Genomic DNA, 493,639 nt, shown 5'->3' with positions numbered 1-493,639 from the left:
GTATATTAATATATTTAAGTTTTACTACATATTCAATATACATAGAAAAGCTATAGCTAAAAAAATAAAAAAATAAAAAAAACATATAAAGGACCAATTGGAATGTAATATTTTGAAATATAACATCCACTGAATCACTGACCTTTATACAGTGTTTTATGTAAACCAGCAGTTATAAATTCACCTGTAAAGCCTTCACCCAATCCCCTCCCCCCCTAAATTTCTGCTCTTATCTCCCTTTGTACTCCCAGCCGCCCACTTTGCTCAGCCAATGACTGCAGTCTCTCCTCCCAATTGATTACCTCCTCCCTGTCCCACCTCCATGTTCTCGCCTGTGCTGCTCCCCATCACTAGAACTATTTCCCTTCCCCAATTAGAGACTCTACTTAGTACTTCTCTCCAAAGCTTTAAACGAGCTCTTAAATCCCACTTCTTTATCAAAGCCTTCAAGCTCTCATCCTAACTCACTCCTTGATGCTACTCCCTCACTGAGGTATATTTACTAAGGTGTGAGCAACCAATCAGATTCCACTTAACATTTATCTAGCAGCTTCTAGAAGATAACAGCTAGAATCTGATTGGTTGCTATGGGCAACAACTCCACTTCTAAAAAATTCACACCTTAGTAAATATACCCCACTGTCAGGGGTGTATCTAGGGGTCCGAGTGCCCCTGGCAAAGTAAGAGACTGGTGCCCCCCATATTTGAAATTGGGAAGGTGCAAGTGCAAAAAAGGGTCATGATCTTGTGGGAAAGGGGAATGACAATACAACAGTTCCGCCAATTCAAATTACGCTACACAGTAGTAACCTTTATACACATCATGCCCACACAGTAGCAGTTCCCTTTACACATTATGCCCACACAGTAATTCTTATAACACTGAAGAGACATCAGCAGTGCCTGGCCTGGCTGAGGATGCAATGCCACCCAAGACCAGGTAGTATAATCAAATACTAGTGCAAAGAAGTGCAGTGCAGTGCAGTATCCAGTGGTGCAAGTAGAAAAAAAAATGTTAGTGGTACGGTGCGCGCACGCCACAAAAATGGGTGTGGCAACATGCCACATAGGGCGTGACCAATGAAAATGGGGGCGTGATACACATAGGACCCCAATACTGCAGTGCCAGATACACATATGCCCCCACAGTGCCAGATACACATATGCCCTCACAGTGCCAGATACACGCATGCCCCCACGGTGCCAGATATTCCCCCACGGTGCTAGATATGCCCCCATGGTGCCAGATATGCCCCCACAGTGCTAGATATGCCCCTATAGTGCCAGATACACATATTCCCCCACGTTTCCAGATATGCCCCCACATTGCCAGATACACATGCCCCCACGGTGCCAGATAAGCCCCCACAGTGCCAGATATGCCCCCAAAGTCATATAGTCTTAGTCCCCCTCCCAGCACATAGCCATAGTCCCCTCCCAGTAAATAGCCATAGCCTCCAACTCTCCAAGCAATAGCCATAGTCCCCACAGCACATAGCCGTAGTCTCCACCTCTCCCATCACAGTCATACAGTAGTCCCATCATATAACAATAGTTCCCTGCCAACATAGATAGCCATAGTCCCCCTCCCCAAACACACAGCCCTCAGCACATAGTAGTAGTCTCCCCCACTCCCAGCACATACATAGACTCCCCACACAGCCCTAGTACCCACCCCCACAACATCCCATCAGATAGCCGTAGTGTCTGTCAATACCAGCTGTGCCGAGCTGCCTGGGATGGAGGGCGGAGGATCGCTCAGCAGGCAGAAGCTGGCGCCGGTGTCCGGCACTGCACCAAACTACGTGAAGAAACTGGAAAAAAAATGACAGCTCCCAGCAGCCCTTGTCGCCGGGCACTCCCGACAGTAAGGGTTGCTGGGAGTTGTAGTTTATTTACAGTTTCTTCACAGAAAAAATTGTGGTACTGCGCTTATAGAGAAAGAAAAGGGTTATTCCTGTCGGTGCTGCTGAAGGGAGTGGAGCTACTACCCTGCTCCACCAAATCGGAAACACAGAAACACAAAGTTTTTCCCCAGCGCACTGGACAGATTATGGTAATAACTAAAACACTTAACGCAGGCTTTTTCAACCAGTGTGCCGTGGCACACTAGTGTGCCGCGACCAGTTGCAAGGTGTGCCGTGGAGCCAGAGCAGCTTCCTGCACCTTCAGAGTGAACTGTTGGTCCGGGCTCTTCTTAGAGGATCATTCATGCTCTGGCTGTGACCTGTACCTTGATGACGCGGCGGTGTGATATCATAGGTCATGGCCGCCGCAACTCACCACCCAGCCAGCCCACCCGCCTGCACACACATCTTCCAGTTCCCACTCGCATCCACTGCTTTCCTTGCCCACCCACATCCACACCTGCCCGCCCGCCCGCTGCTCAGTATTCGCAGCACTCCACTTTGAACAACATCCACCACTGAGGGACAGGAAGGAGGACAGCTGACCGGTGGGGGCTAATATTTGTTATGTTATATCTTCTGAGGAGAGCAAAAGGATTTATGGATTTATGGGGGGGAACAATGTGAATAATTCATGTGGGGAGCAACAGAATTTATGTGGGGAGAAATGTGATTGATTTATGTGTGAGCAACATTATTTATGTGGGGAGCAATAGGATTTATATAAGGAGCAACAGGATTTATGTGGGGAGCAACAGGATTTATGTGGGGAGCAATGTGATTGTTTTTTCTGTGTAGGCCAATGTATGTGTTGATTTTTTATTACTGTGAGGGCCAATGTGTGTGTTTTTTTGGGGGGGGGGGGGTTCTGTGGGGAACGGATGGTGTGCCTTGGCAATTTTAAAATATTGTTCGGTGTGCCACGAGTAAAAATAGGTTGAAAATCACTGAGTCTTAACGCAATAAATTTTACTTCGTATTCGGAATTCTTTTCAAATCTATTTTATTGAAAACATCAAAGATGATAGGGTTTTCAGTTTAAAAACCACATAAGGGTATACATGTGACTACCTATTACCGGTAAACATGGACATGACAAGAACAAACATAAAACATATAGTAGGAAGTAAAAAGTCAATGGGTAATTGTAAATTGATTATTATGCCCCACAGTACTTCAGTGGTCTCCAGTACATAGGTAAAATATATAAAAAATTCAAAATAGATGAGACACGCTAATTAGCGGCTTACTCTCTCTATGGGAATTTATTAAGTCACTGCTGGTAGCTTTCCAGGAGTAATCCTGCAGTCAAGTGCATATAAATAGTCACTAATAAGGCACTTATAAGATTTCCCTTCCAAATGGAAATACCTTCAGAGACGTCCAAAGAATGTCCTGCACACGGGAAGGCACCCTGGCTGTGCAATCCTCCGTACTGATGAGCGGGGTCCGGAGTCCGCCGGCGGAAATCCCGTGCACGCTGCCTGTAGCGCTACACGGCGTTGCTCAGGATCGATGTTATCTGCGATCTACGCGTTTCACCTAGAAAGACTTCGTCAGGATAGCAGAATACTCGCTCCGTCTTCCTTCACCAGTTAAATAGGGCATCTGGTTGTGGTTTCCTTTTCCTGTATGTGTTCCAAAAGGGATTTTGCATTCCACTATGCACTTCCTGGTCCCAAGAGGTATTCATATCTCATCCCTTTTACTAGCTATCTGAATATATGGAGTCCATTTCAAAAGGGGCAAACTAGCACCACCACCACCACCACATAAAATCACCAACATCACACAGTGCTTATAAAAAACAATTTGCCTATAATATTTTAATACCTTTTTATTAGAAACAGGTTACTATAATATTACACAACGTCGGAGAATTTTTTTACCTACACCCTAAAAATATATATATATATCATATATATTTAAAAAATAAATAAATAAATATATTTATTTTATATTTAAAATTTATATCTTCCTACCATAAATATACTTCCAATGGAAATACTCCAAGAAAAGGGAAGGAGGTCCGGGGAGGGGGGGGGGGGGGGGGGGGGGCATTCATATTATAAAACTCTATCTAAACCATATATATATATATGTGTATGGTCCCTACTTCAGTATAACGCTTAAGTTATTAATCATAAGAACGGTACCAGATCAAAATCTATATTCAGTCCTCTTGGCATAAGGGTACCAAATAGGTATATTAATTTTGTTTCTTCTCTGATCAGGCATTCTTCCATACGTCCCCCTCTCCATGGTACAGATATTTTCTTCAAACCTACGAACTGCAACATATGCGGATTACCTTGATGTTTTTCTAGGAAGTGGGCAGGCACACTATGGTCCTTTTTTCTATTTTTTATGTTGCACAGATGTTCCTGTATCCTTATGTGCAACTTCCGCTTGGTCTGGCCTATATATTGTAGCCCACAAGGACAAAATAATAAATAAATGACACCAGTGCTATTACAATTTAAGCGTTCCCTGATTTTAAATTCTGTACCATTGGAAAAAGACACGACTGTTTCTACAATCCTCACTGAGTTCATTCTCGTTTTTTGACACGCCGTACAGACACCACATCTAGAAAAAACCCACTTTACCCCCCTCCTTAAGTTTTGTTCCAGGTTTTAAATGACTTCTAACTAGAGCAGATTTGAGAGTTGGTGCTCTCCTGTAAATTATACGTGGTTTATCCGGGAGTAAATCCTTTAGAACATCGTTGGATAATAGAATGTGCCAATGTCTGCGTACACTCTCTTCAATCATGTTGTTTTGGGCTGAAAAGGTGGTTATAAATAGTACATCCTCCTTCTGATTCATGATCTTTTTCTGTTTATACTTGAGAAGTTCAGACCGATCTATATCCTTTACATGGTTTTTTACCTCTAATAGATGAAATTTATCAAAATCCTTTTCCTCAAAGTTTTTGATAAGATCTTCCACTTGTACATCAAAATCCACAATTACGCTTCAAACGTTTCATTTGTTCCCCCGGGATGTTCTGAATCCACCTTTTATGGTGATTACTTCTCGCGTTCAAATAACTGTTGGTATCTGTGGGTTTTATATATGTCTTGGTCTCCAACTTATTATTCTCCACATAGATTGTAAGATCAAGAAAGTGTATTTCCTCTTCACTTATTGTACTGGTGAACTCCAGATTGACTTCATTGCTGTTGATTTCTTGTATAAAATCTTCAAGCTCTTTTCGTTCCCCTTTCCAAACAATTATAATATCATCGATATATCTGCCCCAGAGATATAACTTGTCTCTGTACTTCTCATTATGCCATATGTTCTTTATCTCCCACTCCGCTAAAAACAAATTGGCATACGAGGGTGCAAATTTCGTACCCATCGCTGTGCCAGTACGTTGGGCATAAAAAGTATCATTATAGAAAAAGAAATTGTGATTAAGAATAAACATGATTGATTCCATGATAAAATCTATTTGTTCCTGTCTAAAACTTCCCTCTTCCATAATCCTATTCCTAACATATTGGCAACCAATTTCATGTTGTATACAAGTGTAAAGTGCTTTTATGTCGCAGGTTGCCAAAAGAAATTCTTTTTCCCATTGAATCTCCTTTAACATATTCAAAACCTGGGTAGTATCCTTTATATATCCTTTTTGTTTCGTCACTATAGGTTGTAGAAACTTGTCTACATAACCAGATAGATTAGCCATTAGAGATCCTACCCCTGCCACAATTGGACGGCCCGGGGGGTCATTATTGTCCTTGTGGATCTTTGGGAGATGGTAAAACACTTGAATGTTGGGATTTTTTATATTTAAAAATTCAAACTCTTTTTTTTCCCCCTCCCCGACCCTCCTTCCCTTTTCTTGGAGTATTTCCATTGGAAGTATATTTATGGTAGGAAGATATAAATATATATTTATTTATTTATTTTTTAAATATATATGATATATATATATATATATATATTTTTAGGGTGTAGGTAAAAAAAATTCTCCGACGTTGTGTAATATTATAGTAACCTGTTTTTAATAAAAAGGTATTAAAATATTATAGGCAAATTGTTTTTTATAAGCACTGTGTAATGTTGGTGATTTTATGTGGTGGTGGTGCTAGTTTGCCCCTTTTGAAATGGACTCCATATATTCAGATAGCTAGTAAAAGGGATGAGATATGAATACCTCTTGGGACCAGGAAGTGCATAGTGGAACGCAAAATCCCTTTTGGAACGCATACAGGAAAAGGAAACCACAACCAGATGCCCTATTTAACTGGTGAAGGAAGACGGAGCGAGTATTCTGCTATCCTGACAAAGCCTTTTTAGGTGAAACGCGTAGATCGCAGATAACATTGATCCCGAGCAACGCCGTGTAGCGCTACAGGCAGCGTGCACGGGATTTCCGCCGGTGGACTCCGGACCCCGCTCATCAGTACGGAGGATTGCACAGCCAGGGTGCCTTCCCGTGTGCAGGACATTCTTTGGACGTCTCTGAAGGTATTTCCATTTGGAAGGGAAATCTTATAAGTGCCTTATTAGTGACTATTTATATGCACTTGACTGCAGGATTACTCCTGGAAAGCTACCAGCAGTGACTTAATAAATTCCCATAGAGAGAGTAAGCCGCTAATTAGCGTGTCTCGTCTATTTTGAATTTTTTATATATTTTACCTATGTACTGGAGACCACTGAAGTACTGTGGGGCATAATAATCAATTTACAATTACCCATTGACTTTTTACTTCCTACTATATGTTTTATGTTTGTTCTTGTCATGTCCATGTTTACCGGTAATAGGTAGTCACATGTATACCCTTATGTGGTTTTTAAACTGAAAACCCTATCATCTTTGATGTTTTCAATAAAATAGATTTGAAAATAATTCCGAATACGAAGTAAAATTTATTGCGTTAAGTGTTTTAGTTATTACCATAATCTGTCCAGTGCGCTGGGGAAAAACTTTTTGTTTCTGTATTTGCAGTTTCTTCCCTGTAGTGCATTGCGGTGCTGTACACCGGCGCCAGCTCCTGCCTGCTCAGTGATCCTCAGCCCTTGGTATGCTGACCGGCGGTCTCCTGACCGCCGGTAAGCCATACTACACCCTCCGCCCTTTCTTCCAGGCAATGCACAGGCAGCTCGGCACAGCAGGTGTTGCCAGACACTATGGCTTAAGGTATTCCACCGATTGGCCGAGGGTGGTACCGTCTGGCGGCGCCCCCTGCTTGGCTGGTGCCCCTGGCGAGTGCCATCCTTGCCAATGGGTAGATACGCCCCTGCCCACTGTCTCTACTCTCTGTGTCACCTCTGTCTGTCTACCCCTCCTCTCTAGACTGTAAGCTTTAACAAGCAGGGCCATCTTCCTGCTTGTGCTCCTCCCCTGGCCAACATTGGCACCAAACATGCTGAACAGGCAGCATTTCCTCTGTAAGTACTGTGACTGCCTATGAAACAATGTCTGTATAGCTTGTATCCCATGTTTTATACTGTCATTTTGCAGTTTTTTCCCCTTCTGTTTGAATTGTACCGTTTGTGCTTACATACTTTGTGGAACCCTTGTGGCGCCTTACAAAGAATAATAGTAATAATAATAATTTTGTTAGCAGAGTAAAGCTATATTGTCAGAAAAAGGATAGACAGCATACTTATTACATTGAGGGCAGGATGTGCATTGCATAGTGGATGCTATATATTCCGCCACTTATCAGGCACATTCCGGCATTAATAATGGTTTAGTACAGCTTGCCCAAAGCTTCTACTGCTTGCCCAAAGATTCTACTGTGACGTACAGTGCATCCGGAAAGTATTCACAGCGCTTCACTTTTTCCACATTTTGTTATGTTACAGCCTTATTCCAAAATGGAATAAATTAATTTTTCCCCTCAAAATTCTACACACAATACCCCATAATAACAACGTGAAAATTTATTAAAAATAAAAAACTAAGAAATCACGTGTACATAAGTACATGGAGCTGTGCAGGTAGGGAGCTACTCTTCAGGTGCAAAAGCATTGCCGCCATGTGATGCTTTTGTACCTGCGCGGGGGAAGAGGGGCAGAGCCGGACATGCGGGGCAGACTAGCCCTGTGCTGGGCGTCCCCCGGCATGTCTGTGAAAGAGATCGTAGATGTGCTAAATGAGTATGCCACCCACATTCTCCTACCCACCCGTACTAAGATCTGATCAAAATAATGTTATCCCAATTTTACTTCTGCCGCTAATTACCTGCTATTGTGTTTTGTTTTTTTTCCATTGCTCGCTTCACCCCACCATGTGTTTTTCCTGTAATGTTAACCTCCACTGATTGCACACCTTGCCATTGTGCCCTACACGCAGGGTACATCATACTACTACATAAGCATCAGTTTTACCATATATGAACTTGGCCCTTGTATGGCTCACCTACCACAGTGTAACCTTCAAAGTGCGCCCAACATGGCTGCCCCATATGGTACACTTGTGGATGGGATGAAAAATACATGGACCTTGTGGTTTTGTTGGAATCCTACTCTAAACTGTAGGACTCTGAAATCCCCCCCATTTTGTGTCATCTCTTCTAGGGGTGGACTATTCCACCTTGGGTAATTCTACGCTGAGCGCCCAAGATGGCTGCCGCACTTGGTACCTTGTGAGGGTGGAATACACAACCCTTGGAAGTTATTACCCAAAATGCCTACACCAATCCTGCATTATGCTTTCTGTGTGCTTAAGGTTTTCTTTTATGTCTGTGTGGCTTATCTATTGCTGTATTACTTAAATCTTCTGTATTATGTGTATTGTTTTTGATGTCTGTAAAGCGCCTTGAGTCCTGTTGGAGAAAGCGCTATATAAATAAAATTATTATTATTATTATTAAATTTAGCACATCTACGATTGAGTCTGAATTACCCCCATAAAGCATTGGTGGGCCAAATCCCTAAAAAGAGAATGGCGTCAACATCATGGAAGAAGTATATTTATTCATAACCTGCACATCCACCTGCTTAACTATATATCTTATCACAATTATTATTATTATTCTTGCAAATATATTTCTTAGCACTTTTTTTTTATAAATATTGGAAGGGGGGGGGGGTTAACAGTGGTACATTATAAAAACAAAATTATATTGTCTTTCACTTTTGCACCTGTCGTTGTCCCTGTCATGCCCAATATAAATCTCTGGAAGGGCATGCTGCCACTTGGAGTACCAGAAGTACCAGCATGCCCTGGTAGATAAGGACCCACTGACACCTGTAAAAGAATATTGAAATAATTACAGGATACACACCAAAGTTGTTGTTTTTTTCTGTGAAACAAATACTCCGATACACATCTCTCCTTCCCATTTTTTATTACTCACGTAAATCCTTCGGGAAAAGGTCTTTTTCAGTCCATGTGGGCATCCTGTTACTTAGCAAAACAAAAAACGAGTACGACGCATGACCAGAGGCATAGCGTGGGACCATGGTGCCCAGAACATTTGCATTCTACGACTGTACTGAAGTGGGCAGCTGTAAGAGGTGCGGCGGTGCGTGTGTGGTGCCTGCTGCCGTGCAGGTGTAGTTTCGGTATTGACCAGGCGCCGCTCTCTCTCACCTTCAGGTACCGGAACCTTCAACGGACCTGGCAATCTTCAGTCGGATCCGGACACGGGGATTCCCTCTCGGAGCTGACCGACGACCGAGCTAAGGAGAAAATAGGTTACCTTAAGGGGGGTATCAACCCTTCTTCCACCGGAAAAGGGGATAACCCAGGGGTGACGGCGACCTTCACCGGTTGGGTGAAAGGTCATCACTGGCACAAAGCCTCAGCCACCCAGATTTCACACACTCGCACTCTCGCGCGTAGTGTGATGAAGGGGATTCTCACGTCCGTGAGCAATCCCTATTCCGGCGCTCGGGGACAGACAAGGGACAAACGCACACAGATGCTACTCACCGTCAGTTCCGCACTGCGAACATCTTCTTCTCTTACAGGTCCCTGTAAGGAGGCAAACAAACAAGCAAACAGCCGTGCAGGGCCTAACTCTAGCCTAGTGTCACACCCCTATACTAACTACAACGGCAGAGCCCTCAAACTAGCTCTGTGGGTGTGGTGCAACAAAACTAAACACACTTAACAAGCTCACACTTTACCCCGCACGGTAACAGCATACATCACGATACACAGTGCAAGCAACTACCACGGTGCTGTCCCTTTAGTTACCCGACTCAGAACACCCGGTAGTGGGGGGCCGCACAGCTCACCCACCTCCCGTACTCTCTTCTCAGGGGCTCAGGTCAAGCGGACCTGCCTACCTAACACCTCAGGGTGAATTGGGCCTAGTGCCCAGTGCCACCTCTATTCACTTTGGGGGAACCGCTTATTTATTGGGCCTAGCGCCCCCTATTTGCACACGGACCTGAGGCCCGACCTTACCCACGAGCCTAGTGCCCGCCTAACTCGTCCCTCGTTGGGTGACCTGGGCCTGGTGCCCAGGGTCACCTTATGTTACCCTAATTGGCCAAAATACACTAGGGCCTAATGCCCTCTAATGCCCCACAGGCCTATTGCCTGATGTGCCCCCGGGCCTAGTGCCCGCCTACTGCGCTGGGAGAGGGTGGCTTGGGCCTAATGCCCAAACCACCGAACCAAATAATGACCGCCAAACTCCTATCTGCGCTCGGGCCTATTGGCCGTCCGTGCCCACGGGACTAATGCCCGAACACCCGGTGGTCTAGGGAGGAATGGGAGGGGGGGCACCTTACAAGGGCCTACCTTGGTGGAGAAGGCTGCAGTGGGGAACTGCACAGCTCCATTGCTTCCCACCACTGCAGCGCTTCTCAATCCGGGATGGCCTCTTCTGCCGCTGGCCCGTCCTGGCCACCAGCGCTGCCGTCGCTTCGCCGCGTTCAGCCGCCGCCGGACATCTCCTTCCCCAAGCCTGGAGTCTTCTGGCCTCTTCCGCGGCCACCCGAGCTCTTCAGCGCTCTTACGCGCGCCCTCCGTCTTCGGCTCCCGCCCGGCGTCTTCTTTCGCGCTCCTCTGCGCGCCCGACCTCTTCGGCTCCCGCCCGGCGTCTGACGTCAGACGCCGGGGGCGGGGCCTGTGATGCGGCGAGCGCCGATTGGCTCGCCGCGCCCGCTTCTGATTGGCCGGCGCCCCGCGAGCCGCGATTGGCTCGCGGACGGCGCCGGATTTAAAAAGCCGCGGGCGGCGCTTCTGATTGGCGGCCAGAATGGCGCCAAGTTTAAAGTGCCGCCGCGCCGCTACCCGCCGCCGCCGACAGCCCGGTGCAGGGAAACATCCGATCCCTGCACCAGACACCCACCGCCGCCACACACTGACAGGCGCTGGGGACAGACAAGCTGCCCCAGCGCTGCCTACAGCCAGGAACTGCAGGGGATGCAGATCCCCTGCACCCTGCCGGTCCGATGTGCCCTGGGACACGGGGCACATCTCCACATTTCCCCCCCTTTTTCCTTTGTAGTCCCTACAAAGGTCTCCACGACGTCCATTGTCCGCGGGTCAGGAAATTCCGAGGTCCCTCCGGCGAGGTTGTGTTCGAGGGCCCAGCCCGGACAGACCGTGACCCCACATCCCTCCTCCACCGGTTCCGAATTCCTCCTCTTCGCTCCTCCTGACCTCCCTCGGTGGACCCTCTGGGGGAGTGACACCTCCTCACGGTGGCTCGACGTGGCCCACCAAGGGGAATCTCCCTCCACGGGGACAACAGTCACCCACTCTTGACCTCCGATATCGTCTGTGGCTTCGTCCCTGTCTTCAGGGTGTGGTACCGACCACCACCCAACAGCGGAATCCTCCGGGGCATCCGTTTCCTCCCGGGCAACAACCACCATCTGGCGCATCTCCTCGTGGGGCATCTCCAAAGGTCCCATGTCTTCCTCTGGAACGGGTCCTCCCACGGCATCACGATCCTCTCCCCGTACGTCCGTCCATTTCAGCACTTCCGGCAGGTATTCTTGCTCCAGGACTATCTCCTCCTCTTCACGGAGGGCATTCAACTGGGAGCACGACTCCACCCGATCCTGCCAGTCACTCTCGTCGGCGCTTCCGATGCTCCACGGTGGCCTTGTAGTCTGTCCTGTCTTCAGTCCATGGACATTCCAGGAGCCGATGTCGGGGATCTCCACAGCTTTCACACTGGAAATCAACCTCGTCTTGGCTCCACTCTTCATCCCAGGGACAACGGTTATGCTCATGCCCGTAGTTTCCGCCGAGCAAACACCAGGACTCCTTCTTCGCTTGGCCCTTCTGACGTCTTCGGTCCGCTTCCTGGACCACCTTCTTTGGGGACGTCTCTCGCCAAGTACCCTCGTCGGCAAAGTGCCCCGTTTGCCGACATTTCTTGCAGGGCGTCACAGCGGCCTTCTTGCGCCCCTTCTCCCGGCACTCTTCCTTTTTACGCTGGACCGACCGCTGCACCATCTTCAGGAGGTCTGCCCCAGACACCGTCACCCAGTCGCTCTGGTCCGCACACGTCCGGGGGTGAGTCTGTTCCGGAGCCGTCCACAGGGAGGTCTTCTTGGTGGCGTTCCACATCGTGTCCGTGATCCTGTATCCTTGATCCTGCCGACTACGCCAAAAATGTAAGAGGTGCGGCGGTGCGTGTGGTGGTGCCTGCTGCCGTGCAGGTGTAGTTTCGGTACTCACCAGGCACCGCTCTCTCTCACCTTCAGGTACCGGAACCTTCAACGGACCTGGCAATCTTCAGTCGGATCCGGACACGGCGATTCCCTCTCGGAGCTGACCGACGACCGAGCTAAGGAGAAAATAGGTTACCTTAAGGGGGGTATCAACCCTTCTTCCACCGGAAAAGGGGATAACCCAGGGGTGACGGCGACCTTCACCGGTTGGGTGAAAGGTCATCACTGGCACAAAGCCTCAGCCACCCATATTTCACACACTCGCACTCTCGCGCGTAGTGTGATGAAGGGGATTCTCACGTCCGTGAGCAATCCCTATTCCGGCGCTCGGGGACAGACAAGGGACAAACGCACACAGATGCTACTCACAGTCAGTTCCGCACTGCGAACGTCTTCTTCTCTTACAGGTCCCTGTAAGGAGGCAAACAAACAAGCAAACAGCCGTGCAGGGCCTAACTCTAGCCTAGTGTCACACCCCTATACTAACTACATTGGCAGAGCCCTCAAACTAGCTCTGTGGGTGTGGTGCAACAAAACTAAACACACTTAACAAGCTCACACTTTACCCCGCACGGTAACAGCATACATCACGATACACAGTGCAAGCAACTACCACGGTGCTGTCCCTTTAGTTACCCGACTCAGAACACCCGGTAGTGGGGGGCCGCACAGCTCACCCACCTCTCGTACTCTCTTCTCAGGGGCTCAGGTCAAGCGGACCTGCCTACCTAACACCTCAGGGTGAATTGGGCCTAGTGCCCAGTGCCACCTCTATTCACTTTGGGGGAACCGCTTATTTATTGGGCCTAGCGCCCCCTATTTGCACACGGAACTGAGGCCCGACCTTACCCACGGGCCTAGTGCCCGCCTAACTCGTCCCTCGTTGGGTGACCTGGGCCTGGTGCCCAGGGTCACCTTATGTTACCCTAATTGGCCAAAATACACTAGGGCCTAATGCCCTCTAATGCCCCACAGGCCTATTGCCTGATGTGCCCCCGGGCCTAGTGCCCGCCTACTGCGCTGGGAGAGGGTGGCTTGGGCCTAATGCCGGACCACCAAACCAAATAATGACCCCCAAACTCCTATCTGCGCTCGGGCCTATTGGCCGTCCGTGCCCACGGGACTAATGCCCGAACACCCGGTGGTCTAGGGAGGAATGGGAGGGGGGCACCTTACAAGGGCCTACCTTGGTGGAGAAGGCTGCAGTGGGGAACTGCACAGCTCCATTGCTTCCCACCACTGCAGCGCTTCTCAATCCGGGATGGCCTCTTCTGCCGATGGCCTGTCCTGGCCACCGGCGCCGCCGTCGCTTCGCCGCGTCCAGCCGCCGCTGGACATCTCCTTCCCCGAGCCTGGAGTCTTCTGGCCTCTTCCGCGGCCACCCGAGCTCTTCAGCGCTCTTACGCGCGCCCTCCGTCTTCGGCTCCCGCCCGGCGTCTTCTTTCGCGCTCCTCTGCGCGCCCGACCTCTTCGGCTCCCGCCCGGCGTCTGACGTCAGACGCCGGGGGCGGGGCCTGTGACGCGGCGAGCGACGATTGGCTCGCCGCGCCTGCTTCTAATTGGCCGGCGCCCCGCGAGCCGCGATTGGCTCGCGGACAGTGCCGGATTTAAAAAGCCGCGGGCGGCGCTTCTAATTGGCGGCCAGAACGGCGCCAAGTTTAAAGTGCCGCCGCGCCGCTACCCGCCGCCGCCGACAGCCCGGTGCAGGGAAACATCCGATTCCTGCACCAGACACCCGCCGCCGCCACACACTGACAGGCGCTGGGGACAGACAAGCTGCCCCAGCGCTGCCCACAGCCAGGAACTGCAGGGGATGCAGATCCCCTGCACCCTGCCGGTCCGATGTGCCCTGGGACACGGGACACATCTCCACACAGCAGTTACAGGCCAATCCTAAATGACTTGTAGATGAAAAATTAAATAAAACAAATAATAATAATAATTGCAGTTTTCTGTTAGGAAATGTGACCCTGGTGCCATTTCATCATCTACAAGTTCAGAAAATGATCTAACAACTTAGTGATTGGGCACACAGGACCTCATTGAGTAAGGATTGCAAAATTTGCAAATCGCAATCTGGCCGATTATCGAACAACTGCGCATGAGCAGCATTCACATTGCACACGCGCCAGCAAAGATAGTGGCAGAAAATGCGTACATACTGTGATCACAATGCAGCCGCTGTTTGACTGACAGGAAGCCAGCGTTTCTGGGTAGAAACCCGACATTAGCTGCCGAACGTGATAAACCTAAAAGATTAGTAGTTTCTACTAAAATCACTCCCCAATTATAAAGGAGTGACTGCCTCCAACCAGTGAAAGGTAATGGTGAGTCACAGGTGAATTGAATAGTGAAAAGTGAAGGAAGAGGAGAGGCTAATAGTGTATATAAGTGATAAATGAATACAAAATAGTTGATTATATGACATTTGTATCACGAGTCGGTTTTATAGGGAAACCAATGCTGGGTTTACTAAACAGTGTGTTTTGACAGAGAACCCGCCGTCAACCACAGTAGGTTCCATCCGTTTCTACACTGCTTCAAACCAGCCTCTTAAATTTAGCCCGAAATGCATGTAAATATAGCACTTACCCTGCAACACTATATTTCCTACAAATATATGTATGCACTGATGTTACATTGTTTTGTTTCCTTGATGTAATAGGTGTCAGCAGACAAATTATTTATGTTACAGTGGTGATTGCTGCCATTCATCCCTCACGCTGATCCAGCTGGCATGTGTCATTGGTAGTTGCTGCATTCTTCTGTCTGTGTTACTGGGATGCTTACCGGTCCTGATCCGGAGAATGGATATTAATGCAGTTTCAAAATCCGTGAGAACCAGGTCAGTAGAGCTGTACTGTGGCAAGATTCCCATAGTGTACATGCGTATTTCCAGCCACTCAATGTGAACACCAAGTAGCCAGTTGCCCACACAAATATGTGCTCAGGCAGAATGGCTCTATTGACATTCAATATATTTGGAAGTTATTTTGGGCCCATACATGCAGGAACCTGTGGAGAAGTCTAGAATAACCTAATTGCTATCTGACTAGCAGTGTTTATGGATTTATTTAGAGTGATTATTTATTTGCGCCCATGGTTTGGTCTGAGTTGTGTTCCATGCTGCGTGAATCGAGCAAATCTGAAACTTGAAACAGGATTCTGTGAACGTCCCTGTGCATAACTCCCAGTTGTCCTGATTTAGATGTGACACTCCTGGTTTGGGGCTATGCTCTATCCCTCCGTTTCCGATCAGAAAGTTTGGTACCGATTAGGACAGAAGTTCAAATATTTTTATTTATAAACAGATTTTATACTTTTCCAGCAAGTGGACTTGAATGCCCTTGTCCAGGCTACAGGGGCAACTTCTGCAGAGGGATTCAAACTGGCAATTGCTTTAAAGGCAAACCCCAAAGTGCTGGGTCAGGAAAGCTGCTTTTTCCTGCTTTTCAAGACTATATACCTATATTTGCTTAGTATCACCTGTTTTTATAACCCACCTGTACGGATTAGCCTCAAGATAGTGTCAGGAACAGGGACGTATTGGGATGTTTCACCAAAAATGAGCCTCCGACGCCATGAGTATCATCATCCATGCAACAATTATAGACCAATGTATATAAATGTAAATAAAAACTGATGAAAAAAAATATACAGTAAATTAGAAAATAAGGGCAGCTCTAATGTCCCTACTAAAGATGAATAAACTAAAACATAACTGGGGCTAAAACAAGCAGAATTATTAAGGGGGTGTTCCAAATAGTACTGTTAATAGTAATAACGATAGTAGTCAACACATTGAGTAGCCATTTTTTTTTTTTATTATTTTTGCTGATAGCCATTGACCAGTGTTGATCTGTGTGTAGACATTGGTTGGCTGTATTAATGAGCTGCGAAAGTACAGTACATTTTTATTTATAACAAAATATTATGTTCATGTACCATTGGATATTGGATGCTTGGTGTTAGAATGTTCCACTTCCCAGCAGACTGTGGATTTCCAATCTGATGGCAGATTTTGTCGAATCCTCTTCTTCTCACTCCATTGAATCAGACATCACCATATCCTCAGACTATGAGAGTCCGCCAGACCTGTCTACGTTTCACTGCACAAAGGAGGTGAGAGAAGTGGCAGTACCAGGTAAACTCTGAGGCATTAACCACAAAGGCAAACTGCTCATCCTACTCACAGGGGGGGAAAAAAAACACGCTGAATTTGGTATAATAAAGCAAATAAACAGAATGCTATACATATATGCAGTGCCATAACTAGACATTTTAGCGCTGTGTGCAAGAAACAGCATGCCCCCCCCCTCCCCTTACATATGAAATATATATAGGGGCGTGGCTTCATGTGAAAGGGGTGTGGCCACAGAGCTCCCTTTGACACATTACGGCAGGCAGAGCCCCCTTTTACACATAACAACAGGTAGAGTCACCTTTTACACATTACGGCAGCAGAGTCCTACTTTTTACACATTACAGCAGTCAGAGTCCCGTTTTTACACATAACAGCAGGCAGAGTCCCATTTTATTTTATTTTTTTACACATTCGGCAGGCAGTCCCCCTTTTTTACACATTATAGAAGCAGAGTCCCCCTTTTCACACATTAGGCAGGCAGATTGCCCCTTTTTACACATTTGGCAGGATTAGAGCAGGTGAGAGGAACGTGGGGGAAGAGTAAGGGTTAGAGCAGGTGAGAGGAATGTGGGACGAGGGCTAGGGAGAGAGCAGGTGAGAGGAACGCTGGGGGAGGTTTAGGGAGAGAGTGAGATAGAGGAACGTGGGGGGAGGATTAGGGAGAGAGCGAGTGAGAGGAACGCGGGGGAGGATTAGGGAGAGAGCGAGTGAAAGGAACGCGGGGGGAAGATTAGGGAGAGAGTGAGAGAGAGGAATGTGGGGGGAGGATTAGGGAGAGAGCGAGTGAGAGGAACGCGGGGGAGGATTAGGGAGAGAGAGAGTGAAAGGAAAGCGGGGGAGGATTAGGGAGAGAGTGAGCGAGAGGAACGCGGGGGGAGGATTAGGGAGACAGCAGGTGAGAGGAATGCGGGGGGAGGATTAGGGAGAGAGCAGGTGAGAGGAACACGGGGGGAGGATTAGGGAGAGAGTGAGCGAGAGGAACGCGGGGGGAGGGCTAGGGTGAGAGCAGGTGAGAGGAACGCGGGGGAGGATTAGGGAGAGAGTAAGTGAGGAACGCGGGGGGAGGGCTAGGGAGAGAGCAAGTGAGAGGAACACGGGGGGATGATTAGGGAGATAGCAGGTGAGAGGAACACGGGGGGAGGATTAGGGAGAGAGCAAGTGAGAGGAACGCGGGGGGAGGATTAGGTAGAGAGTGAGTGAGAGGAACGCGAGGGGAGGATTAGGGAGAGAGTGAGTGAGAGGAACACGAGGGGAGGATTAGGGAGAGAGTGAGTGAGAGGAACGCGGGGGGAGGATTAGGGAGAGAGCGAGTGAGAGGAATGCGGGGGGAGGAATAGGGAGAGAGCGAGAGGAACGTGGGGGGAGGAATAGGGAGAGAGCGAGTGAGAGGAACGTGGGGGGAGGAATAGGGAGAGAGCAAGTGAGAGGAACGCGGGGGGAGGATCTAAATTGCAGTGTAGAAATTAAGTAGCCAGTATTTACCATGCACAGAAACAATATAACACACCCAAATCTAAATTTCTCTGCACATGTTTATATCTGCCCACCTGCACTGCAGCATGGTTTTGATCAATTGCTTACCTTTTTGGTTTGCTAACAAACTTGAAAAAAAACCTTCATCTGGGATATGTGTGAATTACACTGGCGCGGTGGCTGCCTAAATTCAAGCTTGCATTTCAACTGGTTTTAATCAGAACCTGTGTAAATCATACATGTCTCGGATTAAAGAGATATTATGGCAACCTTTGCATACCTCCCAACATGAACCAATCCAGGAGGGACAGAATGCTCTGCTCCTGGACTTCCCTCTTAATTTAGGATTGCCATCACCTGTGGTGAAACACCTTTCTTATCCATTAACCTGTTCAAAACAGATGCCGGCAATCATAAATTAAAAGTCCTGAAGCAGAGCATTCTGACCCTCCTGGACAGGGTAATGATGACCTTTGTACATGATTATATAAATCCGACAACTAAAATGATTATTGCTAGAGTGCAATAACCAGCTAGAGTTTGGTTTGCAATATGCTATATTACTATTTGCTATTTTGATGCATTTATATTTTGCTATAAATCTTTAACTAACAGATTATATAAATGTTTTTATGTTAACTTTAGATATTTACTCCATAAAACAACCAGACATGTCAACCGAGCTTGGTGTATTTGCATTTTCTAGCACAGCCACAAGGGGTCAGGATGAGGCCACATTCATTAGAACGGTGTCTTGCTTATTTTAGTCATGTCATGTGTAAGAAAGATGGACCCGGAGACAGAATTACTTTAATAGATACATTGCAGATGTCCAAAATGTAGGCAGGCAAAAGTCATTTTCCAGACAATTCTGTGTTCATATTTCTATGATGCCATAAAGAGATTATGGGCGGTATTCAAATGATATATCACGCCCAATCTCCTTTCTAAAGTGATCCCCGTTATTGCGCATATCGCGCCCATAGTAATCAGGTTTAGCGACGTAAAGGACTGGGCGCCCTCGTTACCCTGGGAGTAGTAAGCGGAAATGATTATACCAAGCCCGTCAGCAGAAACAGAACGGGTGCGGAAGTGGGTGAAAAGAATTGAATACCGCCCATAATGTATATTATATAATGTATATTTCCTGAATAATGCGTGTATAGGTCAGTACAATAGAAAACAATATGAATTTGTCTATAATTGCAGGTGACACGTGACTCCGACCTGTGGAAGTCTGAGAGCACTCGGCTATGAGACACTCACAATCTGGGAATAGTTATTAGTGTCATATGAATACTGTGAGACTGTGCACCGACAAGGCTGGAAGTGTAAATGCCTTTTCTCTATATAGTATAATAGATGCTTATACCCATATAATTAACATTAGCAAATATTTGTATAGCCATAATAGAATAAGAAATGTAACTGCTGAGTCTGCTTTCTGTGACAAATGCTACGATTGCCACCAATTTTTTAAGGTCTAAAACTGATGCCTTTGGGTTTGATTCTAATGGGCCCTACACATATGGCGATGTGCCGCCGAGGTGCCCGACGGCCGATACGGCCGACGGGCGACCCGGCGGCGGGGGGGCAGTGACGGGGGGAGTGAAGTTTCTTCACTCCCCCCGTCACCCGGCTCCATAGAAGTGCAGGCAAATATGGACGAGATCGTCCATATTGGCCTGCATGCACAGCCGACAGGGGACCAGCGATGAACGAGCGCGGGGCCGCGCATCGTTCATCGCTGGAGCCTCCACACTGAAAGATATGAACGAGTTCTCGTTCATTTATGAACGAGATCGTTCATATCTTTCAAAAAATCGGCATGTGTGTAGGGCCTATAAATGTGGCACACACTGCCAGGTGTTGGATGCAGTGGAGCCATTTTTTTCTTCTGCGTATGTTTCTATGCTGCACTGCACATGTGTACAGATAGCATGTGCGATTGAGGCACACGGAAGACGCACGTCTCAGAAATTAGTTATAAATGTAGTGGGCGGTGACAGGCAGTGGTGAATTTCCCACTAAGCATGTGAGGAACGTGCCTAGGGAAGGCAAGCTGATGAGGCCAAGTGATTTTCTTTTTTAGTTATTACAACTTATTTTTTATTCTTTTATTTTACAACTGATGGGTGTGGGACAATTTGTGCTGCGGGAGGTGATGGTGGGGTGAGGTTGGGGCTGTTTGGTGGTCTGAAGGCAACAGGACTGGCCTTGACATGATGGGATGACCAATAATAAATCCGCTCCGAGTGCATGTACAGAGATGGGTGTGTTATGTAGTGTTTTAGGCGTGTCATTGGAAGTTATTGTGTACATATGGGCTCATCAGCTCTTATAGAAGGCCATACTCAGACAGAGAACCTGCATCTGCCATAGGACAGGTGCAAGGTTTGATGCTGTGACTGTTGGTGCATCAGCGTCTACCAGTGACATGTGGTGAGGTCAGTAGCTGGGGAGGCACACATGGGGTTGGGTCTGAGGAGTAATAATGAGCATAGTGGGGTAGCAGTGGAGACAGAGGGGTAATAATAATAGTAACATTCTGGCACGTACCTGCAGGATCCAGTGGAAGGTCTGGGAATCCCACTGAGCACTTGGGGATGGGTAGCTTGCAGTTCTTGTCCTGGGTGGCCACCTAACAGAGCAGCCGAGCCATGGACACCAGGCAGGCGGGAGTGGCCAGGGCAGAGATCAGGTCAAAGTTGAGGAAAAGCATTTTGTGTCAGAAGGGAGAGAGCCGGTGTTCAGTAGCAGCACCTGGGGAGGGAGAGACCCGGAGCTCAGCACTGACAGCCAGATACAGTCACAGCTCAGTGCTGGATCCACTGGCCAATCACATCTGCCCGTGGCATGCGTTGATGTGGGCTGTACATCAATGAGGCAGATGTACAGCTGCCACTTATCAATTTTTTCAATGGGCTTTTATGGACCACGGATTGGCCCCACCACCTGTGTTTTCATGGCAGAAATTATTAGAATAATACAAATATGATATTTATGACACAAAATCTGTATTATAAATATCTTCTTTGTATTATTTTAGTCATTATGACCCTGATTGCACATCCCCGGCGTCCACAGATGCTCACAGTGGGCCTTGCACATTTGTACACACAGATGTACACCAGGAAAGGACTTTGTAGCGGCAATCACATAAAGTCACAGATAGGTGATTGCTGATAAACGCAGACATGGACGCTACTGGGTCCGACTAACAATCAGCCCCTTTGTCTTGTAGTATCAAAACTCCAAAGTCCACCCAGAATATGTTGTAAACTACAATTATATTGATTTATTATGTGATAAAATACCAGATGTAAAATAGTCTCAGCAGTATTCTCAGTTTACACTTGTGACGTTTGAAAAGTAGAGCATACTGTATGTAGATACTACTTTTGTGATTAGTGGTAGAATTGGCTTTATTTCACTAATAAATAATTGTTGTTTAACCAATGTGGTGTCCTGTGTGCAAATGTTTGTGTGAGCCCCCTCCTCCTGGCAAAATGGCACTAAAGCATGTGTATGAGGAGACCGTTATCTTCTACACACGCTTCATATGCTGGTGCTTATTTTAGAAGTTATCCCCATAAAAATGGAGCCATCCACAGCCCAATCATACTTTGTTCTGGGTTGCAAGCTTTGCAGCATTGGCCTCCCTTGACCTAGGGGTCAGTGTTCACAGACGAACATCCTGCACCCATTAGAGATATTTCCTTATAATTTAAAGCAACCAGGCTGTACACTTAATAAGCATTGGGTTTGCAAAGTTAGCGGTATTTAAAACGGCAATAATATTAAATTCCAAAATGTTTTTTTGCCGTTTTAAATCCTGCTTTCAAACCTCAACTGGGGTTTTTGGAAACCTGATGCTTAGTAAATATACTCTTAGATATACATTTAAGACAAAGAAGACCTTAAAAAGAAAATGTAATGCAATAAAGTAATTCAAAGACCATGGAGCATGTCATTTCATGAGCAACTCTGTTGATTCCTAGGCCATAGCCAGCATCTACCTTAGTACTTCTACTGATTTTACTCGATAATGTTTCCACAGAATATATTTATATTATATATATTAATATGCTTTAATGTTTTTTGGTAAAATAAATATTTTAATGTTGAGTATTTAATCACCCATTTCTTCTTGTTTTATGTAACTAACTATTTTTGTTACACAGTATACTGAATCTTTTTCTGAAGTTAGTTGACTAACACGTATTTAACAGCAGCAAGATTGTACATTTTTGAGTGTTATTAGTAGAGATATGCGGTTCAGTACTCCAGAAATCCAAATCCATCCGAATTTGTATGGATCCCAACCAAACCAAAATCCGGTCCGGATCTCCAGAGGAGTCCAGGTTCAGCTCTTCACGCAGTTCAGAATTTGGATTTTAAATCTAAATTTCTGGTTTTGGATTGCAAAAATTACATGATTTTAGCTGTTTTTATCAATTTTTATTATTATCGTTTATTTATATGGCGCCACTAGGGCTTTGCAACGCCTAAAAAAGTACATTTACAAAATGACCAAAACAAGAAAACAATGACTTACAGTACAAGACAGACAATACAGACAATGTAGGACAAATATATGGTATATTAACATTGCTGTATCAGGGGACAGGACACTTAAATAATCATAAGGGTGGCAGAACACGAGGGTTAGGTGCCGTTGTAGGGAGTATGGAGTAGAAAATAGTCTAAGAGAGGGGACACTTACTGTTAGTGTAAGTGCAGGAGAGGTGAAGTCATGAGAGAAGACAGAGAAGGAGCAGCAGAAAGGTAGGACAGCCAGGAACGGGCAGCATCATGCAGACTATTGGAGTGAATGAATTGCAGGAAGAGAGGGTGGTCCAGGTTGTCAAAAGCATCAGAGTTGTCAAGAAGAATAAGAAGAGAGTAGTGACCCTGGATTTGGCAACAAGGAGGTCATTACAGAATTTTGTGAGGGCAGTTTCAGTGGAGTGAAGATGATGGAAGCCAGACTGAAATGGGTCAAGCAGACAGTAAGGCGGTTAAAGACAATATGCTCAAGGAGTTAGGAGGCAAAAGGGAGGAGAGTGATGGGTCAGTAGTTGGAGAGAGTGTTAGGATCAAGGGTAGATTTTTTTTTAAGAATAGAGGAGACAAAGGCATCCTTGAAGGCAGAGGAAACAGTGCCTGATGAGAAGGAAAGAGATTGAAGAGGTGGGCAAAATGGGAACAGGCAGAAGGAGATGAGAGGGGATAGGGCCAAGTGGTTAAGTGGTTGGAGGGGTACGATCAGATGAAGGCCATTACTTCACCTCCAGTTACATAGGGGAATAAAAGTTGGTGAGCTTGATATAGAGAGATGGTCAGGGAAAGGAGGAGGCAGGTTGTTGAAGGTCTGTTGGGATGTGATGTGCTGACGTATGGAGTCAATTTTGGATGTGAAGTAGGTGGCAGAGAGTGAGAGTGGCAAAGAGATAATGGGGGTTCAAAGATTGGGAGGAGATGAGGTTCTTGAAGTATGACTATTTAGAGACAGAAAGGTCATTACTGTAGGATGAGAACATAAATTTGAAATGTAGTAAGGGCCTGATTCAGACCTGATCGCTGCTGTACGTTTTCGCACAGTGGGCGATAAGCAATTAACTGTGCATGTGTTTGCACTGCAATGGGTATGCGCATCAGCAAACAACAACAGGCATCGCCGGTCAGCGACAGGCTGGTGCGAAAATTCTAATCGCACAGCTATTTGCATGCTGATTAACAAGAGGAAGCAGTTTGTGGGTGGTAACTGACCGTTTTCTGGGAGTTCTGGGAAATTGCATGCATGCCCAAGTGTTTTCAAGGAGGATGTGCTCCGTCAGCTCCGTCCCTGATCAGCCCGTTCTGTTCGCACTTTAGGAGTAAGTGATGGTAGTCTTAGGAGGTAGATATGGAGAAACAGAGCAGGTGATGGTTAGAGAGGGGGGATGGGAAGTTGAAGAAATCAGAAATATCACAATGCGAGAGAAACCAGATCAAGTGAGTTCCCATTCACATGGGAGGGTAAGGAGGTCCACTGGGAGAGACCAAGCGATGATGTGAGGTTAAGGTGCTTAGTGGCAAAGGATTCTGTTGGGATATTGATTGAGATGTTGAAATAACCTAAGATAATGGAGGAAATGTCTGAAGAGAGGAAGTGAGTGAGCCAGGAAGCAAATAGAGCAAGGTAGGAATACCAGGGGGACAGTAAATTACAGCTACTCAAAGGTATAGCATGGACCTCGATTATAGAGAATTTAAGGGAAGGTTCTGGGAGTATGAGTTGGTAAGAGTAAACGGTGGATAGAAGGACCTCAACACCACCAGCACAACGTCAACTCCTGAACCAGGGTGTGTGTATGAATGTGAGTCACCCTGCACAAAGAGCAGCGGTCAAAGTAGTGTCAGAGGGGAAAACCCAGGTTTCAGGAATGGCTAGGAGATTCATGGAGTTGGAGATAAAAATGTCATGGGTGGGGACCAATTTGTTACAGACAGATCTGGCATACCAGAGTACACAGGAGATGGGGGGAGAGTTTGTGGGTGAGAAGGATGGTTAGAAGGTTGGAGGAGATTTTAAACTAGGTGCCTGGGGGGGAGGGATTAGAAAGAATTAGTGGGACAACTAGAGAGTGAAGAATAGTGGGATGGATAAAGTATAATGTGGGTGGAGAGGGGGGAAGGAGAAAAATAGTAAGCAATGGTAATTTAAGCGAAACCCAGGTTCCTAAGGAAATGTTATGTACAACAAAACTTGCGGATCAGGGAATTAATAAACTTAAGTGTATGATTGAAAATGCGAGAAGCCTAACAAGTAAAATGGGGGAATTAGAAGCAATTGCACTTAATGACCATTATGACATAATAGGCATTACTGAGACATGGTGGGACGATTCTCACGACTGGGCGGTAAACATTGAGGGATACACGCTCTCTTCAGGAGAGATAGGACTAATAAAAGGGGAGGGGGTTTGTCTCTATGCTAAACCATTCTTAAAACCATATTTAAAGGAGGTCATTTACGAGGGGACTGGAGATACCGTAGAGTTATTATGGGTTGAGATTTCGAGTGGGGGTAAAGATACAAAAAAAAACTTTTAATAGGGACATGCTATAAACCGCCAGATATTAGTGTGGCTGATGAATTACAACTCTTGCAGCAAATAGAAAAAGCTGCAGGTATGGGGGACATCATTATTGTTGGGGACTTTAATTACCCTGACATAAACTGGAACACAGAAACAGTAAATACAGCTAGGGGAAACAGGTTCTTAAACATGCTAAAAGATCATTGCTTGTCCCAGGTAAGTGAGGAACCAACTAGGCAAGGGGCTATACTGGACCTAGTACTAACTAATAATGAGGAAATAATAACAAATACTAAAGTAGGGGAGACCCTAGGAAATAGCGATCACAATATGATCACATTTGATATCAGCTTTCAAAAACAACAATATAAGGGTTTAACTAAGATTTTTAACTTTAGGAAAGCTAATTTCACATTGCTGAAACAAGCAATGAAGGAGATCAACTGGGAAATTGTATTTCATGGTAAGAATACTGCTGAAATGTGGGACGTTTTTACAACTGCGCTCAATAAGTACACTAATTTATATATTCCCAAAGTCAACAAAAACAGAAGTAGGAAATTCAAACCGATGTAGCTTAATAAGAAGGTCAAGGAACAAATGGATAAAAAGAGGCATGCTTTCAAAGCATTTAAGTCTGAAGGAACGGTTGAAACATTCCAGTTCTACAATGACTGTAACAAAAAATGCAAAAAAGCAATCAGAGCAGCTAAAATAGAAAATGAAAAACAAATCGCAAAGGAGAGTAAAACAAACCCCAAAAAGTTCTTTAAGTATATAAACGGTAAAAGGTTGAAAAGGGAGAATATTGGGCCCTTAAAGGGCAAGTTGGATGTCTTGATTAATGATGATAGGGAAAAAGCGGATTTATTTAATAAATTCATTTCATCAGTATTCACGAAAGAGGACACCACTTCATAAATATAGTCCTAAGTCTATATGCAGACCATCTTCATCAGAATTTGCCCCATCAGGGCAATCCCATAGGCAAATGTAGTGGGTTTCCAGTTGTCTAGCCTACAGCCACTATATACAAAGTAAAGGGCGGAATGAAGTTGCTTATTGTGCCCAGTAACAGCAGATTTTCCAACCAGGGGGCTAAGTCAGACCTGAACTGTGCATGCGCTGGCACCGCAGTGCGCCGGCGCATGCCAGACATCCGACGGCTGTCTTAGCCCTGCGATCGCGTCTGCCTGATTGACAGGCAGAGGCGGTTGCTGGATGGGAGGGGCCGGGCCGGCGGCATTTAGCCGCCGTTAAGGGGGCGTGGTCCGGGCAACGCAGGTGTACCCGAACCATTGGGGGGGCAGGCCGCGGCAGCTGAGTGACGTCACACGCAGCTACTGCGACCCAGGCAGTGACGAGTAGCTGCTGTGCGATGCTTTTGTACTTGTGCGGCGGGGTAGAGCCTGACATGCGGGGCGGACTAGCCCTGTGCTGGGCGTCCCCCCGCATGTCAGGGAAGCTGATCATTGATTTGCTAAATTTAGCACATCTACGATCGGGTGGTCTTCAGTATGCCGACTGTCGGGATCCCGGTGCACAGTATACTGGCGCCGGAATCCCGACAGCCGACATACCGACACTTTTTCTCCCTCGTGGGGGTACACGACCCCTCTGGAGGGAGAATAAAATAGCGTGGCTCATCTGCTCTCACCACGCTGTCGGTATGCCGGCGGTCGCTCTCCCGGCGCCGGTATGCTGGTCGCCGGGAGCCCGGCCGCCGGCATACCATACTACACCCCTACGATTAGGTCTGAATTACCCCCCAAGTCTTCTGTGTTTGTTTGTGCTCAATCATCACACCAGAGAGAGAATCTGGTAATTGGCTTACCATGATCATTGGGTCTGCGTATGTCTGAAGTACTGTATGACATAAATGTCACATTGTTTGGGGCAAGTTATAGCTTGTTACATGCTAATTATGCATCCATCATAGGCTTGCGACAATCGTTCTAAAATCAAAAATTTGGAAAAAACCCTCCAGAAATCCTGCATTTGCCCATGATTATCGCCTTGACTCCCTGAAGAGTCTAGACTATACTTGCTTGTAAAGCACACTCATCCCTATGGATACCATTATTTTCAAGTAAGGTATCTCATGGCCACTTATATGTACACGAGCATGTGTCTTTTCATCAACAAGTAGATCTTACTGACTGTTTTGGGGCTCACTTACATTTTTATAACACGCTTCTCAGATGTAGCCACTGGTGTATCTATAATGGGTGCAGTGTGTGCGGTGCACACGGGCTCCTTAGTCCAGAGGGGCCCCACACCACACACACTGCACCCATGTCTTCTATACTTACCTTTCCGGCGTCCATCGGTGACTGTTTGTGGGCCCCCTCCTCTCCTGCAGCCATCACTGCCGCTGCTAGCGCACTAAGCACTAGAGACTCTGGCACAGTGCCAGAGTCTACAGCGCATGCGCAGGACTCTGGAAAAATGGCGCAGCTGCCATTTTTCGGAGTCCTGTGTATGCTCTGTAGACTCTGGCACTGTGCTAGAGTCTCAGCGCTGACAGCGGCGGCGACGGCTTCAGGAGAGGAGGAAGCCCACATGCGGAGTCTGCACAAGGGTCCCCTCCTCTCTAGAAACACCGCTGGATGTAGCAGTACATGTCTGCGCTGATTGGTGCTAATTTCACAATCTCCCTGAAATGTTTTTTCTTTTTTTTTAACAATAGTGATTATTAAGTTTTTGATAGCTTGTAATCTCTATGTTATATGCTAACATACAATAAAGAGGGGATAATTAAAAGGGGGGGGGGGAGAAAGACAGTAGATAACATGAGAAAAGGGAGGGGGATTGCCAGACCTAGTCCAGTACAATAAGAAAAAAGGCAGGTAAACCCAACTCTTATTCACTTAGTCAGAGAATGCGAAAATGAGTAATCACAAATCTATTCAATAACGTAACCACTATCTCAGGGATCTCAGGGAACCCCAAAATCTATAGGTACACTGTAAATAATGGATTGACCAATGCGCTCTCTGAACTTTTCCCACTTAAACCATAACATATGACAGGAAGAGGCAGAGATTGAATAGGTAGTCTCTGCCGTTTCAAATAAATAGTGTCTGTGGACTTTATCCAAAATAGCAGTGGGTGTAGGGATTAAAGGAGATTTCCACAATTGGGCAATGGAAGCCTTGGTGGCTATTAAAATATGTCCCATAAGGTAGCTGTCTCCTCGGGAAAGTGGTCCCTGATAGAAGTGAAACAAAGCTGTTAAGGGGTCTGCAGGGACATCGGAACCTAATACTTCACTGATCATTTGGAACACTTCTCTCCAAAACGGCTGCACAACAGGGCAAGCCCAGAAAACATGAAAAATATCTCCAATCAAGGCACAATTCCTCCAGCAAAACTGGGAGACTGTAGGCCAGATTTTATGCATCCGCTCCGGAGTGAAATAGGCTCTATGGAGTAGTTTAAAGAACATCTCCGAATGGTGAACACATTTGGAAACAAGTTTGAAAAATGACATCCCAGTCCTCATCGGTTAAAACTTGAGAGAAATCCTTCTCCCATTTGACTAGAGAGGGCATTTTCCCAGAGACCCGTCCGGGCAGCAGAAACTGATATCACCAGGAGATATTACCTCTCTGAGCTGATGACTTAAGATGAGACAGCAATAGGGGAGGGAAAGCCAAGTTGCCCAAGGGGAGTGAAATATAGCTCTGTATCCAGTGCCTCAACTGGAGATACTTGTAAAAATCCCGAGGCAAAATATGAGCCACACTCTGGAGGTGAGAAAAGGGAACCAGACCATCCACTCGAAGCACATCATTCAATGAGGACAATCCCATCCCAACCCACGTATCTAATTGTAAAGAGGGTATTAGGGCAGCTATGGCAGATAAGGCCAATTCTAGAGCAGGAAGAGTAATCTCTGCCTGAGAGGATATAAATCTACGCCATATCTGGAGAGTTGTGGCAACCGCCTTACAGGTGTGGGTCTGGCGGGGATTCACCATATCGGGCAGACATAGGAGATCGGGGAGACTAAAAGGGGACATCACGGAACCCTCAATAATAGCCCACTGTTTAAGGGATCCGGAGTGTAACTAGTCTTTAATTTGGCTCAGTAAACAGGCTGAATGATACGCCTCAGATCTGGAAAGGCAGCACCTTCTCTGAGTTTCGGAAGGGAGATGATATGTCTGGCTATTTTAGGCTTAGAGCCCTTCCAAACATATTTAACTAGAATTTGATTAAACTTATGTAATAATGGTTTTGGAAGAAGCCTTGGAATAGCTCTGTAAAGATACATCAATTTTGGCAGTAGCACCATTTTAGCGCCTGCTATGCGGCCCAACCAGGAAACTTCATGCAACATCCAATCTTTGGTCAAAGTCTCGAAGGCCTGCAATAGCGGTTTATAGTTGCAACCAATCAAATCACGTTCTCTAGCTAGGTTTACACCTAAATACTTGAGAGACTTAGACTGCCAGGCATACTTAAAACTATCTTGTAGTTCCTGTAGTAGGTCTGCGGAAATACGGAGAGGAAGGGCCTCAGTTTTTGAGGTATTTAATTTGTAATATGATACTTTAGAAAATTGTTTCAGAACTAGGTGTAGAGTAGGGAGGGAAAACTCAGGTTTCATTAAACATAAGAGGATATCATCTGCAAAGAGACTTTTTTTGTGAGAGACATCTCCAATAATAGAACCATGGATAACCGCAGTCGATCTAATTTTCTCTGCCAAATATGAGAGGCGACAGCGGGCAGCCCTGTCTCGTACCATTGGTGATATCGAAACTGGTAGAAAGACAACCATTGACATAAACCCTAGCCAATGGGAAAGAATACAAGGCAAGTATAGAGTCAAGTATACCCCCCCCCCCCCCCCCCCCGAATCCAAAACAATGCAATGCGGCCTGTACAAACCCACAGTGAAGCCTGTCAAATGCCTTTTTGGCATCCAAAGAAAGAATTAGAAGAGGGGACCAGTAGAAATCACAATAGTCCATCACGTCTAGAACCCGACGGGTATTGTCCGGAGCCTGCCTGCCCGGAATGAACCCCACCTGATCCGGTTTGATAAGATGAGACAGAAAGGGACACACACAATTAGCGATCATTTTGGCAAGTATCTTGACATCCGCATTCAACATGGCTATGGGTCTGTAATTTTGCACTGAGGAAGGAGGTTTCCCAGGTTTAGGAATAGTCACAATTCGTGCATTGACCATTTCCTTCGGGAAACACTTAGTCGACGTGACTTCGCTAAACACGGATGTCAGAACCGGAGCCAACTCTGCTTTAAAAGTTTTGTAAAAGTTAGCGGGGAATCCGTCTGAGCCAGGGGCTTTATCAGGCGGTAACGAGTCGATGGTTGCAACTATTTCATCCACGGTCCAGGGGGAGCTCAGGGACAGGCAGGCTGCAGAGTCTAAGGAGGGGAGTGATAAGGACTACAAGAAGGGCTCAATACCTACTGGAGAAGGCTGGGGGGTGTTCCAATCATCCCGGAGGTTATAGAGGTGTGAATAATATTCTGCAAACGCGTCAGCAATTTGGTGCGGATCAGATAACTTAGCGCCTCCAGAATTAAAAACATGATGCACACGATCTTTCGCCTTGCGCCCCCTCAATTTACTGGCCAATAGTCTACCAGCCTAATCACCAAAGACATTAAATTTCTGATTAAGTTGCGCTATGTTGCGCTGTACTTCACATAATGAAAAAGAGTTAACCTTTTCCAGAGCCAGAAGAAGTCGCCTATAAAGAGTTTTATCGTCGGATCCACTTTGTGAGTCCTCTCCAAATCAAGAGTCTCTTGTTCAGCTTATTCATAAGTCCGTTTATAGTCCCTCTTCAATTTCGCAGCAATTTGTATAGCTGACTCTCTAACGACAGCCTTAAGAGAACACCAATGATTAAATATCGATGTGTCGTTGGGGTCATTTTCTCTAAGATAATGGGACACAGACTGCTGAATAGCTTGTCGAGCCCCGGATGGGAGAGGGCACCAAATCCCAGCCGCCATGGCCCAGGTGTGACCTTCCTAGTACCTAAATCCCACACCAACAGCAAGGGTCATAGGTAGGATGTCTATTTTGCTGACAGAGGATAGAGTCCATCTGTCGGAGAAAGCTAAATCAATCCGAGAGTATGTTCGATGGACATGGGAGTAGAATGAATAATCTCTCACCGTAGGGTGTTGAGATCTCCAAACGTCGTAAAGGTCCTATTCCGCTATCAGTCGACTAAAACCTTTAGCAAAATCAGGAGGGTTGGGGCTACGCGGTATGGTCTTCCTGGATCTATCCATAAATGTATCGAGAACCATATTGAAGTCCCCCAGCACCAAAAGAGCACCAGTAGCATAAGACTGTAACACTGAAAAAAACTTTCTACAAAAAGATAACTGTCTAGTATTAGGGGTATAGCAGGATGCCAGAGTGAAATCTACATTATTTAATTTCCCTATCAGAATCAGATATCTACCCTCTGGGTCGGGATATTGAGCGAAGACACTGAATGGGCAAAGTTGGGAGATCAAGATAGCGACACCCGCTTTTTTCTCCGGACCATTAGCCGTGTAACAATGAGGGTATTTAGAGTTCCGAAACAGAGGGGGTGCTGCCATCTTAAAGTGGGTCTCCTGGACCGCGACAACATGCGCTTTGATTCTGTGAAAATAGTTCAGAGCAAGCTTCCTCTTCTGGGGAGAGTTCAGGCCCTTAACATTAAGAGAAACTACATTGAGCATTGATAAGGGGAGCAAGGTTGCAATATACTACGAGTATAACAGGTACTGCAAAGTGATACAAGGGCTCACAATAGGGAGACAAAACATATAGAATAAAATACGGACCAACATAGAAGAAAAAAATTAACTGAACTAACCCCACAAGGGTCGCCTGAAGAAAAAACATGGGGGTTAGCGGCCAAACCCCTGCCGCCCTTAAAAGAAAACATAAGGGCATCCGTTGGTGAACCCCCGTGCCGTCCGAAGCAGAGACAAAATCTGTCGTCCACTCTGGAATTCTATTAGTAAACAACTAACTACACAGAACAGTATGGAGGTTCCCCAAATCAGAACACCTAAACAGAGAAAAGAACAGTGATAACATTGCGTAAGGTTGAGAGAATAGAAGGAACATCATACAAAAAGCATACCCTGCTCCTGTCGAAAATGAGCTAGGCAAAACATTAAAGGAACGTTCACAGCAGAGGAGCTAAGAGAGATCACGGTGCATTAATCAGCTCCATCCAGCCGTGGACCAGTCCTGCTGAAGACCTCGAGCTGGGGAGCCACGGTCTGAAGATCCGACTAAGTTCCATCTCTCGAGCATTTTCATGCCATCAGGCACATTAGTAAGAACAATCGTGGAGCTGTCCTTTCAACAATTTAGTGGGGAATCCCCACCAGTAGGGAATATTAGCTCTCCTGAGAGAACTAGTGACAGGCTGAAATGAGCGTCGTTGTAGTAGCGTATCCCTGGAAAAGTCACCAAACAGTTGGAGGAAGCCCAAAACCCCTGCTTTATCCGAGGATGGCTGAGCTGCCTTCAATATCGCCTCCTTCACATGAAAGAAGTGGATCCGCATCAGAACGTCTCGAGGGACATCAGCAGGTGCTGTTCTGGCCTTAGGTAGGCGATGTATACGGTCTATCAGGAGATCACTCGTAGGAGATGACGGGATCAATTTCCAGAATAGAGCGATGGTATAATCATGTATACTGCTATTAGAGACAGTCTCCGGAACACCCCTCAATTTCAAGTTGTTTCTTCTGGATCTATCCTCCAATTCCGTTACCTTACCCCGCAGAAGAGAGACCTCCATTTCCAATTGATCATGGGAGGTAAGAAGAGCATTGTGTGATCCGACTACTTCCTCCATTTTCGTCTCAAGGTGGTCGGTACGGCCACCTAATTTGTCAATAGTTTGTTGGCACATTTGAAGGGAGGCTCGGAACTCCACAGCCACTTCATGCTTAAAGGACGACAGCAGTGCCTTCATAGAGCCGACTGTCAGCGCATCGTTGTCATCCATAGCGCTAGGTTTGATAGGCACTTGAGACGCTACTACCTGAAGCAGGAGAGAGTCCTCTGGAGGAGGAAGTGTTGGCCTCCTGTGGCTTAGAGGGCTTAGGTGACGGTTTAATGAAGGCAACCTGAGATGCAGATTTAGCGACCTTTACTTTTTTAGGAGGCATAATGCAATAAAGGCGTGAAGTACGAGAAGTGTCACTAAGAGAGCAAGTATAAACAAAAGGACAGCTCCACTGGAGGTATAACTGTTATAACATTACACAAAACAAAAGAGCTACATGGGGTTAAAAAAACATCATTTACGCAGGAGAGGGTTTCCAGCAGGGGAGAGCATCCTCATCCCGGGTATGAAGTACCAGGTGGTAAATGGTGGACGGCGGCAGGATTAATGCAACAAATGAGGTCGCCATCAGTGAGTAGCGGCCGCAGTGTCACCCGACAAGGGCCGGCAGAGTACAGAGGTCCGGGAGCAACTGCAACCCACCTCAGGATACGGCTAACCCTTCTGACGGTAATCAGTGCAGTCAGTCTGAGCTCAGGTGCATATATAGCGGGCAGAAAAAGTCCTGAGAGCGCACCTGTAATGTGTGGCTACAGAGTGTCAGTAAGGGCAGATAATCTGGCCACAGCCAGGCTGAAGATTATAGTATTCCCCCAGTGCCTTTGTATAATGCTTTGATGAGAGATGCACTGCCTGGAGGCTGCCAGTGAGTGTACCAGGAAGAAAGATGGCCGCCTCCCACTGGGGCCTGCTCCAGAGGAGAGGGCTGTGTAGTGTAATGTAGGGACCCTTACCCATACTTGCCTACTCTCCCGGAATGGCCGGGAGGCTCCGCGACACACAGGCACCAGGTACAGGGGCACAGGGCACACTGAGGCAGCGTGCAGGGCTGCAGGGGAGACAAGGGAGCCCGTACACAGGGGATTATAAGGACCCGAAATGGAGGAGCTATCCCGGGACACGTCCTCCTCCTAGCACGGCAAGCCACGCCCTCCCTGAAATGCTTTTTCAAAAGTAGACAAGTATGACACACTGTTTGGGGTCCTGAGGATGGAGTTTAAGAACCTATGTTCTAACAACATATGTTTATTTGGTAACATTTTTAAATGCTGGAAACATGAAGATATCAGTGAAATTATTTTAGAAATTGATTTAAAAAAAGCATCCATCCAGAGTGCAGAAACTACTATAAATCTTGTTTCGACTTGTAACCTTTGCCTAGTATCAGCTATTTTATTTTTTTTGGGGTGAGGGGGGAGAGTATCAGCGTCTATTTTCATAGAAAAAAATAAATAAATCTGCGCATATAATTGTCAGCCAGGACAGTGGATATATTATACACTGAACAGGTTAAGTCAGAGTGTATGTGGCTTTTTAACTATAATTCACTTTATTAATTCCGAGCCTTATGGCATTAATATTATTCTATTAATAATTTAAATATGGTAATACTTATATCTTAAAGTTCTCTATATATTTTTATGGTTCCCCTCGCTGTGTTTATCTAAGTATCGTTCTTCCACTATGAGCTAAATAAGCCAGGCTGGGTATCTCATATCAGGAATCCTGCGATCGGCACATTTCCACATTTCTCTGAAGTTTGTCCAAAAGCTAGGGACCAGATGCTCATGTAATGTTGGTAGAACTGTGACAGTTGTATGTGTATGCCTGTGTATGAAATGATGTGTAAGTGGTCAGAGCACTGGGAGTACTTCTGCTCTTATTAACAGACACTGTAATAATGTGATCAGAGGAAATAATGTGCTAACAATGCAGTACATGTATGTATGTATGCAGAGCCGGCCCTAACCAATATGATGCCCTAGGCAAGATTTTGGCTGGTGCCCCCTAGCACCACCGCTAGTTCCGCCTCTGACCCTGCACCCCTTTCCCAGCACCATCCCCCCCCCCCCCCCCACCCATAGCAGTCGGGATTTTTTTCCTACCCCCTGTAATTTAAATAAGAACAGTGTGCACATTCGGCGCACAGACCAAAAAGGTATGTGTTTTTGTTGGCAAGGGGCATGGCCACACAATAGTACCCCCAATTCAACTTATGCCTCACAGTAGTGCAACTTTATTCACAATTTATAATGTGATAGTGTCCCTTATTCACATTACATCACACAGTAGTACCACTTTACCTTATATACATTACTCCTCATAATAGTGCACCTTATTCACATAACATCACACTGAATTGTTCCTTATTCACATTACACCACATCATATTGCTCTTTATTCTCATTACACCACACCATATTGCTCCTTATTCACATTACACCACACCATATTGCTCTTTATTCACATTAGACCACACAGTAGTGCCCTTTCTATAGGTTACGCCACACAGTAGAGCACCTTATACACATAATGCCACACATTGGTAATGCATTTATACACATAATACCACACAGTAATGCCCCTTACACATATGACACACATTATTAATGTCCTTATAAACATAATGCGCCTTACACATAATGCCAACCATTATTAATGCCCTTATACACATAATTTCCCTTACACATATGCTACACATTGTTAATGCCCTTATACACATAATGACACACATAATGTCCCTTACACATATGCCGCACATTATTAGTGCCCTTGTACACATAATGACACGCATAGTGCCCCTTACACATATGTTACACATTATTAATTCCCTTATACACATAATGACACTTATAGTTCCTGGCGTGAGTCATCTGGCAGCTCTGCTAACGTTGGGTGCCTATTTTTTTATGAAATGAATCTAATTTGCAATGCTATGTGGCTAGGATGCACAAGAAGCTTCTGCTGATTAAAATGATATGCTGCACGCCTATATACTGTGTGCGACTGTGACTATATCTGCATACAAAATGCTACACACAGAATATAGGCATGCCACATACCATTTTAATCAGCAGAAGCTGCTTGTGCCCCTAGGCATACCAGATGCCCTAGGCAATTGCCTAGTTTGCCTATGCCTAGGGCCGGCTCTGTATGTATGTATGTATGTATGTATGTAGGACGTGCGGTGAGCTAAATGGCTCTGGAGGCTCTGGCTAGGGGTTCACTACGATATGCCGGCGGTCGGGCTCCCGGCGAACAGTATACCGGCGCCGGGAGCCCGACCGCCGGCTTACCGACAGTGTGGCGAGCGCAAATGAACCCCTTGCGGGGTCGCTGCGCTCGCCACGCTACGGGCACGGTGACGCGCTACGCGCACCACTCTATTTTATTCTCCCTCCAGGGGGGTCGTGGACCCCCACGAGGGAGAATAAGTGTCGGTATGCCGGCTGTCAGGATCCCGGCGCCGGTATACTGTGCGCCGGGATCCCGTCAGTCGGCATACTGAAGACCACCCCTGGCTAGCACCAGAGCCAGATTTACACGCAATATATGAGTCAAAGTGTACATCTGGGCATTATACACAGGTGCAGCAGTATAAACTCCTGGAAATTTGGTGAGTTTTGATCAGAGATGTGTGGAAAAGATAGGCAGGGGAGACGCTGCCTCACCTGCCATAGACTTTTTACTCCAGAATTTTGGCTATAAAAATGATTAGAATAATGCAAAGAAGATATTTCAAACATATTCTTTGTATTTTTCATATACTTTACACTTTTAAAACTCTGGAACAAACGTTAGTATGACAGGAAAGGCTCTGCCTCACCTGCCTCACCCCACCGCACGTTTCTAAATTGTCTATGTATGTATATATGTCTATATATATATGTATGTAGGTAGGTAGGTAGGTGTAATTTTACCATCTCCCTATGGTCTATAAATGGCATATTGCTGAATTGACAGTCCACAGATACATCCGTCTCTATTATATGTTGTACACCAGACACCAAGGGATTACAGCCTTAAGTATAATAAACTAATGGGGCATATACTTGGGTGTTTAACTGGAAATGAGAAGAACTATAACTGTAGACAGGTAACATATTTAAAGGAAAGATTGTTATGCTGGTAATGTGCACAGGAAGAGTGACATTTAACCAAGGTAATGTAGGGGCTTAATAAAAAAAAGAAGAAGTCATCTATAAAAGTTCATTTTGAACTAATATGTACTGTAATGTTGTGTATGGAATGACAGAGCAGTGTGCTCAATTCCTCATGTGGATCACATCATGGAAATCCATGGTATGGGAGAACAGTATACGGCTGCACAACAGAACATACAGGGAAATATATGGCACGAAAAGGCCAAATTCCGGTCACATGCAGCATCGCTTAGTGTAAAAGAAAAAGTAAACAGTGACATAGGACATCATGCTGCAACATATGGTAGAATAGAGCAGCATACGGTGTAATAAAACACATAGGGATTCATCTTCTAGGTTAAGAGTAAATCCATTTAAGGGTGCACAATTTGCACCTAGACAAACCATGTTGTAATGCAAGAGGGTCAAATTAAATACTTCTGTTATGCAGGGAAATACTGCCTCTGCTTATGGCAAACAGATGTAGAGATGTGCCTCTTCCAACTCTGAATCTGCCCTCATATTTTATATTAGCACTACCTGCAACACAGTGGTTTCCCCAAGGTGCAAACTTACACCTTCTAACATGTTTTACTCCTAAATCCAAGGATTATATACTGTAGCTGCACAGGATAACTGCTTGGGAAAATGGACAGTGGGGCAGATGTATTAACCTGGTGAAGGCATAAGGAAGTGATAAACCAGTGATAAGTGTAAGGTGATAAAGGCACCAGCCAATCAGATCCTAACTGTTAATTCACATATTGGAGCTGATTGGCTGGTGTCTTTCACCTTGCACTTATCGCTGGTTCTAATACATCTGCCCCAGTATTAGTAGCTCTGCAGACAATCTACTTGCTAACTCAGACTTTCAAAGTAGTACTCAACCACCACAAATCCTATCAAAGTTGTAGAACAAAAAGGTCAACATTCACAATGTGGACATTCAGAATGTTGACATGTCAACAATGACGTTTTCCACACACTTTTTAACTAACCCTACCCGCAGCCTATCACTTAACCTAAACCTAACACAAAAATCATCTATTTACATTCTGTCTGTCAACATTGTGAATGTTGACTTATAGTCCTTGTCAACAATCTTAATGTCAACATCAGAATGGCAGTGTCTAGCCATTTATAGTTGAATGTCCACTCTGCTCAATTAACTACATTCATAATTCAAAATGAAAACTTTTTTGAATCACGACGCCGTAGAGGATCGGTATTTTTTTCAAGGCACCCGTAGGCCAAAAGTTTCTACTAGAGAAAGTTTGAAAGAAACATTAAGTAAATTGTGTATATGTCATCCTAAGGTTCAATTGTGTGGTGAGGGATAAGATTTGCTTCTGTTTGTCCACATATTTTTATGGTTGGCAGCCACTGGCACTGGTTTTGCCTATTACATAATTTTAATTGGTCCTGGACCACCAATCCAAGGCATCCCTGCAAGTGTCCCGAGGCACCCCAGGGTGCCACGGCACACAGTTTGAGAACCACTGCACTAAAAGGTCCTTATAACAGCAACATATACTTCTGCACATTAATATATCTGCAACAATAATATACATATAACACTTTTTTTTTACAAATGAAATAGGTCAACCTATTTAGCTTACCATAATTTCATTATTTGTAGTATAAACAATACAGTATTCATTTGTAATGAATCAAAATGGCAGACCGTAGTCAGTAGAAACTTCTGCAGTGCTAGCTATTTATTATGGTTTGATATTGGTGACCTCATATACAGTTTTAATGATTGGGACTTAGACCAAAAAATGCGTTGGTAAAATGGTCTCAGTCACTGCTTAAGACCTGTAGTAATAAGTCCAAGGACATGTTTACTAAAAATCTATCCTTATCTCTTAGGCCTATATTAACAAATGCTCCAAGCCTTGGATAATGAACAATCCTCACTGCAGCAGTATACACTAAAAACAAATGTGTAGTCTTCTCCTTTCCCAGCATAGGATGAAGCATACTTTTGTGTAGATCAAGTGTTCAGTGCAGTGTTGGGAGTTGGAAAACACTGTTAAAGCAGTTTTGCTGTTTTTGCATAAACAGGTGTGTTTTATATGTTTACCACAAATCAGAAGCAGTTATCATCATCATCATCATCATCATCATCAGTGTGCAATTTACACCAGGGTTGAAACAGCCACAAGTCAGGCCACTACAGCCTGCTATGTCTGCGACCTTTCGCCAGCCATTTTGTTTGCATCCACTACTACACGCTCACCCCATGCCAGTGCCGTACTTTGGCTGCACCTGCAGACCAACTTGTAGCAACTACACACCCATTACAGCCCACATCCTGGCCCCCAGTAGGACTCAGTCAGAAGTCTTGCATACGCTTAAAAATAGATGCATAGTGTGAAAAGACGTCAATGCCCGCTAAAGAAATGTGCAAGTTCCAGCCATAAAAAGCCACACCTTGCGATTATGTCTGACTTTGAATAAGGCCCTGTGTGTGCAATAGGTAAATCAGGTGCAATTTGAAAAACCTATAGCAAATTGACACATTCAGACTAGTGTCAAATAAATAAGGAGCCAATGAGCGATGCAACTTGCTCTATTCAATACAGCTGTTCAAGAACTAGTAATGATATGCTGCAATTGACAAACTGATACCTACCGTAACCCACATTTACGTAGTCTTTAGGATAAGCCTACTGTACACTTTTCATAGTTATAGCCAGTGCAATTTTGGCAGAGCTATATTTTCCAAGCACCTACCTATTACCCTTTGAAGGGGAAGCATAGATACAGTGTATTGATATGTTTGTTTTGTTTACTCTTCATCTTCATACCAGCAAAAAATAATGGAGGATAGAGGGGCCTATTTATCAATACAATATTTCATAAAATGTTGCAGTACCTTCATACTTGCCGACATTCTGGCAACCCCCTCCGGAAGGGGGCACCAGGACGGCCCAACGGGGGGGGCATGGTACAGCATTGATGGGGTGTGGGGGGTCTGTGATACAGAAAAGGGGAGGAGCAGGGAGTGTGGCACCTTTCCCACCACACAATGCTGACATTACCAGAATTGTGAGGTGGGGTGGGGCCACAATAACGCAATTAAGTGCGCATCTTGTCATCGGACTGCCCAGTTGTGCACCATTGCCGGTGGGGTTATTGGAAGATGCAGTGGTCTGCAGGGTTTGTTTTTTTTGGGGGGGGGGGGAGCGGGGGTAGGGGGGCGTCCGGCTGGGAGACTTGTCTACTCCTCAGGAAGGCTGGGAGCACCACCCAATTTTTGGGAGCCTCCTGGCCATTCCGGGAATGTAGTCAAGTATGAGTAACTTCAGTCTCTCAGATGTCGTAAACTTCCATAGGAGGCATATTTGGAGGACAGGGATCTTACAATCCCTCTTTCATAGCTTCTGGCTGGATCGGGCAGCTGACAGATGAGAAAGACTCCTCCAATGTGCTGGGGTTGTAACTTGCAGGGACATCTGTTATTGCTAAGGCTGTCCCCGTGCGTTAACGTGAGTACGTAGCTGGTATAATCTCATTCCAAATAAAAATATCTATAGCATACCTCCAACATGATCCCCTGGACTATTCTCTCAATTTATGATTGCCGGCACCTGTTTTGAACAGGATAATGGATAAGAAAGGTGTTTCAGCACAGGTGATGGCAATCATACATTAAGAGGGAAGTCCAGGAGCAGAGCATTCTGTCCCTCCTGGAGAGGGTCATGTTGGGAGGTATGCTATGGAGATACTGACTGTTAATAATCACTTAAGTGCCATGATAATTAATATATAGGCCACAAAGCCCTCAATTACTATTTTAAAATAATGTCTAGGGCATCAACAGGTCTAAATATGACAATGTACTTGACATAGAGAACTACAGTACCAAATATTGTCAAGAAACCACATAATTTCCAGTTGAATTAGACTGACTGGTGTTCAGTTAAACACAAGGTCTGTATAGATGCCTATAGGGAAACCAGGCTCGTTATGACTCCATGTGAATATACACAACACAGTTGTACAGGCAGCCCTTCTCATAGCACATACTTACATGTCATATCATTGGCCAAGTAGGGAATTAATGTCCGAAACCTGAGAGAGGCAAGTTTTACCTGAAGAGTTTGTTAGATGCTCAGATTTCAGGCGTGATCATCTGACATCAGCTGCAGCTGTCCTGGTAGCAGTCTCTGGCTGAGACTCTCACACTCGGGAATAGTCTGTGCCACAAAACTTCTCTCCTTGAGGATTTCTCATGTGCATCTGACAAGGTAAATTACACTTTTCTCCATTAATCTATATAGCCAGTGCCCCCTCTCAGCTGGAGGAGAATTTTGTGAAAACTGTTTGGATGGTTTAACCCTCTTAGGCTTCTGTCTTAGATTTATGAATTCTTAGCATACTTCTGCTTTCTGCATATTATGTTCCTTCATTAAGTCACAAATGACTTTACAAACAATTTTCACTCTTTTATGAAAGTGGTAAAAGTTACTGATAATACAATGTATCTGAATGGAATTGAATAATTATATTTCTTTTAAGGGCACGTATAACTCTGAAATTGCAATTTCTGATATATTTCTACAATTTACCATTATTATAACAATGTATAGATTATTCAGACTCCATCCCATTAAGAGCAGTGTATAGTTGTAGACTAGTCAGAACGCACGTGTTATGACTCACCATGCTGGCCTTTAATGCAGGAAGTGCCATGTACAGTATATGTAAGCATATAAGTTGCAGTATAAGCTTCGAGAATGTATACTAGTCAACTGCTATAAAGTAGATCCAAGTAACCAAAAAGCAACAGCAGTTTCATCACAAAATATGTTTCTTCTGTTTCCATAACCCATAGAAAATAGTTAGCCAGTAATTCCAGAGAAGTAAAAACTACTATGAAAGGTAGGTTAGTCTTTGTGGGAGATCTTGCAAGGAAAAAAAAAAGATGGACATGGAAAATACGTAGCTGAACTTCCACACCCGGGCCAAGATTTTGACATTAAAGAGACAGGCATTGATTTATGGGGAGACAGTGGGCATAAGGGTTAGACGGGTCTCATGCAATATTGTCAACAACCTTGTAGTATAAAACAGCCCTGTGCTCCTAATTCTTCAGATGTTTTTTGTTCCGCACTATACTAAAGAAAGGGCAAACCAAAAGATTTTAAGGGAAAGGCAATATTTATTTATTTATTTGACCAGAATTGGGCTTGTAAAGCTAACATACCAGTTCTTGTAGATGTATTTTGAGCGCATTGCCATATGGATAATAACTAGCACAAAGTTTCCCAAATTCTGCCATTACAGTCCAGGTTTTAAGCATATGGTTGCTTGAGCACAGGTGACTTTATTAGTACCTCAGTCAATTTGTTTTAACCATCTGGACTCAAGCATGGATATCACTAAAACCTGGACTATAAGGGCGTTGGGAAACTCTGAAGCACATTGCTGTTTCCTGGTACAAAGGCCACAGTGTAGTGGATTGCTGTAATGAATGTGGGGTTGTAGCATAATTTTGGATTAGTTTTGTGCCGTTGTAATCTCTTTTCGCATGGAAATTATCTTTTCTATGTATGGGTTTATTGTAATTACATTTTAAAAGCATTTACAGTATGTAATGCAAGTTTGAGTGCTATGTGTACTCTGTTATTTGCCGGCTACCCTGTACCATTAAATGGTCAAAAAGAACCTATGGTGTTAAAATAAAATCTAAATAACATAATAATAATAATAATAATAATAATAATAAAAAGGGTTATTATCAATTTTTACACACCGTGAAGACTTAGGGACTTTGGTTTCCTTTCATACGGTATAAATACAAGTTATGGTAATTTCTGCATCTCACACACTTGTTTTCAGAAACCATAGCCTGCTATCCAACTATCTCAAGTGGTGAGCTATATATAAAGGAAAATGATGCGTACAAGACAGTTCCCATTAAATTAATTATGAATTGATCAACATATCAGTATTGTGTAATAATTTTTTTTAAATTAAGGCCGGTGTCGGTCCTGTTGCATCAGAAAGGCAGTGGTGGCTAGCTTTCTCTTATTTCATGATCCTGCTTCATGTTTATGCCAGCATAACAAATATTCTATTTTTATTTATATCTGTTGAACTTGGACAGGGTAGATGGGAAGTGGTGTGAAACGTCGGCATACATGGATGTTATGAGACATGTCGACATGATCATATTGTTGACATAGCACTTTTACAGTGTTAAATCCCTAAACCTAACCCTAAAAGTGACATGTTCTGTCGACATTTAAATGTCAACATAATGACTACTTACTGGTGGATGTTACAATAGAGCACTGTAGAAATCCTGTGTAGGCAGGACAAAGCAGCTAAATTGGCTTAGAGCAGAGGTTTTTAAACGCGGTCCTCAGGGCACCCCAACAGTCCAGGTTTTTCAGTATTTCCATGCTCAGTACAGATAGTTAAATCAAATTGTCTGAGGTGCTAATTAAGTCACCTGTGGACAAGCATGGATAAACTTAAAACCTGGACCATCGCATTTGAGAACCTCTGGACTAGAGGAAGAAAATGAATAAGACCTTTTGTTATTATAATTTTTTTTGTTACTTTTTTGTGGAGAACTCCTGACCTCAAAAGTGTGCTTTTTTTATTGCTCATGTGTAGTTTGAATTTATAGGGGTATATGCAATTCCGGGCGAATTGCGGCACTTTTTTGCCCGTTTTTAAATTTGACACAATTCGACCGTCGAATTCCGGCCGGCGGGTGCCGGAATTCGACATATTCAATAAAAAACGGATTCGACAGTCCCGCTGTCGAAAAACGGACCAATTGACGGATTAGTGCGTCCTGGATTCGACTTTTCAGACGGTACAAAAAATGGTAAAAAACCCGAAAAAAAATTGCGTGGGGTCCCCCCTCCTAAGCATAACCAGGCTTGGGCTCTTTGAGCCGGTCCTGGTTGTAAAAATACGGGGCAAAAAATGACAGGGGATCCCCCGTATTTTTAGAACCAGCACCGGGCTCTGCGTCCGGTCCTGGTGCAAAAAATACGGGGGACAAAAAGTGTAGGGGTCCCCCGTATTTTTTGAACCAGCACCGGGCTCCACTAGCTGGGGAGATAATGCCACAGCCGGGGGACACTATTATATCGGTCCCTACGGCCGTGGCATTAAATCCGCAACTAGTCACCCCTGGCCGGGGTACCCTGGAGGAGTGGGGACCCCTTCAATCAAGGGGTCCCCCCCCTCCAGCCACCCAAGGGCCAGGGGTGAAGCCCAAGGCTGCCCCCCCCATCTATGGGCTGCGGATGGGGGGCTGATAGCCATGTGTAAAAATCAAAGAATATTGTTTTTTGCAGCAGAACTACAAGTCCCAGCAAGCCTCCCCGCAAGCTGGTACTTGGAGAATTACAAGTACCAGCATGCGGGGGGAAAACGGGCCCGCTGGTACCTGTAGTTATTCTGCAAAAAAATACCCAAATAAAAACAGGACACAGACACCGTGAAAGTAAAACTTTATTACATACATGCCGACACATACTTACCTATGTTGACACGCCGACTGTGTCCACGTCTCCGTCTGTCCACACATCTCGAAGAATCCGGGGCACCTGAAAATAAAATTATATACTCACCTAAATCCAGTGTCCTGTCCTGTCACAGAGGGTCCCTTCAGGCAATCAGGGAGCGCCACGTCCTGGCACTCTCCTGATTGGCTTTGCACGTCTGAGCTGGCAGACAGCGCATCGCACAGCACCTCCATTAGTTTCAATGGTGGGAACTTTGCGGTCAGAGGTGAGGTCACCCGCGGTCAGCGGCTGACCGCGGGTAACCCCACCGCTGACCGCAAAGTTCCCACCATTGAAACTAATGAAGGTGCTGTGCGATGCGCTGTCTGCCAGCTCAGACGCGCATAGGGAATCGGGAGAGTGCCAGGACGTGGCGCTCCCTGATTGCAAGAAGGGACCCTCCTTGACAGGAGTCACAGGGGGTCTCAGCATTCGGGGAAATGGGTCCCATGTGTAAACATTGGACCCCTTTCAGTCCGTGTGGATCGGGTATGCGGTTTGTTTTTTTGCCAAGTACGTGGATTACAAATAAAAGAATAGGACACTGGATTTAGGTGAGTATATATTTTTATTTTCAGGTACCCCGGATTATTCGAGACGTCGACAGACGGAGATGTGGCCAGAGTCGGCGTATCCACATAGGTAAGTATGTGTGTGTCGGCATGTATGTAATAAAGTTTTACTTTCAAGGTGTGCGTGTCCTGTTTTTATTTGGGTATTTTTTTTGCAGATGAATTACAGGTACCAGCGGGCCCGTTTTACCCCTGCATGCTGGTACTTGTGGTTCTCCAAGTACCAGCTTGCGAGGGAGGCTTGCTGGGACTTGTAGTTCTTTTGCAAAAAAAAACAATATTCTTTCATTTTACACTCTGGCTATCAGCCCCCCATCTGCAGCCCATGGATGGGGGGGGACAGCCTCGGGCTTCACCCCTGGCCCTTGGGTGGCTGGAGGCGGGGGACCCCTTGATTGAAGGGGTCCCCACTCCTCCAGGGTACCCCGGCTAGGGGTGACTAGTTGGGGTTTTAATGCCACGGCCGCAGGGACCGATATAAAAGTGTCCCCCGGCTGTGGCATTATCTCCCTAGCTAGTGGAGCCCGGTGCTGGTGTTAAAAATACGGGGGACCCCTACGCTTTTTGTCCCCCGTATTTTTTGCACCAGGACCGGACGTAGAGCTTGGTGCTGGTTCTAAAAATACGGGGGATTCCCTGTCATTTCCCCCCCCCCCCCGTATTTTTACAACCAGGACCGGCTCAAAGAGCCCGAGGCTGGTTATGCTTAGGAGGGGGGACCCCACGCATTTTTTTTTTGTGTTTTTTAACCCATTCCATTAAATAAAAATATATATATATTTTAAAAAATATATAAATAATGTTTGTGCCTCCTAAATAGACAAACCAAGTACCTAATCCCTTCTAATATAAATAGATATGCTATTAGCAATATAAAAAAAACACAAAAAAAAAAAAGGTTTTTAAATTTTTTTATTACATTCCGCCAGCAAAGTGAGGCGGATTGAAAATGACGAATTTACTGACGAAAAGCACTGTTGTCAAATTGACATTCTTCAATTGAATATACTTTTGTCGAAAAGCCGCATTTGTACCATTGCAGAAATGTCGAATTTGTCAAATGTCGAATTTGAAAAAGTCGAATTTGAAAAGTCCATTTTTTTGTCGAAAAGTACTGTATTGCATTGTCGGTTTTTTTTGCGATAATGTCCCGTTTTTCGACATTTTCGGAAATTCGACCGCAATTGCATAGTGCATTGCATCTTGCGACAATCTTCACGTGGAGATGCAGAAATTCATTTTGATGAACATTATAACGTATCATGATGAAAGTATGATACATTTTTTTATTTTTTTTATTCTTAAATAAGTAAATAGAACACCTTCCCCACCACCTTGGAAGTACTAGCTTCATGCTAGCACTGAGGCTCATCGCAACTCACCTGGATGATGGGGGCCTGGGCAATGTATAAAATGGCATCATTAATTAAGTGTGTGAAAATACAGGCAGAAGCCAGGACCCACTACAACATGTAGTTCAGTTCCATAGATTTAATAGTAAATAAAAATACAGAGGACATTTAAAAAAGAGAAAAAAACTTTATTAGAAATACTTATCCAATCATACCGACGCTGGGATCCCGTTTGTTAGATGGCCGGCAGGGGGTGAGCGCTGGTGCAAAAGTCGCATGTGTAGACCAGGTCTTGCTACATCAATCACAACCCCCTGTAAGCCGCAGCATGATTGACATACTGCTACATTTAGTGGGGCAGTACCTGGGACTGCTATTCAAAACAGAGTTGTGTCACGACCATTTTGAAGGCGTGACTGGTCCAGGGTCTGCATCGTCGGATGCAGACTTAATGGACCCAGTCTGATTAAGCTTCAGCTTACGCAAGCTGACCAGTTTGTAAAAACATTGTGAATTGCAACCGATGGTCACGATGGTGATCCAAGGCTGATCTTCATATGCAGCAGCCGAGTCTCACAAATGCGCACAGGAGAAGTCTATCTCCTACAGACGCCTCCTGCTGCATTTGAATTTTAATTGCACAGAATTGCACAGCTGCTTCCTTGCGGCTGTGCAATTCCTTAAAAACATGAATTCACCCCTTTCCCCTATTTTATTCAATTTAGCTATAGACCCATTACTTAGACTTCTTCAAGATGGAGATTACTTTAAGGGGATCCAAATTGGTCAAAAAGAAATAAAGTTGACCGCTTTCGCGGATGACATTTTGTTGTTTGTTGGGGATCCAGCAAAATCCCTGGATAGGATATTCTCTCTTCTAACTAAGTATGGACAGGTGTCCGGCTTCGAAGTCAATACGTCTAAATCGGTGGCGCTTCGTCTTGGAACTCCCTCCTCTCGAGTTTCTTTTAAATCCACCATCCCAATAATGTGGTCACATCAACACTTTACTTACCTGGGGGTTAAAATCTCACACAACCCTTTTCTCCTCTACAGTCTCAACTTCTCCAATGTTATTCGCTCTATAGCAACAGAATTGGACGGGTGGAAGGGACTGTGGTTGTCATACTTAGGCAGAGCAAACCTGATTAAAATGATTTCATTCCCAAAATTAATGTTCTTAATACAGGCACTTCCCTATGTGATCTCGAACAAAGACGAAAAGTCGATTAATCGTAGTTTTAGACAATTTATTTGGAAGGGAAAACATCCAAGGATAGGGCTAAACAAATTACAACAGATGAAACATAATGGGGGGATAAACTTTCCTGATGTCCAATTATACTCATATGCAGCTCATACTAGATATATTAAAGATTGGCTAATCGGCCGGGATCTTTATGCGAACACATCACTAGAAAGGGAATTCTTGGAAGGAACTAATCTCACAAGTTTCCTTCATGTACATGACTGCGAAATCTCACAGGAAATACGGGATAACCCATTGCTTTGGCACACTAGGAAAACCTGGCATGTACTAAGACACAAATTTGGATTAAATGCATACAAATCTCTTTTTCTCACCTTTGTAGATAATCCTGAATTTCAGAATGGACAGGCTTCCCACCCATTTGTTAGTTGGCAGACACAGGGTGTGAGGACTGTGAGGGATTTGGTCTCTACGTCGGCAAAGAGGCCTTCCACGTTCCAGGATGCTGGGGAACGCCATCCATGGATGGCGGCTCACCCTATTGCATTTTTACAGGCCCAACACTACATTAGCTCCATTATACGTCCCTTCACAATGTTGGACTGGAACAACCCACTAGACATACTACTCCAAAGTCAAAGCTTGACACAAAAAGCCATATCCTTAACGTACAATTGCATACGGCAAGTGTTTATACCAGACAAATCTTCCACGAACTTAGCTCCTTGGCTTTCACGACTCCCAAACACATCATCAAATGATATACTTCGCTCACATACCAGAGCATGTGCACTATTGCCTTACTCTCCATATATCACTATGTTTCTAAATATACTGCACAGAGCCTACTTGTCCCCTAACAGGAGTTTCTTAATAGGTAATTCATCAAACTCCAACTGTTACAAGTGTGGAGCTAACTCAGCAGATTTATTCCACTGTCTTTGGGATTGCCCCGTAATCCGAGGTTTTTGGACTCAGGTCAGGAAATATGCTACCGACAGCCTGATCAGTTACATCCCCATGACACCTGAATGGGCCCTGTTTGGTATGCTTCCTCCCAATACTCGTACATCACATGGGGGCAAAAGGCTCCTGCTGGCTATAGGAGCAGCGGCCTGCAAAACCATCCTACAAACCTGGCTACAATCCTCTCAGCCACTGTTGGCACTTTTTAAAGCCAAATTACACTACCTATTTAGGATGCAGTGGGTGGAGGTGATACTGGATAGAGAAAATAAAGTTGAGAGGTTCTTTCTAACATGGGAGACATATATAGCTACTTTGTCACTTCCGTTAAGGACCCAAATTCACAATAGCTTCAAGGACACAGTTTGGTATATGTCTCAGATGGTCGCTAATGACCCTCCAATTCTCCTGTGACATTACACTTAGTTAATGTCAAATCTCAAATGGGGCATTTTGGTTATGCGTAAAACTTGAAGTGCCCGGGGGAAGGACGGGGAGGAAGGGTGGGGCTCTGGTGACACGGCAGGCATCCACATACATTAAGTTTAATTTGACTTTCATTCTCAATTAATGTGATTTGACGAATAAGAATATGTTTTACAACATTGATACGAAAACGTTTTATTTACTGATAACATGACAATGTGATGTATGTGGCACTGTATGATGATAGACCATCTTTCAAAAACGTTGTAATGTTTCACCACAATGTTGTTAAATTGACATGATGATGCTTCAATAAAAAACTTTTATTAAAAAAAAAAAAAAACATGAATTCAGCCCAATAAACATTCTCCGATGTAGTCAGAATGAATGACCGTAGCAAGCCTATCAGGGCTGATCTGATTAGTCAAAGACAGGCCCCTGTTCATTCATTTGCAGGTCTGCCAGCAAATGGTTGTTTCTCACCTATCAAGGTTTATATTTATTTTCCTTAGGTTTATTAGGGTTACATAAGGACAGAAGCCATGAGTAAATTAATAAATGTAGGGATACAACAAAGATGGAAGCAAGGGTTTAAGTCTGTATTTTATATTTCTATTGAAAGGTTTTCTTTTATTAAGATTGGTCTTTGGACTTCCGTACGCTATTATGAAGTGTGTTGAACCATATATTCCAGGAGGTCTAGGATGCCAGGGTATGCTCCCATATGTAAATGCTAGTTATTTGGTGGTACCACATCAAAAATAATTTTATAAGTGTACGTGTGTCTATACTTTTAATTAGGTATGGTGGCAGCCATGGGAGAACTGATTGCCCTAGGGTAGGGTTTTCCAAACTTAGGGGTCTATGTACTGTACTAAGCCTTGGAGAAGATAAAGTGGACAGAGATAAAGTCCCTGCCAATCAGCTCATAACTGCCATGTTATAGACTGTTGGAAAAATGACAGTTAGGAGTTGGTTGGTTGGCTGGTTGGTTGGTTGGTTGGTTGGTTGGTTGGTTGGTTGGTAATCTTAATCTTCATCAACTTTATCTCTCTCCAAGGGCTAAGGGGTCTGTTTACTAAGCCTCAGGTGGAGATAAAGTTCGCGGAGATAAAGTACCAGCCAATCAGCTCCTAACTGTCATTTTTCAAACCCAGCCTGTGGCATGGCAATTAGGAGCCGATTGGCTGGTACATTATCTCCGCTGACTTTATCTCCACCTGAGGCTTAGTAAATATGTACCATGTAATAGCCCCTGAGTTGCTGGAGGTGCGGGACTTTCTGTGAGTCTGCCCGTTTTGTGAAGCAGCACTCATTTACAAGGCAAAACCAGGTTGGTTTTGCCTTGTGAATGATTGCTGTTTTAAAAACGGGCAGACTCACAGAAAGTCCAGCACCTCCAGCAACTCAGGGGCTATTACATTTAGCACCAAGGCTTAGTACATAGGGGGTAATTCCAAGTTGATCGCAGCAGGAAATTTTTTAGCAGTTGGGCAAAACCATGTGCACTGCAGGCAGGGGCGGATTGGGAAACAAGTGGCCCTGGAAAAATTTCTAAAAGTGGCCTCATGTGGGTGGCACCAAACCAACTGTAGGCGGAGCCAATACCAAAGTAGGCGGGATTAATACTTCAAAATAATATTACACCTCATAACCCAGTGATCACGCTGAGCCGAAAAAAAAGTGGGTCCCAGGGACCCCTCACTTTTAAAAATTGGGGTCCTACCCGTCCTATTCTGGGTCCCATCGGAATGAAGGTTCTTATTAATCTTATTAATGATTCAAATATAAAAACACAGAGTTGACTTGGACACTACAAAAGTGTTGCAAGGTGAAGGGGGGAGGGGGGTGACAGTGCTGCTGGGCTGTGTAGCATACAGAACACTCTGCACCAGAGCTGTAACTAGACATTTTGGCGCCCTTTGGCAGAAAGTGAATTGGTGCTCCACCTGCTATAGCAAAAAGAAGGGACAGTGCGCGCCGAAGGCGTGCAGCAAAAATTTAGGGGAGTGGCTTTGTGGGGAAGGGGTGTGACCACAAAATAGTGCCAATTCACATTACACCACAAAGTAGTGCCGCTTATACACATTGCACCAGGTAGAACCTCCTATACACACTGCGCCAGGTAGAGCACGTTATACACTTTGCGCCAGGTACAGCACGTTATACACTTTGCGCCAGGCAGAGCACATTATACACATTGCACCTTGTAAAGCACATTTTACACATTGCACCAGGTAGAACCTCCTATACACACTGCGCCAGGTAGAGCACGTTATACACTTTGCGCCAGGTAGAGCACGTTATACACTTTGCGCCAGGCAGAGCACATTATACACATTGCACCTTGTAAAGCACGTTATACACATTGCACCAGGTGGAGCACATTATACACTTTGCACCAGGTGGAGCACGTTATACACTTTGCGCCAGGTAAAGCACGTTATACACATTGCACCAGGTAGAGCACGTTACACACATTGCGCCAGGTATAGCATGTTACACACATTGCGCCAGGTAGAGCACGTTACACACATTGCACCGGGTAGAGCACGTTACACACATTGCACCAGGTAGAGCACATAGACATACATTAAACAACCCCCCAAAAAAATATGTAGTCAGCGTGATTACACACATAAAGACCTGCTATATGCAGTACTAAACTCGATGTGATTTGGTCTATAGCAGAACAAAGACAGACTAGAACCATCCACCTGGGGCAGAAAGGGAATGGGTGCCAACCAGCCAGGTAAAGGGTGTCAACCACCCATGGCCAGGGGGAGGGATGAGGGGGCACACTGCTGCTGCTGGAGGGATGAGGGGGCACACTGCTGCCAGTGGGAGGGATGAGGGGGCACACTGATGCCGGGGGGGGGGGGGGGGGATGAGGGTGCACACTGCTGCTGCTGGAGGGATGAGGTGGCACACTGCTGCCAGGGGGAGGGATGAGGGGGCACACTGATGCCGTGGGGAGGGATGAGGGGGCACACTGATGCCGGGGAGAGGGATGAGGGGGCACACTGATGCCGGGGAGAGGGATGAGGGGGCACACTGATGGCGGGGGGAGAGATGAGGAAGCACACTGCTGGCCAGGGGGAGAGATGAGGGGGCACACTGCTGCCAGTGGGAGGGATGAGGGGGCACACTGATGCCGGGGGAGGGATGAGGGTGCACACTGCTGCTGCTGGAGGGATGAGGTGGCACACTGCTGCCAGGGGGAAGGATGAGGGGGCACACTGTTGGCCAGGGGGAAGGATGAGGGGGCACACTGCTGCCGGGGGGAAGGATGAGGGGGCACACTGCTGCCGGGGGGAGGGATGAGGGGGCACACTGTTGGCCAGGGGGAGGGATGAGGGGCACACTGATGCCGGGGGGGGGGAGGGATGAGGGTGCACACTGCTGCTGCTGCTGCTGCTGGAGGGATGAGGGGGCACACTGCTGCCAGGGGGAGAGATGAGGGGGCACACTGTTGGCCAGGGGGAAGGATGAGGGGGCACACTGTTGGCCAGGGGGAAGGATGAGGGGGCACACTGCTGCCAGGGGGAGAGATGAGGGGGCACACTGTTGGCCAGGGGGAGAGATGAGGGGGCACACTGCTGCCGGGGGGAGGGATGAGGGGGCACACTGCTGCCAGTGGAAGGGATGAGGGGGCACACTGATGCCGGGGGGGGGGGATGAGGGTGCACACTGCTGCTGCTGGAGGGATGAGGGGGCACACTGCTGCCAGGGGGAGAGATTAGGGGGCACACTGTTGGCCAGGGGGAAGGATGAGGGGGCACACTGCTGCCGGGGGGAGGGATGAGGGGGCACACTGTTGGCCAGGGGGAGGGATGAGGGGCACACTGCTGCCGGAGGGAGGGATGAGGGGGCACACTGCTGCCGGGGGTAGTGATGAGGGGGCACACTGCTGGTCAGGGGGAGAGATGAGGGGGCACACGGTTGGCCAGGGGGAGGGATGAGGGGGCACACTGTTGGCCAGGGGGAGGGATGAGGGGGCACACTGTTGGCCAGGGGGAGGGATGAGGGGCACACTGCTGCCGGGGGGGGGGATGAGGGGGCACACTGCTGCCGGGGGGAGAGATGAGGGGGCACACTGTTGGCCAGGGGGAGAGATGAGGGGGCACACTGCTGGCCAGGGGGAGAGATTAGGGGGCACACTGTTCACCAGGGGGAGGGATGAGGGGACACACTGCTGCCAGGGGGAGGGATGAGGGGGCACACTGCTGCTGACAGGAGGGGAGATGGGGACACTCCAATGCTGTCAGGGGGAGATAGGGGGGCAAGCTGGCACTGGCAGGGGGAGATAGGGGGTCACTCTGGCGCTGTCAGGGGGGATGGGGGCACACTGATGCTGGCAGGGAGGATATGGGGCACACTGGTGCTGGCAAGGGGGGCAGGAGGCCTCCCACAGTTATGCACCCACATGACGGAACTTACCGCCCGAGCAGCGCGGACACAGCAGCCAGGAAGCCTCCCCCGGGTGATCGTCCCCGCAGTACAGCTCCTGTGACCAGGAGTCTTGGAGGAGCGGCTGCGCCTGCAACACGGCGGACTCGGCTCTCTAGATAGCGGCCGCTGGCCGCAGTGGTCACCAGTTAGCAGGTGACGGGGAGGAGGGGGTATGGCCGGCTCTCCTGACAGCGGCCGCTGCCTGGCTCACCAATAGGCATGTGACGTGGAGGGCGGGCCGGCTGGCTGTCCTGACAGCGGCCGCGGCGTTCACAAGTTGCCAGGTGACGTGGAGGGGGGCGGTGCCACTTATGACAGGCGGCCTGATCGGCCCGCCGGGGTATTCCCCGGTAAAGGCAATGGCCAATCCGGCCCTGACTGCAGGGGAGGCAGATATAACATGTGCAGAGAGAGTTAGATTTGGGTGGGTTATTTTGCTTCTGTGCAGGGTAAATACTGGCTGCTTTATTTTTATACTGCAATTTAGATTGCAGATTGAACACACCACACCCAAATCTAACTCTCTCTGCACATGTTATATCTGCCCCCCTGCAGTGCACATGGTTTTGCCCAACTGCTAAAAAATTTCCTGCTGCGATCAACTTGGAATTACCCCCATAGCCCCTTGGTCCTCAAGGCACTCTAATAGTCTGTGTTTTAAGCATAACCACACTCAAAGGGTCTATTTACTAAGCATTGGATGGAGATAAATCCGACGGAGATAAAGTCCCAGCCAATCGGCTCCTTACTGCTATGTCGCAGGCTGGGTTTGAAAAATGACAGGAGCCAATTGGCTGGTACTTTATCTCCAGCAACTTTATCTCCATCCAAGGCTTAGTAAATAGACCCCCATGATCACAGAAACTTAAAGTAACTGGAGTAGTAATTAAGTCACCTGTGCTTAAACATGGATTTTTTTAAAACCTGGATTATAAGGGTGCCAGAGACCAGAGTTTGGGAAACACTGCCCTAGGAAATGCAGCTCCATGTTGACCAGCCTGGCCCAGGATGTGGGTTGGCCTGCCATACCCTGATGTCGGTTACATCTTTGGCATGGTTATCCCATGTTCTTTGACAATCCCCGCTTGTCATCTCAATACAGACAAACCCCACAGGCGGCATGCCAGCACCAACAGGAAAAAAGTGTATAAAGCAATAACAGACTCTGATCCCCAACACAAAATAGTGTTCACCAGGCTATATTTCAGCCTGGTGGCTATGAGTGGATTAACCATTTATGGTGTCATTAATGGGTAACATCAATGGCCTGACACCATCAACAGGGAACCATTGAGCATGCCAAACAGGGAAGGGAGCAGGGTTAGGGGGCTGCCGGAGGGTGGGGCCAAGCTCTGTGTCCCCGGTACTGATAAATACAAAATAATCATCACTGCATGACAGCCATCGATGTATTGATGGTAGGATACCATTTGGATCTCCACCATCCATGGTTTATAACATCAATGGTTGATGACCATTCCTACCTGTTATCCACCACAAGTATCATAGACATGAGAATGTATTTTCACACTCATGGAGACCTCAGAATGATTGAATACTTACTGTAAATGGATTTCATACAGTTATGCACCAATACTGCTATATCACTTTCAAACAAAGTTAACATTTACTGTAACATTGCAAAATAACCTGCAGGGAAACAACACAACTGTCAGTCTTTTCCCCATTTGGATCACAGGGTCCTAATGGCCAGAAAGTACCTAGCACTAGATCATGCCCTCCCGTGAAGGGCTGCTGTCACGGGAAGCTGACAGAGTGTAGGGTAAAAAAAAAAAAAAGCAATTTCCCTACACAAACAAGATAAAGAGGGACTAGTCAGAGGCTTTACACAGATTATTCATGTGGCAAACTCCTAGATATAATCTGTATACTTTAACAACCGTGTCCTCCGGTAGGATGTATGAGAAAAGTATCTTATACATAGACCATTTAATATGGGAAACAAGGCACCATGATAGAAGGCTATGTTCTTTTCATTTAGCTTTTTTCGATCTTTTTACCTAAACCACAGTCAACATTATCAAGTTGACCATGGACACATCAAGATATGATTAAACAGAATATTGTTGCAGCCACAATTATACAAACTATGTTGAGGTATACGTAGCTTAAGATATATCCTTCTCAAAGTGCATGTTAGGCCACAATTTTGATATTATGTATTTGTTTGAGGCGCAGAATTGCATGCCTTTTGAAAAAGGCCCTAATTGTACAAAATAAATGTAATCACTGTCATATATATAACTAATTTAAATGGGGGGAAAAAAACTATTAGTGTGTACCTACAGCGTTTTTTATGGTTTACTTCTAGACTAGTTTGTTTAATGAGCCCATCCTCCTCTCTACTGTTCTCCTCCAAGCTACATTTTACAACCATTTTTTACAGCAATCCAATCTATATGGCTTGGCTTCTACAAACCTTTGCTCTGCTGTTGTAATGTCAGGTCTGGGGACGGGTCTAGTACTGCTGACCGGCGGTCAGGAGACCGCCGGTCAGTTTACCGACGCCGGGATCCCGGCAGCATACCGATGCCGGCATCCCGGCGGGGAGGGGCGAGTGCAGCAAGTCCCTTGCGGGCTCGGAGGCGACCTGTGGTCGCCACGGGTTCTATTCCCACTCTATGGGTGTCGTGGACACCCACGAGTGGAAAAATAATCCCTGTTGGTCGGCATGCCGACTATCGGGATAGTGAGCCGTCGGGCTGGTGGAGGAGGTCATGTGACTGTCGGTCAGCTGACCGGCGGTCACATGAATACCACCCCTGGGGACAGTAGCAATGTGGAGCAAGTTTCCTACTATTTTTCTTGAATGAGGATTATTAGTGAAATACATTGATTAATCATTTCTTATGTGAAGATAGTTTCCATGCGAGTGCTTATTGGGAATATTCTCTTAACTCATAATCCTAGAGTGAGTTACAGGCTGATTAAGCTATGCAGTAGATTTGGCTAGTGGCTTAAGATGCACACACAAGCGATATGTCTGTGAACACCATTGTTCACAGACATATCACGTCGGCCCTGCAATACAGAAAAATACTGCTTGCTGCTTCTTTAACACTACTGGTAAGCATTTTAATATTAACTACAAACAGTAAAAATAAAGTAGAACGTCAGCACTATATTGTGCCCATTACAAAACTCCTTTATAAATTTAGTCCCTAAGTGTAGGGCGGATTTTATGGCCAGGTCATATTTCAGGTCATTTTAAAAAGATGGAAACTCTTCAGTGAGATCAGAAGAGGAAGGAGAGGTCACAGAGAAAAGATAGTTTAAAACCCCTTTTACGCTAAAAGAAGTCGCTAGTTTTGGGAAAATGAATCAATAAATTGGCTTTCCAACCTCTTTCCAAAGGCACAGGCTATGTGACTGACGTGTAAGTGAATATTCTGTTTTATACATACTAATTTTATTCAAAATGTTTGCAGTCTATTACTGTATGTTCCCTTTTAGCTCCAGTTTTGTGACAACTGATGTCATATTAAACGGTAAACCCTATTTAATTCTGTGGTCATGTTTTTAAACTTATTGAAATGCTATCAAACGTTTGGTGTTTTTTTGTTTTTTTTGGTTAGGCTACTTTTTAAGGTGATATTGTTTGGGAGATCTGAGAGGGGGCAAACTGTAGACAGTCCAGCCAGACTTAGTGGTGTCAAATAAGTATGGGATTTTAATCTTTATATGCAGGTCAGGATATTTTGTTTTCATTAACGCTTGCACCTTCACGAGTCATGCAGACTCAAGTTTGTCCAAGTTGAGATATTACTGTTCAGTAAAGGGCTGGTTCTCTCTATGTGGACCGTGATGATGTGCACCACTTAGTACAAAACATGTTTGGAAATTAAGTGATACTGAAGCTAGATTTATAGGAGAATATAAACTTTCTATTGGCCGATGCCAGACTGCATGACATCATAACACGATAACCTTACCAACTAAATATGAACTAACTTATCTAGAAATAACGACACAGACCACTAAAATGCCATTAAAATTGGTCAACCGTTATTTATGTATAATACTAAAACTTGCATATCGAGTGACACTCCTGAAAATAAACGAATACAATAGGCTAATAATGTAACTCAAGTGCAACCGAACTAACCAACAACGTATGGGAAAGGCGGGCCAGGGGAGGGGAGGGAAGGGGAACAACCTGTCCCAAAGTGAAAACCTGCAAAACCTACCACCGAAGGCGCAAGCCAATAGCACTCCCCGGGTTCTCAGGCGAAAAGCAGGGCAAAATCCAACGGGACCCTCACCGTTCAAACGAGTAGTCCAGTTGAGGAAAAACAAGAAGACGGGGAAACAAGATGGAGAAGGCTACCCTCGCAGACGACATAGAAAATTCCATGCGGCCAAAGCGCAGGCACCTCCACCCGACTCGCCGGCCCGCCCTCCCGTTGCCCCGAGAGCGAACTGAAAACGGAACACAACTCAACAAAAGAAAAATACGAATGCATAAAAAATTAATATTATCCGAAAACACACAAAAAAAAGGCCAGCCCGAAACAGGAAAAAACATTATCTGACATAACCTTTTAAGGCATTGGATTTCCAGCGAACAAGAGATTTAATCTCAGCCTCTGAGAAACCCAATGACGTGGCTGTTGTCGTAGCCCCAATGCGAAAGGAATGTGTGCCATACATTGATGGAGACAATCCCAATACAAGGAGGCACTTCCTAAATACCCACCGGAATTGGTGAACTGTTAACAGGGACCCATTGAGGTGCATGAGCCATACTCCGCCATCACGAGGCCTCGAGCCACAGTACGCATGGGCCAATGTTACAGGACAGATGCTAGTGTTAGGGCAGGCAGGTAAGGCAACCCAGTGCCCGCACCCCAGCTGATCTGTCTTAGACCGCCTTAGTTTGCATATGAATGTGTCTGCCTGCAGCACCTGGGACTTAAGCAACGGTGAGACCGCTGACCTGGAGGGAGCCACCAACTTGCTGATCCGAAAGGCTCTGTGAAAAGCCATTGCAAAGATGAGTCGGAAAAGCAACACCTCATGGTGAGATCCGCACATGGGCGGTAATACGTCTATTAAACTACCCAGCATTATAACTGATATAGGACGCCTGCGATCCCCTGAGACTGGAGCATCACACGCCCAGCCCCGCAGTAAACGACTCACTATAAAAACTTTTAGTGAAATCATGTCTACCATGCAAATGCAGAAAAAAGGAGATTCCTGCAAGCATCTGCCCGACAACAGTGCACAACTTCCCAGCAACATACAGACACCAGATAAAGTCCAACAGTAAACGAAAAGAAGGCTTACCTTCGTTCCACCTGCGCGCAATAATGTCTCCCACCAACTGAAAGTTGTCTGATATTTCACCAGCGTTGCTGAAGCCACCGACTGGCTTGCGAAAGCAATTATCCTTGCCATATAACCTGACAACAATGAGAAGGGCAAACGTCACCCTTAAGCACCACAGCAGGAGCTAATGGGGGTAATTCTGAGTTGATCGCAGCAGGAATTTTGTTAGCAGTTGGGCAAAACCATGTGCACTGCAGTGGAGGAAGATATAACATGTGCAGAGAGAGTTAGATTTGGGTGTGGTGTGTTCAATCTGCAATCTAAATTGCAATGTAAAAATAAAGCAGCCAGTATTTACCCTGCACAGAAACAAAATAACCCACCTAAATCTAACTCTCTCTGCACATGTTATATCTGCCTCCCCTGCAGTGCACATGGTTTTGCCCAACTGCTAACAAAATTCCTGCTGCGATCAACTCAGAATTACCCCCAATGCGCAAAAACCTATCCCACTGTCGCCTAGAAAGCGCGTCGGTAATGCCCTTGTCTACCCCTTGGACGTGCCACGCAACAAAGTGTACATTAAAACGCAAGCAGTGCAAGACCAGGTGGGCCAACAACCGAAGAACTGGAAGCGAGGATGATTGCTGCCCGTTGATCGCCTGTACTATGCCCAGATCATCACACCAGAAGACCACGTGCCGGTCTCTGACCCGCTCACTCCACAGCTCCAAAGCAGCTACTGAGGGAAAAAGTTCCAGCAACAAAATGTTTTGGTTCAAGCCCAACTGGAACAACTGGGCAAGGGGCAGCAGACCATGCACCATCAAGGTATACACTGTACCCCCAGGAACCTGACGCATCCGTGAACAGCTGGATACCTGGACTATTGACCGGATCCGACAGCCGAATGAACACTCCATTGAAATCACTTAAAAAGGCATCCCAAACTCGCAGATCTCTGCAAATCTCGGATGACAATCTAATGAAGTGATGTGACTGACGCACGCCAGCTGTCGCCCGCTCCAATTTGTGGCAAAAGACCCTACCGATGAGAATGACCCTGCAAGCATAATCTAAAAGACCGAGAAGGGATTGGCAATGGCGCAAGGTAACCTTGCCGCCTGCCAATGCCCTCTCTATCCCCCCCATGCAGTTTGGCAATTTTGTCTAAGGGCAAACCGTAACAGCCCGCCTCAGTATCTATTTCTATGCCTAGATATGAGAGGCAAGTACAGGGACCCTCACTTTTTTCTGGAGCGATCGGTACACCGACCTCAGAAAAAGTGCTTTCAAGGAGAAGAGCAACCACGCACACCTGTCCGAATTGGAAGGCCCCACGCACAGGAAATCGTCCAGATAGTGGGAGACTCCCGTTTCTCCCGTCTCAGCTCAAACACATCAATGGAGAAATTAACTAAAAGCCTTGAAAAAAGTGCAGAAGATCAAGCAACCCACGGGTAGGCATTTGTCGATGTAAAATCCGTCGACCAGCCTAAAACCCATGAAACAGAACGAATCAGGGTGCAACGGCAAAAGATGAAACGCAACCTCAACATCAACTTTACCCAACAACTCATGGGGGCCTGCTGCTCTGACTAACCTCAAAGTGCCGTCAAATGACTGATACGTAACCGAGAATAGAGCCTCGGGAATAGCATCATTAACTGACGCGCCATGCGGGTGAGACAGGTGCTAGATTAGCCTAAATTTGCCAGGAGTTTTATTAGGGACCACTCCAACCGGGGATAATACCAAATTCGGCACAGGGGGTGCAGCAAAAGGGCCGGCCATGCGACTCAGCTGCACCGCCTTGGCCACTTTATCTTTCAAGACATGGGTTAGGTCCCTGGCTGAGCGCAAATTCCGAGGAGCAGATAAAGGGACCTCACCGCTAATGGGAAGGCGAAAGTCCACGCTAAAACCCTCCAGCAAAAATAGCGCCTGAGAGCGAAGCACGTATCAATTCAGCCATTTGCGCATGGTGCCAACCCTGACGGGGGAAGGCGCTTTACTTAGCGCTGTTAATGCCGGAGGATCTGTCGCCTGATCCCGCATCAGTAGGCTTGGGACAATCGTTAGCTGGATGGGCTGCTCCACAACGCAGGCAGCTGTGTCGAAAACAACATTTCGTTGTTAAAGGCAAAACAACGACCTTTGGCCATTTTGCCCATGTACTGTAGGAACGAAAGGAACCCCTATCATTTGACAGAACAGGCTTGGCAGAAGAGGCTTCTGCAGGCTCGAAGGAGTTCTGCGTAAACTCAAGCCACACCTCAACATCCTTCACTCCAAAGGCCATGATGTGTAGCTTGTGCCTGAACTCTTTATCATGCCGTAGCCATGCGAGAGGCTAGTTGGAACAAAACAGACCATGAATCATGTGCAGATAGCGCACAATGTTCATGGCCTCTTCCAGACACGTCTCCAGATAACAGGCAGAGAAGTTATAGAACCCCCTGAGCCACTTAACATAGGACCGATAGGTGTCCTCACCTATTCCACTCTTTTTCTTGGCCGCCACCAACACCTTGCGGGTCTTAGATGTCAAGGCAAAGACATCCACGTATTTCCCACTATTGGTATGATCACGTATCTGTGGGCGCTGACTGTGCAAAACCTTTGCGTAAGGGCAACGCATTACATCACTGGGGCTGCCCTCTTCTGGACTATTGCTACTGCTGCTATGTCTATGGCGACGTGAACGCTTGCTGTGCTTGCGGAACACCCGTGCCTATGGCGTTAACCCTCCGAGCGCTGGGCATGCCTATCGTCACTGGTATCCTCAGCTGCGCCAACCAGCTGACCCTGTGTGCAATCAAAATCAGTCTTTCCTGACGAAGAGGATTGCAAATCCTGACTTGGCCCGGACAATGAGGAAGCCTGCTCGCTGTCAAGAGAATCGCTCTCCACCATGTCTACCAGATCTGAAACACTTGAGGGAACAGAAAGGGCCTGCGGTGAGCCAGGCAATTGGTTGCTTGCAGACACCTGTGCACCGGACCCATCGGAAACTCATGGTTGCGGTCTGGCAGAAGAGCCTGAATTCGCACACAATGTCATCAGTTGTGTGATTAGCGGAGCCAAAGCTGACCACAAATCACTGACCTGCCCCACCGATCCACTCCCGGACACCTGCGCGTCAATAGGGGAGTTGAAGTTCCTATCACTGAAACCAGTAGCACGGTAATAGCCCCCGGGTACCCAGCCGGAGGCGCAGGTCCAGCCGCTGGCGTAGCAGGGAGCATAATGACACTAATAGTAGGTTCCCCACCAGCCAAAAGCTGACCACATCCATCCAGAGGCGTAGGCCCTTGAGCTGTGCACCTAGCCCTACGCCTAGGGCCTGCCTGAGACAGGCTGGCATCGGCCAGAGGGTTCACGGCACGATGGGAAGTACCCCAGTCAGGCCGACCCGGAGTTGATGCTGATGCCAGAGCATCTGCCGCAGGAGACTGAGCCGCATGAGAAGCAGGGGTCACCCCCTGTCCTGGATCAGCTGCACCATGCCTCCTGCCATGCCGCGTCCAAGCCTGGATGCCGCGTGACAAAAAGGGTGTACACGCTGCAGCCGCCACTCATGCCCCGCGACCGTGTGAGGACTTCCCTGGGATAACATTAGTGGGGACTAATCCCCTGGAGGCTGGCACATCATGACCCCTAGGGGATAATATTGTCTGTCCTCTTGTTAATCCCCTGTGGGTCATAACAGTGAGGACCAAACCCCTGGAGACTGGCACAGCAGTACCTCTAGGGGATGAAACATCCTGGTCCCTTATGCGCACTCCCGCCGCAGCCCCGACCCGTGCACCACGTGTGGCGGCAGGGTCTAATGCGGAGGCAGAGGGAACACTTGCAGTAAGGGCCGGGACCCACTGCCGGCCTCAAGAGTGTGTCGCGGGTCCCTCGACGGCAGCTGCAGCAAGACCACCAGGGGCATCCCCTGTAAGTGCACCCGCCGCAGCAGCCCGTCGCAACCGCACATGGGGAGAGGAGACTACCGCCGGGCAGGAGGACGGATGGCGGCGCCGAGCGGGAGGCTCTGCTGAAGCCATCACGTTCCCAAGATAGCGGGCAGGGGGGCCGCCTGTCTGAGTGGGCGAGCGCCTATTGTATCAGTTCAAGCAAACCCCTGGGCAATATAGCTCAAGTAGAGAAATGAAAAAGGGGAATGGAATGATAGAAAATAAGATTTTACTTACCGATAAATCTATTTCTCGTAGTCCGTAGTGGATGCTGGGGACTCCGTCAGGACCATGGGGAATAGCGGCTCCGCAGGAGACAGGGCACAAAAGTAAAAGCTTTAGGATCAGGTGGTGTGCACTGGCTCCTCCCCCTATGACCCTCCTCCAAGCCTCAGTTAGGATACTGTGCCCGGACGAGCGTACACAATAAGGAAGGATTTTGAATCCCGGGTAAGACTCATACCAGCCACACCAATCACACTGTACAACCTGTGATCTGAACCCAGTTAACAGCATGATAACAGCGGAGCCTCTGAAAAGATGGCTCACAACAATAATAACCCGATTTTTGTAACAATAACTATGTACAAGTATTGCAGACAATCCGCACTTGGGATGGGCGCCCAGCATCCACTACGGACTACGAGAAATAGATTTATCGGTAAGTAAAATCTTATTTTCTCTGACGTCCTAGTGGATGCTGGGGACTCCGTCAGGACCATGGGGATTATACCAAAGCTCCCAAACGGGCGGGAGAGTGCGGATGACTCTGCAGCACCGAATGAGAGAACTCCAGGTCCTCTTTAGCCAGGGTATCAAATTTGTAGAATTTTACAAACGTGTTCTCCCCCGACCACGTAGCTGCTCGGCAGAGTTGTAATGCCGAGACCCCTCGGGCAGCCGCCCAGGATGAGCCCACCTTCCTTGTGGAATGGGCCTTGACAGATTTAGGCTGTGGCAGGCCTGCCACAGAATGTGCAAGTTGAAATGTGCTACAAATCCAACGAGCAATCGTCTGCTTAGAAGCAAGAGCACCCAGTTTGTTGGGTGCATACAGGATAACAGCGAGTCAGTTTTCCTGACTCCAGCCGTCCTGGAAACCTATATTTTCAGGGCCCTGACAACATCTAGCAACTTGGAGTCCTCCAAGTCCCTAGTAGCCGCAGGTACCACAATAAGCTGGTTCAGGTGAAACGCTGACACCACCTTGGGAAGAAACTGGGGACGAGTCCGCAGCTCTGCCCTGTCCGAATGGACAATCAGATATGGCTTTTGTGAGACAAAGCCGCCAATTCTGACACTCGCCTGGCCGAGGCCAGGGCCAACAGCATGGTCACTTTTCATGTGAGATATTTCAAATCCACAGATTTGAGCGGTTTAAAATGTGATTTGAGGAATCCCAGAACTACGTTGAGATCCCACAGTGCCACTGGAGGCACAAAAAGGGGGTTGTATATGTAATACTCCCTTGACAAACTTCTGGACTTCAGTTCTTTCTGGAAGAAAATTGACAGGGCCGAAATTTGAACCTTAATGGACCCCAATTTGAGGCCCATAGACACTCCTGTTTGCAGGAAATGCAGGAATCGACCGAGTTGCAATTTCTTCGTGGGGCCTTCCTGGCCTCACACCACGCAACATATTTTCGCCACATGTGGTGATAATGTTTTGCGGTCACCTCCTTCCTGGCTTTGACCAGGGTAGGAATGACCTCTTCCGGAATGCCTTTTTCCCTTAGGATCTGGCGTTCCACCGCCATGCCGTCAAACGCAGCCGCGGTAAGTCTTGGAACAGACCTGGTACTTGCTGAAGCAAGTCCCTTCTTAGCGGCAGAGGCCATGAGTCCTCTGTGAGCATTTCTTGAAGTTCCGGGTGCCACGTCCTTCTTGGCCAATCCGGAGCCACGAGTATAGTTCTTACTCCTCTACGTCTTATAATTCTCAGTACCTTGGTTATGAGAAGCAGAGGAGGGAACACATACACCGACTGGTACACCCACGGTGTTACCAGAACGTCCACAGATATTGCTTGAGGGTCTCTTGACCTGGCGCAATACCTGTCCAGTTTTTTGTTCAGGCGGGACGCCATCATGTCCACCTTTGGTCTTTCCCAACGGTTCACAATCATGTGGAATACTTCCCGATGAAGTCCCCACTCTCCCGGGTGGAGGTCGTGCCTGCTGAGGAAGTCTGCTTCCCAGTTGTCCACTCCCGGAATGAACACTGCTGACAGTGCTATCACATGATTTTTCGCCCAGCGAAGAATCCTTGCAGTTTCTGCCATTGCCCTCCTGCTTCTTGTGCCGCCCTGTCTGTTTACGTGGGCGACTGCCGTGATGTTGTCCCACTGGATCAATACCGGCTGACCTTGAAGCAGAGGTCTTGCTAAGCTTAGAACATTGTAAATTGCCCTTAGCTCCAGTATATTTATGTGGAGAGAAGTCTCTAGACTTGATCACACTCCCTGGAAATTTTTTCCCTGTGTGACTGCTCCCCAGCCTCTCAGGCTGGCATCCGTGGTCACCAGGACCCAGCCCTGAATGCCGAATCTGCGGCCCTTTAGTAGATGAGCACTCTGCAGCCACCGCAGAAGAAACACCCTTGTCCTTGGAGACAGGGTTATTCGCTGATGCATCTGAAGATGCGATCCGGACCATTTTTCCAGCAGATCCCACTGAAAAGTTCTTGCGTGAAATCTACCGAATGGAATCGCTTCGTAAGAAGCCACCATTTTTCCCAGGACCCTTGTGCAATGATGCACTGACACTTTTCCTGGTTTTAGGAGGTTCCTGACTAGCTCGGATAACTCCCTGGCTTTCTTCTCTGGGAGAAACACCTTTTTCTGGACTGTGTCCAGAATCATCCCTAGGAACAGCAGACGTGTCGTCTGAAACAGCTGCGGTTTTGGAATATTTAGAATCCACCCGTGCTGTCGTAGAACTACTTGAGATAGTGCTACTCCGACCTCCAACTGTTCTCTGGACCTTGCCCCTATCAGGAGATCGTCCATTTTCTTTGAAGAAGAATCATCATTTCGGCCATTACCTTGGTAAGGACCCGAGGTGCCGTGGACAATCCAACCGGCAGCGTCTGAAACTGATAGTGACAGTTCTGTACCACGAACCTGAGGTACCCTTGGTGAGAAGGGCAAATTGGGACATGGAGGTAAGCATCCCTGATGTCCCAGGACACCATATAGTCCCCTTCTTCCTGGTTCGCTATTACTGCTCTGAGTGACTCCATCTTGATTTGAACCTTTGTATGTAAGTGTTCAACTATTTCAGATTTAGAATAGGTCTCACCGAGCCGTCTGGCTTCAGTACCACAATATAGTGTGGAATAATACCCCTTTCCTTGTTGTAGGAGGGGTACTTTGATTATCACCTGCTGGGAATACAGCTTGTGAATTGTTTCCACTACTGCCTCCCTGTCGGAGGGAGACGTTGGTAAAGCAGACTTCAGGAACCTGCGAGGGGGAGACGTCTCGAATTTCCAATCTGTACCCCTGGGATACTACTTGTAGGATCCAGGGGTCCACTTGCGAGTGAGCCCACTGCGTGCTGAAACTCTTGAGACGACCCCCCCCCACCGCACCTGAGTCCGCTTGTACGGCCCCAGCGTCATGCTGAGGACTTGGCAGAAGCGGTGGAGGGCTTCTGTTTCTGGGAATGGGCTGCCTGCTGCAGTCTTCTTCCCTTTCCTCTATCCCATGGCAGATATGACTGGCCTTTTGCCCGCTTGCCCTTATGGGGACGAAAGGACTGAGGCTGAAAAGACGTTGTCTTTTTCTCCTTTATACGGCAATACTTCCATGTGCCGTTTGGAATCTGCATCACCTGACCACTGTCGTGTCCATAAACAACTTCTGGCAGATATGGACATCGCACTTACTCTTGATGCCAGAGTGCAAATATCCCTCTGTGCATCTCGCATATATAGAAATGCATCCTTTAAATGCTCTATAGTCAATAAAATACTGTCCCTGTCAAGGGTATCAATATTTTCAGTCAGGGAATCCGACCAAGCCACCCCAGCGCTGCACATCCAGGCTGAGGCGATCGCTGGTCGCAGTATAACACCAGTATGTGTGTATATACTTTTTAGGATATTTTCCAGCCTCCTATCAGCTGGCTCCTTGAGGGCGGCCCTATCTGGAGACGGTACCGCCACTTGTTTTGATAAGCGTGTGAGCGCCTTATCCACCCTAAGGGGTGTTTCCCAACGCGCCCTAACTTCTGGCGGGAAAGGGTATACCGCCAATAATTTTCTATCGGGGGAAACCCACGCATCATCACACACTTCATTTAATTTATCTGATTCAGGAAAAACTACAGGTAGTTTTTTCACACTCCACATAATACCCTTTTTTTTTGGTACTTGTAGTATCAGAAATATGTAACACCTCCTTCATTGCCCTTAACAAGTAACGTGTGGCCCTAAAGGAAAATACGTTTGTTTCTTCACCGTCGACACTGGAGTCAGTGTCCGTGTCTGTGTCTGTGTCTGTGTCGACCGACTGAGGTAAAAGGACGTTTTAACGCCCCTGACGGTGTTTGAGACGCCTGGACAGGTACTAATTGGTTTGCCGGCCGTCTCATGTCGTCAACCGACCTTGCAGTGTGTTGACATTATCACGTAATTCCTTAAATAAGCCATCCATTCCGGTGTCGACTCCCTAGAGAGTGACATCACCATTACAGGCAATTGCTCCGCCTCCTCACCAACATCGTCCTCATACATGTCGACACACACGTACCGACACACAGCACACACACAGGGAATGCTCTGATAGAGGACAGGACCCCACTAGCCCTTTGGGGAGACAGAGGGAGAGTTTGCCAGCACACACCAAACACGCTATAATTATACAGGGACAACCTTTATATAAGTGTTTTTCCCTTATAGCATTTTAATATATATAGTCATATCGCCAAATAAGTGCCCCCCCTCTCTGTTTTAACCCTGTTTCTGTAGTGCAGTGCAGGGGAGAGCCTGGGAGCCTTCCCACCAGCATTTCTGTGAGGGAAAATGGCGCTGTGTGCTGAGGAGAATAGGCCCCGCCCCCTTTTCGGCGGGCTTCTTCTCCCGTTTTTCTGAGACCTGGCAGGGGTTAAATACATCCATATAGCCCCCAGGGGCTATATGTGATGTATTTTTAGCCAGAATAAGGTACTATCATTGCTGCCCAGGGCGCCCCCCCCAGCGCCCTGCACCCTCAGTGACCGCTGCTATGAAGTGTGCTGACAACAATGGCGCACAGCTGCAGTGCTGTGCGCTACCTTATGAAGACTGAAAAGTCTTCTGCCGCCGGTTTCTGGACCTCTTCACTTTTCGGCATCTGCAAGGGGGTCGGCGGCGCGGCTCCGGGACGAACCCCAGGGTGAGACCTGTGTTCCGACTCCCTCTGGAGCTAATGGTGTCCAGTAGCCTAAGAAGCCAATCCATCCTGCACGCAGGTGAGTTCACTTCTCTCCCCTAAGTCCCTCGATGCAGTGAGCCTGTTGCCAGCAGGACTCACTGAAAATAAAAAACCTAACAAAACTTTTACTCTAAGCAGCTCTTTAGGAGAGCCACCTAGATTGCACCCTTCTCGGCCGGGCACAAAAATCTAACTGAGGCTTGGAGGAGGGTCATAGGGGGAGGAGCCAGTGCACACCACCTGATCCTAAAGCTTTTACTTTTGTGCCCTGTCTCCTGCGGAGCCGCTATTCCCCATGGTCCTGACGGAGTCCCCAGCATCCACTAGGACGTCAGAGAAAGGGATAAGTAGAGAAAGAGGATAGAATTGAAGAAATATAGAAAATTAGAGCAAAGAACTCTAATATAAGAGAGTTGTTACTTACAGGAGCAGCACGACCTTCTCAGGGAAAAATCTGGAAAGAAAGAGGCAGATGAAACTCCTGCCTCACACAAAATGTCCGCTAGCTCCTCCCTAACACTCCCATTATTCTAATTAAAATCATGCCTCCCAAACCTATTAACTGATTAATAACCTAACCAAACTGTGCAAGGCTCATACAATCATACAGCCTTGAAGTATACGATCACTTGTGCTTATTTGCACTCGCTCCTCATTAGAACAGTTCCATTTATAGATGTGTCCAAAAGCAGTGTGAGCATTTTTAGTAACTGCAAAACTGTATGCCATTTTTCTTGAACTTCTAGTCCAGTATTTGGGTGGTCATTCCGAGTTGAAAGCAGCCAGCAACTTTTTGCTGCAGCGATCAACTAGTACACGCCTATGGGGGAGTGTATTTTAGCTTAGCAGAGCTGCGATCGCTTGTGCAGCACTCCTAAGCAAAAAAAATTTCAAGCAAACGATGACTAGGCCTATACCTACTTACCCTGTGCGACGGATCCAGCGATGATGGGCCCGGCTTTGACATCACTTCCTCCGCCCTCCGTTCTCCTGGATACGCCTGCGTTTTACTCACCACTCCCCGAAAACGGCTCCAAACGGTCCGGATCCGCCCTGACATGCCTCCTTCCTGTCAATCTTCTTTGTGTTCGGCTCTGCGGCCGCTTCCTGTGTAAGTCGGAAGGTAACCCGGCGACCCCTGTCGGCGGGCAATGTCGTGCAATGCGCCCGCCGCGCATGCGCATTCCGCACCCGTTCACACCGCAGCAATAAACCGCTGCGTGTGAACGGGTCGGAATAACCCCCATAATACAGTGCATGGTATTCAAATTAATATTGGATAAAATGTAACTGTATTCACTGGATTTTTAAATGTGAATTGGGAGGTGCACACTATCTGACTTCTGGTCTAAATAATTGTTGCTAAAGAAGGATTATGAGAGAAGGGGGCAGGGCCGGCTCCAGGTCTACTAGCACCCTGAGCGAGAAAATTTAAAAGCGCCCCCCCACCCTACCCCCCGTAACCCCTATGCGCTTGCCTTCGGCGCACACGCTCCAGGAAAAGTGAGTGTGGCCTCTGGAAAGTGTGCGTGGCCTCATAACTTCATATTATTAGACTATAAATAACTATATTTTCACACCCCCTCTACGCACACAATTAGCAGCCTTACACATAACAGCCACAGTAGTGTTCCTTACACACAATGGTGGTCATTCCGAGTTGTTCGCTCGGTGATTTTCTTCTCATCGCAGCGATTTTCCGCTAATTGCGCATGCGCAATGTTCGCACTGCGACTGCGCCAAGTAAATTTGCTATGCAGTTAGGTATTTTACTGACGGCATTACGAGGTTTTTTCTTCGTTCTGGTGTTCGTAATGTGATTGACAGGAAGTGGGTGTTTCTGGGCGGAAACAGGCCGTTTTATGGGAGTGTTTGAAAAAACGCTACAGTTTCTGGGAAAAACGCGGGAGTGGCTGGAGAAATGGAGGAGTGTCTGGGCGAACGCTGGGTGTGTTTGTGACGTCAAACCAGGAACGACAAGCACTGAACTGATCGCACTGGAAGAGTAAGTCTTGAGCTACTCAGAAACTGCACAGAGAAGTCTTTTCGCAATATTGCGAATCTTTCGCTCGCAATTTTGCTAAGCTAAGATTCACTCCCAGTAGGCGGCGGCTTAGCGTGTGCAAAGCTGCTAAAAGCAGCTTGCGAGCGAACAACTCGGGATGAGGGCCAATGTCTCCAGTATAGTGCCAGCTACACATAATGTCTCCAGTATAGTGCCAGATACACATAATGTGCAGTGTCAGCTACACATGACATGCCCCCCAGCAGTGCCAGCTACACAGAATATGCCCCCCAGCAGTGCCAGCTACACATGATAGTGTTCACTTTTTAGGGCAGGGTGCTGATCACCGGGAGAGCACATTTTTAAGTTAGGAGGGCAAAATTATGTACATACTGTAATGCTTGGTGCTCATCTACCCATATGCTACAGCATGGACAGTGCGCGCTGAAGGCGCGCAGCAAAAATTTAGGGGCGTTGCTTCATGGGGAAGGTGCGTGGCCACATAATAGTGGCAATTCGCATTACACCACACATTAGTGCAGCTAATACACATTGAACCAGGTAGAACCTCCTATACACTTTGCGCCAGGCAGAGCACGTTAGACACTTTGCGCCAGGTAGAGCCCTGAGACACATTGCGCCAGGTAGAGCGCTGAGACACATTGCGCCAGGTAGAGCGCTGAGACACATTGCGCCAGGTAGAGCACTGAGACACATTGCGCCAGGTAGAGCACTGAGACACATTGCGCCAGGTAGAGCACTGAGACACATTGCGCCAGGTAGAGCACTGAGACACATTGCGCCAGGTAGAGCACTGAGACACATTGCGCCAGGTAGAGCACTGAGACACATTGCGCCAGGTAGAGCACTGAGACACATTGCGCCAGGTAGAGCACTGAGACACATTGCGCCAGGTAGAGCACTGAGACACATTGCACCAGGTAGAGCACTGAGACACATTGCGCCAGGTAGAGCACTGAGACACATAGCGCCAGGTAGAGCACTGAGATACATTGCCTAATCACAGACGCCTAGCGGGAACACTACATGATATGCTCTCCAGCCATGCCAGCTACACATGACATGCCCCCCAGCAGTGCCAGCAACATGTGACATGCCCCCCAGCAGTGCCAGATACATAAATGGCCACACAGTGCCAGATACATAAATGCCCCCACAGTGCCAGATACATAAATGCCCCCACAGTGCCAGATAAATAAATGCCCCCACAGTGCCAGATACATAAATGCCCCCACAGTGCATAAATGCCCCCACAGTGCCAGATACATAAATGCCCAGATACATAAATGCCCCCACAGTGCCAGATACATAAATGCCCCCACAGTGCCAAATATGCCTCCACAGTGCCAGATACATAAATGTCCCCAGTGCCAGATATGCCCCCACAGTGCAGATATGCTCCCACAGTGCCAGAGACATAAATGCCCCCACAGTGCCAGAGACATAAATGCCCCCACAGTGCCAGAGACAAATGCCCCCACAGTGCCAGATAAATAAATGCCCCCACAGTGCCAGATAAATAAAGGCCCCCACAGTGCAGATATGCCCCCACAGTGCCAGATACATAAATGCCCCCACAGTGCCAGATACATAAATGCCCCCACAGTGCCAGATATGCCCCCCACAGTGCCAGATATGCCCCCCACAGTGCCAGATATGCCCCCCACAGTGCCAGATATGCCCCCCACAGTGCCAGATATGCCCCCCACAGTGCCAGATATGCCCCCACAGTGCCAGATATGCCCCCACAGTGCCAGATACATAAATGCCCCCACAGTGCCAGATACATAAATGCCCCCACAGTGCCAGATACATAAATGCCCCCACAGTGCCAGATACATAAATGCCCCCACAGTGCCAGATTAATAAATGCCCCCACAGTGCAGATATGACCCACAGTGCAGCTATGACCCCACATAATGCCATCCATAAATGCCCCCAATACCTGTGGCGCTGGGAGGGGGAGGAGTGCTACTGTCTGAGTACGCGGGCCGCGGGCGGACTCCAAAACCGTGGATTGTATGCGCGCTGCGCCGGCGTCTGACGTCAGGCGCCAGCGCCGCACAGCGCCGCATTGTAGCGTCTAGATTCTCTTTGTGCGCGTGTATAGCACACAGCAGCGCTGCGCAGGGCCGGCTCCAGGAACGAATATGGCGGCGCCCATTAAGGGTGGTGCCTCGCGCGGCCGCTCAATTCAAACATGCCTGGAGCCGGCCCTGGAAGGGGGCTCAGTGATTTGCTCCTCACAAAAAGCAGGCAGTTGTGGACTGATTTAATATTGAAGAAGAACATAGACTAAGGGGATATTTATAAAAGCTAGAAGAGATAAAATCGTGAGAGATAAAGGGGGGGGGAGGGGGTGTACTAAAGGGAAAATGCAGGCATAAGCATGTTTTCAGGCTTTGGCCAAAATTCTTATATGTAGTAAGCCACGGGCTTTGGTGCGGAGGGTAATGCCAGCTTTTGCTGGCATTACCCTTTTGAAGCGTATGTGCATATTTCTGCATTGCGCTCAATCTGATACCTCCAAGCATCCCCCAGTCCCTGCATGCGCAGAAGGACACCCGTGGTCAAAACCCAGAAGTGCAAGCCCCGCAAAAGACAGCTCTTATCGGATATAGTGATCAGAGCTCCCGGAGGGCTGCCTGCTGCTTTGACCCCCAGTGCTGTAAAGTGAACTGCTGCTTTGCAGCATACTTTACTGCACCGGGGGTCACAGAGGCGGCAGGGAGCCCCGATGACTGGCAGCCCTCACCAGAGCACCAATCACCGGTCCCTGGATACGGGAGTATATTGTAATTTGTTACAATTTTTATTTTATTTATTTTTTTATTTTATTTTTTTGTACATTCGGACGGATCACATTTCCCATTATAAGTATGGTAAATGTGATCTGGTTACTAAAAAATGAGAATTGAAAGGGTTTCGAGCTATTTTTCATGCTCCAAAAGTCCTTTAATACATACAGGCAGGGGTGTATTTAGGTGTCCGAGCGCCCCTGGCAAAGTAAAGGACTGGTGACCCCCCCCCCCCATATTTGAAATAGGGAAGGCACGTGTGCCAAAAAAGGGGCGTGGCCACTAGAGATGAGCGGGTTCGGTTTCTCTGAATCCGAACCCGCACGAACTTCATGTTTTTTTTCACGGGTCCGAGCGACTCGGATCTTCCCGCCTTGCTCGGTTAACCCGAGCGCGCCCGAACGTCATCATGACGCTGTCGGATTCTCGCGAGACTCGGATTCTATATAAGGAGCCGCGCGTCGCCGCCATTTTCACACGTGCATTGAGATTGATAGGGAGAGGACGTGGCTGGCGTCCTCTCCATTTAGATTAGGAGAGAGAGAGAGAGATTGACCTGAGGCTGATACTGTAGAAGAGAGTGCAGAGTTTAGTGACTGACCACAGTGACCACCAGCAGTGCAGTTGTTTTATTTAATATATCCGTTCTCTGCCTGAAAAAAACGGTACACACAGTGACTCAGTCACATACCATATCTGTGTGCACTGCTCAGCCCAGTGTGCTGCATGCCTGCATCATCTATGTATATATATCTGACTGTGCTCAGCTCACACAGCTTATAATTGTGGGGGAGACTGGGGAGCACTGCAGTGCCAGTTATAGGTTATAGCAGGAGCCAGGAGTACAAGACAGTCACATACCATATCTGTGTGCACTGCTCAGCCCAGTGTGCTGCATCATCTATGTATATATATATTATATATCTGACTGTGCTCAGCTCACACAGCTTATAATTGTGGGGGAGACTGGGGAGCACTGCAGTGCCAGTTATAGGTTATAGCAGGAGCCAGGAGTACATATTATATTAAAATTAAACAGTGCACACTTTTGCTGCAGGAGTGCCACTGCCAGTGTGACTGACCAGTGACCTGACCACACTGACCACCAGTATAGTTAGTAGTATACTATATTGTGATTGCCTGAAAAAGTTAAACACTCGTCGTGTGACTTCACTTGTGTGGTGTTTTTTTTTTTATTCTATAAAAAACTCATTCTGCTGACAGACAGTGTCCAGCAGGTCCGTCATTATATAATATATATACCTGTCCGGCTGCAGTAGTGATATATATATATTTTTTATATCATTATTTATCATCCAGTCGCAGCAGACACAGTACGGTAGTTCACGGCTGTAGCTACCTCTGTGTCGGCACTCGGCAGTCCATCCATAATTGTATACCACCTACCCGTGGTTTTGTTTTCTTTCTTCTTTATACATACATACTACTACATCTCTTTATCAACCAGTCTATATTAGCAGCAGACACAGTACAGTACGGTAGTTCACGGCTGTGGCTACCTCTGTGTCGGCACTCGGCAGTCCGTCCATAATTGTATACCACCTAACCGTGGTTTTTTTTTTCTTTCTTCTTCATACATACATACTACGACATCTCTTTATCAACCAGTCTATATTAGCAGCAGACACAGTACAGTACGGTAGTTCACGGCTGTGGCTACCTCTGTGTCGGCACTCGGCAGTCCGTCCATAATTGTATACCACCTAACCGTGGTTTTTTTTTCTTTCTTCTTCATACATACATACATACTACGACATCTCTTTATCAACCAGTCTATATTAGCAGCAGACACAGTACAGTACGGTAGTTCACGGCTGTGGCTACCTCTGTGTCGGCACTCGGCAGTCCGTCCATAATTGTATACCACCTAACCGTGGTTTTTTTTTCTTTCTTCTTTATACATACATACTACGACATCTCTTTATCAACCAGTCTATATTAGCAGCAGACACAGTACAGTACGGTAGTTCACGGCTGTGGCTACCTCTGTGTCGGCACTCGGCAGTCCGTCCATAATTGTATACCACCTAACCGTGGTTTTTTTTTCTTTCTTCTTCATACATACATACATACGACATCTCTTTATCAACCAGTCTATATTAGCAGCAGACACAGTACAGTACGGTAGTTCACGGCTGTGGCTACCTCTGTGTCGGCACTCGGCAGTCCGTCCATAATTGTATACCACCTAACCGTGGTTTTTTTTTCTTTCTTCTTCATACATACATACATACTACGACATCTCTTTATCAACCAGTCTATATTAGCAGCAGACACAGTACAGTACGGTAGTTCACGGCTGTGGCTACCTCTGTGTCGGCACTCGGCAGTCCGTCCATAATTGTATACCACCTAACCGTGGTTTTTTTTTCTTTCTTCTTTATACATACATACTACGACATCTCTTTATCAACCAGTCTATATTAGCAGCAGACACAGTACAGTACGGTAGTTCACGGCTGTGGCTACCTCTGTGTCGGCACTCGGCAGTCCGTCCATAATTGTATACCACCTAACCGTGGTTTTTTTTCTTTCTTCTTTATACATACATACTACGACATCTCTTTATCAACCAGTCTATATTAGCAGCAGACACAGTACAGTACGGTAGTTCACGGCTGTGGCTACCTCTGTGTCGGCACTCGGCAGTCCGTCCATAATTGTATACCACCTAACCGTGGTTTTTTTTTCTTTCTTCTTCATACATACATACTACGACATCTCTTTATCAACCAGTCTATATTAGCAGCAGACACAGTACGGTAGTTCACGGCTGTAGCTACCTCTGTGTCGGCACTCGGCAGTCCGTCCATAATTGTATACTAGTATCCATCCATCTCCATTGTTTACCTGAGGTGCCTTTTAGTTGTGCCTATTAAAATATGGAGAACAAAAATGTTGAGGTTCCAAAATTAGGGAAAGATCAAGATCCACTTCCACCTCGTGCTGAAGCTGCTGCCACTAGTCATGGCCGAGACGATGAAATGCCAGCAACGTCGTCTGCCAAGGCCGATGCCCAATGTCATAGTACAGAGCATGTCAAATCCAAAACACCAAATATCAGTAAAAAAAGGACTCCAAAACCTAAAATAAAATTGTCGGAGGAGAAGCGTAAACTTGCCAATATGCCATTTACCACACGGAGTGGCAAGGAACGGCTGAGGCCCTGGCCTATGTTCATGGCTAGTGGTTCAGCTTCACATGAGGATGGAGGCACTCAGCCTCTCGCTAGAAAAATGAAAAGACTCAAGCTGGCAAAAGCAGTAGCACCGCAAAGAACTGTGCGTTCTTCGAAATCCCAAATCCACAAGGAGAGTCCAATTGTGTCGGTTGCGATGCCTGACCTTCCCAACACTGGACGTGAAGAGCATGCGCCTTCCACCATTTGCACGCCCCCTGCAAGTGCTGGAAGGAGCACCCGCAGTCCAGTTCCTGATAGTCAGATTGAAGATGTCAGTGTTGAAGTACACCAGGATGAGGAGGATATGGGTGTTGCTGGCGCTGGGGAGGAAATTGACCAGGAGGATTCTGATGGTGAGGTGGTTTGTTTAAGTCAGGCACCCGGGGAGACACCTGTTGTCCGTGGGAGGAATATGGCCGTTGACATGCCTGGTGAAAATACCAAAAAAATCAGCTCTTCGGTGTGGAACTATTTCAACAGAAATGCGGACAACAGGTGTTAAGCCGTGTGTTCCCTTTGTCAAGCTGTAATAAGTAGGGGTAAGGACGTTAACCACCTCGGAACATCCTCCCTTATACGTCACCTGCAGCGCATTCATAATAAGTCAGTGACAAGTTCAAAAACTTTGGGTGACAGCGGAAGCAGTCCACTGACCAGTAAATCCCTTCCTCTTGTAACCAAGCTCACGCAAACCACCCCACCAACTCCCTCAGTGTCAATTTCCTCCTTCCCCAGGAATGCCAATAGTCCTGCAGGCCATGTCACTGGCAATTCTGACGAGTCCTCTCCTGCCTGGGATTCCTCCGATGCATCCTTGCGTGTAACGCCTACTGCTGCTGGCGCTGCTGTTGTTGCTGCTGGGAGTCGATGGTTATCCCAGAGGGGAAGTCGTAAGCCCACTTGTACTACTTCCAGTAAGCAATTGACTGTTCAACAGTCCTTTGCGAGGAAGATGAAATATCACAGCAGTCATCCTGCTGCAAAGCGGATAACTGAGGCCTTGACAACTATGTTGGTGTTAGACGTGCGTCCGGTATCCGCCGTTAGTTCACAGGGAACTAGACAATTTATTGAGGCAGTGTTCCCCCGTTACCAAATACCATCTAGGTTCCACTTCTCAAGGCAGGCGATACCGAAAATGTACACAGACCTCAGAAAAAGACTCACCAGTGTCCTAAAAAATGCAGTTGTACCCAATGTCCACTTAACCACGGACATGTGGACAAGTGGAGCAGGGCAGGGTCAGGACTATATGACTGTGACAGCCCACTGGGTAGATGTATGGACTCCCGCCGCAAGAACAGCAGCGGCGGCACCAGTAGCAGCATCTCGCAAACGCCAACTCTTTCCTAGGCAGGCTACGCTTTGTATCACCGGTTTCCAGAATACGCACACAGCTGAAAACCTCTTACGGCAACTGAGGAAGATCATCGCGGAATGGCTTACCCCAATTGGACTCTCCTGTGGATTTGTGGCATCGGACAACGCCAGCAATATTGTGTGTGCATTAAATATGGGCAAATTCCAGCACGTCCCATGTTTTGCACATACCTTGAATTTGGTGGTGCAGAATTATTTAAAAAACGACAGGGGCGTGCAAGAGATGCTGTCGGTGGCCAGAAAAATTGCGGGACACTTTCGGCGTACAGGCACCACGTACAGAAGACTGGAGCACCACCAAAAACTACTGAACCTGCCCTGCCATCATCTGAAGCAAGAAGTGGTAACGAGGTGGAATTCAACCCTCTATATGCTTCAGAGGTTGGAGGAGCAGCAAAAGGCCATTCAAGCCTATACAATTGAGCACGATATAGGAGGTGGAATGCACCTGTCTCAAGCGCAGTGGAGAATGATTTCAACGTTGTGCAAGGTTCTGATGCCCTTTGAACTTGCCACACGTGAAGTCAGTTCAGACACTGCCAGCCTGAGTCAGGTCATTCCCCTCATCAGGCTTTTGCAGAAGAAGCTGGAGACATTGAAGGAGGAGCTAACACGGAGCGATTCCGCTAGGCATGTGGGACTTGTGGATGGAGCCCTTAATTCGCTTAACAAGGATTCACGGGTGGTCAATCTGTTGAAATCGGAGCACTACATTTTGGCCACCGTGCTCGATCCTAGATTTAAAGCCTACCTTGGATCTCTCTTTCCGGCAGACACAAGTCTGCTGGGGTTGAAAGACCTGCTGGTGAGAAAATTGTCAAGTCAAGCGGAACGCGACCTGTCAACATCTCCTCCTTCACATTCTCCCGCAACTGGGGGTGCGAGGAAAAGGCTCAGAATTCCGAGCCCACCCGCTGGCGGTGATGCAGGGCAGTCTGGAGCGACTGCTGATGCTGACATCTGGTCCGGACTGAAGGACCTGACAACGATTACGGACATGTCGTCTACTGTCACTGCATATGATTCTCTCACCATTGAAAGAATGGTGGAGGATTATATGAGTGACCGCATCCAAGTAGGCACGTCACACAGTCCATACTTATACTGGCAGGAAAAAGAGGCAATTTGGAGGCCATTGCACAAACTGGCTTTATTCTACCTAAGTTGCCCTCCCACAAGTGTGTACTCCGAAAGAGTGTTTAGTGCCGCCGCTCACCTTGTCAGCAATCGGCGTACGAGGTTACATCCAGAAAATGTGGAGAAGATGATGTTCATTAAAATGAATTATAATCAATTCCTCCGCGGAGACATTGACCAGCAGCAATTGCCTCCACAAAGTACACAGGGAGCTGAGATGGTGGATTCCAGTGGGGACGAATTGATAATCTGTGAGGAGGGGGATGTACACGGTGATATATCGGAGGGTGATGATGAGGTGGACATCTTGCCTCTGTAGAGCCAGTTTGTGCAAGGAGAGATTAATTGCTTCTTTTTTGGGGGGGGTCCAAACCAACCCGTCATATCAGTCACAGTCGTGTGGCAGACCCTGTCACTGAAATGATGGGTTGGTTAAAGTGTGCATGTCCTGTTTTGTTTATACAACATAAGGGTGGGTGGGAGGGCCCAAGGACAACTCCATCTTGCACCTCTTTTTTCTTTTATTTTTCTTTGCGTCATGTGCTGTTTGGGGAGGGTTTTTTGGAAGGGACATCCTGCGTGACACTGCAGTGCCACTCCTAAATGGGCCCGGTGTTTGTGTCGGCCACTAGGGTCGCTAATCTTACTCACACAGTCAGCTACCTCATTGCGCCTCTTTTTTTCTTTGCGTCATGTGCTGATTGGGGAGGGTTTTTTGGAAGGGACATCCTGCGTGACACTGCAGTGCCACTCCTAAATGGGCCCGGTGTTTGTGTCGGCCACTAGGGTCGCTAATCTTACTCACACAGTCAGCTACCTCATTGCGCCTCTTTTTTTCTTTGCGTCATGTGCTGATTGGGGAGGGTTTTTTGGAAGGGACATCCTGCGTGACACTGCAGTGCCACTCCTAAATGGGCCCGGTGTTTGTGTCGGCCACTAGGGTCGCTAATCTTACTCACACAGTCAGCTACCTCATTGCGCCTCTTTTTTTCTTTGCGTCATGTGCTGATTGGGGAGGGTTTTTTGGAAGGGACATCCTGCGTGACACTGCAGTGCCACTCCTAAATGGGCCCGGTGTTTGTGTCGGCCACTAGGGTCGCTAATCTTACTCACACAGTCAGCTACCTCATTGCGCCTCTTTTTTTCTTTGCGTCATGTGCTGATTGGGGAGGGTTTTTTGGAAGGGACATCCTGCGTGACACTGCAGTGCCACTCCTAAATGGGCCCGGTGTTTGTGTCGGCCACTAGGGTCGCTAATCTTACTCACACAGTCAGCTACCTCATTGCGCCTCTTTTTTTCTTTGCGTCATGTGCTGATTGGGGAGGGTTTTTTGGAAGGGACATCCTGCGTGACACTGCAGTGCCACTCCTAAATGGGCCCGGTGTTTGTGTCGGCCACTAGGGTCGCTTATCTTACTCACACAGTCAGCTACCTCATTGCGCCTCTTTTTTTCTTTGCGTCATGTGCTGATTGGGGAGGGTTTTTTGGAAGGGACATCCTGCGTGACACTGCAGTGCCACTCCTAGATGGGCCAGGTGTTTGTGTCGGCCACTAGTGTCGCTTAGCTTAGTCATCCAGCGACCTTGGTGCAAATTTTAGGACTAAAAATAATATTGTGAGGTGTGAGGTATTCAGAATAGACTGAAAATGAGTGGAAATTATGGTTTTTGAGGTTAATAATAATATGGGATCAAAATGACCCCCAAATTCTATGATTTAAGCTGTTTTTTAGGGTTTTTTGAAAAAAACACCCGAATCCAAAACACACCCGAATCCGACAAAAAAAAATTCGGTGAGGTTTTGCCAAAACGCGGTCGAACCCAAAACACGGCCGCGGAACCGAACCCAAAACCAAAACACAAAACCCGAAAAATTTCAGGCGCTCATCTCTAGTGGCCACTCAGTAGTGCCCCAATTCAAATTACACCACAGTAGTGTGCCTTACTCACATGACACAGCACAGTAATGTACATTATTCATGTTATGCTACACAGTAGTACCCCTTATACACATTATGCCACACAGTAGTACATACATTATATATATATATATATATATATATATATATGGGAAGGCGTGCACGCTCCTGGGAAAGTGGGTGTGGCTTCACAATTTTATATTATGATATCAAACTATACATATATAATCACACCCCCTATACATGTGCACACACACAATTAGCAGCCTTACACACAATACCCACAGTAGTTCTCATTACACATAATGTCCCCAGTATAGTGTCAGATGCACATAATGTCCCCAGTATAGTGGCAGTTACACATAAGGACCCCAGTAGTGCAGTGCCAGATACACATAATGCCTCCGAGTATAGTGCCAGATACACATATGTCCCCACAGTGCCAGATACAAACATGCTGCCACAGTGCCAGATACACATGCCACCACCGAGCCAGACACTCGTATGCCCCTACAGTGCCAGACACTCGTATGCCCCCACAGTGCCGGACATTCGTATGGCCCCACAGTGCCAGATATACGTATGCCCACACAGCATCAGATACACATATGCCCCCACAGTGCCAGAGACAGGTATGCCCCCACAGTGCCAGACACATATATGCCCCATGTTGACTTTACTATTAAAGGCAGCACTTTTAGGTACATTCACTTTTAGAGGCGACAGCTATCCCCTTACCCCTGTGTAGTTCCTCAACAGCAGGGATGCCCATTAATAATCAAAGAATGCAGCAGCAGCCACTGTAATTGGCACCGGGGTCCAGCACCGCACCACAATACAGACAAGAAACTCTACATAAACTACACCCCCCAGCAGCTGCTGCTGCACTATGATCATTACTGGGCATCTCTGCTGGTGAGGAACTACACGGGGATGGGGGGATAGCTGCTGCCTCTAAAAGAGAATCTACCTACTGCCCGCGGGTGGCACCTCTGGACGGCGCCCCACCTCGGCTGGCGCCCCTGGCGAGTGCCATCCTGGCCAATAGGAAGATACACCCCTGCATACAGGTGATACTAAAATAATGTGAAAAGGGTGCAAAAAAAAGTGCAAGCAAACATCAATTTTATACTATAAACACTCCAGTTTAGTTAACTTTCAGATTGGGAATACATAATGCTGCGGACTCTGAGATTTCACTACAGTACTAGTTGCTAATAATGCTGTACATACAATCACATACAGCTTTTATACATACACTAAAGGTTTTTTTGCCCAGCGTGTATGTACAGCGATGATCGTGAACACGTGCAAACACACTGAGCTATTTTCCCTGTGCCAGTGATGTTCATGGGGGGGGTGAAGCACTTTCCACAGAAGGAGACTGTGTAAAGTGCTTCTCTCGGCTGTACAAACAGCCCAATGGATGGATGCGGCTAGAGATGACATGGGAGCGCGCATCAGCGCACACCGCTCATCGCTAGCCCATACATACTGGATGAGTTTGACTTCAAAGTAGCTCAAAATGCCAAAAGTGAGCTACTTTGAGCTCAAAATCGCCCAGTGCGTATGGGCCTTAACTTTCTATTTTTTATCCCCTTCACATCAGCCAGTTGTTTAATCTCCCTGTTTCTTATCCCTTTCCAGCCTCAGCCCTCCGTTTTAAATCCTCTTCCACTTCATATTGGTGTTTTACTTCTCCCTCCCCCATCATGCAGGACAAAGAGTCTAATTCCGATGTATGCAAACCCGATTGCGTGCATCTCTGATGGTGAGAGGACTGTGCATGCGCAGGATTTGTTCTGAGTATGTGCATGACTAGCTAACAGCGTTTGGGGAGAGGAAGGGCACGTAGAGCCTGTGGCGTCGGAAGGTGGGTGTGGGGGGTGCGGCCCACACCTGGGTGTCCCCCTCGGAAGGGGTGACACCAAAGTGCCAGCTCTTCTGCAGTGACAGGAGGCAAGTGCTGCAGTGAGATAATCTTCTGCAGCACTTGGCTCCTGTCACAGATAAGAGCCGGCGCACACACAGTCCAGTCTCCGGGGGCAGCCAGCATCTTCGGGGAAGCTGGACATGCCCCCGGAGCGAAGGAGAAAAGACCTGCAAGGCCACGCCCCTTTTACATTAGGCCACGTCCCCTTTCCGGGCGCCCGCGGTTTGAGCGGGAGGGGGGGTGCAATAGTACAGAGTGCGCTCCGGGTGTCACCACACCCGGTGACGCCTCTGCGTAGAACATTCCCAAAACTGTGGTCTTGTTTGAATAAGCTTCAGCTTACTCAGATACCGATGCTGCCAACATTTTGACCGATGGTCACTATGGCGATCTCCTGCTGCATCTTTGGACACAGTACTCGGATTGCAGATGCTGGCAGAAAGAAGTGCATTCTCCTACAGTCGCCTCCTGCTGCATTAGCATATTTACACATCACTGCTTCATTTAAAGATGTGTTCTGTGTCGATCTCTGACTAGGGCCCAGAGTGTACATTTGATGAAGCTGCACTATAAATAATTACATATATGGAAACATGAGGGGCATATTCTATATAATGATGATCCACCCTAATTAAATGAATCTTGCAGTCCTTTGCGACCCTCAGCCAGAAGCCACTCACCTCCCTTCTCCCATTTCCAGTTACAATGATGCAGTGGTGAGAACGAAGGAAGGAGAGGTCATTTATCTGAATGAAGTTGGGGTATTGGTAAGAGTATCTGTTCTTAATAGTTTCAAATAGCATATCTAGCATGGTTAATAATTTGCAGATGCAGTGCCCTATATGTCTGTTTATTCACTGCAAAATAATTTACAGTACCCTCAGCTGTACAGTTTCTGTGTCACAATAAATCACAGCAGACACTCTCATCTAGTTACTGACCTAGCCTTCATGGGACTTCATGGGACATATCATTTGGACAGCCTCATGTTGCCTAACTTTGCTTTAATTATATGTGGATTTTTGACATAGGATAATTACATAACAGTATTGCACCCTGGACCTGATTCAGATGTTGTTGGAGGTGGCATTGCTGCTGCTTCCTTGGATATTAATGCAGTGGGAGGTGCCTTGTATACTGTAAGTAGACGCCTCCTGCATGCGTGTGTGTGATACAGTGCTGCATATTGGATCATTGTGTTACAATTGGCTGGCTAAGTGGCCTATGCAGTCACACAAGCTGCCCGCTGCTGCTCCTTCCAAGAGGCCAGGAAATCTCCGTCAAGGCCAGGAGAACCTGGCCTTGGCACTCCTATAAAATGGAGGCAACACGCCTCCATTTTGTGAAACTGATGCCATTGCCACCCACACCTCACCACTAAATGGCTGTATACTGTCAATCACTTGACGTCTATAGTCGTACTGCGTCCGACGACGCAGAACCCGTACTGCACATGGCAAACATTTTCAGATATAGAAAAAGCTTATTCACATTCCTGTCTATTAAGAGTCATTGTAAATTTAATGACGCAAAAGTGGTAAAACTACAAGCACTGGTCACAGCAAGCTGGGACCAGTAATACCACACTAGAAAAACACCCTCAAGTTTGTAGTTTGTAGAAAATATCATGTATTTTAAATAAACATTCTTGTGCTACACGTTATTAGACTCCAAATTCCTATGAGATTCTCTTCTTTCCTCTTATGCCTGGTCAGTGGCGGAACTTGTGAGTGGTTGGCCCAGGTGCAAAAATATAATTTGGGCCCCCCTCACCCCATCCCAAGTTCACAATATGCTACATGGCAACGGGTGACAGTATAAGGTAGGGGGAGGCAGAGGGTGACATCAGACGGTAAGGGGAGCCAGAGGGTAACAGCGGAAAGACAGGGGAGGCAGTGGGTGACAGGGAGAGGCAGTGGGTGACAGGGAGAGGTAGTAGGTGACAGAGGTACAAGTACAATGTCCTGTGCAGTTCAGAGAACAGGGGGCAGATACCTTGGCGGGGGCAGGAACACAACAGCCCCTGTTCTGTCTGGGACAGGGGCTCCCACCCATTGTGCTTTCCTCAGTTTGGCACTCGATCAGACAGACTCTGACAGTGCCAGTTACACTGATTGTGAGCTGTCTTTGATTCACAGACATCCGTGAATCAGAAAGAATGTACAGAAGTCTATGATCATCAGCACTGATAGGTGGCAGGACTCTTCAGTCAGTCCAGAACACGAAAGGTCAGCCCTGCCTCCATAAGGTAAGGGGCAGGTCCAGTGGTGCAAGTAGACATTTTTTCTTAGTGGCACTGATAGTAAAAATGGGTGTGGTCACCGTCATGTGTCATGAGGAGGTGTAATCACACAAAACTAGGGAAATGGCCACATCATGCCACACACCGTAATGCCAATTACAAATTATGCCAACTGTAATGCTTATTACACATTATGTCACACCGTAATGCCCATTACACATTATGCCAGACAGCATAATGCCCATAACACATTATGGTACACACTGTAATGCCTACTGCATATTATACCACACACCGTAATGCCTATTACATATTATGCCACACACACTTATGCCACTGACACCATTTACAAAAAAGCCAGTTATAAATTATGCCCCAGCGGTGGGCTGGTGGTACCGTGTACCACCACCATATTTCTTAATGGTACTCCATACCATCCCGTACCACCCTACTTTCAGCATTGGGCAGGTCCCTTAGGCAATGGGGCCCAACCTGCTCTCTCACTGGACCATTCATCCGACATTTATCAAAATGGTCTGCAGGGGGTGCCAGGGTATAACTCGTTGCTGGTCTGGGCAGCAGTAGGCCACTTAGTACTCAGGGGCCCGAGTGCAATGCACCTGCTGCACCAATGGTAGTTCACCCCTGTGCCCACCAACGAGCTAGCGATTGGTAAGGTTTATGCACAAACGAAGGACAGCTTACACACTTACGAATTGTCTTGGCAGCAGGCACCATTTGAATATGCTCACCCACTTGTGACATCATATTCAATAGATTCTGCAACCGATATATCGGCCGGTCGGACGCCCAAAAACACCCGCAGATATATATCTTCCATGCTGCACGTCTGATGTAAAATATCTGTGAACAATGTAGTTCATTGAACTCACCTCACCGCACCTCATTGGTCCACGAATATGTTCTAGACGATATAGCATACATATAACAATATATTGGGAAGTGTTTTTCCCCAACCTTATAGCTGGCTAGCCACATGAGCAGCAGTGTTAATTTTGTTGATGAAAATTTTGACTAAGTATTCATCTGCTACAGTTTATTTCAGGACTAAAATGAAAACTGAGATCCACTGACTAGATCTTAATTAAAACAAAGCAATAAAAAGCGACTAAGACTACAACTAAATTTAAAATCCTTGTCAGAATTAATACTGGAAGTAGGGTTTTACATTTTTAAAGAACAATTATATGTTCTAGATATTTGCAGAAAATACATATTACCTTCTGTGAAGGAATTTGGATTTTGTAGTGCACTTGTTTGTTCTAACAAACATAAGAGATTCATTTGCATAGGACTAACTGTGCTACCCGTTCTTCGCACGGGAGTTTCTGATTTTCACGGGTTGGTAAATCTATAGAGATGTAAATTTGAGACGTCTTAATGTAAGTAAATATTAATCCATGGTTCTTGACGTTACCCGAGGAGCACCCATAGCAGATACAGTAAAAAGTGACAGGACCATTTTTGTAGTTTATTAAATTCTACACACTGGAGGTGCAATCCAAATTTTGATCCGATTTTGGGCGTTATCGTTCACGCAAGCCACACATCGGTAATGATGTCATTATGTCAACCCCCTTTTCATCCACCTTCAACCCCCTTTTCATCCACATCAGCTTTCGTGTATATATATATAGGAGTACTATGGTAAGTCCGATTCAGTATGTCATATATTCTCTGCCTACTGAGCCTAGATTGCTAATGGTAAATGGGAGTACTATGGTAAATCAGATGCAGTATGTAACATATTAGAAAAATAAGACTAAAATGAAAACGGAGATCCACTGACAAATCATGGCCATGGTCTGAGGTTGTCCCCCTCCCAGCAGACTCAGCAAGCCCATTCCTCCTCCCAGCAATAGTGAGGACTGGAGAGACGGACAGACCCCGTGGGACAGCAGATACAGGGTTGGACTGGCCCACAGGGGAACAGGGGAAACCACTGGTGGGCCCTCCTCCTCCTCTAGGGATCAGGTTCCAGAATCTATCCCAGTGCACTTGAATTATGCATTATACTTATGTTGCATTATACTTCACAATAATATGGTTTATAATATATTTACCAAGGGGAACAGAACATGTACTCTGTAACGTTTAGCCAATCCTCTGTGGTGGCTAGCCACACCCCAGTGGAGCCTGGCTACACCTTTAAGCATGGGCCCCTACAGCAGCATCCCCCGGTGGGCCCTTCATGCCCCAGTCCGACACTGAGCAGATGTGCCTGCAGCAGCTACCGCAAAGAAAGAAGCCACCTAAAGGGCTCAGGAGATAAGTGCCCCTCCCGCACTTAGTAGGTAGTCCACGGTGGGAAGGGAGGGGCATCAAAATTTTGCTATGGGGACCAACCTAGGTCTATTAAAGCCCGAGCCTGGCTTGTTAGGTATTGAATTTATAATTACTGGGCATATACAACTGACTAGATGGCAAAAATAAAATTGCAATTTCTGATTATGAATTCCGACCAGCTCTGAATAAAAACCCCAGTGTGAAAATTGTGGGCACTTTGGGTGGGATGCATCAAATGGCAATTTCAACTCAAACCTCCAAATGCCATTTTCAGAGGTTAGGTGCTTTTCGCATTTGTGGGTAATGCCCGTAATAAAAGCCCATGGTCTTCTTTTCACTGTTGTGCACTGAGGATTAAATCAGATCCCTCCCAGTGTCCCCTGTGGTAAGCGCATCATCCGACGAATGCTCAGAACGACTCCTGTGTTACAAACCGGAAGTCCCCACTCTTACTGGGAGAGCTGTCCTTGGTTAAATGTTCATACATACAGTGTTAATAAACACTGAATTTCATGAGATCATTGTCGGGAGACATTCAAAATGCATCCTGCCAGAGGCGTCGCTCTGGATCTCTGGCGCGCTCACTGCAAAAAAGGGGCGTGGCTGCACATAAAATGGTGTGGTAATATAAAGAGGGGGTGTGGCCTTGCACGGATCTGAAGATCATCAGTCTGGGGGCGTGCCCAGCATCGATCACATGACCCCAGAGCAGAGCCTGCCTCTTCATTAATGAACAGTCAATTTAAACCTGCTCAGTACTTCCTGGGTTGCTAGAACTTCTGTTATCCATGCTGTTGAACATTGTTTAGCTCTTTAGTGTTTTTTAATGCTCTTTCTAGTTCCTTGTGTCTGGTATATAGTTTCTTTGCTCCTGGTACCTTGCGTCTCATCCTCTTCCTGCTGGTGCTATATACTGGTGCTCTTTGGGTCTTCCTTGCTTGGGGTATCCTCAGCGCCTTTTTTTTTCGCAGAATATTCCCCAAAAGTTTTTCAGGACCTATCAAGTATTAAGCATCTGCAGGATATATGTGCAGGTGAAGTGATCTGTTTGCTATCCCACATTTTTGACTGCAAAGGCTGCCCCAGTATGTTTATATGGGGGATGCTAAAATGCCAAATTGATCAAGCACCAGAATGCAAAGCTTGGCCCTAGTAGCGAACTAGTAGCTAACGCCATCTACAGATGGGGTTAGTAATTGAGGCATATAGGGTACATTCTGCAAAAATGCAATGGTTCACAATGGGCCTATTTCAGATGTGGTTGGAGGTTCTGCGCATAACGCAAAGTACCTATGTTCGGTACTTTGCGCATGTGCAGGACCTGTACTGCGTATATGCAGTTAGGGTCTGTCGCACTACAGATGCAGACTGTCAGTGATTGCGGGCAGCAATGGCTGCCTTTTCCTGGCCTCCTTGCTGGATCCGCAGTGGGCATCTTGGGCAACCCACAGGTCACTTAGCCAGCTAATGGTGTCGCAGGTGATCCAATACTACATCCTAGGACCGCAGCATGGATAACTAATGCATGCAGGAGGTGTCTACTTATACCAAATGTCCACTGATGCATTAACACATTAGTGCTATCGCTGCTGTTTTCATATAAGCACTGATAAACTGTTACTGCATTCACTGTTTGTATAAGCATTAAGCAATGCGGTGCACTGCCAGGAAGACTCGGAGCCAGCGCTGCAGTGCAGGGCTACTAGTGGCTGACAGCCTAGTAGCCTTGCACTGCAGTGAAAGTGCAAAATAAAAAACAGTAGCTGACAGGCCCATGGCTACCGTCGATGGTGGGAAACCATTTGGTTCTCCGCCATCGATAGTAAACCCTCACTGCATTTCTTTCCTACCACTCACTGCTTGACCCATTCCAGTCTGGTTTCCGTTCTCCCCACTCCACTGAAACTACCCTCACAAAAGTGTGCAATGACCTCCATGAAGCCAAATCTAAGGGCCACTACTCTTTGCTTATTCTTCTTGATCTCTCTGCTGCTTTTGACACTGTGGACCACCCTCTCCTTCTGCAAATCCTTCACTCTCTTGGTCTGCGTGATACTGCCCTTTCCAGGCTGTCCTCCTACCTCTCTGATTGTTCCTTCTCTGTCTCCTCTCATGACACTACCTCCCCCCCACTTCCACTAACTGTTGGTGTCCCCCAAGGTTCTGTTCTTGGTCCTCTCCTTTCCTCTCTCTATACGTCTTCTTTAGGTGAACTCATTAGTTCTTTTAACTTCCAGTATCACCTATATGCTGATGACACTCAAATCTACCTTTCCTCCCATGATCTCTCTCCAGCTCTCCTCTCTCGTACCTCCAACTGTCTCTCTGCTATCTCTTCCTGGATGCCCCAGCTCTTTCTTAAACTCAACATGTCCAAGACTGGGCTGATCATCTTCCAACCCTCCCGCACAACCTCACCTCCCACAATCTCATTATCCATTGATAGCACGACTATCTCCTTTAGCCCCCAAGAATGCTGTCTTGGCGTAATCCTTGACTCCTCCCTCTCCTCCAAATACACATTCACCACCTCTCACAAACTTGTCATTTTCATCTCAAAAACATTTCCAGGATCAGACCCTTTCTCACCAAGGATGCCACCAAGACCATTATCCACTCACTGATTATTTCCAGACTGGATTACTGTAATCTCCTCCTAACTGGCTTCCCTGACAATTACCTCTCTTGACTCCAATCTATCCTCAATGCTGCAGCCAGGTTCATCTTCCTCACCAAACGCACTATGTCCACCTCCCCTTTCCTACAAGCCCTTCACTGGCTTCCCTTCCCTTTCAGAATCCAATTATCCAATTCAAACTTCTCACACTCACTAACAAAGCACTCACCCACTCCTCTCCCATTTACATCTCTAACCTTATCTCCCTTTACTCTCCCACCTGTCCTCTTCGCTCTGCTAATGCACGTCGACTCTCCTGTCTTCTGATTACTTCCTCCCACCCCTACCTCCAAGATTTTTCACGTGCTGCTCCCTTACTCTGAAATTCTCTACCTCTCCCCCTCAGACTCTCCACCTCTCTACAGAACTTCAAACGGGCTCTCAAGACCCACTTCTTTACCAAACTCAGCCAAATCTCATCCTAACCCTCTATCCCACGCTCGGTCTACCCCATCTGTGTCACCCCTGTCTGTCTGCTTCTCCCCTTTAGAATGTAAGCTCTCACGAGTAGGGCCCTCTTCCCTCATGTGCTCATCCTTTTCTTACTTTAATAATCCTCAACTGCCCAAATCCTGCAGTTCTTGGCCACCTTGATACTTATCTCAGTGTCGTCTACTGATGTAGTTATGCTTGGTTACCCTGTACTTGTCGATATTGTCTTCAACTGTAAGTCACTGTTTTCCTGTTTTGATTATGTGCATATGTACTCTATAATTGGGCGCTGCGGAACCCTTGTGGCGCCTCATAAATAAAGAATAATAATAATAATAAAATAAAAAAAACATTGGCCATCAAGTAATGGCAATCAATGGTTTGACCCCCTCCCAGGTTTAGATCTCAGTTTAGATGTAAAAAAAATACATATTTTCTGAAAGGTGCAGCAGTGCATTTGCTCCAACACCTCAATTTTCCTGGTCAGACAACTAGTTCTTTCCATGCTCCGAACTACAGTTGTATGGTATGTTCTCACCCAACTGTAGCATTCCTGGCATTAAAAAGAAAAGAAGGCTACTTGCCTTGTTGGTGGTAATTGCTATCATGTTCTCTGGGAAATGTGCTGTAAGGTGATAAGTAGTTTATCTCCAGACAGTGATCACTATAAAGGTTATTATCTTATATAGGCTAAGAAAACTTTACACACATTGCAAAAACGCTTACAGATGATCTAGAGAATTAAGTAAAAGGTCTCCGATTTTCAATGCTTAGTACAATTCTTTGTTCTCATATGTTTTATGAATGTTGCAGAACGGATTCTTCAGACTTAACTACTTATTGTATTGGAAGTTGGAATGAGATGTAAATCTCCTAATGCTTACAGAAAAATGTCTGTGCATTTTATTAGCTGCCAAAGACAGTTTTGGGATTAGAGCTCTATTGACCCTTCTCTAGGAGAGGTGTAATATCACCTTGTTTACATCCCTGGCTCTTTTCAGACACAGCAGGAGCAACACAGCATGTCAAAAGATCAGGAGTGATTACAGAGGGACACCTGCCTGTGGTACATGCCTGTCATTCCAAAGGACCCTCAGCATAAATTCACCATGAACAACAGTTGGAAGTTAATTACATGTATCACAGAGCAATTACTATCCTCTGTGTCACAGGAAGGAATGGATGCATCTGTCTACAAACTGTGAATATAACACCACTTTGTTGGTGACAAGTGAGAAACTATTGTCATTGCTTCTCATTATGGGGTATATGCAATAGCGGGCGAAATCGCGGCAATTATCGCCGTTTTTTCAATTCGACCAAATTCGCCAGGTGAATTCCGGAAGGTGGCTTCCGGAATTCACCATATGCAATGAAAAACGGATTCGCCAGGGTCGCGGGCGAAAATCGGCCGATTTGGCGGATTTTGCCGCGATTTTTAAAAACGGGAAAAAACGGGGAAAAACCCGAAAAAAAAATGGCGTGGGGTCCCCCCTCCAAAGCATAACCAGCCTCGGGCTCATCGAGCTGGTCCTGGTTCTAAAAATGCAGGGGAAAAATCGGGCAGGGATCCCCCGTATTTTTAAAACCAGCACCGGGCTCTGCGCCTGATGCTGGTGCCAAAAATACGGGGGACAAAACGAGTAGGGGTCCCCCGTATTTTTAACACCAGCATCGGGCTCCACTAGCTGGACAGATAATGCCACAGCCGGGGGTCACTTTTATGCCGTGCCCTGCGGCCGTGGCATCAAATATCCAACTAGTCACCCCTGGCCGGGGTACCCTGGGGGAGTGGGGACCCCTTCAATCAAGGGGTCCCCCCCCCCAGCCACCCAAGGGCCAGGGGTGAAGCCCGAGGCTGTCCCCCCCCATCCAATGGGCTGCGGATGGGGGGGCTGATAGCCTTTGTGATAAAAAAAAAGATATTGTTTTTTCCATTAGTACTACAAGTCCCAGCAAGCCTCCCCCGCAAGCTGGTACTTGGAGAACCACAAGTACCAGCATGCGGGAGAAAAACGGGCCCGCTGGTACCTGTAGTACTACTGGAAAAAAAATACCCAAATAAAAACAGGACACACACACCTTGATAGTAAAACTTTATTTCATACGCCGACACACACATACTTACCTGTGTTGACACGCCGACTGCAACGATCTCCGACGATCCGAGGGTACCTGTCAAAAAATTATACTCACCTTCCAGCGTCCGTCCAGAGGTCCAGGTCCAGAGGTAAATCCACGTACTTTGTAAAAAAAAAAAAACGATCACCGAGCCATACCGGACTAGAAAGGGGTCCAATGTTTTCACATTACACTCCTTTCTCCCGAATGCCGGGACATCACGTGACTCCTGTCACTGATGTCCCTTCAGCCAATCAGGAAGCGCTACTGCCGTGGCGCTCACCTGATTGGCTGGACGCCGTCTGTACTCTGACAGCGCCTCGCAAAGCCGCTCCATTACTTTCAATGGTGGGAACTTAGCGGCTAGCGGTGGGGTCACCCGCCGGTCAGCCGCTGACCGGCGGGTGACCTCACCGCTAGCCGCTAAGTTCCCACCATTGAATATAATGGAGGGAGCTGTGCGATGCGCTGTCACAGCGAGCAGCCAATCAGGTGAGCGCAACGAAGTTGCGCTTCCTGATTGGCTTAGAGACCTGTCAGTGACAACTGTCACTGACAGATCTTAATCGTGGAAAGGTGTCCCATGTGTCAGCATGGGACACCTTTCAGTCCGTTTTTGGTGCGGGTAAATGCGTTTTCTTTTTTTGCCAAGTCCGTGGATTTATCTCTGGAGCCTGGTTAAGGTGAGTATATTGAACTTTGCTTTTCAGGTACCCCGGGATTCTACATGGAGAAGAGGACCGATGTCGGCGTGTGAACATAGGTAAGTATGTGTGTGTCGGCAGTGTCTAATAAAGTTTTACTGTCGACGGTGTCTGTGTCCTGTTTTTATTTGGGTATTTTTTTTCCATTAGAACTACAGGTACCAGCGGGCCCGTTTTTCTCCCGCATGCTGGTACTTGTGGTTCTCCAAGTACCAGCTTGCGGGGGAGGCTTGCTGGGACTTGTAGTACTAATGGAAAAAACAATATCTTTTTTTTGAACACAAAGGCTATCAGCCCCCCCATCCGCAGCCCATTGGATGGGGGGGGACAGCCTCGGGCTTCACCCCTGGCCCTTGGGTGGCTGGGGGGGGGGGGACCCCTTGATTGAAGGGGTCCCCACTCCCCCAGGGTACCCCGGCCAGGGGTGACTAGTTGGATATTTGATGCCACGGCCGCAGGGCACGGCATAAAAGTGACCCCCGGCTGTGGCATTATCTGTCCAGCTAGTGGAGCCCGATGCTGGTGTTTAAAATACGGGGGACCCCTACTCGTTTTGTCCCCCGTATTTTTGGCACCAGCATCAGGCGCAGAGCCCGGTGCTGGTTTTAAAAATACGGGGGATCCCCTGTCAATTTTTTCCCCGCATTTTTAGAACCAGGACCAGCTCAATGAGCCCGAGGCTGGTTATGCTTTGGAGGGGGGACCCCACGCCATTTTTTTTTCTGATTTTACCGTTCCAGCAATAAAAAAAATAAAAATAATATTTTAAAAAATATAAAAATAATATTTGTGCCTCCCCCCAAAAAAAAAAAAAAACCTAATCCCTTCTAATATAAATAGATCTGCTATTCCCAAAAAAAAAAACACAAAAAAAACCATGTTTAAAATTTTTTTATTTGTTTTCACCCTCCAAAGTGTGGCGGATTGAAAATCGCGAATTTGCTGTCTAAAAGCACTGCAGGCGAATTTCCAAACTTGAATTGAATATGCTGGAGGCGAATTGCAGCATCTGTACCATTGCAGAAAAGGCGAATGCGGAAAAAGGCGAATTGAGAAAAGGCGAATTTTGACGGCCCGTTTTTTTGCGAAAAAGTACTGCACTGCATAGGCGAATTGATTTTTGGAGGCGAAAACGTCCCGGAATTCGCCTTTTTCTGCAATTCGCCCGCTATTGCATATACCCCTATGTCTATATAGAGTAAATTATTAAAGCCTGCAGAGCAGCTATGACTTCCATGTGATGAGTAACAAAGTTTCCATTATTTTTATAGTCGATTTTACAGGAGACATTAACTACTACTATTAAACTCATGGGCCCTACACACCCGGCGATGTGCCGTCGTGGTGCCTGATGGCCGAAGGGCAACCCGGCGGTGGGGGGGGGGGAGTGACGGGGGGAGAGAAGTTTCTCCACTCCCCCCATCACCCAGCACCATAGCAGTGCATGCTAATATGGACGAGATTGTCCATATTGGCCTGCATGTATAAGCAACCCGGCACCAACGATGAACAAGCTCGGGGCCGTGCATCATTCATTGTTGGTGCCTACACACTGAACGGTATGAACAAGTTCTCATTAATTAATGAACAAGAATGTTCATATCGCTCAGCTAGATCTTTAAGTGTGTAGGGCCTATATGGTTTTATGCATAATGTTTCCTTGAAACACTTATACTTTTTATAGCAAATGAAATAATATAACATTGTCACTTTATTTCCCTGTACTCTTTTCTCGCTGAGCTATCCAAAATTGCCCATGCTCAATGAATTCTGAACATCTGGTTTGACCAAATGGTTTGATCAATCTCTGTGTGACATACTGTAATTATTAAACACCAGGCTCTGTCTTTATTACATACCCTATGCTTCTCTTCTTAACTCACCTCCCACCCACACCACCACCTCTGCACCCACCCAATGCTCTTCTTAGAGTCCAAATATATTGTCTCCCAGCATTTAACGCTTCTAGACACAGCACTCGGTTTTAAACCTTTGTTGTTATTGTATCCAGATCCACTTCTGCTATCACAGGAAATGTAGGATATGATGCCAGGAATGTGGAGAGATCCTCCTTCATCCTGACTTTGGGGCACCCTCACTTAAGAGTCCCCTCTTCCAAATGCTAGCACAAAGGACAGCTCTTCAGAAAAGACCTGCCCTTTGCGATGCCAGGACTTCCGGATTTCTGTCCCAGGAGTCCATTTGCGCGTGCTCAGAGGGACGTAGGGGGTGCTGGGAGGGATCCGATTGGACTCCACTCAGGAAGGATGCGGAAAAAAGCCCATAGGTTTCTATAGGGCAACACCGACAAACGCTGGTGTTACCCTCTGCACTGAAGCCTCGGCGTCCAGGATTTAGGGGGTTATTTACTAAGCCTTGGACAGAGATAAAGGGGTATATTCAGTTGAAGTCGGATCCATTCCAACATGCATTTTTCAGAATGGATCCGACAAGTGCTATTCAATGGGCATCTCAATCTGACTTTAAAAAAAGTCAAATTGAGATGATGGAGCTGAGACGGGGTAGAGCTGCGGGAGACGGGAGAGATCCGCGCTACAGCAGCGGCTCCAGCAAGCATAGCAGGAGGATGTGTCACCGGTTGCTGCTCACAGCTGGGGACTGAAAAGGTCGGAACCCCTTCCGACCTGAAAAAGTCGAAAACTGCCATCTTTCCGACAAGACAACAGTTTAGACACCAATTTAATATATCCCATAGTCAGTGGAGATAAAGTACCAGCCAATCATCTCCTAACTGTCTTTTATCAAACCCTGCCTGTGACATGGCAATTAGGAGCTGATTGGCTGGTACTTTATCTCCGTCGACTTTATCTCTATCCAAGGCTTAGTAAATAGACCCCTAAGTACATATGGGCAATGCTGGCAAAGTCTGAAAACTGGCTTTTGGACTAATTTTCCCTTTAGTACTTACCGCCCTAGAAAAAACATTTTCAAGAGCAGATTGTGAGCCTGATTCTGTTTCACACACAGTTTAATATACGGCCGCAAATATTGAAATTTAACAAACTGTGCAAACGCAGTAGCAAAATTTACACATATTTGTGTATCTCTGGGCAGTTCTAAGTCGGATAGACTTTAGCCAGGTCTTTGTCCATGAAATGGACATCATGGGATTTCTGCACTATTTTGAGGCGCAGGTACAGCAAAGGGGAAGGTAATAATTGCCAATAGTAACGATGACCGCTTCATCTGCAGACTATGGGAACAGTGGCAAGTGCAGCCATACAGATACGAAGAGTAGTATAAGGTAAAACATAATAGCGGCTGCGGCCATCTGTACTAATGCTTTGCATGCAACCCAGAATCAGACCCTTTATGTGAACAATAATGCTTTTGCTGTTTTTAGAAAGGTGGCTAGGTAGGTAATGACGGCTGTCAGGATGCCTGCGGTCAGAATATCGTCCGCGGCATCCCGACGATCAAAATCCCGACAGGGGAAGGAAAGTATACTTCCTCACATGGCCCCCTAACCCTCACTCCCCACTGCCTAAACCATAAAAAATATATATTAACAGTATAAAAATTGTACGTATGTGTGAGGGGGAGACATGCCTCCAAACCACCTCCATAGTGACTCTGAACTTCAACGGTCATGTTTTCAGGATTTCTGTCTATGGAAGCAGGTGGGATAATTATATACTCTGCCAACTAGAGTAACCATTTCTTTAACCAGTGCATGGTTAAAGAAATCCACAAAACATGACCTGTTGGTCGTACTTAAGGTCTGTTGGGAACCCCATGTTTACAACATTGTTTCACAAGTATCAATTATGAAACTACAGTACATACAGTATAGACTATGTACTGCATATCTAGCTGGTAATCAAGATTTAAGTGATAATAAAAGCTTATCTCATTATCTTAGCCTATGTGTTTTACTACTGCCAACATAGGTCTTCTTTAAAGGTCTTCTTTGAAAATTTTACTGGGTTGAACGTACTTTTATGATCATTTACCCTTGCTCTCACTGATAAAGAAAACTTGCATATCAGAATGCACAACTCATCACACTTTGCTATGTAATGGAAAAACTTTGCTGTGTATCTATGGGTTAAAACAGACTAATACATGTGATCGTTTAATGGCTAATTTTCTACAACTGTGGAACACATTGGGGTCAATTCAATTCAGTGAGAGTTTGTCTTAAAATTCCTGACTTTACAAACTCCCGTGCATCACGGGAATTTGATTGTCAGGAATGTGTTTTTTAGTCGGCAATTCAATTCAGAGAGGGATATTGTAATTAGTCTGACTTAAATCTAATTGTCGGGAATTTGCAACTCCCGGGAATTCAATTGTCAGGAATGTGGTTTTTTTTTTTTGTTTTTTTAGTCTGCAATTCACTTCAGGGAGGGATATTGTAATTAGTCTGACTTAAATATGCAAGTCGAGGGAAGGGACAGGGAGGAGACTTATTTTCCCTCCTTTTACTCCCAGGAATGCAATGTTAAGGCAAGACTTTGGAGAAGAAGCCACAAACATTTTGGTACTGACATGAAAGTAATGGTAGCAGCAGTGGGAAGCAGTATATTGTTCTGTGGAAGTGTGGAAAAACATAAATCATCGCTTTATAATGTGACTTAATTGTCGTTGGCACCAGTAGGCTAAGCATGCTGGCACTGTGACAGCCAAAGGCAGGGAATCTCTAATAATCACACGTAACTGTGATTGGTTTAGACCAGTTTGTTTGGCATCATCAATATGGAAGTGTAATGGTTGAAGATCTTGGGCAATCGGCTTTAGCTGTGTTTTCTTTAGCGTATCACTTACTATCTTCCATTCCTCCGGAATGTGTTACAGTATTTAGGCATTGGTATGGTATTCTTTTAGGCTTTATTCTGCAGACATGTCCAAACCACTTTAAATGCTGTCTTTTAATATAGGATTCAACTGTGGGTTGGTCTTTGCATAGTTTTCGAATCTTTTACTTTCTCCGGTCCTTTCGTTTTTCTTGAAGTATATTTCGTAAGCACCTAATTTGGAAACAATCCAGCTTTGTTAGGTCGTTTTTAAGTATTGCCATTATTCTGAACCATAAAGTAAATTTGTTCTAACTGATATGTTGAATACCCTAATTTTTGTGGCAATGGTAATGTCCTTTTGGTCCCAGAGGCCTTTTTTCAGAGATGCAAAGGCAGCTGTGGCACAACCTATGCATCTAGTGATGTCACTTGTAGCGGCTATCTGTTGATAGTTGAACCCAGGTATTTAAAGGTATCCACTTGTTCGGCGGTAGTATGCAGGGGAGGGTGTGTACAGTGAGAAGTAGTGTAGTGTGTGCATTGAGAGGGTGCAGGGTAGCTGCAGTAGTGTTTGCTGGGTGAGAGGTAGTGTAATGTGAGTGGGGAAGGGAGTGTTGGGGGGATGTATTCGTGTGACCGGCGGTCAGGAGACGGACAATCACATGACCTCCCCCTATATCCCGCTCACTCACTATCCAGACAGTCGGCATGCCGACCAACAGGGATTATTCCCACTCGTGGGTGTCCACGACACCCATAGAGTGGGAATAGAAGCCGTGGCGACTGCAGGGCACCACCGAGCCCTCAGCGCGGCCCGCAAGGAGCTCGCTGCACTCGCCCCCCGCCAGGATTCCGCTGCGGTATGCTGACCACCGGTCAGCCATTCCACACACGAGTGTTGGTTGAGAGGTAGGCATGCACAGGTCAAATGTGGATATTTCACTATGCAAATGGGTATGTACCCTACTCCAAATTACTTCCAAAGTTACAAAAATACTGACCTGCAGTACATTTGTCCATGCATATGTGTTTGCCCTTTTCACTTTGGGAATTGCCCCTGTGCAAATGTCTTATGTTCTCATATAGTAAATACTATGGGGTCTCTGTGCACTAAGAGTAGTTTACTAATATGGTAGCATGAACTGCCGATCAACCGATTGTCCGGCCTAGTGTACTAGGTGTGGGGAGTGGGGTGCAGGGTAGTGGCTGTAGTATAGTGTCTGTGGGGATGGGGGTGCAAGATAGTGTGTGCGGGGAGGGGGGTGCAGTGCAGGGTAGTGACGGATTATGCAGGGAAGGGAGTGAAGTAGTGTATTGGGTGAGAGGTAAGGGGGGTACACACAGAGAGATCAGTGCTTAAATTCTAATCAATCTGACTAGATTGCTTAGAAGTTAAGCATGGATCACTCCGTGTGTACCCCCACAGTGATAGCGATGCGCAGCCCCGCGCTTCACTATCGCTGGTGCTAGATTGAGCCTGCATGTAAGCTCAATCTAGCACATCACTCATTTCTCCGCTGGGTGACATGAGCGACCCCCTCCTCCTCACTCAACACACATCTCTGGGGAAATCTTCCTGTGTGTATGAGGCTGTAGTGTACTGTAGGTGGGGCCGGGAGCAGAGAATAGCAGCAGTATTGTAGTGTGTGCAGGGTTAGTGGTGTAAAGTAGCAGCAGTAGTAAAGTGTTTTTATTTTTTTATTTTTATTTAGTACTAGTGTAGTGCAGTGATTTTCCAAACTTTTTTGTATCACCACCTGAGTATCAGAATTTTTTCACGGCACCGCAAGTCCAAAAGTTTTTATTTAAAAATTCTGAAAATAATATTAAATTAAGTAAAATTGTTTTTCGAAGGGGTAAATTCAGTTTCAGCACAGATTGAATAGTGCCAGTAGGGGGCTCCCGCAGCTAATCAATTTAGCGCTCCGTAAATCAGAGAATGCCGGTTCTCGCAACTTAAACCTGCTGTTTTGTAGGGAGAACCAGCATTCTCTGACATAACTGCCCCGCGGCAATGTTGTTTGCGCTGCGGCACAAAACACATCGCTGTCCTAGTTGTGTAATCATGTACTATACGATAAGATTTGATTGGCGTCCTCTTCAAACTCCAGTCAGGTGCATGCTGTCCTTCCTCCTTCAGATGAAATCCTCTATTGCAGCAAGATATGTTAGTTGAAACAACTAAGAAGGGAGAGGGACAAACCACTTGCTAAACTAGCCAGTGGGAATATAAATGTGTTTAATTGAAAAATTAGACCTATTTACAGCATTTCTAATAGCTTAGTATTAAATTCAAAACAAAAATTTGTAAACTCTCACCCCTTGGGGGATGAGAGAAAAAAAGAGAGAGTTTAAGTTTAAAATTGTTGAGAATTCGAACTCTCTCCCCACCCGCGAGTTCTTTGAATTGGTCTGACCATTATAACCTATAGGGAGAACAAATTGTCAGGAATTGTATATACATCGCCGACTAAACAGTCACATTGGCGAGAATTGAATTAGTGGGAATTCCAATTGTCGACAAAACTTAAGTAAACTAGTGGAATTGGCAACTAGTCATCGAATTGAATTGACCCCATTGTAGTTGACGTGAGCAAACATACAAGTGCTGAACTTCTGGCACTTGTGACATTTAGGCTGTACAAATGGAAAATATTGAAGTAATTCAATATTGGAAGAATATAAATACTTCCAATATTTAATTTATTTTTAGTGTTTAGTGCAAAAAAGGGGAAGGCTGTGTTCTGCTTGACAGAAATTAGGAAGATTGGTGTTGGCAGAGATGAAAGAGAAAGGGGTGAAGGGACAGAGATTAAAAATAAAGGGGGAGGAGGGGGGCAGGGATGAAAGAGAGTGGTTGGGAGGAGGGGGGGCAGATATGATACAGAGAGATAGGGGCAGGGGAAAAGAGGGTGCAGGGAGGGGAAGATGGGGGAAGATACCTGTTGTGCTTGGAACACACCTATGGACTCACCAACAACTGCACCCCCACCCCCCATGCTCAACCAAGGAGAGCAGACCAATATCAAGGAGGGAGACAGAGATGAAAGAGACATGGGGGCATGAAACTGTAGAAACATGGGGAAGCATGAGGCTGGAGAAACACTTTGGTGGGTTGAGGCTGGAGAGGCACTTTGGTGGGTTGAGGCTGGAGAGGCACTTTGGTGGGTTGAGGCTGGAGAGGCACTTTGGTGGGTTGAGGCTGGAGAGGCACTTGGGTGGGGTGAGGCTGGAGAGACACTTGGTTGGATTGAGGCTGGAGAGACACCTGGGTGTACTGAGGCTGGAGAGACACCTGGGTGTACTGAGGCTGGAGAGACACTTGGGTGGATTGAGGCTGGAGAGACACTTGGGTGGGTTGAGGCTGGAGAGACACTTGGGTGGATTGAGGCTGGAGAGACACATGGGTGGATTGAGGCTGGAGAGACACTTGGGTGGATTGAGGCTGGAGAGACACTTGGGTGGATTGAGGCTGGAGAGACACTTGGGTGGATTGAGGCTGGAGAGACACTTGGGTGGATTGAGGCTGGAGAGACACTTGGGTGGGTTGAGGCTGGAGAGACACTTGGGTGGGTTGAGGCTGGAGAGATACATGGGGTGGCATGAGTCTGGAGAGATACATGGGGTGGCATGAATCTAGAGATACATAGGGGGGTAAGTCAATTGTTTAATGAGCATTTTAAATTGCATCTCCATCGTCACTTTAGATGGGGCACAATGCAGTTGTTTGGGTGCCCATTGTTTTACCTCACTGATTGCACCCAGTACTCTGCTTGCGACGCAAAAGTCCTGTTTGGATGCCCAAATGGGACACTTTTCGCACATTTCTGCTCAAGGGGCTGCGAGCAAAAATGTGGGCATGATGCGTGCCCATTTGGCAGCACAATTGAATTGTTCCCAACAGGTGCCCTCTAGTGGCGAGCACCTATTAAACAATTAAATTGCCCCCAGGTGGTGGCATAAGTCTGGAGAGACATAGGGTGTGGCAGGAGGCTGGAGAGAGACATAGGGGGTGGCAGGAGGTTGGAGAGAAACTGGGTAGCAAGAGGCTGGAGAGGTGCGGGTTGGCAGTAGGCTGGAGAGACACTTTGTGAGAGTGGAGAAAGATGGGGGCATAAGGCTACAGAGAAACAGGGGTAGATGACTGTAGAGAGACCAGGGGAGAAGGCATGAAGTTGGAGAGACACTGGGGGTTAGGGAGTTCATGAAACTTTAAGAGACTTAGGGGGGGTTATATATTTGGATAGAAATGGGGTGCATGAGGCTGGAGATGCACTTTGTGAGATTGGAGAAAGACAGGGGAGGTTGGAGAGAGGCCAGGGAAAATGGTAAGAATCTGTAGACACACCTGGTGGAGCAGATATCTGTAGATACATGAGGGGCGCATGAGGATAGGGAGACATGGGTGGCATGAGGCTGGAGTATCACACTTGAAGCTATAAAGAACATTAAGGAATGGGTCTGGAAACAGAGGGGGTGAGACTATATGGCAGCCACACTAGCTAGCAACCTGGCAAATGACAGATCACAAATACTGGTATACCATAAATGCACAACTGGGGAGTGAGAAGCTTTGGCAAATGGGTAACATCAGTATAATGTCTATTAAACTATTGAGTGACAGTGACTGCTTGTGCAAAGTTAATGGGGACACTGTTCTCCTGGAAGCTACCAGTCCCATCAGGAAATAGTCTCTGCTACTTAGGGTGGTACTATGAGTAGCATTGACTGTGGGTTCATTTCTAATGACTTCACCAAAACAATGCCATGACAATGAACCCAACAGCATCATGGAACAACCATAACCCTTCACTGTTTGTCAAGAACATAGTGAAGTAAATTTTATCTGAGCTTATTACTTTTTTCTATTGCTTAGTAATCTATTTGTACTCTTTGCACTACTGAATCCACAAATGTGTTTTATTATTATCCATTATTTCTAAGGTGCAACAAGGGGTCTGCAGAGTCTTACAAACTACATAAACTCTACGACCAAAACAAGAAAACAGTGACTTACAGTACAGAACATTGCAGGGTTATAAATGTAGAGGAAATCAACAATCATAATACTCAAGTAAGCAGCAAGGCGACAGAACCCAAGAGTTGGGTGCCGTTGTAGGGAGTAGATGCAGGACCGGCGCCATCATTAGGCAGCTTTAGGCAGCTGCCTATGGGCGGCGGCACTTGAAGGGCGGCGCTGAATGCAGCAAAAAAAAGAAGGAAGTGAAAACCACATCTGACCTTCCCCTCTTGTGTCGCTCACTCACTCCTCTCTCTCCCTCCCCCCCCCCCCCTCCCGACCAGATGACCGTGATGATCCGCTCCCTCCGCCGGCGCCGGGTCCACAAACCAGGTAAGGAGGAAACAAAGCTGCCGTAGCCTGTGGAGGAGGCGGGGGGCGGGTCCTTCACCCGATGCGAAGATGGTTTCTCCCCTCCACACCTCGCAACTCATCCTTATCCTGCCGAGAGGCGAGTAGCAGGGAAGGGACGTACAGCAGGCGCCGCGCCGTACATTGTTCCCTGGCAGCGGCGTCTGGCATCTGCTCTCCCTGGCCTGCACCTCTGAGCTCCGTGCATAAGGGTTTGAGCCACATCCTCCCGCCATGACCACCGTGTGAAATCCTGCACAGCCACTCAGTATACTCAGGCTGGCCACCGCGTGGGCTGCATTGAAGGAGCCGGGAGTCGGGTAATAAGGGGCAGCGGCGGGCGCATCGATTGAGGAATGATGTGTTGGGTTTCAGGAGAGAGGAGTGTGCAGCAGTCACTGCACTGTCCAGAGAAGAGCAGTCTCTCATCAACATAGCGGTCTGTCATCAGCATAGGGGTATCTCAATACGCAGACAGTAAAAAGTAAGACAATAATGAGTGACTTTTTTTCTTTTTATTATTTAAAATTAAAAGAAAATGGTATAGGGTTTTTTATTTATTTATATATATATATATATATATATATATATATATATATATATATATAAAAAATTATTGGTCCCTATAGACGGCACTCCCACCCTTCACAACTATGGATAACCTAACGTACTGGTGCTTGCCATAGGTTTTCAGTGTTTCAAGGTTTATTTAACTTTTCATCAGGAATACGCATTCCTGACAAAAAGATTAAAGTGGGATAATAACAGCAATGGATAACAAACACCACTGTAAGAGTACAGTGGGTTTTGTTATCCATTGCTGTGAAGGTGGTAGTGCAGTCTATGGAGACTAACCATTTGATACTTAATTGGATCATTGGAGTCTTATACTGTATATTGTGAGAGATATCTAGCACTCCCAAATACCAAGGAGTTGTCTGGGTCCCCTCAGAAATAAGTTAAATAGTATAGCAGGAGAGACAGCAGCATAATGTGTATGGAAAGTTAAGTCTCTTCTTCTGCATTAACTATATGTATGTGTGTGTGTAAATGAATATTCTGTGTTTTCCCCCCTTCAGTATTGAAAATGGAAGGGGCATAACTAAATGGGAGGAGCTATGAGTAGAGGGGTGGAGTCATATTCTTAAACCGCCCCCCCAAACGTAAAGTCTAGATCCGCCACTGTGTGAGAGTGTGAGAGTGTGAGAGTGTGTGTGTGTGTGTGTGTGTGTGTGTGTGTGTGTGTGTGTGTGTGTGTGTATATATATATATATATATCCAATAAAGTAGGAGCACTCACCAGTCTTCATAATATTCTGATTTTTATTAGCAGCAAGACATCAATAGAGGGGTGTAATCGACGTTTCGGTTCCCAGTGGAACCTTTGTCAAGATCATAGAGCACAATAAGTGGTCCCCTTATAAACCCTAAAGTGACCCTCCCCCTAATTAATGTAATTATGGTTTATCAAGTAATCCACCAACATCAAACATCTAAAATCTACATATAAAGACACTACATAGACAAACACAACATATACATAAAAGATAGAATCCATAGTTACCGGATAGACACATGATTCACCACTACCCGCTGTACTCAGCGGTAAACTTGCGGCGTGCGTTTCACTGCGCACTTGACTTCCGGTATCTGGAACGCAAGTTCCGGACACCTGACCGGAAGTGCTCAATATCATCACTCGAATCTCACATAGAATACCGGCTCACAATAATCCAGTCTCCATGGAGACGTGACAACAAATCAGAAGGATTTGTAACCAGAGCAGCATCTTAAAAATATTTGTTAATATGGTGTAGCCAAATTGTGAGATATTGATAGAGGCAAAATAGTGAACCTTACATGTGTCTATTCGGAAAGGTCACACAAAGTCAGCAGCACGTGAACTATAGTAAATTCTAGCAAAATCTAATCTCTAGAGTATAATTAATAACTCAAAATGAAATGAATGTAAACCTGGGCATGGACACAGACCGTCCACTTAAAGGAGCCACAGAAAGCAAAAAAAAAATATAATAAAAATAAAAATAAAAATGAAAAAGAAAAAAGAAAAAGCAGATATTTATTCCATATGTCCATTAAAATTCATTCCAGAAAGATGCCATATTGGATGCCCTCATTCAGGCCCTTGGGGCGTATAGTGTCCAGTCGAAAGATCCATGAAGCCTCGCGTTGGAGCAATAATTTTGCTCTATCCCCACCTCTCTTTAAAGGAGCTACACGATCTATAATCATACATTTCAATGAAGCCAGAGTATGTTTCGCCTCAAAAAAGTGCCTAGCAACAGGCTTATCCGAATGTCCCTCACTTAGTGCTGTTCTGATGGACAAGCGGTAATTCGCCATCCTTTCACGGAATGGACGCACCGTTTTGCCCACATACATCAGGGAACATGGACACGTAAGTGTATAGATGATAAAGTCAGAGGTACAACTCACTCGCTGGCTGATCTTAATTTTTTGTCCTGTATGTGGATGGTGGAAATATTCTCCGGAGGTCATGCTCCTGCAAGTCGTGCAATTCACGCATCGATAACACCCCTTCTTTTGTACTGATAGCCAAGAATCAGATTCTGATCTTAATGGTCTATCTGGTTGCATGAGAATATCCCTTAGATTTCGTCCTCTTCTAAAGCTGATGAGAGGGTTAGCTGGTAAATGCTTGCACAGGACTGGATCACTTTTAACCACCGGCCAGAGATTTTTAACTGCTCGTCGAACCACAGGACCCGCAGTGTCAAATGTTGTTGAGACCACAAAGGGATTTTGCGGCCTACATTGTTTCCTGACATTTCCTGTTGAGAAAATCTTTAAAGCTTTTTGTATACAATTGTCAATAGTCTGTTGACTATAACCCCTAGAGGAAAATTTTAATTTCATCTCTTCCATTTGTATCTTGGCTGTATCGGGTTCTGAGTTATTTCGGAGCACTCGCAAAAATTGTGAAATCGGCATATTCTGTTTAAGCGAGCCTGGGTGATGGCTACCAAAATGTAATAAAGCATTGCGATCTGTGGACTTCCTGAACAGTCTGTGTCCATACCGAGTCTCTGTGGCATAGACGGTTACATCAAGAAAATTGATCTCACCCCCACTATATTCCATGGTAAATCTAATTGGAGAGTCAAGGCCATTGAGGTGCTCCAGCATCTCCTGGAGTGCCACCTCACTGCCTGTCCAGATTAGAAATACATCATCAATGAAGCGACAATAGAAGCCGATACTATCCCCAAATAGCGGGAAAATATGTGTATTCTCATAAGCATCCATATATATATTTGCGTACGATGGCGCTATATTACTGCCCATCGCAGTCCCCGCCATTTGGAGATAGTATCGGCCGCCATACTGAAAATAATTGCACGTAAGAGTCAATTCTAACAGATCAACCAGGAATTCAATCGGTGGAGAGACCATCTGCGTACTAGACAAAGCTCTGCGTACAGCCATCAAACCATCACTGTGTGGTATGACGGTGTATAGAGACACCACATCCATGGTGACAAGGATCCCCCGCAGCGAAGATGGAAGTGTACTAATCAAACCCAAAAAATCACTAGTATCCTGTATGTAGCTCTTGGTCTTTTTAACATATATCTGAAGAAAACTATCTAGATATTGTGCCACAGATGAAAATAGAGAGTTCCGGGCCGAAATAATCGGTCGACCCGGAGGTCCCACCAGGGTCTTGTGTATCTTGGGTAGCAGGTAAAGCATAGGACAAATGGGATAATCAGTTTTAAGAAAATTTAGTACATCAGAGTCAATCCACCCATTAGAAAAACCAAATTCTAGGCTGCTATCCAGACGGTTCTTAAAGGGAATTGTGGGGTCTCCCCCCAGCACCCTGTAAGTATCCCTGTCTGATAGCTGCCTCATTGCCTCTTTATCATAATCCTTGGTATCTAGTATTACCACAGCACCCCCCTTATCGGCGGGGCGTATGGTTATCAATGGATTATCTTTGAGGTCTCTAAGTGCATTCCTTTCCAGTGGACTCAAATTGGATCTAACATGTTTCTGTTTGGTAAGTGATTCATGTATGTTTTGATCTAGTAATCTAGTAAACGTTTTTATACTAGGATTTAGTGAGGGTGGATCATATTTACTCCTTTTCGTAAATTGTGTCGTAGCACAATCCATTTTTCGTGTATTTTGAAATTTCTCTGTCAATCTGAGTTTTCTACCCAGTTTATATTTGTCAACTGACCATCTAAAGTTATCAAACTTAGGTGTAGGGATGAAGCTTAACCCCTTAGATAGCAAACTGATCTCAGGTTCCGATAATTTATGCGAAGATAGGTTAATTACTAGGTCTTCTGTGCTTTTGTAGTCTTCTTTTTTTCTTTTGTGTTTGCCCCGCCGGAGGTGGGGCCTCCTGCGTTTAAAGTCACGTTATTGATTTTAGAACGAGTGTTAGCCCTGGGTAGGGGAGGTTTACCAGATAACTGGGAATCAGAGGAGTCTCTGTCTGAGGATGATAAACTGTCAAATTGAGACTGATTGTGATAATGTCTAAGGTTTCTAGATCTAAATGGTAGTGAATTATCACTGCCTGTGAGCCATCTGTAGACTCTATGGTCCTTATAATCACGTTCCACTTTAGTGAGTTTGGCCCTTTTAAAAGTCACCAAATCCTTATGGTATTTATCAGTCTGCTCTTTAAGTTTACTCAGCCACTGTTGTGAAGTGTCTGCTTGTAAAATCTCAGTTGCTACCGAGCGTGAATCAGTTAACTCCGTCCTCACTTTCTTCAAATCTACCCCTACCTCTTCTATCACAAGTAAAAGTAAATCAAAGGAACATTTGTTCAGGACCGAGCACCATCTGCTACAAAAGGCTGGGTTATTCCTCCCAATAGTTGGGATATTTTTAATACGGAAACCCCTTGGTAGTTGTTTTTTTCTGTAATAATCGGACAAAAATTGCCCATGTAGCAGAAGGTCCACTTCCTTTTTCTGTAAATTAAGCAATTTGTGATACAGATCTAATGCGCTCTCTGCAGGTAATCGCTCAAAATCACTGAAACCAGACAATACCCTCTCTGCATCCTCATCGGTTAAAGCTAAAAGCTCATGTTCGGCTGAAAATAGAAGCTCAGTCGACACAATGTTATCCATGTGTCGATCAAATGGTTTATCACCTAAACGACAAGAAATTCAATCAATATCACTGAATCACAAAAAACCGTCTATGCCACAGAGTAATCAAAAAAATATACAAAAATAAAAAAAAGTGAAAAAAATATATATATCCAGAGAAAAACCCAGGAAAAAAGTATGAAATCATAAGTCCATATCCAGAGTTCACGTCTGCATTAGAGCCCATTCATTACGGTATATCATATCTTCATATCTGATAATTCTGATAAAAAAATCCTTAAGATAAACAATCCTGTTTGCCTGGTGCCGGACATAAAGTTGCAACTTGAAAGTTGAAACAAATATTCACAGGAACAGTCCACACTCTGGCCTTATCCACAGATGCTGGGGTGGCTTCCAAACAAAAATGAATCCTCACGATCCATTAGTACAAATATATCCAATAAAGTAGGAGCACTCACCAGTCTTCATAATATTCTGATTTTTATTAGCAGCAAGACATCAATAGAGGGGTGTAATCGACGTTTCGGTTCCCAGTGGAACCTTTGTCAAGATCATAGAGCACAATAAGTGGTCCCCTTATAAACCCTAAAGTGACCCTCCCCCTAATTAATGTAATTATGGTTCATCAAGTAATCCACCAACATCAAACATCTAAAATCTACATATAAAGACACTACATAGACAAACACAACATATACATAAAAGATAGAATCCATAGTTACCGGATAGACACATGATTCACTACTACCCGCTGTACTCAGCGGTAAACTTGCGGCGTGCGTTTCACTGCGCACTTGACTTCCGGTATCTGGAACGCAAGTTCCGGACACCTGACCGGAAGTGCTCAATATCATCACTCGAATCTCACATAGAATACCGGCTCACAATAATCCAGTCTCCATGGAGACGTGACAACAAATCAGAAGGATTTGTAACCAGAGCAGCATCTTAAAAATGTTTGTTAATATGGTGTAGCCAAATTGTGAGATATTGATAGAGGCAAAATAGTGAACCTTACATGTGTCTATTCGGAAAGGTCACACAAAGTCAGCAGCACGTGAACTATAGTAAATTCTAGCAAAATCTAATCTCTAGCGTATAATTAATAACTCAAAATGAAATGAATGTAAACCTGGGCATGGACACAGACCGTCCCTGGTGGGACCTCCGGGTCGACCGATTATTTCGGCCCGGAACTCTCTATTTTCATCTGTGGCACAATATCTAGATAGTTTTCTTCAGATATATGTTAAAAAGACCAAGAGCTACATACAGGATACTAGTGATTTTTTGGGTTTGATTAGTACACTTCCATCTTCGCTGCGGGGGATCCTTGTCACCATGGATGTGGTGTCTCTATACACCGTCATACCACACAGTGATGGTTTGATGGCTGTACGCAGAGCTTTGTCTAGTACGCAGATGGTCTCTCCACCGATTGAATTCCTGGTTGATCTGTTAGAATTGACTCTTACGTGCAATTATTTTCAGTATGGCGGCCGATACTATCTCCAAATGGCGGGGACTGCGATGGGCAGTAATATAGCGCCATCGTACGCAAATATATATATGGATGCTTATGAGAATACACATATTTTCCCGCTATTTGGGGATAGTATCGGCTTCTATTGTCGCTTCATTGATGATGTATTTCTAATCTGGACAGGCAGTGAGGTGGCACTCCAGGAGATGCTGGAGCACCTCAATGGCCTTGACTCTCCAATTAGATTTACCATGGAATATAGTGGGGGTGAGATCAATTTTCTTGATGTAACCGTCTATGCCACAGAGACTGGGTATGGACACAGACTGTTCAGGAAGTCCACAGATCGCAATGCTTTATTACATTTTGGTAGCCATCACCCAGGCTCGCTTAAACAGAATATGCCGATTTCACAATTTTTGCGAGTGCTCCGAAATAATTAAGAACCCGATACAGCCAAGATACAAATGGAAGAGATGAAATTAAAATTTTCCTCTAGGGGTTATAGTCAACAGACTATTGACAATTGTATACAAAAAGCTTTAAAGATTTTCTCAACAGGAAATGTCAGGAAACAATGTAGGCCGCAAAATCCCTTTGTGGTCTCAACAACATTTGACACTGCGGGTCCTGTGGTTCGACGAGCAGTTAAAAATCTCTGGCACTTTTTTGAGGCGAAACATACTCTGGCTTCATTGAAATGTATGATTATAGATCGTATAGCTCCTTTAAAGAGAGGTGGGGATAGAGCAAAATTATTGCTCCAACGCGAGGCTTCATGGATCTTTCGACTGGACACTATACGCCCCAAGGGCCTGAATGAGGGCATCCAATATGGCATCTTTCTGGAATGAATTTTCATGGACATATGGAATAAATATCTGCTTTTTCTTTTTTCTTTTTCATTTTTATTTTTATTTTTATTATATTTTTTTTGCTTTCTGTGGCTCCTTTAAGTGGACGATCTGTGTCCATGCCCAGGTTTACATTCATTTCATTTTGAGTTATTAATTATACTCTAGAGATTAGATTTTGCTAGAATTTACTATAGTTCACGTGCTGCTGACTTTGTGTGACCTTTCCGAATAGACACATGTAAGGTTCACTATTTTGCCTCTATCAATATCTCACAATTTGGCTACACCATATTAACAAACATTTTTAAGATGCTGCTCTGGTTACAAATCCTTCTGATTTGTTGTCACTTCTCCATGGAGACTGGATTATTGTGAGCCGGTATTCTATGTGAGATTCGAGTGATGATATTGAGCACTTCCGGTCAGGTGTCCGGAACTTGCGTTCCAGATACCGGAAGTCAAGTGCGCAGTGAAACGCACGCCGCAAGTTTACCGCTGAGTACAGCGGGTAGTAGTGAATCATGTGTCTATCCGGTAACTATGGATTCTATCTTTTATGTATATGTTGTGTTTGTCTATGTAGTGTCTTTATATGTAGATTTTAGATGTTTGATGTTGGTGGATTACTTGATAAACCATAATTACATTAATTAGGGGGAGGGTCACTTTAGGGTTTATAAGGGGACCACTTATTGTGCTCTATGATCTTGACAAAGGTTCCACTGGGAACCGAAACGTCGATTACACCCCTCTATTGATGTCTTGCTGCTAATAAAAATCAGAATATTATGAAGACTGGTGAGTGCTCCTACTTTATTGGATGTATTTGTACTGCTGGGGAAACAATTGCTTTTTTTCTTGCTCAGAAATACCCCTTCCTTTCGAGCACCTGAATGATATCACTAAGCTAATTGAGCATTTACCAATCTATATGGGTGCAAAATGTGTATAAGGCGTGGTAAACTACACTGAAGAGCACACCCCCTTTTTAAGTGGCCACGCACCCTTTTTCGGAGCGGCACGCGCATAATTACAACCTTCACTTTTCCATACCCCTACTTCAAAATTCCCACTTCGCCCACTGTGTGTGAAAAAAATAAAATAAAATAATAAATATATATATATACACTCACACACACCACACCTCTCCCTAATAATAACCCATAATCTGAACACCTTTACCCAAACTGCTAAAACAACACTGATATCTTATCCCTAAATTTTATCTGAGGGCTCGCTATTTTGCCGGGGGGGGGGGGGGGGGGGGGGCGCGCTGACTATTTGCCTAGGGTGCTGAGAAACCTTGCACCGGCCCTGAGTAGATGATGGTATACTGTAAGTAGGGGAAGGAAAAGCACATGAGGGAAGAGGGCCCTGCTCATAATAGCTTACATTCTACAGTTAGTATGTGTGCGGCTTATGCACTGCAAACCTGAATGATTTCCTACTGTATGGAGGTCTCATGTAACCATTTCTTTTTATTAAACTGACTGCTTTGTGCCACGAGTTGAACTTTGGAGTCAGTGGTTCTATAGTTTTCCCCCTACTTTGCCTTGTGAGTAGATTTAATACACAGTCATGGAGTATGCACATCCGCTCCCTTTTACCCTTTATTGATGATGCTGGTTTTCCCTCAGAGCTAAGCTGACATCACCATAGACACCATTACTCAAAAGACATTAGCAAGTTCAGCTGTTTGAGGCACAGTATAATGATCCCTTGTGTCACTGACATGTTCTTCTGCAGTCACACTAGATATAATTATAGGCAACCAAGAAATACTTGAATTTTTCTGCATGACCCTTACTATGATGATTTATTATTTAACGAACACATTAGCTAGAAGTTTGGATGCTCTTGCCTTCAATATACAGTACTTGGTACTCCTCACTTACTGTAGTGTGTGTTTTTTTTGTTTTTTTTAGTTTACCCACTCCCTGTATGTTAATGTTTGTAAAACGATAAAAGGAGTAGTATAAATAAAACCAAAATCTAGTGAAGGAGGAAATGCAGTGAAGATTGCGGGCTATATTTACAAAGATGCAGTATTTGGACACAGACACTTCTCAGCAGGTTCGAGCTGAAATTTTTAAGGCGTGCTTTACACTGACTGTCAGTGGCACTATACATCACCCTGTAGGAAGTGGCATCTTACAAAAGCCACAAAAAACAAACTGCAAGATAGTTGCACCAGGTAGTGTTATATTCTAGTATTTGTGCTCTTGCATATCATGTATATCTTTATTTTATCACACTACTGTTTTGTTTTTACCTTCTTTTCTGCTAGCTAGGGAATGTGCCAGGTTGACCAAACTGCCCTCAGAGTGGGATATTCACTATTGCAAAAATGTATTCATTATGGAGTGTGGGTTGGAGACATGAGGTGGGTGAAGTGCAAAGAGGGGACTTCTGTGTAGTATCAGCTGCCCCTTTTCACATAATCTTAATTCCAAGAGATGTTGTGACATTTTGTGGAACTCTGAGCATATCACAGATTTCTCAAGTATGGATTACACTCCCCCGTGCACTGAATGTCCTTTTACACCAGTGCCTGCAGTGGGAAGCGGAGCAGAATCATTTGACAATCAGCATGAAACATGAGCCATAGAAACACTAATCTAAATATGTAATATAGAACAAATCAATATTAAAAGTGTAATGGACCTACCTACTCTACTACTACTACTACTATTATTATTACTACTACTACTACCTACAGTATTTGCAGTGGATTTGAATTCAGACTTTAAAACCATTGATCAAATGTGTTTTAGTATCTAAATAGGACTTGCTTCTTCATTATTTAGCCTAGCCTAACCATACAAATCATTAAGAACAAAAATAGATGGTTCCACTTCGCTTATATTTGTATACCCATCGCCTGTACACAGGGAAAGCAGACCTGTTATTTACCACCACAATTCTGAATAAACCATTTACAAGGAACTAGTTATATTATAGAGGCATTGGCACAATGTGTAGTTCTTGGTGAATTAATTGTCAGCATTTTCTGAATATCAAAGTGTCTGACCCCACCGTGCATCAGTGACCAATAAGCAGGTAGAATACTTAAAATTAATTAAAAAAAAAAAATATATTTTTTTTAAAGAAATGATAGCGAAGTAAGAGATTTTCCCACTCATACATCAAATGACACCTGTTTGGTTGACAGCACTGCACATCAAACTGTTCTCCTTGGCTATAAATAGTGCTTGGGTTGACGTTAAGATATTTTACTCATGATGATGATATGGGTGATACAGGCACCTGTTCGGAGATTGTACTACGTCTTGCACTCTCTGTATATGTTGGCTAATTGAATCTTCTCATTTCTGTTCACTGATCCCGTTATGATGTCTCCATATTGTCCGTCTCCAAATTTTAACCAATTGGAAATGCAGACTATGGGTTTGTGTACAGGGGGTAATTCAGACCTGATCGCTGGGCAGCGATTTTTGCTATCCTGCGTTCAGACAGTCGCCGCCTACAGGGGGAGTGTAATTTAGCTGTGCAAGTGTGCAAACGCATGTGTAGCAGAGCTGCACAAACTGATTTAGTGCAGTCTCTGCGCAGCCCAGGACTTACTCAGCCGCTGCGATCACATCAGCCTGTTCGGGACCGGATTTGACGTCACACACCCTCGCCGAAAACGCTTGGTCCCGCCTGCATTTTTCCAGACACTCCCTGATCCACCGCACAAACTTGTTGCTGACCAGCGATCCCCTTAGCAGGTGTCCGTCGCGCCTGCTCATTGCGGTGCATACACATGTGCAGTTCAGATCGGATTTACTCCCACGGTAAACGTTTTCTGATTCTGTGTGGATCTGGAGTGGTTTCTTTACATGTGCAAGTGCACCTACAGTACATTAAAGTGTTATAGCCCTTGGCTATGTCGCCAGAATATGCATCTCAACTGAGCTCTGCCAGCCTACAGATACAGCTGAAAATTCTCATGGTGAAAGCAGTACAAACTGTCCAGCCTACAACAACATTAGGAACACCCCATCTACCACTTTAGCATTTTTCTCTAAAACACGGCTTTGTTTAGTCTAATTTACGTATTAAATCAATCATGAAAGTGAGAACATGAATGGATTTTCAATTGTATTGTTTCTGTTTTTGAAGGTTTTTGTTATGTTGGTAAAGTATGTATGTATGTATGTAGTGTACAGAGTTGGTATACAGTCACACACTCGCAGATTAGGCATGACTGGATGGTATTGGAATACCGGCGGTCAGGTTTCCAACGGTCAGACTGCTGACAGCAGCATCCCGATGTTAATAATCTCATTGGTTCACGGTGATTATTGCAAGCTTGCCCCTCCCAGTGCAGCCTAACTCTATCCATCCCTTCCCACAGCCTATGCTAACTGTTCCCTCCTGCAGCCTAACTCTAATCATCCCCCCCCCCCCCCCCCCCCCTTAGTGCCTAACCATTAACCTAACCCTAACCCCAGTACTTATCATTGTGTTTCTGGCCATTGGGATGCCACTGTCAGTGTTGGAATATGCACTATATCCCATGCATGACCCTGTGTGGTGCAGTTCACTCGTATCAGTCCGCAGTTTTTGCCTTTTTACCCTGATTAGTGTCCAAGTCACGCACAGCTGCTGCTTGCAACGCCAGTGCTAGTGCCAGTGCCCAGTGCTCCCATAATTGTAAAAAATGGTAAGAAAAAAAAACAAAACAGCAATGCAACATTATATACAGGACGCACGTCTGTGCATATATCCTCATACATGCTGTAACTTTGGGGGGGGGGGGGTTAAGAGAATGGGTGATGGAAAGAGAGAATGGAGGTTAGTGGATAAAAATGGGGGTGACTGAAGTGGGAGAGAGAATGGGGATGGGGAAATTGAGAGAAAGGGGAGAGACAGGGAGAACTGGGGCTATGGAATAAAGAATGGGCATGGAAGGGAGACAGACCTGTAGGAGGACAACAAACTCCTGGAATGCTAACTAGTGACCCAGCGAATGACTATCTAAACTACTAGTTAACAATACACTGTCAGGGTGGCATGTGACGTTCTAGTGATTTTATCTTCCAAATCTTTGAATGTAGCACCCAGAAATTTGGATGGTACTAAGGTAAATGAGTGGCAATGTGCAGCGAGATTAAAACCCGGACATCACAGAAGGCTTTGCCTAACAGTGTGACTTCTAATGTCTATGACAATTACTGAAATGTATTGTTTATAAGACAAATTCAAAATCTATATAAAAAACAAATCATGAGACCGCACATAAAGATGTACATGTTGCAGCACAAAATACACGTTTCTACCATTTGTGGTGACATAACTACTCTAACAGTCCTGAGCTATATGGAACCCTCGCTCATTGCTAAGGTCAGGGAATAGCTCTCAGAAAATTCCATACTCCCAGTGCATAAATTCTCAGCAGGGGTGTCACATACCATAAGGGGCAGCTGGAGACTGTATCAGCTGCACATTCTGTTGTGAAAGTGCTCATTGTATACAGATGTTGCTTACTAAAATATAGGTGTACAGTATATATATAATCTGGACTGTGTTTGTGTGCTGACTAAATCCAGCTATTTTCAATGCAGGACTCCTGTCCAATATCAAACCATACTGGCTGCTGGGCACTGATAGCAAAGGTGATGGTCACACTTACCATCACTTCATCTAGCATGTGAAAGTATTAATAGGCCACCACTATGCCCCTAAATACAGGATTTTTGGTGAATTAGCACCATTTACTGGTCCTTTAGGACCAGTGAGCATTAGCTCATAGAATAGACTCATAGGTCAATGGGTCGAAAGTGACGGGAGATTACGCGGCGAAATTCAGTTGTCCCCTGTTTTTGCCCCTATCGCACCCATAGCAGTCCACTATAGTCATGGACGCGAAAGTCTAGTTTGGGTGCCCAAAAGGGTAACTTTTGAATCATTTCCCCCTGGGGGTAGCGAGCTAAAATGCTGATATCGCGCCCATATGTAGAAACAATTGAATAGCTGCCAGCGGAAGCGATAGGGGGCGGAAAAATTTTAATTCCGCCCATAGAATTTGATGGCAAATAAGAACCACTTGGCCCATTTAGTCTGCCCTATACACATGTAAATGCAAACACAAGGGTTAATTTTTGTTGGAAGCCAATGAACCTAAAATTAAGAGTTCGATGTGGAGGCACTGGATTGGTAAAATTCTGGGCTGGGGTGGGGTTTGTCGCATTAACATGTGGCTAAAAGTTGGGGCAGTGGGGCACAGTTTGCAACAGGTTGGCTAGCTGAGGTAGGGGACTATTTTGCAACAGTATTGCCATGTATATAAGTATATTGCCTGAATGGTGAGAGACGGCGATTGGATTTGTGAGATAGATCAATGGGGTTCTCTGTCCCGCATATGTCTGTCAAAATAGGGGTCTTCTGTGCTAAAGATTCATGAAACTTAGGGTATTTATAAGTGGTATCTGCACTCTTCTTACTGATGGACTTTCCAACACATCAGTAGTGGGAATCCCCTTCTCTCACAACTGTCTCCTGACTTTTCCTTCCCTTTCTTTTTCTCAAACCACATCATTAATCATAAAAATCAGTTGAGAGATCTATAATATGAGAATCCATATAACCATACTTGCCTACTATACTGGAACTTCCAGGACTCTCCCGAGTCTTGACTGGCCCTCCCAGGCACCCGGAAAAGTAGCCAAGTCTCCCAGAGATTGCCCACTTCCACTCAGGAGGGAGCAGCAGAACAATTCAGCAACTACTGTATGCATATATTTTGCAACTGTCGGAATTTGAGTGGACTGTCCATGTGTGCCATTGTTTGATTCCCTTTCAATATATACATGTAGCATTTAAGCTATGATTTTAGGGGATGGAAGGAGTGGTTGGAGAGGCCGAACTCTTTGGAAGTGCTAAGCACACCCAACATGACTGTGTCACACTTACTGTGACCTAGACATGCCCCCTAAATAGGATTGAGTTACGCCACCTGTCAGATGGGTCCCAATTTACAATTTTCTTATGTTGGGTGGTATGATATAATTATGTTACATGGAGTGATAAATGTAGTGCAGTTTGTGATTTGATACTTATAATAAGACACTGTGATATGCACACACTGACTACTTTATTAGTTATACCTGTGTTCTGTATTCTGCTTGTTAGTATTAACCTTTAATGAGATGTACTAAGCCTTATGGTGCCCATACACTTGTGCGATGCCCCGTGATGCAACATCGCGGGGCATCGCACCGGCAGTTCAGGTGCGATGAAATCGCACCGGCAGTTCAGGTGCGATGAAATCGCACCTGAACTGCCAAAGTGATTACCATGTGATCATGCAATAGATCGCATGGTAATCACTTCATGGGCACGTCACCGCCGAGTGCCGGCGGGTGCCCATTGCACATTGCAGTGCGATATATAGCATGTGTTTTTAAAAACACATGCGATCGCACTGCGATTCGATAAATATTAAGTGCAGCACATACTATCTTGAAACACGAGATTTGACCGGCGTACCTGCGCATCGCGTCAAAAGGTACCTAAAATGTGCATACAATCCTTCGATTTCTCTCACAGATGCGGTCGAAATCGAAGGTTAGCACCGATTATCTCACAAGTGTATGGGCACCATTAGAGAGTGATAAAGTACAAGCATGCCTCCTCCTAACTGCCATGTTACAGGCTGTGTTTGAAAAAGAAGAAAACCCTGGCACTTTCTGTATAATATTGTAGTGTAGTGCTGCTCTCCTAATGTAAAGGTTCCTACATCTACTGGAAATAGGAGAAAAATCTAACTGAAGGCTGGGAGTGCAATATTGTAAAATAATATAAAAAATAAATATAATGGTACACAATATAAAAACAGTAGTACAATCACATAACCATGCAATAAAAAATATCAAAAAATATATATAAAAAATTGGAAGTATGCCCACTACATATATACAGTACATATTTGTAAAATAAATCCCCCGGGAAATTTTTCTACAACAAATATAATCAGTTCCTCCGTACAGCAAGCAACTAGATGTTTCTTTCATGCACTTTGAAACAATGGTGGTCATTCCAAGTTGTTCGCTCGTTGGCGATTTTCGCTATGCTGCGATTTGTTGCTAAATGCGCATGGTAAGCAGAGCGCATGCGCTAAGTTATTTTACACAAAACTTAGTAGATTTGCTGGTGTTCGTGCAGCGCGTTTCAGTCGCACTGCTGATCGGTGAATGATTGACAGGAAATGGGCGTTTCTGGGTGGTAACTGAGCGTTTTCCGGGAGTGTGCTAAAAAACGCAGGCGTGTCAGGGAAAAACGCGGGAGTGTCTGAAGAAACGGGGGAGTGGCTGGCCGAACGCAGGGCGTGTTTGTGACGTCAAACCAGGAAATAAACGGACCGAGTTGATCGCAATCTAGGAGTAGGTCTGGAGCTACTCAGAAACTGCAAGAAAATATTTAGTAGCAGTTCTGCTAACCTTTCGTTCGCTATTCTGCTAAGCTAAGATACACTCCCAGAGGGCAGCGGCCTAGCGTTTGCAATGCTGCTAAAAGCAGCTAGCGAGCGAACAACTCGGAATGAGGGCCAATGTATCTCAAATTGAGAATGAACACAACCGAAAAATGTTTCTTTAACTGTATATTGCAGCCTTGTAAAATAATTAAATGTGAGCGCTCACAATCAAAAATCCTTATGGAGACAGAAAGTACATGATAATCAATAAGGCTTCCACCCTCTTGAGGCATGGAATTGACTCTTGCCTTAAATGAAACAATTATTGTGCTTAACCACAGGTGTATAGTTGGAAAACGGAGCTCCCAAAAATCAGGTGTTTTGCAACACTGTACGTGGAACGTGTCAATGGGGCAACAATTTCTAGCTGAATAAACCTGGGAGTCTCACCTGGCCTCAATTGAACGATTGCTGTGCTTATTATTATTTTATGTTGGAAAAATGACAGGAGCTGATTGGTTGGCACTCTCCAAGGCTTGGTACATCTGCTCCATTGATGACCTGTTCAACAATATATGTTTCAACAACTTTTTGCATAAAAGCATACAGTACAATCATGATCAAGAGATTCAGTTGTTGTTTAGACTTTAAACCAAACACCAGAAAATAAATGTACTGTAGTTACTTTTACCATTAAAAAACTGTTGGGGACAGTCAGGATGGTTTCAGTATGCCAGAAACTGGTGATCTACTGGGATGTTCTCACAACAGAGAAAGGTGAGCATAACAAAAAACATTAGTACGGTCAGAGGAGAATGTGTTAACTACTGTACTTGTAAGATACCAAAGGATAGGGTTAACTTACTACTTGTATTAACAACATGTTAGATGCTAGAGGGTGGAGCTTGGTGCAGGAATGATCATCAATCCTTTCATGTTTAATTTTGGTACAACACGCACACAATCTAAACAAAACATATAGCACTAAGGCAGGGGTGGCCAGACTTTTGGAGTTGGCAATCTACTTTGAAAGCTGAAAAGCTTTCGTGATCTACCTAGGTGGGACAAAAGCGTGTGCCACAGACGCATGGCCAAAAAGGGGGCAAGGCATAACAAAAAGGGGGCGTGACCTCCTCGCTGCACAGGGTGTAGGGACTGTCTCACCCAAAATCACAAATTGGCTCCCCACAAGTGAAAACCTCAAACACATTGGCCCCCACACAGTAGTAAAAACACATTGGCCCGCACACAGTAGTAAAAACACACTGGCCCCCACACAGGAGTAAAAACACATTGGCCCCCCACACAGAAGTAAAAACACATTGGCCCCTCACACAGGAGTAAAAACACATTGGCCCCTCACACAGGAGTAAAAACACATTGGCCCCCACACAGAAGTAAAAACACATTGGCCCCAAACCAGTAGTAAAAATACATTACCCCCACACAGTAGTAAAAATACATTGGCCCTCACACAGTAGTAAAATTGCCCCATACAAGTAAAAAAAAATTGTCTACTAAAAAAAAAAAAAACATATATTAAACTGTCTCAGACCCCACTCCTCCACCCTCCCCCTTCCCCATATAACACTTCAACAACACCGCCAAACACTACCTACCGAGCTGTCAGCCAGGCGGAACAGCAGCTCCCTATGACAGCACACCATTACAGGCAGGCCACGCAGTCGAAGGAAGAAAAGCAGCGGCACTGGACTCCTCACAGCTTGCGAGTGACATCATGACGTCACCAGCGCCACACTACTGGGAGCTGGTTAAGTTTAGTTAAGTTGGTTCGCGATTTACCTGCAAGTGCTCCGAGAGCTACTGGTAGATCGCGATCCACCTTTTGGCCAACCCTGAGGCGTCTATTTACTAAGCCTTGGGGGTATATTTACTAAAATTTGTGTTTGTGCTGATGTGGTGGGAGTTTGATCTCGATTTTTATTGGACGTGTTTTACTGCAACTTTTTGTAATAATTTTCGGGAATTTACTAAGCTGCCGAGTTTTCTGTTTTCGCATTTTTCTATGGCGATGTTTTTCGTATTGTCGGGCAGTGTTTTACGGGAGTGATTAGTATAACACAATGAAGCCCGGCCGGATCAGTGAGATCCGTGCAGGGCTTCATTGAGTCTAGTATTTAAAGTGTTAAAGGTAAAAAAAAATTATTGCGTGGGGTCCCACCTCTAAAGCATAACCAGCCTTGGGCTCTTTGAGCTGGTCCTGGTTGTTAAAATACAGGGGGGAAAATGCACAGGGGTTCCCCCCCATATTTATACAACCAGCATCTGGCTCTGCGTTCGGTCCTGGTTCTAAACATACGGGGGACAAAAGATGTAGGGGTCCCCGTATTTTTAAAACCAGCACCGGGCTCCACTAGCCAGAGAGATAATGCTACAGCCGGGAGGCACTTTTATATAGGTCTCTGCGGCCGTGGCATTACCCCCCCAACTAGTCACCCCTGGCTGGGGTTCCCTGGAGGAGTGGGGACACCTTAAGTCAAGGGGTTCCCCTCCTCCAGGCACCCAAGGAGCAGTGGTGAAGCCTGAGGCTGCCCCCCGATCCCTGGGCGGTGGATGGGGGGCTGATAGCCTTTGTGTAAAATAAAGAATATTTTTGTCATAGAACTACAAGTCCCAGCAAGCCTCCACTGTAAGCTGGTACTTGGAGAACCACAAGTACCAGCATGCGGGGAAATAATGGGCCCGCTGGTACCTGTAGTTCAACAACAAAAAATACCCAAATAAAAAGAAAAACACACACACCTTGAAAGTATAATTTTATTCAAACACACTTACACACTCATACATACTTACCTACATCCCACGCCGAGAATCACGTCCACTTGTCCAGTAGAACCACGGGGTACCTGTAAGGAATAAAATTATACTTACGAACCATCCAGTGAAGCTCAGTCCTCTTTGGTCCTGTAGTAATCCAAAGGGTAGAATTAAAAAAAAAAAAAAAATCCCGGTCCACGCAACTAAAGGTGTTCAAGGTTTACACATGAAACCCCTTTTCCTGAATGCATTTTCTCCACTCTTTTCACTGCTTCATGAATAGATCCCATGATTTGCAGTGAGGGATATTTCTCTGCAGTATGGGGGTCATTCCGACCCGATCGCTTGCTGCAGTTTATCGCAGCACAGCGATTGGGTTGGAATAGCGCATGCGCAGGCCCGGCGCTACCCGCTCAGCGAAGGGATGCACAGCAGGTAGGCGCCAGGCAGGAGAGGCACTCTACCTGCCTTGCATCCCCGCTGCTGCGCCTGCTGCATGTCCCCTGCTGCTGCCGGCTTCTGTACCTTTCACTGAATGACAGGCAGCAGCGCCGGCAGCTTCTAGCCTCCTCCTCCTCCCTGTGAAGCGGCTGGGGCTGTGTGCAGTGCGGGTTGCGGGTCCCGGAAAGGGGGCGGAGCTATACGGTGTGCAGGGGGCGGAGCTACACGGGACCAGGCAGCTGTACTGGGGGAGCGTCAACAGTGGTGGCCTGTCAGACTTGGTAAGAGAAAAATGTGTGTGTGTGTGTGTGTGTGTGTGTGTGTGTGTGTGTGTGTGTGTGTGTGTATGGTGTGTGTGGTGTGTGTATTTTTCTTCTTTAGTCTGAACATTGCTTTCTTAATTAGACATTCAAAAACATGTTTTATTTCAGTACTATATACAAGGCATGCATTTGTCTCCATGTCAGAAGACTACACTTTTAAAATCATGTGGCTTTTCAGAGATATAGCCCACCAATGAAAAAGACATATGTTTATAGTGCATGTAAAAATAGCTTATATTAATCTTATTAAAATGACTGTAATAAGAAAATCCATCCAAATTATTTCTTTTTGGATAGGTTGAAATGTAAAATTCATCACTGACTGATTATTTTTAATCAGTGGGGGTATGTGTGTATGTGAGGTGTGTATGTGTGCGCGCATTATAGATGCTACTACTGGGGAGCATTACTTATAAGGACGCTACTACTGGGGGGCATTACTTATAAGGACGCTACTACTGGGGGCATTACTTATAAGGACGCTAATACTGGGGGGTATTACTTATAAGGACGCTAATACTGGGGGGCATTATGTATAAGGACGCTACTACTGGTGGCATTACGTATAAGGACGCTACTACTGGGGGGGCATTACGTATAAGGACGCTACTAGTGGCGGGCATTACGTATAAGGACGCTACTAGTGGCGGGCATTACGGATAAGGACACTACTATTGGCAGGCATTATGGATAAGGACGCTACTACTAGCGGGCATAATGACGCTGCTATTGGGAGGTATTATGTGAATGAGCAGCACTCCTACGTGCGGTGTAATGTGAATAAGATTGTGCTACGGTGTGCGGAAATTCAAATGGGGGTACTATTGTGTGATCACGCCACTTCCTTGCGAGACTACACCCCTTTTCCTGGCACACGTCGAAGGTGCGCGATGACCTTTCGTGAAGTATGAGAGGGCGCAAATTTATAGTTTGCAGGGGGGCGCCGAACACCCTAGCACCGGCCCTGCGCATGCGCCGGCGCATGCCGGACGGCCAAAAGCCGTCATTCAGTAGCGATCGCCTATGCCTGTTTGACAGGCAGAGACGGTCGCAGGGTGGGAGGGGGCTGGATGGCTGCATTAAGCTGCCGTTTAGGGGGCGCGGTCCGGCCCACACAGGCATGGCCGGACCGTTGGTGGGGCAGGCCGCGGCGGCTGCGTGACGTCTCACGCAGCCGCTGCGGCCAGTGGCAGCGACGATCAACTCTCGGCCAGCCACAGGAGCTGTGCTGGCCGGGAGTTACTCCACAAATACAAAAGCATCGCCGCTGTGCGATGCTTTTGTATTTGTGCGGGGGGGGGGGGGGCACCGGACTGACATGCGGGGCGGACTAGCCCCGTGCTGGGCGTCCCCCCGCATGTCAGGGAAGATGATCATAGCTGTGCTGAATTTAGCACAGCTACAATCAACTCGGAATCACCCCCAATGTTGTTTGCAGTGGTTATGTGGTGCATTCTCTAGTTTACAATTGGAGCTATTTCTCAGCAATGGGACCCTAGGAGAGATATTGAATTGGGTCCCCTCTTTCCATCCATCTTAAAATGCTTTCTCCATGGCAATCCCAAGCCTTTTCCACTAAACTATATTCAGAGTACTTAGCCTATACGCACTGGCGTATCTATAATGCATGCACACCGCAGACGCTGGACCCATTTTTTAATACTCACCCCTCTAAAGTACCATGCCAACGTGACCGTTACTGTTAAAACCCTGTGAAAATGGCGCATGTGCAGTAAAGAAATCACTGGGAAAATGGCCGCCGCGCCATTTTCCCGGCGATCTGCTCATGCACAGTAGAGTCTGAACCCTCTAGTGCTCAGACTCTACAGCGCTCCCAGCAGAGAGGAGGGGGCCTGAATGGAGGCGGGCCTCCCCCTATCTTAAAGCAACCCTGCCTATACGCACTTACTAGCACATAAGCTTTTCCTTTTACATGCCCCACTGCCAGGGGCAGATTGGGATGGAAAACCAGCCCAGGAAGTTTATGGAAGCAGCCCTAATGGGGATGCGCTCTGAGGAGGGGGTGTGGTCTGACGAGGGTGACTGGATCCCTCCTCATAGGGCATGATTGTTCGCAATTGCGGCCTTTCTTGCATCTTTTACTGCAGCTGTGTCTGAGACCAGGGATTTTGGGAACTAAAAGTGGCCCTGTAACATTTTGTAGAAGTCCTCAACATGGGCAGCACAAGAGGTATAACATACCGTGCAGCCATGGCAGCATCACTGGATGGCAGAGTTGCTGTACTGCGGAGATGGATGAATAGGGACAATGCAGTGTGCGGTGAGCTGCCTGTCATGTGAGGGTGGAGTCACATGACAACACACAAGTCAGGCCCCACAGACACGTTGGCTTAGCAGGAATCTTCCTGGTGAGCCCTATGGTCAATCTGCCCCTGTGCACATTAATCATATCTGTTACATCAGACCACAGTTAAGCACCTCCTCCAGCATTGCACTTAATTGCAGTGGCATAAGATATGATGACTAGCAGTACATACCAAGACATTCTGGGAGCAGTAGTGCCACAGCATCTCTCACAGATCACAGCGCACAGTGGACTGTTGCACAAGGTTCTAGCACAAGGTTCTAGCTCCACGTCCCCTACTGTACTGTAACTAGGGGCCAAGTAATTTTTATGTGTTCCAAGAAATAATTGATAAGATAGTTATTATCTTAGTGATATAAACCTACTAATAGCAGGGGTGTAGTATGGTATGCCGGCGGCCGGGCTCCCGGCGACCAGCATACCGGCGCCGGGAGCCTGACCGCCGGCATACCGACAGCGTGCTGAGTGCAAATGAGCCCCTTGCGGGCTCGCTGCGGGCATGGTAGCGCGCCACGCTATTTATTCTCCCTCCTGGGGGGTCGTGGACCCCCAAGCCAAGCCAAAATCCGGGTTGCCCCGGCAATATATCAGGTTAGAAGCTTAAGGGGAAGTTTACTAAAGGTAAAATTTTATTGTTTTAAAGTCCGTGAAAATCTGTCTCAGTCTTTGTTGGATTTCAGAGGCTGAAACACACGTTTGCTATTTAAAATAAATAAATATATATATATATATATTATTAATTTTCAAATATTAATACATGCTTGATTTGGCCCTGGAAGTACAACATCGATTTTTAGCAATTTAAATTAATGAAAATCGCCATCTAGTAATTTCCCCCTGGTGTGATAAAGGTAAAAGACACTGGGCCTAATTCAGACCTGGTCGCAGCAGCAAAATTGTTTTCTAATGGGCAAAACCATGTGCATGTTATATTTGCCGCACCTGCAGTGCACATGGGGGGGTCATTCTGATTTCTGACCCAATCGTACACTGCAGTTGTTCGCAGCGATCGGGTCAGAACTGTGCAAGCGCCGGTGCTGCAGTGCGCCGGCGCATGCCAGACGGCCGAAGGATGTCATTACTTAGCGATCGCCTCTGCCTGATTGACAGGAGGGGGGGCTGTCCGGCCAATGCAGGCGTGGCCGGACCGTTCGGGGGGTAGGCCGCAGCGGCTGCGTGACATCACACGCAGCCGCTGCGACCCGGGGCAGCGACGATTAACTCCCGGCCAGCCACAGGAGCTGCGCTGGCCGGCAGTTACTATTCAAGTACAAAAGTATCGCCGCTGTGCGATGCTTTTGTACTTGGGCGGGGGGAGGGGCCGGACTGACATGCGGGGCGGACTAGCCCTGTGCTGGGCATCCCCCCACATGTCTGGGAAGATGATCGTAGCTGTGCTAAATTTAGCACAGCTACAATCAATTCGGAATGACCCCCATGGTTTTGCCCATTAGAGAACAATTTTGCTGCTGCGATCAGGTCTGAATTAGGCCCCCTATTGCTTCCAGCAATCTATGTTGGAGCAATGGTCACCAAAGGCTCTTGCAGCCTATCCAACAAATTCATGCTGACCCAGGAAACATGAACTTATCAGAAGCTGCAACTGACCCATCCTCAATAACAATTGAATCAATCCAAAAATTCTCATTCAAAAATACTAATTAACTTTGTGAATCAGAATAGGTAAAAGTAACCATATAGTCACAAATAACAATCAAATAAAATTATTATTATTATTATTATTATTATTATTATTATTATTATTATTATTATTACAGAATAATGATCGCTGACACCTCCGAGGCAGACATGTAAAAAAACACAGATAGGCATCTAGTGTGAATATAAATCTTAAGGTCTAAACATTCATAATCCGCATAAGTACCTACATTCAAAATATACTCCCCTTTAGATGATACCTGTCAGGTGCCAGGGGCTTACCTCTGGAGCCGGGGTCCGGGGCTTGCCGGTCCGGCTGCTGGCGGTGCCAGAGACGGCCCTAACCAATATGATGCCCTAGGCAAGATTTTGTCTGGTGCCCCCTAGCACCACCTCTAGTTCTGCAAGAGATGCCTGGCATGAGTCAGCTGGCAGCTCTGCTAACGTCGGGTGCCTTTTGTTTATGAAAATGCATCTTATTTGCATCACTATGTGGCTAGGATGCACAAGCAGCTTCTGCTGATTAAAATGATATGCAGCATGCCTATATTCTGTGCGCGGCTGCGGCTGTATCTGCATACGAAATGCTACACACAGAATATAGGCATGCCGCATATCATTTTAATCAGCAGAAGCTGCTGGTGCCCCTAAGCATACCAAATGCCCTAGGCAATTGCCTAGTTTGCCTATGCCTAAGGCCGGCTCTGGGCGATGCTGTGCGGCCGCGGTGAGGCGCAGCAGGGCTGCCGGTGGTGATGGTGCGGCTGCCGGAGTGTGGAAGACGGGGGAACTGCTGGGTAAGAAGGCGTGCTCCCGTGTGTCTGTATCACTGGGAGCCGCCGTGTTGGAGACCAAGGTTCTTTGTGTCCAGTCGCTGAGCTCTGTGGAATGCTTAGACCAATGGGAGGCAGTTCCTCTTACAAAAGGGGTCAGCCCACTCTTGCATGCTGCCAGTGCTTTATGTTACTGCCTGGAGCAGAAGCACCAGTTTTGAGCTCCCTCAGGTGTCCCTTGTGGTTTCCCATGTTCCAAAGGGTCTTCAACTCTGCTGTGCCTGTCTGTCACTTTCCACTGCACCTGTGCTGGGCGGCACCATAGGTACCCTTCAACCGTACAGGGGCTCCCCATTCATCCGCAGTGCCCTCTAGCCACGTCTATTCAGCAATTATTCCTCAGTCTGCAAAGCAGCAATATTCAGTGTACTTCAGTCACGCCTCTCCAGCATTCATTCTTCAACAGTTTAATCCAGTGTTCTTCAGTCACGCCACCGCAGCATTCATTCTTCAAAAGTAATATCCAGTGTTTTTCAGTCATGCCTCGTCAGCAGCGGTCTTTTGAGTTCTTCGCCACGTCTCTCCGTGAACATACTTACAGCTCTCTCCAGAGTATTGTAGCCTAGCCATAAGTTTTGTTCTTCAGTTGCTAATCCTAGAACCTCGAGATATGTGAGAAGGAATTACATCCGGCCTCCCCAGTTCCTTCCTGCTTCCACAGCCACTCCTTCAACGAACGCCCAGCCTTCAGATTCTCAACTTTAGCCCATTGCGACAATAAGAGCTCCATTAGTTTATTCCTAATTAACACATTAACCTTTATATACCAAACCAAATTTTACCTTCTAATTAAAATTAATGTAACAGCTTGCACCTAACCTGAAACCAGAATATGCAATAAAATTAACCAACCAAATAACTTATCTATAAATGAAATAAAGACACAAACACAGAAATCGGCTTGACTTAAATGCCATAGCTTTTTATTCAATTATAACTAACCTACTAGTAAAAGTTGCCCAGGAGACGCTGCAATCTCAGTTTCAGCCTTATCCGCTATACTAATCCCAAGGGGATGACTACAATGTCCCCCCTACTGACGCACTTACATCATGGGTACTCACCTGACCTCCAGGACACAGTCTGAATGCTCCCGCACTAGAAGCGCCCAGGTCTCTCGCACAGAGCAGGACAAACTTGTCAAGTAGTTAGAGGTAGGTGCCCCACAACAATATCTTACATCACAGAAAGCCACTGAGATGCAGCACTCTCCCACCATGCTGTACCTCCCCTGAATGGAAAAAGAGGCAATAAACAAAGCAGTGACAAACAAGGTATTGGGCGGGATGGTGGGCTCCAAAGAAAATTACCCGAGAGGCTGTCCGTACAAACAGCTTCCTATAAATAACTTTTTATCAAACAACTCACCCCCAGAGCCCTAATTGGCATCACAATTTGATTGACAACAGCACCCCACAAGCCTAATCTGCCTAGCAACAAAGGCTGTCACATTCAGCCAATCAGGAAAAATAACAGGATTCTTATTTATCCTCATGCTTATTCAGCTTTCGTCTATCCTACCTAGATATTAGGTTAGCATGTTGGCGCAGTCTGAAGACCTGAGATCTGTAGGGTTGGGGTGAAGTCTCATGCAGCGGTACAGTGCAAGGAGGATGTGGAGTTTGGATATGTGCTTTTTGATGTACAGTAAAACACTGCATGTTTGCAATCTGCACATCATAGTGGGAAAACCTGTAGTTGGCCAAACTTCCGTGAACCACCATCTAAATCTAGGACATTTTGTACCACTGGTGTCAATTTTGTTTAAAAAAAAATAAGTGTATGATTGATCAACAGCTGTTTTGTAATTTCAGACTACAACAGCCATCCATTGCCTAACTCCCCTAACAGCCACAAGCAAACTGTAGTGTGTGACAATACGTCCACGGCCACTGTACCTAAGCAACAGAACAGCTGGAGTTGAAGTAGCCCTTGTCATTACAGACAAGACATTATCCACCATGCCCAGCAAAGTCACATGGGCTGGAACAGCTGACTGGACAGCTGCAGTCACATCCACCACATCCAAGAAGCGGGCAGTGGATGGACAGATCACTTCGGATAGGGGGACAGGGCATAACTGCAAAGGTAGGAAGTCAAAATTAAGAATAGTAAAAACTGGAAAGATAAAAAAAGGGGATAAAGGAAGGAGGAAAAAAAGAAACTAATCCCAGCAGGTAGAAAAATGAGAGAAGGAACAAAATAGGACAAAGATTAAGAAAGAAGAAGATGACAGAAAAAGCAATAAGGCAAAAACAGCAAATGTATATTTTCAATTATAAAGAGAAACAAGCACAAGCAAAATTCAACAAGGGGCACTTTTCGCGAGAATTTCCTTAAGGGAAAGAAGCCTAAGCCCTGAAACCAGAGTCCAAACTAACATTAACAGACCGCACCCCTAACACTAGCTATTGGTAAAAACATAACAGATGACCACCACTATAGCCAGCCTCCATGCTTATGACAGCTTAGTGATGGACATTGGAAGCTCGATATGAAATAGTTGCTGGGCTTCCAACTTTAAATCAAGTAACGTGATCGTTACTAGCCGTCGCATTAAAACAATTCACCACCCATGGTAATTATGAGCACATGCGCAGAAACAGATGGAGCTTTACGCATGTGCACATATGCTGAGTTGCAAACAGCACTTCCAGGTGTCCGCAGCGGCATGTAAGGCTGTCTGCTATTGGATAGGCATCGAAAAGCTGCATCCAATGGTTGGCAGCCATAGAAATCCCACAATTTGATGGAAAAAGTATTTCCATCGATTCAGGAACATTGATGGTTGCTTAGCGGACGTCCATCCCTATGACAGTCTTCTGCTATTCTATACAATATGGACAGTACAGAAGTTTTATTTAGTAAACCATTTTAAATAATAGACAAATTTGAACAGTATAGGGTAAATTAGTTAATGGGTCTCCCATCCTAGGACTGACCAGAGCAGGCACTGTTTACCACTACTCCTTAAGCAGAGGATAGAGATATGGGGGGTCATTCCGAGTTGTTCGCTCGTTGCCGATTTTTGCAACGGAGCGATTAAGGTGAAAATGCGCATGCGCATGGTACGCAGTGCGCATGCGCTAAGTATTTTAGCACAAAACTTAGTAGATTTACTCATGTCCCAACGAAGAATTTCCATTGTTGAAGTGATCGGAGTGATTGACAGGAAGTGGGTGTTTCTGGGCGGAAACTGACCGTTTTCTGGGAGTGTGCGGAAAAACGCAGTCGTGCCAGGATAAAACGCTGGAGTGTCTGGAGAAACGGGGGAGTGGCTGGCCGAACGCAGGGCATGTTTGTGACGTCAAACCAGGAACGAAATGGGCTGAGCTGATCGCAGTGTAGGAGTAAGTCTCGAGCTACTCAGAAACTGCTAAGAATTTTCTATTCGCAATTCTGCTAATCTTTCGTTCGCAATTCTGCTAAGCTAAGATACACTCCCCGAGGACGGCGGCCTAGCGTGTGCAATGCTGCTAAAATCTGCTAGCGAGCGAACAACTTGGAATGACCCCCATGGAACCATAGGTACTTAGTTACAGGCAATTTGCCAGTCCTCACCTCCTTCAAGCAAAGCTTCTCAGAAGTACAAGCTGTCTCAAGTTGGATACCAGCATGTCTGACCCAACATAAACAGGTGCAGGAACCCGGAAATCAGTGTGGGTAACTGCGTCACAGGAAGATGCCACCTGCTTAACAGTATGCAAACTAACATCTCTAAAGTCACAAAATTGATGCTAAGATCCCACCGCCTTGTCTGGGCTGAAGTCCCTAGCAAGTTGCCAGCAAAAAAACAAACAAACAAACAAACAAACAACAGCTAAGAGAAATGTGCAGTAGAAACAGTGACAGAACAATGAAAAGATCGAGGAAGGGTAAAAAACTAAAAGAAGCAAAGACAGATAATGAGGAAAGAACCAGAAAAAAATAGAAAAGGAAAAAGAAAACAAGGAGTGCAGATTAGCACTGAAATATGTCACCGTAATGTAATACACTTAGCTTGATTAAAGTTTCACCAGTCAGACGTCTAGGCTAAACACCAAACATGTGATCAGCACATAATCCAGCCCTCAGTCTTGTGGTATAAGCCACATCAGGTGTAAGCAGTCTTCACTCTTTCTTAAAACTAGAGATGTGAGGTGAGCAGACCCTTGTGTTTTTTTTGTTTGTAGGTTTGGCAAAACCACTCCTCAAATGTTTTGGTTCTGATTTAGTTTTGGATTTCTTGAAAATGTGGACCTATATTTGTTCCTACAGTATTAACATCCATAACATTCATTTTCGGTCAACTTTGATCACACTCTCCTTGGTGAAATTGCACCTGAAATCATGAGGGAGGGACTTATAAGCAATTTAAAACCAAATATTTAGAATTTAAATCGGAGTTCCGACACGAGGGAAGCTCTGAATCGGGAATCTGTTCGACTCTAGATTTCGGATTTCTAAAAAAAAACAAATTAGCACATCCCTACTTAAAAAAAACAATTAAAATTGAGATTAGAACGAAAATTTAATACTCTACCTGATCTTGGTCTTTCGGACCCCTCCTTGCTACTCTTTTATGTTTTTCAGAATGTAATCTAGAGCCAAAGCTTGCCAAATTAGTCAACCTGTCATCGATACATAAAACAATATTGACTTCTGCAGAAGACCATGAAATAATTTTTATTTTAAGAACCTGAGAGAACTGATCATTGACTTTGTTTTTTCCCCCCCTAAATACCAGTAGCAAAAGAGTTTCTATACGTAGAAGTATGTTTTTCTTTAAATGTAAAGGCCAATGCACCACTTTACACATGCATGAATAAGTGCACTTCAGCTTTAAGTATCCCTATATACTATGCCTAACCGTTTGTGGAACTGAGGGCTCTGATGGAAATATATATGTTGAAAAACTTACAAGCATAATCAATCTTTGCCACCTCTGAGGACATGTCAAAATCAGGTAATTTTGCATAAGAAGTTTAAGTTTATGTCCTAATAAATGTACACTCTCCACCTACATAGTCATACAACTTAAACTCTCGTTTTTGCATGAGGAGCAGAAGTGGTCCTTATTCGACAAGTTCTGCCCAGATTACGATGCAAAACCATAGATGAAGTGCTCTTCACATTCTGGTCCATGCTTTTTTTTTATATAAATGGCAATACAAATGGCATACTATATGCACGCCAAGCGACTTCATGAAAGCTTTATAAATTACTCATAATAATGTTTGATCAGTGTGTTGAAAAAGTATTATTTGGATGTGTTAAAAGTCTTCTGACTGAATTTATCAACCTATCCATTAAAAATTATATCCATTTTAATAGGGTCATTATAAGTCAACAAGTGAAGTTACCTGATAGTAGAGTGTGTAACAAGCATTTAGACTTGGGTCAAGTAACATTCTAGGTCTAATTTTAAAAGACTAGCAGACTTTCTACTGCGGCATCTGGATGATAGGTCAACAGTCAATAGGTTGACATGCATTAGGTCGACCGGTACAAAGGGTCGACATTGTCAATAGGTTTACATGTAAAAGGTTGACCGTGCTTAAGGTTGATGGGCACAAAAAGTCTACAGGTTCGAATGGTTAAAATGGCAATGGTCAGCACACACATGGTCGACACAAGTTTGGGGGTTTATTTTCAACTTTTTAAAACTTTCCCATCCACGTGGACTACGACTGAGAATAGTAACCTGTGCCGAACGCAGCGGTAGTGGAGCGAGGCACCTTGCCTGAAACATGGCGAGCCAAGCGGAACAATGATTGGGTCACATGTGGTTAAACATACAAAATGCAAAAAAATCCTGTGTCAACCTTTTTTTTTGCACTGACCATTTTCATGTGTACCCTTTTAGTGTGTCGACTTTTGGACATGTCGACCTTTTCAGATGTCTACCTTTTCACTGTCGATCTGTTGACCCAGTCAACCTTTAGACCATGTCGACCATGTGCATGTCGAGCATATGGGGTGACGACCTAATATTGGTAGACCTAATGAGCCACACCCTTCTGCTGCTACTATACAATGTGTCAGGATAAATGTATAGTTCTCAATCTTATTTGTATCGCTGCACATGTGCTCATGTTTTTTGCTAAAGTATAATGTTATTATTCCTTCTGGAAAAAATTGTGATTTTTATCATAAAATACACATTTAAAAACAAAAATTACTAGGTACTGTATATGCTGTACTTATGTTCCCTGGCGGAGAGAGGTGGTGGTGGGGTACTAATTGCCCAGGCCCTGATAGTAAAAATGATATTAATTACATTTAGATCTATCTATCTATCTATCTATCTATCTATCTATCTATCAGAGGCGTAGCATATCCTCTTTTTTTTTTTTTTTTTTGCATCCTATTTGCATTGCAGATGCACCACAACACCAATCAAAGTGAATTACAGATGCTCTCTGTGACATTAACTGCACAGGAATTACTTTTTAACACGTACAGATGAAACACTACGGAACTTGGCATGAGAAAAAGCAGCGGCTACTGTATCAGATTCAGACTCACATACAGATGTACAAATGTTGCATATCAAATTGATCAGTGCAAAGCAGATTTGTCGCTTCCAGTTGCTTTATTAGTGCACATAAAATGCACATTTTGAGTGAAAAAGACGTTTCTCGCGGCCAAGTCGTCTGGGACCTGGCGTGCTGAGAGAGTGGCTTTTTGGCTGTTATGGGACTTGCCCTGTGAGCGTAACATATGCAGGATAAGCATAATAATGTAGCTCAAATATTTATAGTGGTACTCTGGTCAAGCCAGTGGTGGAACACCCGGAGGCAATGGAAGCATTGGCCTCCAGGTGCCAGCTGTCAGGGGGACACAGATAAACCCATCTATGACTGTTGCCTGTATCCTGCTGATCACTGCAGCTGATTTGGTTACCATGGTCAACTTCTCCACTGGCTCACTTTACTTTTATCACTGCTTAGTACATAACCCTCCTGAGAGAGAGAGAGAGAGAGAGAGAGAGAGAGAGAGAGAGAGAGAGAGTTGAACAGTTGCTCATTTAAACCAATCCGCTTCTGTGATTTTAGAAACTGTTCTAAATAAATGATAGCTAGACGGAGACTGGTTGCCATTGGAAACTTCTCCACTTTATTTGCCCACATGGCACTAGCCATGCCCATACATTGATGGTCACACCTCCTCCATATCTAATATCTAATAGGCCCTTGATCCTTCCAGCTACATCTACCTCTGTGATTTTGGTCCACTTAGTAAGGCACATTAGCATTAGGGAAGAGTGAAATGTCTCTATAAGCAAATGTGCTGGCATTCTCATTACTGGAAGTGTTTGGGGGTCCCACCCACACATGCAGTATAAAATACGGTGGTGTGAATACTCTGCTATTCTCTTTATCTGTGGCAGAGATGACTGGGAGTTTGTACCCCAGTAACAAAAGAGGACCTGATAAGGCTTATGTGAGCATCTTTACATTAACAATACCAACCTTCTGTATTTCCTACATCTCTTCCAGACCAGTAACATTGAATTTTGTGCCATTCCATTTTCATTCATTAAGAGTCACATTAAGCATTTACTGTGTGCTTAATAAGATCCTTCTTATGATTACAGAGGATTTGAAGCTTGCAGGAGGCAAGAGGGGAAAAAAAGCTTAAGATGAAGCTTGCTGCAAATAGGAGCAATGTGGAAGACATGGACCAAAGGACTGGCATAATTCCACATGCTTTATGTTTGAAGGAAGGTATCAGTTCACAGCTAATCCAGCCGACAGGAGAAAGGTCCATTCCAGCTTCAGATTGATTTAGCTAGAAGCGGAAGCAAGGGCATTTTTAAGTGTGTAAAATAGTAGGGAATGGGGCGGAGTATGCAGAAGGGGAGGGCAGCTTTTGGGACTTCGGATGTTAGTTTGTGCTGTTGCTGACTGTCACTATCCTCTTTATGTGTCCCTTGCACTCTGCATCATTCCTTCTTGAGAAGGAATTAACAGAGTCATCAGGCTGCCGAAACCTGACCCCCGCCTTCCCCCTTGGGTGATCTAGGATGGCAGCTGAGGAGTCAGCCTTCTGCCTGGAATCGCTTCATAGCAGTCCAGTGCTAAGCATTCCTCCCTCTCCCTGTCTGTGATTACAACCGCATAGAAGAATATACACTGATGTATACCACACCAAATACTCTGCCACGTTTTACTAATGGAAGGTGTCTGGTTAGATGTCCTGCAGTATGGTCCAGAAAGATGAAAATGCCAGGAAATATTCACCCCTTCCCCCAAGATGTTTTCCCTATGAAGTGCAAGATAGATAGATAGATAGATAGATAGATAGATAGATAGATAGATAGATAGATAGATAGATATGTGTATATATCCTCTGATTTTGTAACATTTCTCTCTGTCCAGAATTCCTGTTAGCAAATAATAACACTAATTTCTCTATCGTCCTAAGTGGATGCTGGGGTTCCTGAAAGGACCATGGGGAATAGCGGCTCCGCAGGAGACAGGGCACAAAAAAGTAAAGCTTTTACCAGATCAGGTGGTGTGCACTGGCTCCTCCCCCTATGACCCTCCTCCAGACTCCAGTTAGATTTTGTGCCCGAACGAGAAGGGTGCAATCTAGGTGGCTCTCCTAAAGAGCTGCTTAGAGAAAGTTTAGCTTAGGTTTTTTACTTTACAGTGAGTCCTGCTGGCAACAGGATCACTGCAACGAGGGACTTAGGGGAGAAGTAGTGAACTCACCTGCGTGCAGAGTGGATTTGCTGCTTGGCTACTGGACACTAGCTCCAGAGGGACGATCACAGGTACAGCCTGGATGGTCACCGGAGCCGCGCCGCCGGCCCCCTTGCAGACGCTGAAGAGAGAAGAGGTCCAAAATCGGCGGCTGAAGACTCCTGAGTCTTCATAAAGGTAGCGCACAGCACTGCAGCTGTGCGCCATTTTCCTCTCAGCACACTTCACACAACAGTCACTGAGGGTGCAGAGCGCTGGGGGGGGCGCTCTGAGAGGCAAATAAAAACCTTATTAGAGGCAAAAAATACCTCACATATAGCCCACAGAGGCTATATGGAGATATTTAACCCCTGCCTAACTTCAAAAATAGCGGGAGACGAGCCCGCCGAAAAAGGGGCGGGGCCTATCTCCTCAGCACACAGCGCCATTTTCTCTCACAGAAAAGCTGGAGAGAAGGCTCCCAGGCTCTCCCCTGCACTGCACTACAGAAACAGGGTTAAAACAGAGAGGGGGGGCACTGATTTTGGCGATATTGTATATATATAAAAGATGCTATAAGGGAGAAACACTTATACAAGGTTGTCCCTATATAATTATAGCGTTTTTGGTGTGTGCTGGCAGACTCTCCCTCTGTCTCCCCAAAGGGCTAGTGGGTCCTGTCCTCTGTCAGAGCATTCCCGGTGTGTGTGCTGTGTGTCGGTACGTGTGTGTCGACATGTATGAGGACGATGTTGGTGAGGAGGCGGAGAAATTGCCTGTAATGGTGATGTCACTCTCTAGGGAGTCGACACCGGAATGGATGGCTTATTTAGAGAATTACGTGAGAATGTCAACACGCTGCAAGGTCGGTTGACGACATGAGACGGCCGACAATCTATTAGGACCGGTCCAGGCGTCTCAGAAACACCGTCAGGGGTTTTAAAAACATTTACCTCAGTCGGTCGACACAGACACAGACACGGACACTGAATACAGTGTCGACGGTGAATAAACAAACGTATTTCTCATTAGGGCCACACGTTAAGGGCAATGAAGGAGGTGTTACGTGTTTCTGATACTACAAGTACCACAAGAAAGGGTATTATGTGGGAGTGAAAAAACTACCTGTAGTTTTTCCTGAATCAGATAAAATAAAATGAAGTGTGTGATGATGCGTAGGGTTACCCCGATAGCAAATATTGGCGTTATACCCTTTCCCGCCAGAAATTAGGGTACGTTGGGAAACACCCCTTAGGGTGATAAGGCGCTCACACGCTTATCAAGTGGCGTTACCGTCTCCAGATACGGCCGCCCTCAAGGAGCCAGCTGATAGGAAGCTGGAAAAATATCCTAAAAAGTATATACACACATACGGTGGTTATACTGCGACCAGCGATCGCCATCAGCCTGGAGATGCAGTGCTGGGTTGGCTTGGTCGGATTCCCTGACTGAAAATATTTTATTCATGTAGAGCATTTAATAGGATGCATTCTATATATATGTATGTGAGATGCACAGAGGGATATTTGCTCTCTGGCATCAAGATAAGTGCGTTGTCCATATCTCCCAGAAGATGTCAGGGACACGACAGTGGTCAGGTGATACAGATCCCATACGGCAGATGGAAGTATTGCTGTATAAAGGGAAGGAGTTATTTGGGGGTCGGTCCATCGGACCTGGGGACCACAGCAACAGCTGGGAAATCCAACCTTTTTTACCCCAAGTTACATCTCAGCTAAAAAAGACACCGTCTTTTCAGCCTCAATCTTTCCTTTCCCATGAGGGCATGCAGGCAAAAGGCCAGTCATATCTGCCCAGACATAGAGGTAAGGGAAGTAGACTGCAGCAGGCAGCCCTTTCCCAGGAAAAGAAGCCCTCCACCGCGTCTGCCAAGTCCTCAGCATGACGCTGGGGCCGTGCAAGCGGACTCAAGGTGGGGGGGTAGTCTCAAGAGTTGGAGAGTCGAGACATCTTCTCCTCGCAGGTTCCTGAAGTCTGCTTTACCAACGGCTCCCTCCGACAGGGAGGCAGCATTGGAAACAATTCACAAGCTGTATATCCAGCAGGTGATAATCAAAGTACCCCTCCTACGACAAGGAAAAGGGTATTATTTTTCCACACTATATTGTGGTACTGAAGCCAGACGGCTTGGTGACACATAGTCTAAATCTAAAATGTTTTGAACACTTACATAAAAGGTTCAAATCGAGATAAAGTCACTCAGAGCAGTGATAGCGAACCGGAAAAAAGGGGACTATATGGTGTCCCTGGACATCAAGGATTACCTCCATGTCCAAAATTTGTCCTTCTCATCAAGGGTACCTCTGGTTCGTGGTACAGAACTGTCAATATCAGTTTCAGACGATGCCGTTTGAATTATCCACGGCACCCCGGGCCTTTTTACCAAGGTAATGGCCGAAAAGATGTTTCTTCAAAGAAAAAAGGCATCTAAATTATCCCTTACTTGCACGACCTAAAAAGGGCAAGTTCCAGAGAACAGTTGGAGGTCGGAAGAGCACTATCTAAAGTAGTTCTTCGACGGCACGACTGGATTCTAAATATTCCAAGAATCGCAGCTGTTTTCCGACGATACGTCTGCTGTTCCTAGGGATGATTCTGGACACGGTTCAGAAAAAGGTTTTTCTTCCCGAGGAAAAAGCCAAGGAGTTATCCGACCTGTCAGGAACCTCCTAAAACCAGGAAAGGTGTCTGTACATCAATGCACAAGAGTCCTGGGAAAAATGGTGGCTTTTTACGAAGCAATTCCATTCGGCAGATTCCATGCAAGAATTTTCCAAAGGGATCTGTTGGACAAATGGTCAGGGTCGCATCCTCAGATGCACCTGCGAATAACCCTGTCGCCAAGGACAAGGGTATATCTTCTGTGGTGGTTGCAAAAGGCTCATCTATGGGAGGGCCGCAGATTCGGCATACAGGATTTGATCCTGGTGACCACGGACGCCAGCCTGAGAGGTTGGGGAGCAGTCACACAAGGAAGAAACTTCCAGGGGGTATGGACGAACCTGGAAAAGTCTCTTCACATAAACATTCTGGTACTAAGAGCAATCTAAAATGCTCTAAGCCAGGCGGAACCACTCCTGCAAGGAAAACCGGTGTTGATTCAGTCGGACAACATCACGGCGGTCGCCCATGTAAACAGACAGGGCGGCACAAGAAGCAGGAGTGCAATGGCAGAAGCTGCCAAGATTCTTCGCTGGGCGGAGAATCACGTAATAGCACTGTCAGCAGTGTTCTTCCCGGGCGTGGACAACTGGGAAGCAGACTTCCTCAGCAGACACGATATTCACCCGGGAGAGGGGGGTCTTCATCCAGAAGTCTTCCACATGCTAATAAACTGTTGGGAAAGACCAATGGTAGACATGATGGCGTCTCGCCTCAACAAGAAACTGGACAAGTATTGCGCCAGGTCAAGAGATCCACAGGCAATAGCTGTGGACGCACTGGTAACACCTTGGGTGTACAAATCAGTATATGTGTTTCCTCCTCTGCCTCTCATACCAAAGGTATTGAAGATTATACGGTGAGGAGGAGTAAGAACAATACTAGTGGCTCCGGATTGGCCAAGAAGGACTTGGTACCCGGAACTTCAAGAGTTGGTCACGGACGACCCGTGCCCTCTACTTCTGAGAAGGGACCTGCTACAACAGGGTCCCTGTCTCTTTCAAGACTTACCGCGGCTGCGTTTGACGGCATGGCGGTTGAACGCCAGATCCTAAAAGGGAAAGGCATTCCAGAAGAAGTCATTCCTACCTTGATTAAGGCAAGGAAGGAAGTCACCGCGAAACATTATCACCGCATTTGGCGAAAATATGTCGCGTGGTGCGAGGATCGGAGTGTTCCGACGGAGGAATTTCAACTGGGTCGTTTCCTACATTTCCTACAATCAGGATTGTCTATGGGTCTCAAATTGAGATCTATTAAGGTTCAAATTTCGGCCCTGTCAATATTCTTCCAAAAAGAATTGGCCTCAGTTCCTGAGGTACAGACTTTTGTTAAAGGAGTACTGCATATACAGCCTCCTGTGGTGCCTCCGGTGGCACCGTGGGATCTAAATGTAGTTTTAGATTTCCTCAAATCCCATTGGTTTGAACCATTGAAAAAGGTGGATTTTAAATATCTCACATGGAAAGTGACTATGTTACTGGCCCTGGCTTCCGCCAGGAGAGTATCTGAATTGGCGGCTTTATCTTATAAAAGCCCTTATCTAATCTTCCATTCGGATAGGGCAGAACTGAGGACTCGTCCGCATTTTCTCCCTAAGGTGGTATCAGCGTTTCACCTGAACCAACCTATTGTGGTGCCTGCGGCCACTGGCGACTTGGAGGACTCCAAGTTGTTGGACGTTGTCAGAGCCTTAAAAATATACATTTCAAGGACGGCTGAAGTCAGAAAATCTGACTCGCTGTTGATACTATATGCACCCAACAAGTTGGGTGCCCCTGCTTCTAAGCAGACGATTGCTCGTTGGATTTGTAACACAATTCAACTTGTTCATTCTGTGGCAGGCCTGCCACAGCCTAAATCTGTTAAGGCCCATTCCACAAGGAAGGTGGGCTCATCTTGGGCGGCTGCCCGAGGGGTCTCGGCATTACAATTCTGCCGAGCAGCTACGTGGTCGGGGGAAAACACGTTTGTAAAATTCTACAAATTTGATACCCTGGCAAAAGAGGACTTGGAATTCTCTCATTCGGTGCTGCAGAGTCATCCGCACTCTCCCGCCCGTTTGGGAGCTTTGGTATAATCCCCATGGTCCTTTCAGGAACCCCAGCATCCACTTAGGACGATAGAGAAAATAAGAATTTACTTACCGATAATTCTATTTCTCGGAGTCCGTAGTGGATGCTGGGCGCCCATCCCAAGTGCGGATTATCTGCAATACTGTACATAGTTATTGTTAACAAATTCGGGTTATATTGTTAAGGAGCCATCTTTAAGAGGCTCTTTCTGTTATCATACTGTTAACTGGGTTTAGATCACAAGTTGTACGGTGTGATTGGTGTGGCTGGTATGAGTCTTACCCGGGATTCAAATTGCCTCCCTTATTGTGTACGCTCGTCCGGGCACAGTACCTAACTGGAGTCTGGAGGAGGGTCATAGGGGGAGGAGCCAGTGCACACCACCTGATCTGGTAAAAGCTTTACTTTTTTGTGCCCTGTCTCCTGCGGAGCCGCTATTCCCCATGGTCCTTTCAGGAACCCCAGCATCCACTACGGACTCCGAGAAATAGAATTATCGGTAAGTAAATTCTTATTTTATTTGTTATTGTTAAGCTTTATAGCCTTAAATGTAATTTTTTACTGCATAATATGTGTGTGTGTGTGTGTGTGTGTGTGTGTGTGTGTGTGTGTGTGTGTGTGTGTGTGTGTATTTCACAACATGTCTGTATCATAAGTCTACTATAGATAGGTAGATTTCCTTTTACTGCAGGCTTTGGTAGAAAAATGAGCATTTGTTAACAAAGGGTTCAACTAATTTCTCAAACTTTAGTAAGTGGATGTTACCCATCTTTGCTGCTGAAATGTCCCAATACAGTTCAAGTAGTAGCAAATACCGTCTCCTTTTCCTATTCACAATGTACTGTAAATGACATGTAGACAAAACTACTGTGACCTTTTCTTTTAAATTGATGAACCAGTGTTATGCTTTTTGCAAAACGGTTTATCCTTTGGGTAGTGGCAGACATTATCGGCGGGATGTAATGTAGTCTGAGATTGGCCGGCAACCTACACCCCTGGCGATCTTGGACTGCATTACATCCCGCCATATGTACAGTACCTGGCATACAGTATATCAGTGGAAGGAGATTGATGTTCATACGATTATTTTGCCCGCACATAGGAGGCAGTGTACATATTGGATTCTTTTCAAACAGGGCTGATAAACTGTAAGCACGGCAAAATGAAGCTGATAATTGCCAGCTTCCTGTGGCTGATAAACGTGGATGTGAAAGTAATGTGAAAAGTGTAAGGTCTACCGCAGTCTCCTATTGTGGTAAAGGTAAAATTCAAAAGTCAGACAAAGTCACAATAAAACGTAGTTTCTCACGTCCTTCCAAGTGATAAAGTAGATCTCTTATATTCTATATAATAGAAAGTGCATTGTTCCAAAATAGCCCATAAAACTTTTCCTTATCCTGAAAATTCAGATTTATTAAGCCTGGTGAAGTGATAAATTGCACAGTGATAAAGTACCAGCCAATCAGCTCCTAACTGACACAGGCTGGGTTTGAAAAATGACAGGCGCTGATTGGCTGGTGCTTTATCAACTTCCACTTTATCACTTCACCAGGCTTAATAAATCTGCCCCTGTATTCGTCAGATTATCCTCCCTCTGTCCAACTCTGATGCAGGAAGTATTAATTCTTCATCTCAGATCTGGTGAGTGATTTCTTCTATTCTGAGAGAATCGAAGATCAGCAGTATTGGGAGCCCCCAGCAGTACACTCTCCAAACTTCCTCACAGAGGAATGGGCATTCATCAAGGGTTGCAGCCACCTCTGCTAGCAAATGGATTTGGACAGAGGGAGGATAATCTGCCGAATACAGTCTGAATTTTAATGATAAGGAAAAGTTTTTTGGCTATTTTGGAACAATACACTTTCTATTATATAGAATATAAGAGATCTACTTTACCGTGAGAAACTTTACGTTTTATTGTGACTTTGTCTGACTTTTGAATTTTACCTTTACCACGATAGGAGACTGCGCTAGACTTTACACTTTCCACATTACTTAGTTACCCCTATGCCCTACAGGTGGGCAAAAAGGTTTTAGCTGAACTCTGCTTTGAAGCACCAAACTTTTCTTATATTCTATTTGCGGATGTGAAAGTGCAAGGGTACCTGGTTGATAGATCTACAGTAAAAAAAGACCTCAAATGTTCGAAATGCAAAAGGTCAACAGGGTCAGAAGGTTGACAGTGCCAAAAGGTAGACAGTGCTTAAGGTTGACAGGTTCAAAAAGTCGACATGACATTTGTTGGCACACATGTCATCAACATAATTTGTTTATTTTTTTTAAATTCAGCGCGGCTCCTTGCCTGAAGTGTGTTGAGCGTATCAAGTCCACGAGGGTACACGTTTCCACAAATTTAGCTCAGATATGGTGAAACATACAAAATGACACCAAAATTAAAAAAAACACAAAAAACTTGTGTTGACCATGTCGCCCATTTGGGGTCGACCTACTGACTGTCTATCTTTTTACAGTGTGCTACTAACTTACTGCTACAAAGAAGATCATTTTAAATCTTCTTTTTAACTATTATATTGTAAAACAATTAATACCTATTTTTGCTAATTATTGTATAAACAATTGGATTATGCTATTTAAAGAAAACCAAAAAAAGTAAACATGTCCTCATACATCTTTGCTGCAGTCGCACAAAACGGACACTCTCGGCGTGCAGTGTTCTGTGAAATATAGTATCCCACAATGGAGCTACAAAAGATTGTGTTGACACACTATTTCTGTATAGTCACTTTAGGGTCTCTTACATGGAAAAATGGATAAGCTGAGTTTCGGGCCGAGCTCCTCACTGAGTAGTATGATCTCTCACTATCTTCAAGATCTCACAGCCGCTGAGACCAAGGGACAGACTATAAGCTAGTTTATTCAGACACTGTTTATTACACTTGACCTAGTAGTTTGAAGGCTGGCCCTTGCTCCCAGCATGAGTGAGTCAGGGACCAGGCAGACATGGAGAATGCAGAGAGAACAGCCACCATGGTAAGTAATATGGGTGTAATAGACAGTGGTGGGTCAAGGGAACTTGTTATCCTGTGTGTATCGCTTATATCTGTGCTAACCTCAGGTGTCCTTACTACTACCCTTGCCCAGTCTCTCCTACTACTACCACTATCACCCCCACCACTTCCCCAGCTGCCATGTATCACTACTACTCCTACGCAGTTCCTCCTACCACTATCCCCATCACCCCTACCACTTCCCCAGCAGCCATGAATCACTACTACTCCTACGCAGTTCCTCCTACCACTATCCCCATCACCCCCACCACTTTCCCCAGCTGCCATGTATCACTACTACTACGCAGTTCCTCCTACCACTATCCCCATCACCCCCACCACTTTCCCCAGCTGCCATGTATCACTACTACTCCTACGCAGTTCCTCCTACCACTATCCCCATCACCCCCACCACTTCCCCAGCAGCCATGTATCACTACTACTCCTACGCAGTTCCTCCTACCACTATCCCCATCACCCCCACCACTTTCCCCAGCTGCCATGTATCACTACTACGCAGTTCCTCCTACCACTATCCCCATCACCCCCACCACTTTCCCTAGCTGCCATGTATCACTACTACTCCTATGCAGTTCCTCCTACCACTATCCCCATCACCCCCACCACTTCCCCAGCAGCCATGTATCACTACTACTCCTACGCAGTTCCTCCTACCACTATCCCCATCACCCCCACCACTTCCCCAGCAGCCATGTATCACTACTACTCCTACGCAGTTCCTCCTACCACTATCCCCATCACCCCCACCACTTTCCCCAGCTGCCATGTATCACTACTACTCCTACGCAGTTCCTCCTACCACTATCCCCATCACCCCCACCACTTTCCCCAGCTGCCATGTATCACTACTACTCCTACGCAGTTCCTCCTACCACTATCCCTATCACCACTTCCCCAGCAGCCATGTATCACTACTACTCCTACGCAGTTCCTCCTACCACTATCCCCATCACCCCCACCACTTTCCCCAGCTGCCATGTATCACTACTACTCCTACGCAGTTCCTCCTACCACTATCCTCATCACCCCCACCACTTCCCCAGCTGCCATGTATCACTACTACTCCTACGCAGTTCCTCCTACCACTATCCCCATGACCCCCACCACTTTCCCCAGCTGGTATGTGTCCTTACAACTACCCCTTCCCAGTCACTCTCACTGCTGCCATCATCACCCAATGTTTGTGTGTCTACTGATCAAAGATTGCAGTGGTATAGAATAGATGTGAGCCTCTGTGTATCATAAATACAGGTATTCGCCATTGCCAGGCTTATTTGAAAAGGTTGGGCAGTACGGATGGTGTAATGGTTAGCATTACTGCCTCACAGCACTGAGGTCATGGGTTCAATTCCCACCATGGCCCTAACTGTGTGGAGTTTGTATATTCTCCCCGTACTTGCGTGGGTTTCCCCCGGGTACTCCGGTTTCCTCCCACAATCCAAAAATATACTGGCAGGTTAATTGGCTCCCAACAAAAATTAACCCTAGGGTGAATGTGTGTGCATGTACATGTGATAGGGAATATAGATTGTAAGCTCCACTGGGGCAGGGACTGATGTGAATGGCCAATTCTCTGTAAAGCGCTGCGGAATATGTGTGCGCTATATAAATAACTGGTAATAAATAATAATAATAAATAAAAGGTTAGTGGTGCGATAAGGACTGCTAGCAACAGATTTTTGTTATTAAACATCTACCCTTGTGCCTCTGACTCTGATATTGCCAGTAAATAGTCATCTTCTTGTCATTCTTTTTTTGTATATGTGCAACAATTACTACACTTGAGGGAGGGTTAGGGCTGTGGCTAAGGGATAGCGATAGTGTACTCACCTGACTGCAGCTCTGTCAGATTACCCCACCGAAACTAAGGTCACAGTTGCAGCTATTGAGAGGAGGTAAATCACCACTTGGTCACTATCATGTTCAGTGTCGGACTGGGGCATGTAGGGGACCACCGGGGTAATGCAGTGGTAGGGGGCCATGTTTAGGGGTGTGGTCAGTCTGCAGAGGGGGTGTGGCCTGCCACTTTATTGATTTGACTAACCATTAGAGAGTGCAACGTCTGGGCCCCTTCATTAATATATATAGTAAATTCAGCTGCTGCATGCAAGAGAATGTACCAGATTAATAACAGCAATGCACTGTAGAAAATACATCATAGTCCACTATAATTCAAGTGCACAGTCTAGAACTTGATCCTTAGAGCAGGAGGTGGGCCCTCAGGCAGTGGGGCCCACCGGTGGTTTCCCCTGTACCCCTGTGGGACAGTTCAAGCCTGATCATGTTGACATTTCATTAGAGTCAACATGTTGCATGTTGTCATTTTCATGTCAACATTATGAACTGGTAGTCATTTATATGTGCTGTGGATCACTATTAGTATCACCATGACATACTGTATATGCCAGAGCTACCCAAAATCTGTTCTGAAGGCACCATAATGGTCCAAGCTTCAAGGGATAACCATGCTCAGGTACAAGTGAATTAAGTAGCCCCTCAGTAAATTATATTTAACCATCTGTGCTCAGCCACGGATATCCTTAAAACTTGGACTGCTAGGGTGCATTGAGGATCCCATTTGGGAACCACTGGTATACACATTATGCCAGGTAGAGCCCCTTATACACGTTATGCCAGGTAGAACCCCTTACAAATGTTACGCCAGGTAGAGCCACTCATACACATTATGCCAGGTAGAGCCCCTTGTACACATTACGCCAGGTAGAGCACACTCCATAGAGAGAGAATGAGTGCCAGGTAGAGCCACTCCATAGAGAGAGAGTGAGTGTGTGTGCATGTGCCATCCGTCCCGCTGCCTGTGTCCCCATCAATTACCATCTAGCCACGGCAGTCTATCCCCCAACTCCCGACCATCTCTTACCTCACTTCATGTTGGGTGGAAGTGAGTAGCAGAAAAAGGAGAGTGGTGTGTGGGAGGTGGCCAGCGGGGTGAGGGCAGCAAGAGGGTACTTGCAATTCAGGTGGTGCTGGTGGGGTGACTGCGGCCATACCCTCAGGCTGCAGTGCCCCAGGTCCCCGTCCTGCTAGCCTGCACATATAACCACCACTAGCTGTAGATCACTATTAGTATTGTCCTTCTTTATGCGCTATGGACAGTAGTGCAAGTAGAATAAAATGTTATTGTGGTACTGTGTGCGCGCACCGAAGGCCAATTAAAATGGAGGCGTGATACACATATGGGGGGGGGGGCAGATACACATATGATCCCAATAGGGCAGTGCCAGATACACATGCCCCCAATAGTGCAGTGCCAGATACACATATGCCCCCAATAGTGCCAGATACACATATGCCCCCAGTAGTGCAGTGCCAGATACACATATGCCCCCACGGTGCCAGATATGCCCCCACAGTGCCAGATACAAATATGCCCCCACAGTGCCAGGTAGAAATTTTCCCCCACAGTTCCAGGTACACACATGCCCCCCACAGTGCTGCTCACCGCAGCTTGCTGCTGCTGTGTGTGTGTCAGGGGAGTAGAGTGCAGCGCATGCCTCTCCTGCCCCTCAGTGCTCAGTCTGGCGGTGACATGTATCTCAGCTAGGCACTGGTTTGATTGACTCGTGGACCGGCAGCCAATCAGGAGCCACTGATGCTGGTCCACGAGCTCTGATTGGCTCATGATACGGCGGACGATTTGAGATCCTACATGCCGCCACTGGACTGAGCAGTGAGGGGCAGGAGAGGTTTACTCTGCGCACTCCTCCCCTGACACACACACACACAACAGCGGTAAGTTGGACGGCCGGTGGTACTGCGTACTGGCTGTCAAATTATAGTACCGCCCTTTACCGCCATACTTGCAGCACTAGCTATGGATCACTATTAGTGTCACCATGATATATGTGCTGTGGATCACTATTAGTATTGTCATTGTATACGTGCTATGGATCACTATTAGTATTACTGTGATATATGTGCTATAAATCACTATTAGTATTACCGTGATATACACTGTCAAGTCACATTATTATGACCACCAGCTAATAGCCAGAGTAACCGCCGTGTGCAGCATGGACAGCAGCTAGACGGGCTGCACATACGTCATTTTGATGGCGAGCTGCTTCACTGTAGCATGTCTGTCGGCACTCACGCACCTTCGTAGCCGACTTCCACCTCTCACGTCAATGGCATGTGGTGCTCAACAGTTTCCACGTTGGTTATTTGCAATGGTGCCATTTGTCCAGACACGATACACCTTTGCCATAGCAGCACACAAACAGTTTGCAAACTGCAGTTTCAGAAATACTGCCACCCTTGGCCTGAAAGCCGATAGTAATCCTTTTTTGCAACTCTGATAAATCGCCCCTTTTACACATGACAGTAACGAATGATATGTGTGCAGACGACTTATCGCACACCTTATATACCTACCAAGCCAGCGCACAAAATGCATGGTCGTTTCTAGACCTTGTGGTGCCCAGGGAGAAAGTTTCCTCTGGCGCCCCCTCCTCCGGCAGGTAAAACAAGATTAGTGCACGCCAAAGGAGCATGGCAGAAAAATAGGGGCGTGGCTTCATAGGGAAGATGTGTGGCCACAGTTATGCCCCCTGTAGCTGTGCCCCCTGTAGATTTGCCACCAGAAGTTGTGCCCCCAATAGTTGTGCCCCTGTAGTTATGTCCCCAGCAGTTGTGCTCCCTAGTATTGCCGCTTACAAACACACACACACAAAATATTCACCAGCCCCGCTCCTGCTTCCCGACCGCTGCTGCCCTCCGTCTCTGGCCGCCCATAGCGCCGCACAGACACTAGAGGTCAATTATAACCTCTAGCGTCTGACAATGGTGCCGGCTGCAGCGGGCTCCCACACAGCCCACGGCGCCTGCTGCAGGTGGGGTGCAGGTGAGCAGCTTGGCGCCTGCGGGGTTACTGCGGCCGCACCTGCATGCGTTAGCGCCCTGGGCAACCACCCAGCTTGCCCGTGCCTATTTCCACTCCTGACAAAACGTGATGTATTGTACTTCATGGGCTACGCACTCAAATGTAAGTGGTGGTCATAGTAATGTGACTTAGCCGTGTTTGTGCTGTGGATCACTATTAGTATTGTCACAATATATGTGCCATGGATCACTATTACGCTATGTACACACTAGGACAACTCATGAACGATGCAATGTTGTCAGCAACGGGACCCGGAAGGGGGGGCATATCGCCAAGAGCATACACACTTACCGATACACACTTACCGATGCTGGCAGTGACGAGTGACGGCAGGGAAGCAGGGGCAGCATGGCACTCACTGGCAATGTCGCGGTGCAGGTCCGACTGAGGATGTCACTGACAACATGCAGGAGCGACATAGTGCATACACACCAGACAATATCATGAATGAGGCGTATGAATCATGCACATCATACATGATAACGTCTAGTGTGTACGAACCCTTAATACTGTCATTATATATGTGCTATGGATCACTATTAGTATGACCGTGATATATGTGCTATGGATCACTATTAGTATTACCGTGATATATGTGCTATGGATCACTATTAGTATTACTGTGATATATGTGCTATGGATCACTATTAGTATTACCGTGATATATGTGCTATGGATCACTATTAGTATTACTGTGATATATGTGCTATGGATCACTATTAGTATTGCCATGATATATGTGCTGGGGAATACTACAAATTTTGTTACAATATACAGTATGTATAGATGAAAGAGCTGAATTCAACAATTGGTACATCAGTAAGTTTCTTCCTACCAGGCATTAGTGGTCTGGCATTGAATATAATACCTTATTACCCATGTTTGTGTGAGGAATTAACTAAGCTCTGTGGGACTTTATTTAAGTAGTCAGATTTACTAGTGACTTTCATGGCTCATTAACACCTAACTACTGTTAATTTGTGTTTCAGTTAACACCTGAAAATCACCATAAAAGCATGGAACATGCATAAAAATGCATCACTATAATGTAACTAAAGCATGTGTTAGTATATTCATACATTTTAACCATGTACAGCAGTGACCGGCAACCTCATACACTTCGGGGGCCACACATTACCCTTAATCTCACTAGTAAGCTACATTCATATATTTAATCAATGAAAGAGACACCTACAGGTCGAGTATCCCTTATCCAAAATGCTTGGGACCAGAGGTATTTTGGATATCAGATTTTTCCGTATTTTGGAATAATTGCATACCATAATGATATATCATGGTGATGGGACCTAAATCTAAGCACAGAATGCATTTATGTTACATATACACCTTATACACACAGCCTGAAGGTCATTTTAGCCAATATTTTTTATAGTTTTGTGCATTAAACAAAGTGTGTGTGCATTCACACAATTCATTTATGTTTCATATACACCTTATACACACAGCCTGCAGGTCATTTAATACAATATATTTAATAACTGTGTGTATTAAACAAAGTTTGTGTACATTGAGCCATCAAAAAACAAAAGTTTCACTATCTCACTCTCACTCAAAAAGTCCGTATTTCGGAATATTCCGTATTTCGGATATTTGGGTATGGGATACTCAACCTGTATATGTAATAAGATATCTGCAGCCCTTTTAAACAAGCCATTATAAGCAGTGGCAGCTGCTGCTCCTGGGCTACAGCGCCAATCACACAGTGCATGGGAGGAGCACATATAAACATACGTGTTATGCTGTATGTAATATATGTGCTGGCTGGTTACCCCGGGGATCGGCAGCGCTGTGTGTATAACAATCGCCACTGCACCTGCGACTCAGCGTTAGGCTTCTCTTCTCCTTCCACTGTAAGGCCGCCCCCAGACTCCTGTGAAACTAGCCAATGGGAGTCTGGGGGCGGTCTTATAGTGGAAGGAGTAGAGAAGCCTAATGCTGAGTCCCACAATATTCACTTTTTTTTTCTTTTTTTTACCCAATTCTACTTAAAGTGTACATTAAGGTGTTCATTACATATTTGACACTATTGTGCATAATGTATATCATTTTATGTGTTTTCTAAAACAGGTTCTGGATTCCCAGGCACACACGCCACATCATACCCTGCCTAAATACAGAATGAGAATATGGCCGCCAAGAAGCTTCCTGCCGGCCCTGACAGCCTGCGGCGATTTAACAGAGAGAGCCTTGCAAAAATAGAAAAGCGAATTGAAGAAGAGCAGATCCGGAAAGCTAAGCAGATTGAAGTGCTTGATGAAGATATACTAAAGCCTAACAATGGCCTAGAAGTTGGAAAAAATCTACCACTTATATATGGTGATCCCCCATCAGAACTGATTGGTGTGCCCCTAGAGGATCTGGATCCTTTCTATGGAAACCAAAAGGTACAGTAACTGTTTGAAAGAATATATCACATCTCCCTGCAAATAGTCACGTGTATCAATACTAGTCCTATATAACTTACAGTTACATGCATGGTAATACTTGAGCTTTTTAAACTATATTTGATGGGATTTATTCCGGTTGGTTTGCAGATTCTGCTAAAAAGAAGAATCTGCAATCCATTCTTTCGCATGCAGGGGGCCACCCATTGCAGGGCAAGGCTGCCCGGCATGCTGACCAGGCCGCCCAGCAGCTGCGACTGCAGTCACAGCAACTGTGGACGACCCCCTGCTCCCGCAGCCCGGCTTTTTTTCCATTGAGGCAGCTGTGTGTGATGTCACGTAGCCGCCACGAAACCGCCAACGACCGGCCAACATTTTCCCCGCGCCACCCCTGGAATGGTCCGTTGCCACCCCGGCCCACCCCGCAAACACCTCTACCTGTCAATCAGGTGCAGGCATTCACAGCCAACGCATTGGCTGGGCTGCACACTGGGGCCGGCGCATACGCATTGCGGCCAGTCACAGGGAAATTCCGGTTGCATCGCTTAGCCCCCTATATTAGGAAATGAATGCACACATTTGCATTTATTTGTGAATTATGGGCATGATTTAGAGTTTGGAGTGAATGCAGCTAGAATGTCCAGTTTTGTACCTTGGCAAAACCATGTTGCATTACAGGAGGACAAATCTGAAATGTGTTCAAGTGCCTATGTACTAAGCCTTGGAGAGAGATAAAGTACTAACCAATCAGCTCCTAACTGCCATGTTATACAGATGGAGCCATGCTAATCGTGGGTCCATCTGTGCCTGGGCGTGCCCACCGCAGCGTCTGGGCCGCATACGCGTCCATGACGCGCACATGCCCCATTCACTACAATGGGATTGTCTCTGTGCTTGCCCGTATCGAGGCTAGGCGCTGGATCGCCTAGTCCCGCCAGGAGTGCACGTCTGAGATGGAGCCGCACTAGATGAGTGCGGCTCCATCTGTAGGCTGTGTTTGAAAAGTGACAGGAGCTTGCTGGCTGGTATGTTATCGGTACTAAAATGACTTTGTTCAAGTGTTGATTCCTTTAAAAGTCAAGTAGTACACGCTGACAACTGTTCAAGATGAAAAATTACAAGGATAAAAATGTGGCTGAATCTATGGATTAGATGCTCTTTTTTTACATAAAGGGATTCCTTAAAGAACGTCTGCCTGAGACTCCTGTAGACAAATGTCTTCTGGATTGTGCCCATGGAGCTGCAAATGAGAATATCTGTATAGAAATGTCCTCCACAAAATGGCCATGGAGGAGACTGAAAAAACTGACACTATGGTTGAACAAATACATAGGAACACAAGGAAGCATCGCGTGACGGTTATTGCTAAAACCAAGCTGGTGAAAGGACCGCTGATGTCCGCAGGGGGAAGAGCCATGTCAGCAGGGGGAGGAGCCATGCCCGAACAAGGTACCTGAAATGTTCCCTCACGGGCTCGCTTAGTTCGCCACGCTTCGGGCTCGAGCGTAGAAAAACTGCTGCTGGCCTAGCCCCTCCCCCTGGTGATGTGGCTCCTCCCCCTGGTGTCAGAGGTCCTTTCTCCAACTTGGTTCTAGCATCTACCATCGCGGGACAGCATTAGGTCTGCAGGATCATGGCAGACAAAGTAGCACATTGGGAAGCTTCATCTGAAATTGGTGAGGCAGGGCTATGGTATCTCATACCTCCCAACTATCCTGATTTTCGTGGAACAGTCATGATTTCTTGGGACTGTCCCGCTGTCGCACCCGTGGGCTGAAGTGTCCCACGGTGGGAGGTTCAGTTGGGAGGCTCCTGTCACTCACTGCTCTGCTGTAGAGCAGCAGTGAATAGGTGCTGTGCGCACAGCATCTATTTACAGAGACAAAAGGGTCTGGGGCATCATCATGCCAGGAGCTCACAGAGCGCTGGCCATGCCCCCACGGTGACAGAAAATGGGGGCGTGGCTTGCAAGCAGGGCATTTCCACGAAGCCATGACCCTTTTGCCAAGGTCACATCCCCTTTTTGTGCAGGCGCGGTTTCACCAAGCAGAAGTCCTGCGTCCTACTTATTGAAAGTTGGGAGGTATGGTATCTATATGTGTGAGAGGGAGGTGGCTGGGGTATACAGTATGTGTGTCAGAAGGCGGTGGATGGGGCAAGCTGGGGTATATGTGTGAGAGGGAAGTGGTTGGGGTATATGTGTGTGAGGGAGGTGGAGCTGCCATGTGGGTATTTATGTATCATTATGAGGTGGATGAGGCTAGGGTATCTATCAGAGCCGGATTAAGGGGGGGGTCCCGGGGATACGTACCCCGGGCCCCCCTTTCCAAAAGGGCCCCCTGCCACACCACAGATCGGATCTCTCTTCAATCCGATCTGCGGTGCTGCGCTCACGAGCCCCGGCTCCCCGCTGCCCTGTCCCTCCTCCTCCTTCAGTTCAGCGTGCGGCGCGCCAATGACTGAGCCGCAGGCTTGCTGAGCCGGACAGCAATTGGACAGCTGAGCCGTCACTCAGCTGCGCTGACTACAGCTCTAAGAAGAGTGCTCTAACAGCTGTAGTCAGGGCAGCTGAGCGACGGCTCAGCTGTCCAATTGCTGTCCGGCTCAGCAAGCCTGCGGCTCAGTCATTGGCGCGCCGCACGCTGAACTGAAGGAGGAGGGATTCTTAGCGATGTGGATATATATATATATATATATATATATATATATATAATTAATTTTTTTAGTCCATGGGGGCCCCCTGCTCTTTAGTGCCCCAGGCCTCCCTGGGCCTTAATCCGGCTCTGGTATCTATATGTGTGAGAAGCAGGTGGATGGGACAGGAGCATATATGTGTGAGAGGTAGGTGGCTGGGGTATACTGTATGTGTGTGTGATGGAGGTGTCTGGGGCAAGGCTGTGTGTGTGTATATATATATATATATATATTATATATATATATATATATATATATATATATATATATATATATATATGTGTGTGTGAGAGATAAGTGGGTGAGGGAGGAGCATATATGTGTGAGAGGTAGGTGGCTGGGGTATACTGTATGTGTGTATGATGGAGGTGGCTGGGGCAAGGCTGGGTATGTATGTGTGAGAGATGGGTCGGTGAGGGAGGAGCATATATGTATGAGAGATAGGTGGCTGGGGTATACTGTATGTGTGTGTGATGGAGGTGGCTGGGGCAGGGCTGGGTATATGTGTGTGAGAGGGAGGTGGTTGGGTTTTATATACAGTATGTGTGTGTATGTATAACTGAGGTGGAGCTGCCATGAGCGTATTTATGTATCATACTGAGGTGTTTGAGGCTTTATAACACCCACCCACACAGCCCAAACTTTGCATTTTTTTTTTAACTGGTTTATGTACCAATCTATGCCCCACCTCCAATGTAGCTCCACCCATAATATCCTCAGCTCTACCCCCCAGGAGGTGCCCTGCCTATTTTGTCAGTCCCATGCCCCACAATTTCTGATGGCTGTCCTGGAGCTGACGTCTGCTTTCAATTGCCCCATAGCTGCATTTAGCTCAGTATTGAATGTTTCTTTTCAAGTTTTTTTCATGAGGTTTACTAGATTGTAATAAGAGTCTGAGTGCTCTTCTGCCTCTGAGACTGTGTAGAACATTGAGAGAATGACATATGATTTTCTACATCTTCTTTTACCTATTTAAGCCCCTTTGGGACAGTGGCCCTCATTCCGAGTTGTTCGCTCGCTAGCTGCTTTCAGCAGCATTGCACACGCTAGGCCGCCGCCCTCTGGGAGTGTATCTTAGCTTAGCAGAATAGCGAACGAAAGATTAGCAGAATTGCTACTAAATATTTTCTTACAGTTTCTGAGTAGCTCCAGACCTACTAACAGATTGCGATCAGTTCAGTCCGTTTAGTTCCTGGTTTGACGTCACAAACACGCCCTGCGTTCGGCCAGCCACTCCCCCGTTTCTCCAGACACTCCCGCGTTTTTACCTGACACGCCTGCGTTTTTTAGCACACTCCCGGAAAACGCTCAGTTACCACCCCGAAACGCCCCTTTCCTGTCAATCACTCACCGATCAGCAGTGCTACTGAAAAGCGCCGCACGAACAGCAAAACTGTTACGTTTTTAGTTAAATAACTAAGCGCATGCGCCCTGCGTACCATGCGCATGCGCATTTAGCAACAAATCGCAGCATAGCGAAAATGGGCAACGAGCGAACAACTCGGAATGACCACCAGTATGCGAATATTGGATTACTGTTTTAACATTGTTTCAGTTTCTTACTACAACTTTGATAACATGAGGAGTGGTAGCTTCAGAGGTGGGGCTGTAGCACAGGGGAGCCACAGCAACTGCTTGTGAGTCCCGAAGATGATGTTTGGTAGTGTTTGGGGCGGCAGTTGGTGTGGCTCCCCTATTTAAAATTTGGACTGCGCTGTAGCCCCGCCTCTGTAGCTGCCACTGCAGGATAGGAATCCAAATGATTATAGAGGAAATAGACAAAATAATAATGTGTGCGGGGAGCTGAATCACATAGTGAAGATGGATACCACTGTGCTGAAAAAAGCTAAACTTTCCACGCTGCAGTGCTATCAAGGGGAGATGTTAATGCTATGCACCTAATGTGGACTGAATATGTAATGTTGTGCACAGTAGGTTTACATTTACACATTTTTAATACCTGTTACAGGTACAGTAGCTATGGCAGAACAGTGTCTGGTGATTGCAGCACCACAGAACCTATGAAGCAGTGAAAAGAGTGGAGAAGAAGTTGCCTATATCAGTGGTTCTCAAGCTCAGTCCTCAGGACCCCAAACATCTGACATTTTCCAGGTCACCTAGCAGGTGCACAGGTGTATTTATTACTCACTGACACACTTTAAAAGATCCACAGGTGGAGCTAATTATTTCACTTATAATTATGGGGTCTAGTCATGTAGCAGTGAAAAGAGTGGAGAAACAGACCAGTGGAAAAGTTGCCACTGGTCTCTGGCAACCAATCAGCATCCTCCTTACATTTTATAGAATGTACTTGATAAAAGCTTCCTTCAAAGCTGATTGGTTGCTGTGGGCAACTTCTCCACTGGTTCTTTTCTCCACTCTTTTCACTGCTTCATGGATAGGCTGTGTTGGATCCTGAGGACTGTGGGGCAGAAGTATTATCCTGGAGAAGGGATAAAGAAGTGATAAAGCAGTGATAAGTGCAAGGTGATAACGCACCAGCCAATCAGCTCCAATATGTAAATTTACAGTTAGGAGCTGACTGGCTGGTGCGTTATCACCTTGCACTTATCACTGCTTTATCACTTCTCCAGGCTTAATACATCTGCCCCCGAGTTTGAGAATCTATGGCCTATAGAAGCTTTGAAGTGGCATTTTTCAAGTACATTCTATAAAGTGGTCAGTAGAAGCTGATGGGCACCTTCTCCACTGGTCCTTTTCTTTGCTCATTTCACTGCTTGATACAAAAGTAATTCAAATACTGTGCAATGTTTTTATGCAAACTATCTTGTTAATGGATGACACTACTGCACAGTTGTAGAAATGTTTTACAAACAGCTGTTTTAAAAGCATTGAATGTTCACTTTAAGCTTCTGTTCTCCTGTTAAACTTACCAACTCGTAGCATGAATCTCAAATGGAGAGAATGAAAGTGACAGTTCAGAGGGTATTTGCCTCTTCCAAACTGTTCACTTTCAAGTACTGTAGCTGCCATTTATTGTTGCACTGCCCTCCCTCCATCTAAATTCCTTGACAACCTTGCTTCCTGGCTCCCCCACTTCCTCTCAGACCTTCCCTCCCTCATCTTAGGTGACTTCAATATCCCTATTGATGACGCTAGAGAACCCTTTGCCTCCAAACTCCCTACCCTCACTTGGTCTCTCCCAATGGACCTACTCACCTTCCCATGTGAGTAGCCACTCACTTGATCTGGTCTTCACTCACTACTGTGATATTTCAGATTACACCAACTCCCTAATCTCACTCTCTGATAACTTATTCCTCACCCCTTCTCCACCTCTGCCTCCCAAGACTACCATGACTAAGTGTAACCTTGAGGCTATTGACACCGTATTCTTATCCTTCCTGCTCAACTCACTTCTCTCCCCAATTATCTGTCCTGTCCTGAACAAGCCATTTCCCTCTACAATACCTCCGTAGCTTCTGCTCTTGACTGTGTTGCTCTGGCAATCCCTACATACCCACAGTGGCGCCATAAGGAAAGGGGAGCGGGTACTAATTGGCCGGGCTTCTTGGAGGGGCCTGATGGGGTCTGCTGTGGTGGGTCCAGTGAGGCTGCTGCTAATGACTGCCGCAGTCTCCTCTGCAGTAGGGAGGGGGAGCGATTGCACTGATTGTGCCCCCCTCCTGGATCTTTCCCTGGGTAAGAGACACATGCAGCCCCCTTGTGCAAGCCTTTAATGCATTGCAGCACATAAACAGTAATTTACAAAGTTTTTGTTGTTGTTTTTTATAAAAGGGGCATGGCCACACCTCCATGAATAGACCATGCCCTCTGCATTGCCGAGGCCTGGGCAAGCCCTGCTCACCCTCGCAGTTCCACACTTCAACCCTGGCACTCTACAGGCACCAGATACCAGCAAAAGTACTCACGAACCGCCGAGCAACAGTGCAGGAAGTCACACTCCTATGCAGACTTCCTCCTTTTTAAATGTATGCTCCCAACCTGCCTCTCTAAAAAGTCTTATTTCAAGAACTTTATCTCCTCCCGATCCTCAATCCCTCTGTAGTTTATCTGCCATTTTCAACTCCTTCGTCTGTCCCCCCTCGCCTCCTCACTCTCTGTCCTTGACTTAGACACCTACTTCACATGTAAAATTGACTCCATACATCAGGACATCACATTCAAACAGCCCTTCAGCACCCTACTCCCATCCATCTTACCAATTCTGATATATTTCTCCCCTGTATCTGGAGATGTAGTCATGACACTCATCCAGTCCTCCCTACCTTTCATTGCATTGGTATATGATCCCAGCGGTCGGGATCCCAGCAGTTAGAATGCTGATGCCGGGATCCTGGCCACCAGAATGCCGTCAGAGGGGCGAGTGCAATGAAGTGGGAATAGTCCTAGCGCAGCTGCTGGCATTCTGGCGTCCGGGATCCCGGCGTCCGTATTCAGACTGCCGGGATCCCGACCGCCGGGATCATAACTACATCTTCTTTCATCCCCCCCTTAACCCTATCTCCGCCCGCCTCCTCCTCTATCTGTCTCCTATTGCCTGTTCCCATCCTGCCCATGTCTTTAATCTCTCCTTTACATCAGGCATTGTCCCTTCCTCATTCAAACATGCCCTTGTGTCCCCCATTCTTAAAAAAAACCTATCCTTGATCTTAACATTCTTTACAACTGCTGGCCTATATATTCCTCCCATTTGCCTCCAAAGTCTTTGTGCGTATTGTCTACAACTGCCTTACCACTTTTCTGTCCTCCAATTCCCTGCTTGACCCATTTCAGTCTGGCTCCACTCCACTGAAACTGCCTTCAAGAATGTCAGCAATCCCATTCTTGCTGACAAATCCAAGGACCACTACTCTGCTTATTCTTATCAATCTTCTCTGCTGCTTTTTGATACTTTGGACCACCCTCTCTTCCTGCACATCTTTCACTCCCTCGTAATGTGTGATACTGCCCTCTCCTGGCTGTCCTTTTTTTCTGACCACTTTTTTCCATCTCCTCTCATGACTCTACTTACACTAACAGTAGGTGTCCCCCAAGGTTCTGTTCTGGGTCCTCCCTTATTCAACCTTTTATATGTCCTCTCTTCGAGAGCTGATTAGCTCTTTTGGTCTCCAATATCACCTCTATGATGATGACACTCAGATCTACCTCTTCTACCCTGACCTTTCCCCCTCTTTCACACTAGTATCTACTGTGTTTCTGCTATTTCCTCCTGGATGTACCAGTTCTTTCTTAAACTTAACATGTCTAAGACTGAGCTGTCCCTCTTCCCACTCTTCCACAGAACCTCAGACCTCACTCTTTCATGATCTATTGACAGCCCAATCATCTCCTGTAGACCCCAAGTGTTTTGCAGTTATACTTGACTCTTCCCTCTTATTCAAACCACGCATTCAGTACCTCTCACAGTGCTACTGTTTCCATCTCAGAAATATTTCTAGTATCAGACCTTTTCTAACCCTGGAGGCAACTAAGACCATTATCCACTCACTCTCATATACATATTGGAAGACTGTAACCTCCATTTAATTGGCCACCCAGACTTTCACCTCTCTCTACTCAATTTGTCCTTAATCCTGCTGCTTGACTCCTCTTCCTCTCCAAACGTACTATAGCTGCTTGCCAACTCCTACATGCCCTACACTGGCTCCCCTTACCCTTCAGAACCCAATTCAAGCTTCTCATACTCACTTACATAGTCCTCACCCAATCCTCTCCCATTTACATACCTGACCTTATCTCACTTCACACTTCCACCAGCACACTTCACTCCTCATATGCATGCTACATCTCCTGCCTACTGATGACTTCTTCCCACTTCCACCTCCAAGATTTCACCCGTGCTGCCCCCTACTTTTGGAATTCACTCCATATCAAACTCTCCACCTCTCTTCAAAACTTTAAATGGGCTATCAAGACCCACTTTGTCATCAATGCCATCCAGCTCTCATCCTAGCCCACTGCACCTTGCTCCTTCACTGTCCACCCATCTGTGTGCCCCTCACCTCTAGATGTAAGCTATTACAAGCAGGTCCCTCTTCTCTCAAAAGCTTCCCCTTCCCTTACTTTTATTATAATTTACTCAAAACTCCCTACAATGGCATTTAACCCTTGGTTTCTGCTACTCTGCTGCTTATTTCAGTGTATGATCGATGACAAAGAAATGTTTATAAACCATGTTTTATTCTGTATTGTTTTGTACAGTACAGTTTTCTTGTTTAACTCATTTATTTATGCACTTTGTAAGGCGCTGTGGAACCCTTATGGTGTCATATAAATGGTGATGATGATAATAATAATAATAATAATAATAGTACTTTCTGAAAGAGTCTGTGTGAGCCATTAAAAGTATCTTATTTAGGGAGGGAGCCATTTGTGTCACACAGACACAGGTTATAACATATTAATTGAGCATTTGGTTGTTCATTTGCTCTGGGTGATAGTAGTATTAATCTTTTTGTATTCCTGTATATTTAAGTTTTAAGAGATGTCTTTAAATAGGGAAGGAGATCATTTTCTGTTAAGTCAAAGTGCTTTTTAAATACTCCAAAGTTTAACTAAATTAACAGATTGGTGTTAATTGAGTTTTAATTAGAGATGTGCGCCGGACACTTTTCGGGTTTTGGGCTTTGGTTTAGGATCTGGATCTCCGTTCGTGTTTTGGATCTAGATTGGTTATGCCAAAACCACCCTTTCGGGTTTTGGTTTTGGATCTAGATTTTGACAAAAACATAAAAACAGCTAAAATCACAGAATTTGGGGGTATTTTTGATCCTACAGTATTATTAACCTCAATAACATTCATTTCCACTCATTTCCAGTCTATTCTGAACTCCTCACACCTCACAATATTGTTTTTAGGCCAAAAGGTAGCACTGAGGTAGCTGGATGACTAAGCTAAGCGACCCAAGTGGGTGGCACAAACACCTGGCCCATCTAGGAGTGGCACTGCAGTGGCAGACAGGATGGCAGTTTTAAAAACTAGGCCCCAAAGAGCACATAATGCAAAGGAAAAAAAAGGTGCAAGATGGAAATGTCCTTGGGCCCTTCCACCCACCCCTATGTTGTTTAAACAGGACATGCACAGTTTAATAAACTGCGACAGGTGGTCCCCCTGGAAAAAAGCTTACCAAGTTCTCCAAATCATAGCTAGCTACAAACATACCATCTCCATATTTGATGACTTTTCACATTATGAGAAAAGGCAAGAGGAAGAGGACAGTGCCAAGAAGGTGATTAAAAATTAGAGTGGCACACGCAATCAGGAACACCACAGAGCCTTTCACCGCCACTACTATATTGGTGTGGAACAGAAAGGACTTTAACTAAGCAAATATATAATTACCACATTACTGGACAAACTGAAAAACTAGGGCCAAAGCCTCTGAATTTGTACCCGCTTCTCCATTTTCAGGGATTAAGTTATGCTCTGATTTAATGCTGGGATGCAAATAAACTGGTGTATACCACAGGATCAAGCTTGGATATTTTTCCATCCACTGAGTCTGGAGACTTATTTTGTGAAAATCTCATGGGTTTCTTTTTTTCCATTTTTTTTATTGCATTTTTATTTACATATTTTGCGGCAGATGCCTTATTTTCATTTTTCACAGCTCCCAGTTACATGCATGTGAGCATACCTGTGTGTCCCAGTTACACACGTGAGCATACCTGTGTGTCTTGTTTATTTTATTCATATTTTATTTTTTAATAAAGCAGCCCCTTAGATGTTTTAGCAGTCTCTCGTGAGCCCCCACAGCAGCCACGGATCGGGCAAGTTGAGTTTGGGTGGTCTCAGTACAGTACTAAGCAGGACTGTGCAGTGAATTTTTTGGTATTCAGCTCCTGCCCTAGTGGAGCTTACCACTCTAGTCGAAACTCATTTCATATTACAACTAGGACTGTGAGAGGAAGCAATGCTAACCTCTGTGCCAACAGCATGCCTCAGCCTGGCAAACCAGACATCTTCCTGGCTGTAAGCCACCATGAGACTCTATACTGGGCCCTTATTCAGTAACTGTTTGCGCCTCACAGGAGCTCCTGGCCCATCTAGTGCTGCAGTGCAATGGAAAGCTGATGCAATGCAAGATCACTGAAACTCTGTTTTTCTAACACCGCAAGGTCTTGTGATAACTCTACGCAGCCCTTACATTGTACAATTATTAGGGAAAATATTTACAAAATAAAGGAAAAGAATCCTGTACAACAAATGCGCATCTTGGGCCTAATTCAGCAAGGATCGCAAAGCTGCAAAAATCTCAGAAAATGCAGAAAATCTCAAAATCTGCACCATATACCACAAAACCTGAGAAAAAAATGCAATTTCTGAGACAAAGCCAAATCTGCGTATGCACTACGAAAAGTAGGTGTGTAGGGGGCGTACTAAAGGGCTGGACTCGCAAAAACTACGAGCAGGGGCGTGTTGTGGGGCATGTTGTGGGTGTATGCTGATGTTCGGTGGGCGGTGAATACACAATTTTTACAACTGATCGCACATTTATGGTGTGCAGTTTCTGAGTGACTACAGGTCTACCTTAAAAACTGCACAAGCTGACCTCAGTTGTAGAATGTACGATATATACTGCAATCATTGCTTCATTACACCCAGCTGAAGAAGCTCACACCTCAGACCACAAATCACTTTATTCAGCTGTATTGAAACTTCTAAACATGTAAGGGAGCTTTAAACTATGTAACACTTATTTCTAAACAATAGTTTAGTAACCTAATTGTTTTTACACTTACTAACAATCGAGGTTTGACAACCACACTATTTTTAAAAGCAAATGTTAATTAACATTTCCAAGCATTTTGTTTTGTAGGTTCTACTTAATGTCTTTTAGGTTCCTAACAGTTTTTTAATGCTTTTTAAGCAACTAACACGTTTTTTGTTAACAAAACATACCCACATACATTTGGTTATTTATTTCTTTATTTTTTTTATACCGCTACACATACAAACATATGTTCAATAACAGCAACACCATTTTTTGGGGGGCCCGGAAAGTAGGTAGTGCAATATTTGAGGTTAAAACACAGTTGTTTGCAAAAATTGCAACATCAGAAACATGTAAGCAAAAAAATGCAAATTTTTAATTTTTACAATCCTTACTGAATTGTCCCCCTTGTAAATAATCCCAAAATGTGGAACATTAATAATAAATCAAAATTAAGGTTGACTAATTGGAGCCATTCATTTGAATCCCTAACATGAAATAATTAAGAAGAACCTCTCTCTAATGCTGGGTACACAGTGCACACTAGAAGATATATCTACTAGAGATGAGAGGGTTCAGACAGAGCACCCCTGGAATTATATGGCAGATATATAGACATAGGTGTGTTTGGAAAATCTAGTTTTCTCCGGCAGTTGCCAGAGAAAATGAAGTAGGAGATGTTGCGATGTCACATTCCGCTGGATTATGATTCTGTATCTTCTGAGTCTGACTGACTATGGACACAAATGTGGTCTCTCCCCACTTTATTGGAAAACACTTCTTCAAATTTGATTTAAATTTCCACCTTTGCGGCTATATGTTTTCACAAATCTGGTTGTGATGTTGAAGCTTGTTTCATATTCTGCTCTAGGCTTCAATTTAAACCTAGTATCAAGTACAGCAGCACCCCTGGAATTATACAGCAAATAGGCAACACCCCTGGACTTATACAGCAAATAGGCAACACCCCTGGACTTATACAACATAGGCAGCACCCCTGGAGAATTACACAGCACAGCAGACAGGCAACAGCACCCCTGGACTTAAAGGCAGTGGAGCAGCACGCCTGGACTGATAGGGCAGAGGGGCAGCTCCCTATATAGGGCAGCACCCCTGGAATGATGTGGCAGACAAAGAAAAGATGTGCAAGATGGAATTGTTCTTGGGCCCTCCCACCCACCCTTATGTTGTATAAACAGGACATGCACACTTTAACAAACCAATCATTTCAGCGACCGGGTCTGCCACATGATTGTGGCTGAAATGATTGGTTTGTTTGGGCCTTCACCAAAAAAGAAGCAATTAATCTCTCCTTGCACAAACTGGCTCTACAGAGGCAAGATGTCATCCTCATCCTCCGATTCCTCACCCCTTTCAGTGTTTACATCCTCATCCTCACAGAGAAATAAATCCAAACTGAAGAGGTGGATTTTTGGTATTTTGCCCAGGCAGGACAAGGGGCTTTTTTATCCCATGGCCAACAACTGTCTCCACTGGTACCTTATTCAAACAAACTACATCACCATCAGAATCCTCATCGTTAACTTCCTCCTTAGCGCCAGCTACACCAATATCCTCCTTATCCTGGTGTACTTCTACGGTGACATCCTCAATCTCAATTTCAGCAACTGGACTGGCGGTGCTCCTCCCAACACTTGCAGGGGGCGTGCAAATGGTGGTAGGAGCTTCCTTATCCCATACAGTCTTGGGAAGGTCAGGCCTAGACATCGCAACCGCAGACACACTTGGACTCTCCTTGGTGATTTGTGATATCTCTGAACGCACAGTTGTTTTTTTCCTGTGCTTTAACAAGCTTTATTTTTTTATATTTTTTGAGAAAGAGGAGGGCAAGAAAGAGGAGGCTTTCATTTTCATGAGAAGCTGAACCACCAGTCATGAACATAGGCCAAGGCCTTAGCCTTTTCTTGTCATTTCTAGTTGTGAATGGCATATTGCCAATTTTACATTTCTTAACAGATACATTTTTGGGGGGTTATTCATTTTTGCTTCTTGGATTTTACAAGCCCTCTGTGACATTGGGCATTGGCCTTAGCAGACGACGTTGATGGAATTGCATCGTCAATGTCATGACTGGTGGCAGCAGCAGCTGCAGCACTAGTACTAAGAACTGGAAGTGGTTCCTGATCTTTCACTATTTTTACCTCCAAATATTTGTTCTCCATTTCACAGAACAGCGCTCCTTTATTATTACAGTACACAGAACAGTGTCCCTTTATTTTCACAGCATACAGGACAGGGCCAGTGTACCTTTCATCCTATGATTAAGCAAACATGCGAAACGATCGTTAGGGATCAGACACATGTCCAACGTGTCTGTTTGCTGTAAAAGTTGACCACTAATAATATGCATGTAGCCCCAAATTGATGTATGTGTGCATGTCTAATGTTGCATTTCAAGTAGAGATGTGCACCAGACATTTTTGGGTTTTGTGTTTTGGTTTTGGATTCGGTTCCGCGGTCGTGTTTTGGATTCGGACGCGTTTTGGCAAAACCTACCTTAAGAATTTTTGTCGGATTCGGGTGCATTTTGGATTCGGGTGTGTTTTTTTTAAAAGCCCTCAAAAACAGCTTAAATCATAGAATTTGGGGGTAATTTTGATCCTATAGTATTATTAACCTCAATAACCATAATTTCCACTCATTTCCACTCTATTCTGAACATCTCACACCTCACAATATTATTTTTAGTCCTAAAATTTGCACCGAGGTCGCTGGATGACTAAGCTAAGCGACCCAAGTGGGCAGCACAAACACCTGGCTCATCTAGGAGTAGCACTGCAGTGTCAGACAGGATGGCACTTAAAACAATAGTCCCAAAACAGCACATGATGCAAAGATTAATTAAAAAAAAAGAGGTGCAAGATGGAATTGTCCTTGGGCCCTCCCACCCACCCTTATGTTGTATAAACAGGACATGCACACTTTAACAAACCCATCATTTCAGCGACAGGGTCTGCCACACGACTGTGTCTGAAATGACTGGTTGGTTTGAGCCCCCACCAAAAAATAAGCAATCAATCTCTCCTTGCACAAATTGGCTCTACAGAGGCAAGATGTCCACCTCCTCCTCATCGTCTGATTCCTCACCCCTTTCACTGTGTATATCCCCCTCCTCACAGAGTATTAATTCGTCCCCACTGGAATCCACCATCACAGGTCCCTGTGTACTTTCTGGAGGCAATTGCTGGTAAATGTCTCCACGGAGGAATTGATTATAGGTAATTTTGATGAACATCATCTTCTCCACATTTTCTGGAAGTAACCTCCTACGCCGATCGATGACAAGGTTACCGGCTTACACTAAACACTCTTTCGGGAGTACACACTGGAGGGGGGGCAACTTAGGTAAAATAAAGCCAGTTTGTGCAAAGGCCTCCAAATTGCCTCTTTTTCCTGCCAATATACGTACGGACTGTCTGACATGCCTACTTGGATGCTGTCACTCATATAATCCTCCACCATTCTTTCAATGGTGACAGAATCATATGCAGTGACAGTAGACGACATGTCAGTAATCGTTGGCAGGTCCTTCAGTCCGGTCCAAATGTCAGCACTCGCTCCTGACTGCCCTGCATCACCACCAGCGGGTGGTTTGGGAAATTTTATCCTTTTCCTGGCAGCTCCAGTGGCATGAGAAAATGGAGGAGCTGTTGGCGGGTCACATTCCGCTTGACTTGACAATTGTCTCGCCAGCAGGTCTTTGAACATCTGCAGACTTGTGTCTGCCGGAGAGATACAAAGTAGGCTTTAAACCTAGGATCGAGCACGGTGGCCAAAATGTAGTGCTCGGATTTCAACAGATTGACCACCCGTGAATCCTGGTTAAGCGAATGAAGGGCTCCATCCACAAGTCCCACATGCCTAGCGAAATCGCTCTGTTTTAGCTCCTCCTTCAATCTCTCCAGCTGCTTCTGCAAAAGCCTGATGAGGGGAATGACCTGACTCAGGCTGGCAGTGTCTGAACTGACTTCACGTGTGGCAAGTTCAAAAGGTTGCAGAACCTTGCACAACGTTGAAATCATTCTCCACTGCGCTTGAGTCAGGTGCATTCCCCCTCCTTTGCCTATATCGTAGGCAGATGTATAGACTTGAATGGCCTTTTTCTGCTCCTCCATCCTCTGAAGCATATAGAGGGTTGAATTCCACCTCGTTACCACCTCTTGCTTCAGCTGATGGCAGGGCATGTTCAGGAATGTTTGCTGGTGCTCCAGTCTTTGGCACGTGGTGGCTGAATGCCGAAAGTGGCCCGCAATTCTTCGGGCCACCGACAGCATCTCTTGCACACCCCTGTCATTTTTTTATTAAATTCTGCACCACCAAATTCATTGTATGTGCAAAACATGGGACGTGCTGGAATTTGCCCACATGTAATGCACGCACAATATTGGTGGCGTTGTCCGATGTCACAAATCCCCAGGAGAGTCCAATTGGGGTAAGCCAATCTGCGATGATGTTCCTCAGTTTCCGTAAGAGGTTGTCAGCTGTGTGCCTCTTATGGAAAGCGGTGATACAAAGCGTAGCCTGCCTAGGAACGAGTTGGCGTTTGCGAGATGCTGCTACTGGTGCCGCCGCTGCTGTTGTTTCTGCAGGAGGCAATACATCTACCCAGTGGGCTGTCACAGTCATATAGTCCTTAGTCTGCCCTGCTCCACTTGTCCACATGTCCGTGGTTAAGTGGACATTGGGTACAACTGCATTTTTTAGGACATTGGTGACTCTATTTTTGACGTCTGTGTACAGTCTCGGTATCGCCTGCCTAGAGAAGTGGAACCTAGATGGTATTTGGTACAGGGGACATACTAACTCAAGCAATTCTCTAAGTCCCTGTGAACTGACGGCGGATACCGGACACAAGTCTAACACCAACATAGTTGTCAAGGCCTGAGTTATCCGCTTTGTAACAGGATGACTGCTGTGATATTTCATCTTCCTCCAAAGGACTGTTGGACAGTCAATTGCTTACTGGAAGTAGTACAAGTGGTCTTCCGACTTCCCCTCTGGGATGACGATCGACTCCCAGCAGTAACAACAGCAGCGCCAGCAGCAGTAGGCATTACACTCAAGGATCCATCGGAGGAATCCCTGTTAGGAGAGGACTCGTCAGACTTGCCAGTGACATGGCCTGCAGGACTATTGGTGTTCCTGTCTAAGGAGAAAATTGACATTGAGGGAGTTGGTGGTGTGGTTTGCAGGAGCTTGGGTACAAGAGGAAGAAGGGATTTAGTTGTCAGTGGACTGCTTCCGCTGTCATCCAAAGTTTTTTGAACTTGTCAATGACTTCTGATGAATGCGCTCCAGGTGACGTATAAGGAAGGATGTTCCTAGGTGGTTAACGTCCTTACCCCTACTTATTACAGCTTGACAAAGGCAACACATGGCTTGACACCAGTTGTCCGCATTTCTGTTGAAATATTTCCACACCGAAGAGGTGATTTTTGGGGGTATTTTGACCAGGCATGTCAATGGCCTTATTCATCCCACAGACAACAGGTGTCTCCCCGGGTGCCTGACTTAAACAAACCACCTCTCCATCAGAATCCTCCATGTCAATTTCCTCCATAGCGCCAGCAACACCCATATCCTCATCCTGGTGTACTTCAACAGTGACATCTTCAATTTGACTATCAGGAACTGGACTGTGGGTGCTCCTTCCAGCATTTGCAGGGGGTGTGCAAATGGTGGAAGGGGCTATCTCTTCCCGTCCAGTGTTGGGAAGGTCAGGCATCGAAACTGACACAATTGGACTCTCCTTGGGGATTTGTGATTTAGAAGAACGCACAGTTCTTTGCTGTGCTTTTGCCAGCTTAACTCTTTTAATTTTTCTAGCGGGAGGATGAGTGCTTCCATCCTCATCTGAAGTTGAACCATTAGCCATGAACATAGGCCAGGGCCTCAGCCGTTCCTTGCCACTCCGTGTCTTAAATGGCATATTGGCAAGTTTACGCTTCTCCTCAGATGCTTTTAATTTAAATTTTTGGGTAATTTTACTGAACTTTTGTTTTTGGGATTTTACATGCTCTCTACTATGACATTGGGCATCAGCCTTGGCAGACGATGTTGATGGCATTTCATTGTCTTCAGCACTAGGTGGAAGTGGATCTTGTTCTTTCCATATTTTACCCTCCACATTTTTGTTCTCCATTTTTTAATTTGTGGAATTATATGCCAGTAATATATCTGGAATTAGACGGCAGTAATGTCTGGAATTAGATACCACTAGATAGATACCAGATACCACTGTGACTGGAATAATGATGACCTATGCACAGTGACAGGACACTACCACAGCACCCTACAGCAGCAAGATGCAGCACAAGATAATGGACTTTTAGTCACCACAATGCAGCACTGATACTGAGCACAGATACTGAGCACTGTTCAGGATACTAGAACTGACACTGGGCAGCGAGATACAGCAATGGACTACTGTACTGTACTACTATATACTGGTCACCACAATGATGCACTGATACTGAGCACAGATATTGAGCACTGTTCAGGATACTAGAACTGACACTGGGCAGCGAGATACAGCAATGGACTACTGTACTGTACTACTATATACTGGTCACCACAATGCAGCACTGATACTGAGCACAGATATTGAGCACTGTTCATAATACTAGAACTGACACTGGGCAGCGAGATACAGCAATGGACTACTGTACTGTACTACTATATATTGGTCACCACAATGCAGCACTGAAACTGAGCACAGATATTGAGTACTGTTCAGAATACTAGAACTGACACTGGACAGTGAGAACAGCAATGGACTACTGTACTGTACTACTATATACTGGTCACCACAATGCAGCACTGATACTGAGCACAGATATTGAGCACTGTTCAGGATACTAGAACTGACACTGGGCAGCGAGATACAGCAATGGACTACTGTATTGTACTACTATATACTGGTCACCACAATGCAGCACTGATACTGAGCACTGTTCAGGATACTAGAACTGACACGGAGCAGCAAGATACAGCAACAATGGACTACTGTACTGTACTACTATATATACTGGTCACCACAATGCAGCACTGATACTGAGCACAGATATTGAGCTGATATTGGGCTATTCAGGCAGAGAACGTAGCCACGTCCTCTCCGCTCAATCTTCAATGCATGAGTGAAAATGGCGGTGATGCGCGACTCTTTATATGGAATCCGAATCTCATGAGAATCCGACAGCGGGATGATGACGTTTTCCCCCGTTCGGGTTTTGCGTGTAAGGCGGGAAGAACCGAGGCTGCCTCGGACCCGTGTAAACCACGTGAAATTCGGGGGGGTTCAGATCTCGATGAACCGAACCCGCTCATCTCTAATTTCAAGCATGAGCATTAGCGGTTAGCCTATATGTACGATAGACTCCTATGACAGCCGGAGAAGATTATTAAGAGGAGATGCTGCTGCATGTATGTGGCATTACCGAGACGGGATTGCTGCACACAGTATACCTGCACAAAGATACTTGTCCCGATTATAAAGAGAGGTTCTACACCCTAGTAACAATGCTGATATATTAGTTATGTCTTTTTTATAGTTCAGTGCATAGCATTCATGCTTGGAGACACGTGATTAAACTATAAGTATAGGATTTGTACCCTTCCATAAGCGCTGATAAAGCAATATGGCTAATTAGCTAGCGCTGAGAATCACAGGGCATATATGAGGAGATCCCGAACGTGGGACTAATGATCATTGCCATAACAATACAAAGTTACTTATTGACGTCACAGACTAACACAGGGGAGTGGGAGCCTTAAGGGTCATACTACATTGAACCGACTGTAAGCGGCAGCGGCAAGTGAGGTGGCGCTGGAAGGCGCATAGCATTGTAACACCACAATTTACCAGCGATTAGAACTTAAACATAATTTTTATTGGATATAGGTTAGCGCTATCAAGCGTTTATGTATAATACTACCTGTATATTAATACTAATGGTAATGGGGTCATTCCGAGTTGATCGCTCGGTAGCTGCTTTTAGCAGCATTGCACACGCTAGGCCGCCGCCCTCTGGGAGTGTATCTTAGCATAGCAGAATTGCGAACGAAAGATTAGCAGAATTGCGAATAAATAATTCTTAGCAGTTTCTGAGTAGCTCAAGACCTACTCCTACACTGCGATCAGCTCAGCTCGTTTCGTTCCTGGTTTGACGTCACAAACATGCCCTGTGTTGGGCCAGCCACTCCCCCTTTTCTCCAGACACTCCCGCGTTTTATCCTGGCACGCCTGCGTTTTTCCGCACACTCCCAGAAAACGGTCAGTTTCCGCCCAGAAACACCCACTTCCTGTCAATCACACTCCGATCACTTTAACAATGAAAATTTTTCGTTCGGACGTGAGTAAATCTACTAAGTTTAGTGCTATAATATTTAGCGCATGCACGCTGCGTACCATGCGCATGTGCATTTTTTCCTTAATCGCTCCGTTGCCAAAATTGGCAACGAGCGAACAACTCGGAAGGACCCCCAATATGTGGTGAACCGGATCAGTGTGACAACTAACACACCACCAAAGTATGATTAATTCTTGCTCTGGAGATAAAGAGTAATGTGTGTATATATAAATGTTGACTTCTGATAGATTTATTTTTTGTGTAATAAAAATCCATGGTGTAATATGGTGCAGTGATGCGCACACTGCCAACACTGAGACATAGCTACAGTGAACATACTGAACAACTTTAAAGATAACTCAGTTGATACAATTGTATTCATTTTCCTAATAGAAGGAGTTACTGTAGCAATAGACAAATCTAATAAAAGCAACCACATTTGGACACACTTCAAAAAATAGAGACAGAATTATTGGTTCAACAGTTTTTATTCACTTGTAATAGTCACAATATTTTGTCACACACTTTTTTTCACTTGCACTATATTTTGCTTGCTGTTTTAATATGAAGAAAATAAAAGTACATTTTTAATAAACCGGCGGTGGGTAGATGACTTTGAGTAACTATATTAGTCTGTGAGTGCCTAACAAGGAATACTTACCTCTCCTTGAGCCCTACTATATGCTAAATATATTCCAAGAGCATCTCCTGAATGGATTGCGATTTAATTAAATAAGAAATGGGAAAGGACTAATATATGATATTGACAATATAATTATACAAAAAACTGATTTGTCTGTGCGACCATCTCTATCTTTATACCTTTATTTTAACAACAGCACCCCTGTATTTTTACAGCATACAAGACAGGGCCAGTGTACCTTTATTTTCACAGCACCCCTGTATTTTTACAGCACACAAGACAGGGCCAGGTTTCCTTTATTTCCAAAGCACCCCTGTAATTTTACAGCATACAGGACAGGTCTAGTGTACCTTAAGTTTCACAGCATCCTTGTATTTTTACAGCATACAAGACAGGGCCAGTGTACCTTTATTTTCACAGCACCCCTGTAATTTTACAGTATACAAGACAGGGCCAGTGTACCTTTACAACACCCCTGTAATTTTTTTACAGCATACAGGACAGAACCAGCACCCCTGTATTTTCACAGCACTCCTGTATTTTTACAGCATACAGGACCGGGTCAGCACCCCTGTATTTTAACAACACCCCTTTAATTTTACAGCATACAAGACAGGGCCAGTGTACCTTTATTTTCAGGACAGTGCCCCTGTACAGCACAGTGAAAGGACAGCAACACTCATGTACAGCTGCAGCAACCCTAACAACACAGGACACCACAGTGACAGGACAGCACCCTAACAGCAAGGACACCACAGTGACAGCACAGCAACACCCATGTACAGCTGCAGCACCACTAACAGCACAGGACACCACAGTGACAGGACAGCACCCCTAAAAAAAAAAAACACTGACCCAACCTCACTCTCCAAGTCCGAAGTGAAAATGGCGGTGACATGCGGCTTCTTATATGGAATCCAAAACCCACTTGAATCCGATAGCGGGATGATGACGTTTTGTCTCAATCTGGGATCCTGAAGTCTGGAGGGGGAATTAGGATAGCGGAGATCCGAACCCGCTCATCTCTAGTTTAACCCCCAGCGCTTACCCTAAGTGGTAAGCGCTGGCAACCCCGGAAGATTTCCGGGCATACTACTGACGAGTCCCCGGAGAAGCCATGCAGCGTGCACGGCGCTGGGGAATCAGTATAAGCTATTACGGAGTTGAGCACGCCCCCCGGATGCCTATAGGCTGGCCGGCGGGCCTAACTGCATAATAACTTATCCTGATCCCCAGGCTGCGCTGGCGGGTGGGAATCACTCTGGCGGGTGGGAATCAGCACAGGAGTTTGCGATCAACTCACTTTACCCCTGCTACCCCCCCCCCCCTCCCCCCCTCCCTACCACTGCAATAAAAAAACATAAGGGGGATTTAAGATTTATAATGAAACACAAGGGGAATTTAAATTGAAAAGTCTCCACTGATGGGTATGCATATACTGTAAACTGTATTTACATTAGCACTCATTTCCGGTTCCAGTGTACTCTGACAGGAGAAGACCTTTTCAATGATTATTGTGCCCTCTTGTGGAGCTTTTTAGCAGCTTACCACAGTATTGCTTAGTGTGTAAGCATTATGATGTGTAGCTAAATGTATCTTTTTGATGTGCAGCTGAATGTATCTATAGTCAGGGACGTAAGGTGAGGTAAATGGCTCAGGAGGCACTGGCTAGTACCAGGGTCAGATTTACACTCAATATATGAGCCAAATGGTACATCTGGGCATTATACACAGGTGCAGTCATATAAACTCCTGGAAATTTGGTGAGTTTTGATCAGAGATGTGCGGAAAAGATAAGGAGGTGACTAGTTTTGACTATAAAAATTATTATAATAATACAAAGAGGATATTTCTAACATATTATTTGTATTTTTCATATATTTTATATAGTCAAACTCTGGTCCAAATGTTAATATGACAGGAAAAGCTCTGCCTCATCTGCCTCACCCCACCGCACGTCTCTTATACCACAGCTAAAATATTGTGCAGCTGAATGATGACCAAAAGAACAGCAAATAAACTAAGTGCTGATGACATTCTTGCTTTCATGGAAGATGAATCAGTAGATGATAGCCTTCCAGAAAATGAATTTGAGCTTGATTGTAACAGCAGTGGTGAATCTTGTGAAGAACTGTCTGACTCTAAGAGGTCAGACAGCTCGCTCCATAATATTTCCTCAGAAACACTCAAACACCATTTCCAGTGGTCAAAATGGGATAGTACACAAGCAGATGAAACATGTGGAAAACCTGTATTTTCTGGTATTGCAGGTGTTTGTGTACAACTTACTTCAAATGTTTCTCCTCTGCAATGCTTTTTTTTTACAGATGATTTTGTCCACCATATCATCATCGAGACAAATAGATATGCAAATAAGTGCCTGAAGGAGGCTCCAATTTCGGGTGTAGGTTCAAAATCGAGAATTAGATCGTGGTACAATGTGTGTGAAAATGAGATGAGACTTTTTATTGCTTTGATTTTGGCAATGGGTAATATTAGCAAGCCTGAAATTAAGCTGTATTGGAGCAGAGACTATGGTGGTCATTCCGAGTTGTTCACTCGCTAGCTGCTTTTAGCAGCATTGCACACGCTAGGCCGCCGCCCTCTGGGAGTGTATCTTAGCTTAGCAGAATAGCGAACGAAAGATTAGCAGAATTGCTACTAAATATTTTCTTGCAGTTTCTGAGTAGCTCCAGATCTACTCCTAGACTGCGATCACCTCAGTCCATTTATTTCCTGGTTTTACGTCACAAACACGCCCTGCGTTCGGTCAGCCACTCCCCCGTTTCTCCAGACACTCCCGCGTTTTTCCCTGACACGCCTGCGTTTTTTAGCACACTCCCGGAAAACGCTCAGTTACCACCCAGAAACGCCCCTTTCCTGTCAATCATTTACCGATCAGCAGTGCAACTGAAAAGTGCTGCACGAACAACAGCAAAACTGCTACGTTTTTAGTTAAATAACTAAGCGCATGCGCGCTGCGTACCATGCGCATGCACATTTTGCAACAAATCGCAGCATAGCGAAAATCGGCAAGCTATATACAGTACTTCAGACACCTATTTTTAGTGAAACTTTTTCACTAAGAAGATTTCAGTTGTTACTCCGGGGAGTAGTATGGCTGACCGGCGGTCTCCTGACCGCTGGTCAGCTTACCGACGCCGGGATCCCGGCAGCATACCGACGCCGGAATCCTGGTGGGGCGGGGCGAGTGCCCAAAGCCCCTTGCGGGCTCGCTGCGCTCGCCACGCTGCGGGCTCAGTGGCGACCTGCGGTCGCCACGGGTTCTATTCCCACTCTGTGGGTGTTGTGGACACCCACGAGTGGAAATAGTCCCTGTTGGTCGGCATGCCGGCCATCGGGATACTGAGCCGGCGGGATGGTGGAGGAGGTCATGTGACTGTCGGTCAGCAGACCGCCGGTCACATGAATGCCACCCGTTACTCCGTTATCTGCATTTTGTCAATGAAGAAGGCGCAGACAGCAATGATTGTCTCTGGAAAATCAGACCACTGCTGGAAATGCAGCGTACTTCTTTTAGAGAATCATATATGCCAGAGCAAAATATTTCTGCAGATGAAAGCCTTATGCTATTCAAAGGAAGGCTACTAATGAAACAATATATTCCGCTAAAGAGAGCCAGGTTTGGATTAAAAATATTTTTTCTATGTGAATCACATTCAGGATATGCCTGGGACTTTTTCATTTACACTGGCCAAGGTGAAGAAAGGCAGGGTGGAGAGAGTGCTTCGCAGCAACTAATAAGCCATGCTTCTGTGACCAAACTTGTGCTGTGTCCAGAACTTACAGGAAGAGGGTATGTTGTTTTCATGGACCGGTGGTTCTCAAGTCCTCAGCTATTCCATGAGCTGCAACATAATGGTTTTGGAGCCTGTGGAACAGTTGACTTACTGTACGAAAGAAGGAAATGCCAAAAGAACTGCAGGCTGCTAACTTGAAGAAAGGAGATATGCTTTGCTATACATCAGGAATTTGTTCAGCAATCAAATGGTGGGACAAAAAAGATGTGTCAGTGTTATCCATATTTCACAGGGGAAGAATATGCGACACAGGAAAAATTAACAGAAAGACCAAAGAAGTGGTAAAGAAACCAGAGGCAGTAATCGAGTTCAATGCAAACATTGGGGGAGTAGACATATTAGACCAAAAAATAAAACCTTATGAGTGCCTTAGAAAGAGTGTCAGATGGTATAGGAAACCAGGGGAGGATCCAGAAGAAAATGATAGGGGGGGGCACCATGGAAGGGGAAGTACATTTGCGTGCGGCTTCGGTGCATGTGAGGTGGCGCTTCTTATACAATGCCCACAGTTGTAGCGCTCATTATGCAATGTCCACTGAACTGGTAGTACCCCTTATATAGACCCCATAGTAGTGGTGCCCCTTATGCAATGCCCGTATTGCCCCCAGTAGTAATGTTGCCTGTAGTAATGCCCGCAGTCATTTAGTGAGTGTGGCCAATTAAAATGAGACGTGATACACAGACATATGCCCCCAATAGTGCAGTGCCAAATCCACAATTGCACCCACAGTGCCAGATCCACAATTGCCCCCACAGTGCCAGATCCACAAATGCCCCCACAGTGCCAGATCCACAAATGCCCCCACAGTGCCAGATCTAAAAATGCCCCCTCGGTGCCAGATCCAAAAATGCCCCTACAGTGCCAGATCCAAAAATGCCCCTACAGTGCCAGATCCAAAAATGCCCCTACAGTGCCAGATCCAAAAATGCCCCTACAGTGCCAGATCCAAAAATGCCCCCACAGTGTCAGGTATACAAATGCCCCCACAGTGTCAGGTATACAAATGCCCCCACAGTGCCAGGTAAACAATTGCCCTCACAGTGCCAGGTAAACAATTGCCCCCACAGTGCCAGGTATACAATTGCCCTCACAGTGCCAGGTATACAAATGCCCCCACAGCAGGTATACTATACAAATGCCCCCACAGCAGTTCTGCAGCTGCTTACCGCTGCTGCTGCTGCTTCTCTGCCGGCTCTGAGGGTGTCAAGAGGAGAGCGCGGCTATGTCTGGCGGCGTGTAGGACTTCAAACTAGCCGCCAGTTCGTGAGCCAATCAAAGCTCGCGGACCGGCGGCTCCTGATTGGCTGCCGGTCCGCGAGCTCTGATTGGCTCACGAAACGGCGGCTGGTTTGAAGACCACAACACGCCACTAGCTGAGACACGCTGCCGCCGGACTGAGCGGCAGCGTGTCTCAGTGACACAAGCGGAGGGGGGGGGGACGGATGGGGCCAAAAATGATGGGGGTGCACGTGCCCGAGTGCCCCCCCCCCCCCCCGGATCCATCACTGTAGGAAACTATTCTTTCATTTGATAGATATAACTCTTGTGAATGCCTATATTATATATGGGAAAAGTAGTGATAAAAATGCAGTCTCCTACAATTTAGACATTAAAGTTATTCATGGGCTTTTAGAAAAGTATGCTATGAAAAGGAAATCGCCCAAGGAAGGAAGACCCTCAAAAACAGAGCCCCCTGCTCGTCTTACTGAAAGACATTTCCCAACACCTATACCAGCCACAGGAAAGTATCCCAGCAGAGTGTGCAGAATTTGTCCGGGAAGAAAAGAAACGAGATGGGAATGTAAGCTGTGTGGGAACATCCAGAAGGCTGCTTTGAAAATTTTCACACCAAAAGTATTAGAATTTGTTTATTTAATTTTGCTCAAATTTACCTAAATTGTTATAATATAATCTGCCTTCATGACAAAAAAACATATGTAATTTGATTATTGTATTCTTTAATAAATTCTTATAAGATGAATTTAAATGATCAACCCATCATATAAAAACCCGCCCTGGGAGGTGTGACCAAATTCCAAAAACCCGCCACTGAAGGGGTTAAATACAAATCTATAATTTAATAATTTATAATTTAAGTGTGACATTTAAGCATAGACACACTCCAGGTGTTCATCATCCCTTTTGTGTATTCTATGGAATAACTAAATGACAGTAACAGATGGAGTTTAAATCCAATTTTGGAAGGATTTGACCATAAATGTAAATATGTGTAACAACATCCATATTGATTGACATGCAACAGTTTTTAAACTAATATTAGTTGGTTTAAAGAGACAGATGTGTATGTTGAAATTTTATTTAAAGTGCCGTAGAGCCCCATGTTAAATCTATATTGTCTTGAACATATTGGTGCATGTGTAATATCCCATTTGAACTTCTGAAGATCCTGTGTATGTTGTGTATTCTCAATAATTGTAATTGAGGATACTGTGCTTATGAGGACATTTCTGTAGATGTATGTGGATGGCAGAAGATACATCATGGCCATCCCCTTGTTGTACAGGAAGTGTTTGTGATGCAGTAAGTGCTTCTGCAGCCATTGTTCAGGCATGACTTGCAGCTCAAAAAGTCACACTTCTACAGTTCTCCAGAGTCCTGTTGTGATTTGCATACAGACCACTTTACAAGTTTATTGCAGCTAACAAACATGGACTTGCTTCCAAGTATCCTGTGGGTACCAGATAAGTGCAAATACTCTGGCTTACCTGCATTTGAGCCCAGTATCTTTGAGCTCGCTCTCTGCTGATTACAACAGCAGACCTGATCTATAGTAAGTGGTCCATGGTCATAAGTCACCTCTAGCCGGGAGGCATACCTCCCAAAGGTCCCGATTTTGGCGGGACAGTCCCTTTTTTCAGGTGCTGTACCAACGCCCTACCTAGAGGCCATAGTGTTCCGTGGTGGGGGGAACTTGGGAGGCCCCATCTTACCTGCTGCTCTACTTAACAAACCAGGTGGTGAATAGATGACATCTATTCAGTGTAGAGAGGAACTGGGGGCATGACCAGCCACTCTTAAAGTTTGGGCATGCCCAAGGTGTGAAGATAACAGGAGGCATAGCTTGTGGGAATGACATTTGCCATGAGGCCACTCCCAATTTTTGAAGAATCATGCTAAAGTCCCTATCTCCCATTTATCTAAAGTTGTGAGAAATGGAGAAGGTGCTGTAGCAGTATGACCATACATAGGACTGACATCAGAAATTGACAAAATAGGCAGCCGAACCCCCCCCCCCCCCACACACACACACACACACTCACAAACGTAAACACCCCCCCCCCCTGTCAGATGGGGTGCGGACAATCACCAGAAAGAAGCATTAGAGGAGGGACTTATTATGGCTTTAAAAGAGCACTAAACCACTTCCCTACTTACCAAAGCTTTTCTCTAAGCAGTGTGAGTGGACATTGGCACATGTATGCATCCCACTCGCAGCTCCCACTGCCACCAATTAGATCAACATGTCCCGCATGTAAGCCACACTGGGCCAGCTTGCCCAACCCACCCACCCATCCCACTAATTTACGGATACTTTTTCCCACCATGGGCTGTTTGCGCATTTCAGCACTGCACTTGAAACACACATGACCATGTCCGTGATAATGAGCATAGTGCAAGCAGAGCCGGCCATAACCAATATGATGCCCTAGGCAAGATTTTGGCTGGTGCCCCCTAGCACAGACACTAGTTCCACCTCTGACCCTGTACCCCTTTCCCAGCGCCATCACCCCTCATCCATAGCAGTCCTCATTTTGGTGCTCCTACCCCCTATATTTTAAATAGGGGGTAGGAACAGTGTGCACATTCGGTGCACAGCCCAAACCGGGGTGTGTTCTTGCTGGGAAGAGGCATAGCCACACATTAATACCTCCAGTTGAAATTACGCCATAAAGTACTGCAACTTTATTCACATTATATCAACAATAGTATCTCTTATTCACGTTACATCACACAGTATTACCACGTTACTCCTCACAGTAGTGCCCCTTATTCTTATTAAACCACACCATATTGCTCTTTACTCACATTAGACCACACAGTGCCCTTTCTATACGTTACGCCAAAAAGTAGTACACCTTATACACATAATGCCACACATTAGTAATGCCTTTATACGCATAATACCACACAGTAATGCCCCTTACACATATGACACACATTATTAATGCCCTTACACATAATGTCCCTTACGCATATGCCACACATTATTAATGCCCTTATGCGCAAAATGATACACATAATGCCCCTTGCACAAATGCCGCACATTAGTAATGCATTTCGTATGCAGATAGAGCCTCAGTCACACACAGAATATAGGCATGATGCATATCATTTTAATCAGCAGAAGCTGCTTGTGCCCCTAGGCATTTGCCTAGTTTGCTTATGCCTAGGGTCGTCTCTGAGTGCATGGCCGCTGTAATTAGGACACATTCAAGAAAAGAAGTGGACACAGAAAAAAACATAACTGAAAAAGGAGGAGCAGGAGGAAAGAGATATAAAAGAGGGGAGAGAGAGAGAGAGAGAAATGAGTGTGTGTGTGTGTGTGTGTGTGTGTGTGTGTGTGTGTGTGTGTGTGTGTGGGGGGGAGAGTAAGAGAGAGAGAGAGAGACTGAAATATGTGACACATACACACAGTGATAATAGTCACACACAAAGCAACACTGACCCTTCCTCTGTGAAGCCTGCAGTCTCTAGCAGCACTTGGCTCTCTGACTCCTCCTCCAACTTATTCTAATTTTACTTACCTGGCAGTGTATGTGGGGTGGGGGTTGTCTGTGCTCTGATAGGCTGAGTGACTGTCTGTTGGTTTACTCAACCAATCCGAGCACAGCACATACTGCTGAGGAGATCTTGCTCTGATCAGGAAACTCCTCAGCGTTTTGACAGAGTATTCTGCGAATGCTGTATACAGGAGGGCTAGCTATTCCTGCCTAAGGTAGTCCAAAACAGACCAGTCGACCCCTGCGTGATCCCCCCCTCCTGCTGGAAGTGGGTAGAGCAACTAAGCAGGGGGGGACTCCAGGGTTTTAGCGGCTTTGGTGGGCAGTAGAACCTGGGCCCTCTCTCAATTTTGGTTAGGGCGGGTATTAGGAGCGGGCCGGGCCCCCCCACATTTTCTGAGTGTCTGTTCCCGGGACTACAGTATTGGCAGCCCCTCCCTGATGACGGCCCTGACCATACACATTCCAAAACGTAAGTGTGCTCAGGTGCAGAAGCCTGATGGTTACTGACAATATGAAGAAATCCCTACACTCCATAAGTGGCAAAGTAAAGAAGGCCGTGCACCATGGCCGTACTGGCCATTTGGCAATTCTGGCACATGCCAGAAGGGCCGATGGACAGGTGGGCCAAACCGGTCATTCAGAGAGCCAGGAAGGGCGCGCGCAGCGCAGCCTCCAGCTCTCTGGTTCCATGGTCTCCATGCAAATGGGGCCATGCAGCGAATCCACGCCGCCGGACTCGCAGAGTGGCCCCGCCCCCAGCAACCGTCTCCATGGTAATGGGGGGGTGCCATGAGTCCACACCCCCATGACTCGCAGCACGCCCCCTTACGTTGTGTGGCGCGCCCCCTGTGACGTATGCACGCCACCCCCGTGACAAATGCCAGGGCTGAATTAAGGCCCCAGTCCGTCGCTGTCGTGCACTATGCTATTTTTGTCCTGATCCATTGATTAGCAGCAGATCGGGCATAGTAACATAGTAATTGAGGTTGAATAGGCAAAATGCCCATCGTGTTTAGCCTGTATTATGTTGAGTTGATTATAATGTACCTGCTGAAGTTTTTTTTTATGACTAGTTAACAACTATAAATCATGTTACACCTGGATTATCAACGTCAATATTTTAAATGTTATAACCTTGGATATCATTTTCAGTCAGAAATTTATCCAATCCTTTTTTAAATGCATTTACAGAGTCCACTATTACCACCTTCCCTGGCAAGGAATTCCAAATCCTTATTGCCCTAACAGTGAAGAACCCTTTCCTCCGTTGCGTACGGAATTTTCCCTCCTCCAGCCTCAGCGAGTGCCCACGTGTCCTAAACAGTGTTCTTTTAATAAATAATTCCTCTGATAATGTCCCTTTACATATTTGAAGATATTAATAATGTCTCCTCTTAGACGCCTCTTTTCCAGTGTATACATATTCAACCTAGTAAACCTTTCCTCGTAATCCAGTCCCTCTAGTCCTTTAATCAGTTTAGTAGCTCGCCTTTGAACCCTTTCAAGTTCACAGATATCTTTTTTATACAGTGGTGCCCAAAACTGAACACAATATTCCAGGTGCGGACGTACCAATGATTTGTACAGCGACCGGATTACATCCTCGTCCCTTGTCTCAATTCACCGTTTTATGCACGCTAGCACCTTACTTGCCTTCTTTACTGCGCTTTGACATTGTATACAGTTATTAAGCCTATTATCAATGAGTACCCCCAAATCTTTTTCTAATACTGTTACCCCTAGACTTTCCCCATTTAATATGTAGGATGTAAGTTTGTTTTTAGTCCCGAAATGTATAACCTTGCATTTTTCTATACTGAACCTTATTCTCCATTTAGCCGCCCAGATTTCAAGTTTAGATAAATCATTCTGCAGAGACTCCACATCTATTTCCAAATGAATTACCCTACACAGTTTAGTATCATCTGTAAAGATTGACACTGTGCTTTCCAGGCCTATTTCTAAGTAATTGATCAATTGCATTGTGTATGCCTGCAATTAATAAGTGATGTTCAGATGGTCGGGCATGAAAAATCCTTCAATATGCCAACTGATCCAATCATCGGTCAGACGCATTGGCAGTATATGCACTGCCACAACCAATTTTCTGACATTTCCCCTGTTCCTTCACAGGGGAGGAATGGGGAAAAGTCTCTAACCCAAGTGAGGAATGTAAATATAGTCACCTTATACACTGAGATATTTCACAGTGTATGGCCATGATATCTGCAGGTTGTCAGGCTGTCAGATAAAAAATGACGGTTGGTCTGACAGGAATTTTATTGGCAGTCTGGTCACAGGGAACAGTAACCCCTGTAATGGGTGGCTCAGTAGGCCCATTCGGTTACAGATGACTTGATAGCTTTGTGTACACTGGTAATAGGGCCGGTGCTAGGGTGTTTGGCGCCCCCCTGCAAACTATAAATTTGCACCCTCCCATACTTTACAAAGGTGCACACCGATAAAGGAGTGTGGTCTTACACGGAAGGAGCATGGCCACACAATAGTACCCCCATTTCAAATTACACCACAGTAGCACAATCTTATTCATATAACACCGCACGTAGTAGTGCTTCTTATACACCAAATCCCCCCTGTAGTAGTGCCACTTACACAAAATCCCCCCTGTAGTAGTGTCGCTTACACCAAATTCCCCCTGTAGCAGTGTCGCTTACACAAAATCCTCCCTGTAGTAGTGTCGCATACACAAAATGTCCCCTGTAGTAGTGCCACTTACACAAAATCCCCCCTGTAGTGGTGCCGCTTAGACAAAATGCCCTCCTAGTAGTGCCGCTTACACAAAATTCCCCCTGTAGTAGTGCCGCTTACACAAAATCCCCCGTGTAGTAGTGCCGCTTACACAAAATTCCACTTGTGGTAGTGCAGCTTACATAAAATTCCGCTTGTGGTAGTGCCGCTTACACACATTTTGCCCACCCAGTCACACAGATACACACACATGCATACATACATACATACACACACACACACATACACTAGAGATGAGCAGGTTCGGTTCGTCAAGATCCGAACCCCCCCGAACTTCACGTGTTTTTTACGCGGGTCCGAGGCAGCCTCGGATCTTCCCGCCTTGCTCGGTTAACCCAAACGAGGCCGAACGTCATCATCCCGCTGTTGGATTCTCGCAAGATTCGTATTCCATATAAAGAACCGCGCGTCGCCGCCATTTTCACTCGTGCATTGTATATTAAGCGGAGAGGACGTGGCTACATTCTCTGCCTGAAAAGCTCAATATCTGTGCTCAGTGTGCTGCATTGTGGTGACCACCACTATATTATAGTAGTACAGTAGGCCATTCCTATATCTTGCAGCTCCATGTCGGACTCAGTTCTACTATCCTGATCAGTGCTCAATATCTGCTGCATTGTTGTGTGACCAGTATATAGTAGTACAGTGCTGCATTGCGGTGACCACCAGTATATAGTAGTACAGTACAGTAGGCCATTGCTGTATCTTGCAGCTCTGTGTCATTTCTAGTATCCATATCTGTGCTGCATTGTTGTGACCAGTATATAGTAGTACAGTGCAGCATTTTGGTGACCACCAGTATATAGTAGTACAGTACAGTAGGCCATTGCTGTATCTTGCAGCTCTGTGTAACTTCTAGTATCCATATCTGTGCTGCATTGTTGTGTGACCAGTATATAGTAGTACAGTGCAGCATTTTGATGACCACCAGTATATAGTAGTACAGTACAGTAGGCCATTGCTGTATCTTGCAGCTCTGTGTCACTTCTAGTTTCCATATCTGTGCTGCATTGTTGTGTGACTAGTATATAGTAGTACAGTGCAGCATTTTGGTGACCCCCAGTATATAGTAGTATAGTACAGTAGGCCATTGTTGTATCTTGCAGCTCTGTGTCACTTCTAGTATCCATATCTGTGCTGCATTGTTGTGACCAGTATATAGTAGTACAGTGCAGCATTTTGGTGACCACCAGTATATATAATAGTACAGTACAGTAGGCCATTGCTGTATCTTGCAGCTCTGTGTCACTTCTATTATCCATATCTGTGCTGCATTTTTGTGACCAATGTATAGTAGTACAGTGCAGCATTTTGGTGACCACCAGTATATAGTAGTATAGTACAGTAGGCCATTGCTGTATCTTGCAGCTCTGTGTCACTTCTAGTATCCATATCTGTGCCTCATTGTTGTGACCAGTATATAGTAGTACAGTGCAGCATTTTGGTGACCACCAGTATATAGTAGTACAGTACAGTAGGCCATTGCTGTATCTTGCAGCTCTGTGTCACTTCTAGTATCCTGATCAGTGCTCAATATCTGTGCTGCATTGTGGTGACCAGTATATAGTAGTACAGTGCTGCATTGTGGTGACCACCAGTATATAGTAGTACAGTACAGTAGGCCTTAGCATTATCTTGCTGCACCGTGTCACTTCTAGTATCCTGATCAGTGCTTAATATCTGTGCTCAGTGTCAGTGCTGTATTGTGGTGACCTGTATACTACAGTACAATAGTCCAGTGCTGTTCTCGCTGCTCAGTGTCAGTTCTACGTAGTATAATCAGTGATCAGTATAATCAGTGATCAGTATAATCAGTGCTCAGTAAAATCAGTGCTCAGTAAAATCAGTGCTCAGTAAAATCAGTGCTCAGTAAAATCAGTGCTCAGTAAAATCAGTGGTCAGTAAAATCAGTGGTCAGTAAAATCAGTGGTCAGTAAAATCAGTGCGCTGTTAGACGTGTGCCCGTTTTCCGCCATTAGTGCATTGGGATTTAGACAATTGATGAAGTTATTGTGTCCCCGGAACAAAATCCCATCTAGATTCCACTTCACTAGGCAGGCAATAGCGAGATTTTACCAATTAATATCAGTGATTTATAATTATTAATTACAGTGATCTTACCAAATAATTTCAGTGATTTTGTCATTATCTTCCAGTGAATTGGACCAATAATGCCATTGATTATAATGAATAATTCCTGTGATTTTGTCATTTTCTTCCAGTGATTTGGTCCAATAATACCATTGATTAGAACGAATAATTCCAGTGATTTTGTCATTTTCTTCCAGTGATTTGGACCAATAATACCATTGATTAGAACGAATAATTCCTGTGATATTGAGGTGTTTGTGGCGCTTAGCTTAGCCATCCAGCGACCACAGTGCACCTCTTTTTCTCTTTTCTTTGCATCATGTGCTGTTTGGGGACTATTTTTTTAAGTGCCATCCTGACTGACACTTCCGTATATGTCCAGTGGTACTGCCATTTGATATAATTCCCGACATTACTGCCATTTAATTCCAGTGATTTTGTCATTTTCTTCCAGCGATTTGGACCAATAATACCATTGATTAGAACGAATAATTCCTGTGATTTTCTCATTTTCTTCCAATGCTTTGGACCAATAATACTATTGATTAGAACGAATAATTTTCTGTGATATTGAGGTGTTTGTGTCGCTTAGCTTAGCCATCCAGCGACCACAGTGCACCTCTTTTTCTCTTTTCTTTGCATCATGTGCTGTTTGGGGACTATTTTTTTGAAGTGCCATCCTGTCTGACACTGCAGTGCCACTCCTAGATGGGCCAGGTGTTTGTGCCGCCCTCTTGGGTCGCTTAGCTTAGTCATCCAGCGACCTCGGTGCAAATTTAAGGACTGAAAATAATATTGTGAGGTGTGAGGTGTTCAGAATAGACTGGAAATGAGTGGAAATTGTGGTTATTGAGGTTAATAATACTATAGGATCAAAATTACCCCCAAATTCTATGATTTAAGCTGTTTTTGAGGGGTTTTTGAAAAAAAAAACACCCGAATCCAAAACACACCCCAATCCGACAAAAAATTTAAGGGAGGTTTTGCCAAAACGCGTCCGAATCCAAAACACGGCCGCAGATCCGAATCCAAAACCAAAACACAAAACCCGAAAAAATTTCCGGTGCACATCTCTAACATACACACACATACACACACACAGATACACACACACACACACACTTTCTCAAGCTTGCTCACTCTCTTTACATCTTCTTACCAAAAGGAAGTCTGGCTGGCAGGGGCTGCCCATCCTCCTGTTCCTCCTCATGGTCAGCCTGGTCCCATGTAGCCCCGCCCCTTTTTCGGGTCTTCCTTCCTGACCTGCACAGTGCACACTCTGGGTGGCTCGGCGCTGTCAGTCACAGTCAGGGAGGGGGAAGAGGACGCTTAAAACTGCCGGCGCCGCTGCCTGTCACAGTGTGACAGGTGCAGCAGTCGGCAGCAGCAGGGGGGACAGGCGACACAGCAGTGGGCATGCAGAGCAGGTAGAGCACCTCCCCTGCCTGGCGCCTACCTGCACTGCATCCCTTTGCTGAGCGGGTAGCGCCGGGCCTGACTGGTAATCTTCACTTTGTGAAAGGCTTGATGAGTATTTTGCTTAATAGAATCTGTATCCAGAAAGCAGGGGTTTTCACACTTTACGTATATAGTCCCTTTATATAAGATGATAATCCAAGGCCTGAGATAGACAAACAGGTGTTGTGAGTGAGGTTAGTAAATTTAGTGCTCTTTTTTTTTTTCTAACCCTTAAAAAAAATGAAAACTCAGATGCTCATGAGGCCTGGTGTGGGTGCCTCTATTTCTCAAGGAGGGTCAGCATCATGCCTGAACTCTGTACAGATTCTCCTGGTGCTGTCTCCAATATATCTAAGGTGACCATTTATGAGAACTGTCCCAGTCACAGCCACCCTCAGAACTCCCTCCGAATTGGGTGCTCATGACGATGGTGCTATGTCAGTTATCCTAACAAATAAATATATTGTTTGCTAACACCAAAGGCTTTGGGGCTCCTCCCGCAGAGGCCTTTCGGCTATGCTTAATGTAAATACACTTTAAAAATCAGTAGCATGTGTGCCTCACAAGGCGTAGGTTAAGAAAGTCAAAACGAGAAATTTAGTTTTAATTTCAAGAATAACTTCAGAGTTTACAGTTACAAAAAAGATAGTTACAAAGTATACAGTATATGATTATTTAAAAAATACACAGATTACGATTTCAGAGAAAAATAAAAGGAATAAAGTTTCAGAAATTCCAGACCTTACTACAAAGACCTTAGGAGTTCTGTTGTGGAGGCTTCACAGAGGTAAGAGGTATGGGGCATCCTCAACGGGTGGTTGTCCCCAAATAGTGCACACTGGATTTACTTAAACAGGCATATTTATCTACGCAGCAACTACTCATGAAACACACCCACCCTTGTTAATTTTAACCCTTCCCAAAACAGAATTAAATGTTTATACTGAGGTACCGTTTCTGAAGGGATTCCAAGTCATGTGAGCAGGGGTTATTTAATTCTCTAATTTAGTCTGTTTGAAGCCTAGGGTCTGGGATGTTATGGCTTTGGTCTGGAAAGAGTCAACACATTCTTAAGGCCAGTACTCACGGCCCGATTTAGGAGAGATGTGTGCTGAGCGAACACATCTCTCCCCCCCACTCAGCACAGTGTGATGTGTGCTGAGCGTGCGGGAGGAGACAGGGGGGGGGCGCTCATTTCACCCAGCGGCAGTGCCAGATTAAGGTCCACATGGGCCTGGAGCTGCAATTTATGAAGGGCCTATTGTGTGCCTTGGAAGGAGGTGTAACAAACGCTTTGGTTGTGAGACTAGTGATGTGACCAGTTAGGTGTCAGGAGACCGCCGGTCACATCACCTCCTCCTACATCCCACCCCGAGAATCCTGACCGCCGGTATGCCGACTAGCAGGGACTATTTCCACTTGTGGGTGTCCACAACACCCATAGAGTGGGAATATAACCTGTAGCGACCGCAAGGGGCTTGTTGCGCTCGCCCCCCCCTACCCATTCGTCATTCCACTGCCGGGATACTGGCGGAGGTATGCCAATTAACCTGTGGGAGGTAACCGGAGTACCCAGAGGAAACTCACACAAGGGGAGAATATACAAACTCCACAGACCCACAACCTCAGTGCTGTATATAAATGTAATCATCTACAATATTATGAAACATAAATTACCTTTAGTAGGAGAGAACTCCACCCCTCTATACTACACTTTCAGATTATCGACACAAGTCCATTCTAGCACATACTTCATTAACCAACAGCAATAGCCTGGTTTAAAGAAAATCACCATAAAACTTGTGAAAGAAACACATGCGGTGGAATGTAATGTCGCTCGAGTCTGGCGGGCGAACTTTGCTGTTTTTTTTTTTAAAGGGGCAACCAGAAGGAAAAATGTCTTCTAAGTGATTGCCCCTTTAAAAAAAGTAATAGTTCAGCCACCGGTCTCGGGCGGCATTACATCCCGCCACTAATAGACTGCCCCTTTCACTCCTTTAGATATTTTTCTGCCACCTGCACTCACACCCTACTTACATTTAAGTTGTGCCGCCTGCCCCTCACATAGTAATTTACCCCTTTTCCACCTATGAGCACGGGTCGCAGCCGGGAGCCTGACACGGGTGCTACCCGGCTGCGGCCCGTGCTCAGTCCCCTTTCCCATCAGCAGTCACCAACCGGCATATTGCCGGGTTGGTGACGCTGCTATTGACGCGGCAGGGGCGGCACTGGAAGTTCACATGATCTCCCAGCACCGCCGTTCCATACAGTGTAAACGGGAGCCGTGTCGCATCGGCACACATGGAGCGCTCTAGTCAGATTGCTTAGATTTTAAGCAGCGATCGCTCCGTGAGTATCCCCCTTTAGACAGAGCGTCTTTAGCCTGTAGGCATGACCCCCTGCCGTTTATAGTAAACAGACCTCTTCACAAACAGATCCAGGCCCGGTGGATCAGAGTAAACACTAACCAGTTTATTACAAACTGGCCATCTGTTATATATTATGACAAAGACATTCTTCCTACACAGAATATATCTGAGAAAGTGGTACACAGAAAAATGACATTTTCATAACTATTGTACACCACAAGAAGTACCTGCTGGAAGACACATGGTAAACATTGCTTTCTTCTTGGTTGGAGCACTTATAAATTAAACACAGGATAGGCTACTATGTGTTCGAGGTGCTTGTAGAATATCATTTATAGCAGCTGATAGAAGTCACCCGGTTCATTCACAGAGGTTGTGGCCACCATGTGCCTGAGGGGCTCTCTGCTTAGGTGACAGAAGGAAAAGGGGATAATAGTCCACAGAATAGCGTATGATTATGTTTGATTTATTGTGCCGTGCCATACCATACCATACCATATCTCTTAATTTATGATTGCTATCACCTGTGGTGGAACACCTTTCTTATCAATTAACGAGTTCAACACAGGTAATGGAAATCATAAATTAAGAGGGAAGTCCTGGAACAAAGCTCTTTGTCGCTCTTGGAATGGGTCACATTGGGATGTATGTCCTTCTCTTACTACTTTTTCTGCCAAACCACACCCTCACTAAGCCATCACTTTCAATGGTCACTTTTTGATCTGTCTAGACAGGTTTTATACAATATATACTTTAATAGGTACACTTAAACCAATATAAATGAAAAATATAAAAATGTAAAATAAGTATCTTCTGATAATGATACAACATGCCAGGCACCCAACAAGCCAAATACAGGTGCCACCAGGGCAGCAATGGTCCTAGACTTTAGTTACAGCCTTGGACCTCGGTGTAAAAATACTATATACAGTAAGGCCACATGAAACAAAGAAAACTTGGACATCGGTCCTCAGTAAGGCTGAGGAAATACATTTTTGAGTGCATATTAAGCAGCTCAAAAACTGGGCAAAATGGATGAATACATTATTTTGTCAGTGCTATTTGTGATGACTGGAAATCATTCTCATGTTTTCGTGACTTTTAAATATCATGCATTTCTGTATCCTCTGCTCACTACTTATCTTTGTTTTATGTTTCCACAGACATTCATTGTCCTGAATAAGGGCAAAGCAATATTTCGGTTCTCTGCTACCAAAGCTTTATATCTACTGGACCCTTTCAATCCTTTGAGAACTGGGGCTATTAAAGTGCTGATCCACTCATATCCTTTGAAAAATATATATAAATTGGTTTTTCTGTCATTCGTTTCTTTTACGAACCTCACTATGCAATTAACACCGCTTTCACATAGCTAAAGCAGATCCTTCCCAGGTGCAACCCGCTTGAGACCCGTTCAGACTGGCGGCATCAAGCAGGCAAATTGCCAGGTTGGTGACGTGTGTGCCACATCAAACCTAGCCTCTGTCGCTAGCGTCCTTGTTTATGCTAATGAAGGACGGAACGTGGTCATTCCGTTTTTCATTAACATTATCCCAGTGTGTACTGCCAATCGCTGCTGACGGGCATTCATTCCGATGTCTGAACAAATGCCCATCACCTCAGTGTGTACCCGGCTTTAGAGTGTTACCTGCTATTTACTGCTATTTTTTTCAGGTTACTCCCTAGTAAGAATTTGGGGTTTATTTACGAAGCGTCAGGTTCTAAAACTTAGTGCTTCTGATTGTGTAAATGGGCAATATTTAAAAGGGAAATTATTTTAGTATCGGTGTCTTGCCAGTAAAATCATTGCCTTTCTAAATATTGGGCATACACGCAATCAGAAGCGCTGGGTTTTAAAACCCAATTCTTTATGAATTAACACCTTTGTCTTTTTTCTGTGTTAATGTGTGAATGACTGTACTAAGTTTAGCATTTTCTGCTGTACTTTAGAAGATAGTTCCCATATTTATTCCATATGGTATTGAATGCCAGAGCCGTAACTAGGTGTGTGCCGATGGTGCCTTGCCCACAGCGCAAATGAACTGAGGGCGCACCTTCGGGCATCACACCCACACGGCCACTAGCTCCGGGTCCAGACTCACTGCTGAATGCAACGCTGCCTGCGTCCCGCTGAAGCCACCGCCCGCTGTCTGCCATAATGTGTAAAAAAGGGGACGCTGTCTGCCGTAATGTGTAAAAAGGGGGACGCTGTCTGCCGTAATGTGTAAAAAGGGGGACGCTGTCTGTTGTAATGTGTAGAAAGGGGGACTGTCTGCAGTAATGTGTAAAAGGGTCTCTACCTGGTGTAGTGGCGCTACTGTGCGGCGTAATTTGAATAATGGAGACTACTGTGCACCGTAGTATGAATTGGTATTATTTTGTGGCCACACCCCTTCCCTATGAAGCCACGCCCCTACATTTTTTGCGCGTGCCGTAGGCGCGCACTGCCCATATTTTACATAAGGGAGGGGGGGCGCCAATGCCGTTTCTTGCACACAGTGCTAAAATGCCTAGTTACGGCACTGTTGAATGCTATTTAATACTATTAACATACAAATACTAATGTTATATTTTAAATACACCTTAGTGGCATCAAATAATATGTGCGGCTTATTCCACGAGAATACCCGTTTTTTGGGGGGAGGTACCTGCAAATATTAAGGCTCTCTTGACTGTATGAAGGATGGACCACAGCAGATGATGATGATGATGATGATGATAATAATAATAATAGTAATGATAATAATAATAGTAATGATAATAATAATAATAATTGTATTTATATAGCGCTCTTTCTCCAAACAGGACTCAAGGCGCTTTACAGACATCAAAACAATGCACATAAAACAGAAGATTAATACAGCTATACACAAGCCACAAAGACATAAAAATGAAAACCTAGAATGCATACAGTAATCATAATGCAGGATTGGTGTAGGCATTTTGAGTAAAAACTTCCATTGGTTATGTATTCCACCCTCACAAGGTACCAGGTGAGGCAGCCATCTTGGGCGCACTGTGAAGGATTACCCAGGGTGGAATAGTCTACCCCTAGAAGAGATGCCACAAAATGGGGGTGATTCAGCATCCTAACGTTCAGAGTAGGATCCCAACAAAACTATTTTTTATCCCATCCACAAGTGTACCAGATGAGGCAGCTATGTTGGGTGCACTATGAAGGTTACACTGTGGGAGGTGAGCCATACACGGGCCCAATGCATATGTAGGAAAATGGACACGTAGTCGTATGATATAACCTGTATGGAACAATCCACATGAGGAACATCCTGCCCGCAGAGGAATCATCTGAGGCAACCATCTAGGGTGCACTGCGTAAGATGATAGCAGGCAGGATGTGCAATCAGTGGAGGTACACCTCACAGTAATCTCACACGGTGGGGTGGAAGTATGCATTAAAAATTATTATTATTATTTTTTTAAAAGCACATGCGGAGAACACCTTTGCAGGTAACCAATGAAAGAAGGGAAATTATCCTGGTCTCATAGGAGCAGTACGGGTGGGTGTGAAAAATGTGGGCAGCACACTAAAGTCCGATGGAAATGTCTTTGCTGGGCCTGGTCCTGGTGCTCTCCCCCCAGTGCTCTCTGCTCACCTTCTCATCTTGAGGGGTTGGCCCATAGGGCAGTCCTGATGTTCTCTGCCAGAGAGGTAGTAGGCCTGGTCCTAGTGATCTCATTACAGTGGTGTGGTGAGTCCACATAATGTTCCTGAGTTCTTTCTTGCCTCAGTCGCCATTTCCGATAGCAGCCGCGTTTCTATAGGGACCACAAACCTGTCAGATTTACCGAGCTGTGGAATGTCTTGGCAGCTAATGCTCTCTTCAGATGGCGTTAGCCGCTGTAGCTATATATCCTACAGTCTGCAAAATTTACTGGGAGAGGGTTCCTCCTAAGCCTTCCCTGGCAATTATTGCCCATGTCCATGCATGTGATTAACAGTACATATGAGCAATCTATAATTTCTTATTGCTGTGAATAGCAGCAATAAGAAATTATAATTATTGGTTTTAAAACCTGATGATTGGTATATATGCCCCTTAACATGGAAATTACTATTTTAAGGAGAGACATGTTGGCAAAGGTCTTGATCAAATAGCAAAATATATTCCATGTAGAAATATGGATATACTCACTATAGTCATGTATGCTACCAGCCTGTCTACAATAACAGTTTGCCAGTCAATAGTTTTATATTTTATTCCCATATTCTAGCAATAGGCAATTCATTATTTTGAGCCCTCATGTCTATTAATATTGAGATGATATCATATGGTGTTATTTCTTATAAACATGATGCTGAAATACAAGCAGGGTGATGCTTAATGAGATTTTGTGTAGTGTTTATTCATACAACCTAGTGGCACAGGCCCTGTATAGTGCATGTCATTTTTATATGGTTTTATGCTTTCTGATTTATGACATTTTCCTTAAATTTTCTTTACAATATTCAGTTTTTTTATTATGATAACAATCTTAACAAATTGTGTCTTTATGACCATGAGTGACCCACCTTCCTGGTCCAAAAATGTGGAGTAAGTATGTTGTATCCACCTATAATACACTAGTGATCATATATGTGTAAATTGCAATAGATATCCATATAATACATGGTAATAATACCTGTCTAATACATAAGTTATGTTTAATATTTGTATAAACTCTATGGGGCATATGTGATAGGGTTCGAGTTTGCTGGAGGTGCGGGATTCCGTCCGATCTTTGACTTTTTTAAAGCGTCAATCATTTACAAGGCATGGTTTTGTATTGTAAATGATTTCATCCCACACCTCTGGTAAATTCAGACCCTATTACATATACCCCTATATGTTTTGATATCATTGTTTCGGTGTTTATTAGGAAAATGTCTGTTTTTGTGTTTTGTTTTGTTTTTAATAATACATTAACTGCTGTATATGAATGGATATTAGGGGGGTCCTAGAATTTCCATATGTGTAAAAGCACTAGGAATGTTGCCTTTTGGGCTATATATGTTCACTTCTAGTGCGATTTCTAAAATTCTGTGCATGTAGTATACTGTAGTTGTCTATACAGAGCCTGGACGGTCTGGTCACACAGAGCTGGGAAGGCCGAGTGCACGCAATTTCCAGCTCTCCGTTTGTCTCCCGCCCATGTTTGTCCCCCTGCTAAGAAATACGGGGGGGTGCCACAAGTCCACCCACCCCTGATTTGTAGCACCCCCCCATCCCCTGTGAATAGTGTCCGTGCACCCCTTTCATGGCGCGTGCGTCCAGAGCCGGCCCTAACCAATATGATGCCCTAGGCAAGATTTTGGCTGGTGCCCCCTAGCAACGCCGCTGGTTCCGCCTCTGACCTTGCACCATTACCCCTCACCCATAGCAGTTCTTATTTTGGTGTTTGTACCCCCTATATTTTAAATAGGAACAGTTCACACATTTGGTGCACAGCCCAAAAAGGGGTGTGTTTTTGCTGGCAAGGGGCATGGCCACACAATTAACCCCAATTCCAATTATGCCACACAGTACTGCACTTTATTCACATTTGATCATGCAATACTTTCCATAATTCATATTACATCCCACAGTAGTATCACTTTTCCTTATAAACGTTACTCCTCACAGTAGAGCCCCTTATGCACATTACATCACAATTAATTGCTCCTTATTCACATTACACCACACCCTATTGCTATTTAGTCACATTAGACGACACAGTAATGCCTTTTCTAAACGCAACGTCACATAGTAGAGCACCTAAAACGCATAATGCCACATAGTAATGCCCCTAACACATATGAGACACATTATTAATGTCCTTATAAACATAATGTGCCTTACACATTATGACAACCTTTATTAATGCCCTTTTACACATAATGTCCCTTACACATATGACGCACATTATTAATGCCCTTATACACATAATGACATACATAGTGCCCCTTACACATATGTTGCACATTATTAATGCATTTTTACATGACACACATAATACTCCTTACACATATTCTGAACACTACTGCACAACCAACCCACTCACATGCACACAGCACTCACACTGCCACTTGCACTGTGACCTCTGCCACTGCTTGGATACAGATGTGTCCTCATAAATATTGCCTCAATGCTAACGTCGGGCACATTTTTTTTAATGAAAATGCATCTTATTTGCATTGCTATGTGGCTAGAATGCACAAACAGCTTCTGCTGATTAAAATGATATGCAGCACGCCTATATACTGTGTGAGACTGTGGCTGTATCTGCATATGAAATGCTACACACATAATATAGGCATGCCGCATATCATTTTAATCAGCAGAAGCTGCTGATGCCCCTAGGCACATCAAATGCCCTAGGCAATTGCCTAGTTTGCCTATAGCTATGGCCGGCTCTGCGTGCGTCCCTTTCACGTGCATGCGCATGCCAGGGACACTTTTTCGTCCCCAGTCCATCCCTGTGTGTATATAGCATATCCCAGACATCGCCTGCTGCCATAAGTGAGTTAACCATATGGCCGTTTCGGTGCTGACATTCAACTTTGACAGGGTATCTATATCTATCTATCTATCTATCTATATATACATACAGGGTCGGACTGGCCCACAGGGGAATCCACCAGTGGGCCCCACTGCCTGTGGGCCCTCCTCCTCTAGGAATCAGGTTCCAGAATGTATCCTAGTGCACTTGAATTATATATTATACTTATGTTGCATTATACTTCACAATAATATGGTTTATTATATATTTGCCAAGGGGAACAGAACATGTACTCTGTAACGTTTAGCCAAACCTCTGTGGTGGCTGGCCACACCTTTAAGCATGGGCCCCTACAACAGCATCCCCCGGTGGGCCCTCCATGCCCCAGTCCGACAGTGTGTGTGTGTGTGTGTGTGTGTGTGTGTGTGTGTGTGTGTGTGTGTGTGTGTGTATATATATATATATATATATATATATATATATATATATATATATATATATATATATATATATATATATTAGAGCTGTGCAGCGGGCACTTTTCGTGTTTTGGTTCTGGTTTCATATTCAAGTTTTCGATCTGGATTGGTTTTCCCAAATCCACCCTTTAAGGTTTTGGTTTTGGTTTTGGATCTGGATGATTTTTAAAAAAACCATAAAAACAGCTAAAATCACATAATTTTGGGGTAATTTCGATCCTATGGTATTATTAACCTCAATAACATTCATTTACACTCATTTCCAGTCTATTCTGAACACCTTACACCTCACAGTAGTTTTTAGGCCAAAAGGTTGCACTGAGGTGGCTGGATGACTAAGCTAAGTGACACAAGTGTGCGGCACAAACACCTGGCCCATCTAGGAGTGACACTGCAGTGGCAGACAGGATGGCAATAAAAAAAACTAGGCCAAAACAGCACATCATGCAAAGAAGAAAAAGAGGTGCAATTAGGTAGCTGTATGACTAAGCTAAGTGTTAGGTTACTGGTGCTCAGAACAAGGGAGATGTTCATGAAGTGAGTTCAGAGCACCAGGACGTAACGCTGGGAAAGGGGAATGGAAAGGGAATAGCCCCTGGCGCCCTAACTCTGTTGTCTCACCCGTGCTGTCAGAAATCCCTTGCGAGACTATGGTTTCTTGAGCCCTTGGCAGCCGCGTTTGAAGGGCGGATTATGTCTGCCCAACTCCGATGCCCCCCGGTCTTAGTGAGAGACAAAGGGAAATCCGAGACAGGATGATAACAAGAGGCCCTCTAACTAAGCAAACAGGCCAGGGGCTACAAGCTAACTAAAAACCTAAAGTATGTGCGGAGAAACCGCCAAAGGAAAATAACAACAAAGGAAATGCTGATCACACGCCGACACAATACCTTTGTGTACCGGCGGTGACAGCATAAGCAGAACCCTCTGCAAAACACCAGGGACAGAAACAATAATGAAATATAGCGGCCTAGGCCAACGGACGCGGCAGTGCCGCTACTCACGGAACCGGTACGAATACTGGCAAACGGACAGGAACCCTCAATGATGCCGACACACACTCTCAGAACTGGAGGACAGGCAGAATCCCAAACGACAGACCGGTGGACACCAGGAAACCAGGAACTTGACCAGGGATAGGCAAAGCCACTGGACCTCAGGGCAGGAACGCCTCACAGCAGGACACGGGATCAGACACAGGAATCGACACAGGGACTGACACAGGAATCAACACAGGAAGCAGCTAGTCAGACACTGCTATACAGGAGCTCAGGGACTGGCAGGAACCAGGTCAGACTTCAAGCAGACTGAAAACCAAGAAATTTCACCAGCATCTGTGAATTGCAGTCAGCCAGCATATAACAGAGAGGCCTAATTAATAATCCCATGCAGCTGCCCTGTTGCATGATTCCAAACTGACAAGATGCAATTAGCAGCCAGGTGAGGCTGAACACATGGGAACAAGCTGCAATTACACAGACTCACCAGCGGCAGCAGACAAGAGAATTCTAAAACAGAGCAACAGAAAATCCTGGCATGCAAGACAACTTTATAAACATAAAATAGGAATGAACCACTACCTGTGGTTCATAACAGTATCCCCTCCTTAAGGGTGAGCCCCGAGCACCCCATGACACCCACGGGGAACATAAATAGAAGTATAACATGAAATACAGAACAAAACTGCAAAACAGGAATGAGCCACAGCCGTGGCTCATAACACTAAGCGACACAAGTGTGCGGCACAAACACCTGGCCTATCTAGGAGTGGCACTGCAGATGCAGACAGGATGGCACTTAAAACAACTAGGCCCCAAACAGCACATCATGCAAAGAAGAAAAAGAGGTGCAATGAGGTAGCTGTTTGACTAAGCTAAGCGACACAAGTGTGCGGCACAAACAACATGGGACGTGCTGGAATTTGCCCAGATGTAATAAACACACAATATTGGTGGCACAGAAGAGCGTACCCCTAAACCACACACACACATGGCAAAGCCTGTAAAATTAATTTGGATAATAATAACCCTTTTATTTGGAGCTATTATAATAATATGCAGCACAGGTGAGCATACCCCTACACCATACAGGGCAAACCCTGTAAAAATTATTTGGATAATCATATAAGTAATGTATATAACCCTTATATTTGGAGTAAATAATATACAGTACAGGACACCACCACTGGACTTATGGCAGCACAAGACACCACCACTGGACTGATGCAGCACAAGACAGTACCACTGGACTGGACTTTTACGGCAGTACCCCTGAACTTATACGGCAGTACCCCTGGACTTGTACGGCAGTGTCAGACAGGATGGCACTTTAAAAACCTAGTCCCCAAACAGCACATGATGCAAAGAAGAAAAAGAGGTTCAAGATGGAATTGTCCTTGGGCCCTTCCACCCACCCTTATGTTGTATAAACAGGACATGCACACTTTAGCAAACCAATCATTTCAGCGACAGGGTCTGCCACACGACTGTGGCTGAAATGACTGGTTTGTTTGGGCCCCCACCAAAAAAGAAGCAATCAATCCCTCCTTGCACAAACTGGCTCTACAGAGGCAAGATGTCGACCTCATCCTCATACTCCGATTCCTCACCCCTTTCAGTGTATACATCCTCCTCCTCACAGAGTATTAATTAATCTGCACTGGAATCCACCATCACAGGTCCCTCTGTACTTTCTGGAGGCAATAGCTGGTAAAGGTCTACCCGGAGGAATTTATCATTCATTTTGATGAACATCATCTTCTCCACATTTTCTGGAAGTAATCTCCTACACCGATCGCTGACAAGGTTACTGGCTGCATAAACACTCTTTTGGAGTACACACTGGAGGGGGGGCAACTTAGGTAAAATATATCCAGTTTGTGCAAGGGCATCCAAATTGCCTCTTTTTCCTGCCAGTATACGTACGGACTGTCTGACATGCCTACTTGGATTCTGTCACTCACCTAATCCTCCACCATTCTTTCAATGGTGACAGAATCATATGAAGTGACAGTAGACATGTCAGTAATCGTTGGCAGGTCCTACAGTCCGGACCAGATGTCAGCACTCGCTCCTGATTGCTTTGCATCACCGCCAGCGGTTGGGCTAGGAAATCTAATCCTTTTCCTTGCAGCCCCAGTTGCGGGAGAAAATGAAGGAGGATCTGTTGACGGGTCACGTTCCGCTTGAGTTGACAATTTACTCACCAGCATGTCTTTGAACCTCTGCAGACTTGTGTCTGCCGGAAAGAGAGATACAACGTAGGCTTTAAACCTAGGATCGAGCACAGTGGCCAAAATGTAGTGCTCTGATTTCAGCAGATTGACCACCCTTGAATTCTGGCAAAGTGAATGAAGGGCTCCATCCACACGTCCCACATACTTAGCGGAATCGCTCTGTCTAAGCTCCTCCTTCAGTTTCTCCAGCTGCTTCTGCAAAAGCCTGATGAGGGAAATTACCTGACTCAAGCTGGCAGTGTCTGAACTGACTTCATGTGTGGCAAGTTTGAAGGGTTGCAGAACCTTGCACAAGACGGAAATCATTCTCCACTGCGCTTGAGTCAGGTGCATTACCTCTCCTTTGCCTACATCGTAGGTGGATGTATAGGCTTGAATGGCCTTTTGTTGCTCCTCCATCCTCTGAAGCATATAGTGGTTAATTCCACCTCGTTACCACCTCTTGCTTCAGGTGATGGCAGGGCAGGTTCAGGAGTGTTTGCTGGCGCTCCAGTCTTTGGCACGCAGTGGCTGATTGTCGAAAGTGGCCTGCAATTTTTCGGGCCATCGACAGCATCTCCTGCATGCCCCTGTCATTTTTTTTTTAATTCTGCACCACCAAATTAATTGTATGTGCAAAACATGGGACATGCTGGAATTTGCCCAGATGTAATGCACGCACAATATTGGTTGCGTTGTCTGAGATCACAAATCCCCAGGAGAGTCTAATTGGGGTAAGCCATTGTGCGATGATGTCCTTCAGTTTTTGTAAGAGGTTGTCAGTGGTGTGCCTCTTATGGAAAGTGGTGATACATAGCGTAGCCTGCCTAGGAACGAGTTGGTGTTTGCGAGATGCTGCTACTGGTGCTGCTGCTGTTGTTGCTGCGGGAGGCAATACATCTACCCAGTGGGCTGTCACAATCAAATAGTCCTTAGTCTGCCCTGTTCCACTTGTCCACATGTCCATGGTTAAGTGGACAGTGGGTACAACTGCATTTTTGAGGACACTTTTTCTGACGTCTCTGTACATTCTTGGTATCGCCTGCCTAGTGAAGTGGAACCTAGATGGGATTTGGAACCAGGGACACACTGCCTCCATCAATTCTCCCACTGAGCTAATGGCGAGTACTGGACGCACGTCTAACACCAACATAGCTGTCAAGGCCTCAGTTATCTGCATTGCAACAGGATGACTGCTGTCATATTTCATCTTCCTTACAAAGGACTATTGGACAGTCAATTGCTTAGTTGAAGTAGTAGAAGTGGTCTTCTGACTTCCCCTCTGGGATGACGATCAACTCCCAGCAGCAACAGCAGCAGTAGGTGTACCACTCAAGGATCCTCCGGAGGATTCCCGGTTAGGAGAGGACTCCTCAGTCTTGCCAGTGACATGGCCTGCAGGACTACTGACGTTCCTGACTGAGGAGGAAGTTGACTTTGAGGGATTTGGTGGTGTGACTTGCAGGATCTTGGGTACAAGACGAAGAAGAGATTCAGGTGTCAGTGGACTACTTACACTCTTACCCAAAGTTTCACAACTTGACACTGACTTCTGATGAATGCGCAGTAGGTGACGTATAAGGGAGAATGTTCCTAGGTGGTTAACGTCCTTTCCCCTACTTATTACAGATTGACAGAGGCAACACACAGCTCGACACCTGTTGTCCGGATTTGTGGAGAAATAATTCCACACCAAAGAGGTGGCTTTTTTTGTATTTTGCCCAGGCATCACAATGGGCTTATTCATCCCATGGACAACAGGTGTCTCCCCCGGTGCCTGATTTAAGCAAACCATATCACCATCAGAATCCTCATCGTCAACTTCCTCCTCAGCACCAGCAACACCCATATCCTCGTGAAATGGTAGAAGGAGCCACCTCTTCCCATCCAGTGTTGGGAAGGTCAGGCATCGCAACCACCGACACACTTGGACTCTCCTTGGGGATTTGTGATACCAACTTAGAACACACAGTTCTTTGCTGTGCTTTTGCCAGCTGAACTCTTATAATTTTTCTAGCGGGAGGATGAGGGCTTCCATCGTCATGTGAAGCTGAACCACTAGTCATGAACATAGGCCAGGGCCTTAGCCATTCCTTGCCACTCCGTGTCATAAATGGCATATTGGCAAGTTTACGTTTCTCCTCAGTCCATTTCAATTTATTTTTTGAGGTCTTTTTACTGAACTTTGGCTTTTTGGATTTTACATGCCCCCTGCTATCACATTGGGCATCGGCCTTGGCAGACAACGTTGATGGCATTTCATCGTCTATGTTATGACTAGTGGCAGCAGCTTCAGCACTAGGAGGAAGTGGTTCTTGATCTTTCCCTATTTTATCCTCCAAATATTTGTTCTCCATTATTTTTCTGGAGTTATATAACAATATGCGGTACAGGAGAGCGTACCTCTACACCACATAGGGCAAACCCTGTGAAAATCATTTGGATTAAATATTAATAACCCCTTTATTTGGAATAAATAATATACAGCACAGGACAGCACCACTGAATTTATATGGCAGCACCAGTGGACTAGACTTATACGGCAGTACCACTGGAATTATATGGCAGTATCACTGGACTTATACAGCAGTACCACTGGACTGAATTTATATGGCAGTATCACTGGATTTATACGCCAGTACTACTGGAATTATACTGCAGTATCACTGGAATTATAAGGCAGTATCAATGGAATTACACGGCAGTACCATTGGACTTATACGGTAGTACCACTGGACTGGATTTATATGGCAGTATCACTGGACTTATACGTCAGTACCACTGGAATTATACGGCATTGTCACTGGAATTATACAACAGTATCACTGGATTTATACACCAGTACCACTGGATTTGTTTATACGGCAGTACCACTGGATATATACGGCAGTGCCACTGGAATTATGCAGCAGTACCACTGGAATTATACAGCAGTATCACTGGAGTTATACGGCAGTACCACTAGACATATACGACAGTATCACTGGAATTATACAGCAGTATCACTGAAATTATACAGCAGTATCACTGGAATTATACAGTAGTATCATTGGAGTTATACAGCAGTATCACTGGAATTATATAGCAGCACCACTGGATTTATATGGCTGTACCACTGGACTGGATTTATATGGCAGTATCACTGGATTTATATGGCAGTATCACTGGACTTGTACAGCAGTATCACTGGAATTATACGGCAGTACCACTGGATTTATATGGCAGTACCACTGGACTGGATTTATATGGCAGTATCACTGGAATTATACGGCAGTATCACTGGAATTTATGGCGGTACAATTGGACATATACGGCAGTATCACTGGATTTATATGGCAGTACCACTGGACATATACGGCAGTATCACTGGATTTATATGGCAGTACCACTGGACATATACGGCAGTATCACTGGATTTATATGACACTACCACTGGACATATACGGCAGTATCACTGGACATATACAGCAGTACCACTGGACATATACAGCAACACAGGGACACCAACACTGGACTGATGCAGGACAACACAGCACCACTGCAATGGACTGGATTTATACAGTAGCACTGGATATATGGCAGCAGAGGACACCACCACTGTGACTGGACTGATGTAGCACAAGACACCACCACTGGACTGATGCAGCACAAGACAGCACCACTGGACTGGACTTATACAGCAGCACTGGACATATGGCAGCAGAGGACACCACCACTGTGACTGGACTGATGCAGCACAAGACACTACCACTGTACTGATGCAGGACAACACAGCACTACTGCAATGGACTGGACTTATACAGCAGCACTGGACATATGGCAGCAGAGGACACCACCACTGTGACTGGACTGATGCAGCACAAGACACTACCACTGTACTGATGCAGGACAACACAGCACTACTGCAATGGACTGGACTTATACAGCAGCACTGGACATATGGCAGCAGAGGACACCACCACTGTGACTGGACTGATGCAGCACAATACACCGCTACTGAACTCATGCAGCAGAACACAGCACCACTGGACTGGACTTATACAGCAGCACTGGACATATGGCAGCAGAGGACACCACCACTGTGACTAGACTGATGCAGCACAAGACACCACCACTGTTTTGATGCAGCAGAACACAGCACCACTGGACTGGATTTATACAGCAGCACTGGACATATGGCAGCAGAGGACACCACCACTGTGACTGGACTGATGCAGCACAAGACACCACCACTGTTTTGATGCAGCAGAACACAGCACCACTGGACTGGATTTATACAGCAGCAGTGGGCATATGGCAGCAGAGGACACCACCACTGTGACTGGTCAGTGGACTGACTGATGCACAGGACACTACCACTGGTCTGATGCAGGACAACACAGCGACACTGTAAGGGACTTATTATACAGCAGCACTGGACATATGGCAGCAGAGGACACCACCACTGTGACTGGATTGACGTAGCACAAGACACCACCACTGGACTGATGCAGGACAACACAGCACTACTGCAATGGACTGGACTTATACAGCAACACTGGACATATGACAGCAGAGAACACCACCACTGTGACTGGACTGATGCAGCACAAGACACCACCACTGTACTGATGCAGCAGAACACAGCACCATTGGACTGGATTTATACAGCAGCACTGGACATATGGCAGCAGAGGACACCACCACTCTGACTGGACTGATGCAGCACAAGACACTATCACTGTACTGATGCAGGAGACACATCCTCTCGCTACACTCTCTAATGCCGGAGTGAAAATGGCGGTGACGTGCCGCTCCTTATATGGAATCCAAACCCCGCGAGAATCCGACAGCAGGATGATGACGTTTTGCCTCGTTCTGGTTTCTGAGGCAGGCTGGAAAACCCGACCCTGACTCTGATCCGGGCCCGGGTAGTGAAGTTTGGGGGGAAGGTTTGGTTCTCAGGGAACCTAACCCGCTCATCTCTAATATATATATATATATATATATATATATAATATATTCAGTGCCGGACCTAACCAATATGATGCCCTAGGCAAGACTTTGGCTGGTACCCAATAGCACAGACACTAGTTCCACCTCTGACACTGTACCCCTTTCCCCGCAACATCACCCCTCACCCATAGCAGTCCTCATTTTGGTGCTTCTACCCCCTATATTTAAAATAGGGACAGTGTGCACATTCGGTGTGCAGTCCAAAATGGGGTGTGTTCTTGCTGGGAAGGGGCATGGCCAAAACAATAATACCCCGAGTTGGAATTTACGCCATACACTAATGCAACTTTATTCACATTATATCATGCAATAGTGTCTCTTATTCACGTTACATCACACAGTAGTACCACATCACTCCTCACAGTAGTGTCCCTTATTCATATTACACCACACCATATTGTTCTTTATTCACATTAGACCACACAGTGCCCTTTCTATACGTTACGCCACAAAGTACACCTTATACACATAATGCCGCACATGAGTAATGCCTTTATACACATAATACACATAGGGGGTCATTCCGAGTTGTTCGCTCGCTAGCAGATTTTAGCAGCATTGCTCACGCTAGGCCGCCGCCCTCTGGGAGTGTATCTTAGCTTAGCAGAATAGCGAACAAAAGATTAGCAGAATTGCGAATAGAAAATTCTTAGCAGTTTCTGAGTAGCTCCAGACCTACTCACAGATTGCGATCAGCTCAGGCCGTTTTGTTCCTGGTTTGACATCACAAACACGCCCTGCGTTCTGCCAGCCACTCCCCCGTTTCTCCAGACACTCCCGTGTTTTTTCCTGGCACGCCTGCGTTTTTCCGCACACTCCCAGAAAACGGCCAGTTCCCGCCCAGAAACACCCACTTCCTTTCAATCACACTCCGATCACTTCAACGATGAAAATTCTTCGTTCGGACGTGAGTAATTCTACTAAGTTTTGTGCTAAAATACTTACCGCATGCGCACTGCGTACCATGCGCATGCGCATTTTTGCCTTAATTCCTCCGTTGCGAAAATCGGCAACAAGCGAACAACTCGGAATGACCCCCATAATACCACACAGTAACGCCCCTTACACATATGACACACGTTATTAAAGCCCTTATACACATAATGTCCCTTACACATACGCCACACATTATTAATGCCCTTAAACGCAAAATGATACACATAATGCCCCTTACACATATGCCGCACATTAGTAACGCATTTCGTATGCAGATAGAGCCGCAGTCACACACAGAATATAGGCATGCTGCATATCATTTTAATCAGCAGAAGCTGCTTGTGCCCCTAGGCATTTGCCTAGTTTGCCTATGCCTAGGGCCTACTCTCACCTTGCACTTATCACTACTTTATCTCTTCTCCAGGCTTAATACATCTGCATCACTGTCTCCTACTACTGACCATTCCTTCACTGTCTCCTCTCATGATTCCCCCCCACACACACACACACACACACACACAAACTTTTACTAACAAGTAGTGTACCCCCTCCCCTGACCTCTCCTCCTCTTTCCTCAGTTGTATCTCTGTCTCTCTGTTATCTCTTCCTGGATGTCCCAGCATTTTCTTAGACTGTGCTGCTCATCTTCTTACTCTCACCCCATAATTTAATTATCTATTGACGATGCAATTATCTCCTCTAGTCTGCCACTCCTCTCCTACAAGCCCTACTTTGGCTTCCATTCCCCTTCGGGTCCCAGTTTAAGCTTCTCACACTCACTTACAAAACCCTCACCCACTCCTGTGCCATTTACATCTCTGGCCTCATCTCCTTTCACATTCCCGATGGTCCTCTTTGCTCTACAAATGAATACTGCCTCTACTGCCAACTGATTACTTCCTCCCACTCCTGCCTCCAAGATTTTGCTCCATACTTCTGAAATTCTCTCCCTCTCCCTGTCAGTTTCTCCACCTCTTTTCATAACTTCAAATGGTGTCTTAAGACCCCCTTCTTAATCAAACCCAGCCATATTTCATCTTAACCCTCTGATCCATGCTTACTTTCTACCCCATCTGTGCCACTCTGTCTGTCTGCCACTCCCCTTTAGAATGTAAGCTCTCACAAGCAGGGACCTCTTTCCTCATGTGCTATGGCTTCCCTTTCTTATGCACTATGTAGACAAAAGTGATTGGACACCCCCACGCAAGCGAAATGGTCTGCCCCTGCAGCAGACAATTGTTTGTGAAGGTATAAAATGGGTAGAGGGGCACTGATTAGATTATTTGCTAACAAAATGGCTTGCCAGAAGGAGTTAACCAAGATTGAAAGGGAAATCATCGTTGGCTGCTCGAATGGAGGTATAAGTGTGAGAAGAATTGTAGATGTTAGGAAGGTTCCTAAATCCACTGTGCCTTTTGTCACAAATGTGTGGCAGAATAACAGGAATGCACCTTGTCCTTAAAGACCCCCCGAAACTGCATCCCAGGAACTGAAGAGTGCTAACCTGGGTATTTCGAAAAAATGGGGGTCGTCCCATGCATACCACTGCACATGGTCACTAATGTGCCAGTTTTGACAAGAACACTTCATAGTGAAGCCCATGCACTTGGATATTAAGGGTGAGCAGCTGCTCATAAACCTCTAATCACAAAGAAAAATGCTGCCCAGCTCTTCTGATGGTGTAAAAAGTGCAAAAACTGTGCAGTGGAACAATGGCAGCGAGTGTTATGGAGTGACGAATCACGATTCACACACTTTCAGATCAGATGGGCGTGTTTGGGTTTGGCGATTGTGAGTACCTACAGTAAAGCATGAAAGTGATGGCATTATGCTGTGGGGTTGTTTCAGCTGGTTCGGCATGGGTCCACTAGTTGTAATGCATGGTCTAGGCAACTCTGTGCTCCCTACATTGTGGCAGTTCTTTGAGACGACAAATGTTTTTTATCAGCATGACAATGCCACCTGTCATGTTTCCAGGATGACGCTGGACCTCCATACCTGGATGGAGTGGCCCACTCAGCGTCCACTGAGAACATTTGGGACGTATTGGATCCATGGGTGCATTCTAGGCCAACTTGACCTTCTTCAGTGTCACAGTTGGTCAGTGTTCTTAAGTCGGAATGGCAAAACATACCGCCTGCTGTTGTCCAGGAACTTGTGGACAGTTTACCAAGAAGGGTGACTGCAGTAATCACTGCATGTGATGAACCTACAAAGTACTGATGTCAATAAAATCTCATTGATCTATTTGCTGTTGGTGTCCAATCACTTTTGTATCATCTACTCCATACTTCCTAACCCTTGGTTTCTGCTGCCATGTTGCTTATTTCAGTGCTAATGCCACTATTACAGCAATGTTTATAAACCTTGTACTTTTCCTGCAATGTCTTGTAATTTAAGTCACTGTTATATAAGTAAAGGATCAATAATAATAATAATAATAATAATAATAATAATATACAATTGAACCTCAAAGTGTTACATGCTGTTTTTATTTTCTATACAATGTTTCACGCTGTCTTCATTTTCCTCTTATCCCCATATGCCTGTCTTTGATTCTGCAATTATTATTTTTTATCCGTTCCAGCTATACCATGCCTAATTCTTCTTGTGTCTTACTCCTAGGTGGACATTTACAGGCATTTATACTTTTGAGTCTTTGATAAAGATCTTTTCCCGAGGGTTTTGCATCGACAGTTTTACATTCCTCAGGGATCCCTGGAATTGGCTGGATTTCTGTGTCATTGTCATGGCGTAAGTGGAAGGTAGACACTGTTATGGTCACTAACATGCTTACTTGGGGTTTCATTACTGAAACTGATTTCTTGTAATAAATTAATTTAACAGTCTTGCCCTTTTCTAATAACAAATAAAGTGAATAGCCATAGCTGATGGTGACATCTTTACAATTGCACTACTGTACTTCAGTGACCCCATACTAGAGATAGAGGTATGCTGGGATATCTTGTGTGTTTGACATCTGTAAATAGCAGCCACCAGCGTATTTATAATGGGTGCAGTATGTGCGCTGCACACAGGCACCCGGGCCCCAGGGGGTCCACACCGCACACACTGTACCCATTTTTTTCAATACTTATTCTCCAGAGTCCCATGTTAGCAGCAGCAGCTCAGCAGAAATCACTAGGAAAATTGTGCGGTGGCCATTTTTCCAGAGTTTCACACATGCACAGTAAGACAAGCACTTGGAAAATGGCCCTCTGCACCATTTTCCCAGAGACCTGTCCATGCGCACTAGACTCTGGGACAGTGCTAGGGTCCGCTGATGTCTCTAGTGCCCAGAGCTACAGCCCTACCAGCTAGAGAGGAGAGGGCCCAGATGCAGTCTGCACATGGGCCTCCTCTTCTTTTGATACATCTCTGATAGCAACTTTACTTAAATAATATGGAAAGTGTTGTTTCTGCATTTGCTTATGGGGCTGGAGGGCCTAAAAATGACAGAAAAGGACATAGGGCTTGGACGGAATGCCGATGTTTGCAGATGTGAGCATTGTTTTTTGAACTGAGCATGTGTCACAGTCGTACTGCACAAGCACGGTTATTGATTAGCAACGGCGGACAAAGTGAGCATTTAGTTGCAAAGTAAGTGAGAGGTAGTGAACGTTTGTGGGAAGTGATGGATGCGTCTTCATAGTTCATACCTAATTGTAAAAGCTCTGGCAGCTTACTTGCGATAGATATTCTGAGCAACCAAAGGGTTTCTCAAAAGTTCAATGGTATGTCTGTGTACGCAGTCGGCATATCGGTGATGCCGTCAGTGGGTATCTCTGTACAAAACCCTGTCACAGTTCCATTAGCATATTTTTGCAGGTCTGCTGCATCCAAATACACAGCTGCTCCCCTGAATCAGACGCATAGTTATAATTTACTGCTTTGGGTGTTACTGGTCATTAATATAAGATCACGCTTTGATTGTCTTCTTATAAAATAATTATTTGCTTTGGCTGGTTTGGTTTTTGGCTAATCTGCATGTCCATATACAGTAAGTGCACGGAATAGAGGTTTCCCGCCTGTTAGGAAATCTACTCTCCTCAAGATGTTCCCCTGTCTTTTTATCATCTCTCTAGTTACACCACAGAGTTTGTAGATTTGGGGAATGTGTCTGCTCTTAGGACATTCCGTGTCCTCCGTGCACTTAAAACAATCACTGTAATTCCAGGTTTGTACACTTTTATTTCATCTTCTAATTTATTACTGTGTGGTGGTGGTGTTCATATGTGGTGTTCATATGTTCTACTTATCCTTACTCTCTGCTAAATATACATTTGGGTTATTAGCCAACTCTATGTATTTACATATTTTAGTGGGGATGGACTATTTAATGTCAGTAAGACCTGGCTACTGCATACCGGCACTCTTTGTCATTAAATGGTTAACATCAAGCAGTTAGACAGTGTCACAGATTCACTCCTTCTGGCTGGGTGTCTCTAGTATCACTTACAATTTGGTCATGTTTGTTTCCTTATTTCAGTGACCCTTTGTACCTCTGTGTTTGTTCATACCCCTTAATTAGACCTTGCCCTTGTCCCTATGTTCATTTGCAAGACATAAGGAGTTGCCAAGTAGTAAAATGTAGTCATCAGCATCATATGCTTTGTCCATGAGAAAAACTACAAGTAGACAGGGGTTTGCGTTTACTTTTCAAGTGGCTCAGCAGCAAGTATTCAGCAGCTTTCCACACAGATTTATTACAGACTTGAGAACATGGAATAAATGGTTCTGTAGCTTAAAGCCATGGAATATTGCCCAGCAGCATGAATAAGAGACTCCATGTGATATCTTCTTTTTAACATGGAATAAAAACTTAAATCTTCTAGTCCAGGAAAATGTATCCCCACTTTTGTTCTTATCTACAAGATACCATGTAGGTCTTGTAAATTTGTATAAAGCAAATACTCTCTGATATCAAATCTTTAAAAGTATTGTAGGTCATTGTGTTACTCCTGGCTCTAATAGGAGCCAATGGACATTGCAATGGGGGAGTCTAGAACTAGGTGGAGCTGCAAAATTCCATAAAGCTGTCAAGAGAAAGGGATTTAATTGGTTGCACATGTGCAATGCAGTAGGAGAGACGTCAATGAGTGGAGCTGGAGAGTGGGGTTAGGTACCAGAGGTCTGTGAGCTAAGAATAGACAAGTGATGATGCTGAGGTGGTGCCAAACCACTGAATATCTCCTGACACAGGGCTGAGGACCACAGCAAAAGCACCAGTCTGAGAGATCAGGAGAGGCAGCGTTGCAGCGCTGGGAACTGGAGAGTTGTGGAGGCTGTTTTCCTTAAACTGATTAAGGGTGATGTCCCTGCTGATAAAGTATTACACTATTAAGTAACGCTATAACTGAAAAGATACTAAGTTATACATATAAATATGCTTTCAATGGGATATATGTGCTGATTTTGCTACCATTGAACCAGTGAACTGATTTTATTTTGTATAAAGAGAGAGTAAACCATTTGTGAGAAAGATTGATTAAAAAAAAACTAACTAGGACTGAAATAATGATACTATTGAGTGCTGAAGATAACTGTGCTACTTAAGTCGACCTGTATTTATTGTGCTTTATAATTGGAAAGTTGAAGCTACTCTCTGGAATCAAGAAAGACCAGGTTTAGACACTAATTCTATTACCTTTTCCTTTTGTGGATTACAAATACGTGCATGTTATAGAACAGTGACCACCTAGCAAGAGTACTCCAATGAAAGAACTCTGTGTTCAATTTAAAGTAAATGACTGGTCAGTTTGGGCTTTTTCTAGTCTGATGAGTGTTAATCTGTTTTGCTGGCACATTCTTTTTACTTTTAAGATGCCAAAACAAAATGATGTATAATTAATGATATGTGTGTGTAACATGACAGATCTTAGTCAAAATATTTTCATTGAACATTTTTTAGAAAAGTAATTGTCTACTTTTGAACATTTTGGTTGTCATGTCATGTTTAATACTTATGGAAGGGATCCTATAAGATCTATAAAATAGATGTATGAAAAGGTTGGTACACATTTAAAAACTCTAAGAGGAGCACAATTTGGAATCTAATTTCTGTTCCTGATCACTGTATCAAAGTAATCCTATTTAGATGTGTGTGTAAAAAATATTGGGGAAAACTTAACAATGAGTGATATTCTGGTTATCACTCATTACTAATCTTAAATGGTGCTCCTAGCTGTCATTTTCAAACACTTGACACTTAGGAGCTGATTGGTTGGAGCACCATTTAAGATTAGTAACAAGTGATAACTAGTACAGGTTGAGCAGTGGCGGAACTAGCGAGCGGTGGGCCCAGGTGCGACAAAATGCTTTGCCCCCCCCCCCCCCCCCACACATCCCATCCAAGTCCACCCCCTCACCCCTGGAGAGGATCTGGTGAGGGGGACCTGCTCAGGGCCAGAGAAATGGATACCTAGCAACAGTGCCGTAACTAGACATTTTAGCACTGTGTGCAAGAAACGGCATCGGTGCCCCACCCCTGCATGCAAAACAGGGGCAGTGCGCGCCGTAGGCGCGCGCAAAAATACATAGTGGCGTGGCTTCGTGGGGAAGGGGTGTGGCCACAAAATAATACCAATTCATAAAACGGTACACAGTAGTCTCCATTATTCAAATTACGCCGCACAGTAGCACCACTACACCAGGTAGAGACCCTTTTACACCTTACAGCGGACAGATTCCTCTTTTTACACATTACAGCAGACAGCGTGCACTTTTTACACATAACGGCAGACAGCGTGCCCTTTTTACACATAACGGCAGACAGCGTGCCCTTTTTACACATAACGGCAGACAGCGTGCCCTTTTTACACATAACGGCAGACAGCGTGCCCTTTTTACACATAACGGCAGACAGCGTGCCCTTTTTACACATAACGGCAGACCGCGTGCCCTTGTTACACATAGCGGCAGACAGCGTCCCCTTTTTACACATTACGGCAGACAGCGTGCCCTTGTTACACATTACGGCAGACAGCGTCCCCATTTTTACACATTACGGCAGGCAGAATCCCCATTTTTACACATTGCGGCAGGCAGATTACCCCTTTTTACACATAGCGGCAGGCAGATTACCCCTTTTTACACATAGCGGCAGGCAACAGTCCCCCATTTTTACACATTGCGGCAGGCTGATTCCCCCTTTTTACACATTATGTCAGGCAGTCCCCCCTTTTTACACATTGCGGCAGGCTGATTCCCCCTTTTTACACATTACATCAGGCAGTCCCCCCTTTTTACACATTGCGGCAGGCTGATTCCCCTTTTTACACATAGCGGCAGGCAGTCCCCCATTTTTACACATAGCGGCAGGCAGGCCCAAGAAAAAAGAAAGAGAAAGAAAGAAAGAAAAAGAGAAAAAGAAAGAAAGAAGAATTATACTTACCCTCTCCGCCGGCTCAGGCTCCTCGGTGCAGCCGCGTCAGACGATTCCCGGGCAGTAGAGGAGGTGGAGGATGGAGGTGAAGAAGGGAGCCGCAGCAGCGCTTTGTTACTGGTGGAGGCGCTGCTGCTGCTGCCCCTCTGCTTCCCTATAGGCTGTTCTCGGAAGACAGCCTATAGTGAAGCAGAGGGGCAGCAGCAGCAGCGCCTCCACCAGTAACAAAGCGCTGCTGCGGCTCCCTCCTTCACCTCCCTCCTCCTCCTTCCCCCGTCCGTGCCGCTGCTCCTCTCCTCTCCGGGCGGCTGTGCGCTGCGGGCAGCGGTTGCCTGCAGCGCACAGCGGCATGTAATGAGTCAGTTTGACTCATTGCATGCTTGGGCCCCTGGACAGAGGCGGGCCCCAGTGCAACGCACTGCTTGCACTGCCGGTAGTTCCGCCTCTGAGGTTGAGTATCCCATATCCAAATATTCCGAAATACGGAATATTCCGAAATACAGAATTTTTTGAGTGAGACCGGAATAGTGAAACCTTTGTTTTCTGATGGCTCAATATACACAAACTTTGTTTAATACACAAAGTTATTAAAAATATTGTATTAAATGACCTTCAGGCTGTGTGTATAAGGTGTACATGAAACATAAATGAATTGTGTGAATGTACACACACTTTGTTTAATGCACAAAGATATTAAAAATATTGGCTAAAATGACCTTCAGGCTGTGTGTATAAGGTGTATATGAGACATAAATGCATTCTGTGCTTAGACTTAGGTCCCATCGCCATGATATCTCATTATGGTATGCAATTATTCCAAAATACGGAAAAATCTGATATCCAAAATACTTCTGGTCCCAAGCATTTTGGATAAAGGATACTCAACCTGTATATCGCTCATTGTTAAATCTGACCCATTGTTTTTGAAAAGCTCTTATTACATGTTACATAATCATGGCCTATGTGTGGGGGTACCTTTTAGTGTGCTCCATGACCCAAACCTTGCTTCAGTGGAAAAATAATTCCTTTTGAACACATTTTTGTTAATGGGGTTTCTTAACTTTTTCCCATATGCGATTCAAGAATTTGAGAAATTCATAAGATGCATATTTGACTTATTAATATACTATATAATACAATATATTTATACTTACTAACCCTATCCTCTCTTAGACCACCTACATCATCCATTCAGTCATCCATTCTATCCCAGTTTGCCCTACTGTATGTCATCTCATATCCCCTCCCTCTAGAATGTAAGATCTCATGATCAGGGTCCTCTCTACCTTTTGTCTCATGTCTGTCCATTGTCCATCTACCCAGAGTCCCTTGTCATGACTTTTGCTGAATTTTTCATGTTTTGCTGTTCATCTACTCACGCACACTGACTTTCTTAATGCACTTCCCTTACTATCTTACTTCGTTTTAATCATGTATTTTAATCATCTATAGATTGTAAGCTTGCGAGCAGAGCCTTCCTACCTCTATGACTGTTTGTTATTACCCAGTTTTGTGATATCATTGTTATTTCCAATTGTAAAGCGCAACGAAATTTGCTGTGCTATATAAGAAACTGTTAATAAATAAATAATAATAATAATGTATTTGAGATTATTCTTAGGGGGGTGTGCAATTAGCCACCATAACCCATTTTCATGGGGAAAAAATGCGAAAACTCTGCTTTTTCCGCAACTCTACTATATCCCAGCTATCCAATTACTCATGTGATAATTCTCCATAGGGTTTATCGTGAATTTCTCTTCACCCCATTTTTGGGTAAAAATATCAGAAATTGGTTCAGAAGCCCTCACCCCCCCCCCCCCCCCCCTTCCTCCTTATGACTAATTATCCTTAATTAGTCAATAATAAGATGTAAGCTTTGGGGTAAAAAGTGCAAAGTGGTGGGGGTGCCTTTCATTGACCCAAATATATACTGATACCCATTTCATGTACCCCAAATTTAATCACTTTTCAAGGCTTAGTACATCTCCTCCTGATTGTGTGATGTTGTCAGTCTTCTATGCTATTTGAGCTCTGTGGCATCAGAAAGTTTTTTAATTAACACTGATCATCTCATTGGTTGTTATATGTCTAAGATTTGGTACAGGTTCTTTTAAGCCTGGAGAGCTTGTAAAATTGTATCTGGCTTCCCTGTGTTATGCTGTCCAATGTAATGACTGGGAAGTTAACCAGGGAACATTTGTTATATAATTTGTAAGGCTCTAACTAGGCTTTGTGTTCTAAACTGTCCATGTGGAAGTCATATAATAAATAGATCATTGCTATCACTATGCTAAACATTTACCAATAGGATATATTATTACTTGGTTAAATTAGGGAGACTTATGAAAGATATGATAAATGAGGCTATTTATGATGCCTTGACAGTAATGTGATAACTTTGCTTTGTCTAGGTCTGAAGACCATTGTCGGAGCCCTCATTCAGTCAGTGAAAAAGTTGTCCGATGTGATGATTCTGACTGTATTCTGTCTGGCTGTCTTTGCACTAATTGGTCTTCAACTGTTTATGGGAAATCTGAGGCAGAAGTGCGTCCGATGGCCACCCCCTGAAGACGCCTATGAATATTTCCGAAATGAGACCTTAAGCTCTATGTCGGCTGTTTACAATGACACAGACATGTACGAAAATATAACTATAGACTGGACTCCCTACTTCAACAATCTGTGTAAGACAACTTTTGATTTTGTGTCTTTGTGTGAAAATTACATATCTTCTACTGGCATACTTTTCCATTAAATTGTAAGCACTGTAATGTTCGGCTGTGCACTTTACTGCTAATTACAGTAAACAATCTTTGCTAATTTTCCTGTGCACTTTTTGGGGTACAAGGGAAATTTGCAAAGAGATTGGTTGTGAAGTTCCTTCCCCTGACGTTCCTGAGGCTTTCCATGGACATGAATTATCTCCCACCCCTGAAGTCTAGTACAGCAGTGGCCAACATGCGGCCCTCGAGCTGCATGCGGCTCTTTCATCCTCTGCATGCGGCTCGGTCGGCGCCTGGCCACCGCTGCCCCCAGCCCCAGGTACACACACGCCTCTCTGGCGGCGGTGTCTCTATTCAATTCGGCGCCGGCCCGTGAGCCAATCAGAGCTCGCGGACCTGATTGGCTGCCGGATGTGAGCTTTGATTGGCTCACGGACTGGCACCTTATTGAAGAGAGACACCGCCGCTGGTGAGCACTGTGGGGACATGTGTGTCTGCACTGGGGGCATATCTGGCACTGTGGGGACATGTGTATCTGCACTAGGGGCATAGCAGGCACTGTAGGTACATGTGTATCTGGCACTGGGGGCATAGCTGGCACTTTGGGGACATATGTATCTGCACTAGGGGCATAGCAGGCACATGTGTATCTGGCACTGGGGGCATAGCTGTTACTGTGGAGACATTAGTATCTGCACTGGGGGCATATCTGGCACTGGGAGCATAGCTGGCACTGTGGGGACATGTGTATCTGGCACTGGGGGCATAGCTGGCACTGTAGGGACATGTGTATTTGGCACTGTGGGGCATATATGTATTTGGCACTGTGGGGCATATATGTATTTGGCACTGTGGGGCATATATGTACCTGGCACTGTGGGGCATATGTGTACTTGGCACTGTGGGGCATATATGTATCTGGCACTGTGGGGCATATATGTATCTGGCACTGTGGGGACATGTGTATCTGGCCCTGTGGGGACATGTGTATTTGGCACTGGGGACATATATGTATCTGGCACTGTGGGGACATGTGTATCTGGCCCTGTGGGGACATGTGTATTTGGCACTGGGGACATATATGTATCTGGCACTGTGGGGGCATATATGTATGTGGCACTGTACTGGGGCATTATATGTATGTGGCACTGTATAACATGACGAAAAATGGGGTTTTGATATGAGGTCTTACTCCTACAAACGTCATACCGAAAGTTGTTTGCAAAAAAATGGGGTGTGGCCTTGTGACAACAAGGCCATGCCCCCATTTTTGCACATGCTCCTTTGGCGCACGCATGATAGTGGCTCTGACTCTTGACTACAGATCTTTTCTGGCTCTTTGCCTCTGACTGGTTGGCCACCCCTGGTCTAGTAGATAGGTGTTCTATACAGTAATATGTTGTGATATCTTATTAAACTTTGTTTTATGTACTTCTCTTATGCAAATAGCAAACTTTTACTTCCTGGAAGGCGCATTGGACCCTCTTTTATGTGGGAACAGCAGCGACAGTGGGTAAGTCATATTTATTTAAAACATTGGGAAGTAAGGAAGTACATTGTTTTATTTGCCTTTTTTTAATAGTACTGAATATTAAAGGAAATTAAATTTGCTTTGGCCACACAACCAAAATGTTGAAATGCATTATGCACAGTGTAAGACATGACAATGAGGGAAATCCTAATACAGGATTCCAAGGTCAAAATATACATATTTCATTTAATATAAAATGTAAACACAGATGAAAGGATGAAAAAGGAGAGACAAACAGCAAAAAGCAGGAAATGAAAAGGCAGGGCGAGGCGCAAAGTAAAAGGATCCACTTAAACAGGCACACATGCTATAAAAGCGGCGCCCTCTTACCTCTCTGTCTGTCTGTTAATATGCTGTCTTGTTTTATTACTGTGTTTTTTCCAATTGTAAAGCACAATGGAATAAGTTGGCACTGTATAGATATTAATAAAATGAATACTGCACATAGCCATTTGTGTTTGGAATTCTGAGATACTGCCATAATTGTTTACAATGATGTTTTTTGACAACAGGAAATGCCCAGAAAGTTTTACATGTATGAAAACTGGCATAAATCCCAACTATGGGTACACCAGCTTTGACTCATTCAGCTGGGCTTTTTTGGCTCTCTTCAGGCTGATGACTCAGGACTATTGGGAGAACCTCTTTCAGCTGGTAAGATGACCTATTCTTCTACAAAATACAGTGCTTGGCAAGCTGTATAAACGCTGAGCACAAGTCATTCCCCAAAAAAAGAATATTGTTTTTCTGCTTATTTACATTACTGAATATTTGAAAGGCTTACATGTTTCCCATTTCCCCAAGACAGTCACAGGTTTTTTTATTATTGGAAGCCACACTCCTGATGCACTCCCCCCGAATGATTTAAACATTTATAAGTGTTTTCTGAACTTGCCATCCGAAAGAAGCATGGGGTTGGCATTATATCCATACACTAGATGGACAAAAGTATTTGGCCACACCTGTTAATTATTGAATTCAGGTGTTTCATTCAGGTCCATTGCCACAGCTGTATAAAATCAAGCACCTAACAATGCAGTCTCCATTTGCAAAATGTGTCGTTTTGAAGAGCTAAGTGACTGCAAGCGTGGTACTATGGTAGGATGCCACCTTTGCAATAAGATGGTTCGTGAAATTTCATCCCTGCTGGATATACCACGGTCAACTGTAAGTGATATTATTAGAAAGTGGAAGTATTTAGGAACAACAGCAACTCAGCCATGAAGCAGAAGACCATGTAAAATCACTAAGCGGGGTCAATGACAGCTTATGCGTTAGTCTTGAACGCTCTGCCGATTCCATAGCTGAAGAGTTCTGAATGTCCACTGGCATTAATGTAAGTGCAAAAAACTGCGGCGGGAGCTTAATGGAATGGGTTTCCATGGCCGAGCAGCTGCATGCAAGCCTCACATCACCAAGTCCAATGCCAAGCGTTGGATGGAGTGGTGTAAAGCACACAGACAATGGACTGTGGAGCAGTTGAAAGTGTTCTATGGAGTGATGAATCACGCTTCTCTGTTTGGCAGTCTGATGGGCGAGTCTCGGTTTGGTGGATGCTTGGAAAACCTGTCTGACTGCATTATGCAACTGTGAAGTTTAGTAGAGAAGGGATAATGGTATTTGGCTGATTTTCAGAGTTTGGCTTGGGCCCCTTATCTCCAATGAAAGGCAATCTTAATGCTCCAGCATACCAATACATTTTGGACAATGCTATGCTTCCAACTTTGTAGTACAGGTTGAGTATCCCTTATCCAAAATGCTTGGGACCAGAGGTATTTTGGATATCGGATTTTTCCGTATTTTGGAATAATTGCATACCATAATGAGATATCATGGTGATGGGACCCAAGTCTAAGCACAGAATGCATTTATGTCTCATATACACCTTATACACACAGCCTGAAGGTCATTTTATCCAATATTTTTAATAACTTTGTGCATTAAACAAAGTGTGTGTACATTCACACAATTCATTTATGTTTCATATACACCTTATACACAATTATACACACAGCCTGAAGGTCATTTAATACAATATTTTTTAATAACTTTGTGTTTTAAACAAAGTTTGAGTACATTGAGCCACAGAAAACAAAGATTTCACTATGTCACTCTCACTCAAAAAATTCTGTATTTCGGAATATTCCGTATTTCAGAATATTTGGATATGGGATACTCAACCTGTAACAGTTTGGGGAAGGCCTTTTTCTATTCCAACTTTCCAACATGGCTGTGCACAAAGCAAGGACTGTAAAGACATGGGTTGATGAGTTCGGTGTGGAAGTACTTGACTGTCCCACACAGAGCCCTGACCTCAACCCCATCGAGCACCGTTGGGATGAACTGGAACGGAGATTGCGAGCCAGGCCTACTTGTCCAACATCAGTGTCTGACCTCATAAATGCTCTATAGAATGAATGAGCACAAATTCCCACAGAAACCTTCATCTTGTGGATAGCCTTCCAAGAAGAGTGGAAGCTGTTATAGCTGCAAATGGAGGGGGGAACTCCAAATTAAAGTGTATGTATTTGAATACAATGTCATTACAGACCCTATTGGTGTAATGGTCAGGCATCCGAATACTTTTGTCCATATAGTGTATCACATTGGTGTCTCAATTTCTGGTTTCAAAATGATAGAACCCCAAAATATGAGTGACTTAAACTGTTAGTAATAATGAATACAAATATGCGTGTGTTAGGTGCCGCGGTCCGCGGCGCCGCTCGGTCTGCTTCCGAGCGACGCTCACGGCCGCCGCACCTCCCTCGCTGCCCGCCCAGCGCCTAGCAACGCCAGGACGCCGTGCGTACTGTAGCGCCGGGTCCCTGGCAACGCTAGGACGCCGGGCGTCCACAGCCGCCAGGTCCATGGCAACGGGGACGCCATTGGCGGACCGCGTTCCCCGTTGCCAGATAAAATTGGATTAGTTTTTCATGCAGCAGGGCAGCTGCACGGCAACTATTGATTAGGGTCTGGGGGCTGGTCTTGCTGGCCCTCCTGTCATTGGCCAGCAGGGCCTTTTTATGGGAGCCAGCACACTGTAGCCTCGCCGGTGATAGCTTCCTGTATGCTGTTCCTGCCTTGCAAAGTTTGTTCCTAGTCTGCTGAATCTGGTCGATCCTGCTCCCTGCGCTCCTGAGTCCTGGAGTTCTGAAGCCGGTCCTGGGAATCCTTCCAGTCCAAGTGAACCTGTTGCAGTCATCTGGGGGTTCTCGCTTATTGGGGTTCTCTCCTGGTTTCGTGAGTAGCGGCTTCTGCCGCGTGTTGCGGCCTAGGCCGCTTAGTCCTTGCGTTTGTTTTATACTGGTGTTTTTGCGGAGGTTTCCGCTTTTCACTGTCCTCCCCGGTACACGACGGTGCCGTGTGGGGTGTGGACAGTGGTATCTTTTGTTGTCCTTTTCCTTTGGCGGCGTGCCGCACATATATTTAGTTTTAGGGTTGTTAGTAACCCCTAGCCTTCTGTTTGCTTTAGTTAGAGGTCCCCTTGTTATTATCCTGTCTCGGTTCACGCCTTGTCTCACTCTAACACCTGGGGGCATCGGAGTTGGGCAGACCTAATCCGTCCTTCAAACGCGGCTGCCATGGGCCCAAGAAACCATAGTCACGCAGGCGTGAACGGACCACACGGGTGAAACAATGGAGGTAGGTTGCTAGGGGCTATTTCCATACCACACCTTATTTCAGCGTCACGTTCTGGTGCTCTGGACTCACTACGCAACATCTCTCTTGTTTTGAGCACCAGGAACGTAACATTATCACCGGCCCAAAAAAGAATAAAGAGTTATTTGTATTTGGTGGGCCTTGAAATTCGGCCTCATGAATCCGGCAGTGTTAGGACCGGGTACCAGCCAGCTTTTGGCCAACCAGATGCAGGAACTAACTCAGATGGTTCAGGATCTTACTCTTCGGGTGAGATCGCAGGAAGATCTTTTGCGAGCCTCCCCGAGTATGATTCCAGAACCAAAGATGCATCTTCCCAACCGTTTTTCGGGTAGCCGAAAGGATTTTTTTAATTTCAAAGAAGCTTGTAAACTTTATTTTCGTTTAAGGCCCCGATCCTCTGGTACTGAGTCTCAACGGGTCGGGATTGTGATGTACTACAAGGCGATCCGCAAACCTGGGCTTTTGGGCTAAAAGCCGATGACGCAGCCTTGCTATCTGTAGATGCCTTTTTTAAGTCCTTAGGTCTTTTGTATGACGACCCTGATAGGGAAGCGTCGGCTGAGAGCCACCTGCGTGCCCTTAAACAGGGGAAAAATCCCGCAGAGGTGTATTGTACCGAATTTCGCCGTTGGTCGAACGACTGTGGCTGGAACGACCCGGCCCTGCGCAAAGGGAGACTATATGCCCTGTCTGGCCCGGAAACTACGGCAATGGATGAGTATGTACAGGAGAGCTTGAAGAAGGGCTTTATTAGGCCCTCAAAATCTCCATTGAGCGCAGGATTCTTTTTTGTTCAGAAAAAAGATGGGTCGCTCAGACCATGTATTGATTATCGGGCGTTGAATAAAATTTCTGTTAAAAATACCTACCCCTTGCCACTGATTTCGGTACTATTTGATCAGCTCCGTACTGCCGTTATCTTTTCCAAAATCGATCTTAGAGGGGCTTACAATCTCATCCGAATAAAATCTGGGGATGAGTGGGAGACGGCTTTCAGCACACAGTCGGGACATTATGAATACTTGGTGATGCCGTTTGGGCTGTCTAATGCTCCTGCTGTATTTCAAGATCTCATTAACGACGTCCTTCGCGACTTTCTAGGAAAGTTCGTAGTCGTTTATTTAGACGACATTTTGATTTACTCTGAGTCCTTTGAACAACATATTACCCATGTGCGACTGGTCCTTCAGAGGTTACAGGAAAATCATTTGTACGCCAAACTGGAGAAATGTGATTTCCACATCACAGAAGTGTCCTTCCTGGGGTATATTATTTCTCCAAAGGGGTTTTTCATGGAACCAAAAAAACTCCAGGCAATCCTAAATTGGGCACAACCCACAAACTTAAAAGCAATCCAGCGCTTTTTAGGGTTTGCAAATTGTTATAGGCCTTTTATTCATACCTTCTCAGATTTGGTTGCTCCTATTGTGGCGTTGACTAAAAAAGGAGCAGACCCTTCCAATTGGTCGCCTAAAGTCAAGTCTGCCTTCCTGGCCTTGAAACAGGCCTTTGTCTCAGCTCCAGTACTCAGACACCCTAACCCGGATCTCCCCTTTATTGTCGAGGTAGATGCCTCAGAGGTTGGAGTGGGGGCTATCCTTTCTCAGGAAGACCCGGAGTCTCGGGAATTACACCCATGTGCCTTCATGTCCAGAAAATTCTCCTCCGCAGAGTCCAACTATGATGTTGGTAATCGAGAATTGTTGGCAGTTAAATGGGCTTTCGAGGAGTGGAGGCACTGGCTGGAAGGAGCAAGGCATACCATTACTGTGTTCACTGACCACAAGAACCTGCAGTATATTGAGTCAGCTAAACGGCTTAATGCTCGACAGGCACGTTGGGCGCTGTTTTTTACTCGTTTCAGGTTTATCATCACCTTCAGGCCCGGTTCCAAGAGTACGAAAGCCAATGCCCTGTCACGTTGTTTTCTTCCGGTTCACAATAACCACCCGGCTACTACCCCCATAGTCCCATCGTCTGTCATCCGGGCTGGCCTCACACAGGATTTATTTACACAGCTAGTCCAGCTTCAGAAGCAGGCTCCCAATGTCACTCCTGCAGATCGTCTCTTCGTCCCTGAATTTCTGAGAGGTACTGTCTAGCTGAGTTTCATGATAATAAGGTTTCTGGTCATCCCGGTATCACTAAAACCTCGGAGTTGATCTCTCGCTCAGTGTGGTGGCCTAATCTTTCTAAAGATGTGAGGGAATTTGTCCGTTCCTGTCAGGTTTGTGCTCAGTACAAGGCATCTCGATCGTTGCCGGTCGGGCAACTCATGCCTCTAGCCATTCCTCTCAGGCCATGGTCACATATATCCATGGATTTCGTGGTGGACCTTCCTCTTTCAGCTGGGTTCCGGGTCATTTGGGTGGTAGTAGACCGTTTTAGTAAGATGGCCCACTTCATTGCTCTTCCCTGATTGCCCTCCGCTCAAGGGTTGGCAGTTTTGTTTCTCCGCCATGTCTTCAGGCTCCATGGTTTACCCATGGATATTGTCTCTGATCGGGGACCACAATTCATTGCCCGTTTCTGGAAATGGTTTTGTGCCTCATTAAATATGAAACTCTCTTTAACATCTGGGTACCATCCACAGTCTAACGGACAAACTGAACGTGTTAATCAGTCATTTAAACAGTATTTACGGCTATATTCGGCCAAACTTCAGAATGATTGGTCTGAATTTCTTCCTTTGGCCGAGTTTGCCTATAATAACTCTTGTCATTCTTCCACCAAGGAGTCTCCATTCTTTTCGGTCCTGGGCTTTCATCCTAGAGCCAATTCTTTTTACCCTCATTTTCCAGTCTCTTCGTTGACCTTAACTTCCCGTCTCAGAATGATTTGGAAAAAGGTGCACCTTGCCCTTAAGAAGGCTGCCTTCTGAGAAAAAAAAATTTCAGATAGGTTCCGACGCCCATGCACTTTTAAGGTGGGAGATAAGGTGTGGTTGTCAACCCGCAACATCAAGCTCCGACAACCCTCGGCTAGATTGGGACCCAAATTTATTGGACCATTCCTTAACGTAAAGAAGGTCAATCCAGTTGCTTTTCGGCTACGCTTGCCTAAATCACTCAAAATTGGCAATACTTTTCACTGTTCCCTTCTGAAGCAATATATTTCTTCCAGGAGATTCCCTCGGAAAACTTCCCAGGGTAGACTTCCGGTGGATGTTCAGGGACAACAAGAGTTCTTGGTGGAGAAGGTTTTAGATTCCAAAGTTTCTCGGGGCCGGCTGTATTTTTTGGTTCACTGGAAAGGCTATGGCCCGGAAGAAAGGTCTTGGGTCCTGGATAACAATTTACATGCCGCTAAATTTAAGAGATTATTCTTTCAGGAATTTCCTCAGAAACCCGGCTTTAGGGGTTCTTTAACTCCTCCTCAAGGGGGGGGGTACTGTTAGGTGCCACGGTCCGCGGCGCCGCTCGGTCTGCTTCCGAGCGACGCTCACGGCCGCCGCACCTTCCTCGCTGCCCGCCCGGCGCCTAGCAACGCCAGGATGCCGTGCGTACTGTAGCCGCCGGGTCCCTGGCAACGCTAGGACGCCGGGCGTCCACAGCCGCCGGGTCCATGGCAACGGGGACGCCATTGGCGGACCGCGTTCCCCGTTGCAAGATAAAACTGGATTAGTTGTTCATGCAGCAGGGCAGCTGCACGGCAACTATTAATTAGGGTCTGGGGGCTGGTCTTGCTAGCCCTCCTGTCATTGGCCAGCAGGGCCTTTTATTATGGGAGCCAGCACACTGCAGCCTCGCCGGTGATAGCTTTCTGTATGCTGTTCCTGCCTTGCAAAGTTTGTTCCTAGTCTGCTGAATCTGGTCGATCCTGCTCCCTGCGCTCCTGAGTCCTGGAATTCTGAAGCCGGTCCTGGGAATCCTTCCAGTCCAAGTGAACCTGTTGCCGTCATCTGGGGGTTCTTGCTTATTGGGGTTCTCTCCCGGCTTCGTGAGTAGCGGCTTCTGCCGCGTGTTGCGGCCTAGGCCGCTTAGTCCTTGCGTTTGTTTTATACTGGTGTTTTTGCAGAGGTTTCTGCTTTTCACTGTCCTCCCCGGTACACGACGGTGCCGTGTGGGGTGTGGACAGTGGTATCTTTTGTTGTCCTTTTCCTTTGGCGGCGTGCCGCACATATATTTAGTTTTAGGGTTGTTAGTAGCCCCTAGCCTTCTGTTTGCTTTAGTTAGAGGTCCCCTTGTAATTATCCTGTCTCGGTTCACGCCTTGTCTCACTCTAAGACCTGGGGGCATCGGAGTTGGGCAGACCTAATCCGCCCTTCAAATGCGGCTGCCGTGGTCCCAAGAAACCATAGTCACGCAGGCGTGAACGGACCACACGGGTGAAACAATGGAGGTAGGTTGCTAGGGGCTATTTCCATACCACACCTTATTTCAGCGTCACGTTCTGGTGATCTGGACTCACTACGCAACATCTCTCTTGTTCTGAGCACCAGGAACGTAACAGCGTGTGGTCAGTCCTACAATCTACTTTAAAAAAAAAAGGGAAATATCTTTCATAGGGCATCAATACAACAGTGCTCCCAGTGTACATATTAATGAATAGTGGTTAGGCCTTTGATTGCATATACCATTATATGTGGTGAGCAAAGCATGTTTTCTGACATGGGAGTACTCTTCTTGTACTTGACTTAAAGAGATTTTCCAATCATTTTACAAAGCTCATCTACTGTATACACATTTTTTGGGATTCCTATGTTTGTACTTAAACATATTCTGCAGGATGTAATGGAGTCCGAGTTCACCCGATGAGCAAGAGATGCCGGCCCAGATCAGCCTTTTTTTAAAGTGCCAGTCATTTACAAGGCATAACAATGCCTTGTAAATGATTGCCCCCTTAAAAAAAAGTTGGATTTTGGGCGGTATCCCACACATCTGGCGAACTCGGATTCCATTACATCCCGCCAATGATCTTTGTTGGACATGCATTTGTTCAGTACACAGAAGAAGCCTATAGAATATCCTAGCCAGGCACCTTATACTGGAAGTTGGATAGGGCAGTTCTATATAAGTGGTGTTTGCCTTTAATACACTTTTAGTGATTTTGTGTTTAGTATGCCTGTTTTATTTGCACCAAAGTTTCTTTCCCATAAACTCAACGTTTTTGTTTCCTCTCTCTAGACCCTCCGAGCAGCTGGTAAGACATACATGGTTTTCTTTGTGTTGGTGATTTTCCTGGGCTCATTCTATCTTATCAACCTTATCCTCGCTGTTGTGGCCATGGCTTATGATGAGCAGAATGAAGCCACCATTCAGGAAGCCTTAGAAAAGGAGAGAGAATTTCAGGATCTACTGGAACAGCTTAGGAAACATCAGGAGGAGCAGGGTCAACGGGTCAGTATTTGACACAAGTACTTGGTGCCAGAGTGAGAGCTAGGTTAAGAACAGAACACTTGACCAGGACAGTAAAAGAAGAACTAATCTTATCAATAGTTGATACACTGTCCAGTGTGTCCACAGCATGGTGGCACAATGTTGCTGACCGTAGTTTGTCCATTACAGCTGATTAGATTGTGGAGTTCTACTAGCTGAGAAGGAAAGGGGTTGCTGTAAATGATTATAGTGCTTCTTATACAGCATCTGTTGAGTGGTCTTATATTAAGGGGTTGATCTGTCATTAACTTCAAATGCAACATTTTTCATGATATTTATATTTCTGGTCTTATACAGTATATTGCTGAATTATCAAATGTGATTTGGCTTTCCACAAATGTGCTCAGCAGAGGAGCTACTGTAGACTGACATAACTCAGACTAACCAAAAAATATACTTCCTGCACATGACATATTTGTTTATTATTTATTACCAGTTATTTCTATAGCGCCAGGGCTGTATGTAGACAATTTGGATCCCAGTATGAGCCTTAAAAAAATGTGCCCCTACCCCCCCCCCCCCCCCCCAATAGAAATTCAACACCCCTCCCGACATAGAAAAAGCAATTTCGGCACGCACGCTCCTGATGAGGGGGCGTAGCCTTGCTAAAATTGCCGTGGTCCGCTAAAATAGGCGTGGCCTTGCAGGAAAAGACTCCCTTACACCCCAGTTTTTGACACTGCAACAACAGACCTCGGCCACCACAGGAAAGAAAAAAACATTCCACCATATTAAGCCGCACACAGTAATGCCCCTTGCACCATATCATGCCATACACAGCAATACCATGATACCATTATGCCCTATAGTAAAGCTTCTAATTGCTTTTAAATTACCTGCTCGTTGCCAGTGGTTTCATGTGCTAGGTGTCATGCTCATTGCTAGGGGTTTCATGTGCTGTGTGTCATGCTTGTTGCCAGGGGTTTCATGCACTGTGTATCATGCTCGTTGCCAGGTGTTTCATGCGCCTGGTGTCATGCTTGTTTCCAAGGGTTTCATGTGCTGGGTGTTATGCTCGTTGCCAAATGTAATGCTTGTTGTCAAGAGTAATGCTTGTTGCCAAGGGTAATGTTCGTTGCCAAGGGGATGTATAAAGCATATTCACTGGCCCGCCAGCACTTAATCTCCCCCTCCCCTTTCCTAGTACTCCGCTCGGGAGGTGCGCGGAATGACACAGTTGCGTTGTGACATTACGACGCAATTTGCGTCATTCCGTGAAACTTCACCCTCCAAGTGGAGGACTAGGGAAGAGGGAGGAGGGGGAGCCGAAAGGAGACACAAAGCCAACCAACTCCTGACTGTCATTTTTCAAACACAGCCTGTGACATGGAAGTTAGGAGCTGATTGGTTGGTACTTTATCACCGTGCTATTTATCACTCTCCAAGGCTTGATAAATGGGGGCCTATATTCCCTACAATATGTACATGCGCACACGTTCACGCTAGGGTTAATTTTTTTTTTTTTGAGCCAATTAACCTACCTAAATAAGTATATTTTTGGATTGTGAGTAAAACCTGAGTACCAAACTCCACCTAATTAGGGCCATGGTGGGACACGAACCCAAGACCTCAGTGCCGTGAGACAGTAATGCTAACCATTACACCATTTTAGTCATTTTGTGAGCCAAAGTACCTGCAAACATTGTGTAGTTTTTTTTTCTGAAAGATCATTTTCTAAAATAGTGTTATTTTGCTACTGATGTATCGCACAAATATTGTGATATTCAAAATATGTCATGTAAATAGATATGTAGATTAGAATTGGTTTATTTCTAACTCATAAATGAAACCGCAATGGCCTCAGGGCAACACTGCAGTACATATTTTTTTAAATATATTTGAAACTGGAAAGTTATATAACATGTTATCCCGCCCTACATTCTAATCGAGGTTCTCATACAGCCACCAAAACAATAGATGAAGCATTGGAGATTCTCCCATGAGATAACAGATTTTTATTTTAAATAGCCCAAATTGCTTGAATAGAACTTAAGAACGAATCAGTATTTTCGATGTTATTACCATCCTGAGGTGCCGCTACCCTTGGCTGCATCTTTGGGTGTGATGTGTCTGAATGTCAACATTCAGAATGTTCATAATGTCAACCTGTCCCATACGCGCACGTAGGGGGAGTTTCCGAGTACCTGAAACCCCCCCTGCCCGCCTATCCATCGGCGCAGTTTACTGATACTTATGTTTTTTTCTTTTTGGAGGAGCTCAGTTGCACGCTGCATAACATGGCAGCTGTAGCCGCGGACGATGTAGTCGGAGAGGGAGGGATCAATTCTGGCCTGGCATGGCCTGCTCTGCCCCTACCCTACCTGCCCTGGCTGGCTCACACCAGTAGTGCAGTGCAGCATTCACGGATATTTAGAGGGTGGGGCCTAATGCTGTGAAGTGCCCATCCTCATCAGAGATCTGTGCTGTGCTGTAGTCTAGGATTGGCCATCAGTGGTGACCATCAATGGTACTATGATGGGTAACCTTGATGGTGTGGAACCATTTGCAAAAGAGACATAGATGGTTTCACCCATAAATGGTCACCCCGGCTTTACTATTCATTGAGCTGCAGGCCAATCAGAGTCCAGGGTTGGAGCTTTGCCGGAGTATTGGGGGCAGAGCTATTCTCCGTGTCCCAACACTATGAGGGAAAATAAATAATTGGTGGTTGTGTATGATCGATGATGGGGAACCATCTGGTTCTCCCCCATTGATGGAAAAACGATTCTGCATCGGCCATCAATGATTTTGAATCATTGATGGTCAATGGCCATCCCTACTGTAGTTAGGTAGTGTATCTCCAGCTGGCACCCCTCCCCCCCTCTCTCTCTCTGACACACCCTCACTTGCTCCACCCCCCTCTCTCTCTCTCTCTCTCTCTCTCTGTCTCTCTCTATGACACAGTATTTCTGCTCCCCCCCCCCCCCCACACACACACACACTCTCTCTCTCTCTCTCTGACACTGGTGTCAATACAGTTAGGTGCAATGTGTGCGGTGTGTCGTTACCGTGGCGTTTCAACATTGGAAACGGCACCACTCTCGCACTATTTGCAGGTTTCAGCCCGAACTTGCATATAATTGCTTAAAGCCCTATGAAGCTTTGAGCAATTTGGGAGGGGCGGGGGGGCCTTTCACGCCATCCTGCATCAGCCTCACACCATCCTTGTCACTGCCTATCTTCCCCTTCTCCAGCTTAACCCCCCATCTCCCATGGATGCCTAATTCTTACCAGACCACTGCATACATGTGGGTGATGGCCCAGGAGCGTGCCAGAGCCCCTGCAGAGCCGCTGCCTGGCCAGAGAGATAACGCAGCATCCTCCCGGAAACCTCCAGGTAACTGCTCTCCTTGGCACCTTACATTATGCTGCTGAAGTTATACCTCTCTCTTTCTATCTCTCTCTCTCTCCATGTCTCCAGTGTCGGACTGGGGCATGGAGGGCCCACCGGGGGAATGCAGTGGTAGTGCTTAGGGGTGTGGCCAGTCTGTAGAGGGGGTGTGGCCTGCCACCTCATTGGTTTGACTAACCATTAGAGAATGCAACATCTGGGCCCCTTCATAACATCATAAATATATACAGTAAATTCATCTGCTGCATGCATGATAATGTACCAGATTAATAACAGATTAATAACAGCAATGCACTGTAGAAAATACACCATAGTCCAGTATAAGGTAACATATGTATAATGTATAATTCAAGTGCACAGTCTGGAACCTGATCCTTAGAGCAGGAGGTGGGTCCCCCCCCCCCCCCCCCCCCAGGCAGTGGGCCCACCAGGGGTTTCCCCCTGTACCCCAGTCCAAGCCTGAATGTCTCTCTTCATCTCTCTCTCTCTCTCCATGTAGGATATATATATCTTAATCAAATATCTGGACCCCCCACCCCCTCCCTTTAAAAATCCAGCACTTGCCTCTGTGTTCATTATGATGTAATGGTGACTTTTTCATTTTGTTGACTTAATGAATGTCGACTTTCATAATCTCCACACTCCAATTTTAGCTGGACTCCAACTGTAGCCTAATCCTAACCTTAGTTGCAGCCTAACCCTAATTGCTAATTGCGGCAAGTATGTTCTTAGTGAACATGTCAGGATTACCGTGTCCACAATTTGAATGTTGACATTCTGACTAGATCTTGCATCTTAGCTGCAATAGGACAAACCCATACTGAGTGTGTATGTAAATTATATAGGGCTGCTAAAAGATCTGATTCACTTACTACTTGTTGTAATTAATTAAACAATTTCCACATAGTTTTATAATTCTCAGCCCAGTTGACAAGTTCAGCAATTAAATGTGATTCCACCAACACCAGTAAAATGAAGAAATGAAGGGTTCTATTTACTAAGCCTTGGATGGAGATAAAGTGGACAGAGATAAAGTACCAGCCAATCAGCTCCTAACTGCCATGTTACAGGCTGTGTTTCAAAAATGACAGGAGCTCATTGGCTCCATGCACTTTATCTCCACCCAAGGCTTAGTAAATAGACCCCTAAGTCGGTAATGTGCAGAGTATTGTAGAATAAGTAAAACGTGAAAATAAGAAAAGGACATTTATTTTCAGTATGAGACAGATATGGACACTATAGCAATGTTTCGCTAAAATACAGTCTCCTCCACCTGCTGGTAGTGCGACTTGGGAAATGTCTTGTTGGTGCAATCCATTAGCGTGTGCAGGTGTACACTCTCTGTGTACCATTTGGAATTGTCTCCATACAGGTGGGAGAAGTTTCTAATGACAGCCATGATGGACTTGACGTGACAGTCCATCGGAGACAGCACTTGGTAAAACTTGTTAGTGTATGTGACATGTCACCCTGCAGCTGCACTTGAAATGTAAGGGTTTGGTCAGTGTAAGGTTCTGTAGTGACAGCAGCCTGTGCAGTACACAAAGAGTTATTACTGCTAGCAGTAGTAGTGTACAGTGCTCCTCTGACCTTTCATATAACTGTAATCTGATGAGCTGGTCCTTCTCATATTTACGCTTGCACAACTTGGACAAACAGCTAACACAGCACTGAACAAGAATCATCAGAACTATGATACTCATAAACAGTGAGACTTCAAAGAGTATATATAGGGCCCTGATTGCCAGCTCTTCAGGCAGGAGTCTTAGCCTATATTAAATGTTTGGATTTTATTTGTTTAATCCTCAGCCTCTAATGCCTCATAAGGAGTATCTCCTCTCAAGGTCCTTGCCTCTGTTTCTTAAGTATCAAAGTTCACCTGCATAATCCAGCAGCTGTCTAAATATAGACCCAAGACCTCAAAAATATTCTTGAAGGGCTCAGTTTAACTGACATATACAGTATGAGAGTGACCCAAGAAAGCACTTCTTTAGGTCCTACCATTGTTTAGACTAGACATAGGCAAGCTGTGGGTGGGGTCCGTAAAAAGAAATAACTGATTTAAACAGGAGCATATGAAAGAAAATCCTCACACACAATGGCATATCCAAACCTCCATTTGTAAAATCAATGCAATTTTATGTGTGTTAGACCAAGTTATTGGTATTGGTATTATGGGGTACTGAGAGGTGATAACAGGAAACAACTAAAAAGGAAGTGAAAATGTCTGTACATATTGCTTCTCACCATGTACAAAAGAGTTTACTTTCTTAGAAATGCCTGCATCTTCAAGAGCCGCCATAGGTGCCTATGGCAGTGCCAATAAGCATACCTGTTTTATCGTTTGCAGGCAGAAGCTGCAGGCTTCTTCTACAGCATTGATTTCACCACATGAAGCGGTCAATATCTGCTTCTCCTCATCTGAAGAGTGTGAGGGAAGCAAGAAGTTCCCCATGTCTGAATGTTCGTTTGACAAAAAAAGTGTGTTTTTTTTTAATCTCATTTAACCTCAGTGCCTTACATAGCTTTACTGACATAGCATTACTCGTCTCTGTACCTTACATAGCATTACTCGTCTCTGTACCTTACATAGCATTACTCTCTGTACCTTACATAGCATTACTCTCTGTACCTTACATAGCATTACTCTCTGTACCTTACATAGCATTACTCTCTGTACCTTACATAGCATTACTCTCTGTAGAAGGGATTTTCCATGAAATGGAGGGACATGTAATCATGTGGAACTTTTTCAAAGATACAAATTACAAGTCTCTCCTGTGTAAAGGATTAGAAACTGCCTGAGCATGCTGTGAGCATACAGTTGCGTGCTATTCCACTGCTTCCTACGTACCCTGCTGCTAATGATATTGTCTATTAACAACTAAAGGAGTTGTTCTCTGCTTTCTGTCTGCAAGTAAACTGTCCACTTACTTAAGAGACTTGTTATTGGATTACACTTGCTCATGCATTGTGTGACTAATTGCTTTTAATCTCAAGCGGGAATTCAGGAGGTTTTACATTGTGATTGCTTGCTGAAAGACTCCTACAGAGGACTGCAAAGTGGGCATTACTTGCTCAAAATGAGCATTGTATTTGCACACATACATGCATGTTTAATACTAATTCTTGTGCGGTTAAAGTCGCAGCCCAGCATCTTTTTTACATTTTGAGTCATGTTTTGCTGCATCAGAGATGCAAATAAGAAACCAATGTAAAGAAAAAGTCGCCATGCATGATGCTACGCCACTTGGTGCGGCTCAATTGCACCAAGCATCTCGCGGTGTATGACATATTTATTCTAGGTGTATTCTGATAACCCTGTATTTTGAGTTATTGTAGTCACAGTCTAATGTTTCTGTTTATTGTGTACTGCAGTGATGTAATAAATAGATTTTTTCTTCAATTCTATATGTTTATTCTGCCATACTGTATATAGGGGCTCTATAGTAAATAGTTCTTTTTATACAGCACTGATTGGTTAATATCTTCTCATTTGCCTTTTGGTTTTAAGAGGGTAAGCAATTAACATTAAAACGTTAACAATTGGGCAAAACTATGTTGCACTGCAAGTAGGGCAGATGTAACATGTGCGGAGAGAGTTAGATTTGGGTGGGTTGAATTGTTTCTATGCATTGTAAATACTGTCCGCTAAATTTCTACACTGCTATTTAGATTTCAGTTTTCACACTCCACCCAAATCTAACTCTCTCTGCACATATTACACCTGCAGTGCAACATGGTATTGCACAATTGCTAACTTTTTTGGTTTGCTAACAAATCGGAATAAGGCCCTTAATCAGCAGCCAATATTTGTGAGCCAGCTAATACTTTGGGCTGTGCAAGATGGCAGTTCGAGGCAGCCGGAGCTCAGAGATTCCGACTGAACTCGTACAGTTTTTTAAAGTGCCAAACATTTACAAGGCAAAACCAGCCAGGCATCAATCTGTTCAAATAAACTCACCTGCTCAGTGGATAATAGGTCATTTGGTAATCTGTGAATGCTTAAAAGTGGGAGTACTTTTCATTCAAAAAAGCATCTCAGTTTAATTATACATAATGCTTCTACTGTACTGAAGAACAATATATCTGATTCATTGAATTACATTTATTCTAATATATGGAAGCACTGTGTACTTCTGATAAACTAAAGCATTGTATCACTAATTTAATGATTTATTGTAGTAATGATATTTCGTGGCACAGTGTCTCTGATTTAATTATGCTGTGTTGCACTGTACTTCTGAGATATTGAAACATAGTAGGCCTCATTTACTGTATAATACTCAAGACAAGCAAGACATTGGTTGACTGTATTTGTGCAGGTCCATCTCTAGTTTTCCAAAAATGCATGGAATTGTGAAGCCAAATAGGGGCGATGTTTGCGGAGGAGCACAAGCTTGCACCAGCCAAATGCAATACTGACTACACACTATGGGGGTAATTCCAAGTTGATCGCAGCAGGATTTTTGATAGCAATTGGGCAAAACCATATGCACTGCAGGGGGGGCAGATATAACATGTGCAGAGAGAGTTAGATTTGGGTGGGTTGTTTTTGTTTCTGATCAGGGTAAATACTGGCTGCTTTATTTTTACACTGCAATTTAGATTGCAGATTGAACACACCCCACCCAAATCTATCTCTCTCTACACATGTTATATCTGCCACACCTGCAGTGCACATGGTTTTGCCCAATTGCTAACAAAAATCCTGCTGCGATCAACTTGGAATTACCCCCTATATTGCACCTAGTTTTCTTAATGTGCAAAAAGGAAATGATTTACAATGAATGATGTACATAAGCATATTACCGCTGAATTAAAAATCCACAGTACCTCTGAATTATTTATGTGTGTATCTCTAATTGTTGTAGCACAATACCACTCTTATAAAACCATTATTTCTACTGTTGATCTCTATAATGTTACAGAAAGAGAGTGTGGCATCTGTGGGGCTTCTTAATGAAGAAAATAAGAAATCACCCTCCCAACAAGACCTAGCAGATGATGACACAGACAAGAGAGACTGCAATGGGAGAATAATACCCAGAGTGGTGGTTGAAAAAATCACTTCTCAAGAAGATGATGTGAGTCATAGGTGCCGATTTATATTTTTGCTGGTGTGTGCTCGGCGGGAACCGGCAGCGGGAATGAACGGGCAGCCGTGGCAGTGACTAATGCCCATTACACAATATGCAACACACCGTAATGCCCATTACACATTAAACAAAACACACTTTAATGCCTATTACACATTATGCAACACACCGTAATGCCCATTACACATTATGCAACTCACCGTCATGCCTATTACACATCATGCAACTCAACGTCATGCCTATTACACATTATGCTACACACTGCAATCTCAATTACATATTATGCCACACACAGTTATGGCTTTGACACCATTTTATGCTCAACACACAATAATGCTCCTTACAAATGATGCAATACAGTAAGGCTTCTAATTATTTTAAATTACCTGCCTGGTGCCAGGGGTCTCATGCTTGTTGCCAAGGGTTTAATGCACATTGTCAGGGGTTTCATGCTCAGGGTTCCATGCTCGCAGGGGTCTCCTGTGCGTTGCCAGCGGTTTCATGCACATTGTCAGGGGTCTCCAGCACATTGCTAGGGGTTTCATACGCGTTACTAATAAAGTATGGGAGGGTGGGTGCAGGCATCACTAAGTATACTGCTAGTATACTGTTAGACAGTGGTGGAACTAGCAAGTGGTCGGACCAGGTGCAAAAATATGCTTAGGGACCCCACCGACACACCTCAGGGAGGGAAGACACACACTGGGCTCTGGGTGGATGACATGGTGACACACACACTGGGGCCCGGTTGGGGGGGGGGGGCAACATGGTGATACACATACCAGGGCTTGGGGGGGCATGGTGAGACACACACACACACACACACACACACACTGTGTCTTGGGGGAGATGACATGGTGACACATACTAGAGCCTGGGGGAGGGAATGGTGACATACACACACACACTGGTTCCTGGGGGGATGACAAGGTGACACACATACTAGGGCCGGGAGGGGGATCATTGTGACACACACATACAGTGGGTCCAAGGGGGTGGGGGCATTGTGATATACATACTGGGGGGAGGTGCATGGTGACACACACAAACACACATATGTACAGTGGGTCCCATGGGGGTGGGGAGCATGGTAATACACATACTGGTGAGGGGGGGGGGGGGGGCCATGGTGACACACACACATACACTGCATCCTGGGGGAGGGGGGGGGGGGGCTAGGTGATAATTCCGCCACTGCTGCTAGCCGCCGCAGCCCCCGCAGTGTATTGAGATGCGCTGGGGGCTGCGGAAGTTCTTCCGTACAGTGCAGTGTAAATAAAAACCTTAAAATGCCCACGGCCAGGGAGACAGGCGCTAGAGGTCAAATGTGACCTCTAGTGTCTGTTTTCGCCTTGGTGGCGGCCATTTTTGGTGGGGGGTGTTTACCCTGCACTGTACAGAAGCACTTCCGCAGCCCCTAGCGCATCTCAATACACTGTGGGGGCTGCGGCGGCTAGCAGTAACTGGTTCCGTGGGTGTCGGGCCCGGGAGCATCCACAGAATCAGCGCCTATGATGTGAGTAACATTAAAATGCATATTTATCAAATTAAATTTGTGGCATAGCCACCAAAAACACCTGGTTTCGGGGGATACAGCAAATGTTATCACCTCAATGTATGAAGGAGGGACTGCAGCAGGTATCTCCCTACCTTTCATGGTCCCACCATTTTCGATAGCAGCCGCTGCTATGGAGGCTGCTAAAATGTCAGATTTACAAAGCTTCAAAATGTAAAGAATTCTGGGGTCTATTTACTAAGCCTTGGATGGAGATAAAGTGAACGGAGGTAAAGCATCAGCCAATCAGAATCCAACTGCCATGTCACAGGCTGGGTTTGAAAAATGACAGTTGGAAGCTGAGTAAATAGACCCCTCTGTAGTTTAGCCCCAGCAGCTAACGTCATCTGAAGATTATATTAGTTGCTGTAGCCTATAAGCTACATTACACAGAAATTATCAACAGAAGGTTCCTCCAGAATCCTTCCTGGCAATGGCCGCCGTATATGCGTGGTCAGCAGATGGCACATGTGCAGTAGCAAGGTGAGGTTCCCAATATAGAAGTGATGTGACCGCTAATGCTACTGCGTCACTTCTAACACATCGCAGGGATATGCTCCATCCAGAGCCCCTGTCTCTGCATATGTTTTTTTGATACATTACAGTGAGTATTAATTATGTAATGCTGCAAATAGTGGCAATAAAAAATTCTAAGTATCCGGTGTAAACCTCAATAATTGACCATTTTGCCCCTTGGGTTTTGTAAAGGAAATTGTTTATTGACCTGAAAGATATGTTCTCATTTATAACCTAATTTTGATTTGAAAGTCATTAGTGGCCATATCTCATGTAATAGCTTATGTTAAAGTTTTTTACAATATTTTGTCATCGCCATATGTTTGGTATTTATAGAAAAGCCTAATTTAAATATTTTAATTGAAAATTTGTTCAGAAAAATGAATATTCTTCTTTATTCCTAGGCAAGTTCAGTTAAGACGGATCTTGAGAAAAATTCCAAAATGTATCTGGAGGAACCAACCTTGCTGAAGAAGACAAGGAGCTCAGTCAGTGTTGTTTCTGATGCCATGTTAGAAGGTCTGTGCAATGGGAAGGTATCTAACATACCAATGACTTGTACACAAGATAGAAACTTAAGAAGAAACTATCACCATGTTCTGGATTGGCATTATATTAATACTATTTACATGTTGCTCACTACTATCTGAGCGGTGATCAGGATGTAGAGGTGCCAGGAAAGCACAAGGCACAGCATGCTGCTTAACTTGCAGTGTTAGTACAGCTGTACGCTTATAATAACTCAGACCAGGACACCTTCTTCCATATCTCCATGATTCAGTTCTTATGCTCACGTGCCCATTGTATGCACTTTCGGCAGTGGATAGAGGTCAGCATGGGCACTCTGACCAGTCATCAGCTACACAGCCCCATACACAGCAAGCTGTGATGCACTGTCTGTTCTGTCCTTACTATCATACAGTAGCTCTTCTGTGAGATAGGACCAGAATGGCTAGCCTTCACTCCGCACGCACATCAATAAGCGTTGAGTGCCTATGACCCTGTCAACTGTTCTTCGGTTGTCCTTCCTAGGACCGCTTTTGGCAGGTACTAAACATTGCATTCCGGAATCACCACACAAGACCTGCCGTTTTGGAGATGCTCTGACACAGTCATCTAGTCATCACAATTTGGACCTTGTCAAAACTGCTCAAATCCTTACACTTCCCATTTTTTCTGCTTCCAACACATCAACTTGAAGACATGAGTGTTCACTTGCTGCCTAATGTATCCCAACCCTTGACAGGTGTAATTGTAACAAGATAACCAATGTCATTCACTTTACCTAACAGTTGTTTTAATGGTATGGCTGATGGGTGTATATTTGATATATTGTGCGCCCTCATTAGAAGAATTTAAGTAAGTCTTATGACCCAGTTGTGAGCGGCTTCTGCCAAGGAAAGCCCCGCTAGAGAAAGTTTCTTCATAATCAAGGGGGTAATTCAGATCTGATTGCTGGGCTGCTAATTTTGCTGTCCTGCGATCAGATAGTCGCCACCTCCAGGGGAAGTGTAAATTTGCCGTGCAAGTGTGCGATAGCATGTGTACGCTGAGCTGCAAAAATCCAGTGTGTGCAGTCTGTGCGCAGCCCAGGACTTACTCCTCCAGTGCGATAAGAACAGGCTGATCGGGGCTGAAGCTGACGTCAGACACCCTCCCTGATAACACTTGGGAACGCCTGCGTTTTTCAGGACACTCCCTGTAAACGCTCAGTTGCCACCCACAAACAGCCTCTTCCTATCAATCACCTTGCAAACGCAGGGGCGAACAGATTTTTCGCACCATCCCGGCACTGACCAGCGATGCCCGTTGTTGTTTTCTGACACGAATGCGCATTGTGGTGCATGCGCATTGCAGTGCATACGCACGTGCAGTTAGGACCTGATCGCCCGCTGTGCAAAAATGCACAGCAGCAGTCAGATCTGAGTCACCCCCCAAGTTTTTCTCATCTATAGGACTCCACATTCACACAGGACTACTTGCTGACTGATGCCAAACACAACCATAGTAGTGGGAACACTAAAATAACACATCCTAGATCTGAATGAATTAAATATTCTTATTAAATACTTTGTTCTTTACATAGTTGAATGTGCTGACAACAAAATCACACAAGAATTATTAATGGAAATCAAATTTATTAACCCATGGAGGTCTGGATTTGGAGTCACACTCAAAATTAAAGTGGAAAAACACACTACAGGCTGATCCAACTTTGATGTAATGTCCTTAAAACAAGTCAAAATGAGGCTCAGTAGTGTGTGTGGCCTCCACGTGACTGTATGACCTCCCTACAATGCCTGGGCATGCTCCTGATGAGGTGGCGGATGGTCTACTGAGGGATCTCCTCCCAGACCTGGACTAAAGCATCCACCAACTCCTGGACAGTCTGTGGTGCAACATGGCGTTGGTGGATGGAGCGAGACATGATGTCCCAGATGTGCTCAATTGGATTCAGGTCTGGGGAACGGGCGGCCAGTCCATAGCATCAATGCCTTTGTCTTGCAGGAACTGCTGACACACTCCAGCCACATGAGGTCTAGCATTGTCTTGCATTAGGAGGAACCCAGGGCCAACCGCACCAGTATATGGTCTCACAAGAAGTCTGAGGATCTCATCTCGGTACCTAATAGCAGTCAGGCTACCTCTGGCAAGCACATGGAGGGCTGTGCAGCTCCCCAAAGAAATGCCACCCCACACCATTACTGACCCACTGCCAAACCGGTCATGCTGGAGGATGTTGCAGGCAGCAGAACATTCTCCTTGGCGTCTCCAGACTCTGTCACATGTACTCAGTGAGAATCTGCTTTCATCTGTGAAGAGCACAGGGTGCCAGTGGCGAATTTGCCAATCTTGGTGTTCTCTGGCAAATGCCAAACGTCCTGCACGGTGTTGGGCTGTTAGCACAACCCCCACCTGTGGACGTCGGGCCCTCATACCACCGTCATGGAGTCTGTTTCTGATCGTTTGAGTAGACACATGCACATTTGTGGCTTACTGGAGGTCATTTTGCAGGACTCTGGCAGTGCTCCTCCTGTTACTCCTTGTACAAAGGCGGAGGTAGCGGTCCTGCTGCTGGGTAGTTGCCCTCCTACGGCCTCCTCCACGTCTCCTGATGTACTGGCCTGTCTCCTGCTAGAGCCTCCATGCTCTGGACACTACGCCGACAGACACAGCAAACCTTCTTGCCACAGCTCGCATTGATGTGCCATCCTGGATGAGCTGCACTACCTGAGCCACTTGTGTGGGTTGTAGACTCCGTCTCATGCTACTTCTAGCACCGCCAGCTTTCAAAAGTGACCAAAACATCAGCCAGAAAGCACAGGAGCTGAGAAGTGGTCTGTGGTCACCACCTGCAGAACAACTCCTTTATTGGGGGTGTCTTGCTAATTGCCTATAATTTACACCTGTTGTCTATTTCATTTGCACAACAGCATGTGAAATTGATTGTCAATCAGTGTTGCTTCCTAAGTGGACAGTTTGATTTCACAGAAGTGTGATTTGACTTGGAGTTACATTGTGTTGTTTAAGTGTTCCCATTATTTTTTTGAGCAGTGTATATACACAATCAGGGGAGAAAGAAGCTGTGACGAGAGTCAGAGGTGAATTTGCAATCAGCCATCAGAAGCAGCCGGCATTACTGCTGCTCACTACAGTACCTTCAAATGATGTTACATTTGTATTTGTATATTCTCTGGCATTGATTATAACAGTTCTAGTATCATTGTAAAGTATAGTGCAGTTCTCCTCCTTTCCTGATTCCAGCTTATTAGTGTATACTACCTAGTAACTCCTGTTCTGTTTATTTGCTTCCAGACTGTACATCCTGATCCTCTCACTCCATTCATATCTTACATTTCTAATTGTTAAGCAGTGACTTGGTAAAGGATAACCACTTACATACCAGGAGTCAGAGCCGGCCCTAGGTATAGGCAAACTAGGCAATTGCCTAGGGCATTTGATATGCCTAGGGGCATCAGCAGCTTCTGCTGATTAAAATGATATGTGGCATGCCTATATTCTGTGTGTAGCATTTCATATGCAGATACAGCCACAGTCTCACACAGTATATAAGCATGCTGCATATCATTTTAATCAGCAGACGCTGCTTGTGCATCCTAGCCATATAGCAATGCAAATAAGATGCATTTTCATAAAAAAAGGTGCCTGACGTTAGCATTGAGGCAAGATTTATGAGGACACATCTGTATCCAAGCAGAGGCAGAGGTCACAGTGTTAGTGGCAGTGTGAGTGCTGTGTGCATGTGAGTGGGTTGGTTGTGCAGTAGTGTTTGGAATATGTGTAAGGGGCATTATGTGCGTCATGTAAAAATGCATTAATAATGTGCAACATATGTGTAAGGGGCACTATGTGTGTCATTATGTGTATAAGGGCATTAATAATGTGCAGCATATGTGTAACAGGGTACTACTGTATGTGTGTCATTATGTGTATAGGGGCACTAATAATGTGCAGCAAATGTGTAGGGGTACTATGTGTGTCATTATGTGTATAAGGGCATTAATAATGTGCGGCATATGTGTAAGGGACATTATGTGTAAAAATAAGAATTTACTTACCGATAATTCTATTTCTCGTAGTCCGTAGTGGATGCTGGGGACTCCGTAAGGACCATGGGGAATAGCGGCTCCGCAGGAGACTGGGCACATCTAAAGAAAGCTTTAGGACTATCTGGTGTGCACTGGCTCCTCCCCCTATGACCCTCCTCCAAGCCTCAGTTAGGATACTGTGCCCGGACGAGCGTACACAATAAGGAAGGATTTTGAATCCCGGGTAAGACTCATACCAGCCACACCAATCACACTGTACAACTTGTGATCTGAACCCAGTTAACAGCATGATAACAGAGGAGCCTCTAGAAAAGATGGCTCACTACAGCAATAACCCGATTTTTTGGTAACAATAACTATGTACCAGTATTGCAGACAATCCGCACTTGGGATGGGCGCCCAGCATCCACTACGGACTACGAGAAATAGAATTATCGGTAAGTAAATTCTTATTTTCTCTAACGTCCTAAGTGGATGCTGGGGACTCCGTAAGGACCATGGGGATTATACCAAAGCTCCCAAACGGGCGGGAGAGTGCGGATGACTCTGCAGCACCAATTGAGAGAACTCCAGGTCCTCCTCAGCCAGGGTATCAATTTTGTAGAATTTTACAAACGTATTTGCTCCTGACCAAGTAGCTGCTCGGCAAAGTTGTAAAGCCGAGACCCCTCGGGCAGCCGCCCAAGATGAGCCCACCTTCCTTGTGGAGTGGGCATTTACAGATTTTTGGCTGTGGCAGGCCTGCCACAGAATGTGCAAGCTGAATTGTACTACAAATCAAACGAGCAATAGTCTGCTTAGAAGCAGGAGCACCCAGCTTGTTGGGTGCATACAGGATAAACAGCGAGTCAGATTTTCTGACTCCAGCCGTCCTGGAAACATATATTTTCAGGGCCCTGACAACGTCTAGCAACTTGGAGTCCTCCAAGTCCCTAGTAGCCGCAGGCACCACAATAGGTTGGTTCAGGTGAAACGCTGAAACCACCTTAGGGAGAAACTGAGGACGAGTCCTCAATTCCGCCCTGTCCGAATGGAAAATCAGATAAGGGCTTTTACAGGATAAAGCCGCCAATTCTGACACGCGCCTGGCCCAGGCCAGGGCCAACAGCATGACCACTTTCCATGTGAGATATTTTAACTCCACAGATTTAAGTGGTTCAAACCAATGTGACTTTTGGAACCCAAAAAACTACATTGAGATCCCAAAGTGCCACTGGAGGCACAAAAGGAGGCTGTATATGCAGTACCCCTTTTACAAACGTCTGAACTTCAGGGACTGAAGCTAGTTCTTTTTGGAAGAAAATTGACAGGGCCGAAATTTGAACCTTAATGGACCCCAATTTCAGGCCCATAGACACTCCTGTTTGCAGGAAATGTAGGAATCGACCCAGTTGAATTTCCTCCGTCGGGCCTTACTGGCCTCGCACCACGCAACATATTTTCGCCAAATGCGGTGATAATGTTTTGCGGTTACATCCTTCCTGGCTTTGATCAGGATAGGGATGACTTCATCCGGAATGCCTTTTTTCCTTCAGGATCCGGCGTTCAACCGCCATGCCGTCAAACGCAGCCGCGGTAAGTCTTGGAACAGACAGGGTCCTTGTTGGAGCAGGTCCCTTCTTAGAGGTAGAGGCCACGGATCCTCCGTGAGCATCTCTTGAAGTTCCGGTTACCAAGTCCTTCTTGGCCAATCCGGAGCCACGAATATAGTGCTTACTCCTCTCCATCTTATCAATCTCAGTACCTTGGGTATGAGAGGCAGAGGAGGGAACACATACACTGACTGGTACACCCACGGTGTTACCAGAGCGTCTACAGCTATTGCCTGAGGGTCCCTTGACCTGGCGCAATACCTGTCGAGTTTTTCCCAACGGTTTATAATCATGTGGAAGACTTCTGGGTGAAGTCCCCACTCTCCCGTGTGGAGGTCGTGCTGAGGAAGTCTGCTTCCCAGTTGTCCACTCCCGGAATGAATACTGCTGACAGTGCTATCACATGATTTTCCGCCCAGCGAAGAATCCTTGCAGCTTCTGCCATTGCCCTCCTGCTTCTTGTGCCACCCTGTCTGTTTACGTGGGTGACTGCCGTGATGTTGTCCGACTGGATCAACACCGGATGACCTTGAAGCAGAGGTCTTGCTAAGCTTAGAGCATTGTAAATGGCCCTTAGCTTCAGGATATTTATGTGAAGTGATGTCTCCAGGCTTGACCATAAGCCCTAGATATTCCTTCCCTGTGTGACTGCTCCCCAGCCTCGCAGGCTGGCATCCATGGTCACCAGGACCCAGTCCTGAATGCCGAATCTGCGGCCCTCTAGAAGATGAGCACTCTGCAACCACCACAGGAGGGACACCCTTGTCCTTGGTGACAGGGTTATCCGCTGATGCATCTGAAGATGCGACCCGGACCATTTGTCCAGCAGGTCCCACTGGAAAGTTCTTGCGTGGAATCTGCCGAATGGGATTGCTTCGTAGGAAGCCACCATTTTACCCAGAACCCTTGTGCATTGATGCACTAAGACTTGGCTCGGTTTTAGGAGGTTCCTGACTAGCTCGGATAACTCCCTGTCTTTCCCCTCCGGGAGAAACACCTTTTTCTGGACTGTGTCCAGGATCATCCCTAGGAACCGAAGACAAGTCGTCGGAACCAGCTGCAAATTTGGAATATTGAGAATCCAATCGTGCTGCCGCAACACTACCTGAGATAGTGCTACACCGACCTCCAACTGTTCCCTGGATCTTACCCTTATCAGGGAATCGTCCAAGTAAGGGATAACTAAAATTCCCTTCCTTCGAAGGAATATCATCATTTCGGCCATTACCTTGGTAAAGACCCGGGGTGCCGTGGACCATCCATACGGCAGCGTCTGAACTGATAGTGACAGTTCTGTACCATAAACCTGAGGTACCCTTGGTGAGAAGGGTAAATTTTGACATGAAGGTAAGCATCCTTGATGTCCCGAGACATCATGTAGTCCCCTTCTTCCAGGTTCGCAATCACTGCTCTGAGTGACTCAATCTTGAATTTGAACCTCTGTATGTAAGTGTTCAAAGATTTTAGATTTAGAATCGGTCTCACCGAGTCGTCCGGCTTCGGTACCACAACAGTGTGGAATAATACCCCGTTCCCTGTTGCAGGAGGGGTACCTTGATTATCACCTGCTGGGAATACAGCTTGTGAATGGCTTCCAAAACTGTCTCCCTGTCAGAAGGAGACATCGGTAAAGCCGACTTTAGGAAAACGGCGAGGGGGAGACGTCTCGAATTCTAATTTGTACCCCTGAGATATCACCTGAAGGATCCAGGGGTCTACTTGCGAGTGAGCCCACTGCGCGCTGAAATTCATTGAGACGGGCCCCCCACCGTGCCTGATTCTGCTTGTAAAGCCCCAGCGTCATACTGAGGGCTTGGCAGAGGCGGGAGAGGGTTTCTGTTCCTGGGAACTGGCTGATTTCTGCAGCCTTTTTCCTCTCCCTCTGTCACGGGGCAGAAATGAGGAACATTTTGCCCGCTTGTCCACGAAAAGACTGCGCCTGATAATACGGCGTCTTCTCATGTTGAGAGGCGACCTGGGGTACAAACGTGGATTTCCCAGCTGTTGCCGTGGCCACCAGGTCTGAAAGACCGACCCCAAATAACTCCTCCCCTTATTAAGGCAATACTTCCAAATGCCATTTGGAATACGCATCACCTGACCACTGACGTGTCCATAACCCTCTACTGGTAGAAATGGACAACGCACTTAGACTTGATGCCAGTCGGCAAATATTCCGCTGTGCATCACGCATATATAGAAATGCATCTTTTAAATGCTCTATAGGCAAAAATATACTGTCCCTATCTAGGGTATCAATATTTTCAGTCAGGGAATCCGACCACGCCAACCCAGCACTGCACATCCAGGCTGAGGCGATTGCTGGTCGCAGTATAACACCAGTATGTGTGTAAATACATTTTAGGATACCCTCCTGCTTTCTATCAGCAGGATCCTTAAGGGCGGCCATCTCAGGAGAGGGTAGAGCCCTTACAAGCGTGTGAGCGCTTTATCCACCCTAGGGGGTGTTTCCCAACGCACCCTAACCTCTGGCGGGAAAGGATATAATGCCAATAACATTTTAGAAATTATCAGTTGTTATCAGGGGAAAACCACGCATCATCACACACCTCATTTAATTTCTCAGATTCAGGAAAACTACAGGTAGTTTTTCCTCACCGAACATAATACCCCTTTTTGGTGGTACTCGTATTATCAGAAATGTGTAAAACACTTTTCATTGCCTCAATCATGTAACGTGTGGCCCTACTGGAAGTCATATTTGTCTCTTCACCGTCGACACTGGAGTCAGTATCCGTGTCGGCGTCTATATCTGCCATCTGAGGTAACGGGCGCTTTAGAGCCCCTGACGGCCTATGAGACGTCTGGACAGGCACAAGCTGAGTAGCCGGCTGTCTCATGTCAACCACTGTCTTTTATACAGAGCTGACACTGTCACGTAATTCCTTCCAACAGTTCATCCACTCAGGTGTCGACCCCCTAGGGGGTGGCATCACTATCACAGGCAATCTGCTCCGTCTCCACATCATTTTTTCTCCTCATACATGTCGACACAAACGTACCGACATACAGCACACACACAGGGAATGCTCTGATAGAGGACAGGACCCCACTAGCCCTTTGGGGAGACAGAGGGAGAGTTTGCCAGCACACACCAAAGCGCTATATATATACAGGCATAACCTTATATAAGTGTTTTTCCCCTTATAGCTGCTGTATTGTTAATACTGCGCCTAATTAGTGCCCCCCTCTCTTTTTTAACCCTTTCTGTAGTGTAGTGACTGCAGGGGAGAGCCAGGGGAGCTTCCCTCCAACTGAGCTGTGAGGGAAAATGGCGCCAGTGTGCTGAGGAGATAGGCTCCGCCCCTTTTTCGCAGACTTTTCTCCTGCTTTTTTATGGATTCTGGCAGGGGTTAAAATTCATCCATATAGCCCTGGGGGCTATATGTGATGTATTTTCGCCAGCCAAGGTGTTTTTATTGCTGCTCAGGGCGCCCCCCCCCTAGCGCCCTGCACCCTCAGTGACCGAAGTGTGAAGTGTGCTGAGGAGCAATGGCGCACAGCTGCAGTGCTGTGCGCTACCTTGGTGAAGACAGGATGTCTTCTGCCGCCGATTTTCCGGACCTCTTCTGTCTTCTGGCTCTGTAAGGGGGCCGGCGGCGCGGCTCTGGGTCCCATCCATGGCTGGGCCTGTGATCGTCCCTCTGGAGCTAATGTCCAGTAGCCTAAGAAGCCCAATCCACTCTGCACGCAGGTGAGTTCGCTTCTTCTCCCCTTAGTCCCTCGATGCAGTGAGCCTGTTGTCAGCAGGTCTCACTGAAAATAAAAAACCTAAACTAAAACTTTCACTAAGAAGCTCAGGAGAGCCCCTAGTGTGCACCCTTCTCGTTCGGGCACAGAGATCTAACTGAGGCTTGGAGGAGGGTCATAGGGGGAGGAGCCAGTGCACACCAGATAGTCCTAAAGCTTTCTTTAGATGTGCCCAGTCTCCTGCGGAGCCGCTATTCCCCATGGTCCTTACGGAGTCCCCAGCATCCACTTAGGACGTTAGAGAAAGGGCATTAATAAAGGTTGTCATAATGTGTAAGGCGCATTATTGTGTGGAATGTGTATAAATGCATTACTAATATGTGGCATTATGTGTATAAGGTGCTCTACTAGGTTGCGTTGCGTATAGAAAGGGCACTACTGTGTCGTCTAATGTGAATAAATAGCAATAGGGTGTGGTGTAATGTGAATAAGGAGCAATTCAGTGTGATGTAATGTGAATAAGGGGCTCTACTGTGAGGAGTAACGTTTATAAGGTAAAGTGATACTACTGTGGGATGTAATATGAATTATGGACACTATCGCATGATCATATGTGAATAAAGTTGCAGTACTGTGTGGAGTAATTGGAATTGGGGTTATTGTGTGGCCATGCCCCTTGCAAGCAAAAACACACCCCTTTTTGGGCTGTGCGCCAAATGTGCGAACTGTTCCTATTTAAAATATAGGGGGTACAAGGTCAGAGGCGGAACCAGCGGTGGTGCTAGGGGGCACCAGCCAAAATCTTGCCTAGGGCATCATACTGGTTAGGGCCGGCTCTGCCAGGAGTGCAGGACACTTGACAAACATTTAGATGTAAATGACATTAACAGGAAATGTACCATTATTGTATGAGATAATGTCTACATATGTAATAGTTAACAGAGAAAAACTTTTTCTATATTTGCAGCATTATGGGTTAGGCAAGAATTTTCAAAATACATTTATCGGTAACCTGAGACATTTTATTTTCGGTTTATATTTTTTTGATAATACTTTTCTTTTGACTTTTGAAACTAAAAGGTATTATTAATAAGGGTTCTGCTTTTTCTCCCTGATTGTAATAAAGCGGTTTGGTAAGGGTGTTCTACCATAGGTGTTACAGCTCACATTATATTATTTGTGGGTAATAACATGTCTCGCACCATGCTAGTATCTATTTATATTAACATGAAGCAACACTTGTCTTCTTGCAGAGCTAGAGGAAGCCCAGCAGACATGCCCACCCTGGTGGTACAAGTTTTCAAATAGGTTCCTGATTTGGGACTGCTGTGCTCTATGGGTGAAGTTTAAGGGATGCGTGCGGTTTGTGGTAATGGATCCCTTTGTAGACCTTGGCATCACTATCTGCATTGTTCTCAATACGCTTTTCATGGCTATGGAGCATTATCCAATGACTGAGCAGTTTGAGCAGGTGCTGTCTGTGGGAAACCTAGTAAGTACCCACTCTGTATTGTAAGTTACCATCTAGTACATTGTCCATGGATAAAAGCTAAAATACAGTCACTTTACATATCGATATAATGTATATGTGTGTATACTGTATATAAAGAAATGTGAAGGCATCATATACCAATATATATGTAGAAGGACTACTGTAAAAAAACAATATGGGTCAATTACAATCTGCATAAGCTGTGGGCATGCCGTGCTTCTTTATGTGTACCAGTGTGCCTTCTTGTCCGGCACTAAGTACATTTCTAGTAGCACACCCACTTCACAGAAACACCTCCAGACATGCATTCTGCCCCCACATAAAAGGTCACAATTCCAGAAAAGATTTTCCCTTGGTTCAGGCGCTCCTTCTTGTCTTTATGTTCCTCTGAAAAAAATCTTATATATATCATGCACCCAGAAGATCTTAGTGAACATTCACTCTCAAAAAGTGGATATCAGCCCCCTTCACTCAAGGTAAGATTGCACACCTTAGAAACCCCTCAGGTATCAAGGTGACCTTTTTGATTACCACCAATTAAAGGACACACACAGCTGATCACACTGCCGGGTCCCTGCACAGCTTTATCTGTCAGAAGGCAGGGAAAGCTGTGCAGAAGACAGCTTATCGCAGTGCTGCCCTGAGATTTCGCTGGTGAAATTATCACTGGGCTCACTGCGATTTTCACATTTTTAGTAAATTCGGCTCAGATCGCATTTCCCATTATAAGTATAGGAAATGTGATGTGGGTTACTAAAAAAAAGTGAATTAAAGGGTTTGGAGCAGTTTTTCATGAAAACAGCTCCAAAAGCCCTTTAATAAATTTAAGTGATACTAAAATAATGTGAAAAGGGTGTGAAAACACCCTTTTTCACATTATTTTAGTAAAAGTAATGTTAATAAATAGGCCTGTGTCTCCCGAAAAACAGAGAATATGCCTGTAAATGCTCAGTCTCCAAATCTTATCTAGGTTAAATAGTCAGTTTCCATTAAATGATTTCTCATTTCTTTTGTACTTGAAAAAGGAGGTAAATTTCTTCCTCTAACAGGGAATATCCTGAATCTCTCCTACAAACAGCAATTGTCTTGTACCGCAGATCCATGCCTGTCCCTGATATAAGCAAGGCAAACCTTCACACAGAAGTAGGCATGTGTTGTCACAAAAGCACATTTGCAGTATGCTTTATGCGCTTATGGTTTGTTTTTCCATCATGTTATGGTTTTAAGTTATACTGCATACTTGCCAACACTCCCGCATTCTGCGGGAGGCTCCCGCTTTACACACCCGTGTCCCGCTGCCCCCGCAAATCCCCCTCAATCCCCCGGATTCCCTTCGACCCGGCTGATTTCTGGACCGCGCATCCGCGAGTCCACACGTGATGGGGGCGGAGCTTAGTGGACGGCCATGCACCGCAGGCAGTGTAGCGGGGTTAGCACTCAGCAGAGCCCGCAATTGATGATGAGCAGGCATGGACACCAAAATCCACAGCGCCTCCCTCCAGCGGCAAAAAGACCTTCAACTTTCAGGACACATTTTAACTGACATGGCATTAAAGCCAGCTGACTAAGTCACAGCTGCTCAGTGAAGTCACCCCTGGCCTGACATGTTAGCCACACTGGAGTATGTGTACACTTGTTGGACCATCTGCATGGGTGCAAGAGAAATTTATACTTTAGTAAAGGATTTAACATTTGCAACAAAGTAAAAGACTACAATAGCAGTAGAGTGGTCATATCTGCTGCGGGTTCGGTATGAATGACCATCGGATGGAATGCCGGCAGTCAAAATACCGATGCCAGCACCCCAAAGTATGAATTCCCAACAGGGGTGAGTCTACTATGTTAACCCCTACCATCTAACCCTCCCTTCCCGCAGCCTAACACTAACCTCCCCCCGTAGTGCCTGGTCCTAACCTCCCACCCCCTGCAGCCTAACCCTAACATCGTGCCTAACCCTAACCTTCCACCCCCCTGCAGGCAGCCTAACCCTAACATCTCCCTTAGTGCCTAATCCTAACCTCCCCCCAGTGGTGCCTAACCCTAACCTCCCATCCCCACAGCCTAACCGTAACCTCCCCCTTAGTGCCTCAACCTAACCTCCCCCGGGTGGTGCCTATCCCTAACCTCCCACCCCCGCAGCCTAACCCTAACATCTCCCTTAGTGCCTAATCCTAATCTCCCCCCGGTGGTGCCTAACCCTAACCTCCCCCCCCCCCCCCCCACAGTCTAACCTTAACCTCCCCCCTTAGTGCCTCAAGCTAACCTCCCCCCGTTGGTGCCTAACCCTAACCTCTCACCCCCCACAGCCTAACCCGGCAAGGGGGGTATACTTACAATGTTCGGGATCCCGACTGCTGGGATTCTGACAGCCGGGATCTTAACCGCATCCCTCTGCTAAGTTTTCTTGTAGTAGTGTATAGAAAAATGAGGAAGGCTACTGTCTTGTGACCTGATAATATTTATGGAGTTTGCAATTATAATAACCTCTGTGTCTGTTATTACCCAGTCTTGTTTCATTACTGTTTTGTTCCCAATTGTAAAGCTCAGCGCACTATGCTGGCAGTATATAAGTATATCAAATTATAATGTTTATTACTTTATTGATGGTTGCTGTGCTTGCCAAATCTCCCTTCACTGCGATATTTCCTTACCCATAATCATGAAAAAAATAGACAAAAATACTGTACTATTGACACACTAGGTCTCCAGTGTAAATGTGTTGCTCAAATGCTGCCTCCGCCACTAGCAATCAGTGTGCTCAATTGCCTGTACTAGCTCCATGTAATCAGAAGACATACAATAGTTAAACTTCTTTTTTCAATGCCTTGTGATGGTAATTTGACACCATGTGCAGTAGATACCATAAAGTAAAAACATCAAATAGTGATGGACCTTCAAACCCTCAAATTCTATGTTCCTGTGTACTTAAAATGTTACATTTAATGATTATACGTACAAATAATTAAAACTGTAACAATTTGTATAAATGTTATGCAGGCTCAGAAGCTGCTGGTCTGAGGGGTACAGTACTTTGGCATTCCTCTCACCTGTGCTCCTGAACCTGCGCATGGATTCCGGGAATTTGAGAGAGGTACTGTAGATGGGACTTTTCTCTGTTTATCTGGTATCTGTATGGAGCCTGGACAGGCTAAAAGCAACATTTATACAAGTTGTTACAGTTTGAATGATTTATAAGTGTAGTTAAATACTGTAGAACATGTTAAGTGCTGAAGGTTAATCACTATTTGGATTTTTTATTCTCTTTTGTGGTAGCTAGCAGTGGCAGTTATTACCTATGGGCTGGTAAAATCCGCCACCCAGCTCATTGTCAGTGAAGCCAGATGCAGTACGTGAGACTGCACTGGCTTCACTGTGACTGGCAGTGACTTCCTATTGGAAGTCCTACCTGCCAGCAGGGCCGGTTCCGGGGCTTCTGGCGCCCCGGGCGGCATTAGGGGGCGTGGTCAGTTACGCCCCCTGTACTGTTGTAGGATGTGCGGTGCGCGATGACGTCATCGCGCACCGCACAGCAAAGGTCCTCTCCACGAAGGTAAACTAGACGCTAAGCGTCTAGTTCCCTTCGTGGAGAGGACCTTTGCTGTGCGGTGCACGATGACGTCAACGCGCACCGCACATCATTACAGTGAAGGTCCTCTCCAGGAAGGGAAATTAGACGCATAGCGTCTAGTTTCCCTTCACAGCGGGCAGCCCACGAAGGGAAACTAGACGCGTAGCGTTTAGTTTCCCTTCACAACGGACAGCGGGACAGCGGGCCGCGGCGGGCACCACAGCAGCAGCGGATCTTGCCATGGTGCAGCGCCCTCCGGATGGCGCCGGCGCCCTCCGGAAGACGGCACCCCGGGCAAAAGTCCTGCTTGCCCGTGGCAAGATCCGCTACTGCTGCCAGTCACAGACACTACAGGCAGTTCCATTGGGAGGCGTTTCCTCCCTCTGGGACTGCCAGACCGGACTGCAATAGGCAGAGAGCTAACTTCCTGTAGGAAGCCAGCTCCCTGCCTCGTCAGCCCTAGCTGGCATCTATGGGCTGCAGCTGATGCAGTCCATAGAAGCCGTGGTTTTGCACATGTGCAGTACTGCCGCCACTACTGCGCATGCACCGGGTCCCGCTGTCTGTGAACTGTACATATCACAGGCGCCGGAACCCGCGGCAGCGACAAGGAGGAGTAGACCCGGCAGCAGCCCTCCTCCAACAAGGTAGGAGCCGGGGCTGATAGCTACATGGAGTCAAATTACTATCAAAAGTATAATTTAAAGGAAGAAGTTTAAAGATCCTGACATCTGCTTTCTAATTATATGGAGCTAGTAAGAGCAACAACAGAGCACAGTAATTGAATACTGGTGGAGGCAGCATATAAAGAACACCTTTATATTGGACACTTGGGAGCTTTATTGTGTCAATATTAAACAATTTTTTTGTCTTTTTATTTTATTTTGTCTCATGATTATGGATAAGAAAATATCAGTCAGAAGAGATTTTTCCCAAAGCGCCCATCAAAATAGTACTTAACACTGAGAAAATAAACCAAATTATGTTACGTCTCACTGTTTCATATTATTATTATTATTATTATTTATTTATTTATTTATTTTTTGGGGGAGGAGCAGCGCTTAGGAGTGCTGAGAGTGATTGCAGGTGTCATTGTTACAAGGTATAGAAGTATATGTTACATAATTAGCCGTGCTGTTGTACACTAGAGACCCCTAGTGGCAAGCTGTATATTACTGTTGTAATAGCCTACAAAGCATTATGCTGAACGTTTTTCTAAACATACAGTACAGCCAAGTGGTGACACTAGTAAAAGTGAATCCATATAGTAGGTGTGTACATTGCTGGTCAAATGTACAAAATAAGCACTTTTGCTTAAATTTCTATGGTTTCTTTAGGTGATATGTTCTCAACGACCTACTGTAGGCTGTGTCGCCATCTGTTGTATATTGCTGCTCACTGTGTCTCCACCTTGTGCGGCACTGATATACTGTATGTGGGTGCTGCATTACTGAGGATGATAATAGTAATGTTACTACTGTCACTATGTAGCAGAATAAACCACCTACACTTTTCTTTTCTTTTTACAGGTGTTCACTGGCATTTTTGCAGCTGAAATGGTCTTTAAGATCATTGCTTTGGATCCTTATTACTATTTCCAGGTGGGATGGAACATATTTGACAGCATTATAGTCACTCTGAGCTTGGTGGAGCTGGGTCTGGCCAATGTGGAAGGTCTGTCAGTGCTGCGTTCTTTCCGTCTGGTAGGTGCTTGATGTGAGGATTTAGTTCCTGGGAACCATGATCTGCCTGTATTATATATAATTAATAAATATACAGAACTAAATGTGACCTACATTATTAATGTCCTGTGTTATCATACAACCTTGATCTCAGATGTTCAACTCCTGTTTGTCTCTTGTGGTTCAGTATGATTTGCTGATGGAAGGAATGCCGGTGGTCAGAATACCAACAGCGGCATCCCGTCCATCAGAATCCCGACAACACTCTAAAGTACCCTAACCCTCCCCTGACCCCTACCCTAACCCTCCCTTGTGGGTGCCTAAACCTAACCCTCCCTTCCCCGTTACTGTTACGTTCACTGTACTTGGTACTCCTGAAACTGGGCGGATGAGCCCCAAGTACAGGAACGTAATGCTGGAGTGGGAACGGAGTTCAGCAGCAACCCCTACAGAACCCTGACTCCGTTGTTCAACCCGCGTGGTCAGTCTACGCCTGCGAGACTATGTTTGCTTGGGCCCACGGCAGCCGCGTTTGAAGGGCGGATTATGTCTGCCCAACTCCGATGCCCCCCGGTCTTAGTTGGAGACAAGGCATAAACTGAGATGGGGCGAGAACAAGGGGAACCTCTAACTAAACAGAAACCCGAGTTAGGGGCAACTACAGAACTCAAACAAAAGTATGTGCGGCTCAGCCGCCAAGACAAATAACAACAAAAGGCAATGCTGCCCACACGCCTACACGACACTGTCGTATATCGGCAAGGACAGCCAAAGCAGAGACCTTCGCAAAAAACACCAAAGGAAAATAACGGACAGATATGGCCAAGGCCGTAAGGTGCGGCAAAGCCGCTACTCACAACACCGGAGCTAATACAGGCAGGAGAATGGGAAACCCGAGGCTGCAGACACAGGCTCACAGGAATGGAAAGCTGGAAGGATTCCAACAACAGGCTTCCGGACACCAGGACTCAGGACTACAGGCTCAAAGGTTGACAGAATCACTGGGTTACAGGATAGGAACGCTCCAGGGCAGGAAGCAGCTCACAAGAAGCTCCAGACTCTGACAGAACCAAGTACACAGGATTCCAGTATCAGACAAGGCCTGGACACAGATGCAATACTGGACAAGACACTAATCAGGAACATCCAGGTAAACAGCAAACGTCTATCACCAGCTTAGAACTGCAGAGCTAGATGGGTAATAAGGGAACACGCCCCAATCAGGATGGCTGGAGGCCAGGCACAAGATAATGACCAGAATAGCTGCAGGTGAGAGTAACACAGACAAGAGCCAGATTGCAGTACAGAGACTCACCACATAATGATCAAGTATCAGACAGGTGAGGCTTAACACATAGAAACAGGCTGCAATTACACAGACTCACCACCGGAGGCCAACAAGAGTCTTCTAAACCCATACAATGGAAATCCTGGCCTGCAACAGAACTATAACATAAAATACATGAACAGAAAGTGAACAGGAATGAACCACTGCTTGTGGTTCATAACAGTACCCCCTCCTTAAGAGTGAACTCCGGACACCGCATAAAAGCCAAGGGGAACAGAAACAGAAGAATAACATAAATACATAACCAAAATGCAAAACCGAAATGAGCCACTGCCGTGGCTCATAACAGTACCCCACCCCTTTGAGGAGGGATCAACGGACCCCAAAATTCAGGTTTCCCATAACAAGGGATACACTAAAAAAAACTGACACTAGAAAAAAAACAGACAATGGCAAAAAACAGAAACAAGCTGTGGCAGCAGCTTGGCGGTGGCCACTGGACACAAGACAAGAATTTTATTTTTTTTATAAACAACAAGGCAAGAGTCAGCAATTATTTCTTTTTCATCTTCTTCTTTTTTTTACATGGTTCTTGAGGTCTAACCAAGGTAATTCCCCAAACATTGTCTGAACTGATGGTACCTTCCTGGGTTCAATCCAGAGATTGTTTTTTTAACCCTGGGAGCTGAACTTTCAGAAGAAGTACTGCTAAAAGAAGACAGAAAAGCACATCCCGCAGTCAAAGCAATAGGCTGAGATGTTTGTGTCGAGTTTACAGTATACGGTGGCTCTCAGCAGATAAGACGGATGACCTAGAGGAACCTGAACCAATTTCTTTGGAATCATATTTCTCAACAACTGCATCACTGAATGCCCGGGCATCCTGAAGAATGGGATCTTCAGCTTCCATCAAGCTGGACGCCCATTTCAAAGGCTTCCCTCTAAAGGAATATATCAGATGGAGCACAAGGTTCTCTGAAGTGATGCCCAGAAATGGACTAGACAGCATAATGCTGTAGTAGTGTTTGTAAAGCGCAAGAAATTGGACTAAGTCCCCATCAATTACTATAGATGTTAAGATATCAAAAGAGTCAGGATCTGCTTCCTTCCCATCTGACTGACTGGAGTGCATTGCTAGGACCAGGTCACTACTGACCTTACTCGAGGCTGTGACTTTCTGAACCCCACCAGGGGCAGTGACTTTCTGAACCCCACCAGGGGCAGTGGCCTTCGGAACCCCCTCTGTGGCAGTGGCATTCGGAACCCCCTCTGGGGCAGTGGCCTTCAGGAACCCCGCTGGGGCAGTGGCCTTCGGGAACCCCGCTGGGGCAGTGGCCTTCGGGAACCCCTCTGTTGTCAGCACCTCAGGCTCCCTCTCTGGGACCGGACCGTCGGACTCCCTCTCTGGGACCGGACCGTCGGACCCCCTCTCTGGGACCGGACCGTCGGACCCCCTCTCTGGGACCGGACCATCGGACCACCTCTCTGGGACCGGACCATCGGACCCCCTCTCTGGGACCGGACCATCGGACTCCCTCTCTGGGACCGGACCATCGGACTCCCTCTCTGGGACTGGACCATCGGACTCCCTCTCTGGGACCGGACCATCGGACTCCCTCTCTGGGACCGGACTATCAGACTCCCTCTCTGGGACTGGACCATCGGACTCCCTCTCTGGGACGATAATTATCGAGACTTCTCCCAGGATTATGACCTCCGGGACTTTTGCTGAAGCTATGACCTTCAGAACCTCCACTAAAGCTATGCCTCTTGAGTCCTTTCCTGGGGAAGCGACCTCTAGACCCTTCTCTGGGGCTGTGCCTCTCGAGACCTAACCTGGGGACATAGCTTCAAAGATCCCTTCTGGGGTTGTACTTCTCGAGTTCCCTTCTGGAGCTATAGCTCTAGATACCCTTTCTGGGGTTGCGCCTTTAAAGTCCCTACCTGAGGTAAAAGCTTCTAAGACCCCTTCTGGGATTGACACTTGAGCTATTATATTCGATGCCCCTCTTTGACCCTGAGCATCGGGCACCGCTCCTAGACCCTGAATGAACATTGGGCACCGCTCCTAGGCCCTGAGCATTAGGCACCGCTCCAGGAGCCTGAGCATTGGGCACTGCTCCAGGAGCCTGAGCATTGGGCACTGCTCCAGGAGCCTGAGCATCAGGCACCACTTCAGGACCCTGAGCATCAGGCACCACTCAGGACACTGAGCATCAGGCACCACTCCAGGACACTGAGCATCAGGCACCACTCCAGGGCCCTGAGCATCAGGCACCACTCCAGGACCCTGGGCATCGGGTACCGCTTCAGGACCCTGGGCATCGGGTACGGCTTCAGGACTCAGATATTCCACTACCGGGGTTTGCAACTCTGATTCAACAGGAAAGTCAAGAGAGGAGAGAAACATTCTCCTTTGGTTCCTGAATCTATAATGGGGCTCCCTAGCCCAAGGACCCCAATTATAGGACAGAGTGCTTTTTAGTGTGGGTTTTGTGACAAGTACCTCTACCACAGTAGAGACAGGAGTAGGTCTTGAATCCTGACTCAACTTGGCCAAAGGGCAGGACTTGTCGCCACACTTTGGCTTGCGCAATTCACAGGTCTGCAGATAGTGGCCTAAACCCCCACAATATAGGCATAAATTTAAGTTTCTGCGATGCAGACACTCCTCTTCTGAGAGCCTGGGCTGCAGAAAACTTTTAAACCTTTTCTCTCCAACCAAACCTGAGGATTCTCTTGTCACAATATTGTGAGCAAGAGTCTCTTTAGAGATGGATGAACTCTGAACAACTTCTGGTAGGATAAGCAAAATTTTGGTCAGAAGGTTTTGCAGTTGCTTTAAGGATTGCTGCAAAACCTCCAGCCGTTCAGGTCTCAAGGCACCGAAAGCAGAGTTCAGGGCTGAGAGAGATGCCTGCAGTGCTTGCATAGTTGGCACCGGAGGATTTCAGGCAAGACAAGACTGAACTAGATTCTAGACAAGACAAGACTGGACTGGATTCTAGACAAGACAAGACTGGATTCTAGACAAGACGAGACTGGACTGGATACTGAACACTGGACTGGATACTGAACACTAGACTGGATACTGAACTGGACTGAACCAAAAAAGAAAAAACTACTCCATTAGCTTTGTTTCTTTTTTTGTAGTATGGCTGGTGATAATGTTACGTTCACTGTACTTGGTACTCCTGAAACTGGGCAGATGAGCCCCAAGTACAGGAACGTAGTGCTGGAGTGGGAACGGAGTTCAGCAGCAACCCCTACAGAACCCTGACTCCGTTGTTCCACCCGCGTGGTCAGTCTACGCCTGCGAGACATTCCACTGGCACATTTGCTGTATATGGACTTGTTCCCTTATTTCACACACCACTGTGTCAATAGTGAGGTGGGAAGCCACGCTTCTTGACACAAGCATATGAACTAGTATTTTATCAAGTGACAATCATTTTTCATTATTTGTCATCATTTTTCTTTATCTAATATTTTTTCTTCTTCTCTTTATTTTCCTCTATAACCTTTCATCTCTATTGAGGCATAAGATACTTGTGGACCATTTAGTTTTTGTGTTACAATAAACAGCATTCAATTACTCAAGGCGCAATTGCAAAATTTCTTCATTTTAGCTGTGCCTTATGACTGGGGAGATGTACTAAGGATTAGAGAGTGATAAAGTAAAGAGAGATAATGTACTAGCCAATTAGGTCCTAACCGTCATATTATAGGTTGTGTTTAAAAAATGTCAGGAGCTGATTGGTTGGTAGTTTCTCTCCACTTTATCACTCTCCGAGGCTTAGTACATCTGCCCCATTGATATGGTCACAGAACCTTTCTGGTGCTATGTTCGTATCTTTCTATCCATTGTTGGTATCAACACTTAACAGATGGAGATGGCCACCAATGAAGTTGTCCATGGCAACCAATCAGCTACTCTGTATAATTATATAGTATGCAAATTATAAATGTTACTTCAATGCTGATTGATTGCCATGGGTAACTTCTCCACAGGCTCACGTCTCCACTCTTTTCACTGCTTAGTACATCTCCCGCCAAGTTATAGTTGGAAAGAAAACACTGTTCATACCTATCTGATCTATGTCAGTGTAGCTTTGTTCTAGAATCACAAATGGTATAATTCAGGAGTATTGTGTCTCTATACCACTACTCTTAGGCTTGGTACACACTGTCCAATGTCTAGCAGATGCGACATCGCAAACGATACATCGTCAGTGCATACACACTGTATGATATATCGTCTGTGACCACTTCCACCCACATCCGGGAGAATGCAGGGCCTGTCCGTTATCTTCTGCTCTCAAGTGCAGAATAAAAGATATCCGACATCGTATGCGACCGGCAGGAGCGCGCATCATATACAATATCTCCTGTACACACTGTCCGATATGACCGATATATTGTACTATATATCGGGTGCACATCGGACAGTGTGTACCCCAGCCTTAGAAAGCAAGTACATTTTAAATTAATTAAATGATTGTGTTCATTTTGTCACTGAGAGCACATCGGAAGGTATTAAAGCTGTCTCTGCCAAATTGCTACATAATTGTTTTTAATTGAAAACATTTTTGTTTTATCTTTTCTAGCTCCGGGTCTTCAAACTTGCCAAATCTTGGCCCACGCTAAACATGCTTATCAAAATCATTGGTAACTCTGTGGGGGCTCTAGGGAACCTCACTCTTGTCCTGGCCATCATTGTATTCATCTTTGCGGTGGTTGGAATGCAGCTTTTTGGGAAGAGCTACAAAGAGTGTGTTTGCAAGATTAATTCAGACTGTGTGCTTCCACGATGGCACATGCATGACTTCTTCCATTCTTTCCTCATTGTGTTCCGGATCCTGTGCGGAGAGTGGATCGAAACCATGTGGGATTGCATGGAGGTAGCAGGGCAAGCTATGTGCCTGGTTGTCTTCTTGATGGTCATGGTGGTGGGAAACTTGGTGGTGAGTTGTTGCTTTTTTATGAGCTTCGTCTCTCTTAGTTTGTGTAAAGGGATGTTTGTAGTAAAGGTAGTGATAATGCGGAAAGTGCGATCCGGTCAGGATCCTGGTGGTCTGGATATTGGCACTTGAAATACCGACGCCGGTATTCCGGCACCAAAATTTTCCAATTTCATCTTCTCTGTTTCTTCTAGAATATCAGCAGGAGTATTAGCAAGGAGCAGATACTTTAATTTGGTAGACTGTATTTTTTCTAGTACCTAAGACCTGCTCGGCTAGTGTCATGGGTCACTATTACTGATGGGAACAATGGGGACATTTCTGAAAACTTCCTCTGATAAAACAGAGCAGAATATTGGACGCTAACATTAATTTTTAACATGCTGATAACATGGTGGCTAGTACTTTTTTGTACTTAATCTTTTTAAAATGGATGGGGATCTGGGCGTATCTATAATAGGAGCAGGATGTGCAGTATTTACATTGACTTTTTTTTTATAGAATACTGTAATTAACATACAGTACATCAACCTTTCCTGGTTCAGTTTGTAAAGCAAATGGCTTGGTATGAGCACCACCACCTCTTTTCAGTTACCTGTGGAACGCTTTGAATAAATGTTCTCCATTGAAGCTGGTCTTGTCATAGGAGGTCATTCAGATCTGGTTGCTGGGCTGCTTTTTTTGCTGTCCTGCGTTCAGATAGTCGTCGCCTACAGTGAGAGTGTATTTTCGCCGTGGAAGTGTGCGATGCTATGTGTTCCACGAGCTGCTAAAATTCTGTGTGTGCAGTCTCTGCGCAGCCCAGGACTTACTCTTCCAGGACAATAGATTCAGGCTGATCTGGGCCGGAGCTGACGTCAGACACCCTCCCTGAAAACGCTTGGTAATGCCTGCGTTTTTCCGAACACTCCCAGTAAACGGTCGGTTACCACCCACAAACGGCTTCCACCTTGTGAACGCCCGTGTAAACTGATTTTCCTCACAATCCCGTTGCTTACTGGCAATCCCCGTTGTTATTGTCCAACGATGTGCGCATTGCGGTGCATACGCATGCGCTGTTATGACCTAATTGCACGCTGTGCGAAAACGCACAGCAGCCATCAGATCTGAATGACCTCCAATATTCTTCACAGTGGAACGCTACATCTCTGGTTACACCAGTGCAAACATAAGTTGAAAACTGTGTAAATATATGTCTGCCCTGTGCTTCTATTTTTATTCCTTGCAAAGAAGAATGGAGACTAAGACTCTTTAATTTTTTTTTTAATAAATTACGGCAATACAAGAAAACTTCCTGTAAGAGAGCTTTTTTAGAAATTATTGCGCAACACACCTGATAACGTAATATTCATAAAAGATTTAAAATTAATTTTCCTCACCCCTAATTATGGCAGCAGTGTAAGCCATTAGTTAAGCTCTATTCTAAGCACCAAGACATTTCCTCCAGAGTTATAACAGGATTTAAAGGAAGCAACTCAAGTAGCAAGGTAATCTGGTCTGTCTGAAAAATAGAAAGCTGGAGGAAGGCGTCTGGGTACATAACGCAGATATTACATGTATTTGGAAATGCTATTTAAAACTTACAAGCCATAATACACTTGCTGTAAATATTAGTTAAGCCCATTCTCAAATTTACTGTTGGCATATACTGTGGTGGATTGCCATATCAGCAATTCCCTAAAACTGTTTTGTAGATTTCATGACTGCAGATCTGTGCTGGGCATATTTTAATAAGAGTATGAAATGACATAATCACACAGGGGAATCTGAACTGACAGGTGCCCTGACCCCCCCCTAACAGGGCAAGAGAAAAGGGAAGAGGTCTTAATTCATCAGGTCCAATATACTAGTTTTTCTTTTTATTGTTGTCCAGTGCGTATCTGTGCAATTAATTACAGCCATAACAGACTTTGGGGTCTCTTTACTAAGCCTTGTAGAGAGATAACGTGTAAGGAGATAAAGTACCAGCTAGGGATAAGTGGGTTCGGTTCACAGGGAACTGAACCCACCCGAACATTGCGATCAGAGCCGGGATCCGAGTCCGGCCCGGGACTTCCTGCCTTACTCGGTTCCCAAAGCGAAGCCCAATATAATTTTACAGGTTTTGGATTATTTTGGGTTTTGGATTCTATATAAGTCCCCGTTCATCGACACCATCTTCACTCCAGCTGTGGAGAGTGTACTGGACGGGCTTGTCCGTCTCCAGTACTGTGTCTGGTGTGGCATGGGATGGGTTCCCTGCTGTATGTGAAAGATGTGCTCTATCTCTCTGCTGTATCTGAAAGGGATGCTCTCTCTGCCTGCTATATCTGAAAAAGGGTGCTCTGTCTGGGTATCTGAAAGGGGTGATCTTTCCGTCCATCCAGGGGCTCCGCCCCAGTGTAAAATTAAAATAATAAAAGCTGAAAACAAAATGCTTAAAATTATAATTATTTAAAAAAAATATTTTTTTGTTTGTGCTATACCCCAGTGTACTATACTATTTTTATTTTATTTTCATAGGTACTGTGACACTCCCGGTCAGACCGCAGTATATTATTTTCTACTCATACATGTATTGTGTGACGCTGTCGTTGAAGGTCAACCGCAGTGTGTAATTATATATATTTCTGACTCATTTGTGTGACACTATCACCGCTTGTGTGTGATATAAAAAATACTTATACATATTTCTGACTCATTTGCGCAACGCTGTCCGTGAAGGTCAACTGTAGTTTGTAATTTATATATATTTCTGACTCATTAGTGCGACACTGTAACCACCGGTGTGTGATATAAAAAATAATACATATTTTTTACTCATTAGTGCAACACAGTAACCGCAGTGTGTGATAAAAAAATAATATATATATTTTTATTTAAATTAATATTTTGTGCTGTGTCATCCCAGTATACATCCAGGGACTGCAGCTGCTCTGTCCATCTAGGGGTGTTCTGTCAATCCACCCAAAATAAAAGACATTTTTAAAATTTATTTTTTTTATTTTTTTTGCTGTATCCTCCCAGTCTACATCCAGGCGTGCTCTGTCCAGTTCATGGTGCTGTGTCTGTAGCTCATATTCTTATGTTATACCTTATTGTCCTATTTGCATAATTCTTCTCATCACCACATTGTGATTAATTCAAATTAAAATTATTAATAATAATACATTATGAATGAACTAAATTTAAATTAAATTAATATAACTAAACTCTCCACACTTGTATAGCAAACCTTCTGCATATCAAATATTTATTTGAAGAACAGAAAAACTTGATCAAAAATAAATTAAATTAAATACATTTTATTAAAATAAATGTAAATTAAAATAAATGAAAGTAAATAAATAAAATCTAAAATATTGTCTTTTTTTATTCTTCTTTGCCGTAATCATCTTTTTTCTCCACACTTGTATAGCGATCCTTCTGCATATCAAATATATATTTGATGAACAGAAGAACTTGATAAAAAATAAATTAAAATAAGCATCTAAAATATTGTCTTTTATTATTCTCCTGTGCCTTAATCATCTTTTTGTGAACTGAAATCTTGAGCCTTGCATAATGCGTCATTTTTTTAAATACATTCTTTTTAAAAATGTTTTGTGATGAACTTCCAGTGGGCAGACCAAGTAACTGGCCGCATCTTAACAGAGCTCTCTGCTTCCGGTACTTACCGGCGTAATTCCAACCGTCAGCACTGGGATTTGTGCCTCCCTTTCACATCTGCGGGGACAGGAGAGAGAGGTGGGAAAGTGGCTGCGATCCCTGTCTCCCCACCACCTTGCGAACACTGGAATCGAGGTGTCTGACTTCCTTCACCCTCCCTCTGCACGGCTGCTGATGCGGAGACTGGGAGGCTGAGCACCACACCTCTGCTTCCATGTGTGCGGGTGAGGTAAGGACCGCGGCCTCTGTTGCTCTGGGACTCCACTCCCCCCCATCAGCTCCCTGCCGCATGGCCAGTGCTACTCTCGCGGCGCTGGTGAAGAGGTCACGCTATGGGTGCAATCCTGCAGCTCCCATCACCCTCAACACACCCGTGTCTCTGTCACTTTCCTAGGGATCGGGACACAGCACCCAGCTCTCGCACACAAAGGTGTGTGTGGGGTCTGCGGATTGGCAACTGGCAGCTGTAGCTCTGAAATCTCACTTGCCTTAAAAAACCTGGCACATACCGCACTCCTGTGCTGACAGTGACTGTCCTGCACCCTGCTGAGTCGGCACACTTTTCTACAGGGATATTCCTAGCTACCCACAGTCATTCCTGCTGTACTACAAGGCAGCCTGCAGTTGTACTCCCTCATTGTGCATACTCTACAGTTTATTGTGCTTCATTGCTATTCTCTCAGTGACAAACACTGGTTTCTTGGAAAAGTGATTAATCTGTCCTGGGCTGGGTAGAGTGGCTGGACACCACGAACGCCACTTATACCTTCAATTTACTCTTTGTCTGGGGCTTTCAGTAATAGATACTGATCTATCCATGAGTGGGGATTGTTATTAAGGTTCTGGCTTCTGTGTCTTATTACTACCTGCTGTTCGGAAGACCTGCACTACTGTCCTGCTATCATCTGGGAAGTGCTGCTGGGACCCTGAGAATGCAAATACTTTTACTGTTTCTTACCCTGCCATTGGTGGATAGTAGCTATTGAACTCGGATATATTGGTTCTTCCCTACTTGATACCCATCACCTATGACGACACTTCAGATATCTCCTACTGACAGACCACTGTCATCATGGACAAATATGTGGTGAGACCGCAAGGGGTCGTTAAACACTCTCAGGCAAACAAGGCAAAAGAAAAACAACAAAATGCAGGCCCTACCTCCTCTCCGCACTCACCCAGTATGGATGATCCAATGGATAATATTCTGGCCTCAAATTAATTTAGTGCTTCATCAATACAGAAAGCAAGGAAATTTCGGAAATAATTTCTCCCCTGCTCGATGCCAAGCTGGCACCATTGATGGACGCCATTGACACCGCAATCGCCCAGCTGAAACATCATTCGACGAGACTTGATGAAGCGGAGGAGAGAATCTCCTCATTGGAAGATGAGTTCCACTAGGCAAAAACCCTTATAACAACCCATGAGTCGACCATTACGGTGATGCATGATAAACTAGAAGATATTGAAAACAGACCTAGACAGAACAATCTGCGCCTAATTGGAGTACCTGAATCTGTTAAAAATAAAGATCTACTCCATCTGGTCACTACGTCGTTGCCTGAAGCCTTGCAAATTGATACGGACAATGCTCCCATTGTCATGGAAAGATAGGTCCAGGATAGGTCCAGAACGCAGTTCTCCTCAACAGCAAATACCACGACCTGTTGAATTATTTGAATAAGATCAAGATCTTGGATGCTTACCACAAGACAAGAGATCTATTGTATGGAGGTTCTAAACTCCTTATATTCCAGGACTTTTCTTATCGAGTCTCTGCCCGCAGGAGGCAATTCTCGCCAATATGCAAAGCTTTATTTGAGAAAAATGTCCGGTTTGCCTTGCTTTATCCGGCAAAACTTAGCTATTCACAACGACAAGCCAATATACTTTGATGATATCAAACCTGCAAAGAACTTTGTTCGCTCCCTCACCTCATCTTCCCCACGCTCTGCAACTGGGGAAAATGACTAATGTCTCCAGGAGTTTCATGTTACATCCACAAGGATTGTAAATATATCTGTTTGTTTAAATAGAAAATGCAGGAGTTTTTATGTTTCCTTACAAGAGTTATTACATATTCTGTAAGTATTATCCATACTGTTATACTTATGTTAGCATTTATGCCAATAGTGGGGTGGCAATGGTTACTACTGTTTGCCACTTATTCTATTCTTATCTTACTGCTAGTTTCATTAACAATGAGGTTGCTGGTGAACCCTCCTTCTGGGTTCTTATAATTCGGAAATACAATATAATGCATACTGAGTTGAACTTGTTGTTTAGATATGTGTTGACAGTTATTTACTTTGATCTAGTTAATGTAAGGTCAAGCTTTTGCACAGACACTAAGTTTCTGGCTCCGATTCCTGGTGGCTGGGACGGGAAGGGGTCCTTTTTGGTTTATTTGCCTTATGATTGTATTTACAGAACAGGTATTGGTTGATGATGCATTCTCAAGTTCAAATGACAGGAACACGTAGTACTAAAACTTCCATTAAAATCTTGTCATGGAATGTGGAAGGTTTGAACACACCGGTAAAGAGGAAAAAGGTACTTAGACATCTTGGGCGTTTTAAGCCCAATCTAGCTTTCCTGCAGGAATCGCACTGGGAAGAAGGCAATCCTAATGTCCTCAGGGATAAGTGGTTGGAGGACTTTAAAAAGTGCTTCTTATAAATCAAAATCTAGAGGGGTACTGATTCTGTTCAGCAAAAATATTTCCTATGACATAACTCAGGAATGGGCTGACCCTGATGGTACTGTAGATTTTTGTTTCTAAAAGTATCCCTGGAAGGGAAGTATACCCTACCTTGCATATATGCCCCCTGGTCCAAATGCAGCGTTTCATACTGATATATTTGTGTCTTTACAAGACTGGACTGATGGACCACTAATTCTAGGAGGTGACCTTAATGTGGTCATTGACCCGAAACTCGATGCTTCTGGGGGTGGTCAGCACACAACAGTCAGAAAGGGGGCACCATCTAGTTTATGGTTAGTTTATAGACTTGTTTCAATTAATTGATCCCTGGCGATATCTCCATCCAGCATCCAGGGAGTTCACTTTCTACTCTCATAACACTTCGTCCCAGTTAGATTGCTGATCAATTCCTAGGTCATTATTACATAGGGTAACTGCTGCCGAAGTAGGAGATATATTAATCTCGGACCACGCCCCAATGTGGTTTACTCTCAAATTAGACACCCCGATATACACCTCTTTGAACTGGAGGACGATTTTAAGAAACATTTGACTCACACATTCCAGAATTATATGAATGATAACCCGGAGCATAGTCAGGATATAATTGTTTTGTCAAGCGTCAAAGCCGTTCCTACGAGGGCATATTATATCGTATGTTAGTCACCAGAGGAAAAAGTTGCTTTCAAAAGTCACACAGGCTAGTGACAAGGTTACCGCAGCCTATTCTACCCTGTTAACTGATCCTTCGGAGCAGAACAGAGTATCCTATAGGGATGCTAAATCTTTATATGATATTTTGTGCACAGAGCAGGCTCAACTTGATGTGACTTTTCAGAAAACAGGTATTTTAGATGGGGCAACAGATCAGGTAAATTATTGGTGACTATGTCTAAGGCTGCTACTGATCTTAAACATAACACCTTGATTAAATTGCCATCGGGGGAATACACTACATCCCCTGAGGAAATTGAGAACACCTTTTTGAAATATTTTAAATCTCTATACATGGCCCCACCTGATGAGACACAGAACGGAGTTGAATTCTTATTTCAGTCTAACTCTCCTAAACTAATGCCCTCAGATAGGGATTAATTGTTAGCACCTATAACGACATCTGAAATTTCTACTTGCTTCACTTCCGTCTAGGATGTCGCCGGGCCCAGATGAGTATTCGACAGCCTATTATAAATGAATGTCCCCTTTTGTGACCCCCCCCCTATTTACAGACCCTCCATAACTCTATTATCAGCGGTAATACTGCTTCAGGCCATTTCAATGACGTCCACATTATATTGCTTCCAAAGGTTGACAAAGACCCTAGACTGTTTTCTTCCTTTTAACATTGTTTTTTGTTTTTAACACTGTTTTTAACATCTCCCTGTTAAACCAGTATTTTAAAAAATGTTCAAAACTCATGGCACTGAGATTGCAATTGTTATTACCTACCCTATTACACCAAGCACAAGCAGGTTTCGTTAAGGGCCGACGTTCGGAGACCAATATCCGGGCTTTGTTGGTGGCCATCATTCATACCCGATCCATACAAGACAGACATAGTAATGTTCTCAGTTGTGACACCATCAAGGCCTTTGATAGTGTCCTGGGCCTACAGCCTGAAAAAGGTAGCGTGGTCCTACCTTTCACAGCTGCTGCAATCCCCCGGCACTCGTATCTTACAGTAGCCGCGACTGCTAAGCTCCCGTATTGCAGCCTCCAGCTCCACCTCCACACGGCACAGGCCTTAACTTTGACTGCTCCTGGAGTCCTGGATGGGGGTGACATTCAGCAATGCTCTTCATTCCAGGCTCTTTCACAGACTACTCAGTCCCAACTCTGCATTGCAGCCTGCAGGTAAGGTGGCTGCACAGTGCACTCTCTGCATTGATAAGGAGAGAAAGTGAGAACAGCGGTGTGGTGGTGGTGGTGGTGGGGGAGACGAGGAGCAGGCATGCACACAGTCTGGGGGTATGAGCAGGCATGCACACAGATAGTGGGGCAGATAGTATAGCAGATATTTAACAGAGTAGGGGAGAGGGGGTCAGAGAATCATGTCTTTCATCTGAAGGGTGGGTAGGGGGAAGGGGCAGTAGGCAGACGTTTTGTCTAGGGTGCCGAGAAACATTGCACCAGCCCCGGCTCTATAGAGAGCCAAAAGCCTTTTTCACCATTAAGTCCCTGAATTCCCCTGCCTTTTCGTTGTACCGTGGTACTAGTTGGGGATGCCCGCTGTCCCCGCTTTTGATTAATACGAGAGTTAGATTTGGGTGGGGTGTGTTCAAACTGAAATCTAAATTGCAGTGTAAAAATAAAGCAGCCAGTATTTACCCTGCACAGAAACAAAATAACCCACCCAAATCTAACTCTCTCTGCACATGTTAAATCTGCCCCCCCTGCAGTGCACATAGGCCCTCATTCCGAGTTGTTCGCTCGCTAGCTGCTTTTAGCAGCATTGCACATGCTAGGCCGCCGCCCTCTGGGAGTGTATCTTAGCATAGCAGAATTGCGAACGAAAGATTAGCAGATTTGCGAATAGAAAATTCTTAGCAGTTTCTGAGTAGCTCGGGACTTACTCAGCCATTGCGATCAGTTCAGTCAGTTTCGTTCCTGGTTTGACGTCACAAACACACCCAGCGTTCGCCCAGACACTCCCCCGTTTCTTCAGACACTCCCGCGTTTTTCCCAGAAACGCCAGCGTTTTTTCGCACACTCCCATAAAACGGCCAGTTTCCGCCCAGAAACACCCACTTCCTGTCAATCACACTCCGATCACCAGAACGATGAAAAATCCTCTTTATGCCGTAAGTAAAATACCTAACTTTTGAGTAAAATAACTAAGCGCATGCGCTCTGCGAACCTTGCGCATGGGCAGTAAGCGACTAATCGCAATATAGCGAAACTCGGCAACGAGCGAACAACTCGGAATGAGGGCCATAGTTTTGCCCAACTGCTAACCAATTTGCTTCTGCGATCAACTCTGAATTACCCCCAAAGACAAGTTAGTTGCAACTTTTGCAGACACGTGGCTACCTTACATACATACTAGACAGGGCCGGTTCTAGCCCTTTTTGCGCCCCGGGCGGGAAATAGGGGCGTAGCTTCATACAGGGGGCGTGATCAGTTACGCCCCCCTGTACAGTGGAGTAGCGCCGCTAAAATTCGGTGCGCGATAACGTCATCGCACACCGCACAGCAAAGGTCCTCTCCACGAAGGGAAACTAGACGCGTAGCGTCTAGTTCCCTTCACAGCGGGAGACACAGCGGGGGGCACAGCAGTAGCGGATCTTGCCATGGTGCGGCGCCCTCCGGAAGGCGGCGCCCTGGGCAAAAGTCCTGCTTGCCCGTGGCAAGATCCGCTACTGATACTATACACCAGTCTATGAAAGTTGCATTGAGAAACTGCTTTCGAATGACATCATGGTACGAATTGGAAACTGTAATTAATGGCATTCCCCCCTTCTAATTTCAAAATCTCTGACCTCTAGATGCGTATAAGTTCCATACTAATGCCTAATGAAGGCAACCCAGAAGCCTCTTCCAATGATGGTTATTCTGTACTACTCTCCTGTCACATAACTGTCAGTTTATCTACCTGTAGCTATGTGTAACTGCTATTTTAAATGTCTGTGCTCCCTCTTGACTGTTCTGTACCATTTTTATGCAATGTATGTTATGCATTATATTCAATAAAATGTGTTTAAAAAATATATATATGTTTTGTGATGTGTCTGTCCTCCCAGTATATACATCCAAGGGCTGCTGCTGCTCCGTCCAACTACCTCGGAGCAACCTTTTGGCCTAAACTGGATAAAAACAATAGTGTGAGGGGTGGTCTTCAGTTTGCCGGCTGTTGGGATCCCGACACCCGGCATACCGACACCTTTTCTCCCTCTTCAGGGTCCACGACCCCCTTGGAGGGAGAATAGATAGCGTGGCGCGTGTAGTGCGCCACTGTGCCCGCAAGGGGCTGATTTGCGCTTGCCAAGCTGTTGGTATGCCGGCGGTTGGGATTCCGGCGCCAGAATGCTGGCCGCCGGGAGCCTGGCCACTGGCATACCATACTACACCCATTGTGAGCTGTGAGGTGTTCAGAATAGACTGGAAATCAGTGGAAATGAATGTTATTGAGGTTAATAATACTGTAGGAACAAAACCACCCCACATTCTGTGATTTTAGCTGTTTTTAGCTGGCTCACTTCTCCACTTTTATCACTGCTTAACACACATCCCCTTAGGCCTAAATGTATTAAGCCTTAACAAGAAATAAAGTTGAAACGCATAAGGAGTGATAAATGACCAGCCAGTCAGCTTCCTAACTGCCATGTCACAGCCTATGTTTGAAAAATGACAGGAGCTGATTGACTAGTCATTTATCACTCTATGGGGGAGATTCAATTGTTTGAAAAGTCAGTTGGGTGTCTGTTTTTTCCTATCTCATAAACAGGAAAAAACAGACACCCAACCAACTTTTCAAACATTTGAATTTCCCTCTTTATGCATCTCAACTTTATTTCTTGTTAAGACTTAATACATTTTGTAGATGTGCCCAACATGGGCAGCACAAGAGGTATAACATACCGTGTAGCCATGGCAGCATCACTGGATGGCAGAGTTGCAGTACTGCAGAGATTGAATAACAGAATGAATGGGGACAATGCAGTGCACTGAGTGCGGTAGGTTGCCTGTCATGTGAGGGTGGGGCCACATGACAACACACAAAACAGGCCCCACAGACACGTTGGCCTACCAGGAATTTTCCTGGTGAGCCCTATGACCAATCCGTCCCAGATTGATCCTCCTAATTGACTCCTTTGGTTTTGAGATGATTAAAACTATGTTTTTTTTTAGAGAAAACTTTATAAAGGAGTACATGAAAATCTACACAGATATCTCTCCTTTAAGTAGTTATGTGTATTACATGCAGTATTTTACTATGGTGCTCTGATATTATATGTTGCCATACAATATACTCTAATTAATTCTATACAGAAGATGATAATGGAAAGTTTTACTCAGGTTTCCAGAGACATTTGTCACATTGTTGACTAGCAGTACGTACAACAGTCCACCAGCACATACTGTATGTATAGTTACATATTGTTCTCACATAAACCTTTGAATTTAATCTTTTGACATCTCTGGTAAGTAGGTAGGTTTAATATCCAGTAAATATAGTAACACAGGGAGGAGATTTATGAAGCAAAATGTTTTTTAGATTCAAGACAACAATACAATAAAATGTACACGTTTCCTATACACATTACATACAGACATTTTGTGGGCTGAACCAATGAGAATGCACCTTATATATTAACCAGGAGGCACTGATGTAATTGAGGTACTTTGTGAAGTAGCCCTACAGCCATTTTTAAATATGAACCAGTATGCAAATAAAGCCTGTAAATTCACCAGAAACATCACTGAGACCATTTTGGCCATAATCTCCTGAACATTGATCCTGAAATAACTGTATCTAAATGGCAGGTGCACTTTTATACAGTATAAAGTAACTTTATCTATAGACTAATTTTATCTATATGGCCTCTTGTCTTTAATATTGCATTGTCTTTTGTTTTCAGGTGCTAAATCTTTTTCTGGCCTTGTTGCTGAGTTCCTTTAGTGCTGACAACCTGTCTGCCTCTGATGATGATGGAGAGATGAATAACCTACAGATCGCCATAGGGAGAATAACCAGGGGTATAGACTTTTTGAAAAAAATCGTCCTGTCCATTGTGCCATTTAAAAAAAAGGCGACAAAGGAAGATGAGGGTGAGGATGTAAACAAAGAGAGCTTTGCTCTAAATCATGTAGAGACTGAGGAGGAGCCCAAGACTGAATGTCCAATTGTTGATGGTTTGGTGAAAAAACAACGCTACATCATGAATGAATTTGATCATATTAATCTGATAAATAACCCGCACTACAGAATAGAGGTGCCCATCGCTTCTGAAGAGTCTGACCTAGATGTTCCCGATACAGATGAGCTCAGTACACAATCAGAGCTAGATGAGGCAATAATAAGACCAAAGGTATGATCACGCTGCTATGAATAATTTATTTATTTTTTTGCTTCTTTTTTTTAATTCTGTTTACAAACCCTGTGGATGTAATACAGATTTGCTAGCTCATCTAAACCTGGACTGTGTAAAGGTGGGTACACACTAGGCGACGTGCTCTATGAGCAACGTCGTACAGTGTTTTCCCTCCTGGGCCGGTGCGGTCGGCGGCAGGGAATGCACACTGAGCGATATGATGACCATATGGCTCAGTGACGTCATGCCGCGTCTGGGCCGTGCAGGCAATTCTTGGACGACAGTCCAAATTGAGCTGCACGCATGGCCGACAGCAAGGGTAGTTAATGACCCACGGGGCCGCGGATCGCCCGTCATCGCCGGCATACACACTTGCCGAGAAAGCAAACGGGCGTCGCTCAGGAAGGGTGAAAATAAGGAACGCCATTCGTTTTCTCAGCAAGTGTGTATGCACAGTGAGTCTTTTATTTGAGCCAGATTTAACCTTCAAAAGATGTAGTGTCTATATCAGGAGAGAAAAGAGGAAGATTACGTTTCCAGATATGATTTATGTTTGCATGACTGTGGAGATGACGGCAAAGATATTTTTATTCATTTGGAGCACAGTCATGATATGATGGTGCTTATTAATAAAACAGGTCTACCGTTATTCGTCAAACACTCACTCACAAACCTGTAGTATATTTATAATCAGTTGTTTATGGAGAACTGTTATTTTACTTGTTGCGTTTGGACACATGATGGACACACAATATCACCAGTATGATCATTTGCACCCAAACAAAATTAGATTAATCTAGAGTCCCTTGTTTAGACAAATATTTAGGTCAATGAAGGACCACATAAGGCCATGTCAGGGCAGAGAACCAAACTATGCCACTAAGATTTGGCTATAGCATATATTACGGAATTTCACAAACTCCAACATTACAGTCCAGGTTTTAAGCATATCCATGTATGAGCACATGTGACTTAATTAGTACCTCAGTTAATTTGATTTAACCGTCTGGACTCAAGTATAGATATCCTTAAAACCTGGACTCTAATTGTGGGGAGTTTGGGAAACTCTGGAATTTTGTACAGTATGGTGAGAAATAAGCAGCAATGCTACGCTTAGAAACACGGTGGTGACCCACCCATCAAGTGCTGTTTCAAACTGCAGAGTGGTCTAAAGCAATATCAGGCAACATCTGCTCAGTGAGCTTCCAAGGTCACTACCCGAAGAAAGGCAATGTATGTACTGTAGGTGCATGATCTTGCCAATTATGTCTAATGTGTCTGTACTGTGCACTGATTACAATCTAACTTTCCCTGTAGCGGACGTTTGATGATGACTATTCTGAGTGTAGTACAGTAGATTATAAACCCCCTGACCCAGAAAAGGAAGAAGATGCTTTAGAACATAAAGAAGAGGATGGCCCGGAACAATGTTTTACTGACGGTATATGGAAAAAGATATGATATATATATAATATATTTTAATATATGAAAACGTTGCTCTCCATGTTTTGGCCAGCAGCTTAACTTTTAAAAATAATTGAAGTTGTGCTTATGATTTTTGTAATGTACATTTATACTGTATGTTTTACAGTTACTTCTAAAACCTGACATAAATATTTACGATGAAATGTGATTAGTTTGCCTGTATTTATATAAATGCTTTCTATACATATTAACTGGGTGGATGGGGCTAGTATGTACCCAAAACAATCTTGCTTATAACTGAGGAATTGAACATGAAAGCAAACATGTAGTCTTACTGGAGGAGGCCATTTATGAAGTGCGATTGATGGATGCATCACTGCAGCTGGGTGCTCTGCTCAGTGCCCACCATGATGTGCTCCTCTTCTACGCAGCAGGAAGCATATTCTGCCAGGTAGAGGACAGAAAATTCATAAAGATGCTCATCATGCAAAAGTAAAAATAAGATTTCACTCACCGGTAAATCTATTTCTCGTAGTCCGTAGTGGATGCTGGGTACTCCGTAAGGACCATGGGGAATAGACGGGCTCCGCAGGAGACTGGGCACTCTAAAAGAAAGATTTGGTACTATCTGGTGTGCACTGGCTCCTCCCTCTATGCCCCTCCTCCAGACCTCAGTTAGGGAAACTGTGCCCGGAAGAGCTGACACTACAAGGAAAGGATTTGGAATCCAGGGTAAGACTCATACCAGCCACACCAATCACACCGTACAACTCGTGATAACTATACCCAGTTAACAGTATGAATAACAACTGAGCCTCACTGAACAGATGGCTCATAACAATAACCCTTTAGTTAAGCAATAACTATATACAAGTAGAGATGAGCGGGTTCGGTTTCTCTGAAACCGAACCCGCACGAACTTCATGTTTTTTTCACGGGTCCGAGCAGACTCGGATCCTCCCGCCTTGCTCGGTTAACCCGAGCGCGCCCGAACGTTATCATGACGCTGTCGGATTCTCGCGAGACTCGGATTCTATATAAGGAGCCGCGCGTCGCCGCCATTTTCACACGTGCATTGAGATTGATAGGGAGAGGACGTGGCTGGCGTCCTCTCCATTAGAAATTAGATTAGAAGAGAGAGAGAGATTGTGCAGAGTCAGACAGAGTTTACCACAGTGACCAGTGCAGTTGTTGTTAGTTAACTTTTATTTATTTTAATATAATATATCCGTTCTCTGCTATATCCGTTCTCTGCCTGAAAAAAAACGATACACAGCAGCAGCCAGTCACACAGTGTGACTCAGTCTGTGTGCACTCAGCTCAGCCCAGTGTGCTGCACATCAATGTATAAAAGGCAAAGCTTATAATAATTGTGGGGGAGACTGGGGAGCACTGCAGGTTGTTATAGCAGGAGCCCCCAGGAGTACATAATATTATATTAATTTAAAATTAAACAGTGCACACTTTTGCTGCAGGAGTGCCACTGCCAGTGTGACTAGTGGTGACCAGTGCCTGACCACCAGTATAGTAGTATATTGTTGTATGTATTGTATACTATCTCTTTATCAACCAGTCTATATTAGCAGCAGACACAGTACAGTGCGGTAGTTCACGGCTGTGGCTACCTCTGTGTCGGCAGTCGGAACTCGGCAGGCAGTCCGTCCATCCATAATTGTATTACAATATATACCACCTAACCGTGGTATTTTTTTTTCTTTCTTTATACCGTCGTCATAGTGTCATACTTGTTACGAGTATACTACTATCTCTTTATCAACCAGTGTACAGTGCGGTAGTTCACGGCTGTGGCTACCTCTGTGTCGGCAGTCGGCAGGCAGTCCGTCCATCCATAATTGTATTATTATTATAATATATACCACCTAACCGTGGTTTTTTTTTCATTCTTTATACCGTCATAGTGTCATACTAGTTGTTACGAGTATACTACTATCTCTTTATCAACCAGTGTACAGTGCGGTAGTTCACGGCTGTGGCTACCTCTGTGTCGGCAGTCGGCAGGCAGTCCGTCCATCCATAATTGTATTATTATTATAATATATACCACCTAACTGTGGTATTTTTTTTTCTTTCTTTATACCGTCGTCATAGTGTCATACTAGTTGTTACGAGTATACTACTATCTCTTTATCAACCAGTGTACAGTGCGGTAGTTCACGGCTGTGGCTACCTCTGTGTCGGCAGTCGGCAGGCAGTCCGTCCATCCATAATTGTATTATTATTATAATATATACCACCTAACCGTGGTTTTTTTTTCATTCTTTATACCGTCGTCATAGTGTCATACTAGTTGTTACGAGTATACTACTATCTCTTTATCAACCAGTGTACAGTGCGGTAGTTCACGGCTGTGGCTACCTCTGTGTCGGCAGTCGGCAGGCAGTCCGTCCATCCATAATTGTATTATTATTATAATATATACCACCTAACCGTGGTTTTTTTTTCATTCTTTATACCGTCGTCATAGTGTCATACTAGTTGTTACGAGTATACTACTATCTCTTTATCAACCAGTGTACAGTGCGGTAGTTCACGGCTGTGGCTACCTCTGTGTCGGCAGTCGGCAGGCAGTCCGTCCATCCATAATTGTATTATTATTATAATATATACCACCTAACCGTGGTTTTTTTTTCATTCTTTATACCGTCGTCATAGTGTCATACTAGTTGTTACGAGTATACTACTATCTCTTTATCAACCAGTGTACAGTGCGGTAGTTCACGGCTGTGGCTACCTCTGTGTCGGCAGTCGGCAGGCAGTCCGTCCATCCATAATTGTATTATTATTATAATATATACCACCTAACCGTGGTTTTTTTTTCATTCTTTATACCGTCGTCATAGTGTCATACTAGTTGTTACGAGTATACTACTATCTCTTTATCAACCAGTGTACAGTGCGGTAGTTCACGGCTGTGGCTACCTCTGTGTCGGCAGTCGGCAGGCAGTCCGTCCATCCATAATTGTATTATTATTATAATATATACCACCTAACCGTGGTTTTTTTATACCACCTAACCGTGGCAGTCCGTCCATAATTGTATACTAGTATCCAATCCATCCATCTCCATTGTTTACCTGAGGTGCCTTTTAGTTCTGCCTATAAAATATGGAGAACAAAAAAGTTGAGGTTCCAAAATTAGGGAAAGATCAAGATCCACTTCCACCTCGTGCTGAAGCTGCTGCCACTAGTCATGGCCGAGACGATGAAATGCCAGCAACGTCGTCTGCCAAGGCCGATGCCCAATGTCATAGTACAGAGCATGTCAAATCCAAAACACCAAATATCAGAAAAAAAAGGACTCCAAAACCTAAAATAAAATTGTCGGAGGAGAAGCGTAAACTTGCCAATATGCCATTTACCACACGGAGTGGCAAGGAACGGCTGAGGCCCTGGCCTATGTTCATGGCTAGTGGTTCAGCTTCACATGAGGATGGAAGCACTCAGCCTCTCGCTAGAAAAATGAAAAGACTCAAGCTGGCAAAAGCAGCACAGCAAAGAACTGTGCATTCTTCGAAATCCCAAATCCGAATTCCGAGCCCACCCGCTGGCGGTGATGCAGGGCAGTCTGGAGCGACTGCTGATGCTGACATCTGGTCCGGACTGAAGGACCTGACAACCATTACGGACATGTCGTCTACTGTCACTGCATATGATTCTCTCACCATTGATAGAATGGTGGAGGATTATATGAGTGACCGCATCCAAGTAGGCACGTCACACAGTCCGTACTTATACTGGCAGGAAAAAGAGGCAATTTGGAGGCCCTTGCACAAACTGGCTTTATTCTACCTAAGTTGCCCTCCCACAAGTGTGTACTCCGAAAGAGTGTTTAGTGCCGCCGCTCACCTTGTCAGCAATCGGCGTACGAGGTTACATCCAGAAAATGTGGAGAAGATGATGTTCATTAAAATGAATTATAATCAATTCCTCCGCGGAGACATTGACCAGCAGCAATTGCCTCCACAAAGTACACAGGGAGCTGACATGGTGGATTCCAGTGGGGACGAATTGATAATCTGTGAGGAGGGGGATGTACACGGTGATATATCGGAGGATGATGATGAGGTGGACATCTTGCCTCTGTAGAGCCAGTTTGTGCAAGGAGAGATTAATTGCTTCTTTTTTGGTGGGGGTCCAAACCAACCCGTCATTTCAGTCACAGTCGTGTGGCAGACCCTGTCACTGAAATGATGGGTTGGTTAAAGTGTGCATGTCCTGTTTTGTTTATACAACATAAGGGTGGGTGGGAAGGGCCCAAGGACAATTCCATCTTGCACCTCTTTTTTCTTTTATTTTTCTTTGCGTCATGTGCTGTTTGGGGAGGGTTTTTTGGAAGGGACATCCTGCGTGACACTGCAGTGCCACTCCTAGATGGGCCCGGTGTTTGTGTCGGCCACTAGGGTCGCTTATCTTTCTCACACAGTCAGCTACCTCATTGCGCCTCTTTTTTTCTTTGCGTCATGTGCTGTTTGGGGAGGGTTTTTTGGAAGGGACATCCTGCGTGACACTGCAGTGCCACTCCTAGATGGGCCAGGTGTTTGTGTCGGCCACTAGGGTCGCTAATCTTACTCACACAGCTACCTCATTGCGCCTCTTTTTTTCTTTGCGTCATGTGCTGTTTGGGGAGGGTTTTTTGGAAGGGACATCCTGCGTGACACTGCAGTGCCACTCCTAGATGGGCCCGGTGTTTGTGTCGGCCACTAGGGTCGCTAATCTTACTCACACAGCTACCTCATTGCGCCTCTTTTTTTCTTTGCGTCATGTGCTGTTTGGGGAGGGTTTTTTGGAAGGGACATCCTGCGTGACACTGCAGTGCCACTCCTAGATGGGCCCGGTGTTTGTGTCGGCCACTAGGGTCGCTGAGCTTAGTCATCCAGCGACCTCGGTGCAAATTTTAGGACTAAAAATAATATTGTGAGGTGTAAGGTGTTCAGAATAGACTGAAAATGAGTGTTAATTATGGTTATTGAGGTTAATAATACTATGGGATCAAAATGACCCCCAAATTCAATGTTTTAAGATGTTTTTTAGGGTTTTTTGAAAAAACCACCCGAATCCAAAACACACCCGAATCCGACAAAAAAAATTCGGTGAGGTTTTGCCAAAACGCGGTCGAACCCAAAACACGGCCGCGGAACCGAACCCAAAACCAAAACACAAAACCCGAAAAATTTCAGGCGCTCATCTCTATGTACAAGTATTGCAGACAATCCGCACTTGGGACGGGCTCCCAGGATCCACTACGGACTACGAGAAATAGATTTACCGGTGAGTAAAATCTTATTTTCTCTGACATCCTAGTGGATGCTGGGTACTCCATAAGGACCATGGGGATTATACCAAAGCTCCCAAACGGGCGGGAAAGTGCGGATGACTCTGCAGCACCGAATGAGCAAACTCAAGGTCCTTCTCAGCCAGGGTATCAAACTTGTAGAATTTTGCAAACGTGTTTGATCCCGACCAGGTAGCAGCTCGGCAAAGTTGTAAAGCCAAGACCCCTCGGGCAGCCGCCTAAGAAGAGCCCACCTTCCTCGTGGAATGGGCTTTGACTGATTTAGGATGCGGCAGTCCAGCCGCAGAATGTGCAAGTTGAATCGTGCAACAGATCCAGCGAGCAATAGTCTGCTTAGAAGCAGGAGCACCCAGCTTGTTGGGTGCATGCAGGATAAACAGCGAGTCAGTTTTTCTGACTCTAGCCGTCCTGGAAACATAGATTTTCAGGGCCCGGACTACATCCAGCAGCTTGGAAGCCTCCAAGTCCCGAGTAGCCGCAGGCACCACAATAGGTTGGTTGATACCACCTTAGGGAGAAATTGGGGACGAGTCCTCAATTCTGCCCTGTCCACATGGAAGATCAGATAGGGGCTTTTACATGACAAAGCCGCCAATTCTGACACACGCCTAGCCGAAGCCAAGGCCAAAAGCATGACCACTTTCCACGTGAGATATTTCAACTCCACGGTCTGAAGTGGCTCAAACCAATGTGATTTTAGGAAATCCAACACAACGTTGAGATCCCAAGGTGCCACTGGAGGCACAAAAGGGGGCTGAATATGCAGCACTCCCTTAAAAAACGTCTGAACTTCAGGCAGTGAAGCCAGTTCTTTTTGAAAGAAAATAGACAGGGCCGAAATCTGGACTTTAATGGATCCCAATTTTAGGCCCATAGTCACACCTGACTGTAGGAAGTGCAGAAATCGACCCAGCTGAAATTCTTCTGTTGGGGCCTTCATAGCCTCACACCAAGCAACATATTTTCGCCATATGCGGTGATAATGTTTTGCTGTCACATCCTTCCTAGCTTTTATCAGCGTAGGAATGACTTCAACCGGAATACCCTTCTCCATCAGGATCCGGCGTTCAACCGCCATGCCGTCAAACGCAGCCGCGGTAAGTCTTGAAACAGACAGGGCCCCTGCTGTAGCAGGTCCTGTCGGAGCGGCAGAGGCCAAGGGTCCTCTGAGATCATTTCTTGTAGTTCCGAGTACCAAGTCCTTCTTGGCCAATCCGGAACGAAGAGTATAGTTCTTACTCCTCTCTTTCTTATTATCCTCAGTACCTTTGGTATGAGAGGAAGAGGAGGGAACACATAAACCGACTGGTACACCCACGGTGTCACTAGAGCGTCCACAGCTATCGCCTGAGGGTCCCTTGACCTGGCGCAATATCTTTTTAGCTTTTTGTTGAGGCGGGACGCCATCATGTCCACCTGTGGCCTTTCCCAACGATTTACAATCAGCTGGAAGACTTCTGGATGAAGTCCCCACTCTCCCGGGTGGAGGTCGTGCCTACTGAGGAAGTCTGCTTCCCAGTTGTCCACTCCCGGAATGAACACTGCTGACAGTGCTATCACGTGATTTTCCGCCCATCAGAGAATCCTTGTGGCTTCTGCCATCGCCATCCTGCTTCTTGTGCCGCCCTGTCGGTTTACATGGGCGACCGCCGTGATGTTGTCTGACTGAATCAGCACCGGCTGGTTTAGAAGCAGGGGTTTTGCTTGACTTAGGGCATTGTAAATGGCCCTTAGTTCCAGAATATTTATGTGTAGGGAAGCTTCCTGACTCGACCATTGTCCTTGGAAGTTTCTTCCCTGAGTGACTGCCCCCCAACCTCGGAGGCTTGCATCCGTGGTCACCAGGACCCAGTCCTGTATGCCGAATCTGCGGCCCTCGAGTAGATGAGCACTCTGCAGCCACCACAGCAGAGACACCCTGGCCCTCGGGGACACGGTGATCAGCCGATGCATCTGAAGATGCGATCCGGACCACTTGTCTAACAGATCCCACTGAAAGATCCGTGCATGGAATCTGCCAAATGGAATTGCCTCGTAAGAAGCTACCATCTTTCCCAGGACTCGCGTGCAGTGATGCACCGACACCTGTTTTGGTTTTAGGAGGTCTCTGACCAGAGATGACAACTCCTTGGCCTTCTCCTCCGGGAGAAACACCTTCTTCTGTTCTGTGTGCAGAATCATACCCAGGAACAGCAGACGCGTCGTAGGAACCAGCTGCGACTTTGGGATATTCAGAATCCAGCCGTGCTGTTGTAGCACTTCCTGAGATAGTGCTACTCCGACCAACAACTGCTCCCTGGACCTCGCCTTTATAAGGAGATCGTCCAAGTACGGGATAATTATAACTCCCTTCTTTCGAAGGAGTATCATCATTTTGGCCATTACTTTGGTAAATACCCTCGGTGCCGTGGACAGACCAAACGGCAACGTCTGGAATTGGTAATGGCAGTCCTGTACCACAAAACGGAGGTACACCTGGTGAGGTGGGTAAATGGGGACATGTAGGTAAGCATCCTTGATGTCCAGTGATACCATGTAATCCCCCTCTTCCAGGCTTGCAATAACCGCCCTGAGCGATTCCATTTTGAACTTGAACTTCCTTATATAAGTGTTCAAGGATTTCAAATTTAGAATGGGTCTCACCGAACCGTCTGGTTTCGGTACCACAAACATTGTGGAATAGTAACCCCGTCCCTGTTGAAGGAGGGGAACTTTTATTATCACCTGCTGGAGGTACAGCTTGTGAATTGCCGCCAGTACTACCTCCCTGTCCTGGGGAGTAGCTGGCAAGGCTGATTTGAGGTAACGGCGAGGGGGAGACATCTCGAATTCCAGCTTGTATCCCTGAGATACTACTTGTAGAACCCAGAGATCCACCTGTGAGCGAACCCACTGGTCGCTGAAGTTCCGGAGACGGGCCCCCACCGCACCTGGCTCCACCTGTGGAGCCCCAGCAGCATGCGGTGGACTTAGTGGAAGCAGGGGAGGATTTTTGTTCTTGGGAACTGGCTGTATGGTGCAGCTTTTTCCCTCTACCCCTGCCTCTGGGCAGAAAGGACACGCCTCTAACCCGCTTGCCTTTCTGAGGCCGAAAGGACTGTACTTGATAATACGGTGCTTTCTTAGGCTGTGAGGGAACCTGAGGTAAAAAAGTCGACTTCCCAGCTGTTGCTGTGGATACGAGGTCCGAAAGACCGTCCCCAAACAATTCCTCACCCTTATAAGGCAAAATTTCCATGTGCCTTTTAGAATCAGCATCACCCATCCACTGCCGAGTCCATAATACTCTCCTGGCAGAAATGGACATCGCATTAATTCTAGATGCCAGCCGGCAAATGTCAGTCTGTGCATCTCTCATATATAAGACTACGTCTTTACTATGCTCTATGGTTAGCAATATAGTGTCCCTGTCAAGGGAATCAATGTTATCAGACAGGGAATCAGACCACGCTGCTGCAGCACTGCACATCCACGCTGAAGCAATAGCAGGTCTCAGTATAGTACCTGAGTGTGTATATACAGACTTCAGGATAGCCTCCTGCTTTCTATCTGCAGGCTCCTTTAAGGCGGCCGTATCCTGAGACGGCAGTGCCACCTTTTTTGATAAGCGTGTGAGCGCTTTCCACCTTAGGGGATGTCTCCCAGCGTAACCTATCCGTTGGCGGGAAAGGGTACGCCATTAGTAACCGCTTAGAAATTACTAGTTTCTTATCTGGGGAACCGCACGCTTCTTCACACAATTCGTTTAACTCATCAGATGGGGGAAAAGTCACTGGCTGCTTTTTCTCCCCAAACATAATACCCTTTTTTGTGGTAACCGGGTTAATGTCAGAAATGTGCAACACATTTTTCATTGCCGTAATCATGCATCGGATGGCCCTAGTGGATTGTATATTTGTCTCATCCGCGTCGACACTGGAGTCAGACTCCGTGTCGACATCTGTGTCAGCCATCTGAGGTAGCGGGCGTTTTTGAGCCCCTGACGGCCTCTGAGATGCCTGGGCAGGCGCGGGCTGAGATGCCGGCTGTCCCAAAGCTGCGTCATCGAACCTTTTATGTAAGGAGTTGACACGGGCCCTCATTCCGAGTTGATCGCTCGCAAGGCGAATTTAGCAGAGTTGCTCAGGCTAAGCCTACGCCTACTGGGAGTGTATCTTAGCTTCTTAAAATTGCGACCGATGTATTCGCAATATTGCGATTACAAACTACTTAGCAGTTTCAGAGTAGGTTCAGACTTACTCGGCATCTGCGATCAGTTCAGTGCTTGTCGTTCCTGGTTTGACGTCATAAACACACCCAGCGTTCGCCCAGACACTCCCCCGTTTCTCCGGCCACTCCTGCGTTTTTTCCGGAAACGGTAGCGTTTTTATCCACACGCCCCGAAAACGCCGTGTTTCCGCCCAGTAACACCCATTTCCTGTCAATCACATTACGATCGCCGGAGCGAGGAAAAAGCCGTGAGTAAAAAAACTATCTTCATTGTAAAATTACTTGGCGCAGTCGCAGTGCGATTATTGCGCATGCGTACTAAGCGGAATTTCACTGCGATGCGATGAAAATTACCGAGCGAACGACTCGGAATGAGGGCCACTGTCGGTTAATACCGTCAACATATCCATCCACTCAGGTGTCGGCCCCGCAGGGGGCGACATCACACTTATCGGCACCTGCTCTGCCTCCACGTAAGCGTCCTCATCAAACATGTCGACACAGCCGTACCGACACACCACACACACACACAGGGAATGCTCTGACTGAGGACAGGACCCCACAAAGTCCTTTGGGGAGACAGAGAGAGAGTATGCCAGCACACACCACAGCGCTATATAATCAGGGATGTACACTAACACAAAGTGATTTTTCCCTATAGCTGCTTTACATATACAATTTGCGCCTAAATTTAGTGCCCCCCCTCTCTTTTTTACCCTTTGAGCCTGGAAACTGCAGGGGAGAGCCTGGGGAGCTGTCTTCCAGCGGAGCTGTGAAGAGGAAATGGCGCCAGTGTGCTGAGGGAGATAGCCCCGCCCCTTCTCGGCGGACTTCTCCCGCTCTTATGTTTATATTATGGCAGGGGATTTTGCACATATATAGTTTATTGGACTATATTATGTGCTTTTTGCCATAGAAGGTACTCTAATTGCAGCCCAGGGCACCCCCCCCCCCCCCCCCCCCCAGCGCCCTGCACCCATCAGTGACCGGAGTGTGTGGTGTGCATGGGGAGCAATGGCGCACAGCTGCAGTGCTGTGCGCTACCTTAATGAAGACCGAAGTCTTCAGCCGCCGATTTTCAGGATGTTCTTCTTGCTTCTGGCTCTGCAAGGGGGACGGCGGCGCGGCTCCGGGACCGGACGATCGTGGACGGGCCCAGTGTTCGATCCCTCTGGAGCTAATGGTGTCCAGTAGCCTTAGAAGCCCAAGCTAGCTGCAAGCAGGTAGGTTTGCTTCTCTCCCCTCAGTCCCTCGTAGCAGTGAGTTTGTTGCCAGCAGATCTCACTAAAAATAAAAAACCTAACAAATACTTTCTTTACTAGAAGCTCAGGAGAGCCCCTAGTGTGCAACCAGCTCGGGCCGGGCACAGATTCTAACTGAGGTCTGGAGTAGGGGCATAGAGGGAGGAGCCAGTGCACACCAGATAGTACCAAATCTTTCTTTTAGAGTGCCCAGTCTCCTGCGGAGCCCGTCTATTCCCCATGGTCCTTACGGAGTACCCAGCATCCACTAGGACGTCAGAGAAAGGGGCAATTGTTACTGTTTTTATTGCATGTGTTTGCATACCTCCCAACATTTCCATTCTGGTATACTTGTGCAAACTGCTGCTTGTCTGGAAATGCGACCATGTTGCTTTGCATCTTATGCAGCCCAGTGAAAACCTAGGTGTACTTGGGCAAATTGTGCCACAGAATGTGCTGCGTAAATTGTCATGTGTGTATTCTCAGGTGCAGGGCTGTTGAGACACACGCTGCGCCTTGATGATAATTAGGGGCGTGGCCAGGTCTAAAAAAAAAACATGAAAACTACTGTGCAGCACATGCTTTGAAGGGGGGTATTTGTCCCCTTCACCAGCTGGCCTTGGCCACCACAGGGCCTCTCTAATCATCCTGACCAATAACACCCTCACCCCCCCTCCCAACCCCACCCACCCGGCCACCCCAGATCAGGTGCAGTATAACCATTACTCTCCATGGGTTAGTCTTTCCCCTATTCTCTGTATGTACAGTAGTTGAACCTGAATCCATGTTTAAACTTCAGAAATAAAAGAGAGTACATGAAATATTGAACAAGGAATTACTGTAAGACACTGAGGACTCTGTGGGGAACGATTGAGGTGGGCAGCAAATTATACATGTATAAAAAAAGCAATTTGTTTTTGCTGCAATTTGCTGACTTGGTGGGTTTCCCCTTTGTGTGAATACTGAATAATAAAGTCACAACATTATATTAGGACAGGTTATGTTACAAAAAGAAGCGAGTATTTAGTTGTTGCCTTGGGAGATGGTTAGTTTCTAACTGGCAGCTGTCTAATGTTTCCTGTGATAAGTCTGTCAGGGTGGGTGGATGGCTGAGTACGCCTCAATGAACAGGTGAGTGCTGTTAACTGGAAAAGAGAAGAGAAACTCATTTACAAACTTTTTTTTCATAAAAGGTTATTGAATTGGTATATGTCTTCAGGGACGCATAGTTCCTGAGTAAATGTACCTGTGTGTTGTACACAATCTGTTGCCCTCTGAAAAAAAGAATAAGAAACATGTTTTTTTCCTTTAACAATGGCAGCTGTCTTATTTTTTTTAGCTAAATATTGTCACAGCCAAATCACTGTAATATTTTGTATATAACAGCATTAATTCTGCAAAGTAATACGTAATATACTTTATGTACAGCAGCTTGCATTTTACGTGTGGATTTTATTCTGGGTTTTTTCTTGGATTTTGCTATCCAAGTATTAGAAAAATATGTAAATAAACACATATATTTGGGTTTATATACGGTTAGACTTTCTGTGAGCAGTAGTAGCTACTTCATTATTATTGTTCATTACGCTGAATAAACTGAACTGCTGAAATCAGTATATCAACGCTCTTTGCCACATTTTAGCACTGGCACCAAGGGGTGTGGGGCGCAGGTAGGGCTTGCTGGACGAGCCCGATAGGGGCCTGAGTATATGCTCAAAGCCCCTCCCCCTGGCACTTCTTCAAGAAGATGGTGCTCGACATTGAAAGCAAAGACTCTTTGCTCTCTTGTGCACATGCACCAGCTTCCCGAATGTCACTGGGAAGATGGGGATGCTGAGGAAAAGGGACCTGCTTCCCGGGGCCAGGCAAGGTGCCGATGCCCACCGCAATTACAATTTTATTGATATATTTTTTTTGGTGGGGACATTTCCACGCCCCCATACAGTACACGGGCCCGGTGCCACTCTCTACAGCCCTGCATGTTAGTAATGTTCTACCATAGGAATGGGTTATCTATACTCCCTATTAGTATTCACTGAGATTACCCATACAAGATTTCCTTTATTTGATACAAAATCCCTGTGAATCCCTCTCTAAGTAAAGTGTGTGCGCTTCGTATTTACTAATTATTGTTGCATATTTTATAGTTAGGCATCATACTGCGCAAGACATTCTGTAAATACAGTATACATTCGTTTTGCATTCTTTTCGCTTTCTGCAATTTTAAATAACCACTGTACATACAAGGATATACTTGTAAATGATTGCTTGTCCTGGCCATGTTCACTGGTGTTTTTGGAGCAATAAAAGGGTTGGGTACGAAATCCCGGCAGTGAGGCTCAGTATTCCGACAGTGTCATCCCGATAATCTAAATCCCCGTTAGTATGTTAACCCTATCCCTATTCCTACTCCTAACCCATTCCTCCTGTAGCCTAAGCCTAACCGTCCCCTCCCACAGCCTAACCCCTACACTCCCCCACCCCGAAGCCTAACCCTCCTCCTAGTTCATACTTACTGTTGGGATTCCACTGTCGGTATTCTGACTGCCGGGATCCTGACTGCATTCCCAATAAAATGGTCAGTACAATGTAAATTCAGTCATAGCACGTTTACCTGTGGAGATTATGTACGTTCAGCACCACTCTTCATAAATGTCAGCTTTAAAACTTTTCTCTTTTACAGCATGTATAAGAAGATTTCCATTCCTGAATGTTGATATCACAACAGAAAAGGGAAAACTATGGTGGAATATACGGAAAACCTGTTTCAAGATTGTTGAGCACAACTGGTTTGAAACATTTATTATCTTCATGATTCTGCTCAGCAGTGGTGCCCTGGTGAATACAATTTTTTTTACTTTCTGCCTTTGTAATCGATTCTTAACTTTTCCCTTTGCAGCCTATAATCTAGATATCTAAGGGATCTATGTACTGAGCCTTGGCGAGAGATAAAGTGGACAGAGACAATGTACCGGCCAATCAGCTCCTAACTGCTATTTTTCAAACACAGCCTGTAACATGGCAGTTAGGAGCTGATTGGCTGGTACTTTACTCCATTCACTTTATCTCTCTCCAAGGCATAGTACATAGACTCCACAGTTTGCTACTTAAAGGAATGTTCATATAATACAGTCATATGTTTTGTAAACATTGCTGTGTTCCACAATCAACCATTTAATAGCTCCTTAAAAATACATTAAACATGCAAGAGTTTGTTTTCTTCTAAAAGTACACAATGGCATATATATATTTGAGTTGAATATTTGAATGAAAGCTTAAAGGGTTGTTCACTTCAAGCTCCATCCCCCTGCCTAATGATCTGTGTATAGCACTTTGCCAGAAGTACCCTCTCCTGATTGCAACCGTTGGACCACATTGTTTGACTGAGGCTTGGAGGTTGAGCCCTGGCACATTTGAAACTCTGAACCAGTCATGATCATGGGGGAGATTTATCAAAGCGTGGAGAGATGTGCAGGCTGTGTTATAAAATGACAGTAGCTGATTGGTTGGTACTTTATCTAATCTCCACTTTATCTATCTCCAAGCGTTGATAAATCTCCACCATATGTCTCAGTTTTCAGTAGTCCATTGCTAATAACAATCCGCATTTGTAGAAGATCCTTACCAAAGTGCTAAAGGGACAGACATTTCTTATAGTGCGGATGTTGTCCTTAATGGAAAACCATTTTAATTTTGTTTCAGAAACAAACTGAGTAGAATAATGAAGAACACAGTGGGGCATATTGCAAAGTGCAAAACGAGCTGAGGTGACAGACAAAATCTTCCTTGATGTCATGCTCCTTATAGTGTGCTGAGAGGGCACAATGCTATTTCCACTCTACAAAAACACTGGAATATGGCACTAGCTCATTGCTGGATGTGATCAGGTCTCGCCCTACTCTTTATTTTGTTCCTTCCAGTTTCACTTCAGAAAAACACAATTGCGGCTACACATTGCACAAAAACACTCCCCTCTCATCACACTTACTCTTTAAGATATTTTACTGCATAGCAAGACCAAGGTGCATGTGTTATGTCATGTGGAGGTGTCTCCAAGGACTAGAGAGTAGACATGCCCTGGGCTGACCATCATGGCATCGCAGGAAAAAGCCAAAAGGGATTTGTAAAATTTCCATTCAGTGTACTTTGTAAATGAGATCCATTGTATTCATTACTTATACAAGTCAATATAAAAGTAATTCTTCATCTTTTTCCCCTCCTACTGTATAGGCATTTGAAGATATTTACATTGAACAAAGGAAAGTTATAAGGACTATGTTGGAGTATGCTGATAAAGTGTTTTCCTACGTATTTGTAATTGAAATGTTGCTAAAATGGACAGCATATGGCTTCAAGGTGTATTTTACTAATGCTTGGTGCTGGCTGGATTTCCTTATTGTTGATGTAAGTAATAAGTAATTAAAACTCACTCACTAAGATACTGTATGACGGTAAATTTTAGCACATACAGGAATTTTTGTCAGAATTTATAAACTCCTCATCGTCTTATATGTACCCCCTCCAACAGTGCAAAGGTAAAACCATTAACAGTAACCATAATGAAATAATGACACAGAGACTTATATCACTGGACAAGAACGTCGGCTTTATTTAAACTACTGTAATTATTTTATTATTACTGAACTAACTGAAATCTAGAAGAAAGGACAGTCAAAGCATGGTAGCAACGAAAGAATGGCCCCACTAAACAAGATCACCATCTGCATGCTCACCCTGATCTTCTCAATGGGAGGTGAACTGCCAGCTCATTACCACTCTCAAGGTATCCACCTCCCACCTCAATAACACAATGTGAGGCACACCAGGACTGTGGTGCTGCTGACCTTAGTAGGGTAGAATCAGCCTAAGCTACGTATCGGAAGGGAGGGCAATTCAAGTACCAAAGACAGAATTCAACTGCAACCATTCTTTCCCACCAACAGTGGTCCTCCCCCACCATACACTAATCGACCACACCTCGAATCCCCCAAAGTAAATCCTTGACAAAAAGAAAACGACCCTCGTCACTCAAATGCACACTATCAGGCCTGAAAACATGAGCATCCCTGTATTTAATCAAGCTATACAAGATGACCATACCTCCAAAACCGTGTACACACGACCAACCACCACATAATACGCCTTCTGGCCATGTCCAGGTCCCATCCAGACATGCCATGGAAATATATCAGACCATAAAACCTTACAAAATGGCCACGATTGCCTCCAAGTCAGCTGAAATGGAGAACTACATGTCTAATGACATACGAGATGTCAGTTCATTACTACTATGGTGAATAACAAGTACCAACGGGAAGAGAAAGAAGCTCACTGACTGAAAGAATAAATTCAAAAGGGACCCCCAACGTGACCCACAAACTCCAGATCATCGAATGCAATCCAACACCAGAAACAAATCCATGCATTGAGAAAAACTCGTCCAGCCCTCCTAGAAAACAAAATGTGCCTGAATACCCACACGGGACAAGAATCCACATGATCATCTGTAGGAATAATGTAAAGAAAACGTGTGAACCAATGGAAAATAGAAAAAGAGCAGCAAGGAAAATGGAGCCTATGACTGGTGGCAAAACATACACCAGCCTGGCAGAAGTCTAGCTTAAAAACTGAGTTTAAAACAAAAAACAAGACCCCCCACCAAAGGTGGGGAGTAGCTTATTAACAAGTTAGGATGCAAACAAACTTACCGAAGCCTACTGTACCTCTTATAGGCACTAGACTTCCATTGGCTTAGGAGAAACCTGACACAGCGGCCAACATAGCTGCACTAATCCTGAAAGAATGAGTCCCAAAATCACTTGGCGACAGCCCTATCGCCCCCACGCACTGCCTCAAAACCCAACTGAATTGAAAATATGTCATGGGGAAACCATTAGCATGCATTTTTCATGCCCCATTTACAGGAGGATGATGGTCATGGTTAATCCTCACCCAAACCACCGGACACACCTTAGAATCATAGCAAGCCTGCATAGAAACCCTATGACCCTTTCCCAACTAGTCTGTTTTAAATTGACGAAAAAAGTGCCAAGCTCTCTACAAAAATATACAAAAAAAGTACAGAAAGAAGGCCTCGCTTAGAAGATGCCCCCGAATCCGAGACATGGAATGCCCATGATAAGCCTTCACTTAAGCCAAACTAAACTAACCAAGCTTCAAAATCCGAAGAGCAAACTGCTGTCAAAACATGCAACAAAAATGATACAAATCAATAGGATGCCGAGTGTTTGGAGGAACAGGGGCGAACCTGGACAACCTTTTTTTAAGTAAAAATCTTTTTGAAAGGTCCTCCAAGCCCTTTACCTGGAATAAAATGGGACAGTCCTACTAACATCTTGAATGCCACAGCCGTGGACCTGCCTGACTCCACGAGCTAATGACCGATGGGATAGCCCCTCCATCCCAGCTCAATAACTTGCCAGACATAGAGGCATAACTCATCTATCTGACAGGCCAACAGGGCCAGAGCATGAATATGCGGCCAATAAATCCGCAATATCACGCATGGTAAGGAAGCGGCAAGCTGATGATTTATAGTGTGAACCACACCAAAATAATTACACCAAAAGACAACGCTGCAATTTTGCAAGGAAGAGCCCCCGAGTTCCAGGAAAACCATGATAGGGTAGTGCTTGAGAAGGAGGAGATACTGTATCAAGCCACTTGTCCACCCACTGTTCAGGCCAAGGGGCAGCACACCAACGACCCTCAAAGTATGCCCCAAAGCCCGAGGAGCCCACTGCATCAGTAAATAAATGGAGAATGCTGTTGGGCTCCACTTGCAAAACCCAAATGTGTGTGCCATTTAAATACAGACACAAGTTCCACCCAGGCTCTGAGGTCCCTCATAATCTTGTTTGGAAAAAAGAATAAAATTAAGTGGTTTCAGCACCCTTGCCGTAACCCATTCCAACTTGCAACTAAAGGCCTGCCACACTGGAATCATGCGACACCGCGAAGTTCAGAAGACCCAACAATGACTGAGCCTGGCATGAGGTAACCTTACCTGATGCCAACATTCTCACCAGTGTCTCATGTAGCCGGCCCACCCTCTCACTCTCGATCATCAGACAGGTCATGACCAGCAAAGGCACTTCCACCCTATCGTGGGCGATGGGTACGCCGAACTTAGTGAATAACAAAAGGGTCCCTGCTAACAGGCAAGAATGCACAAACCCACCACAAGAAAATCATCCAAGTAATAGCCCCCCCCCCCAACGCTCACCTGTATGACCAACCATGCACCAGTGTAGAAAAGAAATCGAACAACCCATGGGTACTATCCAGATAAAACCCGTCCTCCAGCCAAAAGCCCATGATCCGGAAAAACTCTTTGGAGATGAGATGATCTCCAACTGCCGCCTCTTTGCATCAACCTGACTTACCAGTTTAAACTTCACCACGAGCAGGGTTGAACCTGTGTTCAACCCTACTAGATACCTGGGTTCAATGCTTACTTTAACCTGGTGCTTTCACACTGCACATGGGCCCTCATTCCGAGTTGTTCGCTCGCAAGATGCTTTTAGCAGCATTGCACACGCTAAGCCGCCGCCTACTGGGAGTGAATCTTAGCATAGCAGAATTGCAAACGAAAGATTCTCAAAATTGCGAATAGAAATTTCTAAGCAGTTTCTGAGTAGCTCGACACTTAGGGTGCATACACACGGTGAGATTCGGACTTATCCGATTCTCACCGTGCGACAGGGGGCCGGGTCGGCACTTAGCCAGTATCGCAAGCACATAATGAGTGTGCTTGCGATGCTGGCTATGTGCGATGTCAATCCTGACTATCTCTTCTATAGAGATAGCCAGGATTGACTTGCCTGCACAGCCTATTTTTTCTGCCGATGCCGACAGCGCGGGGCCGCGCATCGGCATCGGATCGGGATCGCAAGGTGACTGTCACCTTGCGATCTGCACTATCTTTTCTTCCGATTCTGACTATATAGTCAGAATCGGAAGAAAATATCTTACCGTGTGTACACACCTTTACTCTGCCACTGCAATCAGTTCAGTCAGTTTCGTTCCTGGTTTGACGTCACAAACACACCCAGCGTTCGCCCAGACACTCCCCCGTTTCTCTAGCCACTCCCGCGTTTTTCCCAGAAACGGCAGCGTTTTTTCACACACTCCCATGAAACGGCCAGTTTCCGCCCAGAAACACCCACTTCCTGTCAATCACACAACGATCACCAGAACGAAAAAAAACCTTGTAATGCCGTGAGTAAAATACCAAACTTCTTAGCAAATTTACTTGGCGCAGTCGCAGTGCGAACATTGCGCATGCGCAGTTTGCGGAAAATCGCTGCGATGCGATGAAAAAGAACGAGCGAACAACTCGGAATGAGGGCCAATATCCCGAGATGCTGAGCGTTCACATGAGATAACCTGGATATTTATGGCGTGTGACAGGGGTATAAGTCATCACATCAGTCAGGCAGAGGAAGATTGAAACACCGTTCAAGTGGTGGGAGCAGCACTGGCGGTATACAGTGTTGTCCTTTAATTAAGTACCAATTTTACTTGCGTAAATGTGATTTATGTTCAAATAAAATGCAAATATGCTTGCAGTATGTGCCTACCAAAATGTGGATATATAAGTGCTCTTCACATAGGGTCAAAGTATCCTTCTCCCCCCCCTAATGGTTCCTGAGAGTTAGTGGCTCAGGATAGCATACCTCCAAACAAAGGCAGAAAGGACCAAAAAATGTAGTGAGGGTCCTCAGCAGGTGTGCAAATATACATACTAAAAAGAAGAATATAACTGCTTTTCAGAGTGGAAACTTGCTTTTCATGGATCGTGGTTCACACTGATGATTATCCCGGAGGAAAGTGAAATAAGCATAATTTGTTATACCTTTGGAAAAATATAATATACAAATGTAATCGATACCCCTTTCACATAGCAATAGCGGGTCGCACCTGGAACTTGTGCACAACTCCTTCCCAGGTGCGATCCACTTGAGATCCGTTTAAGACTGGCAGCACCAACCCGGCATATTGCTGCGTTGGTGACATCAGCGGTGGTGTGTGCGGAGGCGGCACTTGGAGATCAGATCCTCTCCAAGTGCCGCCTCTTCCTATAGCGCCACCTCTCCCTATAGTGTGAGCGGGTCCCGGGTCGACCAGTTCACACTGCACTTTAACCCAGGAATAACCCTGCTTTAGTCAACCCAAGAAATTGTAACAAACCCCTTTACCACCGCACCTTGATCCGAGTCAACCCGACAATATACCAGGTTATTTTGGCGATATGAAAGGGGTAAGAGTCTATGCCAGAAAACAGACTATGTAGAGGAAATTCTCATGGCATCTCTGGGCATTCCTAAAATAAATTCCATACAACAATGCTAATGTACCTCAACTAATTTAAATGATTTAAATGCACAATAACATATTAAAATGCCCATACATGAAATAAGAACAATATTTTAGAAGATACAACACTACTCAAAAGTCATAAGGAAATTCCACAGGTGGCGTCCTCCATAAAGGTATCTAGCAGTCAGTCCCATCGTTAAGTGTTCCTACGCATTTCATTTGCTTAACAGACTTTTAGTCAGCACTCCCATTCTGAATATGCTATCTGCCAAGGTGCCAGAAACCCCGTAGGTAATGTAGCATCAATACTTTGGCACTCAGTGGTCTTGTGCTCATAAAGAATAGATCACAGCAACAGCTGCTTATGTATATAGAAAATCACGTTGAGGCAGCACACACATGTACCAGAGACAGCAGTCCCGGTGCCCTCCACAGACAATCCCCGGCCAGGAGTCCAAACACAGATACAGATGGATGTGGCACTCAGTATACAAAGAGGCAAAGGACACAGGCTAATGCCAACGTTTCGCTGCTTTTATTACAGCATCATCAGATGACGCGGTAATAAAAGCAGCGAAACTTTGGCATTAGCCTGTGTCCTTTGCCACTTAGTTAGTGGCGGCACTCAGTATACTATCTATCTATCTATCAAAAAGAGATTCCCTTTTGGCCAAGCTAATATAATATAATGTTCCTTCCTCCCGTTCCCACCCCTTCTCCTGACAAATAGGCTTCCATTAAAGTACTTGTGCAGGTGGCCGGCTGTGGTTGTGGCATATGGGCTGTGTCAGCCACCATCACAGTATTTGTCCCACATGTTACCAGTAGGTATCTGGAGCCATGGAGGACCAATACTGTGTCAGTGAATGAGGCAACCACATCAAACATTGCCAGGCTATTCCCCAGCCCAAAATATTCAGTACATGTTTGGCTCAGATCACCTCTGGAACTTACCCATGCCTCTTCCACATCTTCAGATTACAACTTTGCTGGTGTGGGAAGCACTATGGCAAGTTACTGTTCTGGTCTGCCTCTTGTATAGTCTTAATTTATTTTTATGTATTTTTTAGGATTTTTTTTTATTTAGTATTTTCTAAAACCTTGATTATCTAATTAATCACGATGGGGAGTTCCTCATTAACACTAGTGATAACCTTTGAAAGATGTGAGACAATATGTGCTTATACATTTTAAAAATGATGATGGCTTTTATGTCCTATTGTTAGACCTCCTTTTGCTTTTCATGACAAATTGGTGTAATTATTTATCTGGATAGGTGTCTTTGATCAGTTTGACTGCTAACTGGTTGGGTTATTCAGAACTTGGCGCTATCAAATCCCTGAGAACATTGAGAGCCCTCAGACCATTGAGAGCATTGTCAAGATTTGAAGGCATGAGGGTAAGTATTTAGACAAAATGTTCATGTCAACAGCAATAATGAGTCTCTAATACTACATACAGTTTGTGCTTGTGCTTACTTCAAATACCTCCTTCCCATGGAGCCTTAACTTATTTTATGCGTATATGACTCCAGAGTTCCTGTTTTGTTACTCATTAACCACTTAACTGGCATGTTCAGATCACATGCAACCGCGCCGCCCCACTATATCCCCCAGTTTTTGACAAGGAGATCCATTCTGCAGATGTGCATAATATAATATTCAAATATTTGAAAAAAAGCTTTTTAAACTTTATTAAATAATAAAAAAAAAATCAATGTTATGAATGGTTTTGAAGTGAAAAATCGTCAGTTAAGTGGTTAAGAGGCCTATTCATCAACGGGTGGATACAGAACTACTGTAGTGTGGGATCCTACTTACCATTGCTGATTCGCATTATGACACCACGCAATGCGGAGATGGTGGAGGTATCTAATTGGATGTCTTCACAACACATGTCCCCCTTCCCATCGGAAAGAGCGAGTCTCCAGGAACACAAGCAGGGCTGGTTTCCAACTTTCCACAAGCAAACTACAAAGTTTTCAAACTTCTGAGTTTGATAAATACTAGGTGGCTGCTTCAGGCCTCTATTAATGATTGGGAAAGTCACTTAAACATGCGGAAAGTAAAGTTTCCACTTGTGTAATGGGCCCATAATAAATGATGAATAAGCCCTTAACTACTTGCCTGGCTTAGTAGCATTTGACGTGTCTGGAGCCAGGAATATGTTACCTGGCCAGGTCGCATCACATGTGACATGCTGCCCTGCTGTGTATCCGACTTGTAGATTGGGAGATCCATACTGCACAAGTGCACAACAGATCTCCTCTGGATCCCTGGACACACTGCAGTGACGAGGTGGTCTCTGAGTGCTGACATCACTGCTGGAATTCTGGTGCGGCATTCTGGAACTCATGTGCTGGGGATCACAGTGCAGGGATGGGAACTTAGTTCCTCCCCCAACACAATTTGGCTGATCACTGCAAGTGCAGATAGTAGCTGCAGCAGGGAAGCGGGGTCTGATCATCAGGCCCCCCTGACACACGCTCAGCTGTGCTCTGCACGTGGGGAAGGGCATCCCACTGGGAGGAAGTTATAACTAGTGGGGGTGAGGGAGGAGTAAAATAAAGATAATTAATGCTGACTGGGGGAAGAGGAGGAGGTGTCAAACAATAGTAATTAAAAATTAATTGGACACAGGGTGGGGGGGTGTTAAAAAAATAGATTTTTACATGGGGAAAGGTTGTTAAATAAAGCATGGCATTTGTTTTAACACTAAGGGTATGCGTGTGGGGGGGGGGGGGGGTACTGTTGTCAGGATTTAGGAACACTAGGGGGGTAGTCTATTGCCAATGGGGGGTGGGAAGTTATTTTAGAATGGAAGCCTAAGGACACAGGGGGATGGGTGGTGCAAAACACCCCCTTGATAGATATATATATATATATATATATATATATATATATATATATATATATATATATATATATAAAATTAATATATTATTAAAAAATACCTTTAAACTTAATTAAGTCATTAATAAAAACAATTCTGAGATGTTTTGTGGGGTTCAAGATTCAGCTGCCAAAAAAAGGTAATTGTTTTTCAGCTGCAGCTAGTCTCTCTGATCTGTGAATTGTCTAATTTGAAGGTTGCTGTGATTGCATAGCAAAGTGCCAGCCTTTTATTATGAATATACTGTTGGTTTCACCTATTGCTGTGTTTTCTCTTGTTCTAAGGTGGTGGTGAATGCATTACTGGGTGCCATCCCTTCCATCATGAATGTGCTGCTGGTTTGTTTAATCTTCTGGCTTATCTTCAGCATCATGGGAGTCAATCTGTTTGCTGGGAAATATTACAAATGTATTAACAGCACAACGTCTGAAATGTTTGACACCTCGGTGGTGAACAATCGCTCCGATTGCTTTGCTTTAAATTACACAGAAGAAGTGCGGTGGGTCAATGTCAAAGTGAATTTCGACAATGTGGGTCTGGGATACCTGTCCCTGCTGCAAGTGGTAAGGAAATAGAATGATATGTGTGTAAGCAGCGTGCTAAACCTCTCACAATGAAGTCAATTACATATCTTGCCCAGAATGAAACATGGAGCCTTGTATGTACAACTTTCAGGTAGTAATCCCGTCACTTCTAAGGATGAGTGGGACTCATCCTAAGTGATGGAGGGGTTTAAATGGGGTTAACTTGCCATAAAGATACCCCATATAGTTGCCATCATTTAAACTCAAGAGGAAAGAGGACTTGATGTCATATCTTGGTGGTGATTAGAAAAGAAAATATACACACATAATTTAGTGAATCATTTGGGGGGTTTTCCGGAGTGGGCAATATTTGCCATTTTTCCAAATGATCAGCGTCTCTCCAAAGGTAGTAAAAAAAATTGCTGCTTGCAGTTAGTATAGCAGCGAGGAAGGCTATTCTGCAAGTGTGGATCGCTTGGGAACCACCTTCACAGTCATTATTTAAACCCAAATTGTTTTATTTATTCAGAATGGAGTGGACAGGAGTTTTAATGGAGAAAGACAGTAAAGTACAAAGATTTTTTGAGGTATGGGAAAGTTATGTTGTCACCTTATCAGCGGCTGTTAGATAGCAGATTCATAACTTCTTATCCAATACGGAATGGTATATGACTAGAATGATTGCAGGGGATCCGCCAATTGTGCTGTAGATCTGACTTGGTATTGGCAGGCCCTAGGGGCGGTAGCGGGGATAGATGGGGGCCGGTGCGGACACTAGTTTTGTTTCGTTTTTTTTTTTAATGTTAATTTCAAATTGTTTTTTTTTTTTCATTTGTCATCCTGTTTTATGTACAATCGGGTTTACATCATGATGGAATTTAGACTGATGAGTCCTAGAATATCAATGCAAAGATATATCTTTGATTGGTATTATTTTACTAATGTGATGGATTTTGTCTTTAAATGTATGACTCAACTATTGAATATTCCTGTATGTAACTTCCTCCTATTTATCTTTATGACATTTGGTATGTCCAATTTGTAGATGCTTGTATGTGTTACATTTATTGCTTCAATAAAAACAGTTTAAAAAAAAAAAAAAAAAAAATATATATATATATATATATACACACACACACACAAGTTTGTTTTTGGTTCACTTTCTTGCAAGTTCATTTAAATAAAAGTAATTTTTTATTTATTTATTTTTGTCCATTTTGGATAGATTGCTTATTTTTCTTCATGCAACATAGACAAACAAATATTATGTTCCGGAAATTAAAAGCCTTCTGCAAAGTTATCATTTGTGTGAGTACTGCATAACTAATCACTTATATTGATGCTGGAATCCTACCAGCCCAAATAGTGCCAAAATAGGCTCAGCAGAGAGTGGATTACATGGGAGCATGGTGATTAAAACTTTCACTAGTACAAATTTTTGATTTAAAAATAAAAAATAATTTCAGTGGCTTTTCCACCTCTAGAAGACTTTGTTTCTACAGGCCCTTTTTGCAACATATTGTTTGATTATGTGCCAATAATATTTTAATTATAACAGGGTGACATTTATAGTGCATATTTGTGCCACGACAAGCTCAAGAATGTATATGGGTGCAAGTGTATGCTGCCACCTGTAGTACCACAAGTGTGCACTTTAAATGGTGCCCACATCATAAATAATTATTCATGTTTTTGCTCCATAATAAAATGATATACTAATATTGCCCACTTAAAAAATTATATATTAATACTGCCCGCTTAATAAAAGGATAAATTAATGTTGGCACTTATAACATGAACAATTATTTTCCAGCCAATTAGTAGAGCAATGGGCTTAATTCAGAGTTGATCGCAGCAGCAAATTTGTTAGCAGTTGGGCAAAACCATGGGGGTCATTCCGAGTTGATCGCACGCTGCAACTTTTTGCAGCCCGTGCGATCAACTATTGGGGGAGTGTTTAGTGCATAGCAAGGCTGTGATCGCTTGTGCAGCCCTGCTAGGCAAAAAAAAGATTTGTGTAAAACAAGACCAGGGTAAGAGTTACTTACCCTGTGCAATGAATCCAGCGTTGCAGGTCCCGGAATTGACGTCAGACATCCGCCCTCCAAACGCCTCGACACTCCTGCGTTCGGATCTCCACGCCCAGAAAACGGTAAGTTGCCGCCCGGTTCCGCCTTCCTTCTGTAAATCTTCTTGCGGTTGCCGCTGCGACTGCTTTCTTCGTTAGCGGCATCGCTGCCCGGCGATGGCCATCGCCGGGCAACGACGCGCCTGCGCAATGCGGCCGCAGCGCAGGCGCAGTTCTGACCCGATCACACGGCTGCGATGAAGCGCAGCATGCAATCGGGTCGGAATGACCCTCCATGTGCACTGCAGGCGGGGCAGATATAACATGTGCAGAGAGAGTTAGATTTGGGTGGTGTGTGTTCAAACTGAAATCTAAATTGCAGTGTAAAAATAAAGCAACCAGTATTTACCCTGCACAGAAACAATATAACCCACCCAAATCTAACTCTCTCTGCACATGTTATATCTGCCACACCTGCAGTGCACATGGGGGGTCATTCTGACCCGTTCGCTCGCTGCATTTTATCGCAGCTGAGCGAATGGGTACCAACTGCGCATGCGCCATAGTGCGCCGGCGCATGCCAGACGGCCGAAGGCCGTAGCTGGGCTGCGATCGCCTCTGCCTGATTGACAGGCAGAGGCGGGAGGGGCGAAAGGCGGCTTTTGGCCGCCGTTTTCGTGGGCGCGGTCTGGCCAACACAGGCGTGGCCGGACCGTGCGGCGAGCAACCCGCAGCGGCTGCGTGATGTCATACGCACCTGCTGCGAGCCGGGGAGTGGCGAGTAGCTCCTGGCCAGCACGCTAAAGCTGCGCTGGTCGGGAGGTACTCTCTAAGTGCACAGGCATAGGCGCTGTGCGATGCCTTTGCACTTCTGGGGGGGGGGGGGGGGCGGCACTGACATGCGGGGCGGACTAGCCTTGTGCTGGGCGCCCCCCCGCATGTCCGTGTGAATGATCGTAGCTGTGCTAAATTCAGCACAGCTACGATCATCTCAGAATGAGGGCCATGGTTTTGCCCAACTGCTAACAAATTTGCTGCTGCAATCAACTCTGAATTACCCCCAATATTCTGTGAGCTGTGTCACCAGTCGGTTTCCATGTCTGAAAAATTTACCTGTTTTCTGGTAGCTATAGCATATGGTTTAGGTGTATGCCAGACTACCACACATCACATGATCTTTGAGATTTCAGTCTCCAAAACACAGGTGTGATGTTTGTTGGTGTAAACTGCACATAAAACTCACTTTAGTAAATCTCCTATTACCCGTTGTTAAAGCTGTTGCTGTCATTTCTGGTGGTGGTGAGCAAGAATGGACACAAGAGCTGAGGTGTCTGGGGGTTGTGATCTCTGGGTGACCAATCACATGGCTCTAAGCTAGGGGTGGGCAAAATACGGCCCGCGGGCCGGATGCGGCCCGCAAACCGATTCTGCCCGGCCCACTGTCTTCCACCAGTGAGCAATGACAAGCGGCCCGACCAGCTGAGCTTTCTTGTCATTGCTCTGCTCAATGCAGTACCTCCAAGCTGCCAGCTGCGCCTATCTCCCCTGCTGTTGCTGCTGCACGGCGCCTGCGTTGTAGCAGCCTCCTCCTCCCGCCTCCAGAGTCCCCAGTGACACGGCTGTGTTCAGCCGAAAAGGGGGCGGAGCTACGTGCCGATGAGGGGGCGGGGTTACACGGGACCTCAGGGGGCGGAGCTACACGGGACAAGAGCCAGACTGCTACAGATCCATCCTTCCTGCCACTGCCAGCCAGATCAGTAAGTTAACGGGAAAAGTGAGTGAGAGAAAGAAAGGGTGTGTGTGTGTGTGTGTGTGCGTGCGCGCGCGCGAGTGAGTGTGTGTGATAGTGTGCGCATATTTGTGTGTGCGGGCAGTGGCGTCAGACTGTTTTTAGGTTTGGGGGAGAGATCTTTAGCTCTCGCTGTGCCAACCCCTCCCGTGTTCTGTCACCATGTCACTCCCGAGTTCTGTCACGTGTCACCCCCCCCCCAGTGTTATGTCACTGTGTCTCCCCCCCCCCCCCCGGTGTTCTGTCACAGTGTCACACCCCCGGGTTCTGTCACCGTGTCACCCCCCCCGTGTTCTGACACTGTGTAACCCCCCCCCCCCGTGTTCTGTCACCCCCCCCCGTGTTCTGTCACTGTGTCACCCCCCCGTGTTCTGTCACTGTGTCACCCCCCCCCGTGTTCTGTCACTGTCACCCCCCCGTGTTCTGTCACTGTGTCACCCCCCCGTGTTCTGTCACTGTCACACCCCCCGTGTTCTGTCACTGTCACCCCCCGTGTTCTGTAACTATGTCACACCCCCCGTGTTCTGTCACCGTGTCACCCCCACCGTGTTCTGTCACAGTGTCACACCCCCCGTGTTCTGTCACTGTCACACCCCCCGTGTTCTGTCACTGTTTCACCCCCCCATGCTCTGTCACTGTGTCACACCCCCCATGTTCTGTCACTGTCACCACCCCTCCCAGTGTTCTGTCACTGTGTCGTCCCCTCCCCCCGTGTTCTGTCACTGTGTCACACACCCCATGTTCTGTCACTGTCACCACCCCTCCCAGTGTTCTGTCACTGTGTCACCCCCCCGTGTTCTGTCACTGTGTCACCCCCCGTGTTCTGTCACTGTGTCACCCCCCCTGTGTTCTGTCACCCCAACCGTATTCTGTCACTGTGTCACACACCCCGTGTTCTGTCACTGTCACCCCCCCCCCTCCCCGTGTTCTGTCACTGTGTCACACCCCCCATGTTCTGTCACCGTGTCACACCTTTCCCCAGGGGCCATAAGACACTGGATAATTTGCTTGCTGCACAAGGATAATTTGCTTGCTGCACAATAATTATCTGAAATAAAATGTTAGTGTGTAAAAGGGGGCTCTACCTGCCGTAATGTGTGTAAAAGGGGCTCTACCTGGTGTAATGTGTGTAGGTGGCGCTGTGTGGCACAATTTGAATAATGGAGACTATTGTGCTGCATAATATGAATCTGTATTATTTTTTGGCCCACACCCCTTCCACATGAAGCCATGTCCCTATATTTTTGGCAAGTGGGGGGAGCTGCTATTTTGTATGTGGCCCTCGGATACTGACAGGAAATGTCAAGTGGCCCCTCAGCTGAAATAATTGCCCACCCCTGCTCTAAACAGTGGAGAGCTGGTGGAATGCACACTGGTTGCAAGAGTCTTTTAATAATGGGATCTCTTAAGGGACCAAAACAGTTCATGGTATAAGAAAGTATTCAACATGTTCTATGCGTGGTCTGACTTCTCCAAGGATATGTGCTGCCATAGGATCTTAAAGTATGGGAGACTCTTGCTCAGAAAAAAAATGATTTATACCCCCAATCGCTATTGTTCTTATTGCTTCATTATAAAAAATAATAATTATCTACTATGCACAATACCAGAAAATACGTTTTTGATCTTCATTAAATTATAAACCGATGTGGGGAGTGGGGGGGCGATAAAATTGTTATTACTCTCCCCCTTGCACCCATGCTTTGCCCGCCAACAGCTATTTAACTGTTTCTAGCGATAGGCAGTAACAAAATTTCTGGGTGTGACATCCCCACCCCAGTGCTGGAGAGCTGAAATGTATGAAAAGAGACCCGTTTGGGCTCCCATGAGTCACTTTTGCGTTGCACCCAGCACTTTGTTGGGTTTAGCAGTTTTACACTGCTAAACCCAGCACTGCAGGGTGCGATCAGTGTAATAAAACAATGGGTGCCCATACAATTGCATACCACTCCATCTGATGTGATGGGGGAATGTAAATTAGGGCGCCCATTAAACAGATTAAATAATTAATATTAATATTATTCAAAGCTATAATTCAAATACTCGGCGCTTCACCAGACGTTCTTCATGCCTTTATAAAATACTCACATTATTAGCAGTAAATCTATTCAGTATTTGAATATTTAGAATTCACATTCATGCTCCTGCTAGCTAATGCCCCTCAGCATTACACTATTGTGTACCCTACAGGCTTGGTATACTAAGAGCTGAATATATCACTTGTGTCATTTATAGAACTGAGTTGTGTGAAATATGAAGTAATAAAAATTATTTTTGTTTTCAACATATAGGCAACCTTCAAAGGCTGGATGGACATCATGTATGCAGCTGTGGACTCTAGGGATGTAAGTGAATTATGCAGATCATCAGTATGTCAATAATCATACCGATTTCTGCTTTATCTTAAGCACTTTCACTTTGAAGATGTTTTGTATTTGTGATTAAATCAGTATTTTTCTATCAGTCTTTGTATCCATATCTTAGTAGATCATCAAGTGCGTGCTAGTAAATCACAGTATGGGATCTACCTCTGCTTAACATCGCAATCCACATTTCTCAGCAGAAATATGTAGACTCCCCTACTATCAATCAATAATGCTGTGGAACTTAATTACTCTTATTGAGTAGTACCATATTGCGATAGACAGTGATGTCTCCCAGTCCTCAAAAAAAGGGCATGACTAGGATTCAGTTTGCCTCTGTCTAATGGGCCCTACACACTGGCAGACAACACTGAACGATATGAACGTTCTCGTTCATATCGTTCAGTGTGTAGGCACCAATGATGACCGATGCGCGGCCAGCACTCGTTCATCGTTGGTGCCAGGTCACTTATGCATGCAGGCCAATATGGACAATCTCGTCCATATTAGCATGCAGTGCTATGGAGCCGGATGACGAGGGGAGTGAAGAAACCTCACTCCCCCCGTAACTGGGTCGCCCGCCCGCCGTCTCGGCCGTCGGGCAGCTTGGCGGTGGGTTGACGTGAGTGTAGGGCCCATTAGACAAAATATGAGTGAAATAAAAAACATAATGGCAGTGTGCTTGGCATAATGCTTGGATTTTAACTGAATTACACCCAGACATATTTCTCTCAATCCCATACACACTTACAGATACCACCATTTGTTGGATAAGGTCAATAGAACAAGTGGCGAAACAAGCAAGTAAAGGGCCCATGTGCAACTACATGCATTGGGCTCCCCATGCACTCATAATAAATAGATAAATAGACATAATCCGGTCCTGCTAGTTGTTTCAGCAACGCGCCACGCCCTGCCCAATTTTAAAGTACTAACATGCTCCCAGCCCTTATGGAGACACCTTGTTGATCATACATTGACCTCAGTGGGCCCGCAGTGCACCGCCTCCCTCTGTGCTGCTGCTGTATGCGCTGAGGATGCGAGGGCTGGTGCTCATATACAATACTAGCTGATGTGCCCGGTTTCATCCCATCTTAAATTATATGCTTAGCTCATTTTATGCCTCTGGGGGGTATAGGAGCGTGATAGTATCAAGAGTAAATAAAGATACGTAAACATTTTTTTAATATGAATGAATTGAAGGTGGGTTATAAGATGTAGGTAAACTTTGTTTGTGCTACTTAAGGATCTCTTTGTAAACCACACTGGTGGTTCAACCCTCAGGTGCTATGATCATCAGGCTACTGGGTGAGCTCACTCTGGAGTAGGCCATGTGAGAAGCAGTCCTCCCTCGAGTCAATGCCTGTCACCTTCAGCGACTACCCTTGGGATTTATTGATGGTCATTGTAAAGCAGACCTTTAGGGGGAAATTACAGCCTCTTGAACTAGAAGGCTTACTTAGATGGTATGAGTGGTATGCAGAGTATGAACACCGACTCCCCCTAGCACAGTCGGTGAACATTCAGACCTCAATGACCTTCCTGTTGAGCACCTTCACTAGCAGCCTGGTTTCATTGCAGAGTTTGGGTGGGTTGAGGTTCCCCAGAGACATCACTGGAACCCCCGCTTTGCAGAGAAGCTTGTGGGCTGGGAGGCCAGGAGGGAAGGGGGTGTACAGGAACTCCACGTGGTAGTGGATCACGTCATCCATTTGCACCATGGTGTCCACAGACCTGTATTCCATTTCTGCCCTTTCAAACAACAGAAGTAGAGTGTGATTAATGATGGTAGCCTTGTCATTCTTGGGGGTCAGAACGGTATACTCACACAGCCAGTCCATGGACTTCTTATTGATATCGGCGATACCTGAGTATATCCTGGCTGTGAGGTCTGCTAGGTTTGTCACCACTGAGCCTAGGCCTGCAAAGATGGTTACCCTTCCCTCAGATTTCAGATACTCTCTGTCCCCTATTTCGAGAAGGAGTTAGGAGAATTGCCCAGCAGAGACATCGCATCTCAAGTGGACCCTCATGTTCTTCTTGAGATAGTTTAGAGATGAGGGGCCACAGATATGACTCAGGCCTTCACATCATAGCTCGCGTTACCCTCAGCACTACTACCAGAGAGTATGCGGGAAGTCTCCAGCCAGCAACACAGTGACAGCCCCCTATCACTCCATCGTTGTCGCTGATGTCTTTGAGGGTTCTGCTCAGTGCCTCAACACCCCCCTTATGCACTATGGTACTCTAATCCCAGACAATGAGCTTACAGCTCTGCAGCAATTGGACCATGATCCGTGAAAACACATTTTACCACTTAGGGTTTGAATTTCCCTGCTACCTGGGTGCTTAAGTCATGAAAGAAATATACTCCCTGAATTTTATGTTTCAGTCAGAACATTTGTTTTCATATATTAAGATTGCCCACAAATGAAGTTATGCTACACAGTAGTACCTCTTATTCATATTGTGCTACACAGTAATGCTACTTATTTCCATTACACCATACAGTAGTACTCCTTATTCACATTACACCACACAGTAGCACCCAGAATTAACATATTACCACCCAGTAGTGCCCACAGTTCATATTATGCCACCTTGTAGTGCCCAGAATTCACATTCACATTCTAATATAAATTTGGTGATAGAATAGCAGTATACATTATATGCCGGTGTGATTAAGGTCCTCAGTGTATACCAGTAGAATAACATAAGATGCCACTTCCTATTATACTATATATTGGTAGTGTTTGTGTTGGGTACGTCTGCATTCTCTCAAACAGATGAGCCCTTTCACTTTGATGTATTTAAATAATTTCCCTGTGCAATGTGAGGCTTGGTAAGTTTATTATATTAATTCATTCTCTGGTTTTCTTTTCATTTTACAGATTGAGGATCAACCAGAGTATGAAGTAAACTTGTACATGTATTTGTACTTTGTCATATTCATCATTTTTGGTGCATTCTTCACGCTAAACTTGTTTATTGGTGTCATCATAGACAACTTTAACCAGCAAAAGAAAAAGATAAGTATTGAAGGGATTTGCCTAGTACTTTTATGTTAGTACTTCAAAAAAGAATTTCTAACACTGCACCAGTTTAGTTATTGTTAGGTGAAGACTTTTCCTGGATGTGTATTTCGGATGTGTGGGGCACTAACAGAACCTCCTATGTATGGATCTGTATACAGACAGATTAATCTAAAAGTACCTCCTGTCCAATAATTGCAGTTATTTTATAAATAACAGAGTATGGCCATTTTATAGTCATGGGGCGAGACGTAATACAGTCCGAGTTCACCAGACATGCAGGATGCTGGCCGAACTCAGACTTTTTTAAAGGGGAAATCATTTACAAGGCATGGTTTGCCTTGTAAATGATTGCCCCCTTAAAAAAAGTCTGAGTTTGGCCGCCATCCCGCACACCTGGCGCCCATGGAGTGGGAGGGGGACAAAGTGTAACAAACATGTTTTATCTTATACTTTGGAGGAAAAGATATCTTCATGACAGAAGAACAGAAAAAATACTACAACGCTATGAAAAAACTAGGGTCTAAGAAGCCAGTGAAACCGATTCCTAGACCAGAGGTAAAATAGTTTCTTTGTATACTTGGCTATGTACATGTGCTACAAGATATAGGAATGTTTAGTAAAAAGCAATGTCTTATAACAGTACAAGGCAGTTCCCACATGCTGATGTCACATTCTATGTATTTGCCTGGAGGAAAGTACTAGTGACCATTGTCCGTAATGGTTTCTCTTAATTCTAATTGTCATCATGTTGCCAGGCACTCGATACTGTAGACAATATAGCAAACTCTACACACATGCCTATGCTGTCAATATCATTGATATCTTGTATATGCTCTTTTTACATAATTATATACAGAACATGGTAGCTGGTTTTTTTAATTCAGAATTCCAGTTTTATCTGCTGTATATACTCCAATTTCCATGGTTGTAACTCAGCATTTATAGATGTTTTCATTTGATTTGCTGATTATCCTTGACGTACTCTTCTATTCTTCTTTCTATTCCTCTCATGCTGTCTGTCTGATTCTCCTATGAAACACAAATGTTGCAGAACCCAGTCCAAGGAGTCGTCTTTGATTTTATCTCAAAACAAGCCTTTGACATTGTTATTATGATTTTGATTTGCCTCAACATGGTGACAATGATGATTGAAACAGATGATCAGAGTCAACAGAAAATAGATATACTCTTCAATATCAACCTTGTGTTCATCGTCATCTTCACTGCAGAGTGTGTCCTTAAAATGTTCGCTCTAAGATATTATTTCTTTACTATTGGATGGAATATTTTTGACTTTGTGGTGGTCATCCTTTCTATAGCTGGTAAGTAGAAGTCAAATATTGGTCCATACACTGACATGTTTTACCTTTTTATTTCTAGGTTCAAGGCATACACAACAATGTAAAACAATGCAACATTACACAAATGTTATTAATAATAATACAAATAATAATAATAAAAACAGTAATGTATTATTATTATTATTATTATTATTATTAGTAGTAGTAGTAGTAGTAGTAGTAGTAGTAGTAGTAGTAGTATTATCATTATCAATACAGAAAGAACCAATCTCCCTGCAACCTTTTAATTTGTTAAAGTTTCAGTTCCAACCAGTGTCGGACTGGGGCATGAAGGGCCCACCCGGGAATGCAGTGGTAGTGACCCATGTTTAGGGGTGTGGTCAGTCTCCAGGGTGAGTGTGTCCAGCAGCCACTTTGGTTTGCCTAACCATTAGAGAGTGAATGGTCTGTGCCCCTTGATAAATATATATATAGTACACACTGCTAGTGATAATGTGCCAGGTTAATAACAGCAATGCACTGTAAAAAATACACCATAGTCCTGTGCAGTATAAGGTAACATATGTATAATGTATAATTAAAGAGCACAGTCTGGAACCTGATCCCTACAGGAGGAGGTGGGCCCCTATGGGCCAGTCCAACCCTGGTTCCTCCTTATGATTGACATACAGTAATATCACTTGGAATAGCCAAAATCCCCCCCCCCCCCCAAATTGTGATATTACCATTACTAAAGGTTTGTGATTTTGTTGACTTTCCAATGGGTGTACAGTAGATAAAATGTAAACATCCCACATCAGCCAGGGCAGGTGTGTACCCTTTATCCCACCCTCACACCACCTCCCCTGCTTCTTGCCCTTCTTGCTTCCTGCTTCTAATCCTCTGTGTCACAACATTTGAGGCACAACAGTGGCCCACTTACAAGTGATTTCACTTGAAAAAGGGCTGTTTGATGTGTCCAAAATGTTGTGTCTGCTGTGGTTAATAAATAATCCTATGTTTAATGATCAGGTATCTGAAGTGTCTTGGTGTTCTTGTTCTTTATACAAATGAATTATTAGGGGTCTATTTACTAAGCCTTGGCTGGAGATAAAGAACCAGCCAATCCCCTCCTGTCATTTTTCAAACACAGTCTGTGTAGCATAGCAGTTAGGAGCCGATTGGTTGGTACTTTATCTCCAGCGACTTTATCTCCATCCAAGGCTTAGTAAATAGACCCCCTTGTCTGGCACCTGGACTTGTACCTTATTGAATTGGAATGCCCACCATCTTTGCAGTTCTAATAACACCCTGTATGATCTTTTTGTGTCCATGAAAGACAAGATACTGCAACCATATCAGATCATGTGACCCTCCAGATTATTACCCATAATCTGCATGGCAACAAAATAACAACATGCAAACACCCAACAACAATAGTTTCCACAATATACTCCATGTAATATAGTGCAAACATAGGTTAGCTATAAATACCATATACAGTCACTAAGGACACCACAAGCGTATCATAACTACATTATTAGCACAGTGAAAGAGAATATCATTTTCTATTAAAACAACATGTAACAGCAGCCTATCCAAGCCATTGCTCTAGCTAGATAACCCTTTCATTTCCATGCCTACTCACATGAGATGTAATTAACAGGCTGTTGTTACTAGACAATCTATTTCCTCACAGAATGGCAAGGTTACTGGTGACTAAATAAGAGCATTGCTGGTACATTAGAGCTTCAGAAACAGTATTTGTTTCTGATAATGTCTGGTACATACATAAGTGTAAGTATAAATGATTATAAAAAGACAGTCTAACAACACTGTTAAGGAAGACACAATAGGAGCAAAACCTACATTGATTCTAGTCCCTAGTTGTGATAAATTAGGTGTAGGGTGGTAGAGGTGAAATTAGCCCTTTGTTTTATCACAGTGGGCTTTTTCAATACTGTCGTTTTTAGCTTCAGATTTGAAATTTCAAACTAATAAAATAGATCAATAAATAATGACAAACATTTATTATTCTAATATACTGTATAAGGAAATTATTGCCAGAACACAAATTACTCTACTGATGCTATGCTTAATAAATAAGCCTATTTTTAATCATCAGGTATCTGGAGTGTCTTGTTGTTGTTGTTGTTCTTTATACAATTTACCTTGTCTGGCACCTGGAATCGTACCTTATTGAATTGGAATGCCCACCATCTTTGCAGTTCTAATAACACCCTGTATTATATTTTTGTATCCATGAAAGACAAGATACTGCAACCATTTCAGATCATGTGACCCTCCAGATTATTACCCATAATCTGCATGGCAAAAAAATAACTACATGTAAACACCCAACAAAATAAGAATAGTTAATTTACACATCACAACTATAGGGATGTATGGTGTACATATGAATATTTTACTAGGACACACCTATAACACATTACAGCAATGCAATCAGGACAAGCTAAAGTAGTCATAGATGAGTTTGCCAGATCCATAAATCTTGTGTCATGTATGTAACTATATATTTGGATTTATTCACAGAGATTTGTCCCTGCACAACAACAAAGAATATTGGGCACCAAACATGTTTTTTTTCCATCATGTTCAATAAAACATTCTACCCAAGAGATATAAACATCATCAGCCAAAGCTTAGACAGAAACACCAACCCCTCACACGAACCCAGCACAGTGCATTAAGTTAAACAATATGTTTAATGAGTGAGCATCATGTATTAGATTACAAGATACAGCAACATGTATATGGGTAAGTGATTTCAAGAATGAAATGCAAAACTAATTAATGGCATTTTTATGTTTTCCCAGGAATTGTCCTCTCAGACCTCATAGCGGAGTACTTTGTCTCCCCCACACTTTTCAGAGTGATCAGACTTGCACGAATCGGGAGGGTTCTTCGACTTATTAAAAGCGCTAAGGGAATTCGGACGCTGCTCTTCGCCCTAATGATGTCTCTTCCAGCCCTGTTCAATATTGGGCTGCTCCTGTTCTTAGTTATGTTTATATATTCAATATTTGGGATGTCCAACTTTGCTTATGTGAAGAAGGAATCTGGAATTGATGATATGTTTAATTTTGAGACGTTTGGAAATAGTATGATTTGCTTATTCATGATTACCACTTCAGCTGGATGGGATGGGCTTTTGAATCCAATTCTTAACAGCAGCCCTCCAGACTGTGACCCTCATTTAGAGAACCCTGGAACTGCAGTGCATGGGAACTGTGGGAATCCATCCATGGGCATTATGTTCTTTTGCAGCTACATCATTATTTCTTTTCTGATTGTTGTCAATATGTACATTGCCATTATCTTGGAGAACTTCAATGTGGCTACAGAAGAAAGCAGTGAACCTCTCTGTGAGGATGACTTTGAGATGTTTTATGAAACTTGGGAAAAGTTTGATCCCGATGCAACTCAGTTTGTTGAATACAGCCGGATGTCAGACTTTGTAGATACCTTACAAGAGCCTTTACGAATACCAAAACCGAACAGAATTAAACTAATTACCATGGACCTCCCCATGGTAACTGGAGATAAGATACACTGCCTGGACATATTATTTGCACTGACTAAAGATGTGTTGGGGGACTCGGGGGAAATGGATGCTTTAAAAGCTTCAATGGAAGAAAAATTTATGGCGGCTAATCCATCCAAAGTGTCGTATGAGCCCATTACTACCACTTTAAAAAGAAAACAGGAAGAAGTCAGTGCCATCAAAATCCAGAGAGCATTCCGGAGGCATCTTCTCAAACGCTCTGTAAAACAGGCTTCCTATGTCTACCGCCACAGCCAGGATTTGGACTCTACAGTCAATGAGCTTCCTGAGAAAGAAGGCCTGGTAGCGGAGAGAATAAGCTTGGCATATGATCAATATGTAGAGGAAGGAGGAACAAATGGGGCTCAGAAATCAAGATCTACAAACAGATACTCTCGAAGCAGTGGAGACGATGTAAGGGAGACATAGATATACTCAACAGAGAAAATTATAAACTTTGGGGAGATAATTTTCACTGTACATTAGGCAGGTAGTTTAGGTCAATATTATACAGACAGAACTAAAATGTATTCAAGGAATGTGAGACACACGTTATCAGGATTTTGGAGACAGGAGGAAGTAACTGGGGAACAGTTCTATCTGTGTAACAAGGCCCTCCTTCTATAATAGCAAAATATTAGCGGAGCTGCAGGTGTAAAAGACTAAGCAGCAATAAATGCATAGATAGAAAGGAGCTGTTTACATTTTATTTGATCAAAGATGTTGTATTTGTAATTGCTATGTGATTTGTATTGTGATTAAGTGGTGCACGCTTGTCAGTTCATTTTATTGGTTTAGAATGTGACACTGTAAGTGGTGATCATAGGATAGCCAATAACACATCATGTATGTTTAAATCATGTTATTCTGCACAGGAATTCTTATCTTATTTTAAATATATATAATATGTGTGTTATATGTGACTGGCTGTGTCATACAGTTATACCATATATAATCCAATAGAGCACTGTGACTATAATGGAAATGGCACATTAATTCCTTGCCTTTAACAAGCAGTAACAAAGACCTTTTCCATTTCAGATAAGAGGATTTGAAGATTATTTTTGTAATAAGTAATATTTCAATATAATGGGTTTACTCATGGCCAATGAGTGTAATCCAGGCATTTTATGGATTATCTAGTGTAGAAAATAGTAGAAAACTAATGACTTTATACTAACCTACATCACTGCCTATGTCTTATTTTTTCCATTCTTACAGTAAATAGCCCTCCAGTTTGATTATACGATGGAAATAATGTGAGTGCTCAGAGCATGACATGTATTATGAATTGTTTGTGTTTTGCAGTGGCCTTGAGTAGATATGTAGCTCTTCTTCTGGTTTCCATGTTGTAGAGAATGTTCAGATCACGTAAATAGATGATGTGCTGCAGCACAGGCTGCTTCTAGCAGAGGTTTGGTTGCCTGGCTGTAACTCCCAGCAGCAAATGTGAGACTTTCATCAAACAGAAGCACAAAACATTGCTAAATCTGCTGCTAAATCTAATGTAGTTGCACTGTGTAGTTGTGTGCTGTGACTGGATCATAGCAGGCTAACCAAAGATGTATCAAGTATTCTTATTCATATACTAGAAAAAAGCACAATAACCAAAACATATTATGCACTAATGAAAATAAAATATTGTGTGGAATACTCCATAACTTGATACATCTAGACCAGTGGTTCCCAACCTCAATCCTCAAGTACCCCCAACAGTTCATGTTTTCCAGCTCTCCTTACAGGATTGTAAGTGAAATAATTTGCGCCATCTGTGGGTCTTTTAAAATGTGTCAGTGAGTAATGAATACACCTGTGCACCTGCTAGGTGACCTGGAAAACATGAACTGTTGGGGGTACTTGAGGATCAAGGTTGGGAACCACTGACCTAGACCAAAGCTGTAATTTTTTTAGTTGTGATAAGATACTATTGCACTGTGCCACTGTCAATACATCACCTTGTATATAAATGTTTGAGGCTCGATTGTCAATAATGTCATTTAATGAGTTTAAAAATGTTTTGGACCCGCATTGTTCCCCCCCCCCCCTCCCCAATTGCACATAGTTGTGCACCCAGCACATTTCAAGCAGAACACTCTCTTGCAAGTTTTTGAAAACACCCCTGTAAAAGTGAGGTGCTGGTTCATGTGCGGGTTTGTTGATACTTAGGAAAATGCTCATGTCGGGAACACAAAACATAACTGTAAAGTCCATTTTAATCTCTGTTAGACCATCCACTTCATTCAGTTGTTGTTTTCCTATATACTTCTCAGTTTAGCCTCATTTATGGACGAATCATAAAAGGGGAGGGGAGGGTTATATTTTTGTGCATTTGACACTTTTGTCACATTAAATGCCCTTTTTTGCTAAACTGTAACTGAAAGGCATAAAATGTGTCCCATAAAAAAGCACAGGACAATTAATTTTAATTACAGAATATATATATTTAAAAATTATGAATATTGGCCATATATGTTTGTGTCAAATCTAATTCCATTATCTAACTGTAACCTCCAAGACACATTGTGTTCATGTCTTATTAATTCATCTTTTTGTGTATATTTCACTTAAGATCACTTTAACACCATGGTCCCCAAATGGTCATCAATCAAGGTACCCCAACAGTTCAGGTTTTAAGGATATCCATGACGGAGCACAAGTGAATTAATTAGTACCTCAGTTTTGATTTAAGCATGTGTGATCAGCTATGGATATCCTTAAAAACTGGACTGTTGGGTGCCTTTAGGATGGCGTTTGGTAACTACTGCTTTAACATAAAGATCATAGGGACAGGATGAATGATGCACATAACTAGTAATTAAGCAAGTAATGCACTATAGCACAGACATCCATGAATGAGGCCCCCTTGTTAACCATGCATATTAGACATATGCCCAGTTTTAAAACCTATCCTGGTTAGGACATTCTCTTTATAGGAGGAATATTTCCTTATGATCACAATAAGTTTATAATATTGTCTACTGATTATCGTTCACATTTACAAGAAATGTCATTTACTCAATTTTAAAAGCACAAAGCAAGAAACTTACCTACTTTTGCAATTTTTATAGAAAAAAAAGTATTATTTATGCTAAATAAATGATACAAACCAAATGAATTGCCAAAGAATATTGTGCATAATGGCAAATACATTAGTTCTTCAAAATGTAACAGTCGGTGTTACAGAAGTAGCTGCTGGCAACTAAACTGGGATATCTGTTACTGCTTTGTGTGATGTGAATTGTACGCTTGCTGCTGGCATGCCCTGCCAAAGCTTCTGGCTGCGGATGCTCTAGTTTGGTAAGCGCCTACAGGAATCATTGCCTTATACCATCAGAGTACTGTGCATGTTTCGCCAGGCTATTATATGATTATGTGCTTGGCAGCAGTGTGATCAATGGACACTTTTCCTGTTGGTTTGTAATTGATGTTCAATCTCATGACACAGAATTTGACAACTGAAAAGACTGATTGTTCCACCTTTGGCACAGTTACCTGCGGAAGGTCGTCTCTACTATGGTATCGAAGTCTGGTCACAGCAGTAGCTCGTGTTTCACGAACGAGAAGGTGTCAGAGTACTAGGGGACTATCTTCCTGTACGTTTTTGGTTTCATATCTTGAGTGAAGAAGATATATAGAGTAGAACTCATTAAGTCTTACCCTTGGCCCTGTTGGATGAACTCTTGGCCACCACTTCAATTACAGTATAAGAAAGACATGTCATTCAGTCTGTATGACCCATATTCAGTCATCACTAAGTACATCCAAGATTTTCTGAAATCTAGCACATCTAAAAACAAAGTAATTGTTAGAAGTATGGAAAATTATTTTACACCTGTCCTTTTTTTTTTTTTTCTTCAGAGTGAGACTTTCAATACAATGATTTTCAAACCGTTTTTTTTACATTTCTGTGTAACTTCTGTATAATTTATTAATTTATACACAGACCTCACAACAAATATCTAATATTGATTATACAACTTTCCTTAATCTATCTTTCTTTCTTTCTTTCTTTCTTTCTTTCTTTCTTTCTTTCTTTCTTTCTCAGTAAATTATACATCTAGTAATTGGACAATGAAATGTTAGTACATATAGTGTAGTTGTTGATACTGTGAAGTATTCAGATTATTTAACTTAAATTAATACTACTACTACTACTACTACTACTACTACTACTACTACTACTACAGGTAGTCTCCCATATCCAAAATGCTTGGGACTAGAAGTATTTTGGATATGGGTTTTGTCCGTATTTTGGAATATTTGCATACCATAATGAGATATCTTGGGAATGAGACCCAAGTCTACATTTATGTTTTCTATACACCTTATACACATAGGCTGAAGGTAATTTTATACAATATTTTTAATAATTGTTTGCATGAAACAAAATTTGTATACACTGAACCATCAGAAAGCAAAGGTGTCACTATCTCAGCTGCTCTTCAAAAATCTTGGATATGGGAGACTTAACCTGTTTATGCAACATCACCATTTAATTGTTATGTCTTTAGGTCAATAAATTCTGTTTTTGTCGTGAAATGCGTTCATTAGTACTCACAAGTTTGTCAGTAGAATGTAAGATTATTAGAAGCTTTACCATGAAGAACTTTTAATATGTAATAATGTTTTCTGTTTAATGCTAATATAATGTCTAAGGATTAATGTTCACTGTGTATGTTAAAGCTGAACACGTTCTGCAGCCATTTGGTCTTACAAACCTTTCCCCTGCAGATAAAACTGAAACCACCTTGCACAGGTTAGGTTGAAATATTTTTTTCTGTCTTTAAGCCACTCTGTGGGATTTGTGATGCCTATAGCTATTTACTGACAGTATGTTTACATTTCAGTTTATGTAAAGAGAATTCCAGTACTGAGAGCTGTGTAATTTTACATCGAATGCCTGTATATATTCCTGTTTAGTGCTGGAAGCATAAATGATTGCAATTAAAGCATAGATACTATTCTTGTACATTTCAGTAATTATAATAAATTATTCATTTGAAAGTTTGGAACTGCTTGCATTGTATGTACGATATTGCTCCAGTAATTATCAGACAATCATTCTGTGACCTGCTGTGTAATTCACAAAGCTCCTAAATGAGCTTTTCTTAAAAAAACAAAACAATGTTTGTAACCAAAAGATCACAATGCAAAAACTAAAGCAAAGATTTGTTTTCTTCATTAATGGTTACTGATTTAAATAGATCTACCTATAAAAAAAAATATTAATGCTAGTTAACAATAGAAATTGAAGTTGTACCTCTTTGTGCTATCATAAGCCAGAGACCTGTCTAAGAACAGTGAGAAAAATAAGTGGAACCTTCTAATGAGGAGATAAGTATAAAACAAGTGATCTATGTCTATTTGGGTGTAGTGGTTTTCTATGTTAAATCGGTAATTTAAGATATAAAAAAAACAAATCAATGTAGGCTCACAGAAACATAGAATGGCAGATGGGCCTCTTTTTCCTCACTGAGCAGAGATTTATCAAAGCTTGGAGAGTGCTATAGTAGTGAGAGATAAAGTACCAAGCAATCAGCTCTTAACTGTCAGTTTACAGGCTGTGTTTGAAAAAGGGCAGTTAGGAGCTGACTGACTGGTACATTATCTCTCTCCAAGCTTTGATGCATCTCTTCCTGGTAATAGAGTCCGAGTTTTCCGGCCGATCTTGGACATTTTTTTAAAGCGGCAATCATTTACAAAACCATGCCTTGTGAATGATTGCCAGTTTAAAAAAAACATTGTCCGGAATCCCGCAACTCCGGCAAACCCGGGCCCTATTACATAGGCCCCTTAGGAGTTTTTTTACACTTGAATTTTTATTAACGGTTTTGCAAAAATATCACATTATTACAGATGTATTGCAAACCTCTCATTTAATCTGAATGCACTGCAAAATACAAAAATACACTGCAACAATGTCATTTTAGAAGAGCCATTAAAACCTAATTTCTGCAGTTAAACAAAATAACCGTCCCCTTACAGCATTAATTTGGTAATGTATACAGCCGGTCTAACATATACTTACATGAAGAAACAACAGAAAACACATTTCATCAAGATTATTTAGCAAAACTTTATGTAATGAGTTTGTACTATAGTTTATTGGTAAATATAAGAATTCCCTATGATCAAGTACATTTATTTGTTAGGAGAGTCCCACCAGAGCTTAGTGTGACAGACCTGCAGCATTGTGCACCTATCTCACTGTGACATCTAAAATGACATGATACGTTAAAACACATGTTTATTAAAGTCACCCTGTTTAATCCCTAAACACATGGAATCATGAATATATCTCCTCTTATATCTCATGTACAGATGCATGACCCAACGTATAGGTCACAAAACACCAGCAACCTGGCGTAGAGGTGTCCTTTCATTCCTCATCAATATTCACAGGCATCTTAAATTTCATTTGTTCTGTATCCTCAACAAAATTGCCCTGATATCAGTATCACTTCCCTTTGCCCGTACTAATGTTGTACACATTTTATCAATAAACATTATGTACTTACATGTGCAATTCTGCCTGGAAAAAGCAAAATATTTGTATGTGTCAATAAAAACAACAAGACAGCTTTAAGGTGTGATGTTATTGCGTAAAACCAATTTGCAATTAAATGCTTATTAACAGGAAAAGTACTACTTGGTAAATAATACCATGCATATTCGTAAAAGGAAATCTGAAATGTTTATTACACGGTGCATAATGTAACTGTTCTCCACACAGAAGGCACATTATCCTATCAAATAAAGCCCACTTTAGAGTTTAGAACAATAATTGCTGTTGTGTGCACTTCATAAACAGTATATCAAGAAGTAGAAGTCATGTGTACTGTGTATTTGCCTCCCTGTATTGGTGCTAAAGTACAGCATGAAGTAATAAGTCATGTAATTGTTTTGCCTGTATAAGCAGATGTTTAAAACATAGGTTGAAATATTTAAGCAACAAATACAGAGTGCAACTGAAGTAGCACATTTAATTGTGTTGGAAAAGGTCTTCCACATAATATAATTAACTTCACTCCACTCAGGTTTTGCAAGCAGAGGTGTATCTCTGGCAATATAGCAGAGGTTCCCAAACGCGGTCCTCAAGGCACCCCAACGGTCCAGGTGTTAAATGTATCCATGCTTGACCACAGGTGACTTAATTAGCACCTTAGTCAATTTGATTTAACAATCTGTGCTGAGCCATGGATATACCTAAAACCTGGACTGTTGGGTGCCTTGAGGACCGCGTTTGGGAACCTCTGAAATATAGTATATTTTGTCCCCAAAATGAGTAATTTGATTTTAAAGAATCAAACGTTTCCTAGACTTCTCCTGATGGCTTGTGTACAGGACATCTTAGCAGCATTGTAGGCCCTGGGCAAAGCAATGCACTGGGGCTCTTACACACCTATTCATTGGAACAAATAATAAACAATTATAACATGCCCCTCCTGTAGTCTCAACATGCTTCCATACAGTGAATGGCTGTCAGCACTCTGATTGGTGGATAGCTCCAGCCATTCCTCAGTCATCATCCTGACAGCCATTCCCTTTCTGGCTGCAGGCTGGGAGGCAAGTAGAGAATTCTGCCTGGCCACTCTGACTGTGTGACCACCACCCGCCCCTGCTCGAAGGACCCTAGAATTGTGGGGACCTGGGAAGCTGCCCAGTGTGTCCATAAGTTAAGATGGCCCTTCCTTGTGTATGTATGGTCTTGAAAAGTAGGAAGTTTAGCATATTAAATAGTCAGTAAACCTACAATTAACATTAATCCCCCACTGAACTTTTAAAACTAATACAATTATAAATAAAAGTTCAAACACCGCTTGGTGCTTCTTTAGACAGACCATCGAACCTTGCAGCAGCCCCATGGCAGGTGCAACTTTTCCATTTGAATATGGCCTCCTATGTGAACAATTCTGCGTCTCTGAACACAACCACTATCAGCTACGTGCTCGCAACAATCCCGTAACACACCTATAAGATGGACCATGTTGGTACGTCCGCTAAGCCACCTCCCAAATCGCAGCCCAGTACAAAAACATTTATGAGACAAAGTGTCTCCCATGCATCTCAATTGCATCCCGACGCTGTGCGTATGCAATCGACGCATGTGCAGTACGACTTAAAAGCGTGCAGAACTACAAAAAAAAAAGCACTCAACTGCCTCCCACATCATCACTGCATCACTGTGTCCGACTCAGTCTTACTATGTCTGTGCTGTACTGTTGTTTGATTCAAAAGCTTACTAGAGGCTCACCCGATCCATGCACAAATCAGGTGCTTTTACAATTGAGACAGTTTCTAATTTCTATAAAAACCTCTTCTGCTTCCTTGTAATTTTGTTTATTATATGTACAAACGTGAGTGTATCATTCTACAAAAGAGTATAATTAAAAGTTATAAAATCAATGCTTCCAAACATAAAATTGTATTGATCTTTATACATATATTGTGTATATCTGTGCGTAAAGGGTTTCTTCTGCACAGATACTTCTAGGTAAATTTACTTTCAGTTGCCAGAAGGAAGTACCTGACCTGGACTATTTGCATAGTACTCCTGCCCATCATCTTATCCCCTGAGACGCTGCATGTTCTGTGTATCTGTATCGCAGACTAACTTTTTTGTGACACTTCAAATCTCAAGATGAGTACGATGGAGCCTGTGTTTTGGGCTCTCTGTATATCCATCCTGGTCAGAGGTAGGTGGCATTTTGTACTGTGTGATTATAGATAACTGCTAACAGAAAGAGACTGTGATGCAAGTGAAAACTGCTCAATGTGTTCCCTGAAAATTATTTTTTACACTTATAATACACGTACTTTTTTATACACACACACACACACACACACACACACACACACACACACATATACACACACATATATATGTAAAAAATATATATAAAACATCTTATTTCTTGGTATTATATAGTGATAATTGTTAACGACGGACTTTTAAAAAGTAACAACTACAGTACTTCCTTCGAACAGTTCCTTTGCTTTTGTACTTATGGATTTAGTCAGATTTTTATGTTTTTGCTTTTCAAACAGACTTATTCTATTAATGTAGCTCTGTGTACATGATGCATGCTGTAAAAGTGGTAAAACTAGTTACATGTACATTCGTTTAGTATTCTCAATTAGCATTTTAAATTTTTATTCTGTGTTTTGCAAACATCAAATATATTTTGCAAGGTTTGTTCCTGATGACTTTAAAATGTCATTTTATCTGTTGGAACTGTGTGTTTTTTAATGGACTTACATGTAAGGGACACGTTTTGTTTATACACTTGTGACAGTAGAGCAATATGGTGACTGTTCTGTGAAAACACCTTTTCCTGCACATCTGTGTGAAAGAGGAAGCAGCAGATGCCTACTAGAAGTCTGACGGAGCAATGCGGCAAACAACATCTACAATAAACACCCAATGCATCCGTGTTGTTTTAATAATGACACAATACGGGCAGTAACTTGGGGCCCACTATGAAATGTTCTAGTAACATATCGAGACATTTCTAAACATTTTACTGGTAAAGAAAAGGGGGTTTCCTCATTTTAAAGGTAAAAATAAATATATATTATTATAAAATTGGTACAACAAGAAAAAGAAAAGCTACCAGCGCTGGCTGATCATGCATATAAAGAAAAACAATCTATATTCCAATAGGCTTGATGGATATAATACCACATTTATTTCACATGTATAAACACATAAAAGATTAATATGTAATAAATGAATAAAATATTCGATAATAAATGCCACAGAGTGCCTGAATTATTTGTACGTCCACATTTGGCAGTTAGTAACACTCAAAGGAACCAAGGTCACTGGAGATGTCCATCACTAATCGGTTATTTTTGCATAAAGCCGATAATTTTGCAGATATGAGGTATTTACCAGTGATCCTGAGAGCAGATAATGTCCACCTGTTGTATAGCTGAGTCGGTTATCCTCTTTGGCATGGAGGAATGAATCCAGAAAGGTGGATGCTGCTGAGTAAATGTCCCAAATGGTGTACACCAGAGTGTCAGGAAAGCCAGTGGTAATGATGAATATCAGGGTAAGGGAGATAGCTCAACGCGTTTCGCTGGTTTAGATGATCCAGCTTCCTCAGGAGCAAGTGAAATAGTGGCTGAAGTAAGGCCCTTTTATACCTGATGTAAGTGGCAGTAATTGATTGCACATGAGTGAGTTACATAAGATTAAAACATATAAGCCTTTCGGAAAATTCTTCTAATAATACATGTATTAAAATACCTATTGGTCCCACACACTAGATATAGTAACAGATAATCAAAACGATTTTGCACTAGATAAATACATACTTTTAAAAGCACACATGTGTGCTTTTAAAAGTATTTAAAAGTATGTATTTATCTAGTGCAAAATCGTTTTGATTATCTGTTACTATATCTAGTGTGTGGGACCAATAGGTATTTTAATACATGTATTATTAGATGAATTTTCCGAAAGGCTTATATACTTTAATTTTATGTAATTCACTCATGTGCAATCAATTACTGCCACTTACATCAGGTATAAAAGGGCCTTACTTCAGCCACTATTTCACTTGCTCCTGAGGAAGCTGGATCATCTAAACCAGTGAAACGCGTTGAGCTATCTCACTTACCCTGATATTCATCATTACCACTGGCTTTCCTGACACTCTGGTGTACACCATTTGGGACATACTCTCAGCAGCATCCACCCTTCCGGATTCATTCCTCCATGCCAAAGAGGATAACCGACTCAGCTATACAACAGGTGGACATTATCTGCTCTCAGGATCACTGGTAAATACCTCATATCTGCAAAATTATCGGCTTTATGCAAAAATAACCGATTAGTGATGGACATCTCCAGTGACCTTGGTCCCTTTGAGTGTTACTAACTGCCAAATGTGGACGTACAAATAATTCAGGCACTCTGTGGCATTTATTATCGAATATTTTATTCATTTATTACATATTAATCTTTTATGTGTTTATACATGTGAAATAAATGTGGTATTTTATCCATCAAGCCTTTTGGAATATAGATTGTTTTTCTTTATATGCATGATCAGCCAGCGCTGGTAGCTTTTCTTTTTCTTGTTGTTCAAATTTTTCCAGGGGACTTACCATCCCCATACCAGCAGCTATTGACAGCGCACCCCTCCTTTTTCTTGTATTATAAAATTGGTGCGTGATTTAAATTAACTCGCCATGCACATTTGCACAGCTGTGGCGCATGTATGTCACACCTAATGTGCACCGCATGGGACCCAGTTTCCACTGTGTGCCGCATGCCCATTAGGGCAGTGCAGGAATGAGAATTGCAGACAGAATTGCAGGCTATGCAGAGTTGGACGGAAGTGTAAATATGCCAGGAGCATCAATTGCAGGTGTACCATGATGAGGATGAGCAGAAGACCAAGCGTTGGGATTAGGGGCTCTCCAACCACTCAGTATCTGCCTCCCCTTCCCCTACAGAGTCAAATTGAAACTCCCCACTCTCATCTATAAAGCGCTTACCCATGTGCAGACTTATCAAAGTTCGGAGAGAGGAAAAAGTACCAACCAAACAGCTTCTGTCATTTTTCAGGCTGTGTTTGAAAAATGACAATTAGGAGCTGATTGGTTGGTACTTAATCACTATTCATTTTGTCTCTCTCCAAACTTTGATACCCCCCCCAATCCTCTACAATGCTTGTACAGCTCTAACCTCATCCACCTCCACACTCCTGCCAGCCAAGTCTTTCCACCAGTAACCACCGATTCTCCTCCCAACTAATTACATCTCCCACTACCGCCTTCAGGACTTCTCCCATGCTGATACTAATGCTGAATTCACTCTGTATGAGAATCTCCACCTCACTGTAAAGTGTCTATTGACTCTAGGTCGATTTCCATAGATTATTATAGATTTACAAAATACGGAATTTAATTTTAATTGGTGTTGTGTTTCCAGGGTTAAAACAAATGTTTACTAACATTTAAAAATGATTATAAAAAATCATGTTAGTAAATGTGTGTATTAGCCCTCGAAATACAATATCGATTTAGATTTTCATTGATTTGAAATCGATTAAAAGTCACCTTTAATAAATAAAGGGACTTCAAATGGGTTATCAAAAGTTATTTGTTTGTAATCCAAGTTTACCAGCTATCTTCCTAAGCCATCCATTAGACCCCGCACACTAACTCACCCCTCTGAGTCTCCCATGTTTTACTGGCCTTCTCCTATAGATTGCAAGCTCTCATGATCAGTCCTTTCCTTGTGCTGTGCAGCCTTCCTTACCTACGCCATCATCTCCTCCCCCTTGGTATTTTTGTAATCAGTGACTCTGCAGCTGTTTACTGCACCCACCAACTCGGAGTACAGGTTCAGCCAACAATGGTTTTCTGGTTATAGTTAGGATAACAATAATAAATTCAATCAGCCAGCACATTTTAGTTTGGATGTTTACCTTGGTGGACATTGAGCTTAATACTGAGTTTGATCATAATTGCTTACAAAGACTGCAGGCAAAAATTGTATTGACTAAAAAACTGTAACTACGTATATATTCAAAGTGAAGAAAATGGCAAGGTCTGCATACTGTATGTAACATAAGTTACCCCCTGGTCCATATCAGGCACACATAAGAAACATTCACTATTAGGCATGAATAAAGTAAACTAACTTATAAAATACAGCAGGTGTAACTCCATGTTTCCTAAAAAAAAAAAAAAAAATGATAAAATACGCTCACAAAATCTTAATATACAGTATGCATTTGCAGTGCAAGAAGCACCTATCAGCTTCAGTGGCAAATGTGCAATCAGCCAATCATTAACAGCTACTGTATAACACGGCGACTGGCAAGCCCATATGGGTCTTTGTGACAGTCTACATCTGTTCACACTGACGTAAACACACCCTTACTATATTCAGTCTGTCTTGAACTCCCTTTCCCTTCACATCTACTGTATCTAACATCAAGTAAATGGGTGCATGCGATTCATGCAAACCTGAGTAGCCAAATCCATCTGTCCATAGCCCCCTTATGTATAACATTGTGGTATACATGCCTTTATGATTGTCTATGACAACCAGATCGAGTTATCAAATACCCCTTTCCCACCTAGAAGCAGGGGTGGCAGTCGGGAGCCTGACACGTGCTACCTGGCTGCGGCCCGTGCTCAGCCTCCTTTCCCTCTGCACTCACCAACCCGGCATATTGCCGGGTTGGTGACGCTGCTGGTGACGCGGCAGGGGCAGCGTTGGGAGATCACATGATCTCCCAGCGCCGCCCTTCTATACACTGTGAACGGGAGCCGTGTCGCATCGACATGGCTTCCGTTTACATTGCACAGCTTACTGGGTTGAACTCGTGTTCAACCCGGTAAGCTACCCGGGTAGGACTCCCGCATCACTTGATCCGGGTTTTTGCAGAAGGACCCTTTTCCACTAGCAAAATACACGGGTAAATGCGCGCCCCCGTGCATTTACCCATGTTTTTTGAGCTAGTGGAAAAGGGGTATTAGACTCTTATACAGGTACCTGTAACTTCAAAAGAAAATCTCTTTGGTGGAAGACTGCTATTAGAAGAATTGTTAGTTAGGTTATGTGGAATAATAAACCAAAACTTAGTGCATACTGTAGCAGATTTTGTTTTTTAGTACTACTACGGGGCAGATATACTAAGCCTTGGAGAGAGATAAACTATCAACCAATCAGCACCTAAATGTCATTTTTCAAACACAGCCTGTAATGTGGCAATTAGAAACAGATTAGTTGGTATTTAATCTCTTTCCACTTTATCCCTCTCCAAGCTTTGATATATCTTCTCCACAGACTCATACAAAGTCATACATGGTTTAAATGGTATCCAAATGGAAGATAGACAGTAAATAGACAGTCAATAGGTCAACATGATAAAATTCGACACAAAAATGGTTGACTTGTGGTTTTTAATGATATTTGGGGTTGGGATTAGTCACTTGGTGGTAGGATTGATGGAGGATTAGGTTTGGACTGTGGAAGGGGACGGTTAGGGTTAGGCCAGGGGTTCCCAAATGCGGTCCTCAAAGCACCCTAACAGTCCAAATTGTAAAGATATCCATGGCTCAGCACAGGTGGTTAAATCAAATTGACTGCGGAAGGAGACAGTTAATGTTAGGCATCAGGGGGAGTTTTGGGCACTACGGGGGGTGGTGGGGGGGGGGGGGGTGGTAAAGGTTAGTATTAAAGTAACAAAAAAAACGTGTTAGCCATTTCTGTGTCGATCTATTGATCCTGTTAACCTATTAACTATATACTCTTGATCTTTCAATCTACACTCGTTTCATTTATATAATGTTGCAGGAGGCCACAGTTAGGGTTTCCAGATCTAAAATCAAGTAAAATGGAGACTTGGGGGTATATTTATTAAAGGTTGATATTGGTCGATGTTGGATGATTTCAGATCAATTTTAATCGATGTAAGGCTTCCAGGGTTAAAACACACATTTACTAAAATTTAAAATTAATATAAAAAGTCATCTGCTAGTAAATGTGTGTTTTAACCCTGGAAGCCCAACATCGATTAAAATCAATCTGAAATTGACCAAAATTGACCTTTAGTAAATATACCCTTTGAAGTCAGTCAGCCACAGAATCTGTGTAATGCATATGTGTCCTTTATTAAAAGGATGATCTGGCAACCCTAGCCAAAGTAAGCTAAGATATTGAGCATTAGAGCTTTCTTAGGTCAATGTAAATGCAAAATTTGGTGTATTCATATTAATTTTTTATTGTATTTGCAGATTATGTAAGTGCGGTGCAACACAATTATGAAATTTCAGGTGAATTTGAATTATTTTATTACTGTTTATACATGTGCTATAAGGTATTTATAATACCAAGGTGATTTACGTAAAAGGATTTTTAAATGTTCAGACTAAAAAGGAGATTTATGGTAAGAACTTACCTTTGTTAAATCTCTTTCTGCAAAATACACTGGGTTCCACAGGGAATAACATTGGCTGTAGAGTAGGATCTTGATCCAAGGCATCAACAGGCTAAAAGCTTTGACTGATCCCAAGATGCTCAGCGCACCCTCCTCTAAAAAACCCTGCCTCCGTGCATAGGAGCTCAGTTTTGTTAACCAGTCCAATGCAGTAGCAGGCAAAAGAGATGACAACCGTTAGTAGCCACATACACCACATTCTCACGACAGGAAAAGGTATCAGCGGCTAATGCCATACCAACCCAAAGAAGCTAAGTGCATCAGGGTGTGCGCCTTGTGGAACCCAGTGTACCTCACAGAAAGAGATTTAGCAAACGTAAGTTCTTACCATAAATCTCCTTTTCTGCAGCGGGGTACACTGGGATTCCACAGGGAATAACATCGGGGATGTCCTAAAGCAGTTCCTCATGGGAGGGGACTCACTGTAGCGGGCAAAAGAACCCGGCGTCCAAAGGAAGCATCCTGGGAGGCGGAAGTATCGAAGGCATAGAACCTTATGAACGTGTTCATGGAGGACCACGTAGCCGCCTTGCACAATTGTTCAAGGGTCGCACCACGGCAGGCCACCCAAGAAGGTCCAACAGACCGAGTAGAATGGGCTTTGATGGTAGCAGGAGCTGGAAGGCCAGCCTGTACATAAGCATGTGTAAACACCATTCTAATACAGCTGGCCAAGGTCAGCTTGTTAGCAGGCCAGCCACGTTTGTGAAAACCAAACAGTACAAAGAGAGAATCAGACTTCCTAACGAAGGCTGTCCGCTTCACATAGATATGGAGAGCCCGTACCACATCCAAAGACCTCTCTTTGGAAGACAATTCAGGAGAGACAAAGGCCGGAACCACAATCTCCTGGTTAAGGCGGAAAGAAGACACCACCTTAGGTAGATAACCAGGGCGCGGTCTAAGAACCGCCCGATCACGGTGAAAAATCAGATAGGGGGACCTACAAGACAAGGCACCCAAATCTGATACCCGTCTAGCAGAGGCAATAGCCAGCAGAATCAAGACCTTAAGAGAAAGCCACTTAAGGTCCGCAGATTCAAGAGGTTCAAACGGAGACTCTTGTATGGCCTCCAGAACCACCGACAAATCCCAAGGAGCCACAGGTGGGACATAGGGAGGTTGAATCTGTAAAAACACCCTGAGTGAATGTATGAACATCAGGCAGAGTCGCAAGTTTTCTCTGAAACCATACCGACAAGGCCAAAATATGAACCTTGAGGGAGGCCAGCCAAAGGCCCAAGTCCAGGCCCTGTTGTAGGAAGGCCAAAAATTAGGCCGTACTAAACTTGTAAATGAAATGATTGTTAGGTGCGCACCAAGCAAAGTAAGAATTCCAGACCCTATGGTAAATCCGAGCAGAAGCCGGCTTACGGACCTTCAACATCGTTTGAATGACCGCCTCAGAAAATCCTTTGGCCCTCAGTACGGAAGCTTCAAGAGCCACGCCATCAAAGCCAGCTGGGCCAAATCCTGGTAGACACAAGGGCCCTGAACGAGGAGGTCTGGTCGTTGTGGAAGCAGAAGAGGACGCTCCAGCGAGAGACCCTGTAGGTCTGAGAACCAATACCGTCTGGGCCCCACCTAAGCTATCAGAAGTAGGATTCCTCCTTCTTGCTTGAACTTCCTCACTACTCTGGGCAGGAGTGACACCGGAGGGAACACGTACGGCAGCCGAAAGTTCCATGGAATTGCCAGTGCGTCCACGAACGCCGCTTGAGTATCCCTTGTTCTTGCTCCGAAGACTGGAACCTTGTGATTGTGTCGAGACGCCATCAGGTCTACATCTGGTAGACACCACTTGTCCACTAGGAGTTGAAATACTTCAGGATGAAGGCTCCACTCTGCAGCGTGTACGTCCTGACGACTGAGGAAGTCCGCTTCCCAGTTGATGACCCCCAGAATGAACACTGCCGAGATTGCTGGCAGATTGCGTTCCGCCCATTGAAGAATCTTTGACACTTCCATCATTGCCATGCGGCTTCGAGTGCCGCCTTGATGATTTATGTAGGCTACCGTTGTGGCGCTGTCCAACTGTACATGAACAGACCTGTTCTGTACCAGATGCTGGGCCAGTTTCAGAGCATGGAACACTGCCCGCAATTCCAGAATGTTTATCAGGAGGAGAGACTCCTCCCTGGTCCACCGACCCTGAAGAGAGTGTTGCTCCAACACCGCACCCCAACCCCTCAGACTGGCATCCGTCGTCAGGAGGACCCAGTTGGAGATCCAGAAGGGATGACCCCTGCACAATTGTTGGTCCTGTAGCCACCAGCTCAGTGACAGACGAACCTCCGGAGACAAGGAGATCATGTGAGACCTGATCCGGCGAGGAAGGCTGTCCCGCTTGGCAAGAATCAGCTTCTGCAGAGGGCGGAAATGAAATTGAGCGTACTCTACCATGTCGAAAGCCGACACCATGAGGCCTAGTACTTGCATCGCTGAGTATATCAACATGCGCGGGCGAGAGAGGAAGCATTGCATCCTGTTCTGAAGTTTCAAGACTTTCTCCTGAGACAAGAACAACCGCTGGTTGTGTGTGTCCAACAACGCCCCAGGTGCACCATGCTCTGAGCAGGGACCAGGGATGATTTCTTCCAGTTGATGAACCACCCGTGGGCTTGCAGAAACTGGACCGTCAGATCCAGATGACGGAGGAGAACGTCTGGGGACTTCGCCAGGATCAGCAAGACGTCCAGATATGGTAGGATCCTGATACCCTGACGGCGGAGCAGGGCTGTCATCACCGCCATTACCTTGGTGAAGATTCGTGTAGCCGTAGTCAGTCCAAAGGGTAAGGCCCGGAATTGATAATGGCGGTTGCCAATAGCAAACTGCAGGTATAGCTGATGCGACACAGCAATAGGTATATGTAGGTAAGCATTCTGTATGTACAGGGAAACCATATAGTCCCCTGGCCCCAAAGCCAGGACAATAGAGCGAAGGGTTTCCATACAAAACTTGGGAGACCCTCACAAACTTGTTCAAAGACTTGAGGTTGAGAATGGGCCGAGAGGAACCATTCGGTTTCGGGACTAGGAACAGCATTGAATAGTACCTCCTGCCTCTCTGAGCCAGAGGCACCGGCACTACCACTCCTGTGTCCAGGAGGGACTGAACCACCGAACGAAGAGTCTTTGCCTTTACCTGTTCCGAAGGGATGTCTGTCAGGCAAAGGTGATGAGGGGGACGTTTCTTGAAGGATATGGCGTATTCGTGAGTGACTACTTCCTGTACCCAGGCGTCTGAAGTTGTCTTCAACTCTGTTTTGGAAGCAGGGTGACGGGCAGCCCTGGCACGTTTATGTATTTGGAAGTGAGAGCCTGTATAGGGTACGCTTGACCCTTTGCCTAACCTGGAGGTAGAAAGGAATGAAAGGAAGAACTCTTAGCCTTCGGAGCCGCTGGAGTAGTACTAGGCAGACATGCAGGCTTAGCAGATACTAAGTCAGCAATGATCTTGTTGAGATCTTCCCCAAAAAGTATGTTTCCCTCAAAAGGCATCACCTCCAAGGCCTATTTAGAGTGCAGCTCTACAGACCAGGACTGCAACCAGAGGATCCGGCGAGCCAGAATAGACGTAGTAGATGCTTTGGCCGCCAGGATACCTGCATCAGATGCCGCCTCCTACATATAATGGGAGGCCGTAATAATATATGAAAGACACTGCCTAGCATTATCAGGAAAATTAGACTGTAGTTCCGCCTCAACTTCCTGAACCCAGGCCTCTATAGCTTTAGCAGCCCAAGAGGCCGCCATAGTAAGCCTATGCATAGCTCAGGCAAGAGTGTAAATAGACTTCGAGCAACCCTCCACACGCTTATCCATCGGTCCCCTCAGGGAGGTGACAGTAGTGACAGGCAGAGCAGATGAGACCAGCAGACTCGCAACTTGTGAGTCCACCGGCGGTGGTGTTTCCTATTTGTTACTTATCTCTACAGAGAGGGGATAACGAGCTGGCATCTTCGTAGACAAGGAAAACGTCTTACCCGGTTTTACCAGGATTCCTGACTAATATCAACCAAGTGGTCAGAATGAGGTAAAACCAACTTAGTAACCTCCTGACGTTTAAACTTATCTGGTTTCGCAGAGGTAGCTGGAAGCCCTTCATCATCATTGATTTGGAGTATCAGCCTGATAGCCTCCAAGCGGTCAGGAACATCCACCTGTGTTAGAAATTCTCCATCAGAAGCATCTGCATCAGAGCCTGAAGGGTCAGTGAAAGCGCCATCTACATTGGATGAGGTATCCAAAACATGTGTGGATTGTGAGGAAGTAATGGCCCGTTTAGATGATCCCCTGGTCTTAGGCGGGCGAGAGTCAGGATTTTGCTTAGCTAGTGACTGATATAATTGCTGTATCCGAGAGAAGAGAGAATCTACCACGGCGGATTAACTGCAGGGACAATATGTGACTGTAATGGAACAGGAGGTCCCACAGGGGGCGCAAGTCTAATTACTAGCGTAGTCAGTAAATTAGAGAAAACAGCCTAAGGTGGGTCTTGATTTGCCCCCTAACTGCATACTGACCATGGGGTATAGAATCCCCAGTACCTGAACCCTCAGCTGCTACGTTTTCCTCCGACAAATCCGTGGAATCAACAGTGCATTGTGAAGGATCAGCCATGGATTTTCCACCCTGTGTAGCAGACATGATATGTAGGCGTAACCCTAGGGTGCAACAGTACAAGATAAGCAGACAAACTACCTGACAAAAATCCCCTGTATTGTGTGACTGCAAGGCCGAGCACAAACAGAAGATTTCTGAGGTAAAATGTGACTGAAAAACACAGAGAAAAATATAAAATATGTATATATCCTGTGAAATACCTATATTATCTAATAACCCTGATGCACGGAGCCCCCAGAGGGTACAGAATATAGGGATAGCCATATGTGTGAGATACACGAAATAGAGACCACACAGAAGCCATTGGCACACACTCAGTCACATATACAATGCAGAGATTATTACCAACAATAAAACTGCACTGGGCCAGCAATACTAAGTAACTATACCACTGAGTAAAGCTATATATATATATATACTTACCATCCAGGAGAGGAGGCTGACACACATCCAGAACCTTTTAGTCTGCTTTCCTCACTGGACATTTTGTTTGGTGTTATTGGCTTGACTTTAAAATCCCTTGTGAACTTTCATTAATCTTGGAGGACACAATCTAATTGGTCATTTGCCCCATAATTAAATAAAGTACCTACAAGGAACCACAATTAAGGAGCAGCTGATTAGAAGTTCACGAGAGTTTCTAGTATCATTATAGATATATATCACGTTTTATCACTCTTCACAGTGAGATCATCTTGTAGGAAATTTGCTAAAGCATTATTCCACTGTGACTTGTACCCCTGATGAAGTCCATAATGGACGAAACGCGTTGGGTTTTATGAGATATATATAGCATACACTGTTTCTGCATAAATGTGTATTGTGCTTATGGAACAACGTGTATGACAAATTTTAACGTGTATTAAAAATAATCTTTCTATCATTCCGGTTATGCTGGTTGGATTTTACTTTGAGTAATTATTTCAATTTTAATTATGCCATTGTATCTGTGCGCACTCTGAATATTTGTGTTATATTTTATCTATCGTCTCCCACTAGCAGGGAGACTTTTCAAGAGGTGCTGCCCTATCCTTGGTACAGCGCGAATTAAGGGTATTGTTGTATATATATATATATATATATATATAAAAAAAAAACAATGCACAGTAAAGACTGGATGTATATCACAGGCTACTTGTACTAAATAACCCTGAATGTATGCACTTGTTCTTAACTAACACTGTATAGACGACATGTAGAATACTTAAGTGTCCTGTAAATGCACAGCACTGATGAAGCAGGCGGCATTACAGAGGAGACATTGCCCACCAATCCCAGAGTCAGCGTAGCATGTGTGTAATGGCGCCCAAACGCCGACAGGGAGTGAGGGACAGGGGCAAACGCAGGATTTTTAATGGGGGTTTCCAAGCATTTTTTTTTTTTAAAGAATATAGATAGACAGATAGATATATATATATATAGGGTAGATATAAAAAGATAGGTAAATGAAGACAGACAGACATACAAAGGAGGACAAAAAAATGGCAGACACAATGTAGAGATGATGTACACAAACACAATGGCAGGGAGGCTGAGAAAAAGATGGAAAGACAGCTGTACATATAAAATAACAAATGCACAAAGAGAGGGAAAGAAATGAACAGACATATACAAACAGGAGATGGAGAGAAAATGGCACAAAGGGAGGAAAAGGGGAGATACTGACACGGTGAGAGAAGAGGAGCGGCATACTTGGAGGGCAGAGTGGATGGCAAAGATAGAAGGAAAATGAGACTGTGTAGACATAACGGGCATAGAACCTAGCTCAGAAAGGCTGGGGTAGACAGAGGACGGGTGGAAACGGTGGTGCAGACCGAGGAAGGTCAGAAAGACTGGCACAATGGAAGGGAAGAGAGGATGGGCAGAAAGGTTGGCACAGACAGAGGAAGGTCCGAAGAGAAGTTGGCACAGACAGGATGGACAGAAAGGCTGGCACTGAAATATGAGCAGAGAGGCTGATACAAAGAAAGGAGGGGAAGAAAGGATGGCACAGAGTAGAGGAAAAAAGCATAAGGCTGACACAGAGGAGAAAAGTGCAAAGAGAGTCTGACACAGGCAGTAACCAAAATGAGAATGATTTCAAATAATAATAACAACGGTACAGGAAAACATGTACATGCTACAGGAGAAACTGATGTGAGATCAGCGGCAGGCAGCAAACTGTGGCATGGTACTACCTGAGCCAACTGGACAGTCCTTCAAATTCCCACAGGGCTCACATAAGGCAGGTCACCAGAAGCCTCGGCTGAGATCCGCGGTGCATACAGGAGTAGGGGGGAGAGTTCCTCGGTAAACATCCTCTCACTGTCAGCAGAGCAGACTATACTATGTACACACAGAAGCAGACCGGCCACACTCACTGCACACTCAGCGTGGCCGGGCAGCTTCTTCAACCTGTCTCCCGGCGGTTGTGGGGAATGTAGATGCTACCGCGGTCTCCCGGCGAGCAGCTCGGGGGGGAAGAGGAAATGTGATGGGGGTGCTGGGCACTTCTGGTGTACAGCGGCTTATGTAAGTTGCAGCTGCGCCCTGCACTTGCATTACATGGATGCTCCGCATCCGTACCTTGTGGTCACTGTCTGATCAATGTGGTACAGGCGACAATGAATTGGTGCAGGGGGGGTTTCTGGGTACTCAGAAACCCCCCCTGCGTGCGCTACTGAGGGAGACAGAGAGATGCAGCTCCAGGGCGGGAACAGTTACTCTAAATTGCGCCCTGGGGCTGGGGGAGGGGCTACAGGTCAGAGCCTTATCCCCTTGCTGGACTTCACCACCGGGTACTGTGGGCCATAATAAAACGGTTATATATATAACCGACCTGTGCCCCTGCCCTGGTGGTCTAGTGGGGTCCCTGTACCAACACAGTATCCACGCCAGCACGCGTGGGCCGCCTCCTAATGGCCACGCCGGATCGCGATTTTCAGCGGGTCCTGCCCGGGGAACCCTCATACCTCCTCCCTTGATGCGGCCAAGTGATCCTGGAGAGCTGCAGCAAGTGTGTGTGCCCTAGGTGAAGAACCGCAGCCTCCGCTGTAAGTACCCGGCAACCAGGAACGCGGGAGTATACAGCGCCGCTGGGGGAGGTGATGGAGCTGCAGCAGGAGATGTCATAATGACATCTAGCACTAAGAGTGCCTCTGCTGCAGCCCATGAAGTCTTCCATCTTCTTTTAAAAAAGCTCTTTTCAGGGCTGCTGGAACAGCCCTGCCTGTTAGTGTCCTGCCTGCAGGGCACCAACTTACAAACTGAGCTCCTGTGCACAGAGGCGGGGTTATAGAGGAGGCGGCGCTGAGCATCATGGGAACAGTCAAAGCTTTTAGCCTGTTGGTGCGTCGAATTAAGATCCTACTCTACACCCAATGTTATTCCCGGTGGAATCCCAGTGTACCGCGCTGCAGAAACATAGGGGGTCATTCCGAGTTGTTCGCTCGGTAAAAATCTTCGCATCGCAGCGATTTTCCGCTTAATGCGCATGCGCAATGTCCGCACTGCGACTGCGCCAAGTAAATCTGCTATGCACTTAGGAATTTTACTCACGGCTTTTTCTTCGTTCTGGCGATCGTAATGTGATTGACAGGAAATGGGTGTTACTGGGCGGAAACAGGCCGTTTTATGGGCGTGTGGGAAAAAACGCTACCGTTTCCGGAAAAAACGCAGGAGTGGCCGGAGAAACGGGGGAGTGTCTGGGCGAACGCTGGGTGTGTTTGTGACGTCAAACCAGGAACGACAAGCACTGAACTGATCGCAGAAGCCGAGTAAGTCTGGAGCTACTCAGAAACTGCTACGAGGTGTGTAATCGCAATATTGCGAATACATCGTTCGCAATTTTAAGATGCTAAGATTCACTCCCAGTAGGCGGCGGCTTAGCATGAGCAAATCTGCTAAAATCCGCTTGCGAGCGAACAACTCGGAATGACCCCCATAGTTTTATATTGGAAGCGGTTTTTTTAGCACAGCTGTGTTGTGAGTTGCTATATGGTATGTAGTTGAATAGTATTGCTACGGCCTATCTTTTAATAATTTTCTATATGTAAAACAACGCAGGTTACTGTTACAATAAAAAAGAATACATACATCACAGCTTGCTACTATTACATAATCTTTTAGATTAATAAAGTGGAATAGTTTACAGAAACACACACACACACACACACACACACACACACACACACATTTAGTATATAAATAATAACATAACTATAGGGAAAGTCCTTCACTTTCTGATATACACTGATAATACAGAAGAATTTTTACCAATCATAGTACAGATGGTAATTTCTCCCATTAAACTGCAACAGACACAAAGCTGCTTATATTATTTTCAAGATGGGATAACAAGTTTTGCATAAATATATCATTTTTTTAAATTAACATCATGCATACTCGCCAAATAAAGGTGATGGCTAGTGACATGTTTAGGGACAAATGTAATAATACTTTTAAAAGTTTTGTCAAACAAATTTTCTGCACTAACACAATTACTAATAACTAGTGATGAGCGGGTTCGGTTCCTCGGAAACCGAACCCCCCCGAACTTCACCCATTTTACACGGGTCCGAGACATACTCGGATTCTCCCGTATGGCTCGGTTAACCCGAGCGCGCCCGAACGTCATCATCCCGCTGTCGTGTTCTCGCGAGATTCGGATTCTATATAAGCAGCCGCGCGTCGCCGCCATTTTCACTCGTGCATTGGAAATGTTAGGGAGAGGACGTGGCTGGCGTCCTCTCCGTTTATTCATTGTTGATGCAAATATTTGTGCTTGCTTATATCTTAATTGTGGGGACTGGGGAGCAGCTGTATTATTAATATAGGAGGAGTACAGTGCAGAGTTTTGCTGATCAGTGACCACCAGTTTTATCCGTTCTCTGCCTGAAAAAAATGCTCCTTATCTGTGCTCAGTGTGCTGCATATATCTGTGCTCACACTGCTTAATTGTGGGGACTGGGGAGCAGCTGTATTATATAGGAGGAGTACAGTGCAGAGTTTTGCTGACAGTGACCACCAGTATACGTTGTCTGCCTGAAAAACACTCCATATCTGCGCTCAGTGTGCTGCATATATCTGTGCTCACACTGCTTTATTGTGGGGACTGGGGACCAGCAGTATTATATAGGAGGAGTACAGTGCAGAGCTTTGCTGACCAGTGACCACCAGTATACGTTGTCTGCCTGAAAAACACTCCATATCTGTGCTGCATTGTAGTATATAGTAGGAGTACAGTGCATAATTTTGCTGACCACCAGTATATAATATATAGGAGTACGGTACAGAAGGCCACTGCTGTACCTACCTCTGTGTCGTCAAGTATACTATCCATCCATACCTGTGGTGCATTTCAGTTTTGCACAGTTTGCTGACCACCAGTGTATAATATATAGCATTACGGTACAGTAGGCCACTGCTGTACCTACCTCTGTGTCGTCAAGTATACAATCCATACCTGTGGTGCATTTCAGTTTTGCACAGTTTGCTGACCACCAGTATATAATATATAGCATTACGGTACAGTAGGCCACTGCTGTACCTACCTCTGTGTCGTCAAGTATACTATCCATCCATACCTGTGGTGCATTTCAGTTTTGCACAGTTTGCTGACCACCAGTATATAATATATAGCATTACGGTACAGTAGGCCACTGCTGTACCTACCTCTGTGTCGTCAAGTATACTATCCATCCATACCTGTGGTGCATTTCAGTTTTGCACAGTTTGCTGACCACCAGTATATAATATATAGCATTACGGTACAGTAGGCCACTGCTGTACCTACCTCTGTGTCGTCAAGTATACTATCCATCCATACCTGTGGTGCATTTCAGTTTTGCAGTTTGCTGACCACCAGTATATAATATATAGCAGTACGGTACAGTAGGCCACTGCTCTACCTACCTCTGTGTCGTCAAGTATACTATCCATCCATACCTGTGGTGCATTTCAGTTGTGCGCAGTATATATAGTAGTAGGCCATTGCTATTGATACTGGCATATAATTCCACACATTAAAAAATGGAGAACAAAAATGTGGAGGTTAAAATAAGGAAAGATCAAGATCCACTTCCACCTCGTGCTGAAGCTGCTGCCACTAGTCATGGCCGAGACGATGAAATGCCATCAACGTCGTCTGCCAAAGCCGATGCCCAATGTCATAGTAGAGAGCATGTAAAATCCAAAAAACAAAAGTTCAGTAAAATGACCCAAAAATCAAAATTGAAAGCGTCTGATGAGAAGCGTAAACTTGCCAATATGCCATTTACGACACGGAGTGGCAAGGAACGGCTGAGGCCCTGGCCTATGTTCATGGCTAGTGGTTCAGATTCACATGAGGATGGAAGCACTCATCCTCTCGCTAGAAAAATGAAAAGACTTAAGCTGGCAAAAGCACAGCAAAGAACTGTGCGTTCTTCTACATCACAAATCCCCAAGGAGAGTCCAATTGTGTTGGTTGGGATGCCTGACCTTCCCAACACTGGACGGGAAGAGCTTGCGCCTTCCACCATTTGCACGCCCCCTGCAAGTGCTGGAAGGAGCACCCGCAGTCCAGTTCCTGATAGTCAAATTGAAGATGTCACTGTTGAAGTATACCAGGATGAGGATATGGGTGTTGCTGGCGCTGGGGAGGAAATTGACAAGGAGGATTCTGATGGTGAGGTGGTTTGTTTAAGTCAGGCACCCGGGGAGACACCTGTTGTCCGTGGGACGAATATGGCCATTGACATGTCTGGTCAAAATACAAAAAAAATCAGCTCTTCGGTGTGGAATTATTTCAACACAAATGCGGACAACAGGTGTCAAGCCGTGTGTTGCCTTTGTCAAGCTGTAATAAGTAGGGGTAAGGACGTTAACCACCTCGGAACATCCTCCCTTATACGTCACCTGCAGCGCATTCATCATAAGTCAGTGACAAGTTCAAAAACTTTGGATGACAGCGGAAGCAGTCCACTGACCACTAAATCCCTTCCTCTTGTAACCAAGCTCCTGCAAACCACACCACCAACTCCCTCAGTGTCAATTTCCACCTTACACAGGAAAGCCAATAGTCCTGCAGGCCATGTCACTGGCAAGTCTGACGAGTCCTCTCCTGCCTGGGATTCCTCCGATGCATCCTTGAGTGTAACGCCTACTGCTGCTGGCGCTGCTGTTGTTGCTGCTGGGAGTCGATCGTCATCCCAGAGGGGAAGTCGGAAGACCACTTGTACTACTTCCAGTAAGCAATTGACTGTCCAACAGTCCTTTGCGAGGAAGATGAAATATCACAGCAGTCATCCTGCTGCAAAGCGGATAACTCAGGCCTTGGCAGCCTGAGCGGTGAGAAACGTGGTTCCGGTATCCACCGTTAATTCAGAGGCAACTAGAGACTTGATTGAGGTATTGTGTCCCCGGTACCAAATACCATCTAGGTTCCATTTCTCTGGGCAGGCGATACCGAAAATGTACACAGATGTCAGAAAAAGAGTCACCAGTGTCCTAAAAAATGCAGTTGTACCCAATGTCCACTTAACCACGGACATGTGGATAAGTGGAGCAGGGCAGACTCAGGACTATATGACTGTGACAGCCCACTGGGTAGATGTATTGCCTCCCGCAGCAAGAACAGCAGCGGCGGCACCAGTAGCAGCATCTCGCAAACGCCAACTCGTTCCTAGGCAGGCTACGCTTTGTATCACCGCTTTCCATAAGAGGCACACAGCTGACAACCTCTTACGGAAACTGAGGAACATCATCGCAGAATGGCTTACCCCAATTGGACTCTCCTGGGGATTTGTGACATCGGACAACGCCACCAATATTGTGCGTGCATTACATCTGGGCAAATTCCAGCACGTCCCATGTTTTGCACATACATTGAATTTGGTGGTGCAGAATTATTTAAAAAACGACAGGGGCGTGCAAGAGATGCTGTCGGTGGCCGAAGAATTGCGGGCCACTTTTGGCATTCAGCCACCGCGTGCCGAAGACTGGAGCACCACCAAACATTCCTGAACCTGCCGTGCCATCATCTGAAGCAAGAGGTGGTAACGAGGTGGAATTCAACCCTCTATATGCTTCAGAGGATGGAGGAGCAGCAAAAGGCCATTCAAGCCTATACATCTGCCCACGATATAGGCAAAGGAGGAGGAATGCACCTGACTCAAGCGCAGTGGAGAATGATTTCAACGTTGTGCAAGGTTCTGCAACCCTTTGAACTTGCCACACGTGAAGTCAGTTCAGACACTGCCAGCCTGAGTCAGGTCATTCCCCTCATCAGGCTTTTGCAGAAGAAGCTGGAGACATTGAAGGAGGAGCTAAAACAGAGCGATTCCGCTAGGCATGTGGGGATTGTGGATGGAGCCCTTAATTCGCTTAACCAGGATTCACGGGTGGTCAATCTGTTTAAATCAGAGCACTACATTTTGGCCACCGTGCTCGATCCTAGATTTAAAACCTACATTGTATCTCTCTTTCCGGCAGACACAAGTCTGCAGAGGTTCAAAGACCTGCTGGTGAGAAAATTGTCAAGTCAAGCGGAACGTGACCCGTCAACATCTCCTCCTTCACATTCTCCAGCAACTGGGGGTGCAAGGAAAAGGATAAGAATTCTGAGCCCACCCGCTGGCGGTGATGCAGGGCAGTCTGGAGCGAGTGCTGACATCTGGTCCGGACTGAAGGACCTGCCAACGATTACTGACATGTCGTCTACTGTCACTGCATATGATTCTCTCACCATTGAAAGAATGGTGGAGGATTATATGAGTGACCGCATCCAAGTAAGCACGTCAGACAGTGCGTACGTATACTGGCAGGAAAAAGAGGCAATTTGGAGGCCCTTGCACAAACTGCTTTATTCTACCTAAGTTGCCCTCCCTCCAGTGTGTACTCCGAAAGAGTGTTTAGTGGAGCCGCTCACCTTGTCAGCAATCGGCGTACGAGGTTACTTCCAGAAAATGTGGAGAAGATGATGTTCATCAAAATGAATTATAATCAATTCCTCCGTGGAGACATTCACCAGCAGCAATTGCCTCCAGAAAGTACACAGGGATCTGAGATGGTGGATTCCAGTGGGGACGAATTAATAATCTGTGAGGAGGGGAATGTACACAGTGAAAGGGGTGAGGAATCGGAGGATGATGAGGAGGTGGAAATCTTGCCTCTGTAGAGCCAGTTTGTGCAAGGAGAGATTGATTGCTTCTTTTTTCGTGGGGGCCCAAACCAACCAGTCATTTCAGTCACAGTCGTGTGGCAGACCCTGTCGCTGAAATGATGGGTTCGTTAAAGTGTGCATGTCCTGTTTATACAACATAAGGGTGGGTGGGAGGGCCCAAGGACAATTCCATCTTGCACCTCTTTTTTCTTTCATTTTTCTTAGTCACACAGTGACCTTGGTGCGCCTCTTTTTTTCTTTGCATCATGTGCTGTTTGGGGACTATTTTTTTGAAGTGCCATCCTGCCTGACACTGCAGTGCCACTCCTAGATGGGCCAGGTGTTTGTGTCGGCCACTTGTGTCGCTTAGCTTAGTCACACAGCGACCTTGGTGCGCCTCTTTATTTCCTTGCATCATGTGCTGTTTGGGGACTACTTTTTTGAAGTGCCATCTGCCTGACACTGCAGTGCCACTACTAGATGGGCCAGGTGTTTGTGTCGGCCACTTGTGTCGCTTAGCTTAGTCACACAGCGACCTTGGTGCGCCTCTTTTTTTCTTTGCATCATGTGCTGTTTGGGGACTATTTTTTTGAAGTGCCATCCTGTCTGACACTGCAGTGCCACTCCTAGATGGGCCAGGTGTTTGTGTCGGCCACTTGGGTCGCTTAGCTTAGCCATCCAGCGACCTCGGTGCAAATTATTGGACTAAAAATAATATTGTGAGGTGTGAGGTGTTCAGAATAGACTGAAAATGAGTGTAAATTATGGTTATTGAGGTTAATATATCAAAATGACCCCCAAACTCTATGATTTAAGCTGTTTTTGAGGGTTTTTATAAAAAAACACCCGAATCCAAAACATACCCGAATCCGACAAAAAAATTTCAGGGAGGTTTTGCCAAAACGCGTCCGAATCCAAAACACGGCCACGGAACCGAATCCAAAACCAAAACACAAAACCCGAAAAATGTCCGGTGCACATCACTACTAATAACATACATTAATATGTAAAGTTTACAATACTCTTGTGGTGCCCACACAAGGTGCGATTAACGCATCTGATTTGATCTTTTTAGTTCAAATAACATTGTGTCTAGTTCACATCGCACCGTGTGTATTGTCCCTTGCGATGCGCGCTCCCGTCTTGTCAATATCGCAAGGCAAAACAGTATGTGCAGGCAGGTATTTCTGAACTACATCGCATATATTAAATATTGTAGTGTAGTCAGATTGGGTGTAGTTCACATCGCATGTAGGGGGTAATTCCAGGTTGATCGCAGCAGGATTTTTGATAGCAATTGGGCAAAACCATGTGCACTGCAGGGGAGGCAGATATAACATGTGCAGAAAGAGTTAGATTTGCAATTTAGATTGCAGATTGAACACACCCCACCCAAATCTAAAGCTCCCTGCACATGTTATATCTGCCTCCCCTGCAGTGCACATGGTTTTGCCCAATTGCTAACAAAAATCCTGCTGCGATCAACTTGGAATTACCCCCGTAGTTCAAATAGCATACCACTAAAGTACAAATTGCATAGCACACATACTGTAGTATAGCTCAAATCGCACCTAGCACAGATAGCACCATGTGTGCACCATTAGAGAATTAATGAAGTTTTAAATTGTGTTTATGTTTAGTATGTAGCTGGGGGGTACTGACCACAAGTATGTGCTAGCTAAAATCACCCTCCCACACACTCTATAATCCATCTTTAGGTTTTATAAGGTCCTGAAACATATTTTCATGTATTTGTCAAACACATTATTAGTAGTTTTTTATATATGGCAGTTTTTGTTTCATTGTAAGAGCTATACACTGAAATGCAATCGAAGTAATATATCTTATCATATCATATCACTTGTAGTTATGGTAGCCCCATTTTACTTTTCCTGTGCACCTCTATGGGGTGCAATAAAAAAAACTGCAATGTTGGTGGTTGTGAGTTACCAGCAAATTGTGGGCATTTCTCCAAACTGAACTTCCTCATAGAGTGATTTTTAGTTTTAGGAGTTCAAAGAAAATAACAACTATAATAAACATTATAAATTCCTCAATGTAGCAATTTGTGGAATTGCAGAATGTCCTAGGGCTTGTTCATACTGGCATAAAAAGTTCCCAAATCATGTTCAGAACACATTTATCAGTAGTGGCTTGCCGAGTGAAAACTGTCTCATATTACCAGCATTTTAAGTTTTTAGTTTGCAAATCGCTTGGTTATAAATCCAGTAGTTTGGAAAACACATCAACAGCGATGGTCACCACTGTCAAGCCCACACAAGAAAACTCTATTTGATGAGTTTGCCCTATGGCAGTATTTCCCAACTCCTGTCCTCAAGTACCCCTAACAATGCATGTTTTACAGATCGCCTAGGTTGTGTAAGAGTGTATTCATCACTGGCTGACACATTTTACAACTTTCACAGGTGGAGCTAATTATTTCAATTGTGATACTGAGGAGATCTGTAAAACATAAAACGCGAGGATGAGATTTGAGAAACACTGACTTATGGATTCCAAAATATATGAACAAATGGATCTGTAAACACACCGGTTGATGTAGAGTTGGATATAGGAGCTTTTTGTTTTTGCACATGACACTTTTCTGTTCTGCACACACAAAATATTTTTACTCCTCTCTGCTTTGGTAGATTCAAACGGATTTTGATTTTATGCTTAATTATGCTTTGAGAGGCTGAACAGAGTATGATGGACTGTACAAGTGCACATGCTTTCCATGCCAACCACAAGACACATAAGTGCCTGTCGTGAGACATATAGCTTGCGGGTACTCGACCACTGCTGTAAAATACATGCATATGCTTTCAAGGGTTGGGTATGGCTGTCAAAGTCGAAAAATATCATGATTCACATGCCTTGTACTAACCCCAATGCACATGCCCGCTGCTCGTGCCCCCCCCCCCCCGTGCGTACACATCCCCGCAGGTTGTGTAGGGGATGCTCCAATGTCTCGTGCGCATGGAGATGTGTATTTACGGCGGAGTTTGTAAGCGTCTAGCGTGCGACTCGATCGTAACATATTTAACCCAAATAGCGTATATTATAGTTAATATTCCCCTGACAACGTCAGCAAGTATGTTTAGTTTAAACTGTTCCTGGACATAGAGATTTCCTCTTTGCATGATAGGAAGGGTCAGACAAAGGTTGAACGGTGGTGTCTAGTATCCAGCTGTAGGGTATTTTAAGGGTAATATTCCTATGATAGTTAGGAAAGATTTGCATGTTCCTGCGCATAGTTATGCGCAGAAGTAGAAAATAGATATAAAATTGTATTTAAAATATATTATGAATGGGGAGAGGATGAGAATGGAATTCACGCATAAATTTCCCACAGACTGAGATACAATGGCCTTATTTACACTAAGCTTTGAGATTCTATGAAGAGGGCATACACCTTTGTTTATGAATAGGGCAAGGTTTCTCCCCAGAATAATGAGTGCTGAGTTGCCATTGTCTCAACTGAAAGAGACATAAACAAGGGTGAACATTATCTAGGAACAGAGTTTGTTTGGAAAATCCGAAACAATAGCTTTCCACAACATAACCAGACAGAGAGAAAATTTGTTGCTATTTAGTTAAAAGTAAGATTAATATTTAAGGGAGTAATTGTAAAGCACACACGCAACCTAACCCAGTTATAAAGGTTATACAGGAGATACTGTGTGGTGCTTGGTAAACGATTATAGTTAAATATCGTTTGCATTTATAGAAGCGTGTTATTTTGTGTTATTGCGGACGTATCCGGCCTGTGTACACGTGTCTCTGACAGAGTGCGAGACAGCGTACGCAACGCAAAGGCCTACACACGTGGCGTAAATTACGCAACGTGCGTACGGATACGCCCACTAAATACAAATCACATGATAACATTGTTTTACTTTAAGTGATACGGAAGGCAAGCGATAATAGCACAAATTTGTTCAGTTTCCAAAATTTTAGTTTAAAAGATCCTCCTCTTGTTGCATCACCTCTGGGATTAGCCTGTTTTACCTGAATGAAAGTAATTTTCTGTACAGAAAAATCAAAGTGCATATGAGTGAGCAGGAGTGAGTGTGAAAAAAAAAAAAAAAGTTTTTTTTGTGAACCCATAATTCGGGATACCGTCGAAGACCACATCAGGTGAGTGGACACTTGGTGGCGTGGGAGAAGGCCATCTCACGTTAACATTGTATAAGGTATAAAGGAGCAATTAGTATTACAGCAGACCAAAAGGTCAGCGAAAGTCAGAAATCAGTTAAAAGTAAGTAATGAAGTTCTGAAAACCCTGACTTAAGAAAGGTCAGAGGTAGTGAGCGCAGCCCCGGGTGTTTGCGTAGTACCCATATAGGCCCGTTTGAAAATACGCTCCGCCTGAGGTTTCGCAGCCTACACAACCGATTCCGTTGGTCGTTCAGCGGATAAGTAATAGCTACTTATACGCAGTGCGACTGGACCGCACGCTACTGTGTACATTAGTTAGTTCACCTTGATACCCACTAAAATTGCTGTGGGATCATAGACACTAATTGTACAGGTAAACGTGATTTGTGTAGGTTTTTGTTATTTTAAGGGAGTTTCGCTGTTCACTCAGGAAATCTCCAACAACTGATATTTACTGGGAGGGGTAGCATACTCCCACATGCTCTCAGTAGATAGAGGTTATAAAAGATCCCGAGGTTGGGTACTACTGGCACTGGCAACTGGTTACGGACACAGGGCTGGTGTATAGGCCAACAGGGGCGTGAGTGGGTGAAAGCGCTCTGAGAACTTTCACCGTCGCCTTACCACTGAGTAAGTTGGTTTTTGTAAGGGTTCGCTGAAAAGGCAATACCTGCAAAGAATGGGGGCCACTTGCTCAAGTAGGGGACGATCAACAAGGGTTCACGTTGATATTTGTCGGCCCAAAGAGTCGGCGAGGTACATAATGTGTGAGAAATATGGATCACACGCAGAGGTCTTGTGCAATGAGTGGGAACGTATGACTGTGAACGATGGGGAACAGTTCCCCAGGGTAGGCAGTTTTAATCCTGAGGTTTTGCAAAATTTAAGGAGAAGGATATGTCTGATTAAATCCGGATAGCAACGGATTAGACATTATGATTATTTACAGTTATGGCAACAGGAAGGTGAGATACAAAGGGGATTAGCTCAAGCAGCTGGTTCCAACCCTATCAGAAAACTGATAGCCACAGCACCACCACCACCATACATAACAGGAGAGAAAATGGCTACAGAGAATGGCATACTGGTACATGATAAAAGTGCACTTAATAAATGTATTAGTGATAAGAGTAAAGTAGATAAGTGTATTGATGCTAATGCTATCCCGTGCAAGTTATATCCCATCCTAAACTTCTCTCAGGACTGCGACCAGGAAGATGAGCCCACAACGATATCAGCACTCTCTTTAGCAGCCACCATACAAGAGACTACAGTAGGCACGGCCCAACCAGTAAGAGGAGTAGCGAAAGCCCCTAGTGGAGGGATAGGTGAGGTCGTGTCCACGGGTAAGTACGGAACTGTACATTATGCGGAAACAATTACACCTCACATTGTAGAAGAAACACAGAGTGATGTAATTGAACTCAATCCTGTCAGGGTGATCGCAGTCCCAAATGGAAAGACTGATGCTCTGGGAGTCACTCCCGTCAGGAACATTGCAATGCATTGTCCCTTCTCCCGGACAGAATTGAGGACAATTACTGTATGTCTGAATTTCCAGATCCAAGGAAAGATCTAGCCGCATGCCAAAGGTTCATTAAGGAACTAGGTAACGCCGCCGAACCCACAAACAAGGATTGGCGGACAGTACTGCGGGCATGCTTGCCCTCTACCATTGACCCTTTGAAATTTATTACTGATTGTAAGTTAGATGAAGAGAAGCCTCTCACTGATGCTTACAATCAGGAAAATGTTAAACAGATCAACCTGCAGTTAGGAGTATATTTCCCAACGGTTGTCAAGTGGAACAAAATTTTCTCCATAAGACAAAAAGAAGGGGAAAATGCTTCTGACTACTTCCATAGGGCATTAGAGGAAATGGCTAGGTACACTGGAGTTGTAGACATTGAAGAAAATGTGCACCATAGAGAGGTAGCGGTGTCCGTATTAATGGACGGTTTAAAGGAAGTGTTGAGAAATAGGACACAAACCACTCAACCAAACTGGAGAGGTATGTCGGTGGCTGCTTTGAGAGAGACAGCTGTCGGGCATGATCGGAACATCATTAGACACAGGGAGTCACAGGGCGATAAGCTGATGGCAGTGAGTATACAGGCCCTTACAACAAGGCCACCTCAGCCTAAGCCCCAGACCCCTGACGGTAAGTCGTATGTGGTAAAATGTTATAACTGTCAGAGGGAAGGACATTTTGCACGACACTGCACCTATAGAAACCCACATAAGGTATATCAACCCCCTAGACAACAACACGAAACACGTAATTGGGATCAGGGACCGCAGAGGAGGAGTTATGAGCCACATGCAGGGGAAACCAAAAGGTACCCACCAAAAAGAGACTGGCAGGTCTCTGAAAATTCTCTATTACCCCCCTCACATATTGTAGCTGCCAACGCGCTGCGGGAGGGCCACAACTTACAATAGGGGTCAGGCCACACCTGTAGTCTGCAGCCAGTGAAATTAATTGCGAGCCTTGGAAGTGAACCCGAGGTCACGATGTAGCTGGTAGATCACTACCTTTCCTTGTAGATACGGGGGCGGCCAAGTCAGTGTTAAATTCAACAGTGGGTATGAAAACCACTGGTAAAACAATTCCAGCCATGGGAGTAACAGGAGTAGTACAACACTACCCTTTAAGCAAACCAGCAGAGATTACGATAGGGCCTTTGCAGACCACTTTTGCTAGCTGCATCGGCTCCGACTAATCTACTTGGGAGAGATTTACTGTGCAAAATGGGGTGCGTCATATATTGTACTCCTGGAGGTGTGTTCTTAGATATACCCGAGAATCACGCTCAGGAAGTGGGAGGATATGCTAGACTCCCCTCAAAGGTTAATGTCACAAACTGCTGTTACAAACAGGTGTCCATCCAAGGTAGAGGAAATGATCTCCCAGATACCGGAGTCACTTTGGACCAAGGATGGACAAGACACTGGATTGATGGCAAATGTAGCTCCTGTAGTAGTTCAAGTAAAAGATGGTAGGATAGCTCCAAAAATCCCACAGTATCCTCTGAAACCAGAGGTGGAGTTAGGAGTTTACCCAGTAATAGAGCGCTTGCTACAACAGGGCATTCTGGTTAGGATGTCCAGCACTGCCAATAGTCCCATCTTCCCTGTGAAAAAGAGTGGGAGGAGGGGTTACAGACTAGTGCAGGATTTAAGGGGGATCAACAAAATAGTTGAGAGCCAATTCCCCGTAGTGCCAAATCCAGCTGTCATCCTTATGCAAATCCCTCCCACTGCGAAATTTTTCACTGTTATTGACCTCTGCTCCGCTTTCTTTTCGGTTCCTCTGCACCCCGACAGCCAATACTTGTTTGCATTTACATACAGAGGAGTACAGTACACCTGGACTCGTTTACCACAAGGTTTCATTGACAGCCCAAGTATTTTCTCACAGGCTTTGCATGATTGTTTACAATCCTTTCAACCTGAGAGCGGATCAGTATTAATACAGGATGTAGATGACTTACTGCTGTGTTCTGATTCACTCGAAGCATCCTTGAGAGACACGAAACAGCTTCTGTTTCATCTTTCTAATATGGGACACAAGGTTTCAAAGGATAAGTTACAGTTATGCCAGACCAAGGTAAAATATTTGGGACATTGTTTGACACAAGGACTGAGATACCTCACCGCTGATAGAATACAGGCGATTCGCGACATGACTCTGCCACAAACCCAGCAACAGATCCGCACTTTCCTAGGAATGTGTGGGTACTGCCGCAACTGGATCCCAGGGTTTTCCATACTAGCCTTACCTTTACAAGAGATGGTCTCATCAAACAAACCAGATCGGATTTCGCACACAGATGAGTCCGAACTGGCATTTGAGAGACTCAAACAGTGCCTATCGCAGGCACCAGCATTAGGTATGCCGGATTATGGGAAACCCTTTGAACTGTACAGAACGGAAAGTGCTGGGTGTGCGGCAGGTGTTTTAACCCAGAAACATGGTGATGCCAGCAGGCCGGTAGCCTACTACAGCGCTCAGCTAGACACCGTAGCACGATCTCTCCCCACATGCTTGCGAAGTGTTGCAGCGATAGCATTGCTAGTGAGTAAACGCGAAGATGTAGTGTTGGGACACAACCTGACCATTCATACACCTCATGCAGTGTCAGCCTTACTGAATTCTGCCCAAACCAGACACGTCTCATCTGCACGGTTTACAAGGTGGGAATTAGCACTAATAGCCCCTGTAAACATCACCATAAAGAGATGCAGCGCACTAAATCCTGCAACGTATCTCCCAGGTGTGCCTGGACAGGCACAAAGGGTGGGGGATGAGAGTTATGGTGAAGGAGGATTTAGTACAGACACTGACACACATGATTGTATGGAATATTTGACCCAAAATTTCACTGCAAGGCCTGACATCAGTGACAACCCACTGGAAGGTGTAGATTTTACTTTTTACACTGACGGTAGTTGCCACAGACAGACAGACTCGGGAGACTTGTGTACTGGATACGCAGTCGTAGATGACAAAGGTACCATAGAAGCGGAACCCCTGGGCCCACCACACTCAGCACAAGTTGCTGAGCTGGTCGCCCTAACCAGAGCGTGCGAATTGGCTAAGGGTAAGTCAGCCAATATTTACACAGATTCTAGGTATGCCTATGGAGTAGTACATGATTTCGGGGCCCTATGGCGCCTCAGAAATTTCATGACGGCAGCTGGCACACCCGTGGCGCATGCAACCCACATCAAAAGACTTCTAGCAGCGATACAGGAACCTGACAGAGTGGCTGTTATCAAGTGTAAAGCCCACACATACAGCCAAGACCCAGTGTCACTTGTTAACAGCCGAGGAGACGAAGCTGCTAAATCAGCAGCCAGTACCGCCATACAGACAGACATCACACAACTGATGGTATTCAATACCGTCAACACACAGAAATTGAGTGAAATGCAAAATTTGTGTTCCCCACAGGAAAAGGCAGTCTGGAGGTCAAAAGGATATGGCCAGGAGTCCTCAGGACTCTGGACAGATGGACAGGGTAAGCCAGTGGCACCCAGAGCATACCTTCCAAGTTTAGCTGAGGCGGCACATGGTCTGACTCATCTAGGCAAAGAAGGTATGTGCAAGTTGGTAAGAGCCTACTGGTGCACGCCAGGATTTTCTTCTCATATGGGCAAGAGAGCAATGACATGCCTCACCTGTTTGAGGAAGAATATTGGAAAGGCGATACCAACTGAACCAACCCATATCCCGCCAACGGACGGCCCTTTTCAGGTAATACAAATTGATTTCATACAATTGCCACCTTGTAGAAATTTAAAGTATGTATTGGTTTGTATTGATGTGTTTTCAAATTGGGTTGAAGAGTTCCCCGCTGCCACAAATACTGCTGTGTTTACTGCAAAGAAAATTGTGCAGGAATTTGTGTGCAGGTATGGTATCCCTAGGATAATTGAAAGTGATAGGGGTACCCATTTTACAGGTAAAGTCTTTCAGGTAATGTGCAAATTAATGGGAATTAATAGTAAGCTGCATACTCCGTACCGCCCACAGGCGAGTGCGAAAGTGGAAAGAGTAAACAGCACTATTAAGAACAAGTTGAGCAAAGTGATGGCTGAAACTGGATTGTTGTGGCCAGAAGCTTTGCCACTTGTACTGTACAGCATCAGAACCACTCCCAGGTCCCCTCTTAACTTGTCACCCTTTGAGATTCTTTTTGGTCGACAACCCCATGTAATGATTGACCCCCAGGATGATTTGAAATGTAACAATGAAGTAACTGTAAAGTATTTGGTTAAGATGAGCAAGCAGTTGAGGAATCAAAACAGCAATCTAAAGCTAGTGATTCCTGATCTGCCAGACAGCAATTGTCATGACATTGAACCTGGGGATTATGTAATGATTCGCAATTTTCTGCGCTCAGGTTGCCTGATTGACCGGTGGAAAGGACCGTACCAAGTCTTACTGACCAGCACAACAGCAGTGAAGATTGCCGAGAGGGAGACTTGGGTCCACTCGTCCCACTGTAAGAAGGTCGCTGACCCAGAGAAAGCCCGTGACAAAGAGCAGAGTGTGGAGGAAACCATATCACTGGAGTGTCTGTTCCGGGAAGATTGAGAGGCAGGACTGTTGTCACGGCACCTGAGCACAGAGAACTACAGGATCAGAGGCGGTTGTCGCGCCAAGTTTTCTCTCCCTCCTAATTATTTTCTTTCCCCCATTACAACTCTTTCTTTCTCCCCTGCAAGATGGACTTGCCCCAAGAGACTGCATTCCGTGTTTTCCTGTTGACCCTGTTGTTGACCAAAGCAGTCTGTTTCGGTGAGAGTACCAGAGAGGTAGAGAAAGGATCTGGAGTGGGTTCTGATGACCAGGATGGATTCGTAGAATTCCGAGAGCAACACAATCACCGAGCAAAGGCGAGTATCAGAAAACGATCTGGTAGCCATGACACTAAGAGACATTGTGAAGGATTGTTAGCTGAAGAGAATTGTATCTGTAGGAATTGTGAAAATATAGTTGAGGACGGGTGCATCCAGAGATGTCAGTCCAGCATTAATATCAACATGGACCGTCATCCATTGAGTGACTATCACTCATTAGTGGGTAAGGTTTTAAACCAAACGGAATGCTGGGTGTGCTCACAAGTACCTCAAGGTCATAGAAAATCAGGACTAGTGCCATACTCTTTAACGATAGATGAGGTACTTGAATTAAGGGGTGGGAGACCGGTGGACAAGAAATGTAATATTTCTAGGCCTTAGTATGTTTTAACATTTCCAATCCCCGAAAGCCGGGAAATTGGGAAGTGACATGGAACAACCAAACCATGAATTCTCACACAGAGCCGATAGAATGCCCGTAGACTCAGAGCTTATACGCCAAATAGCCAACAGTGGGAGATATTTTCAATATAGGTACACTCTAGGAAGTAGGACCTATATTGCGCATATCATACAGCCTGATACGTGTACTGAACAGATGAGAGAGTTAGGGATAGGATTTTTCACCTGGAAGGTTTGTAATATGGTGATGTCATTTTCTGTCCCATATGTCCTCCCCGATGATGCATATTTCATATGTGGGAGGAAGGCGTATAAGTGGCTTGCCCCAAACTCAGAGGGATTGTGTTACATTGGAAGAGTGTTGCCAGAAGTAATGACCATTACCCATGAAAAGATGAAAGACGTTCACCGCAATGCTCAAGCTCCTTACACTCACACCTATTACGAACACATTGTAAAAAGACACCTTATAGATAGGACAGAGCATGCAGCCTCTGATTTGATCCACAAATCCACCGGGATTCAACTCCTACTCGCGCTAGATATCACCCGTACCGCCAGAGGAGTTATAAATTTTAGGTATATAACTGCGCTAGCGAACCTGATAGACAATATCACCGAGATGTATGATGACACCTTTAGGTATACTGGGAGAGAATTGCAAGCTTACAAAACGGAACTGATCCAGCACAGGATGGTTCTAAATTACATCACAGCAGTGACAGGCGGGTATTGTGTCACCGTAGCAACTCAGTATGGTGTAAAGTGCTGTACGTATATCACAAACAGCACTGATGACCCAACCGAGGTCATAGATCAAAAGATGGACGATATCTTGCAATTGAAGTGGGAGTTCCGAAGGAGGCACAACCTTACCCTTACTTCTATGAGTAATGAACTGACCGGCTGGGTATCATGGTTGGACCCACGCAATTGGTTCTCAGGTTTAGGAGAATGGGCCCAAAATGTTATCGTTACTGTAGGGAAATTCCTCTTATGTATCCTAGGAGTTGTCATAATGATTGGATTGATATTTAGATGTGTTCGGATTTCAATGAATTGCAAGTGTAGTACCAAATTGATGAGTTTGAGGAGCGAGGGCATTCTAACAACAACTGGTTTAATTTATGACCCATCAATCGAGACAATGCTGTGATAAAATGTGATTCCACGGTCCGTTTCTTTCACCTGTTTCTCCTTTGTTTTTCTCCAAGGTAAAAAGACACCGACTCGGAAGAAGATTTTGATGACCCTTTATACAAACCACTGATGAACTTTTATACAGACATTTGATGAACTTTTAGAGACTTTAACTTTATGGACAGTTGAAAAACTTTGCTTGCCATTTACAGCAAAGATACAGCAACCCGTACAAGACATCAACAAGACTTCAACAAGACATCCAAGGACAATCACATACAATATCATATGAATGCATTTATATATAGCACATAGTCGACAGGTAATATAGGCACATATATTAGCACTCACATATTTTCACCCCTTCATGTATCATCAACTAATGTGCACCCCATTTGTTGGAACTAAAAAGCCGAAAAGAGCTCAGTAGAGTTTGTTATCCCACTTACAGACCCTTAATACGGGATAAGAAGGATTCAATGTATACTTCGCAAAACCTCGAAGCTTATTTTAGAACATGTACGGCACGATGATACATGACCCCTCAGACATGAATTTCATACATACATGCTTTTACTATCTCACTAGGTCATATATTTCCCACCTTCTCCTCTCCTCCCTACTCCCAATCATAAATAGATAGTTCATGGTATTATATATTTTTCTGCTTAATTGTTTAGATAAGTGGCAGTTATTGGTGACTGCCAAAGGGTGGACTGTCAAAGTCGAAAAATATCATGATTCACATGCCTTGCACTAACCCCAATGCACATGCCCGCTGCTCGTGCACCCCCCCCCCCGTGCGTACACATCCCCGCAGGTTGCGTAAGGGACGCTCCAACGTCTCGTGCGCATGGAGATGTGTATTTACGGCTGAGTTTGTAAGCGTCTAGCGTGCGACTCGATCGTAACATATTTAACCCAAATAGCGTATATTATAGTTAATATTCCCCTAGACAACGTCAGCAAGTATGTTTAGTTTAAACTGTTCCTGGACAGAGAGATTCCTCTTTGCATGATAGGAAGGGTCAGACAAAGGTTGAACGGTGGTGTCTAGTATCCAGCTGTAGGGTATTTTAAGGGTAATATTCCTATGATAGTTAGGAAAGATTCGCATGTTCCTGCGCATAGTTATGCGCAGAAGTAGAAAATAGATATAAAATTGTATTTAAAATATATTACGAATGGGGAGAGGATGAGAATGGAATTCACACATAAATTTCCCACAGACTGAGATACAATGGCCTTATTTACACTAAGCTTTGAGATTCTATGAAGAGGGCATACACCTTTGTTTATGAATATGGCCAGGTTTCTCCCCAGAATAATGAGTGCTGAGTTGCCATTGTCTCAACTGAAAGAGACATAAACAAGGGTGAACATTATCTAGGAACAGAGTTTGTTTGGAAGATCCGAAACAATAGCTTTCCACAACATAACCAGACAGAGATGAATTTAGAATACTAACAAGTCCTAGCCATCGCCCACTTCTTGAGCTAACCAATGATCCCTGGTGCAGGACATGTCCCACCCCCTAACCAATGGAAGAAGAGCACATAGTGTCTATTGTATTATGTCTTGAGCTAGTGAATAAATATAGCTTGCAGCAGGCTTTGACACACAAGACTCTCTCCAAAAGGCTTTCTCTTTGAATGCTGAGGGCTGGAATCCAGGACGCGCTTGCGAATCATCCCCACGTATGTATATTTCTCTGTAGCCATTTTATTATCCTTAGTGTTTGCCATTTATTCTCATTCTGTTTGCTTGTGTTTGTCATTGTATGCTATTGTTCATATTATTCCTTGTTATTCTGTTTAGATTTTGATGTTAGTTTTGTAGTGTATAAGCTGTACTGTTTTTCCCTTTTTACTCTAAAGAATCATCCACGAAGGTGTTAGAGCCGGAGTGGTTTTTAAATCCAAACCAGGTCTTGTGTTTTCACTAGTTACTGTAAAGGGCTTTTCTTAGTGACTCAATTGTTTTAACACCATACACATTGCTTAGAAGGTTCTAATGGTTACATCTTTTCGGTACTTAGTTATTAAGGTTTAGAGTATAAGTATATCCTCACTGTGTTTCATTAGCAAGGTTTAAAAGGTTAACCACTGTGTGTGCGCCCACTGTGTGTAATCCGTACACACAGCGCAGCGTGCGTACGCCAAGTGCGTAGCACGTGCACGTGGTCTAGCGGCCATTACGGCTTCACGGTATTGGTATATAGCTTCATGTTTAAAGATAATAATTGACATTATCAGGCTGACTGCCGATCACCATACCGACGCCGGGATCCCGGTAGTTAGGTGGCCGACGTTGGAGGGACAAGGGCAGCATAGCCCCTTGAGAGCTCGCTCGCCACGCAGTGGCCTCGTGACTCTCTGCGCTCACCACAGGTTCTCTTACCACTCTATGGGTTTCGTGGACACCCACGAGAGGGAATAGTCCTTGCTGGTGGGCAATGCCGACTGGCAGGCTGTTAACTGTTCTGGATCCCGACGTCGGTATAGTGACCAGCGGTCTCCCAACTGCCAGTCACATAACCACATCCCGCTTTCAATGCAGAGTTTAATCAAGAGATACAGAGATCCAGCACAAATCTGAGAAACTATTTTAGTGTTCCCCTGAAGTTATGACCTATGCTTAAACAAACATTGCTTTTCAAAGTGTAGATGTTCTCTTTGTTTAGAATTCCTCATTATTGTTTTATTAATGATTATATCTCAAACCTAATTTTCTAATAACAATACTGCTACTTTTCATTTTCTTATTCTCCTGAAGTACACACAGGGAGGTTATGACCTACCCATGGAGAGAATGAGTTGCAGGAGGATTTACTTCTGTTTCATTTGAACTGTTCCCGAAATGTGTATGCAATTTTAATGGATCTAATAGATGTATTTTAATTCTGTCACAGTATGTCATGGTTTATCTGCTGCACCATCAGCAAAGGTTTTTTTTTTTTTAATGCTCAAAATAAAGATATATATTTTTATATAAGTAGAAATGAAACAATTTTTATAAAATGTTGTAGGTAACCACAGTAGACTAAAACATTGTGTATGAGATTTCTCTTTGGTCAATGCAAATGCAGTATATTGTGTATTCATATAGATCTTCTATTGTAGCTGCAGATCATTGCTGTTGTACAAGTGCAGGTATGTTTTTATAAATTCACTTAGTTTATACATGTAACATGATTTATACATGTAACATAATATGTTAATATGATAACATGTAATATTTATAATAGCTGTCTTCTTTTTTTTCATGTTTAAGCCTATGCTACATATAATGCAGTGCAAGTAATTCCTTATTAACATTGTGCTACAACAGGTATGAGCTGATTGTAATGTTTCTCTGTTATCAGCTGGGAGTAGAGAAGTATAGAAAGGCTCTGGTCTCATCAACTCTGGTTTATTGGAGGAAGAACATGGCTGTGTTACTAGTTTCCTATTGGTCTACACACACTGTTGGACTGGAGCATGAAGGGCCTATCGGGGGATGCAGTGGTAGGGGCCCATGTTTAGAGGTGTGGCCAACCTCCAGAGGAGGTGTGTCCAACCACCACAGAGGCTTGGTTTACCAATACAGCATGCATGGTCTGGGCCCCTTGAATAATATAGTCCATGCATAATAATGTACCAGATGAATAAAATAAATTCACTGTAGAAAATACACTGTAGTCCTGTGCAGTATAATGTAACAAATGTATAATGTTTAATTCAAGCACACAGTCTAGAACCTGGTCCTTAGAGGAGGGGGTGGGACCTCAAGCAATGGGGCCCACTGGGGGTTTCCCCAGTACCCCTGTAGGCCAGTCCAGCACTGTCTACACACTCCCAACCCTCCTAGGCTGCTGGCATGTGCACTCACTGACAGGGTCATGGTAATAATCCTGGCCTACACTTATCATTTTAACTTAATTTATAACACAATTCGTTCTATGAAGCTCCTAAACCAGCATGTACTGTAGGTTTGATCATATCATTCTAAGCAATAGAGAGTGAGTTCTGTGAGATCTAAATTTTCTAATGGAAAATCTACCTCTAATCAGCCTATAGCTATTAATAGACAATAAGAACTGACTGTGTTGCTGTACATATCCCAAGTGACTGTCAACACACAGACGTATAGTGATTTACACCTGGAAATTTCCATAGTAGGTTTTTATTTCAGAGGTAAAAATCTCAGAACAAAAAAGAAAGAAAAAAGGAAGGAAAGATGTCTTTAATTAGCGCACTTTGGAATAAAATTAACCTTTATTATATCAATATAAAACATCCACATTGGACACAGACCAATGAACTATATGGATAAAATAAAACTACAAAATGTCAAATAAAAATGTAAAAAAAATAAAAGGAATTAGTGGTGTTAAAAACACAATGTGCCCCACAGGGGTGTAGTATGAGTGTCCAGCGGCCGGGATCTCGGGGGCCAGCATACCGGTGTCGGGATCCCGACCACCGGCACACCGACAGCTGGGCGAGCGCTAATGAGCCCCTTGCGGGCTAGCTGAGCTCGCCACGCTATTTATTCTCCCTCCATGGGGGTTGTTGCACCCCAAGAGGGAGAATATGTGTTGGCATGCCGGCGCCAGTAAGCTGGTCGCCGAGATCCCGGCTGGCGGTATACTGAAGACCACCCGCCCCACAGCCTATCTATTTTTATAATGGCTGCTTAATAGTTCATATACACAGTTGAGTCACATCATGACCACCAGATAACAGCCACAGTAACCCCGTGTGTGACTTGACCACAGCAGGGTTAGCTGAACTGTCGTTCTAGACACACATCTGGTAGCCTACAGGTTCATTTTGATGGTGAGCTGCTCCAACGTAGCGTGTCGGTCAGCCCTCACGCACCTTTGTAGCCGACATTCCCCTCTCACATCAATGGCATGTTGTGCTCCGCAGTTTCCATGTTGGTTATTCGCAATGGTGCCATTTGTCCAGTCACGTTACACGCAATAAATAAACAAACTGCGGTTTCAGAAATACTGCCACCTTTGGCCCGCAAGCCGATAATCATCCCTTTTACCCATGACAGCAACGAGTGATATGTGTGCAGATGGTCTGCCACACACTTTATATACCCACCAATACAGCGTACGACACGTTGCGTACTTCATGGGCTACACCCTGCCAACGTCAAATGTAGGAGGTGGCCATAATGTGACGCAGCCATGTATAATATGCGTCTGTCTGTGTATTATTTGCCTGCTCTTAATTAGAAACAATAAATATTATTGTGCAGTGCCTAGCTGACAAGAGGGAATAAGATGCTGCCCCATCCACACAAATTAAAAAGGGGGCATCTGTGCTATATCTGAATAGAAGGGATTCCATCTATGGCATCCAGAGCCCCTGAGCCAGCCCAGGCTTTGTTGAGTGAGCACTGCAGTTTGCATGGTAACAATAGAGAAGCCCTCATTTAGGGCGTGTGAAAACACTAAAGGCAGAGAGGATGACAGACAAGGCTGGAGTTACTTTGAAACTCCATATCCAATTGTACTGGCCCAAACCACAAGTGTAGTGCTGCCTGTGAACCACTGTATGAAGGGTTCTGCGAGTGTGTGTTTTATCAATACATACAGGAAGGCAATTATGATTGAGTGGCAAATTAATATAAGGGACAAGGGGTGAGGTGTAGGAAGATCAGATACTGTCACTAAGATGATGGCTGCATTGTAATGGTCACTAGGATGTGGTTTTATATATTGGCTACTTGTGGCTCTCTGCATTGTATGGTGGCCGCTAGGATTCTATCTGTAATTTATAAATGTTACTCTGATGCTCCCTGCATTGTATGGAAGTCACTAAGATACTCTCTGTGTTGTATGGAAGTTAATAGAGTGCTCTCTACTATAAGACTGTCACTATGAGACTTTATTGAACGGCAGTCCATAAGATGCTCTTTGTAATAGTAATCATTATGGGGGTCATTCCTAGTTGATCGTAGCTGTGCTAAATTTAGCACAACTATGGTCATGAACTCAGACATGTGGAGGGATGCCCAGCACCGGGCTAGTCCGCCCTGCATGTCAGTGCCCCCCCCCCTCCGCAGATGCCTTTGCACTTCAAGAGTAGCTCCCGACCAGCGCAGCTTTAGCGTGCTGGCCGGGAGCTACTAATCGCTCCCCGGCCCATAGTGGCTGCGTGTGACGCCACTCCCCGCACGGTCCGGCCTCGCCTGCATTCGCCAGATCGCGCCCACGAAACGGCGCCCAAACGCCGCCGTTTCGCCCCCTCCCATCCATCGACCGCCTCTGCCTGTCAATCAGGCAGAGGCGATCGTAGCACAGTGACGGGCGGCCATGCGCAGGCGCACTGCTGCGCCGGCGCATGCGCAGTTCTGACCCGATCACTATGCTGCAAAAAACTGCAGCGTGCGATCGGGTCAGAATGACCCCCTAAGTGTTTTAACTTTTAGGTACATTTTAGCAGAGACGATGTAATTTATTTTTTCTTTAACTCTGCTAAGGTATATGCATTTTTATCTCCTCCCATTCTTTTGATGACTTACAATTGATTTTGGACCCACCTATATGAGCCCATTTTTATATATTTTTATGGCCACTTTAAATTTCCAATCTGCCTCTGACTATAGTATGTAACAGCCCAGCTTTGAGATACATTATAATGAAGGTGACCATCTAAGCATAGGTTATTTGATCTCACTTCAAATGAGTATTGTTTTTCAACACTTGTGTGTCATCTTAGAAATGCATGTTAGCAAAAGTAAAGAGTTATTTCAGAATTAAATTTACGTTCACTTTAGGTCCCCCCTAATTTACATATTTCCATTTTGCCCCTAAAATGCTGCACATTGGAGTCTTAGTTATATTATAAATAATGTAGCTACAAATTATTTGTGCTAAATAATTTCATGGTTTTCAAAAATAAAAAAAAGTCATCAATTAATGAATACAAGTAATAGTTACAATAGTACAAGTGTAAATTAATGTGAAACAATAGAAATAAACTGAATCAAGGAGGCTTGCCTAGTTGTAGGGAGGCGCACAAACCGTTTGCTGTTACCTTTAAGTGTAATACCTGTGATCATCCACCAGATGTAGCTTTTTAAAATCACCATTGCGCATGCGTGTGTGTTGTATAAAATACAATACTGAACTACAGCGTAAGAACTACTTTACTAGTGCGTCTCATTACTCTACAATATGCTACAGTAAGTCATACAGTATATTACAGTGTACAGACGCAAATACAGTAGTACAGTATATACAGACGCAAACGAACGTGATAAAAGCCACAATATAGTCCATTGACGTTAGGATTATGTAAGCGTCCAAGTCCTGAAAAAATAAGATTTTAAACCTACCGGTAAATCTATTTCTCCTAGTCCGAAGAGGATGCTGGGGACTCCGTAAGGACCATGGGGTATAGACGGGCTCCGCAGGAGACATGGGCACCTAAAAATAACTTTTCCTATGGGTGTGCACTGGCTCCTCCCTCTATGCCCCTCCTCCAGACCTCAGTTAGAGAACTGTGCCCAGAGGAGATGGACAATACAAGGCAGGATTTAAAATCCAAGGGCAAGATTCATACCAGCCCACACCAATCATACCATGTAACCTGGAACATACATAACCAGTTAACCGTATGAACAACAACAGTGACGGTCCAAGACCAACTCCAACTGTAACATAACCCTTATGTAAGCAACAACTATATACAAGTCTTGCAGAGTTTCCGCACTGGGACGGGCGCCCAGCATCCTCTACAGACTAGGAGAAATAGATTTACCGGTAGGTTTAAAATCTTATTTTCTCTTACGTCCTAGAGGATGCTGGGGACTCCGTAAGGACCATGGGGTTTATACCAAAGCTCCCAATCGGGCGGGAGAGTGCGAATGACTCTGCAGCACCGACTGAGCAAAAGCTAGGTCCTCGTCAGCCAGGGTATCAAACTTGTAGAATTTAGCAAAGGTGTTTGACCCCGACCAAGTCGCCGCACGGCAAAGCTGTAATGCCGAGACGCCTCGGGCAGCCGCCCAAGAAGAGCCCACCTTCCTAGTGGAATGGGCCTTAACCGAATTTGGAACCGGCAATCCAGCCGTAGAATGAGCCTGCTGAATCGTATTACAGATCCAGCGAGCAATAGTCTGCTTCGAAGCAGGTGCGCCAATCTTATTAGCAGCATACAGGACAAACAGTGCTTCTGTTTTCCTAATTCTAGCCATTCTGGCTACATAAATCTTCAAAGCCCTGACTACATCCAGGGACCTTGAATCCTCCAAGTCACTCGTAGCCACAGGCACCACGATAGGTTGGTTCAGATGGAATGCAGAAACCACCTTAGGCAAAAATTGAGGGCGTGTCCTCAATTCCGCTCTATCCACATGAAAAATCAAGTAGGGGCTCTTGTGTGACAAGGCCCCCAATTCTGACACTCGCCTTGCCGATGCCAAGGCGAACAACATGACCACCTTCCAGGTAAGAAATTTCAACTCAACCTTGTTAAGTGGTTCAAACCAGTGTGATTTTAGGAACTGCAACACCACGTTCAGGTCCCACGGTGCCACTGGAGGCACATAAGGAGGCTGGATGTGCAGCACTCCCTTTACAAACGTCTGGACTTCTGGAAGAGAAGCCAATTCCTTCTGAAAGAAAATCGAAAGGGCCGAAATCTGTACCTTAACAGAACCTAATTTCAGGCCCATATCCACTCCTGTCTGCAGGAAGTGGAGAAAACGCCCCAAATGAAAATCTTCCATAGGCGCGTTCTTGGTTTCACACCAAGACACATACTTCCGCCAGATACGGTGATAATGTTTCACCGTCACCTCCTTCCTAGCCTTTATTAAAGTAGGGATGACCTCCTCCGGAATCCCCTTTTCCGCTAGGATTCGGCGTTCAACCGCCATACCGTCAAATGTAACCGCGGTAAGTCTTGGAATATACAGGGCCCCTGTTGCAACAGGTCCTCCCTCAGAGGGAGAGTCCAGGGATCTCCTGTGAGCATCTCTTGAAGATCTGAGTACCAGGCCCTTCGAGGCCAGTCTGGAACAACGAGTATCGTCTGTACTCTTCTTCGCCTTATGATCCTCAACACTTTTGTGATGAGAGGAAGAGGAGGAAACACGTAGACCGAGTGGAACACCCATGGCATTACCAGGGCGTCTACTGCTACTGCCTGAGGGTCCCGAGACCTGGCACAATACCTCCAAAGCTTTTTGTTGAGGCGTGACGCCATCATGTCTATTTGAGGAATTCCCCAAAGACGTGTTATGTCTGCAAAGACTTCTTGATGAAGTCCCCACTCTCCTGGATGGAGATCGTGTCTGCTGAGGAAGTCTGCTTCCCAGTTGTCCACTCCCGGAATGAAGACAGCCGACAGAGCGCATTCGTGATTTTCCGCCCAGCGAAGAATCCTTGTGGCTTCCGCCATCGCGACTCTGCTTCTTGTCCCGCCTTGGCGGTTCACATGAGCCACTGCTGTGACATTGTCTGATTGAATCAGAACTGGTAGGTTTCGAAGAAGACTCTCCGCTTGTCGAAGGCCGTTGTATATGACCCTGAGTTCCAACACATTGATGTGTAGACAGGACTCCTGGTCTGACCACAGTCCCTGAAAATTTCTTCCTTGGGTGACTGCTCCCCATCCTCGGAGGCTCGCATCCGTGGTTACCAGGATCCAGTCCTGAATTCCGAACCTGCGACCCTCCAGCAGGTGAGCACTTTGCAGCCACCATAGGAGAGACACCCTGGCCCCTGGGGACAGAGTTATTTTCCGATGTAAGTGCAGCTGCGACCCGGACCATTTGTCCAGAAGGTCCCATTGAAACGTCCTCGCATGGAACCTGCCGAAGGGGATGGCCTCGTAGGCCGCCACCATTTTTCCCAGAACTCGAGTGCATTGATGAACTGACACTTTTTTCAGTTTTAGCAAGTCTCTGACCATGTTCTGGATGTCCTGGGCTTTTTCCAACGGGAGAAAAACCTTCATTTGTTCCGTATCCAGTATCATACCTAGGAACATTAGTCGAGTTGTCGGAATCAACTGTGACTTCGGTAGATTCAGAATCCAACCGTGTTGCTGGAGAACTCTCAGAGAGAGCGTTACACTGCTCAGCAATTTCTCTCTTGATCTCGCCTTTATCAGGAGATCGTCCAAGTATGGGATAATTGTGACTCCATGCTTGCGCAGGACCACCATCATTTCCGCCATTATCTTGGTGAAAATCCTTGGGGCCGTGGAAAGCCCAAACGGCAACGTCTGAAATTGGTAATGACAATCCTGTACAGCGAATCTCAGGTACTCCTGATGGGAGGGATATATGGGGACATGAAGGTACGCATCCTTTATGTCCAGTGACACCATAAACTCCCCCTCCTCCATACTGGCTATAATCGCCCTGAGCGATTCCATCTTGAATTTGAATCTTTTCATGTACAGGTTTAGGGATTTTAGATTCAAAATAGGTCTTACCGAACCGTCCGGTTTCGGGACCACAAAGAGGGTTGAGTAGTAGCCTCTTCCCTGCTGGTTCAAGGGAACCCTGATAATTACTTACTGTAGACACAGCGTTTGAATTGCAGCTAACACTACATTCCGTTCTGGTGTAGAAGCTGGTAATGCCGACTTGAAAAATCGGCGCGGGGGCACCTCTTCGAATTCCAGTTTGTAACCCTGGGAAACTATTTCCAACACCCAAGGATTCAGGTCTGAGCTGACCCAGGCCTGGCTGAAAAGTCGAAGACGTGCCCCCACCGGTGCAAACTCCCACAGGGGAGCCCCAGCGTCATGCTGAGGGTTTTGTAGTAGCCGGGGAGGACTTTTGTTCCTGGGCACCGGCCGAAGCGGGTGCTCTTTTCCCTCTTGCCTTACCTTTGGCAAGGAAGGAGGACCCCCGACCTCTTCTGGACCTTTGCGACCGAAAAGACTGCATCTGATACGGTGGTATTTTCTTTTGCTGTTGGGGAATAAATGGTAAAAAATTTGATTTACCTGCGGTAGCTGTGGAAACCAGGTCCGTCAGCCCATCCCCAAACAATACGTCTCCCTTATAGGGTAGGACTTCCATGTGCTTTTTTGAATCCGCATCACCCGTCCATTGGCGAGTCCATAAGGATCGTCTCGCTGAGATAGACATGGCATTGGCTCTGGAAACCAGCAATCCAATATCTCTTTGAGCATCTCTCATAAATAAGACTGCATCTTTAATATGGGCTAGAATTAACAATACAGTATCTCTATCCATGGTATCAAATTCAGCCGTCAGATCATCTGTCCATGCTGAAATTGCGCTACATACCCATGCCGACGCAATTGTCGGTCTTAGCACAGCTCCAGTATGCGAATAAATAGACTTTAAAGTAGTCTCCTGCCTGCGATCCGCAGGATCCTTGAGGGCCGCTGTGTCTGGAGACGGTAGCACCACTTTCTTGGACAGGCGTGTTAAGGCCTTGTCCACAGTGGAAGGTGATTCCCAACGCACCCTGTACTGTTTAGGGAAGGGGTCTGCCATATAAATTCTTTTGGGGATCTGCGGTCTCTTTTCCGGAGTCTCCCAAGCCTTTTCAAAGAACTTATTTAGTTCATGAGATGTGGGAAAATGTATAATCTGTTTCTTTCCCTTAAACATGTGTACCCTCGTGTCAGGAACAGAGGGTTCATCAGCAATATGCAACACATCCCTTATTGCCACAATCATACACTGAATGCTTTTTGTCACCTTAGGGTGCAATTTTACTTCATCATAGTCGACACTGGAATCAGAGTCCGTGTCGGTAGTAGTGTCCACAATTTGTGCTAAGGGACGTTTTTGAGACCCCGACGGGCCCTGTGAGTCGGTCCAATCCGAGGATTGGACCCCCTGATGCCTCCCCTGATTCAGCCTTATCAAGCCTCTTATGTAAAGATGCCACACTTGCATTCAACATATGCCACATGTCCATCCAATCCTGAGTCGGCACAACCGACGGGGACACACCACTCATTTGCTCCACCTCCTCCTTGGAGAAGCCTTCCGCCTCAGACATGTCGACACGCACGTACCGACACCCCACACACACAGGGATAAACCTATAAGGGGACAAGACCCCAACCAGGCCCTTAGGAGAGACAGAGAGAGAGAGTATGCCAGCACACACCCAGCGCCTAAATAACACTGGAAAAAAATGACCAGATAGCGCTTTTTTATATATACTATCCAAATTCCCACTCACTGCGTTACCAATGTGCCCCCCTCCTTTTTTTTCCAGCCTGTGAAGTGTTCAGCAGGGGAGAGACCGGGGAGCCAGCGTTCTCATGCAGCTTCTGTGGAGAAGATGGCGCTGGTTAGTGCTGAGGATCAAGCTCCGGCCCCCCCCCCCCCCCCCCCCCCCAACGGCGGGCTTCGGTCCCAGTGCAATTGTAATAAAATGGCGGGGGATCTGTGATTTATACTCTATTGTGCCCAAAATTTAGGAATATTGCTGCCCAGGGTGCCCCCCCTGCGCCCGGCACCCATCAGTGCTGCCTCTGTGTGTTGTCTGGGAGCAATGGCGCGCAGCGGTACCTCACGAAGATCTGAAGTCTTCTGCCGCCTGAGATGTCTTCTATCTTCTCATACTCACCCGACTTCTATCTTCCGGCAACTGTGAGGAGGACGGCGGCGCGGCTCCGGGACGAACCCCAGGGTGAGACCTGTGTTCCGACTCCCTCTGGAGCTAATGGTGTCCAGTAGCCTAAGAAGCAGAGCCTATCAGTTAAGTAGGTCTGCTTCTCTCCCCTCAGTCCCACGATGCAGGGAGCCTGTTGCCAACAGGACTCCCTGAAAATAAAAAAACTAACAAAATTATTTTTCTACAAAAACTCAGGAGAGCTCTCTGCAGTGTACCCTTTCTCCACTGGGCACAGAATCTAACTGAGGTCTGGAGGAGGGCATAGAGGGAGGAGCCAGTAAACACCCATAGGAAAAGTTATTTTTAGGTGCCCATGTCTCCTGCGGAGCCCGTCTATACCCCATGGTCCTTACGGAGTCCCCAGCATCCTCTAGGACGTAAGAGAAATAGTAGTGTATACAGATGCAAACGAACGTGTTACAGGTATGGTCTATTGATGTTAGGGATATGTGAGCATCCAAATCCCGTAGCCATTGCTGCCTTTAACCATCCTGCGGCGGTGAAAGGCAGCAAATATGGCCCTACTGGCCCACCGGTAAGCTCTCAGCTGATCCTCGTTGCTGGCGAGAGCTTGGTCCCGCCAGTGAATGAAGATTCGCAGTTCTCCGCTGCTGAAGGGCCTGTCACAGCGTGCTGCCATTATCCCCTCAACAGACGAAGTCAGAGACGTGCGTCCCAGACGTACGTACCACGTTCTTCATCTTGCGGCCGTGATGCAGGATGTCAGTAGAACTGAACTGGTTTATACTGTATAGTATTGTGTGCAACGGCAGACAGTTACAGTAGTTATGGAAACTGTTGTTTTCCTGTGCGCATAATCATATTCAAACTTCCCGTTTGTTTTGATTATACCATAACGGCTATGGGATTTGGACGCTGATACTCTACAATACAGTACAGTGTATCCCTAACGTCAGTGGACCATACAGTAGTTTGTAACATGTTCTATAGCCAGGGTCGGCGCTACCACTAGGCAGCTTTAGGCAGTTGCCTAGAGCGCCGGCCGCTGGAGGGCGGCACTTAGCAGCACAACTAGGAGTGAGCGGCCTCCACTTTCCCCCGCAACCCACGGCACCGTTTTTTTTTTTTAAATATAGTTCTGTGGGTTCCGGAGGGGATTGAGGACAAGTGCGGCATCAGGCAGGCAGCAGGCGCCCGCCCCCCGACAGAAGCAGCCGTCCACCTCGCGCTATCTGCAGCGCACTGTGCACTCGGAGCCGGCGGCAGCACCAGGAACAGTGCCTCCCCGCCAGCAGCAGCCGGCCGCCCGCCCCTCACCTGCTGCTGTGCACTATGGAGCCGCCAGCAGCAACAGCAGCAGTGAGCCGGAAGATGGTGGCAGCAGCGGGGAACGGTACAGCTTCCTGGCCAGTGGTAAAATGTCGCCCCCTTGGTGCGATGGTGGGGCACCCGGAGTAGTGGCTGCCTGGAGTCACACCCCGGGGAAGTGGTAGTTGCAAAAATGTGCACTGAAGGGGGGAGGGGGGTTGGATTTATGCACAGTATGTATGAAGACATTATGGCCCTCATTCCGAGTTGATCGGTCGCAAGGCGAATTTAGCAGAGTTACACACGCTAAGCCGCCGCCTACTGGGAGTGAATCTTAGCTTCTTAAAATTGCGACCGATGTATTCGCAATATTGCGATTACTAACTACTTAGCAGTTTCAGAGTAGCTCCAGACTTACTCTGCCTGTGCGATCAGTTCAGTGCTTGTCGTTCCTGTTTGACGTCACAAACACACCCAGCGTTCGCCCAGGCACTCCCACCGTTTCTCCGGCCACTCCTGCATTTTTTCCGGAAACGGTAGCGTTTTCAGCCACACGCCCCTGAAACGCCGTGTTTCCGCCCAGTAACACCCATTTCCTGTCAATCACATTACGATCGCCGGAGCGATGAAAAAGCCGTGAGTAAAATTACTTTCTACATAGCAAAGTTACTTGGCGCAGTCGCAGTGCGAACATTGCGCATGCGTACTAAGCGGATTTTCACTGCGATGCGATGAAAAATACAGAGCGAACAACTCGGAATGAGGGCCTATGTGTATATAGATGTATGGAGACAGTGTATATATGTGTGTATGTATGGAGGCTATGTATGTATGTATATATGTATGTACATATGGAGGCAGTGTATGTATATATGTATGTACATATGGAGGCAGTGTATGGATGTATGTATGGAGGCAGTGTATGGATGTATGTATGGAGGCAGTGTATGGATGTATGTATGGAGGCAGTGTATGGATGTATATACGTACGTACGTACGGTGCAGTGTGTGTATGAATGTATTTATGTATGTATGTATGTATGTATGTATGTATGTAGGCAGTGTATCGCTGTATTGTATATATGTGTGTATATATATGTATATATGTATGTATGAAGGTAGTGTATGGCTGTATATATGTGTGTGTGTATGAATGTATATGTGTATGGAGGCAGTGTATGGATGTATTGTATATATGTATGGAGGCAGTGTATGGATGTATATATGTGTGTGTGTGTATGTATGGAGGCAGTGTATGGATGTATATATGTGTGTATGTATGGAGGCAGTGTATGTATGTATGTATGTGTGGATGAACTGTATATATGTATGGAGGCAGTGTATGGATGTACTGTATATATGTATGGAGGCAGTGTATGGACGTATTGTATATATGTAAGGAGGCAGTGTATGGATGTACTGTATATGTGTATGGAGGCAGTGTATGGATGTATATATGTGTGTATGTATGGAGGCAGTGTTTGGATGTATATATGTGTGTGTATGTATGGAGGCAGTGTTTAGATGTATATATGTATATATGGAGGCTGTGTATGGATGTATAGAGACAGTGTATGTTTATATATGTATGGAGGCAGTGTATGGATGTCCCCCCCCTCCTCCCCCTGGCGGTCATCTGACAGACGGGATCCCTGCTTCAGTATGGTGACCGGTGGTCTCCCAACCACCGGTCACCCGATATCAACCCTGTGTGTATGTATGGAGGCAGTGTATGTATGTATGTATGTATGTATGTATGTATGAGAGGCAGTGTATGTATTAGAGAGGCAGTGTATGTATGTATGTATGTATGTATGTATGTATGTATGTATGTATGAGAGAGGCAGTGTATGTATATATGTATGAGGGAGGCAGTATATGTATGAGAGAGGCAATGTATGTATGTATGTATGAATGTATATATGAGAGAGGCAGTGTATGTATGTATGTATGTATGTATGTATGTATGTATGAGAGAGGCAGTGTATGTATTGAATGTATGAGGGAGGCAGTGTATGTATGTGTGTATGAGAGAGGCAGTGTATGTATGAGAGAGGCAGTGTATGTATGTATGTATGTATGAGAGAGGCAGTGTATGTATGAGGGAGGCAGTGTATTTATGAGAGAGGCAGTGTATGTATGTATGAGAGAGGCAGTGTATGTATGTATGTATGTATGTATGTATGTATGAGGGAGGCAGTGTATGTATGAGAGAGGCAGTGTATGTATGTATGTATGTATGTATGTATGTGAGAGGCAGTGTATGTATGTATGTATGTATGTATGTATGTATATATGAGAGAGGCAGTGTGTGTATGTATGTATGTATGTATGTATGTATGTATGAGAGAGGCAGTGTATGTATGAGAGAGGCAGTGTATGTATGTATGTATGTATGTATGTATGTATGTATGAGAGAGGCAGTGTATGTATGTATGTATGTATGTATGTATGAATGAGAGAGGCAGTGTATGTATGAGAGAGTCAGTGAATATGTATGTATGTATGTATATATATATGTATAAGAGACAGAATAAAATAGAAAGAGAGATGTGTGTGTGGCAGAAATAAAGGGAGATAATATATATGTAAAAGAGAGCAACAATGAGAAAGACAGAGAAAAAGTAGAGAGTTGTGAAGGAATGAGAGAGTATGAATGTATATATGAGAGAGGCAGTGTATGGATATGTATGTATGTACGTATGAGAGATGAATGAAATAGAAAGAGATAGGCAGCTGGGTAGGGTGCCAGGATCTGGGAAGGTGGTGCCACTGAGTGTAGCTATGAAATAATTAATGATATCTTTGAGAGATAATGCAGTCAGACGGCTGGGAAATGTATAAGATGCCACCTATGAACTTTCACCTTAGTGACTGGGAAAGTGAGTAACTGATGACGTTGGGGGGCAGTAGGCAGACATTTTGCCTAGGGTGCCAAGAAACCTTGCACCGGCCCTGTCTATAGCTGTGGCTCTAACATGATTTGATTAAAATAGCACTCCGTGTCTGTGAAATGAGCAGGCTCCCAGGGGAGGGGGAAGGGGGAGGTGGTTCAAGGACACTGCAGGTACTGTATTGTCTTTGCACACAGTATTTAATTTAGCAACTACCTCCCACCTTCCCCTGGGAGCCTCCCAATTTCACAGGGAGGGAAGTCAGGTTACAATAAACTGACAACAGTACTGTATAGACACGATCTCTTGTGTAAATGGTAGCAGTGATACCTTCTCATACAGTACAACACAGAATCTCTAACGTCGATTAACTACAGTACAGTGCTGTGTTACTTGAACAGTTAGTTACGTCAGGATACACTATTTATATTTATTTATATGTCTACAGGACCTATTACCGCTGTGTATTTTAGCTAGGGGATTCAGACGCTCCTCCAGCATTGCCCTGACTCTTGCAAATTTGATGCCGTCGCTGGCTTCATAGCTGAGGGTTTCCGAGAGTTACAGGGTCATGAACGGATGCTACTTTGTCAACTTGCTATGCGATTGAGTCTGGTGTATCGTAATGTGCACTATCCCTATTGTTCCTGTGTAATATAACTAGGGTATTGAGACGCTACTTCAGCATTGTCCTGACTCTTGCAAAACTGATGCCATCGCTGGCTCCATAGTTGAGGGATTACATAACAGAAAATGAATAAAGTGTCAGGATAAAACAAACATGCACTTGCACTGCGGGAATCGAACTCGGGACTATTAGCATGGGAAGCGGCACACTTCACCATTCAGGCACGATGCCTCATGATAGATAAGCTCATGTGTAAATGTACTATAAGCAGTGATACCTCCCCATTGGTGTTTGTGCATGCCGTTACAGGACTTGGACGCTCATATTGCAGAACACGGTATTTAGCCACCACCTCCCCCCATCACCCCTGGGAGCCTGCTCATTTCATAGACAGGGAGGGAGGTCAGGTTACCATAAATGTACAACACAGTACTGTATAGACACAATCTCTTGTGTAAATGGTAGCAGTGATCCCTTCTCAAACAGTACAACACAGAATCTCTAACGTAGATTAACTACAGTACAGTGCTGTGTTGCTCGAACAGTTAGTTGTGTCAGGATACACTATTTATATTTATTGATATGTCTACAGGACCTATTGACACTGTGTATTTTAGCTAGGGGATTCAGACGCTCCTTCAGCATTGCCCTGACTCTTGCAAATTTGATGCCATCACTGGCTCCATAGCTGAGGGCTTCCGAGAGGCGCAGGGTCACGGGCGGCAGCCACTTTGTCAACTTGCTATGCGATTGAGTCTGGTGTATCGTAATGTGCATTATCCCTATCCCAGGAAAAAACAAACATACACTCGCACTTTGAGAATCGAACCCGGGACTCTTAGCATGGGAAGTGGCTCACTTCACCTCTCGGGCATGATGCCTCATGATAAATAGACAAATAGACAAGTGTAAGTGTACTGTAAGCAGTGATCCCTCCCCATTGGTGTTTGGGTATGCCGTTACAAGACTTGGACGCTTATATTGCATAACTCGGTACATACTTTTACGTCAATGAACTACATTATTGCTTTTACACATTAGTTGCATCTGTATGCTTTGCCTACGGGGGTTGGACGCTCACATACAGTAACACAGCAATGGATAAGTGTTTTAACATGTTTGCGTCCGTATAAACTTTTTTTTTTAAATTGACTCTCCATCTGGCCATTGGTCTGTGTGTACAGTATACAGTACATTAACATTACAGTTGTTACTGACCATTTGCCAGAGCTTGTAGATCAATCCGCCGCTATTCTCTCTAAAGTACTGGATCAGTGGGGGGCGTGGCCACGGCGGCAAGCAAGTAGGCAGCAGGTTCTGGAGCTCCCTGGGCTATTGATCCTGCTCAACATCCTGGGCCCTTTCCTGAGGCATTCTTGGGCTGATTACTATCCCCCGTCCCTTTGGGCAGTGGCGAGCGTCTACTGCAGCCACTACGGCTGGCTTCCTGACTGAGGCGGCCGCCGCCTGGAGCTGGGACCTAGGCTGTCTCTGGATCCCTGGCCTTAATTTGATACCTGCGGCTGCGAATCTGCGGTGGATTCCGGCGCCACCGGGTGCCTGGGGAGTGGAGTGTCCCCCTGAAGCCCCTGGGACTCCCCGCCTTGCTGTTCAGCGAGCCCAGTCTGCGGTCTACATTCCTGCACAGGAAGAGTGGAAGCAGTGGGTCCGGTGGCCATCTTGGAGGCAGCTCCCTCAGCCAGCATTACACAGCATTGTCAGCCTGTGGAGTTCACTTGGATAAGTGAGCTATTTCTGGGCATAATGCTTTAATATCCTGCTACTCTGATATAGACTGCCTTTCTTATCACTGAATAGGTGGGACTTTACTGCCCTTCTTGACACTGAATATTTAGGACTGTCACTGCCTTTCTTGACATGGAATATCTGGAACTTTGGTACCATCTGCACCTGGCTGTGCCTCTGTGATATTGCTTGAGCTCCCTTTTCTGTCTGATCGCCGGTTCACCCTTGGTCACCATGGTGATGGACGGCCAGCGTGCGGCTGCGGCTAAATTGGAAAAGTATGCTCGCCAATCTATCAGCCAGCCGGCGCAGTCATCTCCTAAATCTAACCACTCTACTCAACCTGCTTCCCCATCTGGGGCCAACTCAGGTTCTTCTATGCCTCCTTCTGCCCCCTCCGTTCAACAGGTACTGGAAGCTATAGCGGGTAGCGAACAACGGTTATCCGACAAAATGGAGAAAGTGCAATGTGATCTTTCTTTATTGAGACAGGATGTCCAGCACATTCGCAAGAGAGTGAGGGATGCCGAGACGCGGGTCTCCAACCTGGAGGATTTCTGTGGTCCTTTGAAGCAAACTGTTTCGACAGTGTGCCAGCAGGTTTCATCGCTGCAAGCTAAGCTTCTGGATGTGGAGGGACGTCTACGCAGAAATAATGTACGGTTTGCCAGCCTGCATGAAAAAGAAGAAGGGTCACATCCTGAGGAATTTCTGGAATCATGGCTCAAAGAGTTGTATGGCGCGGACTCCTTTACCTCACAGTGCCCACAGAATACCCTCCAGGCTCCTACCTCCTGGTGCCCCTCCACAAACTTTTATCGCAACATTCTTACATTATAAAGACCGTGACTCTGTCTTTCGTCTGGGTCGCACAAGGGGCCCACTCCTCAAGAATGGTGTCAGTGTCTCCATTGCGGAAGTCCAAAAGGACCGGGCCCAGTTTCTGCCCATCAAGCGTCGTCTCTGGGACCTGAATCTCTCCTATTCTATGTTGTTTCCATCCACACTTCGTGTGGTGGCGGACTCCATATTCTCATATTACCAGCATTTTAAGTTTTTAGCTTACGAATCGCTTGGTTATAAATCCAGTAGTTTGGAAAACACATCAACAGCGATGGTCACCACTGTCAAGCCCACACAAGAAAACTCTGATGAGTTTGCCCTATGGCAGTATTTCCCAACTCCTGTCCTCAAGTACCCCTAACAATGCATGTTTTACAGATCGCCTAGGTTGTGTAAGAGTGTATTCATCACTGGCAGACACATTTTACAACTTTCACAGGTGGAGCTAATTATTTCAATTGTGATACCGAGGAGATCTGTAAAACATAAAACGCGAGGATGAGATTTGAGAAACACTGACTTATGGATTCCAAAATATATGAACAAATGGATCTGTAAACACACCGGTTGATGTAGAGTTGGATATAGGAGCTTTTTGTTTTGGCACATATGACACTTTTCTGTTGTGCACGCTCACAAAATATTTTTACTCCTCTCTGCTTTGATAGATTCAAACTGATTTTGATTTTATGCTTAATTATGCTTTGAGAGGCTGAACAGAGTATGATGGACTGTACAAGTGTTGGTCAAGTGCAGTTAGGGCATATTCATGCACATGCTTTCCATGCCAACCACAAGACACATATGTGCCTGTTGTGAGGCGTATAGCTTGCGGGTACTCGACCACTGCTGTAAAATACATGCATATGCTTTCAAGGGTTGGGTTTGGCTGACTGCCAGTCACCATACTGATGCCGGGATCCCGGTTGTTAGTTGGCCGGCATTGGGGGGGCAAGTGCAGCAAAGCCCCTTGCGGACTCGCTACGCAGCGGCCTCTGTGACTCTGTGCACTCACCACAGGTTCTATTCCCACTCTATGGGTTTCGTGGACACCCACGAGAGGGAATAGTCCTTGCTGGTGGGCAATGCCGACTGGCAGGCTGTTAACTGTTCTGGATCCCGACGTCGGTATAGTGACCAGCGGTCTCCCAACTGCCAGTCACATAACCAAATCCCGCTTTCAATGCAGAGTTTAATCAAGAGATACAGAGATCCAGCACAAATTTGAGAAACTATTTTAGTGTTCCCCTGAAGTTATGACCTATGCTTAAACAAACATTGCTTTTCAAAGTGTAGATGTTCTCTTTGTTTAGAATTCATCATTATTGTTTTATTAATGATTATATCTCAAACCTAATTTTCTAATAACAATACTGCTACTTTTCATTTTCTTATTCTCCTGAAGTACACACATGGAGGTTATGACCTACCCATGGAGAGAATGAGTTGCAGGAGGATTTACTTCTGTTTCATTTGAACTGTTCCCGAAATGTGTATGCAATTTTAATGGATCTAATAGATGTATTTTAATTCTGTCACAGTATGTCATGGTTTATCTGCTGCACCATCAGCAAAGTTTTTTTTTTTAATGCTCAAAATAAAGATATAATAAGATTTTACTTACCGATAAATCTATTTCTCGGAGTCCGTAGTGGATGCTGGGGTTCCTGAAAGGACCATGGGGAATAGCGGCTCCGCAGGAGACAGGGCACAAAAAGTAAAGCTTTTCCAGATCAGGTGGTGTGCACTGGCTCCTCCCCCTATGACCCTCCTCCAGACTCCAGTTAGGTACTGTGCCCGGACGAGCGTACACAATAAGGGAGGATTTTGAATCCCGGGTAAGACTCATACCAGCCACACCAATCACACCGTACAACTTGTGATCTAAACCCAGTTAACAGTATGATAACAGCGGAGCCTCTGAAAGATGGCTTCCTTCAACAATAACCCGAATTAGTTAACAATAACTATGTACAATTATTGCAGATAATCCGCACTTGGGATGGGCGCCCAGCATCCACTACGGACTCCGAGAAATAGATTTATCGGTAAGTAAAATCTTATTTTCTCTATCGTCCTAGTGGATGCTGGGGTTCCTGAAAGGACCATGGGGATTATACCAAAGCTCCCAAACGGGCGGGAGAGTGCGGATGACTCTGCAGCACCGAATGAGAGAACTCCAGGTCCTCCTTAGCCAGAGTATCAAATTTGTAAAATTTTACAAACGTGTTCTCCCCTGACCACGTAGCTGCTCGGCAAAGTTGTAATGCCGAGACCCCTCGGGCAGCCGCCCAAGATGAGCCCACCTTCCTTGTGGAGTGGGCCTTTACAGATTTAGGCTGTGGCAGGCCTGCCACAGAATGTGCAAGTTGGATTGTGCTACAGATCCAACGAGCAATCGTCTGCTTAGACGCAGGAGCACCCATCTTGTTGGGTGCATACAATATAAACAACGAGTCAGATTTTCTGACTCCAGCTGTCCTTGCAATATATATTTTTAATGCTCTGACAACGTCCAGTAACTTGGAGTCCTCCAAGTCACTTGTAGCCGCAGGCACTACAATAGGCTGGTTCAGATGAAATGCTGACACCACCTTAGGGAGAAAATGCGGACGAGTCCGCAGTTCTGCCCTGTCCGAATGGAAAATCAGATATGGGCTTTTGTAAGATAAAGCTGCCAGTTCTGACACTCTCCTGGCCGAAGCCAGGGCTAGAAGCATGGTCACTTTCCATGTGAGATATTTCAAATCCACCTTCTTTAGTGGTTCAAACCAATGAGATTTTAGAAAGTCCAAAACCACATTGAGATCCCACGGTGCCACTGGAGGCACCACAGAAGGCTGTATATGTAGCACTCCCTTAACAAAGGTCTGGACTTCAGGGACTGAAGCCAATTCTTTTTGAAAGAAAATCGACAGGGCCGAAATTTGAACCTTAATAGATCCCAATTTGAGACCCATAGACAATCCTGATTGCAGGAAATGTAGGAATCGACCCAGTTGAAATTCCTCCGTCGGAGCACTCCGATCTTCGCACCACGCAACATATTTTCGCCAAATTCGGTGATAATGTTGCACGGTTACTTCCTTCCTTGCTTTAATCAAAGTAGGAATGACTTCTTCCGGCATGCCTTTTTCCTTTAGGATCCGGCGTTCAACCGCCATGCCGTCAAACGCAGCCGCGGTAAGTCTTGAAACAGACAGGGACCCTGCTGAAGCAAGTCCCTCCTCAGAGGTAGAGGCCACGGATCTTCCGTGATCATCTCTTGAAGTTCCGGGTACCAAGTCCTTCTTGGCCAATCCGGAACCACTAGTATCGTCCTTACGCCTCTTTGCCGTATAATTCTCAATACTTTTGGTATGAGAGGCAGAGGAGGAAACACATACACCGACTGGTACACCCAAGGCGTTACCAGCGCGTCCACAGCTATTGCCTGCGGATCTCTTGACCTGGCGCAATACCTGTCCAGTTTTTTGTTGAGGCGAGACGCCATCATGTCCACCATTGGTCTTTCCCAACGGGTTACCAGCAAGTGGAAGACTTCTGGATGAAGTCCCCACTCTCCCGGGTGAAGATCGTGTCTGCTGAGGAAGTCTGCTTCCCAGTTGTCCACTCCCGGGATGAACACTGCTGACAGTGCTATCACATGATTCTCTGCCCAGCGAAGAATCCTTGCAGCTTCTGCCATTGCACTCCTGCTTCTTGTGCCGCCCTGTCTGTTCACATGGGCGACTGCCGTGATGTTGTCCGACTGGATCAACACCGGTTTTCCCTGAAGCAGAGGTTCTGCCTGGCTTAGAGCATTGTATATTGCTCTTAGTTCCAGAATGTTTATGTGAAGAGACGTTTCCAGGCTCGTCCATACTCCCTGGAAGTTTCTTCCTTGTGTGACTGCTCCCCAGCCTCTCAGGCTGGCGTCCGTGGTCACCAGGATCCAATCCTGTATGCCGAATCTGCGGCCCTCCAATAGATGAGCACTCTGCAACCACCACAGAAGAGACACCCTTGTCCTTGGAGACAGGGTTATCCGCAGGTGCATCTGAAGATGCGACCCTGACCATTTGTCCAACAGATCCCTTTGGAAAATTCTTGCGTGGAATCTGCCGAATGGAATTGCTTCGTAAGAAGCCACCATTTTTCCCAGGACTCTTGTGCATTGATGTACAGACACCTTTCCTGGTTTTAGGAGGTTCCTGACAAGCTCGGATAACTCCTTGGCTTTTTCCTCCGGGAGAAAAACCTTTTTCTGAACCGTGTCCAGAATCATCCCTAGGAACAGCAGACGAGTTGTCGGCATTAACTGGGATTTTGGAATATTCAGAATCCACCCGTGCTGTTTTAGCACTTCTTGCGACAGTGCTAATCCCATCTCTAGCTGTTCTCTGGACCTTGCCCTTATTAGGAGATCGTCCAAGTATGGGATAATTAATATGCCTTTTCTTCGAAGAAGAATCATCATCTCGGCCATTACCTTTGTAAAGACCCGAGGTGCCGTGGACAATCCGAACGGCAGCGTCTGAAACTGATAGTGACAGTTTTGTACAACGAACCTGAGGTACCCCTGGTGTGAGGGGTAAATTGGAACGTGGAGATACGCATCCTTGATGTCCAAGGATACCATAAAGTCCCCCTCTTCCAGGTTCGCTATCACTGCTCTGAGTGACTCCATCTTGAACTTGAACTTCTTTATGTACAGGTTCAAGGACTTCAGATTTAGAATAGGCCTTACCGAGCCATCCGGCTTCGGTACCACAAAAAGAGTGGAATAATACCCCTTCCCTTGTTGTAGAAGAGGTACCTTGACTATCACCTGCTGAGAGTACAGCTTGTGAATGGCTTCCAAAACCGTCTCCCTTTCGGAGGGGGACGTTGGTAAAGCAGACTTCAGGAAACGGCGAGGTGGATCTGTCTCTAATTCCAACCTGTACCCCTGAGATATTATCTGCAGGATCCAGGGATCTACCTGCGAGTGAGCCCACTGCGCGCTGTAATTTTTGAGACGACCACCCACCGTCCCCGAGTCCGCTTGAGAAGCCCCAGCGTCATGCTGAGGCTTTTGTAGAAGCCGGGGAAGGCTTCTGTTCCTGGGAAGGAGCTGCCTGTTGCTGTCTCTTCCCTCGACCTCTGCCTCGTGGCAGATATGAATAGCCCTTTGCTCTCTTATTTTTAAAGGAACGAAAGGGCTGCGGTTGAAAAGTCGGTGCCTTTTTCTGTTGGGGAGTGACTTGAGGTAGAAAGGTGGATTTCCCGGCTGTAGCCGTGGCCACCAAATCTGATAGACCGACTCCAAATAACTCCTCCCCTTTATACGGCAAAACTTCCATATGTCGTTTTGAATCCGCATCGCCTGTCCACTGTCGCGTCCATAAAGCTCTTCTGGCCGAAATGGACATAGCACTTACCCGTGATGCCAGTGTGCAGATATCCCTCTGTGCATCACGCATATAAAGAAATGCATCCTTTATTTGTTCTAACGACAGTAAAATATTGTCCCTGTCCAGGGTATCAATATTTTCAATCAGGGACTCTGACCAAACTACCCCAGCACTGCACATCCAGGCAGTCGCTATAGCTGGTCGTAGTATAACACCTGCATGTGTGTATATACTTTTTTGGATATTTTCCATCCTCCTATCTGATGGATCTTTAAGTGCGGCCGTCTCAGGAGAGGGTAACGCCACTTGTTTAGATAAGCGTGTTAGCGCCTTGTCCACCCTAGGAGGTGTTTCCCAGCGCTCCCTAACCTCTGGCGGGAAAGGGTATAATGCCAATAATTTCTTTGAAATTATCAGCTTTTTATCAGGGGCAACCCACGCTTCATTACACACGTCATTTAATTCTTCTGATTCAGGAAAAACTATAGGTAGTTTTTTCACACCCCACATAATACCCTGTTTAGTGGTACCTGTAGTATCAGCTAAATGTAACGCCTCCTTCATTGCCAAAATCATATAACGTGTGGCCCTACTGGAAAATACGGTTGATTCGTCACCGTCACCACTGGAGTCAGTGCCTGTGTCTGGGTCTGTGTCGACCGACTGAGGCAAAGGGCGTTTCACAGCCCCTGACGGTGTTTGAGTCGCCTGGACAGGCACTAATTGATTGTCCGGCCGTCTCATGTCGTCAAACGACTGCTTTAGCGTGTTGACACTATCCCGTAGTTCCATAAATAAAGGCATCCATTCTGGTGTCGACTCCCTAGGGGGTGACATCCTCATATTTGGCAATTGCTCCGCCTCCACACCAATATCGTCCTCATACATGTCGACACACACGTACCGACACACAGCAGACACACAGGGAATGCTCCTAACGAAGACAGGACCCACTAGCCCTTTGGGGAGACAGAGGGAGAGTTTGCCAGCACACACCAAAAGCGCTATATATAACAGGGATAGCCTTATAATAAGTGCTCCCTTATAGCTGCTTTATATATATCAAAATATCGCCATAAATTTGCCCCCCCTCTCTGTTTTACCCTGTTTCTGTAGTGCAGTGCAGGGGAGAGACCTGGGAGCCGTCCTGACCAGCGGAGCTGTGAGAGGAAATGGCGCCGTGTGCTGAGGAGATAGGCCCCGCCCCTTTTCCGGCGGGCTCGTCTCCCGCTATTTAGTGAATCCAGGCAGGGGTTAAATATCTCCATATAGCCTCTGGGGGCTATATGTGAGGTATTTTTAGCCTTTATATAGGTTACATTTGCCTCCCAGGGCGCCCCCCCCCAGCGCCCTGCACCCTCAGTGACTGCGTGTGAAGTGTGCTGAGAGGAAAATGGCGCACAGCTGCAGTGCTGTGCGCTACCTTTAGAAGACTGCAGGAGTCTTCAGCCGCCGATTCTGGACCTCTTCTGACTTCAGCATCTGCAAGGGGGCCGGCGGCGCGGCTCCGGTGACCATCCAGGCTGTACCTGTGATCGTCCCTCTGGAGCTGATGTCCAGTAGCCAAGAAGCCAATCCATCCTGCACGCAGGTGAGTTCACTTCTTCTCCCCTCAGTCCCTCGTTGCAGTGATCCTGTTGCCAGCAGGACTCACTGTAAAATAAAAAACCTAAGCTAAACTTTTTCTAAGCAGCTCTTTAGGAGAGCCACCTAGATTGCACCCTTCTCGGCCGGGCACAAAAATCTAACTGGAGTCTGGAGGAGGGTCATAGGGGGAGGAGCCAGTGCACACCACCTGATCTGGAAAAGCTTTACTTTTTGTGCCCTGTCTCCTGCGGAGCCGCTATTCCCCATGGTCCTTTCAGGAACCCCAGCATCCACTAGGACGATAGAGAAATATTTTTATATAAGCAGAAATGAAACAATTTTTATAAAATGTTTTAGGTAACCACAGTAGACTAAAACATTGTGTATGGGATTTCTCTTTGGTCAATGCAAATGCAGTATATTGTGTATTCATATAGATCTTCTATTGTAGCTGCAGATCAATGCTGTTGCGCAAGTGCAGGTATGTTTTTATACATTTACTTTGATTTATACATGTAACATAATATGTTAATATGATAACATGCAATATTTAAAATAGCGGTCTTCTTTTTTTTTTTCATGTTTAAGCCTATGCTACATATAATACAGTGCAAGTAATTCCTTATTAACATTGTGCTACAACAGGTATGAGCTGATTGTAATGTTTCTCTGTTATCAGCTGGGAGTAGAGAAGTATAGAAAGGCTCTGGTCTCATCAACTCTGGTTTATTGAAGGAAGAACGTGGCTGTGTTACGTTTCCTATTGGTCTACACACACTGTTGGATTGGGGCATGAAGGGCCCATCGGGGGATGCAGTGGTAGGGGCCCATGCTTAGGGGTGTGGCCAGCCTCCAGAGGAGGTGTGTCCAACCACCACAGAGGCTTGGTTTACCAATACAGCATGCATGGTCTGGGCCCCTTGAATAATATAGTCCATGCATAATAATGTACCAGATGAATAAAATAAATTCGCTGTAGAAAATACACTGTAGTCCTGTGCAGTATAATGTAATAAATGTATAATGTATAATTCAAGCGCACAGTCTAGAACCTGGTCCTTAGAGGAGGGGGTGGGACCTCGAGCAATGGGGCCCACTGGGGGTTTCCCCAGTACCCCTGTAGGCCAGTCCAGCACTGTCTACACACTCCCAACCCTCCTAGGCTGCTGGCATGTGCACTCACTGACAGGGTCATGGTAATAATCCTGGCCTACACTTATCATTTTAACTTAATTTATAACACAATTCGTTCTATGAAGCTCCTAAATCAGCATGTACTGTAGGTTTGATCATATCATTCTAAGCAATAGAGAGTGAGTTCTGAGAGATCTAAATTTTCTAATGGAAAATCTACCTCTAATCAGCCTATAGCTATTAATAGACAATAAGAACTGACTGTGTTGCTGTACATATCCCAAGTGACTGTCAACACAGACGTATAGTGATTTACACCTGGAAATTTCCATAGTAGGTTTTTATTTCAGAGGTAAAAATCTCAGAACAAAAAAGAAAGAAAAAAGGAAGGAAAGATGTCTTTAATTAGCGCACTTTGGAATAAAATTAACCTTTATTATATCAATATAAAACATCCACATTGGACACAGACCAATGAACTATATGGATAAAATAAAACTACAAAATGTCAAATAAAAATGTAAAAAAAATAAAAGGAATTAGTGGTGTTAAAAACACAATGTGCCCCACAGGGGTGTAGTATGAGTGTCCAGCGGCCGGGATCTCGGGGGCCAGCATACCGGCGCCGGGATCCCGACCTCCGGCACACCGACAGCTGGGCGAGCGCTAATGAGCCCCTTGCGGGCTAGCTGAGCTCTCCACGCTATTTATTCTCCCTCCAGGGGGGTTGTGGCACCCCAAGAGGAAGAATATGTGTCGGCATGCCGGCGCCGGTAAGCTGGTCGCCGAGATCCCGGCTGGCGGCATAGTGAAGACCACCCGCCCCACAGCCTATCTATTTTTATAATGGCTGCTTAATAGTTCATATACACAGTTGAGTCACATCATGACCACCAGATAACAGCCACAGTAACCCCGTGTGTGACTTGACCACAGCAGGGTTAGCTGAACTGTCGTTTTAGACACACATCTGGTAGCCTACAGGTTCATTTTGATGGTGAGCTGCTCCAACGTAGCGTGTCGGTCAGCCCTCACGCACCTTTGTAGCCAACATTCCCCTCTCACATCAATGGCATGTTGTGCTCCGCAGTTTCCATGTTGGTTATTCGCAATGGTGCCATTTGTCCAGTCACGTTACACGCAATAAATAAACAAACTGCGGTTTCAGAAATACTGCCACCTTTGGCCCGCAAGCCGATAATCATCCCTTTTACCCATGACAGCAACGAGTGATATGTGTGCAGATGGCCTGCCACACACTTTATATACCCACCAATACAGCGTACGACACGTTGCGTACTTCATGGGCTACACCTTGCCAACGCCAAATGTAGGAGGTGGCCATAATGTGACACAGCCATGTATAATATGCGTCTGTCTGTGTCTTATTTGCCTGCTCTTAATTAGAAACAATAATTATTATTCATGAATAAAACTGTACATCTTTGGTTGAACCATATTCATTCATGAACACGTTTGTAATATAACAAAGGATCAATTCTCTTAAAGTTGTTAATAAATAATTTATTTATTTAGATGTTATACAAGTGTACTACTATTGAGTGGTATCAAATATCCCTGTATATAATAGAATACTGTTGTCTGTCACTGGCCTTTATGTATAGGCAGTGGCACTATATAAGCTGCACAGACAAAATCGGATTTTGGTACCTACCGGTTAAATCCTTTTCTCGTAGTCCCTAGAGGACGCTGGGGTCCACATTAGTACCATTGGGTATAGATGGGTCCACCAGGAGCCATTGGCACTTTAAGAGTTTGAGAGTGTGGGCTGGCTCCTCCCTCTATGCCCCTCCTACCAGTCTAGAAACTGTGCCCGAGGAGACGGACATACTTCGAGAGAAGGAAATACACAGATAGTGGTGAGATTCACACATAACAAAAAGGAAAGCCAAGCTAACCAACTTGGAATGAGTCAGCAATGGCTGAACCAACAAAGGTAACCAAGTAACAATGCAGGAATACAAAGCACTGGGCAGGTGCCCAGCATTCTCTACGGACTACGAGAAAGGATTTACCAGTAGGTAATTAAAATCCTATTTTCTCTTGCGTCCTAGAGGATGCTGGGGTCCAAATTAGTACAATGGGGATGTACCAAAGCTCCCAGTACGGGAGGGAGAGTTCTGAGGTTCTGCAGAACAGATTGACCAAACTTTGCCTCTGAGGACCTAAAGTATCGAACTTGTAAAACTTAGCAAACGTGTTTGACCCAGACCAAGTAGCTGCTCGGCAAAGCTGAAGAGCCGAGACACCCCGGGCAGCCGCCCAAGAAGAACCCACTTTACGTGTAGAGTGGGCCTGAACAGATTTTGGACAAACCAAACCTGCTGTTGAATAAGCATGCTGGATAGTAAGCTTGATCCAGCGAGAAATAGTTTGCTTAGAAGCAGTACACCCAATCTTGTTGGGATCATAAAGTTCAAAAAGTGCTTCCGACTTTCTGTGACGAGTTCTCTTCACATATATTTTCAAAGCCCGCACAACATCCAGGGACTTTGAGGTAATTGAGGTGTCAGTAGCCACTGGCACCACAATAGGTTGGTTGATATGAAAAACCGACACAACCTTTGGAAGAAATTGCTGACGCGTTCTGAGTTCAGCCCTATCTTCATGGAAAATCAAGTAGGGGCTCTTGTGCGACAATGCCCCCAGTTCAGATACACGTCTTGCAGATTCCAATGATAAGTGTGACTGTCTTCCAAGTAAGAAACTTTACGTCCACCTCCTGTAAAGGTTCGAACCAATCCAATAGCAGGAACTGCAGCACCACATTAAGATCCCAAGGTGCCGTAGGAGGCACAAAAGGTGGTTGGATGTGCAGAACAGTCTGAACCTCAGGAAGAGCAGCCAATTGTTTCTGGAAGAAAATTGACAAGGCTGAAATCCGGACCTTGATGGAGCCCAAGCGTATGCCCACATCCACACCAGCTTTCAGAAAGAGGAGGAAACGTCCCAGTTGAAACTCGACCATTGGAAATTTCTTGGATTCACACCAAGACGCATACTTTTTCCAAATCCGATGGTAATGTTTAGACGTTACCCCTTTTCTCGCTTGGATCAGAGTAGGAATTACCTTGTTCAGAATGCTCTTCCTAGCTAAGATCTGGCGTTCAACCTCCATGCCGTCAAACATATCCGCGGGAAGTCTTGATAGGTGAACGGCCCCTGTTGTAGAAGGTACTCGCGAAGAGGAAGAGGCCTCGGATCCTCCAGCAGTAATTCCAGAAGATCCGTGTACCAAGCCCATCTTGGCCAGTTCGGAGCAATGAGGATCACCTGAACTTTTGTTATTTTGATTAGTTTGAGAATCCTTGGGATGAGTGGAAGTAGAGGGAATACATACACCGAGTGGAACACCCACAGAGTTACCAGGGCATCCACCGCCACTGCTTGCGGGTCTCTTGACCTGGAACAATACCTCCGAAGCTTCTTGTTGAGGTGAGAGGCCATCATGTCTATGTGAGGTACGCCCCCCCCGGCTTGTTACCTCTGGGAAAGCCTCCGGGTGGAGTCCCCAATCTCCTGGATGGAGATTGTGTCTGCTGAGGAAGTCCGCTTCCCAATTGTCCACTCCTAGAATGAAGATCGCCGCCAGCGCCAGCGCGTGCTTTTCTGCCCTGAGCAGGATTCTTGTTACATCTGACATTGCAGCTCTGCTCTTCATTCCGCCGTACCTGTTTATGCAAGACACTGCCGTGACATTGTCCTACTAAACCTGAATGGCCTGATCTTGCAGAAGATGTGCCGCTTGTAGAAGGCCATTGTATATGGCCCTTAGTTCCAAAACGTTTATTGGAAGGACAGATTCCTGACTTGACCACCTTCCTTGGAAGTTTTCCCCCTGGGTGACTGCTCAACCTCTGAGGCATGCATCCGTGGTTAAAAGAATCCAGTTCTGAATCCCGAACCTGTGGCCCTTGAGCAAGTGAGGAGTTTGCAGCCACCAGAGGAGTGAAATCCTGACTTTCGGCGACAGGCGTATCCACTGGTGCATGTAAAGATGTGATCCCGACCACTTGTCCAGGAGATCCAGCTGGAAGAACCATCATGGAATCTTCCGTACTGTAGAGCCTCATAGGAGGCCACCATCTTTCCCAGAAGCCGAAAGCACTGATGAACCGATACCCGGGCTGGTTTCAAGACATCCTGGACCATTGATTGGATCACCAACTCTTTCTCCAGAGGTGTAAAAACACCCGCTGCACTTACGTGTCGAGTATCATCCCCAGGAAAGGTAGTCTCCTTGTAGGTTCCAAATTGGAAGGTTCAGGATCCACCCATGATCCGGGAGTAGTCGAGTTGAGAGAGCAATACTCTGCAACAGCTTCTCCCTGGAAGATGCCTTTATTAGCAGATCGTCCAGATATGGAATTATGTTCACTCCCTGTTTGCGGAGGAGCATCATCACCGCCATGATCTTGGTGAACACCCTTGGTGCTGTGGAGTGGCCAAATGGTAGTGCCTGGAACTGGTAGTAACAGTCCTGTAGTGCAAACCTTAGAAAATCCTGGTGAGGCAGCCAGATCGGAATGTGAAGGTATGCATCCTTGATATCCAGGGATACCAGGAATTCCCCCTCCTCCAGACCTGAGACCACCGCTCTCAGAGACTCCATCTTGAACTTGAACACTTGTAAGTATGGGTTCAAGGACTTTAGGTTCAATATTGGCCATACCGAACCGTCCGGCTTCGGTACCACAAACAGGTTTGAGTAATAACCCCTGTTTTTTAGGTGAGGTGGAACTGGAACAATGACATATGTTTTTATCAATGTTTGAATGGCTTCCTGCAGAATTGTACTTTCTGTCAGCATAGTTGGTAAGCCTGATTTGAAGAATCTGTGAGGTGGGAGTACTTGAAATTCCAGTCTGTACCCCTGGGTAACAATATCTTTTGCCCAGGGGTCTAGGTACGCCGCCGCCCAGACGTGACTGAAATCTTTTAGTCTCGCTCCCACCTTCCCGATCCCCTGGCTGTGAGGTCCACCGTCATGCTGAAGACTTGGAGGAAGCAGAACCTGGTTTCTGCTCCTGGGAACCTGTTGGTGGGGGGACCCTTGCATTTTTTAAATTTAGCGGTCCGAAAGGACTGCAGCGTAGGCTAAGATTTCCTAGCCGTGCAGCTGCGGAGGGAAGAAAGGTCGACTTACCAGCAGTTGCCGTGGATATCCACGCATCCATTGCTTCCCCAAATAGGGCCTGACCTGTGAAGGGTAGATTTTGCACGCTCTTCGTGGATTCCGCATCTGCAGTCCATTGGCGTAGCCAGAGTCCTCTGCGTGCCGAGACTGCCATGGAAGTAGCCCTTGCATTAAGCAGGCCAATGTCCTTCATGGCTTCCACCATAAAACCTGCCGAATCCTGTATGTGACGTAAAAACAAGTCAATGTCACTCCTGTCCATAGTATCTAATTACTCTAGTAATGTGCCTGACCACTTTACTATGGCTTTAGAAATCCATGCACAAGCAATAGTGGGCCTTAAGGCCACGCCTGTAGCCATGTATAGTGATTTCAGCGTAGTCTCTATCTTGCGGTCAGCCGACTCCTTTAAGGCGGTTGAACCGGGGACAGGTAAAACCACTTTTTTTGACAATCTAGATACAGAAGCGTCTACTACAGGTGGATTTTCCCACTTATTCCTGTCCTCTTTAGGGAAAGGAAAAGCAATGAGAATTCTTTTAGGGATCTGGAATTTTTCTCTGGGTTTTCCCAGGATTTTTCAAACAAGGAGTTTAACTCTTTAGAAGCAGGGAAGGTAAGCGACGATGTCTTATTTACAGTAAAGTATGCTCAGGTACCTTCTCAGTAATGTGTAAAACATCCCTAGTGGCTTCAATCATTAGTTGCACCTCTTTAGCAAGGGAGGCATCCCCCCCTGCATATCCCCATCACCGTCCCCTGTATCAGTCAGTATCCGTGTCAGCTTGCATTATCTGGGCAAGTGGACATTTATGTGGGTATGCAAGTGGGTTTTTAGATGAAGTAATGGGGGCCGAAGCCTGCAAGCCCTCCACAGATTTTCTCAAAAATTGCGTCTTCCTCTCAGAATGTGACATCCTAGTTGAAATCTGGGATATCATCCCCCTTAAAGAATCCACCCATGGAGGTTTGGATTCAGAAGGCTGAGACAGTATATTGCATTCCTGAGAACATGGAATACTCCTCCAGAGAGGATAAACACTCTGCAGCACAGGACAGAGTCCTTGGACATGATAATGTGGGATATACACACACAAACAGGAAAATGTCAGCCACAGTTTCCCCCAGAGAGACACAGAGTATAAGGAGCCAGCCACACAGCGCCCCTGTAGGCAATTATTATGATAAAAGCCTGGCGCTGACTAACCACCCTTAATAGGGTAATTAGTTGTATTATCACACTCCCCTCTGTCTATAACCCTGTTATTGCAGAGGTATAGCTGGAAGCATGTGGAGGGCAGCGCTCCCTGTCAGCGTCTCCTACGATCTGCAGGGAGAAAATGGCGCTGGTGAATGCTGGATCCGCTCTGAGAGGAAGCCCTGCCCCTTGCAATGGCGAGCGGCTTCTTGCACTAATGTTTAAACTGGCCTGAGGTTTTGTTAGTCCTAACAGCGGGATTAGCCCGTTAGCTGCTAGACCAGTGTAGGGTGTTTCGCGCTGGCTCAGGACACCCCTCACAGCGCAAACACTGTGTTACTGAGCTTTCCAGGAGCGCAGCCTGTCAGAGCTGTGCTCCCACCCTTGTGCCGCCATACCCGCCGGCGAACCACTAACCGGGATGCCGGCCCTGTACTCCCCACATCTTCAATCTTCTGCCTCTGTTAGAGGGTGGCGGCCGTGCTGGGGGAGTGAGTGGGCGCCTCGTGGGCTAACGATCAGCACCCTCAGGAGCTAAGTGTCCTGTCAGCGGAGATAGAGAACCATTAACTCTTCAGGAAGTTGGTTCCTACTCACCCCCCTAATTCCCACGAAGCAGGGAGGCTGTTGCCAGCAACCTCCCTGTACCTAACTAACTCAAAAAAATAATAGAAAAACTCATAGGAGCACCCCTAGCTGTGACCGGCTCCTCAGGGCACATTTTCTAAACTGAGTCTGGTAGGAGGGGCATAGAGGGAGGAGCCAGCCCACACTATTAAACTCTTAAAGTGCCAGTGGCTCCCAAAGGACCCGTCTATACCCCATCAGAGGCGGAACTACCGCCAGTGCAACCAGAGCGTTGCACTGGGGCCCGCCTCCGTCCAGGGGCCCAAAGCATGTAATGAGACAAACTGACTTACTACATGCCGCTGTGCGCTGCGGGCAACCGCTGCCCGCAGCGCACAGCCTCCCAGAGAGGAGAGGAGCAGCGGTACGGGGGAAGGAGGAGGGGGAGGTGGAGGAGGGAGCCGCAGCAGCGCTTTGTTACTGGTGGAGGCGCTGCTGCTGCTGCCCCTCTGTTTTACTATAGGCTGTCTTCCGAGAACAGCCTATAGTGAAGCAGAGGGGCAGCAGCAGCAGCGCCTCCACCAATAACACAGCACTGCTGCGGCTCCCTCCTCCACCTCCCTCCTCCTCCACCTCCCTCCTCCTACTACTCTCCTGCCCGGGAATCGTCTGACGCTGCACCGAGGAGCCTGAGCCAGCGGAGAGGGTAAGTATAATTCTTTCTTTCCTACAAAAAAGGGGGACTGTCTGCCGCAATGTGTAAAAAGGGGGAATCTGCTTGCCGCAATGTGTAAAAACGGGGAATCTGCTTGCCGCAATGTGTAAAAAGGGGAAATCTGCCTGCCGCAATGTGTAAAAAGGGGGAATCTGCCTGCCGCAATGTGTAAAAAGGGAGAATCTGCCTGCCGTAATGTGTAAAAAGGGGGAATCTGCCTGCCGTAATGTGTAAAAAGGGGGACTCTGCCTGCCGTAATGTGTAACAAGGGCACGCTGTCTGCCGTAATGTGTAACAAGGGCACGCTGTCTGCCGTAATGTGTAACAAGGGCACGCTGTCTGCCGTAATGTGTAACAAGGGCACGCTGTCTGCAGGGCACGCTGTCTGCCGTAATGTGTAACAAGGGCACGTTGTCTGCCGTAATGTGTAACAAGGGCACGCTGTCTGCAGGGCACGCTGTCTGCCGTAATGTGTAACAAGGGCACGTTGTCTGCCGTAATGTGTAACAAGGGGACGCTGTCTGCCATTGTGTAAAAAGGGCACGCTGTATGCCGTTATGTGTAAAAAGTGTACGCTGTCTGTCGCTATGTTTAACAAGGGCACGCTGTCTGCCGTAATGTGTAACAACGGGACGCTGTCTGCCATTATGTGTAAAAGGGCACGCTGTCTGCCGTTATGTGTAAAAAGTGTACGCTGTCTGCCGTTATGTGTAACAAGGGCACGCTGTCTGCCGTTATGTGTAACAAGGGCACGCTGTCTGCCGTTATGTGTAACAAGGGCACGCTGTCTGCCGTTATGTGTAACAAGGGCACGCTGTCTGCCGTTATGTGTAACAAGGGCACGCTGTCTGCCGTTATGTGTAACAAGGGCACGCTGTCTGCCGTTATGTGTAACAAGGGCACGCTGTCTACCGCTATGTTTAACAAGGGCACGCTGTCTGCCGCTATGTTTAACAAGGGCACGCTGTCTGCCGCTATGTTTAACAAGGGCACGCTGTCTGCCGCTATGTTTAACAAGGGCACGCTGTCTGCCGCTATGTTTAACAAGGGCACGCTGTCTGCCGCTATGTTTAACAAGGGCACGCTGTCTGCCGCTATGTTTAACAAGGGTACGCTGTCTGCCGCTATGTTTAACAAGGGCACGCTGTCTGCCGCTATGTGAAAACAGTGTACGCTGTCTGCCGCTATGTGTAACAAGGGCACGCTGTCTGCCGTTATGTGTAAAAAGGGTACACTGTCTGCCGCTATGTTTAACAAGGGCACGCTGTCTGCTGTTATTTGTAAAAAGTGTATGCTGTCTGCCGCTATGTGTAACAAGGGCACGCTGTCTGCCGTTATGTGTAAAAAGGGGACGCTGTCTGCCGTTATGTGTAAAAAGTGCACGCTATCTGCGGTTATGTGTGAAAAGGGCACGCTGTCTGCTGCTATGTGTAAAAAGGGCACGCTGTCTTCCGTTATGTGTAAAAAAGGGGGACGCTGTCTGCCGTAATGTGTAAAAAGGGGACGTTGTCTGCTGTAATGTGTAAAAAGAGGAATCTGTCCGCCGTAAGGTGTAAAAGGGTCTCTACCTGGTGTAGTGGTGCTACTGTGCGGCGTAATTTGAATAATGGAGACTACTGTGCACCGTTTTATGAATTGGTATTATTTTGTGGCCACTTCCCCACGAAGCCACGCCACTATGTATTTTTGCGCGTGCCTACGGCGCGCACTGCCCCTGTTTTGCATGCAGGGGTGGGGCTCCGATGCCGTTTCTTGCACACAGTGCTAAAATGTCTAGTTACGGCACTGTTGCTAGGTATCCACTTCCCTGAGCAGGTCCCCCTCACCAGATCCTCTCCAGGGGTGAGGGGGTGGACTTGGATGGGATGGGGGGGGCCCAAGCCATTTTGTCGCACATGGGCCCACCGCTCGCTAGTTCCGCCACTGTACCCCATGGTACTAATTTGGACACCAGCATCCTCTAGGACGTAAGAGAAATTTACATTTGCAATATGGAATTGTCCTTGAGCCACCCCTTCCATCCTTATGTTGGATATTGAAAAGGACATGCACAGTTTAAGAAACCAAGCACTTCAGTGACCGAGACTGACATTTTTGTAGCTGAAGTGCTTGCTTTGTTTGGGCCTCCACAAGACAAGTTTTGGAATGACTACCTCTGATCAATAATGAGGTTGATGATGAGGGTGTTAATTACATTATAATATTATAAAATAAATGTAATGAACTTGCCGCAAATTATGTAACATGGAGGAGGTTCCTAGATGGCTAACGAGCCTCCCTCTACTAACTTTGGCCTCTCAAATATCGCTGATGCCTTCACAAAAATTGTCAGGATTTGGGTAAAAATAATCCCACATCCAAGAGGTGGCTTTTTTTTGTTTTATGCCCAGGCAACACAATGGCTTTCTTTTTATCATGAGCAAAAACTGCAGCCACTGGTGGCTGACTTACACAGACAATGTCATCAACATCCTCATTTTGTGTAAGACAGTAGTAGTACACACATATCCCCCTCATCATGTTCCACTTCCACACATGAATCCTCAATTTCTATTATGCCCTCATCACTATCTTGTCTTGTACTGCTTCCAACATACTGTATGCAGATGGTGCATGAGGACAGTGTGAGAAATGTCAGACTCACTCATAGCTAACGTGGACACACCTAAACGTTCCTCATGAATGTTTGATGGTTCTGAACGATATTTGTTCAACTGCCTTACAGGTTTTAATTTTTTTGACACCTCTTCTAGACTCTGAGTGAAAAGTTCTTGAATCATCATGAAAGGCAGAAGATGCTTCACTCCACCACTCATAAGTAAAGGCCAAGGCATAACCTTTCCTTGACACTGTGTGTGGTGAATGGCATGTTGGCAATTTTATGTTTTTCTGCACCAAACCTTCCCTTTATAAGAGGTGTCTTTTTCTTTAACATTGTATATTGAGTTTTTGATTTTAGATGTACCGACTTAGACCCACTATGCCTTTGAGCATCGACTTTAGTAGATGATATTGCTGGACTAGCATTGTCATCATGACTGGTGGCAACAGCTGCTTTATTAGTATTTGGTTGCTCTTCTCTAAACTGATAGTTATCCATTTGTCAAGTGGCAGATCACTGCACGGATCACAGGGCTCATAGATGACCGTGAACAAAGCACACTTAAGTAAAGCGCACCAACCAACCAGTAAAAAAACAATAGCTATACAGAATTATACATATTTAATATTCTTTTTTTAAACTTGCAGCTTGGTTCGAGCTGCGCAGATCACAGGGCTTATAGATGCACATGCACAAAATGCACTTGAGTAAAGCGCACCAACCAACCAGTACAAAAGCAACAGATATATTTTATATATATATATATATATATAGATATATATATATATATATATATTTATTTTATTTTTCTATTTTTAAACTTGCAGCTCACTTCCAACTGCATGGATCACAGGGATTATAGATGTACGTGAACAAAGCACACTTGGGTAAAGTACAGCCAATACAGGAGAGTACAGCGCAACACACAGCAGCATGCCTATATATACAGCCACAATTAGTCTGGAGTCTGTGGATGGACACAGCCATAACAGCAGAGTATAGCGCAGCATTCCCTTATATACACAGTCACTATATTGCACAGCCATAATTAGTCTGGAGTCTCTGGATGGACACAGCAGAGTATAGCAGGGTGCCCCTATATATACACTGTTACTATACTGCACAGCCTGGAGTCTGGACACAGCCAAAAGTGCAGAGTATAGCGCAGCATGCCCCTATAGTGGTCATTCCAAGTTGATCGCAGCCAGCAAGTTTGTGCTGCTGCTGCGATCAACTAGTCCACGCCTATGGGGAAGTGTATTTTAGCTTAGCAGGGCTGCGATCGCTTGTGCAGCCCTGCTAAGCTAAAAAAAATTCAAGCAGAAGTAGAGCAGCCCTGGACATACTTACCCTGTGCGATGGATCCAGCGATGATGGGCCCGGCTTTGACGTCACACCTCCGCCCTCCATTGTTCTGGACACGCCTGCGTTTTACTCACCACTCCCCGAAAACGCTCTCCAACGGTCAGGATCCGCCCATCCACGCCTCCTTCCTATCAATCTTCTTAGCGGTCGCCACTGCAACCGCTTCCGTCGGTAGCCATGACGTAACCCGGCGGCAATGTCGCGCAAATGCACTGCGCCCGCCGCGCATGCGCATTCTGCACCGCAGCGAAAAACCACTGCGTGCGAACGAGTCGGAATGACCCCCTATATACACGGTCACTGAACTGGTATGATTGATTTTTAAAGCTAGTGAAAGTACATGTACATTGTGCTGCATCTCTGCTTCCGAACAACCTTCCCTCTTTACTTATTATTGCAGTTATCTGTGCTACAGTACATTCATTTAAGTTTTCAAGAAAAACAAACTTTACATTAATTCAACTCAGTTAACTGCAAACATCAATTAAATTCAAAGCAATAAAAAGAAGGGAGACTGAAGTGCTAGGGGTATATTTACTAAAGTGCGGGTTTACAAAAGTGGAGCTGTTGCCTACAGCAACCAATCATACTCTATCATTTATCTAGCACCTTCTAGATAGAAGATACAGTAGTAGCTAGAATCCGATTGTTTGCTAAGGGCAACATCTCCACTTCTGTAAACTCGCACTTAGGGCCTAATTCAAGGTTGATTGCAAAATACAATTTTCCCCTAATGGGCAAAACCATGTGCACTGCAGGGGAGGCAGATATAACATGTGCAGAGAGCGTTAGATTTGGGTTGGTTATATTGTTTCTGTGCAGGGTAAATACTGGCTGCTTTATTTTTACACTGGAATTAAGATTTCAATTTGAACACACCCCACCCAAGTCTAACTCTCTATGCACATGTTATATCTGCCCCACCTGCAGTGCAACATGGTTTTGCCCATTAGACGAAAATTTTATTTTGTAATCAACCCTGAATTAAGCCCTCAGGGCCTTATTCAGGTTTTTTAGCAAACAAAAAAAAGCACACTAATAGGCAAAACCATGTGCACTGCAGGTGGGGCAGATGTAACATTTGCAGAGAGAGTTAGATTTGGGTGTGGTGTGTTCAAACCGAAATCTAAATTGCAGTGTAAAAATAAATCAGCCAGCATTTACCATTCACAGAAACAATATAACCCACCCAAATCTAACTCTATCTGTCCCACCTGCAGGGCGACATGGTTTTGTCCATTTGTGTGCATTTTGGTTTGCCAACAAACCTGAATAATCTGGTTAGTAAACATGGGCGGATCCAGAAAAAAATGACAGGGGGGGCACCATGACTTGGGGGGTACTTTGTGCGCCAAAGGCAAGCACGCTCCTGGGAAAGTGGGTGTGGCCCACAATAATAAGCGTGGCTTCAAAGGGAATGCTGTATCCATGAGCTAGTGGGTGACAGGAATGGTAGACACGGAGACACAGTGGGTGACAGGTAAAAGTTGACATGGAGAGGGAGAGGGTGATGCTTTGAAGAGGGTAACAGGAGAGAGAGGCGGATGTCGAGATAGTGATGCAGGGGAAAGGCAGTGTGTGAAAGGAGAGGGTGACAGGGAGAGGAAGTGGATGATGAGAGGGAGAAGGTGACGGCAGAGGCAGTAGGAGACAGGGAAAGGTAGTGGGTGACATTAAAAGGGTGACAGGGAGAGACAATGGATGACACCAGATAGAGGTTGATGGGGAGAGGCAGTGGATGATATATAGGGTGGCACTGGGCTGAATGGGAAATAGGCACTGACATGGTGGGAAGGGGTGGCACTATGTTGGAGAAGGGGGTACACTGGGCTTAATAAGGGAGGGAATACCCAGGGCTGGTAGGGTGGGAGACATTGGGATGGGAGGGGGGCCAGTGAAATGGTGGGGGACGCTAGGCAGGATGGGAAGGGGGCAGGGGGATCCCTGTGACTGAACTGGCAGGTAGGTTCTAGGTGGGGGGGGGCAATGACATCGATGGGCGCAGTGGGCTGGTGGGGGGCACACAAAGAATTACCCCTACCCACTGATATACCACCCCTGTACCCCCACACTAACACTGTTGATGGCCCCCTGCTATGGAAACTGTTCCCTGGTACTGGCATTGAGTAGAGTGGACAGAAGGTACCAGGGGTAGGATGGGGAGCGGACCTTTACCTGATGTCAGATATGGAGATCTGGCTGCAGCAGGGCCGGTGCTAGGGTGTTCGGCGCCCCCCTGCAAACTATAAATTTGCGCCCTCCCATAATCCTTTGGCGCGCGCCGGGAAAAGGGGTGTGGTCTCACAAGTAAGGGGCATGGCAACACAATAGTACCCCCATTTAAATTTACGCCAAAATGTAGCACAATCTTATTTATCTTATGCATAATCCCCCCCCCCCCAGTAGTATTAGCGTCCTTATGCATAATGCCTCCCCAGTAGTAGTAGCGTCCTTATACGTAATGCCTCCCCCAGTAGTAGTAGCGTCCTTATACGTAGTGCACTCCAAGTAGTAGTAGCGTCCTTATACGTAGTGCACCCCCAGTAGTAGTAGCGTCCTTATATGTAATGCCCCCCCCCCCCCAGTAGTAGTAGTAGTGTCCTTACACGTAATGGCCCCCCCAGTAATAGTAACATCCTTATACATAATGCCCCCCAGTAGTAGTAGCGTCCTTACATGTAACGCCCGCCAGTAGTAGTAGCGTTATACTTAATGCCCCCCCTCTAGTAGCGTCCTTATACGTAATGCCCCCCCAGTAGTAGTAGTAGTGTCCTTATACGTAATGCCCCCCCAGTAGTAGTAGCGTCCTTACACGTAATGGCCCCCCCAGTAGTAGTAGCGTCCTTACATGTGATGCCCCCCCAGTAGTAGTCGAGTCGTTATACGTAATGCCCCCCCAGTAGTAGTAGCGTCATTATATGTAATGCCCCCCCTGTAGTTGCGTCCTTACACGTAATGCACCCCCCCAGTAGTAGCGTCCATAAAACGTGTGCGCACACACACAATTCACACACATAGACACACACATACACACCCACCATATATACACTACACACACACACACACACACACACACATTTCTCTGTCACCCACCACTTACCTAAGCCACTGTCTCCCTCAGTACAGCACTGCAGCAGCCTGGTCCGTGTAGCTCCGCCCCTTCTGTCCCGTTTAGCTCTGCCCATTCCGGTACGTGTAGCTCCGCCCCCTCCTTTGATATGTACCGAGCCACTGACACACAGGTGAGGGAAGGGGGGAGTGGGCTTTTCATGCTGCCAGCGCCGCACAGCAGCTGGCAGCAGCACGGGTGTCAGGACGGCACTCAGCAGCAGGACGCGGACAGAGAGGGACTTCAGTGCAGTCTAGCAACAGGACTGCACCATCTCCCCCCGTACTGCAGGGGCCGCCGCCGCGGAGATTGGAGCGTCCCATTTTCCCTTACAGTGTCGTGCACTATCAATTAAAAAAAAAATCTTCTTCTAAACGACAGGGGGGGCACGCGCCTTGGTGCCCCCCCCCCCCCCCCCCCCTGGATCCGCCACTGTTAGTAAATATACCCCTTAGTCTCTTTGGCAGTTGCTCCCTTACACTCGTCAGAAAATTCAAGCTGTGAGAAATTGGGAATAATGCAAAGATGGCTGCTAAATTAACATATTGGAAGGGACACTGGTGTTGATTACAAGCATAGAGCAAGCCATTATAAACCAAACAGAGCAGTTTTGCTTTGATTATTTACAACAGGAATTCCCAACCTCGGTCCTCAAGGCACACTAACAGCCCAGATTTTAGTGATATCCATGCTTGAGCACAGGTGAGTTAATTAGTACCTCAGATATTTTGATTTATACATCTGTGCTGAAGCCTGGATATCATCACTAAACCTGCACTGTAATATCACTTTTACACCAAACACCCAGGTCTGACCCTGGTTTCACCACATTGTTCAACCCGGGTCAGACCCTATTTTTACTGCACCTTGGATTCGGGTTGTTCCCAGGAGAGCCCTGTTCACAATGAACCTGGGTCTGCCCTACATGTCACTCACAGACACTCCCTTGTGGCGGACCTCTGCATACACAGCTTTTAAGCATATCCCAGATATACTGTTTACACTGCACCGTTACCTGGGTCCAACTCTACCAGGGTCAGATTCTAGGTCACGCCACCTGGGATATTGTCACGCCACCTGGGATATTTTTCAAAAACCCTTTTATACCAAGCTGGGACCAGGGTAGACCCGGCTATAACCCATTAGTCTGTCTTGAGGACCGAGGTTGGGAATGCCTGCTCTAGCGTAATCAATGTGCTTCTTATTTTATGTGTGAGGTTCACAAGGTGAGCAATTAAATGGAGAAAGAGTGTGCTTTAATTATTTTATTTTAGTTAAAAATAATAATAATAATAATAATAAAAAAGGTGAATTACAGGACCCTGGATGACAGTATGATCTGGCAGCCATGAGTATGTTGGTACTTGTATTTGTAGAATGGTCTGCTTTCCCAAACTCTTTAAGCATGACAAGTCTTGCTCTCATTTCATGCATACATATTTATAACCCCACATTCACTTCAAACCATTCAGCATAGGGCTGTTTTGTTTTTTGGGGTTTGTTTTTTTGTAGGGAGGCTGTACAAGTTTGCGCTGTTAGCACTTTTAGGGTATGGACCACACAGTTTATTAATTTTTATTTTAAACAAACACTGACAATATCTGTGCTGATCATCATCACTATCAGCAGAGATATTTGCATCAGAATATTGGCATATCTCCATGGCCGGCACTATCTGGAACCCTCAATTGTCCATTCGGACACCGCACTAAGTTCAAATAAAGAGCTTTAAACATTTTTAATAACCTTTTTTTCACAGTTACTGCATTCAATACATACAACAGATATTAATAAAACTACAAGCGCTCTACACCTTGCTTAACATATCTGCAGGGTTACATTTGGTCTGAACACACCCTTTGTGGCACTTCTCTCTAGGGGGTCAATTCTATTCGGCAACTAAAGAATAGCGCCGGGAATTAGCTCCCGACGCTATTTAATTCTGCTACTAGTTGCCCGCAATTGTCGGGAATTCTTCTTTCATCCCCGGGGGATGAGAGAAGAAACCCGACAAAAGTGCTGCCTCGCGGCCGGCGCGAGGCTGATTCTGTCGGGAATCAGCCTCGCGCCGGGTAGTTAAGTCGGAGAATGCCCGTTCTCCCGACAAAACTACCTGTTAAGTCGGCGAGAACGGGACATCGCCGACTTAACTTTAGCTGAATTGAATAGCGTGGGGAGCTAATTCCCGGCGCTATTCTTTAGTTGCCGAATAGAATTGACCCCTAGGAGACCAATGCTCCCCACCATGTAATAGTGCATTGGTGTGTTGTCCTTCTGAGAATGTGCAGGGACAATTCACACAAGATACTTCATGGCAGCTGGCATAGTGCTGACCCTGCACGTGGCATTGCTTTATTGTCTACGCCAGAGGTTCTTAAACGGCCCAGGTTTTAAGTTTATCCATGCTTGGCCACAGGTGACTTAATTAGCGCCTAATGCTAGCCGTACATCAGGAAGATATAGTTTTAACCAGCCAACTACTTGGCTGGTTGGAGCGATAATCTGGCAGTGTGTGGGAGCAAATGATTATCAGCAGTTTGCTCCCACAAGCTAAAAAACGTCCAGAAAACGGTTGGTCCAACTAGTTGGGAAAATCAAACTTGTTTTATTTTCCCAACTAATTGTTCAGGTGTAGGAGGAACTTTCCCCCAACTGAACGATAACTAGGCGGACACTGTCCAGCAGTGTCCACCTACATCTCTCACACTACCTGGATCCCCGGCAGCACTGTGAAGGAGGAGCCGGGAAGAGGTTCAGGGGCAGCTGCAGCAGTTCATCACCGCTGCCGGGCTGCCTGTCACACCAGGACCCCCAGCAGTGGCGGTGGAGCGGGAGGAGGTTCAGGGGCAGCTGCGGGAGTTCATCACTGCTGCCGGGGTGCTCCTGTCACACCGGGACCCCCAGCAGTGGGGGTGGAGTGGGAGGAGGTTCAGGGGCAGAAGCAGCAGTTCATCACTGCTGCCGGGCTGCCCCTGTCACACCGGGACTCCCAGCAGTAGCACCCCTCCTGCGATCACTGCGCCCCCCCGCATTCGCAACACCCCGTGTACCCCATTCGCGATTGCGGCACCAGGGGGTACAGTGACTGGGCATGCCTTATGCAGTGAAGATGCTATTAACGGCGGGGTCAGGATTGGGGCATGCAATATTTGGTGTATCAATATTCATTTCCTATTGTATTTTCTATTTTATTTACAGATCAAGACCATTGTGCACTGGGACAGAATATTGGAATCATAGGTACATTTTAATGTGTATTTACTTTGTTTATGTTTATACCAGTATGTGATTACAGCATTATTGTTATAGATGTTATTGTGTGCATGCATGTAAGTTGCTGAGAGGCAGTATATCCTTTTTATGGGGCTAATTCTGAGTCGCACACAAAGCTGCTATAGCTGCAGAAGCCTGTTTATTGCTTTATGCTAATGCGAGTATCCAATCAACTACTGTGGGGAACTGTGCGGGTGCCATCAGAAATCAGTGCCGTCCATTCCTTTTACACGAGCCTGCACAACTATCATTAGGATTTGCACTTCCACCAGAGGCTTCCCTTCCCTGTATAAATAAAAAAAAAGTGCGCTTTACCAGTCCTTTCTACAATGTCCTTCTGGAACTAGATATCCCAGAATGCATTGCTTTGATAATATGCACAGTCTCACATGGTTCAGTGAGCTTCACAGCTTTCTTAAAAGCACCAACACAACCGTGTTCAGGTCTGTGTCTTCCCCTCCTTAAACCCTAATCCACTCCTCGGATGATCCAAATCTCTAAAAATTAAGAAGATAGAGGAGGCACCCCATAGTGAATCACACAATAAAATGTATTAAGCAATCAATAAAAAGCAGGTCATAGAATGCATACCACAGGCAGTGGTCATAAATACAGCAGTTTACACAGATAACAGTAGCATGTACAACATGTACAGCACAAGATCTTTCCACATCAAGTCTTACAGTGCCAGGCCATGCCTCTATGCGTTTGTCACTCAGACTTCATCAGAAGGATTCCCTTCTCTGTGTGCATGAATCACACAGAGCTTTGGATAAGTCAGGGTGAAAATGTGCGATTCCTTTGCCCAGTTCCCACTCCAAAACTCCCACAGAAAGCTAGATCTGATGAAATTGTATTTGACTACGAATAGGATGCACATATGCAAAACATACTTACATTTCCTCCTGTGCATGTGCTTTATGCAAACGCTTGCTGTTAAGAAAGATCATGCTACTCAGAGTCTGCCCCTAAATGTGAATAAATTGCTAATTCTACAGAACTATCTCCCATGGTTTCATGTAACGTATAAGTCCACCTTTTTAAGAATGTTTAAGTATCTAATAGACCAGTGGTTCCAGACTCGGTCCTCAAGGACCCCTAGCAGTCCAGGTTTTAACTATATCCATGGCTTAGCACAGCTGTTTAAATCAAAGTGACTGAGGTGCTAATTAAGTTAGCTGTGGCTAAGCATGGATATACTTAAATCCTGGACCATTAGTGGTCATTGAGGACCGAGTTTGGGAACCACTGTAATAGACAAAGGGCGATATCCTATTATGGTATCCTATTACCCGCGGTACATTACCTATCCTATTAGGCCAGACAGGCCGGCACGAGCTGCGGCTTATGGGGGCTTTTGTGTACTGCACCGGGAGCCGACTCCTGACAGCTCCCGATGCAGCACTCCACCTCTGCCCCCCCACCCATCACATGACCACTCCCCCATCATGTGACAGCTGCCGGGGACAGGGGAAGGGATGCAGGTGCCCTCCCTGCAGTCCCAGCCTGCTGCAGCAGGCATGGGACACAGCAGGTCACTGTGGTTATAGGGGATTTTGCTACGCTTGCCTCAGGCACGCGAAAATAAACCCCAAGAAACAGCGCCGAATTCAATCAAAAACTTGGCTGTTTCTCATGAAAACACACAGATTTCACTGAACCTGTGTGTTTTCGGGAGAAAGGGCATTTTTTTATTACAGGCGATCTAATACGATAGCCTATAAGAAAAACAAAAAATCTGTGAAACATTTGTAAAACTCATGAAAAAATTCAGTTTTTCGTGCCAGATGTTTTTTTTTTTTTTTTAATTCTTTATTTTTCATTTTGCAAATTTAAACAGTTTCCATATAGTGCAGTACATATGTCCAAAAATAAAACGTAGACATTAGTCTCATAGCATGGTGATTGTAGTTACAAGGATGACAACAAAGAGAAAGAAGAAAAAAGAGGTTAACAGACATATATATGTCATCCTACGCTATATATCATGCAACAGAAGACATAATATCTGGAATAAAGAGCGCTTCGTAACAGTATCACTCATTAACATGGTAGCCATATGATATTTGAGGTAGCAAACAGCTGGAAACAATTAACAATTAAAAGGGGGTGGACAAGGGGAAGAAAGGGAAAAAAGGGGGAGGGGGGTGGAATAGGTCACATATGTAAATCATTCAGAAACCAGAGAGGAGGCATCAGCAAGTTCCATCCTCAGTGTGTATTCAGGGGTGCGTAATCAGCATAGGTCTTAGTGGTCTTGAACTCTATCCAGCGAAGCCAAGTGGCTAAATAATCGGAATATTTATCTAAGGCGGCAGAGTAAACATCCTCCATATGCATATAGAAATCAGTGCGCTGGAACCATTCCCATATTGTCGGCAGGTTAACAAACCGCCAATGTACTGGGAGCACCGCTCTCGTCGCGTTATTTAAGTGTTTAAGGAGGGACTTCTTGTAGTGAGACAGGGGGACATTTGAGTGTGAGAGAAGCCAAAAGTCCGGGCCCGTTGGCACTGGGCCTCCCAGAATCTCCGCTGATAGTTTAATAATTGTGCTCCAGAAGGGGGCAATTGACGGGCAGTCCCACCAAATATGGATCAACGTACCAGTATCCCTACCACATCGCCAGCATCGGGGAGAGACTGAAGGGTAACATTTATGAAGAAGAGAGGGGCACCTGTACCATCTCGTCAATAATTTGTATTGTGTTTCCACAACTTCCAGGCTAGTGGAGCATTGTGCCATAACCTTGCAATGTGTGTCCCAATGGATCTTAATTCCCCGATGTAGTAAGTCTTTATCCCAGGCATCACAGAAAGAAGGGACAGCAGGGAAGCAGCCCTGCAGTAAGATTTTGTAAATACCCGACACTACATGTGATGGGGCCGACTCCTGATTGCACATGGATTCAAAGGGAGTAAGAACCTTATAAAGGTCTATTGCTCCTTTCTGCGAGGTAATGAAATGGCGCACCTGGAGGTAGAACCAGTAGTCCTTAGCGGGTATATCGCCCGTTGCCTGTATCTCGGAGAACGTTTTGAGTTTGCCATGTGCAAGTAGGTGAACCACCCTTGTCACACCTGCTCTCTCCCATCTAGAAGCAATCGTATTGGACTCTCCCGGGGGGAACAGCGGGTTATCGAAAATAGGTATTAGGGATGTCCGTCTAGACGAGACTCCCATCTTATAACGAAATGTCCGCCATAAAGCTAAAGTGGGCCCCACGGTAGGATGGAATGAGCGGCTAAATTTAGGAGACCAGGGCACTGCCTGTAAATTAAGATTAGTGGAAGAAGCCTCCAGATCAACCCACTGTTTCCTACATGGACTGGGGCGGGACCAATCGACAATCCTATGCAGTAGTGTGGCATGATAGTATGTAGAAATCATAGGCAGTTGTTGTCCGCCCTGAGACTTCAGTCTAGATAAATGGCTATGCTTGAACCTAGGTTTCCGCCCACCCCAAATTAAGTGGCTTATCGCCTTGTGTGCTTCAGCTAAAAATTTAGGGGAGAGTTTCAGAGGGATGGTTTGAAAGAGATATAACAGCCTAGGAAGAATGTTCATCTTCACTATATTTATGCGGCCCAGCCATGAGAACCTCTGCGTGTGCCAGTACGCCTTCTCCTGACGCAGTTTGCGGAGGAGAGGGGTGTGGTTAATAGCAACTATGGCATCGAGCGTCGAGGGGATTTGAATCCCTAGGTATGTAATATGGGATTTCTGCCATGTAAATTGAAATGATTGCGCCAAAAGGTAAGCCGTAGCAGGTGGGAGCGTAATATTCATTGCCGTGGACTTAGAATAATTAATTTTAAAATTTGATAGGTTTCCCAATCGCGTAAATTCTTTCATAAGGCTGGGTAGAGAAATCAAGGGGTTCGTTATGACCGCCAATAAGTCGTCTGCGAAGAGGGCCAAGCGGTGGTCAATCTTGCCCACCTGCAGGCCCACAATGTTAGGGTTACATCTGATAGCACGGGCCAGGGCCTCCATACATAGGACAAAGATTAAAGGTGAGAGCGGGCAGCCCTGGCGCGTGCCATTGGATATCGGTATTGGTTCGGAAAGAACGCCATTCACCCTAACCCGAGCAGATGGAGCTCTATACAGTGAGAGAATCCTCTGCAAGAAAACCTCCCCCAGCCCCAGGCGCCTGAGCACCGCCTCCATAAAGTCCCAGTCCACCCGATCAAAGGCCTTTTCTGCATCTGTGGAGAGGAGCATAAGAGGGATATCATTTGCCTGTGCGTGCGCTATCAGATCAATGACTCTGATTGTATTATCCCTTGCCTCTCTGCCCATAACAAAACCTACCTGGTCAGGGTGTACTATATCTGGTAATAATGGCTTAAGACGATTGGCCATAAGTTTTGCAAATAATTTGATATCTACATTCAGCAGCGATATCGGCCTATAGCTGGAAGGGAGTGTCGGATCTTTGGATTCTTTCGGAATGACAGTAATATGGGCACTCAGGGACTGGCCCGACAGAGGGGTCGCTGATGATATGGCATTGCAGGCCTGCAGGAGAAGGGGGCGGAGCCTATCCTGAAAGGCCTTAAAATATGTGATCGGGAAACCATCTGGTCCTGGGCTTTTACCATTGGGGGAAGACTTTAGGGCGGCCAGCAGTTCTTCCTCAGTGAAAGGATCATCTAGGGCCTGTGCAACGCCTATTGGGATAGTCGGAAAAGTAATTTTGTCTAGAAATACCTGTATTTCGCGTTTATGAGCTATGCGTGCAGACGGTGTACGTGTAGAGGTCAGATTATATAGAGCCGAGTAGTAAGTATGAAAAATCCCAGCTATTTCCGCATCAGAGGCATGGGACCGCCCGTCAGCGTCTGTGAGTTTAGATATATACGTCAAGGATCTCTGGGCTCTAAGAGCACGTGCCAGAAGTTTACCGGGTCTGTTTCCCCATCTATGGTATTTGTGGCGACATTTACGAAATGCCCTGCGGGTACTATCGCTGAGCAAAGTATTAAGAGCTTGTCTCGCCGTTTGGAGTTCAGCAAAAGTGTCGGACGCTAATGTGGATTTATGTGCCAATTACAATTTTTTAATTTTCTCTAGAAGGGCGTTTCTACACTCAGCCTTTTGCTTTTTCAGGTGTGTGCCCAGTTGTATGCACTTACCCCTTATCACACATTTATGCGCCTCCCACAATATCGCCGGAGAGACATCGCCAGTTGCATTTAAGGAAATGTAATCCTCGATTGCCTTCTCAATCTGGGCTCGGGATACGGGGTCCCGAAGGAGTTGTTCATTGAACCGCCAGCGCCAGTGCTTAGAAGGTGGATGCCGGAGAGAAAGTGTGAGCGTGACTGGGGCGTGGTCGGATAGTGCTATTTGGCCGATGGTTGCATCAGTCAGTAGGTCTAGATGTGCATGGCTCACGCAGAGGTAATCTATTCGGGAATAGGAGTTGTGTGGGGGTGAGTAAAAGGTGAAATCCCTATCTGATGGGTGTAGAAGACGCCAAGCGTCAACCAGTTGAAAGTCATGTAAGACAGCTCTAAACCGTCTGGATTCTCTAAGAGTAGTCCTCGGAGACCCAGAAGAGGAATCCAAGCGGGGTTCAAGGACCCAGTTAAGATCCCCTCCCACCACCAAAGTACCCACCAGCTTTTGTTCAACTAGTTCCAGGGAGTCCCTGAGAAACCGGGTTTGGCCCTGGTTAGGAAGGTATAGATGAACAAAAGTGAATGTCTGATGGGCTATGGTAGCTCTAACCAGAATCCCTCTCCCATCACCTATTTGCATTTCGGAAACATCCGTCAGTCTGAGATGCTTGGCAAAGAGAATGGCGACACCTCTAGCCTTCGCTCCGGAGTAATCGTTAAAGTAACCATTTAGAAAGTGGCGAGAGTGGAGACCCGGAGAGGCCCCCCTCTTGAAATGTGTTTCTTGTAAGAAAACAACCTCCGCTCCGTCAGTATGCAAGGTATGTAGTAGGCCTGACCTCTTTTCGGGGATATTTAATCCTTTCACATTGTAAGAGACGATTTTTAAGCTAGCCATAATGGGAGGGACGTAGAAACTGACTCACTGAACGATATACCATAGCTACAGCTCCAATATAATGTAGCACCAAGAATAACCGGACGTTGGCGGTAGTATGTGAGGGAAGGGGTGGATGGGGAAACACAGGAGGAAAGAAAGGGGGACACGAATAACTCAACGTAGAGAAAGGAAAAAAAAAAAGAAACAAAAACATATAAAACAACATATTATAGCAATCTCTGCATTGAAAGCCATGGGTAAGAACTAGACATCCCATGGTCTAAAAAATATACAGCAGAGAAGGGGGTTCAAAGGGTGACAACGGGTGCAACAATCTTATAATAATTGATTAAATGGGTAATTTAGAGGGATACATCATGGCCAGGAAGGAGGCGAGCGAAGAAAAGGGAAACAATTGCCACCTCCCTCCCCGTCGCTCAGTCTATGTAACACACACAGAACTCCCGAAGCAAAGTTCGAGTGCAACCTCAACCATTAAAATAGCAGTAAGCATTCCCAAAACAGGTTAAGCCCATACATTAAACAGACAGTAAGAGAATCAATGTGAGCTTTCAGTAAGAAAATGCGAGAGAGAAAAAAAAAAGGATATCACAAATCAAAGTAATGCATACATTCACGAGGCTTCTGAGGTATCATCAGTCTTGCCAACTCGATTGCGTCGTCTGGAGTTGCCCACCTTTCTCCAAGGCTCCCTGCGGGGGAGTGATGCAGTGGGAAGTTGCAAGGGGTCCGTCCAATTAGGTAGTGATATGACCGGTAGTCCCAGTGCAGAGCAGAACGACGGGACGTCTTCATAGTCCTCTAGAACATAACGTGTCCCGTCACGGGACACTTAAAGGGAACCCCCAGCGGAACCTGATATCCTTCTTCCGAAGAGCTTCCGTAAGGGGGTGGAGAAGATGCCTCTGCTGTAGAGTTGTCCATGAAAGGTCCTGAAAGATCTGTATGTTATGTCCGTTAAAGTCTATATTCGGGGCCTGTCTGGACTTCTGTAGGATAGTCTCTTTCACCTGAAAATAGTGCAGACGGCAGATGACGTCTCTAGGCCTTTCTGTGGGTGCTCCTTTTGGACGGAGAGCCCGATGCGCTCTGTCAAACATTATTTGAGAGCTGGGGTCTGCACCAATAAGGCTGTTGAATATTGTAGATAACGCCGCAGCTAGCCCTGAGGAGGAACATCTTCCGGTAGACCTTTGACCCTCAGGTTGTTCCGCCTACCCCTGTTATCCATATCATCCAATCTACGTCTCATTTCAGCGGTGGTACGTGAGTATCGGGAAACAAGGTCATGTAAGTCAGCGAGCTTAGAGTCCGTCTCATCTCTGTGATCCTCCAGGTCAACCACTCTATTCGCTACTTGCGTGAGATCGGATTGGATGGTAGAGAGACTTGCCTGAAGATAATCATGAATCCGCTTCTCCATGTCGGATAAATCCTGCTGAATGTCTTGACGAGTCGGAAGAGAGCGTAGCTGTATAAGGACTGCCGCCATGTCGGCGGAATCTTTGCTGGCAGATCCAGATTGGCGTTTTTTGGGAGAAGAGGTCGGGGCCCCAGTATCCTCCATGATATTTGATGACAGGGATTCAGGGAGGAGCGTAGAGGCAAGGGGGTCGGGTACGGGAGTGCCAAATAAAGTACGGAAGGCTGCAGCTTGTGAAGTCGTGGATTTAGCTTTTGATGATTTGCCAGAGCGGCGCCGCCTTGTCATTTGTCTGAGTGGAGAGAACAGAATCCAGAACAGTGCCTCGTGAAAGGAAATATCAGGACATATCTGTCACAACTGAGGGCCTGAGCTGACGGGAGGCAGCCTCAGTTGTAGGGGCTGAGATGTACCGGAACCTGGGAGGTTGTATCAGACCCCTGGACATGTAAGTAACATGAATAATAACTGCCCGAAGGCGTGACCACGACAACTTAGATAAAAGTCAATGATGTTTATTATGACAACTCCGCATCACAGCAGCAATAAAAGAAAACGTAAAAGTCAGCAAAGAATAAATACAGTTCCTGAGTACTACAGCATGGCAGGAGCCACAGGGCACTGGTAGTGTGAGATAGTTCTTATGATCTTCTAGATGGAAAGTCCTTACCAGGCCCGGCTGTAGCAATGGAGATAACCCAGGATTGTACCAGCTGGTGTTCCAGGAAGAGCTGGGTTGCTGAAGGTAAAACAGCTGCTGTGGATACTGGCTGGAACCAGACTGTTGTTAGCACGGAGTGGATACTGGCTGGAACCAGTTAAATAATAAATGAACTTTGGGAGCGATGAAATGTGAACTGAAATGTAGAACTGGAGAGCGGAGAAATAATAATTCCGGTGGAGAGTGGTAAAGTGTAGAAAGGACACCGGCCCTTTAAGGGAAGCTGTACTCTGCTGGAAGCTGAGGCTGGAAGCAGGTAGTGTTGTAGCTGGAAACAGATGAATCCACAATGGATTGGAGAGTCAGGCTACACCGCAGGTGGAATGCTGGTGCGGGTCTCTATGGTGGAAGTCTTGAGACAGGAGCTGGAACCTGGAAGACAATCATAGAAGAGAGACAAACAGGAACTAGGTTTGACAACCAAAGCACTGACGTCTTCCTTGCTCAGGTACAGCTTACTTATACCTGCAGCAAGGAAGGGGTTGGCTAGGCAATTATGCAAATCAACAACACAGACAGCAGATTGGTGGAAATGATCAGATGACAGAATCCAAGATGGCTGCGCCCATGCAGACACTTGGAGGGAAGTTTGGTTTGTAATCCATGTGGTCTGGGAAACAGTAATGGCGGCGCCGGCCACCGGAGACAGGAGACGCCAGGCTGATAGATGCACATTTAACCACGCGGGCACAGCGGAGGCCGCGGCTGATGAAAAGACCACTCTGCATGTGGAAACTCAGGAACAGCGGAATCCGGTCCTGGAACGCTGAGCCCGCTTTAGGAGGCATCTGAAGGGTAAATAATGGCGTCCAGATACCCGGATCGTGACAGCACCCCCCCCCTTTAGGAGTGGCCCCAGGACACTTCTTAGGCTTTAAAGGAAACTTTGCGTGGAAATTTCGGACCAAGGCAGGAGCATGGACGTCAGAGGCATTGGTCCAAGAGCGTTCTTCAGGACCATAGCCCTTCCAGTCAATGAGATACTGAAGTTGACCGTAACGGTGACGTGAGTCCAGGATCTTGGCCACTTCATACTCAACGCCTCGTTGAGTTTGGACTTTCGGAGTTGGTGGAAGTGAGGAATGAAACCGATTCAAGATTAGCGGTTTCAACAGGGAAACATGGAATGTCCTGGGTATTTTTAAGAAGGGAGGTAACTGGAGTCTGTAAGCAACAGGATTGATGACTTGATCAATTTTAAAAGGACCGATGTAGCGAGGTGCAAACTTCATACTGGGAACTCTTAACCTCAAATTCTTCGTGGATAACCATACCCGATCACCCACCTTGAGAGCAGGAACTGCTCGACGCTTCTTATCCGCAAACTTCTTGTACCTGAACGATGCCTTGAGCAGAGCTGATCGTACGCTCTTCCAGATATTGGCAAACTGATGCAAGGTGATATCCACTGCGGGAACAGAAGTTGCTGGAAGCGGTTGGAACTCAGGGACTTTAGGGTGGAATCCAAAGTTGGTGAAGAATGGTGTTGAGGAAGATGAAGAATGATACTGGTTGTTATGACAGAACTCGGCCCAGGGAAGTAATTGAACCCAGTCATCTTGAGAGGAGGACACATAGATGCGGAGGAAGGCCTCCAAGTCCTGATTCACCCTCTCAGTTTGACCATTGGTCTGAGGATGGTAAGCCGTGGAAAACTTTAACTTGACTTGGAGGACTTGACATAAACTTCGCCAGAATTTGGCTGTGAATTGAACTCCTCGATCTGAGATAATTTCTTCTGGAAGACCGTGGAGTCGGAAGATCTCTTGTATGAATACTTGAGCCAACTTGGAAGCTGACGGAAGACCGGTGAGAGGAATGAAGTGTGCCATCTTGGTGAACCGGTCAACTACCACCCAGATGGTATTGAACTTGTTGCACATGGGCAAATCTGTAATAAAATCCATCGACAAATGGGTCCATGGTCGACGGGGAACAGATAGTGGAACCAGTTGCCCCGCAGGCGACTGGCGGGATACTTTATGTTGAGCACACTTTGGGCAAGATGCAATAAACTCCAAAACGTCCTTTTTCAGAGTTGGCCACCAATAGGACCTAGAGATAAACTCCAGGGTTTTTTGGATACCTGTATGTCCGGCAAAACGGGAAGCATGGGCCCAATGCATGAGCTTCTTCCTTAGTGTCGGCTTCACAAAACTTTTCCCTGATGGGGGCGTAGAGTCCATCCCTACCGTGGAGAATGCTAACGGATTTATAATAGGATGCTTGTCTGAAGACTCTGACTCATTTTCTTGCTCCCATGAGCGGGAAAGGGCATCGGCCTTGCGATTCTGAGAGCCCGGACAGAACTGGAGTTTAAAGTCGAACCTGGAAAAGAAAAGTGCCCATCTGGCCTGACGAGGGTTGAGACATTGTGCGCCTTTTAGATATAGAAGGTTCTTGTGGTCTGTAAGGATGGTGATTGAATGAGAAGCTCCCTCCAACAGATATCTCCACTCCTCTAGAGCGAGCTTGATGGCTAGCAACTCCTGGTCGCCAATGGCATAGTTGCGCTCCGCTGGGGAGAACTTCCGTGAGAAGAAACTGCAAGGATGTAAATGACCATCTTTAGCCCTCTGAGATAACACCGCTCCTACTCCAACGGAGGAGGCATCCACCTCTAAGATGAAAGGAGAGTCGATGTCAGGCTGTTTCAGGACAGGTGCAGAGATGAACCTCTGTTTTAAAAGATGAAAAGCTTGCATGGCTTCTTCAGACCACTTGGACGGGTTAGCACCCTTCTTGGTGAAAGCAGTAATAGGCGCCACAATGGTGGAAAAGTCTCGTATAAACTTTCGGTAATAATTGGCGAACCCTAAGAACCTCTGGACCCCTTTGAGGGTTAAGGGTACCGGCCAATTCTGGATTGCTTGTAGTTTCTCAGGATCCATCTCTAGTCCGGAACCGGACACAATGTACCCTAGAAACGGAATGGACTTGACTTCAAAGACGCATTTCTCTAATTTGCAGTAGAGATGATTGACACGGAGACGGGACAGAACCTCCTTTACCCAGAAACGATGTTCCTCTAAATCGTTGGCAAAAATGAGGATATCATCTAGATAGACCACGACATGACGGTATAGAATGTCTCTGAAGATCTCATTGACGAAATGCTGGAAGACAGCTGGAGCATTGCTCAATCCGAAGGGCATGACGAGGTACTCATAATGTCCGTCACGGGTGTTAAATGCGGTCTTCCACTCGTCACCCTCACGGATCCGGATGAGATTGTATGCACCTCTCAGGTCCAGCTTTGTAAAGATGGTAGCTCCGCTAACTCTGTCAAAGAGCTCAGTAATCAGGGGTAAAGGATAGCGGTTCTTGATGGTAATGTCGTTCAAACCTCTGTAGTCGATGCACGGCCGCAGACCACCATCTTTCTTCTTTACAAAAAAGAAGCCTGCGCCGGCTGGAGAAGAAGAAGGTCGAATGAACCCCTTTGCTAGGTTCTCTTTAATGTATTCCTCCATAGAATGTGTCTCGGGGAGAGACAACGGATAAGTTCGGCCTCGAGGTGGAACCTTCCCTGGAACGAGATCAATCGGGCAGTCCCATTCTCTATGAGGAGGAAGGATATCAGCAGAAGCTTTACTGAACACATCCGTGAAATCTTGATATGGAGGAGGTGGAACATCAGACGACCTGGGGGAGGAAGAACAGACAGGCAACACTTTAAACAAACATGTCTTAGTACAGGAGGAACCCCATGCCAGGATTTGCGTAGTCGTCCAATCAATAGTAGGATTGTGAAGACGGAGCCATGGAAGGCCCAGGACCACAGGATGTGTGGCTCTTGGAATCACTAAAAATGAAATAAGTTCGGAATGAAGAACTCCCACTCTCAGACGAACTGGTAGAGTCCTTAGAGAAATAACTATCAAAAATTTTACTGCCATCCACAGCAGTTAAGGAAAAGGACGAAGGAAGTCTCTCGGTGGGTAGGGACCACCGTTTAACATAGGCTTCAGTAATAAAGTTCCCAGCTGCTCCGGAATCCAGGAGGGCAATGACGTTCTGATAACGTTGAGCAACTTGAAGCGAGACTGGGAGGTTACAATCTTGAGGAGATGGAGAGGAGATCATTACTCCTAGCCGGCCCTCTCCTTGGCGAGCTAGGATTTGGAGTTTCCCGGACGTTTGGGACAGGCATTAATGGTGTGAGACGGAGCTGCACAATACAGACAGAGAAACTCGGAGAGACGTCTTCGGCGCTCAGCAGGAGTTAAACGGGAACGGCCAATTTGCATGGGTTCATCTGTAGTTGGTGACAGTTGGCGAGGAGGAGGAGTAGAAGATTTTGGAGCAGATGATCTTCCACGCTCAGTTGCTCTCTCTCTGAAACGTAAGTCAACTTTCGTACAAAGTGAGATTAGCTCATCTAACTTGGAGGGTAAGTCTCTGGTAGCTAACTCATCTTTAATACGCTCGGATAAACCATGCCAGAATGCAGCATACAGGGCCTCGTCGTTCCATGCCAGTTCGGATGCCAGGATCTGGAACTGTATAAGATATTGTCCTACAGTACGTGATTCCTGGCGTAAACGGAGAATCTCAGACGAAGCTGAAGTTACCCGGCCTGGCTCGTCGAAGATGCGCCTGAATGTTGACACAAATGCAGTGTAAGAAGATAGCAGGGCGTCGGACCTCTCCCATAACGGTGATGCCCAATCAAGGGCTGAGCCACTGAGAAGAGAAATAATGTAGGCAATTTTTGTACGGTCACTGGGAAAATTGCCAGGTTATAGCTCAAACTGAATCTCACACTGGTTGAGAAATCCCCTGCAGAATCTTGGAGATCCGTCAAATTTTGCTGGCGTTGGAAGATGAAGACGTGGAGCAGAAATGGGTAAGGTGGGTGGGGTTATAGCTGGAGTCACTGTGGTTGACGCACCAGACGCGCCTGATCCACGGAGAGTTGTCTGAATCCCATCCAGCCGAGTAGAGAGATCCTGGAGACAGCGGATGATGTGGCCCTGTGCAGCCTCCTGATGTTCTAGTCGGGCTGCCAGTTCTTGCATCGGCCTGGCCGCTTGATCCTGGTCTCCGGCTGGATTCATTAGGTCAGTGCTTACTGTCACAACTGAGGGCCTGAGCTGACGGGAGGCAGCCTCAGTTGTAGGGGCTGAGATGTACCGGAACCTGGGAGGTTGTATCAGACCCCTGGACATGTAAGTAACATGAATAATAACTGCCCGAAGGCGTGACCACGACAACTTAGATAAAAGTCAATGATGTTTATTATGACAACTCCGCATCACAGCAGCAATAAAAGAAAACGTAAAAGTCAGCAAAGAATAAATACAGTTCCTGAGTACTACAGCATGGCAGGAGCCACAGGGCACTGGTAGTGTGAGATAGTTCTTATGATCTTCTAGATGGAAAGTCCTTACCAGGCCCGGCTGTAGCAATGGAGATAACCCAGGATTGTACCAGCTGGTGTTCCAGGAAGAGCTGGGTTGCTGAAGGTAAAACAGCTGCTGTGGATACTGGCTGGAACCAGACTGTTGTTAGCACGGAGTGGATACTGGCTGGAACCAGTTAAATAATAAATGAACTTTGGGAGCGATGAAATGTGAACTGAAATGTAGAACTGGAGAGCGGAGAAATAATAATTCCGGTGGAGAGTGGTAAAGTGTAGAAAGGACACCGGCCCTTTAAGGGAAGCTGTACTCTGCTGGAAGCTGAGGCTGGAAGCAGGTAGTGTTGTAGCTGGAAACAGATGAATCCACAATGGATTGGAGAGTCAGGCTACACCGCAGGTGGAATGCTGGTGCGGGTCTCTATGGTGGAAGTCTTGAGACAGGAGCTGGAACCTGGAAGACAATCATAGAAGAGAGACAAACAGGAACTAGGTTTGACAACCAAAGCACTGACGTCTTCCTTGCTCAGGTACAGCTTACTTATACCTGCAGCAAGGAAGGGGTTGGCTAGGCAATTATGCAAATCAACAACACAGACAGCAGATTGGTGGAAATGATCAGATGACAGAATCCAAGATGGCTGCGCCCATGCAGACACTTGGAGGGAAGTTTGGTTTGTAATCCATGTGGTCTGGGAAACAGTAATGGCGGCGCCGGCCACCGGAGACAGGAGACGCCAGGCTGATAGATGCACATTTAACCACGCGGGCACAGCGGAGGCCGCGGCTGATGAAAAGACCACTCTGCATGTGGAAACTCAGGAACAGCGGAATCCGGTCCTGGAACGCTGAGCCCGCTTTAGGAGGCATCTGAAGGGTAAATAATGGCGTCCAGATACCCGGATCGTGACAATATCCCAGCAAGTGTTGCACCACGCTATCCCGTCTGCGCGGCCCGGTCACATTATAGCAGATTACACATCAGGCAGGCATCGGTGGGCATTGGGGTCAGCAGCATGACAGCATACAGAGGAAGGTGTATTATGTCCTCCAGCTGGTCGTCATATAGCCCTGGTAAGCAGGCTGTGTTGGTGCCGGAGACCGCTAGAAAGACAACTGCCCTGGGGTAGCGTAGACTCGGCATAAGCCTCCCCCGATTCCGCGGCACCCCCCCCCCCCACTAACGCAGGGGAGCAGGGTGTGAGATCAGGGTATATATGCAGGGGGATGGAAGGCTGAAGTGAGGCTGATTACAGGGCTTGTGATATGTGTGCAGGCAGGAGCTCTGGGGAAATGCAGCCCTCCCAGTTGTCAGCTAAGCCACTGTCCAGATTATTAAGGGGTTTTTGAGGGGTTTATTATCCCCAAAACACCGGAGCCCTCTCGACTTGCTGCTTCCTCCCTCCGTAGCCAGGTCACGCCCCCCAGGGCTTATTCCTTTATCAGCTGGGGCAATCACTCAGGCCAGCTAGCCCGTGCAGTGGATCCCCAGTGAGAGCTGCCGTCCGCGGCTCACGCTCCGAGGGACCAGGGCCGCACAGCGCCGTCCTCACACTGGGAGCCCCGGAGACAGCAAGCAGCGGGCAGCAGGAGGCGGTCAGGCGGCGGGGGGAGAGACCGCGGGAGTCCAGCGATCCCGCTCACACACGCCGCCGGACCTCAACAGCAGGGAGATCGCAGGGAGCAGCCGTCGGAGGGAGGCAGGCGTCTCGGCGCACAGCGAGGACCACAGCGCTCCCCGGTCCTCGGCGGGCCGCGTCTCCTCACTTATCCTCCGCACGCCGGGGCCGTATAATAGCAGAGGAGGGGATGGAGTAGCCGCACGGAGGTCTGTAGAGCTCACACAGGGGTCTCCGGCGGCACAGAAAGACCAAGACTGCAGCCTCGGATGTCCGGCCCGGATCGCTCTCCAACTCCAGGTCCCGGCTTCACGCTGGGGGGAAGGCCGCAATCCGCAGGAGGGCTGAAAAGCGCTCCCCGATTCCGTGGGACCCCCACAACGACTGTTACAGGGTAAGAGGGGCCACAGGAGGCACACAGGGACCTTCAGGACGGGAGTAGGCAGTTTAAGGGAGCAATATATTAATGTGCCCTCAGGAGCTGTAGGAGAGCACGTCCTCTCAGCATGAAAGCTAGGCCACGCCCCCCTCGTGCCAGATGTTTTAACGTGGGTAATAGGATACCGCCCCAAGTGTTGTAAACCTTCCATGTTCCGTGGAACTGTTTGACAGTTTGGTGAAACCTTTGGATCTCTAAATGCATAAAATATATAGGATTACAAAGAATACAATTTATATTAAAATCCCTTTATCAAAATAATAGTATTTTAATACCTACCGGAAAATCCTTTTCTCGTAGTCCATAAGGGATATTGGGGAAAACTAGTATGTAGGGGTATATACGGGGTCCAAATAAGCCAGTGCACTTTAAATTTCTTCAACTGGGTGTGCTGGCTCCTCCTCTCTGTGCCCCCTCCCACAGGCAATTATAGGTAAAAACGTGCCTGAAGGAGAAAGGACATATATGAGAGAAGGAACATGATAACAAAAGGTGGTGAGATTCACATACCAGCACACCACTAACATAGAACAACCAGCAACGGCTGGCAACAGCAACAGCTGAACAGGTAACTATAAAACAAGAACTTGCAGAAAAGTCAACGCACTGAGGCAGGCGCCCAATATCCCTTATGGACTACGAGAAAAGGATTTACCGGTAAGTATTAAAATCCTATTTTCTCTAGCATCCATAAGGGATATTGTGGAATCTAGTATGATGGGGATGTTCCAAAGTTTCCAGAATGGGCAGGAAAGTGCGGAGACTGCTGCAGCAGCGCCTGCCCAAACAGGGTATCCCCTTTGGCCAGGGTATCAAACTTGTGGAACTTCACAAAGGTGTTCTTCCCCGACCACGTAGCAGCTCGGCATAGTTGCAATGCCAAGACTCCACGGGCAGCCGCCCAGGAAGAGCCCACTGATCTTGTAGAGTGTGCCTTCAGAGACTGAGGAACAGGTAAGGCTGCCAACACATAGGTCTGTTGGATAGTAAGCCTAAGCCAATGAGCAATGGACTGCTTTTAAGAATGGCAACCCTTTTTCTGCGCATCATAGAGCACGAACAAGGAATCAGTTTTTCTGACCCGAGCCGTGCGCTTGACATAGATCCTCAAGGGATGCACAGCATCTAATGTCTCCGGAGAAGCAGAAGCATCGAGCAGAAGCCAGGGCCAGTAATATCACTGTCTTCCACGTGAGGTACTTCTACCGTCATCAGAGGTTCAAACCAGGAGGACTGTAGAAATTTCAACACTACATACAAATCCCAGGCTGCCGTAGGCGGCAAAAAAGGAGGTTGTATGTGGAGTACCCCTTGTAAGAATGTCTGAACTTCTGGCAACAGTGCCAATTTCTTATGGAAGAAAATGGGGAGAGATTAAATCTGGACCTTAATGGAACCCAGACGCAAGCCCTTATCCATACCAGTTTGCAGGAAACGTAAGAAATGTCCCAAGTGGAACTCTGCAGGTGGATATGTGCATTCTTCGCACCAAGAGACATATCTCCTCCAGATATGATGAGAGTGTTTTGACTAGTGATGAGCGAGGTTCGGTTTTACTCGGTTTTACTCGGTTCTCAAAACGGCATCTTATTGGCTATCCAAAACACGTGACATCCGTGAGCCAATAAGATGCCGTTTTGAGAACCGAGTAAAACCGAGTAAAACCGAATCCGCTCATCACTAGTTTTGACGTCACAGGTTTCCTGGCCTGAACTATGGCAGCAATAACCTTCTTGGAAAGGCCCTTGTGAACTAGGATGTTCTGCTCAACCTCCATGCCGTCAAACGAAGTCGCCGTAAGTCCGGGTAGATGAATGGTCCTTTTTGAAGATCTCTTCTGAGAGGTAGAGGCCAAGGGTCTTCGACGGACATGTCCAGAAGATCCACGTACCACGCCCTACGAGGCCAATCCGGGGTAATCAGAATTGCCTGGACACCTTGATTTCGCATTTACTTTAGCACCCTTGGGAGAAATGGGATCGGAGGAAACAGGTAGACTAGCCGGTACGGCCAAGGCAAGGCCAGTGCGTCCACTGCCCTCGTCTGAGGGTCCCTGGTCCATGAGCAATACCAGGGAAGTTTCTTGTCGAGACGAGAAGCCATCATCATGCCTATTTGTGGGCAACCCCACCGGTCCATGATCTGCTGGAACACCAGATGGTGAAGCCCCCACTCTCCCGGGTGGAGATCGTGACGACTCAGGAAGTCTGCCTCCCAGTTGTCCACACCCGGACTGAAGATTGCCGACATGGCTCTTGCATTACTTTCTGCCCAGAGGAGCATCTTTGACATCTCTCGCATGCAGGCTCTGCTTTTTGTCCCTCTTTGTCGATTGATATACGCCACCGCTGTGGCGTTGTCCGACTGTACCTGGATTGCGTGATCCTTGAGCAGAGGAGAGGCTTGAATCAGAGCATTGTATATCGCCCGAAGTTCCAGAATGTTGATTGAAAGAAGGCTTTCGTGGGCTGACCACCTGCCCTGGAACTGCGTCCTTTGGGTGACAGCTCCCCATCCTCTCGGACTCGCATCCGTCGTGAGGAGGGTCCAATCCTGAATCCCGAAACTCTGGGCTTCCAGGAGATTGGAGGACTGTAGCCACCACAGGAGGGAAGTCTTGGCCTGAGGTGACAGCTGAATCAACCGGTGCATCTGTAGATGTGAGCCGGACCACTTGCTCAGGAGATCCAACTGAAACGTTCTGGCATGGAACCTCACATACTCGATCGCCTCGTATGAGGCAACCATCTTTCCTAACAATCTTATGCAAAGATGTACGGACACTCGGGTAGGTCGGAGCACATGCGGACCATCTCCTGAAGTGCTTTCGCCTTGTCCTCTTGTAGAAACACCTTCTAGGCCACAGTATCCAGCAACATCCCCAGGAACAGGAGCCTCTGAGTTGGCTCCAGATGGGACTTCTGTAAATTGATGATCCACCCATGGTCTGACAGAAGATGGATGGTGTGGTCGATATGGAGCAACAAAAGCTCTCTGGGTCTTGCCATTATCAGAAGATCGTCCAGATAAGGGACCACATTGATTCCCTGGACCCGGAGTTGAAGCATCATCTCCACCGTCGCCTTCGTGAATACCCTCGGGGCTGTAGACAGGCCGAAGGACAGTGCCTGGAATTGGAAGTGGTCGTCCAGCAGGGCAATCCGCAGGTATGCCTGATGAGGCGGCCAAATCGGAATATGGAGATAGGCGTCCTTGATATCCAAGGAGTCCATATATTCCTGTTCTTCCAGGCCCGCAATCACTGCTTGCAGGGATTCCATTTTGAACTTGAACACCCTCAAGTAAGGATTCGAGGACCTCAGATTCAGAATGGGTGTGACCAAACCTTCCGGCTTTGGCACCACAAACAGGTTTGAGTAAAACCCCTTGCTGCGTTGCGGTAGTGGTACTGGAATAATGACGTGGGACTGGACCAACTTTCTGATAGCCTGCTGCAACGTAACTTGCACAGCCTCCAAGGTAAGCTTGATTTGAAAAATCGTTGGGGGGGGGGGGGGGGTAGTCGATCTCCAGCTTGTAGCCCTGAGAAACGAGTATCCTGGCGGGAAGTCTCCCAGACACAGCTGAAGTGACGCAGTCGAGCTCCCACCTCGAGATCCCCTCAGGGTGGGCACCATCATGCTGAGGCCTTTGTGGAAGCAGAACCGGTGGACTGTTCCTGAGAACTGGTACTTGCAGGTTTTCTGGACTTACCTCTGGTGCCTCTAGCTGCATTGGAGGCACCTCTGGCCTTCGACCGAAATCTCTGAGAGCAAAAGGACTGGACAGATGGCCTCGGATAGGAATGTCTCGCCGGCGGGGCCCCAGAGGGGAGAAACGTGGATTTTCTAGCTATAACTTTGGAAATCCAGGCATCCAATTTAACCCCAAAAAACCATTCCCCTGAAAAGGGGAGGAGTTCCACACTACGTTTGGATTCCACGTCCGCAATCTACTGACGCAACCACAAGGCCCTGCGCGCCGACACTGCCATGGCAGAAGTCCGAGCATTAATGTTCCCCATCTCCTTGAGGGAATCACAGAGGACACAGGTAGTGTCCTCAATGTGTTTTAGGAGGGTCACCACAGTAACCAAGGGCATATCCCCCGAGGCCCAAGAATGAATAGCATGGGTCATCCAGCAACCCGCAATGACCAGTCTTTGTGATATACCGGCTGCCGTGTAAATAGTTTTTAGGGTAGTCTCTATCTTCCGATCCCCAGGATCTTTCATGGAAAAGGAGCCCGGGGCAGGCAGCACCGCCTTTTTAGACAGCCGAGAGACTGAGACATCCACCCCTGGGGGTTCCTCCTAAAATTTTCTACCTTCAGGAGCAAATGGGAAAGTGCGCAAAAACTTTTTGGACACGTATTTTTTTGTCTGGATTTTTCGAGGCCTGTTTGAATAAGTCATCTAACTCTGTAGAATCAGGGAAAGTGACATTAGGCTTGTTTTGTACAAAGAAAAACAACTGCTGTGACGCAGCGTCCTCTAGAGGGAGCTTTAACACATCCCTTATAGCCAAAATGAGAGGTTCAATACCCTGAGCAGCATCGGGATCCCCACTAACGGGATCCAGGTCATCTCCATCCTCCTGTATATCATCTGTATCAGATAGTATAGCAGGTAAACCCCGCTTCTGAGGACCTGCATGAGAGGGGTGCTAAATCTGCAACAGCTTGTTGTAGTAGCTGAGTCTTCTGCACATTAGCAGTGAGCTGGGATGACATATCAGACATCATAGTTTTAAGAGACCCTAACCAGTGGGGCTCTGGACCCTCTCCCCCAACCCCTTCACTGATTTTTGAAGATTGACTACATTGTTCATTCGAGTCAGTAGACAATGGAGAGAATCTAGTGTGACATACACTGCAGTTTGTGTTTACCCATAATTCACAGTTAGCACAATTACATACACACAGTTATAATGCAAGCCTGCCCTCCTGTATATGAGAGGAGACAAAGAGGGGGTCATTCCGAGATAATCGTAGCTGTGCTAAATTTAGCACAGCTACGATCATTCACACTGACATGCGGTGGGACGCCCAGAACAGGGCTATCCCACCCCGCATGTCAGTGCTGCTCCCCCCCCCCCCCGGGCAGAAGTGCGAACGCATCGCACAGCGGCAATGCCTTTGCACTTCAAGAGTAGCTCCTAACCAGCGCAGCTTTAGCATGCTGGCCGGGAGCTACTAATCGCTTCCCGGCCCACTGCGGCCTGCCCCCCGTTCGGTCCAGCCACGCTTGCGCTGGCCAGACCACGGCCACAAAACAGCGGCCAAGCGCCGCCGTTCCGCTCCCCCCTCCCGCCCACGTCTGCCTGTCAATCAGGTAGAGGCGATCGTAGCGGCCAGACGGCCTTCTGGCATGCGCCGTCACACTGCGGCGCTGGCGCATGCGCAGTTCTGACCCGATCTCACCACTGCAATAAACTGCAGCGTGCGATCGGGTCAGAATGACCCCCAGAGAGACAGAGGACACAGCACACCCTGAGCTGCACAGCCCCAGTGAGTCAGCTCCCTAAAACACAGTAAACACTAACAATTTTAGTCCTAAATAGGATCGGGATAGTGTACACAAGCGGCTCTCCCCCTTTCTTACACCCTGTACCAGATATACAGCGTGGCTGAGGAGTCAGGAAGCGCTGTGTGTGCTGTATATGGCTGCAGTAAGCATAGAAAGGTTGGCAAGTCTCCTTTTAAGCTGAAAACATCACACAAGTGCTAGTCAAGCCCTTTTGTGCCAGTTCTACACAGGGGATCTTAGCTAGACCCCCCAAGAGGGTCCAGTACGCCGCGCCCGCGGTCAGCCAGACTTTGAACCGGGGGACCCCCCTAGCCTAGCAGTGCCCGCGGTTTGTACTCACCACCGATGTCACCTTCAGGCAGCGTTAGGGGTGTGCGGCGTGCTGCGGCTTTAACAGCCAAGGCGCAGTGCCCTGCTGAACAACAACCCCTCAGGACGGTGGTCCTGCAGCGGGGAAGCGGCTCTGCACTTCATATGGCCGGTGACCGCCCTTCCCCCCTCCCCCCAAGGTGCAGTTATGCTGTTGCCCAGACAGCATACCGAAAAACAGGATTTTAATTAGTGATGAGCGGGTTCGGTTCCTCGGAATTCGAACCCGCCCGAACTTCACCTTTTTTTACACGGGTCCGAGCGACTCGGATCCTCCCGCCTTGCTCGGTTAACCCGAGCGCGCCCGAACGTCATCATCCCGCTGTCGGATTCTCGCGAGGCTCGGATTCTATCGCGAGACTCGGATTCTATATAAGGAGCCGCGCGTCGCCGCCATTTTCACACGTGCATTGAGATTGATAGGGAGAGGACGTGGTTGGCGTCCTCTCCGTTTAGAATAGATAGAGAGTGAGACACTTGATTTACTGGAGCATTAGGAGGAGTACTCAGAGAGTGCAGAGTTTTGCTGATAGTTATACTAGTGACTGACCACCAGTGCAGTTTTATTTATTTTTATTATTTAATATAATCCGTTCTCTGCCTGAAAAAAAACGATACACAGTCACATACCATATCTGTGCTCAGCCTCAGTGTGCTGCATCATCTATGTATATCTGACTGTGCTGAGTGCTCACTGCTCACACAGCTTAATTGTGGGGGAGACTGGGGAGCAGTTATAGCAGGAGTACATATTTAACAGTGCACACTTTTGCTGCCAGAGTGCCACTGCAAGTGTGACTGACCAGTGACCACTGACCACCAGTATATTGTGATTGTCTGCCTGAAAAAGTTAAACACTCGTCGTGTGGTGTTTTTATTCTATAAACGCATTCTGCTGACAGTGTCCAGCAGGTCCGTCAATATATAATATATACCTGTCCTGCAGTAGTGATATATATATATTTTTTATATCATTATCATCCAGTCTATACTAGCAGCAGACGCAGTACGGTAGTCCACGGCTGTAGCTACCTCTGTGTCGGCAGTCGCTCGTCCATCCATAATTGTATACCTACCTGTGGTGTTTTTTTTTTTTTCTATCTTCTTCATACTAGTAGTTTACTTTAGGAGTCTGCAGTGCTGACAGTGTCCAGCAGGTCCGTCATTATATAATATATACCTGTCCTGCAGTAGTGATATATATATATTTTTTATATCATTATCATCCAGTCTATACTAGCAGCAAACGCAGTACGGTAGTCCACGGCTGTAGCTACCTCTGTGTCGGCAGTCGCTCGTCCATCCATAATTGTATACCTACCTGTGGTGTTTTTTTTTTCTATCTTCTTCATACTAGTAGTTTACTTTAGGAGTCTGCAGTGCTGACAGTGTCCAGCAGGTCCGTCATTATATAATATATACCTGTCCTGCAGTAGTGATATATATATATTTTTTACATCATTATCATCCAGTCTATACTAGCAGCAGACGCAGTACGGTAGTCCACGGCTGTAGCTACCTCTGTGTCGGCAGTCGCTCGTCCATCCATAATAGTATACCTACCTGTGGTGTTTTTTTTTTTTCTATCTTCTTCATACTAGTAGTTTACTTTAGGAGTCTGCAGTGCTGACAGTGTCCAGCAGGTCCGTCATTATATAATATATACCTGTCCTGCAGTAGTGATATATATATATTTTTTATATCATTATCATCCAGTCTATACTAGCAGCAGACGCAGTACGGTAGTCCACGGCTGTAGCTACCTCTGTGTCGGCAGTCGCTCGTCATCCATAAGTATACTAGTATCCATCCATCTCCATTGTTTACCTGAGGTGCCTTTTAGTTGTGCCTATTAAAATATGGAGAACAAAAATGTTGAGGTTCCAAAAATAGGGAAAGATCAAGATCGACTTCCACCTCGTGCTGAAGCTGCTGCCACTAGTCATGGCCGAGACGATGAAATGCCATCAACGTCGTCTGCCAAGGCCGATGCCCAATGTCATAGTACAGAGCATGTCAAATCCAAAACACCAAATATCAGTAAAAAAAGGACTCCAAAATCTAAAATAAAATTGTCGTCGGAGAAGCGTAAACTTGCCAATATGCCATTTACCACACGGAGTGGCAAGGAACGCTGAGGCCCTGGCCTATGTTCATGGCTAGTGGTTCAGCTTCACATGAGGATGGAAGCACTCAGCCTCTCGCTAGAAAAATGAAAAGACTCAAGCTGGCAAAAGCACAGCAAAGAACTGTGCGTTCTTCGAAATCACAAATCCACAAGGAGAGTCCAATTGTGTCGGTTGCGATGCCTGACCTTCCCAACACTGGACGTGAAGAGCATGCGCCTTCCACCATTTGCACGCCCCCTGCAAGTGCTGGAAGGAGCACCCGCAGTCCAGTTCCTGATAGTCAGATTGAAGATGTCAGTGTTGAAGTACACCAGGATGAGGAGGATATGGGTGTTGCTGGCGCTGGGGAGGAAATTGACCAGGAGGATTCTGATGGTGAGGTGGTTTGTTTAAGTCAGGCACCCGGGGAGACACCTGTTGTCCGTGGGAGGAATATGGCCATTGACATGCCTGGTGAAAATACCAAAAAAATCAGCTCTTCGGTGTGGAAGTATTTCAACAGAAATGCGGACAACATTTGTCAAGCCGTGTGTTGCCTTTGTCAAGCTGTAATAAGTAGGGGTAAGGACGTTAACCACCTCGGAACATCCTCCCTTATACGTCACCTGCAGCGCTTTCATCATAAGTCAGTGACAAGTTCAAAAACTTTGGGCGACAGCGGAAGCAGTCCACTGACCAGTAAATCCCTTCCTCTTGTAACCAAGCTCACGCAAACCACCCCACCAACTCCCTCAGTGTCAATTTCCTCCTTCCCCAGGAATGCCAATAGTCCTGCAGGCCATGTCACTGGCAATTCTGACGAGTCCTCTCCTGCCTGGGATTCCTCAGATGCATCCTTGCGTGTAACGCCTACTGCTGCTGGCGCTGCTGTTGTTGCTGCTGGGAGTCGATGGTCATCCCAGAGGGGAAGTCGTAAGACCACTTTTACTACTTCCACCAAGCAATTGACTGTCCAACAGTCCTTTGCGAGGAAGATGAAATATCACAGCAGTCATCCTGCTGCAAAGCGGATAACTGAAGCCTTGGCATCCTGGGCGGTGAGAAACGTGGTTCCGGTATCCATCATTACTGCAGAGCCAACTAGAGACTTGTTGGAGGTACTGTGTCCCCGGTACCAAATACCATCTAGGTTCCAATTCTCTAGGCAGGCGATACCGAAAATGTACACAGACCTCAGAAAAAGACTCACCAGTGTCCTAAAAAATGCAGTTGTACCCAATGTCCACTTAACCACGGACATGTGGACAAGTGGAGCAGGGCAGGCTCAGGACTATATGACTGTGACAGCCCACTGGGTAGATGTATGGACTCCCGCCGCAAGAACAGCAGCGGCGGCACCAGTAGCAGCATCTCGCAAACGCCAACTCTTTCCTAGGCAGGCTACGCTTTGTATCACCGCTTTCCAGAATACGCACACAGCTGAAAACTTCTTACGGCAACTGAGGAAGATCATCGCGGAATGGCTTACCCCAATTGGACTCTCCTGTGGATTTGTGGCATCGGACAACGCCAGCAATATTGTGTGTGCATTAAATCTGGGCAAATTCCAGCACGTCCCATGTTTTGCACATACCTTGAATTTGGTGGTGCAGAATTATTTAAAAAACGACAGGGGCGTGCAAGAGATGCTGTCGGTGGCCAGAAGAATTGCGGGACACTTTCGGCGTACAGGCACCACGTACAGAAGACTGGAGCACCACCAAAAACGCCTGAACCTGCCCTGCCATCATCTGAAGCAAGAATTGGTAACGAGGTGGAATTCAACCCTCTATATGCTTCAGAGGTTGGAGGAGCAGCAAAAGGCCATTCAAGCCTATACAACTGAGCACGATATAGGAGGTGGAATGCACCTGTCTCAAGCGCAGTGGAGAATGATTTCAACGTTGTGCAAGGTTCTGCAACCTTTTGAACTTGCCACACGTGAAATCAGTTCAGACACTGCCAGCCTGAGTCAGGTCATTCCCCTCATCAGGCTTTTGCAGAAGAAGCTGGAGACATTGAAGGAGGAGCTAACACAGAGCGATTCCGCTAGGCATGTGGGACTTGTGGATGGAGCCCTTAATTCGCTTAACAAGGATTCACGGGTGGTCAATCTGTTGAAATCAGAGCACTACATTTTGGCCACCGTGCTCGATCCTTGATTTAAAACCTACTTTGGATCTCTCTTTCCGGCAGACACAAGTCTGCAGGGGTTCAAAGAACTGCTGGTGAGAAAATTGTCAAGTCAAGCGGAACGCGACCTGTCAACATCTCCTCCTTCACATTCTCCCGCAACTGGGGGTGCGAGGAAAAGGCTCAGAATTCCGAGCCCACCCGCTGGCGGTGATGCAGGGCAGTCTGGAGCGACTGCTGATGCTGACATCTGGTCCGGACTGAAGGACCTGACAACGATTACGGACATGTCGTCTACTGTCACTGCATATGATTCTCTCCCCATTGAAAGAATGGTGGAGGATTATATGAGTGACCGCACCCAAGTAGGCACGTCAGACAGTCCGTACTTACACTGGCAGGAAAAAGAGTCAATTTGGAGGCCCTTGCACAAACTGGCTTTATTCTACCTAAGTTGCCCTCCCACAAGTGTGTACTCCGAAAGTGTTTAGTGCCGCCGCTCACCTTGTCAGCAATCGGCGTACGAGGTTACATCCAGAAAATGTGGAGAAGATGATGTTCATTAAAATGAATTATAATCAATTCCTCCGTGGAGACATTCACCAGCAGCAATTGCCTCCACAAAGTACACAGGGAGCTGAGATGGTGGATTCCAGTGGGGACGAATTGATAATCTGTGAGGAGGGGGATGTACACGGTGATATATCGGAGGATGATGATGAGGTGGACATCTTGCCTCTGTAGAGCCAGTTTGTGCAAGGAGAGATTAATTGCTTCTTTTTTGGTGGGGGTCCAAACCAACCCGTCATTTCAGTCACAGTCGTGTGGCAGACCCTGTCACTGAAATGATGGGTTGGTTAAAGTGTGCATGTCCTGTTTATACAACATAAGGGTGGGTGGGAGGGCCCAAGGACAATTCCATCTTGCACCTCTTTTTTCTTTCATTTTTCTTTGCGTCATGTGCTGTTTGGGGAGTAGTTTTTGGAAGGGCCATCCTGTGTGACACTGCAGTGCCACTCCTAGATGGGCCAGGTGTTTGTGTCGGCCACTTGGGTCGCTTATCTTAGTCACACAGCTACCTCATTGCGCCTCTTTTTTTCTTTGCGTCATGTGCTGTTTGGGGGGTGTTTTTTGGAAGGGCCATCCTGCGTGACACTGCAGTGCCACTCCTAGATGGGCCAGGTGTTTGTGTCGGCCACTTGGGTCGCTTATCTTAGTCACACAGCTACCTCATTGCGCCTCTTTTTTTCTTTGCGTCATGTGCTGTTTGGGGGGTGTTTTTTGGAAGGGCCATCCTGCGTGACACTGCAGTGCCACTCCTAGATGGGCCAGGTGTTTGTGTCGGCCACTAGGGTCGCTTATCTTAGTCACACAGCTACCTCATTGCGCATCTTTTTTTTCTTCTTTGCGTCATGTGCTGTTTGGGGAGTAGTTTTTTGAAGGGCCATCCTGCGTGACACTGCAGTGCCACTCCTAGATGGGCCAGGTGTTTGTGTCGGCCACTAGGGTCGCTTAGCTTACTCACACAGCTACCTCATTGCGCCTCTTTTTTTTCTTCTTTGCGTCATGTGCTGTTTGGGGAGTAGTTTTTTGAAGGGCCATCCTGCGTGACACTGCAGTGCCACTCCTAGATGGGCCAGGTGTTTGTGTCGGCCACTTGGGTCGCTGAGCTTAGTCATCCAGCGACCTCGGTGCAAATTTTAGGACTAAAAATAATATTGTGAGGTGTGAGGTGTTCAGAATAGACTGAAAATGAGTGGAAATTATGGTTATTGAGGTTAATAATACTTTGGGATCAAAATGACCCCCAAATTCTATGATTTAAGCTATTTTTTAGGGTTTTTTGAAAAAAACACCCGAATCCAAAACGCACCCGAATCCGACAAAAAAAATTCGGTGAGGTTTTGCCAAAACGCGTTCGAACCCAAAACACGGCCGCGGAACCGAACCCAAAACCAAAACACAAAACCTGAAAAATTTCCGGTGCTCATCACTAATTTTAATACCTACCGGTAAATCCTTTTCTCCTAGTCCGTAGAGGATGCTGGGGTCCACTTCAGTACCATGGGGTATAGACGGTTCCGCAGGAGCCATGGGCACTTTAAGACTTTTCAAGGGTGTGAACTGGCTACTTCCTCTATGCCCCTCCTCCAGACCTCAGTATAGGAACTGTGCCCAGGGACACGGACATTTCGAGGAAAGGATTTACTTTTAATTTAACGGTGAGATTCAAACCAGCTCACACATCAACCATGCCGCATAACATGGCATTCAACATAACCCATGCCAACGGGCATGAACAATTGCAGCAACATGCTGAAAATAATTGTAACAAAACACTTGTGTAACTACAAAACTAACCACTGCAGGTAAAGTACGCACTGGGCTGGGTGCCCAGCATCCTCTACGGACTAGGAGAAAAGGATTTACCGGTAGGTATTAAAATCCTGTTTTCTCATACGTCCTAGAGGATGCTGGGGTCCACTTCAGTACCATGGGGTTATACCAAAGCTCCAGTACGGACGGGAGAGTGCGGATGACCCTGCAGCACCAACTGACCAAACTTGAGGTCCTCATCGGCCAAGGTGTTTGCCCCTGACCAAGTAGCTGCTCGGCAAAATTGTAATGCCGAGACCCCCCGGGGAGCCGCCCAGGATGAGCCCACCTTTCTAGTAGAATGGACATTTACCGATTTCGGTATCGGCAATCCTGCCGTGGAATGAGCGTGCTGAATCGTCCCTTTGATCCAGTGCGCAATGGTCTGCTTAGAAGCAGGACACACAATCTTGTTGGGAGCATATAAGACAAACAGAGCCTCTGTTTTCCGTATCTGAGCTGTAATAGCGACATCAATTTTCAAAGCTCTGACCACATCAAGAGACTTTTAACACAGTGAAGGTGTCAGTAGCCACTGGCACCACAATAGGTTGGTTTATATGGAAAGACGAAACCACCTTCGGAAGAAATTGCTGACGAGTTCTTAACTCTGCCCTATCTTCATGGAAGATCAGGTAAGGGCTCTTGTGAGACAAGGCCCCCAACTCAGACACCCGCCTTGCGGATGCCAAGGCCAACAGCATGACCACTTTACAAGTGAGAAACTTCAATTCTATCTCCTGTAGAGGTTCAAACCAATCCGATTGAAGGAACTGCAACACCACATTAAGGTCCCATGGTGCCACCGAAGGCACAAATGGAGGCTGGATGTGCAGCACCACTTTCACGAACGTCTGAACTTCTGGAAGGGAGGCCAATTGTTTTTGAAAGAAAACTGATAAGGCCGAAACCTGGACCTTGATTGAACCCAATTTTAGGCCCGCATCCACAACCGCCTGCAGAAAATGGAGAAAGCGTCCCTACTGAGGGGTATATGCAATTGCGGTGGAATTCGACCGTTTTTGGATTTGACACATTTCGACAGGCGAAATCCTCCCACTGGGACCCGAAATATTCAATAAATAACGGATTCGACAGTTCCGCTGTTAAAAAACGGACCAATTGACGAATAGTGGGCGGCCTGGATTCGACTTCATGGACGGCACAAAAGTGTTCAATAAATCCTGAAAAAAATGCGTGGGGTTCCCCCTCCTAAGCATAACCAGCCTCGGGCTCTTTGAGCCGGTCCTGGTTGTAAAAATACCGGGGGGGGGGGGGGAAATGACAGGGGGTCCCCCGTATTTTAACAACCAGCACCGGGCTCTGCGCCGGGTCCTGGTGCCAAAAATACGGGGGACAACAGACGTAGGCGTTCCCCGTATTTTTAACACCAGCACCGGGCTCCACTAGCCAGAGAGATAATGCCACAGCTGGGGGACACTTTTATATTTGTCTCTGCGGCCGTGGCATTAAATCCCCAGCTAGTCATCCCGAGGCTGTCCCCGCCATCCAAGGGCGGCGAGTGGGGGGCTGATAGCCTTTTGTGACAAAAAATAATATTGTTTTTTGTAGCAGAACTACAAGTCCCAGCAAGCCTCCCCCGCAAGCTGGTACTTGGAGAACCACAAGTACTAGCATGCGGGAGGGAAACGGGCCCGCTAGTACCTGTAGTTCTACTACAAAAAATATACCCAAATAAAAACAATACACACACACCGTGATAGTACAACTTTATTACATACATGCACACCAACATACATACATACATACTTACCTATGTTGACACGAAGAGTCGGTCCCCTTCTCCACGTAGAATCCACGGGGTACCTGTAAATAAAATTATACTCACAACAATCCAGTGTAGATCGGTCCTCTTGTTTGTAATCCACGTACTTGGAAAAATAAAAAAACGAAAAACACGATCCATGCACTGAAAGGGGTCCCATGTTTACACATGGGACCCCTTTATCAGACTGGCGGGACCCCCCGTGACTGCTGTCAAAGAGGGTCCCTTCAGCCAATCAGGGAGCGCCACGTCATGGCACTCTCCTGATTGGCTGTGCGCGTCTGAGCTGTCAGTCAGGCCGCGCACTCGAGATACAATGTAGCGCATAGGATTATATCCAACGGTGGAAACTTAGCGGTCAGCGGTAGACCGCAAGGTTATGTTGGGCTGAAGGGACCCTCTTTGACAGCAGTCACGGGGGGTCCCGCCAGTCGGGGAAAGGGGTCCCATGTGTAAACATGGGACCCCTTTCAGTGCGTGGATCGTGTTTTTCGTTTTGTTATTTTGCCAAGTACGTGGATTACAAACAGAAGAGGACCGATCTACACTGGATTGTTGTGAGTATCATTTTATTTACAGGTACCCCGTGGATTCTACATGGAGAAGGGGACCGACTCTTCGTGTCAACATAGGTAAGTATGTATGTACTGTATGTATGTTGGTGTGCATGTATGTAATAAAGTTGTACTATCACGGTGTGTGTGTGTGTATTGTCTTTATTTGGGTATTTTCTTGTAGTAGAACTACAGCTACCAGCGGGCCCGTTTCCCCCCCACGCATGCTGGTACTTGTGGTTCTCCAAGCACCAGCTTGCGGGGGAGGCTTGCTGGGACTTGTAGTTCTGCTACAAAAAACAATATTTTTTTTGGTCACAAAAGGCTATCAGCCCCCCTTGGATGGGGGGGGGGGCAGCCTTGGGCTTCACCCCTGGCCCTTGGGTGGCTGGAGGGGGGGACCCCTTGATTTAAGGGGTGACTAGTTGGGGATTTAATGCCACGGCCGCAGGGACCAATATAAAAGTGTCCCCCGGCTGTGGCATTATCTCTCTGGCTAGTGGAGCCCGGTGCTGGTGTTAAAAATACGGGGGACCCCTACGTCTTTTATCCCCCGTATTTTTGGCACCAGGCGCAGAGCCCGGTGCTGGTTGTTAAAATACGGGGGAACCCCTGTCATTTCCCCCCCGTATTTTTATAACCAGGACCGGCTCAAAGAGCCCGAGGCTGGTTATGCTTAGTAGGGGGGACCCCACGCATTTTTTTTTTCAGGATTTTTAACCATTTCACACCCTTTCCAACTGAAAAACATGCACTGATCTCTCCATATTATTGTAGTTAGTAAAAAAATATTCTTTTAAAAAATCGATTGAATAATACTTGTGGCTCCTAAATAGACAAACCAAGTAGATAATCCCTTCAAATATAAATAGATATGCTATTCGCAATAAAAAAAAGCACCAAAAAATACATGTTTTAAAAAAAAATTATTAGATCACGACAGAAAAATGAGGCGGAATGAAATTGACGAAATGACTGTCGAAAACCACTGTTGTCGAATCTACATACTTCAATTGAATATACTTTTGTCGAAAACCCGCATTTTAACATTGCAGACATGTCGAATTGAAAAAAATGTCGAATTGCCAAAAGTCGAAAATGAAACGGCAGGTTTTTTGTCAAAAAGTACTGTATTGAATTGTCGAATCAAATTAGACAGGTTTTTTGTGTCGAAAATGACCCGTTTTTCGTCATTTTTGGCAATTCGACCGCAATTGCATATACCCCTGAAATTCTTCCGTAGCAGCCTTCTTGGATTCACACCAAGACACATACTTTCGCCAAATACGGTGGTAATGTCTAGACGTTACTCCTTTCCTAGCCTGAATAAGAGTGGGGATTACTTCTTTGGGAATACCCTTTCGGGCTAGGATCCTGCGCTCAACAGCCATGCCGTCAAATGTAGCCGCAGTAAGTCTTGATACACGCATGGCCCCTGCTGTAGCAGGTCCTCGCGAAGAGGAAGAGGCCGAGGATCTTCTATGAGCAACTCATGAAGATCTGGATACCAAGCCCTCCTTGGCCAGTCTGGGACAATGAGGATCGCTCGAACCCTTGTTCTTCTTATGAGCTTGAGAACTTTTGGTATTAGTGGAAGTGGAGGGAAGACATACACCGACTGAAAACCCACTGGGACACCAGTGCATACACTGCTATTGCTTGAGGGTCTCTCGACCTGGAACAATATCTCTGAAGCTTCTTGTTGAGATTAGACACCATCATGTCTACTTGAGGAACTCCCCAAAGACTTGTCACCTCTGCGAAGACTTCTTGGTGGAGGCCCCACTCTCCTCGATGGAGATCGTGTCTGCTGAGGAAGTCTGCTTCCCAGTTGTCCACTCCCGGAATGAAAATTGCCGATAGAGCTTTTGAATGTCTTTCTGCCCAGAGGAGGATCTTTGTCACCTCTGCCATCGCTGCTCTGCTTTTCGTTCCGCCCTGACAGTTTATGTACGCTACTGCTGTTACAATGGGGGTAATTCCAAGTTGATCGCAGCAGGAATTTTGTTTACAGTTGGGCAAAACCATGTGCACTGCAGGAGAGGCAGATTTAACATGTGCAGAGAGAGTTAGATTTGGGTGTGGTGTGTTCAATCTGCAATCTAATTTGCAGTGTAAAAATAAAGCAGCCAGTATTTACCCTGCACAGAAATAAAATAACCCACCCAAATCTAACTCTTTCTGCACATGTTATATCTGCCTCCCCTGCAGTGCACATGGTTTTGCCCAACTGCTAACAAAATTCCTGCTGCGATCAATTTGGAATTACCCCCATTGTCCGACTGGATCTGCATGGGTTAATCTTGAAGATGTACCGCTTGTAGAAGGCTGTTGTAAATGGCTCTCAATTCCAGAACGTTTATGTGAAGACAGGTTTCCTGACTTGACCATTTTCCTTGGAAGCTTTTTCCCTGTGTGACTGCTCTCCAACCTCGGAGACTTGCATCCGTGGTTACTAGGACCCAGTCCTGAATCCCGAACCTGTGTCCCTCTAGTAGATGAGAACTGTGTAGCCAACACAGGAGCAAAATCCTGGCTCTGGAGGACAGGATTATCTTCTGGTGCATGTGTAGGTGGGATCCGGACCACTTGTCCAACAGGTCCCACTGGAATACTCTGGCATGGAATCGGCCAAACTGTATGGCCTCGTAGGCCGCTACCATCTTTCCCAACAACCAAATGCATTGATGGATCGACACTGTTGTTGGTTTCAAAATTTGTTTGACCATTCTCTGGATTTCCAGAGCCTTTTCTACTTGAAGAAATACCCTCTGTACTTCTGTGTCCAGTATCATCCCCAGAAAGGACAATCTTGTTGTCGGTTCCATCTGCGACTTTGGAAAATTCATATACATCCAGGGGCTCTGCCTCAGTGTTTGAACCCAGTATACTGTGTGTACATCCAGGGGCTGGTGTGTCCCATCAGTCCAGGGGTGTTCTGTCTGTTGTATATGACAAGCGGTGATCTGTCCATATACATCATGGGGCTCTGCCCCAGTGTTAAAACCCAGTATACTGTGTATACATCCAGGGGCTAGTGTGTCTTATCAGTATAAGTCCAGGGGTACTCTGTCTGTAGTCTAGTGTATCCGACTAGGGATGCTCTGTACACCTAGAGGTGATCTGTCCATGCATCCAGGGGCTCTGCCCCAGTGTAAAATTAAAATAATAAAATCTAACAAACCTAAAATATAATTATAAAAAACATTTTTTTTTGTTTGTTTGTGCTGTACCCCAGTGTACTACACAATTTTTATTTAATTTTCATAAGTTCTGTCATACTGCCGGTCAGACCGCAGTATATTATTTTGTACTCATACATGTATTGTGCGACACTGTTGGTGAAATTAAACCAGTGTTTGATTACGATTTCTGACTCATATTTTCATATTCAGACACGTATTGTGTGACACTGGTGCAGGTGCTGCCACCAGTCATGACGATACAAGTCCGTCAACGTCATCCACTAAGGCCGATGCCCAGGGTCATAGAGGGGTTAAGTCAGGGCATGTAAAATCATAGAAGCAATTTAATTTTACAGTAGTAAAGAAAAAACATCAAAAGGAAAGATAGCTGTAGACGCAGTAGGATAAACACTGCATTCAGAATCGTGAAACATTCTTGAGGAACTTTTAGAGGTGTCCACGTCAGCTATGTGTGAGTCTGACACTTCTCACACTGTCCTCATAGAGAAGCCTCTTTCACCTCCTATCACCATTTCTGCACCATCTGCACATGTGAGGAACAGTATAAGGTGGTTACAGTCGTTAGGTCGACACAACTTAGGTCGACATGCATTAGGTCGACATGGCCTTTGGGGTACCCATCACTTTACGGAGGAAACAAAAAACAGTCAAAAACCTCATGTCGACCTAGTACATGTCGACCTAACGGCAATGTCGACCTTCAGGGGCCGACCTAATGATTGTTGACCTAAGATGGGTCGACCCAACGACCCATACAAGTAAAGATGGTGATGATGAGGACATAATAGAAATTGAGAATTGGTGTGTGGATGTGGGACAGGATGAGGGGGATATGTGTGTACTATCTGACAATGAGGATGTTGATGTTGTTTGTGCAAGTTAGCCACCAGTGGCTGCAGTTTTTGACTGATAAAAAGAAAGCCATTGTGATGCCTGGGCATAAGACCAAAAAAGACACCTCTTGGGTGTGGGATTATTTTTCCCCAAATCCTGACAATATTTGTGAAGTCATCCCCACCGTGACCTCCTGCCTTCTAAAACAGCTGTGGCCAACCTGTGGCTCTTTCTTTATTCAAATGTGGCTCCCGACACGCTAAGTCACGTGACCACAACAGATCCGGAAACCGCTGCAATCTAGCCAGACATGCAGCAGCACTAAGGGGACTGAGAACTGAGGGTGCCAGATACTAAAGGTGAGACACACAGAAGACACACAAGGGGCAGCTGCAATGGCATGAGTTGGGTTGAGGGGGCTAAATTGACACATTGGCTGGAATGACAGAAGGGGGAGCTGGTTGGAGTGACACATGGGGGAGCTGGCTGGAGTGACATAGGAGGGTGCTAGCAGGAGTGACACATAGGGCAGCTGGCTGGAGTGACACAGCAGGGTGCTGGCTGAAGTGTATTATGCGAGTCTGGCTTCTTCAATATATTTCGTGTGGATCTGTCTTTTTTTTTTTAATTCTTTTATGTAGAAGAGGCTTTTTCAATGTATTTTATGTTGGATCTGTCTTTAAAGATTTATTTTATGGGGTTCTTGTTTTTTAAATGTATTTTATACCAGGGGAAAGGCCTAGTAGGCCCAGGGCCACACCCCATTTTTATATGCACGCCTTCACCTCAATGTCGGCTCTTTGACGTACCTAACATGATTTTTTGTCTCTTTGTCCTTGACTAGTTGGCCACCCCTGTTCTAAAAGATAAGACATACCTCCTATCTTTTGATATATGTTTTATGAAAAATAAAACCTCTTATACAAATATATATATATATATATATATATATATATATATATATATATATAAAAGATAGTGGGAGTACGGCGCCACAGGTATATGTGGGTAGATTATAAATTAGGATTGTAAAATACTATAGTAGAGACACTCCTTTAGGGATATAAGGTGTCAGCTGGCCCCTAAGAAGTTAGGCAGTGATAAGCTGCCTTGCAATTAAGAGTGAAAACAGGGATAGGGGTATTAGCGACCAACAGTGTCTAGTAAAATTAAATAGGTATGAAGAATTTGGCAGGATACATTTTTATATAAAAAAGCTGAAGTATATTTATTTCTACACAAAATACTAAAACAGGATGGGCTAAAAACATAAGTTATTGTGGAGGCTACACATTAGTAAAAACTAGGGTAACACACAATAAAATACCATGATAAAAAAAAGGATATATATAATGAGTAAAAAAGCCACTAAAAGCATAAAACTTCTAAGATAAGAAAAAGTTTGCTTATCTTAAAAATGGAGGGTCAATTGAGGTAGGGTCAATTGAGGTACGTCCAACGCGTTTCGTCCATCAGACTTCATCAAGGGATCCTTGTGGTGTGTTCAATCTGATATCTAAATTGCTGTGTAAAAATAAAGCAGCCAGTATTTACTCTGCACAAAAACAAAATAACCCACCCAAATCTAATTCTCTTTACAAATGTTATATCTGGCCCCCCTGCAGTGCACATGGGGGGTAATTCTGAGTTGATCACAGCAGAAATTCTGTTAGCAACTGGGCAAAACCATGTGCAGATATAACATGTGCAGAGAGAGTTAGATTTGGGTGTGGTGAGTTCAATCTGCAATCTAATTTGCAGTGTAAAAATAAAGCAGCCAATATTACCCTGCACAGAAACAAAATAACCCACCCAAATCTAACTCTCTCTGCAAATGTTATATCTGCCACACCTGCAGTGCACATGGTTTTGCCCAGTTGCTAACAGAATTCCTGCTGCGATCAACTTGGAATTACCCCCATGGTTTTGCCCAACTGCTAACAAGTTTGCTGCTGCGATCAGATCTGAATTACCCCCAATATTGTAAACCGTGGGGTAGTCAAAATTAATTGGAAACGACTGGAAATGAATGTTGAGGTTAATACTACTGTCGGAACAAAAACAGGCCCAAATTCTGTGATTTTAGCTGTTCTTAGTATTAATACAGATCCAAAACCTACAAAGGAGGTTTGGAAAAACCAATACAGATCCAAAACCCAAGATTTGGGCCAGTACACATCTCTACTTTAAACTAGACATTAAACTAGAGCCGTAACTACACTTTTTGCTGCCCTGTACCAGAAAGAGAATAGGTGCCCCCCCCCCCCCCCCCTTTCCATTTTTCCAGTACAGCAAGGTGCATGCCTCACAGGGAAAGGGGGCATGACATTTATACATACATTTATAGAACAATGCAAGAAAATGGATTTGGACACAATCCTCTTTATACCACAATCATGCACTCAGAGAGCTTGCCATCATACAGCCACAATATCCCTCATTAATTAACACATTTCAATATACTGCCACACCCAGGACTCAAACCCACAACCTGCTGCATCCCAGCCAATCACCCCACCCACCAAAACTTGATCCTGCATAAAAACTATATAAAGCTACCTGTACCCCATAAAAAAATAACTAGCACCATAATCGAGCAGTTCCATGCAGTGTGCAGCTGCACATCCAATCTCTTGAAGCCACACACTACATAGATTTGCCCAGCCGAAACGCTGTTCAAATAGTTAAAACTCTCCAGCTTGGAATTCACTAGCTTTCTATGCATGGGCAGATAGCTCAATGAATAGAGTTTTTGACTGCAATGCCATAGGCAACGGGTTCGAATCCTGGGCACATCAGCATCCAAAAATGTAATAAAGGACAGTGCGACTGAACAACAAAGAGTTATCAAGTCAAGTCCATGAACGCTGTATAGGTATTAGGAGACAGGGGTGGTCAGGGGATGCTGGGCTTCAAAAAAGGGGAAGTTGCAAGTGAAAATAATTGGATAATTTATAATTGACAAGTGTGCCAATAGTACCCCCTACCCTGCAGCGCTATGCGCAGAGCACACTCCGCACACACCTAGTTACAGCCCTGCATCAAACTGCATTAACCTCTTCAGTGGCGGGTGTTTTTTTTAAATACACACCTCCTATGGTGTGTTTTTAAAATCATGTCGTGCAGGAGGGCGATCGCCTGCGGTGGAATACCTGCGGGCATCGCCAGCATCATAAACAATTATTCTATACACCTAAAAAAAACGACATTTATAAAATACACACCTCCTATAGTGTTTTTAAATACATGAAAGTGCATGGGTTAAAAGTGCAAGGGGGGGTGAGCAAGTGCAAGGGAGGGTGAGCAGGCGGGGATCGGCCGTGTCAGCACTGATTCCCGGCCGCATAGCGGCGCCCGGGAAACAGCATAAGCCATTACACTGTTAAGCACGCCCCCCCCCCCCCCCCCCCCCCACCCGGCTAATAGGAGTCTGGGGGGTGGGCTTAACTCCGTAATAGCTTATGCTGATTCCCGGGCACCGTCACGCTGCGCAGCTATCCCCGGGGAATCAATTAGCAGAATGGCCGGAAATCTTCTGGGGTAGCCAGCGCGGACGTCGCTGGCTAACCCAGAAGATTTACGGGCATACCACTGAAGGGGTTAAAGAAGGGGACTCCTCTGTTTTTAGATTGCCAAAGATGGGGGAAATTTAATTTTTGTGCACTGTTTTAGTGATTGTCTGGTAATAATAACTGCTAAATGGGCACATACTTTGGAAGAGGAGACTTCACTCTTTGAAATGAGTGGCCCCATACAGGTTTGGTTCTATATAGGGGACATGAAGTCACATAATGTGACCTCACCCCTCTACGGAAAACATAATATTTACATGGTGCAGGGGACTATAATGCAGTGCTATCAGTATTGCAGGGCAATATTATCTGGTGATCACCAGACAATAGTTACTCGGGGGTTGTTGCTATGAAACAGGGCTGACACATTACTGGAAGCCAGGCTGCTGGAAATCTAGACGGCACTGACCTTGGAGGAGCAATTCAATTCTAGCAGCAAGTAAGGTAGGAAGCAAGTACCCTCCCCTGTGCCCCCCCCCCCCCCCCTCTTCCCCCTGTTAGAATGGTGCACCCCTGTGGAGCTTGAGGGGGCATTTTTTGCTTTAAAAAAAATAAATCATTGTGTGGAGGCGTGGGCATGCCCACTTTTTAGGTCACGCCCCCATTCTATTACCTGGGCCCAGCATGGCTTTCTATAGGCTTTATGTAATGTAATAGCAGCCACTGGCACAATCTTGCTATTGTTTGGTGGTCATGGGGATGTTTAGTGTACTGAATGGCAGTCACTAGGTTGCTGTATGTACTCTATGATGGTCAATAGGATGCTTGTTTAGCAGTCACTGGGATGCCATCAGTACTTTTTGTCATTAACGCGGTTATTCTCTGTAATGAATGGTGGTCATTAAGACGCTACCTGTATTGTTTAGCAGATAAACGGTTTCTTTCTGTGCTGTATGGCAGTCATGTCGTTGCTCTATGTACTGTATTTTGATCACATGGATGCTCTTTGCACTGTATGGCACTTACATGGATGCTCTCAGTACTGAATACAGGGGGTCATTCCGAGTTGATCGCTAGCTGCTGTTGTTCGCTGCGTAGCGATCAGTGTAAGAAACGGCTAATCTGCGCATGCGTAGGCACTGCAATGCGCACGAGCGTTGTACGGGTACAAAGTCCAAGGAGATTGACATGAAGTGGGCGTTTCTGGGTGTCAACTGATCGTTTTCAGGGAGTGCTTAGAAAAACGCAGGCATGGCAGAAAAAACGCAGGCGTGGCTGGGCGGGTGTGTGACATCAAAAGCCGTCCCTCCGTCATTAGAATCAACGCACACGAAGAGTAACTACAGGGCTGGTCTTGATTTGCACAAAAAGATTTTGCAGGCGCTCTGCTGCACAAGCGTTTGCACTTCTGCAAAGCGAAAATACACTCCCCAGTGGGCGGCGACAATGCGTTTGCATGGCTGCTAAAAACTGCTAGCGAGCGGTCAACTCGGAATGACCCCCACAGTCACTTGGATGCTTAGTATTGTATGGGGATCATTTGGATGCTCTCTGTATTGTGGCTAGAGCTATAGGTTTGCTAACTGGCTATATTTGTGTTTTGCCCGCCTATATGTGGTCACTTCCAGAATTTATCCAGGCACACTTTACGTTACAAATCTGCCCCTGTCTGTAAAGATAAACCATGCATTTATTTAGGGTGAAGGAGAGGCTGAAGGTATTTTTTGTAGAACCTAAAATAACAAAGTCGTCTTCACTAAAATAGTCACTAACAGCATTCACAAATACTTAAGTAAAACGTTCCCATACTCTGGGGAGAACATTTTAATTGACACTGACATATAATGATGCAACACTTAATAATTATATTCTGTGTTTTTAGCAGCAGGATTTAAATAGCTGCTTTGAATTCCTCTGCAAAAGCACTGAATGATAAATAAATATGGTCTTTAAATAATTCACGTTTTCCCATTTACATAATCTGTATAATATTCTATTTTCTGAAGAAACTAGCCAAATTACCTCTGTCAAGATTCTAATTATATTTATATGTATTGCTGATTTTTTTTTTTTTTTTTTAAGTTATGGAAAAATAACTTTGTTTTACTTGGTGAAGGGAAAGGTCTGGATTAAACATTTGTAGTAACTAGGTTTTCTGCTGGTTTCATATTTTTTGTTTTCAGATCTAATGCTACATGACCCTCGCTTTGTTGCTGTGAGAAAAGGCTGGAATATAAGCATTGAATGCAGAAACAAGAATGCCCTAGAGAACAGCAGTTTCTCATGGAGTCTCACACATTCAAATGGTTCAGTCACCAATTGCTTACCAGATTCTTACATATCAATGCATGAAAACTACCTGATACTTACCAAGATCCAGAAACACCACAGTGGCACCTACTTCTGTAAATTTAATACAAGTGAAGGAGAGAAGACATCACCCTGTGGAACTGAGCTGGTAGTGGTGGGTAAGTATTATGGAAATATCAGCATAGGTCATTGGTGATATTATATGGCTGACTGTTACAATAATATAGATTAGAAAATATACAAAATGTGCACATTAACATGCCACACGCACATAGCAATTACAGTATCTGTTCACACAAACATGGTCAAAGGCTAGAAGATAAGTCACAAGGTCAAGCTTACAGACAACTGACTCCCTTGCCAGCTCCTGGCTGCAACAGAGCTATGGTTAGAGTTAGCATTGGGCATTGTGAGTGGATATGCCAGAAATTAGAAACACCCACATCCCAATCATGCTATTTATTGGGAAAATAAGAAGTTGGTAAAGGCAAAGGGCCTATTTTTTAATAATTTTTGTTTCTTAAAATTATGTAGAAGCACCATAATTAAATGAATTGTTGTTAGTTCGCAGGAGTAGTCTTCTAAAATGTACAAGACTCCTCCGATATGCAGGAGAGGTAATGCGAAGAGACCGGTATTACAGGTTGAGTATCCCATATCCAAATATTCCGAAATACGGAATATTCCGAAATACGGACTTTTTTGAGCGAGAGTGAGATAGTGAAACCTTTGTTTTTTGATGGCTCAGTGTACACAAACTTTGTTTAATACGCAAACTTATTAAAAATATTGTATTAACTGACCTCTAGGCTGTGTGTATAAGGTGTATATGAAACATAAATGAATTGTGTGAATGTAGACACACTTTGTTTAATGCACAAAGTTATAAAAAAAATATTGGCTAAAATTACCTTCAGGCTGTGTGTATAAGGTGTATATGTAACATAAATGCATTCTGTGCTTAGACTTGGGTCCCATCACCATGATATCTCATTATGGTATGCAATTATTCCGAAATACGGAAAAATCCCATATCCAAAATACCTCTGGTCCCAAGCATTTTGGATAAGGGATACTCAACCTGTATCACTACCGCTGTCCCTGTGGGTTACAGATCGTACATAGAAGGGGGAATTTAGTTTACAATGAAAAAGTCTCTCACGATGCAGACTGTTAGGGTACGGGTCATTGGGTCGACAGTCATTAGGTCGACATGTACTAGGTCGACAGGTGAAAAGGCCGACATGAGTTCTGGGATTTTTTTTGCGTTGTTTTCTTCGTAAAGTGACGGGGAACCCCAATTAGTGCACTGGTTCGCTCGCCATGGTTTGGGCAAGGTTACCGTTCCAATCGTAGTCCATGTGGATCATTAAGTATGGAAAAGAAGAAAAAAAAGAAAAAAGAAAAACAAATGTGAAACACTCATGTCGACCTTTTGACCTGTCGACCTAGTACATGTAGACATAATGACCATGTTGACCTAAGCTGTGTCGACTTAACAACCGTATCCCAACTGTTAATAATCACAGCATTGCCGTGTTGCCTTTTTGCTTCCATAATATAATCATGTGTCAAGCACATCATCCACCCCCACTCCCTTGTCAACTGGTTTCAATATAATACTAAGGTCTTTTATAAAAGTCTCAAAATGGCCCCTCTTTCTCGCTGTCCCTAAAGCTGAATACATACTAGACCAGTGATTTTCAAAATTTTTCAACTCACGGCACACAGAACAAGATTTTAAATTGCCAAGGCACACCATCAGTCCCCTATGGGAAAAAACACAGACACATTGTACTCCATAAGCAAAAAAAAACCCAAAACACACACATTGGCCACCACAGGGAAAAAAACACATATTGAGCCCCATAGGAACAAAATACACACGCTGTCCCCGACAGTAATTGCAGCAGACATTGGCCCCCTCAATAGTCACTGCACATATTGGCCCCCACACTAGTCACAGCACACATTGGGCCTAATTCAGGCCTGATCGCTAGGGTGTTTTTTGCATCCCTGCGATCAGGTAGTCGCCACCTACAGGGGGAGTGGGAAATCGCTGTGCAGAGGTGCGATCGCATGTGCAGGAGAGCTAGGTTTGTGCAGTCTCTGCACAGACCAGGACTTACTCTTCCAGTGAGATGATCAGGGCCGGAGCGGACGTCAGAAACCCTCCCTTCAAACGCCTGGTCCCTCCTGCATTTCTCTGGACCAGAGGCGTAACTAGGGTAGGGTGAGTGGGGCACGTGCCCTGGGCACCTTGGCAGGCCCAGGAGAGGGGGGGCGCCGCCGGCGGCCAGGGCATCATGCCCCACTCGCCCCCGTCACGCCGAAATGTGAGGGGAGGAGAGCGCAGTGTCTCTCCCTCCCCTCACCGCCGCTGCGTGTGTCCGGTCTCCGGCGGCGTTAGCCAATCAGAGCTTGCGGACCGGCTCCAGATTGGCTAGCGAACCGGCGCCACACAGCCTCCGGAGACCTGGAGCGGTGAGGGGAAGGAGAGGCGCTGCGCTCTCCTCCCCTCACATATCAGAGGCGAGCCACAAGCGGTGAGTGACCGGGGGGGGAAGCACAGTGGGGCATGTAACTGGCACATTGGGGCATGTATCTGGCACAGTGGGGCAATGTATCTGGCACTGTGGGGCAATGTATCTGTGTATCTGGCACTGTGGGGCAATGTATCTGGCACTGTGGGGCAATGTATCTGGCACTGTGGGGCAATGTATCTGGCACTGTGGGGCAATGTATCTGGCACTGTGGGGCAATGTATCTGGCACTGTGGGGCATTGTATCTGGCACTGTGGGGCATTGTATCTGGCACTGTGGGGCATTGTATCTGGCACTGTGGGGCAATGTATCTGGCACTGTGGGGCAATGTATCTGGCACTGAGGGGCAATGTATCTGGCACTGAGGGGCAATGTAACTGGCACTGTGGGGCATTGTATCTGGCACTGTGGGGCATGTAACTGGCACTGTGGAGCATGTATCTGGCACTGTGGGGCATTGTATCTGGCACTGTGGTGCAATGTATCTGGCACTGTGGTGCAATGTATCTGGCAATGTATCTGGCACTGTGGGGCAATGTAACTGGCACTGTGGGGCATGTATCTGGCACTGTGGGGCAATGTAACTGGCACTGTGGGGCATGTCTCTGGCACTGTGGGGCATTGTATCTGGCACTGTGGGGCAATGTATCTGGCACTGTGGGGCATGTATCTGGCACTGTGGGGCATTGTATCTGGCACTGTGGGGCAATGTAACTGGCACTGTGGGCCATTTTCAGTGGCCACACCCCTTCTGGTGCGTGACCACACCCCTTCTGGTGTGATGCCACGCCCATTTCTTCGGCGCGCGCACATGCTTCTTTTGGTGGGGTTTTTTTTTTTTTGGGGGGGGGGGGGCATTTTCCATCTTGCCCTGGGCTCTCTCAGCCTGGGAGTCTCGGATGGCCCGGGAGGGGGAGATGGAGTCGGGGAGAGAGGAGGAGCGGACTTCTGGGGAGCAGTGGACGGCCAGCGGCGGCAGTGAGTGACTGCGGCTGGGCGCATAATATTGTGAGTGGTTAAATATTGGACGAACAAAGGGTGTGGGATGGTTAAGGGGCCGTAGCCCCTTGTGTCGGTGTGAGCAGCGCACGTAGGGATGATGAATAGTAGGTGCTGTGGTTTGTGGAGTGGCGGGTGCGGGGGGAGAGGCAGCTGGGGGAGGGGGTCCGGGGGGTGCCGTGGATGGGGGAGGGGTGGTTGCGGGGGTGCTGTTTGCGGTGGATGGGGGAGGGCGGGGGTGCCGTGAGTTGGGGACGGTTGCAGGAGTGGGGGTGGTGGGGTAGGGGGTCCGGAGGTGCCGCAGGTGTGGGGGTGCCGCGGAGGGGGGAGGTATGGTGTGCCATGTATGTATGGTGTGTAGTAATGCAGTGTATGATGTATGTATGTATGCAGTGTATATGTATGTATGTGCAGTGTATGTATGTAGTGCAGAAGTTCAGTGAGTGACCGCAGCTGGGAGCTGGGCGGCCTCTCTCCACCACAGCCTGGGAGTCTCGGATGGCCGGGGAGGTGGAGATGTAGCCAGGGAGAGAGGAGCGGCGGGCGGCTGCAGTGGATTGACCGGGACTGGGTGGCCGCTCTCCGCCTGCGAGTCTCGGATGGCCGGGGAGGGGGAGATGGAGTCGGGGAGACAGAGTGGCCGTACATACAGCGGTGGCTCTGACAGGCTGAGGGGCGCCGTCCTCTTCCTCCTATTGGCCTAGCTCTGTGACTCCACCCAGCGTTAGCCACACAGTCACAGAGTGACAGATCTGGGGAATTATATAGGAGATTGGGGTCTCTCTTGGTAGCATACATGTTTCTTTGAGTGTTTGTTGTATAGAGTTACTTTTTCTTCTATATGGCAATCTAGTTTGATTTGACATATAGGATGGTCTTCGTTTCTCTATATTGTATATATTGATCTAAATATCTGTATAGACATAATACAAGCATTGGTCCGTTTGAACCAAAAAACACAGGGGAGTGCACAACAGGAAGGAGCACGGAACTCCAACTACATTTGGTATCATATTAGTATATCTTTTTTAAACCATCGCACGGTGCTACTCTATGTTTATTTCATTTCCATCTACTAAGGGCTGCAGGTTCCTCTAAAAATGACCTGGTAACAGATTCAATACATCCGTTATTGTGGGATTTTGAACTACATGATGTCTATGGACTGTTCATTCAGAGCAAAAGTGTGTATTGGTAGAAGGCACAGCACAACAGGGACATAGGGTGTCATTCAGAGTTGTTCGCTAGCAGTTTTTAGCAGCTGTGCAAACGCTATACCGCCACCCACTGGGAGTGAATTTTAGCTTAGCAGAAGTGCGAACGAAAGGATCGCAGAGCGGCTACAAAAAAAAAATTGTGCAGTTTCAGAGTAGCTCCAGACCTACTCAGCGCTTGCGATCACTTCAGGCTGTTCAGTTACGGATTTGACGTCACAAACACGCCCTGCGTTCTCCCAGCCACGCCTGCGTTTTTCCTGGCACGCCTGCGTTTTTCCGAACACTCCCTGAAAACGGTCAGTTGACACCCAGAAACGCCCACTTCATGTCAATCACTCTGCGGCGGACTTTGCGGATGAAAAGCCTCGGTAGATCTTGTGTAAAACTACATCGGCTGTTTAGATTATTAATGTTATTTGTCATCTATCATTCTGTGCCATATTACAGCACCCAAGAAGCTTAGCTGAGCGCATTTCTACTTGCTCGCAACAACATGCTCTCCACTCCCCCCCCCCCCCCCCCCCCCATACCTTGACAGTGCCGCTGGTGACCTTTTAAATCTGGCAGCACATGTAGCAGCAGCACTGCAAGACCCCAGTATGAGGAGTCGGACTAGCTGCACAGCGGTGTAACAGCGGTCAGGCAGCCAGACACAAAGGGGAGCAGAGCTGGCCGTCCACACACAGGGATATAAATATGTAAGTATGCACTGCTGCTGTCTGACCACAATAACCCCCTTCCCCCTCCTCAACGCACAGCCTAGCCACAGGATCCGACCCGCTCACACTTCTGTCTGCCTATACTGTAGCAGGACCTGTCAGCATATATTTAAATAATGCAATCCACCCAATGATGCACAGAGCGGCCGACCCATCTGTGATAATTGGGTCAACCATACACACAGAACGATGCACCAATATATCTGCAGGTACATTGTTCATTGTCTGTACTGCAGGGCCGATACAATATGTCTGTAAACGATGTTGTTCACAGACATATCGTTTATACACACCTACCGATGAGTAGACAATATATTGACCGTTCACAATTTATATAGTTTAGGGTATAATTAGCATAGCTAATTTTTCAAACACAGCCTGTAACAGGATCCGGTCTGAAGATCGACAATGTTTAGGTTGACAGTCACTAGGTCGACAGGGTTTCTAGGTCGACATGTGCTAGGTCGACAGGTCAAAAGGTTGACATGAGTTTTTCAAATTTTTTTCTTTTTTTGAACTTTTTCATACTTAACGAACCATGTAATTTTTCAAACACAGCCTGTAACAGGATCCGGTCTGAAGATCGACAATGTTTAGATCGACCACTATAGGTCGACAGTCACTAGGTCGACAGGGTTTCTAGGTCGACAGGTCAAAAGGTTGACATGAGTTTTTCAATTTTTTTTCTTTTTTGAACTTTTTCATACTTAACGAACCATGTGGACTACGATTGGAACGGTAATCTGTGCCGAGCGTAGCGAGCCATGCGAGGGGACATGGCGCACTAATTGGGGTTCCCGGTCACTCTACGGAGAAAACTACACCAAAAAGAACAACAACAATTCATGTCGACCTTTTGACCTGTCGACCTAGCACATGTCGACCTAGAAACCCTGTCAACCTATACAGTCGACCTAGACACTGTCGATTTGATGATCCACAGCCCCTGTAACATGGCAGTTAGGAGCTGATTGACTGGTATTTAGGGGTCTATTTACTAAGCCTTTGAGAGAGATTAGGTGTAGAGATAAACCAATCAGCTCCTGACATTTTTCAAACACAACCTGTAACATGGCACTTAGGAGCTGATTGGCTGGTACTTAATCTCCATATGGCTTATAACGCCCCTGCAATGTCTACATTTTATGTGCCGTTAAATATTTTTCATCCCAATCTCCTAATCTCATATATGCCTGTACACACAGAGCTATTTCTAGCACAGTGTGTACAGGGGTCTCATAAGGGGGGGCAACATTCGGCTGATCAGAAGTGTTTATCCAATCAGCCAAGTGATCGGAGAGCTTTAGTGTACCAATTTATCAGATATTATAAAATCATGATTATTTGTTTTCTAGTATAAGGATATATCTATCTATTTTGTATTTTTTGACCTCCTTTTATGTTTACATATTTTTTGTGCTGTTTTTATATTATTTTTATTCAGTGAAAGCTGATTATTTCATATGGACTGGTTCCTTATTTATTTTGGTTATTTGCAGCGCCAACCACATAGTGCAAAAGGAAACCGCTAAGCACATATATTACATACATCATAACATGCATGTTTATATGTGCTGGCTTGTTTCCCCAGGGATCGTCAGCGCTGTGTGTATCAGGAATCATGCAGCACCTGGGACTTAGCATAAGGTTTCACACACTCCTTCTAAGCTCGCCCCAGACTCCCATTGGCTAGTTTCACGGAGTCTAGGGGAGGGCTAATAATGAGCCCCGGGTGCCACACAGCACCTGATACACACAGCACTGTCGATCTCCGGGGAAACCAGCCAGCACATATATCACATCAAAACATGTACGTTTATATGTGCTAAGCAGTACCCCCTGCGCTATGTGGTCAGTGCTACAGCCACCGCTGGTTATTTAAACCAAATATATTGCACATTAATTAGACCCTATTTGTTCTTTACATTCTCTCAGTATAATTGTAATGTTATATCCTGGAGTTTTTTGCTCTCTTCAGTCCTGTAAAGCTCCTGTACAGTCTCTCATGGACTATACCTAATGCAGATTTGGCACAGGCTCCTCTTTTTGTGTTATATACTACGTACCAAAATTAATTATCTGTGCACTTCGATAGATAATATCCATGAAGTGCTGGGTATTATGGAAGTGTTGTGTGTTAACTTCACAGTTTGTGGACTATTCGACGTACATGAAAGAGTAGGGATCATCCTGAACCCCCAAAAAGTGGAAAATTAGATAGGATATTTTAGGAGGTGGTTAGTGACCTTAAGCAAAGTACTGAAGGCAGTTACATGGTGTCAAATTTTTTAAAACTTTTATAAATGCACAAAAAATTATCGCTGGCAGGTGTATTTCAGTGTTTATATACAAATTTGGAAAAAAGTTGTAAAAAGGACCTTTGGGGAGATGTACTGAATCAAACCTTTGAGAGACACCAAGGAGAAGCTGCCCAATCAGCGTCTAGCTTTTATCTGGAAGTCTATAAAAACATGGAAGTTAGGAGCTGATTGGCTGGTACTTTATCTCCCCCCCATGTTAATAAAGAAAGCACCTTAAGGGCCATATGCAATTGCGGTCGAATTGCCGCAAATGTCGAAAAACGGGGCATTTTCGACACAAAAAAAACAGTGCTTTTCGACAGTCATTTCGTAAATTTCAGTCCGCCTCATTTTGCTGGCGGGATCTAATCATTTTTTTAAAAAACATGTGTTTTTTTTTATTGCTAATAGCATATCTATTTATTTTAAAAGGAATTATCTACTTGGGTTTGTCTATTAGGAGCCACAAGTATTATTTAATATATTTTTTAAAAGAATATTTTTTTTTTTTACTGACTAAAATAATATGGAGAGATCAGAGCATGTTTTTCAGTGAGAAGGGGTGGGAATAGGTTAAAAATCAAGAAAAACAATGCGTTGGGTCCCCCCTCCTAAGCATAACCAGCCTCGGGCTCTTTGAGCCGGTCCTGGTTGTAAAAATACGGGGAAAAAAATTGACAGGGGATCCCCCGTATTTTAACAACCAGCACCGGGCTCTGCGTCCGTGGCATTAAATCCCCAACTAGTCACCCCTGGCCGGGGTACCCTGGAGGAGTGGGGACCCCTTAAATCAAGGGGTCCCCCCCCTCTAGCCACCCAAGGGCCAGGGGTGAAGCCCGTGGCTGTCCCCCCATCCAAGGGCGGCGGATGGGAGGCTGATAGCCAAGTGACAAAATAAAGAATATTGTTTTTTGTAGCAGAACTACAAGTCCCAGCAAGCCTCCCCCGCAAGCTGGTACTTGGAGAACCACAAGTACCAGCATGCGGGGGGAAACGGGCCCGCTGGTACCTGTAGTTCTACTGCAATTGACTTGTAGTTCTGCTACAAAAAACAATATTCTTATTTTTGACACTTGGCTATCAGCCTCCCATTCGCCACCCTTGGATGGGGGTGGGGGGGTGGGGAGGGGGTGCCTCGGGCTTCACCCCTGGCCCTTGGGTGGCTGGAGGGGGGGGGGGGGGGGGCCTTGATTTAAGGGGATCCCACTCCTCCAGGGTACCCCAGCCAGGGGTGACTAGTTAGTGATTTAATGCCAGGGCCGCAGGGACCTATATAAAAGTGTCCCTGGGCTGTGGCATTATCTCTCTGACTAGTGGAGCCAGGTGCTGGTGTGAAAAATACGGGGGACCCCTACGTGTTTTGTCCCCCGTATTTTTGTCACCAGGACCGGATGCAGAGCCCGGTGCTGGTTGTTAAAATACGGGGGATCACCTGTCATTTTCCCCCCAAAATTTTTACAACCAGTACCAGCTCAAAGAGCCCGAGGCTGGTTATTCTTAGGAGGGGGGACCCCACACAATTTTTTTCAGGGTTTTTTAAACACTTTTGTGCCGTCCATGAAGTCGAATTCAGGAGGCACACTATCGTCAATTGGTCCGTTTTTCAACAACGGGACTGTCGAATCCATTTTTTATTGAATATGTTGAATTCGGATCCCGGCGGGAGGGTGTGTGACTGTAGAATTGTGTCGAATTAAAAAACGGCCGAATTCCAGCCGGAATTCGACAGCAATTGCATATACCCCTATGTGTGCACAGAAACTGGAAGGCAGATTAGGTCTAATCTTATTGACAACTGTTTCAGCTATAAGTATTTAAAAAAACATCAGTTTTCATGTATAAAACAGTGTAAAAAGAGAGCTTCTCCTTAAATTAATGTGCATGCGCTACATTTGGACCAATAGGAAGCAATGAGGAAGTTCTGTTAGATTTGGCTGTGGATTTGAGGTTCGATTTTGGAAGGTATTTCATAAATTCAAGTTAAAATCCCTTCCAAACATAAATCCAAACATGAAAATTGAATGCACAATTGAATATTAGGAAATGTGGTGTTTTTGAAGGGATTTAGAAAATCAAGTAGAATTGATTTCAGCTGATTTTGGATTCAGAAAAATGATCTCAAAATTGAACTTATACCCAGTTTTCCTTGACAAAGATGGCTATGATGCTGATGTCAGTAACATACTCAGCAGCCTATCCACCACCAACTTTTTACTTCATGCAAAAATAAGATTTTACTCACCGGTAAATCTATTTCTCGTAGTCCAAAGTGGATGCTGGGGACTCCGTAAGGACCATGGGGAATAGCGGCTCCGCAGGAGACTGGGCACAGCTAAGATAGATTTAGGACTACCTGGTGTGCACTGGCTCCTCCCACTATGACCCTCCTCCAGACTTCAGTAAGGATACTGTGCCCGGAAGAGCTGACACAATAAGGAAGGATTTTGAATCCCGGGTAAGACTCATACTAGCCACACCAATCACACCGTATAACTCGTGATAATATACCCAGTTAACAGTATGAACACAACAGAGCCTCTCAAAAGATGGCTCAACAATAACCCTTGTAGTTAACAATAACTATATACAAGTATTGCAGACAGTCCGCACTTGGGACGGGCGCCCAGCATCCACTACGGACTACGAGAAATAGATTTACCGGTGAGCAAAATCTTATTTTCTCTGACGTCCTAGTGGATGCTGGGGACTCCGTAAGGACCATGGGGATTATACCAAAGCTCCCAAACAGGCAGGGAGAGTGCGGATGACTCTGCAGCACCGAATGAGAGAACTCAAGGTCCTCCTCAGCCAGGGTATCAAATTTGTAGAATTTTGCAAACGTGTTTGCCCCTGACCAAGTAGCAGCTCGGCAAAGTTGTAAAGCCGAGACCCCTCGGGCAGCCGCCCAAGAAGAGCCCACTTTCCTCGTGGAATGGGCTTTTACAGATTTAGGGTGCGGCAGTCCAGCCGCAGAATGTGCAAGTTGAATCGTGCTACAGATCCTGCGAGCAATCGTCTGCTTAGAAGCAGGAGCACCCAGCTTGTTGGGTGCATACAGGATAAATAGCGAGTCAGTCTTCCTGACTCCAGCTGTCCTGGAAACATATACTTTTCAGGGCCCTGACTACGTCCAGTAACTTGGAATCCTCCAAGTCCCAAGTAGCCGCAGGCACCACAATAGGTTGGTTCACATGAAAAACTGATACCACCCTAGGAAGGAATTGGGAACGAGTCCTCAATTTCGCCTCTCTCATATAAAATACAGAAAAGGGCTTTTGTCAATTCTGATACACGCCTGGCCGACGCCAAGGCCCACAGAATGACCACTTTCCACGTGAGGTATTATAGCTCCACGGATTTAAGTGGCTCAACCCAATGCGACTTCAGGAAATCCAACACCACGTTGAGATCCCACGGTGCCACTGGAGGCACAAACGGGGGCTGACTATGCAGCCCTCCCTTAACAAAAGTCTGAACTTCAGGCAGTGAAGCCAGTTCCATTTTGGAAGAAAATCGATAGAGCCGAAATCTGGACCTCAATGGAACCCAATTGTAGGCCCATAGTCACCTCTGACTGTAGGAAGTGCAGAAATCGACCTAGCTGAAATTTCTCCTTTGGGGCCTTCCTGGCCTCACAGTACGCAACATATTTCCGCCATATGCGGTGATAATGGTTAGCGTTCACTTCTTTCCTAGCTTTAAATAGCGTAGGGATAACTTCCTCCGGAATTCCCTTTTCCTTCAGGATCCGGCGTTCAACCGCCATGCCGTCCAACGCAGCCGCGGTACGTCTTGGAACAGACAGGCCCCCTGCTGCAGCAGGTCCTGTCTGAGCGGCAGAGGCCATGGGTCCTCTGAGATCTTTGTAACTTTTAGTTGAGGCGGGATGCCATAATGTCCACCTGTGGCCTTTCCCAACGGTGTACAATCATTTGGAAGACTTCTGGATGAAGTCCCCACTCTCCCGGGTGGAGGTCGTGTCTTCTGAGAAAGTCTGCTTCTCAGTTGTCCACTCCGGGAATGAACACTGCTGACAGTGCTAACACAAGATTTTCCGCCCATCGGAGAATCCTTGTGGCTTCTGCCATCGCCACCCTGCTTCTTGTGCCGCCCTGTCGTTTACATGAGCGACCGCCGTGATGTTGTCTGACTGGATCAGCACCGGCCGGTGTTGAAGCAGGGGTCTAGCCTGACTTAGGGCATTGTAAATGGCCCTTAGTTCCAGAATATTTATGTGTAGGGAAGTCTCCTGACTTTTCCATAGCCTTGGAAGTTTCTTCCCTGTGTGACTGCCCCCCAGCCTCGAAGGCTGGCATCCGTGGTCACCAGGACCCAGTCCTGTATGCCGAATCTGCGGCCCCCTAGAAGATGAGCACTCTGCAGCCACCACCACAGCGACACCCTGGCCCTTGGAGACAGGGTTATCCGCCGATGCATCTGAAGATGCGACCCGGACCACATGTCCAACAGATCCCACTGGAAAATCCTTGTATGGGACCTGGCGAATGGAATTTCTTCGTAAGAAGCTACCATCCTTCCCAGGGCTCGCGTGCATTGATGCACCGACACCTGTATACGTATTAGGAGGTCTCTGTCTAGAGACGACAACTCCTTGGACTTCTCCTCCGGGAGAAACCCTTTTTATCCTGTTCTGTGTCCAGAACCATACTCAGGAACAGTAGACGCGTCGTAGGAACCAGCTGCAACTTTGGATATTCAGAATCCAGCCGTGCTGTTGTAGCACTTCCCGAGATAGTGCTACTCCGCCGAACAACTGCTCCCTGGACCTCGCCTTTATAAGGAGGAGATCGTCCACGTACGGGATAATTATTTCGGACATTACCTTGGTAAATACCTCGGTGCCGGGGACAGACCACGGCAACGTCTGGAATTGGTAATGACAATCATGTACCACAATTTTGAGGTACTCCTGGTGAAGAGGGTAAATAGGGACATGCAGGTAAGCATCCTTGATGTCCAGTGATACCATGAAATTCTCCAGGCTTGCAATAATCGCCCTGAGCGATTCCATTTCGAACTTGAACCTTCGTATATAAGTGTTCAAGGCTTTCAATTTTAGAATGGGTCTCACCGAACCGTCTGGTTTCGGTACCACAACATTTTGGAATAGTAACCCCGGCCTTGAAGGAGGGGTACCTTGATTTCACCTGCTGGAAGTGCAGCTTGTGAATTGCCGCCAGTACTACCTTTCTCCGAGGGCAGCAGGCAAGGCTGAGGTGAGGTAACGGCGAGGGGGAGTCGCCTCGAACTCCAGCCTGTATCCCTGTGATACTATTTGCAGAACCTAGGGATCCACCTGTGGGCAAACCCACTGGTCCCTGAAGTTCCCGAGACGCGCCCCTACCGCACCTGTCTCCACCTGTGGAGCCCCAACGTCAAGCGGTGGACTCAGAGGAAGCGGGGGAAGATTTTTGATCCTGGGAACTGGCTGCTGGTGCAGCTTTTTCCTTCTTCCCTTGTCTCTGTGCAGAAAGGAAGCGCCTTTGACCCGCTTGCTTTTCTGAAGCCGAAAGGACTGTACCTGAAAATACGGTGCTTTCTTAGGCTGTGAGGAAACCTGAGGTAAAAAATTTTCCTTCCCAGCTGTTGCTGTGGATACGAGGTCCCAGAGACCATCCCCAAACAATTCCTCACCCTTATAAGGCAGAATCTCCATGTGCCTTTTATAGGCAGCATCACCTGTCCACTGCCGGGTTTCTAATACCCTCCTGGCAGAATGGACATTGCATTTATTCTGGATGCCAGCCGGCAAATATCCCTCTGTGCATCCTTTATATATAAGACGACGTCTTCAATATGCTCTATGTTAGCAAACTATTATCCCTGTCTTAGAGTATTAATATTATCTGACAGGGTATCAGACCACGCTGCAGCAGCACTCTTTATGCTGAGGCAATTGCAGGTCTCAGTATATAACCTGAGTGTGTATATACAGACTTCAGGATAGCCTCCTGTTTTTTATCAGCAGGCTCCTTCAAGGTGGCCGTATCCTAAGACGGCAGTGCCAACTTTTTTGACAAACGTGTGAGCGCCTTATCCACCCTAAGGGATATCTCCCAACGTGACCTATCCTCTGGCGGGAAAGGGTACGCCATCAGTAACTTTTTAGAAATTACCAGTTTCTTATTGGGGGAACCCACGCTACTTTACACACGTCATTCATTCATCTGATGGGGGAACAAAACACTGGCTGCTTTTTCTCCCCAAAAATAAAACCCCTTTTATGTGGTACTTGGGTTCATGTCAGAAATGCGTAACACATTTTTCATTGCCGAGATCATGTAACGGATGTTCCTAGTGGATTGTGTATATGTCTCAACCTCGTCGACACTGGAGTCAGACTCCGTGTCGACATCTGTGTCTGCCATCTGAGGTAACGGGCGCTTTTTTGAGCCCCTGATGGCCTTTGAGACGCCTGGGCAGGCGCGGGCTGAGAAGCCGGCTGTCCCACAGCTGTTTTACGTCATCCAGCCTTGTAAGGAGTTGACATTGTCGGTTCAATCACTCTGGTGTCGGCCCCACAGGGGACGACATCCCATTTATCGGCCTCTGCTCCACCTCCACGTAACCTCCCTCATCCCACATGTCGACACAGCCGTACCGACACACAGCACACACACAGGGAATGCTCTGACTGAGGACAGGACCCCACAAAGTCCTTTGGGGAGACAGAGTATGCCAGCACACACCAGAGCGCTATATAATGCAGGGATTAACACTATAACTGAGTGATTTTTCCCCCAATAGCTGCTTGTATAAACAATATTGCGCCTAAATTTAGTGCCCCCCCTCTCTTTTTAACCCTTTGAGCCTGAAAACTACAGGGGAGAGCCTGGGGAGCTGTCTTCCAGTTGCACTGTGAAGAGAAAATGGCGCCACTGTGCCGAGGGAGATAGCTCCGCCCCTTTTTCGCGGACTTTTCTCCCGCTTTTTTATGTATTCTGGCAGGGGTATTTATCACATATATAGCCTCTGGGGCTATATATTGTGATATATTTGCCAGCCAAGGTGTTTTTATTGCTGCTCAGGGCGCGCCCCCCCCCCCCAGCGCCCTGCACCCTCAGTGACCGGAGTGTGAAGTGTGTATGAGGAGCAATGGCGCACAGCTGCAGTGCTGTGCGCTACCTTGGTGAAGACTGATGTCTTCTGCCGCCGATTTTCCGGATTCTTCTTGCTTCTGGCTCTGTAAGGGGGCCGGCGGCGCGGCTCCGGGACCGAACACCAATGGCCGGTTCCATGCGGTCGATCCCTCTGGAGCTAATGGTGTCCAGTAGCCTAAGAAGCCCAAGCTACCACCAGTTAGGTAGGTTCGCTTCTTCTCCCCTTAGTCCCTCGCTGCAGTGAGTCTGTTGCCAGCAGATCTCACTGTAAAATAAAAAACCTAAAATATACTTTCTCTCTAGGAGCTCAGGAGAGCCCCTAGTGTGCATCCAGCTCAGCCGGGCACAGGATTCTAACTGAAGTCTGGAGGAGGGTCATAGTGGGAGGAGCCAGTGCACACCAGGTAGTCCTAAATCTTTCTTAGCTGTGCCCAGTCTCCTGCGAAGCCGCTATTCCCCATGGTCCTTACGGAGTCCCCAGCATCCACTAGGACGTCAGAGAAACTATATTTCTCCGGCAGGGTCCACAGGATAACAATGGGATATGATGGAGCAACAGCGGATTGGCACCAAACGATCAAAAGCTTTCTGGCCTCCCAGGATGCAACAGGCCTGTCCATATATCCCCGCCCACTGGCTCAGGCAAATCAGTTTTTTGTTTGGTGCGGCAGGAACCGGACCATGGTCAGAGGGCTGCTGGTTTTTTAGCAGCCCTAAGCTTTCTTATGTTATTTTTAATAGTATTACTAGTTTTTGAGTGATCTTTCTAAACAGCGTCTTATACGCTTAGAAATAGTCGCTCCAACAACTCTCCGCCGGGTCGCGACAACGCTTACCCATGACTACAGTGCTGTTTCGATGGGCGTTTGTGTCAGATATACTAGCAGGTCCAGCAGACATTACCAGGCTATGGCCGGAGCACGGAGAGAAGGTAAGGCATCGTTCCGCTTAGTAGATGGAATACGGACACAGCCGCACTGTATTGGGAGACTACCAAACAGTAGCTGACGCGGCTGCCACCGCGGGTGCACCAGCTCTAGGCCTTAAGGACCTTAGGGCCCAGGAATAGCATGAGGCCATGAACCCCCTAGGGTTGATGTCAGCAGGGGGAGTCAGACAATCTCGTGGTTGCCCCTTCCCCCAGTTCATGACCAGTTTCCGCCGAGTCTCCCGCCATGAACCGATTCCTCGCTTCCGTCTCAGACACTACCTCGAGGGGACTCTGTCGCAGCAGGCCACTGCATCGGTGTTCACTGAGCGCTACTACGAGAGACCCGGTCGCAGCATAGGCGGCTGTGTGATCGCTGCATCTGTGTTCACTGAATGCTACCGTGAGGAGACCCAGTCGCAGAATAGGCGGCTGTGTGACCGATGCGCCTGTGTTCACTATAGGTGCCTGGAACGGCAGTGTACACTAATAGCGTCTGGATCCACTCAGCGTTCGCTAACATATTGATCGATCCTGGAAGCGAGGTGAGTCTACCTGTATCCCACTTTACTGAGTACGGGCTATACAGCACTAAATTTCTATCTACTTTTTCAGTATGAATAGTTAAGATAAGTGCCTATTGCATATGATTCTGTATGCATTTACTGTGGTTTTCTTTGCATTGCATCTGAATAAGTTAGATCTGTTTATACATGATTCAGTAAATGTTCGCCTACATACTGAAAAAAAGTGTTGGTAGTTGATGATGTGTTCCTATTACTAATATATAACATGTGACTAACTGCTAGTGTGATTGCTGACTTTAATATATGTTTGTCAGTTGTTTCTTCTCATCCTCAATGCTGGTGCATGGGTAGGGTCAGATTGATATCACTTTAGAAGGATAAAGTGATTACAGTCACAAATTGTGTAGTACACTGTGAAAGTGCTGATTATTTATCATGTTGAAGAGCGGCAAAGGTGACGAAGGTATACTTACAGCATCACTCATATCATGTTTGTCTTGCAAAACTGTATTATCCTCTCAGAATCTGGTTTAGGATGATTTATGTGCAAATTGTTTTGCTTTTCAGCAGAATACAAGGCAGATCCCTGTACAACGCCAGGTACAGATGGATCCACCTTGGGCTATGTTTGCACAGACTTTGTCCAGTATAGCTGAACTGACAATTCCTACAGGTTCGGTACCAGGAATGGGGTACCCATACATGCAGCTCCCTACCTACGGTATATCATTTTCCCCAGCAGCTTCTCAAATGAAACAAGCTGATAAACCGATGGTAAGTAAATCTTCACCTTCACAGGATACACATGACGATTCATCGGAAGATGAAAGCTCAGGTTTACTCTACTTCGACATACGAAGAGGAGGAAGAAGGTCTCAGTTCAGTTGATATAGCTGAATTAATTACAGCAATGAAGGCCATTCTATCCTTAGAAGATTCAGCAGAGCCTGTGTTAAAAACCAAGGCACCCGTGTTTAAACATTCCAAAACTGTTAAAATTGAGTTTCCAGGGTCAGACCAGCTGACGGAAATCATGGAAGAGGCTTGGGCAACACCCAAAAAAAAAGTATAGAATTCCCAAAAAATGGGATTCCAATTATCCTTTTCCAGCCGGGGACTGTTTAAAAAGGGAGGTAGCTCCTAAAGTAGATACGTAACCAGGCTGCAGTATTCTTGGAAGAAGCTGCATTAGATATGGGTACTATTGCTTCTAGGGCATCAGCCTCAACATGGAAGGCTGATTCAGAATCTAAGAAGGTTTTAAAATCTTTGCCCTTTTCTGGAGATATTCTTTTTGGAAAAGAATTGACAGATATTCTGAAGTCAGAAGCAGACTGCAAGAAGGTCAAGTTTCCTTCCACATATAACCCCAAACCTTTCGGTCTCAAGGAAAAGCAAAGGGAAAAAGTGATCGTAGGCAGACCCAATACAGTAAGTTTGGTAAGTCAAAAAAGCATTGGGCTATCAGAGGGCCAGCTTCCAAAGTAGAAGATAAGCCATCAGCCTGATGGTGCAGGCCTCCTCGTGGGGGACCCCAAGGTAGCGGGCCGACTTATCAGTTTGTACAGATCTGGCGACAGTCTACAACAGATGCCTGGGTGCAAGAAGCGGTATCTTTAGGTTATGTTTTTCCCTTCAAGAAACATCCTCCTCGAAGGTTCTTCTTCCCCAGCCCCTCTCGGGTAGAGACGAAGGCCAGGGCTTTGCAAGAAGCAGTTCAGAAATTGATTAGTAGTCATTCCAGTACCCCCTGCACAACAAGGACAGGGTTTTTACTCCAACCTGGTTTTAGTTCAGAAGCCAAATGGGTCATTTCGGCCCATTCTCAAATGCTAAACATATATATTTAGGTACAGAGGTTCCACACAGACATTACACTCCATAGTTTTGGCAATGGAATCAGGGGATTACATGGTATCCCTGGATATTCAGGATGCTTACCTACATGTTCCTATAGCACTGTCCCATCAGTGTTATATCAGGTTCGCCATCCTCCAGCAGCATTTTCAGTTCCAGGCCCTACCTTTTGGGTTAGCGACAGCCCCCAGAGTATTTACCAAGATTATGGTGGTTATGGCAGCTTAACTCCACAAGCAGGGGATAACAATTTTTCCATACCTCGACAACCTTTTAATCCTGGCACAATCACAGGAATTGCTCCTGTGCCATCTTCAACAGACAATAACATGTCTGCAGAGACACGGGTGGCTCATATATTGGGCAAAATCATCTATGGTGCCGTCACAACGGATGACTCACTTGGGGGCTGTACTGGATTCAGGTCTGCAGAAAGTATTTTTACCTCGGAACAAGATATCCAAGGTACAGTCAAAGATATAGGACTTGTTACACAGTCAAACGGCATCCATTCACGCAGCAATGCGAGTGATGGGTTTGAGGGTGTCAACATTCGACATGGTGGAGTTTGCACAATTTAACTCAAGACTCCTGCAGCATCTGATTCTGGCCAGATGGAATGGAGTACATCAGACAATAAAGAAACAGACTATGGTACTTCCAGTAAAGGTAAGAAAGTCATTAGCCTGGTGGCTACAGACATCCCATCTAGACAAGGGGAAACCCTTTTGGATATCAGATTGGGAGATTCTGACAACAGAGGATAGTCTTCAGGGCTGGAGAGCAGTGTCCGGAAAATTATGGTTCAAGGGACAATGGACCAGAGAAGAAAGTTGCCTGCCAATAAACCTGTTAGAACTTAGGGCCATATACATGGCACTGAGTCAGGCAAAAGACATTCTTCAAGGAAAACCAGTCCAGATCCGCTGAGACAATGCAACGGCAGTAGCGTACCTCAACCATCAGGGAGGAACTCGCAGCCAAAAAGCAATGAAGGAGGTAAGTCACATACTAAGGTGGGCAGAACTCCATCTTCCAGCCTTGTCCGCAGTATTCGTTCTGGGAGTCCTAAACTGGGAAGCTGACTTTTTCAGTCGACACACCATTCAAGCAAGTGAATGGGCTCTACACCCAGAGGTCTTTCAGACTCTAGTAGACAAATTGGGGTTGCCAGAGATAGATCTCATGGCATCTCGTCTGAACAACAAAGTGGCCGCATACAGGTCAAGAACAAAGGATACCGGAGCGATCTTTGTGGATGCCTTGTCGGTGAGATGGGACTTTCATCTGGCTTATCTGTTTCTGCCAATCACCCCATTACCCAGGGTGGTGAGGAAAATAAAGCAAGCAAAGGGTGCCGTGATTCTAATAGCTCCGGCTTGGCCCAGAAGGCATTGGTACACAGATCTGCAGAGAATGTCGATGGAGGCTCCACTTCTGCTCCCTCAACATCCAGATCTACTGATGCAGGGTCCCTGTTATCGCAGACATCTGGATCGACTGGCTTTGACGGCGTGGCTCTTGAAATCTCTACCCTAAAGTCAAGAGGATTATCTAAACAGGTTATTCAAACAATGCTCAGACCAAGGAAACCCTCCTCAGCTCGTATTTATCACCGAATATGGCAGGCCTATATTCATTGGTGCAGTAAAGGAGGTATGGACCCGAAATCTATTAGGGTTTCCAGGGTCCTAGCATTCCGTCAGGCAGGAATGTATAAAGGCTTGAAGGTGGCTTCCTTGAGAGTGCAGGTATTGGCACTGACTGGTTTCAAAAGAAAATTGCCAATTTACAGGATGTGCATACTTTTTTCCAGGGAATGCTGCGCATTCAACCTCCCTTTGTTCTGCCTACAGTAACGTGGGACTTATGTTTAGTCCTGAAAGACCTTCAAGTTGCCCCATTTGAACCACTTAACAAGGTGGATCTTAAATGGTTGACAGTACTCTTTCTACTGACTATGGCATTAGCTAGAAGAGTATCAGATTTAGGAGCACTGTCACGTTGTTCCCCATTTCTGATTTTTTATCCAGATAAAGCAGTTCTCAGAACTAGGTCTGGGTATCTTCCGAAGGTGCTGTCTAAATTCCACCTTAATGAAGAAATTGTAGTCCCGGCTTTTCAGGTATCAGGACTTTCTACAGGAGATGCGTGGCTGGACGTAGTCCGGGCATTAAGGATCTACGTGAATCGTACAAGTGCCATCAGAAAGATAGATTCTCTCTTCATTCTCTACGAATTTCACAAGAGAGGATGGCCTGCTACTAAACAGATGCTGGCAAGATGGCTTTGTATGACAATTTCAGAAGCATATTCTCAAGCTGATCTCCATGTTTCGGCTAATGTCTCTGCTCACTCTACTCGTAACGTAGGTCCTTCATGGGCAGCACAACATGGTGCTTCAGCAGGACAGATATGTAAGGCAGCCACATGGTCTTCCATTAACACATTCATTAGACATTATGCCTCTCATGACGCTGAATTTGGGCGTAAGGTTCTCCTGTCCAATTGCTTTGGGAAATCCCATTGTTATCCTGTGGATAACCTGTGGACCCTGCCGGAGAAATATACGTTATGGTAAGAACTTACCGTTGAGAACGGTATTTCTCCTAAGTCCACAGGTATCGCACCCTGATGCACCTGATTTGAGGATCTTTCTACTCACTAACCGCTTCCTTCTTGTATGGAAGGGTGTGCATGTGTGTTCTTCTCGCCTGATTAGGGCTCTACATGATGCTCCTGCCTTGTGCTTTGGAATAGAACGGATTTGCCTGAGCCAGTGGGCGGGATATATGGACGGGACCATTGCATCCTGGGAGGCCAGAAAGCTTTTGATCGTTTGGTGCCAATCCGCTGTCGCTCCATCATATCCCACTGTTATCCTGTGGAACCTGTGGACTTAGGAGAAATACCGTTATCAACGGTAAGTTCTTACCATAACGTATATATCAGATAATTAAGAGCCTTCAACATAAACATCAATATGTTTGTAAATTTACAGATTGTGGGAATCCGGTTGCTGCAAAATCACGAAACACAATGAAAGATGCAATCATAATGATACAAACAATCCTTATTGTGCTCTTTCTACTTGTGCCTGGGATAATGCTAATGGAAATGGTAAGTGGGCACAATTACAGAGGTGAGCAGCATGTGTTTTGCCCACAATTATATAGCTAGAACTGTTGGTTTGGTACAATTTTGAAAAAAAGGTGTATTTTTGTTCATTTTGCTAATGCACATAAACTGAAAAGTATTTTACTCCACTAGGCTAATATCCTTCTAATATATTGGGAGGGGGGGCCTAGTCTGCACACCCTAACTAAATGTAACGAGAGGTGCGACCATGCTGAGACTTGTAGTGCCACACACAGCAAAAATAATGCAGGTGCACTTTTCAAACATTACTAATCAGAATAATTTTAATAGCTTTTGCAATTTAACATTTTGAAAGAAAAAGCAAGGTTCTTTGCATAATTTTGGCCAAAATTTATGGGCCTACCCAGTGTGTCTATGTGACCTCATCATGACCTCCTAACATTCTAAAAGTCCAAATGCAGCGTGTGAGACACCATCAGGCCAGCCCAACCAAACCACCCCAATGCACCACACTAGTGAGAGATAGCATGTAAAGTGTTAGAGGGTGTTAGAAAGTAAAAGCAGCTGCTTTGTGTTAAGAGTTATACATGTGTGAAAGATAATAATAAATGTGTTAAAAGCGTTACATTCATAAAAAAACAACAACAAATAGGGTGCTGCAAAGAGCTAAAATAAGTGTTACATTGTGATGCCCTGAAGCAGCTCAGCCAAACCAACCATACCCCAAACTCTCCCCATTACTGGCATACTATATATATTTAATCAGGTCTCACCATTAATAGTGCCTTGTTCAATATGCAGTCTGCAAATGCAAGGGTTCCTAATTAAAAACAATCAGGGAGAGGGGTGCCAATTTAGACTGCAGGAGTCTCCACCTTCAAATGTACATACATATACACAATGTTATATATAGGTTGGGGGCCTAGACTGCACACCTTAACTTAACATAATGAGAGGTGCCAGCATGCAAAGACTTGTAGTGTAACACACAAAAAAAAATGCATGCGCACTCCAAACATTTCTAATCAGAATTATAATACATACTGAAATTTAACATCAAGTAAAAGTGAGATTCTTTGCATCATTTCGGACAAAAGTATGGGCCTACCCACCGAATCCAGGTAGGTCCCTAACATTCTAAGTGCAGAACTCAATTGTTTTAATGCCAGTAGATGGTGCCCAAATGGAGCTACTTTTACTGCGAGTATAAGGACAGCTGAAGAGACTTTGGGCGGTATCCTACTAGCGCCGATGTGATTTCATTATCATTATCACTATCATTATCGCAGTATCCAAATAGAGGCCATTTTTATTGTACAAAATTGGACCCGCAATTGCACTAAAATACATGGTTACCGTGGCTGCTCATCAGGGATTACGCTTCGGGTGGCCCAGGCACCTGAAGCATAATCCCTGATAAAACCCGGCATTGCACGGTAGCAGAGTCGGTATCGGGGCTAATAGGATACCACCCCTAAAGTAGTTGTTATCTTCATCATCCACACCCAACTGCGACCTAGATCTCTTCATAACCTGACTGGACTGAAAAACGAGTTTTATGGTAAGAACTTACCCTTGTTAAAACTCTTTCTGCGAGGTACAAAGGGCTCCACAAGTCTGGACAATGGGGGGTGTAGAGTAGGATCTTGATCCGAGGCACCAACAGGCTCAAAGCTTTGACTGTTCCCAGAACGCACAGCGCCGCCTCCTCTATAACCCCGCTTCCCAGCACAGGAGCTCAGTTTAGTTAACCAGCCCAATGCAGTAGCAGGAAAAGAGACGACAACGGTTAGTAGCCACATACACCACACTCTCACGACAAGAGAAGTGTCAGCGGCTAATGCCATATCAACCCAAAGAAGCTAAGTGCGTCAGGGTGGGCGCCTTGTGGAGCCCAGTGTACCTCGCAGAAAGAGTTTTAACAAGGGTAAGTTCTTACCATAAAACTCGTTTTCTGCTGCGGGGTACACTGGGCTCCACAAGTCTGGACAATGGGGATGTCCTAAAGCAGTTCCTTATGGGAGGGGACGCACTGTAGCGGGCACAAGAACCCGGCGTCCAAAGGAAGCATCCTGGGAAGCGGCAGTATCGAAGGCATAGAATCTTATGAACGTGTTCCCGGAGGACCACGTAGCCGCCTTACACAATTGGTCAAGGGTCGCACCACGTTGGGCCGCCCAAGAAGGTCCAACAGACCGAGTAGAATGGGCCGTAATGTGAACAGGAGCTGACAGACCAGCCTTCACATAAGCATGCGCAATCACCATTCTAATCCACCTGGCCAGGGTCTGCTTGTGAGCAGGCGAGCCACGTTTGTGAAATCCAAACAAAACAAAGAGAGAATCAGACTTTCGAATAGAAGCAGTTCTCTTCACATAGATACGGAGAGCCCGTACCACATCCAAAGACCTGATTTGTCTCCCAAAGAGCGGAGAAACAAAAGCTGGAACCACAATCTCCTGATTAAGGTGGAACGAAGAAACCACGTTAGGAAAATATCCGGGACGAGTCCTAAGAACCGCCCGGTCACGGTGAAAAATCAGATATGGGGAACTACAAGACAAGGCACCCAAATCCGACACTCTTCTAGCAGAGGCAAAAGCCAGCAAGAACACCACCTTAAGGGAAAGCCACTTAAGGTCAGCTTGAACCAAGAGGTTCAAATGGAGGCTCCTGCAATGCCTCCAAAACCACCGACAAGTCCCAAGGAGCCACAGGCGGGACATAGGGAGGTTGGATACGCAACACACCCTGAGTGAAAGTATGAACATCAGGTAAAGTCGCAATTTTTCTCTGAAACCACACCGACAAGGCAGAAATAGGAACCTTGAGGGAGGCCAGACGCAGGCCTAAATCTAGGCCTTGCTGTAGAAAAGCCAAAAGTTTGGCTGTACTAAACTTGGAAGCGTCATAATGGTTAGATGCACACCAAACAAAGTAGGAATGCTAGACCCGATGGTAAATCCGAGCAGAGGCCGGTTTACAGGCCCGCAACATAGTTTAATGACCTCTTCAGAAAAACCCTTAGCTCTTAAGACGGAAGCTTCAAGAGCCACGCCGTCAAAGACAGCCGGGCTAGGTCCTGGTAGACACAGGGGCCCTGAACGAGGAGGTCTGGGCGTTGTGGAAGTAGAAGTGGACACTCTGACGATAAGCCTTGCAGGTCTGAGAACCAGTGCCGTCTGGGCCAAGCCGGAGCTATGAGAAGCAGATTTCCTTTTTCTTGCTTGAACTTCCGAATTATCCTGGGCAGGAGTGACACCGGAGGGAACAAGTACGGCAGCCGAAACCTCCACGGCACTGCCAGCGCATCCACGAATGCTGCTTGAGGATCCCTTGTCCTTGCTCCGAAGGCCGGAACCTTGTGATTGTGTCGAGACGCCGTCAGATCCACATCTGGAAGACCCCACCTTTCCACGAGGAGCTGAAACACTTCTGGATGGAGGCCCCACTCGCCGGCATGCACGCCCTGACGACTGAGAAAGTCCGCTTCCCAATTCAGGACTCCCGGAATGAATATTGCCGGTAGATGGCGTTCTGCCTAACGTAAAATCCGTGAGGCTTCCTTCATTGCCAAACGGCTTCGTGTGCCGCCTTGATGATTTATGTAAGCCACTGTGGTGGCGTTGTCTGACTGTACTTGAACAGGGCGGTTCTGAATCAAATGCTGGGCTAGGTTCAACGCATTGAAGACCGCCCGCAATTCCAGAATGTTGATCGAGAGGAGAGATTCCTCCTTGGTCCACCGACCCTGCAAGGAGTGCTGCTCCAGCACCGCGCCCCAACCTCTTAGACTGGCATCTGTCGTCAACAGGACCCAGTTGGATATCCAGAAGGGACGGCCTCTGCACAATTGTCGGTCCTGGAGCCACCAGAGCAGTGACAGATGGACCTCCGGAGTCAAAGAGATCATGTGAGACCTGATCCGGTGAGGCAGGCCATCCCACTTGGCTAGAATCAGCTTCTGGAGGGGGTGAGAATGGAATTGAGCATACTCCACCATGTCGAATGCTGACACCATGATGCCCAGCACCAGCATTGTCGAATGTATCGACACTTGCGGACGAGAAAGGAAGCAATGAATCCTGTCCTGAAGTTTCAGGACTTTCTCCTGAGACAAGAACAACCTCTGGTTGTGAGTGTCCAACAGCGCTCCCAGATGCACCATGCTCTGAGCAGGGTCCAGGGAGGATTTCTTCCAGTTGATGAGCCACCCGTGGGCTTGTAGAAACCGGACCGTCATATCCAGATGACGCAGGAAAAGATCTGGGGAATTTGCCAGGATTAACAAGTCGTCCAGATACGGCAGTATCCTGACCCCTTGACGGCGGAGTACCACCGTCATCACCGCCATAACTTTGGTGAAGACTTGCGGAGCCGTTGTTAAACTAAAAGGTAACGCCCAAAACTGGTATTGGAGGTTGCCAATAGCGAACCTCAGGTATTGTTGATGTGACACTGCTATAGGAATATGCAGGTTAGCATCCTGTATGTCCAGGGAGACCATGTAGTCCCCAGGTTCCAAGGCCAGAACTATAGAGCGAAGGGTTTCCATACGGAACTTGGAAACCTTCACAAACTTGTTCAGTGCCTTGAGGTTGAGAATGGGCCGGGAGGACCCATTCGGTTTCGGGACTAGAAACAGCGGAGAATAGTACCCCCAGCCCCTCTGAGCAAGAGGCACCTGTACTACGACTCCTGTATCCAGGAGGGTCTGTACCACCGAATGCAGAGTGTTTGCCTTTGTCTGGTCCGACGGGACGTCTGTCTGGCAAAATCGATGAGGGGGTCGGTTTTTGAAGGCTATGGCGTAACCTCGAGTGACGACTTCCCGTACCCAGGCATCTGAAGTGGTCTTCAACCATTCGTGGGTATACCCTAGAAGCCGGCCCCCCACCCTGGGATCCCCCAGTGGGAGGCCCGCCCAGTCATGTGGCAGGCTTATCGGTCTTGGCTGCTGGCTGACGAGCAACCCAGGCTCTTTTGGGCTTCGGCTTACCAGGTTTGGAAGTGCGGGCCTGCTTATGGTACGCCTGACCTTTTGCTTTACCTGAAGGACGAAAGGGGCGAAAGGACGTGCCTTTGGCCTTCGACACAGAAGGAGCTGTATTAGGCAGACAGGCAGTTTTGGCAGTAGCCAAGTCAGCCACTATCTTATTTAAGTCCTCCCCAAACAGAATATCCCCCTTGAAAGGGAGTACCTCCAGGGTTTTTCTAGAGTCCAGATCCACAGACCAGGATCTCAGCCACAATATCCTGCGAGCCAGGACTGACGTAGTAGAGGCCTTGGCTGCTAAATACCGGCATCAGAAGCCGCCTCTTTAATATAGCGAGAAGCTGTGACAATATATGACAAGCATTGTCTAGCATGGTCAGAGGAGATTTCAGCCTCTAACTCAAAGGCCCATCCTTCAATAGCCTCTGCCGCCTATGTAGCTGCAATAGTGGGCCTTTGTGCAGCACCCGTGAGGGTGTAAATCGCTTTTAGACAACCCTCGACACGTTTATCCGTAGGCTCTTTTAGAGACGTGACGGTAGTGACAGGTAGAGCTGAGGAAACCACCATCCTAGCCACATGTGAGTCTACTGGAGGAGGTGTTTCCCAATTCTTAGACAGCTCTGGCGCGAGGGGATAGCGAGCCAGCATCTTCTTTTAAGGCACAAACTTCGTACCTGGGCTTTGCCAGGGTTCCTGACGTATATCCACTAGGTGGTCAGAGTGAGGTAAAACTTGTTTAATCACCTTCTGATGCTTGAACCTATCTGGTTTCTTAGGAGGAACAGATGGCTCGGGATCATCCGTAATCTGCAGAATTAACTTAATAGCCTCCAAAAGATCAGGAACATCCACATGTGAACTACCCTCCCCATCAGCCATATCGGAGTCAGAACCTGTGGGGTCAGTGTATGTGCTGTCTTCATCAGACAAGGTGTCAGTGACAGCAGTGGATTGTGAGGAGACGAGCGCTCGCTTAGAGGTCCTCTTGGACCTAGGCGAGCGTTGGTCAGACTTTTTAGTAGTCAGGGACTGGTTTAACTTCTTTAATTGAGCAGATAAATCGTCCGCCCACGGCGGTTTAGCTGCAGGGACCACATACGGTTGTACCGGCATTGGGGGTCCCATAGGGGGTGTTAGTTTATGAACTAGCGTATGCAGAAGCGTGGAAAAAGCGGCCCACGGAGGGTCAGTATGTGCCTCCGTTGCCACAGTCCCACTGGGGGGCAAGGTGCCCCCAGAACCAGAGCCCACAGCTGCTATATTCTCCCCATATGTGCCTGTGGCTTCAGCAACACCAGCAGTGTGTTTCGCCCCAGAACCATTACCCTCAGAAGCAGACATGATATAACTTGCAGTATGAGTTAACAGTACAATTATTAGCAGCACTATATCCCTAAACCCAAACCCCTGCGCAGCATAGTCAGCACCAGTAGAAATAAAGGAGAGATATGGTGACTAAATCACAGAGAAAAACACGTAATACAGTATATCTTTGTGAAAATCCTATATTAAATAACACCTGACGCACCAAGCCCCCTCAGGTTATAGAATATAGGGATAGCACTCAGCTATCAATGCACACACAAATAGTCACAGTTTGTACAATGCAGAGGTTATTACAGACAATAATACTGCACTGGACTAGCTTACACAGCTATATAGTCAATAGATATAACACTACACAGTAAGAAACTGGATGTATATCACAGGGTAATTGTACTATAAACCCCTGACTAAATGCACTCTTTCTTACTAACACTGACTAAAAAGGCAGGTAGAATACTTAAGTGTCATGTAAAGTCACAGACCCGACAACCAGGCGGCTTTACATAGGAGGATTTGCCCAAGCAGTCCCAGGAACAGTGAGCTGAGGAGTAATGGCGCCGCAGACACCGACAGGGAGTGAGGAAAGACAGAGATGCAGCTCCAGGGCGGGAACACTTGTTGGTAATGGTGCCCTGGGGCTGGGGGAGGGGCTTCAGGTCTAAGCCTTATCCCCCTTGCTGGCAAAACCACCGGGTACTGTGGGCGATATTAAAATCCATTTTAGGAGAAAACCTGACCTGCGCCCAAGCCCTGGTGATCTAGTGGGATCGCCTGTATCCACAGTGTCCACCGCCAGCACGCGCGGCCCGCCTCCCACTGACCGATCCTGGAGAGCCCCAGCCGTGTGTGCCTAACGTGAAGTAAACCGGAGCCTCCGCTGTAGGTACCCGGCAACCAGGGCTCGGGAGTGTACAGCGCCGCTGGGGAGAGCTGGAGCTGCAGCAGAGAATGTCAGAAGACATTTACCACCGCTGCTGCCCTTGAAGTCTTCACTTTTTACCTCATAAAAAGCTTTTCTTAGTGCTGCCTGGAGCAGCCCCTCTGTTATGTGCCTGCTTACTGCAGCACCAACTGACAAACTGAGCTCCTGTGCTGGGAGGCGGGGTTATAGAGGAGGCGGCGCTGTGCATTCTGGGAACAGTCAAAGCTTTGAGCCTGTTGGTGCCTCAGATCAAGATCCTACTCTACAACCCCCCCCCCCCCCCCATTGTCCATACTTGTGGAGTCCAGTGTACCCCGCAGCAGAAATCCTCTTTAGGGACAAAATACTTCATCATCCAGTTATAATCTCTTTATATTGCACAGAATTGATCAGTATACATTCTGCACAAAAACGCTCCTGGTGCCCCACTGGCAGCTCTTTATCACATGCAGCTGGTGCAGTCTCAGAGTACTGGAAAAAAACCTACATTACCTAAATAGAAAAGCCCTTTAAAAATGACCAGGCATACCTTGACCTGGAATCCTTGGGGGAAAGCGCTGATTCCCTGCTGCAGGTGCAGTGAACTTCAGTGCAGGGTACAATGGAGGAATCAAATGCAGTCCTCATTAAATGACATCAGGCCCACTTGCACAGTGTTATTGGGGTCTGGTCAGAATGGTTTGCCAGATGAAAATATGTTACATAGAAACAGAATTTGACTGCTGATAAGAACCACTTGGCCCATCTAGTCTGCCCTAAACACACGCATTCACTTACAAACTAGAGTTAATTTTTGTCAGGATCCAATTAATCTACCAGTGTATTTTTGGATTGTGGAAAGAAACCGGAGTACCTGGAGGAAACCCACACAAGCATGGGGAGAATATACACACTCCCCACAGTTAGAGCCATAGTTGGAATTAAACCCATAACCTCAGTGCTGAGAGGCAGAAACGCTAACCATTACATTATCCATACTGCCCCGTCATACAATTTCTATTTAAAGCAAATTCAGAAGAGTATTAATATTTATCCTACCTATTTTATTCACATTTCAGAATAAGAAGCGCAGTATGAAGATTGAGGACCATACATATGAGGTGAGTATACTTTCTAGATAACAGAAGTACAGTATCACAAAATGTCAAAAAAAGTAATATTTTAATTTTTAAAAACTAAAATTCAAAAGTCCCCATTATGGGGTATATGCAATTGCGGTCGAATTCCCGAAATTGTCGAATTTCGGGAATTTTTCGCCCCAAAAAAAAAATCGTCAATGCAATTCAGTGCTTTCCGTCCAAAAAACGGACTTTCAAAATTCGACTTTTTGAAATTCGACTTTTGTCAAATTTGACTTTTCTGCAATGATACAAGTGCTGCAATTCGACCAAAGTGTATTCAATTGAAGTTTGGAAATTCGACAACAGTGCTTTTAGACAGTAAATTCGACATTTTCAATCCGCCACACTTTGGTGGGTGAAACTAATAAAAAAAATGTAAAACATATTTTTTTTTTGTGTTTTTTTTATTGATAATAGCATATCTATTTATATTAGAAGGGATTAGGTACTTGGTTTGTCTTTATTGGAGGCACAAGTATTATTTATATATTTTTTAAAATAATATATATTATTTATTATTATTTTTTTAGATGGAATGGTAAAATTCAGAAAAAAAATGGTGTGGGGTCCCCCCTCCAAAGCATAACCAGCCTCGGGCTCTTCGAGCTGGTCCTGGTCCTAAAAATGCGGGGGGAAAAATTGACAGGGGATCCCCCGTATTTTTAAAACCAGCACCGGGCTCTGCGCCTGGTGCTGGTGCAAAAAATACGGGGGACAAAAAGAGTAGGGGTCCCCCGTATTTTATACACCAGCATCGGGCTCCACTAGCTGGACAGATAATGCCACAGCCGGGGGTCACTTTTATACAGTGCCTTGCGGCCGTGGCATTAAATATCCAACTAGTCACCCCTGGCCGGGGTACCCTGGGGGAGTGGGGACCCCTTCAATCAAGGGGTCCCCCCCCAGCCACCCAAGGGCCAGGGGTGAAGCCCGAGGCTGTCCCCCCCATCCAAGGGCTGCGGATGGGGGGCTGATAGCCTTGTCAAAATTGAAAGAATATTGTTTTTTCCAGTAGTACTACAAGTCCCAGCAAGCCTCCCCCGCAAGCTGGTACTTGGAGAACCACAAGTACCAGCATGCGGGAGAAAAAAGGGCTCGCTGGTACCTGTAGTACTACTGGAAAAAAAATAAGATTTTACTTACCGATAAATCTATTTCTCGTAGTCCGTAGTGGATGCTGGGACTCCGTAAGGACCATGGGGATATAGCGGCTCCGCAGGAGACAGGGCACAAAATAAAAGCTTAAGGATCAGGTGGTGTGCACTGGCTCCTCCCCCTATGACCCTCCTCCAAGCCTCAGTTAGGATACTGTGCCCGGACGAGCGTACATAATAAGGAAGGATATTGAATCCCGGGTAAGACTCATACCAGCCACACCAATCACACCGTACAACTTGTGATCTGAACCCAGTTAACAGTATGATAAACGCAAAGGAGCCTCTGAAAAGATGGCTCACAACAATAATAACCCGAATTTTTGTAACAATAACTATATACAAGTATTGCAGACAATCCGCACTAGGGATGGGCGCCCAGCATCCACTACGGACTACGAGAAATAGATTTATCGGTAAGTAAAATCTTATTTTCTCTGACGTCCTAGTGGATGCTGGGACTCCGTAAGGACCATGGGGATTATACCAAAGCTCCCAAACGGGCGGGAGAGTGCGGATGACTCTGCAGCACCGAATGAGAGAACTCCAGGTCCTCCTCAGCCAGGGTATCAAATTTGTAGAATTTAGCAAACGTGTTTGCCCCTGACCAAGTAGCTGCTCGGCAAAGTTGTAAAGCCGAGACCCCTCGGGCAGCCGCCCAAGATGAGCCCACCTTCCTTGTGGAATGGGCTTTTACTGATTTTGGCTGTGGCAATCCTGCCACAGAATGTGCAAGCTGAATTGTACTACAAATCCAACGAGCAATCGTCTGCTTAGAAGCAGGAGCACCCAGCTTGTTGGGTGCATACAGGATAAACAGCGAGTCAGATTTTCTGACTCCAGCCGTCCTGGAAACATATATTTTCAAGGCCCTGACAACGTCAAGCAACTTAGAGTCCTCTAAGTCCCTGGTAGCCGCAGGTACCACAATAGGTTGGTTCATGTGAAATGCAGAAACCACCTTAGGTAGAAATTGAGGACGAGTCCTCAATTCCGCCCTGTCAGAATGAAATATCAAGTAAGGGCTTTTATATGATAAAGCCGCCAATTCAGACACACGCCTGGCTGAAGCCAAGGCTAACAGCATCGACACCTTCCATGTGAGATATTTTAAGTCCACAGTGGAAAGTGGTTCAAACCAATGTGACTTTAGAAAACTCAACACCACATTGAGATCCCAAGGTGCCACTGGAGGCACAAAAGGAGGCTGTATGTGCAGCACCCCTTTTACAAATGTCTGAACTTCAGGTACTGAAGCCAGTTCTTTCTGGAAGAAAATCGACAGGGCCGAAATTTGAACCTTAATGGACCCTAATTTTAGGCCCATAGACAGTCCTGTTTGCAGGAAATGAAGGAAACGACCCAGTTGAAATTCCTCTGTAGGGGCCTTCTTGGCCTCACACCACGCAACATATTTACGCCAAATGCGGTGATAATGTTTTGCGGTTACGTCCTTCCTGGCTTTGACCAGAGTAGGGATGACTTCTTCTGGAATGCCTTTTTCCCTCAGGATCCGGCGTTCAACCGCCATGCCGTCAAACGCAGCCGCGGTAAGTCTTGGAACAGACAAGGCCCCTGCAGTAGCAGGTCCTTTCTTAGAGGTAGAGGCCACGGTTCGTCCGTGAGCATCTCTTGAAGTTCCGGGTACCAAGTCCGTCTTGGCCAATCCGGAACCACGAGTATAGTTCTTACTCCTCTCCTTCTTATGATTCTCAGTACTTTTGGTATGAGAGGCAGAGGAGGGAACACATACACTGACTGGTACACCCACGGCGTTACCAGAGCGTCCACTGCTATTGCCTGAGGGTCCCTTGACCTGGCGCAATATCTGTCCAGTTTTTTGTTTAGACATGACGCCATCATGTCCACCTTTGGTTTTTCCCAACGGTTTACAATCAGGTGGAAGACTTCTGGGTGAAGTCCCCACTCTCCCGGGTGAAGGTCGTGTCTGCTGAGGAAGTCTGCTTCCCAGTTGTCCACTCCCGGAATGAATACTGCTGACAGTGCTATCACATGATTTTCCGCCCAGCGAAGAATCCTTGTAGCTTCTGCCATTGCCCTCCTGCTTCTCGTGCCGCCCTGTCTGTTTACGTGGGCGACTGACGTGATGTTGTCCGATTGGATCAACACCGCCTGACCCTGAAGCAGAGGTTTTGCTTGACTTAGGGCATTGTAAATGGCCCTTAGTTCCAGAATGTTTATATGAAGAGACGTTTCCAAGCTTGACCACAGGCCCTGGAAATTCCTTCCCTGTGTGACTGCTCCCCAGCCTCTCAGGCTGGCATCCGTGGTTACCAGGATCCAATCCTGAATGCCAAATCTGCGGCCCTCTAGTAGATGAGCACTCTGCAGCCACCACAGGAGAGACACCCTTGTCCTTGGCGACAGGGTTATCCGCTGATGCATCTGCAGATGCGATCCGGACCATTTGTCCAGTAGATCCCACTGAAATGTTCTTGCATGGAATCTTCCGAATGGAATCGCTTCGTAAGAAGCCACCATTTTCCCCAGGACCCTCGTGCACTGATGCACTGAGACCTGTCCTGGTTTTAGGAGGTTCCTGACTAGCTCGGATAACTCCCTGGCCTTCTCCTCCGGGAGAAACACCTTCTTCTGGACTGTGTCCAGAATCATTCCTAGGAACAGTAGACGTGTCGTTGGAATCAGCTGCGATTTTGGAATATTTAGAATCCACCCGTGCTGACGTAACACTACCTGAGATAGTGCTACTCCGACTTCTAACTGTTTCCTGGATCTTGCCCTTATCAGGAGATCGTCCAAGTAAGGGATAATTGAAATGCCTTTTCTTCGTAGAAGAATCATCATTTCGGCCATTACCTTGGTAAAGACCCGAGGTGCCGTGGACAATCCAAACGGCAGCGTCTGAAACTGATAATGACAGTTTAGTACTACAAACCTGAGGTACCCTTGGTGAGAATGGTATATCGGGACGTGGAGATAAGCATCTTTGATGTCCAGAGACACCATATAGTCCCCTTCTTCCAGGTTCGCTATCACTGCTCTGAGTGACTCCATCTTGAATTTGAACCTTTTTATGTAAGTGTTCAAGGATTTCAGATTTAAAATTGGTCTCACCGAGCCGTCCGGCTTCGGTACCACAAACAGCGTGGAATAATACCCCTTTCCTTGTTGCAGGAGGGGTACCTTGATTATCACCTGCTGGGAATACAGCTTGTGAATGGCTTCTAGAACTGCCTCCCTGTCGGAGGGAGACTTTGGTAAAGCAGACTTCAGGAAACGATGAGGGGGAAACGCCTCGAATTCCAGTTTGTACCCCTGCGATACTACCTGTAGAATCCAGGGATCCACTTGCGAGTGAGCCCACTGCGCGTTGAAATTTTTGAGACGGGCCCCCACCATATCTGAGTCTGCTTGTAAAGCCCCAGCGTCATGCTGAAGACTTGGCAGAAGCAGGGGAGGGCTTCTGCTCTTGGGAAGCGGCTGCATGGTGCAGTCTTTTTCCTCTTCCTCTGCCCCGGGGCAGAAAGGAGTGGCCTTTTGCTCGCTTGTACTTATGGGAACGAAAGGACTGAAATTGAAAAGACGGTGTCTTTTTCTGCTGATGTGGAGTGACCTGGGGTAAAAAGGTGGATTTTCCAGCCGTTGCCGTGGCCACCAGGTCCGATAGACCAGCCCCAAATAACTCCTCCCCTTTATACGGCAATACTTCCATGTGCCGTTTGGAATCCGCATCCCCTGACCACTGTCGCGTCCACAACGCTCTTCTGGCAGAGATGGACATAGCACTTACTCTTGATGCCAGGGTGCAAATATCCCTCTGTGCATCACGCATATATAATAATGCATCCTTTAAATGTTCTATAGTTAACAAAATATTGTCCCTATCCAGGGTATCAATATTCTCAGTCAGGGAATCCGACCATGCGACTCCAGCACTGCACATCCAGGCTGAGGCGATTGCTGGTCGCAGTATAACACCAGTATGTGTGTATATACTTTTTAGGATATTTTCCAGCCTTCTATCAGCTGGTTCTTTGAGGGTAGCCGTATCAGGAGACGGTAACGCTACTTGTTTAGATAAACGTGTGAGCGCCTTATCTACCCTAGGGGGTGTTTCCCAATGCGCCCTAACCTCTGGCGGGAAAGGATATAATGCTAATAATTTTTTTTTTATCGGGAGAAACCCACGCTTTTTCACACACCTCATTTATTTCCTCTGACTCAGGAAAAAATATTGGTAGTTTTTTCTCACCCCACATAATACCCTTCTTTGTGGTACTTGTAGTGTCAGAAAGGTTCAATGCCTCTTTCATTGCCGTAATCATGTAACGTGTGGCCCTACTGGACATTACGTTTGTCTCGTCACCGTCGACACTAGACTCAGTATCTGTGTCAGGGTCTGTGTCGACCCACTGAGGTAACGGGCGTTTTAGCGCCCCTGACGGTGTCTGAGACGCCTGGACAGGCACTAACTGATTTGCCGGCTGTCTCATGTCGTCAACAGTTTTTTGCAAATTGCTGACATTATCACTTAATTGTTTAAATACAATCATCCAGTCAGGTGTCGACTCCCTAGGGGGTGACATCACCAACGCAGGCAACTGCTCCGCCTCCACATAATTTTCCTCCTCATACATGTCGACACACGCGTACCGACACACAGCACACACACACCGGGAATGCTCTGATAGAGGACAGGACCCCACTTAGCCCTTTGGAGAGACAGAGGGAGAGTCTGCCAGCACACACCCAGCGCTATATATATATATACACAGGGATAACCTTATATAAGTGTTATTCCCTTATAGCTGCTGTTAATTATTGTTATTTGCTGCCAACAATGCCCCCCCTTCTCTTTTTTACCCTGATTCTGAAGCAGGACTGCAGGGGAGAGTCAGGGAGCCGTCCTTCCAGCGGAGCTGTGAGGGAAAATGGCGCTTGTGTGCTGAGGAGATATGCTCCGCCCCTTCACGACGTCCTTATCTCCCGCTTTTTTGTGTAAAATGGCAGGGGATTAAAATACATCCATATAGCCCAGGAGCTATATGTGATGTATTCTGTTTTGCCACCTAAGGTATTCTGTTATATTGCGTCTCAGGGCGCTCCCCCCCCAGCGCCCTGCACCCTCAGTGACCGGAGTGTGAAGTGTGCTGAGAGCAATGGCGCACAGCTGCGGTGCTGTGCGCTACCTTAGTCTGAAGACAGGATGTCTTCTGCCGCCGATTTCACCGTACCTCTTCGTCTCTTCTGGCTCTGTAAGGGGGACGGCAGCGCGGCTCCGGTGACCCATCCAGGCTGAACCTGTGATCGTCCCTCTGGAGCTAGTGTCCAGTAGCCTAAGAAACCCGATCCACTCTGCACTCAGGTGAGTCCGTTTCTTCTCCCCTTAGTCCCACGATGCAGTGAGCCTGTTACCAGCAGGACTCACTGAAAATAAAAAAAAACCTAACTAAACTTTTATTCTAAGCAGCTCAGGAGAGCCACCTAGATTGCACCCTTCTCGGCCGGGCACAAAAATCTAACTGAGGCTTGGAGGAGGGTCATAGGGGGAGGAGCCAGTACACACCACCTGATCCTTAAGCTTTTATTTTGTGCCCTGTCTCCTGCGGAGCCGCTATATCCCCATGGTCCTTACGGAGTCCCAGCATCCACTAGGACGTCAGAGAAAATACCCAAATAAAAACAGGAGACACACACCGTGACAAGTACAACTTTATTACATACTGCCGACACACATACTTACCTATGTTGACACGAAGCAGTCGGTCCTCTTCTCCAAGTAGAATCCACGGGTACCTGAAAATAAAAGATAATTATACTAACCTCAATCCAGTGTCCAGATATAAATCCTCGTACTTGGCAAAACAAATAAACGAACACCCGTACCATGCCGGACTGAAAGGGGTCCCATGTTGACACATGAGACCCCTTTCCACGAATGCAGACACCCCCGTGACAGCTGTCACAGAAGTGTCTCTTCAGCCAATCAGCGAGTGCAACGTCCTTGCACTCTGCTGATTGGCTCTGTGTGCGCCTGACCTCAGACAGCGCATCGCAAAGCCTCTCCATTATATTCAATGGTGGGAACTTTGCGTCAGCGGTGAGGTCACCCGCGGTCAGCAACCCCACCGCTACCCGCAAAGTTCCCACCATTGAAAGTAATGGAGAGGCTTTGCGATGCGCTGTCTGAGGTCACACGCGCACAGCCAATTAGGTGAGCGCCACGGAAGTAGCGCTTCCTGATTGGCTGAAGGGACCTCAGTGACAGGAGTCACGGGGTGTCCCGGCATTCGGGGAAAGGGGTCTGATGTGTAAACATGGGACCCCTTTCAGTCCGGCATGGTACGGGTGTTCGTTTTCTTTTTTTAACAAGTACGTGGATTATCTCCCGGACACTGGATTGAGGTGAGTCTAATTTTTTTCACAGGTACCTCGGATCGTCGGAGACTGTGGCAGTCGGCGTGTCAACATAGGTAAGTATGTATGTGTGTCGGCAGTGTGTAATAAAGTTGTACTTGTCACGGTGTGTGTCTCCTGTTTTTATTTGGGTATTTTTTTTCCAGTAGTACTACAGGTACCAGCGGGCCCATTTTTCTCCCGCATGCTGGTACTTGTGGTTCTCCAAGTACCAGCTTGCGGGGGAGGCTTGCTGGGACTTGTAGTACTATTGGAAAAAACAATATTCTGTCATTTTACTCAAGGCTATCAGCCTCCCATCCGCAGCCCTTGGATGGGTGGGACAGCCTCGGGCTTCACCCCTGGCCCTTGGGTGGCTGGGGGGGGGGACCCCTTGATTGAAGGGGTCCCCACTCCCCCAGGGTACCCCGGCCAGGGGTGACTAGTTGGATATTTAATGCCACGGCCGCAAGGCACTGTATAAAAGTGACCCCCGGCTGTGGCATTATCTGTCCAGCTAGTGGAGCCCGATGCTGGTGTAAAAAATACGGGGAACCCCTACTCTTTTTGTCCCCCGTATTTTTTGCACCAGCACCAGGCGCAGAGCCCGGTGCTGGTTTTAAAAATACGGGGGATCCCCTGTCAATTTTCCCCCCGCATTTTTAGAACCAGGACCAGCTCGAAGAGCCCGAGGCTGGTTATGCTTTGGAGGGGGGACCACACGGCATTTTTTCCCGTGTTTTTCCCGTTTTTTTAAATCGCGGCAAAATCCGGCAAATCGTCCGTTTTTCGCCCGCGGGACTGTCGAATCCGTTTTTCATTGAATATGGTGAATTCCGGAAGCCACCTGCCGGAATTCACCTGTCGATTGCCGCGATTCACCGCTAATTGCATATACCCCTATGTGGTACAGTAAAACACTGTGTAATGGGTGTGATACATATTACCAGAAGTATCATGTGTGTTCGCCGGCATCCCGACAATTCGAATGCCGACATGGGACAGGATATTATACCACTCCCCTGCCCCCTAACATAACCCACCTGGGGCGGCAGCTAGGGCTAAGATTCGGGATGTGGCCAAGATTCGGGGGGGGGGGGGGCTAACCACCCCCCTCTAGTGTCTAACCCTAACACACCCCCACCCTAATTTTAACAGTCACCATGATACTTACCTTTGGAATGTTGATGGTCTATTGGTGGTGTTGGGATTCTGGCATGCTAACCACATTCCTGTAGAAAATATAGTGTCTGTAAAAAGAATTAACCTCTCCCCTTTTGACATTTTATACTCCTTAATCATGTAATCAATAGAATAGACATTCTGTGTATAAAATACAACCAGAAATGTATAGTTTAAGTATATTTCGATCCAATATATATCATTAATTCACCCACAATACAATGCTTAATAAAAAGATAAATGTAGGACATATGATGGTATAACAATAAAAATATAATAATTATAAAAGTGAACAGCTGATCATTGTGGGCATCTAGATGTTATTACGAAAAAATATAAACATGTAAACTTTTATTGATTTTTGGGAAGTGGGGGGGGGGTAGTGGGAGTAAGAAATATATGTAAACGAAAAGTAGTAAATGCCTTGTTCTCTACTAGGCAAAATGAACTAATCAGTAAGCCCTAAATACCAGGTTAAGTAATGGAACGCATCAAGTACCAAGTGATGTTTTCAAATATTTTCATTATATTGTCAGAGGTTTCGGACGGAAGATACTCTAGATACATTTCCCATTCAGAAAAAAATCTAGCAACTCTATTTTCAATATCGGAGAGGGCTGTACATCTGTCAAAGTAAAATATATTAATCAATTCCAGTTTTAACGCTTCTATTGTAGAAGCCTGCTTAGCTAGCACAAGCACAGAACAAGGTGTCTGGTCAGAGTGGTGAAAATGGTTCAAAATGGCAACAAAGTTTCAGGTAGGATATTGGGTGACCAGTTGGTAAAGACCGCTATCAAAAAGGCTTCCCAGGACAGTCTGGCACTGTCAATGGCAAAATTTAGATTTATGAATATTAATTTTGTGTTCTGCAGAGGAGCTAAAATCCTAAATGATATCCAATATTGACAGAACAGAAGTAGCAGGCTGAGAGATAAATAACACATCATTGGCAAACAAAGAAAGTTTAAGGTATACCTTGCATATCTTAATGCTGTGAAACAGAGGATCAGACTGAAGTGCTATCCAGAGCTTCTAGGACAGAGGATCTCAAATGCAGTCCTCAAGGCACGCCAATGGTCCACGTTTTAGATATATCCATGGCTCAGCACAGATGGTTAAATCGAATTGACTCAAGTGCTAATTAAGTAATCGGTGGACAAGCATGGATACATTTAAAACTTGGACTGTTGGGGTGCCTTGAGAACTGCGTTTGAAAACCTCTGCTCTAGGACACGGACAAATAACAGAGAGGATAAAGGACATCTCTTTCTGGTGCCTCTTTGAATGGTGAAAGTGGCCAAAGAAAATTAAATGCTGAAATGTAGGAAGAAGAGGCCGAATTTAAAGATTGCATGAAATTAATAAATTGAGGTGGGAATCCTTAGCGGCAGAGAGACTCATACAGGTGATCCCACACCACTAATTCAAAAGCCTTCTCCACATCCAGAGATAAAAGAACTTGTAATTTGTCTACATGAATTCGCTAATACTTTATGGATGTTCAAAACTGCACCAAACCAGTTTGGTCTGAATGGACTGGAGGGGATGGGGGAAACCACCTGTTTGAGTCTATCCGCCACTATTTTTGTGAAGATTTTGTAATCAATGTTCAGTAATGAGATGGGCCAGCAGGGGGTCTCAGGAGAGAATAGAATTGTAAAGGTGCATAAAGGGGGTGATGAGAGAATTGGAGCGCTTTGTAAAATTCTCCAGGATATCCATTCGGACCCACATATTTACAGAATGAGACCTATTGATGACTGGAAAAAACTCTCTCAGTAATAGTCTGTTTCAGTTGTGCTATCTGATCCTCTGTTAGACAAGGCAATACTATCTTGTCCCAAAAAGCATGTTTGTTACTTAAATTGATAGGTTCCTGTGTATATAATGGAGAGTAAAAGTAGTGAAGTATATTCAGTAGGTGGAACAGCTACTTTCAACACCATATTCATAATATGTCAGGCTAGTGCTTGAGTCAGGGCACCCCCACAATCATGGTAGCAGTATTGGGGTCACATGAAGACTGCCCTTATAGTGGATATTAGTAATGAAAAAGAGGGGACAAAAAAAATAGGATTTTGGTACTTACCAGGTAAATCCTTTTCTTTGAATCCATAGGGGGCACTTGAGTACTCTTGGGATATGGACGGCTTTAGCAAGAACAGGGCACTGAATATTTAAATTTAGAACTCTCCTCCCCTCCATATCCCAGAGTACCTCAGTGTTTTTACTGAGCCGAACAGGAGTGATAGAGAGGTTGACAATGGAGAATTACATATAACATAACGGACAACAATAAAGTTGACACATAACGTTACTGACAACTAAACAGTTGACACCATAACCGATAGAACTTGAAAATTTGAACCAGTCGGTGACAGTGTGTTACCATAAGATCCCCTGAACTTACCACAAACCAGGTAAAACTGCTCTGTGTGGGCGTCCAGTGCCCCCTATGGATTCAAAGAAAAGGATTTACCTGGTAAGTACCAAAATCCTATTTTCTTTTTCATCTACTAAGGGTCACTGGAGTACTCTTGGGACGTACCAAAGCTTCCCTCGTGGGCGGGAGAGCTGTTTGGCACCTGTAACACTAGGCGGCCAAAGCTAGACGCTGATGCCACAAACGTATCAAACTTGTAAAAGCGCACAAACGTGTGCACTGATGACCATGTAGCCGCACGGCAAAGCTGCGTCGTAGAAGCCCCACGACCAGCTGCCCATGAAGTTCCCACAGAACGTGTGGAATGACCTGTTACTGATGTAGGCGGCTGTAACCTAGCATGAAGGTAAGCCTGACGTATGGTCAGTTTTATCCATCTGGATAAGGTCTGCTTAGACCCTGGCCAACCCATCTTGGCAGCATCATAGAGAACAAACAACGTATCCGTCTTACGAACTATAGACGTTCGGGATACATAAACGCGTAATGTGCGTACCACATCCAAAGTTCCAGAATTTCCTGTTAACACAGGAACTACTATTGGTTGATTGATGTGAAAAGATGACACTACCTTTGGTAAGAAAGCGGGATTCGTCCGAAGCTCCGCTCTGTCATCATGAAACACCAAATACGGTGGCTTGCATGACAAGGCACCCAAATCTGAAACACGCCTTGCCGAAGCTAAGGCTAGTAGAAAAATTGTTTTCCAAGTGAGAAACTTAATATCCACTTGTTGTAAGGGTTCAAAATATGAAGACCGTAAGAAATCTAAAACCAGATTCAAGTCCCATGGCGCTGTAGGTGGAATTAATGGAGGCTGTACTCTGAGGACACCTTGCAGAAAGGTGTGTACAGACGGCAATAGAGCCAATCGCATTTGAAAGTAAATTGACAAAGCAAATACCTGCACCTTTAGTGTAGATAAACGCAGTCCTCCATCTAACCCCGTCTGTAGAAATAACAAGAGACGGGATAACTTGAAAGATGATGTCGCAAACTTCCGAGCTTCACACCAACCTATATAGGCATGCCAAATTCTGTAATAATGAGCTGCCATAACTGGCTTCCTAGCACGTAACATGGTTGGTATAACCGATTCTGGAATGCCCTCTCTTCTTAAGAGGGCGGTCTCAACAGCCACCCCGTCAAACGCAGCCGCGCTAAATCGGGGTAAAGGAACGGACCCTGTTGTAACAGGTCCGGACGTAGTGGGAGCGGCCAAGTATCGTCTGCGAGTAGTCCGCAGAGATCCGAGATCCAAGCTCTCCGAGGCCAATGAGGCGCCACTAGTATGACTGTGGCGGACTCTCTTTTGATCCGTTTTAGCAACAGAGGGAGCAGCGGAAATGGTGGAAACAGATACACGAGGCTGTACGGCCACGCGATTGTGAGAGCATCCACCGCCTTCGGATCTCGCGTTCTGGACACATACTGGGGCGTTTGGTGATTGTGGCGAGATGCCATCAGGTCCACTTGAGGGTAACCCCACCTCTGGACCAACATGTGAAACACTTCTGGATTTAATGCCCATTCTCCTGGATGAAAATCCCGACGGCTGAGATAATCCGCCTCCCAGTTGTCCACTCCCGGAATGAACACTGCCGACAATATCACTTGGTGATGCTCGGCCCAATTGAGGATTCAAGCAACTTCCCGCATTGCCATGCGGCTACTCGTTCCTCCTTGTTTGTTGATGTACGCGACCGCCGTCGCGTTGTCTGACTGCACCTGGATAGTCTGAGACCGAAGCATGTGCACTGCTTGTCGTAGCGCATTGTAAATTGCCCGGAGTTCCAGGACATTTATAGACAGCAATCTTTCGTGATCCGCCCAGAGACCCTGGAGCTGACAATTTTGAACTACAGCTCCCCAACCTCTGAGACTCGTGTCCGTCGTTAGAATTATCCAATTCCAGGCGCCGAACCATTTCCCTGCAGTTAGATTGTGTACTTTGAGCCACCAGAGTAGAGATACCCTGGCCCGTGGCGACAACCTCACCCTGTGGTTAATCTGCAGATGCGAGCCTGACCACTGTGCGAGCACATCCAGTTGAAAAGGACGCAAGTGAAATCTTCCGAACTGAAGCGCTTCGAAAGCCGCCACCATTGTGCCTAAGAGGCGAATGCACAAATGTACCGAGACTGTGCGTGGCTTGAGCACTAATTGTACCAGATGACGAATAATCTGTACTTTCTGTTCTGGTAGGTAAATTCTTTGATTTACCGTATCGAGAATCATACCTAGGAATTGAAGTCGTTGAGACGGAATTAGATGTGATTTCTTGAAGTTGACAATCCAACCGTGCTGAACTAGTACATTGTACGTTAGCAACGCATGTTGGAGGAGCATCTGTTGAGACGGAGCTTTGATGAGCAGATCGTCCAAGTACGGAACTATTATCACTCCCAGGGATCTGAGATGAGCTATCATCACAGACATCACTTTGGTGAATACCCGAGGCGCTGACGAGAGGCCAAACGGTAGAGCCTGAAACTGGTAATGGTTCTGCCGTATCGCAAAACGCAAGAACCTCTAATGAGGTGGCCAAATCGGAATGTGTAAGTACGCATCCTTGAGATCTAGCGCAATCATGAATTCCTGTGGCTCTAAACCTGCAATTACTGACCACAGAGATTCCATCTTGAATCTGTAGTAAGTGACGTACTGATTGAGACCTTTTAAGTTCAATATTGGCCTGACGGAGCCATCCGGCTTTGGTACCACAAACAGACTGGAATAATAACCCTGACCTTGTTGGTGTACAGGGACCGGAATCAAAACTGCTAAATCCAGCAGGGACTGAATGGCAATTTGCAGAACCGCCCTCTTGTCGTCCGTCAGAGGCAGTCCTGTCTTGAAAAACCGCAGTGGCGGGAAACAGTCGAACTCTATTTTGTAACCTTTTAACACTAAATTGCGGATCCACCCATCTGTGGATGTCTGGAACCACGCCAAATAGAACATCTGAAGGCGTGATCCCACAATTGGAGATCCGAGATGGGCTGGGAGCCCGTCATGCCACTGGCTTGTCGGTGACCTTAGCGTCCTGACGACTGGTGTTGGTTTGTTGGAAACCACGTCCTCGACCGCGTCTACCAGGCGTGGCTGTTCCTCTACTACGGCCTCAAAAGGGCTGAGGTCAAAAGGATTTGAACGCCGGGCCAGAGTATTTCCGTCTAGGTACCGTTGGAGGCAATGGTAGGAAAACAGACTTTCCTCCCGTGGCCTCAGAAATCCATTTGTCCAATTCAGGACCAAACAACTTCTCGCCACCGTAAGGTAACGCCTCTATACCTCTTTTGACCTCTGCCTCCGCTTGCCAAGAACGCAGCCAGAGTGCTCGTTGAGCTGTAACTAGCGACGATGAAATGCGAGAAGTGAGCTGACAGACGTCAGTAGAAGCTGTACATAGATACTCAGCAGCTTCACAGATTTGATCAGCGAGAAGTATAAGGTGATCGTCATGAAGGGCAGACTTGAGTTCTGTTATCCATACCATTAGCGCCTTAGTTACCCAAATGCCAACCAACCCAAATCTAAGCAACACTCCTGCTGCTATATACATGGACTGTAGCATAGCTTCTATTTTACGGTCTGAAGGGTCTTTAAGCGTAGTAGCAGTTGGTACTGGTATGGTTAATTTCTTTGTAAGTTTTGACACAGACGAATCCACCAATGGCGGATTCTCCCATGTTGATGTCACAGACTCTGGAAACGGGTAACTAGACTTAAATCTGCGAGGTATAGAAAACCGTTTATCCGGATTCTTTCGTGTTTCTACTAACATCTTATTAAGAGATTCCGAAACAGGAAAACACATTGGAGATATCTGTCGTTTAGTAAAGACGACTTCACCATTTGTCAGAGGCTCCTCAGTTTCTGTAAACTTCAGAGACTGACGCACCGCTCTGATGAGATTATCAATGCCTGGGCTGTCAAAATCTTCACTATCTGACTGCTGGTCCACTTCGCCCTCCTCACCCTCATCTTGTGCAATGAGGTCTGGCATAGAATCGTCAGAATGCAACATAGCAGAAACTGGTAAATCATAAGACAAATTAAATTTATCCCTTCTACCCCAAATGGACTTGGACTTTTGGCAAGGCTGAGAGCCCTCCGGTAGTTCTGGCGGTCTCACCCTAGACTCAGATCTTGCCGCTTCCCGCTCTTGTCGAGCGGCGGCCAATTCTGATTGCAATCCAGCCAATACATCTGCTAGCATTGTCCATTGAGGGTCCGGCAATGAAACCGGCTTTGAAACCGGAGAGGAAATTGTATTCGTAGCTGAATTCACAAAACATACTGTACATGTGGTAGATCCATTAGGTAACACACTGTTACAGATATTGCAGTGAAACTGCTTTTTAGATTTTGCTGGTGCCTTACTCATTATGCAGACAGACAATACAATACACAAAGACAGACCACTTGCACAACTCAGTAAAATAGTACTAAGGTGTGTCTATATATATATCTGGCCAAGTGCAGTGCACGTGGCCAGTTCTATATGAAACCTGATCCCAAATTCCCACTAACACCCCTGCGCCATCCGGTGGAGTAGAGATGTAGTACAGGAACGTTCTGGAATCACAAACAGGAAGAACAGGAAGCATGGTTAAAATGGCCCCCATGCCATGCTTACACTTATAATCACAGTACAGGTTATAATTTGTGAAAAACATATATAACCTGGAAATATGCTGTTTAATAACAAATCCTGTTAATAAAGGCTTAATAGCCTATGCTTTCTTATAACGCATGCAGCCTTGTATACTGCTGCTGCTATGGGCTTATACATTCCCCCTCCCCCCCCCCCGTGCAGCTGCGCTGCATGTGAAGACTTCTCCCCCCCCCCCCACCTGTGCTCCGTGTACCGCAGTCTATTCCAGCGGGGAGCGGGTACACAGAGCCGGGAAACGTTACAGGGAGCCGGTGCGCGGGTAGAGAGCACCGGGGAGCGGGTACAGGGAGCGCGCTCCATAGAGCCGTGGAGCGGCAGCTATGGAGTGAAGAAAGTGCGGCCGGCTCGGGCTCTGAGCAGCGGGGTTGAGCGGCTCTGGCATACGCTTCCAAGACCAATCAGCGGCAGCGGGCGGCTCACATAGCGGCGGGCGGCGCACATACAGAACAGTGTCCCCACACAGCGGGGCTGCAGCGTGAGCTGACCGCCCCGTCCCCCAACATACCTGGACGCCTGTGGTGAGGGCTATGACGGGGCTTCTCTGCAAGCTACGTCCAGCCTTTCCTGCAGGTAGTCTGCACTTGGCTGTGAGGGTGCTCTGTAGTGAGGATCGACACGCCAGTAGCTGCTTGTTGCAGCTTCCACTATCCCGGACCCACGCCTTTTGGAAGGGGGGAAGGGATGTGAATAAAGTTGCAAAAAGAAAAATCAAAATAAAATATTCAAAATAAGTGTGGGAACTCCACACAAGCCTTGTTAGTGCTGTGAGCACAGAAAAAAAGACTGGGGTACTCTGGGATATGGAGGGGAGTAGAGTTCTAAATTTAAATATTCAGTGCCCTGTTCTTGCTAAAGCCGTCCATATCCCAAGAGTACTCCTCACAGACACTGGATGCCAGTATACATATGCAGGCAAGATGGCTACCGCATTCTACCTGAAGCTGGGATGTAGACAGTGGCAAGGTTTCAGGCAGAACCCCCATTCACAGCTCCAGGATAAGGTGAATATATTTTGATAAGCAGGGGCTATTATGCAGCAGTGGGAGTGGGGAGGAGACAATCCAGCATCTCCCGTCCTAAAGAGCCGGACTAAGCCACATTGGAGATGGAGGTAGACGGCCACAGAGTACAAGCATGTCAGGGGCCACAGGGATTGAACCTCAGTATCTGCAGCATCTGGGGGGCTTACTTAGATGCCTCTCTGGCAGGGCATCCAAAAAGGAAGGAGCAGAGCCAATCGATAACCTGGCTATTAGGAAACTCAGACATGGAAGATCTATGGCAGTGTTTCCTTTCGGAGTCCAAGCCATGCCCCTGTATTCTATCATTCTTAATACAAATAAAAAGGTATCAAAAGAATCTCTAAAAAAACCTCTTCTAGTCACTGAATTCCAGCAACAGTTGTCTCACTATCTTTTGTGGAAATACAAGTACCAGGAAGTAGTGGGTTTAGCAACTAGTAAATGGTGGCAATTAATTTGATAGAATTGTAATATAGTGTTTCTCAATCCCAGTCCTCATGGAACCCTAACAGTATGTTTACCAGATCATCTAAGTGGAGCACTGGTGTGCTAACTGACATAAGGCCCACATAAATCACCAATCAATTGGGTCAATTTGGCATTTTGCAGATGATTGTAGAAAATAAATCTGCAATGTATGTGGTTCACAGATTCAGACCAAAATTGATTGGGATTGTTAAATCATGTTGTCAAACATGTTGGATTTCACAGATCAACTGGGGTTGTAGATTGCTAGTGTATGGTAGCAATCAGCAGATTTGCAGACCGTTTCTAGTAAACTGATGAGCCTCTGAAAATTGGTAGAAGATTTCTGAAGGTTTGTGCACAGGTGTGACTGCACATACAGTAGGCAATCAGAAAATTATGAACTGGTACATTATAATAGCATAGTTGTTTTTAAAAGTGATCTGAAAAAACACAACTTAAATTAGTAACCCAATCATGCTCCCCCAGAGTCAGAATATGTATGTGTAGAAAAAGAGGAAAGTAGACTCTTTTTTGGGGAACGCTTATAAAATGATAAAACTTAAACTCTCACAAACACAGAATACCACCCATACTGTAGTTGGCAAATTAAAATGCTGACTGTTCAAGAAATGTATTCGCTTTAATTTGTTAGTCCAATGTGCACGTTTCACCCCTTAGGGCTTGATCATGCTCAGTCACTCCGTGTGAAGCCCTAACAGATGAAACGTGAGCATTGAATTTTCATTTGCCAAATAAGTGTCTTACAACTCTAAATATTTCTGTGCGAAGTACATATTAATCATTCTGCTGTGCAACTATAACATACATGGATTTTTTTTTATTGAATTAAGTATAGTTACCTGAAATGGAGTATTGATCCAGCATTTAATTTTATCACAATGTGGTGTTATGTTCCCATCATTACTAATTTAAATTGCATTCTTCCCACTCAACACAGTGTTTGGATGCAGCACTTCTCACAGCTTCAGCAAGTTTCTAAAAAGTCCAGCAATGGCTCTCATGTCTGACAAGAAGGCATGTACATTATGTATCACGTACAGCAGTACTGTAAATGCTACTGTCACAACTACTCGCCAGCAGATTCTCCAGATATGCCAGTGACTTACAGGTTACTTCCAACATGGTATTTGCAAGCAGAGTTTTACTGGGCAATGCCACACCCACTGCGTCTCTTCAGTTACGCTTTACCAGAATACACTTCCAAAATCAGTAGCGTGGGCCTCGCAAGGCACAGGCATAAGAACACAAACATCAGAATGAGAAATTAGATTTTAATTTCAAGAATAAGAATATTTCAGAGTTTACGGAAGTTTAGGTGATCTGGGGGAGAGTGACCCCAGGAAGCAGACTGGCCCCACTCTCTTAGCCCAAAGCTAGTCTCTTCCAGAGTGAATGCCCAGCAGTTTCAGTTGCTGGGGGTTATAGTGCTACAAGCCACTCCTTACTCAGTGGCCCCCACCCTTGCTACTTTGAAAAAGGAAATTACTCTCTGTTGTCCTTACCCAAAGCTTGTATGTGTCGAAATACCTAAAGGGCTTCTTGGTCAAGTGAGCAGGGGTTATTTAATTACTTTTCAGTCTGTTTATAAATGTAGATGAGGTTCTTCCACTGGGGACACTGACCATATCTTAAATCAATAGACATAGCTGAACAGACACACATTTATGGCACCTTACTGATCAGTGTGTCTCTACCTAGGCCATAGCATGTCCCCCTGCAGGGGAAACATCCTTCAAAAGGGCTCTAATTCACACCCTGTTCCAGGACTTATATAATACAGTTTGAAAACCAGTAAGTTAAATATAACAGATGTTCAATACATATACAGTTTTTGGGAAGGGTTAATAATAATTCACCTCAGGGTCACAGTGCCCAATTTACTCAGGGCACACAGAATGTACACAGTCATGACACGTGACTGCAAGGCCTGCTGTAACCCATGGTGACTGCCACAGCTACTATGCCATAATTCTCTAAATTCCATGATACAATCAAGCCACTTCTGCAGAGAGAACAGTGCTAGACTGTTGGAGGTTGTCTTTCTACCACTGCAGAGACTCCTTAATAAAATGCATTGCTTATTAGTTTCTTATAGAAGTAGTTAGCAGTTCACATGGAATACATGCTATACCGGTGGTTAAGATGCCGGCGTTTATATGACCGACCGCAGCCTCTCAACACTGAATATGCAGACATAGGAGGGGGGTATTTTGATCCCCCCTCCCCCATCCTCTAATCTAACCCTAGGGCTAACACTCTGAGGGTATCATCTACGGCTAACCCTCGGCAACCCGTCTGTCTGTGATCCAGCACCGGTCTGCTGAGTGCTGTCTGGATTCCAGCACTTCACATGAATGAATCCCCTTCATATACAGTGGACAATGGGTGACCACCAGCTATGGCTTAATTAAAGGTGTTAATGCCACAGTACATATGGTGCCCTGTATGCCTGACCTGATTCTCCCTGCTGCTGGAGTGCACCTGCGTGGCAGCATACCAGGGAGTCTTTAGGAAGTAGAATATCCTTTCCTGCTCCGTTCAGTAATCTGGAGACTTATAAGGAGTCATTGAACGCAATCCAAAACTAAATAAATGTTTAATATTATATATTAATATAAAACGTGATGCATTTATTACAACATGTTGGTTCAGACACAGTCCAATTAAGCCATTCTCATTCCTTTATACAGGGACTTGAAGCATATCAGACAGCAACCTACGAGGATATTCAAAATGTTCGTGTTCTTTCAGCTAAAAGCATGGAGGCAGAACACCCATGTGTTCAGTAGAAGCTAGCGTCGCTGGATTTTCTGTCACGTTATCTCTAAATGGAGAAATTAGCCTCACTACATAAAACCTGATTTGTACAGTACCTGAATACACAGATTAGGGCTTCAATCCTGGCTGTGAACTCTACATTGCTTGGTAACTGTAATGAAGAAAACAACACAGTCATCAAAATGTAATGGCTGGTGTAATCTCTTTGCATGCTATCTTTCACACTCCCTGGATACAGGGTAGTACCGTCCATGAGGCAAGGTACGAACCTTGTCTCAGTCGGCACAATTAAAAGGGTTCCAGAGATGGGGTTCTTATCTCACCAACCAGCCTCCAGAACCTTGCACTAACCATCTGCCGACAATCGTCCTCCTGAACCACAGTTTGCAGGATAAGAAACATCTTTGCAGCAACAGCAAAGTGATTGGCAGGTGGAGGTACAGGGGAGGATATTTCTGGCTTTCACTGTTGTTGCCAGTCACCTCTCCATTAATGTAATGGCTGCATGATGAAATGCTAGCTATTGTGCCACACTGTGTCCCATTCTGCAATCAGTTGTTCAGAAGTACAGGATCACAGTGACTGGCAGATGGATGGGAGCTAGGGATGCCAATTTATTCTTTGACATAAGGGGGGCAAGAAAGCTTTGACCAGAAGATACCTAGTAAGCAGCCAGATATAGTGGCAAGAAACAGAATGTGAAACAGGAACAGTTATTATGAATCTAAACATAAAAGATGGGTTGTTTTTCTTTACTTTTTATTTTTTGCAATCTGAATTAGTGACATTTTTACAAATGTATAGACCTGGACTGGTATATTTAGGTCTAGTGTAGCACTGTATAACTAAAATAAAACGTTAGAAAAGGATTTAGGGCCTAATTCAAGGTTGATTGCAAAGTCATAACATGTGCAGAGAGAGTTAGATTTGGGTGAGGTGTGTTTAAACTTAAAATCTAAATTGCAGTGTAAAAATAAAGTAGCCAGTATTTACCCTGCACAGAAACAAAATAACCCACCCAAATCTAACTCTCTCTGCACATGTTACATCTGTCCCACCTGCAGTGCACATGGTTTTACCCATTAGGGGAAAATTTTATTTTGCAATCAACTTTGAATTAGGCCCTTAATTCACTTTCCAAAGATTTGAAACCTACTAATTCCCATTACTAGGAGCATATAGTTGGATCATCAAAAAAAGACATACATTAAAAAGGTATATACACATTAAAAAGATATGTGACTGGGCATGTAGAGAATCCCACGCATATGCCTTTACAAGCTTGCATATACAAATTAAAGTGCACACAACAGCTACTCATGCTGGAGGCAGCGCCATTGTGTGGCATACTGTAAATCAATATTTACTATAATATATATATATATATATTTATTTCTAGGAATAAAGCATAACGGAAAAGGCGCTCATAGTGCAGACTGTTTATTAAATTTAAAAACAGTAACAGGTCCACGGACAAATTGTATAGGACTCGTACTATATAGCACACACTGTGGGCTGGTTACCACACGGTTCAAAAAGATTCCAATGGCACAAACTGCATACCCACTGGCCGCCGCCCGGGACCACACACCGCGCCGCCGGCTATGGTGTAGCCGTGACTCGTTGGGAAACCTCTCTGGATCAGACAGTAAGAGCAGCTGCACAGGTGGACACAGCGCGTCAGAAAGGCCACGCCCCAGCGCGTTTCGTATCACACTTCGTCAGGCGGCGGCCAGCGGGTATGCAGTTTGTGCCAGTGGAATCTCTTTGAACAGTGTGGTAACCAGCCCACAGCGTGTGCTACATGGTACGAGTCCTACACAATTTGTCCGTGGACCTGTTACTGTTTTTAAATTGAATAAACCGTCTGCACTATGAGCGCCTTTTCCATTATGCTTTAGTCCTAGAAATCAATCAATCCTGCTCCAGGAGTCCGGAGCCATTACCGGTAAAGTGCTACGGTATTAATTCTATACCTGTGCTATAACTCAGAGGTTTCTGGTGTTTGGAATTTTCTCTACTGTTGAGAGAAAAAGGACACCTTCTAATCAAACTGAATCTTAGTGATAACCCTGATAAGAGTGCCTTCACTGTCACATAAACACATAGGGGCATATGTATCAACACTTGGGCCAGGATGTAAAGAAGTCCAAGTTCGTCAGCCATGCAGATGTTTTTTTTTTTTACAGGGGCAATCATGTACAAGGGTAAACCATGCCCTATACATGATTGCCCCTTTAACAAAAGTCTGAGTTCGGACGGCATCCCACACAGCCGCCAAACTCAGACTTTATTACATGCTGGCCTTGGAGAGAGATAAAATTACCAATCAGCTCCTGACATTTTTTTCAAACATAGCCTGTAAAGTGACAGGAGCTGATAGGTTAATGCTTGATCTCTCTCCAAGCTTTAATACATAGGTTCCAATCCAAGCTTATTTCATAAATCAATATATGAGACAATAGAATGGATAAACATACTTTGATAATCTTTGGCAGCCTGCAAGAAATTATACCCGTAAAGTTCTATATAGTAGACTTACAAGAGGAACAGTAAGAAATCGTAAAGGTCTGGAGGGCAAATGGTTGATAAAAGTGCACTTGACAATAATATATTGTTTAATTAAACACAAGCATAAGTTTAACATCACACATATAGGGAGCTTGAGCAGCGCTGTTATTACTATATTTAAACTGGGAAGGAAGGAATATGTACTTTTATCATTGCAGTTATGTATGAAAATGTATAAATTATAGGTAAAGAAAATTATTATTAGTTTATTACACAATTTAAAGAACCATGTCTTAGTTCATATTCCTTGGTGATTGTGTCCACCACTGTGGTATTAACGAAGATTCCAAGTTACAGAGAGTATGCGGAAATTTATAGATGGTTGTTTCCCGTGGAGAGAAAAAAATTATATATCTGGTGTCCCTTAACATCACTTCTAACTTTTATATTCACAAAATTTCAAAATGAGAATTTAAAGATCTAGATTTAATGTAAAAAACAAAAAAACAGGAATGTTAAATATAAAAAAATTATTAATGCTAGGATCTTTTCTATTAATCTGGTGTTCCTAAATCCAAATTCATAATGTACAGTGGTTTCGCAGTAATGTTGCAATATTCAGAATATGACTACTATTGACCAGCATATGTGGTCATCTTCCAAATACATCAAAATTTATGTGGGGATGATCTAGGTCTGTGATGGCTAACCTTGACACTCCAGCTGTTGAACTACACATCCCAGCATGCCTTGCTACAGTTTTGCTATTTGGCCATGCTAAAACTGATGCAGGGCATGTTGGGATATGTAGTTCAACAACAGCTGGAGTGTCAAGGTTAGCCATCATTGATCTAGCTGCTCAAGCAGACAAGCAAGCAGTCAAATCTTATCCAATTTGCCATCTATGTCACCTTGAATGATGATCCTAGCACATGACTCTCGGGGTGGCAGGATTGACCTCTCTATGGCCTCCTTAGTAAATCACAGTTTAATAGATTGCCTAACTATGAATTAGCTGTTAACGTAAATAATCTATTCTGTTTACATACCATAGTAATCTATCACAAATCAAGCAACACGTTATGCCATACAGTGTCACATTAAAGGGAAATGTGCACAATTGTTTCTGCCTTATCTTCAAAAGCTTTGTGTATAAGCTATTTTCTCATGATACTACTATATACTGTAATATATTATGCTGACAGCATCACATGCATTTCAAAAATAAAATATTAAAACTATTGTGTTATTGTATAGTTCACAATGTATTGAATATAGCTGGTGAAATCCTTGCATATAAATGAATGTGTTAGAAGTAAAAAGGACTACAGTTTGGGAAACTGATGAATCAAGAGCAGGTCGAGGGGACAAGATGTGATATCTCAGGCTGTAGATGTAGAGGAAAAGGTGGGTGGGTTGAGAGTTAAACCATGCTGAGTCCCATGATCAGTAACAGAGAGGCAGAAATATGACCACAGGTTTAGCATTTAGAACTCATTCAGGTTTTGGGATTCACAATGTGACATAGTAAACATTTTCTTCCCTTTGAAAACCTATTGTGGTGCACAGCTGCAGACTGCTACTTCTATGTATGTGGAATACTAGGGGGGAGAGGTATCAAACTTTCTAGGACACATGAAGACGTTATCCACAGCAACCAATCATATTGTAGCTACAAGCTGGATGATTGCTATAGGCAATTTCTCCACCTATCCTCTTTAAAAGGTTTGCTATATCCTATCGTTACATGTGCCACCATTGGATAATAATGAATGTGCTCTCCTGTAGTGCCTTAGTGTTCTGTAGTAAAACCATAGCTCAGGCATTCCCAACCACGGTCCTCAAGGCACACCAACAGTGCAGGTTTTAGTGATATTCAGGCTGCAGCACAGATGGTTAAATCAAAATAACTGAGGTACTAATTAAGTCACCTGTGCTTGTCCACCCGCCTCTTGAGAATTGACCACATATCTCAATGGGATTATAGTCTGGGGAGTTTCTCCCAAAATTTCAATGTTTTGTTCCCTGAGCCACTTAGTTATCATTTTTGCCTTATGGCAAGGTGGTCCAAAATGCTCGAAAAAGGAACTGTTCCTCACCAAACTGTTCTTGGATGGTTGGGAGTAGCAAGGCCATCCCAATCCCAGGATTCTGGCCCACAAATACCGGGATTTGAATCCCGGGATTGGAGTAGTGGAGTATCTGACGTTCAGGTGGGCAGCGTGGACAGACTGACATTTGAAATGTAGTGTTGGCCATTAGCCAATCGGAGCTGGTGGACCGGCAGGCAATCAGGGAGGCTGCCGCAGCAGAGGCTCCTGATTGGCTGCCGGACTGCAAGTTCTGACTGGCTGGTGGCCAGCGCTAAATGTAAAAAATGCAGCCAGCGCTGTCAGTGTGTCCATGGCTGCCCGTCTAATAGTAAGTACACAGCACACTGAGTCCCTACATCCACACACCATCATTGCTCTCTACTCTCACCCTCCTTCACCGTTCCCTACATACTCCCTGCAGCGTACACCCGCCCTCCCCTCCACATCTACTATCCCTGCTCCGTACACAGATCCCTACTGCAATCCCGGGATTTAAAAAATTTTTCAATCCCGAATCCAGGATTGAAAAAAATGGCAAGGGATCGGCCTCCCTAATTGGGAGAAGTTGCCCTTGGAGGATGTTTTGGTACCATTCTTTATTCATGGCTGTGTTCCTAGGCAAAATTGTGAGTGAGCCCACTCCCTTGGCTGAGAAGCAACTCCACACATGAATGTTCTCAGGATGCTTTACTGTTCGCATGACACAGGCCAGATGGTAGCGTTCACCTTTCCTTCTCTGGAAAAGCTTTTTTCCAGATGCCTTAAACAATCTGAAAGGGGATTCATCAGTGAAAATTACTTTAACCCAGTCCGCAGCAGTCTTTTGGATAATATCAGTCTGTCCCTGATGTTTTTTCTGGAGAGAAGTGGCTTCTTTGCTGCCCTTCTTGACACTAGGCCACCTCCAAAAGTCTTCACCTCACTGTGCATGCAAATGCACTCACACCTGCCTGCTGCCATTCCTGACCAAGCTCTACACTGGTGGTGCCTTGATCCTGCTGCTGAATTAACTTTAAGACACACTCCTGGCGCTTGCTGGACGTTCTTGGGCACCCTGAAGCCTTCTTCGCAACTATTGAACCTCTCTGCTTGAAGTTCTTGATGATCTAATAAATGGCTTATTTAGCTGCAATCTTACTAGCAGCAACATCCTTGCCTGTGAAGCTCTTATTGTGCAATACAATAATGAATGCACGTTTCCTTGCAGGTAACCATGGTTAACAGAGGAAGAAGAATTATTTCAAGTACCACCCTCCTTTTAAAGCTTCCAGTCTATTATTCTAAGTCAATCAGCATGACAGAGTGATCTTCCACCTTATCCTCGTCAACTCTCACCTATGATAACAAGAGAA

At 45.6% G+C, this 493,639-nt stretch overlaps 2 protein-coding genes and 1 long non-coding RNA gene across 5 annotated transcripts; 2 read left to right on the top strand and 1 right to left on the bottom strand.

The window, feature by feature from the left end:
- Window positions 1-16,324: 16,324 nt before the first annotated feature.
- Window positions 16,325-41,462, bottom strand: LOC135055423 (uncharacterized). The gene is made up of 4 exons (XR_010243750.1): window positions 41,320-41,462; window positions 20,695-20,898; window positions 18,244-18,359; window positions 16,325-16,627 (listed from the first exon to the last, which is right to left on the bottom strand). It is a non-coding gene; the product is annotated as an uncharacterized LOC135055423 (long non-coding RNA).
- On the top strand, window positions 41,375-317,273 carry SCN4A (sodium voltage-gated channel alpha subunit 4). 2 transcript variants are annotated; one of them, XM_063959465.1, is made up of 28 exons: window positions 41,375-41,475; window positions 151,108-151,424; window positions 190,247-190,366; window positions 193,548-193,636; window positions 207,810-207,938; window positions 209,270-209,361; window positions 214,983-215,255; window positions 216,744-216,807; window positions 217,338-217,479; window positions 225,615-225,827; window positions 234,150-234,305; window positions 236,793-236,907; window positions 247,516-247,754; window positions 252,852-253,025; window positions 258,900-259,256; window positions 271,188-271,637; window positions 272,958-273,081; window positions 286,513-286,667; window positions 288,060-288,233; window positions 294,448-294,570; window positions 296,348-296,626; window positions 302,736-302,789; window positions 305,699-305,836; window positions 306,293-306,397; window positions 306,894-307,164; window positions 309,960-311,101; window positions 311,909-311,946; window positions 314,133-317,273. In XM_063959465.1, the coding sequence occupies exons 2-27, from the start codon at window positions 151,167-151,169 to the stop codon at window positions 311,909-311,911; spliced, it is 5,439 nt and encodes a 1,812-aa protein (XP_063815535.1). In that variant the 5' UTR covers window positions 41,375-41,475; window positions 151,108-151,166; the 3' UTR covers window positions 311,912-311,946; window positions 314,133-317,273. The 2 variants fall into 2 exon arrangements, with proteins under 2 accessions (XP_063815535.1, XP_063815536.1); XM_063959466.1 differs by lacking the exon at window positions 41,375-41,475 and adding an exon at window positions 156,088-156,242 and having other exon boundaries at window positions 151,340-151,424.
- A 2,026-nt stretch (window positions 317,274-319,299) lies between these two features.
- CD79B (CD79b molecule) lies at window positions 319,300-487,835 on the top strand. 2 transcript variants are annotated; one of them, XM_063959463.1, is made up of 9 exons: window positions 319,300-319,383; window positions 325,454-325,492; window positions 354,600-354,629; window positions 378,896-378,925; window positions 397,491-397,532; window positions 437,748-438,032; window positions 459,088-459,206; window positions 467,491-467,532; window positions 487,596-487,835. In XM_063959463.1, the coding sequence occupies exons 1-9, from the start codon at window positions 319,329-319,331 to the stop codon at window positions 487,692-487,694; spliced, it is 741 nt and encodes a 246-aa protein (XP_063815533.1). In that variant the 5' UTR covers window positions 319,300-319,328; the 3' UTR covers window positions 487,695-487,835. The 2 variants fall into 2 exon arrangements, with proteins under 2 accessions (XP_063815533.1, XP_063815534.1); XM_063959464.1 differs by lacking the exon at window positions 354,600-354,629.
- Window positions 487,836-493,639: the final 5,804 nt, after the last annotated feature.

This window comes from Pseudophryne corroboree, chromosome 3, assembly GCF_028390025.1.
Source record: "Pseudophryne corroboree isolate aPseCor3 chromosome 3, aPseCor3.hap2, whole genome shotgun sequence".
Taxonomy (NCBI): Eukaryota; Metazoa; Chordata; class Amphibia; order Anura; family Myobatrachidae; genus Pseudophryne; species Pseudophryne corroboree.
Note: the sequence above shows the minus strand (reverse complement) of the source record. Positions and strands in the feature narration are given on the sequence as shown.

Coding starts and splice junctions, on each gene's coding strand:
- SCN4A (XM_063959465.1), top strand. CDS start 151,167: ATGGCCGCCAAGAAGCTTCCTGCCGGCCCTGACAGCCTGCGGCGATTT. Junction 286,668..288,059: donor TGCTCAGCAGTGGTGCCCTG/GTGAATACAATT, acceptor CCTACTGTATAG/GCATTTGAAGATATTTACAT. Junction 306,398..306,893: donor AACCGATTCCTAGACCAGAG/GTAAAATAGTTT, acceptor CAAATGTTGCAG/AACCCAGTCCAAGGAGTCGT.
- CD79B (XM_063959463.1), top strand. CDS start 319,329: ATGAGTACGATGGAGCCTGTGTTTTGGGCTCTCTGTATATCCATCCTG. Junction 354,630..378,895: donor TTGCTGTTGTACAAGTGCAG/GTATGTTTTTAT, acceptor CTTCTATTGTAG/CTGCAGATCAATGCTGTTGC. Junction 467,533..487,595: donor TTGAGGACCATACATATGAG/GTGAGTATACTT, acceptor TCCTTTATACAG/GGACTTGAAGCATATCAGAC.